Below are 576,716 nucleotides of genomic sequence, written 5' to 3'. Positions count from 1 at the left end.
AGCATATCTTAAATGAATACAGTGGAAAGAGATTTGATCCATTGCCTTTGGAGTTGTGGTTTTGTTGCAGATTTTTTTAAGTGACTAAGCGCAGTATAAGCATATTTTGGGAAGAGATTGCTCAGGCTCCAACTCACTGTCCTCTGCAAGGATATTGCCAACTCACATCTGTCAGATTTTGAGACAAGAAGGCAGGGACTATTGGTAGGCTTCATATCACAAAAGTACATGTTGGGTCATTGTGTGAGAGGGAACAGTGCAAGACTTATAGTCCTCTTTGCTTGGTGTCACGGCTGCCCCACTACCCATGATGAACTCACCCTGACAACCTCATGGCCTGCAGCCTAAGCTGCAACTAACTGATCATGCAATGACTGGCAATAGTGATCTATTGGTTAGAGTTTTTTTTTTTTGCTTCTCTATAGTTAAAATTTTTATCCACCAACATTTTATCCACCTAAAGCCTAATTTTATTCTCAAAATGCTCTTGTGCTCATTAAAGCTACATTAAAGAAATATGTACTCAGATCCCTCAATTGCTTTTGAAAATGGGATGTTGGCTTCTAAGTTACTAAGGCGTTTGGGCTGTTTTTTTAGTAAAGTACATTTGATAAACTGCCAGCATAAAAAACATTTCTTCCCTTTGTATTTCATCACTACAAATGACGTTTTCTGAGTTATGTCCTTTCCCAGGACGAAACTGTCTTAACTGTCTGTTGTTACACTTTCACTTTGAAAGAGTACCTTTATCATATTACTGTTTTAAGTGCTATACATTTAGAGAGTGAAGATTTTTTTTCTAACCGTTAATTATTCAGGAAAATTTTTTATTTAGATGAGTTAATATTTTTTTTCGAAGGACTGATTTTGAAATAAGGAATTTTAATAAGATGTTTGCTATAAGCTTAGTGGATCTGCAGAAGGACTAAAAATATTAATACAGTATTTTAAAATTTCAGCAAATTAAGGATCTTTAGATAGATAACATAGTGAAGATCCAGAAGTATTTTCTCCATATTCAAAGTATGTTAATTTCATGCTGTGTCTTCTCTTGCTTTCTAGAAAATACAAGAAATTGGAAAAAAATCTCTAAAATTCTATGCTTAGTTTTAAGACTTCATACCTAGATTAGATACTACATTTAATTTTCTGTATACATATGAAAAACACAAATGTAGAGCTAGGCCACCAAATGTAACTCTTCCAAACGGGTAAATAAAGCCTGATTTGTTTGTCCAAAGCAAAACTGATTCATTTTCAAAGAGTAGATTTTTCTGTGTTCCTTATCTAAGAGGAGTTTCAAGGCTCAAATGATGGAATTGGAAGGTCAATTCCTAGATCTTCTGTATTTAGTTAATGTAGCCAATTACATGTAGCAGTAAGTGAAGCAGGATGTGACTTACTGCTTCTTGTGCTGTTTGGGAGATAACCCATTTTTAATGTTTACTCTCCAAATCTCTATGTATTTATTTTTAAATGCGGCTTTGGCAGCACTGCAGCTTGTGTAGTTTGCCAGGCTCCATAGCATCATGGTTTGACCACAGGCCATTAACTTATTTCCATTCTATAAACTGAGCTGCATGGAAAAATATACTGACAACTATTAGAACTTAAACGCCTATTTATTACTTTTACTCCTAATTTATGGCTAAAGTGTCACAAAGTGAATGAAAGAAATCGTAGTGTAAACATCAGCTAAGTATGCTTGGGCCTTGTAAGAGTCTTTCAGTAACTTCTGGCCTTTTGACAATGCGTTAAAGCCCCTCCAGTTTTTCCTGAAAGTTAGATTATACTAATTTTACATTTTCAGTCCGTGACAGTCGTATAAATTGTAACTGCATGTGTGATTTTTTTCCCCAGGTTCAATAGTATACAGTCTATATATGAAAACTCCTTTGCAGGACTTACAAAATTGGAATTGCTCATGATACATGGAAATGATATTCAGAATATTCCTAATGGTGCTTTGAAAGATCTTGTGTCTCTACAGGTAATGCTTATGTTTTCCTAAATTTCAAAACTAACTTAAATGAAAAATTGAAAATAAAACTAAATGTTCTTTATAGTGCCTTTTTAGGATTAGCATACATCTTCCCCCAAAATACATTGGATATCTCTTAACTATGCCTTCGTCTAACTTGATAATGCCAACTAACACTCAGTTTTATTCTGCCTCTGACCAACATATCATTTTTCAGTGGTGCAAAAGATCTGAATGTGGGAGGAAAAAAATTGCTTGATTGCTATTCTATTTGGATTTAGACAATAAAAAGAATCTCTGGTTCTTTTTTTTTTAATTGATGTTTGTTTTGTTTTTTATTTAGGTTTTCAAAATTAGTTACAATAAATTGAAAGCCATAACTGGCCAAACTCTTCAAGGACTTCCAAGCTTAATGAGACTGCACATGGACCACAACAGAATTGAGTTTATTCATCCAAATGCTTTTAATGGTTTAACCTCTCTAAGACTTGTGCACCTGGAAGGAAATTTGCTCCAGCAGCTTCACCCCAACACCTTTTCAACATTTATGGTCCTTGATTACTTCAAATTGTCAACAGTAAGACATCTCTACCTATCTGAAAATGCTCTTAGGACCTTGCCTGCCGAGATGTTTCAAGGCATGCCACTGCTGGAAAATCTTTACCTTCATGGAAATCCATGGGACTGCGACTGCAGTTTGAAGTGGCTCCTTGAATGGAATGAAGTTTCTGGAGGTAAGAGCATAGGCTACCAGTGTTTATTGAACTCCTAATGTTGATTTTTTTTTCTTCCTGTTCTGTGTGTTGATGGTTTTGTTATTTCCTAAGTGTTATTACCTACATGATGTCTAAGTGCAGTATTAATTCATGTTACTGTTCAATAAATATGTGTGTTTAAAAAACACTGTAAAAAGCAAGGTTTTCTTTCATTAGATAAAAATATGTATTTAACAGCAAAGAAATTAGCCGTTACATTTGGGATGTTGGAAGTGGTAGTGAAGTTTATAACTGGAAAGGGGTTATAACTTTTTACTGCATTTTCTTGCACAGCAGTGTACCTTTGGTAAGGGCTGCCAATTGTCCTCAGCCAACAAAGCTGCTGACTGTATCCTCTCATGGAAGGCAGTAATATTGGATTTGAACTTGTTTGTCCAAGGAAGGAAGGAAATCAGGTTACCAAATTCCTGATTAAGCCCTCTAATTTTGAATCTATGAACATCAAGGTTGTAATATGCATTCTTCATGTCCATCTGTATTTCTTCATTGACCACAACTTCATTTTATGATGGAGCAAATATATATTAAGTATTTTTGCATGCTTACAATGTATTTATTTTCTACCATGTATTTTTTTCATAAAATAGCTTGTCTATCTTTGTTCAGTCTTAGAGATGAGAAAAGTATCCCAATGTCTAGGCTAGAATGCTTCTGATTGCGTTCAGAAGCAAAAAAGAGAGCTTTATAATGCTTCTGTATCAGGAATACACTAAATGAGAAGGGGTTTGAGTGTCAATTTTTAGTTTGGGTATCTCAGTGCAGCAGAAGAGCTGGTGTTACACAAGAGCTTCTGCTAAATTATTAAAAGGGAATTGGCATTTAATTGTAATTGAAGATGTCTCAAATAAGTGATGGAGTCCCAAGGTTTATGTAATTATTTTGGAGCACATATAATGAATGATGATGGGTCTTGTAATCCTAGAATACATAATTCATTGCAATTTTGCACTTGACTGTAGGACAGTGCTTTTTAGGAATGTGTAATGCTTGAATAAGTAATGTAAGTCTTCCTGACTAAACAGATATTTGAGTCATCTGACTGAAATACTGTATTTCTCTAGCTTACATTTTAATATTGTTACATTCTGTTCTTGATTCAAATTGTGTGTGTATGTCTAATGGGTGTACTTAAGTTTTACTGTAAGTTATAATAATGATATATTAGCTGAACATTCCTTCCTTAGTGCAGTGTTGGCTTGCTAGTACTTTTATTCAGCTAGGTTACCTCTGTATGCTAAAACAGTAGCGATTTTTGGAGGGAGGAATAATTTATCCATGCCGTTTTTATGTATGACAGATTTTGTATCTGTATATGACTATAACATTAACTTCTTGGGGAATTCTGTCTAGAAAGAGTTATTAAATTTCTTCAGACTAGTGTAGCCACTGCCAAGTTGATTGTGGGCCAGTTTTTCCTTATCTTTGAAACATCCGGTTTGAATATGCAAGTGACAAACTGCATATATATATATATATATATATATATATATATATTTAATTTTTGACACCTTTTCCAGAAAATTGATTTTTCAGATTAGCAAAGCACATATTTTTCATTAAAATAATGATATTAAAATTTGACGTGTATTTCCCTTTCTCCTGACATTTTGCCGTATAACCCACTGGTAGATTGTTCATTCTTTCCAAGATCCCTCATTCTTCAGGATGATACTTATTCCTAGAATTACTGTAATACATTTTATTTACTATATGGTTTCAAACTGAACACCTAAGGTACATTTGACATTTAAGTGACCAGAACAATGTAATAAATTGTTACTTTGCAGACAACAGTCTGCATTGCCAGAAGAGAGGAGTCAAGACTGTAATTTCCTGGTCTAGCTCTCCTTCTCTGTTTTACCTTTTTTGTAATTTCCTGGTCTAGCTCTCCTTCTCTGTTTTACCTTTTATTACAAAGTTTGCAGTTGTTTCAGAGGTCAGGGAAGAAGTGGCACTTTATTTTTTTCCTGCTGATAAATAGCTTGTAAGTGCAAGAACTAGCCAGTCTGTTTTGGTAGCTACAGTAAAAAAAAAGAACAGCATTGGCAATTTTGTGTACTGCCAATGCTGTTCATCACTAGAGAAATAATAAAAAGCTTCCTGGATTATTTAATGAGGAAGTCCAGCATTTCTCTGGTAAATGCTCTATTTTTGAAAGCTGAATGGCCCCACGCCTCTTCATATTAGATCCACAAGTTAGGCTGTCACTACAAATGCAAACTTTTTGACACAGAGAGTAGTTTGTTGCTGATTTAAATGTTGCCCTGCACACTTTGGTTTCTATGCAAAGAAATCATGGTCAGATTGAGAATCGGGTGCCCATTCAGCTGTAAAACAAAGAGGTGCCATTCTATAAGTCTTGCCTTATAATCATAATGCAATCCTCAAATGCTCATGAAGTTTATTTCATACTTCTGAGAGTTGTCTAACTAGAACAGTTTTTCAGCTTATTTATGTTTTTTTTTCCTTTTTATTTTCTTTCTTCCTTCCTTTTTTTTTTCCAGGTGTTTTAAAATGCAAAAAGGACAAAGCCTATGAAGGGGGACAACTGTGTGCTAAGTGCAGCAGCCCAAAACAACTGCAGAAAGAAGATATTCAAAACTTGGAAGATATTTCCTGTAGGAAGCCTGTAATTCAGTCCTCACTGAGGCAAAATAGCAGCACTCAAAATGAGGAAGATGGTGACAGTTACGAACTCCCTCTGGAAGAACTTCAGTCCTCACCATGGAACATTACTCTAAATATGACTGATGAGCATGGCAACATAGTCCACCTGAACTGTGAAATCAAAAAACCAACAGGTTCTACCAAAATTCAGTGGAATCAAATCCAGACTCAGGAGATAGATATAAATGCCACAATTGCACTGGATTTTGAATGTCCAATGAATCGAGAAAACTATGAAAAACTATGGAAGCTTATAGCTTACTACAGTGAAGTACCTGTTAAGTTAGAGAGGGAACTTATGCTCAGAAAAGAGCCTAAAATAATCTATCAGTACAGGCAAGGCTCAGATTATGATGCTCTTTACTACACAGGTGTAAAAGCCCAAATACTTGCTGAGCCTTCTTGGGTGATGCAGCCTCTTATAAATATCCAATTGAACAGGCGTCAGAGTACAGGGAAAAAAGTGGTACTATCTTTTTTTACTGTGTTTTCTCAGACAATTCATACCAAAACCACCAGGCAGCAGAGAAACTGGGTAATGATAGAGCAAAATCAGAGCACAAGGACAGTACAGAGTGTGGTGGAAGGGTCAGAGTGTCAGCTGAGCTGCAGTGTGAAAGCTTCTGAGAGCCCCTCCATTCTGTGGCTTTTTCCAGATGGAACTAAACTGCAGGCACCTTTTAATGACAAAGAGAGTAGGTTTTCCATTCTCAGTAGTGGCCGACTAATAATCAAAGCAGTCAGTTACACTGATGGAGGTGTGTACCATTGCATTGCCCAAGTGAGAGATGATGTGGACATAATGCCTTACAGACTGGTTGTGCAGCCTGCAGCTATTCAGGTTGCTGATTCAGATGCAGTGAGAGTTGAAAAAAATGTTGGAGATCCAATAGCTTTGCCATGCAATGCAATTGCCATCCCAGACCCGCAATTGAGCTGGATTCTTCCAAACAGTCAGGTACTCAATGATTTATCAAACTCTTCAAAAGGCTATATGCTGCCCAATGGTACTTTGCTTATTCCAAGGAGCCATGTCACTGATAGTGGCTATTACAGATGTGTGGCTGTCAATCAGCAGGGATCAGATCAGATTGTTGTAAGGGTCACAGTAAATAAAATGGTGTCTGACAGGTCATTTAAACGAATCAAACTAAAGAAGCGCCCAGGCTCAAAAGGTTTGTCAAAAACAAGAGGGCGGGTCATAGATGATGAAGAGGGATCAGGGGCAGGAGGGGTGGAGGAGTTCCCACGAAGAAAGAACCGCCTAAAAGACTGGGAAATACCTTTTAAACAAAAAAGTGACCAAGTGCCAGAAGCTCAAATTAAAAAGGGGAAGAAGGGCAGAAGGAAAATGAAAATCTGGAAAAGTACTGATGGAACCCAAGACAGCAATGTTGCAGAAGGCCGGAGAGTATTTGAATCTCGAAGGAGAATTAATGTGGCAAGCAAACAGATTAATCCACAGCATTGGGCTGACATTTTGGCAAAGGTCCGTGGGAAGAATCTTCCTAGAACAACAGCTACAACTGTCTCTGCAACAACTTCACTGCCATCAGTCATGCAGGAGACTACTCCTGCCCCTTATCCCTTAGCCAGCCCTCCATCTTCAGAGACAGGAGCTGATGTGGTGGATTCCTCGGCTGATGCATCTCCTGTGGGTGAAGACGAGCAATTCTCAGTCACTGCTTCGCAGAAAACGGAAGTGTTTTCAGTCCAGCCTGTATTAATAAGGTCAGAAACGGAACCATTTTCCAACCACAGGGCTTTAGAAACACCTGCAAGTATGGACACTGTAGAAATTTCTTTGTCAGGTCCATATTTGACTCCTGTCTCTCCAACTCCACAACCACAAGGGGAGCAGCATCTTGATGTCAGGACAGATGATTCAATTGCTCTTACTGAAGAACCTCTAGCCAAAAAAATTGTGACAAACTTTCCTAATGTTCAGAACAGTTTATTCATAGTGGAAAATGTAGATAAAACTGCATCTTCTATATCTGAAGAAAATTCTGCTTTTGCTGAGCTACCACTTGATGCTACTCTCCTTGCTGAGTCTCAGACTGTGGATCTTCATAGCACCTTGGAGGAAAGCTTGAAGTTAAATGAAGGGGGCCCAATTAGTGTTGACACTGTAACTTCAGCACCTTCTCAGTTTGTTGAGATCCTCCCAACAGATTCTGTAGGCACTACTACTGCTCCTTCATCTACTTTTCCATTTGTTAGAGAAAAGAGCAATGATGCAAGATACCAGCGCAAAAAAATATCCACAAGTCGTACAAAAATGACAGACTTAAGTAACAGTTTTCTAGCTGTCACCCCTGTTAGGGTTCAGAGTGAAGAAGAACCTGAAACTCAGAGGAATACAGTGACTCAAGAAAGCATACCCAGCAGTTATGCAGACAATTCTCAGACAGAAGAACATAGAAACTTGGCTATTCCAAAACAAAATCCCATATTCATTTTGCATAGTGCTAATGCTCCTCATAAAACAGCAGAGGAGTTAGAAAAGGCTTCTTCCATGATTAGATTGACCACTGTGGCCACCACAACAACTCCATATAGAAAGACCATGCCTTCACTTATTACTCAGCATAGTAGAAAAAGGCCTTATGGGAGAAGGAGAAGGCCAAACAGAATCCGACAAAGACCAAAGCCTTTGCCCCATCCTGTTTTAACCACAGAGGCAATGCCTATAATTCCAAGGACACCTGAAATTGAAGCTGTTACCAAAACTTCTGCTGCAACTCTTAAAAGTCCTGATCTTAAAAACACCAAAATACAGGCTAGGAAAGAGGAGAGTATGGAATCCACTCCTTCCTTAATTCCTGATTCAGGTGTCACAGAGAAAATTACAAAAATCAGAGATGTGATCACAACTTCCTCTTTTGGGCCTACTGCTTCTCCACCTGGAGCCAAACATATGCCACACCCTACTAACCCTGAAACCTTGGAACTTCCAGTGACTGAGCCCATCACAGTTTTATCATCATATGCTGTACATGATGCGCTTCCCACGAAAGAATCAAGTGTATCTCTGAAACCAGAGCAAAGTGAAGTGCCAGCATACCACTCATTAGACAATGTCTCTGCGGAGAACGACATGAAAGCAGATTCTAAAACTGTGGATCATATGGCAGAACAATCAAGGACCACAACTTCTCCTGCATATAGAAATACTCAATACTCAATACTATCAACAAAACCAAAATCTCAAGAAGAGCCTAACCTATTTGACTTAGAAGTTGTGGTTAATGAAACAACTGCTGGAACATTCCAGGTGGCATATCCCACTATGAGTGACTTAAGTATTCCTGTTAGCACAGTCAAAGTTTATAAGGACCTGTCAGTTTCAAAGGAGCCATGGAAGCCCACAGTATCTGTAGAAACACCAGCAAAATCTGGGCCACCTCAGCAGTATGAGGTTATTACTTTATCCTCCTCTTTCAGCCCTGCAGAAACTCAGACTTTTCCAGTTAGAGAGACAAAGAAATCTGTTACTTCCCAGGCTGGGACAGTGCCATCTTCCTTGGACAGAAAGGAATCTATGTTACATGTGTTTTATCATTCAGAGATGACTGAAAAGCCTCCTACTACATCCACTGCTTTTATTCCATTTACAAAACTTGTCACTCTTCCCCCTTCAATTTCAAGCACTTCCCATCCTTCTTTTCATTATACAGCCAAGGAGAGTAATGCCTTTAATCGAGAAAGGTTCCCAGAAGCAAAACAAGTTGGAGCAGGTGGTGAAAAAATAGTGATGACCTCAAAACAGAATGTTCACCCTACTCCTTCCTCTAACCAGAACAGGATTAGCATACAGTCCAAAGAGCAGCAATTCAATGAGTTGTATAGCAACAAGTCAAACAACAGTTTACTGCTAAATCCAAGTCTTCCCCATCCACCTGCTGGAATGATACCAAGCATAAACCAAAGACTACCTGTTGTGCCTCCAAAGCACATTCCAGGAAGAGGCGCAATGAAGCTTCCTGTAACACAGGGCCCTCTTCGCTATTTTATAACACATCAACCTCTTCACTACACAAACAAGCCAGAGATAACAGCCTATGCAGCACAAACCATCCAGGACAGGAAAATTTCTGCTTCCCAGAGAGAATCAACTACCCCAACACAAGCCTCTCCATTTCACAAAACAAATCCATTAACTGAAAGCAAGTTCAGTAATCAGGGTCAGAACAGATACAATTTTAATTCAAGATTTTTTGGAAATAACCATGTTCCAGATAACAGAGGCACAGCTGGGAGACTCCCAAACCAAGGCATCCCCTATTACCCCAATTCCAGAATACCATTCCTTTTCAACAGAACAAGGATATTCCCTAACCTAAATATGCATCCTAAACCAGATGTTCCTAGTCAACCAGTGCCAAAAGAAACAAATGAGAAGAAGGTTGCTCAGGTCTTACCTACTGGGATTACAGTGCAGAAAGCTACAGCGATTCCAGTGCCTCCAATGCCACATGCCACAACGACCACATCACCACGGGTGATTTTAAAGATCACCCCTCCAGCCTTCCAGCGCACAAAACCACAAATAAGCACTACAGTTCATCCTTTTAAAAATGTCCATTATCGTCATCAAAAATTTCCATCTGTTCCTTACATGGGAGGCATTATGCCACGCAATTCGACTGTAATTCAGTCTTCCACTAATTTTAGAGTAAACGGAGAAAGACCTAAAATTATCACAAAAGCATCTCACACCATATCCATCCTTGCTGAAATGGATGCTTTTATCCCTTGTGATGCAGTTGGGGAACCCAAGCCTTTTATTACTTGGACAAAAGCCTCTACAGGTAAGACAGATATTGTGCATGATTTGTAGGGGTATTGCACAGAAGTGCAACATGATCACAGGAATACTTCAAAATACTGAAAAATGCTTCCTGCCACTTATAATCACTGTAGAGAAAATGATTAATTGCAACTAATCCTTACAAGTAATAATAGATCTACAGTGTTTCTTGTAGTAAAAGAAAACCTCTACCATTTAATGAGTTCATTTTTGAAGAGTAGTTTTTGGCTGTGAAAAGCAGCCAACTCTGCTTATTCATAGCAGTTAGAATTTATTGCAGCAATACTTTTGAGTATGGGTTTGTTAACATATCTACTTTAAATATTGATGTGTGTATCATCTCCATATGCAAAAGGAACAGAAAAGTTACATAAAGATTTAAGAAGGATCCTAAAACAAGGCCTTCAAAAATTTCCTTGCTGTGCATGTTTGCAAGATAGTGGTTAGTTCTGCCATAGAAACTAAGACTAATTTGTGCTATGGATAGAGTTAGAAGATATCATGTAGGCCCTCCAAAGTTGTAATTGGTGTTGAGTAAACCTAAAATCTCACTTAAGACTTCTTTATTGCAATAATTTACATTTTAAACCCTTTGACTTTATCTTTCTTTTTTTCCTCTCACTTTCACAGGAGCTCTAATGACAGCCAACAGCAAGTTACAAAGGTTTGAAGTCTGGAAAAATGGTACTCTCCTTATCCGGAATGCTCAGCTTCAGGATCGTGGACAGTATTTATGCACAGCTCAGAACGTGCATGGCGAAGATAAAATGATGGTTATGCTCACAATTGTAGCCCACCAGCCCAAAATTTTACTTTCCCGCTATCGAGATGTCACGGTATACTTTGGAGATACCATAGCAATGGAGTGTCAGGCTAGCGGGACTCCAAGCCCATTAATTTCATGGATTTTCCCAGACAGGAAGATTTTGCAGGCAGTCACAACCACAGAAAGCAGGATAATGCTTCATGAAAACCGAACCTTGTCTATCAAGCAAGCAACTTTTTCAGACCGAGGAGTTTACAAATGTGTAGCAAGCAATGCTGCAGGAGCTGACAGCATTGCAGTGAGGCTGCACATTGCAGCCTTACCCCCCATCATCCAGCAGGAAAAGCAAGAGAACATTTCCCTGCCCCTTGGTAGCAGTATTAACATCCACTGCACTGCCAAAGCAGCACCTGCTCCCAGCATCCGCTGGGTGGTCTTCGATGGCACCCAAATCCGACCTTCTCAGTTTGTCAATGGGAATTTATTTGTTTTTCCTAATGGGACTCTTTACATTCGCAACGTGTCCCCCAAGGACAGTGGGACCTACGAGTGCATTGCTGCCAACATGGTGGGAGCTGCCAGGAGAACAGTACAACTCCATGTGAAGAAGCACGCATCTAATGCTAGGATCACTGGGAGCTCTCCTCAGAGAACAGATGTAACATACGGTGGCATCCTGCATTTGGACTGTAGTGCTTCTGGTGACCCTTGGCCTCGGATATTATGGAGGTTGCCTTCCAAAAGGATGATTGATTCCCTTCACAGGTAAGGGAATCAACTATTTGAGGTGTTGCAGGTAAATTGCAGTTTGGATTAACTTAGAGAAAAGCCCACTCAGAGGTTTTGAATGATCCTCTCAATCCTTAAGAAGGAATTTCAAATTATATCAAAAAAATTAAGTCATATTTTAGCATAATTTTCTTCAAAGCGGTATTACTCTTGAAAAGTTATCTTCAAGATTTTAGGATAAGCTGCCACTGTTTGTCTTTTACAGCCACTTGTAAATGTAGCAAAAAGTCCAGATATACAGCTTGTGTACTGCTTGTTCCAATGTGCTTAGTCTGAATAAGATTGCACAGGTGCCTGCTTTGCTCTTCTCCTGGAGAAAAGGGATCGTTGAATTTTATCTCTTAGGCAAATCATTACACATAATAAATACAGGGCAAATAAATCAACTTATAATTACTTAAACACAATAATTTAAACGTCGTGTATAAACAAATGCTACTGCAAAATAAGGTCTGTGCAAACCTGGTTGTGTATAAATGCCTAAAACAATATGTTCTCCAATGTTTGCAATATCAAGTAAAATATCACTTCTACAATAACTGTCCTAACACTTGGTTGAAAACAAATTTCTGTGCTATAAATTATTCGTAACTCACCTTAGAGCACTATAAAGAGATGAGAAATGCATTGTAATTAAAATGCATAATTGGGAACAACTTTCTTCACAGCTGAACATAGTCATAATTTTTTTTTATATTGACAAAAATATTTTTAGGTAACCTGTATATTACAAAATATATAGCACAAAATCCAGATTGCATTTTATGCCTCATAGCGCTAACAAAAAAATACTGTGTTTCTTTTTAATTTTCCCTCATGATCTTTATGTGGACTGCTTTTCAAATACTAGAGATCTACTTCAGGAAGATAACTGGCTACTGAGGTAGTTGGTTTTGACCACGATACACCAATTCCATAGTGAAGTGGAAAGGAATAATAGCTTTTTTTAGCATACTGGAATTTTTTTTTCCTTGAAAAAAGAAAAGCTTAGCAACATTTGGCTTCTTTGTGACTTTTCTAAAAGTTTAATATTTATACCTAATGCCAGAGGAAGTTCCTCATCTTTATTTGTTTTCAGCTGAAGACTGAAGTACCGGACTCCATTATGGTCCATATAGGCTTGTGTGGATTATATAATTCAGAGGTCTCATATTTCAATGTTACAGAATAATGTACAAGTAGTCAGAAGAGTAAAAACCAGCATAATTTGTTATTTAGTGGTCAAAAACAGCATTAAAGTCATTAAATACAAGAAAATTACTTGGTTACAAGTGAGTAGACTTCTTTATCTTCTTTTTTTCCATTTGCTTTTTGGTGGTGAATATCCTGGAAATTTCTGACCATCTAATTATTTACCAGTAGCAATTTTCCTCTCCTATTCTTTTTTTTTTTCTTTTGATACTGTTGAGTTGTTATTCTCCCACAGATTTCTCTCAGTAGTTTATACCCAAAATCTGATTTTGTAGCTCATGTTAGGTTCTTTTTTTCTTTCCTTACAGCACTTTGGAAACTAGAATCAAAGTATTCAGCAATGGGACTTTGGTTGTTCATTCAGTTACAGACAAAGATGCAGGAGACTACTTGTGTGTGGCCCGCAATAAGATAGGGGATGACTACGTGCTCCTCAAAGTGAATGTGATGATGAAACCAGCAAAAATAGAACATAAGAATGAGAATAACCACAAGGTCAAGTATGGGGGGGACCTGAAAGTTGATTGTGTAGCCACAGGTCTGCCAAACCCAGAGATCTCCTGGGGTCTTCCAGATGGCAGCATGATCAATACTTTCATGCAGTCGGATGACAGCGGCAGCCGGACGAAGCGATACGTGGTCTTTGATAATGGAACCCTGTATTTCAATGATGTTGGACTGAGAGAGGAAGGAGACTACACCTGCTATGCTGAAAACCAGATTGGGAAGGATGAAATGAAAGTGCGGGTCAAAGTGGTGGCAGAGCCTGCAACCATCAGGAACAAAACATACATCAGTATTAACGTACCTTATGGCGATGTTGTCACAGTGGCATGTGAAGCCAAAGGAGAACCCACTCCCAAGGTGACCTGGCTTTCCCCAACCAACAGGCCTATTCCTGCCCTGTCTGACAAGTACCAGATATACAGAGATGGCACCCTCCTCATCCAAAAGGCCCAAAGGTCTGACAGTGGTAACTACACTTGTGTAGCACGGAACAGTGCTGGAGAAGATCGGAAGATGGTCTGGATCCATGTTGACGTTCAGCCTCCCAGAATCAATGGTCATCTCAGTGCAATAACATCTGTGCGGGAGACAGCCACCAGAGACAGCCGGAAACTTATTGACTGCAAAGCTGAGGGCATCCCTGCTCCTCGTGTCCTGTGGGCTTTTCCAGAAGGAGTAATCTTACCGGCTCCCTACTATGGGAACAGGATCACTGTGCATCGCAATGGAACGTTGGACATCAGAGGGGTGAGACAGACGGACGCCGTGCAGCTCGTGTGCATCGGGCGCAACGAAGGTGGGGAAGCGAGACTGCTTGTGCAGCTCCTCATCACAGACCATTTGGAGAAACCCTCCTTCAGAGACCCTGTCAGTGAAAGGATCACTGCCATTGCTGGGCACAGCATCAATCTGAACTGCTCAGTCCAGGGGAACCCCAAACCCAGCACGAGCTGGATCCTTCCCAATGGCTCTGAAGTGCTGAGTGGCAGTCGCCTGCACAGATTTTACCATAAGAGGGATGGGATCTTACACATCAGCAGCTTATCTGCTGGGGATGCTGGCACCTACCGCTGTACAGCCAGAAACCCAGGAGGGTATGTGGAACGAGTAGTCTTCCTGAAGGTGGGACTCAGGCCAGAAATCAGCAACCAGTACAACAACCTGGTGAGCATCATCAATGGAGAAACTCTGCAGCTTCACTGCATCACCCAGGCAAACCAGCGGGCGCAGATCTCCTGGACACTGCCCAATGGTATGGTTATGGATGCCCCCCAGGCCGTGGGTCGCTTTTCCCTGATGGAGAATGGGTCACTGACAGTGCGTGAGGCTTCTGTATTTGACAGGGGCACCTACCTGTGCAAAGTGTCAACAGACTATGGCACTTCTGTTATGACTGTGCCTGTCATTGTCATTGCCTATCCTCCTCGGATCACCAGTGAGCCAGCACCTGTCATCTATGCCAGACCTGGAAATTCAGTTAAACTGAACTGCATGGCCATTGGGATTCCTAAAGCAGAAATAACATGGGAGCTTCCAGATAAATCACATCTGACAACAGGAGCTCAATCCCGTCTGTATGGAAACAAATTCCTCCATCCTCAGGGGTCATTAGTTATCCAGCAGTCCACTCAAAGGGATGCAGGGTTCTATAAATGCACTGCTAAAAATATACTAGGCAGTGATTCTAAAACAACCTACATACACATATTCTAACATTAAAACAAGTGCCTTTGACTGGATACTCATGTTCAAGTCACTGCCAAACGAGTGCAATGAGGAGAGTACTGCTTGCAACAATGGCTAACAAGAGAAGAAAAAGGAATTAATCTGCATTTCTTTTGTACTCAGTATGGTAGTAAGTCTGGAACTGAGAAGACTAACATGTTGTAAAAGGTCTTAAAATTGTTAAGACAGTGTAATGTTTTTCATGCTATCCAATAGCATCTGAGACCCAAAGTACTCTATTGTCAATAGTCCAAAGCTATTTCTTGATCTAACAAGCACCTTAAAAGTACCAAAGAAGTATTAACTGTTCATAAGTGAGCTGCAGTGATAGCAGTACTTTAGTAAAACATAATTTTCTTTATACCCTGCAGCGCCTTTTCATAATCTAGGCTTATAGAATATGATTATTAACCTTTCTGTTCATGCTTCTATCAGCTCTTCAAAATCAAAGACTAAATTAGCAAATAAGAGTGATCTATTTTAATAAAAATACATGCAGAGATTAGCTGCCTTAACATATGAACATACATTTGCCAGCTACTAAGGATGCTATGGTCAATTAATTCATTATCTATTTTATATATATTTTTTAATCTGACTATGAGACTAGAAAGAGTAACAATGAAATTGGTCTCATTTTATAAATTATTGGTCTTTACAAGACTCTGATACATTACAGTGTTTTATAATATTAAGGTCAATATACTGTACATTTTATAATAAAAAAATAAAATATTTTCCAAAGAATGTATTAATTGGTTTTCTTTTTTTTTCTTTTCCTTTTGTTTTTTTTTTTTTTTTTCAGAAAATAAGGAACTCCAAGCAGTGGGAGTATGGAGTTAGGTTGAAAACCCTGAAGTAATGTAGTGTTATATGTACTTGCATTTGACCCAATTTCTATTTGATTCATTTATAGGTGTTTTAGGGACGACAAATTAATATAGTTGTTTATCTTTTTTAAAGTGATTTATTAATAGAAATTTATTAATATTTCAGCATATATTTGCAATGGTAATACTTTTTCTGCAGTCAGGGATTGTTTACTGGATAATATCCATAATTTTCTGAAGATTTGTCTCTTGTGCTTTAGAAATATTTGCTACAAGGTGCTGAATATGCCCATGTTTCAACAAAGTATAACAATCAGGATTTTGGAAATGTTAACTTATCTTTAAACATGTGGCTTCTCTCAGATATTCCTGAATTCTTAAAGTTCTGCTTGCTCATAAAACTTATGCTCATGTTTTAGAATATGGTTAGAATAAAAGCTTTATTTTTATTTTCTCTGTTGATCAAAACATGTCAGTAATGTGAAGTGTTTTGCTAGTATTTACATTTTGCAAAAACTGAAATCAAAGACTTCCTACCCCACAAGTTTATCCAGTTTAGAAAATAGTAAGCTGTTGCAAAATGTATACTTATCATAATGGCAAACAGAACTGAGCTACTTAAAGTAAAAGGTATTTTATTAGAACAAGAATATAGACTTAAATGAGATGAGCATTGCTGAAGATACAAGGGGTACAATTTGTATTATAGAATATTTTATAAAACTTATTTTTAAAAAATTCAGTGCAGGTTAAAAATCTGTGGTTTGTACACAGTTTTTTTAAAGTTGTGGATATGTTGCCTAAGTAAATAGCACTTAATTATGTCATAGTTTCTTTTTTATGGTTTAAACCCTTGGGCCTTAAATCACCAAGCAGTGCTCAATGGGAAGCATGTCCCTAAATACCTGGCAGGGATGTAGCTGCTTGTGAGAGCAGTTAATGAAGAAAGAAGAGAAGCATTTAAGATTTTTAATTAGGTTGCCCATGTGGTACTTTCCAATCTGGCTATTTTCTTTGAACATATCAGATACATCTTTAGATCCTTTACTTTTAACTTTATAGTAGTTTTCCAATTTGGAAAGTGGTCATGCAGTATTTAATAATAATAATACATCTTGTAAAAGAGTCTGAAGTCAGCATTTGGCATTGTAGTAGGAGTCAAGCACTTTTAATCATGTGTCCAGCCTTCACTTAGCAGTTATGGGAATTTAGAGATATTCTTGGGTGCTGAATTACTTCGGCATATTTCTGTTAAGTAGATTTCTTTTTATGTGAACAGAAGAAAACAGAATCCAAACTCAAATTCAAACATTTGATCTTTCAGGATCAAACAAATCATCAGAACATGTTTTATTCCTCAGTTCAGAATTTTCACAGCTGCCAATGGAAGTTTTGGAGGCTAAGATATGAAAGATTTGGCTCTAGACATTTTCTTAAGTCAAAACTTGCATGCTTGCAAAATTCCTTCAAAAGGAGATTTAACATTTTTTTAATGCGTTATAATTTCCATTATTTTTGCCTTTACCCCTTTTATGAAAATATGCTCCCAATAAGAGATCTATAGCATATAATTTTCTTTCAAAATAAATGTAACCACAACTTAAAAATATCAAATGAATGCTTTTTACACTCAAGCAGTGTTGGGCCATATGTTGTGTCTGTCTGTCATACTCTTTCTGTGCTGATATGCCTGTTGTACAGGATATCTATCCTGGACTCAAGATAGATATACTTCTCCCATTTGTAGAAATAAAAAGATTCACAGGGAAACTAAGTCTGTTCTAGGACTTACATTCTTGGCCTAAATCTATGTGTCACTCTAGGTGCTGAATCATCCATCAAATGAAGGCAGTTGTAGGACACTGAATTTAAATCAAAATTTATTCCTTTATTTCCAGGTAATTATCTGCAAGTTGTGTTAAATAAATCAATGACAAATTCACATTACTTCAAGGATGCAACACTTCATTATTTTTTTTTTTCTTCAAAAGTCTTCATTCAATCAGGACCCATGAATTCAAAGGCAATGTAATCTGTTCTTTTCTGATTTGGGGAATGCTGGGAAAGTAGATTTCTAAGTTTTTACTTGATCAATCAAAGCAGGTTCTGGATAGTTTCCATGGAAAGGAAAAACATTCCTTGCCTTTGCGTTGTAAATGGAGAAGAAAGATTTGTTTGTCTTCTATTTGGAGAAGCAGAATAAGAAGGTGACTTATTACAACTGTGCAGATTGAAAATTACTGCAGTTGTAGATATATTTTTTTGCAATAGCCTTCACAAAAGGAGATTCACTGTGACCATATCCAGAACACAACTAGCAACTGGTAACAGAAATGGATGTAGGAATATAGACCAGAAAAGCAATAAACAGGGAAGTAAACAGGGTATTCATGTCTAGATCTGATAAAATTCCTGAAGCGCTATTGAGTTCACTTGCATGTTTTAGTGATTATCTTCAAAAGCTAATGAAGTTCAATTGTGGTACAAGAAGACTGGAAAAAAATACCAAAGCTGTAGTTGAGAAAACACGAATCAGTAAAACTCTGGTATTAAGAGAGGTACTTTGTTTAGCTCATTATTAAACAATCAGTTTAAGAGCATCTGTAGAATAACAGAGCGATAGGAAGCAGCTGCTCTGCCTGTTTCTGTAGCAAATCAAATAACAACCATCTAGTTACTCTCTCACACAAATAGTTAGTCCAGAGTATGGGAAGAGAGGGTTGATACAGTATATCTTACTTTAGCAGTTTTGTTTTTTGGTTGTCCTCATGTCCAAACTAAAGAAATGAAATTTATCTTCTGTAAAGTGGGAAGTTGGAAGTTACAGAGAAGTCAGGAGTAACTGCTTCTCAGTTAGGAGAACATGTCAGCTGAATCCAGCTTAGATTCTGGTGACTTCCCACATTCATTAATGGCTATCAGCTATACAGACGACATTTCAAAAATATGTAAATATTATTAAATTGAAAAATATTAAAGTACATTTACAACATCCCAAGTTGCTGTTCTGAGGGATCTTTCTAGATGGGTGAAATTATTGGAAATAAAAACTAATCACTCCCCCCCTCCAGTAAATATAAGTATGAGAACTATATTCAAAAGGAAGACAATGAATACACATACAGTAAACAGTGAAGAGTGAAGAAGGTGTAGGAGTTGTACAAGTTAATAACATGACATTCCAAACAAAACCTTATCACTTTGAAATCTGCTCAAGAGGGCTGTGTGAATGAACATAATGGACATACTTTTCTTGAAGTCAGGCTCAAACACAAAGAAATTGGAAAGTATCCAAGAAAGTGATTTAGAAAAGATAACCTATAATGCTAGTTAAAATTAGATGATCTTGTTCTGCCTAAGAAAAAAAGGCCAAATATTAAATACAACAGTTAAGAAAATGTGTAGTCCTTATCAAAACAGCGATGAGTTGTTTTTCAGGTTCACTGAGGTTTAGTATGAGAATCTTACTCCAAGCAAGCTCTAGGCTAGATACTAAAACTTTGTAACTGTAAGAACAGTTGAACAATGTTTTATTTTTCTTGAGAAAATTTTGAAATTCCCATATTTGGAGACAGTTAAAAGAAGTTTAGTCTGAGAACTGAAACAGGTAATCAACATCCTTGTCCAAGACACTGAGAAATCTTGAGGTTTCTTTACATTTACCTGGGGAGTTTATGACATTTATTTGGGGTTTCATTAGATTCCTATCTTTCCTAGATTTTCCTATTAGTTAGGTGTATTTGTAAAAGATTTGCTTGCTAGTGTTAGTCTGGGCTTGTGATTTTTATCTGTGTAATATTCATGATAATCTATGGGGTTGTTAACGATTTAGTACATAACAGATATGGGAACATGATAAATAAGTCCACTGTGACCACATGTTTATGATGGAAATCTCATGGAGAGATTTCTAGAAGCAGCTATGTCATTGGATCTTTTTGTCATTCACATAGTTTGGTTGACAAAGGCATCTCACACCCCATCATTCACAGGCTTGTCCAGAGCAGAAATAGGGAACTGTGAGGACTTTATGTGTTTCTTTCACCTAGCCTGGGTTTTATTTATCTACGTGTTTTCAAAAATGCATTTTAAATCTTTCAATGCAGCCAGCTACATTGAAAATATCCTAAAAGCTGTACAAGCACATGTATAGCTTTTAATATAATTTCCTCTCTTTTATTGTTTGCAAATTGACCACAGCGGGTTTTGAATGATAGAAGGCAGAGTAAATCCTCAGATAGGACATTTAACACTCCATTAATCAACCCTCAATCATCCTGCAAAAGATGATAAGACAGAAGCCACTACACACAGTAGGGAAGCACATCAAGTAGATTGTGGCAGATTATCATCCTGTGGAACAAATAGTGCTTTGCTAGAGCTGTTGCAATTTCTTGATGTAAAAAGTTAAAAATTTGTTGGCCCCAAAGGTGTGTATACTTTTTACTGCTATTTCTCTTGGCCTAAGAAAAGATACTGGTTTTTCCTGAAAACCTTTCTTGCTGGATCAGTCCAGTAACACCAGCATGGAACAGTTATTTAGCAGAAATGCAAGTAGCTTTTGTAATTATCTGAGTTAGAATCTCACCTGCCATAAATCAGTTGAGCCTGGCTCAAGAGCCACCCAAAATGTTCACCCGTTTTTTGAGCATCCCTACCTTTTTACTTGGAAGGAAATTGAGTTTCATAGGTGATGCAATAGTGAGTGAAAGAGAGTGCAAACAATAAAGAGACAGTGTAGTGGTAATGGAGGGCACTCCTGTTTTTCAAGAGTCATTAGCACATGGGAAGTTCTGAGCCCCTACTTACTCTTTTAAATAAGAAAACTTTTCTTTGCCTGGGAGGTAGACCTCTCATGTTTCTTTCTTTCCCATATGCAAGACCCACTGCTACTCTTCATATATGGTGAGAGTGATGCTTCTGACACATGGGGTAATGCAGCAACAAAGATGCCATCACGTTGGACTGTGGATGTTATGAGGTTGAACTGCAGCTGTGTACCACCTACTAAGCACTTCTTTGAATGTGGGACCTCCACAAAGGGAAATGCATGTTGGCAGCAGTACTGCTGCTTCTTCCCTTCTCCAGGACCCCATTCATCAAGCACAGCTGGCTGTTATATCAAAGAATTCACAGACTGGCCACGCTTGATGTGCCAGATCACTGAGTGGTTAAGAGGTATAAATATATGATGTCTCACAGCTGCCAGGACTGGAGATGGCAGCCAGCAGTGTGAGTCTTGACAAGTGAGGAGTAAAATGACATGAGATGGATAGTCAAATTATAAAATTAAAAGCACAAGTGGTGCTGTCACACCTAAGTACCTCCTCTAGTGCTCTGTATCATTCAAAGCACACCTGATATCATATGTGTATTCCATAACCCTTGAATTAACAACACATGTATGGGTTTCCTGGTTACTTTTATTCCCAGTGTTAGTTAAAAAATATTCCAGGCTCTGAATCAAAACTAGATTCTTTTTCCTTGCTTCTACCACAAAGGGTCAATGGATTAAGCCGCTGTACTCAACTACTAAGAACTGCTCTGTGCTTTTATGAGCTTCTTTGGAATATTACAGTAATGGACAAAATGAGGAACATTTTAATAAAACCCTATTTACTAACCTGGGAAAAAATCCCTTGGTAGTCATGGATGACAAATGCATGCAGCTCCTGTGAAGCTAGCAACCCAAACATCTCTCTGAAATCAGTGGGAAAGTTCCTGGACTCCAAATTGTCTAGACAAAGAAATTCTTAACTGTTTCTTAACTGAATCATCTTTTTTTCAGTAAAGTGAGACTGGGAAAGGATAAGGAAATTAAAATTTGAGTATTTTGAAAAAGTAAAGGGAAAGTAGGACAATTGGGACTTGAATAAGTGATGCAAAGGGCCTTTCTTATACAGAAATGGAGGTAAACATCTAATTGTATACTTTTTAGAAAGCTAACATCTTGTCAAAGTTTTTTTTAACAGTGTGCAAAAAAGGCATTACTATCCTGCTCAGTTGCTTTTCAAAATTCTGCTAATATATTGCTTAAAATCTGAATACAAAGTGTTACTAGGGAGTCCTAGTGACAATATTCCTGTGCTGTTATTACAGCAAATGTACATAAACAAATACCCGTAGTTATAGGAAAACTATAACAGGCATCTTATACTACATTCTTCGTATTGTAAGCTGCAACAATGATATAATGAAAATTTATTTCTCTTCATCTTTAGGTCCCAAATCTGTAACACAATATGGGGAGGGGGGGCAGTGGGTGTGTGGATAAGAAGATTGCTAACAATGCAGTTAGGCAAGGTGGAATTAGCTGATCTATTAGCATGCTGCTGAAAAAACCCCCAACCTACACTCTCCTTTCCTTGTTTCAGCAGTAAATTTCCCCATTATCTACTTATGCCAGCTCTTTTATTAATGTGTACTCTGTATTCATCCAGTTCAATTCATTAATTTGCTAAAATAACTAATCAAGAGTGGCGGGAGACACATGGAGTGTATAGTTTTCTGGTCAGTAAGCTGAAGTGGCTCATCCAGGTTACTAGTGAAAGGTCCATGAGCAAGAAAGCAAATATGCAGCAATCTGAAATGAAGCAAGGAAAAGTAGGATCACCTTCTCCAACTGCAGTAAACTGTTAAGCTTCCCCCGACATTTCATCTGTCTTTGACCAGTGAGTAACTGGGGAAAAATACCCTCTTAGAGTATAAAAAGATGTTTCTCTTATACCTAAACTGTTCAATATGCATGGTTTTGTATAGCCTTGTGGATGTTTTCCTGAAGCATATGTACCTTCATAACCGCAGGTAATGATGCTGACAGGCAGGCCACTGTAACTGGGGAGTTGGTGACCCACATGACAACTAACCTGAGCAGGTGCAGACCCATGCAGAGCTTGCACTGCTGTGTGACACATACAGCATGGCCTTCAGACCCACCTTGTCCTGCTCACATCCCTTGACTGTGAAATTAACTCAGTAATTATAAAGGAGAAGCTCTGCAGGCAGCTCCCACTCAATGCCAGTGTTTACAAAGCCTGCATGGCTTTGCCTTTAACTCACAGTGTGAGTTCACACAGGCATACCTTCTTTGTTTAACAGTAGAAATGATGGGTAGACTTGTTTACTTTGTAAAAATGGTTCAAATTACCAAACTGGGGCAACTGTATCATGGGTGGGGTCTGCCCAGCATTTCTCATCCTGATTAGAGACCTGTTTGGCATGCACAACTCAGGGTTTCCAGAACCTAAAGGGAAAAGAAGTTATCTATACTTTTCTTCCCCTCTTTATAATGCTAGTTCTATTAAATTCTGATTTAAAATACCCTTTATGGAGTGCCTTTCTTACTGCAATCATAATGAAGCAGTACCTCCTGGTGCAATGCACAGTGTATTCATTCCTCTTGATTTCATGATAACTGTGTATTACAATAATCATTCTAAGGGAGAAGTGTTTTCTTTATAAAAGGCAATATTGGTAAGAAAGAGAAAACTCAGGAAAAAATCTATTATACAAACATTTTTATTGTTTTTCACAAACTGAAATGCTTAATTATGCTTTCTCCAGTCTGTAAAGGAGGAACTCCTTCAAATGAGTTTTTAGCTGCTTTCTAAGGCCAGAGGAATTTGCTCAGTTTTCTCTGTGTGCTGGACATGTTGAAGACTTGCCCTCAAACAGACCATATCCTCAACTTTCTCATAACCTTGCACAACAAAAGGAACATTAATCTATTCCTTAGTCACCTCAACACACTGACAGACAATTGTGCTTCACAACGGCCATGAAGCCCACAATAATGAGAAAAGCAAGGGTCTCATTCCTTTCCCCCTCATTAATGAACATTTTGTGTACCCTGGGAAGCACTGTAAGGCACACACTCACAACAATGGTCTGCTTGGCCCCATGAACTTATGCTATATGTCATGCTGTTCCATTAATCATTGTGTTTTGACTGATATAAAATGATTCTTGCTGTGTCAAGAGAAAGACATATAAAGGGTTAAAAATAGAGGAGGCATGAGGTGACCCTCTGGATATAAAACCCCACATAACCAAAATTATCTGCAAGAAAAGGTTTGAGGGACTGAGTTTTGAGTTTTCTTTATTGTGACTTTTTTTTGGTATTTCAGAATTCACTTTGGAATGTATTTGGAATATGTTGTGCCAAACCTTTAAAACAAAATATATCCTGTTACAGTTTTTTCTTACAGCCCTCAGTTCCATTCTTAAACTGCTGGACAATGTTTAAGAATATTCAGCTTACCCAGCTGAACTTTTATAAAAGACCTATTATTAAAATAAAAAAAGTTCTGGTGATTCATTCAACATGTCAGTGAATCTGAGGGAGATTCCCAGCTCATAAAAAATGAAACAAATAAGAAACAAGCTGTTCTTGCATAATCACACACAGCAAATGGTGACAGGCTTAATAGTTGTTAGCTAACAGAATCAGAAAAGTTATGGCTTTGTTCTCTCTGATTAACCTTGCATAAAGCATGGTAACACATGGATACATAACTTTTGAAATATAGGAAACAAAACTAGTTGATCATGGGAGACTTACTCAGCAGACCGTCTTGAGCTGTCCCTCATTAGAGATTTCTCCATACAGGCTGATGTAGCCAATCAGCCAAATTCAATTACTGAAGATTAGAATTGTGCTTCCTGACATTGTATGGGGTTCCATCAAACAGAGGAAAGCAAAAACTTGCAGTAATTAGAGATTACTGAGTCAGACCACTCCTGAGAGCAAAATGTAGCTTAGAGTGATTTCTTTTACTGAGTCCTAGCTTTTCCCACCCTTACTACAACCTGCCTGTAAAATATAACTTTAGTTCATAAACATACATATGCAGCAAGGTATTAATAATTAGAGGCTGAAATGTGAAATTTTGGTCCCAGATATGGGGAAACAAAATGGCTAAAGTCTGCTTCCTGTTCAACAATGTCCAACAGCTTTGTGCCATCTCTCTGTTGCAGCTGTTCTGTGAGTTTAAGTACCCATGGAAAAAAAAAGCGAATTGAGATGCTGTCACTTATGGCCAGTTTCTAATAGCCTGGTCAGAGTGACTAACTCCAAAAGTAATCCTATGGCATGCTGTTCAGTGTGGCTGTCTGGATCATAATTTGCTTTCAATCTTCACTTAGACCAAACAGCCAAATAGAAACCGCAGGATTATACCATTGTATCAAGTTAATTTTAAATTAAGTGTAACATTTTGCAGATATATCCATTTTCTCCGGAGGTGCAGATCCTTGTATGTGTACACGTGTTTGTGTGTCTTTCCTTCTTTCTTTAGCTAGATATGTATGTCTTTCTGCATGCATATATTTTATGTTTCCATACATATGTTCTCTTGGTATATATGTGTGCATCTGGATGTGCATATTTAAATTTTTGTTTAAGTTCACACTGCCCTTTCTCTGTAAATAAAGGAGGGAAATAAATTGTAGAGGTTCATGGAACAAATTTATTTTGTTTGATAAGAAAAAAACACATGATTTTTGTTTACGTCTAAGCATGAAGTAATCTACTGTCATGTGGAATGAAATCTTAGATTTGAGGAAGACCAGCCAATGCTCCAAAAGTCTGAAATATCATAAGCTATCTGAGGGAGCATTTTTCATGATTTTGGAAGTACCCAGATATTCCACCTCACTCAGAGGCTCAGTTATTGCTTTTCCTGGCAGGAGAGTATCTTCCAACTCTTCTTTGAATAGCCTTTTTTTGCTCTTCTCAGCCAGCATGAGATGCTTTGGAAATTGATGACCCAGCTGCAGATGCTACAGTGAAACAGCAAATTTTACAGTGCTTTGATCATCTCAGGAAAACTCTCAGTTCTGGAAGTCTTTTATCTTATATTCTGCCAGCATGATCCATAGTAGGCACTAGCAGTAGCTAGCAATAACTAGCATCTGCTAATGGAATATGAATGAGATTTACAATCTAAATAAAGCAAATAGATTTTTAAAAATTCCATTGTGATTTTCCTTGGCTTAGTAATAACACAAATGAGCAGGAGGATTACACTACATATTTAAAAATACATATATTAAAATGGCATTGATGAAGCTTTTAATTTAATGTTTTCTTAGTCTTGCAACATTCTCTTAGAAGTTTTCAAGGCTGCCAAAATCTATATCCAGCACAGCAAGAGAGAAACAGTGTCTGTTGAACTCAAGCATGCTTGGATGGTGGTGGATATTTATACAACACTTCCTATTTAACCTTTCCCTCTACTTTTGTACTAGTCTGCAAGACATGCTGAGAAAGATAATAAGCAAGATTACAAGATACAACAGGCAAGACATGCAGAAGTTATCAAAAGAACTATTGCTGTTATGGGCAGTCTGACAGAGAATGGAGGCAAGTGAATAAATGCTGCTTTGTTCCATGTTGGTATAATCCTTTTGACTTTGATGAGATTAGATAGTTAAAAATTAAGAAATATTTTAGCCTGTATTCAGCTCTGATACAAGAACATAGCTCAGTCCTTGGCAACGATTTCTCATTGAAGAAAAATTAAGATGACACAGAAACCTAAGGAATCTCAGATGTCAGGTAGCAAGATTTTTTGGGAGATTTGAGGTTTACTTTTTGTGATGACTATTATAGTATCAAGACTATACTCTCAGCTTTTAGTTCAGGAAATGTATGAAGCAATCATTATGTTTGGCACCAATTTTCAAATCACAGGACAGCAGCTGGCAGGTTTCTGTGCGAGAACAGTAAATTAAAAACAAGTACTGAAAATTTTGGGAAGAATTTTAAGAACTGGGGAACTGAACATAGAATATGGACAAGAATAGCAGCAGAAACCACTGGATTGCTTGAATCAAATTAAACTTTGAAAGATTTATTTGCACAGTACTTTGAAAGTGAACTGTCCAAACAGTCTGTTCTTGCCAGTGTCTGATTATTTTACTTCATGTGTTCATTAGATTAGAACAATACTCAGACAGATTAGAACAATATTCAGACACTGATTCTTATTTCTACATTATCTGCATGAAGAGTCTAAAAGAGTTTAAATAGAAACCATCAAATAAGTAATCCTGTAACTGAGACCTTTTCATTTTTGGAAGGCCAGGGGAGGGAGGGGTATTGTGTTATAGGCATAGCAAGTAGTAATGTCTAAATTAAGACTGTCTAACTCAATGGAAACATGAAAAGCTTCAGCTTGCAGATATTTATAACTTGGTTAAACTAATTGCTGGATTTAAATTTTCCATACTTGTCCTTTGCTTATGATGCAGGATTTATGGTGTTTTCAGTTTTTTGTGGGTTTTTTTCTTTTTAATTCTTAAAGGGTTTTGCTGAAAAAGGCTCAATTGTTTCCAAAACTGAAGCTTAGGAAAAACTTTCTGCCAGTATTGCAAACATTTTCCAACTATTTCATTGAAGCATTTGGTGAAGACTAAGATGTATGGAAGAAAATAATTCTAGGATCAAAGGAGGTGTGTGTGTGTGTTTGCTGTTTTAAATCTCAATCTCAGATGGCTTCTTCTTACCACAAATGATGTGGATATGGGTAGAACATCATATTGGTTAATATGACTCCCAGCAAGAAAATGCTGTAAACTAAATTCCCAGTGGTGCCTCCACATCCTGTAAGGATGACAGACTCCATCTTGGGGAATAAGAACCTAAAATTAAGTTGCCACACTTACAGATGTTCAGAATCTTTCAGAATAGGCTGGGCTTCTTCGCTGTGCAGAAATAAACCTCCAGTTAAATTGAATAAGGATTTGATCTCTTTATGAAGTGTAGGAAATTTTGATAATGAAGAACTGAATTCTAAAAAAAAGGAAAAAAAAACTACCACCACCATCACCAAAACAAATAAAACTCAAACATTGACATGGGAAATCAAGATGAATCCATGACAGCACAGGAACTGAGTTTTTAACCTACTTGACTTGACTACTTGACTTTGATGAATGTAGTTTTATTGAAATCAATTTTAGGACATAGGTGGTAAAGAGGTCATCAGATTAAAAGCCAACAATATCTAAGTAAAACAGAGATACAGGCAAGTATGAGAAGACCACAGACTTTGAAAATATTTCCCACATCTACATGGAAATAAATGTGATTCAATAATTTTACTCATTTTTTCCAGCAGTCCTAGAAACCTCAAACTGGGACAACAAGATGTAATACAGGCTTTACATCCCCAAATAGTGTGATAATTAATTGTAAACACATATTGCCATGTTATAAAATTCTGGGCAAGCATGATATGCTTTGAGAGCATATTAATTTTTTTCAGATATTTGAGAAGTAATTATTTTGGCAGAATATCTCTTTTTTATTATTTTATGTCTTCTTTACGGAAAATGCAACCAACTATATGTCAACTGAGATCTTCTTCCTCTGCCCTACTTTGATTTCCAGCAAGTTTGAGGGCTCAGAAATGAAGAAGAACTACTAGAGTGATCAAATCCCTCCTGCTTTATAAAACAATGTGCAATTGAAAAAAAAAAAAAAAAATCATCGTCTAGACTTACCTGCTGGGATTCACTGCAGTGAAAAACATGGATCTGTCTCCTGGTCTTCCAACTCAGACATCTGCCAGGGATCCCTGCAAGCTCACATGTCCAGGCCTCCTTTCTATAAAAAAGACTTGAATATGAAGCAGAAAGTTGGGTGACATGCCAATATCTTGCCTAAAAATGAATACAGGATACTGGGAAATTGGAGTGCTTCCTAGGCTCAGTAATATAAATAAATGTGTTCAATGTCCAACAGACTAAGAGAATATTGTTCTTTATGGGTTCTTTTTATTTTGGTTTTTTTTTAAAGTTTTATTTCTTGACCATAGGATGATGATGTAAAAAGAGATGTATTGCACTACCTCAGTCAGTCAAATTAAACTTTTTCTGGGATTCCTGATGACATATTTCTCATGTAGATTCTCAGTTAAGCATCTTTGCCACATAGCAATGAATGGGCCAGTAATTACTGAACTGGGCTTGTATTCTCACCAATTGGTTTAACAATAGTCAAGAAATATTGCTGACTATATTTATATAGGAAATACTGCTGAAATACTGCAGAGTTGTAATGCAGACCATTTAAATTTTTCTTTGAGGTCTTAGTGTCTTTGGGACTTGAATGTAATCACCTGGTTTACCACCACTGAGACAATACTAGGCACAGGCAGCTGCAGGCTGAAAGGACATGATGTTGTGCTCAAAGTATGGCCTCACTTGTGTACTTAAAGCATGCAATTGTTTATGTTGTACAGCTTCCTGAGCATTTGTCACCTTAGCAGTTCAGCCCTGCTGTCAGCACTTTTGAAGTATTTGCTATTTTACACACTGTGGACTCCTATGGGCTTTTCCTCCATTTATTTTCCATTGAAAAAATCCTTGGAGCTTTCATTTAAATTTATTTTGACTTCTCCTACTGTATCTTATGAAAGTGGTGTCACATCTGGTAGCCAGTGATTTTGTTTACTGCCATAAAAATGTCCCTGACATTACATGTCAAGGAGATTAATGCAATTTTTTTACAAAACTTTTGTTTCCTTTCACAATATAAGAAAGGGTTTAAATAATGAGTATAGTCATTGAGAGGTTTTCTTCTGTTATAAACAAAGAATTTATTATATAAAGATATATTAAGGTTTAAAATGCTATCACAAATAAAAGTAAACAGAATGTGTGTTCAGCCACAGCAATAGGGAAAGATTCTTTAGTTTTCTCAGCTTTTGTCTTCAGCCTAGTTCTGAGAAAAAAAATCAGATTATTGTCCTTGGAAAAACAATTGAGTTATTAACTCATAACTTTAGGTAGGTGTCTACTCAACCATTGCAAAGAGGGTATCCACACGTTTAAGTGCTTTTCTGGATTGGGGCCCTAAGCATTTTTCAAGCAATCTGCCAGAAGTGTATTTAGTTCAGTGCAATGCAATAACCTCCTTAGCCTGAGCTATCCTTCCTTGACTTGGAAAAAATCTCTTTCTTTCCAGCTTTCCTTGGCAGTGTCAACTTTTCAGTTCTTACCTCTATGGATCTCCAGGAAAACCACCAGTCTCCCCAGAACTTGTCTGCTTGGTTTGTCTCAGGTTGTGTTATCATTTCACCAATTAGTCAGGCCAGTAGTCTTAACAAGCTTGCAGTTCTCCTTTGAATTTTTTTCCTATTCCAGAACAAAAAGCAAATTTGATGAAGGAAATCAAACATTTTTTATTTTAAAAAGACATCTAAATGCAAGCAAAATCAGAGCCAGCTTAATGAGCTTTCATATCTTTACCTTTTAAGGAAAACTTTCTCAAACTGCAGACTAGACCTATTGAAGGATTTAGTATATAGTTCTAATCATATTTTGCATTACTTCATGGGTAGCCTGCAGCTGAGAGGATGAAAATTTGGTGTCAGCATCCATATCTAATCTATGTTTGAGAAAACAGTTTTTCTCTAGCTGACAGAAATTCTGTCCAGAGAAAAATCAACATGAGAAACACTGTGCAGTTCCAGTCTGTCTCAATTCTTTCTTCATTAACTTTTAGGCCAGTTCTGTCAAAAACTCTTCCCTAGAAAAATTTCCCTCTGATTTGAGTACAGATTGAAATAGATGAGTTTGGTGGGCTTCTTTTTTTTTTTCAAGTCACTGGTGCACAAACTGTGATGTACCCCATACATTTCCCTGATTTTTGTCTTCTAGCCAATTTCATTAGCTATTCTCACAGTTTACTAAGACTTAATAAAAAAAAAGTTAGATTATTTATACTAAATTAATTTAAATACTAAATGTCAAATATTTAAATATTTAAATTCAAAGTTTAGATACTTTTTTAAATGAGGAGGATTTTGGGTTGTTTCGTTGGGTTGTTTTTTTGGTTTTTTATGGGTTTTTTTTGGGTTTTTAAGTTACTTCTGGGGTTTTGTTCCACTTAAACTCCATTGTCTTTCTAGAGTCCCATTCAAAGTTTCTTTGTACACTGTTTCTTTGTACAGTGTCTTCAACCCTTTCCAACAAATCTCAAACAGCTTCATTTCTTCCCAGATGTATAAGTGATGAAGGTATTTATTTCCTTCACAAATATTACTATTATCATTTGCTTCTGAGAAATTAGTGTTTTCTGTAATTACTTAATTCTCAATAGTATTTCTCTAGCAATAGTTGAGAAACATACTGACTTCCAACCCAGGGGAAGTACAGCAAATTCTCATATCAAGCTTTGTTTATACTCAACTTTGAGCCAATTAGTTTAGTTTTCCATGTTATCTGTTAATATCCCCAGATGAGACTCATGACTTAAATGTTATTTTTTATATTTTTTGTATTTTTAAATAATTTCTTGTGACTTATGTTCAATGAAGACAGAACCTATATTGACTGTTAATTTTGTTTGATTTAGTTTTAAATGCTGAAGTGTCTAGGATATTATTGACTGTTTAATTTATTTATAAATATCTCTTAATCAAAAGAAGTTATGAAAATTTTTCTTTAAAAGGAGATAACTCTCATAAAGTGAGCAAACTTCCTGGCTCTGGCATAAATTTGACATTTTTTCTATCTTCTACTTCTTCCTGCTAGATGTAGATTATGTTTTCTCTTGTTCCTGCTCAAGATATCCTAAACATCAGCCTCTTCGTCCTTGGAGTCCTGTCTCTGTTACCTTCATGTCATAGCTCTTTCTTTCTTCTGGCAGTGGATGCCCCTTTCTCTGCTTTACATCTACATCTTTCATCTCCTTTCTGTATTCATTAGGATTACCAGAACCTTTCTGCCACTCAGTTCCCCACTTCTGTGACTTCTGTGCCCTTATCATCCATATGTCAGTGTGATTTTTTTCAGGTCACGTAACTCTCTGCTCATCTCATTCAGGAGATGCCTGCAAATCCTTCCAGCCATCTCATTCATCAGATTTCTTTCAATCCTGTTTCATTTTTCAGATCTCTATTCTGTATGTTCTGTTAATGAAGTAAAGCATGCAAATATTGCTCAGAAGATTTGCATACATGCTTGACACCAGCATCTAGTCCCTTTTGCTGTCTCTTTATCCTTCAGAATCTCTCACTGCTGCTCATGACTATTACCTTTGAAAAAGTGGGAACTGAATATATGACTGTGTTTCCTGCTCCCAGGATGCTGGTGTTTTCATTGTTTGAGCCTTTCCCATTGGGTAATCCTTCTGTCTGAAGAGCTTTGAAATTAATGACAAGGCAATAGAGATGCCAGAGGGCTTCATTTGAGTGCTGAGCTTCAGGATCTCTGTCACAAAAGACAAAATCCCCAAGCAGTCAACAAAGTAATAAACTGCTCACCAACTGCATCCCTTGTAAACTGCATCAAACAAAATATCTTTGGGTGGACAGTTCATTTATGGCCAAGATAACAAGAAACACTGTTGTCTTTCCCCTTCAAAAGCAGATTTTACATAAACTTTTACTATTTTCTCTGTGTGCAGGAGAGAATTATCCATGATTATTGCTTATGCAAATATTTTACATGGTAATACTTGACCTAGACAACAATACTTCCATCTTGCCTTGCTTTTCCTATCCCCTGAAGTCAAGGTCATCACTTCTATTGATAACATCATTATGAGCATACTTCCTCTGGGACCTAGAGATTATGGGACCAGCCTTTGATTAGAGCTTCAAGTTTGTGTTACACATCACAGTCACAGGGCACAGATCACTGATCCAAGGCAAATGTGACCAGGAGATTTGAATGTGTTTAGGCTAACATTTTAAACTTTATCAGGGATCATCTGGTCATGCACATCCAGATCCAGGATGGGACAAAGGCACACAACTAACTTGAGCTCCTTATCAGACACTGTAGATAATATGACAGTGCATTAATGTTGGCATGTGCTTACATCATGACCTGGATCATATTTGTGCTCATGGTTGTGCAGGGTGAGCGGGAGCACAGAGTGGGAAACTCCAGTGTGTTCATGCAAGGAGGAGCAACTTCAGCAGATGGGAAGGAGAATATTCTCCCTAGTCCTAAACTATATTGGCTCAATTCAAGTCTTCCCAGAGTAGTTTGGCACGCCATATTTTTTCTCTTTCAGTGGTTTTAGGAACTAGAAAATATTCACAAAAAACAAAAGACAGCAGCAGTCAGCAGCTGGAAACAGCTGGCTCTCTCAAATGTTTCTCAGTAACATACTGTCTGCTGGCTCTGCTGAGTATCATTGAGAACTTGTCTGTCTTTGGTCCCACTGCCTTTGTTGATGACCCTGCTCTATTTCAGAGGGTTTTTTTCTCAGAACTGAGCATATAGGCAGAGAGATGCACTGAAGGAGACCTGGATCAAGTATTTCATACCTTCCTCCATGTGTTTTGTTAGGAGGGATAGAAGGTTATGCCTCTCTAGCGCTAAAGTCTTTAACTGCAAATGATGGGTCAAGACAAATCCCAGAGGAAGGAATACTAGAGGGAAATAATCAAATTTCATATTTAGAGTGAGACTCAGAATGCACAGCTGTCTTCATCAGGATCTGATGGTAACTTTAGGAAAATTGTATTCCCAGCCTTGGCAGTTCCTCAAATTTATACAGAGCATTTAGTTATGTCATACAGGGCTTTGATTCTGCTGTTCAGACATCCATTTGTGCATGGAGGTCTGCTTGCCTGATATAGAAATGTAAATAAAAGTGAACTTGACTGCACTTTTTTATGCATCTCAGAAGTACTTGACTTGTCTGACTAGTCAACAACCATCAGAAAACATAAATGGATTATGATAAAATAAAACACTTTTCCAACAACATTTCTTTGCAGGCTTTTCTGGCCATGGTAGACCATTTTTACTCTGGGAAACAGGAAATTTTTTTTTTTTTTTTTTGTAATTTAAACCTTTTGGACAAAATGTTTCACATATCTCAGTGTCCATCATATATAAGACCAGTTTTTTACTGCATGTGTATCTTTTCTGTTAGGTGAATTTAATTAACACCTCACCTATTTGAATTTGACAGGTTACTTTAAAAATCATATGGTGATTATAGAATTTCATTTGATGTGAGTAAGAAGTTTGGTATGTACAAGAAATCAAGCAATTCCCTATTTCCCTCACAAGAGCTGATGAAATCACTCCCTGTTCTGGCCTTCACCAATGGACTGGCTGCCATATACTGAGCCAGTGCTCTTGGCACCACTTTTATAGGGCCATCAGTTGATGGATTTCAGTTGGCAAAGTTTTAGGGCTGGGCTAGACACCTGGAGCAGAAGATTTTTTCCAAATCTAAAATAGGCACCTCCCTTCTAACCTACCCCCACTAATGATTTAAAAAAATGCTTTGTCAGTTTGGGGTTCGACAAAAGAGAGAGAGACAGAGATGTTAGTTTTTGTTTTATACAAGACCGATTAGATAATTGAAGTGAAAAGGTGCAAAGCTTGAGTGTGTGTCATGGCAATCATACAAGTTCAGCCGACCTTGGCCTGTCATTTGCTAGTGAATTCCAAAATTAGACTAGGGTCTGAGCACTCAAAACCCCCTATCCTAGCTCCATGTGAGAATTTGTTTGGATTTGACCCAAGGTAAGGCTCCAGCTGTGCCTCCCTATTCTCATCAGACAGGAAACTCAGAAATCTCAGTTAACCTAGACTAAGCACAATCTAAACTATATCATAGTTATATATTAAAAGCTTTGTCTTTGCAAAGACATTTATTTTATTAACTAAACAAGATCAATTAGTCTTGTATGAAACGTTTTCCTGTTGTCTATAAAGTGTCTTTGTCTTCTGCAGAGATTTATATTAAGCACATCAATATAGGCTCTCTCCTTGAAGCTGTACTATGTAAAGGAACAATTTTGTAATACATTTAAGGCAAATTACCTGTCAAACTTTCCTTTGGCTTTTTGCACCATTTCGTGCAATCACAAAAAGAAACATTTCAAATTCTGTGCATAATGGTAAAAATTCCATTCTGTCATTCTAAAATTATCTGTGGCCGTGGTAAGTATTACCATGTGTAGGAGGAAACATCAGCCACAGCCAGAGTCAGTACAACAATATCTGAGGTGGGGTGGTGTTTGGACAGATGGAATAAACCACAAAAAGAAGAAGGTAACTAAACATTTTAGGACAGGCTGCTCTATCAGCAATGAAGTCTGTCACGAATCCATGTCTTTCAAAGAAACTGGTTGCAAGATTTAGCAGAAAAAAAAAAAAAAAAGACACATGGATAATACAGATAAACATTCAAAGCATACTTTACAGTCCTGGGAAGTTTCTTTGCCTCAAAACTCCAAGGGCACAGTCCTATTTGTATTTTCAAATGGAAAAGACAGCTCTTCCACCTCGGACAAGCTGCAGAGTATGCATCCCACCACCTGCTGCAACTGCCTGCTGGACAATTGCAACAGTGCAATTGTTCTTATTTGTGTACCAGGGAAACACCATGTGGTTCCCAATGGGTTTTCCATACAAGATATTCCATTGGTGCATGTCCTGCCATTATTAAAGCTGTGATTCCTCAGTTTCCAGCTGTTCTGCAGTTCCACCCTTGCTTTCAGGGCTTAATAACTCTGTCTTAAAAAAAGTCTTCACAGGGTCAGTTCTAGCAAATAAAGTCTCAACACAAGTAAACACTGCAACATGAACTTTAAATTATCATCATGTTTATTTTCCATTATTTGGATTAAGTATTTATTGTTTCTACATTCCTAAAGAAGCAAGTCTGAATTTTAAATTGTGAACTTTACTTTTACAAAATGACCGGTGGTAAGCTTGTAAAAAAAATGAGTTCTTCTCATATAGTGCTGTAACTTCCTTTTATTTATTATGGCACTTATTATGTACATTGCTATCTGAACAAAGAATTTTCTGTTCTGAGGTTCTGTTAGGGTTAGTCGCTTGCAACAGCAGCAATATTATACTAAAATACATATTACTGCATGTAGATTTGGATTTATATACACATTGTTCTCCTTCTCTAAAATTTGTTTTGTTGCCCTAACTATCATCAAACTGTCTATACTACAGCATTCCCATGTGTATTGTGGTCATGTCTCTGTTGCCCCTTGACACTTGAATTGCTGTCTGGCAAAAAGAAGTACATTTCACAACTCCATAAATGTTTCATAAAACTCAGTGGTTAGATATTATAGCTTTATAGCTTGGCTTTTTTTAAAATATAATTTCTTAAAATTATCTTCAAACATTGATCTTATATTTACATATAATTCAGGAAGATACTTGCGTCTGTTCAAAAGAAAGCTCATTGAATGAATAAATTACAAGGATATATTTCTGACACCTCATAACTTATAGGGAATGAATGTCTGATGCACATACAGAAGTATTTATGATTTTTTCCATAAAAATACAGATTTCTTAGACATGTAAGGAAAATTGTACAGAGCCTGCAAGAAGGATGCAGAGAGCCAAATTTACAAGAGCATACAGTGACAGGGAATGGAATCAAACTGAAAGAGAGTAGGTTTAGATTAGGTACCAGAAAAAAATTATTACTGTGAGGGCAGTGAGGCCCTGGAACAGGCTGCCCAAAGAAATTGTGGACACTCCATCTCTGGAAAAAACTCTGGGCAGCCTGGTCTAGTGAAAGGTGTCACTGCCCATGGCATGGGGGCTGGAACTGGATTGTCTTTAAGGTCCCTAAATAACAATGTTTTCTGTATTTAACATTAATTCATCAATAAGCTGCAATTTTTATTATAAAAATATTAGATAATCAAACCTATTGAGCCTTTGTTCTGTTTTCTGGTCTGTTTGAACTTAAAATTTCATCCTATACCTATAGACATCCTTTTAGCAAGGCCCTAGATATTTTCTGTCAGTTGTCACAGGATTTTGCTGTTGCTCTCTGACTAGTAGAGCCAAGCTCTACAGCTGTTCCACCCACAGTGAATTTTGGTTCCCTGTTTATTGGAACACATTTTGAGACAAAACCATTACTTACAGATTTGGAATCTGCTGTCTGAAAACATTCATATGAACAAAAGTTTTCTCAGATTATTCACAAATGTTAGTGTACAATAAAACTCTCTACATAGACTGAAGCCACACCCAGAATCTATTTAGGCTGAAATGCTTCTTAAAAATTCTTTGTATTATTTCTCAACTTCTAATTCAGCATATTGTGTTTCTTCTCTCTTTTCTATGCACTTACTTAATCTATCTGTTTTATTAACAACATAGTTCATCTTAAAATGGTTTCTCCTTTTGAACTATTTTGTGTTTTGCTATTTAGATCTGCCAAGTATAAATGCATTGAAAAGAAATTGCAGCAAATATAAGGAGGAGAAAGGTGTGACTTTTAGACTTAGGTTTATATGATAATGCAGCTTTAAAGGAAATCACATACATTTTTCCTAGATAGCATCCTGTCTATATCAGCTCTTTCATATTCCATCAGCGTCATTTACATTTACAGAAGTCATATAAAAAGGGGTGGAAAGATTTCCTGCACATCATGCAGGTAACAGCCTACTGTTGTGTTTCGTGGACTACATATCACTGAGAATAATTTAATTTAAAATAAGTTTAAATTAAAGTAGGAACAAGACATAAGACCTTAATTAACCAACATCTGGATGGCATCAAGATGAGAGGAATTTTTTCCTCTTTAACAAAAATGTTTAATATCATCAGCAAATAGAAAATAACAGGTTTAAGTTTTCTTGATTTTTTTTAATTCAGATTGAATATTTTCAAGTTCTCTATAAAAAACATTCCATTCTTTATGTTTCAGTTTTTATTTTTCAGCATTCCTTCCCTACATGGGGAACATGAAATGATTTAAGTTAAATAATTATCAAAATTTTAAAGAATATTGCAGATATATATATAACAATGAAATACCCTTTGTTTCCTCAAGCTATCTTTCTACTCATTAATTTTTTTTTGAGTTTATTTATTTCCAATATATTTTCTTTAAACAAGATGTACTCAGAGCTAAATACATCCAGATTATCCCCACTGGCATAAAGTATAAATAAGCTATAAGCATTGATGTTTGCTGTTATTTTTAAGAGGTTGAGAATCATGTCTGATAAAGATATTTTACTTTACTAGTTTATCTTGGGGTTTTAGTTTCCTTTTAATTTTGCCCTCAGGACAAGTTAAGAAGATTTCCATTTTTTTCCCATTTTAAACTCCAGGCTTTAATTAATTAATTTTAGACCCCATTTCTTATGTATCTTTGCTCAGCAGACAAACATATATCTAAATTCCACTACTTGGGAAAAGGCTGTTACTGTGAATATGAACTTCAGGCTTGGTTCTGGCTGACTAAGCATCCGAGGGTGGACAAGAGCCAGAACATCCTTAGGGGTACATGGAAAGCATAATCATATATTGTTCATATATTGTATGGAGCATCTGCCATAACACAGTCCCCATCTGGGGGTTTTTATATGCCATCAAAGAACAAAAAAAAAAAAAAAAAAGAAAGCAAAACTAGCATCAGTTCCATGCAGTCACAGAACACAGATATGGTGTCCAGAGTAATGAACAGGACAGTGTTCATTCACAGATGATCATCTCAGGTTATTGCCAACTACTTTGTCAGGGGAATAGGTGGGTTATAAAGTTTTATTTCAAACCAGATATCATGACTTTTCCTCCCAAAACTTATATTCTTCTGTCAAAAATAAAGAAAACACTGGAAATCAGTGATCACATAGATGTTAGGCTTAAATTTGATAGTCTCCATGACCTGGAATTTACTTCTGAAGTTTGCGTACATTGTAATTTTTCCATCTGAAATTGAAAATGAGGAAACCAAAAAATTTCTGTGTCTGAGATGACAGGGTGGAGTAAGGGCAGCTATATTTGAAGGATGTTTATATTTAATGAGTGCATACCTGCCAATGTATTAAAGCCAAATTACGTGGGACCAAGCTTAAAGAGAGGAAGTGTGCACAAGATATTTGTGTCAGACATCTAAAATATTCTTGACCTTCTTTTGAACTGTTGAAGCAACTTTATTCAAATTCTCAGTATCATTACTGATCATTTGACAGATTTTGTTAATAATTCTAAACAATAAAAGGGTTCTTATTTTTTAAAGGGAAGGTAAACACTTTCAGTCTGAGTAGAGCACCATTCTGCAATACTTAAACATTGACACCAGAGAAAAATGGAGCCATCCTGAATTACTTTATCCAAGCATCTTGCAAAACTACCCTGAAAGCTTTAGGAGCAATGATGGTGATGGCGTCTATGGATTCCTTGCTCCAATTCATTTGGAGGTACTGCCAGAAATACCTTGGTGCTCCCATGTTTATATTTCTGCACTAAAACTCATCCAGGAGCTGCTTCACAAGAAAGAAAAAGACAACTCAACCTGAAAGGGAATCACTGGCCATAGAAATGCAGACTTGATAATTTTATTTAACATTGATGAAAATGTTATCTTTGGGGGAAACAATAAACTATTATTATTAATCGTCTCCCCCCTCCTTTTGGTCTAAACCACATTCTTTAGGAGTGAGTAATTATTATTTTAGTAAAAGGTAGATTTAAAATTTATTTGTCTTATGTAAGCAATGTGAGAGATCAGATGTGAAAGATAAAGATTATACAAGAGTCCAAGAAGTGTAAACAATGATTTTTGAAACAAGTACAAATACTGTGAGCAATACTAGCAGTAACAATACAAAAATTTTTAAGGCAACTGTTTGTTTCTAAACAGTTTATATGTCTTGAGCCAACTCCATTCCTTGTGTATACATACTCACACAGACTTGTTCTAAAAAATAGTAAAGCCATTGCTAGGAAAGGCTCCACAGCAGACTCCTGATGAGGACCACTATGCAGTACAGTTTGACACTGTGTGCTAACTTTTTGACTAGAGATATGATCATTACCTTTTTAATATGAAAATGTCTTCAAAGCAAGTTTTCTAGGCTACAAATTCACAAATGTTTACCAGATAACTGAAAAAAATTCTAAAGTAGGTTTGTTAAGTAACAAAGAGCACATGTCACTGTATGGCAACATGCTGCATGCCAAGCCTGAAATTTTAATAATTTTTCAGACTAATTTAAGGAGACATTATGCACATTTACACCAAGATTTAATCAGAGTAAACAAAGCCACACACATAAAGTACAAATATGCATAAGGATCCTATTCACATGGATCTTCATATGAATTCTTTTAAAGAGGTAGTGTTATGATCACAGCTTCTTCACAAATTTCCTGGGTCTGGTCTTAACACCAGTGATTCACTGACCTCTGAATGGATCTACTCTAACTGCATATATGGTGGTGAAAACAGCAGTAAACTTGGCTGTGACATGAGGCAAGTGGATCACAGAGAAGACTCATAAAATTCACGGTATATCAAATATGAATGGATGTGAATCTGGATTTTAGGCTGTGCTGGGTAAATTTGTCCCCCTGAGGACAGTTTTTAAATATTTATTTTAACTCTAAGACGAAGAAAGGCTGTAATTACAAGCAGAGAATACTATAAATGCAACCAAGTTTCTGCTCTAGTGGAAGCAAAAGTAAAATTCCATGAATGCAACCTATAGAACCTATAGAACTATACAATACATATTGGTAATTAGTACATACGCCTAAAATAATAGCTGACAGATTGAAAATATGTGAAGTTACAGCTGCAACTGACTTCTCTGTACCAGGATAAGCAGCTCCTATGTAAGAGATAGGGAAGAAAAGAAATGATCTGACATTAAATAAGAAAAAGCACCTCTTTCCCCACACTGATAGCAAGATGAACTGAGCTGTCTCTAAACATAACAGAAAATTATGATTTAACACTGATATAAGCTAAGATAGGTCTCAAGTGAAAAAAAAATTATTAATTGTTCATTGTTTGGGAGTTAAGGCAAGTGACTTAGTCTAATTCAACACCTTTGAAACAATAATATATTAGGGCCCAAGATGCCCCAAAGAACCTGGTCCTTGGCACTCACCCCAGACTCATGAACTGCACCAGCATGCCAGGACAACAACTCCTAGAGAAGTAAAACTTAAGCTGTCCCAGCTGATACTCAGTCTTCCTCTTTCTCTGTTGGAAAAGACTTGAAGGGAATTACATATGGCCTAAAAGCAGCATAGGAAGCATTTTTAGTCACATCAGATATCTGCCTTGCTAAAGTTCACAGAGATGGCTAACTAACAATATTCACCTAAGAATTAGCCATTTTTTCCCATTGTCATATTATTTCTTAATTTTAGTCAGTCCTCTAGTTCTATGGCAAAATAAAATATCTAGATCTGAACAGTCTCAATCTTCTCAGGCTGAAAAATCTATACTACTGGGAGGAACTGTACCTTCAGATAGTTTTTAACTGAAAGTGCCTATGCATCTGTAACAAAACACTTTTACAAATAAAAATGTTTGAGGGACTGGTAGGGGTCCTCAACATGCATAAGAAGCCCATAAAGCAGTGCAGGCATTCCCATAATCTCATGACAGTATAGATGCTTTAATAGGCAGGAATAGAATCATAGATTTCTTTGCTGGTCTATTAAATACACTTCTTTAATAACAATCTCAAAAATAGAGCTAAAATTACTACAGATTATATATGAAATGAATAAAACAATTTAATTTATTTTTCTAATTAGGTCATTGGACAAAACTACACTTAAGTTAAATTTTGGCATCAAAAATGTTTGAATTTAGTCAAGGAAGACCACTGTAGAATTACTATCACCAAACTCTGGTACATCTGAATAAAAGGCAAAACCAGTGAGAAATGCACTCTAACCTTTCTCTCCCCCTTCTTAAAATCTTGTTCTGCAATGTTTTCTGCACAGACTGATCTAGAACCTCACTGTGTGGTCCCTAAAGTGTATAAAGAGACTTAATAGGTAGCATGGCCAGTAGCACAGTGGAATGTCAGTGTGGATTTAGCTTAATGCACAACATCCTGGGCCTATCCAGTCTACAAACTGCTCCCAGACTAAGCCTATTACACTGTGGTGTATCTGGCTTAAAAAACCAAACCAAAACAAACCTGACCAAAACAGGAACACATAACATTCCACCAGCTTTTTTCATTACAGCAAGCTGCTGAAAGTTTACATGTGCATAAAGGAAAGGGGAAACGTCCTAACTCTGTCAAAAATTTTGAAAGGAATATTCAAGTCTCCTTTTCTCAACTTTATTTTTGTGGGAAGAAATAAAGGCTTTCTCTCTCAATTTCTTTCTGCCAGACAAGTTAATCCACTGAAAACCAGGTATGAGAGGAATTTAAAAAAAATTTTTGTTCTAATATGGAAATGAAATCTTATAGGTATTTTGAAACTTCTTTCTTGAAAAAAAAATTAAATTAATTCTCTAATGTTTTCAAAAGTTGCTATGGCTTGTTTGACTTTTATTTCGCTCTGCTCTGCCTTGCAAGGACATAAGAACTGATGGACTTTCTTCGTTCAAGAGGTCAGATTTTCATCCTTTAGAATAACAGCAAGAAATCTTAGTTTCTCTCATTCTTCCTAGGATATGGCTTTGCATTTTAAATGCTAACCAGTACAGGTGCTCATATGTAAGACTCCATGTGCTATGATCTTCTGTGATGTACCCAAGCCAAATTTCTACAATGTAATGGGACTGGAAAGGAGAGATGAAAGGTGCTGTTAGCAGCCTTTAGCTTTCCAAACTCTTCTGAAAAGGGTTTTCTGACGAGATTCACTTAACTGGCTAGACCCTAGAACATCATTCTTCCTTTTCAGTTAATACAAGAGTTGCTTCCTACCAGGTCTTGTCTGGGGTTTATTACCTGCATTAATCCTCTCCTTACAAGGGAGACAGCAAGGGGGGATTTGGTTCCAAATCAGCAAATGGGTGATCTGCCATTCAAATAGGGGGATGAGCTGAGCCCAGACCTCAGCAAGTAATATGGTGGAGAATTGCTGATCCAGAAGAAGTCTGTAGTCATTGCAAATTTTAAAAAACCTTCCTAGAATTAACTTCACCCACTAGATCATTTTAATCTGCAGCTTTTTAAGATCTTAAGTTAGGGTTTTTTTCCACTTTTCTTCTTTTATTATTTTACAGGGAAACAAACTCCTACTAAATATTTATGTATGTGAGTTTGTTGTTAACTTCAGTGTGCATATAGACTTGTTTGGTTTGAGCAAAAGGTTTTGCTTAGCAGGTTCTGCTTTTGGTGGGAGGATGAGGGAGGCAAGAAGAAAAGGGGAAACCTAGTAAAATGTACAATAGATCTGATGACCTGAAAATTCTAACCAATGGACAAACAAGAGAGAATAAATTCTGAACATGTGTTGGAGATAGAAAATCACCTTCCCATCTGCTCTTTCATGTCCATAACAAGCTAGAGATGTGTAATAAAGGAAACATCTGGGTTAGAAAATAAATTCCCAAATTAGATCACCACAAATCAGTGGTTAATGAAACACTAGGCTCTCCTCAGTGTTGGAAAAAATTAATAATTTCCATCTAAATTGTGGGATAATCTTTTCTCAACTGAATGGAATGTTTTGTAATGTTTATTTGTTTTATTTGCATTTATTTCCTTTATCTAGCTAAACTCTTAAACAGATTGAATTAAATAGTAAATGCAAGTAAGTTAATTTCACAGTGTGCTCCATGGAAGTTCACTTAAACAACTACAGATAATAAGATTTAATTTTAAAATACTGTAATGGTAATGCTTAGGCACCTGCACATTTCTCACAAATTCTGTATCATGGCACTGAGAGTGTACATGTCAGTTCCTTACCTGTTGTAGTCTGTTTATAGAATCATAGAATCTCAGAATGGGTCAGGATGGGAGGTACCACAGTGGGTCATCTGGTCCAACCTCCCTGCTTGAGCAGGATGATCCCAGAGCACATGGCCCAGGAATGTGTCCAGACGATTCTTGAATATCTCTGGCGAGAGACACTCCACAATCTCTCTGGGCTGCCAGTTCCAGTGCATGGTCACCAGCACAGTAAAGGAGCTCTTCCTCTTGGTGAAACTTCTTGTGCCTCAGTTTCTGCCCATTGGAGATTGTCTTGCTTGGCACTGCTGAGAAGAACATGTCTCCATTCTCTTGACACCCTTCCTTCAGATACTTGTATACTGATTCTTCTTTATGGATCAAGTCCCCTCTCAGCTGTCTCTTCTTTAGGTTGAACAGGTCCAGTTCCCTCAGTCTTTCCTCATAAGAGAGATATTCCTCTCTTCTAATCATCTTTGTTGCCCTCCACTGGACCTGCTCCAGGTACTCCACATCTCTCTAGTTCTGAGGAGGCCAGAATTAGACACAACACTCCAGATGTACCTCACCAGGGCTAGGTAGGGTGCCTACCTAGAGTAGAGGGGCAGGATCTCCTTTGACTGCTGGCAATGCTCTTCCTGATGCCCCCTGCCACACAATTGGTCTTCTTGGCCACAACAGGCACTGCTGGTTCATGGAAGGCTTGTTGTCCACCAGCACCCTTATGTTTAGGAGATCTCCATCTGTCTACTCTTAATCACCTGGAAACTTTAAGAACCACAGTACACTGTCTTACATATTTCCAGTTCAGAAGCAGTATAGACAAAGTTAAATTGCCCCATTTGTTTCAAGGAAGCACAATATTCCAAACCATACTGACACTTGAGTATTCAGTGTTTAACCAGTGGTTAAACACTGAATATTCAAGTATCAATGAAATAGAAAACAAACTGTCATGAATGGCACAAATAGCATAATAAAAGCTGAACTCCCCAGCAGTAGCTGTTCTTAAATATTTGTTTCAGATTCTTCATATGATATACATATTTTGTTTGCGAATCACTGCCGAACTTTTAATTGTGCTTGACTAGAATAATCATAGAATAATAAATAGAATAATAGTACATTAAAAAAAATCACACTAGTAAAATTTACTATTAGCAGCAGATACCTCAATTCTGTGCTTTTTCACAAAATACCAAATTTACCATAGAAACTTTGCCAAAGTTTCTATCTAATTTATACCTCATTTCAGAGAAAAGACATATTTTTGAATGATTTCAGTGAGTTGCAGAGGCTACAAAAACTGTTCTGTCTCTCATACCATCTAAACCATCATAAAAATTTCAGAAGGCTATATAATCTCTCCTTCAGTTATCTCTAACGGAGGTAATTAGTGTTGATCTGGGACCAAAGTCCCAGATGGATTTTCTGCTGCTCTGAAGTAGCCAGGCAGTGAGTGATCAAATGAGATGCTTAACGACCAGTATTGTTCCAGATCAAGGTTTATCATTACAAGAACAGTACTAAAAGAAAACTGTGAAGGTGATAATCATAATAGCCATCTTGGGAATAGAAATTTGCTTCAGTTAGGGAACTGGTCTATTGTCCCTATAATTAAAAAGCAGCTGCTTTAAAGACATTGAGGAAATGTCTCTTCTTTGTGCAGAATTTAATAACAGATACTATTGTGAAGAAAGAGGTGATGTTAGCATCTGGAGAATTTCATATATGAATTAATTAGTGATAGTGAGCTTTTTTTTCTTTTTTTTTTCTTTTTTTTTCTTTTTTTCTTTTTTTTCTTTTTTTTTCTTTTTTTTCTTTTTTTTTTTTGTTAAGGTTTGGGGAGGTATTTCTGTAGGTTAAGTCACAGCTACAATGTGAGGAGGCTTTGTAAAAGTAAAAAGATCAGTTATTTAAAAATTTAGTCAAGGAACGTACAAAAGAAAATTGGAAATTACTTTTGAAAAATCATGAAGTATTAAAAATATATTCCATGTAAACTGTCAAGCTAAAACTTTCTCCTGTAAAATGTTCTCCTAAAAACATATATATATATATATATATATATACATATATATATGTAACATAATTAACATATGCTTAGGCTTTTAAGGTTTCATATCTTGAAACCAAGATACCACAGCAAGACAAATATTCTGCCTGTGCACCTGACTTGCTAATAACAATAAAGTAAGCAGACACAAATCCACTAATATGTACACATAAGTTCACATGCCTTTCCTCCCTTCCTATGTCCTCTTGCTATTTTGAGTACATAAAATCAAGCTTATATTAGGCTCTTCAGAGCATATTATTTAGACCTGAAACTGACTATGATCTGTGGAATGAATTATCTAACTTAATAGACATGTCATTACATTTCCACCCTGTAGTCATCATATTTGTGCTTAATTAAATGTTTATACTGTGTTTTTGGAATAGATGAATTTTCTGGATAATAAATTAATATCCATTTTATTAATAATTTTCCTTAACTCAGTTTTTTATTTCTTTCTCCTCTCTTGCAAGATCAAAAATCTTGTCAAAAGAATTTCACTAGCTGAAAGTTCTTTCTTGAATTAAATTCAGGAAATGCTTTCTGGAAAAGGGAGCTGAAGGAGGGTTCCTTGTTTTGCTCTAGAAGTCACTCTTGCCTATACCCATGCTGCCTGGACTTGGTGTTTCCAATCAAGATCAAGGGATGTTTCCTACTGTTTGGAGCTTGTATTAATTACTCTGTACATCTGTACCTCGCAAACAGAGGGCTCACATATGGATGTTTGTACAAAAGGCAAAAGTGGTGTGGTCTACAAATATTTTGGATGTGTAGTTGCATTGCTCTCAGTAGGTAGACTACTTTACACTCCTCCATAAACTCTGCCCAAGCTAAAGGCAATCAGGATCAGACCACAAGGGATTGTTCTTCCGCCCTCACGGAACTTTGACGTCTGAACTTTGCATTTTTCTTAAAATGACAGCATTCTCTGGTGAGCAATTACATGGATTACTTTCACTGAACTGTTACAAAACCACTTTCTAATCTCAGCCCTACAGTGAGTTAGTCATCTCAGTGTTACAGATGATAAAATCCTTCTCATAATATTACAATCGAGTCAGGCTGACCTGGTACACAAAGGAAATGAACAGAAACATGTGCCTTATGTAATGGTTTCACATGTAATTAGTTTTCTATAAGTTGGATTTCAGTCACAATTTCATCATTTTCTCCATTTTTGTTGAATCCCTGTTGACATCTCAATAACTTTCTTCCACCACAGGCAAATGCTTTTACCCTGGCCAGCTGGTGAAGTATTAACAGTTTTCATGGGAGTTGTTGTATAGAAAAGTGGGTGTACTGTTGACCACAAAAGCAAATAAAAAGCAATTTTCTTCAAAATCAGAGATGTGCTAGAATCAATTTGTGCAACATTATATGAGCCAAATTCACCCAGGCTGGAATGACTGCTCAACAGCAAAGAGAAGATGCAGTTCCTGGACCAGCAAGCAGCCCCACTGTGACAGAATCCACCTTCAATGGGGTAGCTGAGATTCAGTTTCCCCCTTTGCTTGGTGTATCTTATGAAATAGTTTAACTGAGCTACAAGACACTGATTTTATTATCATACAAAAATATATTAATGCTTGGGTAAATTGGTTTCTCCACTCTTTTCTTACTTGTTTTCCTCTTTTTCTCTCTCAACAATTTAAAGTGTTTTTTTTTCACGATGTAGACGAAGAACTCAAAAAAAATTGAGTTCTAGAGAGATCTGTTCATCATCTTTGAAAGTATAAAGATTTTCCTGCCAACTATTTGACACTAAAAACAGAAGAAAAAAGGAGAGGCTTATCAGAAGAGCTCCTAACATTCAACCAGTCTTTAATTTAATTTTTATTAATTCCATAACACAGGCCCAAGCATGTTTTAAGGCAAGGAGGGAGACTGCTAAATAATCAAATTCAATGTTTTCTATACAGTTTTCCACAGATGTTTAAGGCAATGCCAAAGCATATCTATTGATCATACCAGCAGAAGAGAGTTATTGCTGCAGGATTAGACAGAACAGAGCTATGCAGCTGCCGTGTGCCAAAACAATTTGCTGGGACACAGCATCACCTTAACAGAAAGGCAATTTCAATACCTGAAATAGCTTAGGCACTTCCTACAGTGTTTCCTGGTATGGAAGAGGTCACAATCTGAGGAGCCTACAAATTTTGCATTCAGTAATAAAGAAGAGATAGTGATGCATAGAAAAGATAATTTGACCTGACCCACCAAAAAAGGCGTAAGAAAGAATCAGTTAAAAACTTCCCTGTTTCTGTGTTACTAAGCAAAATGCAAGCATTAGGAACAGACCACCAACCAAAACGGAGAATATTTATACATCAGCCAGAGGCTGCAGTCTGACTGCACTGCAGTTTACTGGGAGGAGCTACTCCTGTCATCTCTAAGTTTGTGTAAGATTTCAATTAGCTTTCAGTACTTTAATAAATTCAATGTGAGACGCATCTGAAGTTCTTCCCCAGTCTCTGAAAAGTGCTTTGTAAGATGAAACAAGTGTCAAAGTGAGAGTTTAGGCTAATGAATATGCTTGAAAATTAAGACTTTACGTATGTAGAATAATAACATCATAGAACAGAAGAACAACGGAATAGTTTGGATTGGGACACCCTTTAAAGAAGATATTTAAATATCCACTAGCTCAGCAAGCCTGTCATGGGCAGCAAAACCTTTCCCTAGACTAAGTTGCTCCAGATTTCATCCAACCTGGCCTTAAGCACTTCCAGGAATGGAATGTCCACAATTTCTCTAGGAAACCCATTCCAGTGCATTACCACACTCCCTGTAAAAACTGTCTTCCTTTACATCCAATTGAAATCCATCCTCTGTCAGTTTAAAACTGTTGTCCCTTGAACAAGCCCAGCTCTCTTAGCCCATTTCCATAGGATTTGTGCTCCACATCTCTGATCATCTTCATGGTCACTCTTTGAACCCAAAATATCCACAAATTTCCTGTGCTTAGGCCTCCAAAGCTGGACACAAATCCCATACTTCAGATGGGATTTTACAAGAGAGAAGGAGAGGGACACAATCACCTCTCTCATCCCACTGGGCACACTGCTCTTGATGAAACCCAGGATAAAGCTGGATTTCTGCACTGCAAATGCATATTTCTGATCCCTGTACAATATTTTTAGTCCACCAGTAACTCCAAGTTCTTCTCTGCAGGGCTACTTCAATTCATTCATCCCCCAGCCTGTTTTGGTACTGTGATTGCCCCACACACAGGACCTTAGATCAGCCTGGTTGAACTTCATCAGGTTTGCACAGACCCACTCTTCGAACTTGTCAAATTCCCTCTGGAAGACATCCCTTCCCTCCAGCAAATGAGCTGCCCCACTCAGATTGATTCTTTATCCACTCAAAGAAGGGTCACAAAGATCATGAGGGGTCAAGAGGGAAAGCCGTATCTGGAGCAGATGAGGTCACTTTGTTTGGTCAGCCCAGAGAGAAGGCTGAGGGGACACCTCACTGCAGTCCACAACCTCCTTTTGAGGGGAAGAGGAGCAGAACTGATCTCTTCTCTGTGGTGACCAGAAAGGTATGAAACTGTGCCAGGAGAGATTTAGGTTGGATACCAGGAAAAGGTTCTTTATTGAGATTGTTGATTGGCTGGGCACTGGAATGGGCTCCCCAGGGAAGTGGTCACCACACTGGCCTGACAGACTTCAAGGGACATTTGGACAATGCTCTCAAGCACATTGTGTGAGCCTTGGGGTCCCCTTTGCAAGGCTGGAGTTGGATTTCAATGATCAAATGTGAAACTAGTGTCTTGCAGTCTTATGCAATATACATCATGCAATTTTCATCCTGGAAATACTACACATGTGAGTTGTCCTTCTGAAAGAAGTTGTGATAAATGCTTTAAATAAACACTGCAGGATCAGAATTTGTATGCGTAAGACTCATCTGCTCTGATTGTCAAATATATACATGCTTGATCAAACACAAACTCATTTTCATCTTCACAGTAACTATGGCTTCTAGATAGTGTACAGAGGTTTCTATCAGAATATCTGCATAAATTTCATTTGTGCGTGCAGAGTGTGAATTACTAGTTTCTTAAGAGTCAATATTTTCTTATCACCTGATTTTGACAAAGTTTGTTGCTTTTCTGAATCAAAGTCCTAGTGGTTAATAATCAGAGGGTTTTTATCATGAAAACCTATCTTAGACTTGCCAAATGGAAAAAGTACAAGCACTTTACTGAAGATAGTTGAAATAAATGCTGCAGAACATTTCTGACCTGTGTGTCTATCAAATGGAAGCTTCAAATGGCAATACAGAGCATATCCTGTTTTTCCCACTGACTACATGGGAGTTCCTTTGTGGACCTGGCTGACATCTCTCCTCTGGATGGACTGATTTGAAGAAAACGGATTCAGAAGTCAATGCATATTTCAAGAAAACTATCAACTGTATTTATCCAATAGGTGAGTATAACCTAACAAAATGCTTTGAAATAAAATTTTCTATAACTTCTTTGACCACTTTTCCTTTTAAAGTTGAATGTTGAAATGAAGATAAATTACAAATACTATTGCTATGAAGCTTTGTACACTATATAAATCACTTGCATAACATGGTCTTATGGCTTAAAGGAGACATGTTACCGTCAGAAATTAATGGAGATATCACAATGATTCAACATACAACAGGCTGGTTACACCTGTCACATTTAGTTTTTCCACAAATGCTAAACAGTAAGCCTAAACTGACCTGACAGTAACCCTCTAATCCACTTATCTTCTATAGATTAAAGTAGTTTGAATAAATGTCATATTTATTTATTTATATTGCCAAATTTTTAAAAACTAGATTGAGAAATTATTTCATGAGAAGAAAAGAATTGCCTCGTAGCTTCCTTTTTTTCAGGGAAATCTTTAATGAATTAAACAGGGCATATTAAAGGAGAAGAAATAAGGTAGAAATTAACTTTTTCTGCCTGTAGTTTTTGTCATATGTAACATGGTCTGGTTTGTGTAGTAATATTAAAAAACTCTACATTTCAAAGATCTGTAGTGGCAGATGTGGTTATGTTCTTTAATTTATGTGCAGAACATGTTGTCTTGGTGAGTAGGAGATTTCCTGTCTAGATGATATATAAATAATCAAGGAAAAAATACAGGAAAGAAGCACTGTCTTCCTTTCCTGTGAGTTTTCTAGCAGACCTTACAATTCATCACAAGATGAGGAGAAGACAGTTAGCAGGGAAAACTTGCTGGTTCCAAGAAAATCCTGGGAGAGCCATAGCTCAAAATGACTTCATTCAGTCTACCAAACTCATTTAAAAATGTAAGAACTTAGAGGACTAAAGACCCAGGTCAGAGAAAAAATCTCCTTTTCCAAGAGGAAGGCATTCAGGTAGGTATACAATGATCCACGATGCAGCAGTCTGAGGAATTTGGGCATGCCTTCCTTTCTAACACGGCACGGGCAGACAGTAATGTGAAATACATATATATGGTCTTTCTGAAAAGCCTTGCATATTAATGTGCTTTCTTACAACTGAGATGAATAATAAACCAAGATATTTAAAAAATAGGAACAGAAGGGAATTTGGTATGTCATTTACTCCATCATCTGTAGATAATGTGATTCTCATCAGCATCTGTTTTACATGTTTGTTTATGCATACTTTTATTGGGAATGACTTTATATACTTACTGGATAAATGATTCCACAGGCCTATGACATTTGGCAACAAAAATATTTTTTTTCTTTTCTCAATCTCACTTTCTGCAATACAGACTGCAGCATCCCATGAACTCTCCTCCCTTGGTCAATCCCCAAGCCCTCAGCCCTGGAAACATCAGTAACTACTCACCATAGAGTTGGCCCTCCCAGGGGGAAAAACAGACTCCCCCATGGACTTGTGTCACAGCTTCCTTTGGTTTCTCCTTCCCCTGTCACAGGCCTGGCATCCCTGGTGGCCACCTCCCCTTCCCCTGGAGGCCAGGCCCTCTGCCCAGCCCTCAGCTCTGCCCCCTAACCCTTCCCCTTCTTAAGCTGCTGCTCCACCTGGTTCCCTGCTCTTTCTAGCCTGGTTTCCCTTCAGGTACTGTGTTACCCACTGGAATAAAACCTCGCAAAAGAGCCTTTCTTGCCTCTGTGGCTGAGCCAGCTGTGGTGAGTGTTGAGTGGAGGTTTGACTGCATTGCCTGAATGTTCACTCAGCTTGCCTTTGGACAAGAGAGGCTTGTTGGGGACAGGGGATAGATAGAAGCACCTACCATTCTAACATCCACATTTTTACCAGACCTGTTATTTCTTGTTGGAGGAACATAACAAGATTTTTTATTCCTTTCTGTATTCAGTTGATACATAGAAAAGGATTACTATGTTCCCTTTCATTTACTTGCTTTCTAACCTCAGCCGTCCATGTTCAGTCACCCTTCTGAAGCTCTTTTTTTATCCACAGTCTCATCATCATCAGTGTTCTTCTCTAATCACTCTGGTTTACATCTTTTCCTAATTACAGTACCCCAGATAATACTTAGTGCTCCAGCTGAGGCTTCAGGACCCTCAAGAAAATGTGAAGGATCACTTAATCTGTCATGCAGACAATATGCCTCCTAAAGTGCCTTTTGCACAACACCATTGTCTCGTGTTCTGATTGTCCTCCACAGTGAGCTCAGTTCCTTTTTGTTTTTGACATTAGAAAGCTGCTCCTTAGCCAGCTCCCTCCCACCCTGTGTAGGTGCAGAGGGCAGCTTCTAAAGAATACCTGGCCTCAAGGAAGCTGCCATCAGCGCAGGAACCCAGGAACTGCTGTGCAGAGCCAGAAAACCACACTGACTCAAACGCAAAGAGAATCAGGCTTTTCTACTCTGGGACAGGTAGAGGCCTGAAATCTAATGTCTCAAAGGATGCCATTAATGCAGAGCAAAGAGGGCGGTTAGTTCAGATTCCCTGGAGCCATGACAGGGAAGGAAAGAACACAATAACTGAATTTACAACAACAAACAGAAGCATGGAATTGATCCCTATGTTGGGAAACTTTTATATACTAAAGCAGCATGTCAGGACAAAAAGGAGATGAAGGGCTTTGGGAACAGGGGGATAACTCCCTTGTCTGGAGCTGTCTCTTCACCGAAAGTTCATTTTTAATTCACTTAGTGGTGACATATTTACCACAAGAGGCATGGAGAGCTGCATTGCTCCTTTTCAACCCCGTCCATTACACACACGCAAAAACACATGGAGGTTGGCATAGGATGTGCTCCTCATCATGGAAGACAAACTCCCCCATTTCCAGTGGCTTCCTAATCATCACGTGGCCCCGTCACCATCCCTCTCCCTCTCATTAGTCCCTGAAGTTATTGTTTACATATGATTCTAACAACCTGTCCTTCAGAGGTGTAAAGCATATATTTTAAGTAATAATCTTTCCTGCATCATGTCAGATTTAGTAATGATGGTCATGGCCAAAGGAGTGTTCGAACAGATGCAATTACAATATTTTAGTTCTCTTTCCCTTTACCACTTTTTTTCCTCCCTTCATATAATTTCTCTGTCCTGAATCTTGGTTCTCTGTGGAGCAGACAGGGAGAGGTGAACTTACAAGCCACTAAAGAACTGATTCAATGTGTAATGTATGTGTAATGGTATTTTTCAAAATAAATTAAAATGGGGAGGGGGACAGATTGCTGCCAAATGGTGAAGGCTGCAACTAGTAATGGAAGAATTATTTTCATACATTTAGGAGAAAGTGCTGAAGTGCTGAAGAGTTTTATAATCTGTTTTATAAAACATTAGACAATGTCCTTCCAGCATAAACCTGTCCAGCATAATTACTATATAAATTACTAAATTTCTTGTCTGTTCTCAGCAAGTTAAAATAAAAGTCCCTTCTTTCCCTGTATGAAGAGTTGTGATTTCTGCCGTTTCAGAGGGGAATGAACTCCTCCTCCTGCTCATTCTGTGATACGGCCTCCTCCAAGAAGCTCAGGGCCAAATAAAATGCAATTGTTTTCTGCTTGTGGTTCTTTTCCCCAGTGCTTGAAAGGGCTTCTGGGCCCTTCCTCTGCTGTTTCAAATTTGTAATGAGCCCCTGCCAAAGCACAGGTCAGCAGTTTGCCGAATTTTTTTTTTTACTTAATCCTCCTGACAGGCACAAGTCCAGCACCTCTTGAAGATCCTCATTAAGTACGTCTGCCCTGCTTCAGTCAGGTGAACACTGTGTTGATGAAATAACCCAGAGGAACTGCTTGGGCCCAGCTCTTTTTACTTACACTAAAATACTGCTTCTACTAGTCTTGGCAGTGAAAGGTGTTTCTCTGAAACTCCCCACTCACCAGGTGGACTGTAGCAGCTCCAGCAGCATTCCAGCCATCTTCTTTTGGAAAACAACACAGAAAACTGTGTCAATATACAGCTATGAGTCAATTGAGTGTACACACTCCTTTTATTGCTGCATTAACAATGTGTCAGTAAAAGACACTGGTGTTTTAATAAATAGCCTGCAAGATGTTGTAGAAAAGCCCTTACTACCAAATGCATGAATATATTCTTACATCAGATGTAAGAGTTCAGAACTGCTCTTTCAGACAGAAGCCTTCGACCCTGTGAAAGTTCCAAAAGATCTGAGCAGGTAGAGCCAACACATGGCAGGTAGAGCTGTCTGTAAAATCCTCCATGGCTTCAGAAATAGCACATCAAAATCTCAGACTTGGCAAAAAACTTGTGGTGTGCGAATACAGCTTATTCTGTAACAAATGTTGGAGTGCTCATTCATCTTTCCTTCTTCAGCTAGTGCTTATGTGAGTGTGAGAGAGGAAACTCTTGCAGTTTCATCTGTAGAACTCCTTTAGGGGATGGTCAAAGGTAATGTCCAAGTGCACATTTTTATATTTCCAGAGCATGATTATAGTGATCGCTACAAAGCAAGCATCATGTTTCAAAGCTTCTCTTTCAAACGATGTGTTAGAAACTTAGAGGCTTATGGCAGGTACAGAATCTCAAAGGGACTATTACAGTTCTTTTAATTATTGAGGTGATAGAAAGTAAATTTTCTGATCTCCCAGCATTTCCTTCAAATTTAAGGTGAGTGGGCTACTGTGGATCTAACTGCCACTGATTTAAAGTCTCAGTACCTGAGGATGGGGGAAAACATTACGTTGTGGTTATAGAGCCAAAAAGATGTCATTGACATCAAACTGGTGCAACTGAAGTATTTTTTCATGGAAAAGAGTTTTCTCCAGAACGCCTAAGTGTATAATCCTACAGGAATAAAATGTATTTCCCCAAAACAGCTGTGACCTTTGATCACCTCTGTTCAGCCCTTCCATTCCCCACCAACAGGATAACACAACTCGAACTTTGCCTTAATTTTCAAAAGCCCATAATTACACCCTGGTAAGTTATTTACCTAATGCACCTTGACAAAGCAATACTTGGCCAAGAGGAAGACTCTCCCGAGCATGCAAAAAGCAATTTCCTTTCAACCACCAGTGGAATAAAATCCCCTAGAAATAACTAATGTCCAGGATACAAAGCCAAGCAAAAGAAGGTCCCTCTTTCTCATAGAGGTCCCTTCACCTTGACTGAATGCTGTAGGACATGGCTTATTTATTTTTCTAGATTTCCTGCCTGGTAAGACTCCCTCATTAGTGAGAGAAACCTACTGAGCAATGAAACAACTCCAAAAATGTTTTCCAATGTTTACTGGAAAAACTGGCCAGGAAATCATGGGCAGGAACTGCAGGGTGGCCTTCTGCAGTAGCTCTGCCCTTCCCAGCAAGGCAGCTGGCTAAGCTTCTTTTTCATTCTGCTAATGAAACCCAGGTCAAATGTATCTTTTTGCAAGTCTGTCTGACACTGGACACCTAAGCAAAAAGGCCCAAGCACCTAAGCATTTTTAAATTCATTAATGAGAAGAACATGAGTGTGATCAGAATTTACACAGAGGTCCATCCTTTGATTCACAGAAAACTGAGTTGTTTTCAGCAAAGTCATGAATAGTAGTTTTAGAAGGGAGTGTCTGCATCTTCTGCAACAAATGCTGTCGGACAGCCTTAAGATATTTTCCAAGAAAGAAGTGTACTTTTATATTTAAAAAATAAACAGGTCAGTTTATTTTTATAAATAAATAAACTAACTAACCAGAAAACTGAAAATGTGTCATCTTCTTCAAGGAATTGCTGGATGCTGAAAATCCCAAGTTCTACATTTCAGTTTCTGCTACAGCTTTCTTCACCAGTTATTATTATTTAAACCCTTGTAAGACTCCCCCAGCAGAAGATAATTTAAAACTCCTTCATTCTATGTACATGCAACAAAAAGATGATTCATGCACTAAAAAGGCCATGTTCTTCCTGAAAATTACGTTCTTGTATAATGAATATTTCACTTTATCTACCATGAAAACCAGAGACAACAACGCTGCCTCCTACTACGGATTTTGAGGCTAGGACGCACAGTTCAGAAATATTTGGCAACTGCTTGATTTCTAAGGAGCAGGAAACTAGAGAGGCATAAAGTCTTACATAGACTTTCCCTCCAGAGCAAAATAAGCATTGCAAAGAAATTATGTAGCACATGTAGCTGTTGCAAAATAAGCAATTGTAGAATTTTGGATATTTTTTTCCACATGAGCATTGAATAATCCAGTGACCTTAGGGTATTTTGGTAACTAACACTACATTCCTTCACAAGTCATCACAGTAGGTTTTTTTATTAATAATGATAATACAATGTTCATTAAGTTACAGTAATGATGGAAATATCATTCTCTTGTACACCCTCACTGTTAGATCATCAGTTTGACAGTGAAATACCCCAGTTCCCAAACCAGCTCAAAAATATATGTATTTCAGTAGACATAAAAATTACTTGGTCCTTAACCAGGTCTCTCTGACTTAACAACAGCCAAAATTTTACAGCAGATGCGTCTGCTATTAGAGATTTCTCTTTGCCAAATTGTTCTTCTGGCTGGGATCAACCCCTTGGATGTTGTGCTGGAAAGCTTGCCAGAATTAGGGGGCTTGTACTACATTTGGAACTTTATGTCCATTCCTTGGTTTTCATTTTTAGTTTGATCTTCTCTCCTGAAAAAGGTCACAGAAATTACAATGCAGTTAAAAAATTGCAACACACAATATTCACGTGACATACTTACATAACAAGCATGTATTGTCAGAATGTCAATATTTCCAGTGCTCTAAATGGAATTCTGCAGGAGAAAGAAAGAGATAGCAAACTTGTTCTCATGTACATTAAGCTAAATGTAAATGGTCACTAAATGTAACAATATGGAAAGCAATTGTATAATAACCTGCACAGTATTTTTTTCTCTTTTGGTTTTTTTTTTTTCTTTGAATTGGGTTCTAATTCAAGATCTTTTAAATTCTCTACTATTTTTCTTTGCAAAATATTTCCATATTAATATCCTCCACATGGTAGCAAAGGGGCTGTAGGCCTGTGCAAAAGAAAGAAAAAGTGACTGATTGTATGTTATACATCCAATCCAAAGCTTACAGAAGTTGATTCAATTCTTTGTTTTGGCTTCTGTTGATTTTAGGATCAGTATCTATAGCAGGGTTTGAGAAACCATAAAAGTTTATTTTAAATAGGAAATTATGAACTGCAAGCGAAACAATTTATTTGCAATAGAGAGAGAGAAAGAAGAGCAAGTCAGAGATTATTCTTCTTTTCATGCTATGGACTGTGGGGAAACAGCTCTATTGATAGTTTTGCTTTAAAAATAATTTCATTGCCCACTTGAAAAAAAAAAAAAGATCATGATAATAAAGTAATTCTTATTGTTATTAATATTGCTATTCACAAGAAGAAATGCTAAGAATATGAAGGCATCTCATAAGGCAATAAAAATTATTAAGTCTCAAACACATGATAGTGTGGTTTAATAATTCAGAATTTCTGCCTTCTTGGTAATTCCCATGAAAATAATAATTTTAGACACCCAAAAGCCCTTTGGATCACACATGTATTTGAAATCTGAATTTCCATTGCATACTTAATTTATCCCAGCATTCCTTACTGAAAGCATTAAAAGCAACAATTTAACTGGATCCCATTATCTGTTCAGTTCATCTCAGAGATTCTGTTCCTCCTTTGCTTTATCTGGCTGTATTTTCCAAGACCTGTTTCCCATTAAGTGGAGAGCTCCTGCCTTTGGAACAGCTACTGGAGGGCTTAAAAGTTCATTCCAGTGAAGAGTGATTCAAAGGCAGATTCCTGTGTCTTAATGGACTCTTTCTTCCTCTTAAGACAACAGTGGAGTGCAGATTTTCTCACCCCACATCAGACAGTGACTCCACATCTTGTCTCTGACAGCAGCCAGTTCTGGGTGCATGTGACACACACACAATGGGCAGTCAGAGACACAGAGCCCATTGAGAACTTTCCCTGGACTGACACCATCAAGGACTTGACTTTCATTTTAATGCTTGAGGGGTTTATGCTCTTAATATGATAGCCTACGGTTCCATTGGTTACACATTTTTAAAATACTTTTAACTCAGTTGTTCTCAAGTTCATTAGAATTCCCTAACTACTATAATAGAAGAGGTATCTTTGTTACCTCTTCCAGAACATTGTGTTTTTCTTCAGTCTCACCTCATGTATCTATGTTAACAGGAAACAGGTCTAGTCTCTCTGATATTTTCCTTGTCTAAAAAAGTCTAAAGAAACCACTTTAGGTTTTTACAGCAATGTCATATGTCTTTGTATAATTTCATCTCCGTGTGTAAAAACACACAGCATCTTTACAAAAACTGAGTATTTCAGCTAGAGGAATTTTATTTATTTATCCAGTAGCAATGTAATCTCTTCCATTTCACAAGCTGATTTAATTTCTTATGAAGTTTGTCTGGCATGAGACAAGTGGTTTTGTGAATCAGTTTGATTCACAGACTGAACTTTCTAGGGTTTTTAGGCATCAGAATTTTGATTGATTTTGAATGGTGGGTGTCACCACTTCATTATTCCATGAGCTTTGCCAGCTCTGAAAACCAACCAGAAAAAAATGCAAAATAAACTGTACCTTTCATAAGTCACTTTGTTGCTAATTATTGTGTAGCACTTTTCTCCTCAAGAAAACAATGTCTAAACCATATCACATTTCTTCACATTTAATATTTTTTCCAAAGACAAGCTCTTTGGCAAAATGAAGGCTATAACTCCTGCATGTGAATTAAAGGATAAACAAAAAGTGGGTAAAAAAAATCTTCTGGTTCAATAAAATAATTCTGCCAGAGGAAAACCATAGCTAATGTCAGATTAGTGTGAAAACTACTTGGGCTGCTTGTGCCTTGTGTTTGCTTGAGGCTGCCTTTCACAGAGGGATGGTGGTCTCTCTCTCACCAGCAGCCTACCTCCCACTTTAACTCCTCATTTTTGAACAATGTTTCCTCTCCCTGCCCATAGTAACTTATTCACAGAAATACATAAATTATGTAGGTTACAAATCTTTAATTTTCTGAGTAATTGCAAATGAGAACCTAAAAGTGCAAGCTCAGTGCAGAACATCTCTCATGGCAGACACTTCCAACAGCTCCCCTCCATATAGTATGGAAATTACCCAAGTATTTCTGTATCTATTGCCCAAGAAAACACCTGACTTTTTTTTTCAAACATTAATATTAATAATTTTTACAGTCCCTATTGTACATCCTAATAAAGGAAAAAAATGTCATGACTGTCAATAGACCTATGCCAAAATTATTTACTGAGAACCCTTTCTACATCAAAAGTTGTTGCAGGAAAGTTCATCTCCATAGCGGTTCCAAGGTGAAAGCACAGACAGCATTAAGGACATAGTGTGTAACAATACAGCCATGGCTACTGACTAATTCCACCATGCCACAAACTGTAACCTGTTCTAATCCCAGTACAGGCTTGGAAGCAAACACCAGTCTCTCAAGGGGACAATTGACACTATGACATTTAGCAGCTATGCAGTTGGATATCTAATGTTTATAATGGTTCCCAGCTATCCATTAAGAATACATACATTTTTCTTCATTTATTATTTATTGAGCATGTGTATCTGTGTATTCATAAAGGATAAACATGTGTTGCTCAAATCCAAAGTTAAGGTAGAGTTCCTTGGGATATTAGAGCCATCACTATCAGGAGTTGGTACTTGAAATATGGAAAAAAATATTCAACAATTAAACTACATCCAGTATTCATCAGTGGATTCAGAGACCTAACCTTACTATCATTCAGAAGATTGGCCTTGATATTTAATAGGCCTTTATTTTAGCATAACCTATATTTAAAAGCAGGATGGAAAAACAAAGTTTTGTGAAGGTCTGAATTGTAACATACATTCTAATTTGTTCAAGTTAAATTTTAATTTGAAATAATAAAAGAATGGTTATTTTTTGTAGATATATTTTTGTTGTGTTCTAAAATAGCAGCTGACTTAATTTTCCATACTTGAACTCCTACCATGGCCACTTTGGAAACCGCTCAAAATGCACATAAACCTAAATCTTAAACAAGCATGCAGTTATGCACTGGCTGACTTGATTTCCACACAAATTGCACTGGGTTCTGAAAAACACTGCCAGACTAAAATTAAAATAACACAAATGGGGATTATTTTAGCAGTATTGCCTTTACAATCAAAATTTTTACACTCTTAGTAGTAGAGATTACCATAGTACAAAGTAATGCACTTGGCCTTATAATAGAAGGGTCATATCTTGGATCATAATCTTTCTTTAGAAGAAAATCCTGCCTCTCAGAAACAAAATATATAATAACTGTAACTTCATATCTGACTTTTCTGACTGGTCCTGGTTTTTGTCATCCCCAAGTTGATATGTCTGGTCTTCATTTTCTAAGAAAAATATAAATGTTTCAAATTTTGTGGTTCTTCAGAGCAAAAGTGAAATGAAAGGAGTTACACTTTATCCAAAAGTTCTCATGATGAGATTCAGTAAAGAATACAGTGAAATTGTTGTCCAGAATTTTTAATAAAGGTTAGTTAGCTGTATGAAATTTAAGTCATATCTCAAAACTGAATCATAGATTTCATGCAGAGTTCATGGGTAATGCAGTAAAGTCCATTTTTAAGGGCTTGCATCTAGTTTTATGCAGCAGATTGGATTATAGCAAAGATTTTGTACAGCTCTAACATTCACTGCTATTTTGTCTTCCAAAACCAAATTCCACATCTGTCAGGAAAATACTGTGCATTCAGCAAAGATCTGATTTTGGGAGGTAATGGACCCAGTGAAACACTAAATCTAGGTCCACACAGCACTGCACAGAGCTGGTTATGCATTTTAGCAGAGCTTTGAACTCTCATTCCAAGTCATGTCCATCAAAATTCATTGTATTGGGAGCATGCTGGGATAAACACATTTTGTTTTGCAATTTGAGACTGCTGAATCCCACATAATGAATGTCAGACTCAGTCAGCTCATCCCAAATGCTTGCCCCAGTGTCTGCATCTCCCTTTTTGTGGTGTGATGCCCACCACCCTTTCCCTCTTCTTTGTGACCTTCCCATTTGTCTGCCAAAACCCACCACAGCCACAGCCACGGCAGCCCATGTGCTCAGCAGCTGTGTCCTTGTGCATTTGGCACAATCTGCCAAATATTTATCTCATGGGTTAATATCTAAATGTCTTAATGTGTCCCCAGTTTTCCAGTGTATGTGCAAAACTGAACGTCTTCAGCAGTTAAACAACGGTGTCTTTTAGCAGCATGTTGCATTCCTAATACATGTGCTGCTTTTTTCAATGAGAGGATTATTTGCTATTCAGTTTAAGAGTAAGCATTAATACTCTTCAAAGGCAGAAGAAACATTGGAATTCTGCTGTGTTTTTCCTATGTTTTTGGCTGGCTGGCTGCAATGGAGAGGCTGGCAGAAAATCCTAGCATGCCAGTGGCACTGTAACAATTTCCTGTGCAGCAATGGACTTCCATATGACATTCTGATGTGGAAGTAGTGACATTTTGCAACCAAAACATTATTCTAAAATCAAAATTTGCTGTGCAGGTCTAACTAAGAAGTTAGGAAATGTACTGCTTTCCTAACTTTGTTCCTAGTCTCACAAAACGTTCTTTGTAAAAAGGACATAGGTAGCAAAAGAGAAACAATGAGCAAGTTTCTGTAAAATTATCTTGATGTTAAAGTGACATCAGCACCTGAAATTACAAGAGTCACAGCTGAAAGTGTGAATCCTATCTAATGAAAATGTAGGCCAAACTAAAAACTTTATCTTTAAGTACAACCGGAGTGATATTTAAGTATCACAGACCCTTAAATTTTTCAGTCCTCTCCTGACATGTTTTTATTTTCCTTTCTATTATGCTGATTTAAATACTATAAAAATAATAGACTAAAATTTGTTCTGCTTTTACAGAGAAATTGCCATGTTCAGCAAGTCATGACTACAGAGACAGAAAAGTAACAGACATACAGCAAGACAAAAGAAGCAATTCAAACTCACAGAAAGAAAACAAAAGCAGAAGTATCCCTATCAATTCAATGTTCATCAAATAATGTAAAGAAATTACAGGAAGTAGAGCAACCATAGTACCAAAAAAGCAACCATGAGGTCTAGAGAAGATGAAATGAAAAACTCAACAACACAAAAGCAACCTGTGAGCAACCAGTACGGTGAAATGTGTACACCAAATGAACAATTATCTACTTGTACTGTACACTGCTCAGAAACAATGTAACAATTTACAGAGGAAAATATTCAGTTTGGATGTTACTGTCCCGTCAATCTAAGTATTTAAAATAGAAGATATCCATGAGCAGAATGCATAAATATCTGAAGATAAATTTTATAGATACAATGGTACAGAGGAAAATTTCCACAAGTTTTATGAGCAAGGTAGTTCTGGTAACACAAAAAAGACATAATGCTGAATAATTCCCAAAATTTGAAGCAAAATAAAACTATAAATAAACAAATAAACAAAAAAACCCCAAACAAACAAAAAGAGAAAGAATAAATTGGGCTATCTCCAACTGGACTAGCAACTGACTGTATTTTTTCAGAATTATAATCTTGGACCTATATATGTGAAGCCTATATAAAGTCAGAATCCAATTTTTTTTTTCAGTGAATCAAGCTGTTTTACTCAATTCTCAACAGCTGCCAGAAGTCTCTGAATATGATACATTTTGCCTTGGGTTTTTGTTTTGCTTTTTTTTAAAGATTTGTAAGTGTTTTCAATAGTATCCTTCTGTGACTTAAGTCTGTTACCCAGATACACCAGAAATGAGTGAACTCAAAAGAGTAGGATGTTTTAGTGAATTGCATAAATCAAATATTTTGCACATAAGGAGTTCTCTTTATAACGCAAGCTGTTCCACCTCCTGTTAGTATGTTCCCATTTCTAAATTTGTCAACAGCATGAATAAAATGTTGTGGACTCTGAGAGCTTTTAAGTTTGAGGTATCCAGAAATTTCTGGATATTTCTTCACTTAAAGGCTCAGTGAAGGATCCAGGCTGCAGATGAAGCATGTGCTCTTTGACTTATCTCAAAGGGACAAGGAATATCAGAAATATCCATGCATCACACAGAGGGGATGTCAGAGGCCCTTGATGGGGATGGGCTATGAGCAGGAGAAGTGAAGATTCCAGCCCTTTGCATGAGTCCCAGCTCCCTTGCAGACGTATTTCCCTCCACCAGGGCCTAGGAGTAATGCGCAAAGAATTCCCATCTCTTCCTTTTTGTATGCCTGCTGGTGACTTCATCTAAATGGATGATTCACAGCAGCTTTCTTAAGAACTTGATGGAAAAAGAAGTTAGGTCAGATTTAGAAGTGTATGGAAATAAACATATTGAACAAACTGGTAAATGGCATGTGCTAACAGCTCTCCTGAGTAGTGTGACAGTGACCTACTCCTCACATCTCCTGGGAAATGTGTGAGAGGCTTGGAATCATAGAATCATAGAATCATTAAGGCTGCAAAGACCTCTAAGATCCAACTGTTAACCCAGCACTGCCAAGTCCACCACTAAGCTATGTCTTTCAAATCCCTCCAGAGATGGTGACTCAACTGCCTCCCTGGACAGCCTGCTCCAGTGCTTCACAACAGTTACAGTTTCCATTAGGAAATCTTTCCTAATATCTAATTTAAATCTCCCCTGCTGCAACATGAGGCCACTTTCTCTCAACCCTTCACTTGGTACTTGGAAGAAGAGACCAACCCTCACCAAACTACAAACTCCTTTCAGGGGCCTTCTTTTCTCCAGGGTAAACCACACTGGCTCCCTTTGTCACTCCTTGTCAGGACTGTGCTCCAGACCCTTCCCCACCTCCACTGCCCTTTTCTGGACCTGCTCCAGCACCTCAATGTCCTTCTTGTAGTGAGGTGCCCACAACCCAGCATGGAACAGCATGAAGGGCAGCCTCACCAGTGCTGAGTACAGGGGGAGAATCACTGCTGTGCTCCTGTGGCCACACTATTGCTGAGACAGGCCAGGATGCCATTGGCCTTCTTGGCCAGCTGGGCACACTCCTGGCTCACGTCCAGACAGCTGTTGACAACATCCACTCCCATATAACACTCCTTGTGTTACCTCAGCACTGCTGTCCTTACAGCCTCTGTATTAATCAGAGTAAATGATTTGTAGATGCTAAATATGCTTTGTACATCTGCTCTTTACAGAATGCATGCAGATTGCAGGCAGAGACAGTGCTGCATAGGAAATGCAGATTTAGCTGCAGGTAAAAACACATAACTCTGACTAGAGCACACAAACTGCAGATTGAAATGGCAAGAGGAGTACAATGGCAGGGAGTACAATTTGTGTGTGTATGTGTGAAGAATTTAGGGGTGAGTGGTTGCAATCAAGTTAAAACAGATTTGTTACCCATGGGAAAGAGGACTTTCTGAACTTTGCCACAGTCAGGGAAGAGGAAGGTGCTGAATTGGGAAAGTAGGTGTAATATCAGCAAAGAAAGAGACAAGTCAAAGGACAGCTTTTCTTATTAAAGAGCTGCAGTCTGTGGGACTGAAGTACTTAACATGAGAAAATGGTAGGGAAGGGGGTAGAAAATATCTGAATTAAATGTCAGAAGAGATGCCTTGGGATGGAACAGGAAAGGGGCACAATGGAGTTTGGTAGGAACAGAGCCAAAATGTAAATGAGATCATAAAAATGTTTCTTTCCTAGATGAAATGTGTTGCCTTTTTTTGAAAATAATTATAAGCCCTGAAAATCAAGAGGTTTTCTGCTTTTAGACTGAGAACTAAAAAACTCCAGAGCATCTTTAATTATCAATGCTTTATCTGTGCCTCCACAGCTTCTTCATTATCTTCATGACTCTGTGCACATCAGTGGCTCACAAAAAGGATCATAAACCCATTAGGCTTGAATGGAGAGGGAAAGTGGAGTTCTTGAATAACTTTCCACTTGAGGAACGGAAAATAAGCACCCTCGTGAGTTTTTAGAGGTACTTGATATCTTTTTATTTATTTTGTGAACACCAGCTTACAGCCTTGTCACTTGAATCGACTCAGTGAGGGCTTTCCTGGACTCAAAAGCACTTTCACACTCAGATGCCAGTGATCCATGAGGGCACTGTGCATCAAACTGAAATGCTGCCAGGTCTACAGAAGCATTAATAGTCACGAGAAACTACAAATAGATATCATATTTGTACGGGTTATATCTAAACAGAATAAAATTTTCATCTTTAAAATCATTTTGGTTCTTGCACTTTTGAGGGACATTAATGAGATTTTTCATAACAAAAACTGGTATTTCTACATGTGCTTATGTTGCCTTCCCATTCAGAGGAAAAACAAAAAGGAAGGTATCCTCCCACCTCACCAATTTCTCCTCATTTCTGGATGAGCAGTATTTTTCATTTCAGGAAAAGGAAGTATGAATGAAGATGTTATGCTGAATACAGCAGAGAGCAAGGAAATGTAAATATTATTCTGGAATTTGCCAAGAGTGACATGCATCACCACTTGACTGATGCCACTCTCATGTAGGTGAGCTTAATAAAATCTCTTTTATGGTTCATGGGTACGATTTTGTATGAATATCACTGAAACAAATCAAATTCCAAGGCAAGGCTTTGATGATCAGCACAAAAATCTAAATGAACCATTTCTTAGATAGAAATGTATCACTGAAGCAGATTGTTGAAGTTGTTTAAGTTTGGCTTGAGCAAAGTGCCCTTGCAAGACAAGCAGCCAGGGATACCTTGTAAGGTACAATGCATGTCCAACATTTGCAAAGATACATTAAAGGCAGTGATATGTGTAAAGCTCAGGGGTGGTCTTGGCTAACAGGACTGTGTCTGTTCAGACCTGTCACACAACCATAGAATCACAGAATGGTCTGGGTTGGAAGTGATTTTAAAGATTATCTAATTCCAACTCCCCTACACTTGTCAGGGACATCTCCCACTAGACCAGGTTGTTTAACAACCCATCCGACCTGTCTTTGAACACTTCCAGGGATGAGACGTCTAAAGCTTCATTGGGTGGCATCTTTCAATGTCTCAGCACCCTCTCAGTTAAGAATTTCTTCCTTATTTCTTATATAAATCAACTGAATTTCAGTTCTTTAGAAATACCTTAGAACTGATTCTGCAGAAGATGAGTACTTTTCAGTGCTAGACGATAGTCTGGCCAAAATAACACAAACCTTAAATATGTCCAATTATTTTAAGGGACTTTTTTTCTGGCATGTAGCTGAAATATTTTTTGAACACCTGTGTCTTAACATATATAGGTGAACATACATTTAAGTCATGTTGCTCAATTTGCAAATTGCTTTACCATGTGATAAACCATGAAAAACAGAAATCCAAATGTCATCATTTTTTCAAAATTCCCATCAAAGGAAATAGAAAAATATTAGTCAATGATGAAATCCAAATACTAGCATTCTGTCATGTTAGCAGAGCCAAATTAGTGAGCATAAGAAATAAAAAAAGTAAGTGAAACAGTCTTTTCCAATATTTTTCTGCTTTTGCAGTTCAGTTCTTTCAAATTTATATTAGCTTATCCTTTCAAACCCATTCCTGACCACTGCATAGGCATTTTTTCTCTAGATAAAATTAATTAATTCTGAGTGGCATTTCAACAGCTTTTGAGCAGATGTTTTTAGTTTTAAGTGGACCCTGCAGACTCAAAACTAATTTGCTGAATTTTTTCAGCATAGAAAGGAAGTTAATGAGTGTCTACTACCACATTCCTTTCAGCTTCAGTCAACTTACTGTTTTACAGTGTTTTTAGTGCCCATGTAACAGCAGTCTCATATTTTAAAAACTTCAAAATCTAGTAACAATTCACTTTAATATATTGCATGAAAATTATTGCTTGTAGGCTTTTTTCCTTAGAATATGCTAAACCTTGTATAATATCATTTTATATGAATGACAGAAAAAAAATTTTGGCATAAATTTTATTCAAATTTTTGGGGGTTTTTTTGCTTTAAAATAACTGAGAGACAGCTCTGCCAGGTAGGCACTTGGAAGTCATATTATTTTCTGCTTCAGTAATGAATGAACAAATGACCTTTTAATGTATTCCTGAAAAAGAGATCAGTCCTTATAATACATTTAGACCAACAGTTAGTATTTTATTTAATTCATGCAGAGTCCATACATCTGTTGATTTAAAGGCATACATTTAAATTTTGTACAATTGTAGCATCACTGGATTTCCCATCACTCAAAAGGAATACTGATTTCTACATCTCAGGGACTTGATTTTGATCCAAACTGAGAATCTGTCCCACATCCAGAATATTCACTGAAGGGAAAAAACAAACAAACAAACAAACAAACCAAAACAAAACAAAAGGCCACACAGAAAAAAAAAACACCCTACAAATTTTCACCCGACTTCTAGCTACAGGTGAGATGATTTAATTTGGCTCTTCTCTGGCCAAAGGATGGAGACTGCTGCCCTCTGATGCCTCTTTGGTAGGTGTGATAGAGATGATAATCCATCATAATTCTAGTGAATAAACAGCACAGTGCTCATTGTGCTGTGCCTTGTAGATGTACCTACAGCAGATAATAAAATTCAGATGCCTTTGCAAAGCATTAACCTAACTGGAAAAAACCAATCTGCTGGGAATGGCCACCCACAGTATGAGGCCATTGAGACATGGGCTTCTGTCAAAATTAGTGCAACGCTTTGGCCAGAGTATCCAGGACTGAGAGGAAGGTCTAAGGAACTGAGCACTTCTTTTTCCAGTATAGGTCATTACTGAAGAACAGAAAGGCAGTAATTTATACTCTAGTCAGTACTAATGTTACACTTATCCAGTAAATAACACAAATTCTGCAACTCTGTTTAACTGTGTGTGGCCCTTGCTCACTTCTTCCCTGCATGGGTAGAAAACTAATTGACAATATCAGCACAGAAGGATTGCCCTTCATATAAAACTGTAAATCTGATGTTTAAAAATACCACAAAAAACACAACACCAGGAGTATGGAAGAAAAGTTTTAAAAATACATGCTATGCATAAAAACCATAAACAACAATAGCAAAGTGTTTTCAGAGAGCAAGGATACTTGAAAAATGTTTGAGCAAGTGTATAGGCATGCAGGCTACATAAGGATCTACCCTCCATCTATGATCTTATTCAGTCTCAGAGACTTTTTTAAAGGATATTTCTCTGGTTACCATAAGTAAAAAAATTGAAATTCCATAGTTAAAATTTGAGTCTGTATTCTGGTAAATTTACTCCAGTTGGATCCTGTTCTGCTCTTCGGTTAACTTTCAGTAATTCCAGCGAGACTGCTCATAAGGTAAAGATCTCCTGACTAGATCTGGAGATCTAAAAGCAGAGCCAAACACCCACATGGGTTGGCAGGTCTCGTTCTGCGAGAATATCATTGTCTTTGAGGCAGTATCAAGTCGAAGTTGCAGCTCTTCTTCAGGTTGTGCAGGTTTTCAGGCAGGGATGGCTCAAAATGTTTATATATTATTAAGGAAAGCTCAATTTTTTCGTCTAAGCTGTCCAAACCTCAGGAGCACTTCTGCAAGCTCCAGATGCTGTTATGCCTAAATTTCCAGTGCACTGGGTTCCCGTAAATAGAACCAGCTCAGACATGAGTAATACACTCCCCAACAGCTTTCTACTCCATAAGCTTAAAGAAACAACTGCCTCACCTAGCAGCACTGCATATTTTGGTCCAAATATCACTTTTTTAAAAAATATACAAAAGGGCATGGTAATCTTGGCAAGCTTTTTGATACTTATTGCTCCTGTCAGTTGCAGACTGTGGGAGTTTTCAAAGTAAAAAATTCAGCAGCTTTAAGGATGAATGGCAAAACTCCTAATGATGATAAGCAGGCCTCCACCATTTTAAGAAAGGAATCTTTTTTCTGTCTCAAAGTTGGAATTAAAACTGATCTAGTTAATTTATACACTGGGAAATATCTTTGTACTTAATTTAATTTCAGAAGAAAAAACCAAAATAGCCAAAAATTTGATCACTGAAAAGCAAAAATGAGGGGGCCAACTCCTTTTTTTCTGATACATTTTATAGTATGCATCTGCTGCATCTGTGTGAAGCCATCTGGGTTTGTTTTTTTGTCTTCACTGCTCTCTGGTACAATAAAGAGCACTTCACAGGGAAGCCTCATAGGAATGAAGAGAACCACTCCTGTACTGAGTTCCAGAATCATTACCACTGTACACAGATGAGCTTTAAGCCTTCTGAGTATGTAAATCAAGACAGCAGCATGTGGCTTAACTGCCCAGCAAGACCTTTCCAGAAACCCATAAGTTTGAATATTGCATAGTCTTCCTGGAGCCATAAATACAATCACAGCAGCCATGCCAATACCAGCATCTACAGTACCACAGTCCTGCATCACTGTGCAGTTTTATTCAGGCATGGATGCTCAGGTGTGCTCCTGGAGATTCAGGGCTGTTTATGTGCTCATCATTTGCTATGGGTATTTAAAGATGGATTCTGTCCCTCGTGGGGTTTTCTAAAGCCTTTGAGTAAGCTTGGGACCTTGATTTCAAATCAGAATTTTTCAATAAACTGCTGTGAATAGTCTGTGACTATTTGCCTCTGGTTAGTTGCTAAATACTCCTGAAAATCTGCTTCTGCATGTGTATCTAAAGATGCAAGTTTTGTTATTTTTTAGTGACACGAGCTCCAAACCATCTTCCACTGTGCAACCAATCTCTATATGCTACATAGGTATGATATAAATAGAAAAAAAAAAGCTAGAAGTGATCAAATACTCTCCAGAAAACATTCGCAGCCTTGTATTTCTTCAGGGGTTTCTCCAAAAGTCTCCCAGTTCAAACCCTGTTTCCCAGGTTTGTTAAGCAGCCTTTTCCTGGCTCTGTGAAATCCTCGGGCTGCCTCTGATCCCACAGGGCTGCTCCAAGCAGTGCCCTGACTGTTGGACACTTCTTCAGAAACAAAACTTGTTGAAAATCATTGGGTGCAGAAAAAATACTAGTAAAAGGTGCACATTTGTAGCCCACAGCTTCTATAGGCAAAATTGCCTCATCTATTTCTCACTTAAGTTTACCTGGGTCTTTGATCATTACATTTTCTTGGATGCAGTCTAGTTAAAAATTTTTTGTCTATTTTTTTGCCATTAATAACCACTCAAGTCTTCCATACCTTTCATTCTTCAGTGCCAATCATGAGAAAGACAACATTCCTTGAATTTGAATTCTGAGGAACTATGAAGTCAGATAAAAGTCTGTGCGCATGATAGCTCTGTTTTAGCTCTGGTAAAAAGCTATGTTTAAATGACAGTTCCATTTTTGTGATTTATATGCTCATATATGTAAAGAGCTAAATGCAGTACTGTAGATCCCCACTTAATTGCTTTTACAACTTGATTTACTATGGGTCTTGAATTAGCCCAAAGACTGCCTCATCTTTTTAATAAATAAGTTACAGAATTTTTTCCCAAGCAAATCTGTTCTGGAAATCTGCACCTTTCTTCTTTATTTGTTTTACTGTCACTCAGAGAATGAAAATGTATATAAACAAGACATCCATGAAATTCCATGCGTTGGTGTCATAACTCCAGGGGCTTTGAATCTTCATATTTGAACAGTTCACTCAGACATCTGACTTGATGGAGCACAGATGTCTATGATATCACTAAGTTCTTTGGAAGACAGAGCATGTTATTGCATATTATTCATTAACATTGAATATGTTTCTGTTTAATATGTGTTCCTGAGATCTAATTCCCAGCGTCATCTAGGATGCTTTCTGCAGATAAAGAACAAGTTAATGCAGCCCTGCTGGCACGTAGAGACTCAGTCCCAAAGCCAGCAAGTGGAATTAATCTAACTAGGTAGTTTGTTGTAGATGCTAATTGCCTACATGAATTCAAAATTAGATCAAACAAATTCATGGCAGAGGCCAATCAGGGCTATTAACTATAAAGCTCAGGAAATCTGATGGTGGTGAGAAAGTATGCTGCTATTCATTCCCTGTTCATACACTTTTTCTTATACAGCTGTTATTATCACTTACACAAACAGGAAAAAATTAGATCATCTTTAGTATGATTCTGTGTAGCTCTTTATATGGACTTATCTATATTTTGGAGAAAGATACAAAAATTCATAGAAAATACTTTAATCATAACAGTAAATAAATAGACTTTCCAATGTAATGAAAGCCACTCAAGGAAAACTAAAATAACACTAAAATACTAAAATCATTGTAAAAGTCCTTTGGATTTTAGTGAAGACTCAAATCAGTGATGAACAATACTACTACTGGAAAAAAAATCCCAAAGTGTCACTACCAGAGACATAATGCAAGCCTAAAACAGCAAACAATTTGCAAATTCCAAAGAAGATATATTTCTTGCATTGGGTAAGCTTTTTTAGTTCTTCACCCTGGTTTTCATATATGAAAATACTCCATTGACTGCATGCTGAGCTGTCAGTCAATACACAACATTTAATTTGTTAAAATTTCACTCTGTTCTGTGCCCAAGGTGTTTAGAAGGTTGCTTGCTCACTGTTGTAGAAATTCCAATGTCATTGCTAAAATCAGAGCTCACCCTCTCTTGTTTAAAGTTCTGTCACAGCTCCTCATATATCAGTACTTCCTGAATCAACAACAAAGAGAGATCCAGAGTCTCCCACTAAAGTAACTAGGGAAGCATTCCTGACTTCTTCTCCCTCCCTCTCTCTCTGCCACTATTACCTGAACAGATGTGGACTTTATTTTGGGGCAGCTGTATTTCTTACCACATCCTGTGACTGCAGTTTATATTAAATTCCTTTCTTATCTCTCTAATGTCCATTCTAGCAGTGTGCCACAGTCTCTTTACAGGAAGAAAGCGAGTGTTGATTAAAGCAGTATAATAAATCATTTATAACTCCTGTAAAAACCAATAAATGTTGATGTGGTCATATGTTGTTTCAAAATACACCATAACAAATATTTTTAAATCAAAGTCCAGTTAAGGCTAATTTAAAAGATAAATGGTTAGGAATAAATATTAATGTACAAAACCAACCCTCATTACATTGCTGCCCTGCAGAATACACAGGGTTTTCAAGTGTAATTAGTGTCTAGAAGTTTAATAATACAGCTGCAATTTATTTATATTAACCAATCTCTCAGGCTTTTAAATTCAAGGCACTTTGAAATCAGATCTTAAAAGTCTCCTGAAACTCCTAGTAAATTGTCACAGTTCCTTAAAGTGATGCAGTTACGTTTCTCAGAGTTTATAAAAAAGTAACAGTTCATTTCTCCTTCTCCTGACTGCAGAAAAATCTGGAAATAAAAGTTCTAGTGCTCAAGAGCTAGAAGAGGGAGGAAAAAAGCCCAGAATATCTAACCTTTAGATGATATTTAAAGGAATTCCATGATTTGGGTAGTTTGACTCATATTCATGAGTAGTTTGGATGAAGAAAATCAGACATCTTTTATCTATCTACTAATATCATATGTACAAAATGAAGGTGTGATTTTAGTATAGCAGCATAACAGGCCTGGTTTAGGTATGGGTTGAAGGTGTAAATATTTTAGAGCAAATTAGGGAGCAGAATATGCAGTTGTAGCATCTGAAACCATACACATACCCCAGCTATGTGGGTGACTACTCCTGAGCCCCACAAATTACATTTACACTAAGACTGCTGGTGTGTGCTGTCATCACATCTTTCTGTTGAAGCAGAGAATATTATCTCATGTATTGATTCTACTCTTTGTCTAGCCAAGGGAGCCGAAGACTGCAGGTATCCATCTTGATGTGAGGCAGGGAGGAATCTTTCTAAATATCAAAAATAACATAGCCATTAAAGTGAAATTTCATCCTTATTTTTAGAGTAAATGAGCTTTGAATTTTAATTCTTAACAAAAATGGTGCCAGGATATTTACAAAATCGTTCAACATGCTAAGGAAAATACAAGACATTGTTACACTACCACATTTGTCTTCACAGAAGTTTAGAGACGTTTTCATAGCATATGTTTATGTATAAGGATATCAAACCAGAACTTGGTTCTTTCATTTATTTTAATGCGTTAGCACCATGCTATTCATACCTCTCAATGTGAAATAAATTAATTTTTTCCTTCCTTTCTTCTTTTTTTCCCCTGAAATAAACACAAACATATGGATATGCTGTTAGGTAAAGAGATTCATTCTATGGTGGAGACATTAAGAAGATGCAAGTTACATCTGTGCTTTCACAGTGGGCTTCAGCTAACGTTGGCCTTTTTACCTCTCCTCCAAACCTAGATCCAGGAATCACAGATCCCTTTTGTCTGAGGATTTGCATTTAACATGCCATTTGCATTGACCACAGAGGAGGCTGGGCACCTTACTTTCTTAGAGCTAAAGCTAAATGAGATTAAACATTCCTGCTTCCCAAATACCACATTCAAATATACTAATACTTTAAAAAATTACAAAGATGTCCTCATCCATGGGTAGTAGATACATTATTTGATAGCAGATATCATAAATCTAAGGATAACTAATTATTCCTTCCTATGTACTTTTACTGTGGAAGTTCTATAGTTTAATATTTTAGTGGATTATAGCTCAAAGCAGAGCTTGTTTCTCAGTGATAAACACAGATGTTTCTCATAAATAAAGTTATAGTAATTAAAATTTGAGTACAGATCAGATTTTTTCTCTGAAGTTAGAAGTAACTGACAGTCATGGATTACATTCAGAGGCACCTCACTGCACTCTGAAGGGCTGCAGATGCCCAGCCCAGCACCTGCTGCCAACTGCCCAGCTGCTGTTTGAGGTCTATTGCCTGGGGCCCAGCTTACCCAAAAAGCTGCTCCCTGAAGCCTCTCCACTCTCTTCTTAGCAAAAGTCAGGCTTGTGGCACTCCCTAACTCAGCGCTCCCACTAAAATGAAAAGCACATACCAATCCCTTCCCCACTACCTCTTTCAGGGAGTGGGACAGAAGGCAGGGATCATGAGCTGGAATAAGAAAAATTTACTGAAAACAATGAGATCAGAAACAGTAACAGCAACAATGTTAAGAACTAAATACAAAAAAAAATATTCACATACAAAAATTGTTCCCTGACTGGAATCCATGAGGAGTGAGTCTTGAGATAACAAACCACCTCTTTGTTCCCAACTGCAAGCTACAGTCCGCTCCTTCCTGGAAGTGAGAATCCCTTGCGTCTGCCCACCACTCCTGATGTGAATGATAGAGAATGGCAACCCAGTCATGCCCACATGGCTCCAGGTGCTGCCAACTCACAGCAACTACAAAAAAAATTAACTCTGCCCTGGCAAAAACTTGCAAGAATTGGTCACCAACCCTACCAAGTTTGAATGCTAGTGGTTCTGTTTGAGATCCAAAGTCTCGTGGAATAAAAACTTAACTGCTTTTTCAAAATACCAGTTAGCCAGATGAAAGCCACAAGTTTGCCCTGCAAAACTGCTTGTTTGTATCCTCAGAAAGGCACTTCTACAATGTGGCTACTCCTACTCATACAGTCTCATATTTTTCATAGGAGAGAAATTCTGTCTACAGTTTTCTTACTTAAGTGCAACTTTCTGATGTAGTAATAGCTCAAATAAGATCTTTCCAGAGATTCATTGTTAGAGACACCTCAGGTTTTATAATTACTTATAATAATCACAGAAAATAAACCTGCAGGCTTTACAAAGCTTGCCAAATCTTTTCATTTTCACTTTAGATAATGTAAGAAACTAAGTATATATAAATCTAAACACCTGCAATGACTTTCTTGCATCATCCAATTTCAAATCCAATAAAGCCCCCTCCATAAATTAAAAATGTCCATTCTTAAAACTACTTCTTTGTGGGCTTTTGCAGAGCAGTGCTCCTGTACCTAAGCATTGCTAGTTAAACCAGACAAGCAGAAGAAATAAATACAAGAACTGAATGCCATTTGCAGAAAAAAGTGAGCCAAAGCAGAGCAGTCATTACCTTTCACTAAAAGGGTTTAAATGAGCAAGGTTTGAATCTAAGGACCACTGCAGAAACTAATTGTGAACTGTAACAATTCCAAGTAATCAAAATAAAATATTTTTAGATTTTAATCAATGCACTTTCCCTAGAGATGCTAATTATCACTGACATTTTTCCTCTATCTCATTCCTCAAACACCCAAAGTCTGAAACCTCCTATGAGATCAAAACACCACCCTAATGTGAAGATTTTGTCCATCCTTCTAAGCCATCTGTTTTGAGAACTTTTTGTATTTTTCACTACAGATCTTGTAATCAATCAGTGAGTCATGGGCAGTTCTGGTACTGGCAAAGCAGATAGCCTCCTCTCTTCATATATATGCTCCCAAACATTTTATCAGGTCATTTCTAATTCCTAATCTTATGGTAAGGGAGTCCTGCTAGTTTGTCTGACCTAGGAAAATTTACATTGAGACTTAAGTTGTATAACAGGACTGAACTCAGGAATGTGTATGTCATTACCTAACATGCCTTTTCAGCTTGTGCCTATAATCATTTTCCAGTAGTGCTCATGTCAGAAAAAGCTGAAAAACATACTTGTAAAAATACGTGCAGAATTGAAAAAAAACCCACCAGATTAAACACTACCTGTTAATTCAAACTTCAAAAAAAAGTTTCATTATACAGATATATAGAGCTACCTCCAGAAATAACACTTCTTGTGGAAGATACATATGTAGGACAGAAAAGTGGTCAAGAGGAGCTGAATCTAACTGATTAATGCATCCCAGCTTGGCAGGTAGAGCATGTCAGTTCTACAGGCTGTTCAGAGTGTCCATGTGCTTGAGATGCATTTCCACATACCTCCCTTTTTATGAACAAAATGACCTCATCTTACATTCAGTCTTTTCCAGTAGCATAAAGGAATACATATTCATGCACTTCATTTTTCCATTCTGTTTTAACAACAGGCAGGTCAGACCTTTCTGACCACAGGGAAGGAGTGTATTAACAACAACAACAACACACTAGTTCAGTCTGGTTCTGCCATGCAGCTCTCCCATTAAGTATTCAGAGTTGAGAGATGTTTATGGACAGGATATCAATCCTAGTTCTGGGTATTTCACTACTGGCATGACAAGTGGCATTGTTTTCCTATAAAATGATGACAGCCACATAGAATAATAAGGAAATGAGCAGAAATATCTCCAGATGAAATAAATATTTTTTTAATTACCAATCCTACATCTGAAAGCAAGGCATGCAGAGAGTTGTGGGCAATTTACAGTTTTTCCATCACAGAGACCAATGGGAGGGTTTTTAAACTATTTCATTCTTCCTAGAGAATTAGCTATCAATGTAAGTCTAGCATGAAAATTTCCAGTTTGTAACATTTATTTCCAATACTTTGCTTTAGACATTCTTACTCTGTTTTTTGAAAGTCACTAAAGGTAGCCGTAATGGGGAAAAATAATAGCTCTCAATGTGGAGGATTTTATTAAGAGTTGGTTAGCTGAGAAAGGCCATACTGACATAATGCCACTGGTTAAGCTGAAAGAGGGAGGTCAGCAGTCTCTGATTCAGTGACTGCTGACAGGCAAGAATGCTGGATGACCTTGCTGCAACATGAGGAAAGGGAGGTGAGATTAGTCCTGAATATCTGCAGAATGTAACAGAAGAATAAGCACAAGAATGAAGAAGTAGGTGTAGTTGTTGATATGTAACTAACCAATCCTGAGCTCAACTTTTGCAATATGTATGAAGCTTATTAATAACTATATTTAACCCGCCGTATTCGATCAATAAATTGGACTTGGATGAACCAACTGGTGTCTGGGTCTCCTTCCTCCGACAAATGGTGGAGAATGCGGGCAAAGGCACTCTGAACGTTCGCTCTCTTGGATTATAAATTCGCCACGGTCGAGGAAGTTGGGTGAGAGTCCTTGCAGCCGGGACGGTGCCGGATTTTAAAAGCACCCTTGAGGATCACAACGGTGACTCAAGTCTCTACGTGTTGCCGGAGCCTGGAGGGCTGCAACAGCGCGCGCTGATATATAGGTATGGATAGGCAAGCGACATACGATCCCTTCTCCTCATATTTAGAAAAACGAGGAGTAAAAGGGATAGATTTAAAAAAGGAATTACCGGGGTTATTAGCTTATGGTCATTCTAAAGGAATTTTTGCTAATTCACATACAGTTCATGAGATAGCAGAGTGGAAAAAGTTTGGGGATATCCTGTGGGATACAGTGTTAGATGATGATAAGTCAGCAAAGACATTTGGCAAGTTATGGCGGGTGGTGTATAATACATTACTTCAGCAGGTCTCTGAGAGAAAGGCAGCAGAAAGGGCGACAGAAGCTCATAAGAGGAATATAGGGTATGGTCGTGAGGATGATCCCTTAGCACCTTCTGTAACTCAGATACTTATGCCTAAGGGTCCCCAGCAAAATGGTGTGGAAAATTTTCCCTTAGATACAGTGGAACCATCTGCACCCTTCCTGTCAGAGGAGGAGGGCGAGTTGGATGGTGGAGGTAAGAGCAAGCCAGCTTTGCCTCCGCCGCCAGCTTCAGGCGAGTTGGATGGTGGAGGTAAGAGCAAGCCAGCTTTGCCTCCACCGCCAGCTTCAGGCGGGTCGGATGGTGGGGGTGGGAGCAAGCCAGCTTCGCCTCCGCCGCCACCTTTGCCTCCGCTGCTTCCCCCGAGCGGGCCGGCTCCTGAGGGGCTACTTCCCCCGCGCGAGTCGTCTCCGGTTTCACTGTCAGGTCCAGCAGCGGGGAGGCCACTTCCCCCACGCGAGCCGGCCTCAGCGGGGAGGCCGCTTCCCCCGCGCGAGCCGGCCTCAGCGGGGGGGCTGCTTTCCCCGCGCGAGTCAGCTCCTGCTCCACCGCCTTCCCCGTGCGAGAAGAGCCGGCCTCAGCGGGGGGGCCGCTTTCCCCGCGCGAGTCAGCTCCTGCTCCACTGCCTTCCCCGTGCGAGAACTCGGTCTCGGTACCGAAGTGCCAGCAGCATAGCACCCTTAAAGGGCCAGATTCTATCCCGGGGGCACACAGTGACCTTTGGGAGGAGATGGCTAAACAGAAAAGGGAAGCTTGGGCTGCTGTGGCAAAAGAAGTAATGCAAATGGGGGATGGCGAGGCGGTGGAAGTAGCTTCTAATCTTGCATGTCCGGTCACATACACACCACAGTATGATGCACAGGGGAACCTTACGCATAATATAGCGGAATATAATCCCTTAGTTTGGAAGATGTTAGCTCAATTACGTTCTACGGTTAGTTTGGAGTAAAAAGTGAACCTGTTAGGCAAATGCAAGAGTGTTAGCTACTTTAGGGGCAAATTGGACTATTGAGGAAGCTTTAGAGCAAATGGCATTAATGCCAACAGCTTCACAGGCATTTATAGCAGAAACTTTAAAGGAATTAGGATTAGGGTTACAAAAGCAAGCAGAATCTACTCAAAATCAGGTGTTAGCTGCTCAGAATCAGGTGTTAGCTGCTCTTGCTCCTCTCCGAAGTGGCTCACTGGCAGACATGCAGAGCTCAAGACCATTCATCAAGTGTTATCGATGCGGCAATGAGGGACATACGCGCCCAGACACAAGTAGCCGCCGTGACATCGGAGACACCAGCTGCCGACGCAACATCGCTGTCACCTCCTGTCTGCAACCAGCAACAGCAGAGAGCCTCGATTTGGATTTATCAGCAGCAGTAGACGTCACACTAATGACGAACCGGCCTGAGAGGATACAAACTGGAGTAAAGGGTCCTCTTATATTAAATGGATAAAGATGTGGAGCATTGTTATTAGGACGTTCTTCAATAACTATGCTGGGATTATTTGTATTGCCTGGTGTTATCGATGAGGATTATACAGGGGAAATACAAATTATGGTTTACACCCTTTATCCTCCTATTAGAATAACAAAAGGACAACGCATTGCACAATTAATACCACTATCACAAATGACATCTGGTATACCATCATTTACTGGACAAACGCGGGATGAAAAGGGTTTTGGCTCTACTGGTGTTACACTTTTAACTGTGGATTTACAAAATAGACCAAAACAAAAAGTGGAAATTACCCATGGGCATCAAAGCACAACCCTTTATGGATTATTGGATACAGGAGTTATTACAGCTTTTACAGATGCAGGAAAGAAATCAAGGTGTGCTGCTGTCACCTGGCAAGAAAAAGGACAATGGAAGCATCAACTTCTCACAGCAGACTCTGCAGATAGCTTACAAACTTTGGAATTGTTAGCAGTAGTATGGGTAGTGCCTAACTTACAGGAGCCTTTAAATGTGGTCACAGACTCTATGTATGTCGCAGGAGTAGTCAGACGAATAGGGGAAGCAGCAATTAAGGAAGTGAATAATAAACGATTGTATGAGTTATTGATACAATTAAGGAAAGCTTTATGAGAGAGAAATGCAGTGTATTCTGTGATTCATATTGGGAGTCATAAATGGTCTGAAGGTTTAGGAGAAGGGAATGAATGTGCAGATAAATTGGTTACCCTACCCATTGATAACTCTTGTCCTATTGATAAGCATACATTGGCCAGAGAAGCACATAGTAAATATCATCAAAATGCAAAGGGATTAGCAAAGCACTTTGAGCTGAGTTTGTCAGAAGCTAAGGCCATTATTAGAGCTTGTCCAACATGTAGTTATCATAATGGTGGAATAGGTTTAGGCATTGGAGTTAATCCTTGAGGTTTAGAAATAAATGAGAAATGGCAAATGGATGTTACACATATAGCTAGATTTGGTAAAGTTAAGTGTGTGCGTGTCACTATAGATACATATAGTCATTACATATGGGCTACGGCTTAGGCCGGGGAAAAAGCTACACATGTTATTAGGCATCTGTTAAGTTGTTTCGCTGTCATGGGAGTTCCAAAGAGTATCAAAACGGATAATGGTCGAGCTTATGTGAGTGCTAGGGTCCAGAAATTGTTGAATCAGTGGTCTGTTAAGCATGTGACAGGTATTCCACACTCTCCTACTGGATAGGCAATAGTGGAAAGAGCAAATGGTGCCCTTAAGCAGTATATTGAAAAGCATCAAGATATAAAGGACCCACAATCATGTTTAGCTAAGGTTCTGTATGTGATCAATCATTTATGTATTTTTGGGGAAGACGATATCCCTCCTGCAATTAAACATCATCCGAGGTCAGGTCAGGAAATTAAAACCCGACTACAGGATTATGGGAAAAACCTGCAAAAGTATTATACTGGGGTCGGGGATATCTTTGTGTTTCCTCACCTACAGGACCTTTGTGGGTGCCTGCTAAGTGGACTAAACCTGTTTTTGATGCAGCCTCTGGTGGACCACCTCACAGAGGAGGACAAGGAGCGACTGGGGAAGAAACTGTTTCTAGTCCTACGACCACTACTGTTACAGTTGAAGGGACACTCGAAAGTGTTGGACAAAGCACTGACACGTCACTATCGGACGGCCCAGGAGCTGATTGGTTTTATTGACTCATTATCAACTTTTCGTTTAACAAATCCAGCAAAGGAACATTGCCTTGACTGTCACGATCCACATTGTGCTGCCTGGATAGCCCTACATTGTGGGGGTTGTGATAGAACTTTTTGGTTAGAACAATCATTATTATGGGATTTATGGTGTCACACTTGTGAGCACGAGCACACGTGGGGTAAAAGGTGGCAAGATGAATTAAGGAGACAAACAGGGCAAAATGCATATATAGCTTTAAGTCTTTATGAGTCTCCTGAACAGAAAATTCTTGCTTATTATCAATGGGAAGTACAATGTGTTGTGAATAGAATTAAGGTACAAGGTAAATCACATATAGTCTCTGTAAGGTGTAGAAAATTAGTACCTTTAACGCAACGTTCTATTGTAGGACCCTTCAGAGGGAATCCTGAAAGAGCACTAGACTGCTGCATTGAAAAGTTGCAAAAAATTAAGTTTGCAAGTAACAGGACCAGTGAAATTAGGAGCAGCAAAACTGAAAACAGATAAGAAAAAGAAGGTAAGATAGGGAACGACCTCATCTAAATAAGGCTATTAGTGATTGCTAATTAGCTTTCTATGATTAGGGCAATTTCACATCTATGGGACCCTGCCTTGTGGGATGCTGTAGCTCCATGGGACCCTGCTTCGTGGCATGCTATAGGTGTTGAAGAACAAGAACAGCGATTACGAGATAAGATACATTTTGTATTAAAGAAGGAGCTTGAATTGGTAGCTGTATATAGTAAGAAAGCTGAAGAGGCTTTGCAATCACCACCATTGAACTGGTTGGATTGGATCACACAGACAAACTTTAATACTGATCCTTTCCTATATACACTTCCTTGTTATGTTTGCAAAAAGGATTATGATAAGTGCTATGCTTGGGTAGCTTTGCATTGTGCTGATTGTAATAAGGTTTATTGGTACTCACAAAGATCAATAGGAAATTTATGGTGTAGACCTTGTTTTGGGAAGTGGATTCGATATTCTTTCTGGTTTAGAGCTCTTGAACAAAGCACTGGCCTGCCAGGAAGGGCAGGATTAGAGCTTTTTGAGAGTGCAGAACAAGTGGCTATAGCATATATTAGATGGAAGTTACAGCAAGTACTTAGAGAGCTTGAAATTACTGCATCCTCATGCATCATAGCAGCTCGCTGTAAAGCTGATTTGCTTTTAAACCTACCTGATGCTATACCTGTAAGCAAGGATGCTGATTTGGAATTAGACCAGTGTATTCAAAAATTGACTCAGCCTTACAATAGACATTCTAACAAACCAGGGAAAAGACAACGAAGAAAGGAAAAACAGAGAAAGCAGAAAGAAAAATGAGGTTTGTTTTTATTATATTGCTCAATGCTGTAGCAAGTGAAGCAGTAGGAATAACGCATTTTAGTCAGCCAAGAGAGAATTTATGGGTAACACTTGCTAAACAGATTAAGCAATCATCGCTTTGTCTTAGTCTTGGAGGAGTCACTAATCCATTTCGAACATGCCTGGTGGGACTTCCGGTGTGGTCTCCTGGAGAATTTTGCGGTTTGATAAATAATCAAACCTTATGCATGTCTAACATGTCAAACATGACATTGCCAGTGCAACAAGGGTATACTGCAGGTCAGAGTGATGGCTATCGCCAATGCTTACTAATTCAATCACTTAACACCTCTTTGCATTCTCCTCCTGAGGAATTGGATCTTTTTGGAAGTGCAAATGCCAGTATGCCTAACACTACAGCTGGAGGATAGTTTAGTTTCAAACCCTTGGATGTTCAAAATTTAAATCAACCTAAAGAAACATGGGCCACCTTAGATTCATCCCTGAATTTGAGTGAATTCTCTCCACAGTATTACAGTCAATGTAACAGTACAAAAATCACGGCACCAATGAAATTACCTACAGGAATATTTTTAATTTGTGGAGACAGGGCATGGAATGGTGTACCACCTAAACCACAGGGTGGACCCTGTTATTTGGGAAAATTGTCCTTGTTTCATCCTAATGTGTCCTTGCTAATGCAGCTCAGTCGAACATCAAACAGGAAAAAGCGTAATATACATGACTTGGACTGCAGCCAGATAGGAGATCCAAAGTTTTGGGGTACATTCAGGCAAGTAGTAGTTTCAACTATTTTACCAGGAGGATCTGCCAATAAGGCTATAAATTTAGCAAAGCAATTAGGGTGCTGGGCAAAAAATGAGCTGAACAAGACATCCCAAATTCTAGACATGTTAACTGCAGATGTGCAGAGTGTTAACCATGCTGTTTTGCAAAATAGAGCTGCTGTAGATTTTTTGCTCTTAGCACAAGGACATGGATGTGAAGAATTTGAGGGAATGTGTTGTATGAATTTGTCTGATCATTCGGTGTCCATTCATACCAAGATAAAAGAACTGCAACAGGGACTTCACAATCTCAACGAAGAAGAAGGTTTAGGAATTGATGAGTGGCTTAAAAACTTAGGACTTGGGCCATGGCTGAGGAACCTTGTGATCTATGCTATAGGACTACTGGGTGTAGTTTTACTGTTTTTGCTTATTTTGCCTTGTGTCTTTAATTGTATTCAAAACATGGTCAGTCGTATGATAGCAAAAATGCAGACTAGTCTTCTTGCTCAAGAAGAAAACGGGGGAAATGTGGAGGATTTTATTAAGAGTTGGTTAGCTGAGAAAGGCCATACTGACATAATGCCACTGGTTAAGCTGAAAGAGGGAGGTCAGCAGTCTCTGATTCAGTGACTGCTGACAGGCAAGAATGCCGGATGACCTTGCTGCAACATGAGGAAAGGGAGGTGAGATTAGTCCTGAATATCTGCAGAATGTAACAGAAGAATAAGCACAAGAATGTAGAAGTAGGTGTAGTTGTTGATATGTAACTAACCAATCCTGAGCTCAACTTTTGCAATATGTATGAAGCTTATTAAGAACTATATTTAACCCGCCGTATTCGATCAATAAATTGGACTTGGATGAACCAACTGGTGTCTGGGTCTCCTTCCTCCGACATCTCAAGTTCATATTTTAAATAATAGGTTGTTAATTTATTACAACACAGTAGTCAAAATGCTGTTTCATTCTTTATACAGGTTTCCAAACTCTCCAGTCATCATTAAACAAATCAGCAAGAACATGAGGAAATAAGTTTTGCCATAATTAAAGCATGTCTTACTACATATTTTCCCAGTTTATTGCAGAAAATCATGCTGATTTTTTTGAGCTACCTGAACCATGATGATGATTCTGATATTTTTTTCTCTAACATTTTAGAAAAAAAAAGCAAAACAAACTATGATACAAATGACTAAAAACTAAAAACCAAATCCCAAAATATGTCTGTACCTGCCATAAAATACCAGCATAGTTCCAATACACTGCTAATCAGAAAATCTTATTTCTGCTTCAACCTTTTTATCTTGGTCTTGTTTGCAAGAGGGAATTTGAATGTTTGAGAGATTCAAGTCAAATATTAACATAAAACATTTTTGTTCACATAAATGAAATGCAGAGCCCTGGAAGAGAATATCAAGAGGTTGAGGGCTAGACAAAGCTATGGCTAACCTCTTGCAGTGCTGGTGGTGCTAGATCTGTGGAAGCTTGGACTAGGTAACTTCCAGTATTTTCTTCAAACTGACTCTAAAATTAATTGATTTCAGCAAGATCTGCTGCTCTGGCTTAAATGTGTGTCAAGAGCACACTTAGAAGATCTGATGTCATGCAACAGTTTACACTGATTTTCATGCAGATGCAATTTACAATGACTTAGTGAATTTTGTAGAACAATATCCTTCCTCAAAATCCTGACACCAGGTCTAAAAGCAAGTTCTGTTGGATTCAAATAAGAACAGTATTATGGTTTGCCATTAAGTAAGTTGAAACACTAGAAGTGACTTAATATTAGCTGTTCTGCATTCCTTTCTGCATTCTACTCAAATACTTACATTGAATGAAATTTTTGTACTCTTGGCTAATGCATCTGATTAGAAGTCCAAGCATACAATACACAAATGGCTAAGATACCAACATCATCTGATTAGATGATTAATATGACTGTAGACAATAACAAAGCCTTTAAAACCCAATTACAAATTACTGCCATTATATCAATTATGGGATTTAAAATAGAATTAATTCAACACCAATGACCAAGAGATGGGAAAAAAAAAAGTGAGAGACATCCTAACAGAGCTCTATTTTGAAACACATGCTTGTTTGCAGTTTCTTACAGAACACAGGTTCAGGAATTTATTTTATGACCTAATTTCCCCCAATAGCATTTGTTCTGAAGCTAGATAGTAAGGAGATCTGCAGTGCCCCATGCTTTGGTGATTGCAGCCCTTGTGCTCTGCAACTAATGGGGCCCAGATGGGACCAAGAAAAAACCAACTGAGCTGGCTGGAAAGGGATGGATTTATAGTCCCACTAATTCTCCTCCCCCTCCAAAACAAACAAAGCTAATAAAAGGCTAACCTACTTGGCTGCCACAGAAATCTCCAGCTCATGTGACATGAGTTCACTCTTAGAAGTCTCAAAATGGAGCAAGAAAATGAGACCATCAGATGTGCTCCTCCTGACAGCACGGACTGCTTCAGAGCCAGCATAACTTCTGTTTCTCTCTTGGACTCATTGTCTTGGAGGAGGGATAGTAGAGTCAGGTAAGCTGTGTGTGATGTCTCAATTATATGGTATGTGTTTTCTGTGTGCATGGTAGGGCTCAGGCTCTCCCAGGATTGTTGCATCTGAAAGTTCTGCTACAACAGAAGTCCAGCCTGTTTGTGAGTTTCTTTTGGCTCACACAAACTATCTAACAAACACTGTATACTTGGCATTATGAGTTACTGGATAATGAGTGAACTTAGGTATGTTTCCTTTAAAATAAGCCCCATCTAGATATAGAAATAAATCCTTCTTTCATATACAAAACCTCTCACACACAACTTGTGCCCTTTCCACAACTGTTTTCCTTTTGCACCAAAAAAAAAATTGTTAATGCTAAATAAGACAAATTTTAGAGTGTATGTGTAAGTTTGTAAGTCAAATGTGTAAATCAAATTTTAGAGGGTATGTTTTTTCATCTGGCCTTTTTCAAGTTTGTTTTAAAGTCTAGTGGTGATCCAAGAACAATCTCATTCAGATAAAATTGTTTTATGAAGTTATAACTCAGCATGATTGCTTTACTACCTCTCCACCTGTAAGCTGGGATACAGGATTAAATTACATCTTCAGTAATATTACCAAGTTTTTGGTTTTTGTTTTTGTTTTTTTTTTAATATTATGTTTTGGAAGTTAAATACACATTTAAATATTATTTTAGCTTCAAAAGTAGGACTCTGAAAATGGTGGCATCACACCTGCTGTCTGCAATTTCAGCAGTGTGTAGAAAAACCCATCTCTGATATTGCTGAAGCTGAGCGCCCGGCAAGGTGTCCCTGATTTCCCCAAAATGTGCCGCACAGCACTCAGGCAGCATGGTTCTCTCACCTCTAGTCTGAAACTCTTAATTATTTGCAGAAGCTGCTTACAAGTAGGAAGTGGTCATGACTACATGCTGGAGTGTCAACTTTAATGTGTTAACTAAATTAAATATCTTTCCTGCACAAGGTAATCTTATGTCATTCGTATGCACTTTTGTGTGCTGTATTCATGTTGTTTTGTAAAGCTTCTTAGTTTATTCATTAATCTTTGCAATAGGCAAAAATTAACTGTGGCTTCATTCACTTTCTCTTAGGAAAATGAACTCCCTGCTTCGCAAATCCAAGATTTTGGAAGAATGTGGTCCCTTGCAGTACAGGAAATCTGTGTCTGAGCACTACAAGAACAAAAAGAGAGATGAGGAAAAAGGTTTTTGTAAGATTATCAACCAAACTAGTAATTTAATGTTTTAGAAGGATTTAAGTGCTTGCTGAGGAGCTGTTTAATAATGTTGCAGCAAAGAAAGGTAGACATACCCCAAGGATGTTCATATTGCCCTGCTGTGGCAGTGGGATGACCAGTAACAAAAGAACAATTCCAATGCAGGAAAAAAGGCAAGCATGGTCTCCACAAGAATCTCTCCAAAATCATCCAGATGAGGATAGCATCTCACGTTGCTATACACCTAAAAAAGCAGTGATTATTTTGTAACTTAACCATGCATTCTTGTCACAAAATTCAATTATGAAATCTTAAGGTTAATATTTCCCTGAGAAGTGAAAGATGCTCTTTGAGAGAAGGAAAGAGTCTCTGCTGGTGGCCATCTGAAGTGCTGCCAGCCAACCTCACCAGCCTGAGGCTTTTGTCATGGAAAGTGGGATCTGAGCCAGCAATGTGGCCAGGTGATTGCTAAAGAGCCTGAGGAGTGACAGGATTGACCTAGGGGCCATGGTTGAGAAGGGATGGCATGGGAGAGGCTGGGAGAGGGCGGGGGGAAGTTGGGTCAGTGAGACCCACCTAACCCAAGAAATACTCTGTTTCAGCCTCCAGAGAGTGTTGATCCATCTCAGGTTCATGGCTTAATGGTGGACTTGGTACTGTTGGGTTAACGGCTGGACTCAATGATCTTAAGGGTCTTTTCCAACCGAAATGATTCTATGACTAAAATAGTTAGAAACACATGCGTATGTCTTAAAAAGGAACAGCATAATATTGCATTTCTACTGACCCCTTGTTTCCTTTAATAGGAAATAAATAAATAAATCACCTGGTGAAAGAAACTCACAGCTGCCCCCAAAATTTCATAGAACCATCAGACTAAGCAAGACAAACTATTTTCACTGCAGGAACATCAGGGGTTTAAGCCCTTGTCCCATTCTGTGGGGGGCTTTTAATAATCTTTCATTGCAATTGACTGCTTTGCAAATGAAGCCAGCTAGAGGGTCTGATGCCTTCTGTTTGCCCTTCTACATGGAAGGCCAGCAGCAGTTGGTACAATATTTTGTTTTGCCCTGAGCTGGTTTTGTTTGTGACATAAATGTGGGACTGCATTATTAAGGGTACATGATCTAGTATGACACAGCTCATCAAAACATTTTCATGCTCTGCAGGCTATAAATCTATTGATGTCCCTGATTTTTGTGAATGATTGCTGTGAGTAGTGAAGAATGTCTGCGTAATTTTGTAAACTACACCATGGGTTCCAAATCTGTCATCGTAGTGCTGAAATCCATCCTTGACACTGACTTGTACAAATGGCAAGTCTCACTAGAAAATATTTTTTTCTGAAAAGCAGTGAAATTTGGCATTATAGGAGGCAAGTCTTTGTAGGGCTCTTTGCCAGTCATTAAACGATGGCTGTCAGCTAGATGTGTTTCCCATGTAAATAAAACTCTCTCCACAGTATACTTTTTCCCTTCTGGAAGAGCTGTATTTAAATACAAATGAATGCAGACTGCGATCACATTTCTTTAAAATGGAGATAGAGAAGCTCATGAGGGTTGATGGGGAGGAGATCTGGCTTTCAAGAATTTTGAAATTTTAGATAAACTATTTAAAAGCATGAAATTTGACTGGTTTTGCTTTTCTTTCAATAGACTTTTGGGGTAAAAATTAATTTCTGTGACCAATGTATTCAGAAAATAAAAAGCACTGTTACACAAAGCTAACCTAAGACCTGGATATATTTTGTATTTATATTAAACACCAGCACATGCCGTGGTTGCTTTCTTAGAAAGGGACTCTACTAAAAATTAATGCTTTTCATGTAGAATAAAACAAAGAAAACACTGTACCTTAAATAATTTTTGAAGCACTGCATAATTCCAAGGATACCAAGCATTCTCCACTCTCATTGATTTCAAAACCTAAGGCATTAGGCCTGAAGTATTTTTAAGGGGATCCTAGGCTGTACAAAGGTCTCATGTCCTTTCTAATGAAAATCCAACTCACTTATAAACCAATTTAGTGTCAAGCATATCAAAATCTGAAGGATTTCCTGCAAGATTTCTGATTCAAAATAGAAAGAAATCCCTTTTCTTTCATCCATACCAAGCTTTTGAATGGCAGCTCTCACAGCTGTGACCATGAAAACAATTAGAAAATGTGATATTTGTAATTCCAATGTCTTTGACTTGGTCTGCAGGAGCACCAGGTGGGTCAATACAGTAAAACCCTCAGCATGGATTCTGCCCCTAAGACCATTTTACTCTAATTATAGAATGACACTGGAGTGCAAACAGGCCAGATAGTAAGGAAAATTTTGTATCTTGCCTATCAACACACACACACAGAGTTCTGAGAATATCAGATCTTTCTCCCTGACATAGTTTAAAAGGCAAGCTGTGCCATCCAGCTCCCTTCATTGTCGTCTTAAATAGGAGCATTGAGTAGCTTGATTATATGTGTGGTTTTCAATTCTGAGTTAAGACCATCTTTCATTAGGCATGTTACTGAGAGTACCATGAATGCAAAATACCTTATTTTTCCACAGGCTGTGCTGGTTGTTTGAGTCTTTCTGGGTGACTGGGATAGCAACAGGCAAGGTCACCAGAAATCCTAAATCTCAAACTCCTTTGCAAATGCTAAAGTAATTCCCCAGTTTCTTGCAAAACCGTCTGCTTTTCATTGTGCTTTAACACCACAAAGTCAAAAAGAAAAAGTTTTAAAAAGCAGAAAATGGGTTTTTTATGTTAAAAAATTCAGAAGGCTCTTTTTATGTAACTCCAAAATCCCTTTGTGGCATGCTGGACTCCTGCAGCCCTGGTGGGTCTGCTTAGGTCAGACTTGAAGTGACTGCCTGGCTGACAAAGCCAAGTAATAGTTATGAATACAAACAAATTATATTACCACCTTAGTTATTTGATATGTTTATTTGTGTATGGTTATGCACGTTGGATGGTAGTTATCTGTACTGAGGCTGAATCTCAGCATCTCCTCTCTTCTTTCTGGCTTAAAACTTCCCCAAACAATTTTCTGTTTCTAATTTTTCACACATGTGTTAATCCAAGGACACTTAGAAAGCAGAAAGAAAATTGCTTTAAAAATCCCCAAGCTTTGAGTTATTCTGCATTCAATAAAATGTTAAGAGATGTTTACTATTCAATATCTGCTTCTAATTTATGTACTGTTTATTCTTTCTTCCTCTTAATTAAAGAAATTTCCAAGCAATATTCTGGGTATAACCAAAGCCCAAAATACAGTCCTTGATCCAAAAGCCTTACAGTCAACAAAAGTTTATATAATATTCATCATATTGCATTTATGTTCTCTGCTCTCCAGAAAGGAATGTAACATATCAACAGAATAATTTGAAGTCATTCAAAGTAAGTAGGAGGAAATGTCAAAACCAAATAATTTTCTTCAATATCAGATAATCACATCTGTCTGGAATTTTAATCCTGCTTGTGAAGAATTCCAGTGTGAAGGACAGAAGCTTGCATATAATGTTACTTAATTTTAAAATAACACACACAGAGAACTCAAACTGAATATAATCAAGGAAATAATAATATAAAAAAAAAATAAGACTCCTTCCTATTCTACAGAGAGAATGAAACTAAGATTTCTGAAACAGGAAAGGCTCCCCCTCTCCTTCTTGCCACCATTTCTTTTTTCCCTTAACCCTCATATTTATCACCTTCCAAAAATGTTAAATCTTTATTCAGGATGTATAATAGGTATATATAAGACCATGTTAATCTCAAATAGATTCATTGGAAACTGATGTCTCCTTGTTCATATGCACTTTTGCAAGTCAAAAAAGGAACACTGCAGTGTGTTGGTCAACACTGTGAAGGTTAGCTGGTCAAAGCAAACCTGATTCACTGCACTTTTGCCTCTGCATTCTAATCCTGTGTGAAATACTGTAAATTATTATTCTTTCTGGAACATTCACACATTGACCTTATCATTCTTACAATGCCAGAATGACATGGTATTGACATTATTGACATTACATTGACATTGACATTGACATTGACATACGTATGACATTATAGTATAAAAAATATTGCAATTTGTCTCTGAAAATAAGATTTATAAAGAAAAAAAAAGTGTCAGTTTTTATGTACCTTTTTGGACTTGTAGGTGGAACAGGCCTCTGGATCTCTAAATTTCAGTGGCATATGATCATTTACACTCAGTAGAGGTGTGGCCTTTGGCTTTTGATTTCCAAGAGGATGCACTAAATAGTATAATATCATTTCTTTCTTACTGGAAGTGATAATAATAAATCTTTAGTGACTGTAATATGTTTTATATTAAAATGTAAAATCCTACAGTTTCTTCTAGGAAGGTGCGAAGTTGGTTAATGGAACTGAAAGATGAAGTGATCAGTTGATTTGACAGTTGCACAAAGAATGTGCAACTTTATCTAATATGGTATTAAATAAAGTTCAGCTTTTATTTTATAAGATGCTGAGCATGAGCCACTTCCTACCAGTAATAAAGGATACTGTATACCCCAGAACTACTGAAGAAGATGTTTGGTATGCATTTTTCACTGATTTATTGTTTCTGCTCTGGAAAATATTAGTTGGAAAAGCCAGTCTCTGGCCCCTTTGGAAGCAGGAGGATATTGGAAGGGAGGCAGAGGAGCAGGTCAGTGCTGTGTGCTCTGAACGTGCTGGAGTTTAATCACACTCTGAGCTTTCACCTCTCCTAACTGCAAGCAGATGAATCCTCAGCAGCTCTTCCTAGAAAAGGGTCTGCAGGGCTATAGCACCAGCACCAGGCTTGTTCATCATGACCAAAGCAGCAGTAACAGAAATTCAGTAATGGAGAAAGGAGAAGAACTTCTGTACTGGTGGGGGGAAAAGGAACTGAAGTTTGCTATTACCTCTGTATAGATACACCTCTGTATAATTTCCTTCTGAAGTAAGTTTGTTGTGACCTCTGTATAATTATCTCTTGCTTTACCTACAGCACTTCTGTTCTGAATTGTTATGTTTTCCAAAACTGATTTTCATATAATACCCCATCAGCAGTGTCATAACCTAGCTAGAATTTAGTCAAGTTTTCCATTGTAAAGATCTCTTTTCAGATGTCTAAACTAGAACTTAGTGGGGAGAAAAAACTTTGTGGGGCATAAAGGGATAAAATTCAACCTACAAAATCTTCAGTCCCGGGGAGCCTATTTATTCTGAACTGTTTCTTAAAAGTAAAGAGAGAAAAAATAGTTTAAGGATTACATATATAGTAAATTTTTTATTCCACTGTCTCAACTCTGTTGACTCCTCCTGTCAAGCAAATTTTTTACTCTACTGTCTCAACTCTGTTGACTCCTCCTGTCAAGCAAAAACAATAGGTTTTTATATGATCAATAGGAATAATTATTTGGCATACAATGCAATTTTAATCCATTTTGGGTTTAGTTTTTTTGAGGTAATGGTATTTAGGTTTCTCAGAGGGCTGGACTGGGATCTGATCCAACATATTCAGATTCATTAGGCGTGATTTTGTATCCCAAGGTAACTCTTTGGAAGAAAACAAATACATCTGGATTTCACATATATTGTAACGGAAATCTGCAAAAGGAAATGCTAAAGTAACTATTTTATTGCTAGTGCATGGACCCAAAATATAACCAAAGTCAAACAGTCTTAGGGAATTTAGGTACCAACCAGGTTATCTTCATTACAATGAAGAACTTATTATTCTTTAAAAATAACGCTATGTGTCATGAGATGAGATCCATATAGAGTTTTCCAGGCTCATAAGTTTCATGTTTTTTCTTTAAAAATAGTTTGAAATGTCTTCTTTTTTTTTTTTTCCAGAACCTCAGAAGAATCAAATAGAGTGAAAAATGCTTATTTGTTATTCAGAATGGCTTTGATCAAAGTTGAAAGTCAAAGTCTACAACCACCAAAACAGTTGTTATAATCTCTGTGGGAAATGCCATGGAATTGTGCAGCCACATATGAAATAAAAGCTTTTCAGTGAACACATAATTATCAAAATCTACAATTCTTTTTCTGAGCACAGCTAAGATAAAAATAAATAAGTCTCTTTCTCTTTAGTGCTGTTTTGTAAATACATGGCCTCTAAAGTCTGTCTCCAAGGGATGCAGTTTGAAGTAGTTTTCCTTTTAATACTTGGTGGGGGGGGGGGGATGTGGGGGGGAAATAATCACTCTTTCACTGTATAGTATTTATTGGCACAGGGCTTTGATAGTCCAAGTCTTCAGCTGCCTTGGAACACCTGTAAGATATCCAATTTTTAAGCTGGAGAGTCCAGCATTAACAGCTGTGAGAAGGTGTGATAGGCAAGGAGCCTGCCCAGGGTGAGCTGTCTCCCTGCCTCCTGTCTCTTCCAGGAGCAGGATTGATCTGGGCCTCACAGGGATGGTGCCTTCCAGGACTTGGCAAATCCAGAACCCAGACTCCCCAGGCTCAGCAGGAATTGGGCCATAGTCCCTAGACATGTACACACGTCAGTCTGGGAGCTCCACAAGGTCTGAAGGCATACACTCTTGTATATTAAATCTTTTCCCTCCAAAGAGGCAAAATCACCTCGTACATCACCATTTTCTGGCCACTGGTTTATCAAATAAGTGCTTGGATAAAGAAGACACTATACATTTAGGCAAACACAAGGTTAGAATCTCATTATAAAGCTGGAAACAGCTATAAAAAAGAATATAACTTGTCTTTAAAAGAGTTATATTTATTATTAAAGTCCCATTTTTGGCTCTGTAGCTTTCACTTGGGGTATTTAAGAAATGCCTCAGTTATACCTGCAGAAACAGCTCACATGGCAACATCCCCTTTCTGCTCAACACACTTGAAACTTCAATTTCTAGAACAGGTATATTGAAGAGGTGGAAATTAAGTGCCACTCCTTCACACTTCAACTTGTACAAGCATTTATCCAATCTACTCTCTCCCTTTTTCACTGCCATAGGTAATCTGTTACTATGGCTGATGACACCTCTGAATCAGTTTCTACATCAGGGGTTTAGCAGAATCAGAGATGAGCCAAGGTTGCAACTGGATTGTGTTCTCATTCTATATGAGTAGTAGTAAGCATGAGCATTCTTTTATTCCACATATAGTTGTACTGGCATTAATCTGCATTGCATTAATACTCGTAATACTTTCATATACATCTTTATAATATTAAAAAAATATTTTATTACAATATAACCCTCCTTTATTTTATTGCTTATCTGAGTTGTATATATTTCACAGATCATCGCAGATACAGCATTCACAGAGTACACTTAAAATAAAGAAGAATAATGATTCCTCTCACTCATCTCATGCTTTAGTCTCACTGGTGTGAGACAGTGCTAAAGCACATAAAACAGCAGGGAAAGACAAACTGCAATTGCATCATTTCTCAAAATTACAGCATTTCTCTTCTGAGTATAATTTTTCCTCAGCTACAAGAGGTGACTAATTTGCTCCAATACTTCAATGAGCAATTGTAGCCTTCTTTGTGTAGCACATAGTGTCCATCTGCAATAATCTCTGCACACAGGGAAGCTTCCTCTTGTTTGGTTTGAGGCCAAGTCTCACTCTCCAGGCACAGCACAGACCTTGAGAGCTCATCTTTTCCCAACATCAACTCTTCTCCAACAGCAACAGTGTCTTCCAAACAGAGGAGAACTGACAGTGGAGAAAGAGAAAGAGCAGCTTCTACAAGGAAATCAATCAGTTGTTCTCTGTTTGCTTCCTGGAATAAGGGCTCATCTTTTTACTTTGCTTTGGACGCATGAAGGAAAGAGGGAAAAGAAAAGCTAACAATGCTATGTGCCTAAAAGCACATTAAAAATGCTAAGCTGATTTTAAAACCTTAGTAACACCTGTGAATATTAAATTGGCTGGGAATATTTAGAGGTATTAAGCCCCATTTTTTTCCTTGACAATCATGCACATTGGTAAAAAACTAAAAGCACAAACTGCACAAATATGTTCCCTTCAGCAATGGACAATCCATAATCAGCTCCTGTAGGCATTTCTGGTAGCAGCTGTCAGTAGGTCTCATGGCAGAAGAGTGTCCTCCTGTTATTTAATACTGCAGAAACAGAACAATGCACACAGGTAAATCTTTCCCTTTAGTTTTCATAACTCCTTCTTCCTTCAGTGGCACATATTCAGACATATGATAGAGAAATTATTATAAACTTTTACTGCTAGATGGTTTTCATAATTATTTTTTCAGTTCTGAATTTTGTCTAGCCCTGAATACAAATATAAAATCTTAATAATATACCAGGTAACCTTGCACAAAATAATGGAAAGAACTTGCTGGGTCCTAAAGTCTGATTGTCTGCCTTTACAGGCAGATATATCATACGATTATTTAAAAAAAAAATAAAATTATGTAAATACCTATTTGAATTAATTATAAGTCTCATTATTATATGATGAAGCTACCCTCCTAAAGCCATCTTTTAACTGTTTTGTCCTTGAATATCTCTCTCCTTAAATAAGGAATTCTTTTTCTGTTTGCCTGCCTGACATGTATATACAAAGGATGCCACCCTTTGTTTCATTACTTTCACTTCAATTTCTAGAAATTAATATGATTTATTAATGAATCCACCTCCTACCAAATATAATTTTCTGCCAATTTGTAGATGGAAAGAGAAAAGGTCTCGTGGTTACTGCTCATGATGCTTCACACAGCTTGGCTCTGAGGATATTGCACCTGGCTCTTCTAAAATCATGTGTCTTTGACCTATAATTGGTCTTCAGAGTGCTCAGCAGGATCTCAAACTCCCCAGAGTTTTGGCTAGTCTGTTCAAGGGTAACATTGGTGGTTGTAAGGTCGTTTTGGTTCATGAGCAGTAAGTGGGGCAGTCCATTGTTGTTCCTTGTCAGTACCTCCAGTATCTGTCAGGAGTCAGTCCTCAGCGTGTTCAGAGAGCCTGCTGCAAAACTTGTACCGTGCTGTTTTCCCAACAAGTGTATGGGAAATTGAAATCACCTGTGAGGACCAGGTTCTGTCAGCCCAAGACTTCCTTGAGAAACCACTATAAGGTTTCTTCAGCCTCATCATCCTGATCCTGAACAAAAACATTTTCCTTTAAAACTTCAACCAGATTTTACCTATGGACAAATGTTACTCATATATAAGCATATTCAGTTCTAAATAAATATTAAAATTACCTCCCACATTCATTTTGGTCAGATCTCTTGGAGAGGAATCAAAACCAGTTGTTTGTGTCACTTGTTTGTGTTTTTCTATAGTTGCACAGAGATTCTGCATACATCTATAAGAAATAACTTACTGTAATCTTGAGATGTCTTTAGAGTTACTTGTCATTTTATATGCATATTTTTTAAAACGTTAATGAAAACTATGGTATTGAAATGATGAATTATAGAAATTTAAATTTAAAAACCCTACAGGACTGCACAGAAACACTCTCTGTAAGTTCAAATAATGAATTTGAACTGTTTATCTACTTATTTCATAACAGAGACTTTTATTCCCCTTTGGTAATCAATCTTAATGATGTAAGCTACATTGATTATCATGACTTTTTTTTTTTTTTTGGTACAACATCATCAAACTGATTAGGACAATGGGTTTCCTTCTAATAAGTAAATTACAGATGAGTTAAAACAGCTGTCATTCAAATATCTTTTTTCCCTCTGAAGGATCACAAGACTGGTTACAAATATTGTGTATGCAGGAAATACTTCATCATTGATACATATCCTTCTGGGAATGAGGGAGGGCAGGAGCATTGAAAAGCATGTTAAGGCTTGAAGCAACCACAACAGAGCCTTTGTTCAGAGGAAAAAAGCCTCTAATATATTAACAGCACTGTGTTTGCTGAGCAAATTTTTGTTGGCAGTTTTGAGAACCCTGATCCAATGGCTGGGCCTGCCTATGCCAGGCTTGTACCCACCCACCCAGTGCTGGTCAGCCTAAAAAACTCTGTCCATCCCACAGTTCAAGGCTGCTGAACTTGAGTCAGTTTTACCCCAAAGGCTGTGACATTCAGGAGAGATTTGTAACTGTCTAAACGGAGCCCCACCAGAGGCCAAGAAAACCATCAGCGTCCCAGGCGGGCCTGCAGCAGCCTGAGCACACCAGGGACAAGCTGGAGTTCGTCAAGCCCCACCTAAGCACACCTGCCAAAAGTTTTGGGCTGAAGTTGGATAGCTCAGCATTTGGCATGTTTTTAGATACTTCTAAACTAATATATTTAAGAGACGTGCATTTTGCTGAGGCTCCTTGTTTTAATTAGCATTACAAAAAGCAATTCTGTACTGACAGAAGAATTGACAGCATAAGATTGTAATCATTAACATGTTTTTTTTTTTTTCCACATAGCTCCTATCCACTAAGTGAACTCATGAGAGGTTGTAAGCATGCTGTAGTTCTGAAATCATAAAGCTGAGCATTAATTAAGAAATTTCTCCTGCATATTAAAGGATATAGGGTTTTACTACTTGCAAGCACTACATTCCCCTGTATTGTAGCCATCAATAGATCAGATGATGGTTATGCTTTTAATGGATATATCTACTCTTCTGAAGTAGTTCCTCCTGCGCTTTCCTGTACACAATGCATCATTTTTCATGAAGGTGCTACTGGATCTAGCATGCACAAACTGGATTTTTTTTCAAGGGTAATTCAACTGAAAGACAATCTGGAGGACCACTTCTAGAGTATTCCCACAATTTCAGATTTCAGTGTCTGGGAACAGTCTGAGTTTAGTTTGAAGATAAAAAAACCCAAAAAAAACAATGCTCAGGTATTGTGAGGTTATAACATCAACTGCCTCCACTGCAGATCCAGCAAATGGAGCATGCATTTGTTCCTGATCCTTGCTAGGATAGACAGTCTCTATACAACCTTATAGATGAGTTTTTGGCCAAATGTTACCCTTTTCTCTAAGGATGCAAAGACACTCTTCAAAAAGAAGTTAATACCATGATATATTTAGAACTCATATTTCCACACAGGATAATGCAGATTGTGTGTAATGTTCCTCTTGTAAAATAGCCTTACACCATGGTATATTTTACTGCCTTGCAATCTCACATGACAGTTTTAAGGAACACAATTGTCTCCTTATGTCCCATTTTAGGTTGCTTATATTTTATCCCTTTCATATTCTATCCCTTTCATATCCCAGTATTTTTCATAGTATTTCTAGAGTTGCAGACAATGAACTATCAAGTACTATGTTGCTTGTATGTTACTTTCATCAGGAAGGAGTTTTGCAAAATTTGGTGGATAACTTCCTGAAGAATGTGAGATGAATATTCTGTAAGCTCTTTGGCACCACAGACTAGCTGAGCTGAGTGTTGAGGGTGACATAATGCATTTTTCCATGTAAATGCTAGGGAGAAAAAAACCATAAAGGAATCTAGATTTTATCCATATTGTCACAAAGTCTGGTAAGTGCATTAGCTAAGGGCAGTGATTAATTCAGCACTCCTGTAAATGAAATGTTCTGTCAGAGTAATTTTTAGCCTTATTGTTGGCAGTTTCAAGTACTCGTAGTTTCAAGTACAACTGCATCATTGTCTGTTGGTAACTTGTCACTTCCTAATTTTGCTTAATTCTCATCCTTATGCTCACTAACATATTAACTATTTTGCATTATCACAATAATGTGTCTTTTAATACAAATGTCCCAGTGTTTTCATAATACTAGCAGAACATTTTCCAGCAGCAATGCACTTCCCTTCACATATGATCTCATGACTAAATTATTCCTGACTTGCTGCCATATATACCCCTAGGTCATGTATGTATTTTTCTTAACGGGTGAACATAAATTCTACTGTATGGAGAGAAGTAAAATATGCCTAACAGGGAAGAAAATACATCCCTTGATAGGATGGAGGCAGGAAAAAGAAACGTTGCTCAATTACTGCCCCCTCTCCACTGCATCTCATTTATCTTTGCTCTTTTTTTCATATAATCATATGTGACAGAGAAATTAAGTAGAACATATTGCACCAGCATTAGGAGGAACAAAAAAGGGACATCATTTTCATGATACTTAAAAACAAAACCTCAGAGAAAGAGAACTAGCATAATGAAACATACAACAGGAGCCATTCCAGGTCTAACTTTCTTGAAAGCAGGGAGAAGACACTACACCCAGATAATTTATAAGTTATACCTATTAGGCACATCATTTATTTGTCCACATTAGCTTGACTGATGACCACCTCTCTCCACCTTGTACCCACTGTCAGTCTTCATGAATCCTTGCAGAATGCACCTATATGCTTGTCAGGCTGTAAAGACATGCTTCCCTAGAGGAATTCTTGGGAAGAAAAAGAAAAAACAAAAACAAGACAACACAAGGATCTGAGAGTTACAGCTCAACAGTGTTAATAAACAGTAAAGCACCTGGAAAAACACTGGCTGGAATAGAGAAACCTCATGAGTGTGTGTGGGAGCATTATTTTCTCACCAAGCCTTATTTCTGGACAATGTTTAAATCAATCACACCACTTAGATTATTTCTCAGCCAACTAAATTATTTTCTGAGATTTCTGTGTAAATTTTGCTTCATGGCATCATTGCTGTGAGAGAAACTTCTGCTTCTAATACTGGAAGAATCAGCATGTGCAAACATTCCTACTGTAAACGTCATGACAAAGAAACTGGAGGCTTGTTTTGAAGTCAAGTAAAGTTTGCTTTGCCACATTAAGATCAACTGGAGGTGCAAAAGCTCCTGGCCTCTGATGACTGAACCGCTTATGCAGTCATGTGCCTGAAAAGAATCAGACATTAAAATCTGCAAGTATTTAATATGAGGATTGTTTGGGGTCTGCAATAACAACCCACCAGATACTGGCAGTCATGTGAAATGGCTCAGCCATGTCAGACAGACCATAATGGCTCACTGGCATCAGTCTGGGTTTCTGTTTGTGCACTCAGATTTGCCGAAGGAATATAATATATGCACAAAACCCGCAGAAAAGAAATGCTGGTTAGAGGAATCAGAGCCTGGAGGAAAGCCAGAGAATTATTTTATCCACAGAAAGTTAGATTCCTAAGTCACAAATCTGGACAAACAGGGATTAGCACAAAAAGTGGATTAGCATAAGAAATATGAAGTCCCTTTGTACAACGTCTTTATACCAGCACAATACATAAAGCTCTAACTGTGCTTACATTTTATATCTGCAGATGGTTAAAAGGCAGAAAGGTTATGTCAATTTCTCTATTTACACACACAAGTCTAGTACTTATACTGAAAATAAATGGAGGATTTAGACTTGTAACCCCTGAAAAAATTGCATTCCACAAAAAGATCTTATTAAGAAAGTCCTAGGCCCTTAGAACTTGGGTATTCAACAGACCTGACTGCATCTTGTAAAAACCAAGAACTGCTCTTTATAAAGTCAGTTTGTTCTGTTCTTGAGCAGGCCCTTACAGCTGCAACCAAAATAATTTAGAAAGGTAAGAATGTAACAGGATTTATAGTTCATATAAAGTGACACATACAGAACGGTATGAGATCTTTAAAAAAACATAAAAGATTCTATATTTTTTCTACACTAGATTATTAAAATTCATATATTAATATAAGAGAGAGAGCAAGAAAGAAATGAGAAATTTGTTTGTAACCAAAACTTCAGATATTAACCTGCAAAATCAATCACAGGGAAGGACTAGACTTTATGAATGGAGAACAAAATATACACTGTTTTAACAGTGAACATTTTGTATTAACATGAGAAATATGGTATAATTGTTTTTTCATATGCTCAGGAACTTGACTGAAAAAGGTACAATAAGTTGGAAAAACTAAATAAAGACTATTTCAGAGAAGCATCAGTTGCTTTCGATTGGTCCCTGACTAGACAACACCTTACTTGCTATTTAGGCATTAAGCTTGCCAAGGACAAATGGTCCAAGAAGGTCATTCTTACTTCAGGGCCAGTTTGGCTTTTCTCCTACACTGCATCCACGAGTTTTACAATGAAAAAATCCTGCAAAACAGCTTAAAAACACTGGTTCCTGGTGTGTGCTTCAGTCCAGATTGTCTTGCCTACACTGAACTGATGAAACATGTTGGATATTGGCCTTTCCAGAGACTCCTGGAATTGTACGTCCATAGGGACAATTACATTATCTAATCTGACCTCAAAGATACCAAAAGACCTCAGGTTTCATCCCCTTTTTTCTATACTAAAACAGAAAGGCATCCAAGCTTGAGCTGAACAGAACTCTACAGAAGTGTTCTTCAATAGTTTGTTCCAATGTGAGATACAAATAGTAGCTTATTTCATCTTGGTAGTTATCAAGCCAGATTCTGCTGACAGCCACTGGTATTTATCGATATATTAGTGATTCTAGTATTCCCCTTCCACCCAAGAAACCTGAGTACTTGTATGTACTAAGAGGTCACCTCTTGGTACATTTTCTAATCAAGGCTTTTTAAACAACCCACTGTAAATTGTCTTCTGCGATCCTGTTTTTCTGTGAAGTTGAAGTTAACTTGGTTTCTCAAAGTCATTTGAAAACTTACCAAAAGAACAGCTTTCTAGCCCTCTGCTACTCCTTCTTTCTGTGCATAAATTCACAAAATAGTTTCTCTAGACTGTAATTCTGGCAGTTAATGACTAAAAGGACACTGTCCCTAGTCCCTTTTCACAGTCATTGTCTCCAGGATATCCCCCCTGGTTGTCAGCTTGCCTTTTTCAGTCCAACCCGTGAATGCCCTGCTTCAGTAGAAAGGAACCAACTCAAAAAGAAACCCAAAGTCACTGTAGGATTGACTTGTCTTGATGATTATTTAATTTTCTTCAGTCCTTGGAGAAAATGTGTCCAGCTGTAATTTTTTGCTCCAAGTTACAAAGACAATGTCTTTTGTGCTAGAGCTAAGGCAGATCTTAGGCACATAAGCAGGTCTTAAAATAACATTTGCTCACAAAAGACTGCCTTATTCACAATATTCCAGTTATTCTATTCTTAATCCATTTCGTTTATGTTTCGCTGGTGCTGTGGAGTATTTTCCTCTAAAATTAGAATTCATTCCATGTTATAGTAAGGCTTTCAAAGCCCCAGGTAGATTGCAATCCAGTAGTTATGACCTCCCAAATTAGTAATTGCAAAGGAAAATATCAGGCTTGTTTAACTGGCAATGTAGCTAGTTTAGGTTTCCTTAGATTCCTCAGTCTTCCTGTGCATTTTAAACACCCCCATCGCATCAACCGCTCTTCTACTTTTTCAACACTTTCCTGATATTATCAGTATTTATTTTAAAACCATGGTCTCAAGCTAGAGATTTCCTTTGACACCTCTTCAAGGATATAGTCAATACAGCTTTCAGTTCATGACAGACAGAAGGCATGATGTCTCTGCCTAATTATCTCAACCAGTCTGGGTCATAACAGAGCTGCCCACTTCACAAGAAGGTCACAGATGAGCTGTGCCTGACAGCTGATGGTCCATTAGTATCCACAGAGTTTTTGTGAGTGCTCAGGAAAGGGCACTTTTCCCACTACCACCACTCACAGTGCACGTGGATCTGTTCATCAGCTGCAGTACAGAGAAATAGAGGAGGTATCTTCCAGACATCAACCCACAAAAAGGACAAAGTCAAGAATGTAACAGTTGAGAAAATTGAAGCATCAGCTAACGTGCACTCTGTGAGTGGGATGACAGTCACTCAAATCATGCCTGCAGTGAACACATCTCTTCAACAAGCACAGCATAGAGCAAATCATCAGCTTTCTCTGGGTCTATCTCCTTATCCACAAGCTCAGACTGCAAGAAAGCCAGAAAGACTGTTGAATCCTTCTCAAACAGCCTCAGTATCATGTTCCTTTTCTTCCTTTCCAGCAGCATTGGCACACAGGGCACAGAGCTTTCCTCTGGCCGTGCTTCAGGAGCAGAGCTGGTGTCAGTGCAGCTGACTGGACCCAGTAGGTGGCAATCAGCATTTCCCCACAGCTGGGGCAGGTTAGAGTGACCCTTTCTTCCCCAGAGCACAGAGAGGCTGCAGGGGATAGGCCAGGAGTGGTTCTCTAGCTATAGGTAATGCTCCATATGCAGGTGGTGCTCCACATACAGAGGGTTGGGCTGTTCAGCCTCTCCCTCACCCTTATCAAACAGCCTGTGCCAAGGAGAAAGTTTAGAGGAAAAATTTATTAGGAAAAAGTTCTTCACCAAAAGGGTGGAATGGGCTGCCCTGGGAAGAGTTTAAGTGCCCATCCCTACACGTGTAAATGTGGTGCTTAGGGACATGGTTTAGTGGTGGACTTGGCAGTGCTGGGTTAATGGTTGGATTTGATGATCTTAGAGGTCTTTTTCAACATAAATGATTCTATAATAGAAGTATGGAACAAACAGGGTTCAGGTCATTCATTCACATCAGGCCTGTGTCTGTTCTCATTTTGTTTTTCTTTTCCTTAGCCTGAGCTGAAGCAAAGCTCTTGATGTGTATGGCAGCAGGCAATGAAAGGTGACTGTTGCAAGGAGGAATTCTTTACCACAGATGTTTTTTAAATAGACTGGGGTTTTTTTCATCTAATGCTTTTAGCAAACTTTAAGGAAGTCAAAATCTGTTCTGGATATATGAAAACTCAGCTTTTTGGAAAGATGTGTTTTTCTTTTTATTCTCTTTTACTTTACATATAAATTGAGGAAAACTTTTTCTATCTTTTAATTACAGGAGGGCTTCCAAAACAGTGTTAACTCACTTCTATAATTTCTTTGCTAAGAAGTCAGCTGGCAATTAATGACTTGTTGGGAAAAGAAAATGTTGAGGTTTTTTGGGGTGGGCTTTTTTGTGTTTTTTGTTGTTTGGGGTTTTTTTATTTTTTTCTGAGCAGGTTTTTTACTGCATAGAAGAAAACAGAAAAGAATCAAAACAATATAGAACAAAACACAGAATTCTCGAGAATATTCACAATATCCTGTGGATAAAGAGATAGACCCAGGAACAAACACAGGAATGCCACCTAAAGCCTGTACTCTATGTATATCTCTGAAGAGTTAAGGAAGCTGGTAAATCTATCTGAGCTGTCTGCAACAAAATTTTGTGACCTGTGGTTGTTTTCAGCAGAGAATAAATTTTAATGGGTTATGTTAGAAAGATCTTCTGAGTCACAAAATATCCTCCATTTCATGCATTTTATTTCCACTTTAGTAAACTCAAAATAAGTATGCACTCAAAATAAGTTGTCCTAGAATTTAATTATGCAAATTATAATTTACAGATGCTTTAATTACAGTGCATCAGTCTTCAGATAAATTTAACCAAGAAGTTGAGTTTAACCCTGAGGAGCTGCAAACCACGTGCTACTCCACATACCATATTTTAATTATATAGCATATTTTAATTAAATTACAAAATGGTTAGAAATCAGCTTAATTGTATTTCAAACATCTACCTATTCCCAGATGCTTCCATACAGATAAATTCTCTCATATAATTTTAGAACACATCACAGAAATGGCTACCAGGATCACAAGAATCGTGGATTGCAAAGCAGAGATTCAGAGGACAATCACTCATCAAGGAACCCACCAACAATATCAAAGTAAGTTTACTAAAGTACTTGTGTACTTTCATAAGCTGTTTAAACTACCTAAAACACAACTCATCTTCAGCTCTCCCACCTTAGAGAATACCTGGGCTCAGTGTTGCAAACTTAGCACTCAGATGAAAGTGAATCTTGATATTCAAATGTAGGATGGCAGAGGACTCTTTGCAAGCAATCAAAGTAATTATCTGGGTTTGGTTCAACTCTGGGAGCTGTATTCATTTACATTTAGTCCTTCTGAACAGTCATGTTGAAAGGAATGCTGGAGGAGCCTCTGAATCCTAACAGCAATAAACTGATATTTTCTTGGCACAGCAAGGAATTTTCACTTGCTGGCCAATACTGTATTTCTCTACCCTCTAGTGGTGAAAAACACTTGAAAAAACTACTGTGCTAAAATAAATACCACCAAGATTTTAGGAGATCTATAAGCATTCAGAAGTCCTTAATGAAAGATAAAATCACGTTTTACACTGAAAGAAATTACCAGAGCAGTTAGAGCACCAAAATATAGTGGGTTTTCATAATTAGCAAGTTGTCTACATTAACAAACCCAGCTTCAGAGGAGGTGTGCAGTGAGTTAGAGGGTGCATTAGTAACAGAAAATTGGTCTTGATTCAAATAACTGCTTGTTACTTATTTCATAGAGTGTTTTTTCTAGGTATCTCCTTGGTAAACCTGAGCACAGATGCAGCCTGATGATCAAAAGCTAGGAGAGAGCTCCTAGAGAAAAACACTGACTGGCAGCAGAGTGGGAATAAAGGTACTGCTGAACATGGTTGGACACCAGTTAAGTTATAAAATTTATAAAGGGGAACTGTTGGCTTGTGTAACATTCTGAAACTGGGGGAGGAAGGAAGGAAGGAAGGAAGGAAGGAAGGAAGGAAGGAAGGAAGGAAGGAAATCAATCTGTTCTGCTTTGTTGATAAAGCCCAGCTGGTAAATTCCAAGGTGAAACTGAAAATAGAGAGACTTTTAAAGGAATTCTATAGTTAGTAGACACGTGGCATGTAAAATACAAGGAAATTTCATTTGTTTTCTGTATAAGTATTTTTATTAGGCCTTAGAGGCATGTTTCTTTTAAAATAAAAGAAGGGGATCCTAGTTCTGCTTTTGAAAATCTGCTTCATACAATGCCACCTGTGAAATCACTCTTTAAACTTCTGTAACAGGAAAATAAAAGAGAATTTACAATTTCAAAGATTTTTTTAATGACTCAATAGATAAACATTTGTGGGTATATTCTGTTGTAGTGACATTCCTGAAGCTACACGCACAGTAGAATTTACTTCACTGGCCCTCAAGAAGGGGGCATTACAGTATTCAATTACAAACTGCAAGAATTTTTTATTTTGTAAACTGATAAGTAATTGGCATTGACAGAGAAAAATATAGTACTCATAATTTTTATAAGGCTACAGATGCCACAGTATGTGGATTCCAGAGCACAACCTGTAAAGTACAAGCAAAAATTCAAAAATATTTTGGTACACTTGTCTGCTCACCTCCCTCCAAGCCTATAGATATTGAAGTGAGATGTTAGAAGGCACAGTACATTCATGAGTGAAAACCACGAGGCCGCATCCATTTTCAGAGCACTTAAATGGCACAGTGGATTATGGTACAATCAGTTCTGCTGAAGATGCACTTTGTTTAAAGAAACACATCTTCTAGCATTTTATTTAACTGTAGCCATTACTCTCCTCCCAACACAGTGACGAAAATGTATTTCACACTTTTGACCAACATAGCTATGCCTGCAGAAGTCTGTAGCACAACTTGGTTTCAGAATGCCATTGATATAAAGCTATTTCAGGTCTCCTGATCATGCATGTTTTTGTTCTGTGCTGTTTCTGTTTTGTCTAAGCTGTTTCTTTGTGACTTCATTAGAAATGTTCCCACCATTGATTTCTGGTGTAAAGCTGCATTCCCTGACATTGCAAACAATATCCTTGTGATGAACCTGGCTGTCTCTTTTCTGCAGTGCTGGAGCCACCCTGGTGCTCAGCTGCTCTAAGTGAAATGGATACTGTTTGTGAGTTGTGACTAAATAGGCAAGAGGATCTACTCCTAAGTCAACACTCAGTTCTGAAAGACAAGTACAAGCTTGTAATGCAAAACCACTATTTTAAAGGACTTAAATTTAACAAGAACTATTTTTAATGCTGTGTTTCTAGGTCAGTGCTCTCTTTTTTTCCTCTCTTTTTTTCCTCAGTGGTGAAAATTAAAATTAGTAGGCTTGAAGAGAAAATATTTCATAGCTTTGGAAATGCTGAACTCAGAAAATAACGGATGATAGTTTTTAGCTGACTTGTGAAGTGTAGTAGAGAAGAACAATTACTATGAGGCACTAAAAGTTGTTATGCTATTTATTTTACTAGAGTTTTATATAATATTCAAATATTAATAACCATTAGTATTAATTTCTAGTTAATAGTCCTTCACTTCTTGATCTTGAAAATCTTTGATTAAATATATTAGCACAAAAGTATTCGTTCTACTTGAGTTTACAAAAACATTAAAAACCTGTGACCCCTGTGAGTGTCTTACCTAATTTGTATTTACTGACACTGATGGTTTGTGGTTTTCAGTATGTTATCTTATAAATTACCATGCTATTTAAACCTTTTATGAAATTCTCATAGTGATTTTTCTCAATAGCCTCTGCTTGCATGAATGTATTTAATATCAGCATCAGAAAACAGTCTAAAGTGAAATACTGTTGATTTTTAATCGTTCCCTGTAGTTGTAATAGCACATATAACTCTTGGTATCAGAACAACAGCTTCAGTGATGAAAAAATCAAAAGTCAGCAGAACATTGGGTAATACCTTCACACCCTCATACCCTACTGTGGCTTATTCCAGCCTCTTACACATTTAAGCAGTTTTAAAGACCTCGTTTTCAAGGACATTCTAGATATGTGCTTTGCTTGCACCAGCTGTCAAAATAAAAAACTGGTTTGTGTATAGTACGTGTCAGAAAAAAATCATGTTGGTTTTTTGAGAAATATTTTTTAGATCTCTCCACCTGTTTTAATCTTATTGCTTCTGGAACACTCTTTTTGTTTGGGTTTTTTAATCTCTCCGTTGTAAGCTTTAGTCAAGCAGTCTCAACTGCCTAAAAACTCTTCTAAATCTATTTGTCTCTTCTTTCCCATGAAAAAAAAAATTGAGTTATCTCTATAAATTTTGATATGTACACATATATTCATGCACATTAAGTTATTACTACTTTGACTTCCTTAGAATGAAGATTGAATAAGAGACCACTTTTCCTGTAATTCAGCACTTGGCTTACATAGGACTATTCCTGAAAACCTGTGTCCATGCAGATGCCATGGAGGCACTCATGGCCTGCATTGCTCTCAGAGGTTCACAGCAGGGGTGATGATGCAGTGCTTGGGAGGCAGGGGCCTCTCCAGAGTGGCACAGGTGACAGGGCCACCTCTGTGGGACAGCACAAGGGCACTCCTGGGGGGCATGAGCCAAACAAAAAAGAAGATGTAAACCTATGAAGAAAAAAAAGGAACATGACCAGAGGCAGCAGCAGGACCTCAGGAGTCTGAATTAAGCACCCTTTTATGCAGGTACGTATAGGAAGGAGTTTCTTTTCCATTTAAGATCATCTGCAGAAGTTTTTCTTGACAGGCTGATCATGCCTCTTTTTGCTTTCAGTTATAGCAAAGTACAAGCTATTCTCAAGAGAGTTAATATCCATATCTCTTGTGGGAGATTCCTAAAGGTGTGAATCCCTAAGGTGGGATTCCTACAAGGGAAATCCATAGCCATGATTCCTTCAAAAATGCTCTTTATAAATTCTCCAAAAATCATGGGAGCAAGATACAGAAAAAATGTTTCCATTTTTTAGCTAGGTTCTTATTCCTCTACATTCCACTGAAGAGTTAGATCATGCCTACATGCAGGTTCCTGTCCTGATCATTTATACTGGCCAAAGTAGGCTGGCAGCACAGTTTGGCAAAAATGAACACACACACTGATTTTATAGATTTCCTTGAGAGGTTAAATGGTGTGTAAGTGATCTGAATCACTCTCTGAGACTTGTGAGCAGCAGCCTTCTGAGTGTATGTCTAAGGCTTCTATGATCTCAGCCTCTCATAAGGAAAATATTACTTCTTTTGATATAAACATAACTGCTTGAAAAGTAAGAGAGAGATACAGAAAGAAGAAAAGACAGACAGAGTGTCTTTGAATGACTGAACTCAGGCAACTCCATTCCCAGAAGTGTTCAAGGCCAAGTTGGATGGGACCCTGAATATCCTGATTAGTTGTCCCTGCCTGCAGCAGGAGAACTAGATGACCTTTAAGGTGCCTTACAAACCAGGACATTCCATGAATCTATAGTAAAAATCTTTAAACTTCTCTAATGCTACTGCAACAGCCTAGAGGGCTGGAGGGCTCCCTAAGAGTTCGGGAGGAAGGAAAAGTGGAAGGAAGGAGAAGGAAACGCCGCGAGCGGTTTGTGCCGGCCCGAGGAAGGCGGGGTGTAGTTGCGGGCAGTGCCCACCGGGTGGCGCGGGCAGCGCGGAGAGCGAGCAGCGCCCGGATCGCGGTTCGGGCACGGCAAGGACACGGCACGGCTCGGGCACGGCAAGGATCGGGCATGGCAATGACACGGCACGGCTCGGGCATGGCAAGGACACGGCACGGCTCGGGCACGGCTCGGCTCGGTCTGTCACGGCTCGGACACCGCTCGACTCGAGCCTGGGCATGGCGCGGCTCGGGCACGGCTCGGCTCAGGCACGGTACGGCTCAGGCACGGCTCGGTTCAGTCCCGGCACGGTTCGGTCCCAGCTCAACCCAACGCTGCACACAGCACCGATAATCCTCGCCCAGACTCCGCAGGACATGAACATCACCCAGAGAACACAGCCAGCGAGAACACGAATATATAATGCGCTTCTGAGCATACACACGGGAACTCTGAGAGCAAACAAAGCTACGTGATGACCAGCAGCTATTACACTGACATAATAAATGTTTATAAGCACTTTGTTTTAACACTCTCTGCTCAGATCTTCATTACCTCAACTCTTCATGCCTCATGCTGGATGCAAAACAAGGACTATCATGGTTTAACCCCAACTGCTGACTATTCACCATGCAGCCTCTTGCTCTTTCCCCCACGGCCTCCCTCAGTGGGGAGGAGAATCACAGTTAAACCTCTTGAGCTGACATAGGAAAAAAATATTTGAGACAAAATATAATAATGATAATTAAATTAATTATGCTAATATAATGACAATTGCAATGAAAAGGCGATAGAGTAACAGAACTCAAGTGAAACAAGCAGTGCACTATGCAGTTCCTCATGACCCATGGACAGATGCCCTCCCCATCCTCGAGCAGCAATCAGACCCTTCTGGGTAACTATAAAGATAGTTCAAATACTGGGCATGAGTTTCTATGGTAGGGAATATCCCTTTGGCTGTGTCAGGTCAGCTTTCCTGGTTATGCTTCCTCCCAACTCCTTGAGCAGCTCCTCACTGACAGAGCACGGGAAACTGAAAAGTTCTTGACTTAGGGTAAGCTCTGCCTTGCAACAGCCAAAACATCAGAGTGTTGTCAACATTATTCTCATAATAAATCACAAAAACACAAGCACTATACCAGCTACTAAAAAGAAAAAAGGCTCTGTCTCAAGCACAACCAGAGTGCTAGAAGTGAAGTGGCTCAGATGGATCTGGGCTAAGAAGAAAAGGGTGAGCTATTTATAACACTACAGTAAAGAATCTAAGTGTCTGAAACCTTTTTGACACAGGGGATGAGATCTGAAATACCAGTATGGGGAAACTTGGCAGGTTGATTATATCACACAACCACAAACTTCCCATGGCAAGCATCAGGTGCTTACAAAGGTTGAAGCAACTACTGGATGCTTGGAAACATACTCTGTGACACATGCCACGGGCCAGAACACCATCTTTGGCATTGAAAATCAACTTCTGTGGTGACACTGCACCTCCAAAGGAACTGAATCAGTTGTGAGTGTGACTAACAATCTCATAGACACCTGGGCCAAGCACAAGGCATTGACTGGGTGTATCACATTCCCTGTCAGGCACCAGCCTCTGGGATCGTTGAACACTACAGTGAATTGTTAACGTGTGCTGGGACATTCAAGCATTGGGATACAAATTTAGCAAAAACCATTCCTTTAGTTAACATAACAGGATCTTCTAGTTGATTTGGCCTGCCCAAACAAAGCTGCTGCACACTGTGGAAGCAAGTGAGGCTTCTGCAGGTCATGTATGGCTGAGAGAAACAGTCTGGGTTACACCATTTATGCCATTGGCCTTCTTGGCCAATGGACACACTGCCAGCTCATGTTCAGCCAGCTGTCAGCCAGCATCCTCAGCTCCTTTTCTGCCAGGTCACTTCCCTGACACTCTTCCCCAGCCTGCAGCACTGCCTCGGGTTGCTGTGACCAAGTGCAGGACTCAGCACTTTGTCTCACCGAAACACTTTAACACAATCCCACACACTAACACTAGCAATCACATGTGTAAACTCTCTCGCTCACATTCTCTGATACACTCACACTCTCACACACACCACCAATGCACACAAATGTGCTGCCACGCCCACATTTTCCCATCAGAAAATGCTGAACAACATGCTGTAACACACACAAAACACTCAGTATATAAATGCACACCTCTAGTGTAAAACAGAGACCTTTTTCCTTCCCTTCCCTTTAAAGCTACAGCTAGAGGCCAAAGTGGTTCTTTTATCTGTAGCTAAATTTTTAAGTTGCTCTTGTTGTCAAGTTCTGCTGTTTCCATGACAATTTTGATCAGTTTTCTTTCTTTTTCTAATTTTGTGTTGCTTTCACTTGTTCCTGTGTCTCCTTTAGAGATAATGTTGACAGTAGGAAACATCTGTTCTCTGCAACACAAAGCATAGGGTTTGGAAAAGAATCCACATTAACAGGAGTGAAGGGTCTGGAGGTAACAAAACTCTCATGGCAGAAATGACAACCCCAACAGATGGGGTTATTCAACACAAAGAGAAAGCTCTGGGGACATTATGGGGCCTTTCTGTATATGAAGGGGGCTTTATAAGCAAGATGGAGAGAGACCGTCTACCAAGGTAGATAAACAGAGCCAGGGGCAGTGGTTTTAAACCAAAAGGGGATTAATGTAGATGGGAGAAAAGGAAGCATTTGTTAGGGTGAGGGTGGTGAGATGCTGCCCAAAGAACTTGTGATATCTCATTCCTGAACCTATTCAGGGTCGTGTTGGATGAGGTTTTGGGCAACCCGGTCTAGTGAAAAATGTCCCTGCCTATGACAAGGGGGTTGCTCTAGATGGTCTCTAAAAGTCCCTTCTAACCCAAAACATTCCATGATTCTTACAGAATGGAGCACATTCACCTGCTGCACTATGTTTCTCATCCCAAACCCTTCTGTCCAGCTCCAGACCACGTTTCCTGACCTATTCCATTGTTAGCTGCTGACAGCATGGCAGGAATACAGACAGAGCACCCAAGCACATCAGGCTTAGGCACAAGGTTTGGAAAATCAGAGCCTGCCTGATTTGTACCTGGTGAATCATATCAAAGGAAGAAGAAAGTGCCTGTTTGTGTACGTGGGTCACAAAAGGAGGGCTGGGGAAAATGGGGGCCTCCAGCCAAAAGGAGCCAGAACGCAATATGCCCTCCTGGTTGTAGCTCCAGTTCTTGGGGCTGATGGAGGTCCCAAACACCTTCCACTGTTTCTCTTGGAGAAAGCAGAAAGTCACAGCATTGGGCCATAAAGGGCTCGCAGAAATGAGCAGCATTTGTCAGCAACCTGTGCTGGTGAGCTTCAGCAGGAGCTGCTTCTGCTGCATTGTAATTCTCTGCGCAGGCCATCAGCTTACCAGGGTTTAATTACAGTTTTGCAGTCCTCTAAATACAGTATTTAGCTATAGGTTTTGGCATAATTTCTCTCTCTTTCAGGGTAAATGAAGTTAATAATCATTTTGCAAAATGGTTCATAAACAATCATGCTCAGTGTTACTCTTCATAATACAGTTGAAAAAACACCCAAATTGAAACAAAAAAAAAAGCTGATTTCCTAGTAAACATGCCATCACAGAATTATCATCTATCTCCTCTGACTTCCAGTAATTTGAGCAAGGGGAAGTTTAATCTTTTAAAGCCAGTCAGCTGGAAGTAAACTGCTAAGTTGCAAGTGTTTTGTTTAAAAAAACTCAGGAAATTTTCTTTATATACAATTTTTTTCTGGAAAAAAAAAAACCACTTTAGAATGACTTAAGGAAAAAAAAATCCTGGTGTATATGAGGAGTCTTCCTGATTTCTTGAGGGGCCACAGATTTTCTTTGAAATGCTCTTTAGAACCAGAAGATGGTGTGCTTCCACCACATCATGTTGCAGTCACCTTGGGGAAGGGATTATGTTTGCTGAGTAAAATAATCTGTCCTCATAACTTAAGCAATAGTTGGGATGGAATCAAAATAAGTTTGTGGTAAAAAAAATATTTCATGTTTAATGAATGTGGTTACTACTGCGTTTTCAGACATATTTTGCTTCTACTTCGAATGAATTTTTAGAAGTGGCATTTTATCAAAAGAAGTTTATAAAATAATTTTAAAATAATTATTAAATTATTTTTTGGAGATGATAGTGTCTTTAACTGAAAAAATGGACAATTAAGGTTTAAAATAATATGTTGTCTCTTAATATTTGAAATATTTTTCAGGTGTTTGAACTGTTTGTACATAAATATCTTTTACTTGGTTCCTATTCCTTTATGCAGACTCTGCTGAAATTTTTATATTAAAACTGGTTTTGATGTTAAACAATTTATTCTATAAAAAAATGAAAATAGCTTATTTCTGTGTAAAACAGGAAACTGAAGCTAAAAAGTTTTGCTCCACAGTGTTCCATATATTAGTAAAATGTCTCAGTCTTCAAAACTAAAAAAAAATTGAGACCTAGTAGAACTGCACCATAAGAGTATGTTCATGGGCATGGAATGTAAGGGTCTTAAAGTGAATTTTGCTCTTTCAGCTTTCATATCTATTTTTCTATCTAACTACCTGGAGTCATTCATAGATGCAGAAAGGATAAGAAAAATAAAGTTTCCTTTTTAGGCCTTTCCAATTAACTTCTTAATGTTAGAGCAAACTTTTTATAATCAGCCTAATTTATAATAATTCATATTTATATATCTTACTGTTAGGCCCTGATAAGAAGTGCATCTTAAAAGACAGCAATATGAGGACTATTACTGCTGGGTGTGAGCTGCTGGGAGATTGAATCACAGAATCGTAAAGTGACAGAATTTTTTGGGTTGGAAGTGACCTCAAAAATCATCCAGTCCTAACCCCCTGCCATGGGCAGGGACACCTTCCACCAGAGCAGATTGCTCAAACCCCAACCAACCTTCACAGGGAGCAGCAGGCACAACTGCCTCCCAGGTAGTGAGAACCTCAGAGAAGAGAAAACAATTCTTACCTCTGTTTCCTGCTCCTGTTGTTTTGCACATGTGGAATGTGTTATGGAGATTGTTTACCCAAAGTAATTTGTTAATTGGACGCTGGTGAAGGTTGTTTTGATTCCTTGGCCAATGGGATCCACATGTGTCATGAGTGTCTGCAGACAGCCATGGGTTTTTCAGTAGAATTCCCTAGTACAGTATCTCTTTAGTATGTAATTTGGTATAGTATTAGTGTAATATAGTATAGCTTAATAAAGCAGTTGTTCAGCCTTCTTTATCATGGAGTTTGAGCACATTATTCCCTGGCTGGGGAATTGCCTGTTTCTACAATACAACCTGGCCTTGAACACTTTCAGAGGTGAGGCATCCACAACATCTCCAGTGCCTCACCACCCTCACAGTAAATAATTTCCTGCTAATATCTAACCTAAACACACAGTCTTTCAGCCATTCCCCCTTTCCTGTCACCACATGCCCCTGTAAATAGTCTCTCTCCAATTAAAAGTAGACCTTCTCTTGTCTTGAAAGGTTTTATAAGATTGAACTCATGTTTATGACTTTAGCATGAGAAAATGACAGAATGAGACCTACTGTCTCATAGCTTTTACTCATTGGAAACTCCATAAACAAACAGTACATGGATGATGCAGCAGCAGCAACAAAGGAGAAGCTTTGTTGGCAGTGTGTGTTTTGTCCTATGCAGCAATTTGCCTTGGTTGCCTAGCATGGTGGTTTCTCACTGAGTTTTTGTTGGAGGCAATGCCAAATTTTCTGGGGCATGTATGCCAAGCAAGGAAGCACTACATATATCTTTAGCTGAATAGGCTGTAAAGAAATGGATTGGCATGTGGGAGGTTGCTGGATCTTTTTCCTTTTTTTTTCAGATATTTTCTTATCTCAAAATGAAAAATGAAATAAAGCTTTCCATTGGCTGTTGAGACCGAGGCTAAAGCAAAACAAATGCTAATTGAACAGGCATTTTTATTACAAATTTTTCCCTGTCATATTGAAAAACATCTCAGCTTCACCAGGAAGGATTAATAAGATTGCAGTACAGCTAAACCTAGACAGCCTTGCAATTTGTTAGAGAACTGATAGCAGTGATGTAGCAAGAGTGACTTCGACATAAATTCAGGTTTTACCAATGGAATCTTGTGATGTTCATCATCAGAAGGTTTTACACAGGCCTGGGTGTCTGGCATGCATTAAATGAAAACAGCAAAAGAAATTAAATACTCCTGCTGCACCATGTTTATTTCAGGAGTAGTGGCTGTAGTAATAAATAACAGTGTATGTACACAAATATTCAAATCCAGCTTCAGAGTGGGACAGTGAAAGTGTATGTCATATTTTGAATTTCAAGCACATGAAATGTTATATTAAATTTATCTTGTCAAGGAGAAAGAAAATTCTAATAAGCCTTTGCAAACAGGTAATATTAGGTCTAACAAAACCAGCTTTGAGTCTTCATACATATTGAAGTTATTGAAATCTATTGCAAATTTTGCAATTTTTTTCCATAACAAATGGAAACTTATTGAAGGGGTTTTTTGCCAAATCTTTAGAAGTAGATCACAGACTGATGACTGAAAACCGTTTCAGTATATTACTTACAGGGTATTTATTATATGGTTCTTAAGGAAATGTACAGTAAGAGTGCATATAACAAACCTGTAAAACATTTAATACATAGATGTTTATTTCCAAAAAGGCCTCATTTTACACTGGGGTATCATGAAATAGCTGAATCTGAGTCACTTCTAAGCAGAATCCTACCCATGTGACTGTGTTCATGTTTTGTACTTTATCCAAACTAATAAACCCTACTAAGAGATTTCTTCTTAAAAGTCTTCTTCATTTAAGCTTTTCAAGTGCCAGAACACACTCTGAGCTGTCTGGAAAAGGCAAGAAAGATACAGAGTTGATTAGCGTTTTGGAAAATGTTATTCATCTAACGCAAAGCAGAAAGATAATTTTTCTATACCAGAGAGGTGGGATTTCTTGTGTTTTTCAGACATGCTCACAGGAAGAGGATAGGTCAGCTCTCCAACCATGGCAGTCTGGAGGAAGAGGGAATAGAGCCATTTAGTCTTATACTTAAAACCAAGTCCAGTTTTAAAGTCAAATATCCTCTAAGAGCAGTAATGAAGTAATTACTTCATGATACCCTTCCCCTCATGAAGGGTAGGCCTGTCTTGCTTCCAGCTATTTCAACACATTAAAAAAATTGAACAAACTGCTTAGTAATATTGGATTTTAATTTCTTACATGCTTGCAAAGAGAATGATGATATATCCTAACCATAACCTACAGCCAGCTTTTATGAAATGGCAGTTCTGTGAGGAAACAGAATTAATGCCAGGTGATCTGTATCAAAAAGAGGATCTCCTTCCATCCAGCATCATTTGCTGGGGCACATTATTCAACAAGAAGATTTTCTGCCATGATGTAGACTGGAAGACAGCTTTCATTGTCACACAGGATAGAGATTTTCTCTTTCCCTCAACACTTCCTTAAAGATAAATATTAAAACACTTCTTTAAAATCATTTACAACCCCTAAGAATAAAAGCTTATTCTCAACAATTTATACCTCAGCATCCATGCTGTGAAGAGGAGGGGAAAAAATACACTTTCTAGAAGATAAAGAGGGGTGTGGTGTTTTATGGTGTAGTTATCTTCCCCATGATGTAGCCATGATGACAATCAGTGCAGTACATCCACTTACAAGGTATTGCTCCAGATTTTGGCTACTCTGCTACAAGGAAACTACATAAGCATTAGGAAGAATCTAGAGGTCAGTGGAAATGGCAAATGCCTTTGAAAAAGCCGTCTGTTAGATAAATTTGGAGGAATTAGATAAAAAAAAAAACTTGAAAAATAAACTAATAGCTTCAAGTACAAAACCTTGCTATGAAGAAGTTTCATGATCAATTTGCATTCACCTTCTATTCACAAAGAACGAAGTTTAGTGCAAGAGAAGTGCCTCTTTCTGGCAAGAGAGGATCTTTGGTTATACACAGCAGGACATACCATAGCTGTAAGGACTGTGACACCGTGGAACTGTTCTCTTAGAGTAGTTCTGCAGTGTCTTTAATAGGTTTAACACTCAGCCAGGACAAACTGCCTATCCTGGAAACACCTCAGCTCAAGGAGTTCAACTCTGCTTGTCTCTGCTGGCAGCGCTTTTCTCTGAGTTTATCGGACTTTTCTAGGCCCTGATGGAGAAGAATACATAATTTGAAAAACCCTGTGTGATCAGGGATGAATGAAGTCATCCCTGTGTCTCATGATCTATAGTACTAAATGCTGTTTATTTGAGCTCAAAGGGGAAACACATGGTTTAACTTGTAGTATCTTGAACTTTAGTCGATGAAGTCAAGTGAGAACAGCCACATGTGTGTGTGGTACACAGCTATAAAACAGCCTGTGTTTACTTGGGAAGATTGCTAATTAGTGATGAGTTCCTTGTAATCACAGGTAACATTTGTCATACAATTAGTCTGCAAAGCAAAGCTGCATCAACCAGTGGCTGAGTACAGTTCATCCTATCCCTTACCACTGCAGCTAGAGAGAAAACAGTGATGGAGCAGCATCTCTGCCACTGCACACCAGGGCTGGCCATGAAACTTTGCTTTCTATTAAAACAAGATTTCCTTTGAAGACCTAAATAAATAAAAAAGAAGAATTCTACCAGCCAGTACCATATGTACTGTGGTGTTTTGAAAGCTGGGAACTTCAGCTTTTCTCTGTACAATTGAAGAACTCTGCCTTCTCAGGGTTGTGTTAGTTCCATTTCTCCATGGAGCCCCTGTATCCCTGCAGAAATTTCTAACAGGACTCAGCTATTCTTACACTCACTGGCACCATCTTTTCTCCCTTCCATCCCCCACTCCCTGTCCCTTTTACCTGACCAGAATATGCTGCTTGTATCCTGGTTAAGTTCCACTCCAAGCACTTCTATCTGTCTTGTAAGGAATGGGACCCATCTTTCAGTGACTATGTTACAGAAGCCAAGAGGACAAAAATAATGCTGACCAAAATGTAATTGCACAGGGTAGAAGAACATGTACACAAGATTAGTACAGTGTGGCACAGAGAAAGTTTGCATCAAAGACATTGAGAATATACTTACTAAAAAGATTTAAAAGACAATCTACAAAATTTTAAAAGGGTACTGACTTAACTCTATCTGGAGATATGAAGCAGCAAATCAAATTGCACTATTGTGACACTGCTCAGCCTATGTGAGAAACCATGGTTTTGAAATCTATCCAAGACTTTTGTGGAGTTGTGAGTAGTCAGATACTCTCTGAAATCCACAATGTCATCTTGCTTTTACTAAAAACAGTTGGCATTTAAAAGGGAATTGGTTCCTTTTCTATTTTTGTAAAGCATTATTGGTTGCAATGGTATATAATTATTGCCCTAAACCAGTCTTGTCACATATACAATTAAAGCAGAAATAGTACTTGGGTCATTACCAGGCTGAAGATGAGAGACTTCTGCTGAGAATTTTATGGTAGCACATTTTCTCCCAACACGGTGGAAAGTTTTCAGATCCTCCTCTAACCACTGTTCATTTGTAAACACTACCTTAGACTGGATTCAACTCAAAACCTAAATTGTCTGGATGCAGCTACTTTTCCTACAACTCAAGGAAACATTTTGTGGTTTGTCACTTGGGACATAATGGATAATTACATGTGGGACTCTAGTGCTGCATTATTATTAAGCCCCTGTTCCATGCTGTTTATCATATTGCCAAATCAAATTAACCATTTAGGCTTAAATTTTCCATGGTGGCTGTCTGCTCCAGACCAATTTTTATTTCAAGAGAGAAAGAAGAAGAAGAAGAAAAAAGTCCAAGGTAAACACGTTGCTCTGTGAGCACTAAAGCCCCTTGAAATATTGTGGTTTGTAACTCAAATGCATCCTCAGATCTTTTGTAAGCATTGAATGAACACTGATCCTTTTTCTCTTACATGCATTAAGAATGCCTCTCTTCTGAACAGATGGTTTTATGAAACTTGTAGTAGCTTTATACCTCTGGGGCTGCTACCTTCCTGTGGAATTCCTGAAATAAAGTCCTGCAGAAGCCATAGCAGAGTGGAGGGCTGCCTGATATGCACATGGGTCCATATATTCTTTCCTTTATGAAAGAAGGTTAAAAATCTGGGTGTAAGGCACTTTTTAAAAAACCTGCCAATCACCCCTACCCCAAGTACAGGGAGAGGGATATTTTGCTTCCCAGTCATGCAGAGAATAGGAGACTGAAATTGGATAAGCAGCCCACAGGAAGGCTGAGAGTGTTCCATTCTCTAAGCATGGAACACAGCCTGTTGGGACAAAGAATGAAGTCAAAGAATCAGAACAGGAACACCTAAGGGAGCTAAGGAAAAGGAAGGGTGACAGTTGGGACAGATTCAATTAAGGGCAGCATCCTAAAATGCATTCACAAAAACCTGATTAAGGTTACATAACTTTTACGTCTAGCTCATCCCATTTTTAAGACTTTGACTTTGTAATTTTAAACTACTGTTAATGTAGTATTTTTAGATGTATTTTAATTGATACACCTGAAAATAGGCCATCTTAGTCATTTGGGCCTTGTAATACTGAGCTGATCCCAAAAGCTTTAAGATTCTGGGTTCAAAATCCAGGCTCTGTGACGAAGATGGTGCACGTGGTACATCATCAAACCTAGCAAGCTCTAGCTTTGCAGTGAAAAAACAAATTCAAAATCTAGCCAATTCTCAGTGACACCTGAACTTTGAACTGGAGATTTCTTATATTTACCAGTTTTTACACAAAAAAGCTGTTTATTCACTTTACATTTACCAGTTGTTACCAAAAAGCCTTAGAAGTAATCATAAGAGGTGAGAAAAATAAACTCTCTTTCCCATTCCATGAATGAATGCTTTAGGCACTTGTTTAAATGATTCTTCTCTTTTTGAGAAGAATCTACCCTAATTAACTTTGATTTCTGAATTTTATATTGAAGGATCTTAGCCCTCTCCACTTTCTTTTTCCTCTCTTTCTTCCTTTACACTAGAAAAGTCTAATTTAACCCTATTTCATATTGTAGGCAAATTTCTAAAAATGTTTATTAGCCTTTCAAGTGTTATCATATTAGGCGGGAAAAGGTGGATGCTATTAAAATTGCTGATTTTATAGGGAAATAGCCACAAACTGTATGCATTGTGAGTGGCCTGATCTTTTTACTGTGTTTTAGATTTTCATGTTGGGAAGAAATATGTGAAGACCGTGCAACTTAGGGCTGATTCTTCCTAGTTTTGGATCTAATGGTGCTTGTGTGGAACTGTGGCATTGATCTGTTCGAGAGAACTGTTGTGCCAGGCATGCTCGCATACAAACAGTTTCGAAATCAAAAACCAAATTAAAAGCACTTTCCATGCTAAGAAAGAGATTTGGGGTTTCTACTGTTTACACTTTTATGTAAACAAATTCTTTTTCAGGTCTGATGCCAGCTGTCATAAAACAAGACTGTCCAGTCATTTTCTGTTAGTGTGATATACATGATGCATCTCTATTTTTCTTAGAGCTGACTGATTCAGAGCTAATGGTTTCTCTCTTTTCAGAGAGTCCTCAGAATCCCCCACAGAGGTCCTTATGTCTCTCTTCTATCTTTTCAGGGCCAGCTGTTGGATCAGACCAGGTTTATCACAGCTTTACCAAGTCAGGTACTGGAAAAGTTCCAAAGACAGGCTTCCAACCTCCCTGGCAGTCTGTTCCACTGCCTGCCTGCTGTGTTAGCAAAAAATGGTTTTCCTTATATGTATTGAGAACATCTCTTACTTCAGCTTATTGCTGTTGCCTGTCATCTCTCTGAAGAGCCTGACTGCTTCCTCTTAGTCCTTTCCCTGTAGGCACCAGGGTGGCTGTGAGGTGTCTCCAAAACTGTCCCTGTACCAGGCTGGACAAGTGTCCCAGCCCCTATGCACAGGGCAAGGCTCCAGCCCTCGTCATCCTGGTGGCCTCTGCTGAACTTGCTCCAGTCTGCTGATGCCTCTGCTGAAGTGGGGACACAAAAGTGCATGCAATGCTCTAGGAGTGGTCCACCATTTCCCTTGAGCTGGATTACTTGCCAAGTAGAAATCCTATGCAAACCCAAGAATATGGTTTCTGTTAGTAAAAGAGAAGAAGAATTTACATATTCTGTTTTATTCCTTTCATTGTTTTGCTTTGATTTTTCTTAACTGCTTCTATCCTCCTGTCCTTGTACAATTGCACTGCATGGACTTCACAATGATGATATGCACAAATCTAAGACAGCTTCTGTATGCTGAAGGTTGCCTGTTTCACTGTGGTATAATTCCTGTCCATAATCAATATTTGTAGTCATCTTCCCATGTCAATGTTATTGACATTCTGCTAAACAGTATTCTCATCCTGCAATTTTCCTTTGAGAAGTCAAATCCTCCATGCCATCTTTTTTGTTAATGGTACTGTTTCTATAAGGACACCACAGGAGAATGTGCAGCCTATTGCAATTTTAGGTATGTTATAGTGTTGAGACACAGAAAGATTTGATTGGAGTTATTGGCATACTCATTTTTAAACTTCAAAAGCTATCCAGTGTACATAAAGAATGCAAGCATGTGGGAATACTTACAACCTGCTATTCTGAATTTAAAATTAAAACAAGTTAGGTCATGTGCCACTGTCACAATTGCATATTCCTTATGCATATTCCTTACCTTATGTGCTTTAAATAGACTATGAATAAAAGCATAGAACACAACTGAATTATTTCTATACAGTTTATTTTTTTAAGCTATACTGGGGAACAGAAGATGACTCTGAATGTGTCAAAAAGACGTCATTCAATGGCTTACAAGTCAAAGTAAAACTTATTGTCAAGTGAAATCAAAATTATAACCAATGCTTAATCTTCCTGTTGGTCTTTCATTTCCTTCAGTTTTATACCTTTCAGTGGAAATAAGAGTGTTTGCCAATGCCAAATGCAGGCAGGTTCAGGTTTTTTACAGGTTCTGAGTTCAGAAATGGTCACAGCACAGCAGTATAAAATAATGAACACAGATGGGACACCAGTAGCAAGTGTCATTTCACACCACATAACCTAATGAAAAAGCATAAACTCTTAAAGGCTCTAGGTCCACTCTTCTGCCAATTAACTAATACTGCTAAAAGGAAGGGGGAAATAATAGTCTATGTATAATAAGTATTAGGCAAATTGAGAAATCAGACATTGATGAACATAGATGAAATGTAGAAAGTTTCTAAACACAGAAATAAAGGTATACATATATTTACTCATATACTAAGTATAGATATATATATAAAATCTTTAAAGTGCAGGTATGGAAAAATACATATGAATGTACATATTGGAAGCATGCAACAGCAATTGACTTATTCTTGCATATGAAAGTAAACATGCCCACCATAATAATATGAGGGTAATCTAAGAGTAAATCATGAAACTTACACCTCCTTCTTTGCATTCCCAGAATTACAAAAAAATAAATCTGTGTGCCCTCACCACAAAATCAGGGGTAGCCATTCTTTAGAGGCAGATAGGAGTTTTAACTGGAGAAGTAGCTTTTTGTTCCTGATTACAGTGTTCCTATTGTAGCTGCTGAAAACACATTCCTGTTGTCCTCTAAAACAAAACTTACCTTGCTCTTGGAGATAAGAAGTACTCTCCCTTCCATTCTTCATATTTGTCCTTCCCATCAAAACAATATAGCCCTTTTTAATGTTTCCTTTAAGAATATGCAGTCACTACTCTTCTTTTTGCACATTCAATTATTTATTTTTGTTATTTTTGCCTGAATTAATGTTACAAACTGCCTGTAGAATTTGGAGTACATCACTTATTCACCTCTTCTGACACCAATTTTTTGTGTTTATTTCTGGTGTAAATGCTTTTTCATAAGTTATTTTAATTGGATATGAGGTTGCTTTTTTCTCTTGTTCCAAGAAGAAACCAAACTTAGCTCTTTTTATGACATATTACAACTAAGTAGGCCTTCTTTCTGAGATGTGTTATTCTGTTTTTGTTTATAGCACATTTTACTTGCAACTATGTTATTTTATTACCTTATTTTGCTGGCATTCCTCATAATACCTTATAGTATTTAATAAAGGTAACATTGTAAATTTATTTTCCCAAAATAATTTAATTTCATAATAAAAAATATTAATGAAAATTAGATTGATGAGCTAACATCTTGACATTTCTTTACAGTAAGTGGGCTTTTTTTTTTATTTTTTAAAGTCTTTTAAATAGTTTTTAATTTCTGACTGATCATCATCTCTTTCCACATTGGCTTTGAATAAATGCAAAGGAGTTTCAAAGGTTTTGCAAAAAAACAAAAAAAGGTTTTGCAAAACTCTTCAGTTATAGCAAATAGATGACTGGGTTTTTAGTTCTTCCCTTTGTGGAAAAAGTTAGTTACAATAAAATTTTAATCTGTGATCTTTTCTTTCTCTGATATAATTTAAAATAAGAAATGTTGAAATACATGACTGGTTACTTTTAATCCACTCTTGTCAGATTCATGATTTCATACAAAGTTGTGGTTGAACATATGAATTCCCTGACCTTGAATGACTTTGACACTAGTTATGAACCTGTATTAGGAAAACATGAGAATGAAGTATCTTCAAGTTTTTCAAAACTTTGAAGAACAGTACTGTTGTAATTCTGTACCCACCTTGCACTTGCATATTTGAAACCATTTTTGTTTAGATTGCTTAATTTTTTACTTTATCTTTTCCAGTGAGGCTTCTGGTTGTTCTTCTGTCTCCTTAGTTGCAATATCATCTTTAAATAGATCTACTCAGAAGCTATTTTGACATTGCTAATTTTGGAATAAAGAAACAGCATGAGTTAAGAAAGCTAGTGAAATGCTGACTCTTTCTGAGGATGCACTTTTGAGAAGAGCATCTGGCCTAAAATATTAGTTCAGAAATCATAGAATAATCTATGACATTGAATGTAGAGAAATTCTGGTGAGTTGCTTAGTAGAAAGCTTGAAGTGAAGATGGTTCACATTAATGAGAAACAAAAGGAAATTATCATAATGTACATAACATTAAAATTTCTGAGATTAACAGTCTAGAGCGTTGTTTGAAATTAGAAGCAATGCCGTGATGCAAAGGTATCTTTACACTGGGGGAAATGTTTAAGTCTTCAAAATATTCTTGCCAAAAGGCTGAGAGATGAGAAACACAACTAGTCTTCATAAGCAATCTCTATGTGCCTGTAGGTGGAGGTAGGTATTTCACAAGCCTTTTGTCTTCTTCCCTGCAATGCAGGTGTTAATCTCAAAGGAGTAACAGTGAGGAAGTTTACTGCAGACTTTCTCCAAAGTATTCCAGAATCTGAGAGGGTTTGCCATGAACTTTGTGTGTTTTGTATGTAATTAAAGGACTTTAAACCAGAAATCAGAATAAAAAATCCCATCTCCTCATAGGTTAGATGCTCACATCTTGTTTTATCCAGCAAGTTTTGAGTCCTATTAAACAAAATGGAATCTTTTCTAAAAGAAAGATATATCATGTTTACATCTAGGTGACAGTATTGTTCTGAGAGGCAGAAAACATGAGTTTAACTATCCTTTGGGAAGGAGACGGAGTAGATTTATGTGTGCAACTAACTGAACAAACACTCTGGTTGTTTGACTATGGGAACAGACTTCCTTGGGTACCCCAAGCTGACAGTGTTTAAGGGGCATTCAGACATTGCACTTAATAATGTGCTTTAGCATTTTCCCAGGCAGTTGGACTAGATTATCATTGTAGGTCCCTTCCAGCTGCAACTATTTTACTGTTTTATTTTCAGCAGTAGATTTTTCCAAAGTAACCTTCCATATTTAATCTCTCTCTTTGAAAAGTGAAAAGATATTTAGCAGAGAATTAATTACACTTAAATTTGTATGTAATAGCACATATCAGAGGTGGCTACATAAGGCTCCTTTAGGAATTTGTAAAATACCCCAGATGAATCAGAGGAAGTAGACAATAATCAAACAGACATGAAAACCATGTCACAAAAAATATTCTCTGTAAATATCTAAAAAGTGTGAAAAAAATTAAGAATTTAAAAGTCAGATTTAGACAGTAAGCTTACAGACATATATTTAGGAAAGAAAAACCCCAGGCCTGGTTCTGTTGTTCTGCAGAAATTTAGGCCTGGTTGAATCACTCAACTTCTTGTCTCTTCCAGGGTTATCAGAAGCAGAATTTAGAAAATCTGGTATGCCTTGAAATCTAAATGATTAGTTTAGATTAAGTCAGATTAGACTGACTGCTTTCTTGGAGAATAACTTTTCTTTGCAGTAAAAAAGGATCTTTCCTCCACATCTGGCAAGAAACATTGCAGCAGATGCTACTGTTCAGGTGTCACCTCACTTGGACTTTTTATGTACAGGCAAGCAAGGCAGGGACAGCTGAAAGCAAGGTGTCAATCAGAAACGACAAAAATTCACTGGTGGAAAGGATAAACAAAGATTCTTCATCCAAAACACAGTGAAACCTATTAAAGTACTCCTGCTTGACCTCATTTAGTTCTGGGACTGTTCCCAGATGTACTGACAGATTTAATCCTGTCCCTACCTTTTCTGATTTTCAGGGACCATTTTTTGTAGTTTTCCTTTTAGTATTAATTCAGGCAGAAAACCAGCTCATTTTAATTCATCCTTTTTGGCAGAATAGTGTTTGATGTAAATTGAATATTCTATTTGATGTATGCAACCACAAAAATCCATGACCTTATAATTGAAGAGGTTCAGCATAAATAAGCCACTATACAAGACTTTTTGGAGTGTGAACAGGAAATCTGGAGTTTCATTTTTCTACAGAGCAAGCTTTAACAGGTTTTTTTACAGCAGAATCTCAAGACCTTGTGAGTAATTCAGTAACTTAATCCTTGAGGCGTTTAAAAATATTCAAATTGGCCCACTTATTTTTTCAGCATCAGCAAAAGTTTGCTGCTTTTTCACTTGTATAATTAAAACTTACCAGGCAAACTGCGTGTCAGTCCAGTTCCAATGTAATTTCATAGCAAATCAAAGTGATCAAGAGAGCAATTCTAACTCCAACTATGCTCTCATGCTGCCATGATTCATTAGTTACAGTACCAATATTCACAGAAGCTGCATATGCAGCACAGATATGGGTAGAAAGAGAATTTAGATTTAGGTTGCAACACTCAGAATCACTTGAAACTTTACATTTAGAAAAATTAATTTCAGGAATGGAGCAAAGTACACTCTTGCAAGTTGTCATAGCTCAGTAGTTCACTCTCATATCTCATATCCTGTACTACAGGGAGTTGGCTTAATCCATTTCGCTGTTAGATGTTTCAGATTGTTTGTAATGGAAATAAGATCAAAGTATATAAACCTTTCTTGGAAGATACAAAATATTCCTTACAGGTCTTTACAATAACTTAATACATCTTGGTAAATTTTCCACAGTCACTGCTTTACATTGGCTAAAACTCTGTAGCTGCTTTTCTGGTGTACTCCAACAGTAAAAAACTTGTAACCTCTGGATAATTCAGAGTACTCTGTGTGGTAATTCTTTTTTTTTTTTTTTTTTTTGCCTTTTCTTTTTATCTTGCCTTTGCCATTTCAGTAGCATAATTCATGTTTGTGTTTTACATCCTCATAAACCATTTGTGCTTTTGTGTTTATCTCCTTTTTTCAGAAACCTAGATCAAAATCCACAAGCTTTCAGTGTTGCTCAGCCAAGAGCATGCAAGAACAGCACTCAAGGCCCTCACACTTCATTGGAAAGGTTATGTAGTGGCTTGCTCACACTTCATTGGAAAGGTTATGTAGTGGCTTGCTTGTGCATCTCAATAGGCATTCATGTCAATTTTATTTAAGAGTAAAGTAATTCTACAAAAGCTTCTCACTTTTACTGGAAAGCACTGACTGGGAAAAGATTTTTATTCACAAATTCCAGACTAGCTCAAAGTTTGTTGTGTTGAATAGTATTTGATTCAAGCAAAATTTTCATATTTCATTTGGTATCCTGACTCAGTTTATGTTGTATATGCAGGGTTAATACACTCTTACAGAAGATTCTTCATAACATTTTCGAGAGACATGGTGAATTATTACCATTAACCTTAGCTAAAAGCAAGAAATTTTAAAAACTGTTTTGTTCCTAGTCCTAGGTTCTGTCAGCTTCTGGAAGATCTTTTCCCACATATCTTAGTCTTCAGAATTTAACTCTGATTTAATATCAATAAAATTAGACTGGGCATCAGTATTTAAAGAAGCTTTTGTCTTGTCTCCTGCTGTTCTTTGAGGTGTGACAGTCTTAATATCTGAAATCTTTGGAGACTTTTAGAAATAAGTGTGCAAAGTTCCTTATTTTTAAGCAAAATAATGCAGAACTTGTTTTGAATGCAAGATTGTAGTGTAAACTGGTTTAATATGGCCAGTGTGCCATTGTCATGAAAAACAAAGACTGAGTATGGATTCCTAAATCCAGCACAATACTCAAGCTGATATAATTTTTACCTTCATGGGACAAATCCTCTAAGAATTTATTTTAAAAACTGTAGGATCATGTGTCAAAAATCTTACTAAAGCATGACAATGAATGATGAAAAATACTCATTTTTCGAAGTGCAAAAAGTGAGTTATCATACCAGATATATTAGAGCGCACTCAGTTTAAACATGATTCTTAGTACTGATAGCATAAATGTCAAACTGTCAAATAAAATTACTTGAGATACTTCTTGTTTAAAGGAATGGTTTTTAATCTTCTATCACAGAAAAAGTGGAAATCTGTTGAATAGTGACCAATAAAATATGCACTTATTTGCTGATACATTTAATTTATATTTTTAAAACAACATAACATTGTCTGTGGCAGTTTTTGCTTCAAGACAGAGGACTACAGTATAATGAAAATTCTGATTGCAGCTGTTATTGTATGTCACCTACAAAAGAATCTTCATTCTGTTCAGCATTTAAAAGCACATTCAAGTTTGAGTATTGTTTGTGTTTTGGACACTTTTGCTCCAGTTAATGCTAACACTATTTTGTCCAGTATACCCTGCGTTTTTCAAAACTCTACAATGTTTTATTTCTATACAGCACATTTGAAGTTTTGCTTTGGTATTGAAAACACAGATTTAGTTAAGCATTAGGGTTTCTTTGGTAGGAATCTAAAAATTTTTTGAAAGATTGACATTTAAAAGAAAAAAAAGTACTTTCTCTGAGAAGATTTGGAATATGTTTCATGATAGATTGCCTGACAAAATTGTTGGAGACGAAATCAGCCTCTGTATATAATACAGAAGAAAAAAGATTTAAAGAACATTGTGTGTTTTAAAAAAAAAGCACATATCCAGGGAAGAAAAGGCCAAATAAAGGCATGAAAACAAAAAAAGGTTAGAGAAAAAGCTTAAAATATGAGAAAGAGATATATTCACATAAAATATGTGAAAAATCTAATTTCCTTCCTCACACTGAATTTGGATACCTCTTCTGCATAACAGATGCAATTTCAAATTTAGCTTTAAGCAACACATAAAAATTCAGAAGATTCTGACAAATAGTGCACCATGACTGCTAGGAAAAAGGTAAAAATTTGTTTAAATCATCCCTCAAAGTTCAAGAAATCTACACCAGTTACACAGTGATGCACATACCATGACATTATTTTGTGGCTTGCTTTTGCATGTAAAATAATGCATTTTTCAGTCTTTTTCAGGTTGATACATGGAAGTTTGTTTTGCAAAACAATTTCAGGTTACTGAAATTAATTAAACACTGCTTTTATTTTATTTTCTTATAAGTAAATAGTTTATATAATTCTGGAACATTGTAAATAGAACTGCTGTTTGTGTGCCAGATATGCAGTTTCTACCACATGCCTCTGTCAAGCTGGATTGTGAAAGAAGGTGTCTTCTCACAGAACTATCAGTGGAGCAAAGCTAAATAGCCTTGTGCAGATAAAACATATCTGTTGATATACCTTGTGTTGATAAACCAACATTAGCAAACTGTTGCTGAATTACAGGGAAGAACATATACAGATGCATAGCTTTTATCATAATAGCTTTCATGACCATAGCTGTCAATAGATAAGATAAACTTCATTAAATTATTAGCACAAAATTTGATAGAGCAACTTTATCTAAATCCCACATTAGCAAAGATAAACACAGATATTGTGATTTATGTCTGACATCAGATTCCTTCAACTGCTGATATAAATTCTTCCATGCACCCTAAAGGCGAGCTACTAGATAAGGTAAGAATCTGCAGAAGCAGATTCTCATATTTGTGCCTGATTTACACAGTGCTTTAAAGGAACCTGATGTAGCTCTGTTACTGAAGAAATAATGAAGTTTATCTATATTTTCTTCTTGAATTACTACAAAGGAATTCCTGTTACATTTGTAGTAATTAATTTTTTCCTCCTGTTTCCTTCTTGCACCTTTCAGATCCTTCATTTTAAGAAATTTGGAAGACCTCACATATTGGGGAATTATAAAAAAATATGTATTTATCTTTTTCCATGGCTTAGGAATCTGGAAGAGTATGTGTCATTATTACTAAAAGTGAAGGCATTAAGATGCACCAAGAGCCAATATCTGCAATTCTTCTGGCATACTGCCACAAATTTGAGATAGTTCAGACTTTCACTTCGTCAAACAAGGCTCTGGTGAGATTGTGGGATTAAACACTCAGTTGTGGAGTTGGTAAGAAGCAAATGCTGTGCTAGCTCAGGTGTCAGTCATTGCTTCAGGGGCCCTCCAAGCACCCTGGGTGATTGCAGAGATAGGAGAGGTTTTACCTTGCTATCAGGGTTGTTGGTACCCAGCAGCCACCACACCTGGATGTCACTGCAAAATGCTTCCAAGGTCTACAGTGCTGTTAGGAGCTCTGAGGAGACTCTTCCTTCTTCCCTTTCGCATTTATTTCTTCTTTCCACTCTTCAAGTTTTGGTTCATGCAGCAGTCCTCACTTTTGCTATTCATAAAAATTGTCCTCTTATTTACCTGACACCAATGCATGGAAAAACAAAGTCAGTGACTTGGATTATTAGACTGAGTCAACATTAAGGAGTCCTGTGCACAGTAGGAGCAGCCAGGAAGAAAATAATGACAAAGCTCATATTCCAACGTTTGCTTTGGACTAGCACTAGTCCAGTCCTGGGCACCAGAGGCTCACTACTGTTTGGCACACGTTCAGAGTACGTCCTTTGATTTAATTTCAGAAAATTAATTTCCAATGGGAATCCAGTTTGTGTGCTCTGTCTCAGAGCTCTGTGGCATGCCTCAAAACACAGTAAGTGGGGGATAACTGGGAAATTTCCTCGAATATCACCTCTTATCTGAAATCAAACACTAATAGAAATTCATCCTTAGACTTCCTATCCCAGGTCCAAAAATTGAACAGTGGGGTATGAACTTGCCAAACTGGAATTTTAGGCTTGTAGAAACTATTTAACTTTTCATTCAAATTTGGATCTCAAGATTATGAAATCTGAAACTTTTAATTGAAAAAAAGCCTGTTTTCTAGCTTGTTCTGTCCTGGTCTGCCAGCTATGTGGAAGTGGGACAATTCATGAGAGTATCCACACCAGCTACAGCAAATTGCACTCAAGGCTTTTTATATGCTTGCTTTTTTTTTTTTTTTATTTTTGGAGGTTTTCTCATCTGTTCTGCTCTTCTCTGAAGTCTTTCATCTTTGTTCAGAAGGAAATCTCCACTGGCACTTAAAATCTTTGGAGAGAGGATGAACAGTAAAGCATTAATTTACACTGTTAATTGGTGTATAAATTAAACCATGTTCCCTTGAGAGTAGCTGCTTCACAAGTCACATACTCACAAGGAAGGTTGCACTGGCAATTCTGCAGCAATATGCCTTTCTCTGAAATCTTCTGTAGCAAAAATGAGGCAAAATTACTTAGCAAAATGAGATTCAGACAGGAGGAAAAGTGGGATAGCAGAAGACAGGGATTATTTTACTACAAGTAACTTAGTTTCTGATAAATTTTTTGCTTTGTCAAAGAAAAAATTTCTGATCTCTGAATCAGATAGTTTTTATTTGTCAGAGTTTCCTGAATTTGTAATGCAAGTCTGTGTCCTCATATTCCCTAGTCCTTGTCCCTAAGTCCCAATGCCATGGCTTTCTGTGCCAATTCTAGCAAACACTGTAATAAAATTGTTCTTACCTTATCCTTACCTTACCTTACCTTCTTCTTGTACTGTAGTGTGGGATTGTTTATCCTTACTGTGTACTTTTTCTAAATGGGTATTTAGGAAATATTCTGGGAATATTCTGGGGAAAAAAAAAGAGAAATCTTATCGCTACCTCCCACAGATTTTATTCTGGGAAGCTCTAAAATACTGGTGAACCAAATTCTCTTTAACTCATTGCATGTCCCCAAAACATTCTGAAAGGGATGTTTCTTCATGATTCTTTCCATAGCACTTGAATGCACAAAGATCACCACACCAAACTTATTATTTTCCCTCAGTTCTGCCCTAGTGTCTCCTTGCCATAGTGAGGAAGCACCTGGAGTTGCAGTGACAATGACCATGATCCTCTCTGTGGATCATCCCACCTGCCAAACTAACCTGCAGCCTCAGCACACATGATACTGGCTCAGTCTGGTCTGAGGTCTGGCTGGGACACTTCCCACTGAAAATACCAACTCACAGGAACTGGATCACCCTGCAGAAATATTTTCCTCTTGAGAAATTGTTGGAAAGAGCAGAAACAGGTTTCCACTGAAGTTAATCTGATTCTGGCCAGCCTGTCAAGGGTTACAGAAGGTTTTAACAAGATTGCTTAAAGATCTAAAAATTCAGCACCTTTTTGATTTTGCATTGCTTATTTACTTCTGCTAGCCTCATGTAGACAGAAATAATTTCCAAACTTGAAATCATAAGCAAAGTAGAGTTTCATCTCAGACCAGTTCTAACCAATGGGGGTGTGGAGCTGGATGTGTAGTAAGCAGAGGCTAATAACAAGTCATAATTGCTTTGTACCCCCAATCATAGACCTACTCCTTTTCTGAACTGTTTGACTGAAAATAATTATTCTATAGAAGCAACCTAGTGCTGGAGTTTGCCTGACTCCACAGAAATGGGAGACTTGTGCTGTGACCCTAAAGGTTTGTACAGGAAAGCACACAAGAACTCATACATAATTCATAGGGGAATAATTTCTGAGATGCAGCACTATTAGTCAGACTATTCACGGAAAGCCTGTGGAGGATCCCTGCTGAAAACTTCTCTATGTCCATCAAAGATAGATTACAAAACATTTCCAAATTTGTAGCTGTTGTACAGCTAAGAGTAGAATGGAAGTTATGGTAGCACAGATTTCTCATAGCTATTGTTTAGCCCATGTTTGTTGTTAGCATCTCGTGGCCCTGAGAGCCTTAAAAGGTCTTTTCATCTCTAGCATATCTCAGTAATCTGATCAAGATAAATTTTTTCCCTGGAGGAACAGAATAATCAGGAATAAGTAATTCCATCTAGGTGTGTCAAGGGTCCCCATTCAGTAAGAAACAGAAATTTGCTCTACCATCTTCTTCCTGGGAGAGATGAGAGACAGCTTTGTGAATAGTCTTTGCTGAACCACACAGAGCTGCAGGGCTCTGACAAATCCTGCCAGGAATTGCTTCCTCAGTCAATTCCATGGGTAGAAGACAATGCAGATAGGCAGACACTTTGTCCTGTGCCTATGCATGGCTCAACCCAAAACCACAAGCAGCTACTGCTCTCATCACCTTGGTACAACTCAATAACCTTCCTACTGAAATTCCAGAAGGTACAGTTTAGGAAATTAACATGACTGTAAAGCCAAGTTTACTCTGTGTGCTATGTGGGACATTTGGCTTCCTGACCAAATATCTACATTTTCCTGTCTAAAATGCAGGTGTCTACATATGTGTTCAGTATACAGGTGTCCATCAGAGTCAAGTAAGACTAATGAGCTCTTTAGATGATCATGAGGTCATTTGAGTAATTCTCAACTTGCTCAAGTTTTCTATTAGATATCCACTGACTACAAAAGAGCTTACACAGCTGTCATGCATGAAGTACCTGTAAGTGTAGTGTCTTGAATTTATGTTTTGAATCTAACACTGAAATGAACAAAATATGTCATCCTAGATTTTGTAAAAGTACATAAAAATGTCCCAAATGTGATTGCATGCAAAGAGTATGTCTATAATTCGTTCTCTTTTTGAAGATGAAAAGAAAAAGCCCACCAAAATAGGGTTTAGACAAAGGCTTTGGTCTCAGTCTCATAGATGATCATGGCAACTCAAAGACGAGATTTCAATTAATTAATTTTAGCACCAGTTTCCAGAGTCTTTTTTTCTTCTGCATAACCTATCACTTTCACATTAAGATACACCTGCAATACATAAAAAAGTTATTTCTCATTGGCAAAAACTTTACCAAAATATTGAGGAAAATATAGCCTGAGAATAAATTCACAGCTAACTGAAGTAGTAGCTCAGTGTTCCCAGGGCCTGATTTTCAGTGTCATCTGTGATGCCAGATTATACAGGAAGACTTTCTGTATGAGATGTAGGAAAGAGTGAATGCTTGCAGCAATGTGTGAAGGAAGCTATGTAGCAATTAATTACATATCTTTAAAACTTCCATTCAAGTAAAACTGTACACAGAACCTGCTTTGACTTGCCATCTAACAGTGAATTGCATTTTTATCAAATACCACCTTCTACAAATAGATGGTTTCATCCAGCATACAGTGCATATGGAAAGAGTATAAAATGACCTATGCCTTATTTCCCTCTGTGTTGTCCTTCCCTAGTCTCCTTTTGGGAATTTGTTCTGTCCTTCTTCAACATACAGAACCAAGAATAACTTACAGCACTAGACCAACATGGATACAATCCACCACAACGATGTGTTTTGACCAGAAAAATCACCAGTTATTCTTTTACTGAGGCATGATAAAAAGTGTATTCATTGCTGTGGTTTTTTGGGTGCAGGGGAAGCATTAAGATTTTAAGTGCCTCTCCCATTTTCACTTTGGCAGTTTCCAAGGGCATTGTTGTGGTTTAACCCCAGCCAGCTGCCAAGCCCCAGCCAGCTGTTCAGTCACTCTCTCACCAGCAGGATTGGAGTGAGAACTGGAAGGGTAAAAGTAAGAAAACCCATGGGAGATAAAGATGGTTTAATAAGGAAAGCAAAGGCCACACATATAAACAAAGCAAAACAAAGAATCAATTCACTGCTTCCCATGGCTGGGCAGGTGTTCAGCCATCTTCAGGAGAGCAGGGCCTCATCACATGTAATGGTGACTTGAAAAGACAAATGCCATCATTCCAAATGTCTCTCCTGTCCTCCTTCTTCCCTCCATTTTATACAGTGATCATGACATCCTGTGGTCTGGAGCATCCCTTTGGTCAGTTGGGGTCACCTGTCCTGGCTGTGTCTCCTCCCAACCTCCCATGCACCAACAACTTCCTCAGTGTGGGAGTATGAAAATCAGAAAAGGCCGTGGCTCTGTGTTAGCCCTGCTCAGCAATAACAAAAACATCTCTGTATTATCAACTCTGTGTTCAGCACAAATCCAAAACACAACCTCATACCAGCCACAGAATTCACAGAAGGACTAGCTTGGAAGAGACCTTAAAGATCAAGTCCAACCCATGCCCTAACACCTCAACTAAACCATGGCACCGAGTGCCACATCCAGGCTTTTCTTAAACACATCCAGGAATGTGTTTAAGAACCACCTCCCCAGGCAGACCATTCCAGAACTTTATCACCCTTTCTGTAAAAAACTTCTTCCTAATATCCAACCTTTATAGCCATTGTGAAGACGATTAATCCTACCCCAGCCAAATTCAGCAAAAGCATCAAACTAGAATCCAACATTAATACAAGAAGATAGTTCAACAAATTTGCTTGCAGGCCTCCCAGAAAATAGACCTTTCCATTGTAAGAATTGTAATCTATTTATGGTAAATTCTTGCCTAGATACTTCCTCCACATCTTTAAATATGTATGTGAAGACTGAGACAAATACTGCCGGATGAGTTAAGGAGCTATGATTTGTATTGATATACATAAAGTGAGCTCCAAAACAAAAGCAGCGATTAGATATTAAATTGGAAGAGATCATCATGTTAATTTTGGCCTTTTATTCCTCTGCATGAAATTAGAAAGTACTTAACAAGTCTGCCAGGGAAAACAAGCCCCAGATATTTGCTATGCAATGCACATTCTTGCTGAAGTACTGTATCACACACTATATTGGATTTGCAATGCTGAACATAATTTGCTAGAAATTACACAGTTCCTATATTAGCTTGAAATGGTATCATTTTATCCACAATGATCCACTTCCCTGGATTGAATTGATGTGTGCATTTATGGAAGACTGAAACTTTGGGTGTTTGTTTTGCTTGAAGGAGGAATCATCAGCTTGTTTGTATTAAGATACCGTGCCCATGAGCATTTATACAATTTTTTTTTTGTCATGGTCTATGCAGTGTGGAAATTTCATGTATGTCATAGAGGAAACTAAAACTGATTTCTGCATCTAAGATTTAATCATAATTGCAAGCTAATAACAAATGCAAAGTCCCCACCTACTGAAGGAGTATTTTAAAGTGTACTCTTTAAAGGAAGTGGGGTTTGTACTACTGTGTTCTTTGACCTTGTACATTTTGAACCTGCTGGCCAGCTTCAAACAGTCTTGATAAAAAGTACAGGAATGTCAAGCTCATTCATAACTTTAAAGTTTGTTGAAAATGGGCAGCAGTCTGCTGGGTTACTGCTGGCCACACAGGGTGAAAGGCTTACAAACTTCTTCTTAGGTGCTGAAGAATCTGTGTGCACAAGATATGAAGAAAAGCAAATATGATTAATTTGGCTGCTGACAGAACTATCTTTTGAAGTAAACTTTACAGGTTGACTTACTGTTGAAGATGCTGAAGAGAAAGTGATGCTCTCAGGAGGAATGAGAAATTGTCCAAGAACAAATTATTGCTATGGCTATCAAAATTATAATTATTTATTTCCTAAGTATGAGCAAAAAATGGTATTTCACCTTACAAATTTGAATTGTGTTGATGAAAAATAAACACTATGTAATGTCAGAATTTTTCAAATAAAATTTCAGCTATACTCACTTTGGTAGTGAAATATCAGCCACAATTTTTTTTCCATCAAGTTTAAACTATAGCAAAAAAACCCAACAGTGTATTCTATTTAAACAAGTACATATTAACTTGTCTACTGTCTATGCTCATCAATATGTCATGTGAGAATTGTGTGAATTCTTTGTGTGGTAAAATCTCCATGCATGAAAACACATATGAAGTGAGACTTAATATGCATGGAAATAAATTACAGCAAGTTTTTTTATTGCATTTTTTAATGTGACCTTCATGCATTTGTACTCACATGATATTTATTTCTAAAATATTTAATTTTCATTAGGCTTTTCATATTAAACATTTCATTTACAGATCTGAAAACACATTACAAAGGCAAGCAATATCATTATTCCTGTTTCATTGCAAATTAATAAAACTCAGCAGGAAGGACTTGCTTCACATAGTGTGGCTAGTTAAAACATCTTTAGATATTTTCATAGCTAGATAATGATTAAAGGTTGGGAAATAATAAATGGTCTTTCATTATTTTTTTTTTCAACAAGTGAAAAAATGGGCACAGAGTAATAACATTTTATTCACAGTCTCATGGGATAGCCATGCTAGAGCTGTGGAGGAAGAGACCAGAGCAACATTTTGGCCCCAGTGCAGTTAAAATATGTGCTGGCTTTTCTTTCTGTGGGCAGAGCAACGTGCCAGGTCTCCTGATTTCTGTGTTCTAGGGCTGCTCACACTGCCTCTCACAGTTAAGTATTACTGCAGCTCTCTGGGTCATTTTTAAAAGACAATCTCACTGTACTTTGTGGATTGCGAATCCTCTTTCAAGGATTTTCCTTTTCTTTTCTTTTTTTCTTTTTCTTGGTTTTTTTTTTTTTTTTTTCTTTTCAGATGCATGTATTTATGTTTGGTGCAAAATAACCTCTCCATACAAAAGGAATCAATATTACCTCAAAGCCCATGCTGGTTCTGATTGTTTGAATCTACAGAAAAAAAATAGCCGCTGTCACTAAATAAAAAAAAAATAGCTTGCTGGTTAATACACTTCTAAATGAATTGTGGTCCCAAGCAACATCAGCATCCTCCACATTTTGCTATTTATATGTAAGTATCCATCTGTCTGCTGAAGAGTTGTAGGAGAGTAACAAATCTACAGGAAAGCCTTTCATTTACAATTGCCTTATTTAGACTGGGTGGATTAATTTTCTCTACTGCTGAGAAGCAGGTTAATAGGTCCTCCTACTTAAATCTGAGAACAAAGTGAGGATTGCAAGCAAATACATTGCAAAGATTAGCTCTTTTACTTTGTGCAGAACGTTTGTATTATTTTATTTCTAATTTTCACTGATTGCCAGCCATGTTCAGCTACATACTTTCAGTACAAAACACACAGCTAAGCTACACTAGCAATGTGGGGCTTTATCTAGAATGTCACATTTCTGTGTTAGCACTCTTTCTTCTACATTAAGCACCACAGACTGATTTTTTTTTTTTTCCTATTTGAAAATATTAGCCTTGGCAGAAATAATTTAGTATTACTATTGTGTCTTCACTCTTCTGTGCATGAATGGCTGTTGTATGCAACCCAAATTATTGTGACGAAACTACAATAACCCTATGTCCACCACCCAGGAAGAATTTCTTCCCTGCAAGAAACCACAGCATAATTAGTGAAGAAATCCCAGTGGAACTTAGATGACATGTAGGGTTAAGTACCTCGATGAATTAGCTGGCAACTTTACCACAGGCAGTCTCCAAATTGTTTATGAAATGACAGACATTCTGAAAACAAGCACTGGTATTTGAGCAAGTAGGAAATTTTAGTATACTTTGAAAGTCTTTTCAGTTGAAGAAAGTCCTAGATTTGTAGCTAACACCTTTTTTCTCTCAAGCAAAGAAATATGCTTCCTTGCTTAATAATAAGGAAATCACATTTCACTGAATTCCAGCACCAACCACTCTCTGTCAGATTGAACCCTAGGAAACAAAAGTGGAACAATATGGTTTTTCCCTAGTTTTTTACAGCATTTGATTAACTGTATCATTAATATTGAGCTCTTTTCTTAAATAAAAGGCTGACTTTCTTAAAGGAGAAATTAGACACTCCTCAGGAGATCAAAAACTAAAGGTTGAGAAATTTCTGCACTGAAAGAGATTTGATTCCCTTTGTGTTTGTGACATTCTTCCATTGCAGAACCTAGAGAGAAGTTTGTATCATCTCACAATGGCTCTCATCCTTGAGATTGAATAACTCCCCCAGACCAGAACCTGGTGGCTACATTTTACTCTTTTCTGCTGGTAATATTATGGAAAATTGCACAGTCTGAATTATTTCAGGAGAATTGAATTATTTTGCAGGGAAAAAAAATCTAGTTTGTTAAATCTGGAATCAATTTCTATATGATATTGTAATTGCATTTATGTGAAAGGTACTTCTAGTGCTTTTTTTACTGTTGAGCTTTCTCTCCTTTTTGAAATGTAAAGTTCAATCCATGTATTTGACAGATCAGTTTTTAATTAAGTCAAGCGGCTCACAATATTTTTTTTTCTTTCACTCCAGCCCTAATTCAGTGATTTTAATGGCTTCTAGTCAGGCTTGATGACAGCCACCTGGCCTGTTCCTGAACACCAGTGACAGTACATCTCTGCAAAGAGTAGGAATTTATAACACATGGAAAAACAGTATGAGGAGGACCCACTACGAATGTCTCCTATTACAGTGGCAGACTTTCCAGGGTGACCTCAGACCTGTCTGGTCACTGTGACCTTGCCACACATACCTAGGGCTGGGGCTGCCCAGGCTGCTCAACACTGTCCAGACAGAACCCACGGTGATCCCATGCAGTTCCAGGTCCACGGGAACCCCACCCCTGACAGCACCCTGGCACTGTCCTTCCTGAAAGAGCCTGCTGCATCCATGCCTGGCATCACTGCTGCGGTGTGTGACCTGTCCCACATGGGTCATGGCCCTGTGTCTGGTTTCACCCCAGCTGCTCATTCCCTCCCACCTGATGGGGTGGAAGAGAGAACCAGAAGGGCTGAAGTGAGAAAACTCAAGGGTTGAGATAAAGAGTTTAGTAGGTAAAGCTAAAGCCATTAAGGCAGCCGAAGAAGAACAAGGAATTCATGCAACTCTTGCAGAACAAGGCATTTGTTTCAGGGTATTGCAGCAGTGCTTAGACAACGCCATTGCTAGTTCTATGCAGTAAAATTTTCTTATTGTGACCTGCATGACACTTCAGTTATTCTGGCCTGCCCTGCAAAATCTAATGATAGACTTCTATTAATTTCCTGTTTATATATTCATTGTCTAAAATCAAAGTTAAAGAGATCCAAAAACATTTTAAAAGCCAATTACTCTCTGTGTTCCCCATACAGAAGCACCCAGTAACAATATTAGGAACCCAGAAAATTAGTTCATTGAACTGAATTGAAATATCTTTCTTCTAAGAAACACATATTAATGAGTTCAATCTGTTGGAAATCTGACTTCCTCTTGGAAAGAAGACATAGACCCACTTTAGAAATTGATTTCCAAATTAGATGTGGTAGTTGCTAAGACTTTTCCCAGCGACAAAACAGTAGCAAGACAAAAAGTACTTGTGATTACAAAGCTGACATGCTGATTTTGTGTTGTACAGATTGATTTAAAGGTTGAGGAGGAAGAAGAGACATTTTTCATCCTGATGGCGGAACATAACATTTCATATTCCTGTGGTGATACTTTAATGAAACTTATCAAAGGGTCTTTTCACAGGCAAAAAGCCTGCCAAGACCACAAACAGATGAGTGACAAAATCCAGTGTCTCAAACAGAGAAATGCAAGCTTTACTATGTTACTATGTTAGTGATTTGTCTTTTGTTACACCAGTTATGTTCTTTCACTCCTTTCGTGCCATTGCTAAACCCTCCCTTTCTCTTCTTTGTCCTGAGATTTTCTTGATGAGCACATGGAATGGAATATGGTCAGTTTGGGCCTGCCATCCTGGCAGGGTCCTCTGTCAGCCTCTTGCCACTCCCACTTTTGGGGTAGAGGAGAGAGACAAAACTTTAATTCCCAGGGTGGGAAATGAAACCTACTGGATTCTCTCCCACCATTACCCAGCCGCATCCAGAAGGCCTCGAGCTGGAGGTGCAAGAGGCTGGCAAGGAGCACCAGCTGTCCAGTGGCCCCAACCTGACAAAAGGATAGTCCACACGCACACAGAGGTGTGCTTCAGCTAGAACAGCTCCAGCCAAGAAGGAGAAAGGGGGGATGTTTGCTGTGGCAGTGTTTGTGCGAGCAAGCATTATTCATGCTGAGGGTCTGCTGGCCAAGAAGTGCCTGAACATCTCTCTGCCAAAGGGTAGTAATGAATGAATTCCTTATTTTGCCTGCCCTATGTGTGCAGCTTTTGCTTTTCCTGTAAAAATGTCACAACAACAATCCACAAATCTTTTTCCTCCTTTCTTATGTCTTCTCCCCATCTGCAAAATGGGAAAAAGAAAAGGCTGAGTGGGTGTCAGCTAGAGTGAACCCACCACAGATATAGATGACAATTCTTCCCTGGTACACCATATTTATATGGTTTACTTTACTTTTAAGATATACAAAACTATGCTAAGAAAATACTTGCATTTATTTGGTAATTTACCCATTTTCAACCAGAACTTAATGTTTTTAATCACACTGACAGATTTTGGCATTAGATCATATAAATTGTGATTCTTCATTGTGTCTATCCCTCTCACAAACACTTCGCACAGCTTTCAAGATGGTGTAGAGCACTGTTGGAGAAAGAAAAATGTGCCCAGAGAGGCAGTTCTTGAGGGTATGGGAGCAGAACACCTCAGGCAGTTTGCTGAGGGCAGTTTGCAAAGGATTAGTGTGAACCTGTGATCACACTCACCAAAGATGTGAAATTTGTTGTCACACTTGAGAGACAAAAGTCACTCAAAATGAGACTCCTTCAGTAAACCCATTTACCGGAATATTATTGGTACTCCTTTTCTGATTAAGGAGAGAAGCTGGATTACAGGGGAAGGGATAATTACAGTTGTCTGACCAGACAGAGGTACAGCTACAGGGAAAAAAATACAGTAAAGTTATAGTAAAAAATGTTCCTGCTGAAGTTATTGGTAGGTCTATCTCTCTTTTTTTATTAATAGCATGGATTATTCTAGAGCTCCTGTGTCCTCATCATTTGTACATATCACTTCTAATATACACTCTTTTAGAGTGTATATTAGAGTGTGTCTTTTAGAAGACATGTGAATTCATGTTACCAAAAATATGTTGCCTTTCTGATTGCCAGATAATGCCTGAGTGCCAGTCCTCTTTTCCTTATTATCTCATCTGTTGTTTACAGAGCAAAGTTGTTGAACAATTGCTTTAAACATTTCTCCCCCAATTTTTCTGAATTCTCTATTTTTTGAGTTTGGCAAAAAAAAAAAAAAAAAAATTAGTTTTTCCAGTATCCCAGTTGACATAGTTCAGATTTATTTAATCTCTTAAAAAATACAAATGTGGGAGGCAATTTTTCCTGATTAATAATGTACAGTCCTAAATTAAAGACAGAAGAAGGAAGGCAAGGGAGGGAGGATGGAGCTGCTGCCCTGAGAAATAATTTGGCTTTATAAGTTGCAAACCAGTAAATGTAGGATTCGAAAAGCACCTTATCTTTATGTATTTTTGATACTTGAAAGATCTGTTGCAGATCAGGAGACACACATTCTGTTTGCAAGCTGACAGCCTGCTCTACAGCCTGCTCCCAACTACGTGATCAGGTAACGTAAGAGAATTCTGAGGCACTTGGCAGCTGCACTATGTTTACAAATAAGGGCTTTGGTGGAGCTTATCTGCCTTACACAGGATCTTTGTCTTTGACAGCCAAAGGCTTGACGCTACTGAAATTGTTTGAATGGTATAAATGCTCTTAATATAGAACCTAATATGCACAAAATGCAGATTAATACAGCTTCTGGTGAGTTTTTCTTTACAGACAGTTTATACCTTATGTTTGAACTCTTGTAGGAATTTGAATTTAAGAATAAAGAGCTATAAATAGTGTACTTACTCACTGGAAAGAGGTGAATTGTGCTCTGAAAATAAACAAATAAATAAATAAATTAATTCCGATTATTTTGGCTCTTGTAGTAGCTATGGGTAGCTCACTGTCAGGATGAACAGATTAGTGTGTAGAATGTAGCAATCAAGGATAGAGTTTCCAGCAAAGTAAAAGAATGTTCAATTCATTATTTGGCCTTAACATTAATATTTAATAGGAAACAGATGCTTCTAAAATTTTTTTTTTTTGATTTTACTTTTCACAAGGCTTTATTAACTTAATAAAAAGAAAATGAAAAGGGGTATGTGCTCTGAGCAACCTGGTCCAGGGAAAGGTGTTCATGGTGTCCTGCCCATGGCAGGGACACTGGAACTAGATGGTATTTGAAATTCCTTCCCACCCAAACCATTCTATGATTCTAAGATTTAATGTAGGATCTGTGCCATTCTGACTCTAGATTTTGAGGCTTAACTTTATCTTTTTCATCACCTCATTTTTTTTAGTGTCATGGATTCATGTATGTTGTCTGCTGTTTTTTCTAATAATTAGATCTTACTGACGACTGTGCTGCATTTATGGTCTTAGAATGCTCAAACTTCCTATAATTTCCTCACTATATAAAATAAATGTCTGATTTTATTTTTACAGTCATGAAAAAATCTGTGTATTTTTAAAACAGAAAAACAAAGTTGATTCAGCAGCAGTGTAGGCCCTGTGCTCATGGAGTTCATATAAAACCTAACATGTTAATCTTGCTCTTTCTCTATCCCAGCAGCTAAGGATATTTCATGGTGATTCTGGGACTCCTGTTTTAAAATACAGCAGGTTGAAACACAGATTATAGCACAACAGTACTGTGACTATTTTTAGGAAATGATAATTTAGAAAAGCCCTGAGGGATCTCCTGGAGCTGTTTTATGTTGCTCCTTAAAACAAAATACACATGCCATTTACTTTATATAGACTTTATCTTGTCCTCTGTTGGATCTTCTTTTCAGATGACTTTCAGTTTTTGTGCTAATTGAAACAATTAGCTGAGAGCAGACTTGTCCACATATCTAGAAATAGAACTACAGCTTTTAAAAAAGTTTATGTCTGCAATTTGGTTCTGTTGTGGTTGTTGCTGTTCTTTCTCAGCTTATGTTAAGGATTAGTAGATGGTTTCTCATTTTCTGAAACTGATGCTCAGGAACAAGGAAGTTGTGGGTCTGTATTTAGGTTTGGTTTATTTAAAAAAAAAATAATGTAATCTTATTCTTTGCCTTAGGTAGGATGCTGCTCATACATTCAGAAATAATTCAATTCCATTGTAAATAAAGTTTCTTGCCCCAGGGTGTCCGAGTTTGTTAGTAGGTGTCAATATGGTTTGAGCATCTGCTCTACTGAAACAATATTTTACAATATTTATCCAGCTCCTTATTGAGACATGACAATGTGTGCTCTGCCTCCTTAGAAATACGGAGATGTTTTTGTTCCCACAGACAGGACTTGGCTTAGCAAACTGTTTGTGCTTGATGAATGATCGGATCCCTTAATGGATGCCAGTTGCTCCAGGAAAATGTTGTTGTTCTTCTATCACAGCAGGACAAGATAAAGGTCCTCATATTAGTATGAAGGGAAGCTTATTTATAATAGTGCTTAGTCCAAATGAATCTTTCCTGAGCTTACCAAAGGCTGTAGTGAGAAACGCAAGTAATTGAAGACACACGAAGTGAAAATTCCAAGGGAAAAATATTGTTGAATATCTTCTGAGCTAAATTCCACTTCAAAGAACTATTTACTGTCTTCAGCCTTGTCTTGAAGGAACAGATTTTTTTGTACAACATGGCCTGCTTTGTTACAACTCCAGGATGATGTTTTTCATGGACACTGTGACAAATCTTCATTTTCTAGACAGGCAATGACAGAGAAGGATTAAGGCAAAGGCCTTTGGCTATGCAGGGACTTTCATGCAGGAGATCTAGAGCACCATGCCTGGAAGAAGTTCATCAGCAGATTAGTGTGTGTAAAGATGTTGCTCTTCTCCAGAAGGAGTAATTCAGTAAGAAGTTGCTTTTCCCCAGCAATGAGAAAGCAGGAGATGGGGATGTCATCCTGCTGGACAGACATCTTTTACCATACCATTTGGTTCTCCTTCGTTAAGTCAACTTGTCCATAAATGACTTGGATATTCAAAGGTACTCTGAGGAAGTTTGCTGATGATAGTGAACTGGATGTTCACTTCTGACTCCCTCAAAAGCAGAAGGACCCTGCAGAGAGACCTAGACAAATTAGAGATCTGGGCAATCACCAGCTGTATGAAATTTAACAAAAGACAAGTTCCAGATTCTGCACCTGGGGTGGGGCAACCCTGAATGTACAAACAGAGAGGGGACTGAGATGTTGGAAAGCTGTGCCACAAAATGGACCTGGGGTTCCTGGTCATTGGCAAGCTGAACATGAGTCAGCAGTGCCCTGGCAGCCAGGAGGGCCATCCCTGTCCTGGGGGCATCAGGGACAGCATGGCCAGCTGGGCAAGGGAGGGGATTGTCCTGCCCTGCCCTGAGCTGGGGTGGCCTCACCTCAAGTTTTGGGTGTCACAATACAAAAAAGGCATTGAACTATTAAAGAATGTCCAAAGAAGGGCCACAAGGATGGTGAAGGGTCTGAAGGGGAAGCCATATGGGCTGAGGTCCCTTGGTCTGTTCAGCCTGGAGAAGAGGAGGCTGAGGGGAGTCCTCATTGCAGCTTCCTCATGAGGGCAAGAGGAGGGGCAGGCACTGATCTCTCATCTCTGGTGACCAGTGACAGGACACAAGAGACTGGCCTGAATTGTGTCAGAGAAGGTTTAGGTTGGATATCAGGAGAAAGGTTCTTCACCCAGGAGGTGATTGGACACTGGAAAGGGCTCCTCAGGAAAGTGGTCACAGCGCCAAGCCTGACAGAGCTCAAAAAGCATTTAAACAATGCTCTCAGGAATGTGGTGTGATTCTTGAGGCTGTCCTGTGCAGGGCCAGGAGTTGAACTCTATGATCCTTGTGGGTCCCTTCCAATTTAGGATATTCTATGATTCTACATTCTTACCACCTCTCAGTTCCATTTTCCCTGATTATTGTACTCCCCCCATCCCTTGTACTACCTGGGTTGCTATGCAAATGCATTTCTGCTCTCCTGCTACAATAAAAACTCATTGCAGACAAAATTGACTATTAGGCATCCTTGTAAGCCTGATTTTCTAAGGGTTGCTTGATGACAGGACTCTGCCATTGCCCCTTTTCATTGTAGATTAGAAAAATTAATTATAAGAGCAACTGAATGAAATAACCTAAATGTATTCTTTTCCCCTACTCTTCATCCTTACTGTGTTCTTTTGGATATAGTTTCTAAGTTAACCCAGTTGAGACAGGGGTAGGTTGATTTTCCAAGTATAAGCTGGGCGAGAGAAATTCCTCAGAACTCCATGGTATGTTCCTCAGGAAGTCTTTTGTCTGCTATGGGAGAGTGGGTGACTTCATTTCTTCAAGGTCATTACTGTCCCAGGTAGCTAAAGTTTTCAAAGTGATTATAAAGTACAATTTTCTTTAAAAGAATAAAATTAGAAAAATAGGTTGATTGAAACAGAGGTGATAATGAAGTCTACTTTTCCACATAACTTTCTTCAGCTGGAAGACATAACTCACCAATAAATTGCTATTATTAATAAGACTTTTCTATTCCAAACTGTAGTTAGATCCTTAATTTGTGAATATAGCATTTTACACCATTTAAAAGTGCAAAATGCTTTCCTCCTTGGTTAATTAACGCTGGCTAGATACCCACAAGAGCATAACCCTGTAATGCATACAAATAACAAGATTTAATTGATTCTTCTATGGCCTATTAAAAATGCATTGAGGGCCTAAAGGATTTAAATGGGTAAAATAGAAGAACTCCCAGACTGACCTCTATCTAACACTGAGATTGCATCTGAAAATTCTAATAAATGGAAAACCATTCCATATGCAATTTTCTAACCAATGTCTAACTGCACAGAAATAACGATTTGGAAGTTAAAACAAGAAATTGTTACTTAATGCTAAGTGTAGTCCTTTATTTTGTGGGGGTTTTAGACTGAATGCAAGATGAGGCAAATAAGTTGAATTTAGCCTCATACATTATTCACAGGGACTGAGCTAACATGATCATTCTTTTTCGTCAAAGCCCCTGCAAATAGCACAGCTATTCATTCTAGCACTGTTAATACAATGAAGACATGTTAATATGGAATGTCAGTGTCTTAAATCTCTGTTACTATTCTACCAATTCTATGTATCTTTATTTTTTCTCTATATCCTTGTCTTTTCCAATTTTTATGCTTTTCACTTAATTTTTAATGATTCAAAATACATGAAAATGCAGCACAAACTGAAAAAGTTTACATTTAGGCAATAAACTCATTAAACCATGTTAGTTGCTTTTTATTTCTTGTGCCAGTCTTGTATTGAGAGGAAATAATTAATGGTGAAATCCCTGTTAATGGGTGGCCTGATGACAGGTCTCCTTAGTTCTTGTTGACCTCTGTTTGCTTGCAGGCCAAAAACCTCCCATTTTTAATGTCCGTAGCCTTCCTGACCAATTTGGGTACTATGGATCTGATTAATTGTTTGGAATGCAGTAGCCCCAGAGGATCTAATCAGACACTAATGTTCTCTGGGACAAGTGTATCCCTTTTTTACATGTGAATAATCATGTCTGTATACATAGCAGCAGTACTCAGCAGTGTTACAATAAAATAAGCTCACTAATGGATATTCCATTTCCTTGTTTTTTACATGTCTAATGAAGACAAGAGGCAGGGTGGGGAAATGACAGCATGACACAAAACTTGTAGCAGACCTTGATATGTAGTCCAAACTTTGAGATTTATTCATTGTCTTTTAGCATACAACACAAGCATACATTTTTTTTCTGCTCTGTTGAATTTTTTAACTTCTTTGTACAACTATGAAGCAGTAGTGAGCATAGTGTTTTACAACATCCTTGAAAACACAGCCATTTTGTTAGTTCTTCACATGCAGACTTCCAGGATGTGGTTGTAATATTTCACACCTTCCTGTGTGAATGCCTATACCTCAAGAAGTGTGTGAAACCTATGCAGAGTTTGGATTTTTGTAGCTACACATGGAAAACTGTCTGAATGGATTTGTGTAAATCTAGAGCTTAGAATAACCCTATGCCAAATCTAAGAAATGGATTATCAGAATAAATATATTGCACTACCATTTTATGATTCTTGCAAGCAATATCCCAGGCTATTCTGAAAGTAAAAGAAGCTGTTGAAACATTTCCCATAACAAATTTTCTGTCTTACTCACTTTTTGCCCTCTCTTTGGGAGATGTTTAGTCTGGCTTCCTCCTTACTTTCAATGGTGTTGTATGGCTGTCTACCCCTGTAATCTCTAGGAAATGCTTAATTCAGTTTTTTCAATTCACCTTTGATTTTAGCCTGGTGTTATTGCTGAGGTTCATCTGAATGAAGTGTAAATGTGCAAGGAATCGTTCCAGATGGGAACACATGGATGCCCTCTTGACACGAATGTATGCAATCCTAACTGGCATGGACTTGGCAGCAGTTAGTTATGTGACTGATTAACTCATGGGGCTAGGTTGTGATCTTGTGAGCCAGACTGTCAAGCTTAATCATCTTATAAAATGGAAGGCCTCATTAACCCTTCCATGTCTAATAAGAGGCACCATTCCTGGGGCAGTCTTCAGTAGCCAGAGGTGGTCAGCAGAACAAGAGGATTTTGTCAGTTTGAAGCACAAATCACTCTGAGAAAAAAAGGAAAAGCAAAGAAGAGAAGTTCAACCTATGAAGAATGGAAAATAGTCTAATGGCTTGGATCCTTAATAGCAGATATAAATTTAAATTCCCTCAGCCAAAAGAAGTATTGAAGCTGCATCTCCCAGAACCTGGATGAAGCCACAAACCACAGAATTCTTGCTTTCATTTGAATGAGACACATCACAAGAAATGAAACTTTAAAATCTCTATAAGTGTAGAAAACCAAGGTGGTGGAAGGTCATGTCAATTTTTTTCCCTCTCTAATAATTTGCTTTATCTATTTAGGTAAAACTTTTTTTTTTAAATTCCCATTGACAGGGTCAGGCAGCTAATGGGGATGGGGGGGCTGCTATCTAGAGAAAGACAATAGAAGGGATATGCCCAGGATGTCCTTCTGGACATTTTTACCATTTTTGTCAATCCATCTTTTTCTTTCTCTCTCATACCTGCAGAGGAAGAATCACAGACTAGGCTTTCCTGTTACTGCTTGAGCCTAAATTCCAAATACTATATATACCTTGAGACTGCTTTCTTGCTTGTTTCATTATAACTGAAAGCTGGCAGATAATTCCTATTTAAAACTCAAACTAGGGCATAGATGCAGTACAGTGTAGCAGCAAGCTCTTTGCCAGAGTTTTGAAGTCTGGCACTCAATCAGCCATGTGAAATGTGGCTTCCAAGTCCTCTGTCACTTGCTTACTAAACCTACTTTTTATTCCTCACTGAAAGATCTGACATTTTGCTGCATCCCTAGTAAAAGCCACACTTAAAAACTTCAGTGCCACGCTATTCCTATTCTGGAGGTGATACTTGGAAGGTGAAGGCAATTTACAAGTAAAAGAGAAGGATGGTCAAGAGTATCTCAAAATTCAGGTAGAGAGGAAAAAGACAAAAAAGATAGAGCTCTCCTGAACATTTTGGCTGGGAATAGCTACCTCCAATGTGGCACCCAGAAGTAGTAAAAGGATAACAATGTCAAAATTAATGAACCAGACTTAAGTCTGAATAGAAAGACCAGGGTTTGCCTTCTGATTGTGCCAGAGAAAGGCAGGTCCACTTCTCCTTCCTAGCCAATTTTCTTTTCCAGCTGTTGTCTCACCACCAGTTTTTCACCAGTCAGTACTCTAGTGCTCTATTTCCCTCTCTTTCCCAGCTTCTGCCTTTTCTTTAAATTCTACTGTGCCGAAACCCTGAGTGCCAGCCTTTCAGGATTAGTCTCTTCCTGCTCTGGACTCCATTCACAGTGCTGCTCTCTGCCTAGCAGTTGCACAGTGGATCCACTTCACCCACTGCACATTACTTATAAGATAAGTATCAGTCTCAAGACACTTTCAGAGACTGAATCCCACATTCATCTTTGCTTTCCTCGCTGACGCTCTAATACACAATGATTTGTCTTCTGCTGAAGGCACAAACTCTTTGAAATACTGTGGGATTTCACAGCCAGCCTCTGCTGCCTCCCTTTCTCCCCAGCTATTCACTTACCTGGCCCCTTGTTCATCTAGTGTCAAGTCATCTAATGTCATCTCATTTGCACACTGCTTCAAGAAGAAAAGTAGATTCAGAAACAAGACAACAATACCTGAGGTCTGTATGCATTTCTGTGTATTGCTCAAATGTGCCATGCATTTGGGTTATGGTGGAAAGAGGAGACTGTGGGCAGAACAGGAGATTTGAAGATAACACACCAGGAATGAGGGAAATTGTACATGAATGTGTTGAGATTTTGAGGCCTTTAATGAAGTGTCAGGGTTACAAGCTTCCAAAGAGCAGATTTAAATCAGATGCTTGCAGGAGGAAGAATAATGGCTAGAGCAGGGTAAGGGAACTTAAAATTACTCCAAAATTATCTCTGAAATCCCCATTCAAGTATAATCACTCTAGTTAGCTTAGAGCACTGTCCAAGCTACAAAACTCTCTAGTCATGAAGAGGCTGTTTTAGTAGCCATGAGAGTGAGTTGAGGGATGGGAAAATGGTACTGTTCTCAACTGCATGAATTCAAAACTGTCCCAGGATTCCAAACACTCAGAAAATCTAGCAAGTCACCTTTCCAGATATTTTATGCTATGTAAATGAAGCAACAGAAGACTCAAAAATGCAGGTTCATAACCATAAGTAGTAGCAAAATAACTGAGGGCAATAGAAGATTACCATCATTATCACTGTTACATTTTGTCACCTGTGTGTAGTTGTGAATGAGACTGATTCTAGTTGCTCAGTCAGTATAAATAATTCATGCTGGTAAAGCTGATGAGGGAACAAGAAATAATGATGTGATATTTGATACTATATCTTCCTCTGCACATTCATTTGTATTCTGCCAGCGTAGAGGTAGAGTCATGCTGTTTTGAACTTGTCTTTTTAAATGCTATAAATTGTTTTGGTAGATCTTGGCAGTGTAAATACAACTGTCTATACATCAGACAGTATTTAATTTATTTTTTTAATTTATAACTACCTATATGTTTTTGGTTTTGCCTTTTTTTTGTTTGGGTTTTTTTTTTTTGGTGTTTTTTGGTTTTTTCTTTGTTTTGTTTTGGTTTTTTGTGGGTTTTTTTTTTTTTTTATTGTAACAGTCTTGGGCAAAAGGATGTAGAAAATCTGAAACATTTAATTTTTTTTGCCATAGAGGTGTATTTTTGATTTCAAATAAAGTAGGAAAAAATGGTTTTTGGGCTTTAAGCCAGAAAAACAGTTATTGCAAACAGTGCCAATGATAAATAGCCATCATGGCAGAGGAGAATGAGGGAGTGTGAGGAGTTCTTTTTTGTATTCATCATTAGAACTCTCTTTCAGCTTGACTTATTATTTTGGTCATTTTTGTTTCTTTCTATATAAATACAACATAGAAAACAAATTGCTGTCAGCATCCTTTGAAAAATAGGAAAATGAAAAAATAACTTATTGTTCATAAAACTGTTCAGCAAGTGGCTATTTTTGGGCCAGTGGCTATTTTCAGTGCCAGGTACTCTATTCATCATTACCCTGAATTTGTGCTTAAACTTCTGAAATTTGTGAAGCAGAGAATAAAGTTTCATGTCACAATTCTGTTGAATATATAAAATATCTATAAATGTTGCAGCTCAGCTGAGATCCCACTGAGATGGAAATCTGTGTTAAGGATTTGCAGGTACAAGGTTGTGGTCAGTTCTCCTGCTCCAGCTTCCTAACTTCATAACCAGGAGAAATGTGGGATGCAGAATGGGTTTCCAATGCCTTGTCCCCAGGGCTGTGGGAGAGAATGGAAGGATTGCTGCTTCCAAACATTTCCTTGGGTGTGTGGGGAGGAGGAGGCAGACCTGGCCTTGCTCACACACTCACCCCCCTCCAACCCAGGCCTGCATTCCAGCCCTGCAGTGGCTGCTCATCCCTGGCGCAGCAGAGGCAATGATCCATACCCCAAATCTTGGAGCCCCTAACCCAGCTCCTGAGTGCCCACATGACTGGAGTCCCACCTTAGGGGAAGAGCCCAGGCTGGCCAAGGAGTGTTTAAGGCTGAACATTCCACAAGAACACAACTTGACCTTGCCTCCTCTTAGAATTTCTATCAGCTGAACACTGCTGGCACCCAGGAATGGTAATTGTGTAATGTAAGGTAGTTTGTGGTAATTGGGAGTGGGGCAGTGGCTGAGCCTCATCCCCAATGGGCCACAGCTGTGAGCAGCAGGTGAGCAGCACTGACAGCAATGAGCCATGGAGGGCCAGGGGCACTGACCAACCACCAAAGGGAGCAGAGGGCACACAGGTGCACTGCATCAACATCAGGGGTATGAAAGGTTAAAGAAGAAGGAGAGCAGATGCTTGAAGTGGTGTGGTGTAACTCTGTGTGAGATGAAGTCTTCTGCTGGTATGTGCCAGTACTCTGTGCATTATGGCCACCTCAGCTGTAACATGTTCTGTGACTAAGTCCTTTGCTATGTGTTCTCTTTCTCTTTGTTCTTCTAATTCTCTCTTCTTGGAATTTTTGAGTAACTTAAAATGAAATGGGCTTAGAGTTTGCTAAATTGAATGGACTGTGTTAATGTGTTATGAAGTTTTTTACATTGGTTGAATGTTACTCTTAATTTTTGCCAAAGCTCTTTGGTTTTTCTGAAGTTGCCAGTAAAATTTCTTTTTGCTTCTTGGGAATATCTTGTCAGTACTTCTCCTGTGTGACTAACTCAAAGCACATGAACAACTGTAAGGCCTTTCAGAAGTCCTACTAAGTGAGTCTTTTGGGGACTAACAGGCTGTCAGGTGCTGTTTTCCAGTATGTCCAAGGGAAGGAAATACCCTCAAAGATGAATGTACGTGGTGAGTAATTTGAAAGGTGTTGAAGTCCTCCTAGTTAGTGTAGTGCTGCTGGGGAAACAGCTGAATATCAGTACTAAGGCCAATGTTCACATAAAAGAAGATGGCTATTTAACCATCTTTACGAGTACAGATCTAACAAGCTTTGTTTCATAAAACAGCAGATCAGATCCTCTCAGGATTATGTGGCGGCAGTACTTGAAAGAGTACTGGGGTTTGATTTTTTTCTTTAATTCAAGTTAGTGCTACCTTTGAGATGGTGTTAACATGTTAAATAATTTGCTAAAAAGAAGAAACTTAGTTATGTTCCTCCCTGAGATGCAAAAAGAATGGCTAGAGAAGAAAAAGCAAGACTTGCAAAATACAGGTAAAGCTGTATGAGCTGTATGGTAGAATACTGACAAATACAGGTATTTCTATACAGTATACTATTGAGCTTTATGGAAAAGTACTCCCCAAAGTATCGTCTCTCATCTTTATTGCAATACCGAAAAATACCAAGAAATGGGAGAACACTCCTGCTCAGGATAGTGGGCTGTGCTCTGCCCCCAGTATCATGCTGGCCCATTAAGACTGGTCAGGCTGCAGGTCTCAGGCCAATATGCATAATGTGTGCTGCTGTCTCCTCTGTTTCTAAAGACAGGCTATCTCTTCTTGGAACTGCCATACCTTTCAATTACCGAATCACAATTCAACATGAAATGTCTTAGAAAAGATAAAGCAAAGCCATAAAAATATAGGCATGGACCTTCAGGCAAAACCAAAAGTTTTTCCTATATTTTTTCCATTTCTTGTTTACCCTTTTGCCAGTATGTGACAAACAAACAAAAAGCATTACCAACCTATCAACTGGCATGGTAGTAGATGAGACAACAGAGAAGAAGCTAAAATGTTAAAACACTATGAAGAAAAGCTTAAAAATATTTAGTTCAAATGTCAAGAATGGAAGGTCTTTGAAATGGCATAGTTGAAAATATAGGGCCAGCAGGATACAAATTTTAGAGTATGGAATATTTTTCTAATTCTGATACTAAGAATACATTTATTTATACAATAAGTCATCCAGTAAAAGGTGTTTTAAATTTAAAATCTATTTTAAAACCTCACTTGAAAGGTTGATAAGAAGTGCAGAGGAGTGATTGGAAAAACCTTTAATTTCTGTGAAAACAATGTCAGGTCGAATGACTGGATGATGATACACAGAAAGACTTGGAAAGTGAAGTTTAATTTTGGCAGCATTTTAAATGTATATATTTGGCAACATCCTCAGCCAAAATGTATTACATAGGTGGCAGAAGACAGGATCCAAGATCAGTTACTGCTTTTTTACTGGAATTGCATGAAAGTTCATTCACTCTAACTCATTCCTTTGCTTTTTACTCACTTCCTCATCCTTGGCAAGGGGAATGCAATAGAGAAGCATAGAAAAAGTGCTCTGAGGAAGGTCTTGTCAGATGATACCCTAGTCTATTGCGATAAGGTTTACAATAATTTACATCAGTAGAAAACCCCAGACTTATCTGCCAGCAGACTCCTGAAATCAATGGTCTGTAACTGCTTTCAGATTTCTTCTTTTCATCTCTCAATGTCCTGCAAGAAGGAATGGATTTGCTAGGACCCCATCCAAAATAAGAAGTTACTGGGTTGTTTTGGATTTTTTTTTTTTTTTTTGGAGAGTAGAAGGAGCAAGGAAATAATATATTGCCCCTGTTTAGAATTAGAAGATATTTATGTGGTTTGATATGGTCTTGATCCATTACTTCAAATCATAGCCATGTATATATATATAAGGTTATTTAAGTTTCAGTGTTTTCTAACTTTTGCGTATTAGCAAACACATTGTATTGTTTTGTGGATTAAACTCTTACGGAAAAGGTGGTGAGCAAATAGAAAAGAAAGTGCTACCTAACAAAGAAGCCGTCTGTTCTTATGCCACAAATAAAAAAATCTATTTTGAATCACTTGCATGGCTTGTACATCTTGCCTTCTCAGTGTGCACATACAGTACATTTAAGCTCAGATCAGAGACCTTCCTGGTTGGCATTGGCTAAAGACTCTGTGAATATGCTGAAGATATGGGCTCTGAGAAAGAAAAAAAACAAGCTGCTGAAAACAAAATGTTAGCACTTTTGTAAATCTGCCAAGATTTTCAATATAACTGCCAACAGTTTGATGTTCAGAGGAACTCGGCAGAATTGCTAACATGCATGCTGCATAAATGGCTATTCATTAGAAAGATGCAGTAGTTTATATGTGACTGCTTTCTTTGGCTGGCTAATATATCAAGTATGGTGCTTGTTTTGTACTGTGAAAAACTTTCTCCATTACCATAGTAACCTCTTGCATGTTGGCGGAAGCTGATGTCATTCACGGTATTATTCATTCTTAGTGAATTGGTCCTCAAAGTGCTAACAAGTTCCAGGGAGATAAAGAACACTAAGTATACATTCTGGTTAAACACAATTTAACCCCTTTACCTCACTGGTTTCCTGGAGATAAATAGGTACATATATTTGATGTATACATGTATTTAATTCCTCTAGTATTTCTTTGGTATTGCTGAGGAGAAAGGTTAAAATGGCACATTTGTCTAACATAATACTGGAATAAAGTGAAAAGGCAGTAGTCCTATTTATTCTCAGACATCTCAGTATTGCAGGTCAACTTATTGAAGGAAAAATAATTTAGCAATCTTTTCTATTTAACTATACACCTAAAATTCCTTCCTTCTTCATCATTACCAATAGTAGCTATTGTCTTCATTCTTCATCATTACCAATAGTAGCTATTGTAAAATAAAAACTTTTCTCTAAATATCTTTAACACTTTTGGTTATTAAACAAATCTATAATTTGAATAGGTTTTCTTTGAACATATTCTTCAGATACTCTGTTATTGAAGTACTAGCACAAAACTAGGCATTTTGTTTTGATTGGAGTGGGAATAGGATCAAATTGTAGAAGACAATTCTTATCTGTACTTATATATAACCTGGAAACCTTGGTATTTTCTATAAATCCCTTGTCTTTAAACTTCATGTCTCAGGTACAGCAGTGTGGGGAGGGGGGTGTGGTAGCAAAGGGCTATTAATCACTTCCAGGCCAAGGCCAGGGAGGAAGAAAGACTTTATCCTCAAACTTTTTCCTCTCCCTTTCCACAGTATCTACACACAAACACAGGGAGAAGAAGACTATCTGTGTCAAAGTCTGAAGGGGCAGAAAAGAAGAAACAAGACTCCCTTGCTGTGCTGAGTGCAGCTGTGTGACTGCTAGAAGGGGAGACAAGGGTGGCTCAGAAAGAAACCTGTTAGAGATTGGTTCCACTGGATTTGTTGAAATCCCCTCCAGTACAGCCTTACTCAAAGAAGCATAAATTTTACTGTACTTTTCTCTACAGTTCTATGGAACATTTGCTGGTTCTTTACCAAGGTTCTTCTTAGATAAGGGAAATCTGATTTTCTGTGGGCAAAACCTGTCCAAAACTTAGCAAGGCACCACAACAAATTGCATAAAGGTCTATAACTAAAGCAATGGCTCAGCACTTCTTCATTGAAATACTAATGATGGCATCGTGTGTTTATCAGATGAACTGAACAGGAGAGTTCATTAGTATTGCTCTGTATGGGCTGTCTAATTGCAGGTGGACACCCTGTGGAGAGCTTTGTTCAAACATGGCTTATAGAAAAAGGCCATGAACATATACAGCTGGTTAAAAAGTAAAAGGCAGCTGTAAGCAGCAAGTTCTCAGGCTTTTTCCTTAAAAACAATAAACACCATGTGCTTGAGTAAGTGATGAGAAAAACATGGTGGAAAACATGGAGGCCTTGAGAATGGTAAATAACAAGTCAACAACAGGATGAGAAAAACAAGTATTAGCCTCAACAAGAAAACCACAGGTATTGGCAACAAAGGAGGAGTTGGTGTGTAATCTGTAACCAATGATGAGCTCGGGTTTTGTAATATGTATAAGCTTAATTAACACTACTATAAAAGTGTGTAAGCTGGATCAATAAATTGGAGTTTGATTCTCATCAATCGGATGGTCATCTCCCTTCACTTCGTTAACACCCTCCACTCTGCTGCTCCAAGGTAAAGTGCAACAGATCCCTGGATGATTTTGTCAAGGCTGTCATAATAAGCTGAGGATGAGAAACACAGTGCTGGAAGTGTTTGCCTTTTACTTCAAGGAAATGGAGATAATGGTGGACAAACAAGCTGACTCAGTCTAAACCCTGTATTTGTTGCCTACTAGTAAAGAAGCCTGTAGTTGAAGGTAGCATGAACACCTGAGCTGTGGTGGTGCTGTAATATGAATATTATTAGTAAAATCAATCTTTCCTTGGTCCCTGTATGTAGTAAAGATATCAGTTTGTTGAGCTGAAATTACAATGAGCCTTCTTTTCTCTTCTTTAATGTTTTCTTTGCTGTTTCCAATAATTCCTTTAAATTTGTTGATTAAGGTCACTTGCTTTGAATCATACAATTTGAATGAATATTGATTTGCTGATTTAAACTTCAGCACTACCTCACAGAAGTATAATATCCGTCTTTATCTGTTTTACTTTATAAATAAGTATTGAATTTTGTGCATGTATAAAAGTTTAACTAAATTAGGGTCTGAATTTCCCAGCCTTGCCACTACTTTTTTAATTCCATTAGTAAGACATTTGAACAGGGATTAAATGGCTTGTGAGAGGTCAGAGATCTAGTAAAACAAATGGAAATGTATATTTTTTTTTTATTATGCCTAATTGATTGGTTAAGCCATCTGAGGAATTTCTGTTCCTTGTGTGGAAAATTTTCTGCCCTGAAATGTTAATTCAAAGAAGAATATGTTTGTTCTATTTGTATCATTAATGTAAAAAATGAAATGAAAAGCATTCTGTTATCCAGGATGACAGGTAAAATTCCATTTGTGCTAGTGGTAACCAGAAAATTTCAGGAACCTGCCAGAAAATGTGTAAATCACCTTCTTTTTCATTTTTCCCAATTAATATAAAAGTGGCTAGCAAACACTTTATTTTCTAAAGAAGCTTTAAATTACTATTAAAAAGCAATATTTACCAGAAATTTAGAAAAAAATTCATATCTGGATAAAAGTCAGGATAAACAATATTTAAACAATGTTGTTTAACAATATTGTTTAAATATTGTTTAACAATATTTTTCCTTTTCCAAACAAAATGGAGAGTGATGGTGCAATTCATTTGACTAAATGATTACTGGCACTACTGAGAATCACTCACTTTATTCAGACTACCTAAGGTTATGACACAGGTAGATTAATCTAAGAAGTTCCAACAAGAACCACCTTTACTCCCAGTCCTTCAGACTGATTCAAAGGAAGCTGGATGCAGATGGTTGAATTTTAATTTTTTTTTTCTGGATATATGAGTTTCATCCATTATATTTGAGTAGCTTCACAAAACCTGTAAAGCCAGTTTCAGCCTATTCCTAGAGTGTGAATGCCCAGCAGATACTGATCTGTTGCTAGAACCATGGGTGAAGTTCAGGCAGTCTCCGTGAAAGATATTCATCAACAGCCCGTGGAGACTGCCAGGCTGATTTTCCTGTGGGGTGGAGGAATACCCCTGCTGACTGAAGGCAGTGTCTGTCACAGACATCTTTTATGAAAAATCCTTTCTTTAGGATTTTTCCTCCTGAGAAGCTGAGAGGCTTCAGAAACAAAATGTAAACAATGGTTGTTTGCTGCTGTGGAATGCAACAGGTGGATCTTTGACTGGTCCATGTTGGTTGTTTTTAATTAATGGCCAAAGTGAGCTGTCTCTGACAGGGAGTCTGAGCCACAAGCCTTTGTTGTCATTCCTTCCCATTCTATTCTTAGCTAGTCTCCTGATGAAATCCTTTCTTCTATTATCTCTAGTATAGTTTTAATATAATATATATCATAATATAGTAAATGAAGCCTTCTGAAACATGGAGTCAGATCTTCGTCTCTTCTTTCATCTTAAGACCCCTGTGAACACAGTCATGCACTGTCCTCAGCTGTGGCTCTGTGCAAGGCAGAAGAAGAGGAATTTGTCAGGGTTGGTGCTGTGGCCCTGAACAAGGAGATTCTTATCCGTTCATCCAAGATCATGAGGATAGGCCTAAGGTTATGTAGAGATATGTGACAGTTAAGCATTGTCATCTTTTCTGGAAAGGATAGGGACAGGAGGATGAAACTCTTTCTGTTATGCAGCTCCTCCCTTTCTTCCTCTTGCTCCCCTCTGTTCACCTTCCGCTTCCTTTGTGATTGTGTCCAAGCTGTCAAGCTCCTTTCAAACACCTCAGGGCTACACCTCATAGATTTCTTGCCAAGACTATCACCATTTTTTCCCACTACCACTAGAAGCACTTCATTTTATCACCAGGATGCAAATAAAGCCTTTGGAAATTATGGAAACTATGAAGTAAAAGATTCTGGCTGACCCACAGAGAACCCAAGATGTATATAGGACATTGCTTGGTGTGTCAGAAACCCATTTTTAGTTTGTGGGTCTGCCTTATTCAGGGTCGTGGCTAATCCTCATTGGAGTTATGAGGAACAGATCTCATTCTAACCAGCTACCTCTCCATTTAGTAACTCTGGTAGGCTATGGGCATGCATGTTATTATTTACTGCACTTCACTGATTGCACTTTTGCATGCTCTTCTCTTGAGAAATATTTTTCCTGAAAAAATGTGATTTTGAACCAGCAGTATGAAGGAACTGATCCTATGAATAAAAAGTTTGTCTCAAAATACCAGTTTCTAAAATTGATTCACCAAGAATTTAAAGTAGCTGGAGCCGCACTGTTACTGAACTAAAGCTAAATGCAGATATTCACTGCCTTGAATTGGTGTAATAGACATGAAGTTCATGTGTTTTACCCTTGAACAACAAGGCTGAAGAAACAATGTTTTGACCTTAGAAGCAAAAAAAATTCTGCACCTAACCCCAGCATGTAAATCACTCACGCAATCATGAAAATGGTAAGAATCTACAGAACGGTTATCTCAGATTAGGCATTTCACAGACTCAGGCTGAAATACTAAGTATAAGTTTTCTGAACAATTACTTCTGCTAATGTAACATATCTCCCTCTATAAAAGCTAATGACACCCAATTCAATATTTTACATGCAGCAATGACCAAGCAGCTGAAGCTCTTGGTAACCCAATCCTTCATTAACACATCAATGATTAGTAGTTTTATGGTTCTGATAGGCCCTTATGGAGTCATAAATTCAGATCAGCAGTGGTGCTATTCCGAGGTCTGTAGCTGCTCCAGTATTTAAAGTCTTGTGCTTCCACAAACTAATTGTCAAGAAGATATGTGGCATATTAAAATGCTATGTACCTTGATTAATGCAAACCCATGAATAGCAATCAATGTCTTTGTCAAGCTTAGCATCTGGTCCCCTCTGTAGAATAGATCAGGACACAGGAAAATCCAGAGCAGAACTGTTAGGTGTTCTTGTGTTGTGCTTTGCATTATGGCCTCAAAGTGAACCTTACAATACAAAATGTGAGATAAACTTTGGCACTTTCTTTTTAATTTTTCTTACTGGTTTTAAAATGCCATTCTCTCTACTGTAATTAGCTCACTGGCAGAATAGAAAATGACATATGACTCTCCAGGTTAAGATACAGAAATCTAAACTGGAAAACAAAGTCCTTATTGCTGAATTTAGATAGTAGAGCTGGAGCCAGAAAGCAATCTGATCAGGCTATTGTCTTATCTGAAAAAATAAATAAACACAGATGAGTGTAATTTGAAATGACAGACACAAAAATACTGTGAAATTCATGCACACTTCAATGGATATAAAATTTTTACCCTTGACTAACTTTCATAATGTTTCATTAACCTTGGTGGAAGACTAGCAAAGATATTTGTTCAATAGAAGCAAGTCAGGCTGCTGTGTATTGGTAATGTATAAATAAAGATCTCTGTTCTGAAAGGGTGACTCCTTCTCATTTCCCTGGTTCTCTTCTCTGTTCCCTTTTCACTTTTCCTGAAGTTTCTGTTACACTGCATGAGCTCTCCTGTAAAAATAGTGGTCTTTAAATTTGGGTGTTCTGCAAAAGCAATAGATTTATCCTTTGATGTGTAGATCCTAAGTCAGTTTCTTCATTTCATATTTTTACATCAGCTGCCATGTCTCTACCCATAGTAGATTATTTACTTATCTGTGCATTTATTTTCTTTGACATAACCTGTCCATTTGTGTTCATGCAGCAAAACTGGAGTGCATTTGAAGTTATGAAATTAGGTATGTTTGGCTTGATTAAAAATATGCCTTCTCCCTTTCCCTGACTCAAATCTTCTCTTACCCACTTTTTCTTTTGGAGACCACTTTGGTTCTGGCTGCCTAGAAACCTTTTACTGTCCTCACTTCACCTCATGCAATTTGCATGAACAAGTGTCTCCCAGCTTTGAGGCAATGATTCACACCTCCTACCTAAGCTTTTAGCTGTCAAACTAGAGATGTTTTTCTTCTACAACTGACTACTCCACTAAAATGCCACCAACACAGCTCCAGAGTGTGTGTTGTATGTGCATGGGACAAGCAGAGACAGTCTCCTGCCTCTGTTCTTTCCAAGGTACATAGTTGAAATCATATTTCTGGTGAAAATTGTTAAGTCTAATAAAATCATAGAATCATAGAATGGCTTGTGTTGGAAGGGTCCTTAAAGATCTTTCAGCTCCAAGACTCCTGCCATGGGTAAGGATACCTCCCATTAGACCAGGCTGCTCAGAGCTCCACCCAGTGTGGCCTTGGATACTTGCGGGGATGAGACATTCACAAGTTGAGCACATCTTGAGGAGATTGAAGAGTAAGCATGAAAATATTATTTACTAAAAAAAGGTGGAAAAGTGAAAGACAATCCACTTAAACATAAGAAGGCAGCTTTAAAACAACCACAGAGGTTCAGTTCCATTTCCTGTGATATAGGAATTTCTGAGCTGCAGAAGGAGTGCTGCTCTTATTCATGTTATTCCAGTGGCATGCTTGGCATTTTGGTAGAGCTCAGGCTGTGGGAATGACCATGCTTTCTTACAGAATCTCCCTAGGCTTTTACTTGTAAAATACTGTGTGGACCCACACTAGAATTTCCTACCAACAGCAGCTTACAGAAATGAACTGATTATTTCAAACTACTTCAAATTCCTTCTGATTCAGAATTTCATCCCCTGATGATATATAATGACAGTGCTCTGGGGGAGAAGCAAGGAGTGATGATTTGTTTGAAGGTTAGTGTCAAATGTGACAGCAATTTAGATTCATAACTATCAATACAAGAATGAATGACTGAACTGCAATATAATTCCTTGTAGAATACACAAAGATTGGAAATTATGCTTGAGTAATTTTCTGCTCGTATTGGGGTTTGAATAGATTCAGTTAACATCAGTGGGTCTTTAGCTCACCATTACAAAGATTTTATCCAAATTTTGGGGGTTTTTTAATCTGCCAAATTAGTTTTACAGTGAACATCACTAAATTCAAATATCAACGTGGGGAATTTTTGTTGCCTTCCTTCTAATTTGTGACTTTACAAAAAAAGAGTTGGGCATGTTTCTATATCAGCAAACTAATGAAAACTAAAAACTGGATAGCTTTATATGCATCAGATGATAAACTGACCTTTGAGGCCTTCTAATAGAAGAAGAATCATCTTTGGAAACAGAATCAATATTGCTATTTTAATGAAATGTTGCCAGTTTAGTGGAGTAATTCAATATTTTATTAACTGTTAGAATTGTATTTTCATATGGTTTGCCTGCTGGAAAACAGCACATCTACCCAGCAGAGTTCTGTGTCCTGCAGAGCCAGCAGTGGAAGCTTGGGTACAGGAACCACACAGAGCAGCACTGGGATTATGTTGTGATGCCAATGATATCAGTGCCAATGTGTTGAGAGCTGGGCATGCATTTCTATGTGGCACTGGAGTTTGGAGCTAGGGAATTTGATACAGGAGGAATGACTGAGGATGCTGGGGAAACAGGGAGACCTTGGTTTGATGCCTTGTTTGAGTATCTATAATCAATTCTTCAAGGAAGCACCAGAAGTGAGGTCTTCCCTAAGCCTGATAGTGTGCCCTAACCACAAAGGGACAAAATCTTTCTTTCTCTGTAGCAACTCATTGAGCCAGAATTATGTAAACTAATACCATAGGAAGAACAGATTTAATGTACAGTCTGTTCTGAGCTCTTCCTACGGAGGTGAATTTCACAAGACAGCTCAGTCAAACTGGGGGCTGCCTGCTGCAGTCCCAGGGCAATCCCCATCTCCTTTTGCTGGCCCTACAGCTGCTTGCTCTCTGCTTCCTTCCCATCCACCCAGCAGTGACTCTCAGAACATTTTCAAGCATCTAAACAAGCTATGAAGAAATGTTTAGCTTTCTTCAAATTTTGCTCCAACAGAGGAAGCATTAGGAGCAGGACTGCCACCTTTAGGACATCAAATAGCTCCCAAACCAGCTTAGCTGCATTGTAAATGTACACCTGCAGGGGAAACAGCAAACTGATTTAGTGCTGGAGTCGCCTTCTGTGGCATCTAAACATTTCTTCCATTAAAGTGAAGTAGGCACCAGAAAACACTAAGATATAAACACTTTTTTCATACCAGTTCTTCCCTTTCTCTTCTTCCAAGGACAAAAAATGAATTTCTTGTTCATTTCTAGATGCATAGTTGTTATTATTTTGTAACTTTTTCAGTTTTTGGTTTTGAGAAGGTCTTTCAGCTTGCAGGGATTTTCCTCTATGTTTTGTCTCAAAGAGACACCTCAATGATTTGAAACACAACTGGCCTTGTAAATAAACTTCTTGATGTCAGTGTTTGCAATAATGGGGCTTATCTTGGTGCTACTGGCAACAATTTCACTTTGTCATGAAATACTGGCTTTAAAGTACCTTTGCTGAGGTACTTTACACAACCATCGCTTCATTTTCATTTTAGATGTTTAGCCCCTAGTCCTTCAAATAGAGAAGGTGTCTCTAGAATAAATCTGCACTACAGAAGAAGTCAAAGGAAAAAACAGACATCACAAATCTAGGAGATCCTTTCTACCTGAGACATTGGCCTTTTCTGTACTGAGTTAAAATCAATAGGAAATGACAGATCTTATACATGAAAGTTACTTACAGAGCACAAGGAAGAAATTGCCTTCCTTTAGCATAACTGTTGATTATTAAGAGGGCTTGGTAAACAAACAAAGAGCCATTGAAGGCTTTCCTCAGCCCCAGAAGGTTTCAGTACACTTTTGAAGAAAGTGCTTCAGACAGAAGGCAGCCAGAATTCAAAGTCAAGGAACCAGAAGGCATCATTCAAGGATTTCACCTTCAGAAGTCTGAAGGAAGGTCTAAATTCTGATATCTACAGTGTGCGATATCAGGATAAAAACTATTCTGGGAGCATATTTCCTAATTGATTATGCAATCAGGAAGATAAAGACCAGGCTCTCCTTTCTTTCAGTCCTCATAACTTGTGTGCTGGTTCACACACTCCTGAGTGCTGGTTCAGCTTCCAGACATGGGGAAGTGTGTGCTCTGCCCCCAACACTGCACTCCACACACCCTGCTGCCTGTATCTAATCTGCCTACAGGGACAGTAGCTAATCACTTGCATACCAGATCCCTATAATTTCATGTGAAGAATTCTGTGATCAGATCCATGATTCATAGCTTGAGCCTCTCTGGAAAACCTGGAGTGTGTTTCAGATGTGGACTGGTTACATGTGGATCACAACTGGGCTTTAAATGAGCTTATACCCCATACAACTAAACTTGCATCAGCAGTGCAGGTGCTATCATCAGGTAAACAGGGACCATTCAAGACAAAGTGAAGGGTAAACTAATATTTAGTTATTTATATTCTAGAGCATTTCATAGCGCGTACGTATCTGGATATTCTGTGTATCACTGGCATGCCAGATAGGTCTAGAAAGGGTTGTGGGAGCAGGTAGCACTTTTTCCTGTAAATACAACCCTGAAGTGACTTTTGGCCCATGTGGGGTGCAGGCTATACCCTACAAACAGAGGAAATCAGTGGGTGAATCCTGCTAGGATAGCAAAGATGGCTCCTATTGAGAGGATGTAGTGGAAGACTACATAGCATGCGTTGTGTAGGGCAGTGTCTAGTGAGGACTTTGATAGGATGCTTCCTGTTAAGCCTTCATTGAAAAACGATGCTCTGATGTGCACTTTAGCTAGAAGTTAGACAGGGTTCTCACCTGTGGGCAAAAGATCTTAACAGCCAGTCTCCTTAGTCAATAAGGTGGCAAAAGACTGCTGAGGCTTGTAACTTCCCTGCCTTTATGTTTGTGCAAGATTTCTACCTACAGTGCCAGGAAACACAGCTCTATAGCAGTAGGGCGTGAGCAAGCTGCTCATAGTACCGGGACAGAAACAGATACATCCAAGCTGCCATTTGTTCTGTAACTACAACCTCGTAAGAACTGTTGATTTTGCATCTATCTCACGGGGTGATAATTATGACATTCCCAGCGATTCTCTTTTGTTGGGCATTAGGTGCCAGTAGGGAATCAAGTGGGGTCTTTGTTGTGTTGAAGTACACGTAGACTGCTGCCACACACACAGTCTTCCCGGACCTTTTCCTTTGAGCAGTTTGCCGAAGGAGAGGGGCGGACAAAGCCTGTCAAACCCCGAAAAAGCAGCAGCCCTTTGCGGGGGGCCCCGGGTGAGCTCCGAGCACGGCAGGTGAGCGCTGCGGAGGGAGGCAGAGGGATGCAAGCGGGGTTCGGCGGGGGGGCTGCCGGGGTGCGGGGTGTCGCCCCCGGGCTGCCCGGGCAGGTAGCGGGGCGGGGCGGTGCCGGGAGAGCCGGCCCGGCCGCTGGGCACCGCTCCGCATCCCTCCCTCCCTGCCTCCCTCCCTGCCTTCCTTGCTTCGCTTCGCATCGCGGGGAGGCGGCGGCGAGGGGCGGGCGGGAGGAGTGCCGGGGGAGGCAGAGGCGGCGCGGCTCCGCTCGGCTCGGCTCAGCTCGGCTCGGCACGGCACGGCAAAGAAAGACCCCCGGAGAAAGTGGAAGTGCGCCTCGCCCCGCCGCTGCCCGGCACCAGCACAGGGGCGGCCCCTCAGCCTGGCCTCGTCCCCCCGAGGTGAGTGCCGCCCTGGGGAGGGAGGGATGAGGGCGGGGGCCCGGCGGGCGCGCTCCGCAGCGGGGATGATGCCCCGCAGGTCTCCCGTGCCGAGAGCGGGCTGGTGAGAAGGCGCCTTTTGCGGAAGGGCTTGGTCGGTATTCTCTTGTGAGTATTAGCGGAGCGAGGAGGGTGGTGGTGTAAGTGCGTTTTCATCTGTTCCGTGTTCCTTTTTGTCCGTGTGTCCGTGCCCGGCCCCGGCGGGCTCCGCAGGACCCGCCCGCGCTGCCGGCGGGGAGAGAGCCGGGGGAGCCCGGGGTCAGCGCGGGGCTCATTGTGTGCCGGGGGCAGAAACCAGCCCAGGCTCCCTCAGGTGGGCACTTGGCTTAACCAGCCCCTTTGTGGATGTCCTTCCCGAGCCCCCGGTTGGGGCGGAGAGGCTGCCCGGATCCTGCCAGCCCGCTGGTGGAAATCTGTGCTGACAGGCAGCTGGATGGAGATTTTCTGATAAACGTTTTCTCCCAACGGTAGTGTCAGTGGGTTAAATCCCAATGTTTTGTGGGGAGTGTGCCTCCCCAGTGGGTGACAGAAAGACTTCAGAGCCGTGTCATTGCCGGGCTGGTTTCCAGCACCAGCTCGCCTCAGGTGGCTCCTCAGCCGCTGTCCCCAGCGCCGCCGTGCCGCGCTGGATCCCCTCCTGCTCCCGGCTCTCGCCATTGGAAATTTGCGAGTACCAGGCTGGATACCGGCAGCCCTGGCTTTGCCCCAGGGCTGGGGTTGCTGGCAGTGGGATCCTGATCTGGAGGATCGCTCTGGGGAAAAATGACTTTTCCTTCCCTCTGGCAAGGTAGCGAGCAGCGTGTCAGGATAATCCCGTGTGCTTCAGGAGGAGAGGTATGATGCAATTTAGGTGTTGACACAGTCACTTTAGGAACTTTGTCTCCTGCTGTGGGTTGTTCCTGGGCAGAATCTCAGGCAGACCGTGTTTTCCCTCGACTCCTGTTCCCTCAACTTTATATAAGAGACTATTCTCCTGTTGAGCTTTCTATTCTCCTATGTATTCCACTTACAGTCCTGTTACCACTTTTATCAGTACACCAAAAATGAGGGGGCAGTGCTGAAGTAGTAGCCCTTTTAGGTGATGTTTTGCTTCGGGAATGATTTTGTGAGTGTAAAAACATTCTAGATTCCATTATCAGCATCTGAACGTAAAAAAAAAGGGTGTTATGTAAGAAGTACATGTATATATGTGTGTGTTTACAGTAGACTCAAAGCGATGGGACAAATTCTCTTGAGTGGGCTATTGTTCTGTAGCAGCAGGGGTGCCATTAAAAGTACCAATAAAGACTGGGATTAGGGTGATTGGTAGAGCAGAGCTCTGAACCGTTGCAGTAATTTTGTGTTGTAGCAGCATTCAGAAATCCCAGCTGCAAATCACATTACACAAAGAGAAAGCCAGTCCTTGGCCTCAAAAGATGACACAGGTACAGCATGCAATTTGTAAGAGGAAGGAACAGAGAGGAAGCCAATTGTCTAATATTGCATAGGTTAGGCCAGAGCTCAGTTTCCAGACAGCAATTGGCTTTATATATTTTGGGTCTGTTATAATACGTTTTCATTATGAATTGAATCTTTCCTGATTATGGAATAATTTTCTAAGTACTAGCAATAATGTTTATAGTATGCAGAACCTGTATTTAATGTGTAACAAGAATAAACATCAAAATATTTTGAAGTGGGAGCTCTAAATAATTCCAGCTGGAAGTGTACAGAGTTATTTGAATATGTCTACACAGGGTATCATATATTCTGTAATTGTACAGTAGGAATTAAATGGAGCTTGATTTGCTTGGAATTTGTAGTGCTGGTTGAGGCAACTGACCATCATGGTTTATTTCACTGCTTTGAAAGAGCTCTTGCATTTTATGTTGTCATTATGTTACTTTTAAGTGGTACTGTTATTTCAAACCAGCATAATGAGATGAAAAGCATTTGGCATTCACCCCTGTAAAATAAGATCTTAGTGCTAAATTCAGATCCCTGCTTGAAGGCATCTATAAAATACTGTGCTTATGCAAGGTGTCATATCAAGGAAAATGGACATCCAGGTTAAAGCTGCCTTAAAATATTTTTGTAGTGAAACAGCAGCTTCAACCACATTTTTACTCTTTTGGGAGGGAATGATTTCTTACCTTAGACAATGGAGCTCTGACAAAGTGAACATAAGGTAAATGGCCATTATAAATGGGACACTTGAATGAGATTAATTACAGATTTGAACATCAGCCTCTTCTGTTTCACCCAATTTTCCTAACCAACAAGTTACTTCAGGCTGATTTCTTTAAATATGAGGTTTCAATATACATTTACACAGAAAAGGGTTTTTTGTTCAATTGAGAGATGCAGCAGAAAAAAAATTCTTCCAATCTGAATACTGCTTTTATTCAGATTTTCATGAACATGATTTCTTTGTCCAGTTCTATAAAAAAGTGACAAAATAGAGATTTTCTCATCTGACTTGATCTCAACAAAACATAACAAAAAACTAAACAATACCAACAATGAAAAAACTCAACCTTAAAAAAGCAGCATGGTCCACTTTGTAGAGTCTGTCAGCTACATCTCAGTCCTCTGTGTTGACTTGTTCATATCTTTCTGGTCATAGTCTAGCAAACATTACTTGCACATTCTTAGTGGTTTTGCCACCTCACCTTCTTTCTGCTACTGACTGTTATTAAAATAATTTGTATTGTGACATGTTGGCAACAACAGCAGCTGCTGGAGAGTCTTCCCATTTTTTGGGACAGATTTGTTGGTTTACAACTCTGTCAAGTTCATGTGAATTACAGTTTTTTGCATCTTTCTGAAAAAGATGACAAATAATTTTTTTCTCAATAAGATAAAAAAACCATCCTGGCAGACATCTAACTCTAACCTTTGCACTTAGATGTGTTAATCTTCCCTAAGGTGTGTGTTTCATGTGGTGCCAAGCATAGCTGTTAATGCATTTATCTTTTTTGAGACATTTCACAGCAATCAAATAAACAGTAATATTTGTGTATACATGGAAGTACTCACACAGCCTTTTTGTGGAGCAATTATTAATAAATCATGTTCTGATTCATGGTATAAGTATGTATATTCCTGGCATGTCTTATTAAACATGCCAAAGAGGAGGGTTGGATAATGGATTTTAGTTTTTGTTCATTCTAAATGTTTCACTTTAAAATATCAGTTTCTCATTCCTGGAAGTAATAATGCAAACATTACATCAGTTTGGTCAGGGAAAGATTTTTTTTCTTCCTTAAAATATTTGGGATCATAAAAGCAAGGTGTGCAACCTGAAGTGTTGGACCTGGCTTCAGGTCTTGATGGTGTCAATGTGAAGATTCAGCTACTGAGTAATGTAGCTGAAATCTGTGATCATTACATTTTCCCCCAAAATTACATACTAGATTTGCATTACCATTTGCAGAAAGGCTTTTGTTTCATTGTTTCAGCAAAACTTTTTCTTTCTGAAAAAACACCCAACCTGCTTTCAGTCAGAACATCTCTATCAGCCTGAATCAATATTTTAATACAAAGGGTTGAATGTATCCACTGCAAAATAATTGAGTTTATTGTAAGTTGCAACAGCAGAAAAATATTACCAAAAATATAGTTTGCTGCCTTGTGCTGTAGGAAGAGATGACTAAGGTTTTCTTCTAAGGGATATAGCAAATATGTATCTTTTTAATGGGGTCGTTACTGTGATGTTACATAAAAAGGGGCACTTAAAGTTGGACTAAAAATTAATTAAACAGTCTCACCAATAAAGCCTCACAGGCACTATGGTAGCCATGCTAATTTTTCTGCTGCTACTAGGCTTAAGTTCCTCTCAGCTGAGTTGCCAAGAGAAAAACAGAACAGAGCCACTTCAGACAGTAAAATCCAGGTAACTGAAAGATACTGCTTGTGGTTCAGAAGACATTAGTTTTTATGATGGTCAATGTCAAACTGGGGGTGAAATGTTTCTTCCAAGTAGGAATTTTGTGTTCACATGACATGATATTCAGTGGACTTAAAATAAACTAGTGTAAACCTAAATGTTCTGATACCTAAAAATCTGTGCATCTGTTTTTCTAAGAAAATGGATTATTTTGTTTTGAAATTAGAACAAGGTAGAAAATGTTTGGAAAGACTGCCTGCAGGATGTGTGGAATGTCAGTGTAATCGTGGGGTTTGTTTTGAAGCAGCTAAGTACCTTTGGTGTAAAGGGGTTGTAAACAAACTTGTAACTGGCTGTTTGTATTGCACTAGTTTATTGTGGATCAATTCTCAGTTGAGATGTGTTTGTGTCAGGTGGTGTTTTATTAGGTGTAATAAAACAAAAGCATCTACCCAACTGCATTTATCTTAGAGCCTGAGAAATGCCATGTAGAGGGTGGGATTGTGTTGATAGATTTACATTTTTATGGTATCAGCAGCTAAATTCCATCACGGAAGCTTAATCTGAGCAAGTGCCCAAACTTCCTATGCCATCAGAAGAGAGAGATTAATACCTTTGTGGTGGTAGGTATCTGGATTTACAGCTGTGACTGTCTCTACTAAGCCAATATGCTTTTGTATCAAAGTGGAGGGGCACATGCATCCTTGCCTGTAATTGTCAAAGTCAAAGGAGCCTTCCTGAAGGGAGTTCTGTGAGTGCCTGGTACTTCCCTGGCAGTGTCCTGGATATCAGCTAGAAAAGGAAAGTTTTTGCTGTTTGTCAGATCTAGATTGTAGATAAATATGCGGTGTGTCCTAATTAGGAGTTTTATTTAAGGAACATTCATGATTTAACACCCCAATCTAATTACTCGTAAGCTTCTTGCTAATTTTGCAATTAGTGCTGGAGCAAGACTTTTTATGGAAAATTCACCCTTAAGGATATCAGAGCCACTAACTTCTAGTGTTTATAGAAAGCTTTCTATGACAATGTTGTGTGGACCATGTCCATAAGGAAATAGTAGTACATGGTGGCAAGGACAAAACGTGTCAAGTGTTTTCCAAAAAAAGTTATAGTCGGGTTTTGAAACCCAAATGACTTTGGCCTTAGAATGTGCATCTGTAGGATCAAATTCTGCTCAGATATTACCTAGTGGAAAAGGCATTCCTGAATCTTGTTATACCACAGTTATCTTTGGCCTTCAGAGGATGAAAAGAAGGACTCAGGGTGTAGCCAGGGTTTACTGGCTGTATGCTTTTGTGGTTTATAGCCAAGGCAGCTTTTTATAAACACAGATAATAAGGTGCAACTTGGAGCAGCCACAAGACTGCTCTGAAATGTAGCGTGGCCTTACAAGGATAAAGATGTTCTTGGTAGCTTGTCTCCAGGTAACCCATGTAGTGTTTCAGTTGGGCAGAGAACCTGGTGGAGAATATCCTGGCCCATCAAGCAGGTGTCCATAGCAATTTTCTCCTCAGAGAAAGTCTCTCAAGTGTTGTCTCAGTTTTGATGAGCAAACTTGTTCTTCCCAGAGATTGATAAATTTGACTAATTCTTAATACTGGAAAGCAGTTCATGTTTTGCAGAACTAAGACTTAATAACCTTCTCTCTTTAAATGCTAGGTTTTTAATGTTTTGGAAGATGGGGAGCTTTGTATCCACATTGGAATAATATAATATAAATAAGGTCTGGAGAGAGATCTGCTTATTAGTTAAATAGATGTAACTGGAAAAGAAACAGACAAGCTCTCAGGCTCAGAATACCTTATTCCCTGACTGAACTGACGAAGCAATTAAGCCTAAAAGCTTGCCACTTGTTTTTATTGTGCCACAGTTGTAGCAGGCTTTTAAACTAATCTTTTGCTTATTTGTCTTTGTAAAAGAAAATGGTTCCCGCATAGGCAGAGCTGCTGTGTGCCTGGTAGTGTGGACATGTGCGTTTAATGCAAAACAGCCGGAGCCGCTTCAGCATGCGAGATCGTGCCCTGGGCTCACCATTCCTCAGTCCTGTCACATCTCTTCCTTTCCCAGCAGGACATGCTCGTCTACATCCCAGTGTGCCAACACAGCCATATAAAGGAAAGGATATAAAAACACTGCAAGCTACTCTGCTCTGCTTCTACTTCCTACGACAGATACTGTTTTTGATGTCCAGGGGCCCGGTACTTCCTCGAGCCCTTTCACTATTCCTCACTGAGTGTGTTTTAGTGTTAAATAATTTGGCTCTCACTTTAGTCCCAGGTTCAAGTCTCCTGATTGTTCACACCACATGTATGCTAATGAATTCAGTATCCCTACCAGGGCTGGAGAAGTACTTCCTTGTGAAGAAGGGGAGTAAATAAGGCATTGCTGGCTGGCTAATTTGCTTCAGGGTCTGCTCTGGACCAATGATACGGGCACAGACCCTGCCAAGCTTGGCTTCCTCTGCCTGGGGCATTTCTCTAGCACTCTCACAGGAGGTCTTCTGCCTTTAACTAACCCCTCCTTCCTGATAGAAATGGCTTGGAACCACTCCTGAATATCCGATCTAGCTGTGCTTTAATATGAGCACTATCAGTAAAGAGACCCTAGCCCTGATGGTGACTATACCTTAATATGCAGAGGTAAGTGGACAGTGACAGCCATCCGTAGATTTGCTCCAAATCTGTATCAACTGAGATTTTGGTATCTAATAATCTTTTCTATGTTTCCAGACATATACTTTCTCCCCATGTAAAAGGAAATATGTGTACAAACAGCATGCAGGACCTGCAGGACAGTGTAATAGACAGCTGGTGCCTTGAGGCCAAAATTGTTCATCAGGGTGGGGAATCCTATCCCAGTGAGTTAAGGCTGGCTCATGGTAACTTTCATCCATAGGGTAAAACTTTTGTGTGTTTCATCTTTTGGTGTAACTACTAATCAGGCTTTCTGAATTTATGTGTGCATTAATACTCAGTTCCTGTAGCTATTTCTTTCCAGAATCCTGAGGGATTTTTTTGTTTGTTTGTTTCCTCCAAAAAAAGTGATTTTTTTTCCTTGGTATGGGACTGGTGGCTTTTGTATTGGTGATGTTCTCCATGTCCCACCATCATATTTCCTCAACTTCTAGTCAGACAGAGAATGTCTGAGGTTGATGTTGCATTTCCCTTACAAAGCTTTAATAAAAGGCCGTGGATTAGGGGAGCTGTGCAGTTGTTGCAGAAAGAGGAATCCTGGGCACGCAAAGGCAGAGCCCCCAGCAGCTGGGCAGCGTCCTGCTGGCTGTGGCATTTGCTGCTGCTGCTGCTGCTGCTGAAGCTCTCCATGGGCCAGGGGGAAGCTGTGTTCCAGTGGACCTGAGTACCTGGTCAGTAATTAATCTGGCTCCCAACAGTGCAAGAGGGCAGTGTGAGATGGTCTGACCATGTTCTTTATATACTTTTCCAAGAAAGGAAAACACTACTTTCAAACAGGCTTCTCATTGTTAGTTTTAAATACAGCTACTACAAATTGTGTCTGCTAGAAAGAGCAGTCAAAGATCCTCATTATTTGATGTGGACATTGAAATTCGGTAGTACTTCAGAACCTTTGGGCTTTAGTGGCCTTTACAGACAAATAATAAATGGCCCCCCAAAAGCTTTAAGTCTATCAGATGAGAAGAGTGAGGGGAAACTAGGTAATGTCCACAGGGACAAATAAGATAGAAAACAAATTTTAAGTCAGAGGAGTTTCATTAGCTAAGAGCGCACTCCATTTCTGTTTTATGTAGTAAGCCATCGTTGTACTAGCTAGGTCTTATTATTTTAAATACTGTAATTCAAGACAAATCCATAGGATTCAAAAGAGTCAGCTCAGTTCCAGTTAGTAGGACTGAATTTGTCAGCAATTCAAGAGCAAGTACCACGGAAAGTACTGTGCCTTGGAAATAGGATGAAAGGAAAATACTGGTCTATATTTTAAGGACAAAGCCTTATTCAGTACTTCAGGTTGTCTGTAGGTGTGTCAGGCCATGCATGGCCATATCCATTTGTGTAGTGCAGTGACTGCATGGCAGGTAAATTCTGCTGGTCTGGTTTGTGATGCATGATGTGGGTGATGGACCACAATACTGTGCTGTAGCTGTTTGCACCAGTTGTCCGGTCTAGAAATCCAAAAAATGTGCCCAGAAAGACAAGCATAGGCACTTATGTCATCTACCCTTGGCTCTTGACTCAATGCAAGCATCCTCTTCCACACTGGGAATGAGAATGTTTGAGAGGCCAGTGCGAGGTGGTGGAGTGTGGTGGCACTGGTAGGATGGCTGTGTGCATTCCAAAAGGTTGCAATCAGCTCTGATTAAAGAGGCTGGCACTTAGGAATGCCTAAGGGTGGGTGGGCCCTTCCAGGCTTAAATGTTAGCTCATCTTCCCAGAAAGGACAGCAGTGTTGTGGCTGCTATTGCAGGACATTTGCTGAACTCACAGTTGTGGAGGAAACATATCCTCTTCTTTTTTAGGTCCTGCTAGTGGGCTGGGTGTGCATATGTGAATTCCTTCTCATTTCAAGCACACACAGGTCTCACAGGGAGCCTGCTGCTGGGAAGGACACATCCATTTTACAAAAGTTACAGTTTTGTATATAAAGCATGAGATTGGACACAAAGCCAGAAAATATTTGTGTAGTTTTGCTACACAATCAGCTACTTGGTGATTCCTGCATCTTTCCAGTATTGTTTCTACATTTTTGTCTTTCATTGCTGTTAAGACATTGGCAAGTCATGGATACCATTGAAAAAATAAATACATTATTTAGTCTCCTTTTATTGATGATGTCTATTTCACAAGACTTTGCAGCCACAGAAAAAAGGCATTCAGGGTATTTTAAGGGGGAGTGGATCAAGTGTAATGCAGAATGCTGTTTTGCTGTGGTGTTTAAGCACAGAACATGGGTGGGAGTTCTGCTAACCTGGGAACCAGTGAGACTGAACAACTTGCAGTACTTTATGTGTAACTATAATATTATAACAGACTTTGAATTGCTCTCTCAAAATCTCTCATTTTTTCTTGCTAATTTTAAAAAAGCTACAGATTTGCAGATTATTTCATATTGGCACTTCTTTCATTTTAGCCAACATTTGACAGCTGAAAACTACAAGCCATTTCCAGCTCCCAGCTGGTGCTGCCACTGGCCACTGTTGACCTTTCCTTTTCTCTTCCACAGACATAATGGTTCCACAAGTGAGATAACAAGATATATTAAAGAAAAACAGGAAAAAGAAACCCCAAACACTCTCATCCCTTACCACCTGGTTTTTATTTTATGACTCCATTTGCTTTTTTGTGTAAATTTGGGAAGCCATGAGTTGTGGTCCTTCTCTTTCAAATGGCATTTAAATTTCTTTTCAATATTATCATTTTAAAACATATCATGATTAATGAAAATGAAGGCATGAATGAAGGTTAAAGTGCCTGTCAATAAATAAAAAATACATTATTTTTACTGAGATAAATGGTTTAAATTATTTCCTGTTAAATGTTATTTCTAGTGTCATTTTTACTATTATCACAGTAGTTAGCCTGGGATCAAGGACTTCCACAGATGAGTATGCTGCCTTTCTTCTTCCTCCCCCCCCTTAAATAGTGTGGCTTCTTCCTGCAGGGACTTGATGACAAATCATCTAAAGTTAATTTGTTAGTATCCTAAACAGTGCTGAGCAGAATATAGCTGTTCTCATTAGCTCTCTTATTGCCTAAGTGTCAGCACAAAACTCTTGAGGACCTGTTTGTAACATGAGTATGTCTTGATTTGTTTAATACATGTTTTTATCCAATCATGGAGATGGCATTTAGCTGTGCTGTGACTTCCAAATCCTTTGTGAATTAGTCTTAAGTGACCAAAATCAATTGAAAATGTCTAAAGACTTAGTGTGATTGATGGACATAGGGTTTTGTTTGCAGAGTGACTAGGTTTTAAAATAGTTGAAGGTTTACTCAAACATCAGGCTGCAGAGTTATTTACTTTTAAGGGAGGAATTTCTGGTAGCTGTGTACTATCAGCACATGCCTTCTTGTGAAGTGTATTTCTTTTTGTATTTGTTGGGGTTATTATTATGATGTGATGCTGTCACAGCAATGCAAAATATTTTATGTGATCCAAGATTAATGTTGTAGCTTTCTCTGATGCTGCTTTGGTTGCTGATTTCCTCTGGATTTTGTTTCAAAAGTGTTCTCATGCTGACAGCTGATACTGAGATCTTACTTGTGTGGATTGGTCATGCTGGAGGATATTGAAAAATGCTTTGATGTGTGTATGTATGTAATCATAGGCATTAAAATTTGCTTGATATTGCTCATGATTCTCAAGGAATCAGGAATTAGGCACACTAATATCCTGGAAAAAGGAGCATAATCCAAGGAATGAGAATCCCTGAAAAAAACTGACAGTCTTTGTTCAGAATACTACTTTATCTGTTTATTGTCCCTACAAAGAGAAATTACATTACTTTGATTAACTTTTAAAGAGTTAGAAAAAAAACAATTTAAGGGTTGAAAAACTGGATTAATATCCCAAGGTTATCTGGAAAATATTTGCTCATGCAATGGTCAAAGATTGCTTTAAATATTTTATCAAGGTAGCACTGGTAGTTTCACTGTGAATGGTGGGTGTCCTGGGAAGGTGAGAGAACTGTGTTTTGAAACATTCACTGAATTATGCTTAGTTAATGCATCAATAATTTGAAGATGTTATATTTTACTTAAAATAAAGGCATTTATAATATCAATATGACTAATGTATTCTGGGATGCAGTTTGCCTTCTTCGGTCAATTTTGGCATGGGAAAAGAGCGAGTGAAAAATGGATATTGTGGCTTTTTTCTTTTTCTTTTGTTTAAATCACAAGATGGAACATGGCACTTTGAGCCTTTGTGTGCAGAAAATGAGAGCATAAGCAGTCTATATCTGTGACATGACAAATGGGGCCACCAAGTCCTCCATAGCATGTTAATAACACAGCTCAGTTAATGCTGGAATGCTCATACCCCATCACAAATTGGTGTTGGTGTTGGATATGACTTCCTTCAGTACTACCTGGCCTCTTTCCAGTTTGTGACTGTGGCAAGGAGTTTACATGTTCTTCATTCTCAAACAATGAGAGGCCACAAAAGCCTGAGTGTAATTCTCAAATGTGGCAATATATTCCCATTTTGTGTGTATCTGTGTGTGCACATACATATGCATGTGTGGACATAGATTTCTGATTAATATTTCTCAAGAAGCTCTAAGTTGTCCTGTTATACAAATTAATTTCTACAAAATTAATTTTAAGGAGGAGGTGATTTCTGAAACTTATTAAAAGTACTTTCAGCAATCAAACTTTGTAAAGTTGATGCTTTTCTGACAGATTCAAAACTTTTGGCAGAAGGTGCCTGCTCACGAAGGCTAGAAGATAAAGTGACCACCTTGCATAAATGTTACCAGCCTGTATCCAGAGCTACCATGCTGGTTTATTAAAAAAAAGAAATCCTGTGCATGCACTTTCACAATTTGTCATTGCTTTTCAAGCTTGTTAGCTCATTAAGCAGCATTTAATGAGGATAAGCACAAAGTAATTAATTTATGCATTATGTTTATTGCTTCCCTAATGAATTTATGTATTAGAGTTCCTCAATGAATACATTAAGCTATTTCTATATTTTGTATACATTTTTTTCTCTCAATAAACAAAAACAATTATTCATAGTCTTTATTCCAGTCTGAAGATTGTCTGTATAAATCACCTGGTTCAAGCATTATGTGGATTTTTCTTAGCATGAGCCTTGCCAACATCAATGCTTGTGAATCTCTTTGTCCTGTTTGATGTGTTCTGTAGTGGCTTGCACCAGGGAAAAGCTGTCCCCAGTTATACTGGGAACTTAGTTTATTGTTTTTCCTAGTAAATGCAGGTGTTGTACATTCAGTTCTTGCTTTGGGAGAGAGAGGAATTGAGTAGACTGGTGTGATGTATGGAAACAAGCTATTGGCCAGTAAATAAGTGCACTGGGTGTTGGTAGTGGTGGGGCTGCCAGGGATGCTGGGTATGGGGAGAGAACAGGAGCTGCCCTGTGATAAACATTGCTCCAGGTGACTCCACAGACCCTCTGTACCCACATCTGGGCCCCTCAGCAGGGCACTGGTGGGGCCTCTATGAAAATATATTTTAGAAAGGAGAATACAGCAGTGAGGGGAAAAAGGTGTGAAAAACAATCTCGTGAGCACCTGGGTCAGAGGAAAAAAGGGGAGGAAGTGCACAATGACAGAGCAGGTACTTCCCCGCGTCCTGAGGCAGCAGTGATGGTGGAACAGGTGTTTCCCTGCAGCCCATGGAGAACCAACCATGGAGGACCAACCATGCCAGAGCAGCTTGGTGTCCAGACTGCAGCCATGGAGAAACCCATTCTGGAGTGGGCAGATCTGGCCTTAAGGAACTTAGGCAGCCAGTGAGGGCCCACGTGGGCCTTCAGCCTCTGAGAAGGGCCCATGTTGGAGCCATTTATGAGAACTCATGTTGGATCAGTGGAAAAGCTTCAGGAGGAAGGACTGATGCAGAGAAACTGGTTGTGGTCCATGGACTAGCCACAAACCCCATTCCCCATCTTCCTGCAGGAGTGGGGGAAGGAACCAGAAGAATCATAATGAAGGAGGGAAATGGAAGGCCTGGGAAGAAGGGTTATGTTCTTTTACGTCTTTTTTGTTCCTCATCATTCTACTCTAATTTGCAAATATTTAAAATAATTTTCCCTAAGTCAAGTCTCTTTTGTCCATTTTGATAATTAGTAAGTGATCTCCCTGTCTTTATCAGGATCCATGACCTTTTCCATCTCATTGCCTGCTTGTTGAGGAGGAAGGATGAGAGAGCAGCTGGGTGGGTGCCTGAAAGCTGGCCAACATCAACCTTCAGCAACAACCTCTACAATTATTTGCATATGGACTACCAAATCATAAATATGAAATCCTGTGATCTGCCACTGAGCTGTCAGATTGTAAATATCTAATACATTTTATGGGTTGTGATATTTATGAAAATAATGGACTGAAGTATATGCAGGTTTTTCTTTTCCTCAGTTTTGGAGACTAAGTGTTGAACCCATGCTATCATGCAACTCTTGGGCTCACCTTTTAAAGAATTAATTGTAATAATTTGTGTGTATAAGTGACATAGTTAACCACAAGGCTCCTTCTGCCTTCCAGGTAACTCACCATACTTTTACATAATTCACATTTAGAGCACTGAATGTGGAAATTATGGATTAATGCGTGGGCATCTGTCTTTTTTATGATGATGTGTTTGGACAGTAAAAATAGGCAGTTTATTAAAGGAGTTTGGGGGGGGGGGGGTGGCAAATTTATTTGTAAAAGGAATAAAACGATTTTAAGAATATATAGCAAAACTAAACGCATTGTGCATGTTATCATGTGGCAAAAATAACCATGCTATAGCTTAAGGAGAAAAATGTATCAATTGGTAACACAAACTAATTAAGGGCTGGTTTTGAAATTGAAACAATCCTCCAAATTGCAACCTCTGTAGGCAAAGTAGGAACTATAATCTCTGGCACTGAATGTAGTGCAGCTGAAATGCTCTTGCATCTTCATGGACATATATGTTTAATGCATTTTTTTCCCTTGAAATAATGAGTTACTACATATATAAATTGTGTGAGAGATTGGTGTGCAGCACTAAACATTGCTCTGGAAAAGAAGGAATGCTTTTTTCTTGCTGTAGTCTGAGATTTAAGGCTGTATTGTAATGGTTTCAGAATAAATGGGAACCCCAGCTATGTGGTTAAGAAAAATTTTCTGTAAGCCTGTATTTTTGTATATATTGCAGCTAAAAATTACTTGTCCTTTAATGGACATCACACTGATCTTGATTTAGTCTATTACACTGTCTGTGAATATAGGATATTAATTGAGTTTAGATTAATTTAATCTAAAAAGCACATCACTAGTATAATTTATTCAGTGTCTTTAACCAAGAAAATTGCATTTATTTAAAGTAATTCAAAAGAAGCAGGCTTCTCCCTCATTAGATAAGATCTTGCTTCTTCTCTAAGCACAAAGAAGACTGCAGTTTATTGTTTAATACTTTATTTTGTAGCAGTGTGGAAATACTGCCTTTTTAATTGCAACCACTGTAACACAACAAATGCAGTTAATTTCTGCCAAAGGACTTTATGAACTGTTTCATGAACTATTATATGATAGAAAGTAGCAAGCAAAATCCATTAAAATAAGATGAACTGCAGAGTTCTTTGACAAAACCTCTTAATTTGAGGGGAAAACGTCCCTTTTATGTAGGTATTAATATTCTATAATGCCCATATTATTATTCTTATTGCTAAAATTCCCCCTTTTGCTGTCTTTCTTCCATGCACACATTCCCCTGTACTGCATGTCTACTAAAACCAGCAGAGTTGACAAAAACGTGTGTGAACAATTGCAAACACCATAGACTGAACTGGCTTTCACAGCCTTTTGGCCTTGGCTTCTAGTCACACCTCTCTCTGTTTTGACCAGATTTTGAGCTGTAGAGGTTTGCATTCTTGATTTTTCTTATTGTGCTAGTGATGAGATTGGGGATTTAATTCTCTGCTTGGATGCAAGGTAAATGCTATTTATTTCTGCCCAGAGAAGGGCAGCAAAGGTTGTGGAGGGTCTAGAGCACATATCCTATGAGGAGCTGAGGGAGCTGGGGGTGTTAAGCCTGGAGAAAAGGGGGCTCAGGGCTGGCCTTGTCACTCCCTGTAAATACCTCAAAGGAGGCTGTACCCACATGGGATCAGCCTCTCTCCCAGGCAGACAGTGACAGGACAAGAGGACACAGCCCCAAGCTGCCCAAGGGAGGTGCAGGTTGGACAGCAGGAGGAATTTATTCCCAGAAAGGCTGATCAGAGATTGGAATGGGCTGCCCAGGGAGGCGGTAAATCACATCCCTGGAGGGATTTAAAGGAAGACTGAATGTGGCACTGAGTGCCATGGTCTAGGTGAGGTGGTGATGTTGGAGTCCGTGATCTCAGAGGTGTTTTCCAACCCAACTGATGTTGTGTTTCTGTGTACCAGCTCTGCAAATCTAGAGTGAATTACACTGCTCCTGGTGTAACTTGGTTTAGCTCCAGGGTAAATCAGTGTTGCCCTACCAATTTGTAGAAGAAAAGGCAGGATCTAAAAATGCATTTACTCCAGTCCTAATGTAATAAATAGCAATGTTTGTTAGTAATAAATATAGTAAAAATATAGTAATATTCTATATGAGGAAATCCTGTAGGAGTGTGCTGAAATTGAGTACATATATTTTGCTGTAGACTCACAAATTTTCTCTTTGGTTTAAAAGTAAAAAGAACCATTTGTAAGAAAAATACATTGTATCTTATACCAAATTAATCTGGGCTCCTTGCTTCTGCCTTCCAGGTAGGACACCATACCTTTACATAATTCACATTTATAGCATTAAATGTAGAAATTATGGATTACTGGTTAGAGTTTTTTGGGTTTTTTTTTTTTTTTTTGTGATGTGTTTTGGTAGTAAAAGAGAATAGACAACTTATTACAATAAGTGGGGAAGGGGTGGCAAAATAATCTAATTACTGAAGGAGCGGAAGTTGGGTTCATAGGTACAATATCTAATAATTCCAAAGCTGTCATACCACAGATATGACATACCAGGTCCTCAAAGACAGAATTTTGGTCACACTCATTTTGTAGGTGAGAAATTTTGTCCTCAGAAGAGGAGGCAAAGGAAGTCTTTTAAAATACCACAGGTTTGCTGTAAAATAACTGTCTTGTTTATGTAGAAACATGCACTAGCAAAGCACCACTGATCAATTACACTCCTTAGAGTGTGTACAAAAGAACTGTGTCTATTCTTTATTTGGTCTCTGTTTTGTTTTATAAGTTGCTATTTTCTAAAATTTCCTTTTGTGCATACTTAAAACAGAAAATAGCGAAGTTCGTGTTAGGGATTTGTGAGAATTAATAAATACACTTAGTAAATGTGTATAAGATATTTCATGTCTCTAGAACAGACCTCTTAGCAGCCATTCATCAGACTTCTATATGCACGTAAGAACCGGTCTTTGAATTAATTTATTATTCACAGTTATTAGCAATACATACTTGAAGTCTGATTAAGCACTAGCCAAAAAGACAATCTTGCACTTCCACAGTGATGACTTTGTCTGCTTAATGAAGCCAGAGTGGAATCTCAGCAGGTATTTTTGCAGTATTGCTACCTCAGCATTTCAAAGTGCTAGTCATTTAATCATCATGTGTTCAATCTGGCAGTCCCTAAATAAATACTTTTAGATTTCAAAGGATGCTTCTGTTTGTGCATGTATATATAAAAGACGTACATGTATATCTAGCAAATAAGTGCTAGGGAATTTGATTGCATGAGATGTTTTGCAGAAACTTTCAAAAAATAATCCCTTTTAAACTACCAGTTTTCTGAGGGTTTCCTAAGTAGTTTTACCAGGAGTGTTTGCCAGCTGTCTTTTGAAAGAACAAGTGTTGGCCATGGATGCCATACTGGAGGGAAAACAGGGATAGATTGTATAAATATTACTGATAAATCAAAAATAAGACAGTCACAGATGTTGCACTATATTGTACAATGCACATGTTCATATTGTAATATGCAATGCAAAAGGATTAAGGAGAGATTAATTTGTTTGGGTTCCTTGTTGAATATGTGGAGAAAAGTGATTTTTCCATTTTGCATACACTGAAAGTGGCTGAAGAATGAAAAATGGGAAGAAGAGAGTTCTTCAACCAGTCATTTTGTGTGGTGTCCAATAATAAATGAGAAAACCTATTGTTTTGTAGGGTTTGACAACCTGTTTGTAGGGTTTTTCTGTGTGCCCACTGCTTTATGAAAATTCTGTTGTGAGATTTCTGTGAGACATTGTGCATCTGGGGCTTCTCTGTGGACACAGAGATAACATTTTCAAGCTGATGAAATTTATTCTTGTGGATAGACTAAATGATGTGGCCTGTCAAAGTAATGAATGAAATATTATACTTAGGCAGGAAAAATACAATGGCTACTCTGTGACAAGATGATGTTTCCTAAATTGAAAAACAGATTTATTAATGGTGCTCTTATAAAGGCAGGACTAATCTAGAATTCTGCTACCGTATTTAATTAACAAGTCAGCTACTAATGATTCATGCAGTTCAGATTGCAAAGTGAGTGATGATCAATTTTTTGCAGAGCTGTGTTCACAGCTGTGAAAAGGTGGTTGCACACCTCAGAAAGCTAATCCAGAAATATAGATCAATATTTGATTCTGGCTTTTGCTGATGTCCATCTAGTCGAAAGAAGTGTTCACATATTCTTAACTTTCTTTATGATTTAAGCTTCCTGCATATTTATTTCTTTGAAAATACTACTTTTCTGTGTGAAAAAAAGTTTAATCTGATAATGTTGTATCCAGGGAATTTCTTGGGCGTAAACAGGCCATTCAAAATACAGCATGTTCCTTCTCAAGTCTTGAAATATCTGTATTGTAAATTACTTGGTACAAACCAGGGGATGAGTCTCCAGGTCTCCTGAGGAGAGGGGCATGAACTTGAGTGCTGGGTGAATTTCTAGTGCTGGGAACTCAGCTGTGTGCCCCCAGTTTTGGTGGCTGGGAGCTGTCCCTGCAGACGAACACGTGAAGGCAAACAGCAGAAATACTGGGCTGTGACAATCCCAGCAAAAATACTGAACTGGGACAATCACAGCAGAAGTACTGGGCTGTGACAATCACGGCAGAAACACTGGGCTGTGGCAATCACAGCAGCAGACACGAGTGGCTGGAGTGTGGAGTGTGACCCCGTGGCATTGTCTGCAAGCACATGTATTGCTGTGGCAGCCAGCACAGATGGCAGGAGGGTGGAAGGGAAACCCGATGGGAAGTTGGGCTGATTTATCTGCAATTGCCTCCTCTCCTTTTGTTGTGTTATTAGTGGTATGCTGAGGAAATGGGACAATAAAGACATGCTCAGGGAGGATATAATGGTTCAGCAGTGAAAAATGTTAATGAAGTGTTGGAAAAAAAGCTTTTGGGAGTGGAGTGTTCACATGTCAATATATATTGCCTTTTTAATGGGAAAGGTTCCCTAATGTTAATGGCCTGGTCATGATTTAATGCAAAAGGTGCTGTCTTTCAGCTCTAAACAAGCAGAAAGCAGGAAGGGAAATGAGAAGAAAAACATGTGATTCTTCTTTATTTAAAGGATACATTAGTAGACTTTATGAGCTGTGAGTAGAGAACAAAAGCAGGATGTATGAAGTGATATAAAATAGATCTCAAGAGAACAACTTAATGTTTGAATCCTAGGCAAAAAAAACCCTCAAACTCTTTAAAATTGCATAGATTGCAAATTTTCCAAACTGACACAAAGGATAAGCAGGGAGAAAACTCTGGAGTACAGTGTGAAGCTCTGTTTGTGCTGGAGCTGTTGTTCAAGGCTGGTGCCTGGCCAGTTTTAGTCAGAGCAGACTAAAAGCTCTGACATTTGGCCAGAGCTCATTGCTGGATGTAGCTGAGATTATCTGGACTACTTTATCACTAGGTTGCTGATCCAATGAGCTGCTTTAGGGTCCTAAATATTGTGGTAGCCTCTAAAAGGTCATCCTTTCCTCCAGACTGGCTACCCATGGCTTAATATGGCAGATAGAGTTTCATTTGCAAGAGAGATAAGAGAGAAGAATTAAACCCCTTCAGTTAGCTGACACTTTCTTGTTGTGTGCCAGTCTGCACTGTCTGTCCCTGCAGAGGTAAAATTATAGACAGCATTGTTGTATCACTTTGCTGGGCCATGTATGCAAGAACAAATGCATGATAGTGCAGAAGAAATGAATTACTTCATGTCCTGAAGTCACATATCTTACTTCAGTCTCCTTGTAAATTTGTGATGGCATATAAGGACAAATTATTTAGAAGGATTTTCCATAATAAAGGGCTCTTTCCCCTCAGTAGGCATTAAATTATTCTGTAGATCAGACACTGTTTTTATTCAATTCCTTAAAATACTAGTAAAAATTTTCTTTTTTTAAGTGCATCATCATCATCATCATCATGTGGTTATATCTGTAACTAAAAGCAAGACCACACAATTTGCTTGGGGAAAGGATCTGTAGCTGCCTTTCTTCTTTCCCTTCACATTATGCAACATACTAAAGAACTTGCACCCTTCAGGCTGAGTTCACTTTTGCAAATATCTGTGAATGGAGATGAGACTGTACCCTGGAGTAGATGTCTGAGTTCCCCTTAGGCTGCACAGAGGTGTCTAATACTGCAAAACTCAGCTATGGCTGGAACAGGCTGTCTGTTGTTTATTTTAGGAGATAATGGGCTGTAGCAGCTAAAAGGTAGAATACTTGCTACATGGTGCATTCAAATGTAATCTTCTCCTTATTGTCATTCTGGGCATTGAAGAGTTCAGCTAAGCATATGGAATTTGCAATGCAATGCTGCCCAAAATAGTCTATAAATGTTTTATGGTGCCTAGGCTGGTAAGGGGTAAGAAATCTTTAAAGCACAATATGCTGTCTTGTCTGTGCCTCCTGGCCAACTGGCAGGCAAATAGAAATGGGTGCAGCTGCAGCAGCATGTATTCTTTATGGCTGAGAAGTTGTTGGATGCAGTTTCTGTCCAAAATAAAGCTGTCCTGGAGCAAGGAGCCGCATAGAGCAGCACAAGATATCAAGTAGGCTTCAGTCAAAGCATACCAGTTCATCATGCTGGAAAATCAATTGATTACTAGTTTTAAAACTAATTTTTCACTTTTGCTCTTCCCCGTGATGCTCTGGTGAGGGAGTGAGCAGCAGCTGCGTGGTGCTCAGTTTCTGGCTGAGGTTAAACCCTGACAGTTATTTGGAGCCTGAGCAGGAACAGTTGGAGATGATAAGAGACTGGCCAGAGCATATTAGAAGGGATTTATATCTGTTAACATTTGCACATCATGATATTGATTAATCTGCTATTGATAATAATTTGTCTGATCTGTGCCATGCTCCTTTTAATTAGCTGTATATGTTAAAGCTTGGTGTTGGCTTTTGCTGTTTGTTGTGCTCTGTAGCAATTAGTGATGTTTTACCTGGGAAAATCATTACTAAAACACTGCCCTTACACTTAATCTGGCATTTGGATTCTGTATAGTGCCATTATTGTTCTTTGAGTACCATCTCATGGAGGCAATTAACAAATATATTTCTTCCTCTGAGAAATTTTTTGGGGGGAGAAAATACAGAATAGCAGTCTGAAAAAACTACAAAGGATGTAAATCTGAAGCAGTTAACACTTGTTAACAGCAGCAAGAAGGATGTAAGGTTAGCATCAGGCCTGATGCAGAAAAGTGATAGGAGATGCTGTGGATTAGTTTTCAAATAAACGTTCTCACTCAGAACTAGCACATTTTTAACATTTTTTCTTTAGGGATTTCCTGCATAAAGTTGTTCAGAGGTCACCAGCAATGGGCTTAGAACCAGCATTGGCAGCAGGTGCCATCAGCTTAGTGTCAGACTGGTGTGCATCTGGGACTGTCTCCATCCCAAGGGAAAGCTCTCCCACGGGATTGGCAGTCCTGCCCTTCTCTTGCTGCCCCTCTCATTCCCCAGCCTCCTTCACAGAGGGAAGCTGAGCCCACATGGATGCCTTGCCTTACCTGCTTTTGACCCCATGCCAGAAGTTGGCCTTGTTTGGGTTCATGGGCCACATTCTGTGTGTGGGATAAACTTGGAGAATCTGGACCTATGAGTTCTGGACTCCCCTGCAAAATCAGCGCATCAGCTCATCATCAGCATTTCTGAAGAAGATTATTTTTGCTGCTTAGTTAAGCATCTTCATGTGTTCAGAGGGAAGTGTTGCTGCAGGTGCATGATGTTTTTTGTGAAATTAATTCCTGCATATTCTGTGAATGCTATATCTTAGAATATGAAAAACTATATTAATTTGGGAATTAATTTTGTTTTTCCAATCTTTAATAGGAGACTATGGGACCCTGTGTAGTTTGCATTTTTAAATTTTCCCTCTCTTGGTTTATCAAGGTTTTTCTTAGTTATTGTTTGAATATCTAATCCTCTCTATTGTTTCCTGACTATGTTCGCATAATTGAATTTGTTCATATTAGTGCTGAAGTAGATGCCACTAATGTAATGGTTATGTTTGTCTTCGTGTTTTCCATTTCAAATGTTGCTTTTAAGACTCAAAATTGTACCTCCTGGGTTTGTAATGTGCTGCTCTTGCCTTAAAGTTTTTGGATGAGGAGGAAATATGGGGAAATTAGTTTACAGTATGACTTCCATAAAGAAATTTTGAAAAGGAAAGGTATAAAAAGAGGCCTTGCATATATTTTGGTCACTCCAGTGGTACACAAAGCCAGAAATGCATATGGGAGTAGGCAAAACCTCACAAGAACTGTAATGTATAGTCCTGTATCAGAGAAATGTGGTATCTTCATAATAAAGGTTTTCTCATGGGGCTCTGAATCCAATGGAGTGATGAACTGCCCTCAGTGCTAAGCAGCCTTTTTAGGAAATGATGGTGATGTACAGCTCATTTCATCATTGTTCTTCACAACACCTTTTATGAGGTGTAGACAGCAATGTAGGAGAGCTCATAATTCCTGACATAATGCTTCTCTAATCTACCTATTACCATGTTTTCCACATGGGAAACCTTCCCACCTCCAACTTCAAAAACAACTGACTTTTCCATTCATCTTTGCTTAATGACTGCTCTAGGTTTACATTTGAACTCTATTTTTAAGTATCTGACTGGTCTCTTACTTAGTCTCAATCTGTTATTTTAGTATAATATTGCTTTCTTCCATTACCCTCAGATCTCAAAGCACCATGCCAGCTTCCTTCTCTTGGGGCATTGTAATTATATTTTTTTGACAGAAACAAAGCAGCATTGCACTTCCATTTAACTGTGTTTAAAAAGATCTTTCAGTGAAGCCGTATTTTAAGAGTTACACAGAACCTCACACCAGGCCTAAGTTTGTATGCTCTTAGTCTGAGGTAATCCTATAAAAGTCAATGTTAAACCTCTTACTGATTTCAGCACAACCAGGGTAAGCTGATGTGCTGAAGAGTAATGAATAAAAATGTACAAAAATATCCACAATATTTTTGTTTGATCAGCCTAATAACCTACTAATGAAGGGTTTGCAGACATGTCTTATTCCAAAAGGTCATATAACATACTTAATTTATGCCCAAGGGGATAAATGTTTATTAAGAAAACTCACCATTGTCCATATTTTTCTTGAAAGCCATTTTGTTCAATTCTTGCAAGTAATTTCAATTAAATGTCTACCTTCATGCAGCTTAAAACTGGTTATAATCCCAGATGAACTTGGAATTGGCCTTTTCTCCATAGCCTTTAGAGTAATATAGTCATATTGAGTTCCACAGCAGCTTAATTTCTAACAGGTTTGTCCTTTCCATGCCAAATCTATTAACAGTACTTGCTTGTGCGGCTGTAATTTATGACCAAGAATAATGTGTTTACTCATAATTAAAGTTTCTCTATACAATAAAGTCCATTTTTCATGACACCCCTGTTAGCAAATTGCATTGCACTCTGTTCTCATGCATCCAGAAAGGATTGGTGAATGGAGATTGGGAAGGCTTGCAGAGCCAGGAGAGTGCTGGGCTGGTAGTGCCTTGTTTCCTTGCTCCTTCTGGTGCCCTTTCACGTGCCCCCTGGGAAACAGCAAGGTCTACAAGGAGCAGTGTTACTCCTTTCTTGAGGTGCCCTTGATAGTCTGGATTTTTCCTGTGGGCTTCCTTTCCTCAAAGGAAACAAGCAGTCCTTGCTATTGCTGTGTGGGCGCAGCTCTTCCACACACTGAACATTGCAGCAAGCACGCAGCAGAGCACTTTGCTTATCCTGCTTCAAGTAAACATGTCATTCGTATTCTTCTTTCTATTTTCAGCCTTTTTAGTATTCTTGAACAGCTGCTTCAGGTCCCTTAGTGTGAAGCACTAACGTGTGGCTGTAGTGCACTACTCTATGCACGTTGCTAATGGGAGTCTGCTGTGGGTGCTGCCCACAGGATCTCTGCCTGAGCTTTGTGCTGGAGTTTTTATGGCTAAACTGAGCAAACTTCAGAAGTTTTTGAGTGCCCTGAGGATATTCAGACTCTTGCCTAGCCAGGCTGTCTTTCTGAGTACTGGATGCTCTGGCAAGGGAAAGGTTCAGATATGTAATGCATAAGGAAAGCGTGCAAAAACTAGAGAAAAAGACTCTGCTTCAGCTAAGTTAATGAAAACCAGGAAGATAAGTGGTACTGACAATTTATGAAGCAATTGAAAATAAAGCCTGGAACCACAACAGAATATTTACTAACTGTCCAATATGGATAAGTCTCTCTTGAATTAGGATGAATTTATATGCTAGATAAGGGGATGAAATTTGATCTGTCAGGATAAGGTTGTGTGAGCCTGGTGATTAGTGCTACATAGCCATTTTGCTGTTCATTCAGTGTTTGGCCTGCAAAACCAGGAATTGCCTTGTTGTGGTCTCCAGAGATCTGAGTTTAACCTTGGCTGTACCCCAGGGGTTCTGTTGCCACTGTCTGCAAGTTCTTGATTTTTCCCTGTCATTTTTGAATCAGAGAAGTTACTGTCTTGAGGGAGGTAGGATCTACGTAACAGAAACCCATATATAGGTACAATGTGGGCAAGAGAAACTGAAAAGACATTTATGGAGCCATTTCCTCAACTCATTAAACCCAAAATAGAGCCATATACTTGGGCTTCCCTGGTTTTTAGCAACGTAAAAGAAAGTGATCCATCAGCACACCCTGTTACATGATTACTATTTGTCCAAAATCAATCTTTCAGTAATGAGATCTAGATAATGATAAGCTGCATGAGTTGCCTTGGTAACCTACTGCCTCAAAAGTCTTATGTATAGCTTTAGGACTTGCAGGGGTGTGGGGTGGGAATGAAAAAAAAATACCCAGTATGCAGAGAAATGTCTATGTTTGTCTGAGGGACAGATCTTGCAGATAACTTTTCCGTCTTATCAAATTTCAGGAGAAATTTTTCATTAAAGTGGGCTGCCTCAACTATGGTGATGCTGATCCAGCTCCTGTGAAATTGGATGTTTTTTTTTCTTTCAGACAAATCCAGAATCTGTCTCTAATGAAAACAAAAAATGCAGCACAGGTGTGATCTCCTTTGGTTACCATATAAAGGCCAGATCCAGAATCAAGATCTAGACTTTCTTTTGTGTAAACGAGGTGAAGAAGGGAAACTCATTAACTCTGTTTTATTTTTGTAGAGAGGAGCACTATGTCTTTAAAACACAAGAGCAAATGGTTTTATCAATAGCAAAAAATGTGAATTTTTTTGACAGTTAAATCATTTAGTTTGTGATGACCAACTGTGTGCTCTGATTTAGCAGCCTTTCAAGGACTCTAGCACTTTGCCTGGAGGGCCTTGTGTGCATGGTTTCACAAAAAGTTTTTTTTCATTGGTTATGAGTTTTTCGGAAGAGAGATAGAAATACAAGACTTTTATGGAGTTTTCTCTGTCTCCTAAAGAAACTCAGCAGTTCATTAAGTTAAGAGGCTGACTCCAAAACAGATACATCTCCACTACCTTTCCTGTAAAAAATGATGCATTAAGGATCTGTTGTGAGGCGTTGGAAGCTCTTAAAGATTTACTCCTGCTGTAAGTTTAGGATATAAGGAGTTGGCTGGAGCTTACAGAGAGGGTAGAGTTTCTGAATAGATGAAACCATACACAACAATGAAAGAAGCTAATTAAATCCAGGTTGTTCTTTAAGTGAGACTTGTGCAATTTTGGCAATGTGAATTCTGTTTCATTTCTCGGCACTCCCTTCTCAAGTTTAGAAGAAAAAATAAAACTCTTCACTTAAATGGAAAATAGAGATGAGACAATGGAGTGAAACATCTTCCTTAATTAATGTAATGGAAATAAGATACACCAGCTGACAACCACATTTTAGTGACTGCACAAGTCTCAACCAAGTCCCTGTGTTGTGAATTTCATATAGTTTGACAGTTTTATGAAGTACCTGACATTTCAGTCAAAATACTCTGATTTTTTGCTGCTCTTCATAAAGAATTTATTATAAAGAATAATGAATCAATCTATCTAATTAATTGTAGGTATTTATAGATTTATATATAATATTTATATTATAGATATCACTTAAGCAAGACTGAAATTAGTGAAATGACAAAAGCTTCATTAATGCAAGGAATCACGCCTGGCAAGTATTTTTGATTCTAGGGCTTTGTTCTGCGTAGACACCAAACAGATACAAAACCCCTGCATATGTTAAGCAAAGAATGATGTAAGATTTAAACTACTGCTGTGTGTGGTAAAACAGTCACAAAGTTACCATCAAAATCAAACTGATGAAAAGAGGGGATATGAAAAAGTGCCCTATAGCTTTTGTTGTTTTTTCTCTGTTAGAAAAATATCATAATTATAATGATCTCCTATTTATCAACATCTTGCTCAAACAGCTAGAAAACCAGAGAATCGGTATAAATTCATATTTTACAGTGCCTCTCTTTTTATTAACAGATCTGTAGCTTCACTTCTGCGGAGAGTATAATAACTTTTGAGTCAGGAATTTATCTGACATCATTACTCTTATCAGTCCCTCCAATTGCTCAGCTGCTAGTGTGTATTTAACAATTTCTTCCTTGCCTGTTATTCACCTTGTGTATTTTCTGCCTGGCTTTGGTTGCCCTGTATTTCAGCTGTCTGCCACTACAAGGGCATAATGTGTCTGTTATGAAATGCAAATAATTACACCCTCATCTTCTCAAAGCAACTCCCATGAATATCTACTTTCAGTCTGGTATAGCTATTTCCAAACAACATGTATGTATTACTAGAATCTTCTTTTTGGGCTAAAACTATTTTTGGAATAAAGTTAAATTCTAGTTTTGCCCATATTGCGTAGGTACTCCACAAGTAAACTCCTTGTTTTCTGTAGTCATGCTCAGAGCAGACTCATTACTTAGAATAAGACAGGATATGAGGTGTGGTGATTTTTGGAAGTTGATTTCAGCATATTTCCTCTGTAAATATTTATGAAGTCCTGGGTAGGTTTAAGACATGCTGGGCACACGCAGTATGTTATGAGGGGCAGTCAAAATCTTGCAGCTTCAGAATGGTGAATCAAATTATATTAATTGTGCCAGAGCAAAGCTGGATAAGTTCATATCCTTTTATTGCAATCAAGGTAGCAACTTTGCTACATCAAAACACAAATAAAAATATATATTTGATAAACAACACTAATAAATAGAGACGCTGAAAGAAGCGCAAGGAGTAAAGCTGTGAAAGACCCGGTAACAATATAAACCAGGGATGTTGTTACATTATCTGTTTCATTATCTTGTCCAATGCCTGAAGAAAATTGGGCTTTGTTTTAATGGCTCTTGCTTTTCATACATGTTTTCACAATTGTAACAGCAACTAGTAACTCTTCTAATGTTTAGTCAGCACTAGATGCCAAACATAATAATCTAATTGTTCCTTTCTAGTGTGACTCTATGAGGAAGTATATTTTTTCAGACTCATTTTGCTTTAATTTAGCATATAAACAAATTATGCAGTACTAATTGATTTTTGGAGAAAAGTACTCTTATTTTAAAGGCCTATGTAATGTTGCTGACCATTGACAAACATAAATGTGAAACAGTATGGCCTTTTCTTCATTTGTTTTCTTTATAACACTTCTACTGTTAGCATACATAGGTAAGGGAATAAAGATATGCAAGTAAAAATTTTGAAAGAACTGATGTGGCAAGAAAGGATGAGTATGATTTTAGATAGTAATATCTAAAATTAATATGATTTCAGTTTGAAACATGAAAGTAAGCAGTGTGCACTCCAATTCTGACTAGTTAACTTGATGATACCATGACTGTCCCACACAGGCAATTATTATTTTATACTTATATATGTTAGTAGTAGTAGTATTAAACCACCTAAATGTATTAATGTAATCATTAAAACTAAAAATGTGAAGGGTATAGGACCTTCCCTATCTGAAGAAAATGAAGGTGCTAAAACCCTTGCAAGAGTAGATAGCATTTATTTTGTATTGAGCCTTTGTAAAAGTTCTCATTAAAAATCTCTGTAAGGCTTTACCTAATCCTTGTGATGCAACTGACTTCATTATAGGAGATGCATTTTTATTTCTTTCTTCCCTCTGAAATCAGTTTCCCCTAAGAGACTGTTTTAAAAAAACCCCAAACTACGAGATATTAAGCAAGACCACATGATGTAGTGATGGTAATTTTTGATGATACCATAAATACTTGTTTGCCATTAAAGACAGTCCATTGCATGTCAGTGTTGGTTCATCTTAATGAAAAGAGAAGGGTGCAATCAGTCAAAACCAATATAATGTCATAACAATACATGTCAGGCCTAAAATAGCAACACTAATAAAAATCTTGAACTACGAATAAAGATATCACCAGTTGTTCCACTGTGTAGGGACTTACTTGCACTCTCTTTGTTTTCTGCTTGCGTCAGCTTGTGTGACCTGATGATTGCTTATGTTGGAATCAGTTTATTTGCTGACAAGCCCTTTTGTCTGTTTAAATCACTCATTTTATCAAGATGATTTTCTGTGGTTGTGATACTGTCCACTGATTTAATAAAAAAATAAATCAGAAGAAAAGGCTGCTCAGTTTGTGAATGCTTTTCATCTAGGGCATTTTACAAGTCTCAAGGGCATATTTGCTGGTTTTTACAGACTGAATTCCTCAGAGTCTCAGCAAGTTAAAATTCCACTTGTATAGAGCTGCATCTCTGCTAGAATAGAAGTACCCATGGGTGCATTTTAAAAAATTATATATAGGGATTGGAAATGTTATGTAAAATCAGAGTTATAATTCCTTTCATTTGATCTAAATCAACAAATAACTGAAATTAAAGCCAAAATCATATTGTATGACCTTTTGTTTTACTTCAGAGTAGTCTGATTGGCAGCCCATGGGGCAGATGTGACTGGATATAAAATGGGTTTTGAGATGTGGCCTTGCTCAGAGGATGGAGGAAAGAAAAAAAGGATTCCTGGCATTTTGTGAAGCCCAAAGCTGTCAAACCATTCTAGTGTGACCATGTAGCCCTTGACACTAAGGTCTGTGAAGCACCCACTACGTCTGTGGGTTTGTGGCCCTGGGAAATGCCAAGTCTGGAGAGAAGCCCATGATAGTTTCCCCAAGGTGACATCTGCCCTTAGCAAAGCAGTACTAATGTTGTTGTAATTTAGTGGCTGTGTGTGACAGTTCTCTGACTTGAAATAAGTGTTACAGTCTGGAAAGTAAAATGTTGCTTTTATTCTAGGAGCTGGATTCTGTTTGCATAGCCAGGTTTTGCTAGTAGGGAGAAGACAGAAGCAGCTTCTGTGAGAACCTTCTCCAGAAGGTTGCCCCTTGTCCAAGAGAGCTAACATCAGCTGGCTCCGTTGTGGGGCTGCTGCTGGCCCAGGTTGAGCCCATCAGTGATGGGGGCAGCACCTCTGGGATAACTTAGTTAAGAAAAGGAAAGAAAAAAAACCCAAGCTGCTGTGGAGCAACAGCCAAAAGAGTGAGAATACACAGCCCTTCAGACACCAAATCAGTGTAAAAGGCGGAGCAGGAGGTGCTTGAGGAGCTGTGCAGAGATGGCCCTGCAGCCTGTGGTGCAGACAGATCATGGTGAGGCAGCTGTGCCCCTGCAGCACGTGGGGGCCCATGCTGAAGCAAATATCCACCTGTAGACCATAGAGGACCCACACGGGAGCAGGCAGATTCCCAAGGGAGGCTGTGACCCCATGTGAAGCCTGGGGTGGGGCAGGCTCCTGGTGAGACCTGTTGCCCCATGAAGAGAGGATTCCACACTGGAGCAGGTTGGCTGGCAGGACGTGTGCTCCCATGGGAGAGCCCTGCTGGAGCAGTCTCCTGAAGGACTGCATGTACCCTGTAAAATCCCCTGCTGGAGCAGTCCTTGAAGAACTACAGTCGATGGGAAGGACTCAGTTTGAAGAAGATTGTGCTGTTGTTGAGATCTGGGAAGTGAAAGGGAAGTGAGGGTGGTGTTTATCAGTGTTCTTTCTGAACCTTCATACAGATTTAGAGTAGCTGCTAGTGACTTTTAGATTTGGTGTTAATGAGTAGGATTTGGTTTTGTTTTGCAGATTCCTAATTTTGGGATTATGTAAAGGCTAAGTATTCAAAGGGAAGCTGTACTACTGCTGCTGTACTATTCCTTGTTTTCAAGAATGGGACACCTGCCTGTGGGAACGATGCTGAGTTACTTCACGTATTCATGCCCTGGTTTTGGCCATGAGTTTGTAGTCCATGTGTGTAAAGTTAGCTCCCATCTGCCCCCTTCTTGAAGTCCTTCAGATGGAAGCAGATAACAGCTCTGAGGTCAAAGATTCAAATATTTTATAGAAAGGATAAAAGGGACAGCAGACATCAGACCAATTGCTAATGCTTTATTTTACTTGGATGCCTTTGTAGTGTAATACCTGTAAGAGTTCCAGCAAAGATCATAATAAATTGAATGTGTACTTAGATGAAATAACATCTCACATTAAGCAGAATAAAATATTTCTTTATAACACTTTTTCAGAGCTCCTTATTTGTCAAAGAGAAAACTAAATATATTAAGAGAATTAATATTCCAAATTTCCTAGTAGTATAGAGCATCTCAAATTTTGTTAGGGGAGCAGAGCAATCACCTGCCTTTTTGCACTAGTGTAAGCGTAGTCAAAAAGGTGGAAGGTGTTATTTCCTAGCACTGTGTTGATATAAATTAATTGTTTTCCTCTTTAGTACCCCCAATTCCTCCTATCTCCCTATTTAACCTGTTTCCCTCCTCACCTCACATTCCCTCTCCTGAAGCTGGCCTCCTAGTGTTCTCAGTGGAAACACCAATTGTAGGATCATTGCTGAGTTTATAGCACTTAGCTCTCCTGGAATCTGCAATAACTTTTTTGGTTGAGAAAAAAACCAAAGCCAAGTAATAGAAACCTATTTTCCCATTCTGAACAAATAATTCTTCTTTTGCTGTGCTGAGGCACAATGGAATTCATCTTGCAGCAGTTTCGTAACTCTTGCTTGTTTGTTGGAAAGCACAGTCAAGAACTGAAGCAACTTTTACTCAAAAATATCTTCCTTCATCTTCCCTTTGTTCCACACCTTTTTCTTGAACAAGCCTGCTTAAATCCCAGACCAAAATGCTGGTTTCAGTTCTGCCGGGGAAGAAATTAAAGGTCTTTGTTTCTAGTCCACACAGATGTGTTGTGGTATGTCTCAGATCACAAACTGCATTGCGTTACACCAATGTGGCAGTAATTTGAATTTCTACTGTGAACCCCATCCTGTCTCACAGATGTTTTACACTTGGTCTAAGGCCTCCCAATCACTTTAACTTTTGACTTAAGCTCAGTGAGATCTGAAACAATCGTGATGTATTAAGTGGGCAGAAAGAAGTGTCCCGGTACATACCTGTGTTCAGAGATGTTTTGAGTCCTAAGGTATTGCTGGCCTCCACGCAGCTTTTCTGTGTTAAGAGTGGTCAGAATCTCAATGTTTTATGTGGCTTATCAAGAGTGTCTGAGGGCAGATGAATTGCTTTTCTTAAAAACCATTTAGGTCAAGTTGTGGTGCAAGCCAGTTCAAACAGAAGTATGTTTCCTCTGTGAGTAAGCACAGTTGTGAAGCAGTTGCCAGCTTGTGAAGATAAAGACTCAGTCAATGAGACAGTTTCAGCTCCCACTCATACTATTGCCCTGGATGATTGCCTAGTCTCCTCACTATGATCCAAATCTGTGTTTGGGGATGCCCTGATTTACATAGCATTGATGCTATGTTAGACTTTGGAGCTTTAAACACTCTGCTGCTTGCTGCACCAGAGATCCTGCTTTTGTTCTCACATGTTGTTTTGTTTGGAGTTTCATTTTATGTGAATGCAGAAGACATACTGCCACCCTTTAGTGATTCAGAGCACACTGCAAGCCCCCACTGATTGTGGAAGCGGAAGCTGCTGGAGCATCCCTGCCTGCCTCATGACAGGCTCACCCAGTGCTGTGTCTCTTCCAAGGCAAAGCACCATCCCTCTCCCTAGCCACCATCCACTTTGTGGGTGTGCTCCTGGGGAGGCATGGTGGGGGTGAGAGGGTCCCCAATCCCTGCAGGATGCACCAAAGGAAAAGCTTCTTAAATGGAGCATGTATGCACAGCCATGCTAACACAGTCGTATCTGTGATTTGCACACACTTGTTTATATGGGGAAAACATGCAAGAATATTGGGGAAGCCCTGAATTTAGGGGTTGTGAACAGTGCTGTTTATTTTTCAGGTTGTTTAAGTGTGGTCCAATGGGGTAGTTCGACTTGTAGTCAAAATATATCCTATTTTTTTAATTTGAGGAATTAGATAATTTTTGTAATTAAGACCACTACAAGTCAAATACTGTGAAGGTCATGACCAAAGATTGCTAAATGCAGAGTTAAAATGGTGATGTTGAACCAGTAGCCTAATAGTAAGAAGCAGAGATCATTAAAATACGCTGTATGTACCAGGCAGCAATTCACCATATAGTGTGAGGTGAGCAGCATTGCTTGGCTAACATGTTTCCATGTTGCCGAGTTGCTATGGCAATATCAAACCAATGAATAAACCACATCACAGAGACAGGGAGGTGAGTAAGTGTGAAATTGATTCAGTGGAACACAGGAATATGTGGGAGCAAATCTGGTCAAGATAAAATTTCTGGTAGGAATATCTATTTCTTTCCACATTTTCAACAATATATTATAATTGCTTTTTAAAACATTGAAATCTTGTAGGTATTTTTTCCACCATAAACTCTTGTGTGTTTTTTATCTGATGTTATGTGTGTGTTTCAACATATATAAGGCATTTAAGCCATTAATAATGAATATAACTAAATATTAAAAGTACACAATTTTTAATAGAAATTAATTTAGTTGATAGTTGTGTAAAGTCTTAGTAAGATAAAATAAGTTGACTACAAGTTTCATTTCCAGCTATAAGCTAATATTGTAGTAGTCATATTTGAAAGCATGTTTTTACATACACCAGGCTTAAACTTGATCTTTATTTCTCAGTGTGCATTATAGTGATAGAGTCCACAGAAATGTCCTAGAAACACTGCATTTTGGATAGGACATTGATATAACAAAAGACAGATATCTGTGCTTATAAAAAGATTGCACAAATATTGATCATGCTTCATTGCCCCATTTTGTGATTTATGTGACCAGTGTTTGAAATGTCTTAGGAAGAAAATATTTTGGATTTTTTTTTCCATTTGGTTTAAAACATTCTGTAAAACAATATTACACAAAAATGTGATATCAGCTGTATATTTTTGTTATCTATGGAAAATAAAATATGTACCAGTCATGTTTTTAATTAGGATTTTAGTTTCACTAATTTGTCTCAGTTCAGTTGGATGATCAAATAATGACAGATTTCATTCCTAGGGAAGATCCTGCTATAGAGGAATAGAAGGTGGTTTTTTTTGTATGTGAGTTATTAATATTAGAAATTGATATTTTTCTAAGACATAAATCTATTTTTAGAACATTTTTTAGGCTTTCTGGCAGGAAGCATACATCCATGAGTTTCAGTGCTTCTAGTTCATACACTATTTATTTGATCTAAATTTGCTGCTTATTTATAGCATTAAAAGAATCTTACATGTGCTTTTGTTTCATTCCATTTCCCCTTGTGAGTGTATCTCTGTGTTGAAGCCCTCTTTATTTTATTTGTTCCTGAAGAAAAACACGTATGATAACAATTCTAAGTTAAACAACATTAAATTAGATTTTTTTTCTTTTTCTAAAAGGCCAAAATAGTCTTATGAGGTGCAGTCAATAAAATAAAGACTGTAGTTTGTCTGAAGTCTTACTCTGTCACATAAAAGCCACTGTGGTCCTGCCTTGGTTTCTTCAGTTCAAAGTAGAACTTTTGTTTATTTATGGAACAGAAGTCAATATTTGTTTGTACTTAACCTTTTGACTTAGTTTTTGGAGAACAACATTTGCCAAATTACTGGCAAAGAAGTTGCTGACTGATGCTTTTTACATTGGGATGGAATGATAAGGAAAAGACAAACACAGTGGATGATGTCTGAACACTGAAGCTTTTATGATTTGGAGTTTTCAAGATGGAAATAAAACTCTTTTGTGATACAACAACATCTTGAAAAACTCCTTCAGTTACATTTTCCTCCATTTCCCTGCTAGTGTTAAGTTCTGACTACATAATATTTCTAAACACAGTGCATGTGCTGATAAGCAGCTGCATCTCAGGAGTGCTCATTTGTGTTGTTTTCATATGTGAATGAAATCCCTAAATTAATTGATCAAACCTAGATAGATCAAGGTTAAACAGATGCAAAAGGAGAGTATAGACCAGGATACAGTTTTTGTTGTGCACCATTTGCATATGAAGTGTCTTTCTTCATTTGCCACTGACCATTTTAGTGAGACAGGTCCAGCCTGGCGATATTCAGCAGGGACCTGGCAAAGGCAGAGTTGTCACTGTTGAAGCTTCTGCCCCAGCCCATTGGTGAGCTCTCCTTCAGCTATGTCAATTATCAAGCTGGCCTGGATGAGGACAAGCACACAACTGAAATAGGGAAAATGTTCTCTTTGAGGAGAGGTGCTTTCCGAAGAGGTTCAGTTTTCCATTTGCTGCTTTGACTTCCTCGCTTTTGGTGCGTAAAGTGCTAAAGTTGCAGAGACTTGTTGCTACTTTGAAAGCAAAGGAACTTCTCCTTTAAGGGGTGTCTGAAAGTCTCCTTATCAGCAGAGCTTGGTGAGGAGTCCAGTGTGTGCATAACCCCTGAACCATTACTCATAGAATCTTTGAAAGCATTTTTTAAAGCCCAAGATCTTTGCAAGACAGATATGGCTAAGAAGCAAGACTTTGGGTAGGGAAGGAAGAAGTTTGTCTTCAGCAGGCCAGAGGAACCCTCTAGATCAAGGGCTTCTTTTCCCAACAATGCAAACTGCTACACCTTCAGCTTTTTTATCTCCTAGAAAATGAAATCACTTTTAGGTTATCTTCCCTGAGTAGGCAAGCCAAGATAGCTTTCTGTCCCCCTTTGTGAGTGGACAAAACTCTGTCCAACTGCTGGTGGCTCCTGTTCCTGCCCTCTGAAGCAGATGGTGACAAGGTGCATTTTAACAAAAGCCTGTGTCCATTCTTGTATCATCTCAAGTGCTCCTGATGTGATGAGTGCCGTATGGTCCCTAAGAGAGAAATGCATCCAGGCATCCACTTCAGGTAAGCAGTGGAGTGAACACCATTTGGCCTTGGAAATGTTCTCCTTTCTGAGCTGTTTTTGGGTGTGTGATGCTCTGCACTGCCAATTACCTTTGTGTCAGTCCAACCAATTAAAATCATGGAGATAATAATGAATGCATGGAAAAAAGATGCTGTCTTTACCCCAGTAGCTAACTACATCTACAGTCCAGAAAATCCTGATCTGTACACTTTGCAAGACTCAACAGGATGGAAGTGGTATTTTGAGTAAATTTATTTTCTTATACATTTTCTGTGTTTGGGGTTGGTTTCAGCTTTCTTCACATAATCCAATGTGCCAGCAATGGGGCACTGGAAGCAGCAGCAGGAAGAGCCTATCTGCCTCCACAGCACCCACCGTTTACCTCAGCCCGGGGGTGAAAAGGATGGAGACATGTTCAGTGCAAGCAGAATGTTACCAGGCACTAACTCCTCTGTATAAAGTAAAATTCTTTCACAGCATTTTAACCTCACTTGATATGTAGTTTTGTATAACAGCAAAACCACTTTGTTCTGTGTCATAATTCAACATCACACCTGCTAAAAGCCCTTACTGATGTACAAGTCATTGTCTCTTATACAGTTAGTCTGTGTACTTTCAGTGGGTTTTATTTTTTGGTATATAGAGAAAGGACAAAAAACCGGAGTCTGACCATGAGATGTTTTTTTTATAGAGGGTATCATTTGGGTTAGTTTCTATTGAGACATCAGCTTGCTGCTTCATAAGTTACTGGGGTAAATTTTCTGTGTTCTTTGGTTTCACTTCTTTCTTTCTTTAAAAATGGAGATTCGTTTCTTTAGGAATATTTTAATACAAATTATCTTATTTGAGCACCTCAGCAAACTTTTGGTGTTAGAAAGATTCAAGAGCAGCTTTTTAGGATTACAGATACTTAAGTGAAGGCAATTTTCAATTCACTTCAGTGCAGGATGAGACACCCAGCTGTGACCATGAATAAGAACTGTATCTGTGACCCCGTCTCCACCATTCTTCTTCTTGGAGCCATCTGGTCATGTCTGGTCAGAGATGTCTGATGTGGGCAGGGGGCACAGGGCAGAAGTGAGAAGGCTTCTGAGGAAGGCTGAGAAGCTTTTTTTGCTTCACTGGGAAATATGTTTTCTGGTATCTACTGAGCAATTCTGGGACACTCCTTAGTCACTAATCCCCGTTGTACTTGCTTTGGGGCTGGTCACAGAAGTTGCAGAAGTCTCATCCCTGGACCTGATTGAAGTCAGGTTGGATGATGCTTTGAGTAGCCTGATTTAAAAATATGGAAGTGAGGTTGCTCTGGGTGATCGCTAAAGTTCCCTTCCAACCTAAACCCTTCCCCGATTCTGTGATCCTGGGCCCTGATTATTTTAGCTATGGATAAAGCATAAAAGTTACTTCTAGTTATTGAGAAAGATATTCAGAGTGTAGTTCAGAAACTGGGACAGCTGAATCAGCCACTATGTACGTTTCTCAGTGCATCTGGGAGGAAATGCTTCTCCAAGGAAGTGGCAATACCACAACAGGGCCCCTGCAGAGATCAAGCACCCACTGAGGATATTTATCAGAGCTTTATGTTGCTCTGGAGGTATAAGAGGGATAAAATTCCTTTTCAAGATATTTTTTGTAGTTGTTGATAGTGAAGAACAACATTGTTTTATTCTGTAAAACTATATTTTATATGTGCATTTTTAATTCTCCCTCTTCCTTCTGTTTTCTTAGGGCATTGATTTTTTTTTTCTGCACAAACTGTTGATACTGTGAAAAATCAAATTATAGGTACTTACAGATGAAGAAAGTGGGCATTTTAGTTTTGAAGCTGAAATAATGTAGCAGAACACAATTATTTCTTTTTCCCCAAACAGACAAGTAAAAATTGATGCCAATTTTTCTCTCTGAAGGTTGAATGAAAAAACACTCAGGACGTTTCTTCTTCCATCTTCCCTTTCTTCCACCAAAACCAGGCTCCCTATGAACTCCCCTCCCCCAGTCTTACATCCTGGGAGACCTAGTTTAAATAGCAAATTTTATTCAGAACTGAATAAAATATAAGATCCTAATCATATTTCCCTACAGCCTTTCCTTTTACCCTGAGGGGAGTAAGATTGTGCCTTCTTAAAATGAGAGAATTAATAATACTCCTCTTTCACAGACATGCTGTCAAGAGAGATCTGTTGTGACTCAGAAGTATAGGCTGGCAGGCTGCCCTCTGAGCTCAGGAAGGCATGGCACCATGCCCAGACTCTTTTTCCCTGGGCTTCAGCTTTTTCACATGGCTGTGCAAAAACCAGTCAAGACTTTCTCCTAACCTTGCCTCTCCTGCTGAAGACCCATCTGTACTGCCCAGAGGTTTCTGTTCTGTTCACTTTGACTCACAATTCGCTTCTGCTCCTCGTTGTCAGCTTTGTGCCTGTAGCTGATGCATCTTAACTATCTTACACAGACTGACTCAATTCAGCTCAGCTGTTGGATGGCTTTTCCAACCTCATAATACTTTTTGATGAGCCTCAGGTAGGGGATAGCTAATCCTCTGGATGTTGCTGTAATGATGATCTGACTTACTTTACTATGAGTTCTACCATTCTGGAGAAAGCTAAATTATTGGATGCTTTGTTAACCATACTATATAAATACCTTGAATCAGATTTTTTTAAATGAGTTCAATTTCCTATTAAGTGATTGGATTGTAAGAAGTATCTTGAGATTGTAAGAAGTATCATGAGATGTCTACTTTTCAAATGTGTGTATGAGAGTATTGGGATCTAAACAAAATTCTGGTAAATGATGAACATCCTTCTCTGGAAGGGAATATAGAACAAGGAGCTGTGAATTCCTTCAGCTGTGAAGCTGCTTTAGAATAAGTTTTCCCCTGGATACCTTTTAGCATCACTTGACAACAAAGACTTCAGCAACACAAAACTCTCAAGGAGTTCTTTGCTCTATGTGATATTGGTGCCTTATTATTTATTAAAATAATTTCATAAGAAATAATTAAAATAATTTCATGAGAAAATATCACTATTAACAGTGACCTTTTAAAGACATGATTTTTGTTTTCACTCTAGTAAAAGGAATTAATTTTTCTTGGTGTTCTGTTTCTAATGAAGAAAAAGGAGTAATTGCAAGCAAGGAGGTGACACTAAGGAGGGAGAACACCATGCCATTGACATTTTAGAGTGATCCAAAGTTAATATTCAGTTAACCTGACTGGCAGTGAGAAGGCAGAAATTTTAAATGTAACTTCAGTTTTATTTATTTAATATTCAAAACAAAAAACTGAAAATATTTTACAATATTGAAAGTTGAAATAGCATTATTATCCTCAATCTCTACAGGTGATAACTTTAAAACTCTTATGATCTATGCCATATGATATATTAATATATGAGCTGTGCTCAGTAATTCAAAGAGGAAAATGCAGAAAGCTGATGACAGTTCATGAAGGGGCTGTCATAGACTGTTGAGCCTGCATCATCTAGACCTCATCATCAAGACCTTCCTACCTGATGCTGCCAGTTCTGAAGAGCTTTGTTTCAGCTTTCTGCACCTGTATGGTGTGTCTTGCTAGCTCTAGGCAGGGTACAGAGGCAGGTGACACTGCAGCTACCTCTCCTGATAACATCACTGTGTCAGGAATCACATTTTTATTTGAATTTGTTTGTCTGGAAAGGAAAATCAGAACCAAAGAGAACACAGGCTACTATTCCACTTAAAGACTACTACAAACATGAACTATCTCATGCATGTCACCCTGGGAGAGTTCTGCTAGGGTTTTGACAGCTGCCCTTTTAAAGGTCCTGGAGTCATCATCAACAATTCCCTAATATCATTAGCTTTGCTTGTAGCAGCACCAGTCAAAAAAGTTGTTAAAATGTTTGGCATCATCCCGGAGAGTGTTGAGAACAAGACAGAGTGTCTGCTGTGTGCTTTGCTGTGCTGTGCAACATTAATGTGCCCAAATCCTGGCTGTTGTGTGCAGGTCCAGTTTCACACCCCAGGAAGGGCAGTAGAGGAACAGAGAGGGGCCACTAAATTGATGAAGGGGAAGCAGCTGTCTTTAGGGACTAGAGTTACGGGGAGAAGATGAGTGAAGTTTAACATCATAGGGCTATTACTGGAGCTGTATGGCATTTGAACTTTGGAGGAGATTGGCTTAAAACAGAGGAAAATAACTTTTTTTTTTTTCCTTACTGTAAGAGCTTGTGAATGCAGATAAACTTTTTCTTTTTCCTTACTGTAAGAGCTTGTGAATGCAGATAATGTAACATTATTTGAGAAGAAAGCCAAAAGAAATGGAATATCAGCAAATTAATGGGCAGTAGGCCAACAGATACTGAAAGAAATAGACAGAAGTACACTGTAGTAGTTTTAGATATTTGATGGCCAATGCAGGGGATTTTTTAGGGAATAAGCTAAAGTAGGTGTGAGAAAGGAAGGCAGGAGGCCAAAACAGCTCCTCAGTTGTCAGTGGCAGAGACAAAGTGGTGTGCTAGGTGGTCTGAACTTTTTTTTTGATTTTTTGTTTTGCTTGCTCACAGTGGTCACAAGGGTTTTATGATAAATTTGTTTGGATGAAAAAAAGGGTTTGAAATTAAATACTGCTGAGAGAATATGGTAAGACATAGTGATCTTCCTTTTAACTGCTTAGGAAGATGCCAAGACTTCTTCTAGATGGTTCCTGTGGTGGTAACCTTTTACAATAGTTGAGGAGAGAGGTTTTACAAATTCAGAACTTCCCAACTGGCACAGGAGACTGACATTCATTACAGGCATTTGGGGGGCTTTCACAGACATCATGATTACTCTGCAAGGGAATCTCAGCCTAAAACCTTTCAGCTTAACTCACACACTTTACTGATTCACAAAACCAAATAATGAAGAACTGATATAGCTTTTGGCCAAAATAGCCATTGCCTTTTGTAGTGAAACACAGTGATTTATAAACCTACTGTATTCCAGACACTAAAGGAAATCACCTTAGATTCACTGCTTGCAGACTATATACCTACCTCAAAATATCAATCCTTCTGTTCACGAACAAGCTAGACAAAGAAAGATGGCTGTATGTTAACTTATCAGCAGCTGTGGGCATGCAGTTTCAAGTGATTCAATTGCAGTAGTAAAGAAAGGCATCATCAGCCAAAATCAGTGTATATGCTTCTAGGCTTTCTAAATGCAAAGTAAAATGCATTGGAAGTCAGTGTGAAGGGCTGAAACTGTGCACATACAGCTACCTAGGTGACAAGCATCAGGTTACAATAACTTAATAATTTTGATCACATGTTCATGCCAGAATAAGATACTAATTTATTTTTTGGGGGCTTTTGATGGTTTTCTGCTTGTTTGTGAGGGGGTGGGTTTTTGTTTTGCTTTATTTTTGCTGTGTACCAGAGGCAGCTACCTCTGTCCTACAGTGAACTGTAATGACAATTCACACCGCTGGCCATGAGATGTCTACTTTCAAATGTGTGTATGAGAGTATTGGGTTCTAGACAAAATTCTGGTTAATGTATTCCTTCCCTGGAAGGGAATATAGAACAAGGAGCTGTGAATTCCTTTAGCTGTGGAGCTGCTTAAGAATAGGTTTTCCCCTGGATACCTTTTAGCATCACTTGACAACAAAGACTTCAGCAACAGAAAACTCTAAAGAGGTTCTTTGCTCTATGTGATATTGGTTGAACGAGTGTTTTTGGTGCCTTATTATTGATTAAAATAATTTCATAAGTGGAGGACAGTTGTTTGAAAATAAATCCACAGGTGTTTTTTAAGAGGGAAAAAAAAAAAGTGGTTTGCAGCATTTGAATTCATGGCATATTTCTTCATGTGGAAGAAATATCCCCAGAAATGTGACCAAGTATGGGTGGCTGAAGTGTATGCCTTTGTTAAAATAGACTGTTACAAATGTCTCAGACCAGCGCCCACCCTCCTGGTTTTCAGAGACTTCTTCAGTCATCCTGGGATATTTATGTTCAGGGTGCTTCTTTGGGCTGAGACTATTGGGTCTTTAGGATGAAGATAACTGCTGTGTGTACCGACTGTTTAGCAAAATTTTGTTCAATAAATTTGAAAATTGTTGTCATCAGAGTATATGTGTATGAGAAATTGAAGTCCCAGTGTGATGTGAAGTACCCAGAGAACTGAAAGCCATCATGAACTAGGGATCATCTTTCTTGATCCGTGTTTGGGAGCTCCTGTACAGTAGAAAACAGAGTACAGTCTAGAGCCAACCTCACCTCCCTTTCACTGACTTAAAAAGAAATAGGCTATTGAGGCTACAGATGTTTTCTTTGTATCACTAAGGTAATTTCCTTATTACTATCTCTTTTCTATATTCTTCCTCCCCACACAGCCTAAGTTTTGTTATGACATTTCTGTTGAATGCAATATCTGCATATTTTCCCAATGTGATCATTTGAGTCTATTGAGGTCTGTGTTTTACTTCCAAGTTTTAATGAAGGACAATAAATACATTTTGAAAAAACTAACTGAATAGAATTTTACTTGTGAGACACAGAACTGCAATTCTATCCCTCACTATTTTGTTTTGCTCTCTCCTTTGGGACATGTTTTGAGATATTAACCATCTACCTGGGTTCCATATATAGTAAAAGAATACAATCTATAGTGTCAGTTGAACAGTGAGATTATAACTTTATCTACCTGCTTTAAACCAAGTGCAAAAAGAGCTAGTTTTGGTGATGACACTATTCACTGAGTGCACTGCTATCTTAGTACAAAAAGCCTAATTGTGCATAAGGGTTTTCTAGCTAGCTTTGATGGAGGTTTGTATAATACTTTTATTTTCCAACTTTCCCATGTCTCTTATTCACCAATAGTTATTGGTGAACAATAATAGTAATAACCAAGTTATCACTGGGTTGCTGTAGACAAAAAAAAAAAAATCCTCATTCCTGGTTTGAAAAGGACAGGTTTAAAATTCTTCTTTCCCTATCTGTGTTGTTTTATGCTTAACTTGCTTGAAATCAAAGGAAATGCAAGAAAAAAGGCTTGGGTTATGTAGGAACAAACCTGAAAGCATGTTGAGAGATGCAAAGAAAGAGCAGACAACCAAACCAGATTGTCACTTAAGAAAAGGATACTTTTGAACTTTGAATTCTCCATGCCAAACCATAGGGTGTAGGTAGTACATTGCAGTGGTCTGTGACTGCCATTCTTGTAGGAAACTGGGAAAAGGAGAGATGTGTAAAATAATGAGATGCTGGTTTTAGTAGGAACTAAATAAGTATAACTGAGAGGAAAATAAGGCTCATTTTAGTATTAGCATGAGCATTTTTCATCAAAGTCTTCATAGAGTTATGTTCAGGTATCATTACTATGCATGTGTCTCTGCTGGGAGATGAAGGAGATCCTACAATGTCCTATGTGGGAGCTTGAAACAAGATCAGCGTTTGTGAAGCTGTGGGGAAAAGGAGTTGACCAAGACTGATGTAATACAGTTTGTAGAGGCATTTTACTCCTTCATGAGGGTAAATGAACTTTATCACAAAACCAGCTTTCCAAGGCTGGGGTCAAGCTGGTGGCCAAGGGAAGTGCTGGAAGCAGGACAGCCCCTAACTCCAGGAATTGTTCTCCCTGCCCTGGTTTGCACAGGCTGCACACAGATGGCAGCATCCCCACTGCTGCTCCCACCAGTGAAGGCAGATGGCAATGGGCAGCTCTGCCTGCTCCCAGCCTGAGGGACCTGCTGTCCACTTCACTGCAGCTCTCTGCCATCATTCCTCTTTTTCCTTTCACCTGCATAAAATCTGTTTGCTCGTTTATCATGGAGATGTATTTTGTCCTGCAGACCAGGAAAATGACTGCATGCACTCCTGCAGTTCATACAATTTGGGAGATGGCATTGCCAGTTACACCAGCCACTGCTCACTGCCAAAATGCCAGCTGACAGATGTGTAGCCAGTTGTTTGCTGAATTTTGCCAACGTGGTCTAGACCACTTTTTGTAACTTTTTTTCAAAATGTTTATAAAATAGCCTGTTTGATTGCCTTGTATGACAGGCAACAACCCCTGCAGTTATGTTTGTTAAGGGTATAATGGTGAAGATCTGGGATAGAAGCCACTCGTTAAATAGGGGAAAGCTGCAGTGGAAGCAGGGGAAGATGCTTGCACAGTTCACTTTTCCATATTCACAGCATCTTTTTTTAAAATAAACATCTTACCCTGTTTTATTCTATCTCAGTATTGGATTTGCATTGTGCTTGGACTGTATGTAACTTTTTTTAATATTGCATAGCTATGCTATGTTTGTGTGGTTGTAGCGATCCAATTTCATGGAGTATACAAGATTTGCACAAAAATAATAAAAAACCCACAATTATAACGGAGTGACTTAGGTGTAAGTCCAGAATATTAATTTGAAATAATAGCATAAAACTTAAGTGCAAGAGCCTAAGCAGGCATGAATAAAGCTTCAGTCCTGTGATTATGCCCACTTGGCCCTCAAGGTCTTTTAGCTTCTCAGTCAGTGGATGGCAGCAGCTGGAGCCAGCTACTCTATGCACCAAAATGAGTTATGGCTCTTGAAACTGTCTGCATATCTGAACCTGGCCAGATGCAAGACTAGATTTAGGGAAACATTTAGTAGTCTTGGATTTGATATTCTTATGTGGGTCTATTTCAAAATGAATGAGTATTGCATTGGGTGTATAATTCATGTTAGGTACATCATGTATTAGATTTTTTTTTTAATGTACGCTTTAGAAACTGGGTTTCCTACGCAACTGTGGCCACCTTGTGGATTCTTCAAAAGAAAATTATATCTTATATTATAAAAATAATAGCTAGGACCATTTTGATGATTAAGAACTGTTCTGTTGTGTTGTTCGTCCTGGTTAATAGCTTTCAGTCATCACTTTTTATTGTTAGAAACTAACTATTCTTAGTAAATGTTATTAGTCAATTATTTACTAATTTATTGTTAGTAAATATAAGCAGCAGTACTACTTCTTCTACTAGGACTGTTAAATATATGCTTTCCACTACAAAGTTACCATTTTTCATGAAAAGATGATTGAAATTGGTAAAGTTTAGCTGTGAAGGAGGAGAAAAGAAAAATTTCAGTCATGCTGAATTGGGATTCTTTACCAATTCCCTCACTTCTTAAAAATGGATTTTTGGGAAAGAACACACTGAAGATGGGGTGAGTTGACCCTGTTTGCCTGCTGGATGCCCACCCAACTGCTCTCTCCCTTGCCTTTTTCAACAGGAAATGAAGAAAATAATATAAATCTAGTAGGTCCAGATAAGGGATATCTGTTACCATCATTGGTTAAAACAGAGCAGTAGCATGTCCCACTGATAGCATCTTGCCATGTAAATCCAGTAAAGAAGGCAGATGAAGAAAAACAGGATATTGCCTTTCCAATATTAGCCTGCTTGCCAGCCCTGCTCTGTAGCAACATTTAATTCTATATGAAGAACATCACCAACAGTTGTGAAACTACTTGGCCTGGCAAATGGAGACTCAAGTGGCTCAGGCTGTGCTGCCAGAACAGATTTCTCATGGTGTGAGAGGCTCCCTGAGCTGTCAGAGCTCTGGACACCTGCAGTCAAGAAAATTAGAAGCTTCAGTGTCTCTGGCACTGGTACAGGTTAAGTAATGGGGATGTCCAAAGGGCCTCCTCATGGCTAGCTATTCCAACTCTGGACATGTTGGTACTCAGGACTTCCAGACACCTACTGGGAAATCAGGCAAGATTTCATTTCAGTTCTTTGAAAGGTGGTTCATTAAATCAGGTTAGAATCAGCTGATGGCTCTTTCTGGTGTGACTCTTGTTTTGCCAGAGAGTTTCTCAGCGGCTCCATTTCTGAATGGAGCGGAATGGAGGAGCGAATATTCCTCAAGCTACTCTGAAGTGGCTGCCAAAATAGAGTACTGGAGGAAACAGGTTGGAAGAAGTGACTTGAAGTTATAATAAAGCCTGGTGATTGGACCAGGTGATACATGTGTCATGCATGTTATTCCCTTGTGTCGTTACTTTTCTTAAGGTTGCACAACAGCAATGGGCTGTTATCATATGAGACTGTAGTAATGGAGAACTGTGTCTTGGCAAAGCCAGATGGAAGGCACTTAACTCATCACCAACTCAAATAGAATGCTACAGTCGGGATGCACCAGGAAAAGGCATCCAGGCTTAAAAAAAAAAGAAAAAATTTCAGTGTATTGTAAATTGAAAAAAACCCCAAGCCCAACATTTTTTTCTCCGTTCATTCCTTTTATGACTATCCTGCAATATGGTGTTGTAAACCAGATATTTTTTCTTCTGTTTCTTCATTTTACTTCTGTATGTGCTGCTCTAATTAATTTAGATTCTTATTAATTTTAAAAACACTTGTGGCCCAGAGGTGATTCTGTAACTGCAAAACTACTTTATTCGATTTTAAATCAAAAGACCTTTTTTCCTACCTTTCACACATGAGCCCATCAGCCATAACTGTTACACATTGTATACAACTCTCCTAGAGGATCATTTTATATATTTTTGGATGCCCAAGATTCTTTGTGTTTGCTGACATGTTAAAAAATTCTTCATTGATTATTTTTAATAGATTTTTTAAATGCATTATTATACTTCCTAAAAACTTTTTATTGGTTTTACTTCCTGAATTCTCCTTGAATAAAATTATTTCTTTTTCCTTCTATTGACATTTAGTTAACTCATGAAATATAAATCAGGCTTACACATTTTCCTTGAGTCTTGTTTACAAGGAAGAGCTCAAGATGCAGTGTGATGGCTTAGAGAGCATATCTGCAAGTTGTTTTCACAGTAGAAAGAGAACTTATGTATCAGACTGACAATATATAAATGACAATATTCCATGGAAATGCCCCTTTCTTAAGACTTCTTGACTTTCAATAAGAATTTTAGTTAAGAAAAGAAAAAAGATTTTTTTGGTTTTTGATGCATTTGTGCTCTATACCCAATGATTTTTTTTTAAAGGTTGAAAAGTTAACCTTACAATCATGCCTATACCCAGGTTCTGCTGAATCAAGCAGATGCCATTTACATTACATTACCTGAACTTGAACCTATATCACTGTAAGTAGAAAAACCATGAAGGGGATTCTGCTTAATCAGAACTTTCTTCTGGTAGATCAGTGGTGTGAGATGTGAAGCACTTAACAAATATGCAAACATCCATTAATACCAGGAGAGTTTTCTGCTACAATTTAGCCTTCAAGAAAGTTTGTTATGAACACAGTGCCAAGCAGCCAGCAGTGCTAGGAAGAACATTTGGAGAATGGTGTGAGATTGTAATTGTAACAATATTGCAATCTGCTTCGTGAACAATCCATCATTTGTCTGTGTGTTTTTGTTCCCACTGTTTAATACTGTGGGAGTGTTTCTGTTGCTTTGTTCATTGCACTTTAACACTATGCCAAGTTTTCTGTCATAGTAGTAGTGAACTGTTTCTAATGACTTACCATGGTTTTAACTATGCCGTTATTATCTTTTGTTCAGGAGGTTTTGGAGTTTTGGGTCCAGCACTGAATACTTGGGGCTTTATTCTTCTCTCTAGAGCACTGTGGTCAGGAGCATAAAGATATTGGCAATTAAGTGGAAAAACTCAAAACAGTCTGCTAAGGCAGGACATGTACTAGCACAATGTGCTTGAAATAACTTGGTTTTTTTTTGAGGGGAGGAGGCAAGAGGAGTATATCCCTCCCACCTTTGAATTGCGTGGCTTTAAAGGGAGGCAGATCAAGTGCTCTGAGGAGGAATCTCTAGAGGTTACTCAGTAGCAGTAAGAGAGATCATTTAAGGTTTAGGAAAAGCTTTGAAAACAGCTGGAGATAAGGTAAGTATCAGGTAAAGAATGAGTGCCTGCAATGTTTTTGTTTTTTCTTAGACTAATGGCCCCAGCTGGAGCTAAATGGGCTGAATAGATCAATACAGTGACAGTGTTTTGGGGAAACCTGTGTTTCCTGAGAAGAAGTAAGGATAATTATGAGAGGTTGGGGGATAACGATTCTTCTAATTTGTCAGAGCATACTTTTTCTTGTGTGGGTTGCTCAGAATACAAATTTTTGATGAAAATTGTCCTCTGAAGTTGTTCTTCAATAGAATTTTCTCAGAAGCATTATTAAGATAATCCCTGAGACTGCCTCAGAGCACTTAACTCTGAGCTTCTGCTGCAAGTGTAACTCCTATGTAGAAGCTTGTGTAAGTACTTCAATTTTGTGGAAGATGACTAAGGTGCAATGAAATGACTTGCCTGAAGTCATTCAGAGGGTTTGCAGCCCTTTGAAGGAATTAGAGTATTTAAAGTGTAGAGAGACCAAGTCTAGTTGGAACTCCGTTACTCTTGTGCTGCATGTTGCTGGTAGTCTGTAATTGAGGTGCTGGCTAAAGCAGGCTTCTGGGAGTGTGTCCTGATGAATAAAACAAGGATGGCCAGTTTAGTCTCAGGCAAAAAAGGAACTGCATTTAATAGAGTTGGACCCTCAGATGATGTTTCCTGAAAAAGCAAGCGCTGTGGAAAATACATTCCCAATCCTGAAGTTAATTTAAAGGGGAGCTTTCAAACAAATAGGATCTCCTTTAGAAACATTGAGGTGGCAATTTCTAAGATATTATCCAGAGGAACTGATCTTAGAGGATGCATTTAAATGTACAGGAGTGTAAAAATTTTTATGCTGGTCCCGAGAGAAGTCTTTTGCTCAAAATTTTAGGTGTATAATCTTTCCTCCAGAAGTACATGCTTTTTGGATGTAAGGCAAATACCAGCCTGGGAGCAAAGTAGTTTTCTGTAAAATTGTCAGTGGAGAATAAAATGTATGTAATTTATATAAACTGCTTAAATTCCTGTCCACTGAAATGTGGCTGAAGACGGGACATGAATCAATTTGGACCTCAGGTGTACTTGTGCCACTTTGGATTCTTACTTTTACAGGAGAATTGATCAGTGAAAACCAGCATGACAATAATAAAGGTCTCAGTCAGACTGTGGAGTCAGATGTTGATCCTTATTTATCATTGTTAAATAACAGAATGGAAGCAGTGAAGCACAAATTCTCAGCAGAATACTTTTTTTTTTTTTTGACAGCCGAAAGAAAGATGCCTGTGCCATTAGAAATTGATGCTGCAGTCCCTAGAAACTTGATGGGGTTTTATGTGAAAAACAGAAAAGGGAAAAAATAAAAGATGTCTCTGGCTTGGAATCCCAGATCTTGTGACCATATAATCAAAATGATGCTCTCTGTAATTGCAAAACTGGGATTGAAACAGCAGTGGGATGGCATTAAGTCATCTTTTTGTCTCAGTACTCTCTAACTTTGTCTCACCTGGGTGCGCCTACATATCTTTGGATTTAGCTGTCCTCACAAGCACTTTGGCTGTGAGGAAAGATTGGGTGGAAAGGAACAAAGGTGCAACGAGGCATGGCTTGTCAAGCTGTTGATGTTGTACTTAAGTGAATACTCTGCTGTTGTAATAGGCCTACAGTTCTGCTCTCTTAATTTTTTTGTTTAGTGACCTGGCCACAATACACTGTCATTCCCATGCAGGCAATGGTCTTGAGTTTATTCCAGAGGGCAAGGATTATTGTACACTCAGGTTTTACTCCATTGCATAGCAATGATTTGGCAGAGGTGTCTGCCCAGACCCAAGTGCCATGACATGCTTTGATATTCTGCAGTTCTGACATAGTTTATTTGCTTTAAAAATTTAATCATTCCCTAGTACTTGAATCTTGTCTGTTGCCTATGATTAAGAAAAGAAGGGGCAATGGTAACTGTGGAAGAGAAGCACAGACAGTAAGACCCTTGTTCATTTGTTGGATTCTTTCTCTGGAGCTGTTGTGAGAAAGTTTTTCTTGGGAGTTTTGGATGATTGAACAATAGAAGCTAATGTGGGGGGGGGGAGGGAGGGAGGAGAGTGAGGAGTGAGTTACACTGTGTACTGTTAAATTACAGTGGAAACTCTCAGGAAGGAAGATTTTTAAGTTGCTCCCTCCAAATTTCTTTTTATTTTCCCTGTAAAAGTGCTATGCTGTTTCTTTACTAATCGGACTAGGTCACATCCTAGGTCATCAGCTTTCCACAAGCTTTCTTTTGTCACCAACACTCATATATCCCAAGTTCTTCTGGCTAGTTAAAGGCTTAATCAACTGTGTTTCATGAGTTTAAGGATATTTAACTTTGACTATTACAGTTTTGCAATCATCTTATCAAGATATCCTGTACTAAGTAAACTTGAGACCCAGACCTCATGTCAGCATACAAAAAGCAGTCAGTCTTTATTTTATACCCCATTTTTCTACTATGCAAGGTCAGTTTCTGTTTTCCCTATTAAGATTAAACTGGTTTATACTATTTGGAAAGAAAACAATCAAAGTTTCATATAATTAATTTGTTTCCAGTATTCATATTCTCCTCTGTTTGCTTGGAGGTCAAAAGAGGGCTATGAAGAGCTGTGCCTTTAAAGTGGCTTTTATTAGAGCTAATTAGGATATGTTATTGTCTTGTACAGAGGCTTTTGAGTACAATTCAGCTGTAATCTAGGCACTGCATCAATTCTATCAGGTTTGCTGTCTTAGAGTAACTATTGGCACGTAAAAAATTATAGTAAATACTCTTTCCTGTTGCCTATAGTTTTCTTTTAAGCACCTATAGTAGACATTATAAAATGCAGGCTAAACTGTCCATGCCCTTTTCCTTTCATTTTCCTTTTGTGTGTGACAAATGAATGCTACTTCCATGATTTCTTCTTCCAAAGGTACACTAGGATTCTTTCAGTCTTTGTTAGAAGCCAATAGGGAGTGTTTCACTCCCAAGCAAGGCACTTGGGCTCCTAGTTTTGAAAGAGGAAAAACAGATTTAAAGATGCTTCCCATAAGCTTGTCTGCTGCCATTTTCCATGGCAATTCATTAGCTGCTGGAAAAATGTAAATGGGCCCTTTGGAGCTATTATTCTGACAGCCTTATGCTGGAGTTTTGTCTTAGAAGTCCTACACAATGTAAAGTTATCTTACATGGATGTTGTTTGGCATATTTTAAGACTTTATGTTTGCTTTCTATGTTAATAATACTTGTAGAAAAATAGCAGAGAAAAAGGACATTTTTCAGATTTTTGGCAAACACTTTCCTCCATTTTCTTTGCTTTAGATAGCAAGCTGAAAAGCTTGTTTTGTTACATTGGCTTTTGATGTTCATTGTTATTTAATAAATTCACATCTAGATGAGTAATTTTGTATGTAACTGGATTTTTAAGCTCATAAAAGAATATTTTTTCGTAGTTATAAAACTGTGGACCAGTAATACAGTACATGCAAGTTTTACTACTGTGTAAACAGAAAGAGCTTTGAAGTAAGACTGTTTCTGCAAGACTGTTTTTAATGAGGGATAAGATTTATGTTTTTGGGTTATTTTTTTTTCCAAATCAAGGATCTCTTGCCTGTTCTATTACTTTATCTTCCTGTGATGGCACTTCTCAAAGGAAATGTGATTACCTGCGTATTTCAGTCACCTTAAAGAGTTAGTTCATCTCCTGGTCCTTTTTTTTTTTTTTTTTGTGGACATCTAATGCAGGTACAATTGTGTTTGCAGTGTTCTTCATGCTATAGCTCAGTCTGTAACATGAAAAAAGTGGCTCTCACAGCCATGTTTTCAAAGCCAAAACTTCTTTCTCTTCTTCTTTCGGCACAATTGAACAAAAAAAAAAAAATAGTATCTTCTCATTAATGAAAAGTGTTAGAACTTTCCTCTTTCAAAATATCACAGTGTGACTGTAGAATGCTGTGAAACTGTCACTGGGGCAGTCCATGGGTCATGCTGGGTGTCTTTGTTTTGTTTTATTTTTAAATCCTCTTTTCTTTTGAGTACTCTTGACTTTGGTCTATGTTTTGGTTTTTTTTTTTTTGTTTTTTTTTTTAACAAGATTCAAGCATTGGACTCTTTCTTTCAAGCTAAGCCAGGAAAGTAGTTCCCAATGGGAATATTTGTGTTCTGTTTAAATCTACTCACCCAGAACACAGTAAGCAGGTCACTTCTAATCCAATATTTTTTTTCAGAGTGTTGTGATGTTCATAGTAGGCTCATACCAGTGCTTCAACATTGTATCATAAAGAAACAAACAAACTCAAAATAATAAAATACCCACAAACACATACAAGAGCATAATATATTTTTAATGGATGAATATTTCTTATATAAGGGAGAAGTATTGAAGTGTGCCATTCTCAAACAACTCCATTCTGATTAGAGTCATACCTTGTTGCTCAAGTTGTATTTAAGGAGAAATCACGCACCTTGGTTTCTTAGCTGCTGTGTTTCCATCCTGCCAAGTACTTCTGCAACACCTAAATCATAAGCTGTTAATTCAGTATGGCCTTCCTGTTAATATTTGATCTTATCCAGAGAACATTTTGTTAATTTGGAGGGTATCCCAAAGCGAGAGAAAAAAAAAAGAGAGCACTGATTTTTATTTCTTGTTCCTCACCTTTTCTACTTTTCTAGTCTTACCCTTCACTGCTGCTGTTTGCAGTCTGTGACACTGGAAGATTTAGGAGGGTTAAATGATCGCTATACTTTGAAGCAATGTGGGAATTTTTCTTCATTTCCAGAATAACCTTTCAGACCCTTGGGAGTGGCAGTCAGTCGTCAGGAGAGCAGGGGATGGTGCAGTATCAGGCAAGGGAAGGAGGCGAGCACCAGGCTGCCCAGTGGATGCAGGGTGTCCCAGGGGTGCTGGGCACCAGCTTTGTGAGTGAGGCCTGGGAGAGTGTGAGTGGGGCAAGGTTGGCTTCTGGGCAAGTGGAGAGCAGTGGTGCTGGAGCAGGTGCCAAAGCAGCTGCTGATGTTGCAGGGAGCTGAAGGCCCTGGCCTCCATATGTAGTCAGATACAAAGCATTTCAATGAGAGTCATAAAAAATATGAGTCCTAAGAGGCCTGAACATGCATCTGGGTATTTCTTTTGTGGAATTCAGAATTGGTTAGGTATGAGTATGGTCCCAGTTCTTCCCTCCACTGATTTGTATACCTTTGTCATGGTTTCTGCTTGGTCCAGCTGAACAGAAAGCCAAGTCTTGACATTTACACCCTACATGTTTCTTTGTACAAATCTAGAGTAGGAGAAGTTAGAATTATGCAGGGAAGTGAATTGAAGCATACAGTTACATTATATGATGGTCCCCTAAGGATTGAGATAATTGAACAACTTTTCCCCAAAACTGAGGATTTTAGCATTTATTTCTGTGGTGCTGCAACACCCTCAGGAGTGTTGCCTGGGGGTCCTTGAGGGCAGTCATCTGTAGATGTAACCTGCCTCCTAGGAATTGCACTTAAGGATACTATTTAGTGCGTGTCATGAAAGAGTTTCAGTGCACCTCTAGTTAACAGCACCTTGCAGAGGACACTTGGCAGAAGAAAGTATAGATTTTGTGTTTTCTGCAGCATCCAGTTGGTCAGTGTGTCAGGATAGAGTTGGTGGTGATGATAGTGAAAAGAAACAACTCACAGTCTTTTATTTTGGGGCTGTTGCAGTACAAGCTATAATGTCTTCTGCACTGGGGAATTGGGGATTTGTAAGAATGGCTATGTGAGAGTGATGTGATTACTGGGTACCAAGTGATTATAACTAGGCACTGATGTGAAATAGGAAGCAGTCTCAAGAGCACTCTAGAAGTAAATATAAAGCAGGTCATTGTAGGAATATTTTAATGTGGTAATACCATGAGGTTTTCTCCTGCTGGTGCTGTTTTGGAGAGGGGGATCAAGGAGACTGTTTCTCAGCATCCTAGATGTTTTGAACAGAATTTACCTGCTGTGAATCCAAATATTCAATATATGCTATAATGATCCTTTAATTTGAGTGTGATGACTGTGTAATGCTGACAGTAGCTTAAGTAGGTAACCCAAAGGAACCTCTGTAAAGATTTCATCATGATTAACTCATTTGTCATTAACTGCGGTATAGAATTAATGTGGATTGAGAATTACATTGCAATTTACCATACACAAGATGGAAAATAGCTAGTAAGCCATCTGACAAGGAATATCTATCACTGCATGAGAATTAAAATCAGCAAAGCAAATGACATGACTTGTTATAGCTGCTGACCTACCGTAGGTCCTGTCAAGCGTCTCCGAAGCATGATAATTCCAGTGCAAACATAAGTGTGTGTGGTTCTGCATTATGTATAGTTCTAAATCACCCCTCCCACATATTAAAAATACTTGAATAGTTAACTCACTAGCAGTAGAGTTTCGACTGCTGTTTGCCATGGCAGCTGTTTGGCAACTGGCTCTATAGCAGGGATGAAACAGCCGGCTTCTGGAAGGTTGGCAGCAGGTCCTGGCAAAGAAAATGAGCTAAAAAGGGGCAATGACCATGTCAGCTGAGAAGATCCCACGTGCTAAATCCTCATAGCTGTGCAGTAGTTAACACTTGGTGTCTGTCGGCTGAAGGAGTGAAAAATGCAGGTTAATTTTTTAGAAACAGGCAGCGGCCCAAAGTTGATTTGATTTTGAGCATGTAACAGTTGGAAGAAGCTGCTCTGCTGTGGTTTAAGATTTTTATGTTCAGTTTCACTGTTTTGCCCTTTGGACTTGGTTATATCTAGCACACTGTCAAGTCTTTGGACACCCAACACATCAGGGTAAAAGGCTGCTCTCCCATCCGTGCTTGCAGTCTTCCATACCCTGTGGCTTTCATCACTTCTTGAGGCCCCATTTGAAATGGATATGATTACCAGTGTTTAATAATAATCAACTTTTGTGGTGCTGGAGTATATTTTTTTCGTTCTTCTGCTACTTTTTGTTTGCTCTTTCTGAATATTCTTTCATGAAAGCAGGAGGATCTTTTCATAACCTTGAACATACTTTTGGAGGCCCATGTATGTGGAGACATCATTACCAGCCAAAAATAAAATTTTAATGGGTGTGCAAACAGACTGCAAACTTAAGCATCTGATTGGGTACAGTGTGAAAAAAGGCCTTAGGCAGCTTGCAGAAGGAATATGTACATGCTCCCAAGTTTCAATTAAACCCTGTCTCTGATTTTGCAGTGATTTTCATTTGAATGTGTGATTTCACTTGAGTCTGAAAGTGATATAAGTCTGAAAATAAGCATGTTATCTTCTAGTTTGAACAGACTTGAATGCTTTGTGTAAGAAAATGCCATAGGGATTCACATACTTATTATCCTGTTCAGGTAATGAGAAAGAGTAGGAAAAATCAGCAGGCCAGAGATTATTTCTCAGAGCACAAAGTGACTACCAAAGTTTTTTTATTTCCTTGATAGACATGAATGCTAAAAAGTTGGACTTTGGATACTTTAACAAAAATGATCACTAGATTTTGAAAAGGAGAGAAACCCAAGCCACATTACAGTGAAGATAGGTCCATTTTGCACCATCCTGTAGAAAAGGATCTTTTTTCCTGGGAAAAGAGCCTTTGACTGTGATGCTTGTACCCTAAATGGGAGAGGGGTGGTAGTTGTAGGCTGTAGTGAATTGTAGTAAAAAAGGAAGAATCTGATTGTCAGACAGTTTTCCAAATTGTTTTTGTGTATTGGTCTTGGCATAATTTCCTCTTTTTCCATTGAATGAAGAATAAAAGTATTATTCACACAAACAGAATTTCTTTGCTACTCTGTCATGATCTTCCATCTTTTTCTCAGTGGAAATTTTTCACTGGTGGAAAGCAGTGGCTGCAGAAAGGGACCTGGGGTTCCTGGTCATTGGCAAGCTGAACATGAGCCAGCAGTGCCCTGACAGCCAGGAGAGCCAACCCTGTCTGGGGGCATCAGGCACAGCATGGCCAGCTGGGCAAGGGAGGGGATTGTCCCCTCTGCTCTGAGCTGGGGCAGCCTCACCTCGAGTGCTGGGGGCAGTTTTGGGTGCCACAATATAAAAAGATATTGAACTGTTGGAGAGTGGCCAAAGAAGGGTAACAAGGATGGTGAAGGGCCTTGAGGGGAAGCTGTGTGAGGAGTGGCTGAGGTCACTTGGTCTGTTCAGCCTGGAGAAGAGGAGACTGAGGGGAGACCTCATTGCAGTCACAGCTTTCTCCTGAGGGAAAGTGCAGGGACAGGCACTGATCTCTTCTCTGTGGTAATCAGCAACAGGACCCAAGGGAATGGCTTGGAGTTGTGTCAAGGGGGATTTAAGTTGGATATTAGAAAAAGGTTCTCCACCCACAGTATGATTGGGTGCTGGAACAGTTTCCCCAGGGCAGTGGTTACAGCACCAAGCCTGAAGGAGTTCAAGTGTTTGGATAATGCTCTCAGGCACAGGGTGTGATTCTTGAGGATGTGGCTGTACAGAGCCAGGAGTTTGACTTGATGGTCCTTGAGAATCCCTTCCAACTCAGCCTATTCTGTGATTCAGTGATGCTGTTAGGGATACAGTATGGATGTTTAATACAATATTTAGCTTGGATGAGATTTAATAATACATTGGAACTTCTATTTTCCACAAAATTCTTCTAAGAAAAAGGGCACCTTTCAGAAGCAAGCCTTCCACATAGGGGATAAAATTACTTAGGAATAAGATCATTTGTTCAGTTTCTGTAGGAAGCTTCAAGCTCAAGACTAAGTTTCTTGGCTCAGCCCTGTCTGCTTACTCTCCCAGGCCACTTGCTCATTGTCATGTCTAGTGGGAGTCAGTCTTGGGAGCCAGGACGTCCAGCACAGGGAATTCTTGAAACAGTGACCTGCAAGATGCCTCTGTGGGAGGGCTTTCCTGGAACTGCAGTCACTAGAGACCTCAGGATTCATGATGTGGAGGCAGTCCAGATGGGAGGACTGCCTGGAGACACTGCAGGCTTTGTTCCCTTTCAGGTCACCAGCCAAGCTGGCAGGAAACCTGGCAGGCTTTTGATAGGACTTGCCCCTCTTGCAGCCAAGTCATATATTGATCATTACCCTGTTGTCTGTGCTGGTGTTGTGTTGTGTTTTGACCAGGAAATCTATTTTGGGACTTGAAATCCTTTCCTAAAAAGAGGTTCCTTTCTATATGGAAGTTTCTGGAAAATTTTCCGGTTTTTGTGAATTGGCATTGTACCCAAATCCTACCAGACTCCTTTTTATCCTGTTCCTAAAATGGATATATAAATGACCATCACCTACAGTTCCCAGTAAGGAAAGGCCATTTTCAAAAACTCACTTCTGAACAATCTGGAAATTAGGCAGAAAGTAATCTCTGGTCTGCTGCTGTCTGTACAGATGTGTCTGTCTGACAACAAAGTACTGACCTTTCCTGGTGAGGCTTCTTTCTTATGCTACCTTAAATTTTCATACAAAAAGCAGCCCTCAATTTTCTTAATTTGACTTTCATATCTACTTTCCCCTCCACTTCTGTGTATTTATAGTGTTACACACAGGGTCACCCTTTTTTTTTTTCTAAGACTTAACACTACTTCTACTTGAAGTTAGAAGTCAGACCTCTAGTTGTATAAACAGTCTCCAAGACATGAATTTCAGGAGAGCCACAGACTTGGGTTTTTTTGTTTGTTTTCATGAGTGCTAATGAAATTTTAAAGGTGATAAAAAGTCCATTAACTTTGGGGTTGGCCCAAATATGAGACTGCCAGGGACTGATATTTTCCTTTTGTGAAATTGTCTTTATAGAGGTGGCTTCTAGCCCAAAAGCAAACCATATGTGATGCTTAGTGGTACTGTGATGGTTGCTAGAATGGATGTTGGAAATGGATTTTGTTGATTGCCAGGGGGAAAAAACACCTAACTGACATGTAACTAAAACTTGTGCTGCTGCAAAAAAATCGTGATTGGCAACATGTTTTAAACAAACTCCATAAAAATCAATATTTGACAATGAAAATTTGTTTATGTGAGCAAGTCCTTACTATGCCAGAGAGATTAACATTAAGACATTAGAAATTGTTTTGGAAGCTATATTTAAATCCATTCTTACTTCCTTCTTAATCTTTACCTTATATACACTTTGTAATGAGGAATCAGGATTCTGGTTTTTGTGGATTTCTTTTTTTTTTTTTACTGCATTCCTAGAGAATGTCTATCTATATAGATATTGCTTCTGTCTTGATTTTTATATTCCATTTAAATAATTTCTTGCTGTCTTTTAGACCACATACAAGTATTACCAGGATCAAGAATCACTTTCTTGCCAACATAGCCAGCAAAGGTTTGAATGTACAGTCTCATAAATTAGTTTATAAACCTCTTTCGAATTGGGCAGATGGACATTACTGTTTTACTTTGTTAAATGTATTTTTAGGTTTTTTCAGTGGTTTGCTTGTGGGCAGCCTAAAATCTCTGCAGTGCTTCTTTAACTGTAACTGAGCTCATTCCTCTTGGATTTATTTTTAATTACAATTTTCTGAGCAGCATAGTGGCATGAAAGAGCTTGTGCTGCAGATTTTCTTGTCAGACTTTAAGAAAAGCATGTGCCTTGGAAAACTGACCAAATGCTGTAAATTCCCTCTGTGCTGTTTCTATTCATATCTTTATTGCCCTTGAGCTCAGGAGAACATCCTTCTATGAGCCCACCTGCCAACAGCTTCAGTCTGCTAAGACAGTTTTGGGTGGTCTTGGGAATGCTGAAGTAACCTTCAGAGCACCCTTCCAGAAATACCTAGTGCAGCAGCTCTACTGATTTGGCAAGTCTCAGGCTTTGAAGAGCAAAAGCACACTCCTAGTCCCTCTCCCATTTTCCCTTTTGTGGTGCGTGTATTTCAGAATTTAGCAGCATCAGTCTCCCTCTGTCCTAGGAATGGATTTCCTCTACCAGACTCTGCTGGTGCTATTACATTTGCCATGTTTGCCTGGTGCACAGGATCCCAGAACTGAAGAAAGGCCATGACTTAGGGCAGGTACCAGAAGGCAAAATACATTAAGTATGTCACAGCTACCATCGCCAATCACCACAGAGTCCAGGCCACACATTCACATTTTCTTGATAAAATGAAGACTTTGTTCTTCCTTTTGAGGTTATAACACCTTTGGGAACACATTTTCTATCATTTAACACAATCATTTCTATCTCCCTCACTGAGACAATGTTACTGGTCAGGAAAGGTGATGGGAAAGGACTTGAGGAAAAATGTACTAAATGCCTCAAGATGACATCCAGGCAGTAACCAAGTCAGTAACCAACCTCATCACCCTGTCTTGCATCCTGGGTGTAAAACAATTTTGGGTGTCATTTGCAGAGACTCATATGGTCTGGAAAGGTGGTTTCACAATGTGTTTCAGGTGGCTGTCACCTGTACCAAGCGTAGCAAGTGGAAGAGTGTAACTGCTGTGAATGCACATAATCTGTTCCATGAAGCATCAAGGTTGTGCCCTGTGCACATCTGGAGACCAAGTTGTTCATCTAACCCCATAGATCTCTATATTCTCAGACCAAGAGTAGGTTCTCCATCTCAGGAACCTTTTGTCTACCTTAGATACCAGTTTCCCAATCCAAGTTGTGTCTTTCTCCAAACTCTTTAGTCCTGTGCTAGATCTCAGCACCCTAATCTTAAGATAACTTTTAATTTTACATACCCCTAATGACAGTATCTGTGGTTGCTAAGCTTGCATAATAGGAGTGGAACTGTGCTCAGTGAGACATTTGAGAAACCTTGACTCGATCTAACACCCACTAGTCAGTGGAAACATTTTCATGACGCTTTACTTGACACTGACTCAGGCTTTTAGTAATTATGTTTTAAAACAAAATGTCTATTTAAAAATTCAGTAAGTCACAGGGTTATGTTGTAGGAGTTGCTGTTTGTTCTACCAAAAAGTTAAATGTTTTCACTTTAAGACCAATTATCTAGAATAATTTGTACACTGTACAGCTAGTGTCCTGGTGATATCTCTGTCCTTTTGATTACAGAGACTGACCTTGCTCCCCTCACAACCCCAGATCTCTCATTATATCTATGGGAATTTCACACTAGAAACTGAACACAATAAGGCCATTCTTGAATATACATTCCATTGTAGTTCTTTGGCTGTAAAGAGATTTTCATTAAAAAAAACAAGCAAATAAATAAGAAACTGTTTTTATAAGAGCAAATAGTGATGATTAATTTGATCTGTAAAACAACTTCTCAAGATTTTTTGTGTAATACAGGCTGTACCTAATCCCCTGAGCAGTACATGTTAGCATTCTTGCCTTATGTTTGCTGCTATGACTTATTGGATTTACTATTATCCTGACTCCAGTCTACTATACATAGCAATTCTAGGCATGATTTCCAAGGTAATATACTCCAAATGAAATAATTGCCCATGTGTTTTCAGTATATGAACTTTTCTTTAAAATTTTTGCTGTTATTGCATATTCTAATAAGATATTCTTACAGAGAACAAGCTAAAAACAACTCCTTCACTTTTACAAAAATGGCATCCTAGAAAGTCTGAATTTAATGATCTGAGGTAGAGAATCTTTCCCAATACATGGACCCACTATAGACAGGATTACTCAAAAGCCTTTTCTACTCTTTGCAGACACATCTCTTTCTCTTTAATGGCCTGATCCCAGTTCTGATGAAGTGTATTAAAAACAAATTTTCACCCATATGCCTTTTTCTCCTTTATTCTCAGAATTTTGCACATCTTTCTTTCCTTCTTGGATCTTTTCTTATGCTCTCTGAGCACCATTCATAATTCTTATCAAGGGTTGCTAATAATCTCCTAGTCAGGTAGGAAAGTCTCTCTCTGATATCCTTGCCCTGTCCTTCAGATTATGAACATTTCCTTTGTTCATGTGGTAATGACTTCTATCCCATCAGATAAAACATTCTTCCTCAACACTGTAAACAACAATAATTCATGAAAGCAAATTAATTTATGCAGGTTTAAAGATATTGGCGATGTCAGACATGAGGTGAAAATAAATGAAATGCAAATGTACTGGTTTTTATGGTGGTTTGTGTTTTTCTCCCAGTATTTGTGAATTGAAGGGAGCTAAGCATGTGAGCAATAAGCAGGGGATGCTGAATGGAAGAGTGTTGTTTCCAGAAGGAGATGGCTTCAGCTCTTACATTTAAGAACATAGAAGCAGTGTTACTTCTGTTATCAGCTGGACTCATGCCTGGTGCTTTCTGTACAAAATGGAATATAGCAAATAATCTGAACTTCATGTTATAAAATATTTAAATTTTTACAGCAATGGGTAAAACATACCTAATATTTTAGATTTGTGGCAAGAAAGTGATGGTGGTAATCCACTGACACAGCTGTTTGTATATTTTATAGGAACAGATCATATATTGGACCCATGAAGTGAGTTTTGAAATAGGAAATGATTTTTTAATTAATTTTAAAATAAAAAGAATAAAGCTAGAAAATCAAGTTACACAATTTAAAGGTGTTTTCTTTGATTTCATACATAAGGGATATTGCTTAAGAACACTTGGGTGTTTAACAAACCTGTATTTTCAGAAAATTAAAGCTTCTTCAAAGCTTCAAGCTGTTCAGATATTCAAAAGTATTATTGAAGCTGATTGGATGATTGGAACCCCATTTTTTCTGTAAATTTATAGGTGTTTATGCTTTTCATGTTTTGTGCCTGTCCTTGTGATTATGATTTTCGTGTTTTGTGCCAAGGTTATTGTGGAGTGAGATATTCCCACTGACAACATTTCTCATATTACTGCAAATGGTCATACCTGCACCAGGAGAAGCTGTACTCAATTCACAGCAGTCTTCTCTATGAAGAAGTAAATAACTTTTTATTGGTCTGTGTTCTTCCTTCATGGTCAAACAGATTAAAGGGCTTGAAGATGGATTCATCTGGTGCCTCATCCGTAGGTATGGTTGTTAATATTTCTCAGATGATTTTTTATACAGCTTTTTCAGTGAAACATGAAGGACAGGATGGGACCGGACAGTAAAATTTCTCTAAACATTTTGCATTGTTCCTTAAGGATAGAAGCAAAAAATTTCATCATAAATTCTGTGGAAGACGCATGAAGAGACGTGTAAGTTTCAGAGAACGGGTGAGAAAGATTATGCCACCAAAAAGTTTCAAGCTCAGTATGCTTTTCCTGTGGATCGGATCATATCCATGAAATGAAAAATACCAATCATGGTAAGAGAGACATATAATAATTAAAATAATAATTTAAAATTCCACTTAATTTCAGGGTAACTACTTTTTTTTTTTTTTCCAGTCATGTGGCTAATACAGGAGAGAAATTTTCAGTGGATTAGCATCATCACAAATTTTTGGGTACACCTTTCCATTGCTTATGATTTATATATTAACTTCTGTGATTACCAATATGTCTTCTATATGTAGCTCTCTATTAATTTTTTTGCTGTCAGCTTCTTGAAAATAATGTCCTGTTGATAATATTTGATCCCTGTAAAATGTAATTTAATTCTTCAGTACTCCTCTTGAAATCCCCATATATTTTAACACCACTTTCATGTAAAACTTTGATGTCAGTTATTTGTTTTGCAAAGCCAACCCTTGATATGTAAATCTTATTTGTGAACCATCTGTCCTTCATCTCGCAACTATAGTTAAATCATAGATCATCTGAAAAAAACTAAGATTTCCTTACCTAGCTTATCCACAGAGAAGCTGCAATGCCATAGAGAATCTTTTCTGCCTTTCAAAACTTCAGTATTGTCATAGTTAAATTGTCTTCCTTGATGGGTTATTATTCCTTTCAGATGTAGATCTAAACAGAAACTGAAAGAAATATAGTCTAGCTCCCACACTGATTTTCTTCTTGAATACTTCATACTCTATAAAAATGAACACTGATGTTCTTTGTGGTGTTCCTACAGGGAAATAAGTACAATTGGGTCATCCAAGAGCAGTAGATGGACCATGACATTACCTATTCAAACAGTAGCCTGTGTGTATTTGCCAGCAAATCCTCTCTACACAACAAACCTACTGTTTGAGCAAGTTACACAAGAGATTTTGTCCTCAGGTTTTGTTTAAGAGCTTCCTTGTAATTTATGTGTATGAATATTTATAAAAAGGCCCAAAGAGATACAGGAAATGTGCTGTAGAGATGCTCATTTTTAGAAGAGCATGTTATTAACTTAACATTGCAATCTGCAGGAATATTCCATGAATGACCTTGGTACGTAGCCACACAGTGAGCAGCCAAAACAGCTAAGCACAAGTGTTGTGTTCCTTACCAGGGATGAGCTGCCTCCTTCTTTGGCTAAGAAGGATACTAAGATGAAAATAAAACTAAAAACTCAGTGACATCAAACCACTGAAAGATCAGACATCAGGCATCAAGGTCAGGGATTCTGGAAGACTTTAAGAGACATTTTGGAAAATGAAGCTTGGAAAAGGAAATGCTATTAACTTGTAGGCAGTCTCATGCAAAGTCAAAGACTTTGTCTCAGGCTGATGCATGTCAAAGCAGCATTTTCTTCACCTTACTGCTGTCAAATATCTGGTGTTCTCTCTCCCAGATTTTCACTGGAGAGAAAAAAAATAATCCAATCAGGATAGAAACTGCTGCTGCAGCTCTCCAGCTGTGGCACTGCTGTGCTTTCCAGCTCTGATCTCATTTCAGTCAGGCACAGCTCAGCTCTGCCCCTCCTTGTCCACCAAGGCTCTTTTGCAGTCACTCAGGCTTGCCTATTCCTAAGTTCCAGCCTTCCACTGTCCACAGAGGTGTCTGGTAGGGACAGGAGTCTGCTCCTCTGTCTTTCAGCTAGATTCCCATCAAACATCATTGCCAAGGACTGATAAGATACCACCAGTCTGCCATGCACAGAGCTGCACTGCAGATCTCAGTTGTACCTCCCTGCCTGCCCTCCCTGAGCTGCTGCTGCTGTGTTAGGAGTGCCTGTGTGTGGGCTGAGCCAGCCCCTGAGGCTGCTGTGTCTGACACTGCAGCCCTGGGGCAGCCTCCCAGACTGTGTCACAGGGGTGGCCAACTGGAGCTGGGCTGAGGGATGTGCTTGTGAGAGCCCTACAGCTGACAGCAGCTGCTCACCCTTCTCTCTGGTTTCTCTATCCCTGATGTGTTTGGAGCAGCTGGCGGGAGGGCAGAGCGAGCAGCTGCGGATTTGCCTTTCCCTTCCATTGTGACTGACTGAGGGCATGCTCACCAGGAGGAGTGGAAGCAGTGTGCCTTGAGTGCCCTCTCATTTTCTTGCCTTCAGTTCTCTGACAGTCATCCTCATTCCTGCCAGCGTTCTTCTCTATCACCATTTCTTGGTATCCTGCTGATAAAAGAGGAAGAAAGAACTGTCGACTCCCCAGGACATGATCGTATGAAAAAAAGCCACAGGAGTACAGTACAGACTGCCTCAAATTAGAGAACAGCTAAAACCCCCAACACTGGTTGTTTAAAAGCTGGACTTTAAAAGGTCATAACTGGGGAGGAAAGCATTTCTTTTTCCACTGTGCAGTGTGAGGACAATCAAGAGAAAGAAAAAGATCTATGAAAAAGGTGGTAATTTCCAGCTGTTTATCATTGGCTCATTTGTTGGAGAAGAGTAGTAGGATCTCTGTGTTTAATAGCTGAGACAATCTGGGTGCACCTTGCACCTTTCATGCACCTGTTTGAAGGAAAGTGTTTTTGAATTCTTGGTCTTTTCCCACTCATTGTTTGCAGCATGTCAGAGAGCACCTTGGGCAGCTGCAGGCTCTCAGTTCACAGGTGGAGGATCACTGGGGAGCCAGGGGCTGCAGCTCCTCTGAGGAACAATGTGAGGTAGCCTTCGTGGCTTGTCATGGTGTGCTTGCCTACGCTGGCAGCTTAGGTGCTCTCAACAGAGACCTCTTACCTCCTGTATTCAAGTCATAATCGTTGCTGACTAATGTGGAGTTTTTGACATGGGGTAACTACCATGAGCTTGCTTTTAATTTCAGGTAATTGTAAACAGAAATACAACATGCAAAATTGGTTTTAGTTTCAAAAAAAAAGAGGAAACAACAAGCAATAAAAATTAGCTATTTTTATTTTCTCAAAAAAGTTGAAATCTGAAAACCCTCCTTCCTTCTATCCAGTTCATTTGCTGCAGATTTCCTGAGCTACATTATTAAGGGCACTACTTTTTTGCCTAATGTCTCAGATTGCATTCATGAAATTGCACCAGCTTTTAAGGGAGTTTTGTTTTGTTTTTGGTGGGGTTTTTTGTTTGTTAGGTTTTTTTGGTTGGTCGGTTGATTTTTTTTTTTTGTCTCTGCAGGGGTCACAGTCAGATTTATAATTCTTTGAGGTATATTAATGTCATTTATGCAGGTTGTAGTTCCTCAGCCCTCCTGAGATATAGTGTCCCTTTGCTATCTTTCCTATGTCCATCAGCAACATCTTAATGCAGTGAAGAAAATCTTCTCACCTGCCTTGTCACCCCCAGGCTCACTGTGAAATAATCTGTATCTACTGAATCATATTTTTCTATCATCCTTTATATGTATTATATGATCTTAGTTAGTCTCTGAAGGACCCTGTTAACTCACTCTTTAGGTATGCCAATTTTGAAGTATTCTAAATGTGCTTGTCCATTTTAGATTGAACCTCAAAAAATTGTCTATAACTCACCTTCTGTATTTTGTATAGTATTCAAATCAAAAGGAGAAAAAACATCAGAAACACACAATAAAAAAGCTTGTTAATATCACAAAGCATTTGAACTTGCCATCTTATTATTGGTGTGCATGTGTGCTAAGCCTTTATATCTGTTTTCATATGTTCAAAACCCATTTTTGAAATTTGCTTCTGATGATTTGAATGCATTCTAATTCAAAACTGTCCTTAGCAAATACTCTGAATATGTGTTACATTCAGACACTATAATTATGTTTAGCAAATGTTGATATTTTTTAGCAGGTGTAATTATTTTCTCCTTAAGATACACAGAACCTAACTCAATAAGCCTATGCCAACTAAATGTTTAATTTACATATATGGACTATCCATAAGGACTGATTGTAAAAGGTGCTGATCCTCTCTTGACTTTGGCCAAGGCAATAAAAGGTTCAACCTAGATTTAGTGAAAAAAATCCCACTGATTTCTGTTGTCAAATCAGCATTACCTACTGCTATGTTGTCCTCAAATATGACAGAAATATGTTGGTAATGATAAGGAAAAGTGGCTTTGAAATGACAAAGACACTGAGAAATGGATAAATGCATGGTCTCCAGTTAACACCAACTGTAGCAGGAGCATTTGGGAGATGTTAAGCAAATTAGTCTTGGTGTGCTATGCATAATTGCTAATTATTTTTTCCAAGATAGCTCATTTATGTCATTTTCCAATAATCTTGGGTCATTCGCTTTTAAGTGTTTCACTTTGCGTCCTTTGAAGGCAGTGACAGAACCCCTGCTGGTTTTGAGGTCAAAGTCTAAGAATCAAAGAGTGGTTTATAGTCAACACCAACTTGTGTGGCTTTCTCTTCTAAGAATTTACAGCCTAGAAATAGCAATCCGTGGAGATTTCAGCATAAGGTATTTTGGTTAACGAGTGAAGGAAATGATTTCTTGTGCAGTTTTGCCCTCTGCCAGGATGGCAAGGTAGTGAATGCTTCTTTTCTTTCAGAAGGAAAACTCTGCTATAAATTAAACCAAAAACCCCAATCAAACAAAAAAGCCTTCTAAATTGGTTAGGATGACATGATTTACCTTGCTGTATAATTCTTTTTCGTAGATGTGTTTTACCCTATTATACTTGTACATTTCTTTTTCTTACCTTCTCATGTGTCTTTTGCTGTTTGAAATTAAAGGTAATTACTACTGTACTTTCAAGAAAACAAAGTTAAAATAATAACTACTTTTGTAATACAGTGTTTGATTAAAAGGGTAAGTTCATTTGAGAGCAAAGAAATAAATCTTCTGCTTCTTATGAACAGCCAGCCATTGGAGAAAAAAGTTAATGTACTCTAAGAATAAGTTCCACAGGTTTTCAGACCATGGGGAATGAAATATGCAAAGAGTATATTATTATAAAATAGGAAAACAGTGTTTCAGCTATCTGAATTTTAACAAAATTCAGCTCAAAATGTGCTGATGGTTATTGATGCTCTAGGGGTATTTGCAGTAACTGCAAAAAGGTGCCTTACTCTTTACTGGGTCATGTGGAAACCAGCTGTTTGCTGACTTGATGGCTTTTGCCTTTATAATTCATGTTTGTATAAAACACAGAGATCTGAACTGAGTACTTCATTTTTTTCTGTTTGAAGGAACTGATTATCAAGCATCTTGTGATGCTTTATTGATTAATCCTTAGTGCTCTTCACATCATTCTTAATCTGTGTTTGGGGAATCCTCCCTTGTATTGTTCTTGATCACTGGCATCTCAGCTGTGACCTGTCCACTGCTCACAGGGAAGAAGTTCTTTTCCACTTTATTCTGCCTGCCTTTGTTTGTAACTTGCCTCACTGAATGCCCTTTTTTTGACCTTAGATAATATAATTAAAATTATATAGATTTAATTCTTTCTCACTGTTGCTTGAACATCTATAAATCAGTGCCTTTAGTAGTTATCTTACTATACCTCTGTTTCCTTGCTTCTTCATATATTTTTCTTATTACCCTTTTCTTTGCAAAGCAACTGCCTGGTTCTTGTTAACTTCTTATCCATTCTTTGCTAGTTTGAGAATGAGATGTGGTTCTATTATGTTCAAGCAGAGTGCAGTAGATTCTTCATCTCTCACTTGAGCAGAGTGCAGTAAATCCTGCATGCCTCTCTTGTTCAGTGAGCTTATGGAATTCTCCATATCATTTTCAAGTACTATCATGTTATCTTATGTCATGTCAAAAGCTCTTACCATCTTACACTTTGATGTGATTTCTGTTCTTATCAAGTTGGACTCTCACCTGGGCTTTGTGGTCAGGATGATGAATTCTTTACATGTTGACACAGACAAAAAAGAAAAGAGGAAATAAGTAAATATGTGCATTAGAAACTGAAGAAGGTGCAGAAGCAGAAACCATCCAGTTGCATGTTGCTACACTGTGCACATATGGCAGCACAGTAAATTTAATAAAAGCTATTTGTAGTTTTCTGTACCTTACACCCCTTCTCTCCCTTTTTCTCTGTGCTACATAAGAAAAAAACTGTAAGACAAATATGCATTAACAACCTGTGCTGAGTTACATTAAGAATGAAGCGCAGAAGGGCTGGGGAAAAGAAGTGGTATTATTCTGGTCTTGGTCTACAGCCTACAGCACGTGGTACAGCATATGGTACATGTGGTTTTGTTCTGGTAGGTTTTTTGAAGGACATGGTTGACAAATTTAAAATATTATCACTTCACCACCCCTTACAAACCTTCAACATCAATTCTTTTTTTTTCCCCTTTTGGGATACTGAGTAATAGAGTAATTTCTAAAATCTTTGAAATTGCCTGCCTGTCCTCTGTGCTGTCCTACAGTCCCAGAAGGGTCTTATTCTATAATTTCTTTGGCTTTTGCAGCTGTCCAAGTTAATTTTTTCCTAAGTCAGGAATACCTTCTATCTCAAGGACTCCTCCTGCAGTCCTTTTAGGTTTTCCCTAATTGCACTTCAAGATTTATATTGTAGTAACATTTGCTCTGATAAAGGATACACAATTCCTGTGCTCTACTCTTGACTTTCTATGCATCTAATAGTATTGTAATTATGTGTCTCCTGGTTTTAAAATTATCAAATTAATTAGAAGAGAAAAAAATTAGGGATACAATGCAGGGTCACCACATTTGCTAATTGTCAAGAAGATAGCAGTACATTTTTCATGTTGAATTGAATTAGTCTTCTTGCCTATTTTTTTCCCAAATATTATAAACTTCAAAAAAATCTATCTGACCAGATAATAACTTTTTTCGTGGAAATTAATGGATTTTTTTGCTTTTTTTTTCTTATGTCTGGGCATTGTGATGGCTGTCATGTTTTTCTGCTTATCATTTTACCATGTCTTGGTGGTGTCTTTTCAGTCTCCTAAGGGGCTTTGCACATAAAATGTCGGCAACTTCTCTCTGTAGCAGTCTTTCATCAAATCTCTTAACAAATCCAATTTAAAAAAGCATATTCACACATTGTAATGAAGAAGTTAGTTAGCAAGTCAGTATTGGTGCCACACATAAGCCTAACCATATATATGAGACTTTTGGGATTTCTTCTTGTATTTGGCCTTGTTATTGCCCCTGTTCTAGGCTCTCCCACAACAAGTGAGAGCTCCTTCATCTCATCCAGCGAAGGGACTGCTAGACAGACCTACTCATACCCTGAAAAACTGTCATTTGGGTGTGGCAGGAAGTGAGAAATACTTTCAAATGGCTTCTACTGGTAATTTTGCAAACTTCATCAGTAGTGGGTAATAATATCCTGTGATTTTAACCTCCTGTTTTCAATATATTGAAGAATAGTTACAGATTAGTCCACCCATATACATTCAGTTACAACAGTACATAGGGAAGAGGAAAAAGGATTTTTTTTTTCATTTTTCTCAATCTCCAGGTAGAAGAATGGGAGGAAGATTGCCAGCTTCGTGAAAAATCGATGCATTTCCAGTGAAATGGGAAAACAACGAAAGGGTGCAAAAGTTGGAGGAAGGGAAGAGGGAAGAGAAAAATAGTCATCTGGTCCTCTAGAGGTCAACCATGCTGAATGATTGAGTGATTAGATTTGATTTGTTGCTGCAGTGTCTGTAGCAAACCTCACATCCATCTGACATGCAAGTTCATAGAAAAATTTATTTGGAGAAACTGCTGTGTTTTGTTCTGCTGTGACTCATGTAGAGAAAATTAGTACAGAGTCCTTCTTGCTAAGTATCTGCATCTGCTAGGGCTCATCCCAGCTTCCTGATAAAGCATAGAGCTACCAGATGTTATCTGAAGAGTGGCTTGTTGGCAGCTGGATAGAATGGCCCAGGTTTGATTGCTAAGCAGTATCACTTGTCAAAACATATGAGCCATGTCAATGTTCCTCTTTTTTTGTCTGCAGTCTTAAACCCATAAGTAGTGCAATGAAGTTGTAACATCTGAAGGAATATAACAAGCTTTGCTGCACTGAGCAAAAATGGCATAAATGGGGAGCATCTGTCATGTATTTAAAACCAGTAGTCACGGTGCTTTTCTCATTATTCAAATTGCTTTTGGATAGTTCTGAGTACCTCTATCAAATCTTTCAGGTATATGTGAATTGCAAAATACTAATATGATAAAATTATTAAATGTTTGATTGTTTGTGACACCAGGAGACACTGGAAGAGTAACAAGATATTTACATGACATGAGTATAATACTGTGTGTCAGTTCTTGACAGCAAAACCTTATTTTAAAGTGTTCTTGTTTGCTTGGTTGTTTTAGGAAGCACTTCATAGGTGCATTTCTAAGTGAAGGTCTGAGCCTTGGAAACTGAGATCTGAAAGCAGTATCTACTCTGAGATGGTGATCCCTAGATGGGTATTTATCCTAAGAAATAGAACTGTCCTAGTGATGGTTGACCTGTTCCAAGATTCTCTTTAATTAACTCTGCAATTTCATGGAATGCTGAATTTATGAAAACAAGAAAATTGGCTGTTTTCTCTCTATAGGGAGAGGTGGCAAGGAATTTTTCTAGAAGAGCTAAATAGATCTTGTTTTCTATTTTATCTATATTTTTGCTGAGCTGGAGAAAATCAAATACAATAAGTGTTTACCACCAGATTTAGTACCAGCTCAGTCTTTGTCCCCAGCTCAATCTTTGTCCCCAGCTCAAAAGCATTTGTGCCTTTTTGTAGACTTAAACACCGGTGTAGTCTTTAGAGAACGCCTGGAGCTGTGAATGAAAACCTGCCATTGATGCCTTTACTTTAAGTAGAAAAGAAAGTAGGTATACAATGGCCTCAGAGCCTGTCTAAGTATAATTCCATAGTTTATATGGTCAGATTGTAAGTGTTGCTAATATACTTTTTCTCTTTTGAATTTTTTCTGGAGTTGAGTCAGGAGAGAATACCTAACATGGCTAATATCCCTTTCTTGTAAATAAACAAATAGTATTTTTTTTTTTGTAAAATCACTGACAATGAAGTATTCCCTCCTTCGGATTCATTCCAAAAAACTAAATCTTTCTTTTTTTTCCTTACACTTGAAATCTTTGTTTGTCATGGACAACCCACCACCATTGTGGTTTATTCTCTGTTCCTTCTCTCCTCTCCAACCTAGCAAAATATTGCACTGGAAATGAAATAATGTCTTTCCAGCAGGTGAAGAAGATTTTGGCTTCTTAAGTATTCCTATTGTGTCTTCTTTTACCTCAAGTTCAGTTGCCCCTTCTCCTGAAGTTTCATCCTGTCTCTGCATTTGCAGTTATCTATTGTTCTTAATTCTCTTTGGTGCTGCCCTTCAGTATGTCAGAACTTCCTGCTGATAGCAATATACATCGCTTTCCATGTTTTCCTTCCATTTATGCTTTCACTTCTTTTTTTAAACCCTTTAATGATAATTACCCACATAAATAAACTAGTTATGTTACAAAATTAAAAACAAAAAAGAAACATGGTATTCTAAAATAAAAAGCATGTTGAGGTTGCCATCTGCCAGGTGGCGCCTCTTGAAGAGTTTGTGCCTTTTTTCCATTCCTCTGGGGACTGTTATTCATACTTCACTTGAGTAACTGGCCATATCTTTTTGGCATACAGACTTGTGGAGAATGGGAAAGGGCACAGTGCCCTGCCGCAGGTGGGTACATGCTGCTTATGGACTTGATTAGTCCAACAGTCCAGTTGCAGGGCACAGACCCAAGCTATGGTGTAGCAGTGCAACCCTCCTTTGTCAAACAGCCCCACATTCTTCCCCAATGACATGAACCAGCACACGTTAGAAGAAATCAGAGCATATAGAGAACAGCTCTGTTCCCAGTTTGTGTGATGGAAATTGTGGAATGGGCTAACAGTGGGCCTGTTAGCTAAAGGAGCGAGAAGAAGCTGAGAAGTAAGAAGAAGCTGACAAGGAGCTCTCTCCAAGGCTGTAACCAAGGAGACCAAGAGAAGAAAGATAAGAGAACCTTGCAGCTGGACGAAGCATTTTTAGAAAGTTAGTTGAAGTCACTATAACTTCTCACCAATAGTATTATGTTGACTTATTGTGGCCATATTAGGGTAGAAGAAGCATAAACAATTGGAAAGTGTATAAAAGTCAGCCATGTTCACTAATAAAGAGTTGCCAACTGAGACTGCTTGTGGTCTCTGCTTTGTGTCATGACTGCCTTGACAACCACAGGAAATATCAAGCCAACAGCTTGCTGCATTCAAGAGTCTGTCCTGTACCTAAATGCTCTCTGTAAAAGATGTAGAATCATAGAACATTTTGTATTGAAAGGGACCTTTAAATTCATCTAGTCCAAGCCTCTTCTGCAATGAGCAGCGTCATCTTCAAGTCCATCAGGCTGCTCAGAGTCCTATCCATCCTGACCTTGAATGTTTCCAGGGTTGGGGGTCTCATAAGGGCAGAGGAGAGGGGCAGGATCACCTCTCTTGACCTGCCATGCTTCTTTTGAAGCAGCCTGGTGTAGCATCCCATGAACTCTCTTCCCTTAGTCAATCCCCAAGCCCTCAGCCCTGGAAACATCAGTAACTACTCACCATAGAGTCGGCCCTCCCAGGGGGAAAAACAGACTCCCCCATGGACTTGTGTCACAGCTTCCTTTGGTTTCTCCTTCCCCTGTCACAGGCCTGGCATCCCTGGTGGCCACCTCCCCTTCCCCTGGAGGCCAGGCCCCCTGCCCAGCCCTCAGCTCTGCCCCCTAACCCTTCCCCTTCTTAAGCTGCTGCTCCACCTGGTTCCCTGCACTTTCTAGCCTGGTTTCCCTTCAGCTACTGTGTTGCTCCACTGGAATAAAACCTTGCAAAAGAGCCTTTCTTGCCTCTATGGCTGAGCCAGCTGTGGTGAGTGTTGAGTGGAGGTTTGACTGCGTTGCCTGAATGTTCAGTCAGCTTGCCTTTGGACAGGAGAGGCTTGTTGGGGGCAGGGGATAGGCAGCAGCACCTACCATTCTAACACCTGCACTTTAGCCTAGGACGCAGTTGGCTTTCTGGGGTGCAAGCACACGTTGCTGGCTCATGTCCAGCTTTTCCTGAGTAACTCCCAGTCCTTCTCCTCAGGGCTCCTCCCAGTCCCTCATCCCTCAGACTGTATTGATACTAGGGCCTGCCTCAATGCAAGTGCAGGATCTTGAGCTTAGCATTGTTGAATTTTCTTCCTCATTTCTTGCAGGATGGAGGATGTAGTCTAGCCTGTCACATAAATTCTACCAAGTTCCACCATCCTAAATTTTTGCTATGGCAATTCAATACATAATCACATACATTGCAATCTAAAATGAGACAAATCCAAATATTTTTTCTTCACATTCTATTCAAGCCAAAATCAGGTACTTTTTCTTCCTTTCATGTCTGTCTGCTGAAAAGCATCCTTTGTCCATTTCTTTCACTCACCATTGTTTACCAAGGTGCTCCTGGCTTTAACCAGTGTGGGATGGTGAGGTGTGATGTTATTAGACACGGCAGCCTGTTTGCCTGACAGTGCCACCAGAGATGAACCTGTCATGAATGTCTCCACCAAAAAGTAGTGCTCAAAGGCCTTTTTGTCAGATTACTTGACACTTGCTCATGAACTATGACTAACATTGCTTCTTAAAACACTCTATATGTTTATTTTATAAGCCATGTGGCCCAAATCGGCCTAGTGTTGTGTAGGTGTGAAAGGCAGTCTGAATAGATTTAATTACTTTGGACTTCTGAGCTTTAGAGCAAAAAAAGTTTCCATGGTAATGTAATTACTGTATTGTGTTTTATATAATTTATCCCTATGTCCCCTTGATTATTTCTTGATTCTTTTTTCATTTTCTTGTGGAAAACTTATGTTTTCAGGAAGAAAACCAAAATACCTAAATAATTAGTTCTGATATAAAGATTTATCTATAAATAAAAGAATTGCTATGTATATTTAACTTTAAACCATATGTGAAATGTTTGGCTATTGGGAGCTGAGAGATTTCACCTAAGGGTTTTGCTAATGGATCACTGGAAGCCTGTGAATATATATCTTTCTGCTCTTGTGGGAACTTTGCAGAATAGTTAATAGAATCTGAATTAGTGACCCTCACTAATTAGTAAGACCCTTTTTCCTTTGTAGTCCTTTTAACACTTTGTAGCTGTTAGAATTTTATGTTGACAAAATAGTAGGTGAGAACCCTTTCAGATGAATAAAAGATATAAATATGGTTGGGCTATCAGTTTTCCTTTACAAGAGCTCTCACTCACTGAAGTGTTGGCTGTGGCAAGCATGATGCATGGTAAGCAAATGGAGGTCTTCAATAAGTACAATTTTCTTAAATTATTTTTTGATACTATAAAAAATATTTTATGCTGCAGTTCAGCTGTAGGTTTCTCACAGAAGAGGTAGCCAAATTCATGGATAACTGTTCCTGGCAAAGTAATACAGAAATTGTTCTCAGAGGATGCTGCAGCCTGGGTGTTTAAAATACAATGCAGGTCTGCCTTTTGTGTGTCCTTAATCTGAAACCGGGTAATACGTCAGTGTACATTGACTTGTTATTCTACAGTGTGATAAATAATTGTATGGACTTGCTCCTAGTGATGCATTTTCTTAGGCTTTTTCTCTTACAATCAATGATTTAAATGTCATTAAATAACATGCGCATAATCATGATACAAACTGTGCAGAGCTTGCAGTTTTTGTCTCCTGACACATATATTCTATCTGTGAAAAAGATGCATTGCAATACAAAGAAAGGATAGAACAGGAACATATCAAGAAATGTACACACAAGCATGTTTTAGCTCAATGTGAATTAATCCATGCATAAACCATGAGACTCTGAAGATGGCTGTAAGCTTTATCCTGATTTTTTACCTTATAATATACTGAAAAAGGATCTGTGATGCTAAAAGATGGTTATTCTTGGAAACCTATATCAATTTACTATTCACACAGCAACTGGTGGCAACTAAAAATAATCCCGGTTTAGTACTAGCTAAAAATCTGGTTGCATTTGGCACACGAACAACATGCACAAATAAAATTTAAGATCCCCTGTTCTGCTCTTTCATTCGAGCCCACTCATCAAGCTTAGTTTGCTGCCATTTGAAAGCTATTGAAAAGCCATTAACTGGCAGGACTGTGAAAGCCGCAGTGCAGCAGCACACCTCAGTGCTGGAAGAATGTGGCTGCAAGTGCACACCAATTAAATCTTTCTATTCCTGGGGATGGGGGATTAGGAGCGCTGTCAATCAATTGTGCTACAATAGCACGTGCAGCAGTCATGGTTCAAGACGCACAGAGGTTTATCGTAACTCCAGCAGCCGGGTGAGGGTGACTTGGAAGCCTCTGCAAGATCCTGGAACAGAAACTGCGCTGAATAATGTATTCTGAGGTGTACTGGATACCTGAGGAAGGGCTTTAAATAATGCATTTTCTGGGCATGACAGTTGTAGCAGAAGAGAATGCTGAAACCTGTAGCGAGACTACAGCCTGAGATGAAAGAATGTCTCATTACCATTTTATCAAATGCTGTAAGTAAGAAAATGGTTATTTTGCTTTTAAAACTGTCTTTATTTTCTGAGGTGTGTCTTTTCATTACATATGCAAAAAGTCGAATGCAGATGCTGCATGATGTCAACATAGTAGTGGGGAAGGGGAGTTGTTACTTTGCATGTGAATATACAGGCAGAGCCCAGTGTTTCTTTCTCTCCTCTGTTCAGAGATAACTTCATTGTGTGTGTAATAATGCTCTCATTCTGAACTTCATAATGATCAGCTTTTAGAACTTTTATTTAAATTAATCACCAAAGAATGTAATGTCCGAAAAGAAGAAACGTCATTGACAGCATTATGTTAAGGACGCCTTTAAGGACAACCTTGGAACATGGCTCTCACACTTTGCAAGGATATACAAGTGAGAATAGCTTTATAATTGCCAGCCCAGCTCGTCATCTACTGTAGATCAAATGCTTGTATCCCCTCCTTGTCAGAATATTTAGCTATTTGGTGTGACAGACTTAAAAAAATAGCAATGAACTTTTAACCTTGAATCATGCAAGCTTGCCTCCTTAAAGATATCCTGAAATTGGGATCTATGCTAAATGTATTTGGTTTATTGCAGAGGAAATTCCTAACAGCTTTTTTTTCTTTTTCAAGGTTGCTTGTCTTTGTAGCTGCACATTTTTCAGTCTTATAGGATTTGCCTTTGAAAGCATCCAGGGTCTGAGTGGAAATTGCTGGGTTTACACCAGAGAAATGAATTATTCTTTAAATACTTGTTTTGAACAGCCAGCAGTAGTTCAATAGCCATAGATATTTTTTTACTGAAGGACTTAGAAAACTTCAGACTTTAGTGATTATGACACAGTTTTTACATGTCAAATAGCAGACTGCTGCAAAAGGTTTTTCTCTCTAGATCATGGTCTTTGATGACTTAAGGGTACCAAGGACACTTTGGAACTATTTTTAAAACACTGTGTTATAGTTAATAAATAAGTAGTGTGGTTCTTTGCTGTCTTAATATGAAATTAAGGTGCCCTGGAAGTGTTTTAGTAATTCGAGTAAAAATGATTTATATGAGTTTCCTCTTGTCTGCATTCAATGGGACTGGTGTATGGACTGCCTTTAATACTAGTGGGAGCTGCAATTCCCTGTTCATGCAGAGAAGCAGAGATTAGTTTTACTGCACAGTTTTAGAGGTGCATTCTAGGAATGAATCTTTGAGCTTGTACTGAGATTTGATAAATGCAAACGAGGAATTTGCAACGTAAATATCTTGAAGATGTCAAAAAAGTATTGTTTGGTTTTTATTCACTTTAAAATTACTCTTACAGTGAAATTGTTGCAAATCTAGATAGGCATCTGAAAGTCAATAGCATATTAAATAAGTAACTCTTCAGTGAAACTACAGGAAAGATATGAGGATGACCCTGAGGTTCTTCTGTTAAAAGGAAGCAAATGATGACTAATTGGGATGTTCATTGCATTGATTGCAGAGATGAAGGACTAAAACACAGCAGAGGGAAAGGTGAATGTACAGCATCAATTTTGTCAATAATATTTGTTTCCTGTTTTTCAGATTTGGAGTTTTGATTAGTGAATTCTCAGTAAATTGGGGTGGTTTCCCCCATAGCTCTTTTCTTTCCAAATTGTGTCCTTTAGAAGACAACCGCTACTGGCTGGAGCCTGACAGGAGTTTTTTTCACTGCCCGTGCTTCTCAGAATTGGCAGAAGTGCTTCCATTTCCACCTGTAATTAGTGAAGGAGAAGCACTTCCTCTGCAATGCTCCCCTGAGCATTATTATCTGACTTCACATGCCAATATGCTGCAGATATTTGTGTTTGGCAGACAGCTGGGACCAAAGATGGGCCAGGGCTGCGTGCGCAGTTGCAGCACCAGCAGTGCTCTGAGATGTGCTGAGAACAGCTGAATCTCACTCACACTGCTTGGAACGTGACTCTTCACACCCCACTTTGCTTTTAACTATTTCACCAATGATTTCTGTGTCAGAGAGAAAAGACACTGATCCAGAGAAAGCATGGTGCAGAGTACTGTCTTTGGGACTACTTTGGGTAGAGAGGAAATATCTACAAGGCACAAATTAATGACACTTAAAAGCTGGTGTTTTATGAACTACAGTGCTATGTACCTGGCTTTTGCATATGTTTGCCTCTTGGTTTTTTTTAATCTTTGCAAAAGTTGGGTGTGGGGATCTGAGCTGAGAAGGGCTATAGCTATTTTCCAATGATGTTAGTACAATTTTAATAATATTCTTTCATTTTTTCATGGCATTGCTCCCATTAGAAGGCTGTGAAAATCAGATATACTTCACTACATAAGTCACCATCTACTCACAAGCATTTTCTGTCTGGAAAGCTCTAGCTTGGAAAGCTCTTCAGTCCACCGTAGACTCATAAAATCATTAATGTTGGAAAAGACCTCTAAGGTCGTGGAGTCCAGCCATTATGCTAGCACTGCCGTATCCACTACAAAACCACAGCCCCAAGCACCATATCTACACATTTTTTGAACAGTTCCAGGGATTGCAATTTGACCAATTCCCTGGGCAGACTGTTCTAGTGTTGGCCACACTTTCAGTGAAGTAATGTTTTCTTAATAGCCAATCTAAGCCTCCTCTGGCACAACTTGAGGCCATTTCTTCTTGTCCTATCTCTTGTTACCTGGGAGAGGAGACTCATTTAACACAATTGCAGAGAGTGATAAGGTGTCCCCTGGGTATCCTTTTCTCCAAGTTAGTCAGCCCCAGCTCCCTCAGCTGATCCTCTTGTAACACTTGTACTCCTGACCCTTCTCCAGCTCTGTTGCCATTCTCTGGATACTCCCTCCTGCTCTGAGCAGGGGGAGCTGTGTGGTCAAACCAGCTTTTCTGGGGCCATGCCCAGTGAGGTCTTTCATCCCAGTAATGCTCTGGAAGTGTGCCTGCTGCAGCCATCATGTTGTCTTTAGCTGGCACCTGCAGCGTTTAACATTAAGCTGAATGAGCATCTGCTGGCTGGAGCAGCTCGTGTTGTCACTACTCGTGCCCATCTCCTTTTTGCAGCCAAGTATTGCTGCTGCTCAGAGCTGTCCCTGTCTGTGCTGGTAGCTTATCCTTGGCAGTCTGTGAGTGTGAATATTTGGAAAAGAGAACAGTGGTTTGTAGGAGAGTATCACGTATTATCTGCCAGCTGCAGGGTACCATTTTATCTTGATGATTTGTGTGACAGGTTGTACAAATGAATGTAATTTTGCAAATTAGGCAGCACCTTGCTGCTGTCTTCTGTCCCTTTTAAATCTAGTTATGATATAAATATCATCATTTACATGTTATGGCAGTGGTTTTCTACCTTTGCTCTGGACTTCTCTGAGGGATCTGCAAAGGGAACCAAGAAAAACAGTACTTTAGCAAGGAGGCTTAAGTTTGTTACTCCAGAGTCTGATTTCCACTGCAAATGCTGTAGAGGTGCATGAGTGCAAACAGAATAAAAACCTTGCCAGAATGAGTTACAGTCATGCCTGGTGGAAGTCCAAGCCAAGTAAATGTATCCAAATATTAGGATCATAAAATCTGAACATCAGCTTCTACTTCTTTCTGGTTTATCTGTTTCCAATTCCTTTAAATCCTTTGTATGAATTAAAACCCACTGAATTGTGCTATGTGACAGACCAGTACCTACAGTGATCTGGGATGGAAATACTAATTAGATGTTTATTGATAAATTTAATTCCGGATTTGAAACCAGATAGAAAATAAACATAATAAGTTTCTTCGATATCTATCCCTTATTACCTTCAGGACCTGATTACATGGCAAGGGTTGTCTATGAAGTGGTAGCTCTACCTGAACCTTATGGAGCTTGGACAGGGTGAGAGAAAGATGTGATATGATATATTAGTTTCAGTTTTCAGAGGATGGAGACTTGAACTTGATTCTCCCATAGATGAAGAAATAATACTGGGGGTGAAACATGTGATACCTTCATATCAGCTTTCTTGCTGTGAGACAGCCTGTGGAACTTTGATCTGTGCCTCAGTAGAGTGAGTTACTGTTTAGACCAAACAAGAGAAGAGGAGCCTGAAAAGAAATACTGGAGACCTGTAGTCAGTCTGACCTCTGTGGCAGCATGGGCAGGATGTGTGATGACCCAAGTAACAGTGACACACATAGGAGTGTTCTGTCACACTGGATGGTTGGTGACATAAGAGAACTAGAAAATTTTTTTGAAGTGTTGTCTCCTTCCCACGAGCAGGATTTCTTCCATTCCAGGGTTAGGCAGGAGGTGGTAATAATTTATTTATTCTTGTGTAACAGAGAATTCTCACATCTTCTTGGGCATGTCTTCTGCCTCCAGTGAGAAGCTCAAGAGACAAAATAGTAAAAATATGCAGGTGGTGGAAATGAGGGCTGTAAACAGAAGCAGGATGTCTGTGACAGTCCTTATTCAACACCTATCCCATTTATCTACGTTGATAATTCATGATAGCGTCTTCTAACTCTTGTGTCATGGTTTATTTCTGCAATAACAGAGCTAAGTACTCCATGGCTGCAGGGAAAAATTCCTCTTCCTTGTACATGCTTATAACACTATGACCTGTGGCATGAGGTTAAGATTGTTACTGAAATGAGATGCTTAGCATGGCTGAGTGATCCTGCCTGCTGGAAATGAAACTGGGAGGCAGAGTCAGGAGTCATCTGCCCTGGAAATCCCGAGGGAGCAGGAGGAGTGGCTCTGTGAAATGAACCACTGCTTGGGAGTTTTAAGGTCCTGTGAAGGCACATAAAGCAAGTCTGGGGGAGTAAAAAGATTTTGATGAAAGGTATTTGTTTGAGAAGCGTATACTGTAAAAATGTATAAGAGAATGCTAATGCAATACATGATATTTTGTATTCCATTTTGACAGACTGAATGTGTCTGATGTATCAGTGATACACAGTGCAAAGTTTTTAAAAAAGTTATATGATAATTTAGGTGTCATGAAAGATATCTAAAAAACTAGGTTTTTAATTATTCAGTTGAGAACAAATGGATTTTGTCTTACTAACCTTAATATAAAAAGAGTCACAGCTAGAATATTTTTTGTTCTATTACGCTTTTTAGCTCCATGTCTCTCACTGTCATCACAGGATAAGTGCAGGCCAACAGGAAACGAGGATATTATTTACCACCTATGAATGCCAGTATGTCTTTTCTAGTTAGATTTTTCTCTATTTTTATTCTCCAGTTCCTGAGTTCATGTGACAATGACAGGAAGGCAACATGAATTGTTTAATTTTAACTAATTTTTTACCTAATCTAAATATTGACAAATTTGAGATTCATGACACTGAGTGCAAGGAAAGAGATAAAAATAAATATTTATATCAGTATGTCGAAATAGGAAGTTATACTTAGAAAAATGTATTTTGAGCTGTCAATAAGCCAATTAGCTTGGCACATTTGTAGTAGTAGTAGTCTAATAATTTGTTAAGTGGGTTTCCAGTAAATAAAACTTACCTCACAGTAACAACTTTCCTAACCACATAGAATAGCAATTAATAATTTTATTAAGATGCATTTTTATTTTTATTTTATATTAAATTTGGAAAAATACACTTTGAAATAATACCAAAAGGAGCATTATTAACTTGGACAACTGAAGGTTATAACATTTCCAACTTTGCATTCAACTAAGAATAGATTCTATTTATAGTAGTTTAGTGGAAATCACAGTCATCCACCAATTATTTTATGTCATTATTTTGTTTACTACTCTAAAAATCTGTCAGTAAAGAGAAGAATCAGCACTTTCTGTGGAAAACTTTATTTAGGGTGTATAATAAATTCCTTATAGTTTTGGTATTTGGAGAGCTTATTTCTTCTAGTTATTCTGCAAATAGCAAAGAAAGCTATCCACCCTAAAAATCAGAGGAAAGAAGATTATAAAGGTCAAAGTACCATATTTTCTCACCATATTGGCACAGCATGTGTGAAGCTTCAGACTCTGATATTACACTTTTTTAGAAGATTGCTGCAGGAACAGAGCAGAAAAACACCCCACACCAACAACACAACCCTCCCAACCTCTTTATTTCCATGTATGAAATTATGGCAATATAGCCACGTTTAAATTCTGATGTAGCTTCTTGCTGCAAATAATCACATTTATTTATTTTTCTTGTTTCATATAAATTATTATACTGCATCATGCTGATTTTTGCACCATTTTTAAGTTATAAAACCAAACAGAAAATATTTTTAGATAATTCAATTAACACCTCAATCAAAATTGCAACAGCATAAACATGAATATTTGAAAGCAAGTGAAATCTGAGAAGGAACTAATTCTAATTTGTTCTTAGACAAATGAAAATAATTAATTCAGCAAAAGCTTAGTTTGATTTGGAGCAAATAGAGAGTTGTCCTAATGCAAGTTTTTTAATATATTAAAGAAGAACACCACCAATTAAAGAAAAATGCTGTTTGTTTATTACAAGACATACTTTCCATTTGTTTGCTTTTGAACAAATGCCTTCAGTGAAAACAGCAGCAATATAAGACCTACTAAGAGAAATCTGCAAGTTTTGACTGCTGCACATCCCTTCAGCCAACACTGGTATCCCTTGCAGAAACACAAATGCAAGTAGCACGGCCAGAACTGGTTTTCTTGCCAGTGCCATTCTTGTACATTGAAAGACAACAGTCTCTGACAGCTTCTCCCCATCTATAAGGTGATTCAGAGAGCCCTGACTTAATCCACTTTAAATCTCTTTTTGATGTAAGGATAGGACCTGGCAAGGAATGTGGACAGGAGGGCACCACACACAGTGGAAGAGCACTTGGTCATTTATTACTAGCTTTTCATCCAGCTAGAATATGGACATTCATGTTGAAAGTGTATTTTACTCTCATTTCATAGCGGATTTTAAAACAAAAAAAATCTTATTCTCAGAAAAAAAGAAAGAGATAAAACCTGATATCTGTTCTTGTAAATGCTACTGTGAATGTCTCTCATGCAATATGTCATTTTAGAGGAGATGGAAGCAATATTCAGAGCACACAGACAGGCAGGAGATCTCGGCCATACCACCTCAGGCTGGTGGAGTCCTGCTGTGATCCCATTCAGAGCAAATCCTGTTAGGAAATGCAACACATAAAATATATATGGGACCTTGTAAAGGCATCTATAGAAAACAGAGTAATGTATTAAGGTCATATTTGGAGAGTTAATTGATAGCTTTCAAATGTGATCTCATTCCCATAAAAGGAATCAAAGCTTTCTCCTGTGAAAAGTTTTGTAAATATTGACATCTAAACGGAGAAATGTAGAAATTTCCTCTTTTTTCTGTCTTTGTGAGAAGAATAATAATTTTGTTTGTAGGTAGCTTATTGCAGAAAGCTCTAAAAATGTTAGAACAATATACTCCTTGCTCAACAATCATGTTATGTGAAAGGAGAGACATTTTATATTCAGATTGCACATGAACTGAACAACTTGTTTTTCAGTTGCTTTACTTTCAACACAATTATTTGATTCTGTCAGCTGCAGTACTAATGTTAGTTGCAGAAGTGGCATGTGTAAATCATATAGACATAGTTGTGAAAAGGAAAGCTTTTAAGGCAAACTAAATTACTTAATTCCTCTCAATCAGCAATGAATACATAGATTTATTTTGTCTTGGAGTGACATTTTTCTTTCTGGTGAGCAGTAATGTCAGAGTTGCAATAATAATTTCTGTTTAATTTTTATTTCAATTTCTTCAACATCTCTAAAACTGTTTTATGTTCATCCAGTTATTTCTTCAGTAAAGGTGCCTGCAGATATGTGTAGACTAGGAGTCCATCCTTTGATACTGCTTTTTTTTCAGTTGGTCAAGTGAGATCAAGCTGTTCAATTTCTTCTTCTTCCTCTTCTTCCTCTTCCTCTTTTTTGAATTATCAACCATATTTCCCCATTTTAGTTTAACCCAGAAAGGACATTGCTGCTCGTGTTAACAATCAAATATTATAATGCTTATCTTCACTTCTGTTTCCATGCTCCTACAGCTGTCCTGTATATAGCCACAAGTGTAATTCTTGATGGTGGATGTGGATGGTGACCTTAGAGACTGTTGCAAACACTGATGTCAGGAAAGCCACTAAACTGCTTTCATTTTCACTTGCCCATGAAGATCCAGCTCTGATCTGGATCAGATCTGATTGCCAGCTCTCAGTAGCAATCATCCTTGCTCTTCTAGCCTTAGCCAGCCTTACCTAGGACATACCCAATACTTACCCTGCCAGTGCAAGGCAGAGAAGCCTTTCAGATGCCACTGGTGTCGCTTTACACACTAGAAATTCTCCTGGGTTGGTTCTTCACTTTACTGAGGGGTTCTCTTTACGGAGCTTTACAGGGTCATTTGGAGATTCCAGAACTGAGTGCAGGAGCTGACCTGAGTGTCCAGAAACACAGAGCTGCTGTGCCTGTGTTGTTGCTTTTGTGTGGCTGTCCACTCAGAACACCAAACAAGGAATTTTGTGATCTTACCTGTTAATTTCATCCATATATATTATTTTTGTCTTGGTACTCTGCCTAAATTTGCACTGTAATAAGTTCATTTTATTGCTCCAACTTCCCTTCATTTTTATGCTATATAACCTTTTTTTTCTCCTTTCACTCTTTAAATTTCTGTTAACTTTTCTCTCCTTAGTCACTGCTTAGCTAAGCTATGCATATTTAATTCTTTTCATCTTTCTTCATAAATCAGTCCCTCGGGCCTCAAAACTATTTGTGGTAGTTTCTTTTGAACTGCTCCAATTTGACTGTCTAGAATTGAATGCAGTATTCCAGATAAGTTGCCTTTCTGCAGAATGGAGGAGGGCCAGTTTCCAATCCCCTTGCTGTTGGAAAACTGAGATGGCAGCCCCTTGATGTGCACAGAACAGTGACCAAAGGCCTACGTATTAGCTCTGCTGCAGAATTTTTGTTAGCTCCACTGTGTGGTAAACTTCTTTTCCATCTGCTTTTACTTTACAGTAATCTCTTTAAATTATTAGATTGCGTGTAGAACCACAGTTCACTTGGCATAGGATTTCCTTTCCTGTGTGCTTGCCAGTCCTTATGGCTGGGTCTGTGAACCACTGCTTCCTTTTTGACTTTTAACTCCCTATGATGTATGATACTCAATATCCCCTTTGGTTTTGATTCACATCATGCTTAACTGACTTTTATATATGAAGGTTTTTGCAAATTTTGATTTATGTGTTTTTCTCCTATGGTTTCTGTAATTCTTGTATGCTGTATAACTCTTGAGCCCTGCCATATTTGCTGACTAAAATAGTGATATCTGAGAATGTCTGTGATAAAAGAATGGCCCCAGGTTTTGAAACAATCTGATTTTTTTTCTTTGTTCAAGTAGTTGATTGTTGTTTCTGCTATCCAACTTTTTCAGTACCCTTGAGGTATAGTAGCTGTAATTCTGCCTTCCTCTCACTGTGCACTAATGTGTTAATTCACTTTCCCAAATTTCAGATTTACAAGTATTAACAACAGTCTTAGTGTTTTTCACTGTCTACTTTGTTAAGTACCTGTGTAACAAAACTTCTGTATCATACTGTGATGGCAGGAAGAATTTTCCAGCGCATCTCTTCCCAGGTGCACGTGCTTCCTTCTCTATCCTATACCTGAAGGTGTGGGCTAGAGACCCATGCATTATTATATCTCCATTTAATGTACTGTAAGGAAATAACTATTATTGCCAAAACTTAATTGTCACTTCGTAAGTCTTGTATTGCAGTCAAATAAAGACAGCTTGGTCTGTGCAAGGACTAGAAGGAGTTATATTTTCTGGAGGACTTCTCATCTATTCCTTCTTATCTTTCTTTTTTGTCATTTGGCAAACCCAGTTCTTCTTTGTTCTCATTCTGCCTTCTGATTTAGAGCTTCTGGAGTTTTACTTGCTCTTGGTATGATTTACAGCAATTTGGATTCTTCAAATATGACCAACTATTCTGATGCTATTTCCTCCCAGGCTTTGCAAGTGACAAGCATTAATTAGTATATTACTCTAACAAGTATACATTCCTTGCTTATGAAAATGCCAAATAAAAAGTGACATAAATTCATAGATCCAAAAGTTGTAAGAGTTAGTGCAAGCAACCATTTTATTTTCTCTTCTGAATTGTCTATATATAGATATATATTAAAAATAAAAATGTGTTAGTGCAGTCAGTGTTAATCAGATGACTTTTGTTTTATGATTGCTTTAAACTCTCTCTTCAGATCCTGACATAGGGACTTGGACTATTTCTTAAAAAAAAAAAAATTAGCTGCTTTACCATTAAGCTCTGGGAAACACATAAGCATATTTTGCTTTGATCTTTCTAAGGAAACAAATTCTTTGTGATTATGTTACTTGTGTGCATGCATGTTGTCGGTTTTCTCCCCATGATAATTTCCAAATCCGTTACCCAGTTGCAGGAAAATGTTTCAAAACCAGGTTAATCATGACATGATTTATTCAAGCTAGTGAGTACTACATTGCCTAGTAGTGTTGTACATCTATTTCATTAAGGTTGGAAATTATAGTGTGGCTTTTCTACCATATGGGTGTCAAGTTTAGCTGTCAAGCCATTATCTTTTGTCACACAAGGTACCAAGTAAAGTCAAGTCTTGCAAGGAAATTTAAGCATGCTACAAATAAGTTTCTTCTTGTGCTGGTTTCAGGTGGGGTAGAGTTAATTTTCTTCACAGTGTTCTAGTACGGGGCTTTATTTTGGATTTGTGCTGAACACAAGGCTGATAATATAGAGATGTTTTTTGTTATTGCTGAGGAGGGCTAACAGAGACAAGGGCTTTTCTGCTTTTCGTACAGCCATGGTGGGGAGGAAGTTGATGCATGGGAGGCTGGGAGGAGACACAGCCAGGACAGGTGGCCCCAGCTGAGAGGAGGGGTATTCCAGACCACAAGACCTCATGCTTATAATAGAAAGTAGGGAAGAAGAAGGAGAAAGGGAGTGCATTTGGAGTGATGGTGCTTGTCTTCCCAAGTAACCATTGCACATGAATGGGGTCCTGCTCTCTTGGAGATGCTGAACACCTGCCCAACCATGGGAAGCAGTGAATTAATTCCTTTTTGCTTTGCTTCTCTGTGCAGCTTTAGCTTTCTGTGTTAAACTGTATTTCAATCCAAGAGTTCTCTTTTCCTATTCTCTAACCCTTCCTATTCTCTCCCCAGTCCTGCTGGTGGGACAGTGACTGTGTGGGGTTTGGTGGCTGGAGTCAAACCACAGTGTTTGGGTGAAATCAATGCCCTGCACACTTTGCACCACTTACCTTGCTGCAAGCAAAAGATTAGGTGTTGGTGGGACAAGCTTCAGAGGGTGTGTGTACACTTCATTAACAATGAAAGGCACTGGAGTGCTGATGCTCTACAGCATTGTTATTTAGCTCGCTGGATCATTTTTGGAGTGTCCCTACTAGTTCTCTCTATGGCAAAGGCTATGGATGATATCTAGAGACTCCTCCCAATAGATAGGGCAGATGAAACAGCCCCAGATTGTGTGTTCTATCTCCTGTGCAATCATTTGTCTATTTCAAAAGGCTTTTATCCTCAAATACTGTTCCCTGCCTACATATACCCTCCTACTACTTACTAGAGCATATATAAACACCTTTGGGTTTGTGTTGTAAAATACCTTTCTCCTATGTTGCAGTGCAGTCTTCATTTTAGACACTGTGAAATTTAGAAGCCACAAAAATAGATAATTATATCTTAGAGCACAAGAGCTCAGCAAAATCAGTGGAGAACTAGGACAATATGCTGTGCTATCTAGATGTGTTTCATTTTTTCTGCGTGAACCTTCACTAATGAACATGGGCTGATGTACAACATTTAACTGACAAGCTTTGTTTTTTCCTTCTCATTTCCTTTTTTTTTTTTTTTTTTTTCTTTTTTCTTGGTCAGGGAATACTTATATCCTAGGTTTTGTGACTGATTGCTTAAAAATCTTACTTAAATTCCAAAAGAGCAGTGTTTTGACCTATTGTCTGAATACTCATTATTTAAAGAGGTTACAATAAAGCCCTGAATTCACCTTGAGCACAGACTTTCATCTCCAAAAAGCCCACCTGAGATATTGTATGAGATGAATGGGTTAATGTGTTTTACTCAGACTGTGCAGTCTTTCTGGTTGGAAACTCCTGTGCTCCAGAGCAGACAATGCTGTCTTAGTTTGTTTCACAAAAGGTTCTGATGTTTGCCGGAGAAATTACTTGGTTTTGCTGGAAATTGCTTTGGTTTGTGGGAATCCAGATTGCACCTTTGCCTCATCCTCCAAGGGAGTAGAGAAGGATAATGGCAGTAGAGAGAAGAAGGAGGTAGCAGCTTTACCAAAATAAACAGTATGAGCCTGACCAGATCATGTATGTTCATTTTGCTTGCATTCCTGTAGTTTTTGGATGTGATCTACAGATGAGGACTGCTGCTCTGGGGCAAACAGACTTTCTTTCAGACCATTCATACTTGTCAATTCCCTGTGCATCAAAAACAGACAAAAGAAAATTATTTTTCTGTTTTTCTAAAGAATGAGAAGAACCCCATACATATGTATTTGAAACCTGTGTTTTATTACACTGAAGGCTAATGTACAGGCAAGCAGTTTGGCTGCATTTTTGAATAAGCTGGCAAACAGTTAATGAATTTTACCTAGAACATAAAATCTCCATATGTCACAGATTGCTACATGGCATAAATCACAAATGACAGTGCAGAGCCCTCTGTTATATTTAATTAGGTATTATTCAGACTCTCTTATATCACTACAATGGCAAGATCCCAAACTGGTGGTTTCTTTGATTTAAATACAATAAATTTTTAGAAAATGCCGGTGTAACTTCACTGAACTGCTGATAGATAGATAATAGAGTCTATTAGGAAGCTTGTAGAGTTGATAAATAACATCTGATAAGTAACTTTTCCTTGGTATCAAGCTGGAAATTGATTGCAGTTCCTACTTACCAGTCTAGTCACATCGAAAGGCTCTTGAAGAGCTGCGTACAGGAGTGGGGTTTTATAAGAGAGTGGCTGCTTGAATGTGCTCAGGATTGCTCTTCAGCAAAGACAGAATTGGGTGTTAAGCAGAAATTGAGGAAGCTTTGTGTATCGTGTAATTTAAGAGCCCTAACTTTCTAATTACATCAAAAAGAAGCTCTGTGGAGCCAAGAATAGGAGAGGCACATCAGCTCCTTTACTGCAATGTAATTTATTCTCAGAGGACTTGGCATTAATTGAATTCTTTACATTCTTTACAAGGTAAATAGTTATACTGCTCCCTCATGATTATCTGCTTTTGGGGTGGGAAGGGAAACCAAAAAGAAGAAAAAGGATGAAGTCCAGTGAGCAGATCTGTACTGACCTGATGGAAGGGTTTCAGCTGTGGAAGTCAGGCTGAGTGTTTGCAAGCACCACTCACAGCTTAATAAATGTAATGGAGAGGCTGTTCAAATGGTAAGTAATTTTCCATGTGGTGAACAAAGGATTTTCAAATCCAAGTATTTTGATGCTGACTTTAGTGTTTAAATCTGAGATGGACTTAATCTAAGCCAGCCTTTCCTGTGGCTGTTCTAAGCCACATTTCTTTTGGAAACTGTAAGATCAGTAAAAAATACATAATAACTTTTGATTTCTGAAGAGAGCACCTGTAAAATGCATTGATCTACGGTTCAGACACAATGACTTCAGTTATGCTTTAGTATTTATATCACTGATTTCATATGAAATTCATCTCAGCTTCATAAAAACTCATAAATTGTTATTTCTAATTCAACATAATAAATCTAAATAATATGCTTTGTTGGTAGAAGGAAAAAAGCCTTCTGTATAATAATGTCATTATGTATAACAGCAAAGTGCATTACTGAATGGGCCAGTGCCTAAATTCTGGTCTGACTTCTGTAGCAAACATGGAGTGCACATTAATGTAGCTTTTTGAGCTGGATGAAGTTGCACTGATTTACACCATCCGTGTATCTGAATGTGTAAGTGCCAAAGCACTTGCTTCTCATTTCCTACCTTTCCCACATATCTTTGTTGATAGTGTGGTTATGATTAGACAGCTAGCTTCAAAAGTGTTGTACAATGGTACTGTCTTTATGAAAAAATGCCTTTTTTAATTTGTTGAATGAATGCTAATCTATTTAAACATTTATTGGCGTTGCTGAAATTTTGATATATTTTATCTTTCTGCAATCCAGGACAATTTCAGTTATCTAAATTAGAATGTAGATGTTTAATTGCAGTTGTGAAAATGGGCTGATATCATATCTTTAGCAAGAATAGACCAAGATAGGGGCTAAGTTTCAGAGGACCCAAACTAAACACAGTGTATATTTTGGAGGGTTTTTTTACTCTTTTTCCTTTAGTGACATTAAACTGCTTAAAGACTATTGTTTTGGCTGCAGTATACATTCTCAGAATCTCAGATTACCATTTTTCCAGCTATATAAACCCTCTATATTTTGTTTCAATGCTACAAAGACTGGGGTTTTTCAAATACCCAGAACTTTAATTAAATAAAATACGTCTGAGCAGAGAGGTGAGCCTTTGTGTACATGCATGTAGGCTTCAGCTTTACTTTCTGGAAATGCCTCCTGACCTGTGACATAATCATAAACCCCCAGGGACATAATCACCCCCCTGTAATGTGAATTACCATCTGAGGTGCAATTTTTAGGATGACTAGTCTCTTAATGTAAATGCCAGACCAAATGACTAAAGTTGATAGACAAAAAGACATAAGAAGCAGTATAAGTGAAACCTGTATCAGTATGGTTTCTGAAAAGAGGTATGGCAAAAAATGTCCCTGTATACTGTAAATACTTGAGCTCAAATCACCTTCAGAAGATGGAATAATATTTCTGTAACAGTACCCATTCTTCCTCTCTGTTTACATCCCATCACCCTTCCTTTGCTCTTCATTTTGTTCAGGAGCTGATGCTTGTAATGTCACAAAACATTCCTTCTCTCATCTTCGCAGTGAGAACCAGTGACAATTCAAAGCAAACTGTTCCGCTTTACTCAGAAATCTCTTGTTTGTACAGGCAGGATCAAAACTGTAATTTGTCTTGTGATGCAGATGTCATACTCTCCAATTGTGAGTAAATTGCTACAATTTTATGAAGCTGTTGTTTTAAAGTAGTGATTCTTCTCTTTCTTGTGGTTCATGATGGTCCCAGTCAATGAAGCAGCTCTATGCTAGCAAGCATCATAGAAACTTTTTTTTTCGGTTGGTTGCAGTGGTAATGATTTCCTGTGTTCTGTACTAATTAGTAATCAATGTAACATGGTAAAAATTTCTCTGTTTTTGATATTTCAGTGTTTTTTAGAGGTTTCTATACTGTATGCTTATACAGAAGATGCAGACCTTAAAACTATATGCATACTGACAATCATGTTTAATCTAGGTGATTTTGTCCTGAACATCCCATTAAATAAATAATAACCCAGTAAACCTTGCCAGCTTTTTCATGGGTGACACTGCCAAGGTATTCTCTGGTGTAGTCTGCCATGACCATCACAGTGGCCTGATTGAATCCCTGCACATTAGTGTAATTTGTCATGCTCTGAGCCAAGAACTGCAGGAAATAATCTTCAAATCTGATATATTATGTAATGAGATACAAACTCTTAAGCAAATATATTCAGAAGGCAACCTTTTTCCCTACCCACAAATATTTACCATACTGCCTCCTGACTAGCACACTCAAAACCAGCTCTGTTTGGGGTCATGTTTTCCATCTATCTTCTGCTGTTGAATGGGGGTCATACAGTGTTCTTGTACCAAATCAGTATGGCAGTTTGTGTCAGTCCTCCCATGTATGGGGAAGGAAAGGATGGACAGACTTGCTGCACGTTACCTTTTTAGGAGGCTCTAACAGCTTTTTTTGTGGTTGAGTTGTCGTTCTCTAAGCAGTAACTGTTTATATCCGCCTAATAAAGTTGTGGATTTTAGCAGCTGTTTTTTCCTGGAGGGTTTCTTTACAGCTGAAGCTGTTGTTGGTGTTGGCAATGCTCACTTAGGACAGAGTAGTTGGCACACTTCAAAGGGAGAGCTTAATCCTGGGGATTGGCTTGATAGAAACTTTGGGCAGTTCAAGAGGGGAAGTGATATTTTCACGCCTGAGGCAGACTAACCCTATACCTCAGTACAGCCTGGGAACTGACTGACTTGAGCTGCAGTCCTGCTGAAGAATGTGCAGGTGTTACAATGGACACAGAGCTGAATGGAAGCCAGCTGTATGTGCTGATGATAAATCAGGCAAACCACACAGGCGCTATGTTCAGAGGTGTTTGGCCAGCAGACAGAGGGAACTTACTGTCTGCTGCTACTTGGGGCTACTGAAGCTGCACCTGCAAATATGTGGTGTTGGTCCCACCAGTCTAAGATGGACACTGAGGCAATAGAATGAGAGCAATGGGAGGCAACCAGGACTGCTAGCAGAAATGAAAAAGCTGAAATCTTCTCAATAGTGACAACAGTAACAAGGGATAATGGCCACCAAAAGACCTCAAGGCATTTTTAATAGAAGCCAGTGAAGCAACTTAAACAGTTTACCCAGACAATTTGTAGAATCTGTTAACAGAGGTTTTCAAGACTGGTAGACAAGACAAAGTTATCTGATCCAGTGTTCGTGAATTACCCCATGTTTCATGGGTATTTAGCCATCCACAGAATTTCCTCCAGAAGCATGTCTATGATCATCCTGTGTTTGAGGCGAGCTCTCTTGAGGTGTGAAGGAAGCTCTGCCTCTTGTGCCATCATCAGTTCCTCTGCTGAGTGGGACCACAGAGCAGAGCTCTGCCTGGTTCTAAAACTGGATGCTGGACTCAATGGTGCATTCCTTAGAGATGAGCACCTGAAAGATTGATTCAGGCAGTTTGCCTTGTCTTCATTTATACTGTGTTTCCTAATCTAGGCTTAATCTAATGAGGTTGCTGACCTGCAGCTGTTACACCCACAGTCAGATACTGATCTCATCTGGGATGTATCAGGTTCCAGATGAGCTGAGGAAAGAAATTTCATCTTCAATTTATTAATTTTCAGCTGAGACAAGTGACCAAATGGATCAAGAGTCCTTTTCTCAATTGGCCTGAACTGCTTTGACTCTGGCCACACACTGGGAACTGCTGTGTGAGGCCAGTTGGGGTAGTCAAGCTGTTCCTCATAGGGCAAGTAGACTGAGACTCATACTACTTGCTGGCAGGCATTGCATTCACATTTAGAAGTGTTAGGGTATAAACTTAAGGTGTTACAAGCCAAAAGGTCTGTGTAGGCTAAAGGCTTTTTATATACATTTTTATATACATATTTATATATATTTTATATACAGCAGAACAATTCTGATAGCAAAGATTTGAAGTTTGCTTATTCTGCAGTCCTATCATGAGAAAAAAATACAGTTGAAAACTACCTCAGGCTGAGGAGAATGGTCTGATTGTAGCTCTTCTATGGGATTGAATGCTCTGGACACTGGGATTGAACCCAGGAATAAAGTTACATCTTCTGCAGCTTTACAGAGTTACCCATTCATTTCGTTGTGTCTTCCAATAAGGAAATAAAAGAAATGCAACATGTAATTTTTGCTATGGAATGAAACATATAATTTAAGGTCAAGTGGAAAATTTTGTTTTGTACAGCAGGAGTTATTGGCTTTGACATGCAAGAGGAAAGGGTGTGTGTTTCGCCTTAATGCAAGCCAATACGTGTTTCCAGTTTTTAGTTTGACAACTCATTTTCTTCTAACTAGAAGGGTATGTTAAGAAAGGAACAGAAATTATAGGGAGAGAGTAGCCTATGTTAAAAATAATTGACTGGAATTGACCTGTAGTTTTGTATTCTATGTCTGCTTCTGTCATGGTGTTTCCTAACAAGACACTCTCTGGGCATTTTTTGGATTAATGTATGTTCCTCAGTTTTGAGAAGTCTGGTTTGAGACCATGGTTGCAATTTATAGTTGTAAATTTATAAATTTATAAAATATGTAATATTTTATATAATATATAATATTTGTATTACCTGTAATTGATGAAATAATATAACAAATAATTTAGCAAATAAATATAATGTTATAAATAGAATTTATAAAATTATTGGCATGCAGACCTCAGATTACAATTTTATATTTTATTATGGAATTGTGATACATTATAGTTTATAGAATACTATGCCTTTAAAGCAGACCAAAACATAAACAGAAAAGCCAAAAAAAGAACACAAAATTCTTGAATGGGACACCAAAATCAGTGAGTAATTTAAAAAGAAAATCACTTCCTTGATAGAGAATGCAGATAAGGATAATCTGTTGTCTCTTTTTAAAATGAAAATAAATAAATATTTGTGATGACATGAGCTTTACAAAATCCTGTCAGGAGATTGTTAATTGTGGCTTCAGAGCAGGGTTTGAGTGGAAGTCAATAGATTAAACACATGTCAAACCACAAGGAGAAGAAAACAAAGTGGTCATTTAGTCATCAGTACTCAGGCATGCCCTCAGTGAGGGAGGAATCCTTTGATGATGTGACTATACAAAACAGGTAGAAAAAACCTGTTTCTTATGTTGCAGAGTAAGGCTAATTTGGTATTTCTTAACTACCCAAGGCGAATTGAGTCTGCATTTCCTTCAAGAGGTCTTGCTTCAAACTTGGAGAGAAAACCTCCCCCATGTGGGCTGCCATCAGCCCTTAGAAATTACAAATTTGAGCCCCTAGCCCCATATGAAGGAAATTCATAAAGTAGAACATGAGAATCAGAAGTGATGGGGTGGTCTTTAGCCAGGGTGCAAGATGCTGGGCATGTTGTTGATGGATGTGGATTCACATTCAAGGGGTTGGGCAATAAAATTGTGTGACAATCCATTAGCCTCCTTTTGTAACATAGCAGTGAAAGTAAGTAGCAACACTCAATTATCCTCTTCTGCCTTCACTCCCAGTGGAAAAGAAAAAATAAAACAGTGAGGAAACAGAGCTATTGCAATATCAGCAAAAATACCATATTTAATGGTAAAGCCAAAAAAGGGAATCTGACCTAAAGGAAGTGCTGTGAATGTTAGGAATAACTGATTCAAAGACATATTTGTGATTGTTTCCACATGAAGATTTTAGCATCTGATGCTTTCATTAGAAGGATCAAATTTGATGTCTTGATATAATCAAAAAAATTAAAAAATTAAAAAGAAGTTATACACATGGTTAGAATCTGAAGTGGCTGATGTTTTTAAGAGATAGTTACCTGAGTGCCCATTGCATGCTAGTGAACTCATTAAAATTATGATACGATGTTTTTTCTTCTCACTGAATACAGAAATTTGCCAACCTAAAGCAAGATGAAAATGAATAAAAAAGAGACACGGGCATCAAACTAGAATTAATCTTCTTAGTAGTTTGTTGTTTGTAAGCAAATGCTAGCCACTTGAATTGTACTGAAATATTTAGGTATTTTGCCCATCTCACAACTGAACTTTCAGACTTCTTTCTATTCACATTTGTTCACATGGCCTGAGCCAGCTTTTAAAAAAATGCATCGGTGATTTAATGGAATGAGTTATGTGTTATTTTCAAAAAGTAAATGACGATGACATAGACTCTCTGTGGTCAGCCTCAGTTGAGTAGGAGGAGCTTACGTGATGGACTTGCACACGGTTAGAATAACAAGATAATTGGTGGAGGTTTCGTGGCACATTTGAAAGCAAGATCTGAATTTGCTTGTGTTTAATTCCTTGCAGGCTGTTTCCAGCTATGTAATGTTTTTCGGACCCATGAGATGGAAATTGAGCAGTGCTTGCTGGAGTCCCTCCCCCTGGGCCAGCGGCAGCGGCTGGTCAAGCGCATGCGCTGTGACCAAATCAAGGCGTACTACGAGCGGGAAAAAGCTTTCCAGAAACGGGAGGGCCACGGGAAGAAGCTGAAGCATGGAAAGAATCAACGAGTTTGCTTTAGTCCTGCTGATATGATACAGGATGCAATCATACGCCACGATGATAAAGAAGGTACGTATTAACGTTATACGATATTTTCTTTTGTACAGTAAAAGTTTCAGAGAGAAAAGCTTTCTTGTTCTGCTCATCTGTCTTTAAGTAAAATGCAAAATACTAATCATAAAGTGATTGTCTCAGTGGAATATGCAGGCATGTATTGCATACAACATGTAACTTCTCAATGAAATGAATAATGTGTGGAGAGTAAACCTTCAGAAACCTAATGAATTCATTTTGAGATTAATATAAACTAATATATTTCAAAACAAGTAAGGACTATGAATCTGTGATTATGCCTGGCCTCTTACATACCTACATGAGCCATAGAATTTAACACAAGTTACTTTGAAAATTAGGCTCTCATTTTTAGCCAAAATTTGGAGTAAGGGATGCTACTGTTGGTGACATTGACGTGTCTAGAGCAAGGAAATGGTGTTGATCCATGGTCACACTAGATAGAAGGTCATCTTTCTGCTTGTGAAATTATGTTTATGTCCTTTTGAATTATGTAACCACACGTTATTGCTCTGTTTTTAGTTTCTTGGCGTTGTGTGAATCCCTGGTGCAGCTGATAGTAACCAGAGGAATTTGTAATTTATACCTCAGAAGTGAACCAAACCTTGCAGTAAGAATCTCCCAATTTTTAGAAGTCCCCAGAAATCCCCATAATGTTGTGTGGTCAGGAGGGATGTAAGAAAAGAACTGATGCAATGTATTGGCAACTCCTTTGCAAACAGAGTTTATGTCAGTTCTTTGTAATCCCATTACTGTAAAAAGGGGAGACTCTGAGACAGACACACATCATGCGATGAACTTGGCAAGATTCTCCTAGTTTTTATCAGTTTGATTAGCTATGCCTTTTTTACTTACTCCTGAATCTTCATTTTATTGTCCATTTGCTCCATCATTGCTTATCACTCAGGTGTAGTCCTATACATTTAAATCTTTAGAAGAAATTAATCAAAAAGCTCTGCTTTTGAACTGAGTACACAGGGCACAATTTATAACTATATAATACATAAAATTCACAACCTTTCATTCCTCTCTCCTGCTTCTTCCTAGCAGGAATTATAAACAAAGATCTTCCTCCATGTTCCCATAGCTCCAGCTTTCTTTGAAAACCAAGCAGAACACTAGATATGACTTTTAGCATTCTGTAAAATTCAGTTTCTTGAGGCTATTCTTGACATTCACACTGAAGAAATGTAGGTTGCTTATTGAAGTGGTGGAGGGGCATCAACAGTGTTTTGTGTTACCTATACTTGGCCTTGAGCTGCACCTGAATCAGAACATAAAGTTCAGCAGCTGCTGAGACTGAATAACCTAAGCAGAAAGGGAGGATATCTCAGGCAGAGGGAAGTAAAGTGGAGGAAAACCAGGAATGTTGTCCTGCACTTGAAACAGATAAAACAGGTCCCAGAAGCAAGGAGATCAAATAGCCCACAGATAATATAGTCTTGAATTTGTTGCCTGTGGTTCTTTCCCAGGGACTATGAAAATGTGTGATTGTTGTCTTTAGGCAGCTTGGGGACCTGCTGTTTGTGCCTGTCTGTTGTGTTTTTAGCCAAATGTTCCCAGAGCCTGTTTGCTTTGGGGTGAAAAATGTTATATTAAGAATTATTATCATCAAAAAAACCCCAAACCAGAACAACAACAGCAACAAAGTTTATACTCACAGACATGAAAGATGTTTTCCTACTATTGTTGTTGAGTGAAACATGGAACCATCACTCTTCAGTGAATATACCTACATTAGAATTTCTGTTCAAATTATACATATTCTTTTGTAATAGTACCACATCCATTTACTGTCTTTGGTGGTGTTTTATGGAGCATGTAATGTAGATTCCTTTTAGGCAAAGCTGTACTGGAAGATGTGGTCTGGAAGTACAGCTAGTACCCCAAAACAGCAATGAGCTTTGAATTTGTAAGGCTCAGCTAGACAGTGCCTGGAATAATCCCATGGAAGTAATGGGATATAGCTGGGGAAGTTGGGCTTTTGCTACAAGCTTTTTCTCTTCTCTATTTAATCACATTTTACAATGTACTCAGCAATCAACAACACTGGATAGGTGTAAAAGACAGCTAAGAAAGGTGTTTTGCTGTTCTGTGAATGAAATGCAAAACCAATGTCATTTAGAAAGTAGAAAGAGAGCACAGCAAGGGGATACAAGTAGTTGTCCAAGGGAAGTCCAGGGGTTCAGTTTTTCTGAAGTATCATAAATTATATAGACTGGAGAGCACATTTTGAAGTGGTGAGTTGTAGTTCTGGTTTAATACATGAGATAAATTGGATACCATTAATACATATTGAAAGATGAATTTATAATGTGGCTGGTGCAGAGACATTTCACAATTGAGTCTAGTCAGAATTTCAATCTTACAAATTCATTGTCTTTGCTATTCATGAAAAATCTTCTCCAAAATTACTATAGCAGCTGCTACTGAGTGTTGCTGTTACTGCATGCTAACAGGAGTGACCACTAGTTTGCTCTAAAATTAATTTTAGAACTGGCTTTGAGAATTTTTTACTAGTGACTTGCTTTTTATCAAATGTATAAAATAAATATATGCTTATTTGATTTTTCAATAAGTTAAAAATAAGTAAAATTGTGTATCTTTGTTCTTTTTTGTTATTTTATTATTAGTAGTAGTAACTGTTTTTTAGTATTTTATCTGACCCAGGGAGATTGAAGGGGAATCCTCATTCTCTGTCTCCTTGTAGCACCCGGTAGTTTCTCTGTTTTAAAGCAATATGTTTTTACTGCTGATGGGCCACATCCACCCACACTACTAGCAGTGAGCATTTTGAGAGATTCTGCAACTATTATTCTCAGTGTTGACATGTATAGAAGCAAAAGCTGATGAATAAGTGAGTGCACTGTTTTTTGACACTGATTTTGTACATCTTTACTGCTGGCAAGGGAATACCTCTTGTTAATTTCTCTTTAAATACGATATACTTTTCTTCTGTGAGATATTAAATCCCTAATAAAAATGGACAGCAGGCAATTTGTCTTCCTGGCATCAGTCATATAAATGTGTTGCAAAATGGGAGAGGTAGCCAAGGAGGCTTCTGCAACCCATTCCTTCCCATTGCAAACTAGGCTTGCTTGCACCTAGTTATAGGTATAGGCATCACCATGGACTCCGATCTTTTCTAGTACACACACAAACCACACATAGGTATGTGCTGAGTCTACTCATCAGCTGAGACCCATCTACAAGCGATTAGGAAATGAACCCAGCACTCGGGAAATAAACTGAGCCAGTCTCAGTCTGAGTTTCTGCTTCAAATTCAAGGTAGGCAAATGGGTCCTTAGCATTTGGGCCTCTTGAGGATAAGGGGTGTGCTTCCTTCCTGAGGCAAAGGTGCAATTATTAGCGCTGACAGCACTGAGAAAGAGTGGCTGCTTCGAAAAATGTACTTTTTGGAACATGAGCTGATAGATAATCTTGTTACAATGAAAACAGTAGCTGAAAGTGGACGTGAGAGTCCTGTGCCTGAAATCTAACATAGGGGAAACTGAAGGACTGGCTTTAGTTTCTATCACCTTTTGGTATATTCTGTAACCCACCTTCTCAGTCATTCTGCAGATTTACTCAAAATCTAGGATTGTCAGACAGTCTTTGTATGCAGTAAGTATCTTTTGTTTTAAAACCTCTCAGTTGTGGTGCAGGCATGATGTGTACCAGAAAGTCTGCCGGGCTGGCAGGTGGTGCTGGGTCAGGGTACAAAGTGCAGAGTGCCATCAAATTCAGCATGGAGACAAAAGAGGTACTCCTGTGAAAATCAGCATTACAAAAGGGAAATGCAGATTCCCAAAACCTATTTAAAGCCCATTTCATCCTTCTGATGAGCAATATGCTGATTCTATGACAGCATTGTGATTCTGAATAACAGCAATACCAGGGTGAGTGTGTGTTAGCATAATGCTGGGTCTCTTGTAATGATTCTTTGTCCTTTTGTAGTGACTCCCTGTTTTAGTCAGTCTTTCTCAATTCTCCCAGAGCTTCTCCCTAACCCTACAGCGTTGCAGGTGTGATTTTGTCTTTAGAGATAGAACGCTGGGATATGGTGCCTGGGACAGCCTTACTCTCCCTTCTCTCACCAGGGTATGTCAGGGAAAGGTGATTTAAAAAGAAGATGGTACCAATATCCTGCTTTTCCTGCAGTGTTCACTGCCAAGGCAGGTCTCCCGAGGCTGGGTCCTAGCCCCAGCTGGTTGACTGCTGAGCTGTTTCATAGTGTAGGAAAGAAAACAGAAATCCTATCTCACTTCCTCTGATGCCAGTATCTCTAGCTGTGTGAAAGATGTGATATTATTGTGAGATTGGTAGTATCATGATATTTGAAAGGGCTGGAATAATCAATATATTGGAAGGGTTTAGTGCCATTAGTTATTTCAGTCAGCACTGTATAATGTTCCAGGTTATGATAAATTTCAGTTACATTAATTAAAAGGGTGTGTAAGTGAGCATAAAAGGGGGTATAGGTGGGGCTGGTGCTGAGCTGTAATTTACATCTGAACAACTTTGGGCTATAAAGAGGGTTCTGGGGAGGGGAAACAAAATCTATTCAGAAGAAGAGTGTATCTTTAATTTAAGGTGGCAGATGAGTTGCCAATTAACTTTCGTTAGGAGAATGTGTCAGAGATGTTATAATAATCCTTCTTCTTCATGGAAAAAAGACAAATAATGTGAAACAGAAAACAGAGGCTGAAACTGAGCAGAAATAAACCATTTTATATTATTTCCCTGCATTCTTTTCAAATCTTCTAACCAACTTCCTATTTTTGCATTCTTTTACATTAGGCTTAGTTATGATTTAATGTCCATTTTCCAGTAGAAACAGCTTGGTTGGTTACATACAAGATGTTCTGTAAAACACTGGATTGCACTGATTGCATCTGGCAAACATCTCGGAGCAAACTTACTGGTCCTCAACAACCAGTTTTAACATTGCCAGCAGTCTTTTTGAGAAGCTGGAAGAAGCAGGATGTGGGCAGTAGTGACAGGCTGGTGAGAGCATTTGGTATATTTCCATTTCCATTGTGTGAAACCTGTTGTCTGGCAACAGTGTGTAACATAAACTCTTCTTGGCAAACACCTTTATAACTAAGAAGAATGGGAGCATATTCAGGTAGCCTGTCTGCTCTTGGGATTCTGACTTTCTGACTACCTTTTTAGATGTTTGATGATACCTCCTTTTGTCAAACTGATTTCAGGCAGCTTTTCTGATTTTTATGTATTGCATGTTGAGGGATGAATGGTGAGAAAGCAAGGCTCCAAGCATGGCAATGCCTGGGTTTTAAAGTTCACCAAACCCTTGGATAAAGATTGTATTTTTGTGTGCCAGGAGTTCAGAGGAATCTTTGCTACTAGAAGACACTGAAAGATAAAATATATGTTTACTAAAGACAGAGAATTTTAGTAATAGAAGATTTTTACAGAAATACAAAGTAATAAAAAACATTATTATGCTTAATGTTTAGGAAAGAGGTGAAAAAAAGGTGTAACATTAAATCTCTTATGTTTAGTCCTTATCATTAGGAGTTTCCTTAAATTAGGCAAAAATAACTCCATCTTGAGTTTATATTTAAGGTGACTCTGGAAAAGAGAAGAATCTCTGTGTGAAAGGGCAAATTAATCTTCTGTGCCATCACAGATTACCATAATCCACTCTTATTTGCTTCCACCTTTAAAAATCTTTCTGCCTCGTTTCTTATGATTAATATTTAATATTAGCTTCTTTCTTTCCATTCTCCTCCCAAAGGTACTTTAATTAGCATTTCTTTTGTATACTGGATGTTGTAGCTACAGCCTTCTGTGGAGGCAGGGCTAAAATCATAATGAAGGATAATAAATTATAATAAATGAGGAAAATTAAATGCATGGGATATAATGTAATATAATATAATATAATATAATATAATATAATATAATATAATACAATACAATACAATACAATACAATATAATATAATATAATATAATATAATATAATCACTTTTTATACATGTATTATACCAAAAGCATAAAGGTGAGAAATATAAACACAGTTGGCAAATCAGTTATTCCAGCTGTGAGAAGGAAAAAATGACAAACAACAGGTAACCTTCATGAAAAAAGAAAACTCCCAGATTTTAAAAAAAAAAAAAATTAAGCCTTGGGTCAAAACCTGAATTAATAGGAAATGAGACAAATAAGATCAGTTAATAAGGTCTTGCATAGTCATGAAGAGGGAACCTCTCCAAAAAATCAATTTAATCTAATTTCAGTTTGAGGAAATTAAAACTCTGAATGATCAAGAATATTCACAACAGAACTGAAATGTATTGCATACTCTGTATTACTTTATTTTAGCATGCTCAGTCCTTTCTAAAATTTAAATCAAGGATTTCTCAGATTTTATGGTGCTTTGTTTGAGATTGCTCTAGCATTATTTAATATATTTTAATTTCAGATTACTATTTACTCTCACTCTAAACTTAATTAAAGCCTATTTTTTATCTTTCCATGGAAGCAAATGGATTTGATTTTGCATGCAATAATAGAGAGACTTCCTCACACAAAGCTATTTTGGATTTTACAATGTTTCCCTTGAATCGGAGTAGGAAAATGTGCATTAGACAGTAATCTAAAACTATTTACAAATGTTGATTTGCTGGGAACAATTGTAAAAGAAATCACAACACACATGTATGATAATTTATACAATTTAATATTTATTGTCCCATCCCTAAGAGACATGAACACTAGACACTGAATCGTGGAGTTAAGAGCCTAATCAGAGCATATGAAATTAATGAAGTACACAGAAATGTTGTGAATTGGGGCTTTTGGAAAGAAGGAAAAGTATGTACTGTAAATAAATGCTTTCACAAGGCAAATTCATGCATTCTGGAGTGGGAACCATGTCTGTAACTCTGGATGACACTAATGCAGCTGACTGTCCAACAAGCTGCTGCTGATTGATCTGTACAGGAAAATGAAGCATCAATCAACCATCTCAATCCACCCATTGGTGAAGAAGCTTTTCCAAAGGCCCAGAAGGTAGAGCCATTTCAAACCAGGGCAAGGCTTCAACCCTATGGATTCAGCATGGTTACTAAGTTTCTTTGGCGCCATGTGTGATGAATTCAGCAACACAGGGCATCTTTTTGTTGTGGTGCTGGGAAACATAATGCCTTTAGTTATTGGGTAACAGATGTTTAGTAATTAAAGCAGGCCATTTCAAAAGCAATCATAAAATCACAGGGAGATGAAATTTGAATACATCTGAATTCCTATAGGATTCCATATGTGCTTTTTGTCTGTGTGTTTACATTTTAGTAATTTGGTGAAGCTGAGAACTGAATATTAAATGTTTTGCTGTTGATAAAAATATGTATGATTGCTAATATACAACACTTATTTAATTGGAAAAGGTAAGACTCACAAAAAATAAAACAAGATACATCAAAAAGTGAAGAATAAACTTGAGGGTGTAGATTTAATCTATCATTTTGTTCTTCATGTGGACTGTCTAACCACAGGAGTGCTTCTGCTCCATGACTACTTTTCTCTTAGGCGTGAAATTTTCCTGGCTTGTTTCAGCTGCAGCTTTTGTCTCTGCACATGCCTAGAATTACCTTGGTTTTAGCAGCTATCCTCTGCCTGTACCAAGTGGGGAAATAAAGAAAAATCATCTAATTAGGGTCACCCTCAGTAGGGAAATTTACACCAAGTGTAACTTATCTGTCTTTTGATCAAATGGATTTATGATGCCGTCCTTCTCTCCATAAAAACTGAGCTTGGAGCTGTGAGCCACCCATTTTTGCTTGCCCACAGGTTTTACCTCTGGGTTGCTTTGAGCGCCATTTTTGTCTGTGTGTTTCTCTGTCCCACTGCGTCTTCTGTGCCCACTGTCCACACACTTCAAGTATCTTGAACAGCGTCCAGCCTGCCATGGCTTTCTCCTGCAGAAGGACCTGGGAGGCAAATTGGATCTGGCTGGTCTTGGTTACATTACAGCAAACTGTAGAAAGTTGAATTAATAGTAAACTGTTGTACAAAAATCTCAATGCTATCATTATGGCTGCTACTAACTGGGTTTGGAAAACAGGAGTATATTCTGGGCTATTTGCAGTCCTGTTTCACATGCTTAAGCTCTGAATAAATAAAAACTGAGATATGTGTTTGGACTTTGTGGTTCCCTTCTGATGGTTTTGGATGTCTATAAATTCACTCTGAAGGATTTGTTGAAAAGCATGCCTTTTTCTTACTGATATAGAGATTTTCTAGAAACTCAGCTTTCAGATTTTTCTTTGAATCACAGATTTCCAAAATGTAGGCACTGAATTGCTAATTTTCTATGCAGGTAAGTCCATTCTTGAACTTTAACCCTACATATCCAAATAAAACCACATTTGATTAACTAGAAATCATAAATGTTGCTTCAATCTCAAGCATAAAACATATTCATGAGAGAACCTTTGTAAAAACACACTTTTTTCCCTATTTTTTTAAAATTTACTTCTGAACACATTTTGAAAATTCTCAAATATTTATTTTGGTGGACTAAGATATGAAGATTTTCTGCAGTTGGAAAAGTCAGTATGTATATTACTCATGACTTCTAGCCAGACCTATTAGAAGAGTAGAAGAGAACTTGTGGGCTGAGATAAAGACAGTTTAATAGGGAAAGCAAATGCCACACACACAAGCAGTGAAAAACAATGAATTAATTCAGTGCTTCCCATGTGCAGGGAGGTGTTCAGTCGTCTCCAGGAGAGCAGGTTCTCACCGCATGTAATGGAGACTTGTGAAGACAAATCCCAGCACTCTAAATGTACACCTTTCCTCCTTCTTCCCCCCTTTTTATATACTGAGCATATGGTCTGGGACACCCTTTGGTCATTTGGGGTCACCTGTCCTGGCTGTGTCTCCTCCCAGCCTCCCATGCACCAAAATCTCACTCCCCAGTGTGGTTGTATGAAGAGCAGAACAGGCCTTGACTCTGCGCAAGCCCTGCTCAGCAATAACAAAAACATCTCTGTGTTATTGACCCTGTGTTCAGCACAAATCCAAAACATGGCCCCCTACCAGCCACTGTGAAGGAAATTATCTCTGCCCCAGCTGAAACCAGCACAGCATGCTCCAGCATTCAAGTATGAAGTATGAAGAAACACAGGACTAGTCACTCACAAATTCGCTGTCATGCCAATAAAGGTTCGTTAAGCCATTAGCAACCTACAAATTGGCACCTGGCAGTTCTTCCTATTCCTTTGAAAGGGGATCCACAGTGGGATGCAAGACTCTAAATTGGCAGCAATCACAAGCCTATTCTCTCTGTGAAAGATGCTATCCACTGCGTAGCAGGTACTGCTGACATTCTCTCGTTATTGTTATAAGTGACCGATTAAAAAAAAATATTGCTATATTCCTAGTCTATTTTTATGAAATAGAGAGAGAACAAGAATAGAGTATTTTCTATGCAATTTACTTTTGATTTAATCTCCAGTGTAATTCTTGTGCTTCATATTGATTTCCAATAATATTTCAGTACAAAGGGAAAACTTTTCTCTATCTATCTTTCAATATCACTTTGAAATGCTTTCATTTCAATCGCAAATTATACTATAATAGAAATTAAGATGAGGAACTACAGAAATCAGTAGAGAAAAACCTTTTCTGTTGTTGTTTTTTTCTTTTTTACTAGCAAACCTTTATAGCAACAATACAGTTCTTTGCAAAAATGAACTTAAATGAGTCTTTAAAAATGTTTTCAATTTTTGAATTCATCTTTAGTAACATTTTTCTACCAGGGCATATTGAAATTGCTACACTGGAGCAGAAAATAAAAAAAAAATTGAATACTTAAGCATAAGACTGGGAAAAGACCTTATTCAGATCTCTTACAACATGCAAACTTTATTTTATGACTATCAAATTAGTTGCCAGTTTGAGAAGAACATTCCTTCAAAATTTCTAAAAAGTGGAGTTTGTTTGGAGGTTTTGTGGAGTGGGATAACTATGTGGAGTATTTTTCTCTAGAACCATTGAAGCCATAACTAAATGAATATAACCAGAGCCACTGAATGCAGTAAATATTTTTTTTTAATTGCTGAATTTTTAGGGCTTTTTTGTTATTCTGCTCTTTTTTAACAAGAGCATGTGCCATGTTGTTCACCTGTGACTGGGCAACCCTGCTTGTAAGTACAGACTGGGGAGTGAGAGGCTGCAGAGCAGTGCCATGGAAAGGGACCTGGGGTTCCTGGTCAATGGCAACTTGACCATGAGCCAGCAGTGCCCTGGCAGCCAGGAGGGACATCCCTGTCCTGGGGGGCATCAGGGACAGCATGGCCAGCTGGGCAAGGGAGGGATTGTCCTGCTCTGCTCTGAGCTGGGGCAGCCTCACCTCGAGTGCTGGGGGCAGTTGTTGGATATCAAGAAAAGATTTTTCACCCAGAGAGTGTTTGGGCACTGGTACAGGCTCCCCAGGGCAGTGGTCACAGCACCAGCCTGTCAGATTTCAAGAAGTATTTGAACCATGCTCTCAGGTGCATTGGGTGACTCTTAGGGTGTCCTCTGCAGGGCCAGGAGTTGGACTCGATGATCCTTATGGGCCCTTTCCAACTCAGCATATTCTATGATTCTTTCGTTCTGTCTGAATCGTAGGGCCTTTCCCAGTAATTTCACAAATATATCTGAGAATGAAATAGATTTATTTATATAGTGCCTAGTGGTTTTTCTTCCTTCTTTCCTTTTCTTCCAAATCCAAAGCACAAAATACATACACTGCTTATTATTTCAGTCATCTTTTTGTTCTCTGAGGCATGAGTTGGAGGATTCTTCTCAGTGCACTGAGGTATCATCGTAATGACTTAGACTGAGGTCTGCAAGGCTTTTTAGCTGTTAAAATCTTTTGCACTTCAAATTGACAGTGAACAAACTCTATAGCTGTGATAGAAATTAGTAGAAAGCTTATATGGTGTAATGTATAGAAAACTGATTCTTCTTGATTACCGTTAATTGCAGCCTTTGCAGTAATAGGCTGCAACAGTGAGGGAATTGAGGGTTTCAAGAATACAGTCAATAAATCTAAGGGAATGGCTAATTGAGGTTGTGTTTCTGTTTGAATTGCATCCAAGAATGGAGGTGTAAATGTGAGTAGTTAAGGTGAAATTCACAATATTTCTAAATGTCCTCCTTTGATCAAGCATATGCATATGCAAAAAAGTTCAAGGTTTTAGGCACATGCGAAAGGTTCAAGGTAGAATTCAGTCAGCCTGGAACCACATACTGCTTTCAACCTATGCTTTTTTCTGATGACTCTTTATTACAAAGCAGTGTAAAGGTGACCTTGAAGCAGCAGAGATTTTACAGGACAATGAGATGGTTAGAGGAGATAATTTCTCTCACCATGCACTTTTTAGGGTTGTGATTACATTTGGGCTCAAAAGACAAATATGACAGCTGTAGCAGTAAATTCTTGAGTTAGGGTTGGTGCTCCAAATTTTAGCAATCATGACTACTGCTGACATAAAGTGGTAGTTCTTTCCAGACATCCACATTTACCCATTGACAGTACAGAAAACATGCCTTGAAGTGCTCTTAAAGCTGGAAGTACCTGTGTGAAATTTGAACTGCTGCTTTGTTTCTTAGTCTACTGAAAGGACATCCTATAAAAGGGTACCACTATCCTTTTAATAATGACTATTTGAACTTCACTGGCTTCTCAGTTCCTGTACAGGGCGAACATTAGATTTCTTTTTCTTTCAAGCTTCTCCCTAAAAATCCTATGGATCACATATATAGAACTACATAAGTTGAACAGAAAAGACAAATGTAAAGTCCAAATATATGTAGGTCTCCTGATGCTTCTGGATTAGTCCTTATATCTTTTTCTTAACTTGGGCACTTCTAATGTGGAGTTCTCTCTGACTTCTCCCTGATTTACCAGATTTATGTACCAGCTACCTGTCAGATGTATTGATTGAGCAAATGAGAACATGTGGCTCCAAATTTTAGCAATCATGACTACTGCTGACATAAAGTGGTAGTTCTTTCCAGACATCCACATTTACCCATTGACAGTACAGAAAACATGCCTTGAAGTGCTCTTAAAGCTGGAAGTACCTGTGTGAAATTTGAACTGCTGCTTTGTTTCTTAGTCTACTGAAAGGACATCCTATAAAAGGGTACCACTATCCTTTTAATAATGACTATTTGAACTTCACTGGCTTCTCAGTTCCTGTACAGGGCGAACATTAGATTTCTTTTTCTTTCAAGCTTCTCCCTAAAAATCCTATGGATCACATATATAGAACTACATAAGTTGAACAGAAAAGACAAATGTAAAGTCCAAATATATGTAGGTCTCCTGATGCTTCTGGATTAGTCCTTATATCTTTTTCTTAACTTGGGCACTTCTAATGTGGAGTTCTCTCTGACTTCTCCCTGATTTACCAGATTTATGTACCAGCTACCTGTCAGATGTATTGATTGAGCAAATGAGAACATGTGGCATTGAGTATCACAGGGGAAGTTTGAGCCTCTGTAGCTAGAGCTCATCACTGCATACTGAACCTACCATGTGGCTCTATATGAACATGAATTCATTGGTATGACTCAGAATTGAGAGCTCCTCTTCTGTCAGGTGATGTTGGTTGCTCCTTCCCCTTGCTGACATCAAGATTGAATTCACAGAGTTAAAAGGTCAGTCTGGCTAGAAGGACCTCAGAAGGTCTAATAGTCCAATATCATGCTGACTTTGTAGTGGAATAAGACAACTCAGGTGTTGAACTAAGGCAGCTCTTATTGTTGTAGTGCAAGAGCAGACTAAGCAAAACAGAGAAATTCCTGTGGACAGCAACCGATAATTCTCCTTCAAAGCCAAATTAAACCATCAGCTTTTATGTCAGACTTTTGCTTTCCACAAACTATAAAAAAGAGGTGATTATACCAAGTACTGTGTCATTTTCTCCTCTCCATGCTGGCCTATAACTCCAGTTCACACTTCAGTGGCAATCCAGATCTGTAAAAAATGAAGTAAAACATAAATAAAGCAAAATTTGCTTTGTGTCAGTTTCTCCAGCTTTGGAATGATAATTTTGCTATTCTAGTGGCTGACTGGAATCAGAGAAGAGGAAGCAAAGGGTCTGTCATGCATCACCTCCTGTGTTCCCCAGATCCTCAAATGCTTTACTGGTAACCAACCCCATGTAGGTTCACCTTACATAAGATTGGTATGTAGATTTAGCTGTCTGTAAGCTTGGTGGTATTGAATGCAGGATGGTTTGTGCTCCAAGTTTTTCTCTCTGGTTGCACATTTCTTTAGGATGAGCTGTTATAAATATGTCATTTCAGTCCCCTGTGTCTCGATGTGGTTTTTGCATTTCATACTGAACTTTGAAATCAAGTGAAGTCTACATCACTGCAATCTTCAGCTGCCCAAGTCTGACAGCCTTATCTCAAAGCAGATACAAGGAGATGTTTTCCTTTGGTATTCTGAGGTGGTTTAAGTGTCAGCCACAGTTTTCTAGTTTGATAGCTCTTTCCTTCCGTGCTGGCTTTATACATATGATCTGTTGTTCCTGGAGTGATAATGTATTCATTGCTTATTTTTCAACTGTTTTTTGTTGTTGGCATATTGGTAGTGGTGGTTTCTGCTGTTACTGGTGTGGGAAAATGAAGGTGTTAGCCAGAATGCACTGGAGTTGGAAGCCTCCAGAAACAGCTGTAGGATGTGAGGGAGTGGAAGCAGGAAGATTTCCAGGAGGCTGCACTTGTACACTCAGAGCAGCCCTGACTGGAAGAGATTATGTCTCTTGTCTGGACTTGTCTGTGGGCAATCTGCTCTCCCTGCTGGACCTCCAGACCACCCATCAGTTATCAGGGAGACTAATAATGATTCCAGAATGTATTAAACCAAATTTAGTTAAAACATGACCCTTAGTCCCTTAGTGATATTAGAACACTTAACAGTTGTCTTTTGGTTGCTTATTAGAACACTTAACAGTTGTCTTTTGGTTGCATCTTTGTTGTGGTCACTTCTGACAGAAGACTTCTAGACTGCACAAAGAATACACAGCAGGCAAGTGTGAAAGTTATTATTTGGTCCCCCTTGTCAGAAATGAACAAAGACTAAAACCATTGTTGTGTTATGTTTTGAAATGTTACAAGTTTGCCCTTTGCCAAGTGTGAAAGAATTCATTGCAGGTTGGGAGACAAAACATAAGAGGAGTTCTAGCTAGAACTGTTAGACTGCTCATATCATGGAAAGAGGTGAAAAATTTGAAAAAACTGAAGAAGACTTGGACATCAGTGGGTATATCAGTTTGAAATACCTTTAGTGGAAATAGAATTCATTTCAGGAATGCAGCAACTCAGCCAAATCAAATTCTGGAAAACAAGTAATGAGAAATGAAATAATCTTTGAGCGAGGTGCACAGGCATAGTTATTTTCTTTGAAGACTTGTGGCGCAAGCCTTTCATGTAACCAATATGTGAAAATGTTCATATCTGCTATATGTAGTGCACAGGTTAAGAGAAGGACTTGGTAACCTCATGTTGCAATCAATTCAGTAAGTGCTGAATAGAATTGTAAGGTAATACTTGATGAGTTTACTCAAACTGAAACATTTGTGCAGCATGCACACTTTTTATGTTCATGTTTATATGGGAGGACCCCCTCATGCTGCTTTCCTGCAGTGATCATGACTGAGCAGTACAGCTCCCCAGATCTCTTGTACCAGTTTCTCAGTCACAAATTCTTAGCAGAGTAGGAGGGGCTTCACACTGCCTCTCCAGAAGCTCAGTTTCCTGGACGTGGTGATTCCATCTCTGAGCAGACAAAGAATGCCAATCCTATTCCATCACCTCCAATAGGAGGTGTCATTCTGTCCATATGTGCAAGGAGTCGTAAGTCTTTGCAAACCTCATGAATTGTGTTAGGAAGAGAAAAAGAAATTGAGAGGTGAGGATGTGAAGTAGAAAAGGACCATTAAGAAGTTTAATATGTCATTCTCCATTGGTTTTGGCAAACCATAAAAGAATGTGACCGAATGCTGATATTGTTGAAAAATGTGTGACATGAACACGCCAAAATCCAATTGCTGTCTGTCTACCTTAAAACTCTGTAAAAGTGAAGAGGGGAATGATTTCATTTGTATATGGGGTATCTCCATCGCTCTTCACATCTCTTGAACACCTCTGAGATGTCTGACAGAGGATGCTGGTATCAGTAGTTTGAAGTGTGTTGATAGTTCAGGGTTTACCATACAGCAGGATGTGTCTCAAACAGAAATTGTTTCACAGCACACCAGTTTTAATGTGCTGTAAAATGACATATATAGATAGAGGATTTTAGTCAGAAAAGCTTAATTATGTGGACATTCAAAGTGCCAAAGTAAAACAGCTGAGATTTGTCTCTGCTCCTGTGAAACCTATGGAAGTGTGGAAGGGACTTGAAATCCTTTTGGAGGTGATAGTTTGTTCAAAATTTATTAAATACAGGCAAATGCTGTAAGGGCACTGTGAGGGCCAGCTGCCCCCAGCTGCTGTGTGAGGCACTGGGAGCACGGAGGCAACCCCAGGGCAGGTGGACAGGGTCAGGCAGTTGGGGCCTGTCCCACTGCCTCAGCTGGATGTTATGTCAATGTTATATTTTTCTAATTCAAAATATTTCATTCATGATTTCATGATGATGTTCCTACCACCATTTTTCCTGCAGGGTCTTTGTATCAGATTTAGCAATTGTGTGGCTGCAGAGTGAGTCAGTTCAGCAAACTGATCCCAAACAGAGTGCATCACCCCCTAGAACCAAGAGCTAAATTCTGTGTCACCTCTCTGAACCAATTCACTGTCCTGGTGCACAGCTGATAAGGCCGATGCAGAGAAAGAGAAGAAACATTCAGATGTCTTGGAAACACTGACTTGATTTTAATGGTTCCCTGAGGATATTTCTTATACCAAATGACACTTAAAAAGTGTGTTTCTAACACAGTTTGAAACTAAGTGAAAATTGAGGCTGCCATTGGCTGCTCTCCTTTCTGTCTGGCTCTGCTTCTGTCCCATCCTTTTGTCCTCCCATCTTTATGCTCATTTTGGAATGAGGCAGGAAGATGAACCATCTGGAAACTGCCTTTCATAAGGTTGGTCTTCAGCTGGTTAAGCTCTCCATCCCAGCAGCATCACATGTGGCACTGCTATGCAAAGATCAAGGCAGGAGTGTGTGAATTAATGCATGAGCAAGAAGGAAGCAGCTCTGGTTTTCATATACTGTGAAAGGTGGTGCCTGAGCCACAGATGTCAAGTGGTGAAATATTCCTGGAGCTACACATTTTCGTCATAGTTTTGGTCACTCATATGCCACACACACAACTATTCTGGATAAATGCATGGATTGGTAATGCCCTGCCGCAGACATCTTTTTGTGAAAATCCTTTTCTTTAGGATTTTCCCTTCTAAGAAGCTGAGGCCTCAGAAACAAAATGTAAACAATAGTTATCTGCTGCTGTAGAATGCATCAGGTTTGTCTGTGATTGGGCCATCTTGAATGTTTACAATTAATGGCCAACCACAGACCAGATAGCTTAGACTCTCTGTCCGAGACACACGCCTTTGTTATTCATTCTTTTCTATTCTTAGCTAGCTTTCAGAGGAACCCTTTTCCTTCTATTTCTTTTTAGTATAGTTTTAATGTAATATATATATAATAAAATAATAAATCAAGCCTTCTAAACATAGAGTCAACATTCTCATCTCTTCCCTCGTCCAAGAACCCCTGTGAGCACTGTCACAATGCCCCTAGTTTGCTTTATACTGCCTGGTTCAAGTTTGCTTTCTTGTGCACTGCACACCCTGGGAATTTCAGGAGACACACAGGATCTAACAGCCAGTGCTCCACAGCTGGTAATTGGTACCATTTAGCAGCTGCTGAGCAGGAGAGTAGTCTGTTACCCTTGAAGATCTCTAATGCAAATTACAATGAGTTGCTTACAAGGCTTCTAAGCCAGCTGGCATAAATTTGCTCTGCATGTTGTGGGAGTTAAAGAGGGACTGACTTTTGCTTCATAAGGAATATAAGTCAGCAGTAATCTGATTTATGCCAATTAAGTAGTGTTGGCATAGGATCAACATAAATGTTGGTGAAACAGAGGGGGTGTACAGTCTGTTCAGATGGAAATTTGTATTGTATGCAAATTCTGTAACTGCTACAACAAAGGAAAAGCATGGGTATGACAATGGTTTCCAAATTAAGGTACTGACCACAGAATGAGTTATTTTGCTGATGTGTGTTTTAGTGTTTAGAATTTAATGACAATAGAACTGGAAATTTGCAAATTCTGAAGTAAATTTAACTTTCTTAGTAAAATGCTGTAAGATATGAGGTTTTTACTCAATTCTACAAACATTTGAATGTACAAACAGGTATTTCTGTAGCTGAAAAGTTGGCCTAAAAATTATTCTAGTAATTTAAAGAGCTTTCAAACATATCTCTAAGGTGAACCTAGTGGGTTGTGAGCTTTTTCAATACTTGACTGTAGCTTGATGATAAAGTTCTTATTAATTTAGTCACCTTTGTCAGGAACTCCAAGAGAATTCATACATGGGAAACAGATAAAATATGTGTAAAAATTTAAATACATGACCTAAATGCTAAAATATTTAATTCCTTTTTTCCCCCCATAACCTTGAAATAACTAAATCTCATTAACTAGCTGGAAGTGAAGTTTTAAGAAAAGCTATGTTTAAGTTTACTCTATGATAAGCTACTTTTCCCTAAGGTTAATTTCAGACTGTTCAACTTCCAGTAAACAAAGCTTTGTTTTATTGTAATTTTATCTCACTAACAGACATTCTGGATTCAGTCAGGTCTGTGCTAGCAGGTTTTGTTGACATAGCTATTTAGTCGTCAGAAGTAGCTGTCCTGGCAAACCCTGGCTGTTTTATTAGCTGTGATGATGGACCCAGTATTTTTAGCTAAAACATGTGTTATTTTGTAAGGTGATGTTGAATGATTCTAGTAACATTGTAGGTGCAGTGAAATAAAATCACAGTTTTATTAGCAATTAAGACCTTACTACAACAATGCTCTGCCTCTGCCCTGGCCAGAGCTCTAAATGGAGGCAAAACCACAGCTCATCATGATTGCTTTTTGATCCTGGGTGTGCCCCTTGCAGCAATGTCTTTGGGCCACAGAACTGAATAGCTACTTCCAGTCTTCTCAAAATTACTGATTTACACCACTGCTCTGCCTTCCACATCACAACTTAACTCAAACATGTTACATTTGACTGCTGCCCATTGTCACTTTTGTGTAAGGAGCTGGGTTAATTTGTCACTGTTTGGGTGTTGTAAGAGTCACACACTAGGGTTTTTAAACCACTGGGTTTGTGGACTTAATATTTTCCGGTGGAGACACAGACTACATTAAACTTAATGTACACAGAAAGGAAAGAGGGGGAATTTGCCTGAAGGAGAAGTTTTAAATGTAGCAGTTCTTGAATAAAGAAGTCCCTAACTCACAAATTATTCTGGCTGTGTCTACAATGATAGAAATGTCAGTCCCATGATAGAAGTCTGACTCTCCTCATGGATCTCATTGGAGTTTGGCTTAGTGAGCGTGTGGCCCAGAGACATAAGCTTTATTTTCCATATGATTTTCTAGTTCAAGACACCTGAGGTAACAGGAGGGCTGTGCCCTCCACCTCCAGCATGGTAGTGCATGGCAGGGAGCTGCCAGGGCTGGAGAGTGCCTGGGCATGGACACACCACAGTGGGTGGCACAAGGCCTGGTGGGAAAGCCACACAAGAATAGGCCAAAAAAAGGACTTGTCACATGCTGACCTGTGCTGCTGGAAGTTCGCTCCCACACTGAGTGATCAAGCCCCTCAGCTGTTTCCAAGGCTGGGGTCTGACTGATTTCTCCACGAAGAGAGTATGGGAAAGAACTACCATGTGTTTTGATCTTCCAGCATTAAAGATGGGAGAGATGCTGAGGGGGGCTGTAGGACTCCCTGGATCAGTCTGTTTCATTGGTGGCTTGGTTTGTTTCTTTTAAAGGTAATATTTGTCCAGTGGAGCACAGAAAGCAGCCTGATGTTTCACCACATTCTTTTAATTTCAGAAGAGAATGAATGACCCATTTGCCGTGGGGTCATGGTATTATGATTCCTGGCTACCTGAAAAAAAAAAAATTATCAACTAGGGAAACTCTGACAGGAAGGATGGAAATGTCAGCCCTGTCCTTAGCAGTGCTCTGTGCTAGCAGTGGGCATTATTGCTTGGATAAACAAGGTTAGCACTATCAAATTTAACCAGTATGGAAAGAGTAATTTCCCTCTCTTTGTTTCTGAAGTCTGTGAATGGCACACTTATCTGCCCAAATGTGAATATTTTGTTTATGGTTTGCTGCCTTTAATCTTTGTGCAGCAAAGATGGGAATTTATTTCCAAGAGTTCTTCTGAAAATTAGGAGATCTGAACAAGTCTGACAGATGTTGCTAATGAGTTCTGGATATACTTCATGTAAAAAGCAGTAGGATTACAAATCAGTTGTTGGCAAAGCTCATTAAGGGCATGACTGCTCTGAATAAACACTGTCAACTGATAAGCTTGCTCTGAAGGAAAGCCTGAGACATTGCACTAGTGATAGCAAATGTCCTTGTTAGGTAAACAAGACACCATAAAAGAATTATAAAATTACTAATACTGGTACTTGGATTAAAAAACTTTTTTTTTTTTAACTACTCATAGCAAAGGCAAGAGGAAAATATTTTTTCTACTACATTAACCAAACATTTATGACATCTTGCATTATTTCATTTGATGCTATGATTAAGAAATTACCAGAGACTAGGATTCATCTGTTCTCACATGTAGCTGAATTGTGTACCAGGTTTCTCATAAACACCTTTGGTACAAGCTAAAAAGTATAGAGTGACTGCTGAGGAGTGAGAAAAGAGAACTAAAGAGGTATGAATGTGGAGAGGATTCTGTGATTAATCTGTACAGAGTATATATACCAGCTGTGGGCCAAATATCTGACTGAAATAATGGGAAAAACATGACTCTTAACTGGTGGAAGTGGAGGATGGAGTGGAAGGATGCTATTACATCTTTCAGTATCACTTCTGTTGTGATTCAATTTCATGGTCAGTTTATGCCCAAACTTCTCTCAGCTGTTAGTGCAAAGTGGTGGCTACACCATTCTCCCTTTTCATACCCATCACCCAGTGCCACGTTCCCTGATCCTTGGTCTAGCTGAGAAACTAATCTTTGCTGTGTGCCAAGTGACAAACACATGCAGCCTGGGGTAGGAAGAGAATGTGACAATCCATTCCAGAATCAGCAGCATTTTAGCTATGCTTCTGCAGCAGTAAGCCGTGTTTATGCACATCATGAACAAGTAAAGCTTTCCAGCTGGAGTTATTCCTGCTAAACTAAAGAGAACAAAAATAGATGTTAACAGAAACAAAGTCTACACTTGGTGGCTGCTGTTCCCCAGAGGAACAGTTAATAGGAGCATACACTGGTACCCTATATACAGTACAGTAGATGAGCAAATGTTAGGTTTTACATATGTTAGGTGCCTTTATTTTTGTCTGTTCTGTTACGACTAAAGCTGAGTTTGCTGTGAATGCAAGAATGCCCAATGCCCAAGTTTGTGCTGCCATCAGTAGCATATCCCTGGTGAGATACTGATAGCCCTGAGCCCTCTGAATTCATTCATCTTTCAGGCTCTGAAATTCTGATCTGTAACTTCAGGTCAGTATTCCTTTTGTCTGCAGCAGACATAAAGTCACAGATACCTCTTTATGCCAGAATAGCTGGATTGTAACAACAGTGCAGTGTAAATGCTGGTTGCTGCCATGCATATCAAAATCCTTAATGCATTATGCACCACAGTTACAAAAAAGCTAAACAAAACTGTGTTAGGTTATTGTCACCTTGTCATCAGCCATCATTTGCTATAACAACTAAAAGCTCAAAGCAAGCTGAAACAAGCCCAGAAAAAGTAAAGCCTTACAGCTCTATTTCCACAGGCAAAATTAGTACAAGACCTGTGCCTGGTAACAGCACAGCAGTAATGACTGTACTGCATTGTAAGGCTGTATTATAAGTCATAATCTAGTCAATAAAATCAATGGCAAGTGAAAAAGTATTCAGCTCTCTGGAATAATTTTGTTAAAATTACAACATTGAGGATACGTAAAAAGCTCCATTGATTATTACCTTTCTTTTCTGATGAGACTTCAATGCATCCAATGCTTTTAAAACATCTTTATTAGATGTGAAATTAGGTATGAAATTCTGTTCTAAGTTGTAAATAATTTGTGTGTCAATTCTAAAAGATAGTAAAGAATGGATGGACCTGTTTATACACACACAAGAAAGGCTTCAGAGTTTGCTGAAAGTTTTTTACTCTGGGGATGATTTTTTTTTTTTTTCCAGGTAAATGTCAGCTTCCTGCTTTTAAGCCAGTTTTTAGTCTCATCTTTTCATCTTTCCTGTGAACTTTCCTTACATGAAAGATTGCAAGTAAAATAAGTTTTAAAAGAAAGTCTTGTGGAAGTTTCCTCAAAATTGCATTAATTAAGAGATATTCAGCATTTCTTGAATAGAGTTTTATATTACTTTCTGTCCTCAATATGGCATTAAATCCCAAACCACTAGCAGTAGCTAGTATATTTACTATCTAACTACTTCTAGATAGTAGTTCTATGAAAATGATAATATGAACAAGTGAAGTCTTAAGTAAATGATCTAAGTGAGTTGTCTAGTAGGAAGGGGGATTTGTTTTTTTGATCTTCTTTTCTTGATTTTCTTTTTGAATTGTGTTTTCCAAAGGGGATAAATTAAAGGAAAGAATATTTTTTTTACTTATTTTTAAATACAGAAGCATGTAGCACGTAATCCTGATTCAGGACACAGAGTTTTGCCCAGCTGAAAGGACAGTTTGCATATCTTGCCCTGCTAGTATGTGTGATGGGAATTTCCTAAAGAACTGATCAAGCTGTGTGCAATAATCAGGAAAAAGGCACCAGACTCCAAAAAAAGAAAAAAAGCTACTCATCTTTTATCCACATTCTCTATTGTTTTTGTATGTGACTCAGTAATTTGTTTATGATCACAATTATTTAATATTCTGTTTGAACATCACAGTTAACATATTAATTCTTTGTGCTGTAATCTTGGTCTACATTTCTGCTGGTAGAAAAAAGATCAAGGCAAACCAATTAGTTCTAATGGATTTCAAACTCAGATCTAGAAATGGTCTGATGCTCTTTTGGTTTCAACTGCAAGGAGTTGCAGAATGGATCTGGAAAGGCATTACTTTGCACAGCTTCTCTATGAGAACCAAGTCTTTAGGTGTTGGAGGGGGGAATATATCAAAAAAATTGCCCATATTTTTTATACCTGAGTAGCTGGAGTTTCTGTCTCTTGGTTACTATTTTAGGCTCCAGATGAAATTCTTGTGTAATACTGTTAGAAATGCGGTTTCCCAACCCACTGATCTTTCCATGTGTCCTCCTTCTGCCAAAAGAGAAAAGTTTTCATCCTCTGTCTTTGCATAGAAGGGCCTATCCTAAAGCCTCTTTTGGTGATCCCAAGGCTCAAAATGATTGAGTTCATCTCAATGACCCAAAACAAAATCACATTTGATTTTTGCTGGTGTTATTTAGCCAGAGGTAAAAATGTGTAAGTCCCTTAGTGAATGGGGGAAGGAAACAGACTCCTTTGGTTAACGCCTTACCTGTCTTATCCCATCTTGCAGAAACACAGACTGAGGATGCTGTTTCATATCTGTCCTAGTCGATGTAAAACTTCTGCCACCAACCCACAGTGTGCTTGCTCTGCCGCCATGTAATATGTGATTTTTTTTCCCCTGGAAAAAAAATGGAGGGGATGGAGGAAAGGGAACACTTTGGAGTGTTAACTTCTACAGGTGAAATTCTGATGGGATTGGGAGAGTGAAATTCTTCTCAGAGCCTTAAGAAATATTCTGTGATATGGAAATAATATTTTCTGCCCTACTAAAGAAATGGCATAACATAGGAACATTGGAAATATTAACTCTTGAGAAGGATGTAGTTTCATGCCTGTTTAAGGAAGGAGGATTTATAAGTCTTTACTCACTTTAAACCTGAGGTAGAGAGAGTATCTCCATATTTGGTCAGAAATTTAGGTATTAAGAAAAGGCTCTTAGTTCTGAGCCTCTGTTTTTAACGGTCTCTCTGAATGAGGATGAGGGTGTGCTTCAGTATGAGATTTGTGGATCTGAGAGAGCAGAAAGGAATGGTTCCCTTTTTATTGTTCATCCACTTAAGTGTACAGTGAAAATGGAGTTTCAATATATCCTTTGGAGAAAGAAAACAGATACAGAAAATGTATAGAGAGGAAAGAGGTGGTGGTCATGAGACTGTTGATAGATTCACAGAAGAGTCTTGAGACAAATCTCTGTCCTTTCTGTAGGACAGACATCTCAGTGGAACCCATTCACAACTTAAAATTTCTTTGCAGCTGTTTGCACAAGTCCATCCCAGATCTTAACTAAGAATTAAGCTCAAGATTTCAGATTGTGAAGACAGAGCCACCTGTGCTCCTGCTCAGGAAATAATATTGGCAGCTATTCTCATGGAGAGAGGCCCTTTAAAAGGGTTTTTCATGCCAGTTTGCTGAAGACAGGGTTGCAGTGCTGGTGTGGAATCCCCAGGTTCTGCCAGGCACTGCTGCTGGGCAGGTCTGCTCAAGGAATGAGCACTGTGAGTTAGTCAGTGCTTTGATTCAGACTGAAAAGGTTATAAAGGCAATAAAGACCATGGGGAAAAGTGCTGAATTTACACACTTGAGCGAGCACCAATGTGAAGGGCTGGGGGTTTGCCTGCACCTATAAGCCTGTTTTCATTTCAAAGGGATTTGATACATGTAACTCAGAGTAGAGTGTGGCTCCAAATATCACTTTAAAGATTATGCTGCATCAGTGGTCTGACAATGCACTGGAAAGGTTAAACTGAGTGCAGATCATTTAGCTTTGGTATGATGATTAATTTCAAGTGCTATCAGCTAGGAATACTAGTTTCAAGTATTTACTGAAAAAGCCAATATATGGCATGAGGTCTTTAAAAAGTAAAGTAAAAGCAGTTAACTGTGATTTTGCTCCTAAATGAAACAAGGTGATTGTGATCTTGACAAAGCTCTTTGCTCCAGCCCTCCCCTCCCCTCTGATATGTACAAAACTGACATGCTCATCTGTACACTTGAAAAGTCTTTGGTACTGTTGATATTTATTGTTCATTATCAAAGGTCTTTTGCTTTATAGGCTTAGCTATTAAAACAGGTGAGATGGTAAATGCTGACAAGATAGTTTTGCAGTTACATAAGAGATTTTAATGTATTATTAAATCCCCTGATGGAGATGATTAAGAATCAGCCTATTAAGAGTTCAGAATTAAGTGTACTGGTGTTATATTATGTATATTAACTCTTGTTCCTCTCTTCTTTGATATTTCAGTGCTACGACTGTTGAAGGATGGTGCTGATCCTCACATGCTTCTCTCCTCAGGAGGCTCCTTGCTCCATGTGGTAAGAGTGATTGAAGATTATTGTTAGTGACTGTGAATAAACAAGGTGGGAATGTGAGTAGCAGATTTTCATCCAAAAAAGAAAGGCTTAGCAGTTTTTTTTAATCTGCACTGAGCTCTACCATGGCTGTGATTGCATGCAGCTATTCATTTTAAATAAATGGTCATATTCAAATTGCTTACAAAAGAATGGATCATGTCACAGTGGTAGAATGGTAGCTAACAAAGGAGAATGAAGTGTTTTATTTATAAATTATCTGTGCAGCAAGAAAGAGCAAAGGAAAGACTGCTTTATTCCAAATACTAACTTATCTGGCTCAAAGGTTCACAGGTCTAATATGAAAAAAATCCCATGATTTAGCAGTTTTCCTTTTTTTTGTGATACTTTCTTGCACCAGTTTCCTACTTGTGGATATTTAACACATTATCTGCATCTAGTTTGTCATTATTTGCATAGCAATTCAGATTAAGTAACAAGAAGATAAAAGAAAAAGAGTTTGTATATACTAGTGAAAGCAAAAACAAGAGGTAAGGACATGACAGGCAAACAGAAAATACCATAGGAGTAGAATTTTGGCATTGCTGAAGCCAGTAGAAAAACTCATAAATAATTCCTGCATCTTATCATCCTGGTCTGTGATGCTTCAGTTGCAGACATGCTCTCTTTGAAACTATTTTAAGACGCTTGGATCCAACTTTGCTGCACACTGTGGCTGAAAGAAACGCAACTGAGCAAAATAATGAAAAGTCTGCTGGGAGAGTGTTTCGTTTTATAACTGCTGGATTACATTTCTTATAGTATGAGTACAAAATACAGCAATTTATTGATGAGAAAGAGCTCCTGTAATATTACTGGACTCCAGCACACCTGTGGCCATGGTCTTGCAACATACAGCATTTCTGTTATGTAATTAATCTTTGTTTTCCATCCTCCATGGCCATGCTATTTAACCAAGGACTTTAGGAAGTAGAGGCCAAAGTAAAGGGAAAGGGCAGTACTTATTTGGAAGAGAGAAAATTTTAATTCTTTTTTCTCCAGCTATTTGTCTGCTGTAAAAATGCTCAACCACTCTTTAAAAATGCAGTCCAAATGAAATGTTATTTTTGGGCTTCCCAAAACAGAGGCATCCCTAATCTTACCCCATTCCAAAAGCCCTAGGAGACAATCTTTATCTTCAGTGTGGGTGATTTGACCTAAGTGTCAGGCATTTTAAAATAAAAGAAAGAAAAATTCATCTTCAGGGATTTTACGTTGCTTTATCTAGTTTAGCTGATGCACAGTTTTTAACTGCTGATAAAATCTACAGTTGAGCTGTGCCTTTTTAGGTTTCTTGATCTGCATCACACCCAAATTCACTGTCGCAATCATCATCGCTCAAGTGGTGCCTGCTGCTTCACAGGCACACATGCTTCCAAAGGAAGGAAAGCTTTTTGCAGTAAGAAATTTGCAATAGAGAGCCATGTGTAACCTACTGCCTCAGTTTAGTCAGAGGTACTTGTAAGTACTCATAATTCATTTACAAGAAAATGCTCATCCTCCTGGAGATAGAGGCAAACCTGAATTCAATGAAATTTGTATTTGACCCTGATTTGGGAGCAGTACAGACAGGAGAGGAGAATCATGATACAGGGAAACAAGATAAGCCAAATTTATTTTCCAGCAAGAAACTAGTAATTTTGAAACTAGTAATTAACATACACCTCTGTTATATTCTTAAAGCCCACTCAGATCCATTCTAAGTGCTAGTTTTACAACTGTGAGATTGCTTGGTCCAAAGGGGAGCTTGGTATTTATTCTTTCCACTTGTAGGCTAAATGTTTTTGTGTCAGAATGGGTGGAAAATATATATATGTATCTTGACATTCTTCTTAAAATCTGATTCATTATAAAATTCCATTTTCCTTTTTTCATATCAAAATGCGATATAATTCTAAAAAAACCCCCAAATGTGACACTTGATAAAGGTTCTGGTTTTGTCTGTGGAGAGAGTATCCCAATATGGTTTAATCTAGGCAAGCTGTGGGAACTTCAGAAATATTCACTGAACTCTCTTTAGGTTCCATGAGAGGAGAAGTACAATAAAAAGGGAGTAGGTGCCTGAGCTGCCTGTGCAGTGCAAAGCACGTGGTGTCAGGTCAATTCACACAGGCAGTCACACACCCCCACCCTTATAACAAAGTATGCGTGTCACAGTTTTATTCTGGAGCCTTAACTGAGCTTGTGCAATTATTTCACAAAGTCTATTAAACAGGAATCAAGGAACAGCAACAAATCTAAGCTGCAATTAATCACCAAATGCTCTATGTCTATTATTAATGCACAAAATGGCTCAGTGATACTTGTCATCTCTAGAAATTGTTGGTTTGGGGGTTTGTTTGTTTGTTTGTTACCAATGTCTTGAAAATATGGTTGGTGTTAGATTTTGCTGATCTGAAATATAAAATGTTTTACCTCTGAATTGTTAAATTTCAGCACAGAACAGCTGGATTTCAGTTGTACTGATACAATGAATGGTACCAATGCAACAGAACAAAACTCTTACTAGAGCTGCTGGATAAGTTACACGAGCTAAAAGAAATACATCAAAATTTAATTTCTGTTCTATAATTTAATGGTCAGTGTATTTGGAAATCATTTAGGATGGGACTGGTTTTTTTATCCTGATAGAATTTAATATTAATCTTCTGGGTTATCTATATTTATGATTGCAGGGGTACATGCAGCTGCAGCACTCTGCTGAAGATCTCAACTATATCTTGACTTGAGAGTAAAATCCAGTCACACTTTTCCTTCTTCCTCACTTCCTTTTGTATCCTGGCTTCCATGCCAGATTAAAATTAGTCTCCCCATATCCTCTCCCCCATGGGGAAAGAGATGGGTTCCTTCTCTAAAGAGTTATGAGATTGTATGTGAGGCCAGAGTCAGGATCTTAACTTGAGGTGCCCTGATTGCCTTTAAAGGTATTGTCCATAACCTTATGCATAAAAAGTCATAGATATGACAGAGGAGTAAGGTCAACACAATTTCTAGGCTATTTTCTTCTTCTCTACCAAAATTGTGACCATGACCAAGGTATAGAAACATGCACACACACGCATACACACACGTGCATCCCTCCACCCCACAATAACACTCTCAGTGTGCAGAGTATTCATCTGGCAAAGAGATTCAGACAGGAATCAGTATAGTTAGTGGATTGGAAATAGAAGTGAGGTATGAAGAGGGGTGTATATTACTCTGAACTGCATAAAATGCAGAAATTCATGTATGCATGGACATATGTATGTGTGGGTGCACATATACTTAGATACCACTACTCATGGTCGTGCACAGATGTCTGTGCACTGATTTGGAATGGCAGTATTGAACAGGAAAAAAGCCTCGTCCTTATAGTAGATTCAGCAGATTTCATTAGGAAATAGGGGATTCTGTGAGTCATGCACGTGGAACTGGAAATCTCCACACAGTTATTTCTATAGATTCCTCAGCTGTTGTTCCCTACAAACACAGCAGCTTAACTACAATGTGTCATCTGCCCAATTTAAATTGTGTGTAACAATTTAGTTGTACACCGAGGAAAACACCATCCCTAATCTGCTCTTTTTTTCTTCCAGTGTGCTCGCTATGATAATGCATTTGCTGCAGAAATTCTAATTGACAGAGGAGTGAATGTAAATCATCAAGATGAGGATTTTTGGACATCAATGCATGTAGCCTGTGCCTGTGATAATCCTGATATTGTCCTGCTACTGCTACTAGTAAGTAAAGCAAGCCAGTGCATTGTGGGCTTGAAAAGGAGACAGAATGAAGCACCCTAAGGTCTGAAACTGCTGTGTGAATGTAACATATTGCTGCTAATCATATCTATGAAAACATGTACCATGTTTGGTTTTTCTTGACATTGCTTTGGTGCTCAGGATTTTTAGAACACATTTTTAGGACTTCAATGAGAATAAATTGCAAACATCAGTGTCAAGTATCTCCTATTTCTCCCCTGTGGTCCAGAGCGTATATCTCTGATAAGCACTCAGTCCCAAATGGGATATTCAGAGAATTTCTTCTCTTTTCTCCTTGTCACTTTCTGTTAAGGGTTTGCTTTTCAGACAATCTTATTAAAAGCTTCCTCTGAAAAGCAAGTATTGGCTCCCTTACACTCAGTATGTAAAAAGTGTTAAAAGTCGTAAACAAAATGTATGTGGACATGGTCAAAATGGGACAAATTTAATATTTATATAAACAACTCTGACTTTTTAATGCTGAATTTATACAATAGTATAGTATAGTATAGTAATAGATACGGCATTCCGCCTTTTTAGAGAGCAGCAGTGTGCCAGGTGGCCAATAAGGCCAAATGCAGCCTGGCCTGTATCAGTAGTAGTGTGGCCAGCAGGACCAGGACAGTGATTATCCTCCTGTACTTGGCATTGGTGAGGCCACACCTCAAATCCTCTGTTCTGGTTTGGGCCCCTCACTACAAGGAAGACACTGAGGGGCTGGAGTGAATCCAGGGAAGAGTAATGGAGCTGGGGAAGGGTCTGGAGCACAAGTCCTATGAGAAGCAACTGAGAGAGTTGGGGTTGTATAGGATGGAGAAGAAAAGGCCCAGAGAAAACCTGAAAGAAGGTTGTAGCAAGGTGGGGGTTGGCCTCTCCTGCCAGGTAGCAAGCAACAGGACAAGAAGAAATGGCCTCAAATTGCACCAGGGGAAGTTTAGATTGCATATTTGGAAAAATTTTCTGTGCTGAAAGAGTAGTCAATGTTGGAATAGACTGCCCATAGAAGTGATAGAGGCAACACCCCTGGAAATATCTAAAAGGTGTGTAGATGTGACAGATATGGAAATGGTTTAGTGGTGGAATTGGCAGTGCTGAGTTAATGGTTGGACTCAATGATCTGAAATGTCCTTTCCAACCTAAATGATTCTCTGGTTCTGTTCTGTTTCCTTTCCTAGGACCAAAAACTCTAGTTTTATGCACTGCTAATAATGTAGCTCTTTCTCTCAGTTAATGTGATCTTGCTCTTTAAAACAGTAGTGCAGGAACAGTTCACAGTCTGACTTAAAGCTTTTTAGTCTGTTTACACAGTTTTTAAATGTTTATGTTTTAAATAGGTCATTGCAAGGTCAGAGTTTCTTGTCATGCTTATAATTCTATTTCATTGTTACATGTAAAGGGAAGAGAGATATATTTTTAGACTGTATACTTGATAATACCTTTCATGAAATCTCTTTGGGAGATTATTTAGTCCATTCCCTCTGCTAGACAAGAGCTAGGCACACCCACCTGCCTAGGACCGAATCTTCAAGGATGAAAGTCCACAAACTCACTGGGCAACCTGCACAGTAAAAAAAAAAAAAAACAAAAAAACCAACAAACTAAAACAACAAAAAAAGATCAGATACATCTAGTTTTGAACATTGTCATTACTCCTGGCAAATAAAGGATAAAATTTCCAGTCATGTTTTATCTCTTGTATTACCTCAATCTGTCCAGTGTAGATACCTCTGAAGCCTATGTATCCTTTGTATTCTGCATGTACTCCTAGAGTGATAAACAAACTAGAACAGAGCAGTTTATTTATAAAAAGCTCTTGTACTGTGGGGAAACTCTTGTAATGGGGGGATTTTTAGGAAATTCTGATTACAGTGCTGTTGTCATCAATGGGAACAGTTTAGGTTATAGAGGGCATTTGTAAAATTTTCCTTGACCATTTTTGCAGGAGCTCAATCTAATTAAACTTCAAGTGTTGCTGTACAGGATTATATCCAAAATAATTTTCTTGTGCCTATCATTTGAATGTTTTTGACTTGGTCCCTGTTTGTTACAAGCTGCCTTCATCTGAAGGTTCTAATTATTTTCTGATAAACTTGGTTACCTAATACATTAAAATTCCAATAAACAGAGGTATACGTGTGGATTTTTGCAGATAAAGTTTGAATTGTCCATATTATTTCTGATAACTTCCAGCAAATCTGCCCACATTTAGGGGGTCAGAACTTCTAAAGGCAGAGTTTCCTTGACTAGATAAATAATATCTTTAGACTCTCCCTTCTAGATTCAAAATAAAGGTTTTAAACTTTTGTGATTTAAAGATTTTTAAAGAGGTGGCAGAGGAAGGAAAATATTCTTCGGCAAACTGTAGGTTTTGAAACATCACATTAATGCTCTCTTTGATAATATTTGACAATGTGAAGATGAAAATTGAGGTTGGAGAGACTTATTTTTCACAATTCCGAATTACCTTTGCGTGAGCAATTCATATTAGAAATTACTTTGCCTTCAGGTTAGTGTTTCATGGTCCATGTCTAATGTGTAGCATGAACCTTGATAATGCCAATATGAGCTACAGTCAGCTTCTATTATGCCACAGTTTTTCATTGGTAGAAAAAATAACGCTTCTTGTAACCTCAGGAATTACTTTTAAATAAATATTTCTTCTGGACTGAATTTATAGCCCAGACAACACCATATTTTCTGTTTTAAAGATGTGACTTAAAATGTAAGAGCATGATCCTTTAATTGCTCAGTTCAGATTTCTGGGAAACTGTCACAGAAGCCAGTGGAGATTTCCTCATTAAGAACTTAAAACATTTCTTGAGGGGAAAGTAGGAAAAAAAAAAAGTCTATGTAGATCCCAGAAGGCTATCAAAGAAGATTTACTTAAACACCTCCAGTTTCTGACTTCACCCCACTTTTGGTGGTCTTCATTTTTCTCTGGCTGAGACAAGAGACTCAGATGACTGCAGTGACTTGTCATTCATCACCTAAACTGTGGTGACTCAGAATTTCTTTGCTCTGGTGGACAGCAATGACAAAATCAAAGCTCATTCACTGCAAACTAGGAGGGGCTGTAGCTGTTTTCAGTGTGGTAATCTGTTGTGTCCTGCTGGAAGGATGTTGGAATTGTAAATACTGGTTTTGAAATGGATGCAGAATGAAATGCTTGAAGCTATTTCTTTCCATAGTTCCCAACATTTTACCCTGGGTGGCACAGCTTTCCAGGGATGTATTTATGTCTCCTCAGTGTTGTAGGAGAGAGGAGCACTGGACTGAGCGGCCAGGAGAGCCAGCCCGTGTGTGCTGAGCAGAGCAGTCGGTCAGTGAGGAGCTTAGCCTGGGGTGCCGCTGGTGTGTCAGGAGGTGCAGGGATCAGAGGGGGTCCGTGGGGGTCTGCTGCTACACACGGCAATGACGGGGGACAGGTCACCTTCATCAGTCACTGCTCGGCCCCAGCAGCATTGTGTGCTCTCCCTGTGGCACAGGGAACTGCTCTTTGTGGATTTTGGGTGAAAGAGGCTCCTGTAGCAGGTTAAGAGAATGCTGAAGTGTCTTTCATTTAAGAACAAAGATGTGTAGGCTTATATACATTTGTGCCCTCGTGAAATTTCTTAAGAGTGTGAAGAGCAATCAGATTTATTGGAGGGATCTGCTCTGTCTTGCCTCCCTGCCTTTTGAAGGCTCAGGACTGGATGAACTGTCAGCAGTTCTGTCTAGTTGGGGTGTGGTCTTTTTATCATTTGAGGTTCATTGCAACATTGTATTTTTAATTAATCCCTACGCTTATTCTAAATTGAATTGAAACACTAGCCAAGATTTGTACCTTAGTTCTTTGTCTCATGCTACTAGAGTTGCAGAATGTCCAAGCACCAGAATATTAGCTGTTGCTCCTGCTTTGTTAGCTGTAGCAGGTGTTTAATCATCTCACTGTCCTTTAAATGGCTACAGCTTTAAACTTGTACCCATCTCTTGCAGTCTAATTGTTTCTTCACAAAAGACAATTTTGTAGCTTCAAATACTTTTAATTGATACATAAGAGTGGGTAACCTTCACTTTACTTGTGCACTGTTCAAACTATCTTCTTGTCATGACAGCTCAGCCCCACAATTTCTTATTCACTCACCCCAGGTCAGGATCACAAGGGGAAAAAGTGGGTTGAGATAAAGGTAGTTTAATAGGGAAAGCAAAAGCTGCACACATAAGCAAAAGAAAAATTAACTCACGCTGTCCTATCAGCAGGCAGGTGTTCAGCCATCTCCAGGGAAGCTGAGATGGCTCCACCACATGTAACAGTGCAGTGGGAAGACAAATGCCATCACTCTGAACACTCTCCTCCTTCCTCCTCCTTTCCCCAGCTTTATGTGCTGAGCATGAGGCCATATGGTGTGGGATATCCCTCTGAAGGGCTGGGGCCCTTTGCACCCGCAGCCTGCAGTGGTGGGGTGAGGAACAGAAAGCTGTGTAAGTGGATCTGTGTAAGTGCTGCTCAGCAATGCTTAAAACATCCTGGGGTTATCAATGCCTTCTTCAACACAAATCCAAAACACACACTGGCTACTGGGAGGAAAATTACTCAATCCCAGCCAGAAACTGCACACATGTGGTGGAATGAACATTGATACTGTTGCAGTTTTGTATATTAACCTTGGCTACTCAGGCAGTAGGGTAGGTAGATAAAAATATCTCTTTGTAGAACCTTGTAAATTTTTTTATTATTATTTTTGTTTACTCTGCATTATTTTTCATCATGAATTCTGTGTTTTAGAGGCTCTGCACTTATTCACAGTCATATTGAGCTTCCACATTCAGTTCTTTTTCTCAAGATAACTATGGCTGTGTGGCAAACCACAGGTTTCTTTATGACTTGCTGTTTATTACACTAATTTCAGAGCATAACACAGATAATCATCATGAAGCTGTACAGTTTGGCTCACACATTAGAGGTTGATCACTATGGTTTTTCTTTTCTACTGTACTTTGATTTTGGTTTTGAGGGTGTTTTTTTTCCTCCTTGCACTCCCAAAGAATCATGAAATATTTTAATGTTGACTGACCTGAGGTTGAGAGCAACAGTGAAAGTTGATGAGATTGTGTTTTTATAGTGTACTTCATTTTACTATGGTCAGGAGGCACCTTTCAGTGGGCAACATGAATGTTAGGGTTTCATCATCTTCAAGGCAGATCTTGTCAAATGAAACTAGGAAGATGGAGATGGTATTTTGGTGTTTGTAGAGTATGTGGCACGGTAGAGACTTACTCTTTATTTATTCTTTCATAGAACTGAAAGCATTACAGTGATAAACTTGGCACTTAATTAACTAGAAGAGATCAGTACTACATCCTCAGAACATTCTTAATACATTTTTTTTTAACTGACCTTACTAGGAAAAGTAAGTGTACCTTCTGTCTGCTAACTAATTAAATGTTTCATCGTGTACTTTTTGGAACCTAGAATTGAAGCACAAAATGCAAATCTGGCATAGAAGGCTAAAAGTACAAATTAAAAAAAAAATTGAGGCTGAGTATTTTTTCACTCCCCTATTTAAGAACTTAGGAAAATCTGTGCTTGGCAATGTGCAAAAGAGAGTTAACATAAAATCTTTCATTAGATTTACAGCAACAATAGATGAGCAGTGTCAGGTATATAGTGCTATCCACTGTATGTGTAATCCACTTTTGATTTTGGTGTAAAATCCCCTTTCCAAAACCAGATATATTTGCACTGGAAAAAAAAAATTACATGAACTGACTTCCTGGTGGGAGCAGAAAGGAAGTCTTTATGGGGCTGTAACTCTGTTTTCTGCTCCCCCATGCAGTTGAGAATGGCACATATCTGAAGTCATGGAATCAGGCAGCAGTTACATAGTTATTTTGCCCTTGTTCTTTTCAACTGCGTCAGGCTGTGTTAGCAAGCAGGGATGAATTATCAAAATGCCATTATCTTTAAACTTAAAGAAAGGTCTTTCTATTTCATAGTTCCAGAAACAATTACTTCCTCAGAGGAAGCAATTCTGCCCTCCCACTCAATCTTGCTCAGTACGACTTCCTCCTTTGAGTCAATAGGAGGGGATGCAGGGAAGGGGAAAGAATGAAGAGTGGTTAGAGGTCATGAGGAGACAGTGGCTAACAGTTTACAGTATAAATGATCATGTAGCCCAAAAGAAAAATGATTCTTCTGTATTCCTAGAGGCGGTTACCAATATTTGTAGTAAGGAAATTTAAATAGCATTTTTTTCTGTGAAAGCTGTGGGTATCTATTTGAATTCACTCAGTTTGCAGAGGCTGGTGGATGTGTGAGAGGTGTAGGAGGGAACTTCCAGAGAGTGTGTACTACTGGCTTATAGCCTTTCATCATTGCTAGCTGAGGTAACATAAAATTAACCTAGATGAAGGCCACTAATGAACTAATCTAGGTAATGCCTTTTAATGAGTTGCTGAACACCAGATGGCAACACTCATCGGAAACTGTAGAAGTATTAGTCCTTCTCCATAAAGGCTGGCAAAAAGTGAGGAAGCTAGCTAGTCATGCAGAACTAAAGGTGGTTTAAGAAGACATAAGAACAGGAACTTAACTGGATACAGCAAAGTGGTCAAAGCATTTAACTTTGAGCACTATCATGAAAGTAATGAGATAGCCTAGAGAAGAAATGAGGATAATATAAAGAGAAAAGATGTAGCATTGAACTTCAATGGACAGGAGAAGTAGCCAGTGAAATAGAATCTGCAGTTCACTGTACAAAAAACATTAAATCATGGCAGAAATCAAAGCCTTTTTACAAGGGAAGTAGACACAGAAAGTAAGATGTAAAAGTCTGTAAATACTTCTTTGATGTCTAGAAATCTCACACACAGAGACACTTTCCCTCTCTGCCTCCCTTCGTCCCTCCCCCCCGCTTTTATCCTCCCTCCTCTGTCCAAGTGGAAAACATTTGGGGTTGGGGATGAGACTTAGGACACAGACCATGGCTATTAAGCAGCAGATCTGTATACTCTGGAGTTCTAAGAGCATTTCCAGAAAACAAAATCTCCTGGAGGTAAAAGACAGTTAGACGTGTTGGAAAAAATATCAGCCCCAGGTTTGGCTGGAGCAGATCAGGAAAAGTATGCTGAGAGATGGACAACATGCACAAAAATGGGGAATTTTGGATAAGCTTCACTCATATTCTCCTTTTCCCCAGAGAAAAAGGATCGAGGAATGACAAAATAATGAAAATCAACATCTGGCTTTGATCTTCAGTAAGCATAGTTTTGTGCTATGAAGAAGATGGTCTGGGGATGTTCCACCACTGAGGGATGTTTATAGAAGGTGAAATTCATTCTTCATGCGAAGTGGCCTCTACTTAAATCACTGACATAATTATTCTGAGAGTTGCTCATAGAGTAGCTGGGGAATTGAGGAAAACTCTTAGTTAAATTGCAGAAGTGAAAAGCTGCTTGGTAGTGAAGAACTTGGTAACAAGACAACAGCCTAGCTATTAATAGAGAAATGGGCCTGAGAGTTGCTGGGGTTTCATTAGGATTGGTCCTGTGACATGATTTTATTTAGAGTTTTCAGTGATAACCTTGAGAGGAAAAATAGAGATATGATAATGAAATATGTTGAAGACAATGCTGCAATGTCTTCTCTGTTGGGGTGAGGATTCTAATGTCACAGAGAAATCCTAGGGGATCTTTGACAACCTAAGTAATTAAAATGGATTGAAATTTCAGCGTAGAAATACAAGGTCATGCTCTGAGCAAAAGACATTTCTGTGATATTCTTAGGAACCATCAGCTGGAAATTTGGAAAAAGACCTCAGAGCTTCAGTCAATTTTAAGACAATTGTTTGCTGCAAACATGTAACTGCAGGTGGGGAAAACCAGGTTCTTGGATTTGTCAGAATGAAGATGTTGCCAAGAGAAAGGGAAGAGTGGTTTTGCCGCTGTCCAAGTAATGACAGCCTGCAGTTTGCTATCTACAGCCACATTCAGGAGTGGGAAATTGTACCAAGGAAACCTGCAAGGATAAGCAAGGGAGTAAAAAGCTTATCTTAAGAGAAGGGAGTAAAAATAATATGTTGTACTTAAAAAAATCAAATCAGGGAGGTTATAAAAATTTCTGTAAATTTATCAGGATAGAGGAAGAGGTAAGAAAAAGCTCTTAAAACCTGAAGTTATTGCTGGCATGAAAGAAAATGGTTGCAAAGGTGTCCAACAATAAAGTTAAGACAGAATGAAACAAAGCATTCTTAATGCTAGGAGACATATGTTGGAAAGCAGCATTCCATGCAGGAGTAATAAGGATTAAAAAACACCAAACCTGATCCCTAATTGGCTTTAAAATTGATCTTAAAGTTGTCAATGAGATTATGTGTTATGTGCTACCTGCATTAGCAAAGCGATGCTTCAGGAGATCCATTCTAGTATTATATTTCCCCGTGACAGCTGTTCAGAAGGTGTGGATATAATTATTCTCATTGTGTTCTTAAGACAATAAAGTAACATACAGAGGATATTAAAAACATTCTATTGTGAAAAATAAATAATAAATCAAGTTATATGGTAGATATTTGATGCCTGACAGACTATGCTAAATTTCTATAGCCCAAAAACAGACAGGAAAAAAATTCATGGAAGAACATAGTTCAGAAAGAAAAGTTAAGTACTGGGTAAACATACAATTTTTCAAGCATTTGAAGTATTTCTGTTTGTTTGTTTTCAATACTGTTTCCACATATTCAAAAGCAAAATACATAATGGCCAAATAGCATGAAATCAAAGGAAAAAGAAAAAGCCTTTTTTTTTTCCTCAAGAAAAGAATCTCCAAGGCCAGAAAAGCTAGATATTTAGTCTCTGGAAACAAGCTGAGAATGAGAATGGCATTTAGGTCAGTAATTAATTGTGTTCCTCAGAAGTACTTACTATTTAAAAACCAGAATTCTGGATTTTCGGTGGGAAGAAGGATGTTTTATTATTTTTTAAAATGTTAGGAAATACTGTCATCAGGGAAGATGGAAATTTCCTAGCCAAATTTAAACAAAACGCATGTGTTTAATTTGTATGTAGGATTGGAAAGCCAGTATAATTTAGTAATCATGACAACAATGCACTTCTTTAATTTAGATATATATCTTTGTGAGCAATGTTTTGCAACTGTGACAGATTTTGACTTGATTTTGACATCAAGTATTGAAGCAATCTGAACTTAGAACCAGACCTTGAATCACCATGTCATTAGGATTTAAACATTTTTTTTAATGAAGTATTCAACCCAATTTTTCTCGTTAAAAATATAATAATAATTTTTGAAAGTTTGTGCAATTCATGAATAAAGTAAAAATATTTTATTATATTATTTAATATCTTATTTATTTGGATAAGAGCTCTCCCTGAATGCTAAAAAAAAATCCCCAAACCACTCAAACTAGCCACCTCCTCCCAGCTGTATATGGCTTTTTATGTGTTTTCATTTCAGAAATACTGGAATGAAATATTACTATGGCATAGTTTGTAATGCATAATTTAGAAGGGCTTAGGAGCATGAACCTGTGAAAAAAGAACCATCAAATGAACGTCCATGAATTCCTGAATTTGTGAGTGAGCCAGTAGGGGAAATTGCAGCGCTGATACAATTTATCAAAAATTCAAGGACAACTTACCTTGATATGCCACCATAAAGATTGATGTGCAAAGTCATTGGAAAGAAAACTGCTGCAGGAAAAGCTGGCTTATACATTGAAAGCAGATGGTTTAGGTAAATTGTAACAGTGCAGGGTTAGTGGGGCTAATAAATGAGGTGGCACGAAGGTCATTAGGAGACTCAGGTTTGCACATGTGTTTGAAGACTTTTCAGTTAGAATAGCAAAGGTGGAGCAAAAGCATTGATTTTTCAAATCTAGAATAATTGATGTGGACTATATGTGGAAAAACTAGGTAATTCAGTTCAGTATAGAACAATATAAAGTAATGAGACTGGGTTGGATAGTGAAGTGTAGGAGTTAAAGCCATGAAAAGAAAAATAATGGAAAGTTGGATGTACTTTATTTTTTTCTGGTTTGATAATGAGTTTGAGCAAGATGTGGTTGCTGCTTGTAAGGATGAAAGGCTAAAGAGATGTTGGAAAATGTATAAAAGCCAGCTTATGACAGCACAGGAGAAAACTAACCTTTAAATTATTTCTAAATAACAGCTGCATCTTCCGCTATTTGAAGTTATGAAACCAGACTTGTTAAATTTCAAATTCCTCCCATTAGAAACTGTGATATATTGTGATTTTTTAAAAACCACTAAATATTATTTTTCCAAATGTTAAATAATGGAAAGTATTTGTTGAATTAGTGAATACTACAAGATTACCAACTTGCATTTTTTGGGAAGAAGGATGTTCCTTAAAATTATGGCAGTACTGGGAGTTGGAAAAATTTATTTTCTGGAATGAAGACCAGAGAATTGTAAGGGATTGATTATGGACAATTGTTTATTTGCAAGGTGATAGATTAATGCCTATTACTTCAACATTGACTGCTAATATTACACTTTATGGACATGAGGAAAAAATATGTCTGATAAAACACATAGACAAATCCTTGGATGGCACACCATTATGTCTTTGAAGTATTTATTTCAATTTTGTGTAAAGTTTCATTATTTTTCCTATATATATATTTAATAATCCACAGAGACCAATTATTGCAAATAGACCTTAGAATATAAATAGTCTTATGTTTGGTTACTATATAAATGTTAGCTGTGGTTATACTTCTATTGCTAGGATTTATATGTTTTTCTTTTCATATAATCAATTTCAAAGTTTGGCATGGAGCACATATTTCCCCCACAGCTATATTAGGGACTAACTTGCTGCAGTCCCACACAACAAGTTACTATTGACTATGACTGGAAGATTTTCTTGTCTACTGCACTTTATTCATTACCCAGGCGCAGGAAAATAATAGAGTTTTCTACTCTTCTGGTGAGTTCTCTAATTATATGCTGATGTTCTGAGAAGGCAGGTTATGTTAAGGTGACTGGCATACTAAACTCCCTAAATTGGTTTGGTATTTCACACGATGATTTGTTTCTAGAAGATCTGGATTTAATTACTAACCAGCAAGACAGCATCACCCTGAGTGCAGATTAAGCTGCTGTACAGTCCCTTCCCTGTACACTTGGGAACACGGTGATGTTATCAATCAACACAATTAATCTGTCTCATAACAAGAATGCAAATTAACTGAGTTAAAATAGCAGTTTTGTATTCTTACTTCCTTGCATGATACATTTATCTTTGCAGAAACTCTATGCTGTACACAGCTACTGTTTATTGCATGCTGTTTAATCTCCTGCTTTTTACACCAGAGACATGTAACACAGATTTTCTTTCTTTTTACTCTGTGTGCATATAAACATTAACATGTGCTCTTTTTTCTCTGCATTAATAAAATGGTAAGATCTGATGTCATATTTGAAGTTGTGCTATGTATTTATGTGTGCCATTTCAAGCGTATTTAATTTACACACACACACACACACACACACAGGCACACACATACACAAACACGTGTGTGTGTGCATATAACCTCAAAATGGACTGGAGAATGAAAACCAAAGGATTCAGCATCTGTATATCCCAAGAAACATAAATACATAGACATGGATATGACAGTGTGCACAGAGAGGAAGGGAAAAATTCCCCCAAACTGTGGGGATAAGGGAGAAGACCATCAGGTTAAACAGGGCCTTGAGATTTGCCCTTAGATTTTATACATTTATGTTATTTACACTGAACATGTAAACTATAAGCTCTTCAAAAAACAACTTTCAACCAGTACCTAAGCCATCAAATTCAACTTCCTTTCTTTGCAGCCATGTGGTTGTTTTTTTTTTTTTTCTGCCCTCTTCTGTGGTGTGCCAGGAGTGGAAATGCTTTTGAGTGAAGCTGCCAGGCAGAACTTTCTCCTCCAGTTTTGTTTGGAGTGTATGTGTGTGTAAATATATATGTGCATATCTATGTGCATATCTATATCTATCTATCTATCTATCTATCTATATGTGTGTGTGTCTGACTACTTTCCCATATATATGCATGCATATATACATGTATATACATACAAACACATAGAACTTTGTAAGGAAATGTACTAGTCAAACGTGAACCTTGTTATCATATATTTTATTTGTACTTATCAGTACAGTAGTGGGTCATCAGAGGATGCTTCTTATCTCCATTTTGCCTACAATAAAGTCGTGCCTTGCTAACTGTCCATCTTTGTACACAAGTGACTGCTCTTGCTAACCCCAGGGAATCATCTTTTTAATTCCTAAAGTATGAGATTTTTTTTGACCTTATGTAATTACAGGCTTGCTTAATGGCTATAAAGTAACTGTTAACTCTAACTGCGGTGTCAGATTAAAAGACTTTTTGACAGACAATTCCAAAGGTTCACTCCCTGCTGTGTGAAGGAGATTTTCTTTCTATTTGTTCTAAAAATAAAAGGCAATAATTTCAAAAAGTGACCTTTTGTTGGAGTATTGTATAAGACAGGGACTGATCATTTTTCTGTGTGCCTGTCATAATTTTTAACAATTACAATTAAAGTGAAATTAGAAGAAAGTGTGCTTCTATACTGTTATCAGAGACATTCAGTGCTCGAATAATTTCTTTTTTTTCATAAGCTCTGCTACTGATGGGAAGTTTGCAAGTCCCATGTGCAGAAACAGATGGGGAAATTTTAGTCTTTAGTCATCAATGCTCTTTGAAGTTTCCTTTCTAATTCCCTTTTCTTGCCAAATAATTTGAGTGCTGGCAATATCAAGTCAAATACCCCTCCTTCTGTACTTCAACTATCCTTTTTTTGACCTCATTCTGATCTTTTGGATTTTTGCTGCAGTGTCTTAATAATAGAGCAGAATGAGAATGCTATTCTAGGCAAAAAGAACCTTTTTTTGTGATATATAACATGCAAGTCGAGTTTTTTATAATTTCTTCAATTCTTTCGTCTACCTCCACCTTCAATAAAAATACAAAATTTCAGTGAGAAAATACATTCTGAAATTTTTTCTCTTTTTTTCAGACTTTCAGATAAAATGGTTTTAAAAGTGTTAAAAGTATATCAACTTATTTTTGTGACATTCAAACAAGTACATCCAATTCATGTAATTTTTCAAAATAAAATTCCTTTTTTGCATACTAAGCTAAAAGGAGAGTCTTCATGCTCTTAGAGACCTTCTGATACCCTAATGCCTCATCTTTTTGTCTCTTTTCTGAGAAGCCCTTACTGAAAATGTGCAACATGTATTTTGAACCAAGAGGTGCCTTCATAAAGTAGGAAAGTAAAAAGAAACACCATTATTGTTTTCTTTTTTTTTATTCTTGGCTTTGGAGATGAAAATCATAGATATATAATTCTTCATTAGCTGCTCTTTAATGTACCTGCTCTTTTTTCAATGGAAGGAAAATTTTTGGCAGGTAAAATATTGAAATATTGATATTGTATTAAGACAAGTGCATATCTTGAGAGTAAGATTGGTTCCTGTAATTTCTGTTTGAATAAAGCATATGAGCAGAGACTGGAGAATTGGATGTTTAAACTTGCACTTATGTGAGAGCCCTAGAACTGAATATGTCCTGCCCATGGCCTGTCACACCAGAAAGTGTAGATTCATTTGCCCTACACTGTGGCTAAACTAAACTGTCTCATGCCTGAATGCACATCTAGCCAACAAAAGCAAGAGAAAAAGTACTGGTTTTAAGGCCTTTTTCCTTACAGATATAAAACCAGCAGTGATTACATATGAGGACACACTGAGGCTGAGGCAATTAGTGTTCAGATTGTATGGCAAAATTCAGCCATGCATTTGAGGTGGAGATTTTCATGACATTGAGAATGATCAGTTGAAGTTGTTGAAAAACTTCAGAATAAAGTATGGAAGTTAAGAAACAGAAATAGATATAACAAAAATAATTTTGTTCTTGCAATTTCTAGTCAAACTAGCTGGATGGTACTCAGCGTTTCCAGATATTTGTGTGGGAGAAGAGAGAAAATAAGAACAATTGCTTGAGGCAAAGCTAACTCAAGGAAATCAGATTATATTTAGCTTAGAAATTAAGACCTTAAATTCCAAGAAACCTTGGTGGTTTGTATTAGGATTCAGAATTTGAAGAACCACCATGAAAGACAACTTGCTGTCTGATTAAGATCCAAGTGCAAATCTGTATGCCTTTAGAATTAATAGAGTGTTCCCCAATCCTCATGAATTTTGTAGTTCTAGGACATGGCAATAGTGGCAACTTGAGAAATGTACATTATTTTTTATTTGACCATTTCTGGATAAGTAGGTTTTAACTTTTTATTTCAGAACTGCATGCTTAGTTGTGTTTTACTTTGAAAGATGCTGTTGCAAGCATGCTACACTTCTAGAGTGTTTTCAGAAGTGTTCAGGACTGGAACTGAGTGGGATTTTCTTTGCCTTTTTCATGCCTTCCAGCTGATGGGCGGAATTTAAGTCCCCATGGTGCACAAACAGATGGGAAAATGTTGGTCTTTCATTTTCAGTCATCAGTGCTAATTCTTTTATCTTCTGCATGCATTAGTCAAACAGACTATGCCTGTCAAGCAATCTGTAATATGTGCCATGACAGCCTTTTTTTTTTTTTTTTTTAACTCTACTGAAAGTCTTTTCTGTGAACTGACATTGCCTACATTCTATTAGTTTAAGGAGAAAAATGCTTTATTCATGAACTAAATGGTTGCCAAAATGGTAGTGGAACTTTGACAATTTTAAAGTACTACTTTTTTACTATTTTGTGGAGTAATGCAACAATCAAGAAGCACATTTTCAAATAAAATTGGGGATTTTTGCAGGCATGGGTGATCCTATATATACAACTCTAGGATTTTTTTTATGAACAGATACTGTATTGGCACATACTTTTATCCCTTTTAACACAGCATGTCATAGAGATACACGCCTGGGAATTTTGGAAAACTATGATGTTCATTATGCACACTGGCATGCTCCCATAAATCTTAATTTCTAGACTATAACAGGAAAGTAAGTCTGTTTTGATGAACGGTTAAGTTTTGTATTCAGATTTTGGTGCCCATTTTTGCAACATGGAACCCAGAAGAGCCATGAATTAAAGAAATTTATCCTCAGTGCAGCTGAAATATTTTACTTATACAAGGATGAGTGAATATCAAACTAGATTTATATGATCATTCCTTGACTGGTTTAGCATGTACCTATGATAGAAATAAGTGAGTAATATTGGCATAACATAAATTTGTGTAATTAAAAATGCATCTATTTTAGCATTTACATAAAAGTATTAGCATAAAATTTTCAGCACTGCATTCTCTCCTGATTTATTGAGAGTGCTTTTTTGAAGATATGTGTTTTATCCTTTTCAGTTTATTTTATATGTCTGGAGGGCACTTATACAGCTCTGAATTCAGCTTTGATTCTGTAGGCTGCGTTGTCACAGACATAAGGGATTGAGCTTTGTGTTTGTGTTTTTATGATGTGGGTGGGATCAGGCATGCTGAAAATTAATTCAGACCTTTATTATATCACAAGTTAAGCTCATCCAGATGGCAGACAGTTTCTTCTCCCTGTGAAAGAAAAGTTTTGGTAATGTGACAAGCATGGATTTATAGACAGTAGCAACTCTTACAAAGTTGAAAGCCCTGAAATAGAGCAAATATTGCAGACAGCAATATTGCAGCCTTTCTTGTGTGAGAGGTGGAAATTCCTGCTGCAGCTAAGCATTGATTCAAGGTTATGGAAGGAGTCCTAAAAATGGTGTGCTAGCTCAGCTCAGTTTGCAGAGCTGTACCCTCTGCAAGTCCATGTAAAAGGAAGTGAGAGGCTTTTCTATTTGTATTAAGGGAGATTTTGTTTTCATGAGTACACCTTAACATGATGCCCTACTGTGAAGGAAATCAGCTGAGCAGGAGGATTTGTTCCCTGCATTTTCTCTATAGCTACACAAGCCCAAGTAAGGCATGCATGAAACATTTGTTGGTGCACCTAACAGTTGTTAGATTTGTGATCCACAGATTTTAGTTCTGAATTTATATGTATAGATATGGAGTTTGGGTCCTAGTTACTTTGCTAAGAGACGCTCTGTAAAGAAAGGAAGAAAATATTTTCAGACTTAATGAGGTCCATGTTTGAATTTCTTCAATGCTTTTAGGAGTTCAGGCTTCAATGCATAAGAATTTATTGATGAAAACCTTTTATTTTAGAAAAGTTATGGCATACTTTATGGTTGAGGGCTAGTGGTGTTTTGATGTGGAACTTAACTTGTAGGGAGATATAGTAGGGGTAAATGAAGACAGTGTAGAATGTAATCTTATCCCCAAAAGAGTTGCAGCGGAACCAATAACTAAAGATTAGGAGCAGGCCTGAAGTTAACAGGTTGCAGCTGTAGCCAATCAGAAGAGTGTTATAAAAGCATGGATTGGTGGGAACTGGAGTTAGGTGGCTGCTGTGAGGATGAGGAAGCGTTAGTGCCTGGGGGAGAGGAGATGCCTACAAGAAATATCGAGGAGGTACCAAACTCTAGCAATATGGAACCCTTGCAATGTAATGACAATAGAATCTTTGTAATATAATGACAACATTAACTAACTGCAAGTAACATAACTGCCCAAGAGAAGACATGGTTTATTATTTGTAAAACATAATACTTTGAAGATCAAGTCATCAGTCTGGGGTTACTGAAATTCCCATTTAATAAAATATCAGGTGTGTTCCCTGCAGACTGCAGTGATGGAAATTGCCTGATGAAGGATGAAGAATGGGATTTGAAAGGATTGCTTTTATACAGGTGAAATTTGCTCTTCCTTGCTTTTCTTCAAGATGTATGAAAGGAAGGAGGCTGCTAGGGTTAGCTGTACAGCAGATATTCCTATTTGGAGAATGATTTTCCATCAGACACACTCTTGTCTTCTACAAGGGAAGTATGCTGTCTTTTTTTTTTTTTTTACTTCTGGTGAGCTATATTAAGGGTCAAAAAGCCAAAGCTGCAGCTAGAACAGCTTTGAGGTGGCTGTACTGTTTGCCATGGGCTGTACTGAACTTCCATATCTTTGTAGATAACTTGTAAATGTTTGTGATCCCTTTCCATTTCTTTGTCAAGACTAGGGGGTGGAAGAGTAAAAGTAAATATTTAGAAATGTATTTCCTTCATGGTAAATTTCTAGTCCTGAATCAGGATTTCTTTTGATGTTTTGTTCCTCAACAGGAATCTTTTATTTACTCTGGAGTGTGTAGATACTGGTTATCTATCTCCCAAATATCTTAATAATCTGTGGTGTCGTGGGGAAGGGCCTTCCTTAAAGGTTTATGTGGAGAAAAGTTAAAATGAAAGTATTGAGTCCACAATCAGTATTCTGAGAGATAATATTTAGATTTAGCGAAATATTTTCTTGATTGTTTTGTGCTCATAAAGAGAATATAGAAGAGGTTACTCAGCTTGTGTCTGTCAGTTTTCTTGTTACTAAGCAGGCAAAACTCAATTATGATGGCAGCAGGTAGGGGAACTGTCAGTAGAGGATCTATTATTGTAATCACTTTTTTCCCCGGCTCTTTAGTAGCTGTATTGTGATTTCTGTGAAATAATTTTCTGCCTGCAGAAAATCTGTTGTTGAAATGAGTTGGAAGGAAGACATGCTTTTGAACTGAGAGCAGCTGCTCAATCTCACTTAATTTTTTATTTCTTTGTCTGTGGTTTCCTAATGTGGTGAAGTCTTCAGCTTTTTTTTTTTTTTTGTGAGCTTTGCCTTGAGAACTGTTCCTCATCTGTTCAGTATTGCGAATTTGTGTGAAGTGGTATCCAGTGCTAATGATCTAAACCACAACACTGTGTAGAGCAACTTTATTCCTTTTGCTTTGTTAAGGAATAAGATTCAACAAGTCTAATAGCAGCCAGCTACATTTGTGGGATTTGGTATATTGGATGAAAATTTATGGAAACCGTTGAGGTTGGAGAGCATGATTGCATGGCACCATGGAGCCATGAGCATGTGGGATTTCCTGTGTTTCCTTATTCTCAAACAAATAGAGCTTTATATCCTGATTACTTTTGCTTTCTTTTTAACTGTTTGTGTACTAAGGGCTTTGGCAAGGATGTAGGATTAGCACAGTAGCTGTGGCATACATGAGAACATGCAGGGGTGTGTGTGTGTAAACCTTGGGCATCCTTCAACAAGCAAAGCGTTTTCATGGAATTAATTTGAAAAAGCAGGTCAATGAAGGGGGGAAAACTTAACTGCACATGTCACAGGAAGTGAAATGCCACTAAGGTTTTATGAAGAATTACATTTAATCGTGGTTAATGAAATTTAAAAAATGGTGTGGTTTGCAAGTCATGTGGTTATATTTAAAAAAATATGAAAAAGTGAAGTGTTCAAGCTGTTAATGGAAAAATGTTGCCTATCCCTGCAGGAAATTGATGAATATAGATGAGAAAATACTATGTACATTTGTGTTTCTACTTTTGCATTCATATAACTGTATATTATTATATACATGTGAAATATGTGGAGTTGAATAAAATAGATTACTAATATAAGAATATAAGTAGATATAAAAAAGTCAGATTTTGTGATGGGGTTAACAGGTGACTGCAAAATTTGCACACAGCTAGCAAATTGTAGAACAATTGAACCATTGTAAGAACTGTACAGAAGCCTCCTATTAGGAAAAATTTTTGTTGGGTTTTTTTTTCCATAGCAACAGGTGTATTATTTTTTCTGCCTCTGTCCTTTTTTTTTTCTTTTTTTTTGAATATCCACACATATTCACATATTCCTCAGGGTCTACTGTGTTTCTCGTTGCCTTCTTAAAATCTCATTAAGCCAGTGGTGGTAATCGTAGGAGACGGAGGCAATTGCTTGGTCATCATTTCTGCATTTCAAATATTTTATAATGCACCTGGGACTTTCTACTATATGAATAAAGCTAAATTACTTAGTTATTTCAAAAATTTAAATAACCTGCATGGCCCACAGGCATGAGAGAATAATTTAAGGTATGTAACAGAAGAAAGGATTTTGAGAATTTCATTGAATCATAGTCAGACTTTCAGGAATCTGCCCAATTTCCACCTAAAGTGGATTGATGCTGACTCTGGTTCAGAGAGTAGTTCCACCAGGAAACCCTTCGGACCACGATGTTTGGGTGGAAAATCTGTGACATCCTAGCTGGGAAGGTAAACAAGAGGTAGTACCTAGGCAGAGAAATGCCCAAATCTCTCCCAAGTCCTGGGGAACCTTGGTAAATTAGGAGTCCTCAAACAATGCCTAAATCAGATTACACTGCTGTCCATATTGTTGTGATGGCATTGAGTTTCTGGACATACAACCCAGTGGTTAGAACACTGTCCTTGAACACTGGAGATGGCTCAAGAAGGTCTAAGCCCACAGCTTTTCATATGGTTTTCACCTGTCCTGATAAAGTTAGACTGCCAATACAAAAAATATTGTACATTTCAGAGACACAGAAGGAAATAAATAATTTTAAATCTTTAAATAAGGGCACATTCCTCAGAATGGAGATTCCTGGGCCCTTGTTCTTTTTTTTTTTCTTCAATTATGGTAGGTAGATATTTTTCATTTCGGAATCCTAAGTTGTATCGCAGCACTGGAAACAAGAAAGAGTAAGAAGTAATATTGGCCAGATAATAAATAGTACAAAAGGAAGTTTTAAGACTTTCTAAAAAATTAAGTACTTAATGAAAAAATTACCCCTGTGCATCAATTTTGAGATTGATTGTTTATCGATTGCCTCTGAGTTAACAATATCACTGATTGGGCTTCCTAACTGTAGAATGTGGACTAAACTCAACTTTTAGCTTAGCAGTGGGAGTTTGGACATTGATCCATGGATACAGCTGCAGCAACACAGTCTTGAGAGTTTGTGGCTGCATTTATACCTGGATGTGTGTCCCAAGGGGCAAAGGGAGCTTATATAGGGACAGAGCACTGTAGAGGAATGTTCACATGTGATGATGCCATGCAGTTGCTAGCTCTTGTAAATTCTTGCAAATCAAAACTTCCACTAGTGACTAGACTTCAGAAGCTATTTGGTTCTTTCCCCATCTTCTGGAACATGATTTGGTAAGGAAGAGTTCAGCTCCTACAGCATCCTGTTAAGCAAAAGCAGTGTTCTTTGTACTATCTTACATTAGCTCCAAGTTTATGTATTTCAAAGATGTGATCATGGTTTAAGTTACAGTGGAGATGTACATTGTGTCATGTACTCTACGCTGAGTCTGAAGTTGCTCATCTCTCTTCCATTGAGTGGGAAACCATCTTAAACTGCATCATGTTGGTAAAAAATGTGGGTATGTGCATAGATTAGTACTGTGGACCTGTGCACATCTAACTTCAACAACATTGCTCCTGAGCTCTCTAGCTAATCTTAAAGGAACAGCACTTTATTTGGAAATTACCTATTCTACTCTGGTTTTCTGAAATGAAAACATTGAAAACAAAGATTCTACAGATGTATAAATACACAGAAATTAAAACATAATTTAAAAATGTAAACTAGTTTGATCCTAATAAAAGTTGAAGTATTTTGAATCGTCATTGCTGGAGCCAGAAAGGAGATCTTTTGTCCTTTCACTAGCCAAAGTAATTTTCTCTTTGGCAACAGGCTTAGATTTCTGATTATGTGGGGATATTATATAAATCTGTAAAGTCTACTCAGTTATTATTGATCACCAGAGTTCAATCTCTTTCTGTACCTACATTTGGATATCATTCTGCATAGCACAAATGCACTTCAGTTGCATTTTGCATTTGGTGTTATTTAACCTGATGTCTTTAGAAACACCTTAAGGTAATATATTTAAAGATGTTCCCTCTGTAGTCTTACTAAAATAGAAGCAATATTTCATTGCAGACAAATTATTATCTCAAAAATATTTTTGTATATATGACATATAGTACATATGTAAAATATTTATCATTTTTATTGAAAAATGACTTAAGAATGAGGAAGTGTTGAGAATAAGTAAGCCAGTAACTTTTCACATACATTGAGCACCGCATGCAGAATTCAAGTGGGCTGTATTGAAATGGAATAAATATGGAATAGCATTTAGAGTAAAAACAAGGTATGCATGTAAATTTGGAAAGTAAAATCAGCAGCATGGAGGCAGTTTTCCTCATGTTTCCTTCAAGAGCTGTGAGCAGAAACAAAGTAGGACTACACTGAGATAATCTGAATTGTCTTTAGTCACATCTGGGTTTCTTACTGTCTGGCCTAGAAGGTTGTATATGTAACAGAGCACTCAAGTTCTTTAGCACAGTTCTGGCCATCTGAATCTAAACCAAGGTACAAAATCTGTGATGTTTGCAATGTGTTCCACACTAGTGGTGTAGCCCTAGCTAGTAGGGGTCTGGTCCTGTTCAAAGCCTTCATTCCTGGTGTGGGCAGTGAGAGCACAGCCCCAGTAAGCTCACAGATGGTGCAGAGCTGGGAGGCAGGGATGATACACCATATTAAACATGCCTATTATTAAACCCTTAAAATTAACTGTTTGGAAGCATTCCAAACATTTCTCAAGAAATTAATGTAGAAATACCCAATAAAGATTACTTGGAGGTGAGTAATTCCATATTGTATCATTCCTTCTGTGATATTACATCTTAGAAATTAATTAAAAGTGTGCTGCTGACCAAAGTAATTGTCCTACTTTTCCTGAATTTGATATGTCAAAGGTCTTTTGTTTTCTTGACTCAACAAGGAATAAAATGGTCTTTTGACATTACCTGGAGATTATCTATGTGCAAGGAAGAATCTATACCTGAAAGATTTTGTGGGTTTTTGTTATATGCAAAGTACTGAGATATTGTTTTGCTTTCATAATTCTACCTTCACCAAGAAACTCTCATGGGTCAGTGAGTAGAAAGAAAAACAAAAATCATACTTCCTAGTAGTGGAACAAGTGCAATAAATAGTTGTTAAACGATCCCCTAAAGATACTATGATCTTCAAATTTATCCTTTATTTGGTTTCCTGCCATCTTTTTGATTTTATCTGGCAGGACAGACAGTAGAAATTTATTTTCATAGCACTATAATGAATGTAAGATTTTACGCTTTTAAGTCTCCTTCCATTCCTTTTCATTAAGCATGAAAGTCAAATCCTCTCATCTAATTTAATTTAAAAATTCAGAATACATCTAATCTAAATTTGCTCTCTGGGCTCCCCTTGCAGTCAGTGCAACAAGATAAGGCTAGAAGAAAGTAGTGTGTTTTGTAGGAGGACAGATTATTTTGCTGCATAGAATGTGGTCTAATAGGATGTAAGAGATGCTTGAGACAGCTGAGGTGAGTAATTTTTGATGCCTGTCTGTCCCTGGCCACTGTGTTGGAAACTCAGATCACCTCAGACTAACAGTTCAGCTTCAAGTTTGATAACCTAAAGCTTACATGAATTTGTTCATTTTTTGTATCATATTACCAGCTGAGCCACAACCTGAGCCTACGACAAGTTTTTCTTTGATACAATACTTACAGAAAAAGTTCCTGAAAAAAGCAGTCATGTCTTCTATTAATAATTTGATATTGCATTTGACCTCTGCTGATGTGGTTTTAAGAAAGGTAGTCCTTGGCATTTCTCATTTTATTAAACTCTTTATCATACAAGCTGTTAAAAAAAGTAATTAAATTTACCTGAGGTCACACTTATTTCGTAATTCCTTGCCATTAAAAACCATAGAGAGAAATTTGAAATTAATTAATGTTACAACCTCTTAAAGAAGATACATGGCAATTCACTAGTAATGTAACTTCTAATGCTGTAACACTAGTAATGTAAGTTTCTATGTCCACCAGACATTTATGATATTTTCAAGAATGACAGCTTTTTTACTTAAAAAAAATGTATTTTCCTTCAGATTCTTACATTAACAATCTTTAATATAGAAAATACAATCAAGCTTCTCATGAATCTGTTCATTTTACCACCCCTCAACCCCAAGGGCTCTTCCTTATTTGTCACTCATTTATATTGAATTTTGAATGAAACTTAGAGAAATTTCAGCCTGGCTTCTTAGAGACTACAATTGAAATTATCAAGCTCATTTTCATTGTCTCCAGTTGGTGACAAATGGCAATTTCATTTAGCAGTGGGTGTTTCTCTTTGAGTTGGATTGATGGATGAGGCCTTTGGAGGTCAGGCCAGCAGCTGACATGGTTACCCAGGACAGCTGTCTGCCCATTCCTGCTGTAGGGTGTCTGTGCTGCTTGTCAGGCAGCTCTTGACCTCTGCTGGTCACTGGTGGAGTGTTTTAAGGCAGACTGCAGTCAGTGACAGCTGACTTTAAAGTGTTTTGCTGCAAATGGTGGTGGGTCCAAAACTCACCGATGAGCAACTCAGACATCTGTATAGCAAAGCCAGACTGGACAGATAGTGTGGCAACAGTGTCAGCTGTCTCAAACAAAGAGCAGCAGCCTTTTTGACAATCATGAGTCATTCATGTTGTCTCTGCCTTTTTGTGTGTTTGGTTTTGTTTCAGGTTATAATCAGCCTGCTGCCTAAGAACCCCAGCTTTGAAATGTTTTTGAATAGGATCATGTAAGAACCCCAGTTGTGTTTTGAGATTTCAGTGCAAAAAACTAAAGTGCTTTTTATTCTTGTCTGTAGGCTGGAGCAAATGTGCTTCTGCAAGATGTTAATGGAAATATTGCACTTGATTATGCTGTAGAAGGGACTGAATCTAGCAACATCCTTCTGATGTACTTGGAAGAAAATGGTAAGTCAGCTCTTTAGCTTTTGGAATGCTTTTATTGAACATGTCATAAAAATAATAAGGATGTGTATTGATCTGATGGAAGTCATGCCAAAGCCAATTGAACTGTATCAGTTTGGGGATGAAAGGGAGGAAGATGATTTGGAACTACAAATGTTTTCAGTGCGTTTAAATTGGAACAACTAACAAAGGTTAATGGCAGTTGTCCTTGTCAAAACTGCTTTTGACCTTTTGTATGGAGATGTTAGAATGTAAAATCAAAGTAGAGAAACTGCAGCAATACAGAAGCTTTTAAAACAACTAATTTAACTATTCAAGGACTAGGTTTCACATTTTGTTCCATTTCCCATCTATAGTCTTAGAGAATACTTTTTTCAAGTGACAGACTACTAAATAAATAAATCTTTGAAAATAATTTGAATGAAAATGCAAATGATACTTCATCTCTCATTCAGGAATATTAGTGTTGGTTTAGGGTTTTTTTTAATTGTGAAAATACTGTAGTGAGGTTTCTATTTTGAATTATGCTTAATATGTTATAGATTACAGGGCTTCTATTGAAAACCTGGGTTTGTTGCTCATCAGTTCCAAACTTAGATATGAGCTTAAGTGAGATTTCTAGCATTGTTTTTGACTATGAGGGGTTGTCTTAACATTGTATGTGGCTCATCTTTACACTGAGGAAAAGGCATTAAGCAAATATAATGAGCAATAATGTAAAAATTTGTATTTAAAACATTGTCTCCATATAAGGAATCTTTTTTAACATAAACTAAGTTAAATTATATTCTGTTAATGTACACTTAAGGAAAATGCCAAGGTCCTATACTGCACACATCCAGTGTATTGCATGTTTTATAATTTTCGTTCCTCGGTGTATGGCGGTGTCTTCGCAGCTCTGGTTTTGGGTTTTTCTAATGGCAAAGCAGCTATTGGCTTCTAAAAGCTTGATTGCCTTTAAAAACACAGATATTTGCTGTCTAAGTGTTCCAAATACTTTGACTCGCATTTAACAGGTAACATGCACAATCCTGTAGCATACAAGATGTGGTCTGCTTATAGTGCTATCTCTTTTACAGTAGGTAAGAGAAACATTATTCCTAATTAAAGAGTGATTCTGTGAATGTTGGAAGTTACCAAATCAAGAAACTTAAATATTTTGAAGGTGACATCTACCTCTACTGACTTTAGGTAGACAAGCTTAACTTAATCACCCAGACCTTTAGGTCAATAGAGAGAAAGAGGAAATGTATGCATTGTTTCATCTCTTTCTAACCTGGCTAGGTGAGGAGAACTGACTTCCAGGATTGTTTCTTTCTGCTGACTAATAAGAACTTAATTTGACAAGTTCTAGGGTTAGATAGTCAGGATAGGTCAATCCTACCCCTTAACTGCCGTTGTGCATGAAGAGCTTGGGATGATCAGTGTCAAAATGCTCATCAACTTTCTTTGGTCTGCTAGTATTATTCTTGAAACAATAGGCAGCTCAAAGTATCCTTATTTTGCACTTGACTTTTGAAATTTAGTTAGGACCTATGAAATATTTGTATAGCCTACCAAGATTAATAGTAACTGAGGAGGAGATTCTTGAAGGGAATTAAGCTGTATGAATAAGTATGAATTATTTTGTATTTCCCAGCCTCAGTGTTTCTCTGTGCATTGTTTTGGTGAAGTTCTCCTTGTAGCAGCAATCCCCATGCACTCCTGCAAATGAATACCTCAACACAGAGCAAGGTCAGGACTAAGCCTGTTTATACAAGATTAGCTGATCCTGTATTAAATACCACCTTCTGCCTGTAGTATTGAGAAACACCCAACCAAAGTCTCAGCCTTTAAATACAATGTATAAGGAATATTTCCCTATTCTCTGAACTTCCCTACATTCCTAAAATGGTTCAATTTCATTTTCATGTTTCAATTCTCCTTTCAGTTGTGCATCCTGGTTTACAATATTAAGAAGAGATTTGTGTGTAGAGTAGACTATACTTTAATCATTGCCTCTAATTGCAGAGATCACAGAGAAAAGTAAAATTAGGTGCCTTATAGCTTAGCTAATGAGAAAAGCAGAAGCTATCAATTTATGTTGATGAAACAAAGATTGGAACAAGTAACTTTGAAACCACAGAAAACATTGTTAATTGGAAACATTAGAGTTCTTAGAAGTCTAGTGTTTATATGACTTCTTACAGATTTTACTACTGTGGTAGTTCACTGTATCTGTTTAATTTTACTACAGATCTTAGTGACTCAACTGCTCTTCATTGTTTGAAGTAACTTAATTTACTCTGCGGAAGGCCTGGAGCCATAAGTGATAACAATAGCCTTGGATGCCTTTAATGATTTATATGTTTTAAAACAGTTACTGGAGTTAGTTCTTTGATTTCTGCTTGTAAATGATCTGTTAGGGCACAGGAGTACCACAAGTACAAAATACTGTAATCATCTAGCAACTGCCAGAAAGCTTTGATATATTCCATAATAGTAAAGTATATAACATATAAGGATGTTTTGTGGAGATTTTATTACTGAAGTCTAATGAAATTAATACTATTTCGTTAAAATATTCTCTTTTCCTGTACAGAAATTAGTTTTCTCCGCTATTATATTACATTATATAAATAATGTTATGTTGTATTAAGTATTTATTAACTGAAGAAAGGAATTAGCAGACTTGAGATACCTAAGAGAACACAATTTGAGGTACACATTCTCTGTATATTAAGAGCATTGTTTCTGTTGGGTAATAACTGGCATGTTCTTAGTTTCATTTAAGATATCTCTAATTGAGGGTGGAAGGGAAATACAGCAGCCTACTTTATGCTTAGGAAAGTGTGTGGAACAACTTAACTGTATCATATTAGGTTATGTCCAAGGGGCATTCAGAAGCCTAGTGGGCTCATGAGCTCAAGGACTCTATTTGGATTGCTTTATCTAAATCTAATTTCTGGTAGCCACTCTATAGCAAACCTTCTTAGAGCAAAAGAGATGCTTTGAAGGTAGGCATCTATAATGAGGCACGTGAATTAGAATCTGAACTGCCTGCTTCTTTCCATGTGCTGTGGAGGGAGCCCAGAATGGCCAGCTGGGACACAGCAGTCTGCTGTGTAGGATGACTTTTAGGATAAATAAATTTACAGGTCTGTGTGTAGATCCCTATTCAGTATTCTATACTCCTATCAACAACAGTGCAGTTCTAGGAAATGCTGACTGTAGAGAAAGGAAGAGTTATTAATTTGACCAGCTACAAGGAAAACACCAGTAAAAGCTGTTATATTTGTTCTGTGCCAAGATGCCATTGGTTTTCCGTGTTACTGGTGTTTCTGTTTTGCTATGAGAACAGTCATGACTTATTTAAGGATTTCAATATCTGCTGAGGAAAGGCCAACTGAGGCCAGGTAGGACTGGAGATTCTGCTTCTCTCTGGGCTTCCATTCCAGTGCCGAGCCATCTTTATGTAATTTCTTTTCATTTTGTTTTCATTTGAAGTTTTCTTTATTGCCTCTTACACCTTCAGCTTCAAATCCATTCACTGTTTACTTTCAGGAAGTGTCTCACTTCAGAGGTGAAATGAAAATAATAATGTGTCCTGGTTTAGGGCAAATTTGGGAGGAAACTTTGAAAGGGGTCCCTCCAGAAAGCAGATTCAAGAAGCCCCACTCCCCCACCTCATTCAGGAAAAGATTCCTTGGAGAAAAGTGGAAAAAAACCTCTTTATTTAACAAGCAAAGTAGTCAGAAACATATTAAATGAGTAATATTAAACAATAAAACCTCTCGCTGTTCTGAAGAGATGGCAAATTCAGAAAGTCCTTGTCATGGGATGTAGCTTGACTCACTCAGTCTCTTATCCCTCCAGCACTGGAAAATTCCATGTCCCCGGCCCTGATGGGCCACAGGTGTGAGCTCCTGGTGTTCTTCTGGGTTTTCTGTCCAGAGCAGGGCTGATCAGTTCTAAGAAAAAGAAAAAAAACAGTCCAGGAAACTTCTCTGCCTCAGCTAGCTAAAAAAACTAACAAAAAACCACAGAAGAGCTCCCTCCCACTGCCTGCTACAGACAACACAGTCCAGGAGTAGGATGTGGGGGCACAAGTGCAGTTTCTGATAACAAACTCCGTGCTTCTTCTCCCCCTCTTCTCTCTTGGAACCAGTCTTAAGGTACAGAACTTAATATCCACCATAAACAAAAATGGCAATTGGGAATACCCATCACAAAGTCACCCAGCACATAATGTAAAAAGGTGATAGTTTTTTCACTATTTGTCCTGCTTTATTCTAAACCTATCTGATTGATTATTGAAATAATCAAGAAAGTCCACCCAGCACCTTCCATAACTTTTGTTTTGATTAATTACAGCTTTAGTTTTAAGGCAAACCTTTTGAGTCACTTATGGCATTTTAAAACACTCAAACTTTGAATGACTGCCAGTGTTTCTGGAAGCAGAATGTTCTATTGTAGAACTGTGTCAGTGAAACTCTGATCCTTGTTTCTTCCTTTTACACTAGGCTGTTTAAAATATTTAATACTTTGAGGAATGCAGCATTTTTGTTTATTTTGTTACTTGATATTTACTTGTAGTGGATTGCATGACTCGGCAATAAACTAAAACTGACTGACAGATAGTTCTTGATTCTGTATTTGCCAAGTCATTGGAGGTGACACATTTACTGTAATTGATTTCCAAAGAAAATATCCTCTTTTGTCCTCCAAGATCTCAAGCTTCAGTTTTCACTAAGATAACTCTGCACTCCAAGAGCATCAGCCTTATTGTTGAATCTGAGAAAAGAATGTTTGGACATTTCCTTTTTTTAAGAACTGTCTACATATCCCAGGGACCTCAAAGCAAATTTAATGGCTTTCTTGTCTGTTGTGTAGTGAGAGTTTCATGCAGTAGCAGATAACTACTTAAGCAAAAGAAAACCATCTGTCTTGATTTTATTTTTTGAAGATTGATTATATTCTGTATTTAAATAACATATCTACCCAAATGTAGGGATGGTGCTCCTTTTTTCTACTGTGACACAGGTACAGGAGAAAAAATGGGTATTGCTTTTCTGCAAAGTATTTTACATCATATTATTCACTTTCTGTTGGGGAAATTAATTTAAAATAGCTGGTTAAAGGTTATTGACCTTTGATGGTAACAGAGATTTCATGCAGTTAAGCAAAATCTATTATGCTATTCCAAGCTGGGGGAATAATAGGTCTGGTTTGTTCCCTGAATATTAAAAGGATCATATTCAGGTGTCTCAGAAAACTGCATATAGAGCAAAAATCATGTGCAAGCCCCATCCATTTAAGTGGCTTTGTATGGTTTAAATCAGTTAAAATATTGTGCAGATTTTGCAAATATAGACCATTGTTTGTTAAATTTTTGCTAGCAAGGGAATTAAGCCTTACTCTTCAGCTGCAAAATAGAAGAGATAAATTTATTTTACTGCCTTGCAGCAGTAGGTAGAAAATAAATAAAAAAAAAGAAGCTAAATGTTAGTACAGATTCCTACACAGAAGACAGCTTTTAACATTAGCCAGAAATAGCCAACTTGTCAATTACTACAATAAGGAGAATTTCCCTGAAGCCAACAGCTAACAACATATGGGACATATGACATGTGCAGAAAAATCTAAATTAGAAAAGTAGTGGGCAAGGATTAAAGAAAAAAATTACTGCCAACCTGACACTTTACAGTAACCTAGAATGTGATAGGAAGATATACCAAAATTAAACTGTAAGTTAATTTGAAGTTATCCATAAAATCTGGTGTGGTTGCAGTAAAAACTCCCACAAAGCTGCTCACCCATTCCCTTCCTGACAAGGACAGCAAGATTGCTCACCAGTTACTGTCACAGGCTAAACAGATTCAACTTGGTGGAATTTGTCAACTGGAATAGGCTCAGGTAGAGAAAAACAGAAAGACAAACATTAGAACAACACTTTTCCTCCCCTCTTTTCAGGCTTCACTTCTTCACTCCAAACTCTTGGTGGAAGGGAGGTGGGGAGTTGGTACCTGGCAGTCTCCCTCTCTGCCCCTTTTCTTCTTCACACTTTCCTCTGCTCCATTCTGGGTTTTCTTTTCAGGTGTGGAGCTCCTTTAGGAGTGTCTGTCTGCTTTGCCACACTTGGCTGCAGGCTCAGCTGTGTGCTGCTGGGGGTCTGTTAGAGCTGAGGGGTCAGCCCCTGCCTCTCCCCACACACCCCATCCCTGCAGGCCCACAACTGCCAACACCTGCACTGTACATCTCCTTGTGTGTTTTGCAATACTCTGGCACTTTCTGTGAGAATTAAATCAAAATGAAGATCCTAGTTGTGTGCATTTTACATTTGGATTATTTGTTGTTAGTTAAAAATAATGAATGTGTACACCAAAATGTTTCAGTGTTGAGGTTGTGGTGCCGAAGCCCTTGAGCAGACCTAGTAATCCAATGAGGGTCTTATACTGTTATACTTTCTTCAGTTCAGTCAAGAAAATAAAGGGATATAAATCACTATTATTTCAGAAAAACACTGGTCTAGACTTTAATATTCCAAACTATTTCACAGATATTAAGGAATTCTTGCTAATATACTCCAGTAAGAACTCACTAAAATGCTAGCACATACAGATTGTTAGCACTAAAGATGAGCAAGCTTCGGCTAAAACTAAATTCCCTAATATATTTTCTGTTTCAGAACCATATGCACCATGATCTTGATTTATGCTCACAAATTTTCTTTCAAAAATATTGATGCAGTAAATTGACAGAAAAATAGGCAATCAAAACAAAAAAGCCTCAGGGTGTCTCAGACTTTTTTCCCTTTGATTCTTGTTGATTTGGAACCACCTACCCATAAGATTATCACACACAAAAAAATCTATTTTTTGAGAACCTGATTAATTGATGGTAGGGGTTAGATGTTGGTGTTGCCAGTGAGAACAGAGGAATAAATGAAATGTTTCAGTAGGTCCTTTCAAAAAATGAAGCACATGGAAAATGTGGCACATTGGAAAATTTCATAGTTGACAATGTTTATTTTCCTTTGGCCCTTATGTTTTCTAATATAAGTGTGAATGAGCTACCTTAATTTTTAATTTTTTATAGCTCTTGGGGGGCTTTGAAGTCTTAGATTCTTCTTGATATTTTTGTGTTTCCAGCATGTCACCCATAAGTTTCTATCAAAGGGAAAACCTTTAAATTCACTATGCAGTAAATTTTTGACACTGAAATTAACATTTAAATTTATAGCCAGTACTTTATGATCTAGTTTTCTAACAGATGCTAGAAGGAAGACGGGCATCTCCTTGACCAATAGACTTTGCTAAGATTTGAAAAAAGATTGTGAAGAAATCAGGAAACAGGGATGCGCTTTCAGTGTCCTTTTAAACAACTTATCAATAAATAATCTATTTCATTACTATCAGAACCATATTTTCACTTTTTTATAGAATTCCTAAAGCTATAACCTTAATCAAGATGGAAAAAATGTCAGTGCCCACAGTGCATCCACAGGCCCTGTGACCTCCATTGCTGCTCCCAGGGCCTTGGCTGCTGGAGCTCAAGGCTGGCTGTGGTGGCCTTGTGGCCTGGGGGCTGTCGGATGGGAAGGAGCTGAGCTGGGAGGCAAAGCTGGGAGCAGCACTGTCATAATCTTCCACCCATCCTTTGTCTCTGGAGCCACATTTAGTCTCAGGTCCTTGCTTGAGGCAGTCCTATGCCCAGCCATGATCCTTGCTGACCCCAAACCTGGACCACTGACTTGACTCTTTGCTTCATCTGATTTACTTACATTTGTAACTGGAGGCTTTTCTGGCAGCCACAGAACTTCTGTTAGCCCTGATTGCCGTCACCAGACCTGCTCAATTTTCTTGGTTGAGTACTGTGGCACTGTGCCCTGCAAGGATGGTAACCTGCCTGGCCTGTGTTCACCCTCAACTCCTGCCTGCCTTGCACTTGTTGAGTAGCCTGCTTTTACTGCTCTCTCACAAAAAATTAACTATAGCATATTAAAACCTTACAGTAAAATCTGTAGTGTAGAAATACCATCTGTGATGATCTCACTTCAGACATGATATTTACCAGAAGTAGCCAGAGACAGTGATACACTTATTTTGCTTCTATGTTCTAGTATTAATATAAAAAAAATAAACATGCATTACATATCCACAAATGAATGCATTAATATTAAGCTTTGAAATTGTCAGCCTTTTAAAATAAATTACAGAAAATATTTTTGTTTCCATGAAAGTTAAGAGACAGTTCACTTAACTAATTTTAGCTGAAAGGATCATCAATGTCTGTATTGTAGAAGAGAGAGGAATAAACGCATGTTCACTAGAGTGGGAGAATTGTCACTCTGATATCTACCTGAGGAGGAGGTGGGAACTTCACTTCTGATAGCATATTCAGACTAGGAGGAGATAAACCTAATCAGCCCAGAAAGCCAACTGTGCCTTGGGCAGCATCCAGAGCAGTGTGGGCAGCAGGTCAAGGGAGGTGCTCCTGCGCCTCTGCTCCACTCTGTGATGCCCCACCTGCAGTGCTGCATCAGCTCCTGGGTTCCCAGCACAGGAAGGACACAGAGCTGTTGCAATGAGTACAGAGGAGGACAACAAGATAACTGGAGGGATGGAGAATCTCTCCTGTGAGGAAAGGCTGAGAGAATTGTGCTTGTTCAGCCTGGAAAAGAGGGTTTCCCATGACCTAGTTGTAGTCTTCCAGTACCTGAGAGGAGCCTGTAGGAAGGATGGACAGAGACCATTTACATGGACATGTAGTGACAGCACAGGGACAGTAGTTTTAAACTGAAAGAGAGTAAGTTTAGTTTAGATATTAGGAAGAAATTCCTTACTGTGAGGATGGTGGAAGAAATGAAGAAATTCCTTACTGTGAGGATGGTGAGGCACAGGAACAGGTTGCCCAAAGAAGCTATGGATGCCTAATCCATGGGAGAGCTCAAGGCCAGTTTGGATGGGACTCTGAGCAACGTGGTCTAGTGAAAGGGTTTTTTCTAGTTCAATCACTCTGCCCATAGCAGAGTGATTGAACTAGATTGATCTTTAAGGCTCATTCCAACCCAAGTCAGTCTATGGAACTAAAGATACATCACTAAACATATGTAATGATATCTTTAAAGACAGACAGGCAAAACCCTCCAGCAACAATCAGTCAGCACTGCTGCAGTGAGTTAGAACTATGGGCTTCAGTACTTTTACAAGTATAAGTTCTTTTGCAGAATCTGAAAATTTTTGCTTCCCTTCTTGCATAGTAATTGTTGCTGGCACGTATTTGTTTATATGCTGACCTTTGAAAATCAGATTCACATAATGCCAAGTGATAAGCACAAGGACTATTGAACAATGTAATCTCACAAAAATGATGCTTTTTACCAAGATATCTAGTAAGCAGCCAGAAAAGTCTTTCTAAAACTTTAGGCAAATGAAATAATAGACACATCTAGATATTTCAATGAATTAAAATTAGTATTTAAAGAATTGTACCATGATTTTTTTTGTTTTTTTTTTTTTTGTTAATATCCTATTCTACGCTGAGCAGAAGAAAAATACAAATTCTAAACTATAGAATTATAGAAGAATATAGAATTCTAAACTGAATTATAGAAGAGTAAGAGAGGCTTATCATACATGGGGTGAAGAGCCTTGCTGTACCTACAGCTCTGTGCAGGAAGGGCAGATATATAGATAAGAGTGAGAGAAAACTCAAGTATGAGGAGAGAGATTGGTTTCTCAAAGCCATTGTAAGTTTTTAATGTGCATTTGTGTTTGAAAGACAAAATGCTGACCTCTCCTTAAGAATGTAAATCCCATTGGAGAATGAGACCTGCATGCTGCAGCAAGAGTGGCTGCTGGATGTGTGTGCAATGGGTGTTTGCCAGAGTGCTTCAGTGCTTTCCTTTGTACTGATCCCAGGAATGGGTCTTCTCCTTGCACTCTTTCTTGTACTCGACATTTGTGAGAAAAAGGTGTTTAATAGAAACCCACAGTTCTGCTTGCCTTGTATTTCTTTATCACTGACAGTTTTGGAAAGTTACTAATGCATTATTTATCTGAGGTTTTCTATTCCTTTTGGTTGTCACTTCTATAACCATATGCCAGAGAAGGTGAGAGAGCTAAAGCATATGAAGCAGCCTTGTCAGGTGATTTTCTTAAACAGTGAGAGGTAATTTATTTTGTAGCTTTTAGGTTATGTTCCTGCCTAGCACCAGTGCTGATACTCATCACCAAATGTGTGCCCTGCAGGGTCACTGATGTTTTAACTGTTCCTTCTCCATCTTATCTCCTGCAGAATTCTTGGCTATGCAGCTAAAATCTTCTGATTTTACAGGATATTTTGAGTGTTTTTTCCATTATATGCCTTTTTTATTTCTTTTACTTTCCACTTATTGAAATGTGAATCCATTCCCATAGTAGATGCCAATGTGTTTTTCTTCCTCTTTTTATTCATGCTGGCTGTTGTCCCATTTCAGCTGAATATCTAAAGCACATTTCCCCTTTGAAAAGCAACATGAAGGTCATTCTTTAATTCAGGCAGTGAGAGTTAGTTACTGTATGAGTAGCATTTTTTGTTCCATCTAAATTCCTGGAAAGTATCACACCCTGGGGAGGGAGAGCGAACTCCCCAGAATTATGAACTTGATTAAGGGAAAGCACTTATTGACAAGGTCTCCTTGTTTGAGCCTCACAGAATGGCACATGTGCATGCTTGATAAATCTGCTTCCCAGCTCCCCAGCAGAGAAATCTTTGCTTGAAGCTAAATAGCTCCTGAGTTCTTGGAATTCAAAACTATGTTTCTAAAACTGAAACAGATTATTTTTGCATGTATTCATTATATTTTTTTGTAAAGGTAGAGAAAGGGAAACTATTGTTTCTCTAGCATTTTCAAACCTATTCTGAATATTTAAAAAGTGAAGTCTGTGGAAGCATGTCACTTTGTTGCCTCTCTTGTTGGGCTGATTTACTTCTGTTTGTTTATTGAAATATGTATCATTCATTTATGCAACTATTAGTTTGAAGCTAGTAAAGCTGTCTTGAATAGGTTTTATATTCACACAGACTGTGACTTTTATTGCTCTGTGGTTTATGTGTTTTCTCTGAGCTCATGGCTGCATTGCATTTATGAGAGAAAATAATTATTAAGCAGCAATTAATACAACTGAATGCCTTTCTTGATTTTCCCTTAAATATGAGCAGAGTTAATTTTTCAATGGCTAGGGTTTTTTGTAGCCCCAGTTAAGTCATACCAAGTTTCTATAAAAGGCAATTTACAGGGAGTAAGGATCAGCATTTCACTGTTAATATAACAGTGTACTGATATGTTAATTCTCTGACTGTGTTGGGTGTAAGTCAGTAGTAACTTGCTAGAAAAGGCTGAGTAGACTCAGCTGGCCTCTGCCCTCAACTTGTAGGTATTACTGTAATTTATGTTAAACATGATGAAGGAAACAAACTCATAATAGTTGTATTTCACTCTCAGGGGTTTTTTTTTGGTTTTTTTTTTCATTTTTTCTTCCTGGGAAAATCAGAAAATGTATTTCTAATTTGTGGATTGTGAACTTAGTTTTCATTTTTTATTCTCAGAGAAAAAGGTAGTAAATAAATTTCCACCCATTTTCTCTCTACTTGAAACCCAAAACCTTTTCTTATTGTTTACCTGATATATTAAGAGAAAGAAAAAATTGACATGAGTTCTGTCAGCAGTACTTAAGCATGTCTGTCTTCATCAGGTATAAAATGCTTTATCTATTTTTAATCTTCCTTACCTGAGAACATTAGAAAAAACTTCATCTGAACCAGTGAAGTTTAATTTTGTCTGCTCATTCTTCAATGTTGAGTGTTTAAAATGTCTAGTCAACACTGCAAACGATGATTAATTTTGGGTGCATATTGCCCTTAAGTATTTGGGAGAGTTCTGTCACTGGCACAAAAGTGTTAAACCATTAATTTACTGTTGCAAAAAGCAGGAAACAGGTAGAAACAGAAAGGAAAAAAAAATCATTGACATAATGCATCATTGTCAGTCTGTAAATGTCATCAGATATTTTCAAATTATTAATCTGAAATGTGATGAAGGCATAAAAGCTGTAGTTCTGACAAAAAAAATTGATTGTTAGGAGACACTGAGGACATAATGTGAAATTGGCATTGTGTTCTGGTCTAGCAACTTTCAGGCAGTAGGATGTTGGACACATTGTCCTTTGGGGACATTGTCTAATTTAATCCGTCAGTATCATATATATACATACATACATATATATATATGTATGTATGTGTTTGTCTAAATTACATTCATGTGAAAGATTACAGGGTTGATCCAGATAAAAAAAAATCATTTAGGTCTAAAAATAAGAGAATAGGAAGACAGTGCTCACACTGAACATTTCACTTCAGAGCTGAAACTCTTACAAGTGTTGCAGGCAACAGAACATAAAGCTGTACATACAGTGGCATGCTGGAAAAAACTAGAATTCTTTGGTGAACTACATATTTGCACCCATTTCTACTGGGCAGATTAAAACAAAGAAACTCAAAATATTATTTTATCCTGAAACATGCTTCAGTTTTTCAGTAATGTAAAGAACTTTAAGAACTGTTGAAGGTAAAGCATTATTAAATACATATTCAATAAATTTATTTATAGTTTGTAATTTTTTAACTTAGTGACAAATATGGAAGAGAAATAAAAAATAATTTCTTCCAGAACAGAAAATTTTTACTCAAATTTCATTTTCTATATATTTATTTAAATAATCACATGAACTAGAAGCAGAAGAATGAAGTCGCAAATTAAGGTTATTTGTTCCAATCTAACCACAGCTGGTTGCTAATTTAATCACTTCACATTATTGTTGTATCCTGGTTCTTATTTTAAACCTCTTCAGACTGGTGACCGTGCTTTCTTTTGGTTATAGACTGCCTTGCTTATCTTCTTTCTGATACTGTTCTTCGACAATTATTCTTTCAGAAGCAATGCTGACACAAGCAATCCCATACCCTTCATTCCTCTCATCCCCTCCTATCTTGCCACACCACATTTCCTCTTGGTTTATGGGGCCTTGAAATGGTCTAGGCTCAGCTGGAGAGCTACTCTCAGTTAAAAATAACCCAGGCACATAAAAAAGTGTTGAGTTTTAATGTCATTTTCTTGACTCACAGCCTCTCAAGCAGTTCAGCCACCAAATTTGGGGGACTGATCTGGATACTGTGATGTATTTGCAGGGCTGAAAGAATTCAACAACAACAACAAAAAATTAAAAAAGTCCCAAACACTTGAGTGTCTTCCTTAGATTTTTAAATTCTTTTCCCAATCACAGCTATTTCACACTGCCAGTGGGTTTCATGATTTTGCAGCTCCTTTACCTGCAACTGCTCTTTCAGTCAGTAGGAGATCATGGTGGTTTATTGGATATTGCTCACTGACTTAAATTATCCATGTATTGACTGATAATTATAGGAGCAGACTTTGTGGTAATGATAGATAGGTAAACACTCAAAATTACGTACTAAAGTCTATTGAAATGCTTTTAAAAGCCCAGACCACAAAATCATATCTGTTCTTTATTGATGAATAAAACAGCAGAATTTTATCCTTTTCTTTTTCCAGGTGTAGAGCTGAATTCCTTACGCCAAATGAAGATTCAGAGAGCTATGACCATGCTTACAGATGTCCGACAGCTCATCTCAAGTGGAGGGAGTGTGAATCAGAAGAATGATGAAGGAGTTACCCTGGTGAGTGGCAGCATGGAATCATCACCCTGGGATTATGCGTGTGCTGCAACAAATTCAGCATGTTTGCAAGGCAGTTCTCTTAAGAGAGTTTTGGTTCTACCTGGTGTTTTGAAAATAGATGTGTGTTAATTCCATGCATAATATGAATTTTAAAATAAGGTAGTGCAACATCTCAATGACAACTTTTTTTCTCCCAGCCAACAAATATGCAACATTAAATTTAATAGCAAAGCTATTAGCACCTTAGTTTAAAGCTGCAGGAGATAGATGTGGTGTCTGACATTCTGTGTGAGAGAGGGGCTGAAACTTCACTCAGTGATCCCTGGTTTTGGCTTGTATCTTCTGACTGAGCCCTACTAATACACTGCTTCCTGTAGCAATCCAATCTTGATTCAGTGTACTAAAGCATTCACCATATACATGGAAAAGTACTCCTACTCACAAATTTGCATGTTATTTATGGTCACTGGATTTTACTATACTTTCTTCTTCAAATAGATCTTCTATCCATTTGTTTTGTCAGTATTTCAATTTCTTCAGCTGTCAAATAATTCTAATTTCATGTGTACTTCCATAGCATGTATGTGGAATGTTCCCTTTGCATATGAAATCTTCAACACTATTATCAATCAATCAATAAATAGTAAATCAGCAGCATTAATATATTGAAAGCATTTTTAAGAGTTCCTTGTTTTTTTTCTGCAAATAGTGTACAACTATAATTAGAGCAATAGCAATTATTACTATCATTTCTGCATTTGCATTGAATTACATTGCCCAATACTGAATTAATATACTAAATCATTGTATATTTTAATATCTGTGGAATGTTTAAGCTATAACTGAAAAAGTGATCAGCCTCATCCCTGGATTGAATCCAGCCACAGGCTTTCTCTAGGAACAGAACACTGTGACTTCTGGGGTGACAACCCCAAGGCAGTTAATTTAAAAACAGGACAGCAGGGAAGGGGTGGGAAGAAACAGCACAAGTTTTAGTTTATTTCATAAAAGCATTAATTTACCCTCCAGTTTCCTGATATTTTTATCTAAGCTGCTAAATCACATAGCTATTGTACTTCTATTGCTATTTTAGTCAGAATTGTTGAGTTAAACTGAGTTATGAACTTAAATAAATACAACTGTATAAAAACTTTCCTGTAGTTGGCTGGAATAGTTGAAATACATTTCTGAAAGATGTTTAACAGAACTGCAAATACTAGGAGAAGAACATTGTGGGTACTTTGGGATTTTTGCTGTTTGCTTAGTAGAATGTTGACAAAAGGGATACTTTTTCCATAGAAGTTTTTATGCTGAAATCTGATTTTTTCAGGAAATAGACACAAAGTAGGTAACTTCACTTTTCTTTGAGATTTCTATTATGTGACACTATTGTTTGACAAATTGGTGGATAATCCAGATTTTTTTTAACTATTATCTCTTTATTCATGAGTGATGAGTCAGCCAGTCTGTGAATGTTATATGGATATCAGAGGGTTCTGGAAATAAGGTTTTGTTCCTCTACATCTATCTGTACAAAAAAGACAAATCTATTTGGTTTAAGTCTCAAATCAAATTTTTTTTAAGTCTTAAATCTCAAATTTCTCTTGACAGAATACATATATGTGTAAGAGGAATCAAGCAAGAAGTTGTTTTAAATATATAAATATACACATTCTCCTTGACTCATAACAACTACATTTGTGCACATGCACTACCAACAGACACTGAAATTTTCTACTGTATTCTCTTCTAATAGTTTTTCTCTGAAAGATTTCAGCCATAAAATATTTCCTAGGAGCTCTTACACTGCTTGAAAATAGCACTTGTCAAGTTGATGTCTGGATAGAAGCTGTAGTTCCTTCTGTTAAAACACACCCTCCCTCCACCATGAAGCTGTGTTAAATTACAGGAAAGATTTGAGGGTTTTGTACATTGGAAATCATAGCATGCAGAATCAAAGTTCTGTCCCCAGGGGAGTTTTGCACCCTTTCCAGGGGAAGATTTTGAATGACTGTATTCTTTCCCTCTGCATGAATCATGTTCATAGTGAAAACTTTATGTATGCTCTGTGTCTGCAGCTGAACCAGAAATAGCAGGTAAGGGAAATTATATCCCAAACTCTCATTTTAGTGTCTCCTATTCTTACAGTGACTTTGGAATACACAGTTGTAACAGGTTTATTGCAAGAACTTTTTTATTGCCATTATCGATCTATTTCAATCACCAGAAAAAGAATATCTTCTGCTAACAGTGCTTTGAGGAGAAAAAGTCACGCAGGGGGCTGTGGGGTTTGGGGATACAGGGACCAACTCTAATCTGACTTCTCAATTTCTGCCATATTCCTATGCCCTATTCTTACTGACCAGTGTGAGTATTAAGTTCTTCTGACTGGGGATGACCAGTTCTATTTTGCCAAATTCCAAATTCAGGCCTTGTCCCCCGCATTCCTAGAACTGAAGAGAATGTTTGAAATTACAACAGAGGACTGTGAGAAAGTAAAGACAACTAAACTGTAGCCTGGGTCAATCTCATCACATGAAATGTACGCCTCAACAGTTATTCACCACATATAAAAAACAATTGTCACCAAAACCTGCAAATTACATGTTTTCCCTGATATAGGATTCCTTATTGTATTTTCTTCTTCTACTTGATTATTATAAGAGAAAATAATCTTATTGCCCTATTATCTTTCCCTTTTTCTCTGTTCACAAGACCTGTTTGCTATTATATTGTTTTTATATTTATTTTGCACACTTCCTATTTATTTTAAATGAAACCCCACATGGCTGCTGGCATTTTTTATATTAAAAAATCTCATCCTATAAATAGCATATGGTGGAATTGATTGCTGATATGAATGCCAAACGCATACAGAGTCTTAAATAATTATACACTGCAAAATAGAATGCCCAGCTCCTCAAATCAGCCATTTATAAAGATTTTTTAAAATTTCTTTTCTCCCTTTCTTGCCATTACAGTTTTCACACTTTATCATTCTTACAGTATTTGCTACTCAGAGTGATAACCCCTGATCAAACACAGCCGCCTTTGAAGTTATCCCTGTTTTAGCAGCAAGTTGTACTACTTGACCTCCTGAGGTGCCTGCTGACCTAAGTTTTGGTCATTCTGTTACTGCACTTTCCACCCTCTTTCTGTTTCACTTTGACTCTTAAATGAAGTTCAGAGATACAGAAATTCAACTAAAATTGTTTAAACAATTACAAAAAAAAAAATTAAATATCTAGGTAAGCAATGCAAGTATAGAAAATAAAATCTTTGTGGTTTAAGCCTTGGAAAGTATTTTTTGTCTAATTTTGTGCTGCAATGTCAATGTGCTTGGTTTGATTATGTGCTAATGAATTCATCCTGGAGTAGTGTCAGCTTAAATCTGGGATACTTGAACTGCTACAAAACAAAGTTCTAGGCTTGAAGAGTGGTCAAGCTGTGTTGAAATCTCATTCCACCTTGGCTCATGAAGGCTTTGAATGTGTTTGAAATCATGTTTGCTTGAAGTTATATGAAAATGATAGACTAGATTGGTTAGTAGCTCACAAAAAGCTAGAATTATTTTTTTCAGGTGCATCTTGTTTATAAATGCTAAAAAAGATTCTGCAGTGGTTTTCTAGCCTGTAGTAATCACATGTACATTTTGTGTTTGCTGTAACTGTGATTAGTAAAGATATGAAGTAGTACACCATGGATGAGTTCTTTAAACTGTTACTATATGCAAAATTTACCTTTTATATTGCAGCTGCATGTAGCCTGTGCTAACGGATACAAGAATGTTGCATCTCTGATACTGGATCATGGGGCTGATCTCAATGCAGGGGATAATCAGTACTGGACACCCCTACATTTGGCTGCAAAGTATGGACAGGTAAAGCATGATTTTTCACCTGCTTCTCTTTCCTTTGTGGTAGACTTCTGTAGCAATAGCAAATGCTTTCAAGTCTGGGAGACTATTCTTACTTTAATACAAAAAACTTCCTCATTCATGTAGTATAAATTAGCATCTGAAATATCAGAGACCATTTGCTAATGAAGCTTGTAAAGCTATTTAGTCAAAACAGCTCAATCTACCACCAGCAACAATTTGTCTGCAGCAAAAACTAGGTTTGCACTGACATTTGAAAGGAAGACAAAATAAATACTTTGTCTGATATTTTTTACAGTCTAATATCAAAGCTTATTTAGATTTTTGCTGTGTGTATTTCTGTGAATAAATGTCCAGGATTCATCTAGGAGCTGTGTTCAAAGCTTTCCAGTCACTGAATGGTGGAAGGGTGTCCTGGGATTGGGATTTAGAGGCCATACCTAAACATGACTTGTCCCTCTTAATACTTCTTCAGTTTTCAGTTTTCTTACCTTTTCAGTTCTCCTTCATCCTCACACTCTCCAGACATGTTCAGTGAGTCTTTGTTACAGTTTGACCATTTTAGGAGAGTTCTCCACAGCTCTCCACCCACCTCAGGGCTCACAAATCACCACTTACCCATAGGTATCTTCTGAAAACCTCTGTCACAATCTTGGCTTGGACTTCAGAAAATAAATAATATGCTTTATAACAAGAAAAAAGTAAAAATGGGGCAAAAGTTATAGTAAAATAGTAAAAGTTGGTGTATTTATTTAGGTAAATTAGTTCTGCTGGGTAATAGATTTCTCCTATTGAGATACCTTGTGCCTGCTCTTTTATAGAGTGTCAAAGGTCTGCATATTTTCATAGCAGATTAAGTTATTGGTTTATGTATATATATCTGTATCTATTAAAAATACATATATGTGGCCTGAAGTATATCCTCAATAACTTCAGGTAGTTTAAATTTACAGAGAAAAATTTCACACAGATATGCTGAATCAAAATTTTGTCAGCAAGTGAGGTATCAGAGGTCTCTTGAATTTACTGTAGATTTAATTTTCTCATCCTATTTACCCTGTGTTGTTCTGTAATTCTGCTTCAGTTCTACTGCTCTCACTGATCCCTCTGCTCTCACTCTGCCTGTTCAGACTTCAGTAGGGCAGGAAAGCTCTTATTCAGAAATAAGGGGTAGCAGTGATGGAGTCTTGAGCTTCTTATTCTCACATTTTAGGATGGCTCTCAAGTTAGGGCTTTGTACTGCAACAATGCGATTATACTACAGCTGGGCATTTCTTCTATTGTAAAGCTAAACCTGAGTTTAATTGAAGAGGACTTGAAAGAAATCACTTGAAAGGGCTGGGAAAGGACTTACCTTTCCTTACATATGTGTAGCATGCATGTGTTTGCCACACTAACTCTGGATGACTTGAAATACTCTTTCTTGTGAAGACAGGTATTTTTCTTCTAGAAACAGGCTTGTACATGAAAGTTTGTAGTTGAAAGTGGCTAATGGAAAAAAAATGTCTTTCCTTTTGAAGAATTCTAAGAGCTCAGATTGCTATTTTTGAAATTACTCTTTTTGTTGGCACTTTTGTTGGACTGCATCTCCCTTATATCCCAGATGACAATAGTGTTAATCCTTACTATTTCAGGAGTTTTCAGGGAGGAGTCAGGGACCAGCTGCTCTAGTCTCTATACAACCAGTATGGGTACACGCAGACAAAGACTATGAAAGAACATTGTACTCTTCACTAAAATTAGCTAAATACAGGCCAAATATTTTCCCTTTGTAGCGTTAGTAAATAATAAAGTTTAGAAATATCCTATTAGCATTATATATAATTTGCCAATGTTATTGACCAGATAAATACAGCTTTTGTGTGATTCTGTTTGTAAGAAACAAGTAAATAATTTCAATTCCTTTATTAAAGGGATTTATTGCATATCTTCTACTTCTTGTAACTACACTATCAGGGTGTTTTTAAAATTTCCTTTCTTATTATGATCATTTTGAAATATCTTTTAGCCTTGGAATGAATGAACATGCATACCATATTTATAATTCCATTTTGAGTAATTAATTATAGACTAATATGAGCATTGTTCCTATTTTTGGTAAAAGTAGTTTGGCAGAAAGGAAATAACCTTAGACAAGACATGAATTAGATAGTCTCTTTTAAATTAAAGTATATTTATGAGGAAATGGTTATTTTTTAGCTGAAAATTTTTTAATGTTCCCTGGAAAAGCAATTAATATAAATTCTGGACTTGATCCCTTACAGTTTCACACTCTTCTAACACATATTTGTGGCATGTTTTTTTTTAAAAGTCACACTTGAAAAACTTGCTACAGTGATAAATATCTTGTACTGGAAGACTGTCATAAAGTCTGTTTTGTTTTAGTTTGATGTCCTTTTAAGTTCTTGGGAGGATTTCTGGCCTTCCAGAAATGTATTTGAACAGCAAAATAACCTTTACTTGTCTTATGGCTTGTCTAATAAGCAATGATCCTTTAATGAGTGGTCACAGAAATTTCAGAAAACCTGTTGTAAATCATTGTCATTGAATAGGTTGCTAGCACTGGTTCTGCACTGCCTGCAACCAAACCCCATGCAATATTGGAACAATATCATATTCCAGGAGTCTTAAGGACTGATAGTTTTTCCTGTTTATAAAATAGCTGCAGATGTATTTTTCATGTGGAGAAGCTTCTCACCTTAATAAAATGTTATTAAATTAGTTATACAAATTACAGATTTAGTTTTTGAGCTATTTTATGGTACATACCTTACATATGTATATTTTACATATTATCTTACCAAAAAGAACTCATGATATGAAGAAATTGTTACTCTATTTTAGAGTAACATCCAGACTAAGTTAAAGCACTTCAGCTCTCTACATATACTGTTCTATATTTTTAAATCCACAAAATGGGAAAAAACCCACACATTTGGCTATTTGCAAGAGCATAGCAATAATGAAAATAGTACTAATTTACATTACCCGGAGGAAAAAAAAAAGAAAAAAACAACCCAAAATAAACCACCCAAGGAACTGTGTAAGTTTTAAATTTATAGTGAGAAAATTTAATTTGCTTCTGCACAGGAGGAAACTTGTAAAGAATAAAGGCACTGTAAGCTTCTTCTTACAAATCTCAAGTTGTGAATGAAGTGGATTATAAAAATCTTTCTATTCCATCTTGCACAGTAATTTATATGTAAAATTACTGGTGAAAGATACAGCAATCCGAGTGAACTAATCATGTCAAAGACATTGCATCCACACCTTATAATAAACTTGGGTCATAGAGATTCCTTGGTAATGACAAATCCATTTTTATTTCAGATGGGGTTCCTCTCAACTAAATTTAGCCAATTAAACTTAAGGGCAAAATCAAAGCTTTTTCTTATCTAATGGGAAGAATCACCTTTAGAAGATAACTCAGAGAATTCTAGGGGATGCATTTAAAATAGGGATGATGGTTCATTGCTTGTAGGTCTGACCCTCCTTGGTTATAGAAGTCATGGGCAGATAGCATATGTCAGAGGTGCAATCTGAACATCTTTAAATCCTTAATGAGGAATCCAGGTCAAAGTGTGAGGCTAAAGGATGGGGCAGCTGCCCGCTGGTGTTCTAGGTCTCCCCAGTTACCATGAAGGGGGCATGGAGTTGATGCCTTTTATTTAGAAAACATAAGGTTGTACAGAGGGAATCCTAGAGGAGGAGTAGAGTTAGATATTTAAAATAAAACCAATCTTATCACAAGCAAAACATAGCAGAATGCTGTTGTATTGTCTCCAGAGAGAGAATAAGTAAGAGTTTTAAGTGTCAGTACATATTATCTGATGTTAAAAAAAAAATATTATCTGTGGCTATCTTTACAAATATTTGTAAAAAAAACCAGTTTAACGGATAAATTTACCGTGTAAAAACATTATCAGTCTGACTATTAAAACAGAGCATGGGTGAATGATAATAGAATTGTCCTGTAAGTGACAGAATGTATAGATCCAGAGTAGAATATTTTTCTTGCATAGGAGTACAGGATATTGCTGGTGAGTTTGAGGACTGTGTACAGGATATGGCTACTGAGTACAGAATAGGGCAGCTGAGGCTACTGCCTGAAGGTCAGTCTCTGTAAGACAAGAATTTGCTTTACAGAAACAGGTTATTAATGAGTGTAATAGACTGTTAATTGAAACGCAACTAGTCTGCAAACATTAAAAAATAGAACTATTTTTAAACAACGTTATTCTGAGTTCTTAGAAATGACAGTTCCTGCTGTCATTTCCTCCCCCCATATAAGCATTCAGGGTAAAGGCAATTTTGTACTTGTAATGTATTAATGTCCATTTCTAGTTCCTAGAAATGACAGTTCCTGCTTTCATTTCCTTCCTCCCCCCATATAAGCATTAAGGGTAAAGGCAGCTTTGTGTTTTTAATGCATATTAACATTATAACAAAAAAATTATATTAATGAGGTATTAAGATCAGCGTTACTTACCTTAGTCATTTTACTCTAATAAAATGATTGAAAATAATAACCTCTACAACACACGTCCAAATCTGCGCCTGCGACACACAAAAACCTCTTCAAAATAAGATTATTAAGGCAACAAAGCTAGCCTCAAGAAATTAGAATATCTCAGGGTTGCCTATGTAAATTTACCAGGGCCTTTTGGACACAGACGTGTTTAACCCTGTTTTTGATGGCAGCTGGAGCCCTTTGTGTCCCTGTCAGGCAGCAGGGGCAGTGCTGGTGTGTTTGTGGTTGCTGTCTGTGCACACCAGCGCAGGGCACATGTCCTTGTCCCTTGGGTACCCCCCTGCCCCTGTTGGCACTGGTGCCAGCTGCAGAAGAGTGACTTGTGTTTCTCAGGCTGGCCCCTTAATTTGAGTTTACTTTGTGGACAGCTAGTAATCTGGCATTGGTAGTGCTGTTCCTGCTGGACATCTTCCAGCTGCTGTGATCAGGAGAGCGCACACTCGCCCTCCCCATGGTGGGAATAGGCTGCAGCTCTGACATTTGCCTTGGGTACTTTGGCACAATTCCCAGGCACAAGCTGTTTCTTTGCTGTTTATCACAGAAATGTCACCTTTCAAACAACTATCAGAGACATGCAGGTCAGAGCTGACTCTGCAGTAGCTTAAGCACTACCTCTCCCACTATTTCATCCTTGGGGGATGATGCCTATGTCTAAACTATTAAATCACTAAATAAAAGAGGATTAGGGATTAGACCAGGCAACAGCCTGGCCCACATTCATATTGTTTAAAGCTAGTTTTCTCTATAGGAGATTAGTCATGTTTGTAGAGAGCTGGTTGGAGTGGTCCAAAGGAGAGTCAGGGGGAGAGCTAACAGTTAAGCAGTGTGGGTTATAGGGGATACTTAAGCTTGCTGCATTGCACTCTCCTGCTTAGTAAAAAAGATTTAGCCTCCGGCTTTGAGGTTTAAAGGGTTTCATGATGTCAAAAAAAACCTGATAAGACATTTGTTCAACTGCTGACTGAATCTCTGCAAGAGTAACTCCTGTACTAGCAAGGATTTCTTCCAATATCAAATGGGAATATCCCACATAAAAAACCCCAAACTTATAGATGTCATCAGGCCTACCTCATGTTTCTTAACAAATTATATACATCCTGTGTCATTTTCAAATGTGTGAAATTGTCATTCTGTAAGTATATTCTCCCTTACACACATTTGGTTGACCTGAATCATACCCCTCTGATTACTTAGTTCATCAAAACCCAACATTTATTTCAGATTATAAAAGGACTCTGCTCCTTGCTTAAATTCAGATTATATACCCTCTTACATTGGGAACTAATTTGCTCATCGTTACTAAAACAAATTAGTAATTTTACTCAACTATGACCTGTAGATTCTTTTTTTTTCTTTAAGTGCATGTTGCACTTGAAACAACAACAACAACAACAAAAATCCACATCTGTTGCTAGAATTTACTGCAGTATTGATGAATACATGAACCCATTGTGGGAAATGTTACCTTATCCCATGAAGTTTGGCCATTGCTACAGGAGTTCCTTTGAATGCAGTTTCTGAGCTTCTGCAACCACAAATGCTTTCAGTGAGAAGAGCCAAAAGAAGGAGGTGCTTATTTAGTGTTTCAAAAATAATAGATTATTTTTTTGTCACACAGGGAATAAATATTTTCCCTGCCAAGTAGTTGGAGTCTTTAATTTATGGTCAGAAAATCCTCTAGAGCATGTTTTATCCAGACATGTCTGGCTCTCTTTTCTTTAGTCTTTTTGCTCATATTTGGCATATCTGATTGTACTCAGGTAGAAAAGCTGTATTTCCCTTCAGATCAAATTACACTCAGTTTCCTCAAACAGAGAGCTCACTTTGGGATTTCTGCTCGTGATATCTTTTTTTCACTCTCAATATATTCACAAGATTTCTATAGATGATTCAAATGCTAATTGTGGGCAGAGAATATAAGGAATCCTAGATTCACACAATACCAAATGATAAGAAAAGAGTTTGAATTTCATATACAGACTAGGAAAAATCTCAGTTTACAAAATTACTACAAAATTCTCAGTGTTTACATGTGTGCTTTTAAAGCTGAGGTGTGCATAGTCTGCACTATATACTTGGTTATTGCAGGATCTCTCCGATCAATATAAATTTCATTTTCCTTAAAATACCTTTTATAGTGACCTTCATATATGAGAGGCAAGTATGAAAAAAGATGTCTTACAAGGCTTTTCAGGCACAAACTTTTGGAAGTGGATTTCTGATCTCTGTAATACAAATATTTGACTTGTAGGACCATAACTTACAAGCATCATTAATCACAAGATCACATAATATTTTCCCTGATTTATTTTATTTTTCTCTGTCTAAATTCCTGGTGTATTGAAAAATAGAAATGTAGGTTATCAGTCTTCAAGTAAAAACTGATGCAGTTTTTACATCAGCTGTAGAAAACCATTTACATGACCTTTGTCACTTGCTTTAACAGCTGAAAACAGCATTAGGCTTCCCTCTTTTTTTGCTGGAACTGTTCCAGAGGTTCAAGAGGCATCTTCTTAAAGCATATAGGTTAAACTTGCTGACTGCAGAAAGGTGGCGGTGGCACCTGGGCAGCCTGGGTTCCATTCCAGGCTCTGTGCCTGAACAGCCGCAGTGTTTACGGTTCATTCCTCCCTGACATAGCCTGATTTGTCCCATTGCCTCCAGTCTGCTCCATTGTTGTCCTTATTCTATTGCCTTATTGTCCGATTCATTTGCCTGGCTTCGTGTCCTTTCCTTACAAGTTTTGTCTGAATCCTGATTCCTTGCACAGTGAGCTTCTGCCCCTCCTCCATTCCCTGGTTCTCATCCAAGCTTTCATTTTTTTTTTCTACTTTGACTTCATGCCAACCTTCCTGCCCTTCTGTCCCACTTGCTTACAGTCCCAATCTCCCTTGTTCAATCTCAGTGTTTTTTTCCTCACATGTCACTTTCTTCTTTCATTTTTCTGATTAGTCTGTCTCTACCTACATCCTGGCTCCTTGCCACATTTCTCTTCTTCCCTTTCACTTCATTTATTTCACGCTGTTAGTTCCAGATTCCCGCTTTTTATCTATGCCTTCTTCCATTCCACACGCTCCCCCTCAATGCTTTCTACCCTGCTGCTAGTCTTATTCCCACAACCTACTTTTCCTGATCTGTTCCACTTTGCTGACCACAGTTGGTTATGGTCCCCTTTTCTCTGCACTCAAATAGAAAACAAAAAATCTTCCTAATCTATATTCTATTAAGAATAGAGATCTGTAATGAGTTTCAGACTTCATTTCCTGTGTTTAGAACAGTATTGTGGATCAGATTTCCAATTGCAGAGGAAATTCTATTTAGCCTCTGAACACGATTGCTCTTTTTTAGGGCTTTACCTATGAAATTATGTCTGTAAGGGTCACAGTTATCTAAGGCATGCTATTATGTAATGGAGAACAAATACATGATCTTGGAAGCTCAGTTCACAGGAACTCCAGTGGCTTAATAGGTATCCTGTTTTCTAATGTTGGGAGTCTCTGTCTTAGAATTTGTTTCACTCCCCAGGAGTAAGGTTCCTAACCTACATTTTTCTTTTTTATGTCCTTGATGCTTGGTAAAGTGCCTGTTATCACCCCATTAATTAGTTGAATAGTCTCCAGTATTATTCTAAGGAGTTATATTGCTCCATGACTTATCTGATCTTATTTATTCAGTCTATGGAATATATGGTTAGAATTAAACTACAGCACTTCTGTCACAGAAGCTTAGTAATTACAATAATAACAGAAGTAATAAAAATAGAAACTACTTCCTTGATTTTTTTTATTCTTTTCATTGCAAATATTTTGAACATCCAACTGTATATTTAAATAGACCAGCTGTTACTGGTTCTGTTAACATGTAGGCCTTTAGTGGACTGTACTAGAAAAAGGGGGCTCCCTGATTTATCCATTATAATTAAAAAACTGTCTTAAAAAAAAAGCATTGGGTAGCTGATTTTTTCAAAGTTTTAAAACCGTGCTAAGTTGTGATGATTTTCCAAGCAGGCAACAACAAAAAAATATTCTCAGCCTATGGAATTCATTTTCTACCTAATAAAAGTCTTCAAATCATACAAACACAGGAGCTCACAAGGATAAGTAAAATATTTTTCCCCACCAGGCCATCAGAAGGGTTTAATTTTTAGTTACTTTATTTTTCCGTCTAATTAAAAAAAAAAAACCCACAAAAAACCCAAAGAAAACAAAAAAGAAATAAGCAAACAAAAACAAACAAAAAAAAAAAACACAAAAAAACCCTCAAAAAACTGAAAAATCATAAGCGTTGACAGGCAGCAGTCCTAGCAACTGCCCAATAAAAATCACACAGATAAACATGCACTTTTCAACCTAGCAAGTTAAATTTTACTCATATGAGCAATAGAAAACTGGACCTTATGAGTGCAGAGATAGATCATCTTGCTCAGTGGTGAAGACTGCAGAGTATAATGGTGTAACCAGTGATATTTCTTGTGTTCTGTCTAGAGGTTTTGCTGTGTTTCATGAACATACACCTTAGATATGTTTGGTGATTTTACTGTATTTCACACGATGGTGTGAGGTTGATGGTCAAAAATAATACTAATTTTGATTTAAGATTGTTGCTCCACGAGTTTCTTATCATACATCTTTGCCTCACTGTGGATGAGCACATGGTGGGGACCATATCCATATCCAGTGATAAACGGAGAAGGGTCAAGAAGTAGAACAAAATCACCAGAAGAAGGTGGTGAGGGCTTAGCCTGAGAGAACAGAGGAGTGGATATGAAGAAGTGCCTGGGGAATAAAAAATGGAGAAGGAGGTTAGGAACCAAAAGGTTGGTTGTAAACCAGGTCCCTTAGAGATTACAGAATATTTCCAATGTTTAAACAGACAGAGAGGAGTGGAGAAGTGGAGAGAAATTTTGGTGATGATAGGGAAGAAAATGAAAGACTGAAGGAATGTACTGTTGGGGGTTCATGCAAATTGGATAATGCATATTCATTGCTGTGCAAAACAGCACATGAGGACATTTGCATAAAACCTCCAGCTTTTTGAATTTAGGATTTAAGCAGGTATCCCTCTGATGATAAAGAAAAGAGAATAAATGATCTGAGTTAGTGGCTCTGGGACTGGGACTTGGATAATAAGAACTAAAAAATCTCAGGCAGAGCCAGCAGTTTATCCGTTGCAGGTGCTCATACACATCTAATGTCCTGTACATGGCTTCAGAGGAAAAATATCTGACCAGACAAGGAACAAAGGAAGACACTTTTCAGGAATACTGGTTCTGCTCTAAAGTTAATTAATTACCAGTAAAAAATAGCATAGTTTGAGAGCAGTTTGGAGATGCCTTGGCAGTCTCAAGTGCATGAGGAGATTCTTGAAAAATCTGTTACTCCTTCATGCCCCTACTCTGTTACTGCAGTTACTTATTTGTGGCAGGAAGCCTTGCAGTCTTGCCAACAATGGTGCTCCTGAGCCTTTTTTTTATGAAACTCAGAATTGTTTTGTTGGTTTTTTTTTTGCTGGCATTAATGTGTGGTAAAACTTAGCCTCTTTTTCAGTACAGGGCAATTGTATTTGGAGGCTTTATAATGTGTGTATTGCAGTAGATTTATTTATGCTGCCTTATGTCACAGAAGGGATAAGATTGGAAGGGACCACAGTGGTTATCACATCCAACCCCCCTGCTCTTGACGCCTTCCCTTCAGATGCTGACAGATATTGATGTGGTCCCCTCCCAGTCATCCCATCTTCAGACTGAACAGGCCCAACTCCCTCAATCCATCTGTGCAAGGGAGATGCCTCAGTACCCTACTGACCTGTCACTAGGCACCACTGAAAAGAGCTTGTCTCTGTCATCTTTATACCCTCCCTTCTGGTATTTACCCACATGGATGGCATTCCCATGAATCTTTGTTTCTCCAGATTGGATAATTCCAGCTCTCCTGGTTTTTCCTCATATTTGAGGTGCTCCAGTCTCTTAATTATTGTAGTGCCCTTTTTCTAGACTCTTCTATGTCTCTTTTGTATTGAGAAGTTCAGAAATGGGCACAGCGCTGCAGGTGTGACCTCACCTGTGCTGAGTAGTGAGGAAGGTTCACCATAGGTCAGGTATGGGTACCACTCTTTCTCATTGCTGTCAAGGGAAGCATTCGCTCTGTGGGCAGCCAAAGCACATTGCTCACTCTTGTGCAGCAAGGTATTTACCAGAACGCCCAGGTCCTTTTCTGCAAAGCTCCTTTCCAGTAGGGTAGCCTTCAGCATGTACTGGTGCCTGGGACTGTTCTTTTGCACTTGGCCATGTTGAGCTTTGTGAGGTTCTTGTCTGCCCATTTCTCTGGCCTGTTGAGATCCCTCAGGTTGACAGCATAACCTTCTTGCATATCAGCCACTCCTCACATTTGATACTAACAGAGAACTTTGCCCCATCAACCAGATCTTTAATGGGGATGTGGAACAGGCCCCATTACTGTTGCCCAGGGTACAGAGCTGGTTATTGGCCTCCACTGAGTCTGCTGGCCACTCATCAGCAGCCTCTGGGCCCAGCCATTGGGCCATTTTTCAGTCCATCACCTGTTTCCCTTCAGCAAGCATCAAATCAGAACAGGTTCTGAATTGATGTTCACAATCAAGCTTCACCAATATTGTCAAGGCTTCCTCATTAGTATAAGGTGCAGCCCAGAAGTACAGAAATAGGTATCTTACAATGTATTAGTGATGGCCAAAGTCACAGCCCAATGTGCAGTGGGAACTGAGGCCAGAATGGTGCATGAAGGGGAATACATAAATTGTGGAGAGCCTCTGAAGTAATTTGAAAATGAGAGCAAGGATCTTCTGGCTAGCAAGAAAAGAGCTAGGGGAATCTAAAAGGTGGGACTTCCAGATTAAAGTGTGAGACAGGAAAATATTCTTTGCAGTAGCATTCTCAACAGTCAGAGGATAAGATATCCAGTAAGAGATGTCATAGAAAGACAGAAATACTGCAATTTGAGCAGAATACCAGGAAAAGAGAGACTGCCATGCTTTATGAATACAGACATTAACTAATTTTGTTTTTTGAGAAGGAGGATATTCAGAGATAAGATCTGAAAGGAGAAAATTAAGGTCTGAGATGTTTCCTGGTGCTCTTTCTAAAGGTACTGAATAAATAGTTAAGGGTATAAAAGGAGAAGCAAGACAAATGATATTTTATAAGCAGATATTTTAAATAACTGCCATTACTGTGGCATTTTTTGTATAGTGAGTCATGACACTGTCCATTTTTTTTAAATTTACATGAATTGGCAAAGGCTACACTGGGAAAAAAAAGGAATATACATATATATATATATATACACACACACACATGCGCACTAATTTTATTCATAGGTTCTACAATAATTCATTAGGTATTATGTTATTTCTTGACCTAATAATTTGTATTTTTTTTGTAACTCTGCAATTGAAATACTTCTGCTTAATGATAATTTGCTGTAATTATTCTACAAATATTTCATCTGTTAGACACAGTTCTGAAGATATGTATTTTTACATTACAACCTAAACTGTATTTTAAAATGCTCCTTCTAAAGCATTAGTGAATGAGTTAAATTCCAGCACAGGAGAGTTGTGTATCTAAAAGCAGGTTATTGAGATTGTCGGTGACCCAAATACCTTAGTCTTGGTGGCATGCATCAAGGAATCCCAGCTGGAAATACTTCATTGGCAGCAGGAAGCACTGATATTGGAGCTTCGTATTTCTTGTGAAATAAATCCAAAACTTTGGTAACCCTAAAAGCTGTGTATTGTTATTTTACTGGAAATGCATTCAAAGCCTCCTTCCTCTAATACAACTACTATCACTTTTCAGAGATCATTCAATAGCTCCATAACTAAGTATGTTCCTTTTTTTTCCTAATAAAGAAAGACATATACATGTGTATATTTTTACATGACTTGCAATTTCTCAGTGGAAAGCAGGGCTAATTGGATTTGGAAATAAACCTGTTATGGCTTCCCCACTTCTTGGAATTTGCTGAATTTTCTGCTGTTACTGCAAGAAAAGAAAACCAGCATTAGAGATCTGAAGAGAGCAAGATCTTTTTATTTTATAGAAATTTGCAACAATATTTTCCTGGTTTCTATGATTTGAAGCTTGGAGTTTTCTTTGCATTTAATGGATTCCTCATTATCATGGTGTTTCCTGTAATTTTCCTCCTGTGTACTGAATCCAAACTGATTTTTTTATTGCAATGATTTCTTTCCTATTTATTTATTTATTTATTGCTTGTGTTTATGCCAGCTTTCGCTTAGCTGACTTCCATGTCAGGTCTCATTTATCTCTAGATGTGTTGTTCTTCTCTGAAGAATCCTTTCTTTCCTTCACAGCATTTTTCCCCCTGTGCTCATCCTTGTCTCTCCTGTCGGTTGCACTTGCATTATACATTCTATTTTCTTTAACATATATTCAAAAATACATATAGTTCTATCATTTAGTTGGGCTGTAAATTCATATTCTAAAAGTATTTTTTGTTCCTTATGCAGCCTTTCCCTTATTTCTGACCAGTTTGTCAGGATAGACATTGCTACAGCCTTTGATGGGAAAGCATCTCTAGAGACTTAGGTGCAGCCATAGAAGAACTCACTAAAACCAGTTCCTTGTAGGAATTGAAAAATATGTTTTAGGCTTTTTCATTATATGTTACTTTACCCTCCCCTACTGTGCTATAATTTTTACCTTTACTAATAGATTAGATGATTTTGGTAAACATAAGATAAATGTGCCAATTTCTGCTACTGACTGAGAACAGATTTACTTCTGTGATGGTGGCTGTGAGTCAGACCCCTTTGTCAGTGCTGGCACACCATTGTTGAATTAGTTAGACACAAAGAAATTTTTGTGATCTAAGTCTTAACAGGTGGTAATAGGTGGTAGGTTTTTTCCTTTGTGAATTTGTTTACATGTGTGTGGAAGGTGATTTGGGGGTGGAGTTTTGCTAAGGATAGCCAGAAATTGTAGAAGAATTGAATTTTACTCTGCCACTTGTGATTTACAGAAATGTTCTTAGTAGCTGAAGAAGGTGGGCTTGAGAAGGTGGGTGGGGATGGGTGTGGTTTATCATATGATTTCAGATAGTGCAGGAAGGAAGGAATAAACTGAGTGACAGGCACCTGTCCTGCTTCTCCCATTTCAAACACCTCTGGTTTTGCCCATTTTAGACCAATCTTGTGAAGCTGCTTTTGATGCACCAGGCAAACCCCAATCTTCTTAACTGCAATAATGAAAAGCCTTCAGGTAGGTGAAAATCCATGTACATAGTGTATGTATTAGCTGTTGTGACACATTTTCTTTCCTTCGTGTTTTCTTAGCTACTGTTTATTTAGTGTGTAGAGTTATATACACATATACATGCGTTCGTTCTTAAACACATTGCTGAAAACTACTGGTCATGGTAACACAGGATATCATATCAAATGACAGCATGTCCTTCCACTTGTTTCATTCCCTGTTTATCTTTAGCTGTGTTTCTTACTTGAGAGTTCTTCTGGGCCTTGGTGGTAGCTGCATTTACACATTTTGGTGACTTCTCACTGAGTTCCATTCTGTCTCAACTGCTTATAGTACATGTCCTCTTGAGTTGGGATTTGTATAGCTATTGTCTGAAAACAATTTCAACACTTAGTTCTGAAGTGTAGCTGCCATTGCTTACTGCAGAAGACACCTTCTTAAACCACAGAGCAACAGGGAGCTGTAGGACTGGCTCTAAAGGTAATAGAATTGTAGACTCTGTTAGGTTGGAAAGGACTTCAGATCAAATGGTCTTAACACAAAGATCAAAGCAGAGCTAATGTCAGTAATGCTAGTTAACAGTGTGGAAAAGAAACACATGATTGTTCAACATTCTGTGCCTAGGATAAAATGAAGATGCAACTCAGTAACGTAGATAATGGAAACTTCCTGTCAGATAATGGGTGAAACTTCCCTTGCATAATAAAGCAAAATATGTTATGCTTCAAGTGCTGTACTGCCTACAAACACGGGGAACTTCATGATACTAACCTTAGCAGTGTTGTTTGTGGTTAGATAAAGATTTCATTTGTAAAAAAGGCTGTGAACTAAACTCAGATAATCTGAGTTATAATAACAACTGCATTGTTATGCAGTTAGCTAACCATATTTAGTAGGTGTTTAATACAGTTGAGTTAACTGTCTTCCTGCTAGGCAAACAGAACTGTTTTCAACACTTCTGTATGTATAAAACATATAAATCTAGCTTGTAGAAATGTAAAACATTTTAAAAGGATTTAAGTGCATGTTTTCACAGGAATAAAGTTGAAAAGGGTTGTATTGTTTTTCCTGAAGTCCTGTAAATTATTGAATACTTTGGTTTGCTACACAGCAAGAATAGTTTTGAGGTTTTGCATATGGCAATTTAAGTCTGTACTGAATTTACTTTGCCTTTGTTTTCCCAGTAATTTCAAGTATTATTTTATGGTTGATATCTGAGCAATTCCTTTTGGGTTGTCTAGCCTCATGTTTAGTCTTAATCTAATGTAGAGATTTTAATTCAAAGGAGCTTTTCTGCACCATTTTCCTGTCTGAAATCCTGTTGTTCCAATGTCTTAGATGTTGCAGCATCTGATTTTATTGAGGAAATGCTTCTGAAGGCTGAAATTGTTTGGGAGGAAAAAATGAAAGACCCTTTAGCTGCTTCTACTTTATCTCAAGAAGAGCCATATGAAGAGATCATCCATGATTTGCCCACAATTTCCAATAAACTGTAAGTAAGTGCTGGTGGTGTTATAGAGCAATTCCCTGCAGTCAGATTATCCTTTGAACCATATCTGTCAATCTGTGAATCCTAGCTGAGTGTGCTTGGAGATATTCAAAAACTACCTGGACATGGTCCTGGGTAGCTGTCTTTACATGTCCCTGCCTGAGCAGGATGAATGGACCAGGTGCCCTCTAGGAAGTCCCTTCCACCCCCAGCCATTCTGTGATTCTGTGTGATTTGATGGATCAAATAACTTTCCTTTTTGAAATCGCCTGAATAATCTTTTGCATTTGTAACTCTCATATCTTTTTGTCAGCCTTTGTTTTATAGTTATAGATTATGAATAATAAAATATTATAATTGCCAGCAGAAATTACCTGGGGTTGCCTTAGCAGAATTATTAGAGGTTAATACTGTAGAGTTGAACACCCTTTTCTTAAGGTAGATGGGTATAGTGTGAGTAAAACTATCATTGCCTATGAGAGAAGCAAGGAAAAATCCTGAAAAGATAAAAATCAGATACATGATTGCAGATGAATTTATACTGGTCAAAATTATATTTACAAATTTATATTTAGATTTGTAATGCTTAAAATTCAAGTGGAATCAAGTAGCATTTAGCAGTGAGGAGTTAAAACTCAGTATTGAAGAGTCAATTTTTTGCCTTAAATTTAAATGTTGGTACTTTTGTATTTCTTTGTCAGCCTTAAAAAAAGATTGCTATGGGTATGTGAAAAGAAATGTACAATAGGTATGAAGCATAAATGACTGTGTTATGGTAGTACAAGACATACTGACATTTCAAATTCTTCTTTCCAGATACTGTGATATAGGGAATTTTAAAAGTTACAAGTAATGTATTTATACAGTGTGCAGTTGCCATATGTTGAAAGTATATATTTGTTAGTTGCATAATCTTGCAAAACATTGACAATAATTTTTCTGTAGTAATCACTGAAGAGTATGTGAAGAAAACAATAACCTCTGATAGAGAGACAGATAAAGCATATATGCTTCTATTTCACAGTAGTTATGGCTGGCAGAATGTGTTTGGATGCATTAAAATTTGGAAGAGGTGAGCAGCTGTCATGAAATGATCAATCTGTTAAATGCATAACTCCATGGGATATATTGATATTTAGTAAAGATTTAATATTTAATGGATGGTAAACACAGGGTGTTGTTTCTGCTTCATGATTTGCATTCATTAATACATGCAGCTGGATATATGATATTAATGTTTATGAAATTACAAATTTTTCATACTTGGTAATTCCTTACAAAATAATCAGTCCTCCAGTCTGACCCACTGTTTCAATAGCATAAACCTACTCCTCAAATTTATGTGGCCTTCAACTGTCTTTTAAATGAAAAAAAATAATCTTGAGGCACCACTTGAAGCCTTTAGATTCTGAAATGTAACTAAATAATTTATTTTTAATTATTTATATGTTTTAATACTAGAAGTAGAAGGTAGATCACTCTTGTACCTATGTAATGATGCCTAGCAAAAGTTATTCATTGGGGTTTTAGAGACTTTGAGAACAGTCATCATTCTTGTGATGAGTAAGTGATCTAGGTGATGCATTTCCATGTGTTTTATATTCTAGAAGTTAGTACTGCAGTGCACATATTGTACTGAAAACTGGTTTCAGTGCTAACACCCATTAACCTCTGGAAGACATGATCTGCACGTATTTTAAGTGGTGTGAAAATATTTTTTTCTCTACTCTTTCCTTCCTGTAATACATAGATTAAGATAGCTGATTTTTGAGAGTTTTCCATATAGTGACTCTTTATATGACAGTAATGCGACCTGATGTGTAAAAACCTTCACTGGAAGTTTTGAGAAAGCAAAGCCCACTGAAGAGAAAATCATAGAAAATGGATATATGTGTGGGATTGGATGAGTTTAGTTTCTATTGCCAATGTATCCCAGTGTGGGACTGCATGTAGTCTGTGGTGCTTGCATGAGAATGCAGCCCCAGGTGAAGCCAAAGCCCTGCTCAGCTCTGTGCCCTGACTCTGGCAGTGATCCTTTGCACATACCCATAGGGGGCCATTATTAGGATACAGCAAGCTTGAAATAATGACACTTTGGCATGTTCTTGAGACTTTTACCAGTCTTAGGTTTAAACACTTCCTCAGCCAGAGCTTTGCAGTACCCATCTATCAGTTCTGCTGCCAGTGCAGTGAAGTATCAGCTGGCCAGCCAACTATTCTGACATTGGAGCATTCCTGGAAGGCAAAATTATTTATGTATTTTTCTCATGCATGTCTCAGCTATCACTACTGAATATGTAAAATTGTTGGTGAACCATACCACACAGAGTTGCATGTTACTTATAAATCCTCTAACCTTAATTTATAGTGGCTGAAAATCAGGTGCCATCTCATAGTTAGCTCTACAGTATCATGCTTATAATTGTGAAGCCTAAAACCTTTGCAGAGAGGTATTATTCCAAACGATAGTAGACATATTCTTAAGATATAGTGAATTATCCTCCAGAGTGACACCATGCTGCATTTTGGAGAGGCAGCCTAGATGCCTGGTTTCAATTTTTTTTTTTTTTCAATGGCTAATGTTGAAAACAGAGTTTCATCCTTCATGCTCTGTTAAGACTCTTTAGAGAAATGTGTACTGTGCTAGTTTGAAGATAAATATCTGTGCTCTTCTTGTGTACCAAACCAATTTTTAGTGCTGAAGAGGAGTGCACAATAATAATCCACATATAAATTTGCTCTATTATGTATTGCATCCATTCTTCATCAACTCTCTCGATGCAAAAAGGCAGTCTGAGGTGGAAAATTTTGCAATAGTTCCTAGTAATTCTATACTGTGGCCATATTGCTTTGTGGCCATTTCTCAGAAGAAAACAGTATTCAAAAGCAGACTCAAAAATGATGAACAAACAATTATAAATAGAATGTGTTCTGTCAGCAAATCTAGTTTTGCTGGTTGAAATTTAAATTACAGCATTGATTTCTGGAAGAACACTGTGAAGAGGTGAATTGAAAGTCAGGACAGGAAACAAAATTTAGTAGTCAGTATATTTGAAATATGCTGTTACCAAACAAACCTGGCTTTCTGCATTGTACCCAATTTCATCAGTGAGGTGTGGGTGGCACGGGGCAGGGTTGCAGTTATTTCTCTTTGTCACTCCTCTTGTCTTGCTCTTTTCTTGTGCTTTACACAGGCCCTCCACAAGCTGCAGCACCTTTGAGGCCCTACCTGCTCCAGCATAGTTCCTTGGTCATAATCGACCAAGTAAATTAGCTGAAGGACAGAATTTTAGTAATGTCATGAAGTTATTTGAAGGTTGACCATTGCAGCAAACCTAAGGTCTATGCTGGAAAGTTTAGCCAGTCTTAATTCTAATGGTTCCATCAAAAGAAAATTTGTTACTCCACTGGCAAAAATACAGAATACATTAGTTGACATAGCTTACAGTTCAGAACATTAAATTGGCCATATCTGTTTAAAAGTGACTTTATGCTCATGCTATGGTCACAATGATCACTGTACTTCTACTTCAGTACCTCTGCCTGTAGAGCACAGATAGTGCATTCATCTAGGTAGTGATAATTACCAAAAAATTAAGAACTTACTCACAAAGTAATGCTAACTTAATCACATTGTATATTTTCCAATGCATGTTTAAGTAAATATTAATTTTAGTAAGGATGTGTTTCAATATCAGCACAAGAATGTGAAATAAAATTGAAATAGATGTTTTCAAGACAGCAAACCAGAAAAGAGATTCAATTTTTCTTACATTTCAATTGTTTTTTTCTATTTAACCATTTATTTAGCACTCGCCTTTCAATTATTCTAGTGTTTTCAAACACCCTTCTAATGTTTAATCTCTTCTGAAGGTTTTTTTATGTAACTTTAAGAAGTTTTTACACTGAAATTTCAGAGATTATGTGCTTTACAGGTGTCAGCTGGCCTAGAAATTGTTTGAAGCATCTCAGAATTGCCTGTGGAAGATTACAGAAATTTTCTCCAACAAAAGCTATAAGTTCAAAGGGCCTATGACAATATTACTGCAGATTCTTCCTTGATATAATTCTCTTATCAAATTAGAAGTTGTCCAAGTGCTTCCAATATTGATGATAAAACTTCCAATTTTATGATTATCAGCTCTTATGTTTCATGTTATTTCTTTCTTTTTTTCTTTTTAAATGACATGGTAGAGGATGGCAACTGGTAGAAAAACATCTCACTTTATCTTAAAAAATGTCCAATAAAAATACACTATATTTCAAATTAATTCCATACATGAAGTCTTCTTTGCATAAAAATTAAAATCACTGTTCCTCCATATAACATTGAATATTTTTTTCCAGTCAGATAGGCAGGTAGAAAGTCCTACCATGTTCAAATAATATTATCCTAGATGACACTTCTTCTTGTCTACTGTGCAACATTATTTTGGCATAAGTCCTCCTTTGTGGTTAATTATTTATCAATTATCCATTAATTTTCATAAAAGAAGACAGTTCATGCTAAACTACTTGCATGTATTAACATAAAATCTTTCCTTGCTCTGTTCTATAGTCGAGCTTTCAGAGGCATTGCTTGACTTAATCTTTTAACTTGTAGAAATACTTTTCTAAAAAGCCAGTGTTTTCTGGAAACATTTTATTTTGTTTTATGTTTCATACTGTCTTCTTGAACCTGAGTTATAATGAACTGTTAGAGTAATTTTATTTTTTTTTCACAGAATCATTCACTTTTTTGTTTTAATATGAATTATAGGTCATCCTTTCCATCACATGAAGTCCTATTAATATCTCATAAATGTACATAATACAAAGGCAATTCTTGTGTACATCATTACATGAAAAGTGCCTGTTAAATTAGGTTATTTTTGTCCTCTTAAGTTCAAAATGCATCTGTCAAAACAGTAGGCACTCATTTACCCCCACAATATTCTTTGATTTACAACCTGCTTCTCTTTTGAGACACCTGAAAGGTTAATTTGGTTGTGAGGAGTTTATAGCTGAATTTTAAGATTTAAGAAGCTGAATTTTCTAATGTGTGTTGTGTAGTTACCACAAAAGGGCAAGACTAAATGGGTAAGGTTCAACTTCACAGCAAAAAAATCCTGGATCGTCACAATTTAAAAGAAATGTCACATGAATATTGAGAAATAGATAAGTGGCAGTGCTTTGGTTTTTGATACTTGAATTTTGCTTACACTTTTCTTAAAATCTTTCTTAGTCTGTAATTAAATTTGAGCAGTTTTGGACAGTAGCATAAGGCTACTCAGAAGGAAAACATATTTAATAATGTTTTGCTCAATTCTGAATCTGGGTAAAACGTGAATTAATATTTGTCATTTATGTTTGTGCCACAGTTGTTTAATTTCTTCTACAGTCTAATCACTAATATATCTTATTCTAATTGCCAACTTCTGCTCTGCATTTCAAACTGAAAAAATGAGGGCATATCTTTTGTCCATGTGACATTTGGTAAATTTGTTACACAATTATCTATGGTAAATCTAAGCAGCAAATAGAAATTTTCATTTTTACCTATCCTCTCGATATTTTACATTTAAATGTCTGAAGCAAAATATCTTGAGGCAAAAATAACCATTTACATTTCACTATAAAATGTTTAAACTAATTCATTCAATATTTGCAGACTTACAGTTTCATGAAAGGCTTTGTTTGTCTATCTTTTATTCTGTGGGAAATGACTTTGTCTTGTTTTTCAATTAATTCTGTCTTGAAGATGTTGTATACTTTATTTCTAAAATGATGGGTGTATATTTCAGATCTGTTTCCAAGAGCAGCTCTTGTCCCGAATTGCTATCAATGTTAGCTATGAGTATTCATTTGAGTTAACTGTGTAATCATGTTTTTTTTTAATAATCAGTGAATAAACTCAAGTAACTTAGAGTAAATATAAGATTTATTTTTGCTAAGTTTGGACTTTATTCCACAGTGGAATGCACTATTCCCACATTCCCATATTAAGTCCACATTTGCTTTCAAAGAAATTATGTTCACATTTTGGCAAGGAGCTGAAGTACACTGCTTGAGATTGTCTCATTTGCACTGTCAGAATCCAGACTACTATTTTTTAAGATACTTGTATTCTCAACTCATGCAGCTGATTCCTTGCTAATTCCTTGGATGTACAACTTAGAAAAATCATCCAAGATTTTGGCATTGTTGTTTTTCAGAAGTGTCATATTGTCTGAACTGCCAGTAGGGAAAACAAGTCCATGTGTATAATAAGAATAGTTTTAACTCTTATGTGGATGAAGAGTAATGCACGTTGTTCAAGTAATTTCAAGAGTTTGCTATTTGCTTTCTTGTTTGTTTGGTTATTTTTACTTTAGCACAATTTCAGGGCAGCTTCCAGTCATAAAATGTATCTTAGATATTGCCAGATTAAAAGTAAGCTAAAAAATGATGGAATTTAAGTTTAATAACTGCAATGGCAATATATGCATTGTTACATTTAAACATACTATTTTTCAAAATAGTATTGTGTAGTTTAATTGTGCTTTTTAAATTCAGTTGAAAATTGGCTATTGCTTTGCCAAGCTAGTAGTGTCAAAAGCAGACTCATGCATATTCACTTTGGCTTGCTCAATTCTGCTTCAGAGAAGACATGCATAAAGGTGAATTTTAAATCAAAGTATGTTGCTCTGTGTCTTTGGGAACAGACCAGCCTATGTGAACAGTTTATTTCTCACAAATTTGTTTTCAGTACTTGGATCAGGAGCTTGTGTTTGAGTCCTGAGCTGTGTCTCAGTTCTGTGCTTGTGCCACCCACAATTTGATTGTCTGTCATCTTCAGTAGGAGTCTAATTGCTTTATTGATTCTCTTTGTAGCAATCCCCTGGCTTTACCAATTGCCAAGCAAGACAGTTTGCTGGAGAAAGATACCATGTTCAAAGATGCAGCTAAAGGCTTGTGTAAGCAGCAATCTCAAGACAGTGCATCTGAAAATATCACTGTGAACACCACAACCAAACTTGAGCAGGTATCAGTATGCTGTGTCTTGAAATTTTCATTAGTGCTTAGATCTGGAAGTTGTAAACTTAATGAAGCTGAAGACCATAGTACTTTTTTCCCTGACCGTAGAGCACTATCATTTGCATTATGGAGCCTTGACCACTCCCTGCAGTCTGTCTGTTTCCTCTGCAAATGGAACAGCTGCTTCCTGCCAGCTACTGGTCAGGGGCTGTGGGGAGGGCTCAGAGCCCCTCAAATTCTATTCATGGGTGACAAGAGGGGAGGGACCACTGTTAGTGCTGCCCAGTGTGCTTGTCTCAAACTTTGAGTTACAAAAGAAACACAACCTGGGAGACTGAAAAAACAAAAAGAATGTCTAAGGAATATCAAGTTGCAGTAAGTGACTGTAATTCAAAGCTAGGAATTGCCAGATTTCCAGCTGCAGTGTTAGCTCCCTTTCTTGTGATAATGTATTAGATCATCAGCGCTGATTATTTGGATACACTTTACAGTTTTCTCCACAGGAGGACAATCTCATTCAGTATATAGGATGGATGCAAAAGGAGACAATTATCTATTGCTTATAAATCCAGCGTGTCCCAGGTTTGAATGTTTAGGACTTATTTTTTTTTAAGGTTGTGCTTTGCATTTGTTTTGGGTTTTGTTTTCTTTGGATTTGTTTATGATACAAAGAGTTTGGGTTTTTTTCTGTTACACGCATTTGGGAAACACATATTCCAGAAATATTTAGCCATTTAAGAAAAAGCTACTTTAGGATCAAGGGATGGGGGAGGGTTACATTTCCATTAAAAATAATTTAATGTGAATTTGAAGCATAACAAAGGAGCAAGATATTGGTTTGATTTAAGCCACGTTTGGTTCAAAGAAACTGCATCTCTGTCTTGGCAGAAGAATGCATGCGCCTCTGCTTTTTATTTGGATGTGTTTCAGAGGAATGGCTTGATCATACGAGATCAATCAGTGCATCCATATGTAAATGATATGAGTCAATCTGTGAAAGAACTTCAGCTTTGGAATCCTGTGGAGTGCTGGTTCCCTACCCAGTCAGCGGATACCACAGCATGTTTTGCACTTGGCTTACATCTTGTTTTCATGTCATGCAATTTCTGAGGTTGCTGACTGATGTGATTTGGTAGAAACTGCCTTTGCAAGGGACAAGCACTGCTGGTCCGAAAAGTGAATGCTTGAAACCCTTTAAGGAGGAATCATCCTATAATTGTAGGAAAAGAGAGGGGAGTATTTAGCTTACAGTCTTGCCAAGACTATTGCTTGCTTCTAGATGTTCAACAGAAGTGTGTACAAGAACACAAATACTTTTTTTCTGTCTGAATAATTTTGATGTAAACCTCATCAAAATTATTCAGGTTTTCATTATTGCTAAGCTAAGCTTTTGCTTTATAGTTTGGGCACTAAAACATGCGCAGAAAGTGATAAGATTAACAGATTAACTTTCAGTCTTTCAGATGAAAATGAACAAACAGAAGTTTTTATGCTGATAGTTTCATTACCAACTACGATTTTGAGTCTCTTCAGAGTCTCAGGGCAGATTTTCAAAAGCACTCCTGTTGTTTCACTGCTTACTACAGTGGAACCTCCCACAATAATTACAATTCAAAGACAAGAGAGCAGACTTAGAGGTGAAACTCTTTTAGCTCTTTTATTTGAGAAATTTCTACAGGAAACAATCTGAAATTCTATTCTAATCTAGCTAGGAGTGTGTATCCTATGTTTTTTTAGGAACAGGGAAAACTAGAAAATATCTCTAGTTGCTGAATTTGGAGAGATGCATGGATAGGAAAAGGCCTGAGAAATTATCATTTGCAGGGCATAAGTTAGAAATACTGCTATTTTAGTGAGTTTTTAAATTACTGGTTGCATTAGAAAAGAATTATTACAACTTTTCAGTTGGCAAGGGCTTAATGAGCTTTAGCTCATATGAAGGAAGTAAAGAGTCTCTAGATTTGGTCAAATTAAAATATGTAATATTTTTCCTTTTGATGTAATTGTGATCCTGCAAGTAGAGGGATTGTATTCTCTACTGCTTGCCAAGCATTATGAACTGTAGGTATGTTTGTATCATATCTGTATTTGTCTTAATAATATTTAGACCTTAGTTTCTAAAGACAAAAGTTTTCCATTTAACACTTTTTATTATTATTTTTTAATTTCACAACTTGGGAAATAAAGCTTTGTTTTAGTGCTGATAACAAAGGAAATCTTTGAACAACACCTTCCTGCTGTTTCTGCCTTTTGGGTATACTAATCTAAGGATTGTCTAATGAGTTGTCTTTTATTCTTACTAGTTGCATTCAAAGTACACTCAAAGTAATCATGTTCTGTTTAATTTTTCAGTAGGATATGTGGAGTCATTACTTGGATTTTATGTTCATATATTATTTAAATATATCAGGATGATATTTTGTATGCTTTATGTCAGAAACACCACACATTCTTAGGCAATCTGGCAGGCAGATTAGGCCTTTATTGGGGGGTCAAAAAGAAAAAATTGATCCTAGCACATTTCAGGCATGCATTTTTAATAGAAAAAGCCTGTAAGTTTTTTGGTTTAGAAAGAAATAACTATTCAAATTTATGTATCACTTCAGATTTCTTTAATTGCAAAAATGTTGAAAAATAGCCTTAAGAAAATATTATTTCCTAGATAGATTTTTATTACTTGAAGTATAGGAGATGGGGGATGAAGTGACTACTTCAATAAAGCCTTTTGGACCTTTCTTGGCTTGTATTAGCTTTTTTTTTTTTTTCTATTTAAAAGGTGTTCTTTGATCATCAGTAATGTCAAGATCTGTGCTGCCAAACAAAGAAGGCAGTATGAATAATTTTCAGAATTTTATCATATTCTCAATTTCTCTTCCTCTCATCTGGGAAGGATATTTTTTGATAACAGATTCAAGTTAATAGCTTGGAATTGAATTACATGCTTCATGCTGCAAATAAATATAAGTTAAATATTTTATTTCTCTAAATTGAGTCTTCTTTAAAAAATAAAATTGTCCTTTGGTTCTTGTTTATTTATTGTTGGCCACATGAAATGTGTGATAGAGTATCCCCTGATGCCCTTTAGATTGTTCCAGTGTGAATCATGACACAGACAAGGCTCAGCTGCATAACATAATATTACACATAAGAGCTGGGATGTATATATATTTCAGTGACACAAGTCAAGTATGTAAAAAATATATTTAACTAAATAATATATATAACTATAAAACTATATATAACTAATCTATGAGCAGATTCTGAACGTTGTTCAGTGTATGGAATTGAATATAGTAAATAGAAATCTTCATTGTAAGCACTACAAAAATCTAAAAACTAATCACTCCCAGAGGCATGGTTATGTTGGAACTTCTGCTGTATGTATGGTTTTTTTTATTTTTTGTCTCATGACATATACATCATGCAATTAAAATGACAGCCAGATAGATGCATTGAGCTAAAAAACACATCTGTATGCTCAGAAAAGTGGTTGAGAATGGGAGCTTAAGGTGCCTATAAATAAGATATTAAAAATATACATATCGTTTAGTGTTAAGGCAAATCAGTTGTGAGTTTAAGGGATTTAGAGTGTCTTATTTCTATGTGATTATTTGCTTGCTGAGCTATGGAATTTGATGCAATGAGTCAGGTAGAAAATGCTGAAACTCCAAATCCTAAACTTTGTAGAAAAATGTTGAAAAGATTTTGATTTCCTTACTTGGAGTTTTACTGAGCACTTCACATTTCTAACCTTACTTACTGAATGAGCATTTTTGGCCATGCCTAGATTATTAAATAAATGCCAGCCAGTGCCTGTTTCCTGGTCTAGGGCTGTGTGGGATGACTCCATAGACATCTGTAAGGCAAAACTTTTTTCCCTGCAAAGATGAGGCCATGTCCAAATGACCTATGGGAAATGATTATTGCCATGTGACCTGAATGTTACTGAGATTTCATCTGCATGAGTGCTAGCTGATAGGAACCAGGAATGCATAAGGAAGTGTGCTAAAAAGTTGAGAAAACATGGAGAATCCCAGGGCAGTATTTTTATCCAAGCCTTGCTTTTATTTACAAATACCTAGCAGAGGTTTAATCTTTGTAGAGATAGATTAAAAGATGTTCATTCTATGGCACAGATGTTCTGAGTTTTGATAGCACTCAAGGGAGTACAGCGAAGGCAATGCCTGTTTTGTTCCTTCATGCCAGGTGAGCGCACTATTAAGGAAGGAATGCCACAGACTTGTCTCTCTGCTCTCTCTCTACAAGACACTTAAAAATATTCTTGGAATTCTTTGGGTTTTTTTTTCCTCTATTCCAATGTACATCATCAAAGACAAATTCCAAAATGCAATTTAATTTTTTGTTTTGCCAAGTGGAATTCTTGTTTTCTAGTCAGCTGTATGTCCGACTGCCATAATTAAAAACAAAAAGGGCAAGAAATGCCATTTTCTGTGTGACAGAGGGATCTTCATTCACTTCAGTGGGGTGAGGAACAAACCTCTCCAATAGGTAGACAATGGGTGCCTTACACCTAAAAGGCACAGGTAGTGAAATCTGAATATCAGGTTTTCTGAACGTGACCTTGAACCTATGGCAACTGAGCTGCAGCTTGGAAGTTCTGTGTCAGATCTCCAGTACTGAACACAAGTATCCATTGTCTTTGGGCTCTTCCCCATGGCAGAAGCAAGCTCCATGATCCCTCCAGTATCTCCCAGTCTGCTGCTGTCTCTGATCTCCTGTCACTGACAAAAGCTGAACGTGCTGAGGTGTTCATCAAAACAGGGCAGTGCCTGCTTTTCTCTTGAGCCTTCACTTTAAGCAGAGCAATAGAAGAAAGAAGTATCATCTTAATTGTCCATTCTCAAAATAGACCCTAAGTTATTATAGTAAACTCTGAACAAACAACTTAATTCTACTGCCATTCATGTGAGAATTTTCTGTTTCTGGGTATTTTGCTGACATAAAAAATGAATCAAACTGCATTTGAAGTGTAGACCATTATTTATAAGCACACTGCTTAATGTGTCAGTGTTTATTTTGTCTTTAATCAAATTTCCTTTATCACTGATTCTATTTTCTTCTGTCTCCCATTTTAAGTGTAGGTCATTATTTATAAGCACACTGCCTAATGTAGCAGTGTTTATTTTGTCTTTGATCAAATTTCCATTATCACTGATTCTTTCTTCTTCTGTCTCCTGTCTCATTCTTTTGGATCTTTTTGGTTTCATTATGTTTTTATTTACCCTTTCAGAGTTTATATTATTCACCCTAATTGCAAAAGTGTTAAACAATTCCACTCACCAGTTTTGGCTAAAGTGGACTCTTCTGATTATCTTATGGTTTCCCTAACAACACATTTCCAATTTCTTACTAACTTGCTTCTCTTCTGCAAGAAAAATTCAAGTACAATTTCAAATCCCATATGATAAAGAGTGGTCTGAGAGCTTCGTTAAATACTGCAAGAAATACTTTACAAGTCCAGTAGCTAATTTCTTGATTTCTTCTGCTATAAACATTTAATGAAGAGAGCAGGAAAATTGCATTTGATCCAAGAATCTTTATGAGTTTAAGAACTGAAAATTGCGCTCTGGTATCTTCTAAAGAGCCCATCAGACTCATGCAGTAATACACCATAACATTGATATTAATTTTTATATTCTTCTCTTGATTAATGATGTGGATTTATTGGGAGTCACAGCTTATCAGTTTCCTAATGCATTTTTTCCCATAAATTCTAGTGGTCTTGGTTTATACTGTAGAGTTAGAATATTATGGTACAGAATGATTCACTGTGAAGTTACTTTATGTCTCTAATTTGTGTTTTCTAGATCAAGCTGATGCCTCCAGCTCCAAATGATGACCTGGCCTCTCTGAGTGAGCTAACAGACAGCAGCCTACTTTACGAGATTCAGAAGCGTTTCAACAACAATCAGATATATGTGAGTTGCTATTCACCTATCAATAGTAAGCTTTCAAAAAAGACCAAAGAAGAGAACAGGAGAATTATGATTGCTGTCATAATTACTGGACAGTAACCTGCTCCAAACTCATACTTAGTTTTAAAAGGATGAGGGCATGTATGTGTGTGTTAGCCCTGCAATTCCTCAAGATTGTGTAGGAAAAGGAGAAATAAAAAATAGGATATCACTTCAGACAGGTTTGAATAGAATTTATGTGTGTTTATTTCATGGAGGAAGTAAGTTGGTAAACATTGATCAATGCATTTGTCATGAATGGGTGTTTTAAGGTCACTCCAATCACAGTGTGGTGGGGTGGGAGTGCACCACCATGATTTATAATCTTCCTTTTCACACCACCAAAAGAGCCTTCCATTTTCAATGCTGTGTTAATTTAGTACTGGAAATGTAAAAGAAATTAGTATCTAAAGAGCTTAGAATTCTGCATGGGAGATTTAATTATTCATTTCTTCTAGCATCAGAGAAATAATTATATTGTAGTGTTAATCATCTAGATACCAAAAGAAATTTTTGTATCCCTGTCCATACCTTACCCATAACTTATTACTAACTTACTAAACAGCTGAGTGGAATGCAAATGTGAAACGAGTATATTATTTTTAAATTTATAAGTTGATTACACTATTTAGACTAAGGGAATATGGGGAACTGTTATGTTGCTGTGATGGGAACTTCAGTTTTATGTGTTATGACATTCAATGGTAAAAAAAATCCTGGGGTCTGGAGTCATGGATCAAATGCTAAAAAATACTCATTATATGAGTATTTATTTTTCTTTATCTCATTTTCAAATATACCAGATAACTTAATCTGAATTAATGAAGATCCACAGAGGAAGTCTTTTATTTTAAGATGCTGAAGATTTCACCTGAAAGGATCTTGTACTCTGGAATTCTCTTAGCTTAATAGAATTTGTAGGCAGCAATCACTAGTGTTCTGCTCAACAGCAGCCACTGTGCTTTGGTAGTGTCAGCTCCAGTGCTGAAGATGCTTGCATCTTGACTTGGTTCTTAGACTTAGAAGGAAAAGTCCCAGCCAAAGTCCTCATTACCACTAAACACTTCCTGCTTCATCTTCTTTTTTAGCTTTATAAAGATTCATTCTGCCAGAAAACCCAACAGTGAACTCAAGGTTGATGAGAGAAGGGAAAGAAATTGATGCATTTTAGAAGAAATCCAGTGCCTTTACTTTGAAAGACAATATTTTCCACCTCCCCAAATCACAATGATTCATCTTGAAAAAGACAACATGACTGGAACTGTTCACACAATGCTTTGCTGTCTGAGCTCCTCAGAGACAGAAGTCTGGCAATTTTTGCATTCTAATAACAGCAGCTATTTATGTGGAGTGAAAAGTATAACAGCAAGAGTGGCCTACAATCTTACACTTAAGTGGACAGAATTGTAGAATGGTTTGAGTTGGAAAGGACCTCAGCCATGGCCAGAGACATCTTCCAGTAGAAGATGTTGAGCTCAGGGCCCCATCCAGCCTGTCTGTGCACATTTCGAGGCATGGGGCATCCTCTGGGCAAGCTCTTCTAGTGCCTCACCATTGTCACAGTACAGATTTTTTTTCCTAGTAGCTATTCCAAATCTTTCCTTTCAGCTTAAATCCACTCCTCCTCATTCTCTCACTACAATCCCTGATAAAGAGTCCCTCCCTATCTTTCCTGTAGGCCCCTTTAGGTATTGGAAGGTTGCTATAACTTCTCCCTGGAGCCTTCTGTCTCAACTGTCTCAACTTTCTCAGCCTATCTTCACAGCAGAGGTGCTCCAGGCCTCTGATCATCTTTGTGGCCCTCATTTTGCCCTAGCAGGCCCATGTCTTTGCTGTGCTGGGACCCAGAGCTGGATGCAGTGCTGCAGGTGGGCTCTCACCAGAGCAGAGCAGAGGGGCAGAATCCACTCTCACAGTGCTTGTGGTGCAGCCCAGGCCACAGTTGGCTTTCTGGGCTGCAAGAGCACACTGCTGGCTCATGTCCAGCCTCTCATCCATCAATATCCCCAGTATGAAATAGAAAAATCTTACAAACTTGCAATTATTAGATGATTTACTCTTTCTGATATGGTCAGGGTAGCTTTTCTAGATTCATGCTCATAAGTTCCTATACGCATACACTTGCATAAAGACTTGCATGTGTATCAATTGCTCCATTTTACCCCACAAGCAACATATTTTAATGTATTGGCTCTGGATAACCAGTGAAGCATTTTTAAATTATGTCTTCTATTCCATAAAAATCACTTGAGGAGCTTTTTTACGTGGTAGGCATGCCAGGAGTTAGACTCGATGATCCTTGAGGGTCCCTTCCAACTCAGCAGCTTCTGGGATTCTGTGACTTTTTTTTTTTTTTTTAGTTTAGCAAGTGGTAAGCTACAAATTAATTTTCAAATAATCTACCAATAATATATGTAGTGCAATTTTTCTCTGCATAATTTTCAGTTATGAAGAATTCAATTTTATTACAAAAAATACTAATTAATTCTGTTCAAAATGTAAATTTAGATCTCAAATTCAAACTGTGGAGTTAAAAGCTCAGAATTCATGAATTATGTTTAGCATGTTGTTAGCTAGATTTACGAGTTCTTTTTGGAAGAAAGCCATTAACCTCCTGAAAAAATTAATTTGTTATTTAATAAAGCAATTATGCCTTCTTTTTTTCAGACCTACATTGGTGATATACTGTTACTTGTTAACCCGTTTAAAGAACTTCCTATTTATTCCACCATGGTAAGCATTCTCTTTTAAAAAGTTTGCAGATATTTTTTCACAATTCATATAGTTCATTTGACCGGTCAAACCCCTAAAATTAATTAATGTATATGCACATTTTAAAGGGGGGGCATCTCAGTTTTAATATTTTAGCAAAACCTTAAAAATTTCTTCCAAGATACAACTATTTTTTCTGTGTCTTTCTAATAAGACAGCCATTTTAATAACACTGAATGAGCAGGACCTCTTTTGGTTGTTTAAAAATAGTTCCTGATGACCTTGGTGGTTTCTGCTGCTGTCAAACTTATAGAAAAAGATGCATACTTCATACAGTGGTTGTTTGAGTTCACAGCCCTTGCCCAAAGCATGATTATGGAGATAACAACCTTGGATGGTGCACAAAGGCACAAAATGTCTGTCTGTGTTTCACACCAGGCTCCTCATTTGGGGCACTGCAGAGAGCAAAACGCTGAGCACCAGCTGAGCACTGCCCTGGGTCAGGCGCAGGGAAGGGGATTGTGCCAGGCACAGGCAGCATTTGGGCAAGGGGGATTGAGCCATGTGAAAACATCCAAGGGTTTTGATCGCTCCTTCTTATTCACCCAGACATTTTAGAGATACAGCATTGGTGAAACTTAATTTATCCTCCCCTCTTATCTTCTCATTGATGCACAGAGATCACAGAGCTCAGCCTCCATGATAGGGAATGTCCAAATATGTCTACTTAACCTACAGGGATTATAAAGGGTTAAAAATTCGGGAAGCAAATTGTAATTTATGGCTGTTTGCTGCATCATGTGGCTTGGTGTATAACAGTAGTAAATCTGAGAGAAAGAAACACAGTGATGTTCATGGTAGAAGCAGCAGATTCGAAGTAGGGAGTCTGAATTTATTTCTAGAAATGGAAATCATCCATCATCCCCAAGGTTTTAGATGATGGTATTTCTTCCTGGCACTGTGTATTTTATATTGGATACATGATCTTGTGCACCAAGAGAGAGAACTGTAAAGAGGAAGAGTTTACATATTAAAATGTTTCCTGAATGTTTGCTGCATCTTTACTTCTCTGTGATAGATCTATTTAATTAAGTTCATCATGAGACACTTTTTTGTCCTGTAATTGTTTGGGTCACCTTGGATAATAATTGCCTTCACTTCATCTTTGTAATCTCCACGCTATTGTGCATTATGCAGGTATTTCCCAGATGATCAAGAAACCATGGCTGTAAAACCACTTTGTTTTTGAAATGCTCCAGTATAGTGCAGCAGCTTAGCTGATGTTGTATTAAAGTCTCTAAGTATTAGATGGTCTGTGTATTAAAGTAATAAAAAGTGATGAGCTCAATTCCTCACTAAATGCTGACATGCTATATGATGTGCCTCATTAGTTAGCATTTTTGTTTCAGGTATGTAGTTTGTTACCTGTCAAAAAGAAAAGGAATGCAAACATGTATTGAGCATTATACTACTTTTAGAACAAGGATGAAGCAATGAAAATATTATAATTTATATCTTTTAATAACAGCCACATTTTATGTTTCCTTCTTTTTTAAAAAAATGTACATAAATTGACAGAAAATTTTGTTATTGTGCAGTGATTGCCTACACTTTATTCCAATAAAATACTACCAAAATAAAAATTTTATAAGAAATCATTCACTCTGAGATGACAGAAAGAATCACTCATTAATGGACACTGATGTACTTTGCTCCTCATGAAATTCCATGTAATTGCAAGATGACAAAATTACTGCATTTCTACATAGAAATACACTCTACAACTACACTGCACATTACAATAGCATTTTACAAGGAACATGCAAGTACAATTTTGAAGGTATCATAGTGACTTTAGAAATGCTTGAGCTGTGGTCTTGCTGCTTTGTTAAATTCGTGCAGAATTTACTTGTGCTCAATTAGGACAAATATATTCTTGAAGTTCATGTTAGAAAAATACATAAACTTGCCACATTTTGCATGGAGCATACTTGTGTGAAGGTTTTTCTTTGTACTTTGTGACATTCTGAAATGATTCCTGGAGAATTGGTGTGGATTTAATCCTTTTTGTCTGGTAGCCCTTAAGGCCTGACTGAGAAGATACCATGGAGGATTCATTCAGCTTCACTGTTGTAGATACACCAGGATTAAATAGTTTAGTATTTAATTAAATAAGACAGCATGGGACAGAAAGGGGTGACATATCAGGATATCCTCACAAAAAATAATAAAAATAAAAAAAAAGAAGTGGTTTCTATAACAGATAATTGGATTTACTCAGGCTTTAAGGGTAGTACATGTAGCCAGCTATGTGTGTCAGGAGTTATTCTATATTGCAGAGAGCCTATTCGTAGGAGACTGCTCTGCCATGTAATAAATTATTAGTTTATAAATTATTCCTTTAACTTTTCATGGGATGTTCATATTTAATTTTGTAAATTTTCAAGTCAAGGCATTGAAAAACTATAAATGTAAGGCATTAAAAAGTAGCTTACTAGGTTTTCTTTTACTTAATGCACAAACCAGCACTGTTAAGTCGTCTAGTTATGTTTCATTTTGTATCTTTAATTAGACCTTCTGTGTTTAAAGATCTATTTTCTGTAATTAAGATCTTCATAGCTGTTGTAAAAGTATCGCTTCTATACATGGAGAAGTTCTGTTCATAATGCTTAGAAAGCTTTACAGAAGATCCAAGATTAAGGGGGTGAAACATAACTGTTTTGAAATGCATTTATCATTTTAATTTTCTGCAATTTTTCAGGTCACTCAGCTTTATTTAAGTAACTCTGGAAAACTGTGTTCCTCACTTCCCCCACACATATATTCCTGTGCTGAAAGAGCTTACCACATGCTATTTCAGGAGCAGCGTCCCCAATGCTTTATCCTCAGGTGAAAATTTATCTTTCTATTAATTAATTTGTACCTCCTGCCTTTCAGCAGTTTCCCTTGGGCCTCAGCAGTTGAGATTTCCATTTTATTTTTTCTCTAACTGATGTTTTTTTTCTGTGTACTGATCTCTGTATCATACATTAGAGCAAAATAGAAATGAAAAAGGTTTAATTACATCTCAAGTTCATAAATTCTCTTGGGCGATTGCCACTCCATGTAGCTGCATCTAATTAGGAACAAGAGTTAATGGTAAAGAATTCAAAACTGCTGTGTGTTTGCTGATATGACATGAATCAGGATTAGAAACAGAATCTATTGACAATAAAATGATAAGTCCTTGACTAAATTATAAACCTCTGTGGTGAGGCGCCTGTATTGGAACATGCAATCTGCCTCTGTTTGTGTGACCGTGAGTTTGTTCTTTAGCTCTCCAAGCTCAAAATGGACTTTAAAATGGGACTTTAGCCTTTAACCCTTACTCACAGTGATTGCTAATTTTGTGAGTCAAAAAGTCATAATGAATACATAAAATGAAATGGTCTAGCTTGTTAACAATCAGGAGTGTCAATATCCAATGATACTGTTGTGACATAAATGACATATTTAAGCCAAATAATCTGGAATGGGGAGAAGTCTTTGTTTTTTACAATGGAATTCATTGAAAGCTTTGGATTTCCTCAGTTTAGCATCACTAAAAGCATTCTGTTCAGTTTATTTTTTTTTAAAGTATAATTCCATGTGTTTTAAATGCAATGGGCTCCTGCAGTACAGTTACATATTTGTATTGAAACATTGTTTAGAAATACACTATCCAATTCAGCTTAATTTTAGAAATATAATTTCCAACTAACATGAAAGATTGATCAGTTACAGATAGCATTACTGATAATACAAGACTCATTCCTTTGTATTTAACAGTTTTGCTTGCACATATTTGTTTCAAGTCTAGAAACTTCAGTCACTGCGAGCAATACTCAGTGTCTCACTTACCTACTCTGAAAATGGAGAAGAAATTAGTTGTTCTGACTCCCAAAAGTGTGCGAACTTAGTCACTCTTCCCTGGATGTACCTTACTATATTAATAGGAATTTGGAGCAGTAATGCTCCCAGTAGTACAATAAGAGATCTGTTTCAAAAGTTGATGCAGAACAGCACACCTGTTTTCCTTAAAATCTGGTGGAAATCTTATATGAACACATTCTGTCAGCAGTTTTCCATCACTTCTGATCATAGTTCAAGTACTGCAGGAGTAAGTTTTTTTGTAACGTATGGTATGCGTGTGGTATCTTTGGTCAGAATTGAAAATGAAGCACAAAAAATAAACCCCTGCCATTTATAACATCTGAAATGACAGATATATTGCTCCTTACATGTTTTGTATTTTGTCATATTTTCCCTAAATAGATGATTTATAGAATTTCTTTACAATGGGGTTGTTGTTTACCTAACAGTAATGATCCAATCATGATCCACTGTTCTGAAATCATAAAGGTATAGACAAAGATGCCTAAGATGTAGAAACTAGGGGTAAGCAAGTACTTCTCAGTACTTGCAGAAAGTAATTCTTAAAAACTGCCTGGGGTTGGCTGTTTTCTGACTCTTTTACCTGGGCTTCCTTGATTAATTGTTTCCATGTGATGGCTCTGTCTATGCCTAAGTCCCCCTCTATGCAATATATATGATAATGGATGATAATCCAAGTGCTGTAGATTTGACAGTTGTAGCTTCTTTAATTCCCCTGGGTGTATAATGGGTCATGTTCTTTGCTTCACATTACTTCACATTTTCACACTTTCAATTGGTCTTTTTCCTAACAAATATAGGTTTTAATTTTTTTTCTTAATTTCAAAACAGAGCTTATTTTTTAATTATTTGTAGTATTTGAAGAAAGAAGTTTTGAGCTGTAATTAAGGCTGTATTAACAAAATATTTATAAAGCAATAGTAGGAAACAGGCCCTCCATCAGGTAGTTACAAAGAAAAGCTAGAAAGCCAGAGGAGGAAAGGTGAGAAAACTTCATGAACTTCCTTCCTAACTAATTAAACTTCATGTTTCTTCCTGAAGTCTCACCAAAATTTCCCCTCTTTCAGTTTGTACCATTATTCCTTGTCCTGTCACTACAGTTCCTGACTAAGAGTCCCCCTTTGGCTTCCCTGCAGGGGATTTTGCTTATTTCCTCCATGCCACCACTTTTCTATTGTTTCTTTCAACATTGGTCATTCTATTGCCTTTCACCCTATTTACTCACCCTATACACTTTCCCTGTCAGAAATTCTCATTCTTTTGAATATTTATTCTACATCACAAACCAGAAATCACAGCGATCTAGATAGAATCACTAAAGTCAGAATGTACTGCAGAAAGCGGGCAGGTTGTAAAATCAATCAACTTTTTATTTTCCTTCGTGTTCCTTTTGTATTTTCTTTCCATTCTTCCTATTGTATTCTTCACTTTCAATGTCTTCTGATTCCCCATAATTACCACAACAGTAATTTCCCATCTGCAAAGAGAACCAGGCAGCATTAGTGAGCTCCTTTACTGGATGAAAGATAAAGGAGAACATAAAATTTGTGCTGTAAGTACCTTCAAAAAGACTTGAAAGCATTAGATTTGATTGGTTTGACCTGTGGTACAAGACAAGGTATCTTGATAGCTCTGACAGCCTTCATGTATATATGCAGTCAGTCAGTCTGTCTCCTATGCGGTGCTCTTTATTTGTCATCCATAAACCTTCTGTTATTTGAAATAAAGGCTTGATGGAGGTACCTTCAATCCATTCAAACAAAGCTAGCAGAGAATATAAATAGCATTTCAGTTGTGTAGCTAGCCCTGATTCCTCCCTCTCTTCCTCCTTGCCTGTCTTCTTGCAGTGGAGAAAGTGGTTCTGGGAAGACTGAAGCCTGCAAACAGATAGTGAAACACCTCACTTGCAGAGCCAGCTGCAGCAGAAATGCCTTTGATACAAAGATAAAACATGTAAGTAGCATTCCGACCACAGAGTGGAATGAAGCAAAACCTTGGCCTCTTGGATAGACAGAGATATTTGAGATGTATGTAAAAAGGTGTCATAAATTCATAAATGGCTTGTTTTCACCTCTGAAGTCACCTCTGTAAAAATTCATAAATGGCTTGTTTTCACCTCTGAAGTCAAACGAAGTTGTTTTTTTTTCCATGAATGGGAATAGGATTGGGATTAAGCTCACATTGATCTGATAAAAAGCATTTCCAAAGTGGAGATAGTTTTGTTTCTATGTTTTGGTGACTTTGGAAATCAGTGTTGCAGTGAATAGGAAACATTTCTGTGATAAGGAACTGTTTCTTATACATGAAATTAATTGCCTTCAGTAAATAAATAAATTTGCCTGTATGGTATTTTATGGACAGTATAAGAAGTGTTGAGATATCTGAAGTAACAGTATGCAGGACAGAAACTATAAACTTGCAGGAGAACTGCAAGGATTGAATGAAGTCATATGACTCCATATCTGTGTACTAAATATATTTAAGAAATAGGTAAGAGTTCTGAATATTTTTTCAGTCATAATTAATTTCCAAAATATATACCCATATTTAATTCCTTAGAAAGGTTCACTCTGAAATTTTAAATTATGCTGAACCCTGGATTGCCAATTCAAATTTTTAAAGAAATTACCTTTCCTGATGAAACTTCTCGTCTGAGATACCAACTCAGAGACAGCTATCAATGAGTCTTAATGGAGGTGGAAGAGCATAACAAATTTTGGGTATAGAAAGACCCTTTAAATCTAGCTTAGATGGGATATCTGACTTTAGATGGTAAAGGTATCGGATCTCATCTATAGGGAATAGAGTAGAGATTCTAATGTAGTTACCTTGTAAGGTGCCCTAATGAACACAGTTGTCTGGATTCATTCCTGCTGCAGTTATGCATAGCACATTAAATTAATAAAGTTACAGAGGTTAAAGCAAGTGCTGAATTAGTCTAAAAGCAAACACATAAAAGCAAGTGCTGAATTAGTCTAAAAGCAAACACATACTAAACAGCACTACTGGAGTGGAACTGGAACCGAAACTTGGCTGGCTAGTTTTCTGCTGCCACCTACTGCACAGACATCTGGTTTAATTAATAATTGTGAATGGTTTAATTTTTAGAGCTTCTGTACCACTCCATCACCCTTTCCCTTCTCAGCTAATTCATCCACCTTCATGAAAAGAGTGATGTCAGAACAAAGGTGCACCACATTGCAATCAGCTTCAAGGATGCACAGAGGAAAGTTCTGAAGGGAATCTGTCAGGGTGAAAGCAACTAATTATACACAAAAAAAGCTAAATACAATGGCTGTGACCATGAAAGCCTAACATGCAAATGCATTAGTGAGCCATACCATAAAAAATGCCTGAATCTGCTTTCCCCTGCGTTTTTCACTAGTATAATCCTAAAATAATTCTATTTGAAATCAATAATTTATGCCATTTCTGACATTATATAAAACTTGTAAATTCCTTTGCTGGGTTATTAGTATTGACTGACTGTTGCTTCACAAGCTTTCAAAGGTTTTAATATTTTTGCGAAGTATGCCAGCTCCAGGAATATGACTCCAGTCACTAGTATCCAAAATACTTGTAGGAACACTGTAGTGAACCTCCTAGGTTCATATGTGAACCTTTCACTTAAAACTGCCACTATTCTGACATTGATTTTTTGGAATATATTTATTTTGACCTGTCTCACTTAAATTTCTGTTTTGGAAAGAAACCTGCCAAGTATTTTTTAAATTCCAAGATTAAAAATTATCTTCTTTTTTTTCCCCCAATTTATTAATCACAAGCAAACCTTACAGATGTTTCTTGAAATATCTTCCCATTTATTTCCTCTCTTTTTGCTTCTTTAATATTATTTTGCAGGTAAATTGTATCTTGGAGGCCTTTGGACATGCTAAGACACCCTTGAATGCTTTGTCCAGCTGTTTTATAAAGTATTTTGAACTACAGTTTTGTGAGAGAAAAAAAACATTAATTGCAGGTAAGTATCACTTAATCTGTAAATTTTGATGTCACACACATAGAGTGTCAGATCAGAGATCCCAGTGTGCCATGCACAGAATTGGACAGCAAGGGGTTCAAGGTGCATGGAAGAGGCCAGGGGGGTTCGGGAGTGTCAGAGGAACAGATTTCACAGCCTGTGAATTGATCACTCGTCAGGAGCGGGCAGTGCCCTGTTCTAAGCAACCACAAGGTGGCAGGGAAAGACAAGAAACAAATTGGCAACAGCAATTCCTCATATTTCCCAGGAGGTCACGTTTTGTTTTATTTCACAGATCAACAAACTGAGAGAGCTGTGTAGTGCAACACTGTGAAATAAGAGTGAAAAATGTATTAAGTTGTTAAGTTGTGCTTTTTTACCTAGTATTGTATTGGGTATTTTAAGTATCCTTTAAATTAGTTAGTAATATAATCTGTTTAGTAGTAAAAAAAAACCAAAAAAACAAACAAAAAACCACCATCAACAACAAAAAAACCAAAAAAGCCAACAACAAGTATATTCTGTAATACTGAAATTAGAAGTAATTTATTTCAACTTAGAGCTTCTTTTAAAACAATTAGGAACCAAATTGTTGTTTATTCTTCTTAGAGGCAAGATAGTGTGAAATTTGTTCCTGCTTTCAGATTAAGTGTGAGTCTTCTGATCCATAGTAAGAATTCCTTAGTTTAAAAAAAAAAACCAAAAGAACAGAGACAAAACCAAAAACCTCAAAAAAAAAAAAAAAAAAAGAAAGAAAAACAAGGAAATTGAGCAAACTTTCAGTTTGAGTCTGAAAACCTGCTCTTTAAAAGCAGTCAGAGAGAATTTATGCCTTTCTGGTCCACATAGGTCATCATAAAGCTACTCACTGTCAAAGCAAGGTATGTCTGCAGAAACAACTACACACAGTTTCCTACTTGCACTGTTCCTGGATGCAGAAGCTGTATGGCATGTATGGCAAGAGACACTTTTGGTCCAAGTAAATTAGATTCTGTTAGATAAGCATTTCCAAATCTACTCTTATCTTTTTTTTTTTTTTTTTTTTTTTTTTTTTTTTTTTGTAATTTTAAATGTGTTTGTGCTTTCTGAAGAGTTTCCTAAAAAAATTCTTTGGAAATCTTTCCAATTACATTTTCTTGAGACAGTTCACTGTACTCTAGGAAATATGGTAGTTCCTTCATGGGAAATGTCATGCATGGGAATTTGCTAACACTTTTTTCTGGTTTGTTTTATAATGAGTGTAGGATAATTGCAAAGGAAATTCAAAACTAAAAATGTGTGATTTTGTTTTTCATTTATAAGCTCTTGTGGGAGGAATGCAAATTTAAATATACATTAGCATGGACTGAAGAGCATCTCAGTTCAGTTTGTAAAAATAAACCTCCATCTCTAAAGCTAAAATTTTATAGACCCTTTGTATTGTACCTATTTAATTTTAGTATATTGTGTCTATAGAGACATGGGTTTATGGACAGCTTTACTCAGAACTGACAGTTTAATTCACAGCCACTGCCTTGACAAGATCAGTTAAACAGGTTCTTGTGTCAGTTTTCTGATACACTGATTCTGTAGTTTTATGATTCTCAAGCCATAGGCATCAAATGAGAAAATGCAAAGGTAGTCAGGTCAATTAACAAATGTAAACAAATTACTTATCTACCCTGCCATTCCCCAATTATTTGGGAATTGAATCAGTTATTTTTGCCAACTGTAAGGTAGCTTAAAGTTACATAATTTATGGTGAAGAGAGACATGCCTTGCTATAGCAGTAGAAATATATTATATATTTCTGAAATTGGCAATTGTTCCTGCTGTTTGATTTGCACAGTAGATTTTGCCATTTCTTGGCCACTGCTAAGCATCACATCTGAGTGAAATTGTCCCAGGTTTAGACCACCATAAATGAGAAAAGAATAATGCATATTCTCTTTGGCAGGTTTAAATTCCACCCAGGCATACTCTGTATTTATTTGCAAGATCATTTGCAGCAGTATATACTGTCCTGCACTGTTTAAACATAAAAGAATAATTTAAGTATGCAGAACATCTGATTTTGCTGAGCCCTGAATTCATAACTCATTGATACTAACAGGGCTAAATATGTCTAATTTGTAAACAAAAATCCAAGTGGCACTAGGCTGCCTCCATCAAAGGGTTTAGGTGGTTTAAGCTCCTCCAGAGATAGATATTACAGGTGGAGATCTGGAACAATTTACTAAGGCAGGGACCTGCAAAGTACGTGTGCACACTTTTATTACAGAGAGCAAGCCCAAGGTGGCACTCCTTGTGTTTTGAGTGGACACCAGTGAAGTTTGTGACAACTTCTTATTCATGCTGAAGTTCTTCTAGACCCTGGAAATGCTCTGACTTTTATCACATTATTATTCTTCTGGCAGCAAGTACAATGTACCTAAATAAATGAAATGAATTAAATGTTCCCCATAATTTTCATCATTAAATTTGATTTGTTCTTTAGCATAAACTGCATTTCTGCCATGATGCTTTGAAAATAAGGATGGAGAGTTTTAGTGTGGCTCTACTCAAAGCCAGTACATATATCTAAAGAGGTTTTATATGACACAAAGTTTTATTTTAGAACAAACACTTAGAATAAACTGCAGGCCAGTGATTTCATTAAGTTTTTAAAATAAATAAAGAAATCAAAGATTGATCTTTTGGCAAAAAAAAAAAATTCCTAGTGAATTTCTAACTCCCACAACATAATTATAGAAGACTGATTTTTTTTTTTTTTCCCCTCAGAATGGTCCTTCAGGTAAGTTGATATAATTCCTAAGGTGAAAATGAATGCCTCTGTAAATTTCCTTAAATGACTCGGAAAGAAACTTAGGAAGAAAAAATAAAGTCTGAAAAATTTATTCTCTAGATATTCTGCTTTGCTTTTCAGGCATTGATTTTTTCAATCTTCACTTTTTGAAAACCAAGGACAGATTTTTATTTTTTTTTTAAGTTACATTGAAAGTGACTAAGAAATGTTTTCTTGTCTTTACAAATAGCTGTGTTTAGGACAGCATGGTTTTTTGAGATGGAGCAATGTAGTTTCTAAGAGTGCATAGCTGAAAGACAGATTTCACTGGCCACACTTTGAATACAGAATCTGCTTGCTGGCTGTGGAGCTGCTGAGTAGATCAAGTGAGCTGTTAAAGGAAGTAAAATTTGTTTGTACCTGGAGGCACAATTACCATTGCACAAAAATGACAGACTTTGCTTTGGAATTTTATGAATTTTCTCCCTTTTATTTCACACACAGATTAACAAAGAAATTTCACTTTGTAGAAAAGCATACTACCATGATAATTTTCTTTATGACTCTTAGCACCATAAAGATGATGCTGTGTTTGATTCTTGCTGATTGGAAGCTTGGCTTTTCTTAACAGCTCTTCCCACTGCTGGAGATTGCTAGTTGAGATGGAATGTATTTAGCCTTATTAAAGTGCAGGTGACTTGAAGTACTTGGAAAAGGCTGAATTAATTTGTGTCATCTGAATAAGTGATGTTGCTCATCATTAAAGTTAAATGATAGATGACCTTTGGTAACATTTTTCCTGCTTGTATTAATCAATGAATGTTAAAAACACCTGAAGTGGTAGTTATAAAAGCCTTAGTGAATAATATTGCGCACAAAAATGTGATTAAAGATTTGCAGTGAACTCTCTTCAAATTAATTGATGGTTGGATTAGTTTTACTGTGAAATAAGTTACAAGCACAATAAAAGATGGAAATCATCCTTCAGGTTCATCTATTCTGTTTTACCCTGTAGAAATGACAGCCAGGTAATGATTGATTCTGATGAAAGTGTGTGTCTGGGCCAGACCTGCCATGATTGCATTGCTTCAATTTATAATGTGTTGCAAAGTTACTGGAGCCAGAAACATACATGATTTCCCAAGTGTGCCTTTCTACTTCCCATACAGGTTTGGGTTTTTTAGTTTTTTCTGTAGTGTGGCAGCAGAGGATTAGATGGATGATGCACAGTTTCTCATTGTATTGATTCCATAATAGCAGCTCACTACTACATTTTGTAGGATGATTAAATGGGCCAGATCATGTTTCCTTGCTTCAGCAAGTCAGAGGTACAGCTCCTCTCTGTCAGTCCTGCTGTCTCTCAGCCAGACTCCCAGGCATGGTTTTGGTTGCCAGCAAATGTCAGGACAGGTCTGTGCTGTTACACAAAGAGAGTGTAGGGGATGTCCCTGGCTGATGTACCACTGACCTTCTGCACTCCTTAACTAGGATGTGTCCAGGAGGGTTTGGCCTGTGCAGAGTGGTTCTTTGAGACCCTGCATAGTTGTATTTAGTTCATTGACAGAATTTAGCTGCTGAGGCCTTTCTCAAAACAATATGTTCAGGATTCACCCATTTCATTTCTCTCCCATCTATTCTGTCTTTCAGCAGTATTCTCAAAGGCTGTGTTCCCTCATACACACTACTTCAAGTAACCTCAGGTTTGCTGTGTTTATTTCAACAGTATAAACAGAAACTTAAAGAACTTCAAAAGATCAGTGGAATTTAAAATGAAATGACCAGACAGATACAGATGATACAGCAATAACCTAGCAGTGGACATTAGCAATTGTATGGTGACAGGAACTGACATTCTGCCTGCTGGCCTAATGCCTCATTAGGCTGATGCAACTACCTCTGATACACACTGTCATTCACCAAAATGTTTCACTTTGCATTAGGCAACAGCTGTGAGTCCAGAACTGGTTCTGAAAATATTGCTTTAATCCCAGCCAGCTTAAAAAAAGTAAAAAATGAGAAAAATTATTAATTTGGAGAGCATACTTTCTGTGCTGTAGGATGCATGCACCAGTATTTACAATGACTATATGTTCAAGAACTACTTCCAATTCATGAAGAAAGGAGTCCTGAATGAGTTGGGTGAAAACCAGGCTATAGTTTAATATTCTCATCTGCTTACTGGGTTCAAAAATATAGGTCCTCTGTTGCTGAGAAGTGCACCTTATGCTCTAAACTCAAGAGCCCTTGAGTGAGCCCAGGGTGAGGATGCTTGCAAAGACTCTGGGAAAGCTCTGCCATACTCCAGATACTGAAGAGCCTAGAGCTGCAGCATGGACCATGTCCATGTGGTAGAGGTGATCAGTTATGTGTGAGGAGAAGTGCTTCTGGTCTTTGTACCACAGCTGGTGTTTAAATAATGAGAGAATTTATGCCAGCAGCTGGGTAAGTGGGAACTGGGATTAGATTCCCATTTACCAGAAAGGCCCTGACCTCTAGCTGCAGTTGGACATTCCCTTGTTCTCTTAGTCTCTTGCATCTGGAACCACATGGTGGTGTACTCCCAGGGCAGAGCTTAAGGGTAGCCTGCCCAAAACAGTGAATATCCCGGTCTCTTCATATGTATCTCTAAAATGTCTTTTATCTTGCAAAAAGTTAAATCAATCTGAGGCTCAATATTTCCTTTGCATCTGTGCTTTGCCTCTTTCAGAATCTTTGTGAGACTGAGGTTATGTATGATCCTGTAAGCTGTTTTCTGTAGGCAAATCTCACTCAGATTCATCCTCCTTCACCTTCTTCCCCAGACTTCTGATTCATGTGGCTTCTCATTTATTCAGGTCCTCATAGCCCATGTTCCCCCTGGCTCAGGTCAGTGAGCCTGTTGATAGCCTGTTCTGCGGAGGATTTGCCTCTTTGTAGCTATCTGGAAGCTAGGTGGTTAATCAAAACTATTAATCTCTCTGTTCCTGATTACCAGCAGAGAAAGAAGAAATGCTTCCAAGTGTGTTTTTTCAAGAGATCTTGAATCTCTCTCCCATCTTTCTGTTTAGGAGGAGGATAGAATAGATGCCAGTGGTCAGATAGCTCCATTTTGGTGAGATGACTAATAGCTTGTCTCTTAGAAAAATCTTGCCAAATACAGCAACTTATACAAATCAACATCAGTATCTTCAAAACTAAGTAGTTTTGATGGTAATGTCAAACAGTAAGTAAGTGTGGTACTATGTTTGTTCTACCAATTCTAATGGAATTGGGGTTTTGAATATGGTTGGTATAGAAAACCACGGACTATAGAATGGCAGTACTATATTTTATATGCTCCCCTCAGATCATTTTATAAGAAACATGGTTTATTCTGAACTCTTGAAATGGTGAATGGTTTAAGACATTTGTGTTTGGAACAATCAGTGTAATTATGAATTTATATGTTTGTTTCTTAATCAGCTAGGATTTATACGTACATGTTGGAGAAGTCTCGTGTTGTTATCCAACCTCTCAATCAGAGTAATTTTCATGTTTTTTACTTGATGATGGATGGATTGTCTGCTGAAGAAAAATACACCCTGTACCTCAGTAATTTATCTGCACACAGGTAGGAAAACAACTTCATATTTAGTATTAATAGTTTTCTTATATTAATGCCTCTCTGCTGTTGAGGTCCTTCTTCTAATACTTAAAACTTTTCTAACTTTTCAATGAGTTCTGAAATTATTTATTATGGAGTACTTGCTCATGAGTATTTAGTTCTGAAGTACATATATAGTCTCTTAACAAGGTAAGAGTTTTATGTCCATTTATATTGTTGCCTCAAAGGAGAAAGAAATGTATTAGCTCTTTTTCTGTCTTTTGTGGACTAGAGTCGGTCTATTGTTTTTGGGTTTTTTTCCCTGGTGAAAAGTTGTATCTTAAGGTAAAAACTGTTTGATTTAATTGTTATTTTCTTATGGCATATGTTGATTTTGATGAAATGTCACTAAATGTAACCTGATATCTCCATTTTCATTTTGATACTTACTTTATATCAAATTAGTAAGAAAAACAGAAACAAAAGTTTTGACTGCTTTGAACCCAAGGAAAGGATTCAACATCCAGCACCTAAAATTATGTTTTTCTTTATGACTCCACAGGAGCTGGTTGTCTTGGCTCCCATTTGCAATCAAAGGAGGTTGAGTCACCTGTATAGTGACTTATAAAAGTGGTTCAGTTCACCCAAAGCACAGAGCTGTGTGTGTCTTCATAAACTGTGCCGATCATGTTGCCTTTAATAGTGAGAGCTTAAATATAAAGAGCTGAATATAGACACCCAAATGTAGCATGTCTAAGGCTTAATGTACTCCAAATATTTGCTATAGGAGGAGGTCTTAGGGGTTTTTTTCAGTAATGTTGTGATTATCTCAGAATTTATTCATTCTGACTATTTTAGAATGAAAAAATATTCTTCACTTAGTTAATTTGCATTTTACTCTTCAGTCTTTCCTAAGTGTCACTGAAATCAGAGTAGACTATTTAGTATTAATGATCTTCTCTTAAACAGACTAACTTTAAAATGGGCATAGTGAGTAACTGTAAAAAGACAAATAATAATTAAAATTGTGTAAGAAGCATATTTTCAGGTTTATACATCTAGGCCTTTTTCCCATGGATTTTTTTCTTTTTTCAACTTTTTTATTTTCCACTCTCTTTAGTTACTTGAATAAAATAGCAGTTCTAGATACAGAACCTTTAAATAGAAAGACACCCACATTAATTTTTGCAGAAAAAGCTTCATTGATTATGATTTTTTTTGTTAGACAGAAGTCTTCTGACTACCACTGGTAATGTTTTAAGCTGTTACCATTTCTGTATTATACAGAATATCATACAACACTAACTCTGAAGTAACCTCAGGCTAAATTCCTTTGTTAAAAATGATTCTCTTCAAGGAAGGGGGAAGAGGTAAATTCTATATTTTAAATTGTTTGAGGACTTTGAAGACCAAAAGTATTCTAAGTTTTTGATGATTACTTTTATTCCTCTTCTAGCATAAGTTGTTTGGAAGCACACAGTTTTTTCAGAAAATGAAACAGTTTAAAGTCCCTTTGCAAGAAGCTCAGACAGGAAAGAACTTAATGTAAACCTGAATAATTAGATTCAATGAACAAAGCTTTATCTGATAAGATATCTGATAATCATCCAAAAAAACCCAAAATGGTATTTCTAAATAGATGTCTGAACATTACAGTACCAAAGCTTTAGAAGTAATATATAGCTGAATATTTGCATAAACCTGCTTTTATCAATAAAGCTTTGCTTTGCCTATGTACAGTAGATTGTATCTTAAATTATTGAGAGTGTTTGGGCCAATTTTTTTCTTACCTTAAACTCCTGAGTGCAGTACTTCAGTGAGCTAGATCTTTCTCAGCTGATAAAGTTAAATTAGGGATGAATTTCTACTGCATCAAACTCACTCATGAATCAGGAAGGCAGGATCTAGTCTCTTTTATAAGCTCATTATTTCTGGCTTAGTCAAATTTTGATGAGATTACATCATTCTGGTAACATCCATAAGTGATTTTTTAATGTTTTCTTTGAAAAAGTGTAATCTTGATTCAAATAGTTAAATTAACTAGATAACAGGCCTTTTAAAACCTTTGGCAGGTTGTTTCTGCCCAGTTGGTTTTTTTGTTAATTTTTCTGTTCCTCTTTACATTGTTTAATATTGTACTTTTATGTAGAAGATTCAACAATCTTATTAAATAATGGCTATTAAGATCACAAAGTACCCCTATTTTAAAATTGTTTTCTTAAGCTGTTTCAATGTAAGAAATAAGATGTAGCATGAGTTTTTCTATTCTTATTTTAGATAAAAGTACCTCAAAGATTTAAAGTAATTTTGTCAATATGATGCTGTGAAAGATGAGATTTAGATAGTGTTTTATGTAATATATAACCCTGGGCTGAGAGTTCATGTAAATTGCTTAAAGGGGAAATCCCTCCCTTTTGGAATCACTGAGAATCTCTGTAAGGCTGGAGTGTCGCCCCATCGTGTAGGGAAAATTGTTTGGCTCTAAATCTTTGCTGTTTGGTGCTCATTTGAGAGGGAGATGGAGCTCAGAAACTTAAATATGTAATTGCTGAGGCATCATGTGAGGACAAATAGCTGCACACTTTTCATTGAGCCTAGACACAAGTAGGATCTTAAAGTAGCAAGGGTTTGATCTACTTAGGGAAGGATCTGAATGAAAACATCTCCCATCGTATCAGCATGTGGATCATGATGGATAAAGACAGAAGAAATTGCTGAAAGGTAAGATCATTTTTCAAGACTGAGCAAGGGAAGCATGTCAGAAATGAAGAGAGAGTCTTTAAGGGCAAGTCAAAGCTTTTTGATTGACAGCTACTCCTGTGTGTTTATTATATTTGGAAACTGGTTTTTATCAGCAGATGGTTGATTAAAAAATTCCAAAATTTCTATTAATTTACTATGTTTCCAAGAACTCTTTATCTTGTTTCAAAGAACTTCTTTATCTTGATGATGATAATCATGTGTAATACAGAGACATTAACAATTTGAAATTATATTCTCAATTTGCCCTTGATTTGCTTGTTTTTTTTTTCTGGGTGCCGACTGCAGTCCATGACTGTAAGCAGTACTTTTGTGGTCTCTGAAGTTTAGCCTCACAAAAAAAGCATGTACTAGTTTTTCCAGCACGTTTAGTTTTGCCTCATAGTTACAGTAGGTGCTAACTTAGTGGCAAATTTTGCAACCAAGGTGAAACAGAGAACAGTGAGAGAAGTGACAGTGGTGATAGATTGATTTGTAAATGATCTTCAGTGCTAATGAAGGAAGGATAGGAAACAATAGCAATAGGAAAGAAAGTATTTTGGGAAAATGTTCCAGAAAATAAGTAGAAAGTCCTGCTTTTGTTGCTTTGGGCCAATTGCTTCATATTAGTATTTCTATTTCAAAGCTGTGCCATATAGAACAATGTAAGAATGTCATTGTGTAATATGTATATGTAAGATACTCAAACATACTGTTATTAAAAATCATGTCTTTACATGTGTATATTTATATTTAAAAATATAACTTAAGGCCACTAAACTGTAGAAAATTATTTCAGAAAAGATGGTAGTTTTGAGAGCTGTTCAACTTGATGTCACCATTTTCAGTTTAAACAAGGTTCCTATTTCTCCTAATTCATTGTATTGTAAAAATGAGTGATAACTTTGAGCTGAACTGTGGTCAGGGTACGCACTTCTTGTATTTGCATTATCAAACTGCTGTTCCCAGAGGTGTAAAACTTCCCTTTCTCCCCTAGAAAAAGGGTGTGCACTGCTCTGTGTGTTCTCTCTGTCTGTGATGTTTCTCACAGGCTTTAAAAAGCAGTAAAACTCTTCTGCTCCAACAGATGTAGATGGAACATCTATATCTTCATGTAACTGATGTACCTTCCTATTCAGTTTTTCAATGCAGGCGCCCTCTTCACTCTCAATAAGAAAACTTGAATTTAATATATAAAGGAGTAATTTCAGTAAAGTGATTGATTTTTTTGTTAAAGTCTGAACTGATCTGAATCTTGATCACAGATGAAATAATTTTCCATTCTAAATTATAAGGCTGATGTTCAAAAAAAAAAAAGGTTTAAAAATTAGTGTGGTAAACTGAATGAAATAGAAAAGATCCCAGTAAAGAAAGCCTTATGTATGATTTTTTTCGTGTTTCCAGTCATCATCTTTTCTAGCAAGCACTAATACAATATGTTAAAAATAATGATTATTCTAGTAACATCCATATTGATCCACACTCTTCCTTTCTTTTACATATAAGAGCCCAAGATGTGAATTTTCAAGACTGTGAGTAGCTTGTTGCCACAGATTTCCTCTTTTCAATTGACTCAGGTGGCAGCCTGTCTATTTTCTAACTCTTGTAGATATGGACCATGAAGGCTCTGCACATTTCCATGCCTTTTCTCTTCCTTTTCTTTACTTGTATCTTTGGATGCCTTTTTTTTTCCATCCCTTTAATTAGATTCTCATTTAAAGTGCAACAGAAAGAAATTATATCTTGAAACTACCAGTTTTTCGTACCTGTGCTATTTGTCTACAAACCTTGCTGTGTTAGTCTAACAGTAAATTCACAGAGAAAAGTAGGGGTTTGGGTTTTGTTTTTTGGTTGTGTTGGTTTGTTGTTGTTGCTTGGGGGTGTTTGTTTTATTTTGGAGCTTGTTTTTTTTTTTGTTTGGAGGGTTTTGTTTGTTTTGTTGATGGCTATTTGTTTTTGTTTGTGTGTGATTTTGGTTTTGTTATTTTTACATTTTCCCGACATAATTAGAAAAATAGGCATTTTAGGAATATCACAGTCCTCTGATATGTCCATGCTCTTTCCTTGTGTTCAAGCCTAATAGATATTTTTTTCTTGTGCATATTGACTTTTTTTAAACTCTCAATCTGGCCAAAAGTTCAGTTCACAGAGGTGATCACACAGGACCATTCTGATCCCTTTGCTTCGCAATTTGCTTGACGCTGATATCTGTGTATGATGACTAGAGAAAATCCAAGCATTAGACTTGAGTTACAAAATTAGGTGGATTTAAGAGTTGTGAATGAAACAGCTAAATCTGTAAGAGTTACATCAGATTTTTCCCATCCTTCTGGAATGATAATTTCTGTATGAATTGCAAGTTACAGCACTTTATCAAGCTGCTGTTAGACATTGTGTGATGAAACTCAGCATGAGATAGTACCAAAATTTCGAGTCTCACCCAAATAAAGCCTGGTGTTGATACTCCCTGAACTTCACTGTTGAGGATCAACTTAAAGTCCTGCTGACAGAAACTAAAGCTCTAGGCTATCAGGAAACTGGAATTAATTGTATTTAATTTTAGGAGGAGGGTAAAGATCATACTCAGAGGTTCCTCTGCTGTATCCCACTTTTGCATTATGGGCAGGCTCAGCACAGGAGGAGAGAAGCTGTGGCAGGACATATTAGGGTCACCATCGCTGCAGCTGAATGGCCATGAAGGTCAAGTCCTTCTACCTCCAAAGAGACCTTCTTCCAAAGATCTCCTAAATTTAAAGCAAGCATTCAAGTTCTGGTTGAACAAGTAAAGTTGCATTTTTTTGTTGTTGTTGTTTTCTACAGGTTTTCCTGTCCTAACTTGATTATATGCAGTACGTTCCTTTTCTCCAAAAGTCTTGCATTTTAACTACATTAGCATTTATAAAACAATGCATGGATAATAGTAGATCCAGCTGTGTAGAGTAGCATGCCTAGAGAGCAAAGGGTATAAAGACTTTTGGAGCACACTTGACAATCTTTCTAAATAATGTGATAGCATGAAGATACTGCTTCAAACACATGGAAGATTTCAAAAACAATAAAATGAAGTCTAAGTTATTTTTGCTGGAATTTGTTTCAGTACGATTAGAGAATATGGATAGGTGAAATCCTAAATAAAATAGAAGATAGTTTGTGTTGTTTGTTGGGTTTTTTGGGGTTTTTTTTGTTGCTTTTTTTTAAGTGCATGGTAGCAAATAGTAAAAACATTATATACTTCCATCAGTTTAAATCTTCTTGATGTGATTTACTTTTATTTCAGCTCTCTAGTGAACAGCTTTAAATGTGAACATTTATTTCTTGACTATCTTCATGCAATGCTACCATGAAAATCTGATTTACAATGAGTAGTACTATTTTAAGGGTAAGATTTGTACATTCTGAATGTAATGAGGCAATTCCATTTGCGTAGATTCCAGTGAGGTCTGACAGCTAAACTAAACAGGCTAGTTATCAGGAAGGTAATGGGGAGAGATACAAAGCAGATGTATTTGAGATTGTGGAGCAGATTTAAACTTGTTTCAGCAAGTTTAATACCTATGTAATCTGGAATATTTTCAATGTCAAAAGTATTATCTAAATTTTTTCTGTTGTCTTTTGTGCTTTGCTTGTTTACTTTTGCTGCTTACTTTTTGTTCTTTTCCTATTTACACTGTATTTACTGATGTCTGAACTTTTAAAATTATTTCGTTTTTGAGATTGAATCACCTTTACTGCATGTAGAACATATGCATATTCCAACAAAATATGCTTTCACATTGTTCTCTTTAATGTTTTTCCCTATCCTCTTATAACTTCAGCTTCCAGTTCCCATTTATTTCAATAGATAATAGACTTTATCCCAATGCTCTTACCTTCTTCAATTTCCCTTTATTTTCCTCATTCATGCAGGTTTTCTGAGCAAATAATGGTCATGAGTTTATTAAACTTGGTCTATGCTTTATGTAAGTAGGAATTGAACCAAAAAGAATTTTTATGGTTTTGTGGAGTTTTTAGCCTCTTCTTCTTCTCTTATTTTTTCTTTGAAGGTCAGGCTCCATTAATCTCTTGTACCATAATCTTCAGTGTTGATCTTTGCGCTTCAGAGAAGGAGGTGTGTGAAAACACCAACAAATGAGTGATGTGTGTGATTTGTTATAATAATCATGATGAACTTGGTTTTATTGAGGATGGACACCAGAAACTATATTATATGCTGTATTAAGATACAACTTCATGTTTCAAGGTGATATTGATTGACTGGAACTAATTTTATCTAATTCTAATGTAACATTTCACAATACTTATTTTCAGATATATCTGAGATTAAAAAAATAGAGCAGAGTGTAAGTTTGGGAATTATTTTTCATTCAATACTGATTTCCAAAAAAGAATATTCAAAAATATTGATTTTTTTTTTCCTCTGTGGTCTAATCCATCTCATTTTCCTTATTTGTGTGCTGCACTTCTCTTCAACTAGCTTTTAGGCTTAGTTTCATATTTTAGGCTTAGACTGCCATATTTTAATGAAAACTAGATAGAAACCACAGAAGCCTGTTAGTGTAGAGTAGCTAAGAGTTTTTTTGGTGTTTTTTAGCAGGGGAAGTATGATGACTGAACCACGTAGACTAAATCTTCTTCCTTAAGATAATCACTGTGCATGTTAATATTCAGGAAGTACCTGACAATAATGTCAGTGTTGAAGTTGATATACAGCTTATTTCTGAAAATTGACTACATTTCCATCCTAAACCCTCTTTCTGTGAGACATTTGTGGATAGTTGTGTCCTACAAAATACATTAATAGAAGGTTGGCATTGCAATTACAGAATATATAATCAGGATCACATCTTAGGTTTTCAAAACAAAACTGAAATGCTATTTGTCTGCTTTATTTTGCAAATTAAGTATTTATTTTTCTATTAGCAGATACCTACACCTCATACATAAGGTATACCTCTGTATTATTAATTCTATTTCACAATATTTGTTTTGAGTATCTGGCTGTGCAGTTGTTTTGAGTGGTTCATCCTGAATTCAGGGTTAGTTACATACACACCTACACACTTGCATTATAATTGCATGTCAAGATATCCAAAGCATTTTTCTTCTTGAAAGCAGAAGGAACTTAGTGTTGGATTTTAATGATAATTTATTTATTCCAGTTTCGACGTTAGCAGTTTTTAATATTACTGCTTTATTCCCAAAGGATACTTTAAAAAATTACACCTCCAGTGATGTTTAACAATCATTAACTTACTTGAAATTCAAAGAGAATTTTTATTTAGCAAGGTAAAGGTAGTAAAATTGCTCTGAGACGGCTCAGGGTCTTTGTCTGAGGTCCCAAGTGTAATTGTTATTTGTCTGGCTTTTGGAATAAATGCTGTAGAAATTCTGCTTTGTTCAAGAGTGCAAATCTGAAACTCATATTCCTCTGGATATTTTCTTTCATTTGATGTTAACAATCCCCTCTTCATTTTATTATCCTTCATACATATTGATTGACTAGTGGCAGAGGTTGTTCAGTCCCCCATTGGCAGACTCTGAGAGGCAGAGAAATCATTCATTTTGATTACTTCTCGTTTAAACAACTTTTTTTTCTCTCCGTCATAATTCTAACAAGCTGAACCTGTAAAACTATGTGTAAATGAACATATCATGTTTTCTCAGGAATGAATTTTACATTTATAGTGGTAGAGTAAATCCAACGCATGCTTCTTTGTATTTCTGTGTTTTCCTAAATGAACTCAGGTATCTGGTAATATTTGGTAAGTTACATTCCCTTGGCGTCAGTTTGGAATAGAAAAAATTGTATCAGACCATATAAAAGTGCTCTGTATTTTGCCTCTTTATTGCTTTAGTCAGTTTACTTTTGCATGTTTAGTTTTATTCCACAAATTTGCATTTACATCATTTAACTACCATTGATACCATTTGGTATTTATTTGATTTAGAGAGCTTTGTCTTTCTTATCTTCTTTGGTATGATATAGAAACAGGTGCAAAAAATAGAAGAATGCTCTGTCTTTCATGTCCATGGCATGGCATGGCATGAAAGATGAAAAATAGGAGGCAAGAAAAAACTGAAATCTATTTAATTCAAAAGAAACAAACAAACTTGGTAATTAAGAGCAGTGGGATCTTTAGAGTCTACTGAACACATCTGTCTTAATTTTAGCAGAAAACTATACATGCAATAAAACATTGTTGAGAATAAATTGCTTTAAATGGGCAAAGCAAGTGCAAAAATAAACATAACATGTTCCAGATGATTCTCCAATTTGTTGTGAATTCAGTTGATGAGTATCTTATACCTTAATGTTTTTGAGCCAAGTTCAACCTTTTGTTAGAAAAAAGGGATGGATATCTCCAGAGAGCTACAAAAATTTGATATAGATATAGATATAGATGATATACATATATTTCAGGTTCCATTTGATCCCGTGTTAAAGAAATTCAGTCCTGACTGTTTAAACAGCCCACCAGTGTTTCATGTCAGACAGAAAATGGATGTAGCTCTGAGAGGTGAAATTGCTGAAGAAACCCTGGCTTGAAAGTAGATGTGATTACTCACATAAATGGTAGAAAAGTTAATTTGGCTTTTACTTTAAGTACAAAATATGTCTCTGCACTTTACTAGGTTGCTAATAATCTCATGTGTGGAGGGAGATTCAGTGGATTCAGCTCCTGAAACCACTTAGCTATTACATTACATAAATCTAGTGTGATAACACAGTTCTGCAATTTATGTTTCAAAAGTCACTCTTAAAATCGTTTTGATACAATTACTGTAGATGAATCTCCAGACAGGACTGGGTGTTTCAGGAATTGTTATTGACATTCAGAACCCCAGTCACTGAACCCAGCTCATCTCAGTGTTAGATCTGGTGGAGCTGATACCCTTCACCGTTGTTTGAACCTGCTGCCTTCACTCAGCTCCCTGTGCTGCCATGTATTTTTCATTGCCCTGGTAGCCAGCTCTCTCTAAGAAATTCAGGCAAGGTCAACTCAAAGTGTAGCATAGTTTTCTGCCTCTAGTTCTTTCGTTAATCGTAATTCAAAATTAGCACTGCTCTGAGGTTAAACCTGACTGTGTGAGATTAGTGCCGTTTACAGTCTCCATTTACTGGATTTCCACAGTATTTTCTGAAGTTAGTTTCTGAAACTGAGTTTTTTCTAAAGCCAATAAGAAACTAATAATTAAAATTTTCTGAATAGGCTAGTTGATTGCTAATGACCAGAGGATGTCAGGATCTTAGTTTCATACAGCTCCTAAGAATGGCAACTTTATCAGTCTGGCTTCTGAATTTATTTTATGCAATATAATGGGGGACAGAATGGTGTGTGAATTTCCTTCAATGAATCACCCATTACCCAGATGATCTTTTAAATTCTGTGAATAGGTCTTGTCTGTATCCAGTTAGCTTATGACACTTCTCAAATCACATGGCACAGAGTGCCATGGCACAGAGTGTATGTATATGTGTGTATATATATATATGTGTGTGTGTGTATGTGTATTTGTGTGTATATATATAAAATTCACGCAAAAATTAGCCTATTGAACCAGGGAAACCTGTTTTTTTACCAGACTTGAGTAAATAGAGCTCTGGATCAGACAAGGAAACATGCTAGGAGAGCTGAATAGCTCCAGAGTGTTTCAAGTTTCTGGATTTTGGACTCAATGATCTTAAAGACCTTTTCCAGCCTAATGATTGTATGATTCTCTGATCTGTGTCCTGTCTGTGATAATAAGCCCTATGTTTTTCTGATTGTAAGTTTAAACATTTCTTGAACAGTATTAATATGGGTGAGAAAAATTATTACAGATGCAGTTTGCACAAAGAGAGACGCAAATCAAGAAGGTATTCTGAAATAAAAAACTTCCTATGAATTTTCTACTGACTGAAATGATAGAAAGAGGCACTGAAACAATGTAGAAATACCATTTGACAAACAAACTGTATTTGTAATCATAATTGTAGAGAAGTGTAATATATGGCTTCTGACAACTGCTGGCACCTTCTAATTTCAACTTTAAACTTTGTGGAATTTTAACCAAATCAAATCATTAAATGGATAGAAATCAGTTTACCAGGCTGGCATTACAGCTTAGTATTAAACCTACACAGTAATTGCAGTTTTTATTTTGATGCTGGTACAGTGACACCAGTTTTGTGTTTTGTTTGCAACCAAGAAGAGAATTATGAAGACTAAGAAAATTACTAACTAACCACTGGTAAAAATAAGTCTGTGGCCTTTCACTGTAAATAATTGAAATAGGAAAATAAGTTATTTCATAGAATAATTTTGTTGAAAAACAATTGGAGACTATCCTATGTCATTAGGATTTTCCAGCATTGAATAAAAACCAGAGAAAGTCTGTATGACCCTTCTTTGTTATAAATATTGCCACTCTGATCTAGTGTGTGTCACCCCTGCCCATAGCAGGGGAGTTGAAACTAGATGGTTTTTAAGGTCCCTGCCAGCCCAAACCTTTCAATAGTGATGATGATTCTATGTATTTTTCTATTTCAATCATTGTTCACTTGAATTTATTTCTTTATCACTTTTCTGTCTCAAATAGAGTTGTGTTAACACTGGAACTGCTAGAGATTGTCCTAGAATTCTGAGTATTTCTTTGTGTTTGCTTCTGTAAAACTCGTAACTCATGTCTTTGGTTTTAGAGAAATCAGAATTCACTATCAGAGATCCATGTCTACTTCCTTGTAGCTGCAGTCCTTCCCCCATTTTCATCATGCTCTCTGACATTCCTTTCCCAGTATATTTTCAGCTACATTATGTATGTTTTCCACATTTCAGACCTAATCTCCTGTTTAAACAGGGCTCCTGAATCAGGTAGCAATTAAGAGGAATGGAGCAGCATGTATTAAAATATGTCCTATGATGAACTGAACTTCAGTGGATATGTTGTGGAATTAGGTTGGCCTCTAAGACAAAACTGGAACAAATGGGAACATCTCAAATTATTTGATGATGTAGTTTATTCTGGAGCCTGTTTAAACATGCAGTTGCAATCCTCTCCAATCTATTCCCATTCCTGCTTCCCATATATTTTAGGAAGGAACGGACTAGTTTAAAGCATAAATTATTCTGTGATCATCATCTTCTCTGTTTATTTTGTTACCTTTTAAAACTTTGTTTTCATTTTTGTTAGAAAGCAATGTACTTGAATAAAACCTAGCTTTGCAATCCCTATGTAGTGTGGATTTTAGCACTAAGACCTAGTAGGGAGTCTCTTTGTCCTTTTTGACACACAAACCATGAAAGGACTGTAAATCTTCATGTGTGCCTTAGATTCACCCCACCAATTGAGATCTTGGTGTGCAACCTCTGAGGTTTATTTACTTCAGGTTTGCTGAGCTTCTGTGTCCTTGGTGCCTTGTGAGAGGCAAAGGAAGACTGAAGTGGATTTCATGTCAGAAGTATTTCATTTGTGACCTCTCATCCAGCATGATTTTATTGTGAGGGCTGAAAAAAAATGAGAGAAACAGGCACATACATCTGCACTGTTCACGTTTTAGACCACCCTGGAATGCATTTGGGACAAAAATGGGCCCTGAGGCAGGGGAGCAAAGCTGTTCTTGCTGAGCATGGGAGAGCAGATGTCAGTTCTCCATTACTGAGCCCTGTGCCCAGCATCATGTAGCTTGGTGGCTCTGTGAAAAGCAGAACACTCTTCTTACACTAAAGGAGTGGCAACTGTTGATTGTGAATTGTTGATTTCTAAATAGATAGCATATGCAAATACACATGAATTTGTTGCTTTTATATAAGAAGAATATTCTTGCTTTTTAGAAAAAAAAGTAAGGACAATAAAGTTTGGTACTGCACCAAATCATATTTGTGTAGTGTATGATACTTTCTTAGCTCATGAAAGGTGAATAATCATCATTGAATAATTAATTAATTATATTAATACTTTTAAAAAAGAAATTTCATTCTTAAGTAAATTATATGTATAATTTTATAAATATAGATATTTATATTTCCCAGTATTTCAAAAGTTTCCTAGTGTCTTGTGGGGACCTTACCTTTTATTTTTGACCAAATTGAAAGTGCTTTTAATGGATTTTACTGTTATTTGTTTAATATACACACTTGAATACACTTGGTCATACCTGCATATACAGGAAGAAGAGTTCCTCTTGTAAATCAGCTTATCTGAAACTGATTAATGAGCTACAACCAGTGTCACAAGAAATAATTTTGAAGCATATCAACAGTATTTTAACTGGATCCTGGTGAAAGTTAAAAGCAGGTTTCCTAAGCACTTTTTGTAGTTTAGATCAGATACTGTGGCTCTTAACACAGTCAGCTTTGTTTAATGAATCAGCATTTTAAAAGTAGCAAGTGCTGGTGGAGAAATGCCTTTGAGGCTCATAAACTTCATGACATCTTCCTGGTAAACAATGCCAAAGTCTGAACACAGAAATACAAAATTGCTTTTAGTTGTAGGAGCAAAGTTCAAACAATTTTTGGAGCATTTCAGGAAGCAGATTGGACAAGTTTGCATTTGCATGCAGACTGGCTTACTGTTTTTATATCTTCAACAATGTCTATTATTTGCTACTTTTTCATCACCATCAGCATTGTGCTTCTTATTTTATGTATATTAAGCTTAAAAATTATACTTTTAGAGTGGTAGTTCACAGATTTCATTATTCTGTCCTGTAAAATGTCTGCATCATGAGTCAGACAAACAGTTCAAGGTATACTGTCTGTATTAATTCTTGTATTACTGTCAGACATGTGAAAATTTCTATTTTGAGTCACTCCTGTTGCACATTCATTTTTGTTTTTAATGGAATAATTCTAAATTTTTTTTTGTGTAGTTTTAGGAACAGAATACTTGAGTCTCTGATTTCAACCCATTCCACAGCAGTATTGATATAATTAGGAAAAAAAATCCTTTACAACATTTAGCGTTTTGAGGCTAAAGACCAATATGTATTTCTTTGCTTTCTTTTTCAGTATATCCACTGTCTGTAAAACTTGTGTACTTCATAGTATACATAGTCTTTCTTACAGAATTATTTGAAATTGAATTTTATAAAATATCAAGGCAAAACAACTTACTGGATAACACATGGGCTAATATAAGCTTTCTGTGCTAAAACCAGTTTACAAAACACATACATAACTTGTCATTTTGTTAGTTTAGAAAACTAAAAATAAAAGCTGTGTTCTGGCTGTCATCAAATCTGTCTGCAGTGTTTAGTTGATTAATATTATGCTGATACCTTACCTCTTGACATTAACAAAGCTATTCACATTTTTTAAGAGCTGCTTTTGGTACTTTATTGCACAAGTTATGAGCAGAAATATGTGCACTTAAATGATAAGCAGTAACTCCAGCTCAGTGCTACAGGGTAACGAGGTTCAAAGGATATAAAATTTGTTCAGATTCGAATACATTTAAAAACTGGGGACAAAGGGAAAAAAAAAAGTAATAATGCATGCCCTTTTTCCCTGAGAGAAAAAAAGCCAGAAGCTATTCATTATCATGTTCTGGAAATGTCATTTACTTCATTGATGTCAATTGTTTTGCTTTGTCTTTATCTCATTCCTGTTTACATATCAAACAGTGCTAAGTGCAAAGCAGCTTTTCCTCACTAAGCACAATACATTGTCCTCCCATATTCACATTTATTTAAAGAAACAAAAATGTTTGTTGAAATTTCTTTGTCTGTGAGTTTTTAAGTATGGTAGATATTAGTGGAACTTATTTTTGAAAGGTAATCGCTTGCTTTTATATACTCAATACCCTTCCTCCCAGCAGTTCTGAAAGCATTTTTTAAAACGTATGTAGAACTATGTAGTCATTAATTTTCCGTCCGGCCAAACAATCCTAAAATTTATTTACACCTAAATTGCATCTTGGGATTTAGTAAGTAGTCACAGAAATAGCTAAACTCTTACAATAATTTAAAGTATTTCAGAGAAATACTTCACAAATATTTAACATAAGGGCAGTAAACTGACCTAGTTGTAAGAAAACTGGTTTTTAAATTCTTATATTTTGTCTGTAACTAACCCATATCTGAGATATTGTGATTTCTATGTGAAGTTAAAGTAAAAATTTACTGATCTGCTAATGTCGAATTTTTACTGATGACCATTGTGCTTATTTAGGGCTAGTACCCTGAACTGGATGGGAAGGAGGAATGGGGACTGCTGAGGAAAAAGCCATATGCCTTTCACATGATTGTGCAAGTGCATGGTTCATTGGGCAGCACTAATAAGGGGAAGGAAGGGATTTAACTTGTTAATCCATGCTGCTGAATACAATGTCACATTAAATGACACCCACAACATGCATATCGATTGTGTTAGAGCTGGAACCTGATTATGAAATGCTGCTCCATCCTCCTGTGACATTGGCTCTCTGGGGAATTTTCAAGCAACGAAACATCAACTAATGAAGATTTTGTAATAATGCTGTGGTTTAGACTTTATATAACGACAAGTAGAGCTGAAAGATAAGTCTGTGTGGCTCATTGTGAAGTGTATCAGACTCCCCAGATGCTGCTGAGCAAAAATGGTTGTGTTGGGGCAGGTTCATCTAAGCTAAATAGCTAAATGCTGTGTGTTTTCTGTACTATGCCTAGGTCATGCAGTTACAGTTCAAGAATGTTTGTGTATCTTTGGAATCTCCATACCATAGAGTAGAAATAAGTGTAAGATCATGTGGTATTAAGGTCTAATAATTATGTAAGCTATGCTTGGGACAGCTTAAAGTCTAGGATGCCAGTACTACTTATTTCCTCCAGACTTACACACCTCAGTCTGCCTGACCTTCTTTCTCAGTGAACCAGAGCTGAGCAGAGAGTGTTCACCTCCACTTATTGATATGTATTTTGATACTAAGATTCAGCTGAAATCAGTGGGACAAAGCACATGTTTGAAGTTAGGCAGAAGTGTTTTGCTGAATTGAGACAATACACAGTGGTGAAATCATTCATTATTCTATTTCATAGTGCTTGTAAACCTGGCAAGAAGAGAAACCAGCTTATTGTTTTTCCAGTGGCTTAAAATCACTGTATCTGGTGCCATGATGGGCATGGTCTCTGTCTGTTTTTGGAACAACCAATGCAGCATTTTATAGAAGCTGGCACTGCGAGCACACTTGCGTGTGCTTTTTAATGGCACATTTTAGTTAAGGTCAAGCTGTAAGAAAAGCCTTTACAGCATTCAAAGAAAATGAATGTTTCCAGTAGGTATTTCTGAATCCATTCCACCTGACTGATGTGCTCTTCTCTGAACTATGGGCACAGTGTTTCCCAGCAGCTGCCTATAAAGCTGACTGATGGAGAGGCTCATGCACAGCAAGTGACAAGTCACTTCTATATCCTGCTTATCATCATGATGAGAAAGAATTTGGACACCTCTGTGTGAGGGGAGATATATGCAGAAAATCATATCCAGGATGAAGATGATGTTTTCAAAGTGCCTGGTTTCAATCATCTCTTCTAAATTTCTTTAACTGGACAGCACATAATGGTTTTGGAGAACTACTGCATGGCAGGTTTCCATAGGCTTACAGCATGATATATTAAAAAAACAAAGAAACAAACAAAACAAAAAAAAAAAAAAACAAACCAAAAAAACTAAACAAAAAACCAACAAACCACAAACAAACAAAAAAAACCAAACCAAAAAACAAAACAAACAACAACAGAAAAAACCCCCAAAACATGGATTTTTTGTCCTAAAAGTTGGAACAAAAACCTTCTGGGTTGGATAAATAGATATTAAGTATCAGAATCTCAGTTGTAAAATTTTTCTTTTTTTTAATATTTTATATATTTTAAAAATATTTTTAATATTTTAATTGATGAAAGAATATCAAGGCTTTTATTTGTATGTCTTCTTTGTAAAAGAAATAAGAACTTTATAAACAAAATCCAGATTTTCTGATTCACAGCATGATCTGCAGAGGCTTGCACTACCTAATTAAGTATTGATAGAGTCCTGTGTTTAGTGAGTAGTTTATCTTGAGTATTTGTTCTTTGCTCCTTCCATGTAAATTCTTTACCCAATATTTTTAAACTCCTTTTAGCAAAGAAAATATACTGTATTTTGTGTTCAATTGTGCTAGAGTAGGAGTTGATACTATTCTCTTTCTCTCTGGGTTAGTTATAGAGGTATCCTACTAATAGCAGAGAAATGGCATGCAGGCAAGTGGATCAGCAGAAGAAAGCATACCACAGAAGTTTTAATTCCTCACAGGAACCGGTTGGCCAAGTGTCTCAAAAAAGAATAGATTGTGACATTCAGCTCTTCTCATGCATTTATTTTTTTTAAATTTTTTTTCTTTAACCAACTAAAGGAGTATAAACAGAGAAAAATAGTATTTTCCTTTGCTCTTGGTTTAAAAAAGGCCTCCAGAGATCTGGTATACAAAGTTCCAAGCCTTTGTATCAAGACAGGATCTACTGTGCAAACAGGGTGGCCCTTTGAAAATCTATTGCCTCAGCAGCACAAAAAAAAGAAAATAAAACTGATTTGTGAGCCAGAGCAGTTTCATCTGGGTTCACATCCATGTTCCCAGTTCTTATCAGGACTATGATTCTATCATTCCCAGATCTTGAAACTTGTGATTTTCTGCCTCAGGATGGTATTTGGAATAATCAAGTTTCTGTTCTGACTTCCAGCCCTATCTTTTTTTCACTTCATAAGTGAAAAAACATTAGAACTAAAGTCTAAATAAAGTAAGTTTGAGTTCATTTACTGTACACCTTTACCCAGGAGCCCAGCAGAATAAAGATCTTATCCTAAATATCCTATCTATTCCTGAGTGATTATGTGCAAGAAAGGTTTCTTATTCAGCCATCCTGATAGCCTTATTAATAAATAATTTCACATGAAAGGTACAAACTATTTACTGTCTAGATGCAAAATCAAATTGGATTAAAATCAAGCTAAGTTGTATTTTCTTGGAGATGTGGTGGTCATAGAATGTGTCCTGACAATTATTTTAATCCATCTTGCATTGAATATTTTCATCAATTCCAAGAGTTTGGTCCTTTGCCCCCACTATTTAAAAAAAAAAAATCCAGGTATTTTGAAGGTATTAAAAAAATCTTAAAAGAGGTTTTACTTAGTTTATAGCTCATGAATGGTAATTAAAGTGTCTGGAAATTTCATAATGATAAATTTGGCATATCATTTTTTCTTAAAATGTGAGGTAAATTTCTATAAAATGTGAGTTTTCTAAAATTTTAAAAAAGAAAGATGATTTAGAAGCTGGTGTCAAAATATTTGTTTTCAAGATCAGAACAAATTTTCCTCCTCATAAAAAAATAATGCAGTGTTTTTTTAATCTACTAGCTAGATTAGTGGAAAGTGTTGCTCACCTGAGCAGAAGAGCAGAAATATTATCTTCTTTTTTTACTCATCCTTTGGTAGGAGTCTGGTGTTTAAGACTGGTGTGATTTTAGAACATTGTTATCCCTTCAGATATTGAACAATATAAATTTCTGATCAAATTTTACTCATCCTCAGATATCTTATGTCTCTAACACCTGTAGTGAATTTTTGCATTTTAGGGACTGTTTAAAGGTCAAGGTAATGTCTGCAACAATTAAAGACCTATCTTTGCATCTTTGATGTGCCACCACTCTGGGGCCAAAATTACTGATGTTAAATGAGATTTAAAAAAAAAAAAAACAAAAAAAAAACGAAACACCAAATAAACCAAAACAAGAGATCCCAACTTATCTGAGAAATAAATTTAATGTCTTTCATAGGATCACAGAATAATTCATTTTGGTAATAATAATTCAGCAGGTCTCTACTGTACTGCTGCTCCAAGCAGGACCAACTGGCAGATCAGATCAGATTATTCAGAGCTTTGTCAAATCTTGAAAACCTCCAGGTATATTCTTCCAGACTAGGAATTTTTTGTCTTTGTAATATCTTCCTCAGTCTTCTGTAGGTGATACTTAATGAACTGTTTTGCTCCTAAGTCTATTTTCTAATACATTTTTGCTGCTGCTTTCCCCTAGATTTTCACTTATCTGATCCTGATTTTTCTGAAATGGGATGCCCCAAATCACACAGAGTAGTCCAGTTCAAGCTTTAACCATGCTAAGTATTTTATGGCTTCTATGTTGGGCTATACAAATAAGGCTGTTGTATATGATGATTAATATTTTGCATTATCAAGGCATACTTTACTCTCCCTTAGTTTATACTAGATGCTGTTGTGATGCTCCACTGCCTAATCAGCCTTACCCGCCTTGAATTTGTACTTTCAATTACTCTCTTGTCTTATTCTGTAATTGTTTGCTGTTGAATTGTATCTTTTTAATACCCATTTTTGTTTGGCCTAATTCCTGGACAAAATGTGCTTTCATCTGATCTCTATCACTTTTTCTGACCAATAAAGCAGGATACCCTTATTGACCCCCTTGCTTTTCTGTGAGGTTTTGGTTGTTAGGTTTTGGTTGAGTTGTTTTTCTGGTGGTTTTTGGTACTAAAGATATGTCCTCTGTTTCTGATCTAATCAGATTGTTCTGAGTATAAACAATCGGAAAATGAAGCTTTTTGCCTGTAACCTGAGGGGTTTTTTTACTACAGATCTTGACTGTGGTTGGTGAAATCCTTATTACCAGAAGCAGCATTTACTTCACTATTTTCTGTAATAAAGTTTCAAGATGTTTTGTACTGATTTTGTACTGTTTCCTTTATATCAAACCTGGTAGAGCCCAGAAAGCTGTAGAACAAAACTGAGGTGTGTCAGCACTCATCTTCCATCAGGAAAAGAGTCAAGTGGGAAGCAGCTGGGTGCTAGCTTAAAAAAAAAAAACTCCAACCCCCTTTTTTAAATCTTAGGGCTTTATCCTAAAATTTTACAGTGACTTAGAACCACTTAAGGATATAATCCTACCAAGAGTTCTTTTAATTATTCACTAAAAGATGTATTTACTTCAGGAAATCCCTCAGAAAAGCAGTGTCCATCTGGCTAATCCACGGTTCAGTTGAAACTCAAATCTTACAGTCCAGACAAAAGGGAATTTCTGGGAACTGGTTGCAGCTTAGGAATCTCTTTCAGACTGTTTCATGACTGCAATGAAGTAGCTATTTCTGTATCCTACAGAGCAATATGTAATATTGTGCATGGTATAAAATGGCTACTCTTACAGAATACGTGAACATTTCAGGTGTCAGATTCTACAAATGCAAAGTGGTTAGGATCGTGTTTTGGTAACGTTTTACTTTGTTAGTGAAATATCCAAGTTTATGATCAGATTTATTTTTTGTCTTTTCACAGATTTTATATACATGTAGTAGCTCTAAGAATAAACAGAAATTACTTGAATTGTTTATGTTGAATGAGGCAGATCACTTTGCTACTAAATGATTTTGGGTCACAGTTCAAAAGAAAATAAATTAATGTAAATCAGGTATTATTTTGCTGAATTTTTGTCAGTGGCAAACTGATAGTCAAAACTTTTCATTTTAATCTTTGCTTGTCTTAGCTAGTTCTAGCTTTAGTCTCATTATTTGTTCAATCAACTAAGCAGAGGATTAATTACTTGAACAAAGTTTTTAACTGCTGGGATTATGTAGGAAATTTTGAAATATGCTTATGTCACAAAAGTTCAGTATTGTTCAGGTAAGCTGACATACATATTTCTTCTTCATATTTGAGATATGACTACCAAATATGTGAGTTGAATAATTAGGATGATGTGTAACCATTATAATGAGAATAACAAGGTAAACAGATAAGGTAACTATGGAATTATGTCAGTCGATAATGTTTAAGAATTGAATGTCACACTAAATACTTTTTTTTTACTTTTGGTTGTACTAGTCACATCCCTACCTGAAAATGTGATCTATGGTGTCATTCTAATGATGGTTCAAAAATTTTATATTATGATAAACAATATACTAAAAAATTACCACCGTTGACTTTTTCTTCTAAATAGTACTTTTTTCTCTTTTAGAGACTAGACTAGATGAGATTGCTACAGTGCTGCATATTAGAACTGTTAGACAAAAAATCAGAAAGGAAACTAGATTTCTCAAGAAATTGTCTATCTAATATAGCATTGTGCTTTTCTGAAAGGGACTATACTGCAATTCAATTAGTTTATCTTCTTTAGGAAAAGAAGTTTTGCAATTCAGTCAGTTTCTTCTTGTTTAAATGAAAATCACTGACCTTGTCTTTAAAAATTGTTTGTGTGCTGATATACTGCCTGGTAAAAGTACTAGTCTGATGCCAATGTCAGCATGGGGTATCATTTAAACAGTCAGCAGAAAGGTATTAATCACTAGAACTGCATAAACTCTTTGGTTTGTGACTTTTGCAAGAAATATAAATATCGTTTGTCTGAGTAGCTATCTTCAGTTAAGAGGCTCAACTTCATCCAAAATCTGGGAAAATTTTTCTACATCTTCAGTAAACTAATTTGCTTGTGCATTTGCAGAATGAATTTGCACACAGAGATATGCCAGTAAGGCTAGTAAAACTGAACTAAGTAAGAATGAAACTGGTGCTCAGCCTGTGTGTGTGAGATATTATAGAACATCAGCTCTGGATTGTATGGAAGTAGTACCTGTTTTATTAAAATCATCAGCAACAAAGAGCTCAGGAGTCACCAGATCTGGTTTACATTTGAACACAGACTATTTTGTTGGAAACTTATAGGAACATTGCACACACTCAAATAATATCATGGGTTTTCATGGGTATAGCTCACAAAGACAAAAATCTAAGTAAAAATAATAAATTAAATCTCCAAGGTAGGTTCAAAATATAAATTTTAAGCAGTTTAGCTCCTCTTCATCACCAGCAATGCCATTCTGCCCAGGCCACTTGAATGTCAAAAGACAAAAATGCACTATAAATATGAGGGAAGATACACATCCTAGAAAAAAGTTTACATTTCATGGAAAAATTATGTGTCTTCAACCAAGGAATGTTTATTATTATTTGGACTTTTGCACTGTGACACGTCTCTTTCCTCTTTCTTTAATTTTGAGGCGACAATTTAAGATTTGTTCTGAACTCTAGTTCTTAAATAGAAATAAGTTACAATAGTAATATTGACACGAATCATGTCCCAAACCCTTTTAGTCCTCAACATCTTTAAGGCGGAAAGAATAAGCTGCCAGGGAGCTGTTTTAAAAGAAAAATAAGATTCTATCCAAATGTTTCTGTGTTTTTGAGGTAGACCGTACTTAATAATTAGGAAAATATGTTTCCTTGTATGGCTACAATATATTATGTTACACTGTATATTTCTTACATTTTGTGAAGGTTGTATGATACCTATCAGCAGTTCTAAGTGCTCTATACAATTAATCTGTCCTTAATGTGAGTATACTCTATATTATAAATGTGTAACAGTCAAATGTGCAACTCTTCAAAGCAATGTTTCATATTTCATTAGTCCTTAAATCATTTGGAAAAATGAGTGGGCCTCATGAAATGTTATAAAATAATTTAATTGCTTTTAGACTGGGGAAACTAAATTGAAGTGCAGTTTAGAAAATGTCCAACTGCATCCCTTTCCAAGAGCACCAGCACATCTGCTGATTAAGTCTTCAGGATGTGTGTAGCTGGGAAAGTCAGATTCTCTTCCAAGAGGCATGTCCCAGCAGATGCTGCAGTTTGTGGATGGTTTGTGGAGCCGTGGCACCTGGTCAGGCAGGTTCCCAGTTTGCCCCCTGCTGAATCAGCATTGCTGAAGGCAAGAGCTGGCACGCGTGCTCTCAGCTCAGCCCTTCCCTCTCGGGGAGTGGGGGCTCTGCACCACCTTGCTGTGCTGCAGCCTGCTTGCAGAGGGGCTGTAGTGCTCACACAGCTTCCTGCAGCAGCTGAACCCACCAGCACTTCAGCGGTGCTAAAAAGTGCTGCTTAAATGGGGTGCCTTAAAAAGGAGAAGTGTGGAGTATTCTCTTCACAGAACAGGAAAGACTACTCCCTGCTCAGCACAGGGAGAGACAAAGAGTTATTTAGGGACAAAACCATTGAGGAGGAGGCTTTTTTTGCAGAAATGGCCATATGCTTCCAACTCCCACAACATTCGACAATAGAATATTTTGACAGCAGAGTGGCTGCTGCTGTAAATCTCCTAATTATGGGGAAAAAGTGCCACCAGCTCATGATGCATAACATGTTACTGGCATAAGCTCATGCAGCAGTTCAGAAGAGTGGAATTTTTTCTGATGGATTAACCTTTACACCACAAGGTCCTATGCCAGATTCAGTATTAGATGTATTCTAGGCTCCCTTTGAACCTACAGGCAATGTAAAAAACTCCAGGGGAAAAATAAAAGGAAAAAAACCCAACAAAACATAAAGCTAGCTATACTTTGTATCATCTGCTCTAGTTGATTTGACAGCTGTGCTATCATTTGTACCTATCTCAGTCTGACAAAATTAATGTTTTAGTAACCTTGAGGAGCCAGTGCTGAGCTCTGCCAGGGATGCTCACACCTTCTCAATGGTTTGTGAACAACCAGCTTTATCCACTGAGTTGAGAGGCTTGTTCATACTTGAGATAACTGCTGAGTTAGGCTTCCTGTGGGTGCAAAAGGTACTCATGCTCCCAGGCACACATTTTTAACCCCATCATTCTTCTTACCTGCTGTGGTAAATTATACCATTATCACTGCAAGGGGAATCCACACTGATAAATCTGATACAGATTCACACAAAATGCCTTTTATGTTTCATTGTGGGTCCTATTTAAACCTCCTCTGTTGGAAAAGTGCAAATACTAAATAATTCTTCCTACACACATTCATGTAAAAGGGCATCCTTATAAGAACTACCACCCCTACTAGAGTGTTGCCAACCTTCTGTGGTAATAGGAGTTTATTTTGAAACTATGTCTGTATATGAGAACATGATTGTAAACAAGAATTGTAAAAAACTAAACCAGTATTGTTTCCCATATTTAAGTGACAGATTGTAGACTGAACATCAGTAGAGAGCAGAATAATTGTGGGGAATTTTTGTTGTAATTGTGGTGGAGGGTGAGGGCTGAAATGTGTGTAAATTGTTTACCTTTGTTGGTGTAGTGATATTGTTATTTGGAAAAAGGTGTGGAGAGTTTTTTTGTTTAAGTGACATTTGTGAAGATTGCAGATTGTGTGATGAATGTGTATTTTGATGATTATGATAATTTAATGAAAACAATACAAGAAAATTTCTTACATTCTCAGCACTGTGTAATTAGAAGTCAGATCCTGTAAGATGTTCAGATACCTCATTCTTAGTGATTTCAGCTCTATGAAGATATCTGAATACTTTTAAAAATATTGACTTACTTCAAGAGGATCAAAATGAATGGTTGTAAAGACTAGATTGCTGCACTTTTCAATAATCTGTTTTGCTACAGTTTGTGATTAATCTGTTTTGTATTATTACTCTATGTTGCTTACATTTTCTCCTTTCCTGAGTTAGCTGCTGCACTAGTGTCTCTTTCTCTGCTAATCATTATTTTTGGGAAGGTACATAAAATTTCCTTTTGCTTTGCAGTGTGCAAAGCAGTACAGCTTAAGGACTGTACACTTACCACTCTGTGTACTTGGTTACTGCTTCATTTTGAGAGAGGTTGAGTGCACCTATTGCCCATGCAGCTGCTGGGGGAGGGAATGATCATCGTGGTAGTTAAGGGCTGATCTATTCCCTCGTCAGCAAGAGGGGAATTTAGAGCAGTCAGAGCTATCAGAGGTTCTCCTCAAATCTGCCTTTGAAGGGAAATCTCTGGTAGTGCAAGAATCACTGAACTGGCAGTGGTATAAACCCAGTTTGTAATTTCATGTAGGGCTAAAGCTGGGATTGGAGGGAGTCTTAAGCAAAAGTTTAAGAAAGAAATACAGAACATTCTGTTGTTGGTACTGCTCCTTCCAAAGGCTGAGAAAAATCTGCAATAAACCTCTGGCTAGAAATGTAAAGCTGGACTTTAACTTCAAAAGTTTGATCATGTACCGCCTTGTAAATACCAGATATGCTGTTTTTCCTCTGTGCAGGTATCTAAGCCAGACTGCATTAGAAGAGATGTTAGCAGCCAACCCTCAAAACAGGGAGAAATTAACCATACTAAAGCAAGCTCTAGGTGCTCTGGGATTCAATAGCCTGGTAAGTTACATGAGCGTATGTTATTTTTGGCTAAAATAATCATATTAGTTGAAATCAGGCCATAAGTAACTCACAGATAACCTTTTGTGGCTAGAAGAAGCTTCTTTCTGTCCTTTCCCCCCCCCCCCCCCCCCCCCGTTAGTTAAGACATTGAAACAAATACAGCACTAGTTCACTCCAGGGAAATTACTGTAATCACTTTTAATTAGACACAGAACCAACAATGTAAATCTTTTTCGTTTTTAAAGATTCACAAAACAGCTTCAAGGTACAATACTCTGAACAATTAAATTACATAGATAAAAAGAAGCAATCAAATCCCATATGACACCTCATAAAAGCCAGGGAAATTTTTTCCTCTTCCTTATTATCTCCCATCCTTATTAATTTCATGAAACACACATATGCTAACAGCACCTGAAAAGAAGTAAATACCTATTTAGGAAAGAAAATTAGAGCCAGGTAACTTGAAAGAGCTGACTTAATTCCCCAAAAGCAACAAGAAGATAGGCCTGCAGTTTGTCTTTAATTCTATGAAACTAAAGACGATAATTTGGAAAATTAATCAAGAAGAGGTTTTAGAGGAGAGAGGTGTGACGGAAATCAGAAGAAATAGAGGGATGAATATAAGAAATCATGTAAACTGTGCATCCCTTCAGGAAACTGCAGTGCTTAACAAACTCCCTATATTTCTTACAAATGTGGATGCTACCTAGCACACTGTAGCTGGAGCACTTCTGCAACAGAAGTGCATAAGCAACAGTAGTTTTAGAAGGAGGCAAGAACTTACTCCTGTACCATATCATTAGAAAAAAGGGGACCAAAAGTTAATGTAACTCTAAGTTAAAACTTCATCAAAAATGACAGACAGGCAGCAGTTGTAAGAAAAAAGGATCAAGGGCTATCAGCAAAAATTTTGTCAATCTGCTGAAGCTGTTCTTTAGGTGGGAAATTTAGACTTCTGTGGTGGTATTGGTACACCATGGAGCTGTTTGGCATTCCTTAGTTAAGGGAGTAAAAAGTGTCACCTTTCAGTGTAAGGAAGAGTGGGGTTTATTTTCATGAATGTTCATGAGGCCATGTACAAAATTGAACACACATGGCTATATTTGACGATATTATTCCTTACTTTTAGTGGGTCTGTACTAGTGGATTTCAATAACAAAAGGTACAGACACTTCTGGATTAAGCCCAGTGTTCAGTTTGTTGGATCTCTCTTGCTCTTTCATGAATGTTTCTGTTCTGTTGAGGAATGGGTTCTGTGGAAAGCCAGGGCACAGGGAATATTTCCCTGTCTGCTCTGAGGGGTTCTGACCCCCAGAGAAACACTGACTTTGACCCTCATTCATGGAGAAAGCTTCCAAAACTTCAAGATAGACTGGAGTCCACAAAAGTGTGAAATAGATTATAGAGAGTAGCGTAGTATGTCACTTGGGTGAGAAATTTAGGTTTTGGGATTTTTACTCTGTTGCAGATGGGAACAAGAGGGAGGATATAGGGTGTTGTCCTGAGCTCCTTCTTCTTGCTTCTTCTTCCTTCCTCTTCATGGTTTGGGTGATGTTCTGAAATTGGGCAGAAAAGTCCATATTGTGGGCTTCAAGGGATCAGTTATTGGGTTAAAAGGGAAAATAACCTAGGTGTCAGTTCTTAACTGGATAGTTTAGTCTTAAAAGACCTTGTAACAAGACATTATTAGCCGTTTTTTGCTGTGCTCTTCCAGCACAGAGTCTGGTATAGAGGACACGTAAAACTTTAGATAAGATAACAATAAACAAGAAGCTGAAGACCTAAAGAGTCCTGTGCTTCTCCTTTTCCTGACACCAAATGACTCCAGGAGGGTTTCCCTTGACAGGGGAACCCCCAGGGAGGGGCCCAGTGTGTGGCCCAGAAATCCATAAGGTTCAGCCCATAAGTAAATAAATGAATGCTAAATGAATCATGATTTATAAGCCTGCAGTAGCTGTCTGAGAATGCTTCATACACAGTATTCTTTTGAGTCCTATAATTTATTTCACTCAGAATTCTGGAAAAGAAGTTACCTCTCAGAGAAGTGTCAACATCTTAAAACCTGGTCTGTATTCAGGCAGTATTAGAATAATAATAAGGTGACAAGAAATCTGTGAAACTCTCAAGTACTGCAGGCTGATCTCCTGCGTTGAATGTTGGAGGGCAATATGTAGATAAAACACATTCCTAAAATTTCTACCTATTACTTCTGAGGTACAGGGAGAGGTCTGTATGTATCATTCTTTGACTACCTCGCCACATTTATTGATAGAGTAGATAATCTTTTTGAAGAACTACATAAAAATTCCTTAGCAGTCATTAATGCTATATTCCAAAGAATGTTAGTGTTTATTAAAACCAACTACTGTTTTAAAGGTGGGGAAGCATGCATCTTATACAATGATAAAGTGTTTGAGAATCTGGAATGTGAAATATACCTGAGACCTCACCAAAATCACCACAAGCAGAAGCTGTCCCAGCCCACTGTCATTCAGTGTTGCACAGGAATCCCCAAGCCAGTTCTGTAAGAGTTAACCTACAAGCAATGAGTGTGCACTGCTGGTGTGCCACTTCATCTTGCCTGAGATACATCCCAAGAAGCAGAGTATAGCACCCTAGTTTGAATGCTATATTAGCATAACTTCTTCTATTTTAAGAGTTATCTTGTTCAGACTTTCTCTGTATATATTGGATATTTTGAGTCTTCAGCTTTGGTACCATGTAATACTAAAATACACTGTTGCACTGTTGACACCTCTCTCATACAGTAAGAGATTGACATTCTTGTCCTAAAGTGTAGTTTAGAAAGCAAACTTGCTTGAACAGCACTGGAAGTGCTATAATATATCCCAGAAAGACTTAAAGCTTTTCTAATGTCCTTTCATGACTGGCATATTTATCAGGGAAATAACATGAAGAAATGAAGAAGAAAACTTGAAAAAAAAGAGGATGTACTAGCTAAGTATTTCATCAGTAGTACATGTATAATCTTATAGTCTGCAAATTCTGATAAGTGATATTTCTCACTGTCACTTCAGCAGTTTCAGCAGAATCAGGCTCTAAATATTATTTTTGAAAAATATTTCAAGAATTATCAATTAATTTTGCTATGCATAATTCCAGGTAATGTTATAGTAGATATGAGGTTTCTTGTTTTACCATTTTAAGAAGTGCCATTATTATATAACTGACCTTAAAGAAAAACATCCAAAACCACAATGCTTTCCCTGTTTTAGGATATAAGCTTTATATTCCACAGATCATATTTTTCCTTGAATTTAAAAATATTTTAAATATAATTAACCAACCAAAACAACTGAAGACAGTTAGTTTTCTTCTTGCTATGATAAAAATGAGGTCAGAAAAAATCTACCCCTAAAGATAACTGCTTCACAATCTGAGACATCACAGAAGAGTGTGCAATCTCAGAGGGAAAGTGTGAGGGTAAGGAAAGTTGCTTTTGTTGCTTTTGGACCTTAATTACAGCTTTTAATACCAGGAACCTATAGAGCTGGACACTTTGTGAATTCAGTTGACTGAGGCAAAAAAAACATTGCTATTCCCAGATACAGAAATTGTCTCAATGAAAATTCTCTATGGACAAAATATGTTTTATTTCTTGCAGAAACAGTGCATCCATTAAAGATATTTCAATATTTTTGTCACATTGGGAAAAACTTTCTTAAACCACTGGTTAATGTGACATTAAAACAAGGAAATAAAAAGTTATTTTGTTGGTTCATGTCCTAGTTAGGTGCCAGTTTGATTTCAAATTTCCTCTTAATAATTCAAATGTGAAGGATTTTCAACTTATCAAACGCTGATGATCCAAACTAACAGAATTTATACTTTTATAAAGCATTGCCTTTCACTGGTGTGTCCAACAGATCTTTTCTTTATCTTTAATTCTGAAAAAAAAATATGCAGGAGGTGGAGAACCTGTTTGTGATTCTGTCAGCAATTCTGCATCTTGGCGACATTCGCTTCACGGCCCTGACGGATGCTGAGACAGCGTTCGTGTCAGACCTGCAGCTCCTGGAGCAAGGTCAGTGGGACACGACCCCGGAGCGTCGCCCGCTGCTCCCGCTGCAGGGAAATTGCGCTGTTCCACCGACAGATGGAAACACAATTCCAGGGAGACAAAAAGAAATGGCTTCTGAAAATTCATAACTTACTGTGGGAAGACAGTATCCAATTGACTTGGGTGTTTTATAAATTACAGATTTTTATGGGATGAAATAAAATGCCGATATTGCAAATTAGCTAATTAAATGTCATATTTAATGCAATCGTTTGCCAAAAGAAATTGTACAGCGCACTTTGTGCAGTCTTGTTTTGAAATGCTTTTGCGCTGCTTGTCAACAGCTGAACAATTTGCTTTGAATTGAATTCCTTACATTCAAAATCAATGTCTGAAAAGGGACTCTTGTTTCTGTGCTTTGAAGTTTGCCCTCTTGGTCACTAACAAATCTCCTTCAAGTGGCTTATGGATACAGAATGTCAATGAGTAGCATACCTTCACTCTAATACCACAGAAAGTCTGCCAAACCTCGGGGAAGGTCCTGAGTAGTCTTTGAAGGGGAAAGTAAGTTGTAATGTAATATAGAGATACATTAATACTTCACAAAATAGTGATTATAGTAATCCTATTTTATGTGTCCGTTGATTTTGATTACTCCTGTGACAGCACCCTTTTCTTTAATGTTTGAATTCTTTCACCGTTCAAAAAGAAATCTGCAGAAGCAAACTTGTAAAAAAATGAAATATGCAGTATGCCATAAATCAGTCTTTCTTTACATTTTCTTTTCCTTTCAGTGGCAGGGATGCTGCAGGTTTCACCAGATGAGCTTGCTTCAGCCTTAACAACTGATGTTCAATATTTTAAAGGTAATCTTCTCCAAGCTTACATTCTCATAGATCAGGCCTGGTGGCATTTTGAGCCTCCTGATTTAAAATATAAAAGCTGTCAATTTTTTTGTTTCTTATTTCTTGTATGGTCCTGTAAATATTCCCTCTGAGAAATATGTAGGCTTATCTGCCATGCAGTAAATCAGACTGGGCCACTAAATTAGAAATGCCTTTGTAATATGGAGCAAAGCAGTTTCACACTGTGATGCTGATGGGCTCCTAACTAGATTAATGTTGCAAAAGTGTGTCAAGATAACAGATTAGATATTAATAGAGAATATTAGTAAGAACTGTAATCAACAAGAGGGTCTTAGGGAAAAATCTGAAAAAAAGTATTTTCAGTAAAATATTAGTTCTGTGTAGTACTCATACACATTTCTTTTGAACAAAGTATAAAGACATGTATTTCCAAACTTAAAATCTTTTGAGTGTTGACAGTCTTCTCATCTTGCACTGGAGGCTTCAGAAAAAAGCTAACACCATGTAAATGTTTGGCAAAGGAGAAGCAACTGTAGCTAAATTTACTGTAACTAAAATTACTTAAGGCAAAGTTTACAGCACACTTTCATCTCCATTTTCTGCTCTTTCTCTTAGGAGACACGATTGTTCGGAGGCACACTACAGAGATTGCAGAATTTTACCGGGATCTCTTGGCAAAATCTCTCTATTGTCGTTTATTTAGCTTTTTAGTCAACACAATCAACTGCTACCTTCAAAATCAAGATGAGAGTGTCAGGTAGGAGAGTCATTGGAAACTATTAGGTGTTCTATTGTCTGTTCAAACTCAGAACCCTAAAAGAAACATGATTCCTTTAAATGGTGGAATTTAATGCACCCTGATAAAGTTTTAAAGAACTTTATAATAGCATGACAGTGATGCTTGAATCTTTAAAGCATTGGCTATTCCTTCTAACTGCTTCTACTGTAACATATTTGTTTATTTGTTTGCTTATGTAGGGGGCCATGGTACTTCATGTGGTGATCTAGATTGGTGGTTACAATTAATGGCCATTTAGGACTTGACAATACAGAATAAGCTAAGTCTTTTAACATGAAAAATGTTGCTTGGTGCTTTTTTAATGCAGAACATACTTGTTCTTTCTTCCCAAGTCAAGTGACCTTAGCGCAGGGTATTAAAACCAGAATATTTTTCAAAGGTCTTCAAATGAATGTTTAAACTTAACTGATTGAAATGTTCTAAGAATGTTCCCTAGGTTGGCATCTTCTAAATTTGATGCTGTTGCTATCCAGCATGGCTTCTTGGAAAAATGAATGCTAATTAATGTGCATCAGTGGAGCAGTCAAGAAACAAATTAAAGGAACAAAAACCCCGAAATCTCAGTGGAATCAAAGCAACAAACTAAGACAGTAGATCTAATCAGATGATCATATGTATGTGACTTAATCAAAGTTCAACAGCTCAAATGCTCAGCTGAGTTTTCTTATGAACATAAAATACTAGTGGCTTGGAATTATTGGTAAATGGTAATCCACTAATGGCAGATGTGGAACTTTCATAAGTATGTTTTCTTTATATCATCTCTCAATGGCTGCATAGGACAAGGTACCCTCTTTTAGAGTTTGACGATTTCACAATCTTATTTTTATTCCTGTTCAAAGACCAATTAGTGACAAATCTCTTCTCTTCTATGGGTGTAACTAAGAGAAAAAGGTGCCATGCCTGAGTAACTCATCTTTCTGCACCTAAAATCTATCTGTCATTATATACACACCACCAGAAGTATCTCACTTCCTGCTGACAACAAACAGAAGTAACATGGAATGATTTTTCTTGTCTCTTTGCGACACTAAGCTAGGGCAATTTTCCAGTTCATGGCCTAATTTGACATACTGTCTATATAGCAAGGAAGGGCAGTAACATGAGGCCACCATTCTTCCTCATTCATTCCTGGGATTTATGGAACAGAGGCTTAGATCAGTGCATGTCTGTGACGGACAAAAATCCAGCTCAGGCATTTCTAATTACAGTGAGCTTTTTTCTAGTGATTGTTGAGAAAGAAATTTAGAATTGATATATTAAATATATTAAAATTATTTGAAATTACTTTTCAGTGTGTAATTTTACAATTTGATATTTTACATTCTTTCAGAGTAGGGTGTTGTGTACTTCTGTTGTTAATATAAGCCTATATTTTTAGATATCATAGGATCTTCAGATAATGAAAGTCAAAGTTGTTTGTACATTGTCTACCTTGAAGTCTCCTTTTAGTGCAACCCCTAGGTAGAAGAGGTGACATCTACCTTGTGAAAATATTTCTCAGTGAAACTATTTCTACCTATGAGGTAACTTGAAGACTGTGTGAGGTTGTAAGTCCAGCTAAAACCAGACAGCTGTTTGATGTATCAGAAATGAGGAATTTACAATGGTCTCCTCTGGCCACACATTAGACCTATGCTTGAAAAGGAAGAGTTCTTCAATTAGGCTGGGTATAGAAAGCTAACCTGCTCAGGATTAATTGGCAGTACTGACAAGGTATGCTAGTTTTATCAGGCCAAAACCAGCTTCATTCCCTTTCCAAACTTGAAGCTACGTAGCTTATTTTAAGTGGAAATAAGGTTGATCATCCTTCGCTGATATTTCAACCTCAGTTGAAGTAACTCGCATGCAGCTTTTTTTTCTTTTTTTGTTTTAGTCCAGCCTAATCATATTGTTTAAACTGGAGGAGTAAATCAAGGCATAGAATAGTTCTAGATGCAAGTTGGACTACTGCAATGAATTTGTGATTATTGGGTCAGATTTACTTCAAATACATCTGAGCAGCTATCAGTTAGCAGCAATATATCTCCAGTTTGGTGCAGCTGAAAGATGCACTGCAACATTTACCTATGTGACTACATAAGTCTGATACATTCCAGGCCACACTATTCCTCAGTTGGAAACTGACAAAATTACTACTTATCAGATGGGATGAAGCCTTCATCAGAAACCTGGAATAAGGTTTCTAACTCAGTTCTCCTGTTCTGTTGTGAGGCAGCTTAGCTGTACTTCCATCACACCAGTGAGAATTCATGAAGCAATAAAATTAGATTTCTTGGCTTAGTAACTCTAAAAGAAGCATTTTTATTGGCATTTTTGAGGAAGCTGGTTATCCATGTTTAACTTTTATGGTTGAAATACTTGATTTTGGTCTTAAATGTTGATTTATATTTACTAAGAAAAAGCTTGTTACAGGTTTTAGGCAAAATAAAAGGAATTATTGTCATTATGTCTAAGCAAAGGGGAGATGATTCTGTGAAAAACTTCAAAGACCGAGCTCTAAAGGTATGAAGTCCAGCAAATAGAAAGTGTTGCCAGAATCCAGCAAATTAATTACTTTGAAATATTACTCAATAGGTATAAAACAAGAATTTTAATGTTTGTGTTAAGTAAGATAATGTACCTTTAGAAACATTGTTCTCTTTCACAAAAACTTATAATTTTGTCGAGTTTTAACTAAATTAAAATCCTACATTTTAGGATTTTACTTTAGACTGGTTGCAAGATCTGAAATTTGTTTACTTTATTTATTCTGATCATATTTTTTAAAAATCTTTTGTGGAGAAATTATTTTGCCATAATTGGCCCCTAGAGTGGGATCAGAAGAAAGCTAATAACATTTCTCACAGGTGCTTATAATTATTTTTTTAATTATTGATATTTATCTTCACTCATCTATATAAGGATTTCCCATTCTACTGATGTTATTATTATCAAGATAGTCTCAGGGAATTTCTTCTTAAGACTCCTAACTCTTCAAAGTTTACTCAGACAAGTATGCTGATTCTCAGTTTTGTAGATTCATGGTTGCCTTAATGTGGCATTTCAATGTAATTGATTGCATGTTGGCAAAGTTGGATCTGGTGATCCAAATGAGTAATGAAATTATTTAAGGTAATGTTTTAACAGTTCCTGACTCATTCTGCAAGAGGGCTTTTTCTTTATGAAGATTTAAGAATGTGTGTGGATTCTTGTGAAGTATTGGTTTCCATTTCTCATGGAAAACAAGCTGATTAGGTATATATCCCTGAGAAAATCTTGATACTGTGTTCCTTGCCTGCTAGTAAGTTTAAGGCATGTTTTTTTATCAGCTAGTTAGAAAAGCTTTTCTCTATTTGTAGATAAGACCAGTTAAACGCTGATAAATATTTTGTAGATAAAGTCTGGCTGAACAGCAGGTCCCAGAGGGCCTGAGTCTAGCTGGAGACCTCTCACTTGCAATCACCCTCAGGGTCCATTACTGGGCCAGTATTGTTTAACTTATTCATACCTGACCTGGATGATGGGATAGATGTCTCCTTGGCAGGTTCACTGAGGGCACAAAGCTGGGAGGAGTGGCTGATACCCCAGAGTGCTTTGCAGCCCTTCAGAAGGGCCTCAGCAGGGTGCAGAGATGGGCAGGGAAGGACTGCCTGGAATTCAGCAAAGGCAGGTCCTGCATCTGGGGAAAAGCAACCCTCTGTGCCAGGACAGATTGGGAGTGACCTGCTGGAAAGCAGCTCTGTGGAGCAGGATCTGGATGTCCTGGTGGACAACAAGCCAGCAGTGAGCCAGCAGTGTGTCCTTGTGGCCAGGTGGGCTGATGGTGTCCTGGGGTGCATCAGGAAGAGCAGTGCCAGCAGCTCGAGGGAGGTGATCCTGTCCCTCTGCTCGGCCCTGATGAGGCCACATTGGGAGTGCTGTGTCCAGCTCTGGGTTCCTCAGCAGAAGAGAGACGTGGAGCTCCTTAAACAAGTTCAGTGGAAGGCTGCAGAGGTGATTCAGAGACTGGAGCATCTCTCTTATGAGGAAAAAGCTGAGAGAGTTGGGCCTGTTTAGTCTTGAGAAGAGACAATTGAGAGGGGAACCCCATCTCAGTCTATAAAATCTGAAAGGAGGGTGTCAGAGGCTGGAGCCAGGCTCTGCTCAGCATTGCAAGAGGCAATGGGCAGAACCTAATGCACAGGCAGTTCCACATGAACATTGGGAACAGCTCTTTTATTATGTGGGTGACCATGCACTGCAACAGGCTGCCCAGGGAGGCTGTGGAATCTCCTTCACTGGAGATATCCAAAAGCCATCTGAATGCAGTTCTGTGCCATGTGCTCTGGGATGGCCCTGCTTGAGCAGGAAGGTTGGACCAGATGACCACACTGTGGTCAATTCCAACCTGACCCATTCTGAGATTCTTATGTGGCAGCATTGCAGACAAACAAAGCAAGCTGGCATTCAGTTGTGCTTTCTATCTGTACTACCAGGTCAGCAAAAGATTTCTGTTGTACACAGAGCATACAGATTATTTCTGAAGAGTTAGTTTCTGAGAGCTTTTATATTCTGACTCTATATTCATACCCATCAAAATTCAAGTAGTGTCAAAGAGTAGTAGTAGGAACACTTATTTGGGCAATGGAAGGACCTCAGATGTCTCATTTACAAAATTCTTAATACATTATCTGATTTATAGAACATGATACTCTGGAATAGAAATCTTCCTAACTTCAGAAAAAAAAAATCAGAAAATAAACCCTAAAAGATTTATTTATCTATTACTGAGCTCAGTAGAAGGGTGCTGGGAGTGCAGGAAGGAGGGAAAGGAACTTCCTGTTCAGAACCTTAACCCACAGCATCATGAGAATTGTTTCTATATCTAGAGGTAGAGAAGTCTTTAAAACAAACTGAAAGCATCTAATATAATTTGGTGCATAATATCATAATTTGAAATCTGTTTAGTTCTGGATAATTTCCAGTGTTTCATTTAACTAGATAATGCCATTTTTTAAAGCACAGAACAAATTTCACTTAAAAGAGCTGAGGAAGAGTATGTGCTACTAATGAAAGAGCTATAGATCATGAGTCCACTGGCAAATATACTTCTTCTTTCCTGCCATAACTGTCAAGCCACTCAAAAAAATGTCTGTCAGATATGGAGCCAGTGTTTCCTTCTGTTGTGTGCAGCCACCTTCTCTGTATGCACCACTCACACCTGGGTAAGTTAATATTAAAATAAAAATTACACTTGTTGAGCAAGATATCTGAGAGACATGGCAATGTCACCAAATCTCAGCAAAAATTTCAAACTACTGAAAAATCTCCCTCAAACATTTCAGAAATTAATTTTTTTTGATAATTATTTGAGATGAAGAGGAACTTATCCAACTGGAAGTATTCAGCCTGTTCCCTTCAAGCACTGTGTTTGTGACAACAGGCATAATCTGTTCCCCTGGGAAAACCAAGGGCTTTTTAATTAGGATTCTGAAGGACCTCATTTGAAGGCTAGGCTATAAACCTCCTCTAATCAGAGAAATATTTCCTCATTAATCGGTATCACTTCCAGTATATCCAGATCAGACATAAGCCTTCCTCATTACTGGCAGCAGTTGGAGGAAGAGCAAGAGCTGTTGTGTCTTGGGCAGATGAAAAGGTGCATTTCCCTCCCCCAACAGATTCATCTCACTGCTCTATGCTGGCAGATGGCAAAGGATAACAAAAGGAATGGACCCTATGCATTTTGGAGCTAAGAACCATTTACAATGAAATAAAAGTGAACAAATAACATTCTGTAGGTTTGTCTGAAGCATTGGGTAGATGTACCCAATCTTCAGGAGTAAAGGGAGTTTTGTTCACCTTGCCAAGAATGGCAAATGATTTGAGAGCATCTCTTGATGAATGGGAAGATGTCTGCCAAGGTGGTAGGTTATCAGAGAGGATGTCTTCTGTATGTGTATTGTTTTTAGGAGTTGCCAAGAATTTTTATGTAGTTTCTTTATAATATAGTTGTTAAGTGTACAAGATTAAAAAGGTATTTCTTTTCCTATAAGGGTATCTTTACAGAGATGGTCTGAGGAAAAAAGGCAAAGCTGGAGACATTGCAAATGTTAGCTGAAATGCTCTTTTGTGTATCAGAAAACCAAAGACCTATAGTGAACATCCATGCTTTTTTAAAAGTATTTACACCTGTCTGCTGATATAAGAGATAAAAAAGTTCTTCAAACATCAGCAAATTCTTTTTTTTTTCTACTTTATATTCTGGGAAATATTTTCAAACTTGAAATCAAAGTCTCAGTCCCCATTAAAACCACAGTTCTTTTAGTTATACATAGTAATGTTAAATATCTGAAATAAAATGAAGAAATATGTCAGTGATTATTAGTAACCATAAAATAAGAAAATCTTTCAGAACAAAAAGTGCCTTTTTCTAATATTTGTTCTCTTAGACCCTGGTGACGTGTCCTTTCATTTGTTAACATGCAATCATTCATGCTTTATTTTGCCTTGGGAATCTCTGCTATGATTATTTAAGGAAAGTAATTTTGCTGGAATTAACATGATTGACAGCTAGCCAGTAGAAAGATATATGGACCCTCCTTCTGGCAAGAAAAGTGATATGAAAAAGAGGAAGACAAGAAAGATTAAAAGAACAAAGTAATTTGCAACCACATATAAAGCAATGCTTTTAATTTGGATGTTGTATTGTCAGTTGTTATTTAGTTTTCAAAATCTGAGCCATAATTTAATACAGAAAATTGCTATCATGGTTGAAGAGATTTTGCACATAAAAAGCACATTGTAATAGTAAAATGTCAGTGTTGTAGAGGATACAGATCCTAGTGCTCTGTACTTACCCCGTAGGCAAGATATTAATTATGTAAAACCTCCAGCTCTTTTAATGTGGTGTGTGCATCTCCTAATAGTACTAGACCAAAATTATCAAGAGAAGTTCATGAAAACACTGAGACTACATGTTTTTCTGTCAACAAATGCATCTCCAGTATATTTGCAAGCCCGTGCATTTGTCACAAATATCAGAGTTTTGATAAGGAATGCACTAAGGCTTTTACCCAGAGTTTTGGAAGCTAGGATCAGGTTCCCATTTTGCCTGACTTTTAATAATTCATTAAGTCAGTTTGAATTGGTCTTTTCTTAATGCAAATGTTTATATATTCCTTGAGGGAAAGTAAGAGAGACTAATTTGACAAAATAACAGTCACAGACTCAACAGGGATGTAAACAATCCAGTCTCAAATTATGAATTGAATTCAGTCAGAGAAGTGATAAGCTGTTTTGTCTGCATTAAGTAGTTCTCAAAAATTGTGAAATATATTGCAATATTTCAGCTGTTGTACAATGCTACACAGCAGTTAATGCTTGTCTTCTTACAAGGAAGGCTACATACAAATGGGAAAAAAGAAAAGAAAATAAAAAAATCGAGGGTGAAAACCTATAAAGTATTCTAAAATTTCAAGCTTCTCTTTTTTCCCCAAAACAAATGTAAATAACAATTGGATTTTCAATATTCATTCTCTGAAGTAGTTTGTTTTTAAAAAATTAATTTTTCTTTCTATAAATGGACAGATTTTGTTGAAAACTTGTTCTGACAAGGAATGTACACCCCCCATCTCTAATCAGGAGCAGTTGTGAATGTGGCTTACATTTTAAAACCCAATTTAAATTGCATTCATTGCTAGAGATGGATGTGGTGATACAGCTTTATGCTTTTTCTTGTAGAAATTCCCTTGGAGGCTAATCGACCTCCCGATAACCTCCCCTGCCCAGCAAAGCCATTCTGGACTAGATTTATTATGTAACAATCCATGTCTGACATTTATGCACACAGCCAGTCCTGTGACAATCAGTAGTGCATTGAACTAGTGTGCTTTTGAAATGAAGGCAAACTTCTTGGGCATGATTTCTGATAAAGGCTCTGCTTGCCCCTGAGGATTGTTTTTCCCAGCTTGTTTTATAATATGCATTTTTTTCAAATTATTTTACTTTGTTTGTTTGCTCTACAGGAATTTATTTTGAGGGCTGGATCCTCATCTAATGGCATGGTAGGGGGTTACAATGACTGCAATGGAAACATATTTATGTCTTTCAACAGTGGTTCAGTTTTTTCTCCTTTACATCTATAGCCTGATATGCACAGAGCTTTAGACATAGAGGAAACTTGGAATATGGAGAAAAAAAATATGGAAGGATCTCAGAACAAACAGTCTGCCGTATTATTGTTGCAAAGTAGGCAACAGAATATCCCAAAATATTCAATTTTCTCACTGAGTGAATTGAGTTCCTCCTCCAAATCAGGCTTACAATGACTCAGTCCCAAGTACAGAATAGTAATACCTCTGTCCTTATCCCATTTCTTCTGTCCAAATTCTAGGTGACTGCTCTACCCTGATCCTTCCACTTCACTCCTGGCCACAATAAAATCCCTTCCCTGAATGCATGCAGTGACACACAACAAATCAGATGCAACATCAGCAGCTACTCTTTTATTTATACAGAGAAGGAACATCTGCTTTCTTCAGGCCTGACCCCCGACTTTCATTCCCCTGGGACATGTAACCTCTTGGACAGCCTGAGCCCAGAAATTCACTTGATGCTGACACAGAGACGACTTGTGCTTAACAGGTTTCCCTTGAAGTACATTCTGTAGAAGCAATCCTGACTGTAAAGAAATATAACTGGAAAAGGATAACTGAGTGTAACCAGGCATTTTTGAAACTTCCCTGAAATGGTTATCCTTGATATCAGAAAATGAGTACCTATATTCTTAGAAACTGGACTTTAAGAAGTTAAGATTTTTTCCTTCTCTTACAAATTAAGTTTTTAGCATAGCTGCTAAAGCAACCTTGAACCCTGCTTTTTTATTTCTGTTCAGTATAATAGGTTTTGAGTAGAATTTTGATTCTATTCTGTACATGGTCTGCTTGTGTATTTCATCCATGTTTTTGAAATACAGACTGCTTTTGTCCTAGAACAGAAATACTTCTGTCAAAAACAACAGATGTATTATTCACTTGCTTGAATTCTTATTATCTGTAATATCTTTTTTTTCCCCAGTGACCAGGTGTTTGAAATTGGAGTATTAGATATTTTTGGATTTGAAGAATTTCAAAAGAATACTTTTGAACAGGCAAGTGTGGATGCTTTGCTGAATTTAATGTACCTGTTGTTATTTCTCTAATTGACTAGTTTTGATCAGAATACAAATACACATGAAGGTGAACATTCTCTCTTAAAATATTTTTTCCATTATACCTATATGTATATGCATTATATCCTGGGTTTTGTACAGTTGTTGACAATTTAAAATAATATAGTAAATGTCTATTATGATTTTGAAGAGGGGTAGTATTAGCTCTGAAAAACAATCTGAGGGAAATTATGTTGTTTGTTTTCATTCTTGTGGTATTTATACTTCAACTAGATCAATGCATAGAAGGACAATATACTGAATTGGAAGAAAGATCAAAAGGTCATCAGATGCCTTAGAGAAAAAATAAAATGAAAATGCTGCATTATGCTAAGTGCCATTATTGGCAAATTCACCTCTGTGTGACTTCACAAATGTGACTTTTCAAAAAATTGAATTGCATCCATGGAAAAGAAATTGAAATTTATGTCACTTAATGCTTTAAAATCCTTTTAAATATCAAACTTTCTTTAAAAGGTTTGCCTACCTTCAGCATTAATCACTGAACACCAGAGCTCTTGGAAATTACATATTTCAGACAGCATTGGTGACTCTACACAACACACTCAAAGAGGTGTTTAAGTTGTTGTTCAGTTGTTCATTCATTCTATGATGCAGAGGAAGAAAATTGAAGCGTAGAACAAAAAATCAAAGCAGAAAAAAGAATTGAGAAGGCATCAGCAGCAACAAAGGACTTGTTATTGTTTGAAATTGGGATTTGCCCCTTTCTCCCAGTCAGTCCATTCTTTTGTGGCTCAGCTTCCTCCTTGAGGTGAAATACAAGTCACAGAGCCACATCAGTTCAGCTTGTACAACATGTTTACATTGCTACCCAGTTTCCAAATGTTTGAAACCACACAAAAGGTTTACCTGTACATCAAAGGAGCATGTAAGAAGGCAATAAAATAAATTCCAGTTTCCCTCTCAGAAAATTCTTTTTGCTGTTACAGTTCTACCTTGCTTGAACTTTTGCTGGATTAAGGACTCTTCCTGTGTACCAATATTCCTAGTCATTTCCTCATTGTGAATGCCACCTTCAGGGGGAAATAAAAAGTGAAAAATTAAAAAAAATTTAACAGATTGAATGTATGAAAAAAAAAATATCCATAGGCCTCCTGATTAATAAGTATGAAGTATTCTATGCAATTTGAATACTTCTCAAAAGAGAGGGGTTCATCTTGGGACTTTTTGGTTATTTTCCTTTGACCCTGTTCTGCATTGTATTTTTTGTCTTGAAACTCATAAAAGATCTGCAATTGACATCATGAAATACCACTTATTCAATTTTCTGGGGTAAGTAATTTTCTGTTTAATATCTGCAAAGGATACTTGAAGAGAAAATACAAGATCTAAGAAAAATTAGTGAAAAGGACTTCATTTTATTATTTCTGTGTGGCAAACATGATAATTTCAAAGTCATATTTGCATTTCTATTTCATTTTTTTTCTAAATAAATATATTTCAAGAGACACTTACTGTCCCTCCACCTGTACTGAATTCATTTTGTTGAATAATATGAACTAATAATCTGAGTCATCTCAGAATCTATTTAACTGCATTCCTGAAAAGACAAAGCAGAAGTGAGAGTTTTTTATATGAACTCTATAATGCAATTAACGTATCTGATTCCTGAAGTGGTGGGTTCTAGTATCAGTGAAGAGAAGCAGTTTGTATCTCCATGTGGTACATGCTAATCATGCAGACTTACCCCAGACAGCCTGAACTTCAAAGCTGGAGCTCTCCAGCAATCTAGTCTAGTTCAGAGTTCTGCCTGGGCTTATTAACCCTAACAATAAACAGTCTCGTTAGCCCAGATGGGGTCCTCATGCAGAACATTGCATCATGTCTGCAAACATGCCCAGAGTCAAGGGCTGTGATTGCAGAATGTTAGCATTAAATGTTACAAACAGACTGTAGTGGAGCCATAAAAATTATTTTTTAATCACATTTAGATTAGCATATTTGAATATGTCATTAGAAAAGTAATTTTAGGGAAAATTAATTTTTTTTCATGTTAGTGTATAATAGGGCACTCTTTCTAATATCTGTTTTCCTTGTTTCTTGGAAAAAATTGTGACTGTTTTCAATAAAAATTAAAACCTCCTGATTGCCCAAAACTGGGGACATTCAAAGTAGCTGTGTGAATCTTTCTGGAGCTTTATATCAGGCTGGTAGATAGACAGTGTAATATCATAATTAAGAGAGTAATAAGATAGTAAATCACATGTCAGTTTTAATAAACTGTGTTTGATGATGCTTCAGACAAACAGAGATGGATAAACTAGGTAGAATAACTTGTTTACTCCAGTGTATGTTTTGTAATGACAAGGCATTAGAGTATTGAAATATCAAAGTCAAAAGAAGAATTGGTCTAGGAACAACTCATGAGCAATGCAAAGGAAGACATCTGTCAAAGGACTAGAAAAGTAAGATGAATTATGCCTACACCAAGATCTAATAAATTCTACAGGAAAAAGATGTAGCTGACAGGTTGTAGAGAGAAAACTTTTATAGGCCATTGTAAACAAGAAGGCATTAGAAGTTAAAATCATTAATAATTGTTTCCCTTTTATTGGGTGAGTATTGGTAAGCCTTTATTGCATAGAACGTGTGATATAAGAGCAAAAATTGGACATGTAATTCTTTAATAAAAGCAAATAAGTGTGTGGAATAAGCAATAGTGAGGGGAGTTTTGATTTTGGTATGAAATTTAAAAGCTGAAAGGCAGGGAACACTGTTTTTAGAAGGCACAATCTGAAGGAGTCATTGCTCAATAAAGACTGAAAGCTTCTGAATCACTAGGACCCAGTGAGTTTCTGCTTTTACTGCTCATCAGCTGAGCTATGGTAAATGACTACAGTACACTTTGAGCTCACCCTAATAACAATTTACAATCACTTCCTAGCAGTGATCATTAGCTTGGGAGCAGCATTTTCCTGGAGCAGCTGCATACCTGCTGTGCCAGAAGAGCTTTGTATACAACCACATTGGAACATGGTTAGAAGTGAACAGAATTTCTCTTTCCTATTCTGTAAAGAAATGGCCTTTTTTTTGTGGTCATTTCAGGAAATATGAGTTCTCCACCAAAAATACCAATGGAAGTTTCCAGTGTTAATTCAGTGTTTTTACAGGCTTCCTATTTGAGAGGGGCTGTATTTGTTTCCAGTTTATTCTGTACCCCTTTAAAACTAAATGTCTTCTTCTCTTCTAGTAGAATTTAAAACTAAATGAGGTCTTATTAATGGCTCTTTCACAGCACTAATCCAAATAGTACAGTCAAGGAAGGCTACAACCTTCATACTTATGATAGGTTATTTTTGACCACAAACTCATAACCAATGAATATTAGAAGCAACAAGCAGATTGTTCAGTGGCCTGAACCAATTTGCCCCAGCTGTATCCAAGAAAAATGTATTATAGAAGAAGAACCAGACAGTGGAGGAGAAAGAGTAGCTTTTCTTCCCCCTGCAGAAAGTCAGGTCTTTCTACAGAAATGGAAGTCGGGACCTGTAGATTCACCAAAAAGAACAATAATGCAAGAAAGTTAAATGGACAATGCTAGCAGTCTTTCCTGTCCAATATAGAATTCAAATGAGAAACTGAAGAAAGTATTTAGCTCTTGGTAAATTCTGTGTTTAGCTCTTGCATGGTAATTTACATCTGTAGGCCTCTCAAGTTTTGGGTAGAAAGTATCTACATATTATTCTTTTTATAGGAAATAAAAGTGATTTATCTAAATTAGTACTGCAGGTCAGTGCAACAGTCAAGTGTCTCTTGACTCCCATTCAGCTCCATAGCCATTAAAGTACATGCACATTATCTGTGTGATGCAGTAGAGCCCTGGGAGAGGCACAGCTTCCATGGCAGCTCTGTGCAGCACATCTCCTGCAAAAGAAACCACCTGGCTCTGAGAGCAGAGAGCATTGCCTGCCCTACTCAGGACTCTACTCCAGTCACTGTGGTGAAGCAGAAGAGGTCATAGAATCCATCTGTGTTGGAATTTTCACCTATGTATATTATTAGGTGTGATAGATTTTAATTTCTCAGCATGTTATTTCTATGGTTAACTCAGTTGACACTACATTTTTGTCACATATTTCCTAGCCAGAACAATCATAACAGATTATTTTACGTTAAATTGCATTGTCTCAGCCATTAGACTGTTTCTAGCTGTCTAAATGTGAGGTCATGATGTCTGCTTTGAAGTGGAGGGTATGAATGGACAAAAGTTACATGATGTAACTTTTCTACAGTCATCGCTGCCTCAGTGACAGTAGATGAGAGGTCACACACAGGTTTTTACATTTGGACAGTCTGAAGGAGCATTTAAAGATTTTGTTTCGTGCAGAAGAAATCAACCTTCTTTGGTTTTGTCTATGCAGAGCACAGATGGAGGTTGCTGTGTGCCTCTGTGGAATAGGCAGCTGCTGGTGCACACTGAGCTCTATTACTGTTTTGGGACTTAGTGCAGAACCTTCCATACTCCAGTTCCCAGTGCTGGAGTGTTCCTTACTCCCTGTAGGATGATGGAAAGTGCTTACTACGTTAATTCAGTTTTTAACAAGGAAACATGACGTGGTGTTTTTAAGTCAGAGTTTTGCTGGCCTCCATACACAGGAAGGTTTTACCAACCTTGTTGTGGAGCAGTGAAGCCCAGGTGATCCTTGGCACCAGGGAGCCAGGCAAGAGGAGGAGCCAGAGGATGGCCGTGCCCTCCCTGCAGGGCAGCATCGCTGGAGCTTGGTGGACAGACCAGTGCCCATCAGCACCCCTGACATGGCAAGCAGCCAGATGGAGCTGGGACCCTGTCACAGGCAGCTGGAGAAAGAGCTGGAAGCTGGCACGGCCATGGCACCACCTGGGACTGGGCCCATCAGCAAGGAGTGGATGGGGGCCCCAGGAAAAGCTGAGCAGGGCTCTAAAAGCCTATTCCTTCCCTCAGGGGCCTGGCAATCCTGTGTTTTACTTTCTTCAGTCCAGCTCCAGAAGATCTTATACTCTTCATGGCCTTTGTCAGGGTGTACTCCTCCCTCTTCCCTCTTAGACTCTTTGGTCTTCTTCTTCCCAGTGCACACATTTCTTTCTCTTTATGCAGGGCACTATTATCTTTCCAGTGTTCCAGTCAACCACTGAAAAACCAGTGTTACTTTGACTTTAAAGCTGGCTTATCATGAATGTGACATTAAAATAATTTTTTAAAATTCTTTTACAGTAGATTTTTTGTAGCCAAAAATAAAATTATTTATCTCAAATTGAGATCCCCAGTTTATGATTGATTGGTGAAATATTGTACAACAACATTGAACTTACATACATACTTACTTTTCCACAGTAGCACCGTTTTTATCCCATAGTACCTAGTTTCTGGCCAGCATTACAAGTGAAAAAATAATTAGAACTGTTTCAGTTTCAGAACAATTCCAAACTCTTTCAAGGGAAGATTGTTGTTACCATGGTTTTTTTCTTAGCTTGGTTGTTTAATACTTTCATATCTCCGAAAATTCAGTGGGGGACCATTCCACTTTGTATTGAAATTGTCCCTTTTTTGAGGGGCATTTCAGACCTTCCTCTTTTGAAGTCTTCTCAGGTGACAGCTACTTGTAGCAAAGTTTAAATATAGTGCCAGGCTCTCTTTTACATTGTTTGAGGAACACAAATCAGCTAATGGCAACTGATCCCAGAGATGACAGAGTCCCAGTGAATTAAAGATCTTCTGACAGAGGTAGGACCATGTCTGAATTTGTGTTGGAGCTGCATGGACAACAAGAAATCTGTGTTAGATTCTGTTAACACTAGAAGGCAAAGGAAGAAATGTAATGGTCCTGGTTTTATAATCAATTCCTTAGAAATATTCTGATGGGTACTATTCATACAGAAAAGGATGTTGAAATGTTTGGGTAGCAGACACAAAGAGGAACAGCATTCAAGATACTTCTAAAAAATAAGTGTCAAGCTTAGGTTTAAAAATATTTTCTGAGTCCAACCTTAGAAAAAAAGATGATTCTGTGTTTCATTATCTTAGAAATTACATTTTTGAGAAACACTAGGGCACTTCCTTGCAGGTGAAATTTGACATCGTAACTTCATCATCTTAACCCATAAATTAGGGCCTGATGGATATGTTGAAATGACAGCTGTTAGCTTTACTCCATGTTCTGAATACACATTCCTTGGGAGGGTTAATCCTTCTGCATGAACAAAGGATGTAAATGAGTTTTCCAAAGGGTCTTTGCATCCATCTTTCTTTCACTGATTGACAGTCACCAAGTTTGCTTTCCACAAATCTCCTTCTTTTGTAATGCCTTTTTCAAATAGGCATAAGAGCCTGAAAATTGAATAAAGAGCAGGAAAATTTCATTAGTCATGGGTGCTTTTCTGTCTTCAGGGCACAGCACAATTTTGGTATTCTACCTAAATTTTAATTTGAAGGGCACTTAGTCTAATGTGATGAATACTTATTGCTTTTACTAAATGCCATTGTATTATTTTCCAAAATCTAAAGTTTGGGTGGTGCTGCAAGTTATGATTGTTTTTGTTTGGGTTTTTGGTTTTGTTTTTGTTTTTTGTAAATACTTGAACAAGCATATTTTTTCTTCTAATAATATTCTGACAGGACTTTTTGGAGAAGAGAAACAAATACATGTTGTATTTATTTTCACTGAGATGAGATAGTGAGTTAATGTAAAAAAGATTGGTAGAAAGAGAACTACTTAGAAGACATAATATGGAGTCCATGAGATGCATATCAAGAACAGTTTAACAATGTTTAATGACAAAAAGTACCATAGGTAATGTTGAGTAATGCTGCTAGTTAAAGCAAATATAGTTCTTAAAGGCATTTCCCAAATATTTGCTTTAGGTAAAAATCTATTTAAATGTTTTGGTTTTGTTTTGTTTTTGTTTTGTTTTTTAATTACTGTTATATTTCAATCTAATTTGCATGAGTACAGTTAAATACATGTTCAAAAAATATGATTCTATGAACTTTTCAAATCTTTAGACAGAAAGTATATAATTGCTTTATGTAATACTTAGAAGACTTGAAGCAAAAGAGTTAGGGTTTGCAAAGCTAGTTTAGTTCATATCCATCCCATTTCTGCATTTCAGCTGCTTTAACTATTATGTCAACCTGTGCCAAGCTTTTAATTTGAAACATTCCTTTCATTACCTCTTCCCAGCAGGTCGTATAAAACGCTGAAATGGAGAAAGAACGGATCAGAATGCGTTGCTTTCCAGCAGCCCTTGGCTGTTCTCCTGGTTCTCGTTCTGCAGAGCTGTTCTCTCAGCCATTGCTCCAGAGAGCAGCTTTGGGTTTGCAGTTTGCACTTTGCACAAGGGCTTGAGCTGCTTTCTGCCCTGGTCTGCAGAACCTTAGTGCCGCTGTGGCAGGTCTGCCAGTCTGGGTCACGATGTTGCTTTTGTTGCTAAGAAGCACCCCAGTGTATGCCATAATGCACTGGTTGGTAAAATTTAAAAAATTGGTTTTTTCTTTACCATCATGAATATTTTAATAAAATACTATTCCTTTTATTTTGCTACTTAAAACCTTTGCTGTTTATCAGATCTTTGTTAAGATAGGTCTAAGACAATCTTTCCTTTGTCTCAAATTGTGTAGTTCAGTAGTTTTGCTGCACAGTCAGGCTCTCAAATACTTTTTTAATGCATTTTAAGAGATTGGCTCATGATAAAAAGTAAACTTTATGGGAATTTTGACAGCTTTTCTTAATATAGAATACACTTTTGTAAAGTTGAATGACCTGGTTCTCTAAATAGGTCATCTGCAAATAAAGATATATACAGCATGCATCATTTTAAGGCTTTACCATATTCTGCAAAGTGTAAGCTTGTCTGCCTTATAAAATAATGTTAACAAGCTTCTGGAAAAATTTTGTAATTAGAATTCCAGAAGTGATCAGTAAAGCACAGTTTGCCTGCCACAGAGTTAAAAAAGCTGTCTTTCCATAAAATAACAATTGAAGTATACAACTGGAAGTCAGTTGCATACTTCTATTGCTAAGATAACAATCTGAATGTTTATAAATCCCACTTTAAAGAAATATTGCTTTTATTCGAGGCTGTCTTTTGTCTGCACTGTCATGCATTAGTAAAAGCAGTTAATAGACATTTGGTTGTAAAATGAGCTTTGTCTCATTTCTTCTTGCTGTTTTTCACACTAGTCCATTTTATTGTGTAGTGAGTACAAGTTGGCTATGCTAACAGGAGATGTTAATGGAAAATTCAGGCAACTCTTACATATTACTTGGGTTCTCTTCCCTCATCTGGATGTTAAGCCATGTAATTTTAGGATTGATCTAAATATTTCATACCTTTTAACATGACTTGCTGGGAGAATTGCTTTACACACTTTATTCATGGAAGATATAGTTTATGACTGGCCAACACAAATATGTGAATAGTTTAGACTGAAAAGAAAATGCATGCAGGCATTCCTTGTATCATTCTTCATATGAAGTGTTCTTACACCCTTTTAGGAGTTTCTTTTTTCTTAATTCTTAGTCATAGTTAATGTAGCATTGGAGGAGGTTTTAAAATTTTCAACTAAAATTTCCACTTTAATGTCAAAAAAACCAGTTTAAACATTTATTCCACAAGGTTATTAAATACTGACCTATTTTAGCAGGCAGGCTTTGAATAAAATACAAAAGCATACAAATAAGCTGGTACAAATCCCATCTGTTTTTAACTGAAAATATATTTCTGTGAATCTGTTTAGTTTTATATCCTATAAGGCAATCAAAAAAAATATTTTATAAGTGTCTACTCTATTTATGTCCCCAAATGTTGAACTTTTCTATTGAAGACCATTTTCTTCCCAACCTTCCTTTAGAATATGTATAAAATGGAGAGCAGTATCTAACAGAATGTCCCTGGGTGTTTTATATGTTTTGGTAAAACACAATGAGCTCTTAAGAGACTTCAGACTTCCGTGACATTGTATGTGGAAACAGAGTTCTATTTTTGCTAGCACTGAACTAACTACAGACTCAGGATCCTAAACAAATATGTAGGGTGGGTTTTTTTGTTGTTGTTTTTTTTTTTCTAAAAGCACATTGTATTTGCATTACCTTCCTGAATATAAAATGCAGAAGAATATTAAATATCCCATTTATAATATAGAGTTACCCTTCTTCATTCTAAGGAATTAGTGTAGATTTATACTGTATTGATAATGCTTATATTTGATAACTCTTATGTGGAGTTCACAATGAACTGTGCAGGCAGAAAATTGTGTATTCCCAAATTGACAATAATGGTTGTTAAAATCTAAATTTCCCTAGGGTCTTCCTAAATTTGTAGTCTACCAAGAGATACCATATTGTGGATTGACATTTCTTCAAATTCAATATCAGACATGCAGTAAAACCTACATCGATTAATTATCCAGTAAACATCTAATATTAATTTTTTCTTCATTTTACAACAGCTGTGTGTCAACATGACCAATGAGAAGATACACCAGTACATCAATGAAGTGCTTTTCCTACAAGAGCAAGCAGAATGTGTACAAGAGGGAGTTGCCATGGAAACAGTGTATTCTCCTGGTAACCATACCGCAGTCTTGGATTTTTTCTTTCAGGTACTTTCCAGATCCATTTTACACCATGTATATTTATACACACTCTGTGCATGTTAGGCTAATAAAAACTTCTGCTTGCATTTTCCAATTTGTGGCAAGGTTGTGGGTCAAAGAGGCCGTGGCTCAGTGGCTCACAGGGCTCACTAAGAGAGCAGGGCTGAGGAGGATGCAGCAGCCTCTCCCTGCCTGTACCAATTCCTGTGTAGCCTCTGTGTGTTTTGGCACTGTGACTGTGCTGCCCTAGGGCTGACGAGGCTCTGTCCTGAGCCTGGCAGCTTCTTTAGTGCCCAAAGCTACTTTCTGGACAACTGCTAAGAAGCAAGCAACACAATCACTTTCTAACAGATCATCAATAGTGACCATTTTTGGCAACAGAAATACTGTTCCCTACATTTCTTATAGAAGGACCAGCCTTGGACACTTACCAAAATATTTCAATATTTTTCTATTTTTCCTCGTTTTTGAGGTGATATATGTTTCTGTTTACTAAATTACAAGCTGTGTTATACTACAAGGAGCAACTAAAATTCTATTTCACCTGTATAAAATGAGAAAAATCTATTTTGCATTTCAGAAACCATCAGGCTTTTTGTCAATGCTGGATGAAGAAAGCCAATCTATTTGGTCAGTGGAACAGAGTCTTTCTAAACGCATTCAGTCTTACCTGGATACATCAGATACAAATACAGTTTATTCTTCCACAAAAGATGGAAATGGTAACCTTGCCCCAAAGGATCTGGGCTCTACCTTCACTGTTATGCACTATGCTGGGAGGGTAAGTTGTTTGAATGTCATTTACATGCAGTTAATTAAAAAAGTTAACAAAACAAAATTTTACTTGGCTTCTCCAACTCCTGGGTATAAATAGGCTTTCACTGCCAAGTGCTAAATTTTCAGAGGACAGCTTAGAATCTCAATGGCATATCTAGTGTATGAAATGTGTAGCTTACATCACAACATGCAGGATATGGTCTGCCTAGTTCTGGCTCCTAAATTTTGTCTTCCTTGTAAGCATTTACTGTAGAAAGAGGTGATTCAGATTCCTCAGCACAGATGTTTAATGCTGTTTTAGCTGGCTCCACTTTGCATACAGATGTGGTTCCAGAACAGTGCAGGTTCCCTGTAGCTGCTCTGCTTATCCCGGTATATGTAGATACCTGGATTACCAGCATGAATCTGGTAAAACAATCAAAAAAATTTTTTGTTAGTAGTCATAATATTTTTTTTCCTACAAAAACCCCAGAACATGCTAAATGTCTTTCAGCATGACTGTAAAATTAGATTATTTTTTTTTTATTCCCTTGCCTGCAATGTTCACAGGAATAGTGTAATCAGTTCTTTTAGACGTCTTACCCTTTCCTTTCCAATACTTCATTTTCATATTGTCCCCACAATCACATACAACTCAAAGCAAGCAACTTAGATATGTGTTTAAAGGGATAGTTTTTTGGTCTGGTTTTCTTTTCTTTTTTTAAATAATCTGACAGTGGTATAAATAGGGACAGATCTATTTCGTGGCTCCTCATTTGGAAATGAAGCTGATGGGTGTCTGGAGTTGCAAAATTTGTTCCTGCCCAATGATAGAAATGTGGTCATTATGGAAAGGACTATATGAGTACTGCTTAAGTTCCTGACCCAAATACTCTGAATAACTCCCTGTAGGTTCTTCTTTCATCACAAAGCCTTCTACTTAAAATCAAATTATTTGCCAAAGTTAAGTGGTTTGAACACCTCCACTACTGGGACTTGTCAGAAGGAATGTGGGCACACAGAGATTAGATAATAGTACAACCAAGATTTTGTGAAACTTACTAGTCCTTCAAGTGATGGAATAAAGATTTGACCATGAACTTCAGATGTCTACTTAAATTTATAAAGTTTTTTAATACTTGTTATACAAGTAGTTTTAATGCCGTTCTGCTAATACAATTTTGTCATAAGAGCTCAAAAAGGTTCCACACCCCAAAACTTGACATGGCAGCAGCATCAAGGCATCTACATTAAAATCACAACTAGAATAATAAGCAAATTTCCTCAAAACGGAAGAAATTTTTGTCTTATTCTCTGAAGAAGCAATCAGAGGATTTGTAAAGACCAATATTTCAGGTTCTAAAAGTTAAACTGTGAATGGTAAAGAGGACACTTTGCATTAACATGTGTTTTAGTCTTGCATGGTTGTTTAGATTTTTTGTTTTATAACATAGACACTTGATTTGACCTTTTCCTAATAATAGTAATGACATTTAATCTAAAAGCAAGAACAAATAGACAGCTCTCGAAGAAATGTAAATCCACACATTCTTTTGAAGTCAGTGGAGATCCTCAGATTTATATTGGCCAAGGAACTATTCCAGTCAGGTTGTTCCTTGCATCCTTACATCAGTAAAATGCTTAGCCCTGCCAAAACAGGAAAATTCTCTTGCAACTGCTTAACTCTGCTTGCTTTAATAGTAATGGAGCTAAATCCTTAAAGACATTTGCATTTCGGTACCTTGTGGGACTGTTATCTAGCTATCATAGACTTAAATTGACAGTGTTTCATGATATGTATTTATCTAAAACTTTGATGATAGTGTGACTGTACTAAATAACTCAAACTGAGTTTATTCTGGGACTAGTATGTCTTCATATGTTGAGACCCTGAATATAAAAACTCAGATTTTAAAACTGTTGATGCTGTTCTTTAGATTGCACTATTACTACATTTAGTAGCTCTTTATAGAGGTCATTGGTGATATACGCTTTATGAAAATTGTTGAAGGATGAGGCTTTTAAGTATATCAGGATTTATTGGCATTCAAAAATAAGAATTTCATATATAAAGTGTCAATATAGTTTGGCAGGTTTTGAGACCCATTTTTATAGTCGGATATCAATTAAATGGGTCTAACATAAGTGAAGTATAAAGCAATCTTACCCTTGGTTGTTGCCTTCAGAGATCTCCAAATTTATACCAAGGGACCTTAATTTTTTCTCACCACAATTTTTCACTGATTTTTGCTCCTTTTACTTGGTAAATCTTCTCTGTATTTACATGAGTGTAACTGGAAATCAATCAGACCCAGAGGGTAGAGAAAGAATTACCGTTAAATTGTGACAGGTAATCAAACAGAGAAGTCTTCATTTTTAGCATTAATCATTGATGCTCAGTGATGTGTCCAGGCTGCAGTTGGGGAGGAAGTCACACTGAATGCAGCAGGCTCTGTGTGAAGGCACACATCCTGATTTCTCCAGGTAATAGTTGTAACTGCAGTGTACTTCACAGCCAGTGTTGAAGGGCTACTCTGAGTCATTAAAGAAAATTTTAAAAAAAGCTAATATTCTGTGTTGACCCTTGGTATGAGCCACTTGTGACCTTATAATTTGGGCTTCTTTTCAACACTAGTGTATGTTTCTAGGTCAAAGTCCAGAATGAATTAGATTCATTTCTTTTCTCAGACACTTGCAGTAGCTATTTTAGCATGTCAGAAGTGCAGTTAAACTGGAAAATGCAGTTATTAACAATATTTCCTCACTGAAAAGACCTACGTTTGTATATTTAACTGAGATTGACAGACAATGTTTTGTGAACAAAAATGGTATATCCAGCTTCATATTCTGAGATAATTACAGCTGATACAGATGTGTCCATGCAGTTTTAAAGACCTCTCTAATATGTTCTTATTTGGTGAAATTTTGTGTCAGGATAAAGGTAGAAAAATTATCTTTTCTTCTACTATCAAGTTTTTTAGTTGAATGAATTTGTATCATTAATTGGGAGGCATTGTGCATTCCCTTAAGTTTCATACTCAGCAACTTTTCTTAAGACTAAATATGTCATATTATTGATCCAAGCATAATGAGCATTAAACTATCCCAGAAAAAGCATTACTGAGAGAAAAAGAGCAGACAGAATGGGTCAGAAGTTAAAGAAAGACAGCATAATGTTGAATTGAGACAAAGAACACAGAAGAGGCTCAAAGTAATATGTAAGGGGGAAAAGAAATCCAAATAATTTGCAATCCTTACTTAATTTTCTGGCTGAATCAATATTTCAAGGAAGTCTGCGTGTATGATACCCTTATGAGAAACCTCAGGTTTGTTGTTTTTTTTATTTATTTTCTTGTCTGTTTTGGAGGGAAAAAAGAGGAACAATATGCACAAATTAACTTCTGCACATGGAAGAAATCAGCACAGGGCTCAGATATTTTAGTGGAATCTGAGAGTGAATATGGTTTTACACAAATGTGACAGAATGATCCAGTGGAAGAGAGAAAATGGATTTTGCCTCATTTCTTTTGAATTTTGCTATTATTCCTGAACAAGATTAAATCTGTCTTTTTCTGCATGGGCAATATGATATATTGCTTGTGAACACACATGAACACATGCTTAGCAAAGGCCACTGTGAGCATCAGTACTTTATCATATCAAGTATTTTACTTTATCTCCTAGTTTTAATTTTACAGCTGAACAGAATCCCACAATGCCTTGACACATTATGAGTCTTTTCTAAGAGCTGTTTAATGTCTTGGTATCTGAGTGCTGTAAGACAAAAAGCTTATCTGTTTTGTTCAGGCAGAAGGTAGAAGAGAATGATTTAAGGGTTTTATGACTAAAAAAAATTTAATCCTAGTGAAAGGCTTTATCTGGAGGTTGTTTAGCACATTTCTCTGAATACTGGCAGTCTAATTTCTTCCAGAAAATTTCTGCTCATCTAGGACATTGCTTTGTTTCTGGTGCCTGGTATGACTGTGGGTATCCTGAGGTGCTTCTCACAGACACTTTCTGTGGGGGAAGAGACACACACAGCGCCCTGCAAGCTTGTCTTGAGTTAGCAAAGTGTTTTATGGGTGCACCAGACCCTCAGCTGAAGCTATCCTAAGAATCTGTAATATTGAATCTCTAGGTTCATTTATTGATAACATTAATATTTACATTGTGGGCTCTCACTTAAGGAAGGGCTTCACATTAATTATATCTTTGAACTGTCAGGCATATCTGTAGCTGTGATTTTTGAAGAATAACCTTTCCATCATTGAACTTTCTCAAGGACTCAAAGTTCTTTATTTTTTTGAAATTTTATGGAAGAATTAATATACCACCAAGTAAATAAGAAATATATTGTCTTAGCAAGTGCCAAGAGACACAGCTTTACCTAATAGTCGTATTTAAGATAATGGTATTTGCCTCATTATTCATGTGATCTGAATAATACATCATCATAATTTAAGCTTTATGCTGTTTAAATTAAACTTGAATTTACAAATTAAATAAACCTCTTGTCACTGTTTGCATTGCCACTGTTTTGACTTCTTGTACTGTAATAAACTGAGCAGACCTAAAGATCAACAACTTTGCTCTATAAACCAGTGCACTTAATGTTCCTTTAAGTGTAGATCAATGTCTTTCATTTCTCAGCTACCTGCATATCAAAAATACCTCTCAGCTGTCAGCTCACCTTCACCAAGGCAGTCTTCTCTCAAATGCCTTGTATATCCCAGGCAGACTCTGAAACTGAACCTCTAAATCAAAAGATAAAAGGAGGTGGATTAATCAATAAGGATGCTTTCATTTTCACTATTTTTTTCCCCAGGCTGAATGCCCAGACAGAACAATCAAATCAATCTAATCTAAACTGTACCGAGGCATATAAAGGCAATTTGACACAGATTCTGGTTTTCACATAGACAAGACAGTCTTGCTTTTTCTTCCTTTCTCTCTCTCTTGCTTTCTTTAAGTAGTCTTGATGTGGGATTTTCACTTTCTGGAGAAAATTATAAAATGCTTTCCCCCACCCATCTATTTTGTTGCTAAATAATTCCTTCTTTCAAAATGCTGTTCCATCACAGTGTTAGAATAAGACTTGCAGATTATAAAATTATTTAACTCAGTCATTGCTTAACAAGACTTGTTTTGGGAGGTTTATAAACCCAGTGATACTTAAAAAATGGTATATGCAAGCATATCACTTACATTCAAGTACTGGCAGAAAATTAGCAACTACAAGTGTCTCCCTGTGCACTGAATTGTCCTTAGACATGTTCTCAGAAATTTCTTCTTTTCTACATGAACTAATTATTGTCTCATTACCTAAAATTTGCAGCACAGGCAAAACTGAATTTCTCAGCTACATTTTGCTATTAAAATAATAAAATTTTCATTTTTAACTGGGAATGCAGCCAAATTGTTCCTAATATTCCAGGTGGTGTTTTCCTAGTTTGTTTTAGGGTTTCTGCCAAATCTCCCATTAACCATGAGCTTTTTTGGCCTATCACAGGATATGAAAATTATTTAGGGGAAAAAAAGGAGTATTTTAAAGAACTGATGAAAACTATGTGCAAAGGGGGTCCTGTTGATAAAGTATATTGGGATATCCAATAAATTTGGAGAGAATCCCTTAAACAAGTCAGATGTTATGAGTGAGGTACTTTAGTTCAGAAGAAAATATATACAGTCTTCTGATTTATTGGCATGAGGATAATTAATGAAGCAAAGAGGCAAGAATATGTCAAAAGATAAGAGGAATACTCAGTTCCCAAAGTCAGCTCTGTGCATATCTGGTGAGTCTCCTGTTGTCTGGGTGTTTTACCTCTTGATCGCATCTGGCAGTTCTTATATTAAAACCAGCTATGCTAACTTAAACAAGCAGAAAACTGGTTCAAAACAAATAAACTTAGGGGTTTTTGGATTTTTTTTTAACTTAGTAATTATTGAAACTCCTTGGCACAGAGTCTTATTAATGAGATCTGGAAACACAAATTTGAGGAGGAAATGAGAGTCAAGAGATACTAAACTCAAAGGTGAGATTCAGCCTGCAGGACAAGAGCTCCTTCATGGGCAGAGCCCTGAAAGCTGAGAAGGGAACTGGTGCTGGTAGATGGAAATACTCCTCAATAGTTTTCCCAAAATATTCAGGACTAGATGAATATTTGGCCATACCCATTATGGCTTATGTTAAGCTCTCTTTCTTTATGAACTTAAATTTAGAAGGAAAGCAAATCCAGCTCCATTTTGTTTTAATCTCTTATAATGAAATAAAACATAGTGTGGAACAGTATTTTTCTTTTAAATAAACATATTTCAGCTATTCAGATAGTATATAAAAGTCTTGTTTCCTTTGGCTAACACAGACAGATAGGTTTGCACACTGTTTACCGTAAAAAGTCATCATATAAAGCAAGAGAAAGCAGGCTGTGATAAATAGAAGTGACAATAAGTAGTATGTTTTATAATACTGGACCCATTATCTAAGTGAGTGCACATTTCCTATCTAAAGCATACAATATTTGCTTTTTGTCTCCCCAGAATAACTATCCACTGTGCTTGAGTGCCAGCCAGTGCAAAGTTTGGGCCAGGTTTGTTTTACAAACATAATGGAAGAAAACTGAGGGAAATAGATGTTCTTTAGGTAGCATGTATTTTGCCATCTCTGATGAGGGCAAGATTGAATCAACAAAACTGACAGCTGGAAGAGGACCTATTTTTTTTCTATTTTGTGGGACTGGCAATGACTATGGAACCCTAGAGTCAGTTCTCATGACTTCGGGCAGCGAATTAATTTACCAAGTCTGTGGAAAAATTGTTTAGAGTGTTAGCAATTTCTTCATAAAAGGGAATCCCCCTAACTTTAATCTGTTTTATGTGATATTAAATATGTCATATGAATATAGTTCCAGAAGTTTGTGATGTATTATAACAGCATTAATGCTGTTTTAATCTAGGCAGTTTATCATGATATAGTATCTCCCACTGCCATACTTACCTACTCTTCCCACCAATACTAGTTCTCTTCTTCTAATTTAGTGAAAACCCAAGACATTCAATTAGGAACTGGCATTATGGATTTGTCATATAAGTTCTGTTAATTACCTTTTATGGACCAAGACAGCACAACATTTATGTTGAGTACACTAAAAGCATTTAATAGTATACTTAAAGAACACTAATAGTTTGCTAACTGTGTTGTATGTTCTTAGAAAATGCAATTAGAAAATACATAACATTGGATCTGTCATGGAAAAGAACCATAATTCTCTTGTTATACCTTGTTCGTGTCAGATGCCATAGTAATTACATAATTTGACAATTACTTACTCTAACACATTATACACTTCCAATACATGTAATTTCTTTTGTGAGCAAGATAGCATTGCATAATTGTCAAGTGACCCCATGGAAAATTAATGAACAGATTAGTGTTACTAATCTTAATTATATATATACGGCTTTATTAAATGTACAAGGATAAAATTTCCCCAAACACCTAAGGGGTTTAGGATATAGATCCAATAAAAAAATTAAAGAAGGTTTTAGATAGAATCGTGGTCCCAAGAGACATTTGGTTGTATTTCTTTATTTTGGATGTACCCTCAGCACCTGTGGCTAGAATTCAGATTTTGCTCAATTTTTGGAGTGTCTAGTACATGTGTTAGAATTTATCTGCAGTCAGATGACAGATGCAGGGACAATCCAGTTACCCATTATTGAAATCACAACGTCAGGCAACTGAGGTGACCCAAAATCCTCATGGACGTAGTTATTGGAAATGGAAATGGGATTTGTGTATAACGTATTGACTGAACTTACCTCCAAAGGATGCATCAATGGTTGGAATTTGTCCTGAGTGTGAGTTTGGACTCAGATTGTTTTGTCATGGTTGGTGGGGACAGTTTCCCATTGACAAGGAGTTCTGTGAGCTGGGAGTGATCTGTTCATCCTACAGGGAAAGCATTGTTTAGGTCAGTGTTTCTTGCTTTACAGTACATATTTGATTCAAAGCCTTTTATTGTGGGAATGTGTTTAAATCAGTCCAATGAATTTTCTGTATAGTTGCAGAGGCGCATAGTGTTCAACAGTCAGTTCTTCTGGTCAGCATTGTAGGCACTTAGAAAATGCCAAAAGATACTACCTGATGCCAGCCTTTAACTGTTGAGTAAAAAAAAAAAACATAGCTTCATTTCTACTGCTGTAAGATTTTTAAAAGATGCATTGGTCATTACTAATGATGTTGCAATATTTTATTATAGGTTACATATGAAATTGCTGGTGCGATAGAAAAAAATAAAGATTCCCTTTCACAAAATCTCATATTTGTAATGAAAAGTAAGTAAATGCTTTTGTGGTTACTGTTGTTAGAAATCAAGATATTATGACTTTAATTTTCATTTTAGTTTTAAGAGATATTTATATATATTTTATTTCTAGTAAAAAAAAAACCACCCCTGTCTTTATCAAGTATTTGCATACAGTATTGTTTGAAATTTGCTCTAATTTAAAAGCTTTTAAATTCATGAACATAGAGCATCTTTATCATGTGATGTAAAGAAAAAGAAGATGTAATATGATCTGTGAGAATGACTTACAGAAGACAATGAGTATGAACTACAGCAAAAATAAAACTCAGAAAACAGGGGAAGGAAATTGGGCTCCCAAAATCCTAGAGGCAGCAGTGGGATGTACTCCACTGCTTGAGCGCCTTTCTAAAAGCAGTAACTTGTGGGCGTTCTTATGGTTTTTCAGTGAATAGATATAAATGTCCATTGAAATGCAAAATTAAATGCCTTTCAGTGTGCATGTTGCATAATTATGCCTAATAATAACAATGCAACCAAATAATGAATTAATAATCATAATTAATGATTCATAATTTGATTAATGAAAACCTCTATCATTTCCCTTTTCTGGAGAGGAAAAAACAAAACATTTTCCTCAGGGAAATACCTGTGTCACCCTGAGGTGTCATTTGTCATCTCTCCAACCACTGTAGGGTTTTTCACTTAATGTATTATATACTTATATTTCTTTCCTTAGAAATAGAGACCTCCTGTTAAAATTTATTTCATTTTAGGAATTTTACTGTAAAATTAGGCAAGCACCCTAGTAAAATTATTGATGCATTTTAGATGCAAAAAGTGTACATTCCGAATCAAGAAAGAAATGAAAGAAATTACCTTGAATATAAGCCCATTGATTGTAGTTTTAGAGATATTAAAGTTCTCACTACTTGGAACATAGATGATATTCTGCCAAAGAGCAGGTATGATAACTTCCAGTATGTTTGATGAGAGAGCATTTTTCCATTTTCTCACATAATCCCTTTTTGCACTTTCATTGCTGTTATGTGTAATCAGCTATGTAACTGTTAAAAAGCAAGAACGGGGGATACATATAAAGAGATTGGATATAAAAAGTTTCATATGGTGAGGGTGAGTATATATACAGCTGAGGAGTAATAATAATAATAATAATAATAATAATAACAACAATAAATTCTGCTAGAATATTTAAAAACATGTAAGTCATTTAAGGGCTAAGTGCCTTCTTTTTTAGTGACTTAGGCTTAAAACCTGTTGATTATCAGTGACATATTTCCTTTGGAGTCAGTTTCAAAAGTTGTGTAATGTCTAACTTAAGTGCATGCTTCCTTTGGTTTTCATTGATTTCATTTCCTCAATCTAAACTTTAACTATAATTACATTAAAGTAATTTGTATATATGTGTAGGAATGTGGAACATACCTGCCTGAAAAGTATCAGAAGAAACTTTTGACATAGGATGTATCTGTTTTAATTTGAAAGACATAATTTCTATGCCTGTCCTAATCCTGCTTATTACATTTTAAACATATTATGCCCACTGATTGTGCTGAAATAATTTCAATTATCTGTTTCCATATCTACCTCATAAATTTAATGTTCTTGTTAAGTAAGGAATAGCAACCTCCACAGAAAAAGAGAAACAAATCTATTGTATTTATCGTATAGTAAGAAACCTGTAAGCATTTATTAAAGAGCAAATTGAAGATTTTTGCCTGCTAAGCTATTGTTTATGATGCTTATCCCATTCATCTTTCTGTGTTTTTTGTTTGTTCATATGATGTATGTGATCACAATGCCAGTTTGCTAGCTCTTAAAAAAAATTAATCGGAATTCAGCGTGGTTAAGGATGTATCACCCAATGAGTTCTTAACACTTATTGATACTGTGGCAGTACAAGCAGCATGTAATTATCATGTTCATCTTAAAAACCCTGTGGCCATAAAGGATAATTAGAATGAAATTTGGAGAAAGCATACTATCTGTCTTAAAATTCACTTTTTTTTTGTTTAAAAGCACCTCCTGGAAGCATATGTACAAGTAATAATATATCTGTATGCCATTGTCTTTTTTCTATAAATGTTTTTAAGTGTGATCTTGATATAGAGAAACCAAATTTTCTACAGTTCTGTTCTTTGCATTGCCTTTTTTTATATCCCTGCTCATGTTTTGTGTATATATAATTCAGTGCAATGAGTGTGTATAATTTATTTCTGTCAAGTGCCTTGATTGTTTCTAAATATTACATCTTAGGAAATTGTGCAGAACTCATTTCTTACATTGCTTTAATAGATGGATAAATTGGGAATCTGTAATGGAACAAAATTCAGAGGTGATGATCCCATAAGTAATTAAGTTTAGACAGATCAGTCTGAAGGGTTTTGGTTTATGCCCTCTATTGGTTCAGCGCAGGACCTGAATATGTTAAAAATAGTGTTACTATTTTCAGACATTGAATTTCTTTGATAACTTTGATAATGCTCATTTTTTTTATTTTTCCATTTGTTTCCATTTTTCCATTTATTTTTCCATTTGTTTTATTTAATTCTCTTCTATTGTGTGTATTTTTACTGAAAAACACCATAAATATAATTTTTTAACTTATATTTTATCTTCATGCATTTCTTTCTCTTTTTTTATTTCCAGCTAGTGAAAATGTTGTCATCAATCAATTGTTCCAGTCCAAACTGACGCAAACAGGATCACTTGTTCCTCCTTATCATTCCCTTAAAATCAAAGGTTGTAAAGCAGCTTTGCTCAGTAAAAAACCATCTGTAGCCTGTGCAAGTGGAGAAGCAAAGAAGTATATTGAACTCAGCAAGGTAAGAATTTAGGATTCTTTCTGCTGTTGGCTCCTTTTTCTGTTATTTTGTCATTTCTGAGATCATCTTGTTCTCTGCTTCATTCTCTGTAGTCATTACGTTATTAAAATAATTTAGTACTTAATCCCAACAATAAAGCAGCAACAGTGAGAAAAGTTTCTAATTTACGAACACTAATAATTCTGGTTCAGAAATCTCTTTCTTGGACTCTTTGAACAGAAGGTCAAACAAGATGATGAGGTCCTTCAAGTCTGAATCATTTCAGGATTGCCTGGTTCCAGGGCTTACTAGGACTCAATGCAGTCTTACCAATTTTTGGTTGTATAGGAACACTTCATTTTTTTTCTCCTTGAAAGGCTTTATGGTGAATAGTTGAGTAAATTCAGACATAGGAAGTGTAAAAGTGAAATCTTAATGTTCTTATTATGTCATAACAAGAAGATTTCTGGTTTCATATGAAGATCAAATGTAAATTTTGGCCACCATTGTTATTTTAAATGGTGTTTTATAGTAAATTTTCCCAGTCAATTTTAAATCAGATCAAATATGCCCTATTTCTAAACTTACTTATTTTCCCGCTAAGTCAGACAAAAAAGTTAAAAGAAAAACCCAAACAAGCATCATCCATAAACCATAAACAAAAGCAAAAAAAGAGAGGAGCAGGAGAGAAACTTTGAAGATTATCAGAAAATTAATTGTTCATGTCACATGGAACATCTCTCTTGAAAAGAAATAATGTCATTTAGTGAGTTAATTCATGACAGAGCTTTGGAATTTATCCTTCTAGAAAAGAAGCATGCACTTCTCACAATACATCAGCTGCCTCACCAGGCTTCCTGAATCTTACAACTCTATTTTTGGTTTACAGCTGCATAAAATTGATTCTGTCATGGGATTAAGGAGCCTGCACTCATGTGTCATTGTGGAAGGCTTTAGCAATGGGACTTTCCTTATAGTCCCTGTGCTGATAACAGCATAATTCCTGACTACTGTTCTTGTCAGTAATCTCTGTGGAAAAACTTAAATTGAAGTGAATGGTGTTGGTTTAAGGCTATATTTAGCGAACAGCTGAGGCCTTAAAAGGTGCCTTTAGGTGCCTTTCCACTGTAGTAACAGCTTCCTAAAGGAGGCTTCCTAAGGATGTGACAAAGATCCTAGTCCCATACATGGGAGGAAGTATGAAAAACATATCTAAGTTAAAAACCAGGGCAAAACACTGTGCAGTTGGGATCTCTGAAATTATGCTGGTTTTGACATGTCCAGAATTGCTTTTAACCTTTAGTTAGTCTCTTGAGAGACAGAAGACATTCAATTCCTTTGGGAAGCATAATATCTGAAGTCAGAAATTTCAGATTCAGTGAGAATGCTGTAAACCTTTCGGCATTAGTTGGAAAGTGGGAAGAACATCATCCTCAATCTGTCTGCAGAGACAAGGATGGCTTTGTTTTTCAAGCACAGGCTTTGAGAGCAGCTGTGCAGGTGAGACAGAACACTTTGTCGATACTAAATTGACTGAATTTGAGCAAGGTACTGTGCTGCCCTGCAGGACTGGAGCAGAACTTTAGGAATCTAAGCTGTTCCATTGGCAAAAAGCAACACTTGTTTTTTTGGAATAGGCACTTGTTGCAGGACCTGGAAGTAGGTAAGTTGTTAAATTCTGTTGTGGAGCAAGCCCATATCTGTAACTGTGCAGTCCCAAATAACTCCTTCCCTTCTTCAATATAGCCTTGAAAATATGCTGTGGTGGACTGAAATAATATTTGGTTTGTTCTTTTCTTTACTGCAATTGCAAATGCAATGTAAGGGCCTTTTTCTTGTCAGCTTTAAATTTAAATTATTATGAGTTGGAAAATCATAACCACTGAATTTTAATTGGAGTTTGTTCAGAGGTTAATAGCAATAAAGAGAAAAAAAATAGAATAGAGGAGGGAGAGAAGGAGGGACATTAAGGCAAAAATTATTAACCAGCGACTGACATTCATTTATATCTGGAGTCTGAGTCACAACATACATCATACTGTAGGCAGTAGGAATCACGAAATGGGAGGTACACATGGTGCTGTATATGGGCAGTAACTAGGCTCCACCATATCCAGGGAAGGGAATTAGAGAAAGTTAAAGTCAAATAGGATTTTGATGTGAGTCCTCTCCTCTTTCATCTTGTCACTGCAATCCTGGCTAAATGCTTGGTTATATAATTGTAAATTTCTCTACATACGGCCATGTATTTGTTTACCTTTCCATAAATTACTCTTAATGCTGAGCGTGCTGGCACAGCAAGGACACCTCTTTGAACTAGCATGGTAGGATGCAAGACAACAATGCATCCATTCGAAGGCACACATGAACAGATCTTTTAACTGGCCAGAAATTTGGGGCACATAAAGAGTCATAGGAATCTGAGGATGCCAGCTCAAGCCTCTGTGACTTATAAAGATCATGTGGCCTTTTCAAAAAAAATGATATCTTCATGGAGACTCACACAACTCTTGCTCACATCAATCTTGCTCCCTTGTTTTTCTCTAATCTTTTCCTAGTGCATATTTTGGCTCTGTTGTCTTCCCCTCATTTACTTTGGAAGAATTGGTATGTTTCAGAGTTTATACAGCAAAAGTCTTTAGATATTTTTAGGAGATTTTTAGCTTCTTAACAGAGATTTCAAATATACATATATGTTGGGTTTTTTCTATAGATTAGAGGTGCAAGATATTCCAATGTAAAGCTGAATATTACAGGGCAGTAAAGAGGTGCAGCTTGTGTGATATAGCCTTTTTCCTTAGCCCGTAGCTTAAGATTAAAAATGTACAAGTTTTGAGAGTTTGACTTAAATTTATTTTTTGCCTTTGTCTTTTGTTTCATTTTTCATTTGTTTTCTCTTGCTCATTCTGAAACAATTTTTTCTTTCCCATTGGAAGTCATATGTAACATGGGAGAGCAAGTAGGAAGTGTTGTTCTTAGATCTCCCACTAAGTCAAGAAACAATCTTGAACTATTGATTTAAATATTGAGAGGAAGAGGTGACACCATTATCCATAAGATTCTATTTTGGTTATATTCCTCGGTTATTTTTAAACTTTACTGAAAAGTGTCATTGGCATGCTAGTGGTCCTTTTTATGAGAGAAGCTGGAACAAGCAGATCTTTTTTACTTTTTAGTTTTGAAGCTAAGGGGGAATTTGCCTTTAAAATCTTATTGCATCCTAGTAAGTGAAATAAAAAAGTGCTCCAAAGTTTAGCATGGTGAGTAAAAAATTGCTTGCACTATAATATTTTTAATGGTATTTGGCTTGAGTGGGCCAAGCTTAGAAGATGTAAGCTTTTTTGATAAAACTGGAAAAAGCAGTAGGCCAGAATATGCTGACTCAATAGAAAGGGGTTTTTATGGGGTAAGTGGACTGAAGAAAGGCAATGGAGACACAGAGGTAAAAAGGTTGTCATTGATAAGGGGGTTTAAATCTCACAGCTTTGCCAAACCCTGGAATGCAATAATTTTGCCAGCCTTTCTGTAGAAAGTTTAACAAAAGACCCTAAGTTCTGGGACCACTTTTAGTATGATTATTTCCATTTCAGTCTCAAAGATAGGAAGTAGAGCAGTGAAAAATAAACTAGTTTTCCCCTCCCAATTCTGGTGGTAACATTGGTTCTAATGAGATAGGAAGTTGTTAATAATTTATGTCCCGAATTGGTGAAAATGTATTAGAAAAGAGAAGTTTAACTGTGTTTTCATGTGCAAGAAGAAATTAGAAGATTTAAAAAAAATATTTGTATTATTAAATACCTGTCAAAGGCACAAGGCACCTTCTTACAGATTTACAGAATTAGGCTGCTTCTAGACTCTATGGGATACTAAGTGCACAAGTCCTACTTCTGCCACAGACTTCTGAAACATATTGATTTGCCCAATTATTTGTAAAAGGTGTATTATCATTATAATGTATGTAGCTGCTTTTGAAATCAAAACTTACCAATCATGGCTCAGCAAATACCTGAGGATATTTATCCACTTCCCATTTCTTTCTGAAACTCAATCCTTGTCTATGGCACAGCGTTTGTACAAATTTTTGCCTTCGTTAGTCAACTGCAACAATGACAATAAAGGTCTACTGCTCATCTTGAGATAAAATTGTTGAGTGTGTGCTTTTCTCTTCCACAGCTGTTGAAAAAGAAAGGAACATCCTCATTTCTCCAGAGACTGGAACGAGGGGGCCCAACCACTGTGGCAGTACAGCTCAGGGTCAGTGAATATCTTATGGACAGAAATTTGCAAAAGAATCTCCAGGTGTTTTAAAAGCAGGATTACCCTCTGCAGATTGCTACAGAAGAAAGAAAAATCTTATGTTTGAAGGAGCGACTTGCATGACCTGGTCAACCCTTTTGAGAAAATAATGTTAAAAAGTTAGGAAGAGCATATGTATTGAACAATTGTCTTCGCTGCATAAGAATGATTGATAATTGCTGTTTTGTTGGTTTGTTTTTTTCTCCAGAAATCACTTGCAGATATTATTGGGAAGCTGCAGAATTGCACACCACATTGCGTTCATTGTATAAAGCCTAATAACTCCAAGTTGCCAGATACCTTTGATCATTTTTATGTGTCCGCTCAGCTGCAGTATATTGGTGTCTTAGACATGATCAAAATTATCCGACATGGGTATCCAGTACGTCTCTCTTTCGCAGACTTCTTGTCAAGGTAAGTTCTTTCAAGTTTCATAAAACCTTCTTTCTTACCTACACTACAAAGCCTTCTGTCATGTTCTGGTAGGGCTTGCCATGTTGTTTTGCTTATGTGTCTTTCAGACTTTTTTCAGAGAAAATCTTGTCTGACTGCAAGGGGTATAGGCCTGTTACTTTTTAATTGAACAAATAATGAACTTTGGAAATATATTTATAAGTTGATAAATTTATAAAATTTATATTGATATGTAGAAATATATTTATAAATATCATCCAAAAAGTTAAGTTTTAAAAGTATGACCTCAGAAAGGAGGCCTTTTTTTACAATTTATGCTATTTGTATGATTTAAGATATATGAAATATTGTATATTATGTGCAGATAATTAAAAAGGAGATGGAGAATAATCTAATTTTTCAGCTTTCTAGGTGTAGATGTCATGGGTTCAATTTTTGTATTTCATAGGCTATGATTTGTTTATGCCTGGTCATGAGGTACTAATGCTCATAACCACAACTCCATTTTTGTTATACTTAGAAATCGGTGACATATAGAATTAATGCGAAACGACAAAAAGGTCTGCTTCTGTTAGAGGGCAAACTTTTGTTCCCCATTCCCAGTTCAGTATTGGGGTTTTGGGTCACTTAATTCTTAAAAGATTCAGGAAAGAAAGAGGGTTGTCTTGCCCAAGAACTGTTTGTTTAGCAGCCTCATGTACTCAAGACAAGTTCCAATCCCTTTGATTGATGTATATCAACCAGTCATGATCTGCCCTTTATTATTTTACTTCTGAAAAACAGCATTAGCTGCTTACACATAAGTTTGAGTTGTCTTGGAAAAAGTTGTGGATATTAAATTACTGCTTGGGCAGAAAGTTTTTTTCTCTGTTAATACTCAAACAGTGAGGAATATAAGAGTTTATAATTCTATCTCTTTCACAAATAAACCATCTGTGCCCTACTACAATATCCATCCTCAAATGTGAATCAAGCTGGGCAGGCTGGTTGAGGAGAAGATGCACATAATGGGAGATTTGGGAAAGCTTTCATGTTCTGAGTTTGTATGGGCAATCTCTGCTGTAGGTTTTTTTTCAGCCAATAGGCTGCAGGTAATAAAGAAATTATGCATTCAGAGATTATGAGTTACCTTTTCAAAATGTTTCCTAAAAATCTTCATTTGTGCTACATCTCTATATTGCCTTGGTAACTGAACAGGATGTTTTTAGAAACCAGATAATTAGTTTTGGTGATTTTTTTTGTTAACTGTATTGGTTTTGTTGGCTGTTCAGCCATACTCTGGTCTTCTCGTACTATTCATTGATTGGAATGAGAAATGATTTTGTCATACTTCCATATAGGCTTGCACACCTGAACCTGATGGAGTTTCTCACCTTTCAAATTCTTATTTCCTTTGCTGTCAAACTGGTATTCTGAAGAGAATTTGTGGCCCTAATCCCAACCTGAATTCCCAAAAGATAGGAAATTCTATCCTCCCTCACCATCCCTGCATTTACTTTTTGGATCTTCATTATCTTATAGGTAATGGGGTCAGAATTCAAAATAGCTATTAATTAAAAATTAAAACACTTTATTTTCTGCAAGTTTACAAGAATAAAGTATGTTTGAAGTAGGAGACTTTGTGGCAAAGGAATGGAATGTTGGAAAACCTATTTTCTATCACCAGACAGTAGCAGTTCATTCTTAATTGGATGAATTTGAACAAATTTCTACTGCTATCTAATTAGGGATTAATAGACTTGTATTTAACCTATTTATGAGTTCCATTTGAACTCCTACAATGGCTTAAGAGAGAGGTAGATAAAGAAATGTCATATTTTGCAAGACTATATCTTCCTGGGCTACCAAGCTTAATCATTTTTTCTGTTGCTATCTTTTTGGATTTACTGGTTCTGCTTCTGTCTTATCAAAGTAAAAGTTGCCAGCTGTGAGGTGAACCCCTCAATCATCAAAGTTTGCTGATCAGAAGAGAAATCTTCTCATTTAAGTGGAGAATATTCTCATTTAATAAGTGGAACTTCTCATTTTTAAATGGAAGCTGTGACACTTCTTCTCAATGAATATATAATAAAATGAGAATTCATAACATCAGATGCTATTAAATCCTGTTAAAGTAGGATAATTAAGAAATCATATATGTGATTTCAGCAGATTTACCAACTCCAGATGTAGTGTTTCTGCTGCATTTACCTGCAGAGTTGGCTCAATTTCTAAAGCTCTGTGAGCAGAGAGACAGGGATCATTTTTACTTCAACTTAAAAACAGAAAACCTTGAGTAACACACATTTTACACTCCTGGAAAAGTTTGGCCATCCATATATTTTGCTCATCATCTTCAGAATGGTTCTCAGTGGACTATTGTTCTAAATTCTAGCTTTGCTTTTTAAGTCAAGACAGTGGCACAAACAAATTTTTAAAGTGTTTAAAGTTTCCAATTTGCAGTCTAAATTGTACACATAGGTAAAGTATCCTCAAATATATTTTTTCTTGAAAGAAAGAAAATAGTAAAGTAGCCATGGAATTAGCAACTGTCTGCACATTGCTGTTTCTTTTCAATGTTTTGATATCTTATTTAAAATTATTTCTGATTTAAAATAATTCTCATTTAAAATATATCTAATCTAGAATAATATATACAAAAAGCCTGTTAGTAGAAACAGTAATTTATTTTGGTTTTTGTAGTTGGTGCCATGGAACAGAAAAAGTATCAAGTGTTTGCACTGTTTCCAGTGCAGAACAATAGGGCTCAGAAACTCTGGGGCACAGACAGAGCCTCGTTATACAAGGTTAATATCTAGAATCTAATCTCTTTGCATCAATTAATAAAATGGATCCTGGTTGACTTTTGTGTCATTCACCACATGTGGTGCTCAAGGAAGACATGCAAAAGCCATTTTGAATATAAATTTTTAAAAGTAACTATAGTGATCAAAGACCCATGAGGTGACCTCAGCAAAATACAAGAATACAGCTGTTCAGGGATGTTCAGGTAAAAATGAGGTACTAAGAGGCTTTATTTCACTCTCTCTGAAAAATATTATTTTGGCAGCATCCTCCTCCACAAACACTCCATGTTCTCTAAATTGAAATAGAAATTAAAATAATTCCTTCTTTCTACTTTAATGTTGTTCACCAAGTTTCTAAACTCTACACAGTTTCTTTCTCTGTCTGTATTTCAGTTTCCTTGCCCAAGGAAGAATTTATGCACTACTAACTCAGAAACTGAGGTTCACATGGCCGCGGTTTCTTGTGTCTGGGACATGTGGAGACTGCAAGGTCCAGTTTCTCAGGTCCTTAAAGGAGGCATCTGTGCTTTTACACAGCTCCTTAAATGAGCCTTCCCTGACAGTTTACAGGAAACACTCAGAGCTGTTGAAGCTCAGGATAACCTCTGTGGATTATTGGAACTGATAAGCAATTTGAGCCTTTCACTTAGCAGATAAGAACAGTAGGATTTCTTTGGCAAAAATCATGTTGTTCAGAAAGCTCAAATTCTAGTGTCTTGTTCCCTGCATTCATTTCTGCACTTTTTAAGTGTTTCTTGGAATTTCATTACTGTCTCTCAGGTTTCTAGATGTCTTTCCAGGGTTTAATTCTATCAATTTATCCTTGTGTTTTCCATCATGGAGGTCCCATCCTGCCTTCTGTTGCTGCTCAAGAAAGAGCAGAGAAAATTTCATAGTCTGAAAGAGAACATGAAGGCTGTATGTAGAGACATTTCTTACGGAATGGTGGCAAGAAGAGATAAGTCACTAGAATGTTATGATTTACTATTTCTAACAATATTTTAAATTTTTTTAAATTGCACCAATCTAATCTTTAGTTTTACCTAGGCTAATGCAGCTATGAAGCTTCATAAGTAGTTATTTATCCTGTTAAGACAGTGTCAGATGCTGGTTTGGAGGTACAATGTCATGGCTCCTTCTTTCTCATCCTCCTCCTCCTTGTCCTCTTTTCCCTTCCTCTTTCTTCCCCATTTTCTCTTTTTCTCCTTCTTCTTCCTCCTTTCTTAATCTAACCTTGTTCTCCTGCATGAGTAAGGTAAAAATATCAAAATCACCAACTGTAAGTTTATTTTAAAAAAGGAAATAAAGAGTTAACATTCTGATGATTTTTTGGTTTAAAAGTAACTTCAAAAGATGGCAAAGCATCCATTTTAATAGGCAATATTAGGAAGGAAAAATATGAAACACAATGATAATGGATTCTTATGGTAATCATAGCTGTGAGGGTGAAACAAGTATGTTCAGAGATTGTTCTAATTACAGGTTTTCCTCTGATTTTGGTATGAAGTCCTTAATTTTTTCTTCAAGCTGCACTAAACTGCAGATCCTGAATTCTGTATTTCTAGTCAGGGCAGCATTCATTGATAATGAAATGCCCCAATATTGGTCTTTACATCAAAACTTTAGTGCTTCAGAGTACTAAATCATTATTAACTCTTTCAAGTAACTGACTTTGCTAAGAGATCATTCTGAAGAGACATCTTGTTTTCTCAAGAAAGTTTATGTTAATGCTGATATCATTGCTTTGTCAAGTACTGTCTGTCCTTTTCCTATAAAGCCCTTTTTAATAGCTGTTGTAATATTTTTACCAAATTTATGCTATTAGCTGATGATGTCTTGCACAGATGTGTTGTTTATGTTTGTAAATCATTTCCATGAGTCATCATTGTATATCTATACTCCCTTCGTCCAGAAGCATTTTGTTGTTGACTTTTTTTTCTCTTTCTTTCCCCTCTCCTTTCCCTCTTGAAAGCAGGGAAGTTATAATGTTTTATAACATATAAATTTTGAATTTAAAAAGTCAGCAGAACATTCCAGACTCTCACGAGTAAGTTAGGGCATTAGTGAGAATGATCTACAAAGCAGATTGCAAAGTGATGGGCCATCATCACACTGGCCCTTTCAGCTTTATTGTCTGCTATGCAGCATCAGTAATCTCATAGACCACTACATTGATATGTGCCATGATACCTTAAATCTTTGCAAGGAGAGCAAGAGGCAATCTGACTGCTGCAACAAAAGCCGTATTTCATTAAAGAAGATGTAATGATGTCAATTTATATCAAATGGCAGTCTTGCCACTGTGGAGTTTGTTCTTTCAGACCTAGATCTGGAAGTGATATTTCTGATTGAGGGTAATCATTTTTATTTGTCTTTCTTTCAGAATGCAGGCAAAGGTGAGTAAATGAAGTGTCTTAAAGTCATCAGTTTTGAGGGCACTTTTAACACAAATTCATAAACCTGGTAATGACCAGCTTCCCATGAGGAGTGAAGGTCATCCTTGAAGTTTAAAACTGTGATTTATGTGTCTGTGATTAAGTGTCTGTGTCCTTGGCAATTTTGGTAATTACTATAGAATCATAGAATGGTTTGGATTGGAAGGGATCTTAAAGATCGTGTTGCTCCAAATGACCTTCCGTGGACACCTTCCACTATACAAGCTGCTCAGAGCCACATCTAACCTCTCCTTGGACACTTCCAGGCATAAGGCACCCACAGCTTTTCTGAGCAACCTATTCCAGTGCCTTTCCAATGCCACAGCAAAGAATTTCATCCTAATATCTAATTTAAACCTGTCTTATTTCAGTTTAAAGCCATTCACCCTTGTGTTATAATTTCCGGGCCTTTTCAAAAGTCCCCCTCTGACTTTCCTGTAGGCCACCTTTAGGTACTGGGAGGCCACAGTAAGATCACTCCAGAGCCTTTTCCTCTCCAGGGTGAGCAAACCCATCTCCCTCAGCCTGTTTCCATTGAAGAGGTGCTCCAGCTCTCTGAATGTCTTCCTGGCCCTCCTCAGGCCTTGTTCCAACAAGTCAATGTCTGGCTTGTTCTGAGGACCCCAGAGCTGGACACAGCCCCCCAGAAGGGGAATCGCAAGGGCAGAGTAGAGGGGCAGGATCACTTCCCTTGACCTGCTGGTCACACTTTTTTTGATGCAACCCAGGATACTGTTGGCTTTCTGGACTACAAATGCACATTGCCAGCCTCTCGTCCACCAGCACCCCAAAAAATGCACTTGGATAAAGAAGTGTCACTGGTTAACCCCAGCTGGCAGCTCAATCCCTCGTGGCTACTGGCTCATTCCTTCCTCAGTAGGGTGGGGGAGACAATTAGGAGAGAAGTCAGAAAACTCCTTTGTTGAAATAAATACAATTGAATAGAGAAACCAATAAATTAAAAATAAGGAACTCATTTTCTACTTCCCATTGGCAGACAGGAAAGTATTTAATCATTAATACTGGTGACTTGGGAAGGCAAACACCATCACTCTGAAAGTCCCTTCTACCTTTTTCTACCCTCAGCTTTTATTTTTTCTTTCCCTTTCACCAACCTTTTGGATAGGGAAACCCAGTTTAGGATAATTTACAGCATGCAGAGTTACTATAAATTACTAATTCCTCATTAAACCTTACTGGTAGGGATTGATTATACTGTAGGAGATGACCAGAACCCAGAATGCTCTGGCAGTCTCCCTGACAAGCCTAGAATTGGTGTAAATCACCCTGGGGAATTTCTGAGGTGTAACTAGATATTTGGGACTGTCTTAAGGGCTGCAGACCGTTTCAAATCTACTTGTACAATGTGATAGTGTAGTGAGAGTTACCAAGCTACTCATATTATGGAAAAACAAAATAGCTCTTTCCACACAGTCTGACTGTTGATGGAATCTTCTGGTTTACCCCTTTGGAGTTGTTTTTTTGTGTCCATTTAGCTTGCTTGCCCCATTATGCCCATTAGATCCTTTTTGATATGTTAAAAACAAGAAATGCACAAGGTAACTTCATATGCCCGTGGTGACTTGCCTAATTAACTACGACTTAATTTGTATGGTGTAAAGAAAAGTGATCACTTTTGAGATGGGATTCAACTGATTACTCTTAGGCTTATCCATTTTAGCAGCTATTTTCCAGAATCAGTGTAACTCCATTCTATGGCAAGGTAATGAATTAATGCTTTGTAACAGGCTCTAAAAAAATCAGAGAACAACATTTTGGAGACAAGACAGATGCAGTTTTTGAAGCTATACCATGGCATCATCAGTTCTCTTGCCCACAGAATTCCTCTCATAAATACAAAGTGTCAGTGCTTACATTACATGTCACAGAGTTTGGACTGTGAGTATGGTAAAGCTGCTGATGTTTCTGGGGCTTAGGGAGAGTGCACAAATGACTGACTTATAAGAGAAAAGAGTTTCCCTTTTGACTGGAGTTTTCAGTGGAAGACTAGACACCTGACTTTATTTAGAAGGCATCTAGCTATATTCTGAAAGCAAAAATAAATATCAGCATTGTTTGCTCGGGCATCTTCAGAAGCTTACAATGCAAGCCTCATTTGCTAAAGCAATTACAAATGTGTAAATGTGTGTAAACAATTGAAGCCAGTTGAATTATTCATATCTGTCATACACTTAACATTTCTACAAGACTGACAAGAAAAGGGGTCCCTTGAGCAGGAGGATGTAATTAGGTCATTAAATAGCCAGATACAGGGAAATACAGATGACATGGCCAGTTAAGTCAGATGGCTCCTAACTTTCAAATGTTTGATGTGCAATCTGAATAACCTTCAGCATTATGTATATTACATTTAGTATAGAATGCATAAAATTGAATGAAGTTTTTGCAGAGTCTGTTGTTTTGTGCAATAGAGAATGTCCCAGTTTTTGGGCTGTTTCAGTGAGAATATCATTGTATTGTTCTCCCTCCAATATTCGGTGCATACAACTACATTAATTTCTTTAGGCAATCATAGATCTGTTGGGCACACGCAAGTATAATTCTGGCTGAACTGTTTCAGCAGTTCTTGTGGTTTTCTTTATTTTAACTTCAAGATCTGTGAAGTTTTAAAATATTTATTTAATTTCTAGATTAATGTGCCACCCTTGGTACTTCTGCTTTTCACTAGCTGTTGACATTTCTTATCAATCAGATTTAACAAAATGTTTATTAGATCACTAAATAACCCTTACAATCCTTACAAAAATATATGCATGTTTTACATCTGTGAATTTTAAAGCTTGTGCTATTTCTAAACATGGAGAAATACCTACCACAGCTCTGAATTTCCTCTAAAAGCATGGGTTATAAAAATAGATAGAATTATATTTGTACACAAATAAGTGTAATGAAAGTTCTTGACCCATATCTCACAAACTGAGTTCAATGTGCCTATAACAGGCAGCTAATAACTTTATTTCAGAACCTTAAGGTTCCAACAAAAATCTTTATTGAGTACTTCATAATTTGCTGACATCACATAATGACAAAGATAATGGACATAGATTTATGTGTGGTAGTAAGAAATTCAGTTAAATGCCTGCCATAGAAATAAACCTTTTAAAATATTATCAACCACTAATATTCTCACTAATCTTTATACATTGAAACTCTTCTAAAGAAATGCTTATTAGAATTACTGACCTCTTAAATTAATACAGCATATATTTAAAGTAAATATTTTAAAGAAGTAAGTGTGTAACACATTAGTTTATATGCAGGAACTTTGAATTATCAGATTAAGGTGCAAATTGTCACATAGATAAATTTTACTGTACAGTTTTAAAAAATTCCTTGTTATTTGTTGCTTAATTAAATATGTCTGCATGGTTTCACTGTCTAGAAAAATATTAGTTGATCTTGAGTGCTGCTTTTTTATGGTTGTAGGACTTGTATAGGTCATAGGACTCGTATAGATGCAGTCCAGCTGCCTCACACTCAAAAACAACTGTGACCCTCCTGCTGTTTCTTCTTTCCATGGCTCTGCAGCTGTTAAATTCTTTCCATTCAACTCAGATATTCAGGGCACCCTTTTTCTCCTGATCCATGTCTTTATATTCTTTACAACCATTTCATCTTCAGCAGCAGAACCTGGAATGACACTTCCTAAAGCTAGATTTCCTAGTCAGGCTGAATAATAATAGGCAGTTTATCCTGGTGATATCTGAGAGCAAACACAAAATCCTATGCAAGCATGCACATGAAATCCTTTCATGCATCTTAATCACTGCCTCTTACTTTGCTTTCTTGTTTAGACCAATGTGGTGTTAATTTACCATCATCTGTTTCAGCAGAGTTGCTCCAGCTGTATTGCACTCTCAATGAGAGGAGAATCTGGTCCACTCTTGCCACATGACCTTAGAATATCTTGAAAAATGATGCTTTTGTATGGTTTGTCTAACCATTATGCAATCCAGAGCCAGGAGAATCCCTGTTACCCAGACTGATAGTACTCACAGGGTGCAGAGGCACAAGGGAAGCTCCCACAGAAGAGAGCAGAAGTAGAGATGATCTCACAGAGAAGCTATTTTCCTGTATGGTTTAAAAAGGTCCAAAAATCCTTCCCCATAATCCTAATAAACGTTGTCTAAGCTACTAGTGAGTGTTGTGGGAAGGGTTTTATATGTTTCCATTCCTCTTTGGTTGAGTACTAGTTACACAGGAGAAAAAAAACCACCAAAAGGAATGAAGAAATAACGGATTATCTAGGTGGAACAGCAAATCTAATCCTATTTCTCTTTAATATCACAATTTCTGTTTGAGTCTGGTTTTACTTTCTGCTTCTGCAACATAAATCTTTCTCAGTATATTTCCCAATGAGCTGGGCAGTGCCTTCTTGGCAAACACTGAAGTGGCAATGTCACCAGGAAACCAAGCAGGAAAGTTGTACAAGCCCACTTCAGTGTTTCAATTGAAATTTTTATTTTGATGCCCTATTATCGTATGGCTGTGTCTGCAGAGGAAGTAAAGGAGCTTCAGTGGATGCCAGACACGCATCTTTGTGTTCAACAGAATCAAGTTAGCAGGTTAACAAAGAAATTTAAATTTATTACATAGCCCATATATTCTGTGTACAGTGAAGCATTTTGTGGCCCCTGTGCATGTTGGTGGGATGCCCAAGCATGGAGAGGTGGTTAGCTGTGGGGAAGACCTACCTAGCAAGAGCTAAAGGTAAACATTTGCTGAAATAGAGTCAGATGAATATGTTTGTATAGGTAATAGATCTGTTTGTTTGCTCAATGCCAGCATGTTTCTGAGACAATGTGTGATTTTTGACAACTTTTAAAGTAAATATGTTTTACATTGCTTTGTCAAGATGAAATGGGAATGTCAGCTTTAAGTAAGATGGTGCAAAAGTATTGTAAATCTTTGGCAAATCTTTAGCAGATATTGCAAATTCATATGTTGTATTTGCATAGTTGAATCCACTAATCCCAAGAGCTGAACTATAATTTATATTCTACTCACTATTCTGCTGCCACATTTTCTGAGATGAGGAAGCCTCTGCTTAATTACAGGAAGTATATGAATAAATAATCCAGGACTAAGACACACATATCTTCATTACTTCTTTTCTTCAGAAACTGAAATTCAGATGTCCAGAAAAGATTAAGGGTTTCAAAGCCTAATGCAAAAAACCCATAAAACCCAGGAAAAAATAATTCTTCCAATTCATTTCTTTATCATCTGTCATAAGGTAGTATCTTTATCTGAGAAATTTGTCTTACTTTTTATTCAGTTTCAATTAAAACATCCCAAATGGTCACTTCTGCAAAGGTGTTTTGATTCAGTGGATTTCATAGCCATGACCCTCCCTCAAAAGTCTGTACTGAGCTCTACATTGGCCCAGTGGCTGACTCACATTTGAGCCACTCTAAAATTTTGTTTTGAGGATTTTCTGAGTATTCTTCCAGCTTTATTTCTTAGTCCTAAATTTTGCTCTTTTATCTCAGTTGTGTGTCATTTATTGTCACTCTTGAGTATATTTTCCTTTTTTTCCAAAACACATTGAAGCATGCTGCATATTTCCCTATTACACCTTGTATAGGAAGTGAATTTTTAATTGTTGAAGTAAAAAAATCAGTATATTTTACCAGAAAAAAATCTAGAGGCATATATAGAAACCAGATAAATGTATGATAACTGGTCGGTTTGTTGTAAGATCACTTTTAGCATTATTTATTTTCCAAAATTGCTGTACTTTTATTTTTTTCACTTAATTCCTATTGGTCTACATATATAGTGATTTAAGACTGTTTCTTGATATCAATTAAGATATTAAAAAAATATTGCAGGCAGGTACTTTGAAGTTTTGGTTCATTGCCATATATATTACCAATTGTTTCAGGTACTTTGCACTTCATGCTCACATTTATAATATTCTGAATTATTTCTGTAAGTCTCTGTGAAGCAGCCTTGGTGCAAAATTTTTCATTTAAAGTGAACCTTATAATCTTATACTGAATTTTTGAAGTTCTACAAAAGAAGCCCCAAATGCAGTTTGTCTGATGTAATCTGTTATTTCTACAAACATTATTTTCTTCTTCACATCCAAAGATTTATTCTCTAAAAAAATTTGTATATGTGCCTTGGTTCTTAATATTTATGCTCTATAACAAGATATTTATGTCATATATATTGTACACAGATTGACAGAATTGCCTTTTTTTTCCTTGGAAATTATAATAATCTATTTCCTCTTTTCTAATTATCTGGAATTTCCCATGTTCCTCATATTTCAAAAATAATTAGGTTATTCCTTCAAGACAAAAAGAATATAACAGAGGGAAAAGGAATGCATGAATGAATTAATATTTATTCTTTACATAAAGGTAACATTAATCAAAATTCCATCCTATTCTTTGCTACTCACTGATTTTATAAGTTTTCTACTGAAAATTTTTCAGGCAATCCCTCTTCAGTAGATAGGCTCTCTGGATGTGTCAGCTTTCACTTGATGGACTTTTCAAATAAAACCTTACCTAACCCACTCTTCCTGTCCTCCCCAAATCCAAACAAACAAAAACTAAAAATCCTGAGTTATAAGCACACAGTGACAAGTTTGGCAAACAAAGTCCATTTCTTTCACATATTTCAGATGTCAAAAATTAATGATTGTCAAAGAGAAAATGAATATAGAAAGGGGAAAAGAGACAATTTACTGAGACAGCGCAACCTGAACCATTATGATGGCAATTTTTGCACTTCTTGTGGAAATATAGGACATAATTTAATTTTGATTGCTGCCTTTTATTCACTATCTTTTGAATAGATCTTTTTAAGTCATACCAGTTTACATTGGCAAACAGAGTACATTGTAGTAAGCAAAAAAAGAGAAAATTAAGCTACAAGATAATGAATTATACTGACAAGTGTGTCACTCATTTTTCCTTACATAAGTTGTGTTTGGATATTTAGAACTTAAAAGTACATAACTTATCACTCTTTTAAAGCAGTTACATGCCAGCCAAATGTGATTTTTATTTTTTAAGCAGCAAGACAAATACATGGAAAGAAGGATCTTCCTTCAGAAAAGATATGACTTGTGGAATTAGAAACTATCCTCTTAGTGAGAACATTGGATTGCAGTCAGTAGCTACCTCTAACTTTATTATTTTTTGTGTTTCTTTCTTAATTAGGCAAGAGAGAGACCTGAGAATAAGAGCAGCAAAACAACCAACCAATAAAAGTAGTTCTGTGGCTCCAGTTCAAAGACATCTTTTATCAAGCTATTGATTTGGAGCTGCTTGTTTTTCTGCCCTTTGTACTTGCTATGTGTTTTTCCTTTAGTGTCTTCTGTCACGTTGTGCTATTGAAATTGAGTCATGTTTATTCCAATGCTTAAAGATTTGCTGTGCATACAGAACTGGGAGTACAGCCCTGCAGCCCATTTGTGCACACTCTGTGTAAATCAAAGAGCGTGCTGAGCCTTAGAATATTGCTGTGGGTTACTGTGCCACAACCTGAACTGCAGAATATTCTGTCTTGGGGAAAAACAGCCTGCTGGATCTTGTCAGCTGTGCACTTAGGGAGGTGAGGGAGAAAATGATTAGATAACATCCTTATCTGTGAAGACCCAGGAGAATCGAGTTTTCCCTATTCACAAGCTATTGGCAGCAGTTTCTACTCCAAACAAACAAAAAATTTCCCTGATAGAGCACATCTTTCAGAAGCAAAGGAAGAGGTCAGAGCACATTTGTGCAACACCAGAGAATCCTGGCCAGTCTGTACATGCTCACAGTGCGAGCCTGTCTAGCCAGAATGTCTTTCTTCTGTTTATGCTTCTGAAAATGACAAGTTAGGACAAGGAGGGTGCTAAAGGAAAAAGCTGGGGAAAATGGATCTTCTCTCACACTGATGTCATGTGGATGGTGCTGGGGAGACTCTCCTTCACCCTGATAATTGTGTTCACTGTCTCAACTTGTAACTAGAACAGGTTTTGAATTTCCTTCCTAATCAACAGTACATCAGTCTTGGCATAGCAGTGGAGTTGTGTTGATTCAAATTAATCCTTTAGACCTCCCTGTTTTGTATTTTATTTTGGATCCCTTAGTGAATGAGTTGCTCTGGCTAGCCATGAAATAATGGGTTTTTTTTTTTTGCTTCCTGGCTATGAAGGAGATTCACTTTGTCTGATATTAGATGTCCAGGCTGGAGGCAAGAGCATGCTTATACTCAGTGGAAAGACGTGATGGTCTTACAGTGCACAGTTCATATGAGCTATTGCAAACACCAGTATTACAGTGAGGAATATGACACCAGAATACTCTATTCTACTGAATCTTAAGAAAGTCTAGGCAAGTGACTTGTCAAACCAAGTTTAGCTGAAATATATTTCACTTTTTTTAGCAAGGTAGCACTGAGTATGCTTTCTGAATTCCTTAGGATCCTCTGTATACATTCTGCATTATCTAGTGGGGGCAAAATGTGTGACCTGTCAGGTGGCAAGAAGCCTGGTACTTAATTGGGTGTGTTCATTCACTTCAGAGTAAACTAAGGCAGGAGTGCTAGGGGAAGAATTCTCTGTAAGGGAAAGTTTCTAAGACTCTCCTGTCTGCATTTTTCCAGAAGCAAGCCCCATTCTTGCAAGTAATTCAAGTTTATTTATACAAACCTGCACTGTAATTTCAGTATTCTTATTAATAATTTCTGTGATAGAATAAATTCTGAAAAGAATAAGTTATTTTGCTCATCTTGAGAATGATTAAATTTAGGATGATATTGAATTATTGTGTCTACATTGAAACACAAGGTCAATCCACAGTAAAAAAGTAACTGACACCCAAAAAAATATTTTGTATTTTGATAATAATGTCACACATGTAAGTTTTTATTTCTTCCTTTATATTTTAGCTTATTGTCAGTTTAAAGAAAAAGGGTTTTGTTTTTTCACTCATTTAAAACTAAGTACAGAAGAAATTATGTAAGTTTATGGTTGAACCATCCCTTCTGTCTAGAACAAATCTGGGCTCCCACCAACAGGTGTAGTCCTCTTGTCCCATCCATTCAGGAACTTCCATTAATTCCCTGGCATTGACATGGGTATATGCACAACTGGACTGAGAGCCAAATTGGGGCACTGTTGTGGTTGAAAAATAGCTGCAAACTTTGTTGTTTTGTTCTTTCTATCTTTATACAAGATGAAAATGGTTGGTAACAGATGGTTACACAGGACATAAAGGTACTTTCTAATTTTGGGGTGCTTAACCAGGATATTTGGACCAGTGACAGGAAAATAAGGAAGGTCTCTTAGACCCTCTGTTAGTTATTCTGCAGGATGAGTACCTCAGTCAGACAAGTATGCATAAAGGTGAGTTTCCTCTCAGGCACCCAAATGAAACCATCCAGTCTGGACTTCTCCTCAGAGTCCATCTGTGGCCAGTGGAGAAAGGCACCTCCAGAGGGCAATGTCTTCTCATTTTTTCAAGAGCATCTAGAATGCATAGAACATGTCACCCTGTGGAAAATACCTGCCTTCCCAGACTGTTTTGAGAACAAGGTGACTAACTCAGGCTAGGAGCACAGCTTTTCAGTGTCTAACATAGGGAAAGTAGATTGTCTTCCAAATGTCCTGCTGTGTTCACAGAGGAAGTTTATGGCAGACTTAAATTTCCATAGCTTCCTCTTTCTCTATTACCATAAGCCATCCTCCTTTTCTAAGCTAGAGCTTGCTTTAACAGATAGAAGAGGACTGTGAACTGTGATTAGACTTCCAGGATAATGTGATGGAATTTCAGAGACTTTAAAAGCTGGATGAAAATGGTGGATCATTTTTGTCTGGCATTCTGTATAATATAGATTGTAAGGAATATTTGGCTATCCTTGAATTCTTTCATTTGCATGTCTTTAAATAAAACTTGAGCCAAATGTAGAACTTCAACCTTTTAAATTTTAGTTTGTCTTTTTTTCAAGAGAGAAATATGTTTCTTTGGGTTTCTGCTGTAAGAGATTTCAGGCTGACCACTTTTGCAGTTACTTCTTCATGCATTGTGAGTCAATGCTTAGTCATGAATCTTCAGTCAGCAGTTGCTAAGCTTTCCAGCAGCTGTTTCTTTAACACCTCTGATTTCCCATGACTTCTAAGAAAAAACTGTTGATACAAGTAAGGAAACAAGGTGACCCCGGCCTTAATAGAAAGCTGCAAAATAAATGTCCTTGTGACCGTGCAGCTAGTGGAATATTGGGAAGGTGCTATCCCCAGTTTTCTAATGCTAATCTGGAGTGTGAGACTAAATAGAAGGATCTGTGGTGAGCATTTGGACCCTTCTTACCATCATTCCTGCAAACGGTTCCTGGGCACAACTTGGGAACTAGGACAGGCTGGTGACCTGTCAAAGAAGGCAGCTTAGACATGGTTGCACTCTGGGTTACTCTCTGTTGGAAGGGGACAGAGCCTAATAGAACAGAACAGATTGCATAATATTAAATGCATAAATAAATCATCAGGCTAGGGTTTTGCCAGATGGTTTCTATGCCAGAGAAGCAGTCCCTCTCACTTTCCATTTACTAACGTGGACTTAGCCATGGGGTCCTCAGCAGGACTGCTCTCAGACAAGAGAATATTTCCAGACTGTAGGAGCTGAGGAACCCAAGGGTCTGTGCAGCTACAGGAAAACAGAAGTGTAGATGAAATTTGGTTCTGTAGTAGTTTACCTGCAGATGTTGCTCCAGGCTTGCCACAGCTTTGGGTACAATTGAGGGCCCTGGAGTCATTCCAGCACTGCAGCCTTGGCAACCATGTTGTGTGAAAGACAACAAATCAGCATAGTTTTGGCTTGAAGGAGAGATTTGGGTGAATTCAGCTGTTAAATAAATAAATAAATAAATAAAATGTCAGGAAATGTAATTAGCTTGCAAACTTCAAAATTTATCAATTTCACTGGGATTTTAATCAAAAGTGACATGTTTGCAAAGTGTATATCCCTTTCAAAGCCTGGATTTTTGTAATGGAAAAGCATTCTGATTCATTACATGCAGTCAGATCTAGACAAAGGAGTACCTCCAAGAAAGTATAGTAATATTATGTAGCATTAAGATGTATAAAATTCCATTTCTTTACCAATAAGTTACAATTAATTTAATAAGTCCATAATAAACCTTGAATTTTGTACTTTATTGGACTTTGTATTACTTAAGTTTCCTCCCTAGATATTTTTATCTGGTACATCAAAGAGCCCTTTAATATCCAACATTTTCTGTCTTTGAAGGTACTCAGTGCTTCAGTCAGGTCTCCTCTTGAACTACTTTCCAGTACTGAAAACTGATCCAGTTCTTGGAAGTCTCTTTGCTACATGACTTTCTGTTCAAAATGAAAATTTATCTCAGATTGATGAAAATAATTTCTGTCAATGTCTCTTTCTGTGAGTTACGCCTTAAGAAGCGTAAGTTGTATGACACATACTGAAAACATATTTTCCTCCTTTCAATGACCCAGTTCAGTTGCAGGGGAAGCTTTTCATTCCTTTGGCATTGATTTTCAGTGAGGCATCCAAAGAACAGACAAGAAGCAAAATTTGGGTTTTAGGCATCACTTGTTATTAACCAAGGTCATGTCTAACAATATACAAGATTTTGAGTGATTTGCCTTCTTGTTTTCTTCACCCTGATCAGAATCCCAAGCTTCCAGTTTGGATATCAAAGATTTGAGAGTCAAAGGAAAACTGACAATTTCTACAAAGTCATCAACCAGGCCAACATTAGAGTAACTTTACTTCTGCTGATTTTTCTAGGTATAAAGATTTGGCTGATACAGCAGCAGGAGACAAGAAGAAGTTGAGTGCCAAGGAGAGATGTCGTCTTGTTCTTCAGCAGTGTAAATTGCAAGGCTGGCAGGTTTGTGATCTACAAAGCAATTAAAATATCATTCTTTAAACAAGCTAGCTGAGTCATTTCCATTGGTGGCAAGCCACCACATACTTTGCAGTGGTGTATTTTTTGCCATTTAATATATGCTTGGGTAAATTATCAAACTGATTTTCAGAGTTCTATGAGTAGCTGTGATCATTGTGTCAAAAAAATCAGTGTATTCTTGTGGGAAGAAAAAGATTCAATTAACCATGCACACTATGTAATTTTTTTTCAAGATTTTTGAAGGTATTTGATATATATATTTTAGTGGTTGAATGGTTCCTGAATAACCTTACATATTTTATTCCTTTCAAATCCTATGCTAAATGCTCTATCGACTATCACAACAGGGCAGACTGAAAACAGCTAATTAGGATTTCCCAGGTAGTCAGTCAGTGCATTTGTAGGTGCCAGCATGCTGATCCACAGGTCCACCAGAGAACCTGAGGCTGCCATACGTCAAGTAAATTTTTTTTAAAAAAAGTAACAAGCCCTAAACAGGAAACTGTCAACTCCCTATCCTTTCTCCTTATTCTACTTACATTGTATAAGTCTCAACAGTATGAAGACTGCGAGGTGGATGTCTGTATTTGTCCAGAGTACTCAGTTATCTGCTTTGGATAGCTTTGTAATTGAGTAGGACTGATTTCTTTAATATGTGCTTTTTAAAAAGAAAAATGTGTTTCTTTGCATAGTATAGAATCTATTGAATAGAAATGAAGCTTTCGGAGGCTTCACATACAGAGCATTCCTGCAGGCAGTGTGAGCTGCAGATTCAGGCCTTTTTCCAGCCTAGCTGGACTGAAATATGTTACACAAGAGAGCATCCAGACCAATTTCAGGGACAGCTGTGAAGTTAAGGGATTGGACAGTGGTTAGGGCACTCCTATAGGCCTCTTCAGTTTAAAGGATGAGGTTTTCTAATTAATGTATGACCTCTGAGTATTAAGATGCCCAGAAAAGTTTCTGCAAGCTGTTTATAAAGGCCAAGGACTAAGTCAGAATGTGTGCTATGGATATTTCTCAGTGTCCCAGATTCCTTAGTATCAACAGGAACAAAAATAGGCCCCCACTAGGCTGGAAGCATACATGCATGATCACCTGCACTCAGACATATAAGAAAATTTTTCTTTAATCAAAATACTGTTTAAAGCCTCAGTTTAGTCACCAAGCAAAGTGGAAGGCACATATAGCTCCCCTCTCCCCCAATAGAAAAGACCAAAAGACTGGAAAAGATAACAATATTAAACTGGACTTGCTTTTCCTACCCAGGTTTTGTAAGTTTGCTTTGATATATGTTCTGCATCATTGCCACAAGGTTCCCTATTAAAAAAACCCCAATCATTAATAACAAGAAACTGTACCTTCACTTACAAGTACCTGGAAATGAGAGAACCCCACATTTTTAGAACTTATGTGTGGTTACAAGCTTGACATTGGACAAAAGCTGTGCAACAGTAATTGCACCGTGTGCTCCAGTCAAGAAACACAGGGCAGGATGCCTATCAAGTTTATTTCCCTGGAGAAGAACCATTGTTACAGCCCAGGAAAAAAGCAGCTTGTCATCAGTGAAAGCCTAGAACTCAAGATTAGTGGTTCTGTAGTGATAGGCATTTGTTAACAGGACTGAAACCTAGGAAGACAAAAAATTTAAAAGGAAATTGCAAAACCTTCCATCATGCAGAGGACTGAAGCTTGTGATCTCAAACAGATTTTAGAAGTTCTGAATCCAGCATTTCAGAATCTCATTAACTCCAGGAGAAGTCAGGTGTGCAAAACTACAGCGGTGCATCATGCATTATCCCTCAGACCAGAAAGGCACAAAACTCTTCAGAGACACTGATAAGTTAAATGGAATAGGAGAGTTTGGGGGTGAGAGCAATACCATTGTCACTCAGTGACTAAGCACCACATGGCAACAGACTAAGCTGCAAGGAATGAGGTTTAAAAAAATGGGTGACCTTCTCCATACACCTTTTTCAAGGCACCGAGAGGTATAAAAACAAATGGAAAGATGAAAAGTGTAGAAGAAAGTTTAAAAAGAAAATTCACTCCAAGTCAAATGTTTTAAATGTCCAGTGAATAACAGCTTGGTACCAACCTATTTTGTATAGGTGATGCAAAATCACATACCCAACTATCAGCAGTAGTGACTAATGTCTGTGTCACATAATCTCTCTCTCAATTATCTTTTTGATTCATTTGACTAATCATGAAAGTTGAACTTTAAATAACAATCTAAATGAAGAAGCTTACACAATCTGCATTTGTCATGGGTACTCTCCTCTATGTTTTTACAGTAGAGGACTCTGAAAAAAGGAAAATATTTAAAAGGTAGAAAGAGGGAGGAGGAAAGGAAAGAAAAAAAGAAATTAGGAAGCAAGGATGATGTCAGGCAGCAAAGCCAGAAGAAATGAGTCATCTGTAGTGCATTACTAAAAATCATCCAAAAAAGCAGGTGGTTACACATGCAGTTTATTCAGCCACTGTTGCCTGCAGTAACTACTTCAAATGAGTCACTGCTGGAACTGAAAATCTATTTGTTGCAGGAGTTCATGAATATATCAAAAATTGTCTTCCCCAAAATGTTACATGCACTTCCCTGAAGAGCTGTTGCAAATCCAGGTAAAAAAATGAACAAAAAAGATAACTAAAATACCCACATCAAGGATGACGATATTTAGGAGAAAACAACACAGATCAGAAATCAAACTCCACCTCATATGTCGTCATCAGTAGATGAAGTTTCCAATAGGCTCAAAAGCAGAGGGGGGAAAAATAAAGATCTGGACTTTTTATCTGAGTGAATCTGGATGATGCTTTAAGCTTTCTTCTGATAATGTACCTCACCATCCCATTTTGAAAAAGGTGATATTAACCTGGGGGATGGAAAAGTGTTCTAAATTAAAATCCCTGAAAATGAGTAAAGAGCATGGTATCTTTGTATTTATTTCCTGCCTCACAATTTCTCTGTTCCTTCTTACACAAGCTGTGTTTGAAGAGCGTTTTATTAACACACAAAGCAACAAAGCTCAGACCTTACTCACAGAACATGTTCTTTATTCTCTTGTAAATACTGCAGGCTGTTTTCAAGTAGACAAAAAATGCAGAACATCCAATACTAGGGTCCAATTTTGGTTTATTTTCTACTGTTTAGCAGAGCATAAGAGCAAACACTATTAGTTGGCCAATATCTTGTGCTTGCTTCACCAGCCTATGTGTTAGAAGCAAGTATTTATTAACAAAGAATAATTAGGGCTGGAAAGGATCTCCAAGATTGCTGAGTTCAACCTTTGACTGAACACCACCACATCAAAGAGACCATAGCACTAAGCGCCATGTGAAATTGTTCCTTGAACACTGCCAGGGGTGGTGACCTCAACATCTCCCTAAGCAACCTGTTCCAATACTTCATCACCCTTACAGTGGAAAAATTAATGTCCAATCTGAACCTCCTCTAGCACAGCTTGAGGCCATTTCCTCTTGTCCTTTCACCAGTTGTCTGGGGGAGAGGCAGACCCTCACCTTGCTACAACCTCCTGTCATTGTAGCTGTAGAGTGATAAGGTCCTCCCTGAGCCTCCTTTTTTCCAGGCTAAACAATGAAAGCTCTCTCAGCTGCTCATTCAGACCTTTCACCAGCTCCACTGGCCCTCTCTGGGATGGGCATGCTCCAGAACCTCAATTTCTCTGTTGGAGTCAGAGTGCCAGAACTCGAGGTGTGGCTTCACCAGTGCTGAGTAAAGGGGATGATCACTTCCCTGGCCTTGCTGGCTGCACTATTGCTCATACAGGCTGCCATTGGCCTTCCTGGCCATCTGGGCACTGCTGGCCCATGTTCAACCAGCTGTCAACCAGCATCCCCAGGATCTTTTTGCTGGGCTGCTTTCCAGCCATTCTGACCCAAGCCTGAAAGGCTGTCTGGGGTTGTTGTGGGCAAGGTGTGCCTGACACTTGGCTTTATTGAATGTAATACCATTGGTCTTGGCCCATTGATCCAGCCTGTAGAAGGCTCTGCAGAGCCTTCCAGCCTCCTAGTAGATCAACACTCCAACCCACCTTGTTGTTGTCTGCAGACTTTCTGGGGGTAACTCAATCCAAACCATTGATAAAAATGTTAAACAGGACTGGTCTCAATACTGCGCCTTGGGGAACCCCACTAGTGACTGGCCAGCAACTGGATATGGAACCAGCCACATTCACCACCACACTTTGGACCCAGCCATCCAGCCAGTTTTTGACCCAACAGAAAGTGCACCTGTCCAAGCCATGACCTGACAGCTTTTCCAGGAGAATGTTGTGGGAGACAGTATCAAAGGTTTTACTGAAGTCCAGGTAGACAAACAGCATTTCCTTCGTCCACTAGACAGGTCACCTGGTCATAAAAGGAGATCAAGTTGGTCAGGCAGGACCTGCCTTTTCTAAATCCCTGCTGGCTGCTGATCCCTTGCTTGTCTTGTAAGTGCTGCATGGTGGCACTCAAGATGATCAGTTCCATAATTTTCCCTGGCACTGAGGTCAGGCTGACAGGCCTGTAGTTTCCCAAATCATCCTTCAGGTCCTTCTTGCAGATGGGCATCACACTGGGCAAGCTCCCACTGTCTGGACAGTTATCATCGGTCTGTTTAGCCGATAAATCATGGAGAACATTTTAGCAAACTCTTCCAGCAGCTCCTTCAGTACCCCTAGATGAACCCCATCCAGTGCCCTCTGAGAATCTGAGTGGGACAATAGATCACTATTTTTTCTTGGGTTACAGGGAGTCTGTTCTGTTCCCTGGCTCTGTCTTCCAGCTCAGGAGGCTGCTTGCCTTGAAAATACCTAGTTTTTCTGCTGAAGACTGAGGCAAGGAAGGCATTAAATACCTCTGCCTTTTCCTCTTTACATCCAAAAAAGGATGGAGATTTTCCTTGGGCCTGTTTTCCTTGCTAATGTATTTATAGAAACGATTTTTATTATCATTCCCAGTGTGGTCAGATTGAGTTCCAGCTGAGTTTTTGCTTTCTACGTGACCTACTGACATCCTTGTACTCTTCCTAAGTTACCTGGCCCTTCTTCCAAAGGTTGTAAACTCTCTTTTTTTCCCTGAGTTCCAGTGAAAGCTCCTTATTCAGCCAGGCTGGTCTTCCCTGCTGACTTGTCTTTTGTCACGTAGGGACGGAAGTGTTGATAGCTTTATGAAATGTTGCTGTTCCTTGGGTAAACTGAGCTGGAGATAACTAAACTAGGACAATAAAATAGTGGTTTCATTGAAGCTGACATACCATGCAGTTTCAGTCATGCACTTAAGTACTGGAATTATGAAAGTGCAGAGCTACTAATGAAAGGCAATTTTTGCATCTTGACTCTGTGTGCAGTCTTGATAAGGTATTCTTTCAGCTTCAATATATACTTGATCACTACAAGCTTAGCTACTTGCTGTGACTTTTAAGCACATCTGATGTAAGAGAAAATTAGATTGCTAAATCAAAACAAACCATTTCTACTCCAGGCAGAGAGAAACTAATAGACTTATTTATCCCCTGGAGAAGTCAGTGAGGTGATGGCATGACTTAATTTGCAAACATTATCATGCTTTGGGAAAAGTATGGGCACAAACAGTCCTTGGCTCTTTTAACTGACATAAGGAAACTTTCATTTGTTTGGATTATCATTCCTCACACTGTTAAGCTGCAAATATAAATTCAATAAAAAAGAGTTAGCTGTTAGCTCATAGCTTACTGAGCTTTCTCATCAAAACGTGTAGCTTTACATTTTGTTTATCTAAGATCAGTAGTCTGTAATTAACCCTTCTGAGTTACTTCAGATGGAGCTTGCTGAAATGCAAACTAGTACCATACCAGAAGAAAAAGAAAACATCCATTTAATTTGCTTTTACTATAAAGTGCATCTGCTAAATACAAGCACTGCAAAGGTCAGACTTCACTGAAATTGAATATTTTAGCCATTGACTGCTAGAAATGCTTATCTGGTTAAAAGATAGCAATCCTTAAAAACTTATAATAAAAGCTTTGTGTTTGTTTATCTTTCCAATATTTAGCCTGCTTCCTCTAACCCACAACGATTCCTTCTTATCAGGAGCTTTGAGATCACTAATTTGTCAAAGACTGAGTCTTAAGTTTCAAATGGGATGATCCAAAGACTCCCCAGGTATGAAATAAGCAGTACAGGAGAGCTGGTTGGAAGGTTTTAATGAAGCTCCAAATGAGGTAACTGCTTGAGATAGATGCTGTGGTGGTGCCAGTTCACACTTTCACAACTACAAATGTTGCTGAAGCTGTTTCAGGAGCCAGCAGTGTCTGCGGAGATATTATCTTTGCCAGTGAGGAGCTGTATTATCAAACTTGCAGTCAGGAGTGTTAAGACAGAGAATAAGTCCTCAATATAGAGAAATCCTAGAAGTCCATTTAGAGATTTTAAATTCTTCTAACACTTCTAGAACTGCAAAGGGAAAACAAGTCTGATCCACAGCTCTTACCAGTCAGAGAAAAAATCATATTTTATTGCTGTTGTATGGGTGTTTCATTTATTGGATTTGATAGATCTGTCCTTAAGTACTGTTAAATTTCAATGTACCAGTATATAATATTAGCATACTGTGATCCTTTTTGGGAAAAAATATATATTTATGATTAAATAGCAGAATGTAGAACATAAGTGGCATATGATTAAATCAGAGGAATGAGCAGAAGTGTATGAAATCATGCATATGTAAATTTCATGCTTAGTTTTAAATTATTTTTTAAACAGAATTTTTTATTTTGGCTTAAAATTAAAGTGGTCATGCTACACAAATTGCTTTCTACCTGATACGCTGAAGTACTGGAGTACTTTGCAACCAATCTAATATATAAGAAATTCTTAACTTTTTTATTTCCCTCAAGTAAGAAAACTTTAGGCTTCATAAATTCTATAACAGTTCATTCATTTGTTATTTAGTAATTTTAACTCAAGTCAGTTTCCTGTTTGTTCTGAATATCTTACTTTGAAAGTCAATTTTCTTTTAGGCAATTAAAAACCAAAATTCTGGGAGTGGGGGGTGGAGGGGGGAGGGTGTGGGGTCATACTAACAGAAATTATTAAAACCTAAGCATCTATTTTTCCCTCATACTTTGGATTATTAAAGTGATATTGTCCCATTATATTTTTGTTTCATCTTGTCACTCCATTATATACTGGAAATAATTTGCTGGTTGCAGAAACCACCAGAGAGTGACTTTCTACCTCACCAATATTACCAAAAGACTGGTCTGGGCCAGACACTGCCCCCAAATTTACTCAGTGACTTTGTGCCACACTGGTCAAACTCATGATTCCCTTCAGCCAGAGAATAGGACAGATGGTTGATTTTGAGCTCAAAATGCTCACAAGATCTCACTCTTTTAAGACTAAACATGGTTTTGTTGTTTTTAGTTCCTATTTCTATGAAAAAAAATTTTAGTTCATATTTCTATGAAAAATTATTTTTCTTCCTGTGGAATATATTCCTCCCTCTGTTTATCTATCTTTCAGGTCTTTCTTAGGATCACTAGTCTTGCTAACTCAATTTTCTTTATGCTATCTTTTTCATCTCAGATCTGGATTCCATGTCTTCCTCTTCCTCTCTCCCCTTGCACTTCTACTTTTTGACACTTTTCTAGATACTTTGCTTCATATTTGGTCGCACTCTTCATCCCTTATTTGTCTGCGATTTGTTTTCCGGTCTCCTGCCTCAGGGTTTGCTCTCTGTGCCACCGCTCTCCCTGTCACCTGTATCCTGTACTTCTCATTCATGCCAAGAGACCCTTTCCCATTGTTTATTCTGAGTTGTGAATGAGTGGTTTGGCTCAGGTTAGCAGTGAGATCATGGAGCAGGCCTGGGGAAGGGGTGTGGAGGAGGGTGTACCACCACATTTTGGTGCTGTGTCTGTTTTTAAAATTCTGAAAACTGGAATAATAAGTCTGGTAAATACCAAGATCCCATGGGATAAAACTGGGGTAGGGTTTCCCCTACTGAGTGTTTCTTACATGTATCTTACATTTCCTAATCGCTTCTTTGCTGTTCTCTAAGGCAGTTCCTCATGTTGCCTCACAGGTATGAAGAGCTGTGAGGTTTGTACAGTTTAGGGAAAAGGAGTGACCATTATTCTGCCCTTTCCCAGAGACCTGAATGACAGTTTTTCTGCCTCAACTCCAGCTCCTGACAAGAACGTATATAAATGCCTGATGTCACTTGCTTGAATACCAGATTACTCACATACTTTGTATTAAGGTCACAAATGAAGTATGCTAAAATGTAGGTTTATTCAGTATGTACCACAGTGCATTGTTACTAGTTTATGAAGAAGGACTATTAAAATATATGAAACAAAGCAGAGAGAGTAAACCTTTAAAAAAAAAATTTCAGTCCTTAAAAATCAGTGCCCTGTGTTTGTCATAATAATATCTTTGTAGACATGTACACTGCAAGAAGACACATTTTACAATAGTATTAAGGCTTTTTTCTAAATTTCATTAATGATCTGTGAAAATGTGTGTCATTGTGTAAAATATCATTAGACTATAGTTCTCTGTCTTTTGTAGGTAGCTATTTTGAAAGTACTGCCAGAAACACACAGCACTCCCACAAATTGCCTTTTTTAAACTAAAGAACAGCTTTACAGATTCCCTTGACACCTATTAAGTATGAGCTAATACTGCCTCCATGCCACCTACACACGATCTCAGCATCCATTCCATAGTTTTGAATGTCTGTACTTCTACATCCTACACCTTTTCTATAAAATTAAAAAATAAGAAATAAAAAAATATTTTAAAAATAAATAAAAATAAGAAGAAAGAGAAAGAACAGTTCCCTCCCAAAAAAAAACCAGCTGGCCCATAGCAGCAATTGAAGCTTTGGTAGCCATCAACAACAATTTTACGTAGTCTTTAAAAAATGTATCATTTTGAAAAACAACATTTTAAACCTTAATGCTTTCCTAATTAAAATAACTATGACTGTAATTCACAGATGGTTTACTTTTACAGGAGTCTGAATGACATTAAAATTTCAGACTCAGATAAGAGCACTTTGTAGTCCAGAAAAAATACTGAAAAGTGAGTATTTTAGTGGAAGAACATTTGAACCATTTTTCCCCTAGGCAAGCAGGAAACATTTTGTGATTAAAGAAGAGACCAGAATGAAGACAGGTGGCAACCTCAAAAGCTGTTTTGATATGTGACATGTGAAATTCCAACATTTTTCAGCATTATTGCTTTCACTGAACACCAGAACAATAAAAAGGGCAGTGAGACTATCTTGTTCTCTTGCCCAGCCTTAGAGGCTCTCAGATTTAATTCAAAGACTAAGCAACAGAGGTTTCTATCTGTACTAACATAATCAAACATGTAATAGTAGTTTCTGCTTTACATGCTTCTGTCTAGAGCTCTGCTCTCTGTAGGCCTGTCATATGATGTAAAAATCTATAAATAGCTTTTATCTGAATGTAAAAATGGATTTGTATTGACATTTTGTATTTCTTCATTCACTTAAAAATTGTAGCAGGCTCCTACTAATGAAGTTCATAGCATAAGTGATGCCACAATAACTCCATTTATATTGTTCCTAGGGTGTAGGGTGAAAGGAAAGAGCAATAAGGCTTTGCATGTCCCCTGGATAGCTTTGCAGTGTCAGACACTTGTAGCTAAACCAACATAAGCTTCAGCAATTGTCTTGACTGCGATTTTGCGACTGCATACTGCACAATAAATTGCAACTCAGTTAGTTAAGTTACACTTTTCAAATATAGCTAAATGTGAGCAACCAGTGTGTCAATAACGAGACTAATTGAGAATGGGGTTGGTAATTTTGCCACGGGCACTACTAGAGCTTCTTAAAGCTTAATAAGCTCTTAATAAGAGCTTTTTTAAGGTTTTAAAGAGTAACTTTTCATGTCCTTTTCTACTGTCAGAGTATCAGTATTGCTCTAGTAAGGGAAGCAACTAGAACTCTAAGCAATTAAGGACAAAAGACAGAAATAAGGAAAAATTGGATGATTTGGCATAGGCCTGAGACAGGACAAAAAAACATGTGTGATGTAGAGGCTTTGTGGAAAGGTGGAGTATAAAGAGAAAATTTAATCAGAGTAGAGGAATATAATTTTATTATTTGTTCTCAGGCTTTGTCTGAGAGCTGCTCAGATGGAATGGTAATTATAATAACCACACAATAATTTAATTACAGTTAACTATATGAATAATAATTCAGTTATTTTTTACAGAGAATTCTTTATTCAAGGCATTGTAAGCAAGACTATGAAGGTATTAGTAGCCAAAACTAGTGATAATTCAAGTTCAGAATGTGGTTTGACAAGATGGATTGGAAAAAACCTGTTCAATAAGCAAAGAGTTAAGATAACCAGGTGAATAGAGAATTTTGAAAGCTGAGGAAGAAAAGTAAAAAAATTTTATTGGAAGTCAGGAAAATGAAGATGAGAATGTGGCCCTAAGAGCAGCGTGTGAGTGCACAATTGGATCTCAGGGAGATTGCCTCAGATTAACCACACCACAAAGAGAGCCTCTTCCCTATTTCTGACTTTATAATGTACTTTATAAAGTAACATGTCATTTTTGTCATCTACTTCCACACACTTTGTGATAATTCAAAAGGGACTATTTTATAGGGAATAGAGGGACTAATGAAAAAAAAATTAGGAAGCATTCTAGTTTTACAATTTGAGTGCATCTGATTTTAATTAAAAGACTAAGAACTGCACCATCATTGTTAGCTCAAATTTCAGGATTAAAGACTTTTTAAAACTTTTGATTCAAATAAGTTGCTCTCTACAGTAGAGAGAGGTGAAGCCAAGGGACAAAACTTTGCCGCAATAATTTCTGATTTAGTTAATGGAGTTTAGCGGTGAAATATATATCCTGGCTTTCTGTCATCAAACCCTACAAGGATGTACATCTAACAGTGTTTGGATTAAAAAAAATTTGGAAGGGTGTGCAATTAACCTTTCAGATACCTGTCTCCCAGATCTAAAGTAAAAAAACACCAGTGGAACAGGATGGCTCAGTAAGAAGAGAGTGAGCTTGTAAGCTGGAGACAAACAAGAGTTGGAAAGAATTTCTGTAATTTTAGCCAGACTTGTATGAATTAATCAGTATGCCTATTAGCCATAAAAAAATTAATAGTTACGCAAAAGCTAGAATCTTTGAGGGTAGCACAGTTTTCTGGCACTGCTGCTTTTATTTTTATGAAGTCTAGAAAGTTACTTCTGCAAAATTCCTGAGAAAAATGATTGGCTTATTGATTGGGGGTTTTTTCCAGTTACTTGCCGGTTTTAGAGTTGTTAGGTTGTGTGTGGTTTTTAAAGTCTATTAGAAAGGAATGCTTTTGAAGATGATACAAAGAATTTTATAGGACTGTTCCGGCTTGCTCAGAAGGTATCAAAAGAAAGGTGTTTTCTTTTGGTCTAACTAGATAAACTTGCCTCTAGAGGAGTGAGAACATCTAATGATTGTTATTTCAAGAACTAGATGATTAAACCAAGATACTACACAACACCAGAATCAATACTTAGGAGATTATTTTTCACAAATCAGTCACTCTGTCTCTTACTTTGATCCTGAAAGGAGACCCAAAGCACAGCTTCAGTAAGCAAGGCTGGGAACTAGGATTCATAACTTTACTGGATATTAGGAGTCATTGTCACTAATGACAGTGAGTTTCTCCCATCCTCCAACTTCATTTAAGTTCTTCCTGTTCCACATATGGCAGCTATCTCACCGTTTTCTGTTCTACATGGGTTTGACTTGTCACCTTTCCCCATGCACACAGCCTTCTGCTTTATAAGACCTAAACCTTATTTTCTATTATGTTGTCTAACACATTAAATTCAGAATGCTTTTTTCCCCAACTTGTATTTAACTTGAAGATTGTACTATTTGTTCTGGATATTTTTGGAACTGAAGTGGAACTATCTGTCTGACAGCTTGTTCATCCTTTACAAATACATCTTTTTTTCAACCAAGTGATGACTGCATTTCTGTTACAGAATTGGCATTGTACTGTTCCTAAATTGCAGATATTATTTCAACCCTTTGCTGGATTGTTAACGTACAATCTCTATTTACCTGTCATTGTTTTGGCCTTATTTGTTGATGATTTCTCTGCTGTTTGTATTCTAGATAGGAGTTCGAAAAGTGTTTCTTAAGTACTGGCAAGCTGACCATCTCAACGATTTGTGCCTTCAGCTTCAGAAGAAAATTATAACCTGCCAAAAAGGTAACAATTACAGAACAAGTACTCCTGAGCTGTTGCCTTGTACATGGAGCAGAACATTGCATAGCAAAGAGATTTTCTCCACCTTGAATAGTTGCTGTATTTTATACATTTCCCTACAGATATACACAGATTCTTGAGATATTAGCATTGCACTTTCTGTTGGTCAAACATAATTTTATAACAGTCTTGAATGTAATTAAAACTTGTAAGATCTTGAATATTTTTCTTTTTAGAGTAAGTTCAGTGATTTTTCAAGGCATTAATATCACTTTTACTTTCTTTTTCACATAAAATATGGTAACAGTGATACAAAATTGGAATAGTTTCAAATATATCAACACTAAAAACTAAAGCTAATACATGAGTGTGTTTAGTTATACTTATTTTTCCCCTTTTCTTACTCCTTTCTTATTTGACTGCTAGTTTTTTATTGTTTTATATTTTATGTTTATTTTTCCCCATTTGACTCCTGCATTTTTCCTAAGGTCACTGCACTTTTAAACATATTTTTAAAAGGAGGTACTATCCACTACCTCCTGATTTCCTGTTACTTATGCTCCATTTTCTATCAGTCTCAAATAACTGCTGAAAATATGAATATTGCTTTGTTTGAAGAAGCTTCCTTCACACCATTCATTATTTACCTAATTGGCTGATGTCTGCAACAATTCCAATTTTCACCTCTTTAAAGGAAATCAAAACTACAAAATCTTATCTTTTTTTTTTATCTGACACACAATATTGCAGACTTAAGAAATATAAACCCCTTTCATTTTAATTATCTGTTTGTCACTGTAAGCATGTAGTGAAAAAGAGAAAGTCAGGAGAAAATCTGAAGCAAGTGAAATCCAAATGGTAACAGTTCAGAAATGAACATGGAGAAGGACAGGTAACAGACGCCACAGTTCAGCTGAGTTTATACTTGGGTGTGATTTTTTACTGCAAATTACCCTATTGCACTAATGCATTTTGAAAAGCAGTAATAGTTTATGCTCTTTCCCTTGTTATGCTGACTTATAAAAGAAAGGAAATATTTACTTTCAGAATCCAATGTGCAAACAGAATGCTTCAATATAACCCTCCACCAAAACTTAAAACCTCGTCAGATATGTCCATGTTTTGCAGAAGTAAGAGAACAGATCACCAAAGTCTCCCTGAAGAATGAAGATAATAGGGCTTCTTGGCTCATTACAAAATATTTTTCTTTGTTTTGCTTCTATCCTCCTTCATGAGGGTAACTTGAAAATTAATTTCTGCCAAAAGTGTTTTTACAGCTAAGTCTCATCTGCATGCTTTTTATGATCTGGGAAACCTGGGAAAATCAGGAACTTGGATGGGTAAGGAGTAGTTAGACATCGACCTCGTGTCATTAGCTCATGAAAGAAGCTGCCTTTTGCAAACAAGTGCAATTGGAAACTTGTAGAATTTAGCATGCCAAAGGGCTCTGGCAAATTTAGAATAGAATAGAGTACCCGTACATTGTTCTTATATGATCCTAAAATTGGTATCCAAATACTTCACACTGACATAGTCATGCTTACTGAGTAATGGTGTCAGTCCCAATGCACTTCTGTCCCCTCACCCTTTACATGCAGGGGACTTTGGAAGCTATATGTCTCCTGAAAACATGTTAAATAGTAGCCAAACTAGTCAATAATCACAATATAACAAAAACTAAATCTGTTTAAAAACATCCAGAGGAGAGCTATGAATGGTGAAAGGCCCTGAGGGGAAGCTGTACAAGAAGTGGCTGAAGTCACTTGGGCTGTTTAGTCTGGAGAAGGGGAGGCTGGGAGAAGACCTCACAGCAGCCTACAGCTTTCTCATGAGGAGGAGTTGAGGACAGACACTGATCTCTGCTCACTGGTGGCAGGACCCAGGGGATCACAGTGAAATTTTGAGGCTTGTTGGGCACTGGAACAGGCTCCCCAGGGAAGTGGTCACAGCACCAAGCCTGACAGAGCTCAGGAAATGTTTGGACAATGCTATCAGGCACAGGGTGTGACACTCGGGGTGTCCTGTGCAGAGTTGGACTTTGATGATCCAAAGGCACTTTGTGGATGCCTTCCAATTCAGAATATTCTGATTCTATGATTCTAATTTCTGTATCAGGCTTTAAATGTAACATCATATACCTAGATAAGAGCTTAGATTTAAGGGAAAGCAAGTCTTGCTCAAATATCCTATTAATTCTTTTTACTTCAAGTCTAACTAGCAATCCCTTCTTCTAGGTTTGGGGGAAAAAAACCCAAAACAAAGCAACCATATAAGTCCTTCCTGGTATCCTGAAACTTATCTTACACAAGCAAAGAAAGGGGTCAAACTAAAGTGAAAGCATGTGTTGAAACACTTTTACTTAAAAATATACCTGTGAGTTTAGAGACTGTCATTTTTTTTCTGCAGGTATGAGAGCTACATATGATATATTTTGACCTGAATCACTGTGAAAATTGTTTGTATCCATAGGAAGGGCAATCGTGCTGAAAGTTCTTCCATTAATGTAGATGAGGATTTAACTTGAATACATTGTATAAACAGTAGTTAATAAATTCCTCACATAACCCAGATCCATTGTCTACTGGAATTTTGGTTATTCCAATCCTCATCCTTAGATGAACTCTAAAATACTAGATATTTTTCTGCCCTGGGGGTGCTAACCTCAATTATTTTAATTTGCATAATGAGAATTATTTTAGATCTACATAAATGAGGAGCAAATTCACAAGGCAATCATAGTACCCAGTACCCAACAGCAGTAGATGAAACTGAGCAGTAAAAGTCTAGGATCTGAGAGTTTCATTTCATAGCAGTTTTTTAGATTATAAAATTGCTCTGTTTAAACAAAACCTACATCTTTCAAACGTTCTCATAGAGAAAAAAGTGTGGAGAAATGTGTATTGTTTAATGAAAAACCCAAACTACTCAGTTCATGAAAATGTGTGCAAAAAAGGGATGTCTATCTGCCAACCCTTCCTAATAAAGCTTTGTTGAAGGTTTCTTCTTCATTTTAGTGAAAGTGCATAATTCAGAGTAGCTGTACAGTCTCTCAATGTTACAATTAGTTCTACTGGATCTCATTTTATTGGACCGTTCTAGCAGGCTACTGTAAACTGCTCATTCATGCCTGCTAACAATCCTGTCAGAGACCTGATCTCTTAATTTCTTTATTCTAACCAACCTTGGTGGTGTTAACAATCTTTTTTTTGGTTAGATTTTTTTTCTCAAGTTAAAAGCACAAACAGACACACAGACCTAACATTCAGATTTTTTTTCTAAAGTCACCCAGGATTTGATGCTTATTTTTGCTCTGCAGAAGATAGATTTAAAGAGAATATTTCAGGAAAAAGCATTTGTTTCATCTTAAGCTCTTTCAAAATTTTTATATTTGTGAGCAGTGAACTCTGATAATATTCTATGCATGTATTCATTCTTTTTGCAACAGTAACCCTTAGATTCAGACTCAGTAACATCTTTATTATGAATACTCTCATAAAATTTTCAACAATAACTGTACTATTAATATCCTTTTCAAGTAAATTGGGTATGTGCAATAATGTTTCAGAGTTTAAAGAAGTCAGATTTTATGGAATGTAATTAAAGGCATTGATTGGATATAATTATAAAAGTATAAACCTTCAGAGCTCTCTATCATAAATTAATATCAGAAATTATTTCAAGTTACCTGAATTTGAAGGTTTTCAAACCCAGTAAATTTTGGATAGAAGCAGTATTACGTTATTATTATTAATTTTAGACTTTCTTACATCTTGTCAGCTGGGCACTGAGCATCTCTATAAAAGAAATCTTTTTTTTTAGTGTCTAAACAAGGCACTAGAAGATGATAGAATGTACCTTACATTACCCTATGCTTTAGCTGTTTATTTTATTCAATAACATTTTATAATCATAGAAGACTAATTGTATTTTTCTCTGTTGACATTTTCCCTTTATATTATTTCAGCTTGACTCTTCATCATTTAATGTTGTTTTGCAGTAATCCTAAATCTGAAATTTAACTTTGTTATTGTAAATACCTAATGCATTTTAATTTTTTTATCCTGCAATCAACATTCTTGGTAACTTCCTCCAAATTCAAACAAACCTCTTACCCAGGCTATTGTCTCCTAACTTCACTGATGAAAAACTTTCAATTGACCAGAAAAAGAGTAACCATAAGAAGCAGCGATGAAGTTTGACTTGCTTTTGATATATATAAATTGATGAAAACCAAGAGTATTTAAGGCAACAGACAAATAATTCTAAACCAGGTTCTTCCCTATGAGATACAGAGCATGGCTCTACATCTGGAAGGAAACATGATCTTGTGGAGCTTAAAAAAACAAACAAATGAATGAACAAAAAAACAGCAACAAAACAAAACAAAAACCATCCACACAAACACAGTACTTTCAGTCAGCATCTTTCTGCCTTCTAAGTCAAAACATAGGTTCAAAGAATAATGACACCACCTGTTGCAGGCACTGGGATTAAAATGGTGCCCAATTTATTATGGCCACAGCGGCCCCTGTGCCTCGTGTTTCTGATCAACTGTACTTCAGAAAATCCAGAAGACTGAGTGGTATTTGGGTAGTTTTTTTGTAATGAATGTACTTATATAGCAAAGAGATAGAAAAAGCTATTACAGGAGATGGACTAAAATCTTTTCCCAGCATAAAGCTGACAAAAAGTGTGAAGAAAAAGTCTAATAGATAAATAAAGCTGATGCAATGCAGATGAAAACTTTTAACTGAAAAATGCAGATATGATGTGTCAGATGGATTTGAGAAATTTGCATTAAATTAACCTAATTGTTTTAGCTGAAAGGAAATGAGCAGCAAAAGATCTTTAAGTCAAACAAAAAACCCCTTGTACTTGGTATGATTTTGTTGGGGTATTAGGTACATTGAAACACTTACAGCATTTTTTACAGCAGAACAACAGCAATCATTTAATTCCTACTGCATTCACTGCAATTCATTTATCCAGGCTTTTATTTTGAAACAATCTTTTGACCTTTGCAGTGTAAATGTATGCTTTCACAATCTGTAGTACACATCTATGTATACATCTTACATCATGCATATGCAAGATGTATACATTTTATTACATCTGTGTTGTAATGTAATAAAAAAATAACATTCAGTGAAAATAAACATTTTGAGTTCTGATAGCTCATATTTAATAATTTACTGTCACTACATTGTTTTAAGCACTGGCAGTAGAAAATAGAAAGAGTTCCATGATGAGTTTTACTCCACTAAGAGGAGTCTTAGTTTTGCTCCAAACAAGAGTTTTACTATGTTATTTATATGCCATCAGATTTCTTTCCTAATATGTATAAGATATTGACTGAACTTGGCTTGCTCATGTTTAAACAGAACTCACACTAATATTAAGTTAGTTTCCCAACTAGTCTTTCACTGGTCCATATTTTCTCCTTCCACTATGGTAGTTATAAGAGGATTTCTAGCTCGCCAGCGCTTGCTACAGAAGATGAGCATCAAACAGCAAGAGGTCACCTCAATCAAAAGCTTCTTGCAGAATGCTGAGGATATGGGATTGAAAACATATGACAACTTGGTGATCCAGAATGCCTCTGACATTGCTCGGGAAAATGACCGGCTCCGCAACGAGATGAACGCTGCTCACCACAGGGAAAAGGGAGACGCTAGAAACAGGCCAGAAGAAGGCCAGAAAAGGTAGGATGAGAAACATCTGCTGTGAAGAATTAATGAGGCTCTTCAGTTTTTGTGAATTCCTTCCCTGTTTAGAAAACAATAGAAATGACAGAAGGATTGCAAGAGAATTCTCAAGTATATGCTCAACCCAAATCAATATTAGGTCATATTTTTTTCCTGTATATCAGGTAATTAAGTCAAGAAAGTTAAGACCACCATATCCTATTCAAGGGGCACTGAGCTTAGAGGAACTTATTCAAGTCTCTGATACACTTATTTTTTACAGAAATACTTCTAATTCTATGATAAATAGATTATAGTTTAACTTCACCAGACCAAACAAGCAAAAGAACAATTCCTCTGACTTAAAATACCAACACTGAGAAATTGCCAAGGTAATGAAAAACAGATAGGAAAGTGTTAAAATACAGTAAAGTCCACACTAATAAATATGATTTCTCACTGAAACAAGCAGATTGATTGTGAGGAGGATGCTTTTATTTTAAAATGGGCAAATTATGTTTTTTTAACTCTTGTCAGAATTTTCAGGAGTACCTATTTTACAAGCCCAGTAAATGCTGGAGCGCCATTCTCTGGGAACTGAGTCTCTGATTTCTCTCTTAGCTGAGATAGTCAGCTCTATCTCAGAGTTAGCATTTGCAGTTAATCCATATGTGTCAATGGAAATAATTTGTCTATAACTTGCTGGACATATAAATGTTTATTTTTCCATAGGAACTTAATTTTCATCCAGAACAGCTCCCTTTGCTATCATTGCTTTTGTCAGTGACTTTAATAAAAGTGAAAATGGCAGCGCATCTGCTTAATTAGCTTCAAATATCCCAGTGATTACATATTGGAGGAAATGCCTTTGTAGGAAAGACTGTAATTAAACATTACAGTGAAAACAAATTATCCACTGAGCACCGTGCTTTCATCTTTTCCTATTTCTTTTGCTTCATGGGCAGCTGGCTATATCCTGTGCATGAATTTCAGCTCTGCTGGTGATTTGCCATGCAGAAATACAATTTAAAAAAACAAATGCTTGAGGATTTGTTTGTAAAATGTCAGTATAGAAATCTTCTATCTATTACATTACTACTCTAAGTTAAAAGGTCTCAATGTTTTGATTCTTGGAGGAATAAAATGTTAGAAGAATTTTTGTTAAAAATCAATTTGTCAGAAGCAGCTGGAAGGTTATTTCTCAATATGTATTCAAATAGCAAAAAAAAAAAGAAAGGGAAAAATTGAAAAACTGGATTGTAATTGAAACAACTAAACATAACATAACATAACATAACATAATAACAAAAATTATTATTAAAAGTAAAAACTAATAATTAAGTTTAAACTGGAAGATATAGGGATATCTGGGTGGAATTGCTCAAGCTGTCAATGTAGCTGGTTAAAAAGACCATCTAATATTTTAAAGATTTGCATTATCTAAATAGAATTTATAGTTGTCTTTTTAGAAAATAATGATAAAGGCTCAGCATTTGCTGCCTCAGTAACTTTCTATTAAAATGGATTTCCCAGAAATTATCATTCAGATTAAAAACCCAGCTTTTGATTGTGTGTAGCAATCAAAGTGTGAACAATTCATTCAGTGAATGTCTGGTCAACAATATGAGACTGCTTAAGCAAGGCTGCATTTGTGTGAAAAAGGGCCGGTGTCCTGATTTATCATGAAACAGGAAATGGAAGAAAGCTAGCAGCTTGATCTGGATTTGTTTGTCAGAAGATTACTACCCACATCCCCTCAGCGCAGCAGGGGAGTTGTGAGATTGTTTACCAAAAAGCTGTTGTTACATTTGCATGAACAGGTTCATTGTTATTGCTTGAATAATGCATCTGGGCCTCTTTTCTGTGTTTTCAGAGCTGAAGACAAGGGTGGGAAGGTCTCTGAGGACAGCTTTGCCGGCTGTCGAACCTCTAAGCACTTTCACTCCAGCTCCGTGCCTGTCCCCATGGCAGTGGATGGCTTGGCGCATTCTGCCGCTGGGTCATCCATCAGATCCCCCTCCCTGCACTCGGTTTTCAGCATGGACGACAGCAATAGCCTGCCATCTCCAAGGAAACAGCCTCCTCCCAAGCCAAAGAGGGACCCCAACACACGACTGAGTGCCTCCTACGAGGCTGTTAGTGCTTGCTTGTCGGCAGCTTCTAAGGAAACCGCTAATGAAGGTTAGACATAAAGGCAGAGACAGTCGCAAATGTTACTCTGGGTTATTGATTTATTCTCCTCACTTTGATCCTTTTAAACACAGTCAAATGCCTTTGAGAGGTCCTGCTTCCTTGAAATATTTCAGTGGCAGTAAATAAAATTAGCCAATTTGTCATATTTTCCCAAATCAGCAAATAATATTCATGTGTTCTAATTGCCCAGTTTGACAACAATAAAAACCTCTTTGGAGAAATCTCTCTAGAAACTAGTAATGTGTCAACATGAGCTATTCTACCCCACTGACCATTTTATTTCACCTTTTAAATTGTTAGAATATCTTGCATCACTAAAAAAATGCTAGAATCTTGAATTTCACAGACTTAACATTAAACTTTCTCCTACATTGTGTCTATGCTCACATGAATAATTTATGCATTCAGTGTTTGTTTGTTTAGGTTGTTGTGGATTTTGTTGACCATAATTTGGTTATAGTGATTTTTGTTTAGAAGAAAAGTGCTGCAAGTGTCCAGAAGTATCTCAGTGCATTATGGTAAACATAGCATGGTTTTGAGTTCACTTGTTCTAGTCTCCTTTCGCTTTGAAATGAATGGGTAGAAGATGAAGGAAAGGAATGCATTCTGCTTTCCTTGATAAGCCTGACTTGTCATGTTGTGTGTAAATGATCCCCAAGTCTTATCAAGGAAGATCCTTCAGGTTGGGTTTAAATCTCTCTATAACTCCCCAGTCCTGCATACAGTGGATAGAAATCTTCACAGCTCCGTCTCTCAAAATAATTACTGTTCTCATGTCCAGTTCATTAGGTGAAAGTCCATTTTCTTTAACCTCTTCCTTCAAGCTCTATGTAAGGAGACATGAACTATGCCCACTATGCTTTTAAACTAGTATGGTTTAAGGAGGTCTGTAGTAATTTAATCTTTCTGTATCCAAATCTGCAAGAGATTTAACCAAGAAGTTCTAGCAGAGGTGTTTTGAAAGAACAAAAATTTATTTATGTATGTGTGGTCTTAACAATCCTGCTTACATATACTCACAAAACAATTTTAGAGCTCTTATATGTATGAAACAATAGGGCAAGTTTCTCTGCCATATACTAATTTTCCAATAATTATGTCAGTTTTATTTTTGTCCAAAACCAGCTCTGATTTATACCATGTAAATTTGGTCTTAAAAGACCACTCTTCTAGGTATCTAGTCTCTTCACTGCATACATGCCTGGAGGCTATAAAGAGACATCTAGTTTAGTTAAATGTGTACTCACTTGGGGATTTGCCCTTAGGCTATGGTATTCCCTAAAGTTATAAATTATTTCCACACCTGCAGTACCAAAGAAGAGAGAGACATAATATCATCCCATAATTAGAGATTTAGAGATATTACACAAAAGAGGGGTATTTCAGTTACTGGCAGTCACATATATGTCAAAGTAGCACTGTGCTGACTCCTAGTTGAAAGCACGCCCCTCTCCCTTGGAGCAACAGGAGAAACGAGCTCATATTCCCATGTGTTACATGGGATCTTGCAGTGCACAAGTATATTTTAGATTCAAAATATACTTCCTCAGGTGTGAGCCCTCATCTTTAAGTGGCAGTAGAGTTTACCAAAGGAGACTATATGCCCAGGTAACAAAGGCCTGTGGTTGGGTAGCTGAAAATTCTGCATTTTATTCCTAGAAGCATTTACACTTTTGCTTAGAGTCCTGAATTTGTGACTGATGCTCATTGTAGAACTAAATGGGCAACATTTGAGGGCTTAAAGTACTAGACCAGTGTAAAAAAAAACTGACTAACTTGTTAATAACACAGACCTTTTTCACTTTCCTAGTACTGACCCGTCCAAGACCACACAGTGATGACTATAGTACCATGAAAAAAATACCTCCCAGAAAACCAAAGCGAAGTCCAAATACAAAACTTAGTGGTTCTTACGAAGAAATACCTGGCCAAAAGCCTGGGGATGTAAAAAAAGCAAGCACAGTAGTTAAACCAAGTGTCTACGACACTGTGACAGTACAGAGAACAGCTGCTACTGATGGGCCACAACACGGCGTGTTGAATCTCTTTATGTCACAAGAAGAGGAGGAAAATGAGCCTGTCTATATTGAAATGGTAGGGAATGCAGTGAAAAGCAGTTCTGCTGAAGTGGAGAGTCCAGAACAAGGAGAGTCTGTATATGAAGAAATGAAGTATTTTCTACCAGAAGAAGGCAGCAATGGTAATGGAATAATTCCAGTAGTGACTGGATCTCCTCCTCTGTTGTTTGAAAGCAAAAAAAATATTAACATTGAAGATGGAACATTGGATGGAAACAGCCAAGCAGCTTTGATCTATAAAGACTCATGTGACATTCCAGCCCCTTTCCCTAACTTGCTCCCCCACAGACCACCACTTCTTGTATTCCCTCCAACCCCTGTCACATGTTCACCAGCCTCTGATGAATCACCTTTAACACCACTGGAGGTCAAAAAGCTTCCTGTTTTGGAAACCAACCTAAAATACCCTGTGCAGTCAGAAGGTTCAAGTCCATTATCACCACAGTACTCCAAAGGCCAGAAAGGGGAGAATGACAGACCAGTATCTCCAGGCCTGATTGTGTTCAGTGTTTCCACCAAAGTGACTCCTCCTTCCACACCACCTCCTCCACTGCCACCACCCCCTCCTCCTGTACCACCTCCTGCTTCCTACCGGGCTTCCATACATTTTGCATCTCCTCCAGAGACTTGTGCTAGTTTTCTGATTAGTGCAGGGAAAACAGGTACAAATTCAGATCTGCCAAAAGTACCTCAGAGAACCACTCCTGCTCAGCTTGGAGGCTCGTCTTCTCCATTTTCCAAACTGCCTTACTCCCCAAAGGTGGCAAGAGCAGAGCACAGGAAATTGAACTCAAATTCATCATCTTCATTTTCATACAGCCCTACAAACTCAAGGTCGTTGACCAGTCCCCTTGATGAGTTAACTAGCTTGTTCAACTCAGGAAGGAGTGTGCTACGAAAATCTGCAGCAGGACGCAAGATCAGGGAGCCAGAAGGTAAGATAGTTCTTTGTGCTTCTGTATTGTAATTTTTCTGCATCAAAACTTTCTTACCTTGGACACTGATAAAGTGGGCAAAAATGCAGAATGAAAACCTTGTTTGGTTTGGGGTTTTTTTAAAGGTCATAAAAAACTCATATATAATATAAATGACATATAAAAACTTCAGGTTTTGTCTGAGATAAGACTTGTCTGAGATAAAAGTCTTCAGGTGTTGTCTGAGATATCAACTTTTCTTCTACCCAAATGTTTATTTGACACAAGTTTAATATTTCTTTTAACATTCCAGCTGTCTCAGTAAAATAACCACAGATGTTACATTGTGTGAAAACTGAGTTTATGTTATCCAACTATAAAAATGCCTTGAATTAAATATATAGCTGGTAGATGTGCTTTACTTTGAAGACTGTCTTTTAAAATTTGATCATTTCATTTCCATGAAATTCTGTATTTGGGGATACAGTCTTTATTATTCCCCTAAATAATGCTTGGATGGAGAGTCATACAGTGAACAATATTTAAAAAATTAAACTAAATCCTGGTTCTGCACCTCAATAACAACACCAACTCCAATACTTTTGGAGTACTCCATTATTTTTCTAATTATAAAAAAAGAAGTTTCCTATTGAAATTATTCAGTACACTTTATATGAAAATTTCTTCCCATAGTAATATCTCCTAAACACAGAATTTTGTGAATTTAAAATTTGGAGTGAGAAAATCTATACTGTTTTCTCTGCTTCTTCACTTCTATCTGTCCAAACAGTTTGTCTTAATCAAGAACTGCGAGCAGCATATTCAAAACAAGCAATACATGATCATAGAATTCCTTAGGTTTGAAAAGAACATTAAGATCATTGAGTCCAGCTGCAAAACCAACACTTTTCATGACTTCAACTAATCATAGTTTTCCAACTGCACAGTTTCTAGCTCCTCCTGTTTGTTGCCCATGCTACATGCCTTGGTGTGGATGAACTTCCATTGGCCTATTGATGTGCCACCTCTTTGGGAAGAATCCCAAGTCATACATTTGAAATACAAAACAGTCCTGTGGAGAACAGGATGCATTCTCTTATTATTCATTGTCCATTTTCTTAAGTACCTACTGCTCCACTGATTTTAGTATCATATTCTAATTTACACAGCTACACTATAACAGAAGCAGGTGTTTGTTCTTGCTCTATATACATGTATGTCTGTGTGCCACCCTATGTCTCTATTCCTTATAACCTTGGCAGCCCTCAGCCAAAATAGAACAAGGAGATAAAGGTCTCAAAAGTGAGTTTCTACAAGCTTTGTGAAAGTTAGTGTCTAGGTTGAGACAAGAAACATTCAGGTATGAGAGAAACAATGGTTGACAGAACCCTTGAGTCCTCCAGACCCTTGAAAAGCTTTAGCTGGACCATGCTTGTTCTTGTATGCCAAATTCAATTCTGTGTGTTGAGTGAGCTGTGAACTGAGATTTCATCAGTTCTCAACCTCAAGAGAATGTTTTTTCTTATGCTAAGTGTTCAAATTGATGAAATTGGTAAAGGAGTTATTACAGTAGTTTGCTTACTTTGACAAAATTAATAACATTCACTGTCTATAAATATATGTAGAATGTTTTCTGTGGATTTTTTGATGGTTTTGTGGTTGATTTTGGTTGGTTGGTTTTTTAAGTTAGGAGTGTTGTTTTATCATAAAGCTTGTACATTTTTATCTGCTGGCAAGTAACTATTAAAGTTAGTTCTTTGGATGTGTCTTCTCAAGTCTCTCTCAATGTACCTGGTGAGAAAGTGTTGTAAACCACTCCAACCAGGTCAAAAAAAAAATAACCTTTACCTTAAAATAAAAGTTGCTTTGGAATGGAAGATTTTTGCAAATGCAATGATCAACTAAATGTGACCAAGATAGAGTTCAGCTTGGGTCTCATGTGGGTTGAAGCTAGTGCATTAACAGAGGGTACCATAAAAAAACTCTAAATTTACCTTTCACATGGAAAATGTACTTCTAAATATTTCATCAAGGGAGCAGTAAGTATGAAAGATCAAAGTTCAAGAAAGATATACGATAAAAAACCTGAATCAATATTTTATGAGCAAGGAAGCTACTGTATACTAAGTGCAGTTATATATGAATAGTTCAAGGATAAGTAGATGGATTGAAAGTAGGTGAGAAATACGAGTGAACATATGTGTGTGTTTTTACAATTTGCCTTTTTTCACATACTTCAAGTGTTCATCTATTTTCTAGGGTAACAGCTGGCAAAAATTTATTTAACCTTTCATGCAAAGTAGTAAGATGGCAGTCATCAGAGATGACTCCCTACAAGTTGTGTAAAACTAGAAGTTGTCATGTGCTACTTCTGATATTTTTACCACCTCTTGCCTAATGCATATTAAGTTCCTAGTAGAATCCTCCTTTTCTTTTTATAATTTTTAGTATTTTATTTATTGGCAATTATATGGTGAAGAAAAACCAAAATAAAATTTCATGACAGTTGAAGACATGGCCTAGAACAGCACTCTATCATGTGCAGTTTATTTTGAGAAGTTATAACCCATTGACAATCTTAACTAAAACTAGAAAGTAAAATTGTGGGCCATTTTGAAGTCAGGAAGAGTTACTTCTGGGAATCAGGGAGTTTCTGTATGGGATCATCAGCATTGGAGAGGAAAGCCTCCTTGGCAATATAAAAGCAATACAGACAGGTCCCCCAGCATGCCTCCCTCTCGCCTGGAGGAGTAATTCCAAGGCCTGAGAACACTTATGTCCTTTTGGCTCCTGACCTCTTTGTGAGAAAAAATCATCCAGAATTACAGTAGAACACATTTGTGGTTTTCTGATGTGCTGAAGAGTTATTGTGAACTGAACTAAGAGCATTGTCTTTCACAAGGGCAACAAAAAAAAATCAAACGGCAACAACTTTCTTTTCTTGGTGGTTGAGCCTGTCCTTTTTTTAAAATGCATCACTAGCCCCTGCTGGTTCAAACAATGATCCAGATCATATAGTATTCAATTTCATGAATAATACTTCACATGTAACAAGAGAAGTTTCTTGCTCTGCAAAACTGTAACAGGTGAGAACCTAGGTAAGGTGATTTCTCGAAGGTTGGGAAGAGTTGTCATTGAAACTGCAGTTGTATTGTTACACAGGTATTTGTTTTTACACCATATAAAATGAGGCTTGAGAGCAGATAAGTGATAATACACAGAAACTTAAGTCTTTTTTGTTCTCTGTGATTTCTGGAAGTGAAAATTTTAGTCTGCAAGACAGACTGAAACTGAATGGTCATGTGCAGAGCCCATACTCTGTCAAATAGACAAGACCTTAGATTTGAACCCGAATTCAATCCTTTAATCACAAAACAGCACTCCTTAGCAGGATATCCAAATATTTTTGACTACTCAACATTTAAGACATTCCTTATAAAAGGAAGAGACAATTACATGTTTAAGCATTTCATATTGAATATTCATGAGCAAGGACAGAATTTTCTGTTCATCAGTGTTGAGGAATGATACTCAGATTTTGCTAGGTCGTGATGTTATTTCTCTTAATTGGTATAGTTGATATTAAATTATTCCACGCAAAGGGGAATCATTTCACCTTCAGAACAAAAGGTAGAATAAATCCTAACCAATCACCCATGCTTAGATTGGCAGAGTATTCATGTGGATTTTGAAGGGGAAGTATGCTCCTTCCAAGGAGGTGTGATTTTACCTTACCTTAATTCACTAGAGGTGAATTTCTTACCTTTAGTCCATTGAGATGAAGGCACAGTGTTTCCTATTTTTCCCACTTGTTGAGAAAAAATTGACATAAACAACTTCTATGTCTGAGAAAAAGAAAATACACAAGTTTGCAACCCCAGATCTAGGTGCTTAAGAAGAAAAATTACGACGACATTTCCTTTATATATGTCCCCAAAATATAGGCATCAAGTTTTGTAAAATATTGTTAGTGTTTCAGTACAAGTAAATATGTATATTCAAATCTACCCATTCTTCAGTGACCTATTCCTTTCCAAATGGTTTGGTAAAAACAGCAAAGGTGTGGAAACTTTAGATTATTAACAATTTATTGTTACCAATACTGTTATCATTTGTCCAGTATCCTTGATATCTGTTCATTATGTGGCCTCTTTCTTCACTTACTTCCTAAGTGACATATTTTCAATATTATTTGTGAAGCAGGTAGCTTCACATATCAGTTTCTTATCCCACATTCTCCAGTTTAAGCATTGAAAGTCACAGGAAGATAGTTACAACTGACAAATAATACAAATACTTAGATGTACCTTGGGACTAAAGCTTGCCAAATACCCTCTATTGAGATTGACTCAAACTTGGAGAAAAACAAAATGTAATGTATATGTATGAAAAGTATTGTCCTGTCAAAGGCATGTATTCCTTTGATATCTAGTAAATAATTTTCCCTTATCATCAGGAAGAGCAGGCTGTGACACAGCTAACATCTCAACTGTGGATTGCAAATTAAATCCCTACTTGTGCTTCTGTGATGAAATCCCAGGCCTTTTCTCTCTAAGCAACTCAGCTTTTTGTCTTAAGCAACTTAATAAAGATAATAATCATATCTCCATCTCCTTCCTATTTGTACAACAAAATAGATATACTTTCTTTTTGGCAAAAGCAAAAAAATTATAAAGCATGAGTAATACAAAAAGCTGCGCTTTCAACTTTTTATCTTTTACCTGTAGATGCTGGAAGAATGAGTGTATAAGGCATCAAACTTCTATATCTTTAAAGTAAAATTATCAATTCATTAAAACTTAGCCAATTAAGCTTCAGCACACTTTTCAGAACGAGATTAATATCTTTTACATAATTGCCTTAATTAATAGGGAGTGAGGGTGACTTTCTGTGACTAATTTTCAGATCAGGTCTCTAAACACAGGAGAGTCATCAACCTCTGATAGATTATGTGGAGTTGGAAGGGACCTGTCAGGATCATCAAGTCTGATTCCATGCCCTGTGCAGGACACCCCAGGAATCACACCATGTGCCTGGGGCTGTTGTCCAAACACTCAAAGTGAAAACAGGCTTGGTGTTGTGATCACTTCCCCGGGGAGCCTGTTCCAGTGCCCAACCCTGGGTGAGAAAGCTTTTCCTGATACACAGTCCCCTCCCTTGCCCAGCTGGCCATGCTGTCCCTGATGCCCCCAGGACAGGGATGTCCCTCCTGGCTGCCAGGGCACTGCTGACTCATGTTCAGCTTGCCAATGACCAGGAACCCCAGGTCCCTTTCCATGGCACTGATCTGCAGCTTCTTGTTCCCCAGTCTGTCTGCACATCCAGTGTTGCTCCATCCCAGGTGCCGAATACAACACTTGTTAAACTTCATAGAATTGTTGATTGTCCATCTCTCTGCAGGGCCTCTGTGCCCTCAAGGGAGTCAACAGCTCTTGCCAGTTTAGTGTCATTGGCAAATATACACTTTCACTACAGACTACTTGCAACTCTCAATCTGAATCTCTTGCTGTAGGTGCAAAGTGGGAGGAAGCGCTGCTAGTAAGAGTCCAATGCAACTCATTACAAAAATGCCCTTTCTTGGCTAGCCACAGATGCCCTATACAGAAAATTACACTGGAGGAGGCAGAACTGCTGGCAATACAGTTGCCATTCAGCCCATGCTAGGTGATTTTCCAAGGAAATAATTGTGGTTTCTATTATTGCAGCAGAAAAAGGTTAGAAGAGTCTAGAGAAAGTACACTTGATTCCTATTTTCAGAATATCTATATAGCCTGTAAAAATACCACCTTAATCAACAGTCTTCTCCTGATCTAGATGTCTGCCATTATCTGGATAATGTATCACAGAAAAAACCTGTTGTTTCTGGATGAACACAATGTCCCAAGAATAATTTTCCATTTCAGAATGTCTGAAAACTGGTATATTTTGCTGCTGAAGACTGTTCCAGGTTTCTGTTCTGAGGTTTTTTTCACCAAAGCATTTCAATTTCTGGTTGACTTCACTGTTTGCTGTTACAGCCTAAAACCACATAATATGGAATTTGATTTGGTTATCTGTTCCAACATGTGAAAGAGGCTTTGTGTGTGATTACCATAAATAATTTTAATCCAAAGATTATTAGAAGAACAAATTAAGTCTAATTTCCAAGTGGGAAAAAAAAGGGTATTATCATAAAAATTCATATTTCTTTTGCATTTTAAGTACTTGTATTGATCACAGAGGAAAATATCACTGCACTTTTTGATTTCCAATGACCTTACACTGTATCTATTTATGGCTACTAGAAAGGGATCCTAGAGTAGGCAGCACCTTGGTCAGACCTAGTGCAGACTCTCTCATATTGACACCAAGTCACTGCTGAAGAGGAGGGGCACTGAGGAAAAGTAATTGCACTGACTTTTCTCTTCCTTTTATATCGTCCCTTTCTGCGAACTGCGGGCATTTCTTTTAAATTAATTACTCTATTTTGGATCCTCTCCTTTGAGCTGGCTTTGCTTTGTGTCCTCTTCATCCTGTCTGATACTTGAGTGCAATAACTACACCATACTGGTTCATATTAGTGCATTTCAAACCCAAAGTTTTTAATGATATCCCACTTTTAATTGTGACTTGGATAAATCAGGTAGACATTTACAGGATTTTTATTTTCATAGCAATGTCTTTTCTTCAACATCTTTTCTTTAACACCTTAAGAATTTTATTTGTAATTCACAATGCAGAATCACAAATTAGTTTGTTAAGGAACCACTACATCGTTAATTGTAAACCAATTGTGATAAATTGGCCATATCTAATAGAAAAAAAATTATTTGTACCACATTTATGTTCCTGACACCAAAGAAGAATTTGGGGTTTTGGCAGTAAATGTCATGCCACTTCATTTTACAGGAATTCCAGCATTAGAAACATAATGAAGAATGAAATATGGACATACATTTTAGTTAAGATCTCTAACTAAATTCTCAGCTTGAGTGAGAAATCTCTTCAGATGTTTTTAACTTCTTTACATCCATCTCAGCATTAAATTATCTTTGGTGAAGAACCTCAGTAGAGAACAATAATTCCATTTCACAGAAAATGTCAAGATTGTGACATTTATATTTGTTTTAGGCTTAAATGAAAATCAAGCTTTCCAAAATTCTGTGCAGAAGTAAATATTCTTTCATGTCCAGGCTTCCAAAAATGTTTGTAAAGTACTGAAACAGTCTGCCTCAAAGATGTCAAAAAAGATTCTTACTGAAGTAAAATGCTTCTTACTGCAAATGTTAGCAGCTAAATGTGTTAACCTTTTTCTAGACCTAGATAAGTTCAATAGTAGTCATTTCAAGGGTTGGCATTTAGGGGAATGACTGTCTTGTAAACAAGCCAAGCTACTTCCAAACTCCTTGGCTCAGGTATCCAAGAGCCGTGCAAACTCCAGCCCCTCAGGATGACCCAGAGTTATTGGCAGGACCCATGCAGCCCATCATGAAATGAAACTCTGCAACTCTACGGGCCTGGGTGTGTGGATTAAGTTCTAGTTCCAGCACTGGAATTTTGTGGCGCTGGATGGAGAAGCAAGAGAAGACAATTTGAAAGAGACTCATAAAAAAGACTTGATCGTAAATGTGAGGGTACCCTGACTCTCATGCTGTCTCCACACTGCTACACTCTGATGTGAGAGAGTAGTCGAGTGCTTTGAAGTGGAGTACTGGAGGTAGGAGGAGCATTTAAAGCAGTTAGGGACATCTGCCTTCCTCCTGGCACCATTAGTGAAAATGCAGAAACCTTAAATTCAGGGCTCTTTTGGCTTGAGCTTTCATTCTCATTAAAAATGAAAGGCATGAAAATTAGGGTTTTTTTCACACCTTTTTATGGTGAAAATTTTAAAACAAAAAAACATATTAAATTAGGCCTGAAGCTTTACATTTCATTATTTCTCTTAGCTCTTTCCTTAGGGGCTGATTGCAGAACAATTCTGACATAGTGTAGCATTTAGTGACAGTTTTTAGCCACTGATTATCTGTATTTGTGCACAGTATGGATGTTTATCACACTGCATCTGCAATAGCCATATGTTCTTGCTTTGAGGTTAGTGACAGTGTCATTGACCATCACTCTATCCTTTCAAAATGAACTTAAAAATAAATGAAATAGATATCTAAATTCATTTGTTGTTCTTAGAAGCTCACTTGGAAAGCAAAATATGAATGTTTTCTGAGAAGTTTTCCAGAACAGCTATCCCTATTTGGTGGGGAGGATTACAGTGCAGGTGAACCAAAAATGTTCTTTGGATTGCTCCTCAAGAGCAGCTCAAACAATTTATCTGCTCAGTCCAGTGCAGTCACTTATGCCAAGACTTCTTAGTTGCAGTCACTGCCAGAGCTGGTATGAGAAATCCTGAAAAATATCTGTAGAAGCATTCTGGGAGCAGTAAATAGAACTGATGTGATGCTTTTGGGAGTATCAAACCCTTGTTTGTTTGTTTGTTTGTTTGTTTGTGGTTTTTTAGGTTTATTTTTACAGTATTTGAAACTGTGTTTGAGGGGGAGGAAGGTTGAGACAGTGTCTCGTCACATAGATTCTTTCAACATCAGCTAAAGCCCAGCAGTAAAGGCTGTTCTACAACTGAGATACCACACAGAGACTTAAACAGACTTAAATGTTCAAGAAGAACTGCTGTATCCACACAAACTTGAAGACAACAGTTTAAAAACGGGTAGCTGTGTTTCTTAGCAAATTGCCTCCGCCTTTTCCAGCACACCAGCAGGTTTTAAATGTGCAAATACAAAAAGTAGACTCTGGTCAGCCAATCAACACACCTAGCAGTAAATAAAGCTATTAACAGAGTAAAGTCAACTACTTCTTTTCCATGTTAGACTTGAAAAGATGGGGAACATGGGGACATGGAGGCAACAAATGTTTCTTCTCAGGCAGGATATTGTCCCAAGCAGTGGGACAGGGACTGTCCTGCTTCCTGCCCTGTGTGGTTTGTTATGGACCTCAGAATGGCCTTCAGGGATCACTTCCTAGAGAAGATGTGATGAATGAAGTCCCCAGTCTCTGAAACATGTGCACTGACTGGAGTCCAACTCACTTGCTGCACTGAAAAGATGTTCCAAGTTCTTGCTCAGATACTACCAGGCAGGAGAGATGGCAGCCTGTCCAGATATTCTTCATCCTTGACCACTGTAGGAGAAGGCTTTTTTCTCCATTTCAGAATGCTATTCTTAGTCTCGTGCTGGGGAAAAAAAAAATAATTCAAACAAGTCAGAGTCCTTCAGACAGGGAAAAAAAGTCTGAACGTTACCCCTCCCACACCAGCTCTGAGAGTTTACCTGATCCAGGGATGTCCCTGACACTGCTGCTAGGAAAGGGGGAAAGGTTTGTAGCTTGTAATGATTGGCACTGAAATAAATGTAAAATAAGAGCACTGTCTTTCTATCAGCACAAATCCATCAGAGAAGAAAGCAGAAGAAACCTTCTTGTTCTTGTTCTCTTCTTTCCAGAGCTGTGATTTACAAAATTATAATTGAGCTGATGGCTCTTAAGGGCTGAACCAGACCTAGGAATTCCTGCAGCTGGTTCTGCAACCTCCTTCTTACTACCAGCCTCATCCTCTGAAATTTGCCTGGCTGGTATCACACTAACACAAAATTCTTCAGAGGAGCTCTTTCCTCAAGCAGAGTGAATTTTGTCTCTTGATAATCTCCATGGCCTGTGTCTCCTCTCTTTGCTTCCAGTGTTTACACAAAGCTTCCACAAATGCAGCTTCCCTGACAAAATAAGTGGCCTGTTTCTGTATTTCCCTGATCCATGCTACATACCATGTGTATGTGGCTTCTGGAATAACACCATCTGATAGCTCCCCTTACACAGCTCAGAGGGAAAGGATGCTGGAAGTGACAGTATGAATTCACTTGTGCCCTCCTAGGAGCATCACTGGTGGGGGGAGAATCCTAGGCAATTGCTGCTGTATGGGTAGGCTTTGTGAGGTGAACTAAACCAAGGAATAATTATTGCCTCTGATGGCAGTGGCAGCCAGCAGCACAGCTAAAAGGGTGAGACAGGCAGCACATGCTAATAGGCTGGGGGAATCCTGTCTTGACAGTTTTCAGCCTGCTCCATTTCTTTCAGCAAATAAGATGCAGCTGTTTGCCTCCGGCTCTCAGCAGACAAAGTAAACAGTGATGTTACAGAGGGTCACGGTGGGACTCTGTGTGAGTAAACTGAATTACTCTGAGGCAATATGCATTTATCCAGCAAAAAGGACACCCCAGACAACCTGTGCTGAGGGTAGCTAGCAAATGCCACAGACAAAAAATGTCTCAACAGTAAGTCAGAGCAAAACAGGAAACACCAAGTGTACATTTACAACATCCCCTTGTAAATGTAAAAAATATCCAGGGTCAGCCATTAGGATTCAGTGTATTCCTAATGGCTGACCGTGGATATTCAGTGTATTTCCTATTTTCCCAGGAAAGAGTGTGAGCACAGATTAGAAATCCCTTCTGTCTGCAAAGTCTTGACTTTCAGATGCTGGTTAATAGGATCCATCAGTTCTCTCTTATTAACATGTTTAATGACAAGCTGCTTGATTTGAAATTTGCATTTTGCTGGATACCAGCTGTAAGTTTTAAGGAAATTGAGCTATTTAGCTTTTACATTCCATGGTAGCACAGGTACAAAAAGCTTCTCCTCCTGTACCACATGAATTTATCTGCCAGAATTTATGTATTTTCATGTTTTCATAGTTGCTGATACAGAATGTATAACTGCGGATCTTGATACCTAAAACTGTGTATTGATAATTAGTTATAGAAAGTCATGTTTTCCATGAATGAGGAAATAATGTTTAATTTTATACTGATATTGTTTAAGCTTTAGGAATGAGATATGTCCTGCCTAGCTTGTGACACTGAATTTTCTGAGCTGGAAACTCATCATTAGCTCTCTGTTTAATTAAGGAAATGTGTGCCTTGAAAGAATGGTCATGTCAAATCATACTGAGAGGAATGTATGGCTTCATTTATACCAGAGTAGAACAGGGAGAATCTGCTCTCCCTGTACACTCACGATGAAACCTTTAAATTTGTCTTCGGTAGACGCTGTACAACAGTTCAGTGCTCCACCAGCCCCATATGATTTTAAGGCAGTTTTTCTTCCATATTTTTCCTTTTTTTTTTTCTGAGATAGATTAATACTGACCACTGATTTTTGGTTGTGGTCACTAGTGCTGTCAAAGTGAAGGTCTGTATCTGTTTTACTGAGTGAGCCAATGTCAGGGAATGTCCTTGGAATGGCACAGCCGAAGTGCAGAGCAATCCCCAGGATTCCTTGGGATCTGACAGGCTGGCTCCCTTCCAGACAGATCTGGGAGTGGTTCAGGGAAAGACACAGCTCCAGGCACTATTCCCAGTAGATGATTTGGATTCCTCTCTGCCGTGGAGAGCAAGGAAAGTGTAGTAGTACTGATATGGGTCTCTTACCATTTGCCTCAGGGCCAGAGAACAGTTGTGATCACATTTGAATAACCAGGGTAGACAAAGCAAGCAGTGCTGCACAAAGCATCCAAGGTAAGCATGAATGGGATCCAAAACCTGCTGAAAGCAGTGGAGTCTTCTGTTGTTATTAATGAGCTCTCAGTTAGACTGTAAATGAGCACTAAATGTTAAAAGGAGAAGGATTTGAAAAAGAACATATGGGGACAAATTTATCCATATACATTATGGATATATCTACATTCAAAGAAAGGAGAGCAAAACAAGGGATTTGACAGAAAAAAAAAAATGCAACCCTCTCAGGTGAGTTACTGCTGGGCCTTTAATAACATACTGGTTTTGATATGTTGCTGTACAATGAGTCTATGATGATTCCACCTAAATTCTGATATTAGTCATCAATTTATATTTTGTCTTTATACTTTATAAAATAGGCTAAGTATATGATTTCCTTAGAAAACTAATAGTCTCTCAAAATATTTCAGTTTTGTACTTTAATCCGTCATATGAATAGAGCTAATACTGATTCATTTTCTAATTTGGTGATAAATCATTAGTTCAGGCTAAATACTACTTATGAAATAACTATGATGCTTAGGGTAATACATTTTTTGTTTGAGAAAAAAGAGTTTTATAATAGGATATTTGGAAGTCATAGCTCAATCAAGACTTTAAGTCAATCTTCTGACAAAAAAGTTTTAGCATGTAGACTTTCAGTGTCTTGGTTTCTTTTAAAAGTGAGACAGTGACTAAAAAATGGGGGGAAGCAAATACATTAATTTCCATCATTGCCATACTCTGGAATTTTTTTTTACAAAATAAGTGCAATTCTGTCCATCCTGTGCCTTATGATTTTATCTTGAGTTTTAAACTCGGTCTCTTCCAAGAACACTAATAATGAACAACTGTGGGTTTCATGAGCTGCCTCTTTTGCATACTGTTCCTCTTGCACTTTTCAAGTAATGCTGATGTAATTAATTGTGGATTTGTTGGAATATGGAGCTTGCTTTTAGTCCGTACATCCTCATTAGCTGCAAGATTAGTCAGAGTGGGACTTTACTGAGTCAGAGATACCTTTTTGGCAAAGTCAGTTTACTGAAATAATAATCCAAACAGTGTTCACTTTTGCAGACTCTAGATTGTTCACTTTAAGCTTGTATTCCTGTTATAATCATGAACTTCCACCATGCTCTACAGCTGATATGTCTTTGTAGCTAGTCTCTTGCAAGTAGGCATGGATGTCTCTACAAATAGCGTTTATTAGCAGCTGAAAACTGTTAAAGATGTCATTAATTTAAAAAAAATATTGAAACCTGGTAAGTAATCCATCCATCTAGTGAGAACAGCAGAGCACAAGTCTGAAAAAAAAAAGATTTGTCATGTTGGTGAAGATGTTAAAATTTAGGAACCATAAGGGGTTTTTTTCTGTGTCTTAAAATATTTCTGATAGTTTTAGAATGTTGATAAGGGATGAGAGAGTACTGCATACTTGTACCTGCAGAGTTTGATGGCAGCAGGAGCACATTGGCATTCATGTGGAGAAAAGTCCAAACTTCTGTGTTAAGTGACTAAGAAAACATGAGGGAAAAGTGCTTTTCAGACCAATACTTGACAGATAAAATAGGAATTAGTAGGAATTTTAAATAGAAATATTATAATAAAATGTCAGGAGACACCTTTGTTATGCTCAGAGATATTTTGAATAGTATGGGGGCAGGACAGAGAGGGATACCTCAGCACAGAAGATAAAGTCAGGACCTTCTGGCATGTATAATGAAAAAGCAAATGCAAAGTGCTGCACCTTGAAAAGTACAATGACATAGGGAATGGGGGAAGCAGCTCTGGGAAAAGGGTGCTGGGGGCCCTGGGAGCTGGACAGGAGCTGGCAGTGAGCCTTGGCAGCAGAGGCAGCCAGCTGCATCCAGGGCTGTGTCGGTCATTCCTCCACCCAGCACTCCCTGTTAGACCATACCCGGGTACTGGGGCCAGGTTGTGCCTCCCACTGCAGAAAGATGCTGAGAACCTGGAGCAAGTTTACTCCAGCAGTCACAGAATCACAGAATTGTTAGGGTTGGAATTGACCTTTGGACATCACCCAGTCCAACCCCATGGCAAAGCAGGGTCACTACAATGGGAGCATGTCCAGATGGGTTTTGAGTGTCTCCAGAGATGGAGACTCCACAGGACCCCTGGGCAGCCTGTTCAGTGCTCTGCCATTCTCAATGTAGAGTCCTTCCTCAGAAGGTGGAAGGTGAAATTTCCTGTGTTTTAGTTTATAGCTACTGCTCCTTGTCACTGAGCTCCACCAAAAAGATCCTGGCATCCTCTTGACATCCACCACTGAGATATTTATTTATATGTATTGATGAGATCCCCTCTCAGCCTTCTCCAGACTAAAGAGGCCCAGCTCCTACAGTGTGTCCTCATAAGAGAAATGCTCCAAACTCCTCATCATCTTTGTGACCCTGCACTGACCCTCTCCAGTAGCTTGTCTGTCTTGTACTGAGGAGCCCAGAACTGCACACAGTGCATGTTCAGGGCTGGGGCGTGTCCTGTCAGCAGAGCCTGGGCCAGGGGGAGCTTGTCCCCTGTGGGGCAGAGCTGATTTCAGGGGCTCTCTGCTGACCTCTGGTTGAAGTTTGCTGATGTACACAGTTAAACTTGTTCTGTAGGCTCACATGAATCTTCTCCAATGAGAAGCTGAAGATGCCTATATATAGGAAATTAGTTCAAGTACCTTTATGTAACCCAGATTATTTTGAAATAAAATATAGGGTTCTTTCCCACCCCCCAAGATCAGCTAAATAAAGGACTATGAAATATATTTTCTCTATATAGTTTTCTGTTCAGAAACTAACAGGGTGCATTTCTTACCATGATTGAATATAGCAAATGGGATAACAAATTTCTGTCTAGATATTTGTCCCCAAAGATATGCTGCATATATTCCACTACTTATTTCTGCCAATTTATTATGATATTCTAGCTTCATAGTAGCTATCCACAGTTCTTTGTGGTATTTCATTTTACAGATACAAAGAAGAAAAGATTTTTTTTTCCAAGAGCCCTTTGTGAATGCCCTGAAAAGATATCGATGTACCTATGAAACAAAAGGCTTCTGCAAACACCAATGCAAGAAAAATTCTTTCTACTTGTTCATTCTGAAATGAATTACACATGTCAGGCAAATCAATAAATCTTTCTAATATCAAGAAAAATAAGGATCCCAGCCACTTCCCCAAGAAGCTTTATGTAAAAAGTGGCACAATAATTATGTAGGTGGATTATGATCTATAGGCAAGTGCACTGACTAGTAACATGTAAAAGTGACATTTCCTTTTCAGACAAATTTAAAATGAGCTGCAAAGATACATTTTGCAGTCAACTTGCTTGTACAAAAGCTAAATCAGGCATGCTCTTAAAATTGTACCGTATGCATTTTCCATCTCAGACTTTCCATCTCAGCCTCTCCCAAGTCAGTTATTGTGGGTGGAGCTGGCCTAATTTTTGCAATACAAAGCACATTTGCCTGAAGATCCATTTGATTAAATATTTTATTTTATGTTTCAGTGTCACGGAAACAATCCAATCAGATCTCACAAAAAATAATGATCAAGGAAAGAGGGCAAGAGAGGAAGGGACAAAAATCAAACTAACATGGAAATCTTTTATCTGACAGTTTGAAAATTAACTTTTTGACTTTTTAAGACAGATTTTTTTTAGACAAGGAAATATTAAGAACAATTCAGTGTTAGATAACTAAAAGCTAAACAAAAATAGGAAATACCTTTTCAATTAAATTAAATATTTTGAGGGAACCAGAATGGATTTAAAGCTTCCATTTCATTAATTAAGTTTTTAATGTTGGGGCTTCCCAGTCAGTTGGATTTTTTTTTTTTTTATTTCAGGCATAGAAATGAAAAATTGACAGAACAGTCAACATTGGGCTGTAAAATCTTCAGGTTAAGCGTCTCTTTCCTGGTGAAAAAAAATCCTTTTCCTTCCCCTTGAAAAATTTTCATGTGCTTGAGATTTATAAGAATATATCATATGTTTGGGAGAGCTGAGGATGTTTTTGGAAGCATGGATGAATGCTCAAATGTTGGTTTTAATTGCTAGTCTTTTGGCCTCTCTTGGTTCTTGCTATAATTATGATAACCAAAATCAAGGAATAACTCTCTCAGAGTTGTCACAGAAAGAACATTTTTATTTTAGAGTGTTACAGGAGGACCTTTGCACCAGGGTCACCATAACACATCGGCCCTGCAGCAAAGGCCAGGCCTCAGAGGGAGCAGAAATAGTTTGGAAGACTGAAATAGAGAAAGCACCAAATTCAGTTTTGTCTTATATGAATCAAACCCGACTGTGGCAAGGAAAGAATATGTATATATCTTCAACACACACAAAACCCCCCAAAAATGCAAAAGAAAAACAAACAGAAAACCCACCAATCAGAAACAAAAAAAGAAACAAACAACCAACCAAAAAAAACATAGAAAATAAATGAATCCTTAAGAAAATGCATAACCTTGCCAGTGCAGCATTTCATCAGCCCTGTCACACTGGAAAGGAGTGGGGATACAGGGACACAGGTCCTGCAGTGGGGGCCCTGCTGCTGTCCCCATCCATCCTGTCTTGCAGCTCTGAACGTGTCCCTGGCCCTGAGCTCCAGTGGGGGCCCCACTGGGGCACAGCCAATGGCTTGAGGCTGTTTCTTGTGGAGCCCTGGGCTGACAGAGCCAGGCAAGCTCAGAGGCAGCTCCAGGCACTTTGCTGTGAGCTGTTCTGGTTCTCCTGGACGTGCACTCAGTCAGAGGGAGAAAAGATAAGGGCTTTGTTTTGCCCTTCTCTTTGAACAAATGCTAAAAAGCTTTGGAACTCCTACCGGATCAGACCTCTTCTTGATGTCTTGAGGAAATTTGGCTAAAAGGCTCTGACTTGAATAGCTGGCACTTTATAGAAAATGACAACTGATGGCTGGAGAGCCCTGAGGCTGGTAAACAATGGCCACAGGGAGGATCTGCTGGGAGGAATATTGCTACTATGGTTTAATCTCAAAAGCCAGTTTGTTTCTTGTGGTAGGTGGTAAAAGAAAAGAATAAGATCACATTATATCTGTTCTTGTATTATTTAGTGCAATGATGAAAGGCATTGCAATGATGACAGTGCTATGCAAGCTCAAGTGAAATAGAATCTTAAAATAGAAACAATACAAACACTTGGTGAGCTATATCCACTGATATTTCTGTGGGAAGAAACAATACAAATGAAATTTTGTAATGCCTTTCACTCCCTTAAACTTAAAAAAGCTACAAGTGTAGCAGTAACAAAAAAACCAACAAAAATCAACCAACCAAAAAAAAGCCAAACTTGCAAAAATCACTGATTTAAACCTCTCACTTTTATCACTGGACTTGTGAATTTAGTGATTAATTTAATAAAGTAACTTAGTCTCTCTGTGTTAGTTTAGTTTTCATTTAATTACATGTGAAAGGCACTAGTTAATAGGAAGCTAACAATCATATTTTCTGTTTCTGTCAGGTGCTGAAACTAATCTGAACTTGAGGAGCAGGGAAGATCCAAATACATCAGATCCTGGATCAGAAACACAGGATAAAAATGCAAATAATCATGGAACTCAGTCATCTAATCCATTGTCCAGTTCTGTGACTGCTGAAAATGGAAATTCAGTATCAAATGGTAAGTAGTTCTTAATCCCAAAATTCTTCTAACATAAAATTGCTGAAGTATTTCCTTGAATGAGGCTCGAATCTTCTGAGTTGTGAAATATCTCTTTCTGGAACTGGCTTAACTTTCTATGTGTGAACTGATAAGTCCCTCTCCAATAAAAGCTGAATGTGAAGAACATAAAACAGCCTCTGTTGAGGAATTTGTAATTCCTTCAGCTCCAAGTCTGTAAGCAGCCTAAGGTATGGAGGTCTGAGATTTGAGATTCTGATCCTATAATCAACAAAAATGGGACAGAAAATAGGAAATCAGGATCTCCCTTTGCTGTAGGTGCCTTACGAGTGAATGAAATGTTTATTATTATTGCAATACAAAATGGTACAAGAGCAGTGACAGAATATGTTTCAAGGTTCTAAAAGCACTAATCCTAAGTAACACCTCTCTGAGTTCAGATTTTTAATAGAAGTTATTTTCTCATTTTGTGTAATGAATTTAATTGCTCTTATTTTTTACTTCTTTTTTGACAGGAGTAGCAACTTTCTACATCTCTGTGCTATAAAACAGTGATTTCACCACAAATCTTCCATACTTAGCAGAATTCTTAGTCTGAAAGAAAGAGCTCTTTGCCAAATAGACAAAGTAATCAGACAGCCTGAAATAACCTTTTACATTGCAATGCTGAAAGTTGTGGTCCTACATCACCCAAAACAGTGCCACGTATAATTGCAGCAATAATGTATAAAAAACTTAATTTTGAACCAAAACAAAGAAAAAAAAAGCCAAATTTAACTTTTGGTAACTTGAGAGTAGTTGCGGGAAAGCCCAATCCAGATGGTGTAGTTTGTACTCCAGACTGCACCCCTGACTAACTTAGGTTCTTGTAATTTTGCCTCTGGCCCAGCTAAACTGATGCTGCCAACCTTGGACTGAATTAAACAAGGTCTTACTCAATGCACAACTGTGATATCCTAATATTTACTTAGGTGTACGTAAAGGAAAGCTCTTAGGATGTAATCAACAGCTCCATTTGTCTTTCCAAGCTCTACCAAGCCTCTGCTTGCCATGTCTGTGACAGCATGCTGTTGCTGTACATGGAAACTTTACTTATTTGATAAGGCCAATTATCAAAGTGCTTTTTGCAGAAATAAACAGAAAATCATTGATAATCTGATTCTTAGCTCAAGGCTGTCCTGGGCAGTCAATTCTAAAGTGTATTAACATAGTACAAAATCAATATATTTTTCAGAACTTGCTGTTTGGCTTAGTAAAGTATTTTTATTCATTTGTGGTGGTCTAGAATTATGAAAAAATTTTACATTTTACCTTTTATTTGAATTAAGTGAATAGCACCTACTTTTAGAAGGTACTTTGCATTAAAATTTTGGTAATTTTTTACTACTTTATTTGACATGGATCCAAACTGAATCCATGTAAATAAATTTTTAGTTCAGGAAATTATTTGAAAAAGGGGGTTGTTTTGCATTCACAAAAAACTGAGATCTTTTAGATGGAAATTTATTTCAAGCCTTTCACTCAACCAAAAAACGTGATCTTACAAAGGGAGAATTTTTACCTGAAGTACAGAGAATTTGATGTAGACAAGAATGCAATAGTGGTACCTGACATATAATTTACAAGACTAGCAGTACACTAGAGGCCTTGGATGTCACACCTTTCCCCTGTACATACCTAATATATCATTTCCCAGCTTCAAAAAGTGATAATCTCACCTCAAAACAACACATAATTCCAATTACTGGGAGGCCAGGGTCAGATTCCCTTTGCACCAAGCAGTAAAGAACTGAAATGCTGGACTCTCTCAGATTTGACCTGGTTCAAACGAGGTCCTGAGCTTCAAATAAGGGATTTGCCTTCTTCACTGTCTGTGTGTTCAGAGGAAGTCCAGATGATGTAGAAAAAGATCCATATTTATGAATACTTTACATGAGCTTTATTCAGAAAAACAAAGAAAATTTAAAAACTGTTGTCCCTAGTTACAAAGTTGTGGGAAGGGACTGTTATTAGGGGGAAACTAAAAGGAGGATAGAGAGGCTTTAAGGGGTTTTAAGCTTTGTTTTAATTCTCATTTTCCTACTCTGATTTTGATTGGTAATAAATAAATTCAGTTCAATTCCCCATGCTGAGTCTGTTTTTCCCATGACAGCAACCAGTGAGTGATCTCTCCTGTCCTTATCTCGACCCACAAGCCTTTGTTATCTTTTCTCCCCCTGTCCAGCTGAGGAGGGGAGTGATGGAGCTGCTTGAGTGGGCACTTGGCATCCATCCAGGGTCAACCCACCACAAGCACAGCACTATGAGGGCTGCTGTGGGAAAAATGATTTCCAGCTCTGCTAGCCCAACACACAGACCTACCATGGTGTCTGTGATTCTGGTCTGTGAGGTCCTCAATATTGCCCATAATGGATTCCCTTTGTTTCTGCTTCTGTCTTTGCTTCCCCTCATCCCACCTTTCAGATCCCCTGCAGTGCTGTGTGAATGCCATTCCCACTGCTGCAGAAGTGATGGGGAAGCACAAGCTGTGAGCCTCACGATAGGATCAGCTTTGCAGAGGTGTTTGTTTCTCTTGGGAAGGAGATTACCTGGCTGTTTTACACTGGGTAACTGGTTTTTACACAGATAAATTTGGGACAGCTAATTCCCACATCGAGAGTGCATTATAGTTACAAGACTTCCAAAAAACATGTTTTATACTGAGGGGATGAAGTTTTGAATCCTGGACCTAATATTGAGTTCCTGTGTGACACAGAGATATAATTTGAGAGCAGAATGCTTCAGGCATGGTTTTTTTGCCTTTGCATTGCTTCTGCCATGAAAACAAGCCAGGGGAAGAGGAACCAGGGATTTCTGCATTGCAGGAGGAATCCCTGGCCAGTGTATAGGTAAAGTGATATTTGCAGGCTTTTTAGTTACAATTGGTCCTTCTTGTCAACCAGCATGCATACCTATTATACTATACCTACATGGCAAAAAAGAACTTTTCTGTTTCAGTAAGCATGGAAATAGTAAATATTCAGGAAATATGTGATTTGGGTTTTTTTTTGTTTCTTTTTTAGTAAAACATATCAAGGTCTTTTGAACCTCATTTTGAAATCAACCAGTGCATAAATCTCAGATTATAATTTAGTATTTTTCTGCTTTAGGATTACCAGAGGAAAATGACTTTTCCAGACTGTCTGCCAGCACTACAGCAGGCTCATCTATTCAAAGGCACAGGGAGAGCCACACTAGTCAGGTAAATATTTCATTGATAGCCTGCTAAACCACTAAAAGATAAAAAGATCATAATAGGCACATGTTGAAAGCTTTCTCTTGATTCAGATTTGGGTATTGGCATTGAAAAATGCAGACTTCTTTAACAGGTTTGTATTGAGCTAAAGACAATAATGAATTTACTACCTTTTTTTTTTCGACTGAACGGTTTTTATAGTGAGCTCAAAATTTATGAAACATATTGTTGCTGGTTGTGAGGATGCTATTTCCAGGCAAGAAATATGTCTTTTAACCCTGAGAGGACCACGATATTATCTCTCTCAAGGTACTGATTCATTCATACCAGAAATACTTGCATGAACCTGGTAGAATTAAATGCATAATTATATCATACTTTTAAAATTAAAAACAATGAAGACCTAAAAAATTGCTCTTCACAATTTCTGTACAAATGCCAATAAGTAATGAAATCAAAATATCTATCAAGTAAAACAGCAGCAGCTACTAAGGTAATGTGACACTTGCATTGGTTTTCTTAACATTTCTAATGAGCTAAAGTAATTTTAAAATTGCAACATAGATTAATTCTGATGTGCATTAAATGAACAAAAAGGCATTGTGGCATTCACATTTTCTGAAAAATCCCTTCACCCAGGATTTTTCTCCTGGGAAACGGAGAAGCCTCAAAGAAAAAGGAAAACAATAGTTATCTGATTTGCTTCTCCTGTGTTATGCTCCTTTGGAATGTGTTTGGAGATTGTTTATCCAGCAGGTGATTGTTTCATTGGTTTCTGCTGTGAATTATTTTGACTTATTGGCCAATCAGGCTCAAGCTGTGTCAGGACTCTGGAGAGAGAGTCACGAGTTTTCATTATTATTTTTTAGCCTTCTGTAAGTATCCTTTCTATAGTCTTTAGTTTAGTATAGCATTCTTTAATATGATATAGCATCATAAAATAATAAATTAACCTTCTGAGAACATGGAGTCAGATTCATCATTCCTTCCTTTGTCTGGGAGCAACCCAAATACAGTAAGGGATAAACATTTTAATAAGATTTTTTTAAAGTTCTTTCTTCAATATTTTGTATCTAATGTGAACCACTTTACCTTCTAAGTAGCCAATTCTGGCATGGGAGCATTCAAAAATTTTATTATTATATTACTTCACTTAAACAGCATTAGTGTATTCTCCTATTGTCATTATGTCTTCAGTGCACTTTTCTAAATGGGTAGTCCCAAGTCGTTTTTTTTTATTTGAGATGATTGTAAGAAGTCTACAGTAAAGCTAAATATTGTCCAAATAGAAAACAAGTTGGAGCTAAGAGGACTTTTCTCAACAGAAACCTCTCATTCACCAATTTTACCATTTTCAAACTATTTTACCAGAAGGTAAGAGAAGTGCTTTATCACTTGTTGTCTGTGGGGGACAGCTGACATTTCATAACAACAAAACACTGGCCTTAGCCAAGTTAAATGAATGTTTGGCCTTTGACTCCAGCAGGAGCAAGATTCAACCTTCGACATCATACTCGGTGTTAATGCAGCTCTGAAAAACATTAGGTTTCAACTGGATAAATATGTGAGCCAACCAGTACAAAAGCTTTCACTTTTTGTTTTTCTGCCTTACTGTCAGAAGCATGTAACTACAGGGCCTATTCTGAGCTGAAAAATTGCGCCAAGACAGCAGTCAGCACTACACTTATCCCTTGAGTAAGGCTGGCTAGATCTCACTGGAGCATAGATGGGAGCAAATCCATCTTGCGCACCACACCTCACCATACCTCTCAGACTCTCAAAAATGGGCTTTGACCCTATTGTGAAAGAAAATCCTTTCTTCTGTCTCCAGAGGAGTATTCTGGATGAGGGTGTTTCCAGTTGTCTTTGTTACATTTTTATTACATCAACCAAGTACTTACTACCTATGAGAGTGGCCAAAGAGACCTTTCTAGCGAATGAAAAGTCCAAGTCTCTGACACTGCTTCAGTTACAAACCTCACGCAGTGAGAAGCTTTTGTCCTGCAGCGCCTCACACCTCTGGTGCTAATGAGCTTACCTGGGTCAAGATGGTCATGTTTAAATTACTACATCAGTACAGTACAAAAAATTAAATGAACTGGATATAGGGGAGCCACTGTCCTCTTCTTCAATCCTTTGCAAATGGAAACAACATTTAAATGTTTTATTTTTGGAGCAAGTTGTTAACAATTTGCAAATTTGTGCTTTTTATTTTTCCAAAAGTACTTGCCAAAACCTTAACACAATTTTTTTCCAGTATTTTGAAATGCCACTTTTCAGTAAATTTTCAGATGTTTTGCCAAAGTGTTTCACAAATTTTTAAAATAAATTCCATGCAATGTACTTGGAATTGCACACAGGGACAATCCTTAAATTCAAGCTCAGTAAGAACTGTGACAAGTTGAGAGAAGAAACCTGTAGTTCTGTGATTTTTGATATAATTCCGTTAATGAATAAACATCTTCCAAAATGGTGTTGCCAAAAGAAAACAAGAAAAATGTTCTTCTTCCCATAAAAAGAAAAAAAAATCTTAAAAAAAAATCTATGCTCGCAGGGCTGAGAATTCTTACTGTGAAAAGCCTTCCTCAGCATTGCCAAAGCATGGCATATATTTGAAAATGACTGGGTTTAATTACTGTTGACATTTCTTAGCATGCTGCTAGAGACTCTAACAGCGTACAAGCTGATTGTAAAATCTTTGCCAGGCTTCACTGTAGTAACCTTATCACTTAAAATAATTCCTGCACAGCTGTATGAAGTGGGACATATTTTTTCACAGGTCCATGATTGACTAATTGCTCTAAAGAGAAAAATTTAGTTCCTTGGATATCTTGGCAGCCATTGTCACTTCAGCTAAAGGAAACTGGTTCTCTAGCTTTCAGGAGCTTCCAAGATTTATGGATTTTTAAATATCTCCCTGCTAGTTCCTTACTGAAGTGACAGTGAGGGTTAGTTCATTGCATTTGTGTCACAGGATCTCAAGGTGAATATCCATTCCATTAAGCCGAGACATTGTGGCTATGGTACCATTGTGTTGTCACATCAGGTGCTAATTACCTGCATCACTGTCTGACAGTTCTGCACACTGCAAATCTACACACTCCAGAGACAATTCTTCAGGTCAGTGTCTGTTAACATGTAGCATATAGATCAATCTTTTAGTAAACTTCTTTGAAAGTAGTTACCAAGCATAAGACATCATCTAGATGATCATCCTAAAATGAAGTCTGCTGAAAAAAAAAAAATAAAAAGGTTTACTGTTGGCCATAAATGCTAATTTTCTAAGGCAGTGGTTACAAAAAGGGCAATTTTTCCTGAATGAAAAAGAATAAAAATGGAAAAATTCAAACACTAACAAAATATTTCTCATTGGAAAGTTATGGAATAAAATTCTACTTTGTTCTTTTAGAAAAAGTGGAGGAGTATTGAGGTTTAATTTTTGTCTCCTCAGGAATGAAAGAACATACATCAAAACAAAATAAGAGTTTTGCATGTCAAAAGAACAACAAACTAGGGTTTTTAAACTACTCCCTTTTTCTTCATGTTGTTTTGTGGCCTTACAGCTATAGATTTCCAAGTGTTTTTTATCAATAGGCTGAAAAATATCACATAAAAATATGAAGTAACTAACATCTGATATCGGACTGTAACTTCATTCTCTGTGAAGATGGAAGTTGAAGTATGAATTTGGGGTGAAACCAGTTATTGAAAAGTTTCATGTGCTTTTGTTTGTTCAGACAGTAGATCCTCCCAACCCAAGACACTAGCTTTCCTATGTTTTGTGCTTTCCTTGTAAACTAAAATATGCTATTGAAGGAAATATTCAAAATTGAAAACCAAAAATCTTTAGTAGAATGGTTCTGCAAGAAGCAATATCCTAACCTACCCTTACAAGAAAACTTTACTCTTAGCAGCGATGCCTCTAACTCAACTTGAACAGAAAGTGTTATGGTAGCTTCTTGCTCCCCAAACAGCAGAAAACTAGGAATATTCCTTTTGCAAGCTTGATTTTAAATTACAGATGTAAAATTATTTAAATAATTATTATTTCAAATTGCTTCAGTGATTTGTCTGAACAGTCTGGCAGTTCCAAGTGTGCCTGGATCTGTAATCTCAAATTCATATGCCATGATTTCCTTCCAGAGGTAAAAAACCTCACCAAAATGAAAGAGATGCTTCTTCTGGTCATTTTTGCCATAAACTTGCTTAGGTGGGAAATTCTGATATTACTAAGAGTCATTTCTATTCAGTCACACTCTAGGAAGTGATCCCAAAGCATGTTGGCTATTCCACTAATGTTGAAATTGCTTGAAGGATCTAAAACCCAAAACCTCCTCTAAAATAAAAAAGCTAAAATATTGATCCTGTGCTCTTTTTCTTTTACACAAAGTATTTTTCAGTTCCTTAACCAATCCAATAGGCTCTCTCCAGACTGTTTTTAGTGATTCCTCTGCTCTCAACAGCTGCTATGAGTATCTATGTTTAAAAGGGCATAAAGACCATTGAAATATATAAATTCTTTGTAATGTTAGCAATGGCAGCAAGATGAAATGGAGTCAATAAAAGCAAACCTCTATATTTTTTTCCTCTCACAAAAGCTAAGTGGCCATGTCTTTTCACAGATTCAGGACTGTGAGGTTTTTTGGTGGATTGGGTTTGGGTTTGTTTTTTTTTTTTTTTTTAATGATACTTTAAAGTTATTACCATTCACTATGAAGAGGGAAGTGTTGTGAGAAAGATATAGTGGAATCAAGAAAAGCCAGCCAGGTAAAAGATTCCTTTTTTTCTTATGTGGGCAGCAAGAAGCAATATGGTCTGTCTGTAACAGGATGAGATAGACAACCTGAAGATAATGAACAGATGGGAGGTGAGGGACACATTCAAGATTAGAGTGATAATAAACATGCGTGGGGAGCAGGAGCAGGGAGTGAACCAGGCACAGATAATGGATGGTTCTAAGAAGTCTGGAAAAGAATAAAAATAACTGAGAGAGAAGGTAAATAATAAAATGGAACAAGGGATTTGGAAAGACAAAAAATAGAAGAGCTAGAGAGAAGGAATCAACCTGAAGTGATGAAAAAAAAAGCCTAAAAGGAAGATAAGAACAGGAGGGAAAGAACCAAGAACTGAGCAGAGAGTAGTACAGTAAAAAAAGAGGGACTAAGGACAAAAAAAGTCGAAAGCCTATGTGATATTCCGGATTTGATATTCATATCCATACACATATCAATGTGATCTTTTATGTATGATAAAATAAAAATAATTATAATGATTGCCTACATTTATAGGAGTTGCATTCTGTGCAAGTTAGGTCTTAACCATAGTCTCCTGATGATTCAGTTGTCCCAGAAGAAAGTAAAAATTTCTGTTGATAGACGCAAAGCCTCTGTCCAGTTTAGCTTTGAATGGCTGCATATTTGCTTATTTGTAATCGGATGATTACATGCATTCAATCCTATAGAAAGAACAAGAACACAAATAAACAAGCAGCTTTCCATTCTGGTAGGTTAAGTAATATCAGACATATGACATACCCTGGTGTAGGATTTTGGTTACCCACTTCTGAAATGTGTTTTATCTGCCTTGTGTTCAAAGAGGTGAGATAAAAAATTATGGTTACTTTTTCACATATGGTTATATTAGAAAATACACAGTCTTATCTCTTCTATTTTGTTTAAACCCCATGGTGCAGATTGGCAGATTGCAGTAATATAGGAGCCAACATCTGGCAATGTTAAATTGGAAGTGTCTTTTCATATTCGTGAAGTATGTATTTATTGTTTCATTACAGCTTAAGCCATAGCTCTTATTTCATGAAATCTCATTGCTTTCAGCAGTCTCTTCCCTTAGAAAGAGCTGCATATTCATTATGATTTCAAAGGTCTTCTTTGTTCCTACTTGTTTTAATATTTGTTGCCAATCGCTTCTTTTGTTGGCTGTTCAAAAGTTTAAAAAATGAATAGTCAAGAATGTGTTGAAATGTGTTGCTATCCCCCACCTTTTGTCACAGCTCTAAACACTGAGCTCTGACTTTCATTGTTACTGTCCATCATGTTTGCCCATTAGCTGGAAGTAATCTTTGATCATCTTTGAAGCAAAAAGGCAATCAAACAGGTCTGGTGAAGTAGAAAACCACTAACATCTTTGTAAACATGTGGCATCCAAGAGAAGACATAGAACTTGCTTATCATTGATATATACTGATATATATACTGATTCATATCAGTATATCCCCCTGCACTGTGTTTTGTTCATTGCTTCGACAGTAGCACAAAGAATATTCTTTGTAATGTCACACTCAGTAATGAAAATCAGGGCCTATAACACATTGTGGCTTTATTTTTAGAAGACTTACAACCAAAAGTATGCGCCTTATAGATTAAATGCTGTGAGGTAAGGCATAGAGTAAATTCATCAGTAAATACGCTATCTCGTGTTTGTGTTGAAGGGCTCTGGGAGGGCTGATATATAGCTGCTGAGCAGCTATATCCCAGATCTGACTGCTGTGACCTCCACAGGTGAGAGCACAGATCCTGCTCTTTGAACCAGTGCATGTCACAGCCAGTTCCCTACACACTGCAGGCCCTTTTTCTGTTTCCAGGGCTTCATCCTCACTGCATTTGCCCTGGTAAATGAGATTGTAGAACAGAAGGGAACAAAGCCTCCTGAGCATCCCCATGGCCTCCCTGAGCTCTGGTGTTTGGCTAGAGGGTGCAATTATCCCTCTTGGCCAGTGGCTCCCGCTAAAAGGCCGCTTCCAGTTTGAGCTCAAGGGCAGTGGGGTCCACCATCCCACTGTGGACAGTGACTGCACTTTGCACTTAGGAGTGCTGGGTGTGAGAGGGAATAAACTGGTTCCTCTGCCCTTTATTCTCCTGCTGGCACACGCTGCTGCATGCAGATAGCAGAGATTTGGATTGCTAACAGACTGTAAATTAAATGATGTTTTCTTCTAACATTGTTTGACCATAAGTGCAGTGTTTTTATACAACAAAGGATGATAACCAACTACAGCAAATATAAGTTGATTGTTTTTGTAATTGCTTTGAAAGCTTTGTGGCAAACATAGTCTGTATATAGGCAAATAAAATATCTCCATTAATGTCATGAAAAGGCAGAGATTAATTAAGTAGCAACATGACTTAGTTTGTCAGATATTTTTTGTTAGATTAGGTGCAAAGCAGTATTAGCATTATTAGGTGAGCTGTTCCAAAAAACCTCTGTGATAAATGATTTGTTTTCAGAACTCATCTTGAGAAAGACAGTTTCTGTCTGAACATATTCTTTTTCTCAAGCATCAGAGGCAAATTGGGAGGATGTCTTGAAGGTTTTAGAGAGCATTGCATAATTTGTTTATCTGGAGATAAATATTACCTTAAAGGAAAAAAAAAAACAAATTCAATATTTATTGATGGTTGATGCTTTAGTCACTCTGGGAAGGTATCACCTTTTTGTTGACATCAGAAATCTAGAGTTGAAAAACACTCAGCCAAAAAAAAAAAGAGAAATTGAAAGCCACAAGATCCAAATAAAGAAAGTACACTCCTGTTTTGAATGTATAGACTTTTCCAACTCTACTCCCAGCTATGGTAATCAGTGTGCCTGATGTTACTGTCATATATTATTGAACATTGCCTACCTTGTACTAATATTTTCTACCAGATTGCAAATTACAGTTGTACTCAAGATTTGTGTGCTGATTTTTTTTTCACAAAGATATGTTGTCTTTGTTTGATTGCTGAGATACTTCCAGTCTGTAAGGAAGATGACTAACAAAATTTATTGGAAATACTGTGATACAACTATTGATACATTTTAATAATATTGATATAACTACTTCACTAAAAGGTACAAAATTATGGAAGACAGGTCCTGTTTTGTAACTAAAATCTATTATTTCAAAAAATACTATTAATTTAAAAAATCAGCCCAAAGCAAACAATCACCTCCCTCCTCCTCAAATAAAACAAAAACCAAATAAACTAACAAATAAAACAACAAAAACAAACAAAACCCAAAACAAACAAAAAATCCCTACGGGAAACCACAACAGTATGGCAGAAAATCAAACAACTTCCACCCGAAATAGAATTGCAGTTAGATGAGGAATGTAAAATATCCTGCCTGAGGCACAGCATAGGTGTGTGCAGCCCAAGATTCTCTTTCTAATAAAAACAAGAAGCCTCTGCCACCCAGGGTAAAGTGAGAGATACGAGATGTCCCTTTTGCAAGAGTGATCTCTCAGTTTTCAGTGGTCTGTGAGGAAGCAGAGTTCATTTAGTAGATAATTATCCTTAGTACATTTTTCTTTCATTAATTCTTCTGGAAAATCCCATCAGAAAGTGAAACTAAGGCAAATAGTGGATTTAATTTTTTAGGATGAGGTTTGAGAGCTTTCCAAGTGCCATGTGATAGCAGAGGCTGGACTGGGCAATCAAAGATAAAGTCACCTGTGTCTGCATGATCTCTGACACAAGACCATCCCGTTTCCAGCATCATTCCACAGCTGATGTTCGGAAGAAAATTGAATCTTTCCCTTGAGAAAACTATACAAGAGATAGCCATAAATTTCTTCAGAAGAGAAGACATTTCTGCCTGAATCATGTGACAATGCATTTTTGTTAGTAAATGTTGTTCCTTCTAAATTTCATTTTAAGTACAAAGTTACTTTTAAGATTATCCCAAATTTTTTATAGGTCAGCCAAGTTATTACTTCCTTTGGTATGTCATCTATATAGCAACATTTCTTCTAAAAGAAGTTCATTCTTTTTATTTAATTAGAAATTTTAACTGAGAGAGAAAAAAGTATTTTCCTGTTTAGAAAAAAGCAAATGCATTGCATTTTCAGTTACACTAATGTTTTGCTGGCATACCTTCTCCAGAGAAATTCTAGATTTGCATCAGACAGAGTACCTGTCTTCTTTGCCATTTTTTCCTTTCCAATGAACCTATTTGAAATCCATTCATCCATTTGTTTTTTGGACATTGTAAAGTTGCTTCAACGCAAAGAAAAACTATCAGCAGTTAAAAAGAATAATTAACTAAAATCACTTTATTTTTGTATATCACATATTAAGGTACTACATTCAGTGGGTCTGTGCCTATCCCAGCACTCACATGACAATCACATGAATCAGTTTGGATCCCAGTGTTATGTTTCTATTTGAGGATTTTAATTGGAACATTGAAGCATGTAAGCTCATTTATCATAGCTGCTCTCTGCTCTGTGCTGGGGTCATTCATGATCAATGTAGGGTTTCCAATCAAAAACAAATTTACATATTGATTTGATTTATGTTGAACTCTTACCTAGGCTTCTTAACACACCCTTGGCTTACTGTGCGCTTTCCCCTTATATATTTAAATGAGTATTTTATTGGTAAAAAACATGTAGACTATCAAATTTTTAATTTTTCTTGATTCAGTAGTCGGTGGAAAAGCAATCCTTTCCTGTTTTCTGCTCTTTTCTTAACATAAAAGAAAACTCCAAATATATCTGTTGGTACCTGAAGGGTTGGGATTTTTTGAGAGGTTGCAGTGTGCCTGTTCTGTAGTTTGGAAATAAAGTTGTGACATGCATGTTTGGAAAGAGTCAGTGTAGGAGCTTGTCAGATTTAAAAAATAAATAAAGACATTAAAATGAGTTAGAAGTATTTACGTGAGAGTTGCATACAAGTTGAATCAAAATATGTTGCTCTTGCTAATAATTGCATGCACTAAGAATTATTTTCTGAATTACTGAATGAAATGGTGTTTAATTTTGAAACAATAGGTCCTTATCATTATTGTCTTTAAAACTGGGGGTCCACAGAAGATCTAGTGGGGTCTGTGAACTGCTTTTGAGGACTGTGCTTCACCTCATGGCTGAAATTTATTTGGTTTTCATATTTAGGCAGGCTAAAAACTGAAAGAGATTGTAAACAGGGGTTTTGTCAAGGCAGTTTCTAAAATTGTTATGATAATTTTATCATCAAAAACATACATTTAATGCATAATTCACTTTAGATCCTGATAAAAGTTTAAAAAGATAAAATCATTGCTCTCCTGAATTCAGTCTTCCCATGGATTTTGTGATGGGAACTCAATTTCACTAATGGAACAGAAAAATTAATGATGTAATAATTAACTGTGAGTATTTACTGACAGCATTTACTTCAAAGCACCAATATTGATAAATCTATTGGAAAAAACAGCTGACATTATTTCTCCAAGTAAAAAATATGAACCAGCCACAAAATGCAAATGTCTCAGGAACACAGGTTTATATGCTTTGCAGGTCCCTACATTGCTCTGTGATTCTCTGTTGTGTTTATATGTCTATAAGCAGGAACCTTACTAGAACTTAAGGAAGCAACTGGTTTTAGTCGGTAGTTCTGGTAGTTTAGTAACAAAACATGAATTGCTACATTTTTCACACAGAAAATTATTTGTATGTTTTAAATAATAGGTAATTAGCATATGTAATTAAATACTTCATTTCTGGTGGATATTAGTAAAAACAATGCACTCACAAATGAAAAATTTTCTGGAGTACTATACACATATTTTTTGAAAGATAAACTCTACATTTCATCAGTGAGGGAGCAAACTGAGGTACAATACTGAAAAGAATCTACCAATAATAAATCTCTGTGTTGTCAGACTGTGTAATGAGCCCTTTAATCATAGGCTGATGATTAAGACTGTTGCATTTGACACACAAACAGAGAATGTAAGTTCTCTGCTTCTGAATGTTACAAAACATCCTCTATAAAGTTACAGTGTTTGATCTTTTAATGCAGAATGAATTTCTTGAAATTCTAGAGCAAAATCTCTAAATGACTCAAAGTTAATTTTAAATGTGCCAGTTAATCACTTTATCTGGCATACTTTTTTGTCACAAATTATTTAAAATATGAAACCTTTTACTTTCTATAAGTAAAAACTTGCTGAATTTTTAACTTGCATATGAAATAGACTGTCATTAAAATAATTTATTGACTTACCTTATAGCAACTCATCTTGATTCTAAGACAAAGTTGAAATCCAGTATGTCTTCTTTAGGCTGAAAAGTGAAATCTAGGCAGAATTTACAAGCCTAAATCCAACAGGCAGTTCAGAGCCTCATTCTCCAATGACTATGCAATACTCAAATGTGTATAGGCAAAATTGTGCTCTAAGACTTTCATGACTGCCAGCATGTGACCAAAGTGCTTTGTCTCCAATGGTTTTTTTGTGCATTGAACCACAAAGGACTCTCTCGGAAGGATTTACTTTAGCACACTACTCTGACTGCGCAAAGCACAGGAGTCAGAGTCCTTCTGCTCTGCACTCGGAGTCCACCCCTTGTATTGCACCATGTGGGAACTTGGTCTCTTCCTTAACCTGAAAGAACTGTGGTGGCTTGGCCCTGGCTGAACACCAAGTGCCCACCAAGCTGCTCTATCGCCCCCCTGCAACAGGACAGGGGGAAAAAACAGAATGGAAAAAATTCATGGGTCAAGGTACAGGCAGTTTACTAAAGCAAAAGTGAAGGTTGTGCATGTGCAAGCAGCAAAGGAAAAAGGAAAGAAAATGGAAAGTTTTTATTCTCTACTTCTGATCAGCAAGCAATGTCTGGCTACTTCCTGAGAAGCAGGGTTTCTGCATAGGTGGAGGTTGTTCTGGAAAACAAACTTTGTAAATAATTAATGTTCCCCCTTGCCCATCCTTTTTCTTTTAGGCGTGCAGATCTCATATGGTATGGAATATCCCTTTGGTCATTTTGGGCAGGCTGGCCTAGTTGTGTCCCCTCCCAAAATGTTGCCCACCCCCAGACTACTGGTCAGGTGGGAATGTTGGAGACAGCAGTGAGGCTGTGCCAGTGCTGCTCAGCAGCAGCCAAAACCCTGGAGTGCTATCAGCTCTCTTCTAGCTCCCAATGCAAAGAGGAAAATTATTTTCATCCCAGCTAGGACTGACACAGAGAAGCTGAATCCATATCTTCTAATTTTCCAATATGCTCTAACTTCTAGAGAATGATGAAACTCCTTCCATACATCTCATGATGGAACTGAGTCATTGGTGTTCTGTCACCAGCCAAAATCCCTGATGCCAGTAAGAGAGAATTTGATTTTACAGCCTGGGAGTTTGGGCTGTGAAGTGGAAAGAATTAATCCTGAAAACTCCTCCTTGGCCTGCTCATTACAAATTTATTTTGTCCATCTTGCCATATTTTGCAGTGAAAAATATGAATCTGGTGTAAATCCTTCAATCCATTGCAGTTTCCAATTTATAGCTGTGGTAACTCCTCAGAAAAGTTCTTCTTTTGTGTGTGACTTAGACACTTTAGCTTTTCTTGTTTCCTCATAAAGAACTCTGGATACTAAACACAGGGATGGTGTTTCCACCCAATGGCAGAGCTGTTAATGCCAATGTATGTTTTGTGGGTCTAACCCAAATGCTGTTTACCATGTCTGACTGACCTTTGGCTTTCAGTACAAAAATCCTGGTCTACGGTTGCTAAAACAGGTGGTGGAAGTTGTTTGTTGAGTGTCCATTAAAAGATCTGTAGTCTTAAAATGATTGATTCCTACATGCATCATTCACCTTTCACAAAATACCTGCTCAGGATATGGAATAATAGTGAAGACACATAGCTTGCTGTTTTACCTTGTGCTTCATGTAAAATTATTCAGCCAACCTTTTCTATAATGAATATGTATAGTAGATATTTAGCTTGTCATGGGTCTAATCATAAATGGAAAAGAGAAAAGATATCATGTTATTCAAATAGATCTAATTAAATTAATTGGTTCATTTAGAGTTCTGCCACTTCTCATGCATTTTCACCCATTTCATTTTGACTGCAGTTTCATCTCATGTCTTTCATCCAGGCTGTTTTCCAGTTTATTTACCAGATCAGTTTCACTGTGAATAAATGTTTGATATATTTTTCCATCCTTGTTGTAGAAAATGAGATAAAATATGTACACTTATTTGTAAACTGGACTAACTTTTTTCCACTGTACACTGGAAAATGAGCTCTAACTTATAAGCTAATATTAATTTACAGCTTGCATAAGCAGGGCCAGTATAATAAAGCTTCTTCAATGCCTATAAGGTATAAGCAGGATACATTTGTCAATTCCATGCCCAGGCAAAATGTACTCACTGCTCACCTGCACCCATGTGCCTTTGTGTTCCTTGGAATGGCACGAGCACTGTCTCTTGTCAAATACTCTGTCCATCTCTCAATCTTAAAATTCTTCCAGACTTCATTAGTCATGCTTTCAAACATTTGTCACCAGAGCACATCCAATTACTCAGTTTCAAAATATCTATTTTTTTATAACTATATTTATCCTCCATTGTTCAGGCATGCCTTTGATTAATTATCTCTGAAACTCTTTCATGCAAAACTCTTGCAATGACACAGTCTAACAAAACTTGGTTCTTGTGTGTTCCAGCACCTCTCTAAGAAGCATCTCTAGTGCAGATTCATGAAATGTCTAAAATTTTGGGACAAATAAGGTGTCCAAATTGGGAAGACTGTATTCCAATCTATGTATGTTCTAAAATGGATTATGCTCATAGTTTAAATCCACAAAAAACTACAGAAAATAGCCAGAACTGAGTAAGCCATGGTGACTCACAAACTACCCAACTGTTCTTTAGGATAAAGACACCCGGCCTTTCTTGATAAGTTATTTCCAAGTACAAACTTTTGTCTTGTAATCTTCTATATACCGCTGAAATAAAGAAAAGGTAGTGTGTTTAGTCTCTGATGTTCCTCTAGCAATATACGTGAAACATTTAATTTTTATCTGAGTTGCTGAGTTGTCCTGTTGAATTTTGTGTAAATATAAAAGCAAAGAGGTTTTTATAGTGATATGCAATTGAGATACACTTTAATTAAGTCTTTGAAACATTTTCTTTTCTTTTTTCTTTAAAAAAATTTCAGAAATTTAAACTGTTTTTATTATACCTGGTATTAGCAGGTATATTATATGTTAATGTATTTCTCCTTGAAGTATCAACCAACCAGAAGTTAAGCAAATTCCCTGTACATATTCAGGCACATCCATGTAAGGGCTCATTCCTTCAGATGACACCACGTGCATCTGAAAGATCTGAATTGCACAGGACACATTTGAAATAGCAGTGTAAAACTCTGTATGCAGCCACTTGCTATTCCATGATGGAAGAGCAGGAGCCACAGGGAGAGCCCACAGGTAGTTCTTCTGCCCCAGGAACCCCATTGTCTATCAGTGACAAAAATGCCCTTTGTGTCACTCAGCTTTCCTTGCAATTGGAGCTAATCATGTCTGGGGTGTCTCATGAGCACTGCACATCATTTCCTTTTTCATGATCAACATGCAGCCATCCCTCATTATGACAAGTAGAAATGCAGCCTCAGTGTGAGCCCATTGTATGAGGTGAAATGTGGACATTTTAGTCATGCCACAGGTGCCTCTTCCAGATGCTCCTCTGGGGCTCATAAGAAAGAAGGTAACAGGATAAGGCTTGTGGACTATTAGATGTTATGATGGACTTGTTTCGTATTTTCCAGTTAAGCCTTTCCTGCTGCAGAATGCTCCCAAGACAATAGATCTCAATCCTTGCTCTAGGGGCTGCTGTACAGCATAGGTGTCGTGTAAGTCTGAAAGGATGGTGAGATGGACTTCATTGCTTCATGGACTTGTGCTGCCATGAGGGCTTCAAACTGACTTGAACAAAATAAATAATCACTGCAATAGAAGAGTTAAATGGAAGGGAACATTTTCTTCTAAGTGCATTAAGAATCCAGTACAGAACTGTGACTACTTCAGAATGAATTTATAAGTAGATTCAGGCCAACTGAAACTACAGTTAAAGTTGTTCATGTATACAGGGACTGGCCCCTGGTGCTGAGGATAGCACGTGCCTCAGACAAGTAGCTTTACTGATTCAAATATGCAACAAAGGTTATGGTTTCTTGGTTATGGCTATTTGGGAATTTACATTTAGAGGAAAAATCTTGCAACTCCTGCAACAGCTGTAGGCAGTCTGCTTTTTGTGTTTTAAAGAATTGTGTTCATGAAAGAATTGTTCCCTTGATGAAACAGGGAAGTTTTTTCTGTTCATTTCATTTTTGGCAGTTGCTTCATACAACTTCAGACATTATGACTTCAGACTCTGTGATTTTCAGCCATGAGATTGCAATAAAGTAATTCTAAAGCACTAATGTTCTTTATTTTCAGTGTAAAAATTTAACACCTTTCTGGAGGACAAGTTTGCTTCAAATTATTCATAGGCTTACTTGATCTGTTTTCCTTATCCACTTTTATTATTATTGTTACTGTTATTATTATTTTCTTCTCACAGGTAATTCATCAGCTTAGACTTTCCGAAAATGAGAGCGTGGCTCTACAAGAGCTTCTAGATTGGAGGAGAAAGCTGTGTGAAGAGAGAGAAGACTGGCAGCAAATATTGCACAATACTGAGCAGAGAATCTCAGCCCCACCTCCACCCCCCTGTAAGAAGCCGACGCTGCTGAAGAAGGTAGAAGATACCTCCTGCAACAGACTCTCTTCGGGCATATGGGATACCACCATATGAGTCAGATGTGTGTTTGCAGACTGTTAGGAATGGAACCATCTAATGACTTCAATCTGCACAATCAGCAAGTTTCCTTCCCTTCACAAAATGTGCAGGGATTTTTTACAAGCACTAACTCAATAGCACAGGCTGGAGGAGTTGTTTAGATCTGTCGTGTGTGCGTGTGTGTACATGTGTGTGTTTGTTCTTTTCATATATATACATGTATACATATATGTGTGCACCAGCAAGTATATATATGTATGCATGTGCATATATGTATGGAGACAAACTGCACTATCTTAAAAGTACAAAACAGTCACTTGGAGTTCTCCCATGGACAATGAAGAAAATATGTTAAGCAAATGATGATGGGGAGAAGTGACTGACAGACATTTTGGAGAGATCAGGAAAGTCTGTGTGCACACTGTACAGCTGTTTTATACAGTACAAAAATATGTTTCTTGTTCTCTAATGAATGGGTTTATTATCTTACATGTATACATATATATATATATATATATATATATTTCTTTGTAGATGTCTGTGTTCCATGGAGATTATTTACATGTTTTTTTCTGGTGTTTTATGACTTCATGCAATTGGTGCTGTCGTTCTTTCTTCAAAATACAGGTAATAAATTCAGTACTTGCATTTTTCTTTTATAGATTATCTTTAACAACATACCAAACAGTTTCAACACTGTGTTATTTTTTTCAGAACTGGCAATATCCTTTCTAAAATCCAATCCTTAAATTCTTGCAGAGCTCCTATGTGTAGGAGTGATTTGGTGCTGTTCGCAGTCATGAATTAGAGACCATTACTTCTTTTTGATGGACCTGCATTTCTGAATGTGTGAACTGTGAATTTGAAATTACATCTCAAATCTTATTCCATTCTGGGTTATGTAAAATAATGAGGCATTCATTTAGATTATAAGTGTGGTTTGAAATTCATAACTGATTATGCATAAGGTCAGGTGTCAGTGGAAAGATACATAGTGGTAATGAGGTATGAAAATAGGTCTGTGATTTACTGTTACAGGCCAGAAGGCTTTGCAGAGATGGGTATATCAAAGTATTATGTCCTTATTACGGTAGCACAGTGATGCATTTATACCTCAAATTTCGTGTAATGAAATGGTTTCAGAAATTGCAGCATTCTAGTTAGTGTAGATGAGTTCTGAGCAGTAATGTTAATTTATGGAAAACATGCTGCTGGGAACTTGTCAGTTATTACCTAGCAGTCTTTCAAATACTGTTTTGCCACTAAAAGGTGTAATTTATATATATTTAATTGTACTTTTCTGGGCTACTTATTTTAAGTTCTTGGAGTATGTAGAGCCAGTGTGGAACTCTTTTCTTGGCTGCTTGTCCCATTCCTATTGAGATGCAGGAAAAAGTGCTACCAGTTTTGCAAGTGGATATAAAACAAATATTTTCAAATATAAGCTAGGTCTAAAAAGGTGCACTCATTCTTGTTGGAAGTTGTGGGAAAAGGAAAAAAATCCATAGAGGTGTAGGTTTTTCCATCATGTTTGACAAAATTTCAATCAGGCTGAATAGTAAAAAGCAACCACATGCTTCTTTGATTGTTTATACAAGGAAGCAGCAAAACTCAAATTGTTCCCATGAGTATCATCAAGCTGTAGCAGAATTAAGCACCTTCTCTTGCTGGAGATTAAAACAGACATTCTGAGTGGACAAGGAAGGGAAGACACCAAGTTAGCTCGGAATTCTACCTTGTTGCCACTGTTAGCTTCAGAGAAGTCCTCTGTGTGAGATTATCCATTTCTATTTCATGGAGAATGAGGAACTCTAGAGTCCAAACCTTACCTTTGACTGATCTAAATGGCCACAGACAATGGCTTTATACAGGAGGGGCAGGTAACCCCTGTGAGAGAGGTTATGCAGAAAACAACTCTCACCCTCTCACCTGCTACACAAGTATGTCACAATGAGGCTGTGCCTTGAAGAACTGAGGTTTCTGGGTTTTGTTCAGATAACCAGGGACACACAGAGAGTGTGAGTGCAAAATGCAACAGCTCCAGAACTGGATGCAGAATAGCTAATTAACCTGACCTTGCAGCTGTTTTGCCTCCAGGATGCAGGTTGTTATCCCTACATGGGACAGCATCCCTATTCACAGCCGCAAGAGCCTCTCCCCAGGCAGCCTCGCAGTGCTGAGCACCTCAGTGCACTGAGACGTGCAGACATGCCCTGAGGCTTATCACTCCCCAAATGGGCCTGGCAAGCAGCCCTCCCATAAACCCTACCCTACTGCTAACCCTAATGCTCCCTAGCTGGCTCAGCCACTGGTAGCAATCAATCCACAGCAGCCTGGAAGTTTAAGACAAGCTGTAAAACTGACTGAGGAGCCAGTTTAGATGATGCCAAATTCCCTGCAGCTGCAGTGAGCTTGCTCCCAGTCACTGAGCTGTTTGTAAGGTGAGCTTGTGTATCTCCGGATGACACCGTTGTCATTGCTGCACTTGGAACGCAGGAGTACCCAGAGGGGAGAAAAGGCATTTGTCAAAGGGAGTTTAAAACGGGAAACAGTATAAATATACATTATCCTACTTGCAGTCCTTGCTAAAAGTTGTGTTAGAACTGTGAGCAGCCTCAGGAACTCAACTGCAGGAGTTCAAATGAGGTCTTAAGGAACTTTTTTGCTTCTTGTTCAAAGTCCACATTGTGCCCTATTACAGTGGTGTGGACAAGCATGGAAAAAGAGGTGTGTAGATTTTCTAGCACTTCCAGCACACAATTACATGGGAGAGGCCAGTACATCCCTGATTCTGGTAGTCTGATTCTACAGACAATAAGCAAAGCAGATTATGATCCCCTGTGCAGAAGGCCTTCATGCTATTTTTTGCAAACTTGGGTATATTTTCTGGGGTTGTTCTTTAAAGCATGTCACCACAGTGCGCAGACAAAGTTAGAAGATTTTTTTTTCATTTGTTTCAATTTTTAAATTTTTTTTTAATTCCAGGTTACATAATGGCTAACTTTTTACTTGGAAAGATTTTTCATGATATTCCACTAACATACAGTACTATAGGAGTAAAGTACTTGCTCTAAAACATGTTTTAAATATTTCTCTAATGTCAGTAAAACACTCTAGAGTGTGACTTATGAAGTCATAATTCACACCTAGTATGTTCATTGGTCTCTTGGCCTTTGGCCTTGAGCCTAACAATGCAGTTGGGAGGGAATTATTATACCATAATTCACACCCCACTGTGTCTTATTGCTTAAATAACCATACCCCCAGAGATGTCTTAAAACTACCATTAAAGTTTATATTGTGTATCAAAATGTGTTTACAGGGCTGGGAAAATATACTACTGACATTTTGAAAGGTTGAGAAGTAGTTTTAGCAGAACTGTACAGTGCTTGTAAATTTATCTCCCCAGTGGAGTGTGCACCAGCCAATTACACTATTTCTTGAGTATATGAAGTCCTGTCTTGCGCATTAAAAATAGCTTAGAAATAAAAAAAGCCTTATGAATTTAATATTCTGAAGGGGAAGATTAAACTCTCTGGGCATGCTAATGCCCTTAATATCCAGTGAAAAATCTAAAATATATTTATATTTGCAATAAAGCAATTTCAGGATGCTGGGTTTATCATCAGATAATCACTCCTCCACATTGTGCCTTATTGCTTAATTTTTAATATGTGAAAAAACCGAAATGCCTAACAAATCAATCTATCCTTCAGCATAAGGTAAGAATAATCAGATACGTTTTACACTTTAAAAAGTCATTGGTCTTAAAGCCAAGGAAATTATGAACCATATTAAGCCACAATAAAAGGAAAACAACGTCTATTGGCAGGAGAAATTTTTTAAAACTTGTATACCTTACTTGTTACTTCTGAAATAGCACTTGGTGGTTTTTTAGTTGCTGTAGTTACATTCCTGCTGCAGTTTTTAAGCAAAACCTTGTTTTTAAAAACTGATTTAGATGTTCAAAGAAATACATGCACCGATATTTTTCAAATGATCTGTGTACAGCATGAAGTGATAAGCCTTTTAAAAATTTGCATTGTTTACAAAACAATAGTATGATTGTTGAGTAAGTGAATTGCATTTACCTTTTTATTTTTTGCCAGTGATCCTTTTTTATTCTAACAGGTTTAATTACTTTCATTAATAACTTTATTATATTGCAGATCCTTTGTGTGTGGGACAAAGAATTTCATTAACTTGCTAAGAAAGCATAATAGATTGTAGGATAGTTCTAAAGTGATAGTAATAGCCATATTAGATGTAGCTTTTAATTCTGCTGTATAGTATTAGCATCCCTAGTAATCCTGTTATTCTTATCTCTATAAAGCCTGCTAATATCTGAAATGCTCGGAGAAACTTTAAGTAAGTTTTGCCATTCACTTGTTAAATAATAAATGTAACTAAACTCTGTACAAATCAGTTTTCCAGAATGGTGTTAAACATTTCATGGCTTTGTGATTTAAATATATAATTTTTAAAAAGAAAACACCACCTGAGCATAACTATTTGACAATAGCTGAACAAAATAGAAGAAAATGCTTTTCTTCCAGTTCTGCTGTTCTCTGTATACTCAGGACTTTACTTTTAAGAAGAAATAAATAAATCCCAGTGCTGGCTTATACTGTGGCTGTGAGAATTAGATCATTAGCAAAGACTGTCTGCTCTCCTCACTGTGGTTTGGCTTTGTCACCAACCCATGAATGTATGCTGGATCTGGTCAAATCATGCATTTTGCTGTGAAGTGTCATAGAAAAGTTCAGTCAAGTCATGACTTGACTTTTTGAGGACTTTTGATTTATTACACTAAACAAAACAACCTCCTCTTGAATTAATTAGACATATTTATTTCAACCTTAATTAACTTGGTTTAGTTCTCATATATGTTTAGCCTAATTTTTAATCAGACTTTTATGATAAAAAAGAAAATGTTAAATGAAATTACAGCATAACCTTTATGATTCTATTTTGAAAAAAATATTTTAAAAGACTGAAATAGAATACTTCAGTATTTCAACATGTTTTTCACCTTTTCTAGCTGAAATTATGTCTTGGATCCAGTCTGAATTTACACATAATTTCAACTCTTCACAAACATAAATTTTTATAAATCCACTCTTCTCTCAAAAAAACACACTAATGGATAATTGTTGTGAAGTGCAGGAGAATTGCTGATGTCTTTTGAAGTACCAACAGGGAAAATTTGACAAGCATGGGTATGTTGCTGTCATAGCAATGTTCATGTGATAGTTATTAGCTAATGCTTGTGCCCTCACTGTGTTTTGTTGGGGCTCTAGCCCCTTCTCAGTCTACCTGGATGTGTAGTCACGTGTCTCCTGATACTCATTAGAGTACAGAAAGAAAAGTGCTGAATCTGTCATATACTCTCAGAGAAAGGGGAGAAATGTGTTGCAGACTCTCTCTAATTACAGCTTAATATAAATTACTTCCATATTTTCAAAAATGAGCATTGGAATGCAACTTTCTCACTGTCCAAGTATGGCTAACTTAGCCATACCACTAGCTCAGAGAGTTGTGGCAATGGAATAACCAGAGCTATCAAATTAGTGTTTATGCAGATATAGCTCCCCTGTCTTACAGCATAGTATGACTTGGTGGTCAGAAAACTAGGGGACTATGAATCCTTTTGGGAAGGCAACTTCATGTGGTTTGTTTGAATGAAAATCAACTCTATCTGATTTTAGTGAAGACCTTCCCTAAAAGAGTTGTCAGAGCCTTACAAATCAGACAGTCAGGTAAAGAGCTCCCAGATTTGACAGGACTAAGATAGGAAAACATTCTTCGGTAGATGGGTAAGTTTGGGTAAATGCCTTGGAATTTTCCAGATATCATGACCTTCCTCATGGTTCTGACCAGTAGCCTGAATATAGATTTGGTCTAAATTCTTGCCTAATTTGGTAGTCACAATCAGTCAATGCAGTTAAAAATATCTTGAATATAAATTACTTCTCTACTCATCTAAATTTTTACTTTAGTAACATGATGACTGAAAGTATTTGTTCACGTCTAGCTTTTACTAACATAGCTGCCATGTCTGTAATATTAATTTAGCAGTTAGAAGAGGTAAAAAGTAAAAAAAAAAAAAAGAGACAATATGGAAATTAGTGGATTTGAAACATATCTCTTATGTTCATGCTGAGACTGGGGCTTCTTGAGCTTTAGAATTATCATAAGTAACATGGTAGATTCAATGTCATCGAAGATCAAGACAGTGTCCCAAAAGTAGCTCTCAAAGACTTCTTTCTGCCTTAAGCTCCTGTCCTGTGTAATTCCTGAGTTCTCACCAGGCATGAGCAGTTACCAAAGTCAGACATCATGCAGCCTGGAAAGAGTTTGTTTCCTGGGGGAGACAAACACCCAGACCTCAGCTTCACTGAGGTGGGAAAGACATTTTATATGGTTGATCAAAGGCCCAATGATGGATGCTTCCTATCAAATGTGTTGTATAAGTGTGCTTGCTTTTCTGGAAAAGATATAACACTCTGTAGCAGGCTTATTTTCTCAACAGAGAGGTTGATTTGTAGCTGGGGGATGTGGGTCTAGTTTAAGTCCATGATTTTACAAAGATCTTCAGTTAAGCTCAAGATTTGACCCCAGCTGATTTTTGTGGCCCACAGATGATTTACTTATTCTATGTATGTACAAAAATCCTGCGAAACATTCCAATAAGTTGTTCCAATTAAAAAAAAAAAAAAAAAAAAGGGAATGTATTTGTCTAATATTTTATGTAATCCCTGTAGAGGAATAAAAAGCCAGATCTGGTGAGGATTCAGTTCCTATAAGGAAATTTCGCAACACCTGCCTTTTAGGTGCCTTGTTTCTGGAGAGGTAGGCAGACTAAACTGGGTTTCCATATTGGCTATTCTGGGCTTCGAGTTCCTGACTCCATCTGTCTCTAAATTCTGACCATGAAAGAGACACTGTACTCAGGAGAGAAAAGGAGAATCATGGATTTGTTTAGGCTGGAAAAGACCTCTGACATCGAGTCTGACAGTTAACCAGACACTGCCAAGTCCATCACTAAACCATGTCCCTAGATGTCACATCTACAAGTCTTAAATACCTCCAGTCTAAATCTCCCTGGCACATCTTGAGGCCATTTCCTCTCATCCTAACGCAGATTGTTACTTGTGAGAAGAGACCTCCCCACACCTCACTACAACTTCATTCCAGGGACTTGGAGAGGGTGATTAGGTTGGATTCCTTTACTGCCAAGGCAGGCTATTGAAACTTCTTGCCCCCATGGGTAAAGCTGCTTCCTGTTCAATGTCCAATCAGCCCCCAATCTGTTCTGTTACACAGGGGGTTTCCACTGGGGATCCATAATTTTAATTTGTTTTTGAACAATGTTAATGTTCCGCCAGCCCATTCCTTCAGGCTGCCAGCACCCCCTGACACACCAGCCCTGTCCTCCAGAGATTAACTGAAGCATTGACTCCTCTTCATCCTGCTGCATTCACAGAATTGGCTGTGTATTATGCACAAATGTATTGATTGTACAGCTCATTAATAAAGATACTATCTTCCTCAGTGTAAACCCTGAAGGAAAGCTATTATGTGGCTGGCAGCTGGACTTTATGCTGTTGTAATACACTTTGAACCGGTGGTCCAGCTAATTTGTGACCAAACATGAGGTCCACCTACTTGAGTCATATCTCATTAGTTAGAGTGTAGGCTGCTCTCATAGACAACAACTTTGGTTCACAATAAAGTAAAGAAAGAGATGGCTGAAAATAAGTTCCAAGAAAGTAATCATTGGCAAACTGGCAGGAAGCAGAGATTCCACATTAGATCTCTTAAGAGTCATCTGAGAGCTCAAATATTTGTTACTTGAAGAACTTGTAAAACTAAGGATGGCACCAAACTCAAATAAGCTCCTAAGAATTCTGGGCCGAAATTTAAAATTATAATGAAAAATTGCCAAACGTTCTCCTACAGTGTGGGAATGTAAGAGATGCTCATTTAGCCCTCAGTGGAGAAAAGCATGCCCACAATATGAGACATGACAGGGCTTCAAGGCTCAAAGCTCTCTAGAGAGAGGAAAAATCAGTTTTGGAAGACCATGTCTAGGAACTGAGCATAGTCTGGTGCAGTCTGTGAGTACTGTGCTGAGACAACTGTCTATGGCACACAGCACTTGGCATGGAACAAACTGTATTGTCATAGGTGTGGTATTGCATGAGATTCACTTCATGAATGTCTGTGCACATGTGTCTTCTGTCTGTAAACTTAACATGTTCTCCTTAGGTGTTACTACAAATAGAGCCTGTATAGGAACACTGGGATTCACAATTCAAACTTCACAAAAACTCTGCAAATTCTATTCCAGTATATGTCTTGACGTGTTAGAATTGTTTTCCTTTCACTGTACGGTCCGTGATAGCTCCAAATCCTTTTATTTGGAGAAATAATACTTCCTATGTCTCCCTCTCCTTTTCATACATGGAAATAATTGGTGGGTGAGAGTTCTGTAAGAAGATAAAGCAAGATTTGACTCTGGTTGGTTACAATCAGAGAACATATCAAAGGTACCACTGAACATGAAAGTAGTTTCATAAAATCATGACAGTTGAAAATTAGGAAGCAAGTGATTTTATCTCTCTCCTTGTTGCTGGGTATTTTCATACATTTTTTCATACATTTAACTTACAAAGAATAACTTAAAATATGACAAAGAATCTTAGAATCATAGAATTCTTTAGTCTGGAAAAGACCTAAGAAAAAAGATCTTGAGACTGCCAAGAGCCAGGAGTCATCTTTTTATCCAGATACTGCTATTACAAGATCCATTTTGCTTTGTTGCAGCCCTGACATGAAAGCACATGAAGATAAGATCGAGAGCAGCCCTGAGGAGAAGGACTTGGGGATGTTGGTTGACAAGAAACTCAATATGACCCAGCAATGTGCACTCAAAGCCCAGAAGGCCCATCCTATTCTGGGCAGCAGATGGATGCAAGTGCTCCTCTCCCCCTACTCTGCCCTTGTGTCTCCACCTGCAGTGCTGCATCCAGCGCCGGGGTCCCCAGCACAGGAAGGACACGGAGCTGCTGGAGTGAGTCCAGAGGAGGATGGTCAGATGGCTGGAGCTCCTCTCCTGTGTGAACAGGCTGAGACAGTTGGGTTGTTCAACCTGGAGAAGGGTGACCTCATAGCACCCTCCAGTACCTAAAGGGGGCTACAAGAGAGCTGAAGAAGGACTTTTACAAAGGCTATAGTGACAGGACAAGGGGTAATGGCTTTAAACTGATAGAGGGCAGGTTTAAATTAGATATTAGGAAAATGTCTACTGTGAGGATTGTTGAGATACTGGAACAGTTTTCCCAGAGATACTGTGGATGCTCCATCCCTGGAAGTATTCAAGGCCAGGTTAGAGTATTTGTGCTCCTTGCCTAGTGTAAGGCATCCCTACCCATGACTGGGGAGTTGGAATTAGGTGATCTTCCCCGCCAAACCATTGTGTGATTCTAAGAAACCGCCTTTCCAATATGATAGGGAAAATCTCTATAATCATTCAGCTTTCAAGGTTAATGAGATTGCTGGCTATGGGTGAACTGTGATAGTTCTCTAGCAGGTGATGAAGCCATGAACTCATTTCCCCACAGGATTTCAAACTGCCAACAAGTTGTTGCAAAAGTGCTCACTTAGTTTAAACATTGAATGTTGCCCTATATATAGAAGACAAAAGACATGCTGCTGCTTTCATAAATGTTCTTCTGAATTATGAATCATTACTTAATAGATATGAGAATGTCTGTCACCTTTACTGTGATTAGTTGGTCTTGAAGAGGCTACATCATTATCAGAAACAAGTGGGAACCACCATAGAAAATCTTTCCCACACCTTGTTGGGGTCAAGTGGCTAGCTCTGAGAACTCATTATGGCTTCTAATAAAAGCACAGCTCCTTGTTTCTAATTGCAGAACCTAGTTCAGACAATTCCTAATTTAAACACATGTAAACACATAGAGGGATATGAAACCCATGGGTTATGACCCAAGAGAACTTACCCTTGGAAGGGGTCATTTAGACACATAGAAGTTTCTGATTTCAATCTGATCATTGACCTCCACAGTAGTGAACTTTATGCAAAGTGTGCCCTGAAAACTTTTGTAGGCAAGATGCTTGTGGTTTTGGAAATTTTACTTTTTCCCCTGATTACAAAGTAAGAGCCAGAAAAATAATCCAGATTAAAACTCCAAACATGTAGTCAAGTGCAAATGTGAAGAGGTGAACAATCAGATCAGGTCCCACACAGATAAAGATTTGGAAGTCATCAGTGTTTTTGTTGTAGTTTGTACAAGAAGTGGCTGAAAATTACTATTGAAGGAAAGCTTGGTTCTGAGAGCTGACAGGAATCCTTCTTGCTTCATAGATATGTTCATTCCATATGTTTAGCTTTACCTGCTCTTTTCAAGACAAAAGCAAAAAAACAGTTGAGCTACTTTTAGGACTCCTGAACAGGTAACATGTAAACAAATAGCTGTACATTATTTTTTCTAGTTGTGTTTCATCATTCTACTTCAGCTCGGTTGTATCATTGACACTTTTTGCAGTGCAAATCAGGATAACTACTGATCAACAATTTATTCTCAAAAATTGAAGTCTGCATTGTTCAGTAAGCCAGTCTTGGTGCTTGTGAAAAATGCTCCTTTTGTTCATCAGCAATCTGATACAAGACAACTTGTTCCCCTCATTTGACTCTCACCTCCTACCCAGTCAGAAATAACCACACTTCTACTGTGCTGTTCCTAGTGCACAACAAGACACGCAGTAAATATGTTTGAGGTACCTATTGAACACACTTGATGCTTCAGATTATTTTACAATATAAGAGTTGTAACTTCTGTAACATCATTAGTAACAGCAGTAAATTCACAGCTCTGTGATTGACATAAATTGTTAGTACACATTATGTTCTGAAGCATTGTGATTAGAATGAAACCTCTTTCCCAGCCATACAGAGTACTGTGCACTCATGCTCATCATGTTATGAGGAATGTTTTAAACCCATCATATTGTGAATATAAAACAATATCTTCATTTTGAGCTTACTAGTGTGTATTTATAAGAAGCTTCACTGGCACCTGAAGGGAAATGTATACTATGAAATAAGGATTGAATAACATTAACCAAAAAGTTTATTAGATGCAAAAAACTGGGTAAGCAAACAAATGAAAACAACTTGAAATGTTTCTGCTTTCAAATTCTTATCACTTTTCATTCAAATTGAAGTTTTAGATTTTCAGTATCAGAATAAAGTGGAATTGAAGAAACATTTCTGCTTCATTATGTGCAGCAAAAAAGGTTCTCTATTGACAATAGAGAACTATTTTCCACCTCTCATGTGGATATGATCATTATTTATTGGAGGCTGTTTTGTAACACAATGACCATCTGTCAGTAAGCACTGAAAACACTCCATCATGCTGGCTGTTACTGTTAAAATGCCACAATCACTGACTGCTCTGAGGGATTAATAGATTTTTTTTTTTTTTTTTTTTTGCTAAGAACAATTATATATTTAGAAGGCCAAATTAGCTCTCATTGAAGTTGGTATAAATCCTGAACTGCTCTGCTGGACTCCAGGTATCATCTCTAGATTTATAGAAAGGTAGCAGATGTCAGTTGTTGACCCAGACCTTTAATTAGAGGATATCAGAGAAGGAACTGATTTTCAATTTTTAATTTTTTTAAATGTCTGCAACAAAAAAGAAAATGCTTAATTAATATGCATAATGAAAATAACTGACACCATGGGGTTTTTTTCCCACATTGAAGGGATAGCTCAGAATTATGACCTGCAATTCTGCAGAAAGGTACATATAGCTGTTGTTTGACAGGTTCAGCTTACAGTTGTTCATTAAGATGTTTGTTTGATTGCTGCATCACACTTCTTTGTGCACTAGGTTTGGAGAATGGATGCTCAAATGAACGAGCAGCTGCAGTCAGAAACACAGAATTAAAACTGGGTGTAATTCTACACAAACCAGAATAATTAAACCCTCCAGGGAAAGTCTGGAATGAGATTAGTTTGAATGCAGCCATGTGATTACAAATGCACCATTAACAATTTTTTTAATATATATATAAAGGGAAGCAGTTCCCTCAGGGTGGCAGAATGAGTGAGAAATATGGCCTATACATTGAAGGTCATATGCAACACAGGGGTGGGAAAATATCTCTTAATTTAAACTCTTCCCTCTCCATATCATTTATTATGGCCATGGGTTATAATTACTTAGCCTATTAAAATGCTTGATTCAGTTAATGATTTAGTTAGTATCAGACATTTCAACTAAAGGAGGAACAAGAAAGCAGAATGAGGGAGTGATGGGGGAACTGTAGTCTAGAAAGAAATTGAGTATCTCCAAGGAGTCTTTGGAAACTGACAAATACTTTTTGTTTCTTGGTCTGCTGAGGAGATGCTCAGCATTTCCCACAGAAGGATCTTATATGTAAGGGAGCTGGTCCTCAAGGCTGCTACTTCATAAATCCTCATTCCCTTGTTGAATCCCATCTCTCATTTCCTGTTTCCATAGCCCCTGTCACCCGTCACAAGGTGGTCAGACCTAGCAACAGGCTGACCAGGGAGGTGGTAGAGCCACCATCCCTGGGAGTGTGCAAGAAACATCAGCACATGGCACTTATTTGGCAAGGCTGTGTTTGGTCAGAGGCTGGACTCAGTGGTCTTGGAGGTCTTTCCCAGCCTTGATGAGTCTGTGATTCTCTGTGTGAGACAGCTGGCAAGGCATGAGCATAGAAGGGACAAGAAAAGGGAATATCATAGCACACAGGCCAGCAGGAAGGGCACAATCCTGCAGACTCCTTCCCTCCTTCCTTACATGCCCAGCATGGAGTGGAAAGAGAAGGGGAGAAAGAAATGAAACTGTGTCATGCAGCCTGACAAAATCATGGTCATTATAATGGCATTTGCCTGCACTCACAGGTAGCTAGGTGTGAGCAGTCAGATGAACAGTCACCAGCATTTACTCTGAAACTTGCTATGTCCAGATCTCCACAACTTATCAGTCCCCAGAAACAAAGGTCTTCTGAAAGCAGCTGCACCTGCCTGCCCACTGTGCCCTTGTCCTGAGAAAGCATGACAGCCACTCTCCCAAAAGGCCACCAGGTGTCATTTTGCAGCTGCATGCAACTACCTGTCCTTTGAGGATTAAACCTTTACTGGTTTGACCACATGCAACCTAATGTGACACACTAGCATTTCATGGGCTGTGTATGCCTGGAGAGATTGCTTAACCAGTTTGTAACATGAATGTTTCCTTTGCCTGACTTCTTTCCCAGTTTATGAGCTTCCCATAGGCTGATGATAATCTATGCAAACTTGTGCATCACTCAGTTTTTTGTCAGCCATTCATCCAAACAGACTGCGTCCTGGCAGTCAAGCTCCACAGTCAGTCATTTTTGGAAGCATGTGACTGGTGCCCTAACTGTTTCCTACTCAGATTACATAAGCCTTATAAACACAAGCTTGATTAAGTTACCAGGCTTTGAGCCATAGGCTGACAAAAGTAGGAGCATGATAAGAAGGGCAATCCCACAAGCAGAAGACAAGGACAGGTTTATTAGGCAGTTGCCCTCTGGTGCAACTTTCACCTTAAACATGATAATAATTCAGGGAGTCCTAAACAGCAGATTTCCAAGGGCAGGCAGTTCTGAATATTGAAAAGAATTGTTCAAAAAAACACAGCAAAATGATTTATGGGAATAACAGCAAATAAGCCCCAAAAAGTTTCCAAAGAAATTATGCTGTATCGTTCCATTAATATTAATATTGCATTCAACTTCTTATGTGACAGATAACTGCTAAAACAATATACAGGATGTTGTATTTACTATGCTTTTGTTCTATTGTACATGGTGTGACACCAGTGGGGCTGATGAGCTGCCTTAGCTTAAGATGTGACACTGCATGACATTTAGCTTTTGTGATATGATGAGGTAATGTGACATGACATGAGCATATGCCGTGAACCAAAGGTCAGGATAGATTCAAATAGATACACCTGTTGTCAGCCTGACCAGTCACTGCCAATTTGTGAAAAGTCTTCCAGACCACGCACACATTTCTGACAACAATTGATGGTCATGACATAGATGTATTAATTCACTGGCAGAAAAGCATACCACCTACTTATCCATAAGATCTTTCTACCTAATGGAAATTGATTAGAAAACATTTCTTCTCCTCAGAAGCTTTACTTACTTGCATATTTAATTTTGGGCAGCTGTCTGTGCAAGATTCAGAGATCATGCCTACACCAAAAGGCAGAGAGGGTGTCCCTCTTTCAATATCCACTTCTGGCTTACAGAGGAACAATGAATATGTTGTCTCTATTCATATGGCCTGAGGGACCTCTTATTCCATGCTGCATGTCCTTGATGGCACCCTACTTTACCCAGTCCTGAACCCCCCATTCATTCAGGGGATTTGTTGCTGTCACTGTGTTCTTGTATGTCATAATATGCTTTGGCTGAAGACCACAGCCTGAGGAGGAAAGGCAGATGGTATGTGACTAGATTCAGTTTCAGGGATGCAGAAGCTGGCAGGCACTTTCACATCCCACAGCTTCAGCAGAGCCAAAGGGACTTACCAAAACTGGGACTTGCACAGAACACACAGACACCCAAGGCTAAAGCTGTGATCTTGCTCAGCTGTTCAAATTTTGCTAAATTCCATTTCAATATTTCAGTTTAAAGTTTTCCAAATACATTGAGTAACACCTCAGTTCATGCACAGCCCTCCTCAAGTCTTGGCAGATGGAAATAAGACAGTCTCTATTCTGCAGTACTGGCAGAGATTTATAAAATATGGCTGGACCTTTTAATATGTGTCCTCTGTAAGCTCAGAGCTCTTTCAAATGCAAAGACCTTTCACAATATTGCAAGAAATAGGATGTTGGAGGTCAGCAAGCCAAATCATCCTTTCATGTACTGAGTCAGGGCCAGTAAGATCTACTCTCTGGAGGTTTTCACTGACAGGAAATATAATCATGGAATCACAGAATCATGGAATATGCCTGACTGGAATGCACCTATAGAGATCATCCAAGTCAACTCCTGGCCCTTTACAGAACAGCACCAGGTATAGCACCATGTGCCTGAAAGCATTTTCCAAGCTCTTCTTGAACTCTGTCAGGCTTAGTGCTGTGACCATTTCCCCGGGGAGTCAGTTCCAGCACCCAACCACCCTCTAGGTGAAACACCTTTTGCTTTGGATTTTGAAATCCAACCAAAACCTCCCCTAACCCCACTTCATGCCATTTCCTCAAGTCCTGTCACTGGTCATGAGAGTGAAGAGATTGGTGCCTGTCCTCCACTTTCCTCATGAGGATTTTGAAGACCACAATGAGGTCTCCCCTCTGTCTCCTGCAGGCTGAACAAATCAAGTGATCTCAGACCAAAACTGCACACAATATTCAGAGTAAGGCCACAACAGTGCAGAATAGAGCAGGACCTGCTGTCACACACAACTAGTATGTTATATGCTGCTACAACTCCAGTTTCCTTTTCTATATTCCTTTTCTTCCAGATTCCCTTTCTACTTCTAACAAGTAAGAATGTCTTTCTGGTGCACAAAATATTTTTTTTTTATAATTAAGGTAATTTCTTCATGCTTTCCCTCATGACTACACGGGTTCATTGCTTATTTTTGCCTTTATATGCATATGCTATCATGGTGAAACATGATTTGAGTGAGAGGATGGAGACACAAAAAAGAAATAAACCCAAGAGAGGAGATATTTCAGGAATGTGTCTTGCAAGAAATGTTCATGGATTTGCATGTTTTATCACAGTGTCCAAAGCTACTGAATTTATGAACTGCAGCATTTTGAAGTCAGATCTCTCAATGTAATACTGATTACACCAACAGATGCCTTTGCAGATTTGGATGTCAAGCTGTGATTCCTCTTATTTAAGTTTAACTGTCTAACAGGGAGATGAACACTTCAAGCTTTTTACACTGGCTGAGAAGCAAGCACATTTAAAGGACAATTTATTTCACCTTCTTGGATACACACCTTAGGCGTGCAATGTTTTCTGTTCACAACAAAATCAAATTGGACAATGAGCTTAGATTATACTCAGCTTTCAGCTTTTAGATGTGAGAAGAGATTAACCTCAGCCCAGTAAGTTAATAGCAATAATATGTGAATAGACACCTCACAACTGATAAGAAACAAAAGAACAGCATTCTCAGAGCTCTCTCTGCTAAATCTCATTGAGATTTAGTATTTACTACTGCACATTCTAAATTTACCCATTTTCTGATATTTACTTTTAATACTGACATCATCTTCATTTGGCCTAGAAAGTCAATGAGTCTTCAAGACTAGTAACATAAGAAGTCAAAGGTAGAACAGATGTTTTCATCATGCTAGCCAATTGTTGTCTGTCATTAGCTGTTTTTAATTATCTTGCTCATGAAATTTAAAGTCCTAAAAGATCTGGACATTATTTTTTACTGGCCTTATTTTTTACTTTTTTACCCACTTGTCTGATCCAGGTTTGTATATGGACCTTGATGTCAAATTTTACAGCAGCCAGAGCAATTTGATCACCTGGAAATGTTCGGTAGCAAAGTAAGCTGTTAGGTGAATAAATAAAAGTGCCTCCTTATACTCAGTGTTAGGCTCTAACCGCAAGAATTTTAACTGAAATATTGGTTAGGCCCCTAGCTGTGGTCTGAATTTGTCCTCCACTCTGTTGAGATGAACCATTCTTCTCATTGTCTCTGCTTCCTTAGTCCTGCTCTGACATATTGCTAAATATGAAAGAGGCTTTGAGCTGCCATTTTTGTATTCATTGTTACTAATTACCCTTTCAGTTCTTTGATTGTGCTTTTGTTATTTTAGTACTCAAAACTGAAACTGACTATACCAGCTTCTTGTTTTTATTTTTATTTTGTTCTGACAAAAATGTCAAATGTGGTTTAATGCACATTCTCAGAGGAAAAAGCAGAGTATAAAGGAAACTGATTATGAAAATGTTTTAAATAAGTGCACTGCTCTGAGGATCAAATATTAGAGAGAGGATTAAAATTTGGTTTTGTTTTTCTCTCTATAATCAATTCAAAGTTAATTGGATTCAGTATATGTCCTTTTTCTTCCTATTGATTTTTTTGTTATTGTTTCTGTTTGATTGCTGGTTTTCTAGCATGTCTCAAGCTTTTTGGATATTATTTTCTTCATGTTTTTTGGCTTCTTCCCATTTAGCTGTTTCTAAATTCTTTTTAATTAAAAAAAAATTCACAGACACAATATTTTATCTTACCTTATAAACACAATTAATTCTGCAGAGCACTAGACTGGTTACTGGGCAGGCACTATCCCCTCTCCCTCAAAAGGACCATCTAAGGTCAAACAAGGTTATGTGGTGAATTCATATGCATGAACTGTGCAGATGAAAATCACTTTGGCCACAACACCATCACAGAAGAGTCGTTAATGAACACTCTGTTGCATGCACTAAGAAACACCTTGTAAGTTGAGGCTTCTCTTGACTGAACAGATCTGTAAGTACTCAAAACCAGAGTCTCCAGGAGAGCAGAGTGATGTGCAGACACAAGATTGCACGCTCACTCTTCGTGTGCCCGGACATCTGAGCCGTGGTCCCCTGCACAGAGCGTGCTCTGAAGCACCCACAGAGCTGTGCTGAGAGTTGGGGCACAGCATGTGCTGGTGCTCTCTGCTGCCCGACCACTGGTGCCCACCTGCCAGCTGCCTGCTGAGGGCTGGCTTGCTGCCCTGGCTTAGAATTTACATTCCAGGCACAGGGAGGGCTGGGAACAAGAGAACAAGAGGAAACATAGCAAGGATATCCCCTCCCGTTGTTATGCAAACCCTGATTCCTGTGATACTCCTGTGACAGCTTCTGAATGCTGGGGTCTGCACATTATTAGAATATTTAATATAATCCTAAATGACACTCCAGGAAAGTGAGTTAGTCCCCCTTATTTCCTTGACAATTCTCTAGATTAACGCTTGCTGCAGCTGCTATTCCAAAAGTAACTTTCTGATGAGGTCACTGTGCAAGGGTGATACTTTGTCTTTATTTGCTGGAAGATACCACAGCAAAATCTTGGAAGGTACCATGGCAATTAGAAATCAAAAATGTATTTTGAGTATATTACTTCACTTAAAATAAAAATAAAGAGCCTCCAAAACAAACAAACTGAAAATACATACTCTTCATTAAGTGGTTTTACTGTCCCACATATATGCCACCTCATTTCCCTTGCTGTCAGACACAGTGAAGAGTGGCAGAAAGTAAAAAAGGCAATAAAATTTATTGCACAATGCCATGAACAAGACTAAATCTTGTATCATCATTTCACAAATCTTCTTGATGACCTTCTTTGATTTATGAGGAAATTAAGTTCCTCTAATATCTTCAAAGAAAGTCTGGCTTTTTGTGGTTGACCTTCTCAATGGGCACCTTCATCAGCAAGATTTGGAACACATAAATGCCTGGGATTCCTTTTTCTGTTGCATTGCCAAGGGCCTGTACATCAGCTCTATAGTTCCTGGCACTCTGAGACAGACATCATGAGGTGTTAAACCCACACATCAGTTGCTATTTTCAAAACTGCCCTGTAGTACCAAGCATCTAAATTGTTTCAGCAGCAATGCAGAACTCAACTTCTGGTCTTGGACCAGCTTTTGCAAAGAAACCTGAAGAAAGATCCCTTGAGAAACTGCATTGGAGAGTTTGGATCCAATTGTCTTCAAGCATTTTCTCATTCAAGCAGAAAAGTGAAGTGCTTCTAACAGAGCAACCTTAAAGGGAGCACAGAAGCACTGTTTTATCACACAAATAATGAGTAGGACTCTCAAGGTGATTTCACACCAAGAGAAAATGAAATATTGATAAGAAAAAATTGATTGCTTTCAGAAAGCAAAAGTTTTGCATCTGTAGTACTTTCTGCTAGAAACAAAACACGAGCATCCTCAGTTTCTAAATCAAAATACAGAAGTATTTTGGAGCCAGTTGAACCAACATAGGCAATTTTTTCTAGGCTTCTAAATCTAGAATGGTGATGACGGGTCAGGGAGTGAGGGGATAGGTTATGCCAAACAACACTTCCAATGAGCTGTGTAAACACAACTGTATGAAACTTGGTGCCTTGCATATTTGCCAGTGGGCTACACAATTTGATTCTATCCATAGCAAAATCTGTCCATGGGAAACAACTTCTGTTAAATGGTGTGGGAAGACTTTTCTTGTACCATCTGTCCTTGGTGCACAAGCCACAGAATCTTCAGAGAATGGGAGCTGCTGATTTCTCCCTATCTACATCAGAGAGAAATGAAAATCAAATGTTTGCATCTTTCCTGCCACCCCATTGCTAATTTATGGTGAGACAGCATCTGCCCTTCAAAGTGTCACTGTCTTGTAACAGATAGCATTGCCTGGAAAACTGAGAGGTACTATGTGGATTACTGAATGCATATCCCCTGATATGCAGTGTTATTTCAACATTTAACAGGTGCTATTGTCTTAATCTGCAGATTCCTCTTGTAATCAAGACAAACAATCCTTTAGTTTGGGGTAGAAATAAATTTATCAGCTATTACTATACATCTACAATTTGTCAATGTCCTTTAACCCTTCCTCATTGCCTCTAGTTTGAAGTAATTTTACTTTAGCTTTAACACATCCTCCAAGCTTACACTGGCTACCAGTCACAGAGAACATACATATCCTAAGCTTGTCTGTCTTGAGATACATGGATTTTTTTTTCCTAAACCTGGAGGGACTGGGGGCATTTAATGGTAAAAAATCTCTCTTCTCCAGGGGAAAAAAAAATTCTGTCAATAAATGCAATTTTAACAATGTCAAATCACATACCTATTAAAAAAACTTTAAAAGGCATAAAGCTGTAGTGGTGCAGGTAGATGCAGTTCTGTCTTCCTCCCTTCCTCCCTCACTCTCCTCACTTCCACCCTGTGCACCCAAGCAGGGCAAACTGGCATGGCTGAGTGGTGAAAAGCAGCAGGAGACAGGCTTGAGCTCTCTTAACACTAGTTTCAAACTGGATCAATTCCCTGATCTGCCTTCTCAAGACACCATGCAGATGATTGTTTTGGTGCTAGAGCCAGCACCGTGCAAAGGGCAGGAAAACATGGGAAAGCAAAGAAGGTGCAGAAAAGAGGAAGTTGCAACTGGCAGGAGCATTGCCTCCTCTTTGGGGTGCTGGGAAAACCACAAATTTGAAAACCTAATCTTGGAAAATGAAGCTAGACACCATCCAGATTAAGGCAATTTAAGAGACACGTGGGTTCCCATTTAGCGACAGAATGGCAGATTTTCAGGAAGAGGACAGCCCTTGCTCTAACAATTATAAAAACTAAATTACTATTCTCTGCCTGGCTTCTTTAGCCTGTCTCTTTGCAGTATTTGGCCTGCTCTCACCTGAGTCCTAGATCAATCTCATGGAAGACAAAATGTCATTGAATAGCTCAGTGAGACAGACGATAAAATGAAAGGACATTTACTGGAAGGTGTAATGTTTACTTCTGTACAAATAGGATGAAAAATAATGAAGCATATAGATATTTTACCTATTAACATGTATTGATCACTACTGTAACTCAAGAGGGAAGTAAATTTAAGATCTTGCCTTTGTCTGACACCTTATTGACAACTCAGGTCTGTTCTGTTTCCAACAGATAGAGACAGAAACCAGGGTTAATATCCATCATCTGATCCAGAGTAGCAGTTCCAGAAATCTTCCTGGGCAAAAAGTGAATCCCTTTCCAAGTGACTGCAGAAGCCCCAAAGTCAGAAAGATCTAAGAAGGAGTAAATAAAGTAGAAGAGGGCAGCCAACTCACATAGTTTCCATGTCATATTCTCACAGTCTAACATTCTGTTCTCTCCAAGGAGGAAATAACAATATAATGTACAGCCCTGCCACTACTGCTATTAATATCTTGGAATGCTTCCAGAAGCACATGGGTGCAGGAGAATATGCTGTTCCTGGTAATCACATAAATGTTTAGATGTTTTTCTTTACGAGGCTGAGTCTGGATCTCTTTTTTTATGCTGCACTGCAGAAGTCCTTATTTTCCAGCTCCTCGAAGGCTGGGCCAGTCAAGCTTCCCTTTTTAAAGGCAAGTTGCTGCATAACAGAAGTACTACAAGTTCCAAAACAATGTATGAGCTATTTTAGCTATTTTAGTGAGCTTAAAAAAAAAAAAAGTAGCAAGGGAGGATGAAAAGTAAAAGAAAAACAGAAAAGGAAACCACAACATAGTGAAAACAGTTTTTCCTAATGTTTAGCAGAATATGCACAAGCAATTACCATAGAAAAAGTGCTAATGTTAAAAGATTACCTTAATAAGGCAAAGTTTCTTCTCAATACACAACTACACATACTTCACATACTTCAGGTGTCTCTGAAAGTTCTTTCCTTAGAGGTTTTCTATGGGCACCTTCCCAACTTCCCCGGTGTAGCCAGTGAATGCCTCAATGCTCAGCCAAGGACCTCCCCTCCAGATGCAATTGTCCATCATTAGGTACACCTGAGCTCCAGAAGAACACAGGGAAAGGCTGACTTATCCAAGAGGTGAAAAATGGCCTCCAAGCACAGGCTATAAATAGGAGGCACTGCTTTACCCCCTATTCTCTGAAATCTTTTATTTCACTCATTTAAAATTAAAACCTAATGGAAAAGGAGAAAACCAGGGGGACAAAATGCTACATCCAGTCCCCAGGTAACATCTGGGCTGACTGACAGCATGCAGTTGCATGTAGCTTGTGAGCCTGACTTGCCTCCAAGAGCACCCAGACAGGCGCTGTACCTGCTCAGCCTGGCTGTGCATTGGTGTGTCACAAATGGGGCCAGTCCTGCTCCAGTAGTTCTGCATGTCTCAGATACTCCTCACACAAATATTTGGGTCCTGAGGCAGCAGGGCTGTATGTGAGTGTGGCATCTGGGGCTTCAGCCCTGCCAAAGCTGTGCTGGAGGCGGAGGTGCAGTGCCTCCTGCCCTCATCCCAGGCACACAGCCCTGCTGTGGAGCCACAGGGCCATGCTGGGGGACCCCCTCCCTGGGAGCCCTCTGGGGACCTGGAGCGCTGGAACTGCAGCACAGGCATGCCTTGCCAAGCATTCCCTGGAGGAATCTGAACTCCTCTGCCTTTGAGCCTGTGGTAGATGGATTCCCCTACCTGAGCAAGCTGTTCGGAAGCTTCCTTAGCCATTTTTAAGGCAGTGCAAACACACTATTGAAAGCAGCCCCCATAGCCTCACTCATGCTACTGGATAACCCCAAGAGTGGTTTGTTTTTTCATAAATTCTAGAAATGTATAGAAAGGATACAGAAAACACTTTTTCCTGTTAATATTGTTGTTATAGCAAGATACTTGGAAACATAAGGTTTTATGCTCAGATATAAGCTTCTTCTGAGAGTTCTAGCTATAAACATTTTTTTTGTCAAACTGTTTTGACATTTTGGGCTAGATTTTTCATAAAATCATTTCCAGAGAGTGTTCAGAAATGTCATTTTGTAGTCCAGCAAATATTGCATTGAGCATTAATGGGCTGGCAAGATGCTCAGACTTGATTTTTTCTGAAGCAGAGAAGCATATTTGGTGCTGGGTAGGTGTCCATAAGGCAGAAGGCACTGTGTTCCTGGTGCCTACCACAAGCAGGCAGAAAGGGGCTAAATTAAATGTCTGAATATTCAGCCAGTTGTCAAGGATACTGGTTGGAATGTTCATTTGGACATGTTTGTTTTCTAGATAGATGTATTAGTTCATTTGTTCCTGACTTAGTTGAATTTACAGCACTGGACTACTCAGTAAATGTGAAACAAATATTCAACATATTCAAACAAGATGCACATATCTTAATAGATCCATGACCAGTTCATTGTAATTCTGTAGGGAAGAAAAGGGAGGGAGAAAGCATTGCTTCCATGGCTTTGGAAGGAGACCTTTTGGATTTGCTATTCTTGACATCTTAATCATTAGAAAGGAATCCAAAAGCAATGCTGCTCAAAAAATATGGCCATGGAACACACCATGCAGTCTCCTAGCCCAGCATGTGTTTCACTATCTTAGGAAAAAATTGCTTATAATTTATTTATTGATAAGTAAATTCCTATTATTTGTTGACATTTTTAAGTAGGATGGAAATGTCATAGATTTCCTTATCACTCTGTTCCTCTCCATGTGAAAGCAAAGGGTCACCATGGACCTGGGCAGACACAGATGCATGAGGACAGCACAAGGTCAGCATTCCTGACAGAAGTTACGCAGCTCACACAGAGGTGACAGACTGTGAAAGAATTATGTGGACTCCTAGAGCTCACACAGGAGCAGACATTACAAACATGTCAAATAAATGTATGCAATTAAGCCTGAAAAGCACAGTCCGAGGTATCAAAAACTTTTACTTCCATTTAATAGACTTATTTCATATTCTCAGGAAACATACTTGAATTTTCTAGGTCATAGCCACTGACATAAATGGAGGTAGAAAAACCTCCATTTATGTCTTGTTTATAAACACTACCCCACTTCAACAGTTCCCCCTCTGTCAAGAGGAAAGGAGAGCTCAGAACACTCCCAAGGGCAGAGCAGAAAAGACGGAAATGGTAATCTCTCCCAAACTGGCCTGATGAAGAAAAAAAAGGACAAAACAAAAGAAACATTCAAGTAGCAAAGCACTCTTCACACAAAACCCTGAGAACTTGTGCCTCTTTTGACCTGCTGCCATGATTTGGAGGTGGATAAAGCAGGGACATGAGCAATTAAAGGAGAGCAGAAAATACTTGTGCCTTATTCAACATACAATTACCTGTTGCAAACACCCTCAAGTGGCTAGTGCCCCTAGGACCATCTGTTGCTGTTGTTGTTGAAAGCCTGTGGGCATTTCTTTCCACAAAATAACAATGCACACTCAGAGCAAGTCCACAGTCCTTAGTAAAGAGTAGATCTATCATTCTATTCACCCAGTTTTGAATCCAGCTGGGCTGAAGATAGGAAACCTTTTACATTATTTGCTGTTCTAGGATCCTGGATACAGTTAGCTCATCCAGCTGGACCAAAGAATATAGAAATGCAAGAAGCCAGAACTCCAGTCAACATCAGTGTAGCCAAAACACACAAGGAAGATGTGAAGTACAGTCACACAAGGAAGGTGACTGAAGTACAGTCACCTCATCAGCCACAGCACCAAGCAGATTGTACTTGGACCTTAGATAAGTCTCTTTCAGCTCTGTGACACCAAATGGCTGAAATTACCATTGGAAAGTGAAAGCAGGAGGAGCAGTACTTCTTACAGTGTCCTCAAAGTCCCCTTAAGATCAAACCTCTAATAGAAAGCAGCTGGGGTCACTGTGGGTAGGAGCTGGTATGAAGATGACCTATTTCTATTAAATATTTTCACTCTGCTAGAGGTGGCCTTCTGCTACGGAAGCAGTCCTTCAGAGCAGGGGCAATATTTGTGATGAGCTGCTCATCCCTTTAGTGTTGTGAATGGGTCACTGCCGACCCCTTGAATATTTCTGTGGTGCAACTACTGCTATCAATGAAAAAGCATCAAAAAGTTGGAGCTCCATTTAAAATAGCTGCTCACGAAGGAAAATGTTCCAGTCAGAGCAATACAAAGTTCTTCACAAGCTATAGAACAAAGGACACATATCCAGGCACAGTATTCCCTAAATATTGCAGTTACAGCATTCATAATTACTTACAACCAGCAAGTATCTCTGATTTTTTTTTCCAGTTTAGATGCATCTTTAAACTTCACTGCCAGCTGTTGGAGGTCCTAAGGTATCATTTTGAGATAAAGAGCTACCACTACAGTGTGTTTGTAACTTGTGTAAACATTTAAATACGAATCTTACAAGTATCATTTAAAGGAAAAATAGAGCAATTGGATGTGAAGCCCGGGTTACTAATAACAAACACTGAATTAAAATAAAAACCTGCTGCTCTATTTGGTTTTTCTAGGGATGCTCTGAACAATTTGGAGAGAGCAAAACCTTATTAACTGAAAACTAATGATAATTAAAGTGTTCATGGCTGGTTTGCCTGATTAGGAAGCAGCTGGGAGAAAGAATATCTTTGAGGGGTCCTTTTTCTTCCCCAGTCACAGACTGAGAGAATTTGCAAGACAAGCTGGAGCTCTGCTCTTCCCCTCATACTCTATGCACATACCTGTTTATGCATCAGAAGGATTCAAAGCTGTACATAGGAATTCCTATGACATAACATTGACTTCCATTTACCCACTAAAATGAATACCTTTTCCAGTGGTTCCTTCTATTACATTCTACTTTCAGAAGCTTGTGGGCAAGTTAACAGAAACTCCTAGATAAACATATCCACGTTAACAGGCTTATCTAAACTCTTCCTCATCATACAGCAGAGCCCATCAGTCAAAAAATCTCTGTTTCAGTTTGACATCTAGACACCAACAAAGGAAGACTCCATGCCATGGTGAAGAAGCTTTTGTGATTAGTTGCTGCAGAGGGGATTATGTTTGGTTACAGGATCCTCCATGGAACAGCAGCAGGAAATCGGTTTTTTATGTAGATATTGACACAGAGCAGAAGGAAGCTGCCAACAAGTTTCAGATCTTAACTTTGACAGAAGTAATTGAGCAGCTCCATAGAGTGATTCATGTCAGCTGTGTATCTGATAATATCTTTGGTACTAGTACCAAACGTCCATTTGGTTCACAAAAGATGAAAAGAACCTCAGGATGAATAGCAGTAACCGTGCCAGGTGAAATACAATTCAAATAAACATTGACATGAACACCAGTTCAGATACCTGTGCTGAAAGGTAAAGAACAACCTGTGCTTTCTAAAAGATCTCAAGGTTCTGGATCAGAGTAAAAACCTATAAAAGCAGACTTATGGGTCCCTTTGTATCTACAGAAGGCAAAATTGGCTTACTATTTTCAGAGCACCATAGATGCTGTTACAGAGCAAACAACACCAAATGAAGAGACAATTCTCTCAGTATTGCCTTCAGGTTCAGAAGAGGATTGAGTTGATGGATCTCAGAGCCCCTCACCACTCAATGCTATTTGACATTTTTTTGGCAGACTGAGGAATTCCAGGCAAACTGTCAGGGTGGTTAAGTATGGATTTGATTATCTAAGCCAAAAATTCTTATGAGCAGCTTAGGAAGAGAGAATCATATCATTTGCTCAAGAGACAAAATTAATCTCTGAGTTTTGGAATCTGAGAAGACGAATACCCACATCTACATGAAAAGAGGTAAATTTATATGTCTCTAATTCCCCACTCCTGACAGTAGACAGAATATATATATTTTCTCACACAGAAAAAACAAGTAGAGCATGGATGGACAGTAAGTAATAAGATTATTTGGCAAGACAAAAATAACCAGTGGTTAATATTGAAAGGACTCAAGAGCACTGAGTTCTGATTGAGCTTAAATTCAAACATTTTTGCCATCTGCTACAACAAAAAGGCCTTCTGACATCATTAGACAGCAAAATTCAGTCTTGCTTATGTGACAGCTTCTCTTTTCTTTGTTGCATCTCAGTAGTCAATCATTAACTATGAGTATACATATTGTTAACTCTAAGTCAGACAATATGCTATTACCTTGTAGAACAAAGGGGAAATTTCATTATCTTTTCTGGAATCTAAATGAATCATTTTGTTCTAGTGAGACACACTTTGAGCATATCTACACTGTGTAAATATTGTTCTTATTTTTTTAATTCACAATCATTTTGTCACTGGTATACTTGGTGTTCAATACAAAATTCCTATGCATAAATGTTCCAAAACCAGTTTTAAACAAATTACCTGAGGTACAGAAACAGCCATACTATGCTGATGAGAATTTTAGGGCAGGATGCCAACTCTGTCTTTGAACCCATGGGAGTCCGATGGGAGGTTAGCCTGCCCACACCTACTCCAGTTCAGATGCAGTTGTGTATGCACACTGCCAGAATTAAGGACAGCTTTGATATTCCACAGCCACACTAATCATAAAGCCAGGCTTAATTTTGGATCAACTGCAAAAAATAATTTTGGTAAGACCCATATAACCAACCATATTTTTAATTAAAGGTGTTTTAGAAAAGACATGTTCACATAAGCCTCTCATCTTTTCATATGATAAAATTACACAGTAATGTGACTTGAGATGATAAATACTTTTTATTTTTCTCAGCTCAAAATAGGTCTTAAAGGATATCCATGTTTTGCATCTAAAACAGGGGGTGATTTAAATGTTTGCTCTATATTTCTACTCCCTCAGAGTCTGTATAGTGTTGGAAATATTGTTATGGTGGGTTGAGCCCAGCCAAACACCCACTCAGCTGCTTGCTCACCTCCCTCTCTCACAATACAGGGCAAAAATGAACAAAAACAAGAGGACTCGTGTATCTAGATGAAGCCATTTAATAGGGAAAGCAAAAGCTGTGGTCACGAGCCAAGCAAAATATGGGATTAGTTCACTACTTCTCATCAGCAAGCAGATTCCAGCCAATTCCTGGCAAGCAGGGCCTCAGCGCATGTAATGCTTGCTCAGGAAGATGAGCTCCATCACCACAATTATCTTTCTTTCCTCCTCCTTGCCCTGAGCTTTTCTTCCTGAGAGTGGCATGACATGGTATGAAACATTTTCTGGTCACTTTGAGTCTGCTGTGTGGGTCTGCTATGCTGTCCCCTCTCTTTCCTATCCCTCAGCCTACTCGCTGCTGGCTGTGCATGGGAAGGGTGGAAACCCCGATGCTGTGCAAGCAAAACTTTGGGGTGTTAACAGTCAGAGAATTCCTGAAAGGCAAAGCACAGCACCACACAGGCTGCTGTGAAGAAGGGTAAGTTCATCCCAGCCAGACCCAGTACAACTGTTAGAGCTGGTAAAACTATTCAGAGATAAAATGAATGTAAATGACAGAAACAAGTTCTCTAGAACATTTCTAGCATGGATGTAGTCTTGATACTACAGAACCATTCTGAATTCACTCATGTGATCAATCTCATACCACTTTTGAATAATATTATTAATGGGGTTTTGTGGGGCTTTTTTGGTTAAGCTGATTGTTATTTTTATTATTATATTATTGTATTTATTATTATTATTCAAGCTAATAATGATTGTTGTTATCATTATATATATTTATTATTATTATCATTATAATCATCATAATTGTCATTATTATTATCATTTTCTTGCCTTTACTGCTACTGATATTTTCAGAAATCTGCACTTCTCTTTTATCCTGATTACTAAGCTGGACTTTGCAAGCAATTGCTTGAAATGCACAAAACAGTGGGGTTGTTCTGGGAAAACAAGCCCTGTAGCCACTCTACGTTAATAATATCATAGGTATTTTACTCTATTTTTTTATTCAGGTCTCATGATTGATAATCATAGACGTCATCCTGAAAGATGATAAAGCAGTTTAAGCGGTTTTTATTTTCAGAAGAATGATATTGGATTTGTTTATTTGCTATTTGAGCCATGTCAGTAGAAGTTGAAGACAGGTTTGTATGTGGCAAACTACTCTGACTTTTCACTGTCAGATACTTTATGAGCTTGTTTGCACAAACACAGGAACATATGACTTTTCTGTGTAGATTACTCAGGTTTCCTCTTCACCAGCTCTCCCTAAGTGTTTCTTCCTTTCATGGAAAACAGCACCAAATCAAAACAACTGAAATAGATACATGGGGAAAGACTGTTTTCCAGTGTCTTAAATTAATACAAGTACAAATTTATATTGTGACAAGTGAGACATACAACAGAAATCTGCTTTAGTGCCTCTGTACGGAAACGGGAGAATGCAAGATTGCCACAGGTGTTATGTTTTACACAGGTAAATTACAAATTACTTTCCTTTGCATGCAGGCTTTTTTGATGTGCCTCTTAAAAATACAAATATTTTTACTGTTTACATAAATGAGGTATATTCCAAAATGCTGTGTGAATAATCTGAAAGTTTAATATAGACAAAACCACCAGAAAATTAATTTTAAAATCCTCAAATAAATAATCTCAAACTATTTAAAAGCAGCAGTTCAAAATTAAGTTTCCTCATTGACTTGACCTCTCATTATTATCATTATATCCAAAGGTGGAAATGTTTTTGTACTCTGAAACCAAGACCTTTAGAAATAATATCTACTTGTGGCTAATTGAATCTAAATGTTTATATACAAGAAACTCAATGTGCCAGGATGGCTATGTAAGAAAGATGAATGCAACAAAAACAATAACAACAAAACAAAAAAACCTTAATTTAATATTGCTGCAAAAAGAATGTCATCTACAACAGTCCTTGGCAAAAAACTCTGCTGAAGCAAACTTTGCCTCACACAGCCCTAGCTAAAAAATAGATCACAAAACCTAAAGAAGCCTTTTGAAAATATGCTCTTACAGCTAGTCAAAATTTAAATACATATATATGTTTACATGTAAACAAATATTTTAATGAGAAAGTCCCAGCTAGGGATGGCAGTGGAAAGGAAAGAGCATGTCTGCTGGCTTGCCATTCAAGAACATTGCAGAGCCTGATGCCTGGAGCACTTTTGTGGGTCTTTAAGTTGAGAGCTGATAAGTCAGTCTAAATAAGCGAAGTGATTTGTGCCTCCATCTCAGCGTGAGTGCTCACTGAGGTGGTATGCTGTTTCCTAAATGAGAATTGTCAAAAGGTTGTAGCTTTTATACTGATGTGGGACAGAAAATATTTTGAAATTTCAAAGTTTTCATGGGAGACACAATATAATCTGCTGCTCTGTGTGTGCCTAATTAAACAGTGAATCACATAGCTCAGGTAATAACACATAGAGAAAGCTTTAATAGTAACAGCAAGTATTGCAATGTTACTAGTGTTTGTCAAGTTTAGCTTCCTGGGGATTTTGTTTGTTTATCCTGCTATGGAACTTGAATTCATCTCCATGTTATTACTTCAGCTATTTTCAGAGAATGATTCTATAACGATTTCCATTTTTGTTATTCCATTCCAGCATGGAAAAGAAAAAAGGCTTTCAGAACTATTAAATGCGTAAAGATGTTCTTTTTCACAGCATGGTAATATCCCAGCTAAGACCTAACCTAACTAGAGAATTACCTTTTTCCATAGAGTTGTGTTCTATTTGTTAATACATGCAGCATATCAATTCTGCTCTAGGCTTGCTACAGTTCAAATCAACAAATCAAGTTAAATACCCACTGGGCCTTCGGCACTACCAACCACTACATCATACCAAAATTAGTTAAAACATACTCAGTGAAAATATCAAGATAAAGGCATACAGTTATCCTAAAGAGGAAAAAAAAAAGCAAGAGACAACAGTACAGTAACTTGTATATATATAGTAAGCCAGTCATGCCATATATAGAACATTACAGGATGAAATCTTTGTTCAAGAGCAGAAAAAAAATGTAGGCAGCTTCTACACCCTATGAACAATCCATGCATAGAAACTCCCTTCTGGCTCTTTGAGAAGGTAATATCCTGCCCACTGCCCAGGGCTGAAAAGATTTTAAAACAGTTGATAGAGGAAGAGAGCTCAGACCAGCACCCTCAAAGGAAGTTGTATGCCTAACTCCACATATCCAGACATTCGTGGCTGTAGGAAAACAGTGCAATCAAGGAAGGTGTTAATGACCACAGCAGGGTGCTGACCAAACTAGACACATCTCCATTTATAATGGCAGCTAAGCAGGTGTTTTTGAAAGCTCCAGTTTGGACTTCATTAGATTGCAGCATCCAAGGAGGACTGATACAAGCTTTCTGGGCATTGTCTTGCAGGCAGTGGTAATTAGGCCCACATAAATGTCAGTGCTATTTAGATGGTCAGGAATGTGGTTGACTGAACAAGAGAAGTATGGAGGGAATGACAAAAGCTGAGCACACTAATCATGCAGAAAGACAGAAAGAAGCAAGGGAAATTAGAGGGGAAGAAGAGATTGAGGGAAAAAGGGAATTTTCTTTCTCCCTTGCTTTCTTACCAAGACCCTACTTTATCAAATGCCTTTGACTAAGTTGTGAGTAGCATCTCTTTCTCTTACCCAAATGGGGTTCAAAGCCTTTTTTCTGAAGCCTAAATACACACTCCCTGGTGATCTCTGGGAATTTGTTCCTGGGCCCTCCTGCAAGGACTTAAACACTTTTGCTGATCTGGCTATTGGAGACCCAGGTCTTTGGCTTATAGTACTGTCTGCATGGTAGTGCAGAGAAGAGATTTACTAATGTTTAAATCTACACCTTGTGTTTTTGTAGATTTAGGTGTGGTTTGGAAATGCATGTTTGCTTTCAGTGATAATAATGATTTTTTTTCATCATGAAGTGCTAAACTTTTTGGTGCATGAAGGAGAAACAAATACTGCTGTAGTGCACTAGTGATGAGGTTGGTAGGCATCAGAAGCTTCTCTTTCCAAGTGCAACACTTGCTCTCTTCTACCCAAGAGGCGCAAGAAGTGTGCACAGCTAAGTTCTCTTAAATAATGGACTAAATCAACTGCAGGAACAGTCAGCAAATATTTTGTGTGCTAGCATCTAAATGGATGAATTATAACACTATTTGTTTTTTACTTTTTTTCTAGACATAATGAGTGGACATAGTTGCATTCAACAAGTTTTTATAGGTGACACCTATGTAGGGACATTAATAGCCCATTTCAAAATCTACATTCAAAATCTACAATTTTTTGTAAAGAAGCAATTAGAAATTATCCCTAGATCTAGTTGTTACACACTACAAATAAATGTATTATGCTGCCCTTTATTCATTTATATTTTTCAAAGATGGATTGTCTGCTAATTATTCTTTAGATGGGTGTCTTTCAATTCAATGCATAGTATATTCTGTGAGTCAAGCTTGCTGTGAAGTATTCACAAAGATGTTGTGAATGCTTTCTTTAAAGTTGCTGAAGTCCCGTTCTGCTCTGACAGTGGATATGCAAAAACAGCAACTCCTTGTACATCTGATCTCCTCACTATGTTTACCCCAGGTCCCTGAGATCACAGTATTAATATTGAACAGACTTTTCCTGCTATTTACTGCTTCAAGACTGGAGAATCAGGTCAGACAGGGATAATAAGGTTATTTCAATTCACTCAGGTAGCTTTGCCAGATATCCTATGAGCAAAATGTTTTGTCAAATTGAAACCAAGGCTACTTGTGCTAAACCATTCAAATCACAGGAGTGAGTGGAAGCACCAGTGGGAATAAATTTTACAGTCAATGTGATGATAAACCTTATATTTTTCTATGTGAACTGTTCAAGAAATATTCATCTAACACCAGAGACAAGTGAAACTCTCTTGAACCAGTTCTGACAAAGGAAGCACAAACCAACAGGCAAAATTCTGAAAATATGGGTTATTGTTCATATAATGATTCACTAGAAACAAATCTCTTTTTTTAAGAAACCTTGAATAATTATCTGAAAATTTAATTCTTTGCTTACTTTAAAATGGGGTTTTGATAACACTTCATTAGCAGACATGTGCTTGAGATATATTATGTTTTATAGAACTCATTTGAGCTATAGCCAATATTAAAATTGATTTAAATTGATTGAAATTGTCAGAGTTAAAACATTTTAGGTAAATCACAAAAAGATATTTTAGGAAGAGGGCACATACCATAACAATTTTCCCACATTTATGGTTTTCTTTCTAAATTACATCAATTAGTAGATCCAGATATGCAAGGCTGACTATAACAGCAGGCCTTTAGCTTTATGTGCAACCAAAGGTTACAAAGGCTTCCTGGCCTCCCAGATGACATCATGGCCTTTATGGTTTTGGCTGCATATGGTTAGCACTCTTTAGCTTGGGGCTTATTGTAAATAACAAGCAGAGGAATTCTTTTTCTCTGACCAAAGCTTTCTATTGAGGAGTGCCCTAATGACTGTTTTATCAAAAACGTGGGGAAGTGAACACTCTGTTTTCAGATCAAAGCACCTGTTTTTAATTAGTCATGTTAGAATTGCTAGGCACCATCTGAGTTTGTCTATAGGACCAGGCACATGAGGAAACCCATATACAGGGATATGTAGATTTTGAATTCCAAGTAAACATACAGGGAAAGTTAAACAAGATGGTCACATTTGTAGCAGCCCTAAATGTAAATGCCAAAGACTTAGGTGAGTTCCACATTGAAAACTTCAGTTTCTATGTTTTTGTCCTCACAGACTCATGGTGATGGACAGACATAGAAGCAGGCAAGCTCTTTCACACCGGTTCCTGTCTGCTGACTTTTCATTCCCCATGAGCTGGTTGTCAGCTTCTTTCATCTGTTGGAGACGCTCCAAGGGCTGAGTTATGTGTGCCTGAAAAGGTGCAACCTTCTCCCATAAAACAGGAAATTGCAACTTGTCCAACTGGATTTGAGAGTACAAAGAAGTAGACTATGAGAGATGTGCTGCTGAAGGGGAAATTCAGCATCCTGTTACTGACAGGTCATATTAGATATATTTAATGATAACGTGGTACTGACAGCTCCCTGGACTGAAAACAGCTCTGAATCAGCAATTATGCTTATTTTTTGCTTGTAAAAAGTAACAGACACTTGACTTCTTGTCATGGTATTTTCCCCCTGTCTGGGAAGACAATCAGGAGCACTGTAAAAATACTTCACACAGACGTTGAGGAAAGGTGGAAATAACAAGCACCTTTCCTTGCTGAACAGTGAACTCTAACGCTGCAAAGCCTGCAGAGGGAGGCTCTCTCCAGCCTTCCAAACATCTGCCCATGTTCTTTTCAAAATGTAAGTAATTGGTATTATTTTCCAGATGCTAGATTAATACAGGTGAGTAATCTACCTCATTTCATATGTGGTCCTCAGTTCCCAAGCCACAGGAGATGATCTCAATTCAAAAGGGAAGAAAACTTGAGAAGAGGGTAGTTTTGTTCTGAAGTGAATATCTGGTTCATAAGAGCTAGCTTTAGACTTCCTTTAATGGAAAAATATGAGTCTGAGTACAATTTTCTTAGAGATTTCTCCAAAGGTTCAACTGATGCCAAGCATGAAGCACATATTCAGCAAGTGAGGCCATTTTAAGAACAATCATTATAGCACAGTAATATCCAAACAGAAAGTCAAAGCAAACCAAAGAAAAGAAAAAATAAAATCCACAACTCATTAAAATAGCATTATTTACCTTGTCACTCTTTCTCAGATATTCTTATCTTTGGTTTTCTATCCACACCTTTCACTACCTCCAGGAGCAAGACTCATGGAAGTGTGGGGATTTTAGAGTACTTCGGAGAAACCACTTTTTCAAAAAGCAAACTCCCTGCATTGACAGGGCAAAGCTGTGGCTCTACTGTATTACACCAAAAGTGGTTTCCTGACTTACGTGTACTGTGAGTACACAGTTATGTGCATCAAAACAGAATGTGAGCAAGGTAAGGATGAGACTTAGGAATTCAGCAAGGTGATCTTCAGTGCAAGGAATGTTTGATTTAATCAATATTAAATCAAAAGTTTAGCACAAAGCTTCTTTTAGAATTGTTATTTTTCTAATGGAGAAGACTTCATGAAGGAGGCAATTTTCCTTTAAGGGTAACATATGTTCAAAATCAAAAAAAAACCAGAAAGAAAGTATTTCTGTTTGTCATCACCTTAAGGCTCCTTCTTTGTAATGCTGAACAATCTATGAGCTGATCATAAGTGCTTGTTATGCAACACTAATGTTGAGACTTCTTGTGAACAGTTTTCTGTGTTTATTCAATTCCTGATATTTGTTTTTCTCATTGTGTTGATTAGTTGTGACTGGTCACACAAGTCATATGGTGTTGTTTCTGTTCTCAGATTAGAAGAATTCACAAATTCTCATGTGTCAAGTAGTTTTGCTAATAATTACTCTTGCAGCCTCAAGGCCAAGATGTATGGTAACAATACATAATTTTTTTTTGAAAATGAGAACAAAAAGAGAAAAAGTGAGGCTGAAAAGACAACAAACCCTGAGCAAACAGTCACATAAAGCTGTTTGCCATGCTTGCCTGTACAGCTATACACATGAACATTCTTTTGTTTCTTGTTGAACATGTCCATGTGCTAGGAACCCAGATCATTACTTTTGCTTTTGAAAAAGTATTTCAAAGGGATCCTTTGTGTTTGCTTTACTTTACAGTATAAGTTGGTTTGATGGGCTTTTTTTCATTTTTATTTTAATGATTCTAAATCCATACCATGTTTTGAGGCCAAGAATTACAGCAGGATTCTGGCCACTTCTCTCTGAAGTGCTAAGAGCTTCTATTGTAAGGGACAAAACACTCACTACAGAAGGGCTTGAACCATAGAAAGCATTGGGCTTGCTTTCTAATCACATCTGGATATTGAAATCTTTACATCTTACCTCTGATAAGAAGTGCTGGCTTTTCAATAAAAACTGTTTTTTCTCAAAATCTTCCAAATTTCAAAATATTTTTTTAAAGCTGACATTTCCCTAATTATTTTTATGAAGGTTAGCTTTGTCCCTGAGCCACAACATCTGTAACAATAAAAAAAATTGTTTGTAGGGTCTCAACAATTTATAGAGAAGCTTATTTTTTTGCATATAATAATCCAGATGACTAAAAATTTTGGCAAAACGTTGCATCATGAAGGCTTCAAATAGCCTGTGTGGAAAGAAAGAGAGGCTAGGGTATGGATGAATGCAGCTGACTTTGAACTGGTTAGCAAAAAAGAGGAATAGGAAGTGACCCATGTACTATGCACTAAACCCTTCTCACATCAGCAGCGGAGAACAATATAACAGGAGAATAGTAGAACACGATACACCATGGGGAGCTGAAGGAAGGTGAGGTTCCCCTCACTCCCATCTCCACCAATACTTCCCACAGGCTGGCATAATAAATTATCTTTTTTAATGATTTTTTTCCCCAGGTTTTGGTGTTTCCACGAGCACCAGATTTTGGTGTTTCCATAAGCACTTCTATAACCATTGCTTCTCTGTGTAGTGTTGGGAAAAGAAATCAGAGCAAACTCCAAGCGGGGAAGCAACCAACTGGCAAAGACAAGAGAAAGACAAGAGACAAGAAAAGACAAGAAAAAGTTAAAGCTAAAACACTTCACAAGACATATTAAAACAGAGCAGAGAGTTGGACTAGCTAATCTGGGTTGAACAGAATGGTCTTTAAAGGTCCCTTCTGATGCAAACCATTCAAAGACTCTATTATAAAAACTTATCAACTTATTTACACTTAAAAAACAGGAACTAGAGAGGAAAAATATTACTGTGACAAGTACAGTCCAAAACCATGAAGATATTTAAACATCCATTTATAGTCATATTCTACTTAAAAGCAACATAGATTTTTAGCTATTTGGTGTGCAATTAGATCAAATTTTCTTGCAAATTTCCAGAATTGGTTTTTCCTATCCTAAAAATCCACACTGAAAAGAGAAGAAAATGAGTATCTTTAGATAACAGAAAATCTAATGAAGGGTTTGCATGCTTGTTTTTACCATCACAGGAAATAAATCCAAGAAGATATTTGTGATTTTTCCTTTTTTTCTTTAATTTTAAAATGTTGATACTTAATACGTAAAAGGCTAATTTTGGGAGGGATATTCTTATATTTGAACCATGGAACCATTCTTATCTCTATACCATGGAGTATATGACCAAATTCCTCTTGGTTGTGCTTCTACCAGTTGCTGTTGGACATTTGATGTCATGAGTTCTGTGTGCACTGAAAAAGGTTGTATTACTGATACTAAACTCCAAAATATTTATCTGAATCATGCATAGTTCCTCTGCCAGATTTGTAATAGATTCATAGTGTTCATAGGAAACATTGAAATGCTGGGTAGAAGGGACTTATGGAGATTCTACTCAAAATTCACAGTCAAAGTAGGAAGCAATTAGGTCAGGTCAGCCACAGCTTTTTTCAGCCAAGTTACAAAGCTCTCTAGTTATGGCTGCTTCACAAATTGTTGGGTAACCTGAACCTCTCTTGTGGTTGCACCTTCTGTATCACCTGATACTATGGAGTACCCCATCTCTCATCTTTGAAGCTACTCTACATTTATGTATAATGAATTCCTTTAGATCATCTTTAGCTCATTTTCACCAGGATAAAGAAGCCAATCTCTCTCATTCTCTCTACATCATGTCCTACTTCCCAGCCTTTAGTTAGACCCTCTTCAGTTTTACCTCACCTCAGCAGGGAGGTGCAAAACTAGAGAAAACATTCCGCATGTAACCTCACCAACATTAAGCAGGGGACAAGATCTACAGATCAGATTAATGTTCATTGACCATACATCAGCTCAGCACACATTTTGCCTTCCTCATGATGACAGTGATCTGACTTGGCTCAGGTTCCCTTTCAGTGTGACTCTTTCTTGATCACCCGGTTGCCAGACCATATTACTGCACAGGGCTGTATGACCTGGCATGCAAAACTTGATGCTTTTCCTTGCTGAATTTCATGAGTTTTGAGCTGGTCCTATTCTCCAGTTTATCAGGGCCTACTCTTTGTTATGATATTCTTACCCTCTGATTTAAATTTGCTCAGGGTACATTTCAAAATCATCCAGGTCTTTAATGACTATGGCTAAAAAATAAGGGCCCCAGTATCAACTTCTGGTGTACTCTACTAGTTGCTGACCCCCAGCAAACACCAGACCACTGATTATTACCCTCTGAACCTGACATATCTGCCATTTTAAACCCACCTAACAGTCTGTATTATTTCCTGTGTTCTTCAGCGCTTGAAAGGCAAGATTATTTTGCTCTCAATTAAAGATGCTAGGGAAAGAAATTACCTGTGGGTGCTCTTCTGTCATGCCTATTTAAAAATAGCACCCTTTTAATGTAAGTCAGGTAGAACCAGGCCCTTCTTTGATGAAGTTAATGGAAAATGTATAAGGAAATGGCTGTAGAATGGAAGCTATCATGTTATTGTGGCTAAACAAGCGACTGCTTCTCTGCCAAGCTGTGATAAGTGAAGCACATTAAATCAAACCACCAGTTAAACCACAACTCCTTGATGGTGACTTTCTTATGCACAGTTTCTTAGTGGTTTAAGCTAATGGCTTTACTCACCAAATGGATTCTACTAGGGTATGCACTTTGCCAGTTACCACAGCTCAGCTGTACAGGAGCAATTCAATAAGACAAGTAATTAAATAGTTTTTGACCTTGTAAGTGTACCATACATAAGGATAGATACTTTTTTTTTTTTGTTGATTCCTTGGCAGGCTGATTCAGACCTAAAAGGGGTTGGAAATAGAGAATGTTAGAGGGCTTTAATAATAAGATTAAGTGTTAGAAGTGCCATTCTACTGATTTAAATTAGAGACAGAATCAGTGCATGGCAGAATTAGTGTAATGGCAGAACTGGCACACAAGTGTATTAAAAATAAATGGTATTACTTTCACTCCTTTTATTTGCTACATACTTAAGGATATAGCTACTGTGATATATGCCCTCTGCAAAAACAAAAACAAATTCTATTTCTATTCCCATGTTTGACCTATTTATCTGGAAATTTTAGGGATTTTAATCTCGATATATGATTCTTCTCTCTCTCTTTTCTTTTTAATTTTATTTTTGTATTATCTACAACATGATGTAATTTTTGGTCTTCTTCTCATGAGATATATTTTTCATTGTTTCAATACTGGAGAATTCCAATAACATTTCTCTAATCATAACACTTAGCCTTGTTGTTTGCCTTTTCAGAACTATGATTAGGATATTCTAAAGGACAGTGCTGTGATTTAACAATACATTTTTAATATGACCTAAGATGAATAGTGAAAGCATGTACCAGCTTTGTGCAACCACTGAGTATAAAACCTCTCATGGAGGAGTACTGTAATTAAGCCTTAGGAGTGCAAGACTTTTTATATATTGTGACAATGCCACTGTACCATGAATGACATGATTGGCTTGCTTCCTAGAGATGGGGACCTGGAGAGGGAATGTCAGTCCAAAACATAATTATTGGATAGACTTGGCCAAGTAATTAATCTCTAGTTATCACAGCACACTTGTCTTGCTTATAGGAGTCCATTTTATCCAAGTAAACAGCCCATAAAATCACACACTTATCCTCCCACCCATCCCTTAGGACAAAAAGATGGAAAGGTAAGTATAAAAGTATAACGTGCATGCTGTGTTTTTGTTCCTGAACAAACTTTTGATCTTTTGCTGAAATATTTTTTTCTTGCCGGTTTGAAAGGATTTTTTTTACTCTTACATAAGTACCTTTTTTATTTCTTTTATTTCTTAAAAATCTACCACTCTCTTTTAAAATAAATAGCTTTATTAAAATGTTCTTGAGCTAACTCCTTTCTTTGTTTATATGATTGTTATTGATATTTTTATGCCTTAGAAGTTTTGCCAATAGAGTTCATAGAGTTCAAGTTAAGCTGATTCTTATGCAAAGGGTAGATTCAGGCAAGTTGGAATGAGCATCATAAGGCAAATATTTTGAGTCTGTAACGTTAATTTGAGAATCTCCTGGGCAGGCTTCTACATGCACACTGTAGAAATTGCTACTGAAGTAAAATGATCTGAACAGTTGAATCCATTAGGTATTTTGCAACATTTCAGTAAAAATTAAAAAACAAAAATTACTCTTCACATTCATTTGTTACTACATTAGGAAGAAAAGATCACTGTCTGCTAGTCTTACTGCTTGTACTGTGCCATCTGTGCTTGTAAAAGTAATAATAAGCAAAGAACTGCATATGCCATCTGTAGTCAGATCTTTAATAACAATTAGGTAATAATAATCCCCAAGAAGTCACTTGTTAACTGTGATAATTGATTAAATGTAATTATTTTGTATAATAAACTCTAATCAATGTTTTACAATGCTGATAATGTCTTTCTTCACCCCCTTTTTTTCCCCATAGTAAATTCCCCAGCATGTTTGAGCAGCTGTGCAGGAAAATTACTGATTTTCCTGGGTTAATGACTGATTTTCTACCAATCAAATTCAAAACACAGTGTCCTAGGTTTATAATCAATTTTTTGGTTTTCCTTATGAACAAGGTACAATGTAAATATAAAGTAGCACTTGGGAAAATTAATTACTTTAGAGTAACTCATAAATTTAAGGATGAACAAAGATTGACAATTCAAGCAAAAAGTTCATTGCAATACACTCCATTATCATTGGATTCTTCCAAAGATAATGGAGTGCATTGTAAAGATATTTCCCCACAAAACTGGAGGAAGCAAATAACCCCAAGACATGGAAAGTAGCAGCTTGATTTGGTTGCAACTCCAATCCTAAGGCCCCAGTTCTGCAAAGATTTAGATCTTAAAACAGGTGAAGCAGTCCATCACTTATTTTGCAGTATGTGTCTGAATTCCAGTTCAAGCTTAAGCATGAATTTCAGTGCCCCAGTAACCTGAACCCTTACACTGATTTCTGCACAGATGAGTGGGGTCTTGTGCTCTTATAGCATATTCATTTTGCCAAAGCCAAGCTCAAGCAACACTTGTGAGATGAAGAATTACATCTGAACAGCAATCTGTAGAACGTATGTCACAACAAAAAATATCCTAAAAAGTGTTCAGACTTGCCTCTCCAAGAACAAGACCAAGTATTACATTAACATAATCTACTATGGCAGTAGAAGAGGGAAAAAAGAATCTTGGTTTAGTTACTATGACAATATGAATCTCTTCTGTATGACTAATGTAATTAAATCACATACACAGCTTTTAAAAATCTCTTGGATTTTTTTTTCATTTTAATTATTAGAGATGCATTACAGAAGGAAATGCAGGACTCAAAATCCATCTTACAGCAGTCAGCAAACATTTATTAGATAGAAGTGGTCTTGATCCTCTGCAGTGAGTTCAAGCTGGTAGCTCAAAAGCAAACCAATAATTCAGAAGCATGCAGTGCTATAGAATGAGAGGCTAAATTAGAGACCTGCAGGCAATCACAATGCTGTAATCTCACTGGGATCACAGAGCCCTAGTGGGATAGCTCCGTGGCTGAAGGGCTGCAGTCACAGGAATGTTTAGGAGGGGGCCTCTCCAGGCGATTTAATCCAGCCCCACTGCCCAAGCAGCATTAGATGGAGCCAGTTGTCCAGGACTGTGTCCAGCCAGGTTTGAAATATCTCCACATATGGAGGCTCCACGGCCTTTCTGGGCAACTTATGCTTGTGTTTGACTACCCCCACAAGAAAACATTCAATTCTTGTGTTCATACTGGATTTCATGGGGTTTGATTTGTGCCCATTGCCTTTGTCCTGGCACTGATCACTGCTAAAAAGAGCCTGGTTGCTCATCTCCTTTTGCTCCATTATCTAATTTATACATTTTGATAAGATAGCCCTGACCCTTTCTTCTCCAGACTGAACAGTTTCAGCCTTTCCTTTTAAATCCAGAAAGATAAAAAAAACAATTTATAAAGAAACAGTGATCAGAAATTACTATTTTTTTAATTATATTTCTATAGAGGAAATATATTCATATAGAGTTTTGATTTTTTAATATATTTTCTAAATGAGAATACCTTAAAATCAGCCCAACTGAAATATATCTCAAAATCAAAATTCCTAATTTGTTTTGCAGACCTTTGTTTCCAGGTTTTATTTGTTTTTTAAAATGAGTTCATAAACTTGCAACTGGTCTCCCTGATTTTCACCAACTGGTCCTTGCACATAGACAAAGAATCATAGGAGTAGGAGGAAGATATTAATTTTAATATGCTTAGAATAAGACCATTTATTCAGAAAACCTTATTTTAGATTACTACCCCATAGACTCCCAAAAGAATTTGTTGGCCAGGATATTTATTGTTTGTACAACATTAAATTCATATATGCTAAACAGTAAATATTGATTTTGTCAGTCAGGAAAAATATTTGTTGAATCTGTAAATGAACAGTATACATTACTTGCCTGAAGTTCTACTGCAATGGAAATCACATTTATTTGTTCTTTTCACTAAGTAGCCACTTGATCCTGAAGTGATTCTAAATTTCATTTATGTGTGTCCTTACTGTTTAAGGAGGTAGACTTATAAGTGGACTTTTTAAGTCCACTTTGACTTTCTACTTCAAAAGGTTGACTTTCTACTTCAGAAATAAATACAAGTTTTGCTGGAAGAGCTTGCTACATGTACATTTAAAAATGAGGAGACCTGACATTCTTTAGATTCACTTCTCATATTTTGCATTTTCCTAGTATATCCTATGAGTTTTTTAAACACTTTCAGTAGGGTTTCCAGTATTACTCTACATATGCTAACTATTTTCAAGCAAGTATTTTGGTGTACAGATGTCACATAAATGCTAATACAATGATACAATTTCCAGTGCTTTTCAATTCATGCAAATATTTCCTATCTTGTACTTAATAATCGTCAAACTTAGTATTATTTATTTGTTATATTTTCCTGAATGTGCAAATAAATAGGGGAAAGTGAAAATGCATATCCAATGTTGATGTAGATTTCCACTCTTCTCAAAATAGTTTCTTTAAATTTTAAAATATACAGAGGGATTATTGGTTCAAATTCAGTCTCAGAAATCTCAGTAATTAACTACATAATAGGTTTGTTATTGGAGCTTATATTAAAATCTGCCCCAATATCATAAAGCTAGGATCAACACAACAGTCAAAATAGAAAATGCTCAGAAAAAATTATAACTCAAAACAAAGATTGTGGACCCACGATCAGTGTTCTTCTCTAGACAATACACAGAATATTGTATTGCAAGAAGACAAAGGTAGAGACAGAAATAGCTGAAGCAGCATGATGGGCTTTTCAAGAAAGTTTTGTCAGTTCAGCTGAAAGTGAAGATGCCAGACCACAGCACAGTTTCTATACCAACTTGTTTAAAACAGATTGCCTATTTTCTTGCTGTAGCTACAATGAAATGCTGCACATACACTTCTGCAAATGAAAGGAAACAATGAGTGCTTTCCCATGCTGTAAAACATGCTGCTTCAACAATCTGGCTCGAGAATGTATGAGCCCTTTCCCAAGACCATAAACCAGGATAATTAGTAGCATACCTGACAGGACTATGGGAGGATTAAAACTGTATTTTTACATTTCTGTGGAGCATCACCAGTATTATAAATAATACAGACAGTTTGTTCCCTTGCAGTTCCATCAGCAGCTATACAGCACTTAATGTTTAACAGACAGAAAGGAACCAATTTACAGCATTTCCAGAACAGCCCTTTACCTTCACAGTGCCTGTTGATCACCTTACACAGAGACTCGGCCACCTGATTCCCTCAGCCTGTAATTGCAATATGGGCCGTGCATTTTCCCTGGCAGATCCACACTTTAGCCCAGTATGAGTTGAAAATTACGGCTTTACTTTGCAAGACGGGTAATTTCAGAAGGACCCAACTGGTTCCCACAAAGAATAATTCATCTGGATAATGACTTATGCCATGATTTACATACTCCAGAGTATAGACTAGCCATCAAGGAGTTCTCAAGTGGTGGCTCTCTGTTTTGATAGCTTTACTGATGTTTTATATTAACAGAGGTAATATAAGTACTGAAACACTAATGGCATTTTTAGACTATAAGAGAAGTGTTACAAAGCATTGGTTAATAGCACTGTAGCTACCTATCTGTTATTAAATTTTGAGACTTAAATCTTTATTTCATTAATAGGGAAGTTCAAAGGACATTTGAGCTTGCATTTGCCCATTATTTTTCCTTTCAGCCATTATGAATGTGCAAGAATGACTTAAAATGTCTCCCTGTGAGCTCCACAAGCAGGTTGCAAGCTAAGAGATGACAAGAGGTGAACTGTTTTTCAGCACAGAGGGAAAGAGAGGTGAGTCGACTGACCCAGACAGGGGTTTAGAATAATAAATTGGAATAAACCAGGTAGTGGATGCCACTGGACAATGCTCAGTTCAGTAATAAACCTCTGGCCAGCAACAGGAGGCTACAGGAGAGGTTTTCACCCTACCCTGTTTTTCACCATGGAAATAAAAACCAGCGGGAAGACTTTTCTGTGGTAGCACTGAGATGTCACTTGACATTTTCAAGCAGGTCAGTGCAAGCATAAAAATCTCTGACACAATTTTTTGGATGCCAGAATCCCAGCCCAGGCCCTTGGGAAGGGGCAGTAGCTAGTGCCCTGTACTGTTATAGTGCACGGATGGTAACAGGGGTCTGTGTCAGCTGGAAAGGATTTTCCACAGCCTTTGCAAAGTGATGAAGGGAGATGCTATGGAAAACAAGCTGGTGAAAGAAAGAAAAAGGGTCCCCAGAGAGAAAAAATCTCTAACAGTTTCAAAAGGATCATGCCTTCCATAAAATAAGCATGAGTGATGACATGATTCCTCAGATCTGGAAGAGAGAAACAAAAAGTGATTTTTGAGGCTAATTTTCCTGGGCTATTATCTTTTTTTCTATTCAGTTTTCAAAACTAGTCCAGAAAATCAAGCAGTGATGCTGAAAAGCTTCCATAAAATTATGGTGCTAAAATTACAGCATTGATCTGCCTCAGGGGAAAAATTCACAACCTTGTAGAGAAAAAGGTAAACCAACAAAGTTAAGAGGGCAATCACAGTTACAGCTACTCAGGAGAACCAACTTTTATAAAAAATTCATTGGTCAAAGGACCTTTTTTTTTCATGTATTATTGTATAACATGCCACATATTCCCTGCCTGAGGCTTCTCAAAGGGAATAAAGACACATTCACACTACACAGTTGCCATGAAATTACTCGTCTTCTGAAACCTTAAAAGAAACACTTCTGCAAAATGCCACACATACTGGAGAATTTTCCTTTGCTCCTCCCCTTGCCTTTTGGCAAAATCAGACTCTCAGATAGCATGAATCTACTTCAAATTCACAGAAAAAATTATTTGTGTAATCTTGAATTTCCACTCCTTTCTTAGGAGTTTTACTTTGTTCCTTCACCCTTCTTCATTACAAAACTAGCCTATAACTTATTTGATTCTTACATATTTATTGGAAGAGTTTGAGAATAATTTGCAGTTGTGAATGATATTTATACATCAGTTCTGAGCTGGTTTTTAAGGTAAGTAGTACATTGCAAAAAGATACAGAAGTTTTGATTCAAAAACTTGAGAAAGATGAAAATCCCGAAGGTGTAGAAATTAAAAGTATGAAATTAAGAGCAAAGGTTTCAGTGAAAGTCATGATTTGAAATGCTTTATAAATCTGGATAATGCCAGATCTCAGCCATCTCCTTGCAGGAGAGAGTGGCCTAAAAGACAGAGCTAAACCTGTGCAATGGTTGCTGGCCACAGTGTTTCAGGGCTCTCTGTGTTAGGAGAATCCAACGGTGGAGTCAGACACTTGTTTTATGCAATCCTTTGTGTGGGCAGATAATGTTCACATGGCCTAATCACATGAAAAAGTTCATATGGCCCTAAACTCTGCAGCAAAGTCAGTAGGATGCATTACTTTGGCATCCATTACAAGTCTTTCTCTACAAGAGTTTTATTATTTTCAGGAACATTTTGAACTGCTTTTGCATTGTTTCTACACTCTTTTTGCTGATGGTCTCACCAGCTTCCCGTCCTCCTTCTTGCTTTCCCCTCAGCATGCTGTGACTTCTCTGCCTGTGCTCAGTATGTTTCTGCTGTTGTCTCTCAGGTTCACATTCAACCAATCCTTCTTATTTCACAGCATCAAAGGATATTTGTTAAACTCTATTAGCTACTCCCTGCCCACTCTTGCTCAGTAGCTTCCTTTGTTTAGGTTATTCTCAACCAAAGGGAAACAAAATTGCCATCTCATTTGGCCTGCAAGTATGAAATGGAAACATAACCACACAAAATAAATGCACCAGCAGATTTGGCATAAATGCTATGTAAAAGCAGATTGTCACAGAAAAAAGTGTCTAGCTGCAGGGATAGAGTGGAAGGGTTGAATTTCAAATGGAACCAACTCAAAATATATTAAAATCTACTGGATTTGCAAACACCAGTGGAAATCTGCAGCTGTACCTCCACAGGAAGAAGTGCATGGGTTTGTCTCAGATACAGACTTCATGTGTTTTATGACAAAATGTTGAACATAATCCAACATTTTGGTGAGAAAAATATTGTGGCAAAAGATATGTCAACTGCTCCTGTCATATGAAAAGAGTTTGAAATTTTTGTTAATTTAGTCATGGTAGTCAGCGTCATGAAACACAGCACTTTTTCCCACCGCACTCAAGGTTTCTGTGGAAGAAAATCAGACTGCTGGTATGCAGTCTGTTGATCTAAATTTTCCCCTTGCTTTCCAAAATAGTCCTTCTTGCAGATAAATAGTTCTCTGTCTCTATGAAGGTTGCAAAGAACTTTCATGGTAGTATTAAAATAAAGAATAACAGCTCTTACAGGATGGTGATTTTCAGAAAGACCACAAAGATGAAAATCAGGGCATTGATTTCACTGTTAGTGCTCTGATTTGAAGCAACAGTGCAGTTTTGAAGGACTATTTCCTTGATTGTCCCTTTGTATCAGATTGATTGGAAAAGCATTTTTGTTGCACCAGTGAGAAGCCCTTCAGAAGAATGAAAGCTTGTATTTCTGTTCTAGATGTGTCTCTTCATATTAAACCTACAATCCAGGATACACAGTCCTCACTGGAACTGACCACAGCAAAAAGGGAGAAAAATAAATCTGGAGATAGAAATCCTGGAGACTGTCTAGCAACACACCTGCAGAATCTGACCCTGTCTGGAAAGCCTGTGCTTCCAGGAGAAAACCATCACAGAAATCTTCTGCACAGCTGTGTCACAGAATTGTCCTCTGAGCCCTGTCAGGGACCTCTGAGCCCCAGAAAAGAGGATTTCACTACTGGGTCTTACACTGTGGTTTTCTTCCCTCTCATGATTTGTGGTCTAATGTTCTGATTTTTGAAATTGCTTATTTTCTTAGCCTCAAGATGAGCTAAAATCTCATGCAAAATTCAAACAAGATTGATTACAAGACTCATCAAGTTTAGGACATTCAGGCCAAGCTGCAAAATAAAATTAATTCCAGTTGCTGCCTTTCATAATCTGTTTACTTCCTGACTCTGTGATGCTATTAAAATGCTTCATCTCCAAGTAATCTTATTGGCCTTTGCATTTATGCTATGGCTGAAAGGATTAGCTCTGAAAAGCACTTACATATTACCTGTGATATAAACAAGGAGATTAGTGCATGGTCCTTTGGACTGGAGCTATTATTTTCTTTGTAATTTATATACTGGATTCCAGAGAAAGAATATATCCCCTTGTATAGTTAAAATGCTTGTCACACAGGCTGCAAAGAACCTACTCCTCCTGTCAGAGGGCCTTTTAGAACTCTTTTTGTGAGAAAAATCTCTTTGTCCCTGAATTTGAACATCTGGTGGCAGTGCAGCTTGTCCAGCAGCACACTCCAGAAGGTGCAAGGAAACAGGTAGGTAACAAGGTGACATGGTTTTCACCCAGACTATTTGTCTAGTTGGAATGTGGGGCTATTTTCACAGCCTAAATTTTATTCATCTGCTAAATAAATTTTGTTCAGGACCCTGACTTGCCATGAAGAATCCAATCCAGGGATTCAGGGAGCTACTGTTTCACTAAAGGTCACAATGAATATTGGCTAAACTTAGGAGATAGAAAATATATGTGTGAGGCTTGGGAGATAAAACACATTTAGTATGTAATGTGTACATAATATTGTAAAAAAACAAACAGAGAACCATTTCTTATTGTTTTTGTTATGTTTACCAGTAGAGGCATATTCTTCAATTTAGGCTACTACATGATGTATAAGTATTTGGCTCTTATGACAAGGTCTGTTTTCTAAAAGAGGATATTTATTTTTTGTGCAGTGCTAAGCATTCATCCTTTTGTTGCTTCCTTGGCTTAGATTGCTGAGGTTATTTTGAGATCAATTTTCATCTCCTATTTAAATCACATGGCTGCTGGTTCAGATCCAGCTTGGGTCAGTAATTCTGCCATATACATGAAGCAAGTTCTTGGCCTGAGCTACTTATTCCTGCTGAAGAGGTTGTCATGCTACAGGGAAATAAAAGCAGCTCCCTTGGCATTTTTCCTACCAGCTTCACTAGAGAATTACTGAAGAGGTGTACAGGATGATCTCTACAAGCTGAGACCAAAAATTTTGTTGGCTTTCTAAAAGCACTGTGGAAAAAAAAATCAGTTGGCCATTCACTGTAAAAGTGAAAGAGTTAATCTACATCCTAATAACATCCTTATTTGCTTACAGATGCAAATATTTTAAATGAAATTACGTAAGTAGCAATAGTGACTTGTCAGACATATAAACCATTAGTGAAAATTAGAACTACACTAAAATAAAAGGAAGTACTTAAAAACTTTTAACATGAGCTGTGATGTTCTTCCTTCAATGTTTGCTTCTTTGGTTAAAAAAAAGCAATCTTTGCTCTACACTGATGTTTTAATTCCAACCAGGTGAAGTGACAAGTGAGATCTGACTGATTTCTGTCCTGCAGGTGATTAGCTGGGTAATGCTGACAAGCTTTGTTGTGTGATTTTATTTAATCTGGAAGTGTCTCTACTCTCAGAGAAAATTTTAATCTTGATAGCACTTGCCTAGGCAGCAGGAAAACCCTTTTTTGTCAGATTCATTCTTCAAATTAGACCTAGAGACATTTCTTCTTTCCAAACATTTATTTCCAAAACATATTTTAACTTTCCACCCAGGTGTGTAGGTTTGCCATTGTGACACCTGGTGATGGGAATGCAAAGTTGCTTTCCAGCTTCCCAAAGGTGATGACAATGTCAGGCTGTGAAAACAGCAGAGTGGGGCAGGGGGACAGCCAGCACTCGCCACCCACCCCTCGCCTCCCTGGGAGCAGGGTGTCATTGTGGCAGTGCTTAAAGCCTGCTGAGCTGGGCCAGCCCTGCAGCCTGCCCCTGCAGTGGCCAGTGCCATGTGCTCGGGCCAGTGCCATGTGCTTGGGCTGCCACCCGGCTGGGTGCCCCTGGGCCGGAGAGCCCCTGAGGGGTGGCAGCAGTGGCCTGGCTGTGACACTCTGCCCTGGCTGGAGGAAGGGCTGCCTGCCCAGAAAGCACTGCCAGGCTGCACCAGGAACAGCCTGGGGGAGATGCAAAGGACAGAGGCTGCCCCACAGCCTGAGGGGCAGCTGGACCAGCCCGAGGGATGCTCAAACACACCCACACAGGCTGGATTGCTGTGCTGCCAGGAAGGCGCAGTGCCACCCTGCTCGCTGGCATAGCAGCTGGGGGTGCTCAGTGCAGAGGGACAGCAGCAAATCTCACAGCATCCAGGGCTCCTGCCAGCAGCCAGCCTGCAGCCCATACCCAAGAGGGGCTTTGATGCATTTCAGGGAAAATGGGGGAGCTAAGTGGAGCTGATAATCTGCCCTTTTCATCACGCTCCAGGAACTACCTGGATACTCACTAACTTGAAAAACACCATGGGATCTAAATAAATAAATAATGAAATAAGCCTTGTACCATTTATAAGTAATGAAAATGGAATGTGCCGGATAGCATGAGCCCATCAGTAAACAATAATGCTTCAAAAGGATACTGCCAGAGTCAGTAGACCACAAATTTGGACTTTTATTCTTGTGTCTTTTTCAGAGCATGTAGACCTCTTAATATCAGCTTACATCTTTGGAGCAACCTTGTCTTTCTGTTGTAGATAAAGCAGCATTGGTTTTGCAAAGAAATAAAGAAAAGAGCATTAGCATTGCTGCAGTCATGAGCTTTCTGTCAGAATATGAATAAGGCAGAAATCAGCAAACAATATAAAAAATTCATATCCAGATTTTTACTAGAACATTATAAAATGTTCAAATAAAATGTCTTTTCTTGTTTCGAAAAAGAACTTCAGATTACTCACTGAGACTGTAATTTCATATTTCCAGACATGTATATGCGCCCATTTTGAATCTGATTGATGAAAGAAGGGGTGGGGTTTTGTGTCTTCATGAAAGAAAAACACTTCATTTACTGTCGTCTTCTGAGTCTGATTGTGCCCTGTGAAATGGAGTTGATATCCTGACCCTTTCTAAAAATTTCAGAATATGCAGATGAAATATAAAGACTAAAAATATAAATAAGGAGAAATTCGGGAATATGTGATCAATTATTTAACATCTGAAATAAATAACATAAATTTTATTTCTACTGCCTCACAGCCTGAGCTTCACTCTAAAGCTAAAATTTGAGACAGAAATTTGGATAAATTTTGAATTTTTCTTTAAAAAGATTAGCTAGATTAGTCTGTGGTGGTGGAAGAGATGTTTCATTTAGGAAAAAAAGAAAGCATTTTATAACACTTTATCAGATTTCAGAGGAAGTAAAAATAAACCTTCACACAACTTCTTTGTTAAAAATTAGTACAAATATTTTGTATGCAAAGAATCTCTCTTTTGGTCATTTTGCTGAGAAGTAGGGGTTTTTAATAGCTTTGCTGGCTATAGTGATAACAAGGCTATTGTTCTGCTAAAAAAATGAAATAAAAATTATCACTATTCAATAACATTTTAAACAGGATCACTAATGACGAAGAATGTCAAATAGCCATTAAATTTCTTAAAATGAAAACCATCTGTCCATTACCCTTTCACTGAATCTAGCTCAATGTGTCATTTTAAAGTGTTCTATCAAGCTACATCAGTCACTTTTCATTACACTACTCCCACGACATCCAGAGACATGGCAGGCACTTCCGGGAATTGGGCCTGCTCCAGCTCAGCCTTTCTGCAGCTTTTTGAATGACCAACTTTCCCTCAGCATCTTTAGTGCATGCTAAATTAGAGGCCTGATCCGGCAAATCTTATGACTATATTTCAATTTTAAGGGCTTTAATAAACTCCTATTCTGTCAATTCCAAGGCAAACTACCACTGACTTCCAAGGAGGCTGCCTGACAGCTGATTAAGCACAGATAAATCTTCAGGGTTTGGTCCATTATTTTTGGTGTGACTGATGAGAACTATTTACCTGAATAAGGCTAAGAAATACACAGCATCAGGTTGTGATACTGCAGGCATTTGCCATTACACCTGCAGCTTACAGCTGGAGCTGTATCTCCAGTGACAGCTGTCTCCAATCATTCTCCTTGCAAGAGTTGTTTTCATCTTAAAATCAGTCCTATTTAGGAAATTATTAAGAAAGTGACATGTTTTTCTGTCCTCTTTTCAGAGGGACAGGGGCTGTTGTGTCAGAAAGCCTGAAATGTCTTGCAAGGTAAAAAGGAAGCAAGCTCCAATGAAAAATGTCTTGTTGCAGAGGTCTAACTGCTATGCAAGAAATATTCTTGCTGCAATATTTGGCATCCATGCAATATTTCTGTGTTTTAAGCAGAGGATGAGGCATATTCTCCTTGCTTGTGTGCAGCAAGAAGGTTCCCATGCTTCTGATAGACTCTGAATTAAATAAACTAATTAAGGGGAACAAAACTTTTAATCTATGCAAGATGAAGACTGATTGTATTACAGCTATGTCATATATACCCCACAGATATCCTGGGAAATTTAAAAAAAGGAAAAAGTTGATTTGGCAGCATTGTATCTTTTGACTAGCTCAGTCAAATGTTTTTGTCATACCTTTTTTTTTGGAGGAGAAACCTTACCATGAATATAAAAGATAAATAATCTAAATACAATTCATTTATCCAAGGCTCATAATTTTGTATTAGATAATGGTGAGAGAAAATAATTTTAAGAGGCTGTATGAGTAACTACTATTAAACTGCATGCCAGACTGTTCTGTCAACTTTAACAATTTCTCTTGAAGTTCATTAAAACTCAGGTTGCTTCACTTTTCACTGCCAGATTGGGCACCATTGAACAGCCTTGATTAGTCCAAACATGCTGGATCATTTTGGGTAGTGGTATCATTTAGAAAATTTTGAGATTTTGTGTAAAATTTTTCTGTGTGAATTATTTTAGATGAGGAAAGGTCCAGACAAGAAGCCAGTGTGATCTGTCTAGTGAAAAAAAATTAAAAATCTTTAAATTTGAGTATGATATCTGATAATTATATTGACTGAAAACTGGCCTTCATATTTCAAGATTACAAAGAGAACAGTAGGAATTAAGGATGATTGAACTATGTTAGAAACACTCCTTGGTACACATTACAGTGTCAGTTAGACGGAAAAAAATTCTAACCATTTACAGGAAAAACCTTCTTGTTCTTGAATTGGAGGCTGTGAAATGTCTTTTTCTTGTTGGCTTTTTTTCTCTTTTCATTGTTTTGTTAATATATTTTAAGTCCTTTAATAAAAATTAGTTATTTCTATCATTGCTTCTTGCCAACAGCAAGGATCTACTAGTTCAAACACTTTGAATTTAATAAAAGTAATGTTAGACAATGGAACCTGGTGATAGATATATAAGCCATGGTTTCTTTTTCTATTTTTAACCCTGTCTTTTTTGCATGTGGCTGTATTAATCCTTATTTTCATTATAAATCAAATCACTATCAAGTTATGACTGGAAAAGAAGTATTGTACATTTAGAAGACTCAAACAGCTCAATGCAGCAAGTTTATGAGAATTACCTTCAGTCACAGACCAGCAGGCAGTAGTATTTGAGAAACCACCAAAAAAAACCAAACAAAAGAAAACAAAAAAAAAAAAAACAAAAAAAAAAAAACAAAAAAAAAACCACTTGCAAATCTTCTATTTAGTGTCTTTTAAGTATCTGACCATTACAACCACTTTTTGAAAACATCTTTATATTCATGAAGTACACAGAAGGCATGTCTTTATAAATGAGTGTAGCTCAGTAGTTAGAAAGTGAGATCTGCTTCCTCTATTTGACAGGAAACAAATGTCTTTTGCACAAAACAGAAAAAGACTGCAAAAACAGGAATTTACTCCTACAAAACATATAAACCAGATTGGACGATCATAATGATCTTAGTCAAACCTTCTGATTGAGCTATAGAATTTATTGCTCATAAAAGAGGTCTGTCTGCATCCAATTTGAGAAAAATCAACGAAAATGGAGAAGCAACAATACCCACAGACAAGTTCAGGTCATCATTTATTATCCACACTTATACAATCCACATAATAACTCCACTTTGAAATAAAAAACTTGCATCTTCTAAATACAAATATGAAGACACTGTAAAGGCTCACAGTATTACTTTTGATTTCCTATCTGGACACTTCAGATTGCAACTGGCCAGACTATTCATTCTGAGCTGTCAACAGCTATGCCTCCTTTTAGGGTTCATAGGTTAACATTGATCATGAATTTTATTAAAATATCAGACAAAGCCATTTGTTGAAAGGAACCTTAAAGATCATCTAGCTCTAAATACCCTTCCATGGGCAGGAGCACTTTTCACTAGACCAGGTTGCTCAGGACCCCATCCAACCTGGCCTTGAATACTCCCAGGAATGGGACACCCACAATGTGTCTGGGAAGTCTGTTCCATTGTCTCAACATCCTCACTGTGAAGTATTTCTTACTTGTATCCAGCCTTAAATCTGACTTCTTTCAGTCCAAAATTCTTGCTCCTCATCCTATCACTACGCTCACTCCCTGATAAAGTCTCACTCCAGCTTTCCTGTTGCTCTGCCTCAGGTATTGGAAGACTACCCAAGGTGTCCCTTGGATCTTTGTTTCCTCCAGGCTGAACAACTCAAACTCTCTCAGCCTGTCTTCATAGGAGAGCTGCTCCAGGCCTCTGGCCACTTTTTGTGCCCCTTCTGTGGACTCACTCCAAGTCAATGTCTTTTTCACGCTGGGGGCCCCAGAGCTGGACACAGCGTTTCAGGTGGGGTCTCATGAGAGTGGAGTGGGAGAATCCCCTTCCTCAACCTGCTGGCTATGCTTCTTTTGATGCAGCAGAATGCAGTTGGCTTTCTGGGCTATGACTGCACATTTCTTAGCTTTTCATCTCTCAGTGCCCTCAAGCCTGGGTGCCCTCAATCCACTCATCACTTGTACCCATGTTTGTGATTGCCCAATCCATGTTCGGGACCTTGCACTTGGCCCTGTTGAACTTCATGAGGTTTGTACACCTCAAAAGCCTGTTCAGGTCCCTCTGGATGTCATCTCTTCCTTCTAGCATGCTTACCACACCACAAAATTTGGTGTCACCAGCAAAATTCCTGAGGGTGCACACAATCCCTCTGTGGATCAACACAGATGTTAAATAGTGCTGGTCCCTACAAGAATCCCTGAAGAATGCCACTTGTCACTGGTCTCACTCTGACCTCAAGCCATTAATCACAAATCTTTGAGTGTGACCAGACAATTCCTTATCCAACAATATTTTTATTATTATGAGTTTTTGTGATTTTGTAGTAATTGTTTAACAAATGGGAACCCTGTAATTATTTGAACTGGATCTTATTGTGTAAATTGAGGTCTCAGAGAGTTTTTCTTCACATCACCAAGCAGTTGTAGCATCATCATATCCTCTTATAATATTATATCCTCATATAATTATATCCTCATGTAATCACTGTGTGATGGGTCACAACATCAGTTATTTTAACAAAGATGTGAGAGGCTTAAATGCTGTAATTCCTGCCTCAGTGAGCAAATGAATGATGCTCCAATGGGACTGTAGCTGTGGGGCTTGACAAAACAATAGACTGGTGGAAAATCATAACAGCACACAACAGGAGGGGTTATTTCTGTAGGTAAACTAAAATGAATATGCCAAAAATGGGGCTGTTTCAGAATTTTACACAGTGATTTACAAGAATAAAAATTAGGGGACTTGGCTAGCATAGAGAAAGCACTGTGATTTGGGGAGTGTACAAGAAAGCATAAAAATAATTTTTAAACCAGTCAAAAAAGGGACTTAAGGAAAGCTACCACCTTCAGTGTGGACTGTGCAAGGGTGACATGGTAAGACACTGTCCATCAAAAGCAACACCCAATCTACAGCAATGAAAAGTGCACAGACAAATTGGCTACTGCAAATCACTGCATCTCATAGTCAGGAAAGCCTGTAGAGAGAGTGTGAAGTGGCTACATTCCTAATTTAGGCGCCCTTAAAATCCCATAATCACACAAGATGAATTCAGAACATCGAGCCTTTCAATAATGCAGGGCTAGCCTCAATTTCACCCTGCAGGCAGAGAGACACAGAAGTGTGAAGATCAATTTCAGACCTCAGCACACAAGGTCTCCTTCAGCTGTTCTCAGAGGCTGATCCCTCTCCCCAGGCACTGTACCACACTACAGGTACATCATGCTGCCTTTGAGGCTGAAACACACTAAAGGTGTCACTGGGACAGAGAGTTTGCTACTACAGCATCACTGTCCTTGTGTTATACACCTTTGATTGCTGCTCCTGCCTGAGTGGGGTGATGTACCTGAGGTTCTTTGAAAGCCACTGACATTTGATTTGCTCCTCTTCTCACCTCATAATATCTACATTCTTACCTCATGCAAGGTAAAGATGCCACCTCAACCAAGTGGCTCCCAGCATCCAGGTGAGAATAACCTGAGTGAGGCTTCGCATTGTTTAGTCAGATACTGTCTTCACACATGAATTTCCATCACTGTTACGATAAATGCCCTCCTCCAGGTGAATTAAAATTGAGTGCAAAAATATTTGTAGTCAAAGAAAAACATTAATCTCCACATGACAGGATGGAACATACTTGTTTGCAAATAGATTTCCCTAAATATTAATAAAATTCCTCTTTAAAAGACAGAATCATCAGGTTTGCTGGGTTTTTTTCTCCATGTGTCTGGCATTCTCTATGTGCATTTTCATTGATTTGTCCTCATTACCATGGTCATCACTGTGCTGTGCTATGCAACACTGGCAGTATGGAAAGTATAAAATTGGTCTTACATTCCTGTTTCATATAGAAATTTTTTGTCAAATAACTTGTTGAAGAATCTTGTGAATATTTGGAGCAGAACAAGGAATTAAAAACAATTTTCCCATTTTCACTGCTGGTGACATCTCCTCAGCATTCTCCCTGATATTTTATTCTGCCAAGGGAAATTTTTAAAATTTGCATTGCATTTTTAGTTTGCTGTCCTACCAAAGACCAAGTTTTTAAACACTACAGCCACAGTTGTTGTCCCAGGCCATACAAAGAACAACTATGCAGATATTGTAGTGTGCATAGGAAATATCAAAAGTTGTATGTGTGGCAAGGAAGGGAAGAGGTGCTGAGATTTAAATGCTGGAGGTGATATGGGAACAGCCAGAGGTGGCAAAAGCAAAAGAGAGGAGGAGGCAACACTGTGCTGACACTGCAGCCTTTGTGTTGGAAACTAAAACTACCAGCAGGAATCACTGGAAATCAGGCTTTGTCCCTTGCAGTATACACGGAATTATTTGCTAGGAAGTGAGGTGCTTGCACATTCTTCTAAAGAACTGATTAACTGGGGTGCTGATCCAGTGCTTTTGCATTGGTTCTACAGAGGAGAGTTGATGGTACACATTCTAAATGCAAATAAATGTGTTGGCTTTCTTTCTTTCTCTTTCTTTCTTTCTTTCTTTCTTTCTTTCTTTCTTTCTTTCTTTCTTTCTTTCTTTCTTTCTCTTTCTTTTTCTTTTTCTTTCTTCTCTCTCTCTCTTTCTTTTTCTCTCTTTCTTTCTCTCTTTCTCTCTCTCTCTCTTTCTCTCTTTCTCTCTCTTTCTTCTCTTTCTCTTTATTTTTCTCTCTTTCTCTTTCTTTTCTCCAAAGTTATTGCTGCTTAGATAAGAAAGGATTTGCCCTTAACCTGTAATTCACTGCATTTTTCTTGTCTTTTCCAGATCACTGGATAATAGCAAGGCCTGCTACCTCTCAGTAACTTGTTTCTGACACCTTACTAGTCTTTCCTGTGACTGAAAAAAGGAAGTTTATTTTAAAGGAAGGAGAAGGTGTTCTCCATTACCCACAGCTTGTTCACAGTATTAAAGTGCAATAGGGCAAAATAGAAATACATTTCTCATTTATTTTAAGAGCAGATTTGAAGCCACATGCATGTAAGGTAACAGTGGTAACCTGTACTGTCAATAATGACACTCAGAACTATTTCTATTACTAAGATAAAAAGAACTATTTTTAAGTCACAACATAACTATGTGTGTAAAAGGTGTCATGTCATATTACACTATTTTTAATGCATATTTTCATAAGATTGCAGAAACACAATTCACCATTGTAAATAATTTAGTTGCTGAATCCTTGGCTCTTTTATAATGAACTCATCAAATAACCCAAGAAGCTGTCTTGCCCTAAATGGAGTGCTCCTTAGGATCTCTGACAAGTGACAGCAATTTACAGATTGACACCTGACAGCTTTTATTTGCATCAGAATCCTTTTTTCCCATGAGCAATTCCAGAAATAGTTTGTAGGACAGAAAAATCTCACAAAAATGGCAATGCTTAATCTAAAATAGAAAAATAACAAGACTTTGTTTTGTTTCTCCTCACTTAAAATTCTTCAAATTATAAAGAATCATTTAAATTGAAAAAACAATGAATGGATCATTATTGTTTCAGGTTTCACAAAAATATTTTGGAATTTTATAAACACAAACTCTTATAAGATATAAAAACTTGCCTCCCTTGGCTCTTGCCTTCTTTGATCACTGATTTATTTTAAAAAAGATGGGCTTAATATTACATAGATTGTTTATACAAGCTAATACGAATTCAACTACATGTCCTCCAATGAACAGATGTTTTTTACTCTACGATGTTGATCAGAGTGCTTATCAATTAATGGATAGATTTATTCATGAAAAGTACATTCTGCCATTTGTTTTGTTTAAAATTATTAAAGCAAGACGTGTCCTTTAATTTGAGACAGGTGAGGTGGTTGCTTGTGTGGGGTTTAGATCTCGTTTACAAACCTGGTTCCCTATTTCTTGTATTAACTGGAATAATTTCAGGGAAAATATGAAATATGTCTTTCATATGATGACAGATTGTTCTATTATGTTCCTAATAAGGGAGATAAATTAAATAATATTAAATAACTTCCTGATGGATTTTTGGTAATGGTGGTGCTTGAACAGGTATTTGTTACTGTTTCTCATTTTTTTACCTATTCAGTGCAAATTGGAAAACAAATAAACAAACAAACCCTGAGTCCATCAAATACTAACCCCATGTGAAAAAACCTGCATAATGTAGGGGAAGGAAAAGACAAACAGTGTTTTTAAAGATAATTACCAGCAGTCACCTCGACATTTCTTCCTTACTTGACTGAAATAGTCTGTTTAGAATGTATTATGGAAAACGCCTGACCTGTGAACTAAACCAAGCATGCTGTAAATGTAGTGGAATCTTTATTAATGTAAATTAGAGGGCCCAAATATTTTGTTGCATGGGGGTCAGTTGGAAACACTGTAATCTAATTACTCTTCAGTTTCATTTATGCGCACAGACATTTGCTCCTGTAACAGGGAAGACTGTTTCTTTTGGCAGCAGCAACGACGTGGAAGCCTCCAGTATTTGGAGGCTGATAATAGGACTAATGTGCTGGCGCCCTGACAGAGGGCACAGGAGGGCATGCTATTAGATAAGTGTTTCTGCTACATTACCCAGACAGCATTGCCCTTCACAGAATGTTCCAGCCATTGTGCAGCTTGATATCACACAACCATAGAATGCTAATGCCAATGCAATTATGTATTTTGGCTTTCTTTTTGGCAATAGTCTGTACTTAAGCAAAATTTAGTACCATCTTATATATTCCTACAGCTGGATAATTAAAGGGCATTTCAGTTTATTTTACACAGAACTAATGATATGAAGATCAGTGGCTATTTAAATTGCTATTCACTGTGCTCAAAGAGTTCTGACAATTAGGTCTGTTTTCAGGCACGAAATGTATTTGCTAGCAAAAGAATGACAGTTTAGTGCAATTTAGTCAAATTTATTTCTCCTGGGTTAATGTGTGTCTCACATAGGCTTCCTTATATTTTGCCTCTTTTAAGTAGAATTTGCAGGTGCAGAGCTTTAGCTTGAATGTGTAGCAAACATTATGTGATAGAGGTACAGGAAATTCAGAATCAAGACTGCATTTTCACAAAATGACACAGACGGTAGTGAAGGAACAATGAGACACTTGCTCCTGTCCCAAAGGAATATGATGTTCTCTCCAATCAATTTAAGGAAGTCTCTCTGCAATACTCGATATCTTAAAATGAGATAAATCTGCATAGAAGGGGAAAGTATTACCTTGATTTATAGACTGTCTTTCTGACTTGTCCTCATGGGCACTCAGCTAGAAAGTTATTTTCAGTTCTTATCTATTGGTGAATATCCGCACAGAGTTGTCCATGGGACACAGCTGGGAACAGTAGGTATCTTATCATGCTCTGAGCAAAACATGGTCACTAGAAACTAATGCAATCCTGATAGATGACTTGGCCATGAAAGTTTAGAAGAAAGCCTAGGTAGGATTCTTGTGTCAAACTGAGTGGAAAAGCAACGAGCAGGACTAGAGTTACCATCGCACACTTAGAACAGTTTTAAGATTGATTTTAAAACATTCAATTACCATAAGTTTAGCAGCACATGGTATTTCTGCATGTGAATTGATGCATTCTGAAGGAGGAACGGGGGCCATATGTGTTTTGAGTCTGCTTTTCTCCACACAACAGCAAGGGCGAGATGTGTCGGCATCGCATTGCTGAGGAACATGTGGCACCCACAGCTGGTCTCAGCACCAAGGAGGAGCTGCCTGGCAGCTCCCCTCCAGCCCCACTCCTGAGCCCTGCAGTCCTCCTGGGGAGCCTCTCTGCAGCCTGAGAAGGTTCTCTGGCTTCAAATGAGCTCAGTAAGCTCTGCATGACAGCCCGTCACACAAAGCAGCTGCTCCTTCCCGCTCCCCTCAAAGGCTGGCTCCCGACCCCAAATTCCAGCGGCATTCCAACCCTGTGGTGTTTACACGGAGGGAGGGCTGGGAGCAGAGGGGCCAGGGCTCAGCCAGGCCCTACTCTGCCTCTTCACCACCATGGGCAGGGAGAGGGGTGGCATGGACTTTACACAAAATTGTTTGCCTGATAGTAAAATGAGTTATTAAGCTCAGCTTCTCAGTGGCTCGGTATCTATTTAGAAAGCAAATTGATAGCATATTCCCCCCTCCCACCCCTAAACTAGATCTGCAGCATATGGAGGTTCAAGTGACAAAGCATTCCCCGCAGCAGGGTTTGTGTATCCTGGATTTGGATCTGTGTATTCACAGATATATTTCACATGAGATTTGGTTGTGAAAAATCTTGAAGTAGCTCTTTCTCATGCAGAATTATTAGAATGTTATGGTATGTTGTAGCTGGTGTCCTCAGATGTGCAGTGTTAGGGAGAAGCATCTTAAAAGATTGCAGTTTTTCCTTCTTCATTAAGCTATGTAACTTTTGATAGATGGCTTATAATAAACACTAAAGGACAACTTAGCAAATAATCTATACCTAACCAAAGAGTCTTTATTTATGATACCTAAAGGCTGTTAGTGCTATGAAGCTTAATTGGCACTGATAAATGGAATAAAATCATGTGATTAACTTTAAGAATCAACAGTAAAATATTTTATAATCATATATATTTTTAACAGGAAACCATGTTTATTAAATTCATTAGAAAGGGGAAATCAGTGAGCAATTTCCTCATTCTGAGCAGTAAAAATTACTAAGAAAGCACAGAAGAAATGGAAACAATGACAGCAGCCAGTAAACTCTAATGAAATACTGTTTCTAAATATTGCCATACCAGTGATCAATTTGTATCATGTTTAATAGCAGTCAGCATTAAAAATGCAAATAATCAATTCATGTATTTATCCATTTACAAACCTATGCTTCTGAGAATGTTAAAAAATGAAGGATAATTAATTTGGGACCAGAGAGTATCAAATTTTTAAAGTTTTTTCTCGTGATTTTCAAAAGAAGCTGCACTTCCCTGCATCTGCAGCATGAAGAGGGAAAGGAGCTGTGCACAGTGACAAGGGCTTCTTCAGTCCTAGCAGCCACAGGAGGGGCTCCTGTTTCCTTCCAACACCTCTCCCACTCCTGTTCTTCCCTGCTCCACTCCCCCAGTAAATCTGCTAGCAAGTATAACTGTCTGAGCAGATGGGTAGTAAATACAGAGCTGGAGATCATGTCTGACAATTAAAAGAAAAGTGTCTGACTCGTCGTTACGAGTTGCATTAGCTAAAGACCTCATACCAGGCTTCTATCTTAAATGCACATATTTTCTAAGGATATGCATTTTTCCTGACTAACCTTTTAAGAAAATGCAGTGTTTAGTGATACCTACATTTCAGAGTGCCAAACCTTACACCATATAAGGGTCTGTTTCACAGACAGAGAGAGACAAGAGCTCTGCCTCTCAAGGCAGGCTCCTTGCTGTAGCCCCAGGGTGGGCACTGACTCTCCACTACCCAACC

At 37.6% G+C, this 576,716-nt stretch overlaps 2 protein-coding genes across 5 annotated transcripts in view; both read left to right on the top strand.

The window, feature by feature from the left end:
* The window catches only part of MXRA5 (matrix remodeling associated 5), a 16,498-nt gene extending 632 nt beyond the window's left edge, over positions 1–15,866 (top strand). The window contains exons 2-6 of the mRNA XM_054271738.1: positions 1,861–1,990; positions 2,325–2,715; positions 5,262–10,238; positions 10,868–11,768; positions 13,292–15,866. Of these exons, the coding sequence (XP_054127713.1) occupies positions 1,861–1,990; positions 2,325–2,715; positions 5,262–10,238; positions 10,868–11,768; positions 13,292–15,203 (8,311 nt within the window). The 3' untranslated portion in view covers positions 15,204–15,866. The remainder of the gene's footprint in view (positions 1–1,860; positions 1,991–2,324; positions 2,716–5,261; positions 10,239–10,867; positions 11,769–13,291) is intronic.
* A 148,875-nt stretch (positions 15,867–164,741) lies between these two features.
* Positions 164,742–525,887, top strand: MYO16 (myosin XVI). Of its 4 annotated transcripts, XM_054271508.1 has the most exons (36): positions 238,145–238,472; positions 258,179–258,442; positions 282,934–283,004; positions 286,619–286,762; positions 310,427–310,535; positions 324,127–324,251; positions 328,006–328,131; positions 341,843–341,918; positions 343,251–343,404; positions 350,254–350,404; positions 356,226–356,336; positions 359,040–359,105; positions 361,846–361,973; positions 364,844–364,949; positions 366,858–366,975; positions 373,181–373,328; positions 398,054–398,162; positions 402,096–402,213; positions 402,984–403,055; positions 403,671–403,812; positions 412,894–412,966; positions 422,472–422,624; positions 423,199–423,399; positions 431,633–431,708; positions 434,348–434,523; positions 438,676–438,756; positions 439,007–439,212; positions 456,223–456,325; positions 468,493–468,589; positions 474,042–474,288; positions 476,144–476,451; positions 478,274–479,476; positions 496,477–496,635; positions 499,785–499,876; positions 515,195–515,371; positions 524,243–525,887. In XM_054271508.1, the coding sequence occupies exons 1-36, from the start codon at positions 238,445–238,447 to the stop codon at positions 524,246–524,248; spliced, it is 5,724 nt and encodes a 1,907-aa protein (XP_054127483.1). In that variant the 5' UTR covers positions 238,145–238,444; the 3' UTR covers positions 524,249–525,887. The 4 variants fall into 4 exon arrangements, with proteins under 4 accessions (XP_054127484.1, XP_054127486.1, XP_054127483.1 ...); XM_054271509.1 differs by lacking the exons at positions 238,145–238,472; positions 524,243–525,887 and adding an exon at positions 164,742–164,820 and having other exon boundaries at positions 515,195–517,034; XM_054271511.1 differs by lacking the exons at positions 238,145–238,472; positions 524,243–525,887 and adding an exon at positions 164,893–164,967 and having other exon boundaries at positions 515,195–517,034.
* Positions 525,888–576,716: the final 50,829 nt, after the last annotated feature.

Source organism: Melozone crissalis, unplaced genomic scaffold (genome assembly GCF_028551555.1).
Source record: "Melozone crissalis strain CALT ecotype California unplaced genomic scaffold, PUWL_Pcris_2 ptg000013l_1, whole genome shotgun sequence".
In the NCBI taxonomy this organism is placed as follows: domain Eukaryota; kingdom Metazoa; phylum Chordata; class Aves; order Passeriformes; family Passerellidae; genus Melozone; species Melozone crissalis.
Note: the sequence above shows the minus strand (reverse complement) of the source record. Positions and strands in the feature narration are given on the sequence as shown.

What these genes read in the sequence shown, in the direction of transcription:
- MYO16 (XM_054271507.1), top strand. Translation starts at nt 238,445, where the DNA reads ATGTCTCATTACCATTTTATCAAATGCT. An exon ending in GAGGCTCCTTGCTCCATGTG is followed by an intron (nt 283,005 to 286,618) that starts GTAAGAGTGATT and finishes TTTTTCTTCCAG; the next exon opens with TGTGCTCGCTATGATAATGC. An exon ending in GATGTACTTGGAAGAAAATG is followed by an intron (nt 310,536 to 324,126) that starts GTAAGTCAGCTC and finishes TTCTTTTTCCAG; the next exon opens with GTGTAGAGCTGAATTCCTTA.